At 42.6% G+C, this 516,568-nt stretch overlaps 5 protein-coding genes across 6 annotated transcripts; 3 read left to right on the top strand and 2 right to left on the bottom strand.

The window, feature by feature from the left end:
- The first annotated feature begins 39,723 nt into the window (after window positions 1-39,723).
- On the top strand, window positions 39,724-63,717 carry LOC311195371 (NEDD4-binding protein 2-like 2). The gene is made up of 6 exons (XM_084268760.1): window positions 39,724-39,740; window positions 43,997-45,429; window positions 52,440-52,564; window positions 58,576-58,664; window positions 59,021-59,097; window positions 63,366-63,717. The coding sequence occupies exons 2-6, from the start codon at window positions 43,997-43,999 to the stop codon at window positions 63,562-63,564; spliced, it is 1,923 nt and encodes a 640-aa protein (XP_084124886.1). The 5' UTR covers window positions 39,724-39,740; the 3' UTR covers window positions 63,565-63,717.
- Window positions 63,718-91,736: 28,019 nt separating this feature from the next.
- Window positions 91,737-106,480, top strand: N4BP2L1 (NEDD4 binding protein 2 like 1). The gene is made up of 5 exons (XM_084277177.1): window positions 91,737-91,921; window positions 101,364-101,488; window positions 102,864-102,952; window positions 104,132-104,208; window positions 106,197-106,480. Exons 1-5 carry the CDS (start codon window positions 91,800-91,802, stop codon window positions 106,423-106,425), a joined length of 642 nt encoding a protein of 213 aa, XP_084133303.1. The 5' UTR covers window positions 91,737-91,799; the 3' UTR covers window positions 106,426-106,480.
- Window positions 106,481-107,896: 1,416 nt separating this feature from the next.
- Window positions 107,897-149,051, bottom strand: BRCA2 (BRCA2 DNA repair associated). The gene is made up of 26 exons (XM_084272580.1): window positions 148,964-149,051; window positions 148,120-148,371; window positions 145,375-145,480; window positions 144,511-144,563; window positions 144,357-144,397; window positions 144,146-144,257; window positions 142,094-142,149; window positions 141,056-141,170; window positions 138,497-139,666; window positions 132,898-137,631; window positions 131,625-131,717; window positions 130,129-130,198; window positions 129,333-129,751; window positions 128,431-128,621; window positions 127,626-127,813; window positions 123,399-123,569; window positions 122,112-122,463; window positions 121,301-121,456; window positions 117,580-117,724; window positions 116,899-117,020; window positions 115,124-115,325; window positions 114,719-114,885; window positions 113,963-114,098; window positions 112,227-112,483; window positions 110,925-111,077; window positions 107,897-109,733 (listed from the first exon to the last, which is right to left on the bottom strand). Exons 1-26 carry the CDS (start codon window positions 149,028-149,030, stop codon window positions 109,101-109,103), a joined length of 10,161 nt encoding a protein of 3,386 aa, XP_084128706.1. The 5' UTR covers window positions 149,031-149,051; the 3' UTR covers window positions 107,897-109,100.
- A 4,539-nt stretch (window positions 149,052-153,590) lies between these two features.
- ZAR1L (zygote arrest 1 like) lies at window positions 153,591-155,347 on the top strand (the record flags this gene model as incomplete). Its single annotated transcript, XM_084279637.1, has 4 exons — window positions 153,591-154,196; window positions 154,486-154,578; window positions 154,730-154,804; window positions 155,204-155,347. 4 exons carry the CDS (start codon window positions 153,591-153,593, stop codon window positions 155,345-155,347), a joined length of 918 nt encoding a protein of 305 aa, XP_084135763.1.
- A 2,902-nt stretch (window positions 155,348-158,249) lies between these two features.
- FRY (FRY microtubule binding protein) lies at window positions 158,250-337,619 on the bottom strand. Of its 2 annotated transcripts, XM_084279472.1 has the most exons (62): window positions 337,488-337,619; window positions 304,679-304,878; window positions 289,782-289,835; window positions 278,241-278,380; window positions 276,266-276,356; window positions 275,812-275,891; window positions 275,613-275,693; window positions 274,621-274,789; window positions 271,681-271,773; window positions 271,488-271,586; window positions 268,866-268,967; window positions 264,280-264,383; window positions 263,688-263,796; window positions 262,648-262,734; window positions 260,008-260,179; window positions 258,379-258,511; window positions 254,222-254,329; window positions 249,520-249,775; window positions 248,267-248,449; window positions 247,390-247,476; window positions 245,586-245,845; window positions 245,084-245,273; window positions 244,175-244,299; window positions 243,939-243,996; window positions 240,572-240,663; window positions 240,214-240,386; window positions 237,599-237,759; window positions 236,650-236,760; window positions 233,982-234,136; window positions 232,305-232,404; window positions 231,811-231,982; window positions 229,075-229,331; window positions 227,668-227,814; window positions 223,463-223,631; window positions 222,614-222,710; window positions 219,604-219,680; window positions 216,148-216,298; window positions 215,030-215,133; window positions 211,668-211,853; window positions 209,452-209,650; window positions 208,682-208,803; window positions 207,626-207,813; window positions 206,633-206,727; window positions 205,063-205,664; window positions 203,288-203,385; window positions 203,025-203,195; window positions 197,403-197,543; window positions 196,159-196,338; window positions 195,499-195,660; window positions 194,616-194,690; window positions 193,411-193,581; window positions 186,154-186,354; window positions 185,447-185,608; window positions 181,398-181,561; window positions 180,057-180,246; window positions 173,318-173,467; window positions 172,407-172,505; window positions 171,858-171,941; window positions 165,284-165,301; window positions 162,399-162,509; window positions 159,715-159,908; window positions 158,250-158,796 (listed from the first exon to the last, which is right to left on the bottom strand). In XM_084279472.1, the coding sequence occupies exons 1-62, from the start codon at window positions 337,555-337,557 to the stop codon at window positions 158,538-158,540; spliced, it is 9,039 nt and encodes a 3,012-aa protein (XP_084135598.1). In that variant the 5' UTR covers window positions 337,558-337,619; the 3' UTR covers window positions 158,250-158,537. The 2 variants fall into 2 exon arrangements, with proteins under 2 accessions (XP_084135598.1, XP_084135597.1); XM_084279471.1 differs by lacking the exon at window positions 165,284-165,301.
- Window positions 337,620-516,568: the final 178,949 nt, after the last annotated feature.

The raw sequence follows: 516,568 nt of genomic DNA, 5'->3' as shown, positions 1-516,568 counted from the left end.
AGTCTAGAACTCCTCAAAAATGCACAGATGATGCAACCAAGTTCACTCCTCTTGCTGTTTGATGTAGAACTTCCATTCTTGCTTTCAGATAATATGAGCTAAATTCATTTTAAGGGCCCAACACAGGAGAAGGGAGTCTTGCTCCCTTCCAGCTGAAAATATAGAAATGCATCAGATGCTTTGCTGGACCAACTAAACTCACCAACTCAGGGAAGGGGAGGCCTAATTGGTTTGAAACACACATGACAAGCATCAAAGCTACCTGAAAAGAACAAACAGGAATGAAGGGAACTGAGGATAAAATTCCCCCTCCAGAGGTGGATAGCTGTCAGACTAGATCAACTGCAACAGAAACCTGATTGGAATACAGTGAAGTAGTCCCATTTGGAGCACATTATGAAATAATTCCATGACTGAAACTCTGGCCAAGTTCCACAGTCCAGCTGATATATCCAACTGACATGCAACCAGGTTTTTAAGCTCAAGTAGCATCCAAGGTCTGGGTTTGAAACTGAACACCTGTATTGTGTTTACGTGGCAAGGTTTTGGTAGTGGAGGATGCTGCAGGGATGGACTCGGTGGGGAGAGCCCAAGTGCTGCCCCCATAGCAGAGCCAGCTCCAGCCATCTCCAAAGCTGAGCCCATCAGTGACACTGGCAGTGTCTTTGTGATAACATATTTAAAAAGTGGTAAAAAAAGCTGCACATCAACTAGGAGAGGAAAAAATTAAGAAAAGCAAGAGCAAAAAACCCTGCCATGCCATCCTCTGTTGGATGCGGGCAGGGGAGGGTCAAAGAGTTGGAATGAAGTTGATCCTGGAAAGAAGTTGAGCTGGAGAGAAGATATCTATAGTTTTGTCTTTGTTTCTCACCATCCCATTCTATTTTTAATTGGCAATAAATTGAATTAATGTTTCTTAAGTCAAGTCTGGTTTATCCATGATGGTTACAAGTAAGTGATTTCCCTGCATTTCTCTTGACCCATGAGGTTTTTCATCTTATTTTCTCCATTCTGTTGAGCAGAGGGAGAGAGCAGGTGTGTGGGCGCTTAGCAGCCAGTCAAGGCTACATAATTGGATACATAATAACTTATTCCTCTCACAAGGATAGAAAACACTAAATAGGAATTCATTTTCTTTAGAGTTAATACACCTAATCTTTTAGGACCTATTTTTTTTAAAGGTTTGGTGAAATAGCCTATTACTTAGACTATAAAGAACAAAGAAAACCCCAAAACCGAACAATTTCATAAACTTACTATGTAATAAAAATTATAGAATCATAGGGGTTGATATCACCTGGAGAGCTCATGGGGTCCAACCCCCCTGCCAAAGCAGCTCCCCAGCTCATATTGCACAGACAGGCGTCCAGACGGGGCTGGAATCTCTCCAGAGATGGAGACTCCACCACCTCCCTGGGCAGCCTGTCCCAGGGCTCTGGCACCCTCACTGGGGAAAAGTTCTTGCCCATGTTGCTGGGGAACTTCCTGTGCTCCAACTTGCAGCCATTGCCCCTTGTCCTGTCTCCACAGACACTGAAAAGGGGCTGCCCATTCCCCCTGCATCCCATACTTCAGATATTTATAAACATTCATAAGGTTTATGAATGTTTAGTCTTCTTTTCTCCAGGCTGAACAGTCCCAGCTCACTCAGCCTTTCCTCATAGGGGAGATGCTCCAGGCCCTTCATCATCTTTGTAGCCTCCTCTGGACTCTCTCCAGGAGATCCCTGGCTTTTTTATCCCAGGGAGCCCAGAACTGGATGCAATACTCCAGGTGGGGCCTGACCAGGGCAGAGTAGAGGGGGAGGATCCCCTCCTGTGACCTGCTGGCCACACTCCTCCTGATGCCCCCCAGGATCCCATTGTCTCTCTCAGCCCCCAGGGCACACTGCTGGCTCATGGCCAACCTGTCATCAACCATGTTTAAAAAATGTTTATCATTTCTGAAAGTTGTTTAGGATTAATGGTAAGCTTTACTGGGGGGAGGAGGAGGGGAGTAATCTAAAAGAAAGAATAAAAGCCAAAACCTATCATTCAAAAAATGATAAGTTTCAGTGGGAAACAAACCCCCTGCACAGCAGCTTGTTACTTTCCCCTGACAGAAGTTTCTGCTCTTCTGGACTAACACTACAGACACACACACCCAGCCCTGTCACAATAATCTGTCTCGAACACTTAGTAGGACCTAGGATTTTTTTGGGGGGTTGTTTTTAACCCAATTCTAAGCAAATAAGAAAGTCTCTGCGATTTCCCATAACTTACACCAGCTGTTTCAGTTGACTTCTGTCAGGGAAAAAGACAGACAGCGAAGAACAGCAGCCTCAAGACCAGCTGCACCTAGAACTTGTTCGAGCACAAAAATCCAGAAGCCAGTGAGGTGATACCCAATGACTGAAATTCAAAAAGCTTTTTACATTTGTTTTTAAGGATGCACTGTCTGCTTTTGGAATATACTGGAAGATGACAAGTAATTTGAAAGAGGGCAACCCTTTGAAAGTTTCCTTGAGATCAAACAAGACAGCTGACAGGTTGGGTTTTTTCTAAATTCTTAAAATGGAAACTTTAGGAATTCTCCACAATGTTTTCAGAAATCCAGTATTATTCCACACACATGATCAGAAGACAAAGACAAAGGAAAATGCTCACATGGATACTGAGCAGACACTGAGATGCTCTGCACCAGCCAGAACGTAAGCTTATTAGCTCATCAGTAAGATATGCACTGTTTCTGCTGTTATACAATAAAAGAAAGGAAGGACATAAATATAACAAATATTTTACAAACAAATGCTAATCCTAATAGATCAGAATAGAAATCATGATTCAATCAGGCTTTAGTTATGTGAAGCAGTGCTATAATCCAAGCCAAGTCTTTGAAAACCACAAAGAAAATAAACATAAGTTAATATAGCACTTAAAATATTAATTCAACTCTTTCTACAGAAGGAGTACATAGCATAAAATAGGATTTAAGTTGTCTAAGCACTGCTTCTTTCAACCAATAATCACCAGAAGCCCTGTTGCTCAAATAAATAAAACACAAATCAGTAGTCCTGAACATAATTAGCAGGACCCAAGAGCTACTCAACTCCAGCTAAGTCTACAGGCAATGATAATTTCATATTAAAAGATTCAGTACTTGGTTACTATACAGTACATGTTTTTATGAGTAGTTTAACTATATATATTCTACTTGGTCAATATTATAAAAACAGATTACACACACAAATAAAACATGGATTGATATCTTGCATATTAAGCACCTACAGGATATATAATAGGTCAGAAAATATCATTACAGGCTGCTAAGTCAATGATCTAAAAGGAGGACCTAAACCACACTCCACTTAATTGTATTTTGCTTGGATGGCAGCTCACATTGCCTTCGGTGATTTAATTAACTGTACTAATCATTAAACAAACTATGCCTTAACATACATGAAGCCTTGTGTCAGCAGTACTTTTTCAGAGACCCATACATGTGTTCAAATCTTAATCCTTAGGATATTTTCAGAAATCTTTTCCAAGAAACAAAGAAAGATTTAACAAATCAATTCCTAGATTCCTTGCAAATCAACCTCCTACCTTACTGTTGCCTCCTCTTTAAAAACTAAAATCCAAACACGAGGACATAGATGACCAGCTTTACAAACTTCACCATTCCTGTTTTTCAAAACTTTCACTGTCCTACACATAGTTATTTATGGAGTTACATCCTGAGAACATGTTATTTTAAATTACATTGCTTTGGGTTTGTGTAGCAAGGTTTTGGTAGGAGGGCTACAGAGGTGAGCTCTGTGAGACATAGCTAGAAGCTTCCCCTAGGTGCTACAGAGCCAACACAAGCTGGCTCAAGGATGGACCCACAGCTGGCCAAGGCCAATCCCACCAGCAACACTGGCAGTGCTGCTGGGATAACAGAGTTCAACTTAACACCAAAACCCCAACCAAACTTAGGAGCAGTTTTTGCAGCCAGAGAGGAGTGAGAAGATGTGAGAAACTTTCCAGACACCCAGGTCAGTGAAGGAGGGAGAGGAAGTGCTCTCCCTGAGGAGGAAGGAGTGGCAGAGACATGGGATGAACTGACCCCAACCCCCATTCCCAGTTTCCCTGTGCTTCTGAAGGTGGGGTGGGGCAGGAGGTAGAGGTCAATAATTCAGGAGTTAAATTGGAAGAGGAGTAAAGAGGGAGGAGTGGAGGAGAGGTGTTTTAAAGATCTGGTTTTATTTCTAATTAATCAAATCTGATTTGATTGGTAATAAATTCATTTTCCCCAAGTTGGGTCTGTTGCCCTGAATGGGAATTGCTGAATTGTCTCTCCCTGTCCTTACCTCGACCCAAGAGCCTTTCATTGTATGTTCTCTCCCAGCTGAGGAGGAGCACAGATAGAGCAGTTTTGGTGGGCACCTGGCCTCCAGCCTGGGTCAACCCACTCTGGGTCAACCCACCCCATACATATAGAAAACTTCAGATCTTCCAGGAATTTGACCAATACAAATACTTATACTTTTAAAATCTATCTTTGGAAGACATTTGACAATGAGCCACCGGGAATAAGCCTTTCTCCAGAGCTATTAGAAGCCTAAGAGAAATTAATAAATTGCTGGCATAGAAGAAAGTTGTAGAGATTTAATTCTATGTGTTCACACAGTCCATACCACTCCAACAAGAAGAAAGTGTAGCCAAGAAAAATAATTTGCAAATATTCATCAATCAGTTCTCCACAATCAACCAGTAGGACCAGGGGCCTCTCCTTGCCAGAGACCATTCCATCAGGAATATAAAGGCTCTCAAGAAGACTTGAGAACATTTCCCCTAAATTTCAGGGAATACTGAAAGGAAATCAAATCTTTTTCATATTGATAATTCCAAAACACTACTTCTCCATCAACATGCTATTCATAATTTTTTTTTTAATTTTTGTACCCTTGTATGAGTAGATATAACCCAAGACAAATACTTTGAGAGCACCAACTTTGCTGTAACAATAGAGGGTGTTTGAAGAAATGGATCAAGCTGTAGTTTCCAACAAAGCTACAAAGTATTCTGAAGAGATTACTCAGCAACTCAGAGAAGTGGAAGAGGCAGGAATCTTTCTACTCCAGCAGAATTATTAATAAAACAAATAATTGAATTAAGTCACTTAGAGAACATCCTGGTAAACTCCAGCTGTGTATAGCTGCAGGCTGAATATGAGCCAGCAGTGTGCCCAGGCAGCCAAGAAGGCCAATGGCATCTTGGCTTGTATCAAAAACAGTGTGGCCAGTAGGTCTGGGGAGGTAATTGTGCCCCTGTACTGGGCATGGGTGAGGCCACACCTCGAGTGCTGTGTCCAGTTCTGGGCTCCTCACCATCAGAAGGACATTGAGGTCCTGGAGCGAGTGCAGAGAAGGGCAACCAGGCTGGGGAAGGGGCTGGAGGGCAAATCCTCTGAGGAGCAGCTGAGGGAGCTGGGGCTGTTTAGCCTGGAGAAGAGGAGGCTGAGGGGAGACCTTCTCCCCACCTACAACTACCTGAAGGGAGGTCGTAGAGAGGTGGGCGATGGTCTCTTCAGCCAGGGGACAGGAGATGGGACAAGGGGCAATGGCATGAAGCTGTGCCAGGGCAGGGACAGATTGGACATTAGAAACAGATGTTTTCCTGACAGAGTTGTCAGGGCCTGGAACAGGCTGCCCAGGGAGGGGGTTGAGTCACCTTCCCTGGATGTGTTCAAAAAAGGGTAGCTGAGGTACTTAGGGATCTGGTTTAGCTTAGGATGGGAATGGTTGGACTTGATGATCTTCAAAGGACTCTTCCAACCTTGTGATTCTGTATTCAGCTGATGGACAACAACTGATCAAGGTGAGAAGTGACTTCAGTATTAGAGACTTTCATTATGTCAGTGCCACTAAATTGAGCCTATTTCCATAATAAATCTACTGATAAGGGAATTCTCCCTCAGCTATAAAACGTCACTCCAAGCTGAAACTTGCTACTTACTACTCTGCTGCTGAATAAAATAAAAAACTTTAGTGTTGGATCAAGTGTGCTCATGTAAACTGAAGTCATTTTTCATAGTGATTCAGATAGAATGTCTGGTTTAATATTTTCCATTCTCTTTTAGTAATATTATAGTGTTATGCTATTTACTTAACCATCAATAAATCAAGATACTAGTGTTATTCATAGTATCAGGAAAATGTTAGCTTCCTATCTTGGTAAAGGCAGCACTATACATAGTAAGGACTGATACAAGAATTTACAGAAACCACTAAATAAAGGGCTTCTAGAATGACCAAAAAACCCCAACCAAATCACACAGCAAGGCAGATGTACCACACTCAACCCAGCAAATGATAAACAAAGCACTGGGTTTCACTACAGAAGTCTCTCTAATGGCAAACCTTTGGCAGTCAATATGTCAGTGATAAGGCCTGTTTAAATTAGGAAACATTATTTTTAAATCTCCCATCAGAAAATACAGCAAAATGCAGTGAGTTTCTTTATAACATTAACTAAATGTTTAAGTGGAAAATGAAAAGATGTGCAGGTAATAACTGTGCAAGAAGAAGTATTTTCATAATGTACAGAAGGTTTGGAGGATTCAGGAAAAGAACTAACACATAAGAATAAAGAATAAAACATTAAGAGACAAGCCACAATGCTGGTCACACACACACACACTAAAAAGCCCACAAACAGCATACACAGAATGTAGTATTCCCCTTGCAACCAGTTAGGAAGCAACCCCCATTCCTGCTAAGAGGGGTTTTTTTTCACTTTATTAGAGAAAGCCTCCCAAGATAAACTCAGTTGACATTGTTCAGTACCAACTCAGCACACAGCCCTCTCCAGCTGCAGACACTGCAGCTTCCACGAAACACGTAACCCAACTCATAAATTTCAGTATTGGTCAGATGTGTTTAAAAGCAAAAGTGACACAAATATAATTGCTCTTTTTTTTGCCATTTATGAAACAGCATTTTCACTGAAATAAACATTTTTTTAAAAAAAAAGCAACTACATAACCAAATTCACCACTAAACCAATCAACAACCTAAAATAAAAAATGCCCTATTATTGTGGGATCTCAGCTTTCACACTTCTACACAACACTAAGTAAACTGACTCCAGGCTTTATAATTACCATTTCTTATTTCTGTGCATAGCTGCAGAAGAAGTGACAAGGAGATCAAAATTTGGAAGACTAATGCAAAAGAGTCCAACAGAAAAAGGAAAAAAAAAAAAAATCACTGAACAAAGAAATACTGGTTAAGATTTTTAAAAAGTGTAATTATTTGTTTCATAAAGTGGGAAGGAGTGTAAGATGACAGTATGATGTTAGTAAACTAGACATCTGAAATATCTGTGGGTTAGCCAAATACTAGGGAAAATATTCCACCTCACTGCTTGTTAGGTGGTCATATGATGCAAGCATACTACATAAACACTTTTTAAAAGGCAAGTGTGTAACAAGCAGACTACGACCAGTCCTCAGACTGTTTCACACTGAATATAAAGTATGCGAAACAACAAAACAATAATATTGCAAAGGAAGTGCAGTAAGTCATTCATATTGGCTTGAACTTAAATTTGGACAAGAACAGGGCAGGTTTAAGCAAATACACTTACTAAACACTCCCAGTCCTGTAGTACATAATTTAACTTATTTTGCTTCACAAAAATACAATTTCTTAAACAAATGGGAAAATGCATAAAAAGAGCTGCAGACGGGCAAGATGTCATTATACCCACAAAATTAGGGTTGGAGGTACAGCTTGGAACCTTGAATCATAGAGTCATAGGGGTTGGAAGGAACCTGGAGAGCTCATGGGGTCCAACCCCCCTGCCAAAGCAGCTCCCCAGCTCATATTGCACAGACAGGCGTCCAGACGGGGCTGGAATCTCTCCAGAGATGGAGACTCCACCACCTCCCTGGGCAGCCTGTCCCAGGGCTCTGGCACCCTCACTGGGGAAAACTTCTTCCCCATGTTGCTGTGGAACTTCCTGTGCTCCAACTTGCAGCCATTGCCCCTTGTTCTGTCTCCACAGACCACTGAAAAGGGGCTGCCCATTCCCCCTGCATCCCATACTTCAGATATTTATAAACATTCATAAGGTCCCCCCTTAGTCTTCTTTTCTCCAGGCTGAACAGTCCCAGCTCACTCAGCCTTTCCTCACAGGGGAGATGCTCCAGGCCCTTCATCATCTTTGTAGCCTCCTCTGGACTCTCTCCAGGAGATCCCTGTGTTTTTTATCCCAGGGAGCCCAGAACTGGACACAATACTCCAGGTGGGGCCTGACCAGGGCAGAGTAGAGGGGGAGGATCACCTCCTTCGACCTGCTGGCCACACTCCTCCTGATGCCCCCCAGGATCCCATTGGCTCTCTTGTGTGGAGGATTCTGTGCAAGCAGGGAGGAGAAGCAAGGGGAGGGCAGATGCAGAGAATAAAAATAAGTTTCATTAAGTCTGAGAAAAAGTCATTAAGTTTTTGACAACAACCTTTTCACCTTAACCTACAAAGGATGAAACCTTCTCATATACTAGAGGTCACTATCAGATACTGTGAAGTCTTACTACATTACAGAGGCTGATGACACTTCTTGTTAAGTTTTCTACTTCTAGTCTCCATTAAAGACAAAAAGGTATCAGTCCCTTCAGCTCTGAGAAAGTTGAAGTATGTGCTATGTAAAAGATCTTGAATGGAGTGTTAATGCCTCAATCATGTCTGAGAATAAATCCAAGATGAAGTAAATGAAACTCAGTGTATGACAAATGTCACAGAGCTGTCTAAAGATGCTCATTTCCCTGTTCTCTAGATTACAAATATGAATTTAGGAAAACAGTAGACTTTAGCATAAGAGTATTAATGCATATTCTCTGCACCCATGAAAGCTTGCTCAAGGCTTCTCTAAAGCAACAACATACAAGTTGTCTACAGGTTCTTGATTTAAATAAAGGTTACAAAAATTGTCTTTACTGATTGCATCCATACCTTGAGATCCTATGCTTCAAGATGATTTGAACCGAGTTTAGGAAAGAATGCAATTAAAAGAATACCTGGAATCTACAATAAGGGCATGGTCTAAGCAAGACTAAAATGGAAGAACATATAATGACCTAATTCACAAAATCAGACTTCTCTCATTCTTCTTCCTAATGCTATGGCTGGAATAAAAAAGGTGCTCACATAGAAGACTCAAATGAGTCAGTTCTGAACAAGAAAGTGTTTTGTGTGAAGGCACACAGCTTTGAAATACTGACAAGATCAGAGCATAAAGCACAGTAATAAAATTATTGCAAACAATGCTCAGGGAGAATTAAGCAAGATTATCTTAAAAGTCTTTTCCAATGTAAATGATTCTACAACTCTGAGGCTGTAAAGTTCACAAAAGCTCAGTCCATCATTGGTGAGTGAAAACTCATTTCAACCCTTACCTTGACATATTCACCTGGCTTCTGCTAGGGATGCCTTTGAGAGACCCTGCCTTTCTAGTGCTGGTAAGAAACCTGGCATACCACTGTTCACAATGCATTTCTTCAAGGGACACACAATCCCGTTTATGCATCCAGAAAAACAGGAAGACTCCGTTCAACTCAGTGAACGGTCAGTATCGGTTGAGACCAAAAGCATAAGCGTTCCTGGGAGGTGGTCCTTAGAGACAGAAATGTTGAGAAAAGTTGGCTACTCTTCAAGGATGCCTTTCTGAGAGCTCAAGAGCTCTCTGTCCCTCTGAATAAGAAAGTGGGCAGGAGGGGCAGGAAACCAGTATGACTAGACAAGGACCTGCTGGTCAACCTGAGGGAAAAATAAAGGCAAGTACAATCTCTGGAAACAGGGGTGTGTAGCCTGGAAAGAATACAGGGATGCTGTTGGGAATTGCAGAGATGGGATCAGGAAAGCCAAGGTGCAGAGGGAACTGAACTTGGCAAGGGATGTTAAAAACAACAAGAAGGGATTTTACAGGTCCATTGGCCAGAAGAGACAGGCCAAAGAGAGCCTACCTCCTTTGGGAAATGAGAATGGAGAATTGGCTGCAACGGATGTGGAGAAGGCTGAGGTACTGAATGAGTTCTTTGCCTCAGTCTTCTCTGGCAACCAGGATTCTCATAATTCTCAAGTCCCAGAACCTTGCATCCCTAGAACTCAAGGTGGGAAATGGGGGAGTAAATCCCCCTCCACCGTAAGGGCAGGGCAAGTCCAAGACCGCCTCATGAGACTGAATGTCTACAAGTCTATGGGGCCGGATGACATGCATCCCAGGGTCCTGAAGGAGCTGCTGATGTGGTTGCCGAGCCGCTCTCCATCATGTCTGAAAAGTCATGGCTGTCAGGAGAGGTCCCTGGGGATTGGAAAAAGGTCACATCACTCCCATTTATAAGAAAGGGATCAAGGAAGACCCAGGGAATTACAGGCTGATGAGCCTCACCTCTGTACTTGGGAAGATCATAGAACAGATCCTCCTGGACAACATGTTGGAGCACATGAGGGAAGAGCATGTGATCCAGGACAGCCAGCACAGCTTCACCAAGGGAAGGTCGTGCCTCACCAATCTGGTGACCCTCTATGGAGTGACAGCATCGGTAGATAAAGGGAAGGCGACCGATGTCATCTACTTGGACTTGTGCAAGGCCTTTGACACAGTCCCTCATCACATCCTTATCTCTAAACTGGAGAGAAGTGGATTTGATGGGTGGACCATCCAGTGGATAAGAAACTGGTTAACAGACCGTAGCCAAAGGGTGGTGGTCAATGGGTCTATGTCCAGGTGGAGGCCGGTGACCAGCAGTGTCCCCCAGGGGTCTGTCTTGGGACCGGTGCTCTTTAACATCTTTATCAATGACATGGATGATGGAATTGAGTGCACCCTCAGCAAGTTTGCGGATGACACTGAGCTGAGTGGTGTGGTCGACACCCCAGAAGGAAAGGAAGCCATCCAGAGGGATCCTGACAGGCTGGAAAGATGGGCCCGGGGGAACCCAATGAGGTTCAACACTGCCAAGTGTCAGGTGTTGCACTCGGGCTGGAAGAATCCCAGACACAGATACAGACTGGGAGAAGAGCTCCTGGAGAGCAGCCCTGCTGAGAAGAACCTGGGGATTCTGGTGGATGAGAAACTCCACATGAGCCAGCAGTGGCTCTTGCAGCTCGCAAGGCCAATGGGATCCTGGGCTCCATCAGCAGAGGGGTGGCAGCAGGGACAGGGAGGGGATTGTCCCTCTCTACTCTGCCCTCGGGAGGCCCCATCTGGAGTCCTGTGTCCAGGTCTGGGGCCCCAATACAAGAAGGATGTGGAACTGTTGGAGAGGGTTCAGAGGAGCCACAAGGATGATTAGAGGGCTGGAGCAGCTCCCCTATGAAGAGAGGTTGAGGGAGCTGGGCTGGTTCAGCCTGGAAAAGAGAAGGCTGTGGGGGGACCTCATTGCAGCCTTCCAGTCCCTGAAGGGAACATACAAACAGGAGGGGAATCAACTTTTTCAAAGGGTAGACACTGGCAGGACAAGGGGGAATGGATTAAAACTAAAGGAGGGAAGGTTTAGATTAGATCTTAGGGGGAAGTTTTTTACAGAAAGAGTGGTGAGGGGCTGGAACAGGCTGCCCAGAGAGGTGGTGGATTCCCCGTCCCTGGAGGTGTTCAAGGCCAGGTTGGATGGGGCCCTGGGCAACCTTGTGTAGCTCCAGGCCTGGAGGTTGGTGTCCCTGCCTGTGGCAGGGGGTTTGGAGCTCTATGATCCTTGGGGTCCCTTCCAACCCATGCCATTCTATCATTCTATGATCTTGCAGCACTTTAAACCAGAAAACCAACAGCACATGTATGAGCTGCAGGGTAATTATTCTTCCATTCCACCACATGATAGTATCACATAAGCCAACATTATCCACACAGGTGGTTTTCAGGAAAGTAAGAAACGTTCACAACATACTGTCTGCACATTTTAGCTACACAGTACTGAGCAGCAGCAGTGAAATTTGTCCATATGAGCCTCCTCATTAACCATTACTACAACTGAAAATACTGGTCTTCATAAACTTGGAATTAAAATAACCCTCTTCTGTCAAGAAAGCCACATGCACACAGTTGATGACCAAAATGACCCTCTATGTCACACTTAGTCAAGACACAGGTTATTCTCCAGCCTGGACACACATGACAAAACAAGTTTCACAAGCAACACCACATTAAGTATGCAACCCCACAGGACATGATTTGGCCAACACTGAAACATTGAATGTTTACATTAAATTGACACAAGCAGTGCAGAAATAAAGTCTCTGTTTTGAAAGGCCCAAATTGAAAGCAGAAATGATTTGGAAACATACACAATTCCAACATGGAGGTCACAGGCAATGTCCCTGCCATAGGAATAAAACTGAGCTTTAAGCTGTTGGTGGGGGTGTAATGAAAGTTTTCATTCTAAGTGAATTCAAACAACCACTTAGTAAAAGTTCTAAGTAGTAATCAGAGCCCTCAAGACAGGAGAGTTAGTCTACAGAGACCAGGAAATATAGAAATAAAGACAGAACTGGAGCCAAACTGAGATGGCCATTGGGGGGGTGGAATAAAAATAAAATTGCACTTCAATAGCTAAATCCAAGGAAAGAAGTATTACCACATTGTAATGACCACATATCAAGAAGACATTGAAATACCCTGAAAGGTCAGCTGAATAACCGTTTTCAAAGTAGTAACAGGTAAAACTTCATTCCTGTGCCAATTGGAAACAAGTGTATTCAATCAGAAGTTACTGTGTCTACCCTTAAAAACTTCACATTTTCAAATCAAAGCAACTGCACAGGCACTACCTGAGAATTCATAAACCAATGTGATATGAAAAACTTTTTAAAGCTTTTTAAAAATTAAGGTCATTTAATTTTAAAAATTGAAATGAAGTTGTAGTATATGAAAAGGCAGCAGTCGCTGATAATGCAAAACAAAAAAGTATTCCTGCCACTGCAGCTGTACTGTTAGATACCAACAATATTTGAAGATTTTAGAAAAAATCTGTGTGGTGGAGTAGGGATTTTAAGTACAGGGATAAATGTAACTTATAAGGTTATCATATCACCCTGGGACCATTTATGTTTGATCAGTCTGTGATAAAAATTTGCACCTTCCTGGTACCAAAAGTTATTTCTTATTAAACTGGAAATCACTGATAGATGGACACAGAAACACCAGATTTTCTTGAGTGAGGGACAATATTTGACAAACAGAAATATGGGTAACTATAAAGACTGTGTTTGAACCCTGAAACAAGAATGTATGCTACAATTCTGAATGAAAATCAACTGTTGGGGGGAAAAAAAGAGAGGGGGGCTGAAGGCAGGTCCTATGCCTAGTTCCAGGCATTGAAAGTCACTACGCAACACTAGTTCTAGACAAGGTACTTCAAAACCAAATAAAAATCCAATAAAAAAACCTCCACAAAACCAAAACCTCAACATCTAATTCAGATTTTTAAGGTATTGGCAAGGACTTGCCTGGAATACTGTGTATGACTACCAACAGCTATCAGTGAGATAGAGTTTAAAAAGTCTACTACACCAGGAGAGCACATCTACAGAGGCAACGAGAGACCATCAGACAGTTAAGTGGAAGAGAGGCAGAGATCACTATAAAAAGCAGAAACACTGGAAGATTCCATCCAAAATACCCCAAACCACCCCAAAACAAAAGCCTAAGGATAAATAGCTCAGACAGTGAAGAATACTTATTATTAGAGGAAGACTTCTAGCTTTAAACTGAAGTTTTAGAACAACTTTCTGGTTGATAATTGAAGCAAAATATCCAAGTAGAGTACAGCAGAACTTGATCAGGATACAAATAAATTAGTACCTTGGTTTTGTAAGCTACATGAACAACTGTTTGAAAAAACTGACCTTTCATTCTGCAAAATATTTCCCTTTCTCCAAAAACACTGATAGAAAGTTCTTACATTGGTACTCTAAAACAAGCAACAAACTCACAACCAGCCTAGGTACCGTAATTTCACAATACCACTTGTCCAGAGTCATAATTTTGACATAATTTTGGCCTGGAAGCTACCTTAAGATCTATTAAGACATGAATTATTTCTTTCTTTCCTCCAACAGTCAGAAAGAAACAGGGAGAAGGAAGCAGGAATTATTTATTGTTTTTCTTTACATTAATTCTATTTTCAAAACAAGCATAAAAAATAAAAAAAACACAGTTGCAGAAACCTCAGCTATTCTTGCATTACTTTTTTAGAAGGCTAACAGCTGTAGCATTTATATACAAGGAGAGAAAGTAAACATTCAGGAGTGGCAGGAAAACCATGAGGAAAATAAGGTGAACATGACAGAAAGCAGAAGATAACAAACAATAAGGTAGACATCAAGTTTAATCACTGTATTGCCCCTTGGAAGGAGACACCACTTGGTAATATTCTGGTACAACATTTATATGGCAAAGAAAAAAGCCTTATTGAATGTTACCATCAGTGTTTTCATTCTTAAAAAACAAAAAACCCACATACAAACAAACAAGCAGAAACCAGCAGACTTTAAGATAACTAGCATTCTACCACAGAAGCAAAATGTTCTGTAACATCTCACAAATGGACAACCAATATAACAATGTTTTACTAACAAGAACTAGTACACATCAACAAGGCTCTTTCGATCACAGTTCTGTATATAGTGTTAAAAAATACAAAATTAAGTGCCTTACACCCTGTTGCAAATGATTTGATACAGAATTACTAAAGATGACAAAAAATGCTAGTGGGACAGACTGAATTGTAAGAGCTAAAGGAAAGCATGGGTTTTGCATTGCAAGGTCAGATGTAACTCTGCATCCACTCCTGTTGATATGAATTATAAACAAACATTGATATTAGGGCTGCACGCAGGAATTTAGTATCCTAAATCACATTCAGCTGGACATTTTACAGGCAGGAGTTGTCTACCCAAATGTCTTATATGAATTAACTTCCTCCTCCAGCTAACCAGAACATTTTTATTTGCTTTTTGCATAACTTCCTAAAGTGACAGAAAAACATAGACTGAAAAAATAATTGTGTCCCTGAAGACAGAGGAAGAACACATAATTGTGATTACAAAGCACAAATTAGATAAAGACTTCAGCCAGGTGAACTAAGTGTATTAGTGATAGGTTTAAGACCACAGGACTAGAAAAATCTTCAAGGGACAGTCTAGTCATCTGCTGTCATACATGAACCTACCACTATGAGCAGCTGAAGCAGAAAACTTCTGATCTTTCAACCTGCAAAGTGTAACTTACCTTTGACTTCTGTATCTCTATGATTATCATGTAAGGTCTCTTTGCCAATAGTCTATTCACTCCTGTAACTTATTGTAATACAGTTATTCATCCCTTATAATTATTCAGCCCTGAGGGGGTGTGTTTTCACCAAATGGTTGAGGTTGAAAGGGTTGTCTGGAGGTCACCTGGTCCAACCGCCTTCTTTAAGAAGGATTGCCTAAAGCCAGCTGCCAAGGACTGCATCCAGGTGGCTTCTGAGCATCTCCAAAGACAGGAACTCCACAACCTCCCCGGGCAACCTGTGCCAATGCCCAGACACCCTCACAGTGAAAAGTTTCCTGATGTTCAGAGGGAACCTCCCGTGCTTTAGTTTGTGCCCATTGCCTCTGGTCCTGCCACTGAACACCACTGAAGAGAACCTGGCTCTATCTTTGCACTTCCCTTCTAGAAATTTTAATCATTGATACATGCCAATCCTGGCTGAAATAAGAACAGGTGCATATGTATTACTACAGCTACACCAACTTTCTTGACTGTGTGTGTGTGTGTGTGTGTGTGTGTGTGTGTTCAAAAATCCATGGCTGGATTTCCCTTCCAAAATTAATGCTTAGTATTTATTTATTCTTCACTTACAGCTCAATCACTCATTTTAGGGACACAAGGAAAGTTCAGACTGGACATTAGGAAAAGGTTCTTCAGAATGGGGGTGACTGGTTCAGGATCCCCAGGGAAGTGGTTATGGCATCAAGCCAGTCAGAGCTTAACTCTTAGTCCTATGATTTAGTTTCAGGTAGTCCTGCAGAAAGCAGGGAGTTGGACTCAATGATTCTTATGGGTTCCTTCCAACTTGAAATATTCTATGATTCTATGACATATCTGCATCAGAACAATAGCCAAGCTCTTTGCATGCATCAGTGTGCGGATGATGCTTTCATCCAGGCTCAGATATGTAGTATGACCACACACCTCATTTTACTAGACCACATCACTTCCTTACAATAACTTGATACCAGCCCACCCCCAAGGGCAAAAAACTGCCCAGGAGAAAAACCTACACATCATCAGCATTAAAATAAAAAAATTAAATAAGATATCAATGTAGAAATCCAACACACCTCTCCTATTGGTCTCTGTCCCATACACAGGGACAGTTAGGAATACAAGTAACACCTATAGGAGGTAACAGTAAAAAAACCCCAAACCATAACACCACAATAGAAACTAATCTTTATTCGTTGTTAAAGGATGAGTTTCACAACTGAAAGGAGCAAGCTTTGGAGTATTAATAGACATAGCTGCTTGCACTATGACTGTAATAATACGATCAAGATATGACAGGTCAGATTTTCCACCTATTGCTTAAGGTGTAAGAACTGTTCATATGCACATTATAGGCTGCTGTCTCAATTCCCCTGAAGAAGGTTAACATAGCCAAACCTCAAGATTAACAAACATCTCAGTAAATCCTCTTGACAACCGACTCCATCACTAATCTACCTGCCTGCTCACAGCCAGATGTTGCTGTTTCTTTAGCAGAATATGTTGAACTTGTCCGCACCTCAGACAGATTCTCAGCTAAAGAGCAGTCTGTTTTAATCAAGTATTTAAGACAAAAAGCTCAGTTTAGCATAGAAACAGCTGAGGTGTGGACACACTTCTAACAACTCCACTGAGGGGACCAACAATCTGTACGAGGCACATGGAGTAAAAAGTCTGGGGTTATGGGAAAGGGATGCAACCAAAAAACAGAGTTAATAGGAGGGAGGGAACGCAATCACATACCCCCACCCAAGAATGCCCACACAAATTCCATACATCAGAGTTTATGAACCTCAAAGCTGGAAGTCTGAGTGTTAAACAAGGTGAGGAAGTAGGATTTACCTGGACAGCAAAGGATAGGAATCAAGCCTGAAGAAGTATGGGGCCAAACTAGACACTAGAGAGATCAGAGCCAAAAGACCATCTACAGGGGGGAATATACATCCAGCAGAACCCAGTCCTTGCTGGAGCCTACAGTACAACATGCAGTCATCCCATGCTACCCTGCTCTTCCACCAATAGTGTTTGCAAGAATCCACTGAAAAGCTTTTGTACCTCATCCCACTTAATGCTAGTTAAGAGAAAAACTTATTGCTACTAATAGAATTCCATTAATTTAATTAGTAGTAGCTACACGTAGCTAAAGGTTACAACCTAATGACTCACAGAAGCACATCCACACAGTGAATTCATTTACTAAGTTTGCTTTAAAAAGATCATAGAAGTATGAAAATAGTTACAAAATCAGATATTAAGACTTAGGAAGCATCAGATTTGGGATTTCTTATACAGCATTAAAGAGAACACACAAAAAGGAGCTGATTTACCTGATCCTTCACTATCTTCTCTCACCCACAGGACTTGTTTCTCATTCAAAGTGAAGAAGCAACTCTACTTTTCTCCTTGTTGTTGAATGTGTCCCTTATTACACCCTATTTAAACCATGCTCTGAAGAGACTTAATTTCCTACAGGACTCACCACTAATATCCTAGTGTGTCATAACAGTTAACTTGTTTTCACAACACTTTCACAAAGTTACAAAAATGGGTATTCTTCCCATTTTATGGATGCATAACCTGAGTTACAGGCTACAATTTAAGAACTACCCTACACTTTTGCTTGCACAGTTAAGAGAGATTTAGGGCACAACTTCTACAACACACTGGACTATACAGCACTACATCTAAAACTAAAGCATCTGTTGAGCCATGCAGAAGAAGTCAGGATCTAGAGCCTGTCTCCCAGGAAATCAACACACTACTAATAAGCACTTGTGGAAAGTTTGGTTTAAACACACTTGTCTGGAATCACAGGAAACTGACAGAAATAAAGAATTCCAATATTCCAAAGTAACATTCTATCATTCGAATCACTAGTTACATTTTCCCTTCCCACAGTCCCCTGTCACTTCATTTCACATTTTCCAGTTTTTGGAAAAAATGCAGTTCTAATTCCCAAATACACGAAGTTGAAAAAATAATACCTATAAATCATAACTGATGAATACCATTACATCTACTTATGAGGACAGAAATCACCTAAAACTGTTTCCTATTTTCAAAAAGAAATTGCAATTTGAATATTGTTTTAAGGCATTTTTGTATGCAATATAGAAGATTTAAGGGGGCAACAATCCATTAGGAAGTAAAGTTACACTAATTGTACTCATCTATAACACTCTAGGAACATCCTGATGGAAAGCTTACTACAGGCAACATCTATAACTTGGAGAAGACTTTCAAAATGTTTTGAGTTCTCTGATACACTAATCATTAAAAGACAGAACAGAATATTTCTTTCTTAAAATTGTACATGCTTGAAAATCTCTACTCTTAATTCCCTTAGTTACAGAAACGCTTCTGAGAACTACAGACTGCATAATCCAAGCCAGGCAAATGGAACAGAAATGCATCTCCTATTTGTTATCTGTGTGAAAAACTCCCTCACAAATCTTCTGAAGAGTTTGTCATTGGGCTTATCCATTCTTTCTCTCATCCACAAAAAAAACCCAGGAAAACAAAACAAGCCTTATTCTGACTAGTTCATATTCACAGAGGAAGAAAACCCAATCTAAACTTCATGATATACCATGAATTAGGTGTCCACCATTGTCTTCCTTAGACCTTTGAAAAGCTCTGGTGGCAGAGTGTCCATAGACATCACCCCACACAACAGCTTTCCTAAACCGATTGCGTAAAACGTTGTAGTCTCACCTACACTTCACTCCTATGTACAGGAATGAATTACACACAATGCTTCATACTGAACTGTCAAACAAACCAATTACCAGAGACAGCATCTCACCTAACAGTAAATCACCTAGCACCTCTGTACGTTTTCCCCATGAAAACTCTTTCAAATTTTAAGTAGGTAGATGCAGGAACAAAAGAAAAACCCCAAAACCTAAAGACAATTAAAAAGTTTCCATAAAGTATCTTCTGCTCACTTTCCAGAAGCGACAAGTCATCTCAATTCTATTTTGTTAAGAACAGAAACCTAACAAAACATAGTGCCAAAGATTTCCCAGAAATCTGATTGTCTTCACTGAAAGTCTATGTCTAAGTATCAGTACAGTACCAACAGAAGTCGAACACCAGACTCAAGGTGGCTCAAAGATTACATGCAGAAAGTTATGATGTAGACTTTTTTAAGACTTCTTCACAGCAATATGTTTGCACTCAATGCAGATAATTTTAAGAAAAAACCAAAACTTAAGTAGTTGTTAGTTTAGGGCAGGGGGTTACAGAGGTGGAATGTCCCCCTCTTTTCTAAGGCTCTCAGATTCTTAACACTTGATGTTGCAGTGAACTACAATGTAGATTCACTGGGGATGCCTCAGAGAGAACCAGAGGTTGCTTTGAAATCTGTGGACAACTGGTTGGGCATACTTACCCAAAAGGTGGAAGAAAACCTCACTCAACTGTTACTTTCTAAGTGGATAGTAATTCATGCTTTAGCTGAATCTAGTCCTCTTTTAAAAGAGATACACAATGTAGCTTAGGTGACTATACAAGGGAAGCCAGACTTTTGACTGCTAACTTTGTGTCTCTTTGTCCATCAAAAAGGAAGCAAGCAAAAGCATCTCATTTCAGCAGCAGAAGCATCCACAAGGATTTCTAATTAAGTCAGAGAAAAAGTACACACAGTTAGTATTGTCTGGGATCGATCTTTAAAGAACAGGGTCTAAATTAGAAAAACCCCAGATGGGGTCCTGATCCCCGGTTACAGTACTGCCATACAAATGGTGACAGACACAAGATGATTAGTACAAACATGCCCATCTGTTCCCAGACACTTATGGCACTTCTTTTTTTATTATTATTTCTTGAAGCATATTAATATCAAAGTTGTCATAAGTTGAAATAACAGAGCTGAAGATCAGGCAGTATGATGCAGGAGGCTTCCCCAGTGCTTGGAATGGGATGTGAAAAAGTAAACTGCACAAAGTAACAGAGGTCTTGAGCCTCAGACTCTACTTCAAGGACTTCCTCACACTAGAGGAGGTTGAGAAGCAGTGCATGCAGAGACTGATAGCAATAACCTTTACAAAGTGTGGAGGTGTTAGCAGTTTGAGTCTTAAAAACTGAGTTTAAATATTAGTTGTACTTCACAGAACTGTTTCAAGTTAGACGTGTTACATTAATAGCGTTTTTTATTGTAGAATCCAAAGTGTTCCAAGGAGTTTTTGAAATAAACCACTAACCCACTAGAATAACAAGGTTTACTTTCATTCATACACTGCACTTTTTATATCTTTTACTTAAATGTCAGAACTAAGCAGAAAAAAATACCAAATTATCTAGACTATATTCAACTGAAGATGTCACCAATGGAAAAGCAACAGGCATGTAGTTTACCTGCACGAACAATCTTAACTTTTATACTCAGCCTCTGAGGACAAAGGGAGATTTTTATTTTTACTTAAAGTATGTATTTTGCAATTCTTGAAAACAGCACATGATTCCTTCTAGAATCAAGGCTGTTCAAATAGTCCAGAGGATCTACAAATCTGGTAAATCAACACAACACTTCACCACCACTAAGAATTGTCACACTAACACATCCTTTTTAAAGAAAAGCTTCCTCAGTTTTCCCTTACCAGTTAGTTTCAAAACTGACTGACAGCCTCCAATATTCTCTTGGTCTTTCCAAAGATTATTTCAGGTTGCAGTATTGACATTTTCTGCTAAAAGCAAAACCACCATTACTTTAGAAACCTGTTCAAAGGAATATGAAACGCTGTCTTACCACTTGTCAGTACCACATACCAGAACTAATTTTTGGTTCAAATAAAAGAACTTTTCTGACTGGGGGGGGACAGGGGAATCATGTCAAGAAACAGGATTTGTGGTAAGTAATATTAAGGGATAGGGATATTAGAATGAAACTAGTGGAGAAAAGTAATGAGTAGTAGTATCCTATTCCCCCCCTCTTCCTATTTGCACGTTTCTACTGTTCAGCTTCATTATTTTCTTATTCATCACTCCCATGAAATTCTCCTTGTGCAACAAGTAGCCTTTATGACCTCTTCCAAAATCAGGCTTAAAGTAAAAAACTTCAAATTAAAATTCCTTACTAAATACACATACCCATACAACCTCTTACCCTTCTGTATGAATACAGACTGTGTGACTGGAGAAAGAGACAGAGAGGAAAAAAGCATAACCTGAGAGCCTGGTAGAGAGCAACTTATCCCAAAAGAAAATGCATCTCTTGATCTACAGAGGGTAACAGAGCCTCCTGTTCTAGAGCCAAAAATGGATAATGCCTGAGGTCATGCCCATATTTCATTACTATGCTTTTCCAAGCCCTAGCAATGACTGTTGGTTTTTATATTTTTAATTACAGTTTAATAATGCCTTGCTGACTCGTTCAATTGAAGTCCACAAGTAAGCTTGCTCGATGCAGTCTAAACCAAACACTTACATGGCACACCAAAGATTAGCATACAGGCATTATACACGATTTTCCATTTCATTTATATTTATGCAGCTGCTTCATCAGTAACTAAACTACAGTTTAACCAGCTTGCATAGCAGCTAGCAAAAGGAACGCAAGAAACACACAGGCAAAATACCACTGCGTAAGAACTGTATTAACAAACAAACAAGCCAGCCCACCCCACCATACAGCCCCCACCTCACTGCAACAACACACAACCTTGCTTCAAACACAGACACACGATGCCAAGCAAGTGCTAAGGCACTGAGCTACTTTCTCCAGTCGTGCATGCGTTCAAATGCCGGTGAGGAACACGATACAGCCCCGTTAGAACTATCGTACCTGATTGTCACTCTGGGCTTTCTTTCAGGGCAGCGTGAGCACAGCATCCATTCAGCTGTTCCACCTCTTTCTGAAGTATTACTTCACACAAGCACATGTAATATTTCGAGCATACAGACGTTACACACCAAGACACGCTAAGCAAAATCTCCATCAACTGAACAATTCCACCAGTTTGGAAGGGCAAACCCTGAAGGAATGCACATCACCTCCTCTCCTTCCCCAAGTGTGACTCGACACCCAATTTCCAACTGTGAAGCCACGCGAATTTGCAACGCTCCTTTTACTGCGACCTCAGCAAAGGGAAATCAGTTACAGCCCAAGCACCTACCCTAGGCAGCAAGCACAAAACAAAGACCAACACGAGAATACTTCAGCAGTTGTGTTTAAATGGGAAAACACAACGCCTAACAAAATAGCCACAGCTCTCCGTAAGCAGCCGTGCAGGAGGCAAACATAAAAGTCAGAATAAGGCTAGAAGGACAAAATCCAGCTCTGTGGGAGCTGGTCTGCTGCGGTTTAATTTCCCAGGGTTGTTCACCGTCATTAATTGTCGATTTGTTTTGAAGAGCAGATAGTGATTTATTCGCAACGGGATGAAGTTACAGACCTAAGATTCCTGACCAGAGGCTCTCAACGTAAACAATGCATAACCTATAAATTAACCATCCTCCATCTGGCAATTCAGATGTAAAATTCATAGTTTTTCACCTACCAGGCGGCGGCAACCACCACCCCCCCCCACCCCCTTCGCTTTCTAGCAGAGCCTGATGCAAAGGGGGAGGGAAAAAAGAGAGAAAAGGGGGGGGAAATGAGAAAAAAAGAAAAAGCCAGGATGAAAGAAACGGGCTGGCACAAGTAGGGACCCACCAACCCGAGGTCCGGGGCGGCCACTACCTCCTCCCGGCTTGAGGATCCCTGTTAAGCGCCGAGCGGAGAGACCGAGGCGGGCGGGAAGGGGGGGGGAGGGAAGGGGGAGGGGGGGGTGTCCCCTCGCCAAGCCCGGGCAGCCGCGCGAGGCGGCGGGAGCCCCGGCGCAGCCCGAGCGGGGACTAGGCCGGCTGTAAGGGGCAGGGGAGGGGACACCCGGAGGGAGCGGCGATCGCTCCCCACAACGGGCGGGCAGCCCCGCCGCTACCCTCCCCCGCCGCGAGGAGCCACCGCCGTTGAGCGCGCGACACCGCCCGCCGGGCCACCTGGGGGGAGGGTGGTGGGGTGTGTGTGTGTGGGGGGGGTGTTGGGTGACCCCCCCACACACACAGGCACCCCAGCCGAGCAAGGGGCAGCGCGCACCCCCGCCAAGGTCACCCCCTCGTGGGGCCCCGCCGCACCCGGGCCGGAGAGGGGGGTGGGGGGGTGGGGGGGGGGCGGCAAATTTAATTTGTGACGCCGGCCACGGGAAAGGGGGGAGGGGAGCAGCCCCGCGAAGGGGCAAGGGGGATGGGAAGAGGGGGCTCCGCTACGGGCCAAGGGGAGGTCTTCCCCCCCCCCACCCCCTCGCCGCTCCCTCTCCTCGAGCGCTGGCCGCGGAGCCCGGTCCAAGCGGGCGCCCCCCCCCCCCCCCCCCCCCCCCCCCCCCCCCCGCCACAGAGAAAGGAAAATGGAGCGGGGACGGGGTGGGGGTAACCGCGGCCGAGGTGCCGAGCTCCTTACCCCACCGCAGCCGCCTCTTCGCGCTGGTCCCAGGCGGGTCCGCTCCGCGCTGCCGCTGCTCCGGGCTCGGAGAGGAGCTGCCGCCGTAGCCGCAGCCAATCGCCTCTAACCCCCTCCCCTTCCGCAGCTCGCCCCGGTCCCCCCTGTCGGCTTCAAAATGGCGCCAACTTGTCTCCGGCTGCTCCAATGGAACCGCCGAGGGAAGCGAGCGGGGCCAGAGCGGGGCAGCAGCGCCCCCTGCCGGTCAGCGCGCCTGGCACAGCGCGGGCACCGACCGGAGCCGCCGGTCACAGGGCCCGCGGCCAGCGCTCCCCTCAACAGCGGGCCCGCCGCGCCCCGGCTCCCCCGCGCCGCCCGGCGAGCCCTGCCCTCCCCGCCGCGGCGGGCGGGAGCCGCAGACCACCGCTGCCAGGCGATGAAGGGGCCGGGGGAGAGGTGTGCGTGTGGGTTAAAAGTCACGACCCCTCCCCACGCGTGCCCGAGCCCCGGGGCCCAAGAAAGCCCCCACGTTCCAGCCGGAGAATCCCGCCGCTAAAGCCCCTGGAAGACCATCGGGTAGCTGCGGAGCACCGTACGGATCCTCGCCAAAGGGGAGGAACTAGGTTTGGAAACAGGACGGCGGGATTTCCAGGCTGGCGGAGCACTTGACTTCAGCAGCCCGGGCCGAGTAATTTGCGGCTCTTACAGCATCAGAGACCGCGCCCGGGGGATCAAGCAAACGGCCGGCGCCCGGGGGGCACCGGGCAGGCGGTTGACAGTCGACCTAATGTCGATTATCTGCTGATGTGCGCGGTGTAAATTAGCGAAATAAGTGTTTTTCCCCCGAGCAACAGGAATTATTAAAGGATTATTGTAAAACAATGAGGGATAAAGTTAGTTAACTGCGGAGACAGAGCAGGAAAAGAGGCAGAAATCGCTCATCAAACCCATTGGTTTTGCTGCCGCGGGTGCAAGAGTTTCACGGGCACTGTTACAGGACAGCACAGACAGAAAACTGGTGTCATTTCTTCTCGCTGCTGCATTTTAGGAATGACACATCAGGAAAGCGTGGAAGTGCTTAGAGTATTATTTTAAAAAAAACCCCCAAAAACCATAAATCATACTCAGAAAATCTGCTGAAATACACTCGAGGTTTTGTTTAGTGTGAGAAAGACACCTGAACAGGTGATAGCCAAGACATTGTAAGTGGTATCTGAATTCTCTACGTCCCCTCCCATTCTTTTAATTTGCTAACACATTGTAACCAGCTTGCCTTACTCCACGTTTTAAACCAAGTTAAGTAGCCTTGTCTTCTAATGAGGGCTACATCAGCCCTTCCAGAATAAACTGCCAGAACTATTACATTTAAAAAAACCCACTTTTGAGGCCCCCAAATTCCCCTTTTGTTTACATTTTCGGGTGAATTAGGTTCCCCCCCTCTTCCTGCCAACTGAGGGCAGAAAAGAGAGGAGTATCTTGCCTGACAATGTGATATTGCTTATTATTGGGAAAGATCCTGCACTTCCAGGCAAGGATATATTTTTTTCATGCAAGTCGAACCATTTCACTTCAATCCCCACCTCTGTTTCCCTCTACCCGGGTTTACCCAGACAGAAAATCTTAGGTTGGGGGGCACATATTTTTCCTACTACACTCGCATCGGTGTGTATGTGGATACTTTAAAAAACCAGCAGGAAACTTAAAACATTCATACAGCTATCGAAACTACAAAGCCAGGTGCGCAGCTGTGAAAATAACGACTGTGCTGTCATACTTGGTATGCAAATGTTTTGCTCCGTTTTATCGATGGAGCGGGTCAGGCTTCCAGCTCCTGTCGGGATGCCTGGAGCGGCAGAGCAAGATGCTGCGCGCGTAACGGAGGCCTCTCCCCAGCTCCCTTCCTTTCGTGCCTGCAGTGAGACCCGTTAACATTTCAGAATTTGACGTTTTGGAGAGAATTCTTTACTCCTGCCTTTCCCCACCCCCTCTCGGTTTCGCGGTCCCCGAGGCGCGGAACCCCGCAGCGCGGTGCTCGCTCACAGGCGCCGCGTTACGTGACGGGCGCTCGGCCGCCGGCGCCTCGCTGAAGTAGCGTTCGCGGCCCTCATGGGGGAGCCCGTCCGACACCGCTCGTCCCGCCGGCCGGGAACCGCTCGCTCGCCTTCTCCCCGCCGGCCCCGGCCGTTACTCTGCGGCCGGTTCACGCCAGGGGAGGCGGAAAGCGGCCTGCGGCGCTCCGGCCCTCGCCTCAGCGGCGGTTGGGGGCGGCCGTTGGGCGGCCGCGCTGTGAGGAGGCGCCGCCAGGCTGAGGCAGCCTCGGCGGCGCGGGCGGCAGGAGGCAGCATGGAGCCGCCGTGCCTCAGCGCCGGCGAAATCTCTCGGCTAACCGGCAAGCCGCCTAAAGTCCTCCTCACACATGCGTTTGTTGGCCGGAGTTTCCTCAGAAGACAATTTGGAAAGTGGTAAGGGTCGATATTCTTCCTACAGGAGGGAGTAACAAGTGCCCGCTCCCTTCGATAGTATAAAAAGGACAGGGATCTCCTGGAGAGAGTCCAGAGGAGGCTACAAAGATGATGAAGGGCCTGGAGCATCTCCCCTGTGAGGAAAGGCTGAGTGAGCTGGGACTGTTCAGCCTGGAGAAGAGAAGACTAAGGGGGGACCTAATTAAAATCTATAATTATCTGAAGCAGGGGATGCAGGGGGAATCAGCCAGCCCCTTTTCAGTGTCTGTGGAGACAGGAGAAGGGGCAATGGCTGCAAGTTGGATCACAGGAAGTTCCACACCAACATGGGGAAGAACTTTTCCCCAGGGAGGGTGCCAGAGCCCTGGGACAGGCTGCCCAGGGAGGTGGTGGAGTCTCCATCTCTGGAGAGATTCCAGCCCCGTCTGGACGCCTGTCTGTGCAATATGAGCTGGGGAGCTGCTTTGGCAGGGGGGTTGGACCCGATGAGCTCTCCAGGTCCCTTCCAACCCCTACAATTCTATGATTCTATGATTCCTACAGGAGGGAGTAAGAAGTACCCACTCCATTCGATGCAGCGCTGAGAGAAATGAGCTCTTCCCTGCTGTCTCTGCAAGCTCTGGCCTTGCTCCCCAGGGTGGACAAAGTCTCTCCCACAAGAAATGTCACGTCCCACAGGGCACTGATAAGTATAAACAGGCGCGTTTTTACTAGATTGGCCACTTCTGAAAGTGCAGGCTAAAGTCAGGATAAATGTGTGTTACTCACAGAAGCTGTAGGGTTAAAAACATTTGCACAAAGCAATGTTTTTCTTGCAGTGTGACACCTAACAAAAGCCAGTGCCACAGAACTTTAAGGACCAGACCTTTCACACAGAATATGCGTGTTGAAGACGCTGTTCACATCTCAGTGTGCAAGCGAGGATGTTCTTCCCAGTCAAAGCACATCCTACACAGCAGTATTCTCACAGTATTCTGGGAAAACGTGTGGAATTAGCGGACTAACAGTGACAAGGGTAGCTCTGTACCTTAGAAACACACAGAATCTTCTCAACAATTAAGATATGCTTATGAGTCGGGCCACTAGTCCACCCAGCCCAGTGTTTGGTAACCAGCACCACCATTAGCAACACGGTTTTTCCAGAGAGACCTCTACTTTGCATTTCCAGTTTGCTGTTCCATGCAATTTCCCCAAATGCAAAGAACTTAAATGCAAAAATTAGCGGTCGTAATAGTCTTCTGTATAAAACAAGAATAATAGCAAAGGAGATGTTATTTAGGGAGACCTGCTTACTCCCAGCATCTATAGTTACTGAAATAGGGTTGCTAAAAGTCTGGTTTGTATGTGTACAATGGGTACACTTATCTATTCCCTTTAGAATCCATTTATGAACCTGTTTTCCACTAATTTTTCTAATCCCTTTATGAACCTGCTGACACTGTACTTTCCAGCCCATTTAGTCAGAATATAAAAGCCTGCTACCCATTGCGTTAAGAACCCTATTTCTGCATTCGCCTGAAACAGGGCCTTCTTGAGCTGTAAAATTTGATCATATGACAGTCAACCTTGTCTTCTCACAATCAGAATCCAAACCATTTTTTTGGCCCTACAAATTGTTGTTGTGTCCCTGCAGACCAGAACTGTAAGCTGTATACAGAGTAGAACATCAAGTTTTTCAACAGGGCAGCAAACTACCTTGTCTTGCCCTCAGTACTCCTCCTGATGATGCCTTATGTCTCTGTTGTTTGATGAGGTTTTTTGGTTGCTGTTGCAGTTTGAGCCAAAAATTTGAGAGAGCTGACAACAGTGACTTAACAACTTTGTGAATTTAACCTTGCAGGACAGACAGGTAATCCTATGCTTACTTTATACTTATCTACTTCAAAGCCTACCTGCCATCTTTTTACCCATTCAGTTTTGTGAGAGCTTCTGGAGTTCTTTCCACTGGTGCAGCATTTGATTACCCAAAAGAGTATAACATCATCCAAGTATCATTCAGTGTGCGCTCCCTTTTCCAGGTCACTGATGAAGACCAAAGGTTGTTCCATAAAACAGGAACAGTAAACCCAAACATTTCTGGAGGAGAGCGTTGTGGACTTCTAGCCTACCTGGAAAGTAACCGTTAGAATGCACTGTCTGCTTCCATCCTTCGAACAGATTTCCAACTCAGAAGAGGACATTTACTCCAATTCCATGTTAACTGTTCAGCCTGGAGAAGAGAAGGCTCTGGGCAGACCTAATTATGGCCTACCAATACTTAAAGGGGTCATAGAGGAAGGTGGGAGAGTGACTGTTTATCAAGGAGTGTCGTGATAGGACAAGGGGTAATGGCATCAAGCTGAAAGAGGCTAGGTTTAGATTAGCCATTAGGAACACATTCTTTACTACTAGGGTGGGGAGGCACTTGAAAAGGTTGCCCAGAGAGGTTATGGAAACCCCATCCCAGGCAGTGTTCAAAGCCAGGTTAGATGGGACTTTGAGCAACTTGGGCTAGTGGAGAGTGTCCCTGCCCATGGCAGGGGGTTAGACTCAATGATCTCTTGAGGTTCCTTCCAACCCCTAAAATTCTGTGATTCTGTGATTCCTCAGCTTTTAGTGAGGAACCTGCATAAGTACTTTTAGTAAAATACGAGCATGTTCCCTGGTTTGTCTCTGTTCACATACTACCTGCTGGAATTCCATGACTGTGTCAGCATCTCCCTTCACAGAATCTATGCTGGCGCTTTCCCAAGACATTATGTTTATCTGTGTGTACAGTGATCTTACTCTTTTATGGTATTGACCTTTCAGCATGAATAGTAGTAAGAACTGTCAAAGTAACATCACCATCAAAAGAGTCACTAAACATTTATACTGTGTCTCCTTCCTTATTAGAGTAACCCTCAGGCATCTGCACATACGAATCCCTCAATTTTTTTTTATTCATGTACTTGAACCGAAGCCATAAATGAAGCCATATCAACTTTAAGGATATTTCAAACCAGAATAAACAAACATCCTAACTGTACCAGTCATATCTTTACTTGGAACTCTAAGGTACACCTCACTGAACAGACAGGGACCTCAGGAAGAAAGCTGACAGGTAAGAGGTGACATAGACTTTCAAACCACCCCAGCATCCCACTGTGGGAGGAAGGAAGGCTGTAAGGAAGCTGGGTACCAGAATGACTCAATGATACAGACCTCAGCAACCCCTACTGATTCACTACAGTGAAATATTAAAATTGCCTAACAAAATCATAGAATCATAGAATCACAGGGGTTGGAAGGGACCTGGAGAGATCATGGGGTCCAACCCCCTGCCAAAGCAGCTCCCCAGCTCATATTGCACAGACGGGGCTGGAATCTCTCCAGAGATGGAGACTCCACCACCTCCCTGGGCAGCCTGTCCCAGGGCTCTGGCACCCTCATTGGGGAAAAGTTCTTCCCCATGTTGGTGTGGAACTTCCTGTGCTCCAACTTGCAGCCATTGCCCCTTGTCCTGTCTCCACAGACCACTGAAAAGGGGCTGCCCATTCCCCCTGCATCCCATACTTCAGATATTTATAAACATTCATAAGGTCCCCCCTTAGTCTTCTTTTCTCCAGGCTGAACAGCCCCAGCTCACTCAGCCTTTCCTCACAGGGGAGATGCTCCAGGCCCTTCATCATCTTTATAGCCTCCTCTGGACTCTCTCCAGGAGATCCCTGTCTTTTTTATCCCAGGGAGCCCAGAACTGGACACAATACTGCAGGTGGGGCCTGACCAGGGCAGAGTAGAGGGGGAGGATCCCCTCCTTCGACCTTATAGTCCCAGGCAGAACAAGGGAAGGAATAGATTGGAGGGAGCAAAATCTTTTTTTTCTTCACCCCCCTCAGGAGAAGCAGATATTTTAGCTTAACCACTCTGTCCTGGATAGGAAGTTCAATCAGCTCACAGGACAGTGAACTATCACAATGGAGAAGAGAGGGACTAAGCAGAGACCAAGAACACCTGCTTTTCATAGTAGTAAGTTGTGAATGGTTTTACTGACTTCCCTACATACAGGTTAACATGACTAACCATTAAACAAATGCCTCTATACCATCATCACCATACTCTGATGAAGGGTGAGCACAAAAACCCAAAGAATTTGAACGGAAGGCAATGGATGGGGGCTTTATTTGAATGCAAACTACAAGTTACACTTCTAACAACACACAGGTTACCAAAGAGAATTCAAAACCATTTAACTGAATCCCAGAATAGCTTGTGTTTCCTTTTATAAATTACTTTGGCAAAATCCAGGCAGAACAGAAAGTAAAAATTGAAAAAAAGTTTAAGAAATAGAAATAGTTTTTGTTCCTTCCCCCCCCCCCCCTCCCTGGTCTACCTAAATTCCTTCTTAATCTAGTAAATTTGTGCAATGGATACTTTTGTTTCTAGCATATGTATAACCTCCCTTCCCTGCTGTTTGTTTCTGTTACAACTCTGGAACAATTGCATCAAAGGTATTTTACTAGAAAAACAGTTCAAATGAAATACATGTCATTCATATATTGAGCCCTCCACGCTGGAAGGGGGTTTGCCATGTAGGAGGAAGAGTTAGTACCAATCCATCTTCAGCTTGTAGGCGTAGTGATATGTCTCAGAGAAAGAAAACTTAGTTCATTTATTAGTGTTGGCTCTTCAACTATATGGCTGATATGAGCATAAGTTACTTTGCAACTAATTATAGTATCTCATGTCCCTTAAGTAATGTGCAAGGAAGCCACATGGAAACAGTGACTTAAGATGACTGGAATTTTTAGACTCTTATTGTGTCTCTGAGTGCTGTTCCCAACACTGTCTCCTTGTAAACAAAAATAGAACAGTTGAATATGACAGTGATGCTCAGAAGCTACTAGCTATAACATGTGTGCATTATTAATTCTAAAGTTTAATAAGCCCAACTTTAATATTTGTGTTATCAGGTCTGACTCTACCAAAAAATACATATCTGCCCCTGTCTTGTGATTGTTTTCCAATAAGAAGACAAGACTCATTAAGTACTATATGATATTTCACCCTAATACTAGAGATATGTTAATTTTTGGGGTGAGGACTGCAGGAAGCCTTTCACTTCACCTGCTCCTCTGCTCTCTTTATTTAATAGATAACAGCTACAATGGGGTGCTAGTAAGATTAAATATCCTTATTAAACCTAAGTTTTCCTATGAAAACAAAAACTATTACTGCCTCCCAAGCCATGCCATCTCAGGTCAACTGCAGGTGTATCTTTATCTCTGACCTCTCTTCTTCAGATGGGATCCTACAGAGGTTGGTCCCTCTGGAGACATGTATGGGAAGCGAGCAAGAAAATGTTTCCTTACAGCAGCCACAGGAGTGAAAACCATCATTGAGATTGTTAATGTTCTGAAACACAATCTGTCTCTCTACTGCAGTCAGGAAGTGATTATGCTTTATGCCACTACCAAACAGTGCCCAGTGCACCTTTTATGCCTTAGCTAAAAAAAATATAAAAATTCTGACCATCTTGCTGATGGGAATAGGTTAGAAAGCATTAATACACCAACCTTTAAGACTTCTAATAATGTGGTAAGGTTTTTGGGGTTTTTTTTTTTTTTTGCATTCTAGTGGGGCTTAACTGCTGTTTTGCTGCTAAACGTCAAGACATCTTCCTGACCACCCTAGTTATTAGCACAGTGTATGCCTACAACCTAACACTACTATAACCTATAGCAACCAGCATCTAAGGAAACCATAGTAGTCAGGAAAAAATATTGTTCTTCTTTTGGTGCCCTGCTGACAGGTGTGACAGGAGAGAATTAATATTCTAGGAGTTAGCAGCAGCAGTCTTTCTTTCCTTGGTGATTAGCTCAGTTTGTTAGTGAATTAAAATAGTTACTCCTCCAAGTTACCTTTAATTTATTTAAATGCTTTCCATGCTTAATTCAATGTAGGATAGGAGGTGGAAAATACATAACCTAAATATTCTTCATCAATGCTGTTAGTATGACAAAATGGGGAAAACATTTAAGAAAATTTGAGTCCATGTTATATGTGAAAGGTGAACATCTCAGCTGTTAAACTTCAAGAATTCTAATACAAGTAATTTCAGGTAGCAATGGCATAGCTAAAAGGAATAAATCCCCTACAGAACAGTGGGGATGTTAACATTGCCATAACTAAGCATGTTGCACTAAACTTCTGTAGTATTTCACCAGTTCCTTTCCTCTCACCTAAACAGTGATTAGTGTATTAAGCAATAAATACTTAACCATATTCTGCTGTGTAAAATACTGGGTATTTTTCTGTTACTCTATCTGATGCTCTTTTCTTCTATTTACTTTTCCCTTTTACCATTCAACTGTTTGCCTTCTATTTAAAGCTACTGATTTTATCATGCCATAAAATTTAAACCTCAGTATCCTCCATTTTTATGTAAAATTGAGCTGCTGTTTAGATATTCTTGCAGACTAAGCAGTGCCTGGACCTTCACCTTGAGTATCTCTTCCCAGAAAGTCCCCATGCTCTACTTTGAAACACATTAATTGTTCAGAATTGTGTATTCTTGGCCTGCTTTCCCCTAATATTTCACAACCTATCAGCTCAGCTTTGCTGAAGGCCAGCAGTTGTATTTTCTAAAGCACTCTCCCTTAAGACAAAAGTTAATTCTTTCTGTTCTTCTAGTTCTTATTTTGCTATAGTGCTGGAGAAGTAACTTAGAGAACAGGTGCTTTACTGTTAAAATAATAATACTCTACATATCATGCAGATTTCAGGAAAATAAAAATCAAGGATTTCAAGAACCCCAGATGAGTGATTTTATAAACTACTGTGGTGTTCCCTGTTCTTTCCTACCCACTGTTTTTATCTTCAAAGGGGTTCATCCATTACTGGAAGGGAATCAATATTTAAATTAAAACCTACTTATAATCAGAAGTACTAGTCTCTCCATGGCTTAAACATTGCTTACATTGCATGTATCAAAAAATACTCTTACGTCCTATAACCAGCTGGACAATAAGGATAATTTTGGTAAAAAAATAGCACTTTATCAAAACTACTATATAAAATTCTTCAGTTAATTTTCAAGTTTAAATTTGAAAACAAAAGTTAAACCCCACTTTATTTGTGGAAATTAATCAGCCAAAACCTGTTACCAAATGTCATGATTGACATTTTGATCTGACATTTACATACCATTATACCTCTTTGCTATACAAATACTGCATAAAACCATTTGGCAAACAATATTCCTAGCAAACCAGTTCTCTTAATAATCAACATATATTTTTCTGTAGATATAGTTTGATTAAAATTTAAAGAATTATGCAAGTGTATTTCCTGTATTTCCAAAATCACCTTGAAGCCTCACTTTTTCAAACAAAATTTGCTGAAGTACAGAGTGGCAAGGCAAACTAAGACCCAACATGATTATCCCTTAGAAAGAGGCATGATTAAATATAAGCATCTAACTAGTCCTCTTGAACTCAAATGTATGCCTTATTAAAGTCTTATTAGAAGAACGGTGTTATGAGAGGAAGAAAGAGTGCTCTGCTACATCAGATCTGATAAAAAGATCAAGGCACAAGATGTAAAAGATTAGGCTATCATTCCAGATGAACTCTTAATTGCAAAAGCCAATCTCAAGCGTTACCCGCAGGTTATTTATCTTGATTTTTTTCTTCCTTACTATTACACATGGAGTCTCATTATTCTCCTATCCTAAATTTACCCAATCTTTTCTATTAAACAGCAGAATGCAGGCATTGATTAATTTTTTAGTTATAGTATTTTCCATGCCAGCTGCCTTCTTCATGCCGAGTTGTTTGGGGAAGTTTTATCTAAAATGTTTCTAGAAGCAAATTTGAGGGAAATCTTTCCTTACAGAATGGTATCATGTTTTTTATTAAAAATATCCAGTGCTTCACCTTTTATGAACTAGGAACTGGCAATCTGAGAAATCTGAAGGATATTCTTCCCACTGCCATTAAGGCTTACCCAGTGTACCTCTGTCTCTGTGAAGAGTGTATGCATTCTCTATAGTTTTCCTTCAGCAAATGGGTGCCACCAAATACCAGCATTTGCAGTAGGAAGTGGTAACAAGACTATGGAATGTAAAGGAATGATGAAAAGAAGCAGGATCATACTGGAAACGATGAATTAAGGTGAGGAAAAGACTGGCAGTCACAATCCGTATAAGACTGGTTTGGGTTGGAAGGGACCTCAAAAACCATCTAGTTCCACCACTGCTGCCGTGGGCAGGGACACACTCCTCTAGTCCTGGGAGAAAGGAGGCAGGACAGCAGCTAGACATCCCCAGCTATGAGAAGAGAATAGCAGAAGCATCTTTTCTGAAAGTAGTTTAGTTTTAGTGTGGTTTACTCTTAATTTGAATTAGTGCCTTAAGGCATGCTTTCCTACAGAACCTGAAATTGGGCCCCATGGGACAGAGTTAGGAGTTAGTGCAACTACTTACCTTAGTACAAGTACCAGTGATCTCTACTGTGGATCTAAAGCACCAACTATACTGGTAAACCATGTAGAAATCAGGGTGAATCTCCAAAGTGAACAGTTGGTTTCATCCCTTTTTAATTAAGGAAATCAAATGCAAAACCTACTCTGAGAAAATGCTTCATTGCAAGTTCAAACATTCAAGTTACATAATGTCAAAACTAATTCTTTTTCATAGAATGTTATCACATCCCTTGTGTGTACAAATTCTGATGCTATCTATAATGTTCAAATCAACTGAAATTTTACAAGACATTTGGAAAACTGAATCAAAATCTGATTATATGAAGTAGAAAATTTTCCTTTCACTCTTCTCTTAGATCAGTTAAAGCCAATATTTCATCAACTAATATGAAGGTGATGGCATAAATGTCAACACAAGAATGGGTAACTTTTCCTGATTTCTTTCTCATGCAATGACAGGACTACAGCATTTTATTTATATTTCTATGAGAAGGTTTCATGAAAGTCATAGATGAGTTTTGTATGTTAGAGGAAGTGCGATTTGGCTTCCAATCATTTGGTAACAATATTTAGTAACAGGTTTTAGGTTACTGATTTCCATAAATAAAGTTACATGGTAGAGTTCTAATCAAATTTCCAAACATATGAAAAAATTAAGTTATAAAATATAGACTGCTCTGGAAAAAAAAAAAGAAAAGAAAAACCATGATCTGTTAATATTTTGTAAACATTTTCACCATTGTGGTGTTGAGAGCCTTGGACATTTCTTTGCCATGCCCCACCAGCTTCTCCTGATGATGCTTCTGATAGAATTTTTAGTATCCAGTGCGGCCTAAGGATTCTGGGGGGGCTGATTGTAGCTTTGTCTCAAATAAGCACATTGTCTCAAATGGGATCTGTAGCAGCTGTAGTAGTATCATCAGGGAAAGTATATTTTATTACCCTCAATGAGATTGAAAAAAATGACATTAGGGTATTGTCAGTAGTAACATGTGGCTTATTTAATTAGGCACACAAGTACTGGGAGAATTCCCAAAATGAAATCCATCCGAGACAATTACTAGATACACAGCATGAAGCACTTGAGAGCTTTGATCTCCAGGTACTACCTTCAAAAGGCCCACGTGCAGCACGCTCTTGTTTTGGTTAACTGGGATGTTTCATGATTTAGCTTGTGTAGGGAAGCAAATACTTATTATTTCAGGTGGAAAATAGTTTTTTTCCTCAGGATTAAATAGTAGTATTACTAGTAGAAAAGAATTCTCTAAGAAGTCAGGAATCTTGGTTGAAAACCATTTTTAATATTAAGCACTAGCCTTATTATCTTTAGATTATCTCATGAAAAAAGGTAGAAGAATAAAGCAGTGTAGCCCTTCTTTTTGCAAAAAATACTTGTGTTATAAATCTTCCACCAACCTGTAATAACATTCTCCTTCATGTATCTTCTGTTTCTATATTTTTCTTAGTAGCAAATGTGAATTTTTTATGACATTTTGTTGTGGTTTTGTCTGGCAGGGTTCTGGCTGCAGGGGTGGCTTTTGCATGAAGCAGCCAGAAGCTCTCTGCAGGCCCAACAGAGCAAACACCAGCCAGCTCAAGGCCAGGGCTGACCAAGGGCGAGCCCATCAGCGATGGTCACAGCACCTCTGGGAATCACATTTAGGAGAAAAAAACCCTCAAGCAGCCACTTTTTGCCACCAGAGAAGGGAGTGAGAAGATGTAAGAAACTGTGCTAAGGCCAGGGGATGGTGGGTGGGAGGGGGAGGTGCCCCTGGTGCCAGAGAATTCCCCTGCAGCCTATGGGGAAGGCCATACTGCAGCAGATTGTCCGTGTGCAGCCCACGGAAGATGATGTGAGCAGAGACACCACCTGCACTCTGTGGAGGACCCCGTGCTGGAACAGGTGGAGACATACAGAAGACGCTGTGACATGCATTGGAGCAAGCTCCTGCAGGACCTGCAGCCCATGGAGAGAGGCCCATGCCGGAGCAGGTTTGCTGGGGGAACTTGTGACTGGAGCAGTCTGTGCCTGAGGGGCTGCATCCCTGGGGCAGTCTGTGTTGAGTCTGTTTTGCCTATGACATTAATTGCAGAATGATCTATTCCCTGTCCTTATCTAGACTCCTAAGCCTCTCAATACATATTGTCCCTCTCCATGTGATTGTCCCTCTCTACTCTGCCCTCGTGAGGCCCCATCTGGAGTCCTGTGTCCAGATCTGGGGCCCTCAATACAAGAAAGATGTGGAACTGTTGGAGAGGGTTCAGAGGAGCCACAAGGATGATTAGAGGGCTGGAGCACCTGCCCTACAAAGAGAGGCTGAGGGAACTGGGCTTGTTCAGCCTGGAGAAGAGAAGGCTGTGGGGGACCTCATTGCAGCCTTCCAGTGCCTGAAGGGAGCTTATAGGCAGGAGGGGATTCGACTTTTTAAAAGAGCAGATAATGGCAGGACAAGGGGGAATGGACAAAAGCTAAAGGAAGGAAGGTTTAGATTAGATCTTAGGGGGAAGTTTTTTACAGAGAGAGTGGTGAGGGGCTGGAACAGGCTGCCCAGAGAGGGGGTGGATTCCCCGTCCCTGGGGGTGTTCAAGGCCAGGTTGGATGGGGCCCTGGGCAGCCTTGTGTAGCTCCAGGCCTGGAGGTTGGTGTCCCTGCCTGTGGCAGGGGGGTTGGAGCTCTCTGATCCTTGGGGTCCCTTCCAACCCAGACCATTCTATGATTCTATGATTCTATGATTACTCCCCTGTTCAGCTGAAAACAGGAGTGATAGAGCAACTTTGGTGGGTATCTGGCCTCCAGCCAGGGTCAAACCACCACACATTTCCTGTTTTCCTTCTGGACAAGGAGCTCTTACATCAGAAACAACCGGTTCCTTCTGATTGTTTCTTTACTTCAAATTAGCTTTAAAATTTTTGAATTCCAAAATATGGTACAAAATGCAGGCCCTAAAGCCACAGTAAAGCCATGTCTAAACATAAAGACCATATGCCTAAACGTAAGAGCACACCTAAACATAGGACTACGCCTCTATTCCAGAATTCATTGTTGTTTTTCCATTGCGGAATGGAGTGACAAGGTTATGCCAGCCTTACTCCTCAGAGGAAGCTGCACACACATTTCCCAGTTCTGGTTGTGAAGCAGGCAATGTCTACATAACTTGTGCAGCACCATTAAATGCAAATCAACCTCGGGAAGTACTCTCCGCCTCTACTCTGCCCTGGTGAGATGGCACTTGGAGTATTGTGTCCAGTTCTGGGCCTCTTAGTTGAAGAAGAACAGGATGCTCCTTGAAAGAGTCCAGTACAGGGCCACCAAGATGATTAAGGGAGTGGAACACCTTTCTTATGAGGAAAGGCTGAGGGAGCTGGGGCTCTTTAGATTGGAGGAGACTGAGGGGTGACATTATTAATGTGTGTAAATATGTAAAGGGTGAAAATCAGGAGGATGGAGCCAGGCTCTTCTCAGTGATGGCAGCGATAGGACAATGGGCAACGGGTGCAAGCTGGAGCATAGAAAGTTCCATGTGAATATAAGGAGGAACTTTTTGACTGTGAGGGTGACAGAGCCCTGGGACAGGCTGCCCAGAGAGGCTGTGGAGTCTCCATCTCTGGAGACATTCAAAACCCGCCTGGATGCGTTCCTGTGTGGTTTAGTCTGGGTGATCCTGCTCTGGCAGGGGGGTTGGACTGGATGATCTTTCGAGGTCCCTTCCAACTCCTAATGTTCTGTGATTCTGTGATGCTGAGTGTGGCATTCTTACGATACACATTTCAGTAGCTTTAAAATTAGAATAGCAGAAATCTTACCAAAGCATGGTAAATGGGAACAATCAGGAGATTCACTTCAAAAGCTCACTTCTGATCTAAATCAATGCTACCAAAGGCACATCCATGCCATTGAACAGAACAGGACAATCATCTGGCACAGAAAAGGAGACCATGTTCTGGTTGCAGGGGTAACTGGAAGGAATGCCTGGCATGGATTTTAATGATCACTGTTTTCTTTTTACTTTGAATAGCAAATGAGCTCATTTTAGAGACTTTATGACCTATATATAGTTTAAAATATTCATAATTCATTCAGGACATGTGAGAGTATTGTGGACATTTCAGATACCCACATCACTTACAGGAGCTGTAGTGCACACTAAAGAAAACAGGAATTACTGTTACAAGGCTGTTGCTTAGGAAAATTGTGGTTTACTTTGCACAATACTACAAGGTATGAAAACCAGCATATAGCCATGTCATGGAAGAAATATACTCTATGCTGCAGGCAGACGTTGGAAGTTGACATAAGAAGTCAGTATTTTATCTGTTACACATGGATCAGAACGAGTTAATCTAGCAAGGGAATACACGTAACCAATTGTGATGTTTTCCATTGGGGTTACAGGAAAAGACAAACAAAAAAATCGCTTTATTTAAATTAACATTGTCAGCCTAATGCCTCCACAGGCGATGCTGTGAAGTTTATTAGAAGCAGGCAAAAAAAGAAAAGAAAAAAAAAAACCACAAACAAACCAAACAGAACCATCAGTTTTAGGAAGGTACCGCAGAGACCAGGCTACAGCGGAGGAAAGGCAAACAAAGCTGCTGGCTGGAGGTGCTGCCCTGGCCTTTCAGCCGCTGACGTGGTTTCTTCCACCAAGAATAAAACACCGGGTGCCCGCCGATGTTACCGCAGCTGGGAACGACGGAGGCGGACACTGAGAACCCCCGGCACAGCTGAAGGCAGCCTAAACCCCACTCCCTCCTGTTGACTTACATCACACCCCTCCGGGAAAAGGGTTCCGGGGTGCGTAGAGAGAAGAAAACCCACGCTCGGTGCCGGCGGGGCAGCCGACCCCCGCCCCTCGCAGCCCGACCTGCTCTGCCCGCCACAGGCACACAGGCAGTCGCGGCCTCACCCTACCCTTTCCTTCCCGCGCCCAAGGGCCGCGCGCTAAGTGACAGCTCCGCCCTGAAGGGAGGGGGGTGCTGGGAGCTGTAGTCGGAGGCCCGGCCGGAGGAACTACAAGTCCCATTAACAGCCGCGGGCGGCAGGAGGTGGCGCCATTTTGAGAGTTGGGGCTTGTGAGCGCTCCCCTTCCCCGCCCGCCGGGAGTGCGCTGCTCGCCGCGGTGGCGGAAGACCGGCGGGCGCCTCTGCCTTGAGGTTGGTCTCTTCACCCGCATGTGGTTGTGGCTACTGCTCAGCGGTGCTGGGCCGGGAAGGTTCTTCTCCCCGCTGCCGTGGCCGTGTCCTCGGGCCATTGCGGCCGGGCAGGGAGGCGGGGGCGGCGCACAGCAGCCGTCTGCTGAGGTTGTGGGACAGCAGCGCCGGGCTGAGGGAAGCGTTCGTGGGGCGGGGACGGGGGTGCCTCACACTGGGGCGTGGGGAGGGAGGGAAAAGCTGGCAACACCTACCCGCAGCTGGGGCTGGCGGCTCCCGGCAGCCGCGCCTCCGCCTCAGGCGCTCCGCTCCGCGGCGGCCTTGTCGCCGCCATCCCAGCGCGGCAGCAGCGGCCGCTTCCCCCGGCTGTGAGGTGAGGCCTGCGGCTGGTCTGTGTGCTCTGTCACCGCTGCACCCAGAAAGGGGTGCTCAGGCAAACAAACCGGGCGTTTCCCGCCATCTAACTCCTGCTATATGTGCCGCCTTTGTCCATTTGGAAGTTAATCGTGCAGGTGGAGTTTAAGGCTGAGTTACTTGGCTGAGGCTGCTGGATGTTTGTCGGGTTAGCTGGAGTGGTAGCTCAGTGTTGCAAGTACCAGCCCAGTGAATCACAGGCCTCAACTCGGGTGCAGTGCTTATGACCAGCCCTTTACAGAAATGCAACGGAACTTGCTTATACTGTTATGAGCTCAGCAAGACTGTGACTTAGATTCCACTTTTTGAGTACATACTTGCTCTGTCCTTCTCAAGGACCCAGGTGGTGGGTGATTAAGGACCTGGAGCATCTCCCCTGTGAGGAAAGGCTGAGTGAGCTGGGACTGTTCAGCCTGGAAAAAAGAAGACTAAGGGGGGGACCTAATTAAAGTTTATAATTATCTGAAGTACGGGATGCAGGGGAATGGGCAGCCCCTTTTCAGTGGTCTGTGGAGACAGGACAAGGGGCAATGGCTGCAAGTTGGAGCACAGGAAGTTCCACACCAACATGGGGAAGAACTTTTCCCCAGTGAGGGTGCCAGAGCCCTGGGACAGGCTGCCCAGGGAGGTGGTGGAGTCTCCATCTCTGGAGAGATTCCAGCCCCGTCTGGACGCCTGTCTGTGCAATATGAGCTGGGGAGCTGCTTTGGCAGGGGGGTTGGATCTGATGATCTCTTGAGGTCCCTTCCAACCCCTACAATTCTATGACTTATGTTTTTCACATACAACTTCATATACAGCATCCCAGAGGATAGTCAAAGAAAGTCTGTTTAAGACGAGCAAGAAAGGATTTTCCTTTCTTTTTGGGATAGTCACAGAACAGCATCCTCTGTCCTTAAAGATACAGCTGCAAGTGTTCCTTGTTCTGTTTTCATTCCACATCAGAATGTGGGCTTTGCTTCAACACTGTCCCAGAAGTTGTATGAGGACACAGAAACTAATTAAGCAACTTTGTTGTTCCTACCCTTGTTTTCAGTGAAGATAGCATAACATTTTTCAATAGATGGGGAATAGAGCAGCCAATTAATATGATATCATTCTCATCTTCTATTTTGCAAAAAAGAGTAACTGAGAAGCTGGGGCTATGCATGAAGTGTGGATATTATGAGAGGAGGAGAGCCCATAGTACCCATAATGTTGTTCTACCAATTCTGAGGAAGAGGGATAGTTGCAGGTTACTCCTTCTTCTGACATCAGTGCTGTCTTCTAGGTTGTAAAGTCTGGTACAAACAGTGAAGTCTCCTTGGTTTAGACATTTGGAGACAGGAGGGCAGAATTCGCTTCCTTTGGGTAGCAGGTGAGGAAATGTCCAGAGAAACACTTTTCCATGTCAGTTTTGCAAGTGAACTTGAGATGATAAAGTTTACTTACAAATCTTCCTTAAATACTACCCACAGGTCCTTTTCAGATAAAGAAGAAACTTTTCTTGTCCAGAATGAGGACCATGTGACCTTTTGTTAATATTTACTCCTAGAAATGTGGAATGTTCACAAAAAGCAGTAGAATGAACCATCTACTAGGAAAAATTCTTTCTTTTTTTTCTTCTTTGATGCTTTGGTTTTGAGGGAGGATTTGTTGAATAAACTATTTGGCACTTGATTTCTAATTAAATGACTATTGCTTTTTATTGCATTCTACCTAAACTTCAGGAATACCAAGGAAAATCCAAGTAATTCTAACTAGTGTATGGATAATGGCATGACTGCACGACACGGTGGTCAATGCCATCTTACTTTGTTTTTAATTGCTCTCATGTCTGCTTTTTTTTCTGGAACTATTGGCTTGTTCTTAGGTTGCAGTCTGTTTGGGACTGTCCTGGTTCTGGTCAGGATGGAGTTAATTTCATTTATAACAGCGGATGGAATGCTGTGTTTGAGAGTAAAAATGGGAGTAGTGCTGATAACACCCTGATGTTGTTAGTTGCTGTCAGACAGTCAAGGACTTTCTCAGCTCTTCATGAGAAAGGAGGGGCAAAGCCAGGACAGGTGACCCAACTGGCCAAAGAGAGTATTCCATGCCAATTACGTCCTGCCCAGGATATCAGGGGCTGACGGGAGGAAGGCCGAGGGCGGCTCCGGGACGCGCGGTTCTTGGGGGACGGTCGGGTTCTGGGACGGCTCTGGGTGGCACGGCCTGAGCTGTGGGTTTGGTGAGAAACTGCATTGTGTATCCACAGCTTCATATATTTTTGCTTTGAAGTCCTGTTAGCATTGTTACATTGTATCTTTCTGTTATCTTAGTAAACTATCCTTATCCCAACCCAGGGGCCTCTTAATTTCTTGGTTTTGGGGTCTTTAATCTGCTCTTTTCCTTTAAGGAGCAGGCAGCTGCATGGATCTTGGCCCTCAGCCGGGGTGAAACCACGACAGGGACAGGGATTGCTTTTTTGTGTGTTTATAGAAGATGTGCAACCAAGTGGCCTTGGTCCCTAATAAAGGTCTTTAGTTGTTCCAAAGCCAGAAACATAGTAACAGACTGCAGATTTAATTTTATGTCTTAATTAGTACCAAATTTAAACGCCATACAGCATCTATTTGATGATAAATTTATAGAATCATGGAATTAATTAGTTGAGTTCAGTTCATGTCACAGAAAGTAAGCCTTGTGATTGAAGTATTTGCATTTTCATCGGTCATAGTAGTTGTGATGTCAAGCTTCAGTTTCTGCATTGGAAACTGTCACATGTTTATACAGTAAAAGATATTTATAACACTTAGCAGATTAATATGGGTTAGTAGAGAGTAGAGGTTGTTGATGTAGTTAATCTTTCAAAGGATTTATGAAGATTTGTAAGTTATTTAAGATATATCATAAAATGTGACTGTTAGACTGGTGCAGCACTAATGTATCTCTTTGCTAAAGATGTGCAATAATGTTGTAATTTTGTTTAAAACAAGGCTTCCAGTAGGTGATGGCTGCTTTTCTCCTAGTTGAGTTCATTTTGTGAATGGAAAACCTCATGATGCATACCAGAGAATCATAGGGGTTGGAAGGGACCTGGAGAGCTCATGGGGTCCAACCCCCCTGCCAAAGCAGCTCCCCAGCTCATATTGCACAGACAGGCGTCCAGACGGGGCTGGAATCTCTCCAGAGATGGAGACTCCACCACCTCCCTGGGCAGCCTGTCCCAGGGCTCTGGCACCCTCACTGGGGAAAAGTTCTTCCCCATGTTGCTGTGGAACTTCCTGTGCTCCAACTTGCAGCCATTGCCCCTTGTCCTGTCTCCACAGACCACTGAAAAGGGGCTGCCCATTCCCCCTGTATCTCCTGCTTCAGATATTTATAAACATTCATAAGGTCCCCCCTTAGTCTTCTCTTCTCCAGGCTGAACAGTCCCAACTTACTCAGCCTTTCCTCACAGGGGAGATGCTCCAGGCCCTTCATCATCTTTGTAGCCTCCTCTGGACTCTCTCCAGGAGATCCCTGTCCTTTTTATCCCAGGGAGCCCAGAACTGGACACAATACTGCAGGTGGGGCCTGACCAGGGCAGAGTAGAGGGGGAGGATCACCTCCTTGGACCTGCTGGCCACATTCCTCCCGATGCCCCCCAGGATCCCATTGGCTCTCTCAGCCCCCAGGGCACACTGCTGGCTCATGGCCAACCTGTCATCAACCAGGACCCCCAGGTCCTTCTCCACAAAGCTCTTCTCCAGCAGCTCATCCCCCAATCATATCCCCCGTATCATATAGGTCTGGATAACTCCTGCTTCCTTATGCTTTAAAAACATGCATGCTGATAATGTTTTGCTTAGGTCTGGTTTTTTGTTGGTTTTTTTTCCCCTAAGATGCTTCATGCAGAAAGTAGAGTGAGGCTCCTGGAGTGTCAGGATGGAATTACAACTGAACCATGTTGTAAGAAACTGAAGTCGACGGAAGGGGTTTACAGTGAACTCTCTGATGATGATAACCAAGGTACTCCAGAGGAAGTGTATGCTGTATCATCAGATGATTTGATACTGGCACATGCCTCTGATAAACAAGGGCAACTTAAAATGGAGAAGCAAGAGAAAATACCTACTGGAACATCTAATGAAGACCTCCATGAAAATAATCTAGTGCTTAGTCAGCCAGCTGATTCAGAAACTCTGCAGAATGTAAATCCTCTGTTTACATCAATAAGTGACACTAAAGTTGAGGAAAACAAAGGCCCTTTTATTACAACTAATGAAGGTGAAGATGATAATAGAAACAGTAGTACATTATTCTCCCTAAACAGAAATGCATCAGATGAAGAGTTTTTTACAAGCAAAGAATTTATCGGACCGATTTACAAGCCTGCTGAAAGCACCAGCCAGGACAGATCTGGCAGCTGCAATGAATGTAGAAGCAGCGATGGAGATCGGAATGAGCCGCATGAGAACCAAGCGGAAAGAAAGAAGGGAAATGAGATGCAGACTGTTGCTTCTGCTGTACCAGAAATAGATGATGAACTGGACCAGTTCTATAAAGAAATTCACCAGCTGGAAAATGAAAATTTAGATACTAATTTTCAGGAGAAAGACAGTGAAACTTCTCAGGAACAATTGTCTCCACATAACTGCAGTCAGACCTCACAAGAGGATTATCCACGCGTGTTGCTGAGCAGCCCACAGCCCTTTTATGAAAATGGACAGTGTTTCTTTGGGGAGCAGAACAGTCGGAAAACAAGCAACGAGCAGCAATTTGCCTTGGAGATGAGCAGCTGGAAAACTGAAAATACTTTTAATGGACAAGTAGATTCTAAATATTGGAACTACACAGTGCCTGAATTCACACCTGCTTGGCAGTCAGCAGAGTCTTTCACAGTACCTCAGGGACCCTTTCCTCCTACACTCAGCCATCAGTCGCATTTTCAGATACTTAATTCCCCACCACAAAACCCAAATGCTCTCCCTTCTCAGAACAGTGAACTTTTATACAAAAGTTATCATGGTTACCATGGAAATACTGATGCCAACAGTCATGGTCCATTGCTTGATCGAAGTACCAGCTATGCTGGTGATACTGATATCCATACTACTCAGGTCTTCAGAAATGGAAATAATGACCAGAATGGACTCCAAAATAATGGTTTCTGTGAAACCAGAGAAGAGTGTTGGAAGGATCCAAAAGCTGACAATACAGAAAGAAGATACAGCTTTTCTTCCTTGCAGCTACCTGAAGAAAGATTCAGTTGTTCACAGAAATTCCTCCTAATTTTAAGAGGCCTCCCAGGTTCAGGGAAATCAACACTTTCTCGGTAAGTAAAGACTTAAAGCTTGGGAAGCTTATTACAAAAACAATCTGTAAGCTCTTTTTCAATCAACACTGAAATCATAATCTCATTTACTTTTTTTTTATACTGTGGTCAGTCAACTTCTGTATTTGTGAAGAGCACACAAAGAAAGTATTATTTTCCCTTAAAAAGGTACTTGTTGAAGACTGACAGGTTAAAAAAAAGAAGTACCACCTCCAACTTGGATTTTTCACTTTTTTTCTTTTGGCCTAGTTTGAAAAGCACCTAAATTGACAGTAGAGCACACACACACAATCTCTCTGTTGCAGAATCACAGAACAGCAGGGGTTGGAAGGGAGCTCTGGAGATCATCTAGTCCAACACCCCTGCCAGATCAGGACCACATAGAGCAGGCTGCACAGGACAGTGCCCAGGCAGGTTTTGAATGTCTCCAGAGATGGAGACTCCACAACCTCTCTGGGCATCCTGTTCCCAGTGCTCTGTCACCCTCACAGTAAATAAGGTCCTCCTCATGGTTAGGTGGAACTTCCTATATTCAGGTTTAATTCAGGTTTATGCCTGTTGCCTTTTGTCCTGTCAGATGAAAATAGGTTTCTCTTGCATCCCCAAAAACCCTCAGGCATCTGAAATGGGATGTCTTCTGTGTTTGTCTTCTGTTGTATGCTGAGAATCTATGAAATAGATGCAGTGATCATGTTCTTCCTTGGTATCATGTATAAAAAATAGGCAACCCTCTATGTTTAGGAGACTGTGCTATTAGAAATTTCTAGCTTAGAGATATATATATATAATTTTGATTATGACATTTTCTGATTACTGAGTGCTCTGTTTTGTGAAGCTGCATTTCTAAAGCTGCATGAGCCTAAATGGGTATTATTACAATAACTTCTTTCATCCATGAAAGCAACATAGGGAATAAAAGATATGGAAAAATGCTGCCTCATTGAGTGCAGGAATTGGATAACACTTAATGTGAAGATATCTAATGTTTTCCATGTTTTGTATGCCAAATTGTTTCAGAATCTTGCTCCAAATATTTATCTTATCTGAAAGATTCTAAATATCTTCAGGTTTTATAAACACATATTCTTGCTAGTGAGATCAGTTATTAATTTCATTCAACACATGGAAAAATGGCCACAATGAGTGAGATCCAAGTCAAGAATAGTCACCAAACTTGAACTGTGTGGGACTTGTTTCTCAGTGTATTCAACTACATGCAGTTTCACATGTTCAAAGCTTGGTTGCAGTTGTTAATTCCCATAAAATCATGTTTTGGGTACCTTGTGATGGGGAAACCCCAAATTAGTGTCTGCCTGTGAGGAAAATATATGTATTATTAATTCAGTCTTATTCTTAATAAAGCTGACTGTTTATGTGTGTAACATCATAGGCTTCTGCAGTGTAGACTAGGACAGTAAATAGAGTCTTTTGGTCATATTATTACCCACAGGTAACTTTGCAGACTTGTCATCTTTAGCACCTGCAGGCATATCTCTACAACTTGTAGCAGTAAAATGATTATGTAGGAAAAGCAGAAAATTACATCATCTTTGTGGATTAGCACTAGAAGAGAATGTGATGTGTCTTGCAGATGGGTTTCCCAAGTACGAAATGACAGCAGAGCAGTAGTGAGACCCAGGAATCTTGCATTCCTACCTGCATTTTGTGCAAAGGGAGGGTTTCCTCCTGGCCCCAGACCTGACCCATATATGTTCTGAATCTTGCACTGAGTCTGTGTTTTCTTTTGACTCTTCCATCCCAACTGCTTGGAATCACAAACAGGTTTTTTGGAAGATGCTTCTGGAGGTCAGCTAGTCCATTGTTAGGCTTGGAGCAGGTCTGTCACCATCACTGCATCAGATCACCTGTGTCCTTGTCTAGCCTGGTCTGTGTTCTGTGTTATACCACGTGCTGTTACACCATGTTTTTACCTGGTAGAACCTGGCTCATCATCTTTGCAGCATCCCTTCGGGTAAGGGGATGGTCTTAATCACTTGTAATAGGCTGACATCAGATGGCAGAGAACAGACTTGGACTTTTGTGATATTTTGCTACTGAACTTGGGCAGCAATTGCAATTTGCCATTTGTCCATCCATACCTGAACATGAATTTGAATAAAAAGGAGCTTAGTAAGGTTGAAAGAACAAATACTGGTGTCATTTAAGAAATACATTTTTAATTAAATTCATTGTCAGGGGTATATACAGGCAGTTGTCTTTATCTGGAGCTGTTCTTCCTGAGAGCTCAGTCTGTCTGAATGGAAGTATGTGTAGTTGAATGTAGAAACATTTGTGTGCTGTTATTTCTGGTTATGTATTTCTTTAAACAGTGTTACAAGCAACTCTTTCAAAGTAGCACTTATATAGCTTAATAATACTAAAGATTTAAAAAAATTATTTATTGTCTGTTTTTTCCTCATGTGCTATTAGTTATTTAAATAGGTGAATTATTAGGTTCTGAGAGATCTTAATTATAAACTCATCTAACCAGGGTGCAGGTTGCAGGACCTTTTTAATTTTGAAGAAAAATTAAGGCAGGGTTTGTTTCTCTGCGTGTGCACATGCACTGGAAAAAATGTGTATTGATTTGCTGACTAGTTAAAATGACCATTTTGGTTCCAAAATGAGTTTTGTATGTTGTTGAGCTCATATCTTCTATTAGATCGGATAGATAGCAGCTCACTTAAATTTTCCACACATGCTATAGTTTTAATTTCACTGTCCTGTTATGTTCAAAGTGGGTGTTCAAGTGTAGGAAAGATTTAGGGTGAAAAAGCTGGATTTACAGCAATTGGATTATACTGCTGCTCGTTTCAGGCATGTGCACATATTCATAATGAGTGATCTGTAATGTGACTCTTACTAGAAATGTATTTATCTTACTGTTAATCTCTCAAAAGTGGAATATCACCTCGTTGTGGGCTTAGAAAGTAATGATACTTTCTTTGCATAGATGTGCTTTTTGTTGTTTCAGTTTTCTAGTTAATGAGTCTGGAATGAAATATGTTATGAGTATGTGAATTATTCAACATGACTTTGACAAATGTGTTTGGTTTAAATTTTACAAGTTTAAATACTGTGAATTCTGAAAGAGGTAATTGTCAGGTGTTTAAAATCTTATGGTTTATGATTTAATTTCACAATTTAGAAACAGGCTGTGATCATTGCTGTAATAATTGAAGCTTCAGTTCAGAAACTCATTACTGTATGATAGGTTGTGTGTGGTGTATAGGATAAGGGTTCTGTTACTGTGACCTGTTTGGTAGTCACTTTGCCTTCCCAAATTCTGTAGTTCTAGCATTACTGCTGCAAGCATAGTTTACTATATTAAATCCATGATATCAGTTATATAGGTACATTAAAAAATTGTGTTATATTCTGAACTTAAAGGGAAAACAGAGTTTATTTCAAGAATAAACTTTGAGTTTGCAGCATTTCAGAACCCTTGTTGCATTTCTTTATTGCCACAACTAATCATCTTTGGAAGATACAAAGATGATTAGTTGTGAAGAGTTTGAGTAGAGTCAGTTTCTAGAAATAAAAGTAAAAATGAATGTCCCCTTAGTGTTGATTCATCAGTCCATATATATTCCTACAGAAATCTGATGGTCAGGCTCCTAAGGAGGTGTAGGGGTGTGTCTGTTCATCTAGTAGAAGGATCCCAGGTTTTATTTGCTATCTCTTTTACTAAAGCAGATGGTCCTTACTCTTTCAGCACACCAAAAAAAAGTGGGTGTGGAAGATGGATGTAGTTTGTCTAGCATATTATTTGGCAAATGTAGCATAGTGTAAATAAGAAAATTGGACCATATGTGCAATTATGGCCAAGTAACTTTATGAGTATGAGAGGAAAAAATATGAAAATACCCTGTTGTGTGTGGTGTGTGATTAACTGATGCTGTTTTATCTACTTAGAGTGATGTAATACACGTCCTGTTTAAAAGACATAGGCGAACAGGAATAATGGAACAGTATCCTGCTTTGCTTTCTGAAGCAGCATTGCTTTTTATCCTGGGGGAACCACAATACTCTGGAAAAGGGAGAAAGATGAAGGAAAAAACAGCTTGTGTACAGCTTTATGTTAATTGACAGTAACATTATTAATTGTTTCTTCTGGTCTTTGGTAATCTGAATTTTATTGTTACAGATGTTATAGATGTTGGTTTTTATACATATATATGCATATATATACACACACACACCTGACAACATAACAGTGGGACAGTAAATGTGCAGGACTGTAAGTTAACAGGCTGTACAGTGATATCCCAGTCTTTGCCTCAGCAGTAGTGCATCCCACATACTGCTAGTGCAGTTTGGGTTTGTAGCCTTTGAGTACATTTCCTGTTTCTGAGCTGGAATAGCTGCCCAAATTTCCATAGGACAGTGATATCAGAGTGTTGCAGAGGGCTGTAAATGCTTGGTGACACTAACTTGCTGTTTTGTATTTTGAAATTGAAATATTCTATGGAAAACAAAAATAGTTGAGGAGGCTTTGTAATTGCAGGTATTCTGTAGATCAGACTTTAAGCAGAACTCTGCTGTTGTCTCAGTTCACAGGATTTTCCTCTAAACCTCGATTTCCAAGGACTTTCTGAAAATAAAGTTTACATTTGGCAGAACGAGGATTGTTCATTTGGATTGATTAATGTGGATTTGATTTGACAGACATTCTGATGTTATTGATCCACCAGTGGTTACATAGACCCTGTAACTTTATGACAGTTTCTGACTCTCAGGTATTTATTGACATGCCAGGCAACAGTTACAAGGAATTTTAAGTTCAAAAGCTAAATCTGTGATGCTTCTAGAAGGTTTGACTATGGTATTTCATGGTGATGCAAATAAAGAATTCCAGAAAAGCTTAATGGATTTTTGTAGTATTTCTACATCATCCATTATTATACCTTCTCTAAGTAATAAATGTATTATCAGTAATGCAACATACAAGAGTATAAAGTACAAAGAGTAAAAATGAACATGTTAACAGCATTGCAACTTTGTATCTCTGAGTTCCTCTTTTTGTCCTCTGTTGGTTTCCCCACAGGATTTTTTATTATTTGCTAAGTTACTTAAATTCCTTCTGTAATCTTTAAGGTTAGCTGTGCAAGAAGCACAATTTAATGCAGCTTAGTCTAACCTACAAATGAAATAAACTTCTGGCCAATGGAATACCTATGTTCCTTGGAAATGGGGAGCCTAGAAGACTGGAAATTTGCATTGGGATATTTCTCTCCTTTTTTATCTTTATGGATTCTAATTGGAATCTCTGCATATTATCCATTTATTGATGATTTTTTTTGGCTTTAAGTTATCCATATGCATTAAAATCCATAGTATTTTTGAGAGAATATTCTGTCAGATTTTGTTGGCATTGGCCTGTATGTGCAGGAGTCCCCATGGAACAGAACTGCCTTAGCAAACCAAGCTAAATCATTCTACACAAGTGGTTTAAGTGATTTGAGAAGTTACTGGTTTGCTCCTAATTCGAAGTAATACATGCAGAGATTGTAAACCATGTGGATTTCTTATCACCCTGTTAGCATTAACGTATGAATGATAAGGAAAACCAATATAATTCCCTGATAGAGATATGAAAAAATCCTGTCTTAAATTTTGTGTCATCTTCTAGACTGAAGCCACAGTTCTACAAGATAGGATAATCCATCTAGCAGCTAACTGCTGCTCAACCAGAGGAGGTCTCCATTGATGGTTAATCACTTTTAATGTATTGCCTTTTGTGGCCTTTTCTTAAATAGGCCCAAATGCTGAAGTTTCAGAAAAGTAATCTGGGGTGAGGGGCAAGAATAAAAAATTGCTTTCTTCTGAGCATGAATTCCAGTGGCTTACAGGTCCAGTGAGTACCCAGCTGGTAAGAAAATAGAGACAAGTAAGACAGTGTTGCCAGGTTGGGGGAGAAGACATGGAACTGGCATAGAAAGGTATAGGGTCTTGAAGGAAGATGCACACTGCTCTGCAATCCTGACTTTCATTAGTAGGACCATCTTGAAAGTTTATTATGGTCCTGTGTTTTCTTTCCTGAAAATAAGAAAATGCTGTAAACATGAGTGGTTTTCTTTTCCTGTTCCTGTTTGACCCACTTTGTATGTGCAGGCAGCAGGGTCAAAGGTGTCGTGGTTTCACCCCGGCTGAGGGCCAAGATCCACGCAGCTGCCTGCTCCTTAAAGGAAAAGAGCAGGTTAAAGGGAAGAGGAAAGGGGGGTGAGAAGTAAGGGAAGGGAAAAAGGAAGAGAAAGGGGCAAATAACCCCAAAATCAAGAAATTAAGAGGCCCGTGGGTTGGGATAAGGATAGTTTACTAAGATAACAGAAAGATACAATGTAACAATACTAACAGGACTTCAAAGCAAAATATATGAAGCTGTGGATACACAATGCAGTTTCTCACCAAACCATACAACTCAGGCCGTGCCACCCAGAGCCGTCCCAGAACCCGACCGTCCCCCAAGAACCGCGCGTCCCGGAGCCGCCCTCGGCCTTCCTCCTGTCAGCCCGTGATATCCTGGGCAGGACGTAACTGGCGTGGAATACTCTCTTTGGCCAGTTGGGCCACCTGTCCTGGCTTCGCCCCTCCTTTCTCATGAAGAGCTGAGAAAGTCCTTGACTGTCTGACAGCAACTAGAAACATCAGGGTGTTATCAGCACTACTCCCATTTTACTCTCAAACACAGCATTCATCCGCTGTTACAAATGAATTTAACTCCATCCTGACCAAAACCAGGACAAAAGGTCAGAAGAAAGCATGTAGAAAGTTGAAGACGCTGAAAAAGGATAGTAGAAAGGGGAAAAATACTTCTTTAATTTGGATTAGAATTCTTGGCAGAACGTGTGAATATACTTTTATAAACCTGTTTGAAGTTTGCAAGAAGTTCAGAAGTAGGGCACAGGTCAGTTTATTTTAGCTGTAGTCTTTTTCTGTGAATTTTTACTTTTTTTCTCTATCTCAGACATAAAAGTTAAACCATTTTTGCATTTCCCTTTGTTTAACAGTGTTCTGCTTGGTCAGAGTCGCGATGGCATCATATTCAGCACCGATGATTATTTTCGTCAGCAAGATGGATATACATATAGTGCTGCTCAGCTTGGTGATGCCCATGACTGGAATCAGAAGAGAGGTTTGAATGCATAAAATGAATCCTATTAAATTATGCCTATATTTAATAGAAGGATAGTGTTGTGTGTGTGTCTGTTACTAGCCTACAAAAAGGAGTGTGTGTGTACATCTATGTATTTTAGCACAAGGTATACAGAAGTATATATTTAAAATATAACATACTTCTAAAGTAATGCATATATGCACACATGAAATTTTGAGCTTATAGAAGGTTGAGAGTTTAACAAATAAATCTCCTCTTTGTGCTATGACCTGCTAATTTGTTACATTTGATACTAGTATCATGATGGCAGAATTGAACCTTTTTCATTCTGGCAACAATGGAGTTATCCTATTTTTTTGCAGTATCTTTTCTAATCTGAGATACTCCCAACGTTTACAGAAGAGTGTTTTTTCTGAGGAAGATTTTAGTTCAGTTCTGTAGACTAGCAGCTTTAGGAAGTCACAGAATCACAAGGTTGCAAAAGACCTTTGAAGATCATCAAGTCCAACCATTCCCATCCTAAGCTAAACCAGATCCCTAAGTACCTCAGCTACCCTTTTTTTGAACACATCCAGGGAAGGTGACTCAACCCCCTCCCTGGGCAGCCTGTTCCAGGCCCTGACAACTCTTGCAGGAAAACATTTGTTTCTAATGTCCAATCTGTCCCTGCCCTGGCACAGCTTCATGCCATTGCCCCTTGTCCCATCTCCTGTCCCCTGGCTGAAGAGACCATCGCCCACCTCTCTACAACCTCCCTTCAGGTAGTTGTAGGTGGGGAGAAGGTCTCCCCTCAGCCTCCTCTTCTCCAGGCCAAACAGCCCCAGCTCCCTCAGCCATCATAGTTCTTAATAGCAGTGTGCAAAGGTTGGGTTTAACTGATAAGGAAGGAGATAGCTGGGGTAAGAAGGGTGGCAGACAGATTCTTGTTCTTTGTTGCAGTTTTCTTAGAATCTCCTTTATCTGTTTGGTCTGCTCCAAGGAATGGACAAACTGAGCAACTTCACTGCCTGTGCATACACATGAATCTCTGTGCTGCAGTGTCTCAAGCAGAAGCTTCCTATCTGGCTGGAGGACTCCTTGTTTGTATCAAAAGATACAGAGTGCCAAGGAAACAAAAAAATGTTCTCCCTTTCCTCCCCTCTTCACCATAGTGCAAAATTTGTGATACATCAGGGACCGTGTCTGTATGGACTGTGAAAAACCTTATTTTTTTTTAAATTGATTAAAACATTAGTTACAAAGAGTAGTTTTGGAGTGCAGCAATAATAAATACTTTAAATGAAGCTCCCAGTAGGAGTCTAAGGAGCAGAAGAGTTGATAAGGTGGCAGTTTAAGGATGAGAGGGCTCAACATTTCGCAATTATAAGACCGCCAAACAGTTTGCACTTGATAACAGCTTCTGGCTGTCTCTGACCAGACCTTCAGGTCTCTAGTTCTGCATCACTCAGTCACACAGTTGTTTCCATAACCAGATCAGTATGTAATTTAGCTATTCAGTGATTCTGGTATCAAGAATAAGAACAGCTGTGCCACATTGTATAGAACACCTCCACTGCAAAACGTTTTCCAGAATAGCTTTGGGTTGAAGTTACTCAGTTCTCCCTGCTTTCACTAGATAGAACTCTTTCTCTTCAGAAATACTTCAGAAGGTCTTGATTTCATTTGTGTCTGGATCCTTGAGATAGATGAAATGAGATCTTCAGGGGAATGGTAATCCTGATAGTTGGGATTATTGTCTGGTCTAGGTTAGTTTCATATGGATTATATCAGCTGTGTGCATTTATATATTTGCTAATATTCACGTGAGAACATACTTAGCTAGAGCTCTATAATCTTTATGCCAGAATTTTGGATGAGGCAAAAATTTACATTCACAAATGAGAAAATCCTCCCCTCCATTTTTGGGGAGGGAGTGAATCTGTAATATAAGAAGCACGAGAAGAAAATAGTTAAAAGTGAGACCCATTAGGGAAAAGAAAAAACTCTTTTATTTTAGATGAACAGAATTACAAACTCTCAAATGTTTGAGACAGTGAACTACATACTCTTGTTACTCAAAAACCTTCATATTTAATGTAAAGGTCATAAGGTCAAGTGTACAAATATTAGGAAATACTGGAATTAATTTGTTGCTGTCTTTAATTGTGAGGTCAATGTCATTCTTAAAGGGGTTTAGGCCTTTAAGTTCACTTTGTGGCTTTGCTGAGTGTCTCTGATTCATCCTGCCAATTCTACTGGAATTTTTGTCTGCCTGTGTGTTTCTAATGTTGTTGACTTGACACCTCAAGTTGTTGCTTATCTGCTTTTTAAACTCTGGTTTTGTTGGATTAGTTTTGATGGTCACTAATTAATTTTATTAGAAACTGTATTTACTACTAAATAATCCTTTATGTAGTGTATTACATCAGCACACCTGACACTTAGATCCATAGTTAAAACAAAATGGTAGAATATGCAAGTGGGTTGTATCTATAATATAGTCTCTCTTCAAAAGCTTTTGTAAAGTAATGATGGTCCCATTATCTTCATTACAAAAGAACATTCTATTGCTCCCTTTATGAATTCTTTCTGAAATTTATATTTCAGGATTTTTCCCTTGTTTCTGTCAGTATACCAGTCATCTTTTCTAGATTCAGGTTTCAGAAAGATCGTTTTTGCCAAGATAATGAAGCCAGGGCCATAGATACATTGGTGAGATAGATATATATGTATATATTTAGTATATTTTTTGCCTCCTTTCTGACAGCGAAGTTACTTCCCAACTTGTTTGTGTCATTTCTTGCCATTGTATGGATTGATTTCCATGAAGATACATCCCTAGTTCTCTACAACCTTGGGGGTTTTCTTCCTTCAGTTCAGTGTACATATTGAGCAGTATTTACTAAATGGGCAGGTGTTCAACAGTTGTATTTTTTTTAATCCTCACGTTCATTGTGGATCTCAGTTTTCACTGAATGCATACTGTTTTAGCTTTAATGGAACATTATTTGTTCTGGCAACTTTTCAGTGTGAGTGTGTTATAAGCTTCAAATACTTCAGTTCTCTCATCTGGTTCATCATCTTAACTTCCTTGTGAGCACTAGTGCTACTATATTCTGAGTTTTTCATTGGCAAGCTGAGACACAGTTGCTAAAATCATTTTCCTATTTTGGATCCCAAACTTAACAATTCAGTTATTTTCTTCAAAATATGTAGTGATGATTAAACTTGATGTATTTAGAATAATTTTTCACTGTCTTCATATTCAGATGAGTTCATGCCAGCTCTGTAACTGATATCTCTAACTCTTGAAATTGAGCAATGAGAAGATAAAGATAATGCAAAGTAGTGGCTACTTGGAAAGAGGTGGGATGATGTTCAAGAACGCTGACCAAAAAATGATCCTTCTCCCTTTGCAGGCATCCTGATTTATTATTTACTTCAGAATTACTTCAACACCATGCCCTCCCCCTGCCCCCACAAAAAAAGCCCAAACAAAACCCAAACACCAAAAACCACACAATGAAAAAAACCCCAAAGGAATGTTTGGGTCATGCTTGTGATCTGATACACACCCTCAATTCAATCACAGAACAAGCCCCTCACATGTACTGAAAGAGGGAGGAATATAAGGCAGGAAATAGTGCACAAATGCACATTTAAGGACAGTATGGTGATACATACACCCTATAGTTGCTACACACACAACCATAGTTCAGGTATTTCCTAAAGTTCAGAGTTTTGCTTTGCAACAATAATTTATGCCTTCTTATTTTTTTTTTTTTGCTTTTACACTATTTCTGTCTTTTAAAAGAAGAATTATTTTTCCCTGCAAGAACTTTGAAATGTGAAATTCTTGATGTCTCTTGTGGCTCACATTGCTAGTGCTACTTAGAACTAACTAAATTTCTTTTTCTTGGCTTCAATGTGTAGCAGCAAAACAATTTATTATTGTTGAAATGGAATTAATCTTCACTGTGCTTTTGTAAAATAGATAAGGAATTATTACTGATTAACTGAGGTACAAAGCTGAGGAATAGATGTTACAAAGCCTTTGCTTTCAATTGTAAGATGCTTTAGAGTAGTTGTGGGAAGACTTGAGGAATCTTCTTCATGGATCTGATAATCTTAACTTGGAAACGTGCTTCTCTGTCTGGCTTAGTTTCATGCTACAAAAAGAACCTCAATTACTGATTCAAGTGCAAAGTAATTCTCTTCTAAAGATTTAAAAGCTGTGTTAAAAGTTGTGTCTGCAGAGTGGCAGAGCTCATATTTTCAAAATAGAAAAGGAAAGGGAGTTCAAACCATGAAAATTAAGGGAGCCGATTTACTTGTCCCAAAAGTGTCATACTCAGGTACTCTGTAGGAGTTCCTTCTGAGCTTTTGGTGAGAAGCTGAACTACTGATAAGAATAGAATATAAGAATAGAACCACAGCCCCAGTTTTTATGATATGGAAGTGGGTAGCAAGCTGATAAGGGTATAGAACTTGAGGTTTTTAACTTCTTTGAGTAAATCTCCTGTGTATCATTATGTAGAAGCTAAATGTCATAATCATGCTTTTGAGATGCACTCAAAAAAAGTGGTTGTGTGATTTTTGGGGTTTTCTGAGGACAAACTCTAGTAATGTGAGTTAGGAGTCCTCTGAAAATGATTTCTGGCCTAACTGTGTGAGAGATTTAGAATGATCTCAAGATCAAACTCAGGTGTAGGCGTAAGAGAGATGCTTAATTGATTTATCAAGACTAAAGCAGTCTTGGATTTATGAAGAGATACTGTCTTAGGCATCGAGGTAACATTAAAAAGTTTCCTGTGCCGTGGAGCTGATGAATCTCAGGTAGCCAACAAATTTGTCTGTTTTGTCCTCTGAACTGCTCCAACCAAGTTCTGCACTGTAATGTCAAGGATGCTTCTGCTAGGTGTGAGGCAGTACACTCTTGCAGGTCCAAAGTTAAAAGCACGCTACTGTTTTAAGTGTCCTGCCAAATTAACTGCACCATGGCTGTGCTCTCTCAGTCTTTCAGTCAATTAAGATGTTCGTTTGGATGTGCCTTCTCACCAGTTGCTGTTTTGTAGAACTCAGAAGCAGCTTATTGTTCCTGAAGCTTCTGCCCTCTTTTGGCTTTGGTTGAGTTCAAACTTCATTGAAGCAGAGAGAGCATGGTTTAATTTGTTTTCATAACGGATCTCAGAAATATTTCCTGTATGTAATGTCTTTTTGGGAAAATCACAGATTTCATAGCGTTTGGTTGGAGAACTACTGCAGTACCTAACCACAGGTCTCTGTTATGAATGCACCGTGCACTTTCCAGCAGTGCTGGTAAGGCTGGAACCAAGGTGTGGGTTGTTCAGCCTGGAGAAGACAAGGCTGCAGGGGGCCCTTGTTGCAGCCTTCCAGTACCTGAAGGGAACATACAAACAGGAGGGGATTCAACTTTTTAAAAGAGCAGATAATGGCAGGACAAGGGGACTAAAGCTAAAGGAGGGAAGGTTTAGATTAGATCTTAGGGGGGAGTTTTTTACAGAAAGAGTGGTGAGGTGCTGGAACAGGCTGCCCAGAGAGGGGGTGGATGCCCCGTCCCTGGAGGTGTTCAAGGCCAGGTTGGATGGGGCCCTGGGCAACCTTGTGTAGATCTAGGCCTTAAGGCTGGTGTCCCTGCCTGTGTCAGGAGGGTTGGAGCTCTATGATCCTTGGGGTCCCTTCCAACCCTGACCATTCTATGATTCTATGTGTGGTTTCATGCTGGAATTTACTAAGCAGGCCACAAACTTCCAGCAGTTCTGTTGTGTTGCTTTGACTTTTGTGTTTCCCATTTACCCCTTTTGCATCAGTTCACCACTACCTGCTTTTTGTGCTTTCACTTAATTTTTCTTACTTTCTGGCTTCTACTTCTTTCCATTCCTGCCTCTTTCAGTGCTTTTATGCCTTTTCTTTGAATAGTGTGTTTCAGTCAGAATAGATCAGTGCAAGTAGCATCTGGAACAGTTTATTTACATGTACCATTTTCTTTGAGTTACATCTTTATTAACTTGCACTATTTTTCATTGCAGCAAAGCAAGCAATGGAGCAGGGAAAATCTCCAGTTATAATAGACAACACTAATACCCAAGCCTGGGAAATGAAGCCATATGTGGAAGTGGTAGGTTTTGGTGTGTGGTTGTATTATCTGTTATGACTTTGCAAATTTACCTTCACACGTGATGAGCTGGTCTGTTTTGTCCAGAAACATTTTTCCTTACTCAGGTTTCTAGAGAGGCTACTTAGTGATATGATCAGTAATTGGTCTGGCAGTAGTTCAGACCAGTTTAAGGACTGACTTCACCTAAGCTGCTCAGGCTGGAATAAAAGCTAAGACAAGTTGGGGGTTAGTTAAATACAGCATGTTGACACCACAGGGTTAACTACATCTGTTTGTTATACTGGTCTATAAACTTTTTGTTACATTTTATGTAATACTGATGCACATATCACATGTTTTTTCTTTGCTTGTTGCAGGCTCTAGAAAAGGGGTACAGAGTGGAGTTCCATGAGCCAGATACTTGGTGGAAGTTTGATCCTGAAGAATTAGAAAAGTAAGGTTTATATGACAGAAATCATTGTACTTTATAGAGATAAATATACACACATAGATATATGTACAGTATGTTTATATTCAGTATCTGATTTTTTAAAAAATACTTAATTACTAGTGTAACATGTATTTTAATTAAATAGGCATTTTGAGATATACCTTGAAATGGAAGTGTTACGGATAAACAGACAAATAAGTAGATGTCCTTTCTTGTTGGCCCAAAAAGTTGATATTAAAATTGTGTTGAATGGGAATATAAGAAAGATTGGCCTCAGTAAGAAATGTGGCTATTACAATGAATAATTATTCTGAGAAATTTGTAGCTACAGAATCCTGAGGGCAAGAAATAGGTAGGAGGCAAAAAGAAATTGCACGTTTTTCAAGTAGTGCATCACTGTGCATACTTTGTGTTGACTACTTTTATACATGTCTCAGTATCAAAAAACAGCAGTCTATTTCTGATCAGTAAAGGTTAAAAAGAAAGCTCATATTTTAGATTAATCTTTTGCAAGATTTTGGGAAATTGGCCTCAGTCTTCAGAGGATCTGACTTAGAGTACTGTTGAATGTAATCATTGGACATCTGGGTTGTGAGAGTGCCTGGGAAGCTGCTGCTTTTTCCTGGTTAATGTGTTTCTTGTCTCAGATATATCTGCTTTAGGAATCTGAGGTATCAAACCAGATTCCTAGGATATTTCATTTTTTGAAATTTGATATTCTCATGGTTGATCAGAGAGAGTTCTCTTGCTGATTGTCATTTTATATGCTTCCAACTGACTTGGTTTGTAATTGTTTCAGCTTTGTAAAGTAGCCCCAACAATGCACAAAGTGTATGTGTATAATACTTACATTACTGACTTGGACTTTATTATGTTTATAAATCTTGCAAAGTTGCCACTGACATTTATTAGAGGTGGAGGCCTCTCTCTGTAGGATGAATTATTGTAAGTGTTTCTAGTTTGGGGTACAGCACAGCCAAGTTGGGAAGCTGTCTTAGTAACCAGACGTTTCTCAGATGATCAGCGTGAGATTCCAGTTACATGAGACAGACTCACTTCCCAGGAGAATTCAGTGTTTGCACATGGCTGTAACAGGTATGAAGTTTTGTTACCATTGAATCTTACTGACTGGTTATCAGTTGTAGGAGTTAAATACCCTTCCCAAAACCAAAGGACAGTAAGCACTTGAACTGTGAAGTGCTGTACCGATTATTAGGAGCATCTTAGATCTGTTGTAACACCTTCAATTGCTTTAAATAATGGAATGGAGAGCCATTGTCTGGAAATACTGGTTTTGAGAGTTTGGGAAAGGTAGTGATGTGAGGTTTCATTTTGGTTTTTAATTGCTTGGGGAGAAGGCTCAATTTTTAAGGGATGTTTTTTTCCATATTTATGTGTTTAGGAAACACAGTGATACAGAGATGTTGTAGTGTCAAGATTTCCCCTTATGAACGTTGAGTTCAACAATTTGTGCAGTAGCTGGGCAAATACTGGGCAAATAATAACTTTGGGTAATCTTATTAGTTGTCTGGAGTCATACCTTCTGATTCCCTCCTAAACAGGATCATTGAAGACTCTGATTCTGGTAGTTGGAATAAAAATTACGCTCCTACTTTATTAGCAAAGGACTTTTGAATTTTTGGATGCATGCTCCTCATTTATTTGTTTTAGTGGTGCTGTCTAGGTTGTGGGTAACTTTCATCAAGTGATAAAGAATACCAATATTCTAGAAATAAGGTGAATTTCTAGATACTTTTTTATAGGGTTGTTTCTACCACTGCTTTGTGTGTTTGAGAAATCTGTGAAAAGGGTCTTTAGGTCAACTCTGGGTGAGTTCTTGTTGTCAAGAATGTGACAGATGTTTTAGTGTGAAATAGGTGTCAGTGTCTTTTTCTCCTGGTGTGCCTGTGAGGTACAGATTCTCTTTAGACTCACGACTGGTTTTGCTTTTAATTGAGTTTTGTGCACGTAACTTTTGTGAAACCACCTTGACTCCACAGACATAAGCCTTGTGATAGTGTTAAGACTTGCATAGCATTTAGACATTTACATAAAATACATTGAAAGCTGCATGTGAGAGAAAATAGTGGCAGGATCATCATTTTTTCAAATTATTTTCTTTCTAAAAAAGTATAAATTTGGGTTAGGCTTTTGTATCCTGTGTATAATTTGTATTTTGGGATGGAGGTTGCTTTAATTTAAAAAAAAAAAAAGGTTACCTGCTGTGTACCTTTGCATGGAAGTGAAATGCAAATATGTTTAATACAATCCTCCTTCCTTCCTGGTGAACATAAACTTGCAATTTGGTATTGACTTCAGCAAACTTGTGATGATTCTTTAAAGTATATTGGTACATAAGAGGCTTTGAAAGCAGAAGCATTTAATAGTGACAAAACTTTGCTTTTATCAAGAGATTCTGGTTTCTTCCAAGCAAAACTAGGTTCCAAAGCATAAATATCTGTTAGGAGCATTTGCTGGTACATCTGTATTAGTTAAGGATAGATGGCTTTATGCTCTTCCAGCATAGTCAAGCTACCAAAGGATGAGTGAAGATGTGCTGGAAGAGGAGATCCCAGTATTCAATATACAGCAGATTTGTTTCCTTTATAAAATCACTTTCTATGCTTGATGTGATTTTATTTTTTATTATCCTGCCTTGTTGATTAAGCACAAGTGCTTGTTCATTTATAAAGTGGTTATGTACAAGTTCATTCAGGTGTGAAGGAGTGTGCACTTTATGCCCAGAGCATTTGAGCTGTAATCTTTTTCTCAGGGTACTAGAAAATACTGAGTAACTTGTGCATCCATAGTTTGACATAAAAAGACTTACACTTCCTCTTTTGTTTTTTCCCCTGTTGTGAGAATCAAATAACTTTATTGAGCCCCCATGTTTCTAGGAGATTGTTCATATTCATGAACCAAATCAAAACTGTTAAAAAGGGTTAACTGGTAAGTTCAAGATGTTGCTGCTCCTTGACTTCTTTAGCACAATGTGGATAGTATTTAAGCAATGAGCCTCTTGTGATTATCATTCTAGAGTGCCTGTGAGAGAAATGCTCTACTTAAGTCTTCCCAGAAAGCAAGCTGATAAAATACACCTTAAGGACCATTGTAATTCTAAATACTTCTGAGATCACCAATTCCTCTTCCACTCCAAATGTGGAACTAGTGTGTTACCTGCAGTGTCCTTTGAAACCTCATCAACTTGATAGGTACTTCCTTCTTGTACTAAAACACACAAAATCCGTGGGGAAAGGAGCATGGAGGAAATTAATCTTTTAAAGTATTTCTGTGTAGAATATCCTCTTTCCAGCATACCTGCTTGGTTCCCAGTATTGATTTCTCCTCTGTAGAACTAAGCCAGTTGCTAAGGAGGCCCATGCATGAAGATGCAGGCATATATGTTCTCTATTGGTATGACTTGGAAATGATTCACCTTGGACAGGGTTCCTGTGTGACAGTAACCTATCAAAACAGTTTGTGACATTTTATACCTGTTCTTTTAGATTCAGTTTTGTTACAGTGCTGGCAGTCCTGTGACATTCAATTTGCACGTGAGCCTTGTGGTTTTCCTTTTGGAAGAGACAAAATTTTTCTAACATGGATTTTAAGATCCTATTCTATAGATACTAAGGGGATAGATACATTCTAATGCAATGTCTCAGGTTCTTAATAGGCCAAGTTCTCACTGAAATGAGCTGACCACTAAACATTGCAACTGAACTCTTTTCGGTTTCTCTTCCCTTGTATGTATTTTGGTACCTTTCTAAATTTACAGCAAGTATCAGTAAGAGCTTGTAAATAAAGGTAGGAGTGTGCTGTTCTGGTTAAAAACTAAAATTGTTCCTTCTTTTATGTAGAGATTTATAAAGGAGAAAATATTCTTTCATTCCAGTCTTGAAACAATGTGGTTTCATTTTTATCATGAACAGTATTTATCCCTGTACTCATTAGCTAATATACCCTGAAAATATGATGAATAAATAGAAAGCAAAGTCTTTCTAGGATTATTTAGGTAGTCCTGCTGAATAACAACACATTTCTGTAAGAGGAAGAATGACTGTATTGTTTTCTGTTATTTAATATATGCAGTGGTGAATTGTTAAAATAAACCTTAGTGCAAGTTGAATACTGGGAATGAGAATACAGTGTAACAAGAGTGAAATTTCCAATACAAAAAGCAAACAGAACTGTCAATTTAATTTTTTCTTCTCAAAGACTGTCAAGCTAAACCCATGCCAGACCATTTATTTAAATTTTTATTTTTGTAGGAGGAATAAACATGGGGTCACTCGTGAGAAGATTGCGCAGATGTTGGAGCGATACGAATATCAAATATCCATACCTGTTGTCATGAATTCAGTGGCACCTCCCCACAAAAACACCCAAAGGCCGCCTCTGCAGCGAAGACATAGGTGGGGAGGCAATACAGACTCGTGGAATTCTTGCAGTATTTCCAGTAGCCGATAACACAGTTGCAGTCAGTTAATAAAACTCTATTCCTTGCCCTTCTAAAACACATCCTCACCTCCAGTAAAGTAGTGGATCTTCTGTGGTTTAAATAGGCCTCTTTCAAGACCGTTTTCTTCTGGAGGTTGTTCCTTTAACGGACTTGTATGTAAATAAAACTGTATATTGAATGTTTTTTAAAAGCTATATTTATTACAGTTGTAATAACTTTTAGTAAAAAATTTAATATACTATGACATATAGCAGAGTCTTCCTTCATTAAGACGATGATGTCATATATCAAGTAACTGTTGAACAGTCTTTTTAAAGAGGTCATACTAGATGTCTTTTAAAAGAGAATTAAAGCCCCAGAAGAAGAGGGTATTTATTAAGTAACCAGTTGGAATGCTTACTGTTCAGTTTCCTCATCTTTTAGGGTTTTTTTTGTTTGTTTGTTTAAACAATTCTGTCCTGGATTGTCCTTTTCTTCTATTTGGCATATATTGCCAGTTGGCTAAATATTGACATGTATTTTCTGGTTGTTGTGGTTTTGTTGGGGTTTCTTTTTGTGTCTCAGAAGTTCACCTGGCAGGTGAAGCAACATTCTGCCAATATGGTATTCATCAGCTTTAAACTGTAACAGTTGTTTTGTTTGTCCTCAGTGGTATTATATACACTAAGATGGGGGCTATACAACACCAACTTTTTTGTGCTGACTAAAAGACCCCTAAATTATTTTCACTAAACAAAAATTTCACAGCTATGTCTTTCTAAGACTCTTTCTTTTGTGTGTGATAAAAATTAATTATTAAAGCATTATGCTCTCAAGTCACAGTCTGCAGCTGGGCTGCATCAACTCAATATAATTAGTGGATATAAGTCTGTTAAACCATATTGCATTACTAATTTTGGGACAATGTAATCTGTTTTTCACATAACAAAGAATGAGCCAGCATGGGGATTGACTAGTTTGCTGCCCTTTTTGCCTCTAAAAAGCCCTATGGATTTGTAAGTTTTCACTTTGCTTGCTTTCTAACAGCTTGCTGGATTAATAAAGCATATTTATCTTCAGTGTTGTTTTAGTAGTTCAACAGTTTTACTATTTTCAAGCTTTTAGGATTTTATACAGATTAGCATTGCTAATTGTCTAGATGTCTTCAGGTCTAACTATGTTTGGTTTCCTTATACTCTGAATGAGCAAGTCTTGAATAGGAAGTTTGGTCAAGAGCGTGAGAATGTAGCTAAAAGAATTTTCATGGTTTTCTATTAGTAATTTGGTGTAATAGCCATCAGAATTCTGAAAATTCCAAAGCCAGCATTTTATATCTTTTATTTTCTATTTTTTTTTACTTAAAGACAGTTTTTGAACAGGCCCTAGAAATTACTTCATTTTTAAAGTCTGAATACCATGAAAGTTGAAATCATGGTTCTAGAATGAAATATCCTTCTGTAGTTTTCTACTTCTGTTGTGCAAATCTAAATTTGTACAGTTTAATGTATATCCACAATAACGTTTTCCAAAGAGATTCTATCCATTATAAAAGTTGAAGTGTGCAGTTTCATGTTTTAGTAATTGTTTTAATTTTATAAAAAATAATTTAAAATGTTTCAGTAGTGCACAGATTGTTAATATATTGAGTGATGTGTGTGTATATAAAAAGTAACTCTCCAACTATACTAATTGTCTTCCTTCATTGTCTGTTATTCATACCAATTATATTACTGTTAGTTTTCATAGTTCTTCCCAAAAGAATCATGAAAGTAATTGTAAGTGGCCAGTAATACTTGAATTATCCCAAAGTTTCTATATTTAAACATGAATGAGTATTTCAAGTGGAGGAAGATAAAATGTTTTTAGAAAGAATCCTTTACCCTTTATTACTTTAGGCCATAATCATAAAATCATAGAATATCCCAAGTTGGAAGGGACCCATAAGGATCATCAAGTCCAACTCCTGGCTCCACACAGGGCCAGCCAAGTCATGAAGTGATGAAGCTTATTGAGCCTTTATGTAATATTCACACAGTGTACTGCAGTAGGATGAAAACCAGTTGATTTTTGAAATGTTATATCTTTTGGTACCTTCTGTCTTCACTTTTTCAAGGAAATTATTTTTTAACAGTATTTAATTGCTATTTAAGCTCTCTAACTGAAATTTCTATTTAAATAGATGTGAATTTATATGACTTCTAAAAGGTGCAGCATTTTTAGGTGTTACCTTTCTAAAAAAATTACTGGTGGGTGGTGAGTCTTGATGTGCAAAGCATGTTGATTGCTAATAGGCTTGCAGTTTGCAAAGGACACATAACAAGAAAGGAATGCTTTGCAGCTTGGCACTGCATCAAACACTTGTTGTAAACTGTTTAATCTGTAAAGCTGTTTTCCAAGGTAAGTGCAATGACATGGTAGGTGGAAATGCAGTGGAGTTGGTGTCTGTATAACCTTTTGATTCATGGTATATTCTTACTTCATGAGAAAAGGGCAGTTAGTCATACGTGTATCTCAGAAGTAGCTCTTACAATAACTTCATGTACAAATAATAAAAAGATTATGTGAAATACATGTTGCAGGTATTGAATTTCTCCTCCCCCAGAAATGAAGAAAACTGCTTATTTTGTTAAAAAGCATGTACCCAAAATGTAAGAATAGTGACTGTTCAGTTAGGCTGGGGATCTAAGAGTTTTTACTATCTGGCTTAGTTTTTATGCAGTACACTTGTTGTTGATGATAATAATGTACCTAGCATGAGGTTCCTTCTTGGTTTGGATTTCTAGTAAGCTGCTGATTTTGCTAAGCAGTGTCAGAAAAGTTTTTAAAATGTAATTAATACATAGAACCTTTTAGTTACAAATGCAAATTCAAAATATCTGCTGCACGCTTCAAACAAGGGAGATGTTTGGTAAGTAAATGTAAACAGGATAGTTAGGACAGCTGCAGTTTTATCATCCTGCTGTTCTAAGTATGATATTTAAATGAGTATTCATTTGCAGAACATACATAATTTGGTTCATATAGCTGACCAGTTGGTATCAGCTCTATAGGACTGCATGTTCCTATAGAAAAAATTAGTTCTAGTTACTGCTTCGTTTAACTGCTGGTTCTTGTTTGATTAATTAATGAATTATCAACAGTTTTCATCACTGGTGTTGGGGTGATTTAGTATTCTTTTATTTAGAGAAGGGAAAAAAAAACCCCTTTAACTCACAGAACTCAAATCCTAGAAGACCTGTATGCTGGTTTTGGCTGGGATAGAGTGAATTCTCTACCCAGCAGCTGGTGGGGCTGGGGTTGGGGTCTGTGAGGGCAGCAGTGCTGATAGCACAGGGGTGGTTTAGCTGTGGCTGAGCGGTGCTTGCACAGAGCCAAGGCTTTTGCTGCTTCTCACCCCACTATCGAGTGGGGGGTGCACAGGGAATTGGGAGGGGACATGGCTGGGACAGCTGACCCCAACTGACTGAAGGGATGTCCCGTGCCATATGACATGATGCTCAGCATATAAAGCCGGAGGAAGGGGGATGTTTGGAGTGATGGCGTTTGTCTTCCCAAGTTACCGTTACACACAGTGGATCCCTGCTGTCCTGGAGATGGCTGAGCACCTGCCTGCCTGCCCGTAGGGAACAGTGAATGGATTCCTTGTCTGGCCTTGCTTGCATGAGCAGCTTTTGCTTTACTGATTTAACTGTCTTAACCCACAAGTGACCTCACTTTCACACTTCTGGTCCTCTCCCCCATCCCTCTGCAGAGTGCTGAGCTGCCAGCTGGGGTTGAACCATAACAAACAAATGTAACACCTTTCTTTTAATGTGATGTTAGATCAACTCCTGTGAGGAATTGTCTTCTCTTTTTGCAGCCATGTCATCTTTAATTTTAATCTAGTTCACCATGCTGCTTTTCTTGGTTTTTAAAAAGCTTTTTGTCTTTAAGAAGAAAGACAAGATCTTCTCTTTGGTCATGTATATCTTGAAATCTGCCAAGACTGTGGGTTTTTTCTGTGTTTCTCCTAAATAGATAACCAAAACCCAGGCTTTGTCTAGCTGAGATGGGACTTGTAGCCTTTATATTTGATTGTTTTGTGTCAGTCTTCCCTGATACAGACTGTGCTGGTGTTTTCTTTGAGCTGACTAGTAGGATTCAATGAATTAGAAAAAAAAACAACCAATTTTTGTATTTTCCCATTTCTGTGTTATCCCTGTAGCTTTAACTGCTGCTTCCTCCTTGTAGACAAATTTTCCAGAAGACATAGTTTCCCTCTGTGCTGGTACATCACAGAGATGAGGTGACTTTGGTATATGTTGAGAATTGAGGGGTTTCCATACAAAAGAAGAGACATGTATTACAATTCTCAGTAAAGAGCAATAAGGAGACATAGGTTGGTAATGCAGTTCATAAAATTGAAATTAATCACTCATTTTAAGAGTGATCAGATGTTTGATGTAGATCAGAGGTGGAAATATTTCATGTCAGTGTTTCTACAGTGGCACTTTCTCATTCAATGTTCCATGTTCTCATGTCTTTGAAATAAAAGCAAGAGCAAAAGCAACCTCTTTAGTAATAATTTCCTAGGTGACAATCTAGTTCTACATCAAGTAAATCCAGGTGGTTGGATTTTTTTTTTCTTTTTATAGGCTAATTGGTTGAAATTAGCTGTAAATCAGCTTATTTCAAGTTCACAGAAAAATATGTGGAAAATATAGCTGGTCATTTAAGTATTTAGCAGATAAAGTAGTAATGGTTTGGTAAGGTCAGATCATCTCAAGTTCATCTAATTTCTGTAGGAATGGAGAAGCAGCAAGTTGGGGGGGTTAGCTTGAGACAGACTGTCAGTGTCATTCTAGATCAAGGACAATAAAAACCTTGAAGTATTGTGTCTGGAATGGGTCTTTGCAGATGACTTTTAGCTGATAGTGCTACTGCCTGATGTCTCAGGTAGGCAGGCATTCCATACTGATACCTGGCGCTGTGGTAACGGTACTGTGTTGTGCCAAGTAAGAATACATGGTATCCATGAAGTAATTTCGGGGGGGTGGAGTGTTTGTGGGGTGTTTTTTCAGTTGTACCTGCAGTCTTTTTAGTAACATTAAGTATTTTGGGGGCTGTTAATTGAATTCAGCTTTTTCTTTTGTGGCCCTTCAAACTGGTATCGGATTAACTGCTTTATAATTGTGTGGATCATCTTGCCCTTTTAAAATGTTTGCCTGATCCTCAGTATTCTGGGATTTTATGGAAACAGAGACTAATAGTTTATGAGCAAAACTTCTGAAGCATGTGCTTGCATGTTCTGTAACTCCACTGATTTTTAAAAAGCAGGAATTCTTTAGTGGATGTTGTTTAATCTCCTTTTAAATTGCTGGTTTGGTTGACTCAATCATTTGCTTATTCCTAATTGGTTTATTGTATAATTTACAAGTCAGCCTTAATCACAGGCCTGTGATGCTGTTTGGCTGTTATTTTCATTCTGGATACTTCTGATACTTTCTCTTACCAGCCATAGGCTTTGGTGACCTATACTGTAGGCTAGAATAGACCTATAAGAAGTTACTGAACAGTTTATCTCCCATCTTGCTCTTAACCATGAAGAGTTCCTGAAGGCTCATGAATGTGACTTAGGAGTGAACTCACTGTATTACTTTTTGCCTCATCTAGCATTTTTCCTGATAGTTTTCTTACACTGCTTGCAAGAGGAATGCACTGATTTACAGGGCTCTGGACACCAGAAGTACAGATGGATCGTTTGCCTGGAGCAAGACACATGTTTGAGCTCCATTTGCAGCTCTGTGCTGTTCTGTGGTACGAGTGGTAAACAGTCAAGTGTACCTGGTAGAACTTCAACCCTATGGTCACTTTATGAAAACTGCAGGTAGGGCACTGTGCTTACAGCTGCACAGCAAAACTGCATTATATATGGGAGTAGAAATGCAGCTCTGTGTATGTAGAAGGTGCAGTTAGAGCATCGTGTCCCATTCTGGCTTGTTCCAGCTGTCCTAACTGAGTTCTTGTTTCTAATCATGAATATTTACATTATTATCTTAATGTTGCCCTTTTTGGGCTGAGGTTTCATTTTGAGTAAGGATAGCTAACCATGGTTTAACTTCCTACTGCTCTGTAGGGAATTTTGCTGTAGAAGGATGAAGTTAGTTTGTCTTCTGCCTGGTGAGTTTGTGGTGCCTTTGTTGAGAACATCAAGCTTTGAGCTCGCTGGCACAGGCAAGATGTGACGTGGTGGAGTGAGCTGGACAGAGCAGTCAGAGCCTGGAGCACATTGTGTATAAGAAGAAACAGTGGCTGAGGTGGCTTAATGCTGTCTTCACCTACCCAGTGGAAGAGTAGCAAGGTGGAGCCAGGCTCCTCTTAGATGAGGAACAATTAGTAGAGGTTGTAACGTTGGAAACTCCAATTAGATACTAGGTTGTGTAATCTCCATTCTTGGAGCACTCAAAACTTGTCTGGGCAAGGCAGTGAATGATGAGATCTCAGCTGGTATTGTTTTGAGCAGAGGTGGGACCATGTTATCTCCAGAGGCCCTTTCTGACGTAACTTTTTCTAATGGTGATAGTGAGAGCAGTGTCTGGATTATTGAGAGTTAGCTCCTGTCTATCAGAGAAGACTTAATTGCTGCCTGGTTTCAGGGTGTCAGTCACAGTCTTGCACAGGAGCACATGATTCTCTTCTTACTCTCAGGGGATGCTGAGCTTCTGGCTTTAGCAGCAAAACTGCCTGTACCATTTATTCTGGTTGTTTTGCCTCACAGCTGTATTGGCAGAGCTGCTTGCAAGTTCCTGACAACACCTTCAGCTGATGCCCTTTTTTTTTTTTCTCCATCAGACAGTGTCCCTGACCACATGTCTCTTGTTAATTATGTTTTTCTAGGCTTAGTACATACTGGAGTTAGGTTAGTGTTTATCTAAAGTAGGTTTTATTTTCTGTCCAGAACCAGACTTCTATTGATACCTAGTACGTTGCAGAATTGCAAGACAGTTTTCTGCATCTGTTCATCCCCAGGACTCTAGGAATGATACAGGGGGGATAGCTTGTCATGGGTGTTGTGCACCTGAAGTCCTTGTGGTGAAAAATATTTAGAAGGGAAATAAGTTAATACCAGAGAGTGGTGTGCAGAAAAAATAAGTCGGATGCCTGGGCCAGAGAGTACTGAGATTTGTTGCAAAAGGTGTAAGACCTTCCAGAGAATGCAGGTTGTAAGTCAATGCTGTGTCGCCCTCAGTGTTCTATATAGCATAGAACCTGCAATACCTGGAGCAGATGTTCTGCAGTTAACAAGCATTGGAATTGTAACATTGCTGTAACCCTGGCTGGAGGCTGGCTACTTAATATTTACTGATATTTTTCTCTCTTTACTGTTCTTCTCTTGTTACTTCCCCACCCCTCTTCTCTCATTCTCGGACTGCATCTCTCTATTCAGTCTGCTGTGTCTCAGTCCTGTGTGTTGTTACTACAGTTGTCTTCACAACTCTGGATCCCTCTCCCCCTTCTCTTTCCTGACCTATAAACTTGTGTGAAGAGCTACACCTTACTGTTAACTTTTTTTTTTTAATACCTCAGGTCAAACTGATGGTGATTTAAAAACTGAGTGTACATACTCCCCTTCCCCCAGGCTGTCCTTTTGACTTCTATTCTTGTTCTGCAGGAAGTGATTTTTTTCTGTCATATGATACGTTTTTCCTCGTTCCTTTTTTATTTAGCCTTGTTCAGTTTGCAGCATCATCTTGCCTTTTCAGAGCTCATACTTTTGGTTTTGGAATTGTGGTCAGTGCTTTGGTCGGTGTTTAATTCACGTCTTTGCTACAATACTGTTGATTGAAGCTATTTTAAGTACAGCTAAAATCTGTCATCATTCATTGAAACTTCCCAACAGAAAATAGCTTACTACATTCTTCTGAATGTTCCATTCTGCTCCCATTGTGCCTTTGTTGCTTCCTTACACTCCCACCCATGTTTTTCTGCAACTTGATTTTGCTCAAGTCTTACTTCAAGTTTCGTTCTGCATTTGTTTTGTGGAACGTGCCTCGTTAGGAAAGGCCCACACTTCACCCTGTAACTCTCATGTAGACTTTTAAAACCTTCCTGCTGTACTTGCTTATCTCCATCTTCTGTTTTGATGGCTGTCATCTATGTCTTCAAGTTCTATGACAATAAATCACAATATGCAGCTCTCTATTTCTTTAAAGAGTAGACTCTCTACTCACCTAAATATGCAATGAAGTTACTTCTTGGGAATTAGGAACTGGAAAGTCTTGTTTGTGGATCTCATTTTGGGACATGATTTATTTCACAACCTCATGAGAGCCTCAGGAAATCAGTACTTTCCTGGGTAGAGCTTCTCAAGTGGAATTGCCTAAGCACGTTCCTGGAAAGCAGCAGATTGTAAGGGAACCAAAAAATGGATGGTGAGGTGGCTCACAGAATTTGATTTGATATCTTCTGTTTCCTAAAATCAAGGATCTGCTCAGATCCAAGAATGACTTGTATTTGAACCAGTTACACTGCATAAAGTATATAGAGTCTGTTGTATCTGTAACAGCAAAACTGTCCTTCATTTGGAAGGAAAAAGATTGAGATTATCAAGGTAATTGTTACAGCTTTGTGGATTTGGGGGGGGGGGTTGGTTGGGTTTTTTTTTCCCCAGTTGCTGCTAATTGACTGGTAGGCAAATGGGCTTTGTGTTTGCAGTGGGTGATGTATGGTTGGTCAGTCGCAGTCTTCACCACCGTGCTTCATGGTTGTCAATCTGGAACAGCAGCTTTCTAAACTGTGGTGTGTAAAGCGTGGCCTGGTGGTGTTGAAAGTGCCTGGGATTTAGTGAGAACTGATTGCTTTGTATCCACATATCCAGTTGTGCTATAGAGGTTTGTCCAAAAGATAATGAGAAGCTGAGACTGATCCTTGTCTGGGAAGGTGGGAGTTTTCTATCCCACTGCAGGTTTTTAAAAGTATTCCTTAAAATCTTGTGTAGAAATGTCTTTATATCAATAGAAAATTAAGGAGCAGTGCTGCACAGCAGGTTACTCCAAACTTTATAGTCTAATTTGGACTAGTAAATAGTTACTACTTCTCAGAGCAGCATATTTCTTGTCTAGCCTGGGTTAATTTCAGTCGGGTTGTCTTCAGGCTTGAGCTGGTATCATCCAAGTAACAGAGCTGATGTCGTCAAACTTGACAAGGTGATTCATCCTCTACCCCCAGTGCATAAGATTGGCATCTGGCAGAGAGAATTGAAATGAAAATTGGTTCTATCAGTCTTCATGGGTTTGTTCTCTGTATTCTCAGTGCATCCCTCAAGATGGATTCCCATCACTTGTCGCTCTTTGTTTTTAGTTTTTCTCAATCTGCTTTTTAATATAGAGGGAAAATTAACAGTGCAGAGAAATAGAGTTATGCAAAAAAAGGTGTCTGGTCTCTGTTAGCATTCATCAGTACCCCTACTGCTGATAGTTTTGGGTCTTTTCTGGTTAGAATTCTTAATTCTCAGGTGAGATACTCATGGCACCTGAATGAGGTTGAGAGTGGTGTTTCAGTTGATTTGTTCAGGAAGGAGATGTATATTCAGTGTGTATGTACATATATATCCATCAGTACATTCAGAGTTTATTTCCTTAGTGTTGATCCACATACTGTATGACTGAAATAGAAGTTTGTCTCTTTCAGTCAGAAGACATTTCTGACATTCATGAACCAGGCAGGACAAAGATCAGTAAGATCACCCCACCTGAAATTTCTTGTGCAGTGAATAAAACTGCCATCTGAAACTGAATTGCACCTCAGGAGCCCCGGGGCTTATCATTTGTTTGGGTTTTTTATTTGGCTGCTTGGTTTTCTACTTGGAAAAGTGAAGTGTTTGCACTTTGCCATGTGTTTGGTTAAACACAGGTACTGAAGGCACGCTTTGATCAAGCCAATTGTGTGCTGTTCTCTGTGTGCTCTCTGGATCGACGTCGCTTGTGTCAGGCCTGGAACAGGGCAGCAGTCTGGTTGATGGTAGAATGCTTGGAGCTGTAGATACATCGATCCTGTAGAACCCACAAAGGTTCGTGGAGCTCTTGGAGCACTGTGATAGAATGGTGTGTTTGAAGTTGAGTGTTGAAGTCTCACAGCCACTGGCAATGCTGTTGAGAAACAAAAGAATAATAACTTAGTTACTTGAGACCAAATCAAGTTAGTAGGATCACTACTGATTTGGGGCAGGGAGCATCAATTTGCAATGCTGTAATGTGTAAGCATCTCTTATGAGTGATTTATAGTGAATTTCCTTCAGATGGGCTATGAGGTGACCTGGCATCTTGCTGCTCCAAGCACTCACCTGGCTGCAACCAGCCACTTCATTTGTCTTGGCCAAACACTCCTTTACTTCTTGCTTTGTTAAGTTTAATCAGCTCGACAACAAAGCGAGTACTTGGGTTCTTTTGATGCTGGCTCAGGCAGGTAAATCCACTCACAAGAAGGAATCAGGAAAAGACAGGTAGTGGGAGTGGCAAGGGCAATGTCAGGGGAAAAAAATAGGTGAGAGGGTGACTAAGACTGTTTCTTCTGCAATGATAAAGTGCTAGGTTGGATGCTCAGCTGTCAAATGCAACATCACCTTTGAGGAAGACCACTAATACAAGTTATTTTGTATGTGGTTTTTTTTAATTCCCACTTGCTTGATTGCCTAATACCAATATTCCATTTGGTTTTGAGGAACTGGATCTTTATCACTTACTTCAGTATTAAAGACAAGATACATGACCAAAAGGCTGGTACCATGACTTCTTTCATTCCTCCAAAAATGACATTTTCAGTTTCTGCTTGCTGGACTGAAGTTAGGTCACAAGGAACTCAGCCATGCAGCTGGACTTACCAGGTGGAGAAGGTGAAGAGTATCCCAGTAAATGCCATGTGTAAACTGTTCTACTGTAATTTTTAATGTTGAAAATCCAGTTCAGAGACTTGGGAGATAAGTGATCATGTGCATTTCTGGAAGAGCATGTGCCTCATTGCTACGTGTCACATAGAATTGCTTTTAAAATGTATCTGTTCCTCGATATCATTACAGGCATTTTTGGGTAACAAGCAGCTGTCAGCTTAGATGTGTGCTAGAGCTGAAGCTTGTACACCTGCAAGTAACTGACTCTGTGGCTAACTTCTTTAGATGATTTACTTAGCATATTCTGCCCTGTCAGTGAGGGAAGTGTATTTGTTTCTCCAGTCAAAAGCATCACCTAAGCTCTGACTCTCAGTCAAGCTGGACAGTGCTGTTTGGAGCAGCACATCACACTCTTGAAGTCACGTGTGACAGAGTTACAGCAAAAAGCTTTTAATGCTGGCAATGTAGGCTGAGAAGCTTCAAGGTGGTGACAGAGAAAAGGCAACAAAAACACTATTACATTTTTTTCAGGGCTGTTTATTACTAGCCAGGGTATTTCAATGTATAATACATAGCTAAATTTAAATACCAACTGAAAGGGCACCTTTTTCATTTTCCCTTTTGCATGTGTTGTGTGTGTTTAAAACAGCTCACTAGCAAATTCCCCTGTAAGGAAGAGAAGTCTATCTCCTTGCTGGTTCTGGAATTTTTGTCAGTGTTTGTGTGCCATATGGTTTTACAGTAAGGAAGATGCCCCAAAAGGTACGTAGGTGGATGAAAAGAATGAGGAACTAAGAGAAAACTAAAGAAAACCAGCAGATAATTTGCTTCATTAAATGCAAAATCCTCAACATGATACAGTGCATAACTCAAGCAGGACACTATCTGTGTGCTATTGTGGTGCATTAGAGTGTTTCCTTGGAGTAGTATTTTCCCAAAACCAGTTGCAAAACAGATGTTGCCTGGAAAAGTGAAGAGTAATGCATTTTGTTATTCTGCATTTAGTATTTCATCACTTTGCTTTTTGCTTTAGAATCATAGAATGGTCTGGGTTGGAAGGGACCCCAAGATCACAGAGCTCCAGCCCCCCTGCCACAGGCAGGGACACCAACCTCCAGGCCTGGAGCTACACAAGGCTGCCCAGGGCCCCATCCAACCTGGCCTTGAACACCTCCAGGGACGAGGCATCCACCACCTCTCTGGGCAGCCTGTTCCAGCCCCTCACCACTCTCTCTGTAAAAAACTTCCCCCTAAGATCTAATCTAAACCTTCCTTCCTTTAGTTTTAATCCATTCCCCCTTGTCCTGCCAGTGTCTCCCCTTTGAAAAAGTCGATTCCCCTCCTGTTTGTATGTTCCCTTCAGGGACTGGAAGGCTGCAATGAGTCACTTCTTTAGGAAACCCAAACTTTTAGAAAACTAATTTTGTTGAACTGCTCCAAAACCTCCATCTTACCATAGTCAGAAACAACATAGTTTTGAATTTGCCATGAATTGCTGCAGGTCACATATCCCAGGTTTGCTGAATCATCGACCTGGACCGATGTTGGCATTCCTTATAATTGGACATGCAACCATTTCAATGCAATAAATTTGTTTCTCTGGGTCATCTTTGAAGTTCTCCCAATTATTTGGTGGATGTATTTCTGTTCCCCTCTCTTTCTAAAGGGGAGTCCTGGCCAGTGGGGTTTTCCTTCCCAGTTCAGAATTGGTGAGGAGAGGAAGTAAGTGTACTGACTTCTGAGGCTTTTCCCCCCTTATTTCTGCCAAGTTCTACACTACCTTTTGGTGTGGCATCCTAGCCTAAGAAAGCTTGGCCTGAAAGCACTGAGAGATGTCAGGAGTTAGGCACCAGAAATGTGCTTGAACCAGAGATGTTCACTTCCAACAGCAGCACAAATTCCCACCTGGGAGAAGTGATGGGTAAGCACGAGTATAGCTACAACATCCCACGGTTGGAGAAGGTTGTCCTTCCTTCCCTGTGCTGGTGCTGACACTGGCAATTTGTTTGGCATTCCCACAGAGTTGTTACAGCAGCACAAGGGCCTTTATCTACAAAACTAAAATCTTCCTGGGTTTTGTGCACAGGTCTGATATTTGATTCCCCAGCCCAGTAAAAAATGGGATGTTATTTTCTGTTTGACTGGTTAAGGGGCTTTATGCTTCTGAAAACTTCCCAGAGCTTCCTTTCTCTGAAGTCATTTCCAAGTCATGAATTTTCATCGCTGAAGAAATTGGGCAACCTGGTCTAGGGAGAGTGTCCCTGCCCATGGCAGAGGGGTTGGAACTAGGTGATCTTTGAGGTCCCTTCCAACCCAAAGCATTCTGTTATTCTAAGAAAGTTAATACCAGGTTTTCAGCCATAACTTGTGATTAGTATAGGACTTCTGAAGTCTGGGTTATATGTAAGAAAGGAATCTCTCAACTACCATTGCAGATGCTTCACTTATATATAAAGTCATTTCAGTAGACAAATAAGGTCTAATCAATCCTAAAACTTTGACATCCCCTGTCTCTCTTTTGGGTAGAAAGGAGATGTGTTGCTGAGCAGGGACTGTACTGTCAGAAGGTAACTGGGGTGAAATTTGCTTTGTCTAACTTTAAGCATCTGTAGTATAGACACCTGCATTTAAACCATGGGGCACATACGGAAAATACACAGAGTTGGAAAAGGGGAAGTCAGTTTTCATTACTCAGAGGCTGCTGCTGTGCTTTGTGCTCAGAGAATTAGGAGGGTTTGCTTTGTAGAGTTCAGATTAGGAGGACTTTTTGTATCAAAACCAGTGTGGCCAGTAGGTCTAGGGAAGTGATTGTGCCCCTGTACTGGGCACTGGTGAGGCCACACCTCGAGTGCTGTGTCCAGTTCTGGGCTCCTCACCATCAGAAGGACATTGAGGTCCTGGAGCAAGTGCAGAGAAGGGCAACCAGGCTGGGGAAGGGGCTGGAGGGCAAATCCTCTGAGGAGCAGCTGAGGGAGCTGGGGCTGTTTAGCCTGGAGAAGAAGAGGCTGAGGGGAGACCTTCTCCCCACCTACAACTACCTGAAGGGAGGTTGTAGAGAGGTGGGTGATGGTCTCTTCAGCCAGGGGACAGGAGATGGGACAAGGGGCAATGGCATGAAGCTGTGCCAGGGCAGGGACAGACTGGACATTAGAAACAAATGTTTTCCTGCAAGAGTTGTCAGGGCTGGAACAGGCTGCCCAGGGAGGGGGTTGAGTCACCTTCCCTGGATGTGTTCAAAAAAAGGGTAGCTGAGGTACTTAGGGGTCTGGTTTAGCTTAGGATGGGAATGGTTGGACTTGATGATCTTCAAAGGTCTTTTCCAGCCTTGTGATGCTGTAGTCACTTTGGTCAGTATGTTTTGAACTTGAGTGCAGTTTACTGGAGTGTGGTCCATTTAACCTTAATGGGTGAGATTTTCTTACTGTGTGCCCCACATTCCCCACAGCAGTAACTCTTCAGCATCTACTATTCAAACATCATTTAGAAAGGCATCCAGAAGCACATTGCTCAGTCTTGCAGTGATTTGTGATACTTTTTGTAAAGTGAGGCTAAAGATGCAGCAACTCTATTTAAATTAGATTTAAACATTGGAGATTGTTCTGAATTGTAAGCTGTGCATTTGTTTAATCAGCAGAAGGTTTTATGTTATGTTTTCTCTATTTAAAGAAGCAGATGGTCTGTGTTTGATCATCACATTAACAAACTCTTCAAATTAAACACGAATACAGTATTTTTTTTTTACGTTTAACTGTTTTTTATTGTCTTGTAGGGAGACAACTTTGAAGAAGAGCCCTGGGCCTCTCTTGACAAAAGCCAAGCTGAGGAAAAAGCGAAAGAGAAACAGAAAAATGACAGGCAATCACACAGAAATGATGGAGGAAATGTTGGGTGGGACAGCTCATCAGCCAACTCTGGATGACCAGGACACATCGGAAGGTGAAGCGGGTGATTTGGAAGAGGAAAACAGCAAATCCTTGTGGGCATTCAGTGAAGGACCAGAGGGTGTGGTAACAGTTTGTGAAGGGCAACCTCATGGTGCTGCTGAAAACCCAAAAGAAGCTGCAGCAGTTTCAAGAGCAAAGCTTCCCTTTACAGTGTCTGAGGTCTCAGCGGTGGCGAACAGCGCACGAAATGAAGTGCCTCTAGGAAGTGACAGTTCACTCCTGATAGACACAAAGCCTTTTCCTACTGAAAGCCTAACCAAAAATGTGTTTGATGAGGAAACAATGCAAAGGCACAAAGAAAATCTTTGCAGAAGCAGTTTCCTAAGAGTAAGCAAGGATAAGAATCCCATCTGGGAAACAGAAGGCATCGCTGAAGACTGTGGTCTGCCACTGTTAAGCACAGAAAACAAAGTAGGATCCTGTCAAATTATATGGGAACCTGATGTGGAAGCTAAGCTGTCAAGTTTAAATGGTGAAGAAAAAGAGATCTCTCAGCGTTGCAGTTCAAGTGTGTGTGATAATGTGCCTGATGATAACACAGAGGCCAAAGATGCCTTAAAAGCAGAAGAGAACAGCTCGAATGCCTGGGCTTTTTTTTCAGTGAATTTACCTACTGGAGGATCACAGCTGGGCTTTGATGCACAAGGATTTCTGTCTTCTTGGTCTGAGGATAAATGTGTAGGTGAACAAAGACTCCCAAAAATGAGGAAACCAAAACAGGCTTGTACAAACAGCTCAACAGAGCTGAACTGCTGTTGGACAAATGAAGGGTTGGTGAAGGAAAACCATCAGGTAACAGCAACCGAGCAGGCTGATAATGTGATAAGCACTGGTCTGCCAGCATCTCCAGCTGGTGAAGTGCACTTTGATTCCCTTGTGGAAGCCAGGGTCATCTTCAGAAAGTGTTCCAATGAAGTAAATGCTCCAAGAAATGATGCTGCACCAATGGCATCGAAGAGGAAAAGATATAGAAGAATTGTCAACTTGGCACCAAAGTTTAATGTACCAAGACAGATTGCTGGATGTGCAGAGTGGGGGAAGGAAGCCCTGATAAAAGCTGATGTTCCTCAAAAAAGTGTTTTGGAAGTGGGGCAAAAGAGCTTTCTAAGCAAGGACCACGGAGAGGACCGTGAACAGGGCTGTGCATTGCAGGAATATTCAGCACCTTACCGTGGCACTGGGGCAGCCCTTTCCTTACCCAACTCAGATGCAGATGCTCTGTTACATGATATTTCTTACATTCATTCAGGACAATCCCCTCCTGTGCCAAAACACTCCTGTGGGGTTTGTGTAGTTTCCAGGACAAAGGTGGAGGAAGCTGGAACCCCTAAGGAACACCAAGTAGTTGCTAAAAAAGAGGATGAGAGAGAACAAGTTTCTTCAGAGGTCGCAAGTAGCCAACCAGATCTTTTGTCTTCAGTTAAAGCTGTTTCTGAATACCCAGAAGATTCTAGTATGCTGGGAAGCTGCAGTGAAAACGTGCACCAAGCAGATGGCCCTGAGCCAGCAGAGGCCTCACCACTTGAAGAGAATCAAGATGTGATGATGAAGTGTAGTTTTCTGGGACTTCCCTTAACATTAGGATTTGCTTTTCAACTTGTGCAGCTCTTCGGCTCCCCAGGTCTTCCACTAGGTAATGCTCTTCTTACTCCTACTACATAAAAGTAAAATAAACCCCAACCCAAACCCCCAAATCACCACAGCCTCCCCCCAAACCACAAACCCCAAAACACTCCACCAAACTAATAAAAAACCAAACCAAACAAAAACCCAACTCAACCTATAATTTGTTGTTGTTGCTGCAGATACTATTTAATCAAATACCCCAACCTATGATTAAATACTCCTCTTTTTTTTGTTACAGATACCAATTAATTAAATATTAATCCCAGTCAAAGGAATCACTGCTGCTTTCAGTGATTATTTTAATTTTTTAACCTTAAATCTCCTTCAGTCTGTTTGGTTTGGTCTCATATTTGCAGTCTGTTTAGTAATACAAACTTCTTCACTTTAAATCCAAGCTGTGAAGCTCTCATTGATGTTCTAATACTGAGGAAGACTTTATTGATTATGAAACTAAGTGAAAACATGATACAAAATGTGTGTTTTTATAAGAAGGTCATATGTTTGGGTTTATGTTTTACCTAGTTTACCTACCTGGCATTCCCCTTTTCTTTCTTTAGTCAAATTTTTGTACATTGAATGTGGCCTAGATAGTGTTGAAAATCTCCTCCAAAGTCTGATTGAGTTTGAAATTGAACATTTAGCTCACAAGATGCATTTTGTGTTAGTGAATACCTCCTCTTTAGTAGTGCATGATTAAGAAGCATGGCAGTGTTGTGTGCCTGCCTTCCAGAGCTCCACTTGTCACATTCTAATCAGTTGAAGTCGGCAGTTAGGTCTGATGATCAGTCCTCACAGGGGGTTCTGTGTGTGGCAACCTGGATTTCGAAATTTCCTGCAGGCTGATGCAACCCTATGGAGCTGTAGCCAGCAACAACAACAGGCATTTGTTTGGAATCACCCTGGGACACGGTGCTATGTACACACCTGCTGAAAGAGCCGTGTTCCCCACGCAGAAAGTTCTGCGGCTTCTTTGGTCCAGATCTAGTCAGTGGGGAAGTCAGTGTCCAGTTCTGGGCTCCCTGGGATAAAAAAAAACAGGGATCTCCTGGAGAGAGTCCAGAGGAGGCTACAGAGATGATGAAGGGCCTGGAGCATCTCCCCTCTGAGGAAAGGCTGAGTGAGCTGGGACTGTTCAGCCTGGAGAAAAGAAGACTAAGGGGGGACCTTATGAATGTTTATAAATATCTGAAGTATGGGATGCAGGGGGAATGGGCAGCCCCTTTTCAGTGCTCTGTGGAGACAGGACAAGGGGCAATGGCTGCAAGTTGGAGCACAGGAAGTTCCACAGCAACATGGGGAAGAACTTTTCCCCAGTGAGGGTGCCAGAGCCCTGGGACAGGCTGCCCAGGGAGGTGGTGGCGTCTCCATCTCTGGAGAGATTCCAGCCCCGTCTGGATGCCTGTCTGTGCAATATGAGCTGGGGAGCTGCTTTGGCAGGGGGGTTGGACCCCATGATCTCTCCAGGTCCCTTCCAACCCCTACGATTCTATGATTCTATGAAACAATAACTCTGACCAGGCCAGCAAATATGACTGAAAAACATGGGCTGTATTTTTAGCACATTGACTTTACACCTGTTTGTTTCAGTAGAATTTAAACATTCATATGAAAATTTTAAGATGACAACTGAGGAGCAGCTTGTGCCTGTTTATTTGCCCAGGCTGACCTCAGGATTCTTTGTTTTTATTGTAAAAGTCGATGGCAATGCTACCTGCCAGGACAGCGATGCAAACCCCACTGGCAGCGTTACTGGGCTTGGTCCCCAGAGGACCCACAGTGCTCCTTTATCTTAATCTGGCACTGTGCACCAAAGAACATGCCATATGGAGCTGATACAGGGCAGAGTACGGCTGATGTCCTCAAATATTACATGTAAAATGGTTTTCTCCTCCAAACTCGGTGAGTCTTCATATCTGTGATCTTAAATTTCATCATTTTAGAGGGAGTTTACTGTGACTTGAAAACAGGGATCTTCCAGGAAAAAAAAATAAAGAGAGGCTCTCAGTAGCACTCAGTAGGTTAGTGAACTAAATGTTCTCTGAGTCAGTAACAGACAAAATTCTCCAGTGTTGAGTTTCCTTTGGAAATAACCTTTAAGAAATACAAACCCACCTCGATACCTCTCGGAAGCCCTGCCAGCTTGCAGTTGCAGTATGCTGGGGTTTTTTCCATCAAAATCCCAGAGACATTCAAGGTCAGGCTTAGTGAAGCTCTGAGCAACTTGATCTAGTTAAAGGTGTCCCTGCTTACTGCCAGGGGGGGTGGACTGATGACCCTTAAAGGTCCCTTCCAACCTAACGCATTCAGTGAGAATTGTGCCTGCTGTCTGCAGAAGGCTCCATGTTCTCCTTTGACTATAATTTTCCTACAATTTAAAAAAAAAAAAAAAGAACATCTTGTGCCTTTTTTTTGTGGCCTATTATATAGGCTGAGAGAGTTTGGCTTGGAGAAGAGAAGGCTTCGGGGGCACCTTATAGCGGCCATCCAGTGCCTGAAAGGTGCCTGTAGAAAGCTGGGGAAGGCATGGAGCAGTAGGGCAAGGAGTAATGGTTTTAAGCTCAAAAAGGGGAGAATTAGTTTGGATATTGGGAAAAAGCTCTTCAATATGAGGGTGATGGGTCACTGGAACAGGTTGCCCAGAGAGGTGGTGGAGGCCCCATCCCTGGAGATATTCAGGGGTAGCATTGCAGGGGCTCTGAGCGACCTGACCTGATGTAGTGAAGATGCCCCTGGTTACTGCAGGGGGGTTGGAGTAGATGACCTGATGGAGACCTGTCAGGCAGAGAAGGACCTGGGGGTGTTGGGTGACTGCAGGCTGAATATGAGCCAGCAGTGTGGCCGGGCAGCCAAGAAGGCCAATGGCATCTTGGCTTGTATCAAAACCAGTGTGGCCAGTAGGTCTAGGGAGGTAATTGTGCCCCTGTACTGGGCATTGGTGAGGCCACACCTTGAGTGCTGTGTCCAGTTCTGGGCTCCTCACCATCAGAAGGACATTGAGGTCCTGGAGCGAGTGCAGAGAAGGGCAACGAGGCTGGGGAAGGGGCTGGAGGGCAAATCCTCTGAGGACCAGCTGAGGGAGCTGGGGGTGTTTAGCCTGGAGAAGAGGAGGCTGAGGGGAGACCTTCTCACCACCTACAACTACCTGAAGGGAGGTTGTAGAGAGGTGGGCGATGGTCTCTTCAGCCAGGGGACAGGAGATGGGACAAGGGGCAATGGCATGAAGCTGTGCCAGGGCAGGGACAGATTGGACATTAGAAACAAATGTTTTCCTGACAGAGTTGTCAGGGCCTGGAACAGGCTGCCCAGGGAGGGGGTTGAGTCACCTTCCCTGGATGTGTTCAAAAAAGGGTAGATGATGGTTTTCCTATAAAGGATCTCTTTTCAGCTCCTTAAACAGTGTTTGAGTTAAAACGCTTTAGAAAGCAATTTCTTTCATGACACTGCACAATTAGACACTGCAAAATGTAGAGGCTGTTACTTAAGTTGCATTTTGTTAAATTCTATGATCTGAAAGGCTTCTTGTTCTCACCTCATTTCAGGGCAGTAGTGGGGGGGGAAGAAAAAGTATGATAGGAAAGCCTTAAAAAAACCACCCCAAACACACACCCCACACACACCCCCAACATTAATTTCCTCCCTGCTCCTTTCCCTCCTATACACTGGCCTTTAGATTCTAGAAAAACCTACATTCTGACTTTGCTGCTGGCTCATTTAAGTATATGGTTTTTATTACTTTTTTTTTTAAATCTATATATAGACTGTGCAAAAAAAAATTGTAATTCAGTGGTATATTTTGGCTATGGAGAGATCTGAACACTCAACTGCAAAAAATATTTTCTTCTGCAGAATCCTTGTTGCCAGATGATTATATAGTTCCTCTTGACTGGAAAGTTTCAAAGATGATCTATTTACTGTGGAAGACCTCTGTTGAGGTACGAATTTTAGGGGATTTCAGGTGGCTTTCCAATATTCCAGGTGTAAAGAAGAATTCTTCAGTTCATAAGCAAGATGATGTTCTTTGTTAGTAAATTTGCAATGAGAAGATGGATGTGTTTTATGTACTCTCCTAAATATTCCAAGAACCAGCTGGAGGTCATGGTAGGATTCTGCTTTTGAAAGATCAACTACAGAAATGTATGCAAGTAGTTGAAGGAGGGGGAAACCCCCCACACACCTTTTCCTTAATACTCATGTGCTGACCTGGCCTGTGCTCATTAAGTACAACCTCCCATCACCCACTTCTTTTCCTTCCTACGGTTTTCTCCCATCATCTGAGCAAATCTTCCACTACCTGTAGCTTCTTCATGGCTACTTCTACAAAGAGCTGTAGTTGGGTGACTGATGGCAAATTTATTCTCCTTGTCTAGTTAGAAAATGTTATCTTACAAATGACTTTTTTTTTTTCCCCACTGTGGCTTTGTGAAGGTTTATTTAAGGAGCACTGTAGTGTCTGATAGTGGAAATGAGGAAAACCCTGTAAATATCATGAAATAGTAATTATAAAATAGAGTGTGTATGGACCTTGTTCTTTCCCAAAGTAACAAAATCTCTTGTCACATATTTTCTTCTTTTCTCTGGATTGTTATTATCTGTTTTAGGAAAAACAGCAAGCAAAAGGATTGCAGGATGGAAATGCCTTGGCTGGTAAGTGTATTCTGTGATACAAAACCCATATCAAATGCTTCTGTTCACAAGAGAAAACGGTTTATGCTGAAGTGTGCCAAAGGCTTTCAGCACGAATGAGTGATAACACTCTTCTCTGTGTAAAAGCACTGGGATGTGATAAATGATTTTGTGCCTCTGTTGACTGTGTACATGGTATGGCAGAGCTGTGGTTGCTGTGAATCATCACTTTATGTCTCCCAATCCAAGTGCTGAAATGCCTTGCCTTTTAAAGTTTCCTGTATGGAATGAATCCAATAGCTACCTCGAGTTTACCCATTCCAGATCAGAAGGCCATTTAGCATAGAGAAGGCTTTCTTTAAACTTTTATTTCTCTGGAAGATTGAGCACCTTCAACTTTATTAAACTTAATGATCACCAAAAATTTTCAGTGTAATAATAGATTTCACACTTGAGCAGCAAGAGATACTGGGGTCCAGGGGAGCTCTAGAGTTCTGCATGCATTAATTCCTGCAGTGTGGAGGTTGTGGTCTGAGGTTGCTGGTGGTCTTTTTCCATGATTTCTGTATTAATTTTGTATAATTTCACAAGTTACATAATACAAGATGAAAAACACACGACGGTAGCTTGAAGGTTGGGAGCTGATGGGATCTGGTGTCTGCAGTAGGAGGGCAGTTTCTCCTTTTTTAAAAGAGAAAAGGGTGCTCTAGAAGGGCTAAGAGGAAGCATGAGTAGGAAAATACTTACACACACACATACCTGTACATATATATACACATACACATGTACTCTCACTCCTTCACTTTCAAGAGAGAAACCTGAGAAAGAGTTTGTTTTGTAGGCTGTTTAGGAGGCAAAATCAGGAGTATTGTGATGTGATGAAACAAAAGCTTGTTCTAGAAACACTCTGTTCTGAGCTAATGCGACAGACAATGTAAGATAATTAGTTCCTTTCAGGTGGTAAAGGTGGGAGATAAGGTGGGAGACTTTATCACTACCTCCAACTACCTGAAGGGAGGTTGTAGAGAGGTGGGCGATGGTCTCTTCAGCCAGGGGACAGGAGATGGGACAAGGGGCAATGGCATGAAGCTGTGCCAGGGCAGGGACAGATTGGACATTAGAAACAAATGTTTTCCTGACAGAGTTGTCAGGGCCTGGAACAGGCTGCCCAGGGAGGGGGTTGAGTCACCTTCCCTGGATGTGTTCAAACAAAGGGTAGCTGAGGTACTTAGGGATCTGGTTTAGCTTAGGATGGGAATGGTTGGACTTGATGATCTTCAAAGGTCTCTTCCAACCTTGTGATTCTGTGGTTTAGGCTGCCATTTGTAATTTGTTTATTTTTTAGATGGTCCTATTAGTCTTGAAGATCTAAATACAAATGGCCAAGAGAACCAAGACTCTGCTGACACACTTACAGAAATGGAGCTGTTTCAGGGGGTGACAGAGGAGAACGTCATGACCTGTGCAAGCACTGGCTGTGTGGATGCTGTGCTTCACCAGTTGTGATTGACCATCCTAAATTCTGCTTGAAGGAGAAGGTAAACAGCCTCACATGTGAGTGTGTTTCACCCTTGTATGCTATTTGACCAAACACCTAAAGAACATTGTTTGTTATCATTTTTAGGGTGTGTTTACTACCACCCAACTTACTTGATGATTTTATTTTGCTCAGGTTAGATGTGAGGGTTGTTGGGGTTTCTTAATCCTGAGTTAGGAAAAGAGAAGGGCAGCATTTTGTTACTACAGCCATATTATTTAAAAAGAAAAGAAAATCCTAAACCTGCCTGGTGAAGTGAAAGCAGTAGTAGCCTAGGATGCCTAAAGAGTTGGGTTTTATTCCCTGTTTAATTACTGTGGTGGTCTGTAGGTGAGTCATGACATCTCATTGCTGTTTTCCTCCTCTCTTCAGGATGGAGAGGAATTGCTGGGCCAAGGGTCTAATTATGAAGAGCACTGCCTGAACAATAAACCAGAATTTCACTAAGTTATGAAAACGTGGCAATTCTGCTTTTCCATAGAGAATAGAGGTTGGGGGGGAGGGGGGCTCCAAATGCTGAAGTGTTAATTTTTTCATGGATGTTTTCATTTGGTATGCCAGAGCTGGTTGCTTGGTGTTAGAAAGTGTACTGTCATGCTCATGCTTGTCCTGGGAGGTTTTGAACCCTGTGGTAACGTGGCAAAGTTTGTTTATGTGAGATATTTTAGGTAGATTGTGATAAGGAGGACAGACTTCTCAGGCCAACTGGAAAACAGTAGCTTAACTTCCAGATCGTTTTCCATCACTTGTTCTTTCCAAAGTGGAAAATGTCGTTTTAAAATAAGGAAACTGAGGTACATAGAGATAACTTGCACCATGGGGAAACTGAGCCAGGAAAACAAAATAAAATCTAGATTCTGAGGCATAAATTGTCCCCATACAGACTTCACAGGACTGGAATCTCATCTACATGGGGTCTGGCCGGGGGTCTGTGTCACTCACCCAGTGTCCTGTGCCTGAGGTGGGCACAAGTTAGAGGAGTTGGCAAAGTCAGCACGTGTGCTGTGTGGGGACAGTTAGAAAAGCAGCAGCTGACATTTTATGTTTAATTTTCACAGTGAAGCTTCATGGCAGGAGGGAAGTCGTTGGATCATTTGGGTTGGAATTGAAACCTCCTGAATAGAGGTTGATTTGATTATCATAGAATCATAGGGGTTGGAAGGGACCTGGAGAGATCATGGGGTCCAACCCCCCTGCCAAAGCAGCTCCCCAGCTCATATTGCACAGACAGGCGTCCAGACGGGGCTGGAATCTCTCCAGAGATGGAGACTCCACCACCTCCCTGGGCAGCCTGTCCCAGGGCTCTGGCACCCTCACTGGGGAAAAGTTCTTCCCCATGTTGCTGTGGAATTTCCTGTGCTCCAACTTGCAGCCATTGCCCCTTGTCCTGTCTCCACAGACACTGAAAAGGGGCTGCCCATTCCCCCTGCATCCCAGACTTCAGATATTTATAAACATTCATAAGGTCCCCCCTTAGTCTTCTTTTCTCCAGGCTGAACAGCCCCAGCTCACTCAGCCTTTCCTCACAGGGGAGATGAATTATATGATTACATGCATTTTTAGATCATCGATGATCTCTCAAGGTCCCTTCCAACCCCTAAGATTCTATGATTCTGTGATCCTCCTTGCTGAAGCTTTGGTGGTCAGCAAAGCCTCTGACATGGGAATGCTGGTTAGGGTTTCCCTGGCTAGGGCTGTGCACTGGGAGGAGGAGGGAGGCTGGGTGGGGATTTTCTGGGGTTTTGGTTGTGGGGATTTGTTGGATTGTGGGGTTGGTTGGCTTTTTTCAGCTCAACAGCTGAAATGAGCCACAGAAAGTCCTGGTGGCTGTTGGAGGGGCAGGATGAGACACCAGAGGTTGGATGGGTTTGGGCTGCCCTGGAGCTGTGGTTTGCTGCCTCCAGGTGAGCTGGTGTGATGGCTTGCTGCTGCAGATAGCAGAACGTGCCCTTCCTCCCAGTCCCACCCCAGCTATCAGCTCCAGCACTCACTGGCTGACATAAAGGCTATAATTAAACTCATTAATGCCACAGGAAAGGAATGGATAGTTTTTTGCAGGGCTGGTGAATCAGCTTGTCCACCTCAGTGCTGAAGCTGTGGGCAGGGGGCAGGTGGGGCTGTCCTGTTGCAGATGCAAGGGAGAGGATGTGCAGGGCTTCCTCTTTGGATGGCAGTCAGCTCTGATACCAGGGGACCACATATTCTGCAACCACACCTTCAGATAAAGGGCTGCTTTTAAGCTTATATAAATGTTAGGATGTTAGTTTTATTTTTTAAGTATGTAAAAAAAAGCATCTCAGTCGACTTGTGCTGTGAGGCATGGGATACCAGGCAATGCAGACCCCTGCCCAGACTCCATGTAGACTTTCCAGTGGTCCTGTGAGATCTGGATGTGTAAGTGCTGTAAAAGCCACGTGAGGTTTTTCCTGGTCAGTGGTGCCACTGATTTTGAGAGATTAGGTCAGCTTTCCTCACCACCAAATGATTCTTTTCTGGTTGCTGCTCAAAGGAGACTTGCCAGGAACAATGTCCTGGGGTGACTGAAACTGCTCAATTGAACAACTAGATTTCCTCAAGTGGAGAGGAGTGGGGAAAGGAAGAAAACTGAGGCATCCCTACTGAAAGCTTTTTAAACCATGAAAAACAAACGGGCAGCTAATATCCCTGTAGATTTGAGAGGAAACGAAGCATTACTGGCCAAGAAGAACTTCGTTAGCCAGATGATTGCACAGCCTTATTGATGTTGTGGAAGGGCTTGTTTATCCAAATGGGAGAGTGAACAGTGGTGGTGTTCCTCTCTGAAAACACAGAGTCAGTCTCAGGTTCTTGGGAGAGCTCCTTACTGCAGCACTGGCAGCACACTGGTATTTGTTCTGGAGGTTGAGCAAGAGATCTCAAATAGTGCTGGGAACAGTGAAAGCAGCATCATTTCAGTGCCCAGAAGTTCTCAGACCAGGGCTCCTGAATGCCAGATGCCTTACAGATGTAAACCAACCCAACCCAACATCAGTTTCTGCATTTATCTGTATTTATATGTTCCTCTTTATTATGCAAAATAGAAGCTGGAGTGCTTGGTTTTGAAGTGTGGTGGTGCAGTAACTCCCTGCAGGGATACTTCCTCTGCCATAACCCAGCAGGGTTGTGGTTTTGATGAGACAAATCTCTTGACCATGTGCTCCCTCTCCTCCTTTCCTTGGCTGTGCTGTTCCTGTCTCTTCCCTCTGCTGGGTGTGGTTACTCCCACAGCCAGAGAGAGAGGCAGTTCAGCTCTGTCATCCTCTGCATAAAAGCATCCAGAAAGTTTTCAGGCTGGAAAATCAAGGTAAAACAAACTGTCCCAGAGCTGTGCACCAGGCAGGACACGAGCATTGAGCTGGGACAGGCAGGACTGTCTTCTGGCTAGCATGAAAAATATACCAGAATCATGACCAGTTCAACAAAGGCAAGTGGAGAGTCTGGCACCTGGGAAGGAATAACTGCTGGAATCAGTACAGGCTGGGGGATGAGCTGCTGGACAAGAGCTCTGTGGAGAAGCACCTGGGGGTCCTGGGTGATGACAGGTTGGCCATGAGCCAGCAGTGTGCCCTGGGGGCTGAGAGAGACAATGGGATCCTGGGGGGCATCAGGAGGAGTGTGGCCAGCAGGTCACAGGAGGGCATCCTCCCCCTCTACTCTGCCCTGGTCAGGCCCCACCTGGAGTGTTGTGTCCAGTTCTGGGCTCCCTGGGATAAAAAAGACAGGGATCTCCTGGAGAGAGTCCAGAGGAGGCTACAAAGATGATGAAGGGCCTGGAGCATCTCCCCTGTGAGGAAAGGCTGAGTGAGCTGGGACTGTCCAGCCTGGAGAAAAGAAGACTAAGGGGGGACCTTATGAATGTTTATAAATATCTGAAGGATGGGATGCAGGGGGAATGGGCAGCCCCTTTTCAGTGCTCTGTGGAGACAGGACAAGGGGCAATGGCTGCAAGTTGGAGCACAGGAAGTTCCACACCAACATGGGGAAGAAGTTTTCCCCAGTGAGGGTGCCAGAGCCCTGGGACAGGCTGCCCAGGGAGGTGGTGGAGTCTCCATCTCTGGAGAGATTCCAGCCCCATCTGGACGCCTGTCTGTGCAATATGAGCTGGGGAGCTGCTCTGGCAGGGGGGTTGGACCCGATGAGCTCTCCAGGTCCCTTCCAACCCCTGTGATTCTATGATTCTATGATGTAGCTGTGCTGCAGGGGGATTGCCTGAGTGCTTGTGATGTGCAGAGGGAAGAAACAACTCCATCGTGTCACTCTTCTTGCTTTCCAGCCTCGAGATTCCTAGGTCCTCACTGTCTCTAGTTTTGCCACTGAAGTTTTCTTCTCTTCTTCTTCCATTCTCCTTGCATTTTTTTTCTTGTGTTTTCCTTTACTTTCCACTATCTGCTTCCTCTCCATTCTCTTTAACTTTTCCAAGAAACAACCAGAAACTGAGTATGGGAATGAAAGAGATCTTAAATATCAGGCAGGGGAGCTCTTCTCAGCCTGAGGGGGAGATGCTGAGTATGGGAAAGAGAGAGATCTTAAATATCAGACAGGGGAAGTCTTCTCAGCCTGAGGGGCAGATTTGCAGCCGTTACAGTCTTGCTGTGGTCTGTGCTGTTGTGGTGTTTCAGCAGCATCCCCTTTTTCTGTTTCAGAAACCTCTGGCTTGGGTTCCGTCAGGGAAGGACTCCAGCTGGCCGCTGAGGATTGTAAACGTGATGAATCACCTGGAAGAAAGTACCCACTGTGGATTTCTGGTGTGGATTTTTTGCCCGTCGTCTTCACACAGCGCCCACCCCATCCCCCCCCAACCCCCCCACCTCCTCCCCCGGTGCCAACCTCCCCCTGTAATAAAAACCCAGAGTGAGAGGCCGTTGTCGTGTGTGGCAGAAGGTAAAAGGACGGAGTCAAGCTGGTGCAGGGAGCGTGATGCGCGGTGCCAGCCGTGCTGGGCAGTCATTTCACACGCCTCCTGGCATCCCTCTCTGCCCTTTCGTTCTGGGGCGGGGAGGGAGGGGGGGGAGTGGCTCCCCTGGCTCCATCGCTGCCAAAATAAGAAGGAAAAAAAACCCCAAAAAAGCCAACAAACCCCCCAAAAAACAGTCTGTACCTGCAGCAGATCGTTCCCCTGCTCTGACCTCACGCGAGGAGCCCCTGTCTGTGGGGACCCGGCGGGGCTGAGCGTGTTGAGCGCTGCGCTGCCCTCTCCTCCCGCCGAGCAGCTGGACACTGATCGCGGCCTCAGAGAGTTACGGGTGATGGTTCGGGCGGTGGAAACCCGGTGCTGTGACCGAGGGGGTTGCCGTGGAGCCGCCGCTGTCCCCCCCCCTCGCTGCGCGTTTCTCCTTCTTTCGTTTCCGCGGGGTAGGAGGCTCGGGAAGGCCGAACCCCCCCCCCCCCCGCCCCCCCCGCTCCGCCGAGGGACGGGAGGTCCCCTCCGCTGCCCCGCCCGTGCGCGCTGGGGGCGGGGGGGGAGACGGGGGACGAACTCCCGCCCCTCCCGGTCCCACCGCCTCCCCGGGGCCGGGCTCCGGAGCGGCCGTCCCGGGCCCTCACGTCCCGGGCCCGGCTGCTCCTGCCCGCTCTCTCTGCCTCCGTTCCTCTCGGCAGGGGCGGCCCCGGCCGGCGCCGCGCTCGACCCGGCCCCGGGGCCGCCGAGGGGAGATGGAGGAGCGGCTGCTCCGCGCCCTAGAGGGGCTCAGCCTGCAGTCCCCGCGGAGCCGCTTCGACGGGAAGCTGGTGCTGCTGCGGGGGCTGCCGGGCTCCGGGAAGAGCACCCTGGCCAGGTAAGGCGGCGGCTCCGGAGCCCTTTGCCTTCCGCGGGCGACAGCGGGTCTCTCCTCCCGCGGCTCCGGCCCCTCCGGCGGCTCCGGCCCGTCGCCGCCCTCGGCCCGCCGTGGGGTTGCCGTGCCGGGAGCCGGAGCGGTTCGGCGGGGCTCAGCCGGCGCCGTGCGGGGAGCGGAGCCGGGCAGGTGCTGCGGGGAAGCCCGCGGGGAGCGCTGGCTGCGGAGCCGCAGCAAAAGGCCGGGGGGCCCCGCCTGGGAGCCGGTTTCCTGGCTCAGGAGGGAAGGGGGGAGCCTCGCAGCCCCTTGGAAAGCTCGCTGCCTTCTCCAAGCTTTGCTGCTCCAGCTACCTGTGGCTGCTCTATGCTTGTGCTGCCTCCGGGACTGTGCGTAGCTGCTCTGAGCAAACAGAAGGGATGTGTCCAGCCAGGTGAATGGCTCTCCCAAGCCCAGGCAGCCGTCGTTTCTTCGGACTGGTGCGGTGTGTTGGGTTAATCACAGGCACGGCAGAGCCCTTCCTCTGCCTGGCAGTGAAAACCGACAGCAGCTCTGACTTCTGTTTATGTGATGTCCCCCACGTAAGGCTTGGAGCCACAAGGATATATAAAGAGGGCAGATGAGACCCTTCCCCTCTTCGACAGCCCCTGAGACGGAGTGAAAAATAGGTGGGAAAACCCCAGGGGGGAGTGCTGGGCACTGCAGTCACACAAGGCAGCAGAGCCGTAGTGCGGTGTCACGAGATGTCACAGTCTCACAGCTCCCCATCAGAAGAGGAACATCTGCTGTCTTCTCACCCAGGTCCCCGTGCTTGGGTGAGGAAACCATGCTGGGATCCCAGCTACCATGGAGGGTGGCAGCCCGAAGCCCGTACAACTCGCCGGGCTAACAAACCATTTCCTCCTTTCCACACTGTCCTTCCTGTCACACAGCGCCTTCTGCCCCACAGGACTTCTGCAAGACCCAAGTTCTTTAATCAACAGCCAAATGCTCTGTTTTCACTGACACCCAAAGACCTGTCTGGCCCTCAGGGGGTTGTGCAAGTGCCCCTTGTGTTTCAGAGGGGTTTCGGTCGCCTCGTAGGCCAGGAAGGTGATGATCTCAGGCCGCCTTCTCAGCCAGTGCAAATAACTGACTCACCTGGGGAGGGGGTTTTAGGTCAAAACACAAGATTAATTATTAACAACAGTTACAAAATCAGGTGTAAGCATTGTTATAGGTCCCCGTGGGATGAATGTTTGAGGAGCTTACCCTGTTTCTAGCCCTTGTTAATGGTAACGCTGCGTTCAGCCCTTCAGCAGTGCCCAGGCCAAAGGGCAGCGCTGCAGGCTGGGGTTAGCACCTCTCCATTAGCTCTGCTGGGATAAGGACAGAACCTGTCATTAATGTCCCCCCCATTGTGTACCTTTTGGTGCTAAGCAAAGTGGGAGTCGCAGACAATCAGTGCAGCAAAGCTCAGTGTGAGATCCTACCAGGGGAGGAAAGCAATACCCGTTTGCAGAATCCTTGGTCAGCTGAGTTAACCCACTCAAATCCGCTCTGCTGGATTTTATTCACTCACCCGATCAGAGCCAGGCACCAAGATGCATGTGCACCAGTGCTCTGCCCAAAAGCAGAGGAGACAAATACCAACAGTTATTCCACCACTACCATTTTGCCTCTGAATTTTCTTACTTGCTGTTCCATGAACCTTAGGCAGGGTTTTTTTCCCTGTTATTATTTTTTTGTTATTTTAATTTATTATTATTATTTATTATTATTATTTTATTTTCCCCTGTTATTTTATTTTATTAGTCTTTTCAGCTGCAGCCTCTCTTCTGCCAGATGAGGGGAAGGAAGTAGGTGTGTATGGGCTGCTGGGACCCTCTGGCCATCCTCCCTGGTCTCAGAGCCCTGGTCTTCCACCTTCAAGTGATCCAGCACCGTGCTTTAGGTGACACTAACCACCTCCCTCTGTACCATCTCTTCACTGTACATCACCCCCAGCAGAAGCGCATAGGAGAGGGGCTGCTGGAAGTTGCAGCTCAGTTTGTCTCCATCAGGTGTGTGGAACACCCTCCTCCTGAATGCAGTCCCCCTGACTTTACAGCACAGGTTTCATGGTCAGCCTGGGCAACAGCAAAACCCAAAGGGTTACCTGAAGGGCAGTGGGAGATGCAGCCTCCAAAAACGCCTCCAAAGAATCATCTGAGCCCAGTACAAGTTCATACCTTCTTCCCCAACAGGCTCCGTTGCACAGTAGCTGGATTTCCAGCTCTTCACAGCGTAGCACAGTGATGCACATAGGGTGTAAGCCCTCTCTCCATCCAGCAGTTTTGCTCCAGCACACGGCTGGGCAAGATCAAACCTGCAACATCTCATCACTGTTGATTTACTTGAAGTGAGATTGTTCTTGTGGTCCCTTATGAAGCACGGAGGGGGCAATCTCCCAGAATGAGAAGAAAGAGGTGCACTGAGGCCTTGCTGCTTGGCATAATCCATCCCTTCTCCAGTTGTCTCTGCTGCTTTTACCCAGTTCCTCCCAGCACCTCCAGCCCTGGGCCACCCTGCTGCTGTTACCAGCACAGAATCCCAGCTCTGACATGCTTCATGGAGTTCCACGTGTTGTAAACCTTGGATAAAACCACTCTGGGTGCTTCTCCCAGGTGTCTCTATCAGTTACACTGCTGTAACTTCCCTGTGGGTGAGACACAAGGGCACGTGTGAGCTCTGCCAGCAGCCCAGCCATGGCCTGGCAGGCTCCCACTGCGGCAGAGTCCACGGCACGGCAAGTTGTTAGAACCCAGTGGGGCAACAGGTAGCGCTCCAGGCATCATCCTGGCTCTGATCTTCTGCTGAAACAAACCCCTTCTAAATGCCATGAGAAGGTAGGAGGTGTGACCAGTGGAAGCAGCTGGATGTGACCTCAGGACACACGTGCTCTGATCTCCGTTACCTTGGAAGCAGCTTGGGGATTTGCTGTACCTGGGATCTCCCTGATGCACCGTTCTGCTACACTGAAAACATGCTGAAAACCTTCCTCCCAAGCCACTCACTGGGCTCAAATCAGAAATTAATCTGTTTTCCAGTTTTCTGATGGAAAAACATGGGCAGTCTATGAAATGCAGTTAGGGCTGGGGTGTTTTTTTAATCTCCAGCCATATTACAGTGATGGTGGTGGAGGGATTGGAGCTCTGTGATCCTTGGGGTCCCTTTCAACCCATGCCATTCTGTGATTCTCCCAAGTACTCTTGTGCACCCAGCTCATTGAAACCCTGAAGAATTGTTGCCTACACACGCAGTGAAAGTCTGGAATGATTGTGTGACAGCACTGAAGATGCTGGCTGGAAAAAAAAGGGGCCTTAAAACCTGTCTAAAGCACAGGAACAGATCTTCAGGTGAATCACACAGGAGTCTCTAAAACCACCTGTCTGTCTGTTGAGGCAATTGGTCCATTGCTGCCATGGTCAGACAGGACCCCAGCTGTATTTTCAGCAGAAAGAGTCTCCTATTTTAATCCCAGGAGCCATCTGAAATCTGGCCAGGGTGAGACAGCAGATGAGTGTGTGCCAACACCAGCCCAGATGCCACGTTGTTGCAGTAGCATCCTTGCAACCTCAGCTGCTGGTGGGGTAGGTGTGGGCAGACAGACAGGCAGCCTCTGCACAGAATCATGTTTCCAGGGGCTTTAGCAGTTCCCAGGCCCTGCTGATACCTGCATGAAGTTTGCTGCTGCTGTGTGAGAGTGGAAGAGCAGAATCTGAGGTGTTACAGTACCTGGCCTGGAAATCTGTTGTGTCTTGAGGAGGAGGGGAGGAAAAGGGTTCAGGGAGATTTATTGTGAGCAGAGGAAACATCTTCCATTTCTCTTCTAACTTCCTTAGTCTTTCTATTTTCTCAATTGGCTGCAAACTTTTCTTCAGCAAGAAAAGACATGGAGCTGTTAGAGGGTGTCCAGAGGAGCAGCCACACAAATGATCAGAGGGCTGGAGCACCTCTCCTGTGAAGACAGGCTGAGAGAGTTGGGCTTGTTCAGCTTGGAGAAGGCTCTGGGGAGGCCTTATGGTGGCCTTCCAGTACCTGAAAGGTGCCTGTAAGAAAGCTGGGGAAGAACTGTTCATGAGGGCATGTAGCAACAGGACAAGGAGTAATGGTTTTAAACTTGAAAAGGGGAGATTTAGGTTGGATATTAGGAAAAAGCTCTTCAATATGAGGGTGGTGGGTCACTGGAACAGGTTGCCCAGAGAGGTGGTGGAGGCCCCATCCCTGGAGATACTCAAGGTCAGGCTTGCTGGGGCTCTGAGACACCTGTTGTAGTGAAGATGTCCCTGCTCACTGCAGGGGGGGTGGACTAGATGACCTCTAAAGTTCCCTTCCAACCTAACATGTTCTATGATTTGATGATGTAGAGCTTTTGCTATCTACTGTGTTGTCTTTTTCTATCTGCTGGAAGACAGAGAGCTGTAGCACTGCAATTCAGTGTCCCAAGTAGGCAAATGAATACTGAACCTTTGGCAGATCCTGCTTATCACAATGCAGGGCTTCAAGTTTGGTGGGGTGCTTAGAAGAGGCAAACGTAGCTTATACCTACCCACTGTAAGGGACAGAAGAAACAGGATTCTTGCCAGCTTCCTGGGAAATAGGGAATTACAGAAAATGGTCATAAAGTTTAGTGTCAGCTTGCTTGGTGTGGAAGGTTAAACCCAGCAAAATAAGCAGAAGATAAACAGTCTTTTTTCCCCCCCCACAGTGTTTACTCATGTTGCTGTTAGTAGGAGTTTCTTTGGCATGAGTAAAGCAAATGTGACTGACAGTAATTCATAGTTCTAGCACATTTTGTGCCATATTTTTTCTCCTTTGAAGCACAAGTTTTATTTCCTTTAATTACTGGTGATATGAGGATAGCAGACTGAGTTGACAGATAATGTCAGATTCACAGAACATCATTAGGAGTTGGAGGGGACCTCAAAAGATCACCTGGTCCAACCCCCCTGCCAGAGCAGGATCACCCAGACTAGATCACACAGGAACACATCCAGGCAAGTTTGAATGTCCTCAGAGAAGGAGACTCCACAACCTCTCTGGGCAGCCTGTCCCAGGGCTCTGTCACCCTCACAGTGAAAAAGCTTCTCCTTGTATTCACATGGATCTTCCTCTGCTCCAGCTTGCACCCGTTGCCCCTCTCCAGCCTGTCTGAGTCTTGCTGAGTGGCAGCCCAGCCTCTGGTGTGTCAGCCACCCCTCCCAGTTTGGTGTCCTCAGCAAACTTGCTGACTGGACACTCTATTCCCTCATCCAGGTCACCAGTGAATATATTGACCAGTACAGGTCCCAGTACCGACCCCTGAGGGACTCCTCTAGCTACAGGCCTCCAGCCAGACTCTGTCCCACTGACCAAAACTCACCAGCTCCCAATCCACCTCACCACTCGACCTTCCAGACCACACTTCCCCGGTTTAGCCACAAGGATGCTGTGGGAGATGGTGTCACATGCTTCACTGAGGTCAAAGTGGACCACATCACATACTATTCAGGTTGCTTAAGGGGTATGATGAAAGCTCTCATGTGTGTTGAAGCTCAGTACGGTCTGTCCCACAGCAGTACAGGGTGCTGTATCTCTGCACTGGTTGAGAACAGTTTTAAAGGAACTCTGAGCAAGAAAGAAAGTAAATAAATCTGAGATCTTGGATTAACTTGCTGGAGTTGATGTGCCTGTTCATAGCTATATTTAGCCCAGCCATTTTTTTTAGAGAAGAGGTTGTGATGCAGATGGGTGGAGTGGTGGGAAAGGTGAGGGTCTGGGTTACAGCTGAATGTATCAGTTTATTTCTGGGGGGCATCAGGAGGAGTGTGGCCAGCAGGTCACAGGAGGGGATCCTCCCCCTCTACTCTGCCCTGGTCAGGCCCCACCTGCAGTTTTGTGTCCAGTTCTGGGCTCCCTGGGATAAAAAAGCCAGGGATCTCCTGGAGAGAGTCCAGAGGAGGCTACAAAGATGAGGAAGGGCCTGGAGCATCTCCCCTGTGAGGAAAGGCTGAGTGAGCTGGGGCTGTTCAGCCTGGAGAGAAGAAGACTAAGGGGGGACCTTATGAATGTTTATAAATATCTGAAGTCTGGGATGCAGGGGGAATGGGCAGCCCCTTTTCAGTGCTCTGTGGAGACAGGACAAGGGGCAATGGCTGCAAGTTGGAGCACAGGAAGTTCCACAGCAACATGGGGAAGAACTTTTCCCCAGTGAGGGTGCCAGAGCCCTGGGACAGGCTGCCCAGGGAGGTGGTGGAGTCTCCATCTCTGGAGAGATTCCAGCCCCGTCTGGACGCCTGTCTGTGCAATATGAGCTGGGGAGCTGCTTTGGCAGGGGGGTTGGACCCCATGAGCTCTCCAGGTCCCTTCCAACCCCTACAATTCTATGATTCTATGATCAGCATAGAGTACCCAGATAAGCACTGGGTGCTCCAGATAAGCACTGGGTGCTCCCATGCTTTTCATGATAAGAATTCCTTGCTTGGAACCAAAACTAAAGCCAAAATAATTGGACTGTTTGCTGACATGTTTGCAACATGACTTTTGTTGGGTCTGTTTGCCCAGCAGTAATTATGTGCAGAAAGCATGTCTTTGGAGCTAGGAGATAATGACTTGTATGTGCTAAATGACACAGGACAGTGGCTACAGCCCAGCCTTGGCCAGTCTGCCAGCAGGGAGTTTCTGCTCTCTGGGGGAGCTGCTGCCACAACACTGTATTGCTTAGTCACTGGATGGTAGAAGTTGACACACACAAGTCTATGGGGCCAGATGGGATCCACCCAAGGGTGCTGAGGAAGCTGGCAGGAGTGCTCACCAAGCCACTTTCCATTATCTATCAGCAGCCCTGGCTAAGCAGGGAGGTCCTAGTTGGCTGGGGGTAGCAAATTGATGCCCATCTACAAGAAGGGCTGGAAGGACGATCCAGTCTGCCTGACCTCAGTGCCAGGGAAGGTTATAAAGCTGATGATGGTCTTGAGTGCCATCACATAGCACATACAGGGCAACCAGGTGCTCAGGCCCAGTCAGTGTGGGTTCATGAAAGGCAGGTAACTGCTTGGCTAAGCTGATCTTCTATGACAAGGTGACCTGCTCAGTTAATGAGGGAAAGGCTGTGGATGTCTCTCTTGTCTCTCAATTGGAGAGACATTGGCTTGATGGCTGGATCACCAGGTGGATAAGGAATTGGCTGGATGGTCACACTCAGAGACTTGCAGTCAATGGTTTGAGGTCCAAGTGGAGACCAGTGACAAGTGGCTTTCCTCAAGGGTTGGAATTGGGAGTGGTGCTGTTGAACATCTTGTCAGTGACAGGGACAGTGGGGTAGAGGGCACCCTCAGCAACTTTGCTGACAACTCCAAGCTGTGTGGAGGGACGGGAAGTCATCCAGAAGGACCTTGACAGGCTTGAGGGGTGGGCCTGTGCAAACCTCATGGAGTTCAGCAGTGCCAGGTGGAAGGTCCTGCACAAGGACAGCTACAGATTGGGTGGAAGGAAGAGTACTCAGCACTGGTGAGGCTGCATCCTGAGTCCTGTGTTCAGTTTTGGGCCTCTCACTACAAGAGAGACATTGAGGTGCTGGAGCATGTCCAGAGAAGGACTGGTGGAGGGCCTGGAGCACAGGTCTTACGAGGAACAGCTGAGGGAAATGGAGTTGTGTGGTCTGGAGAAGAGGAGGCTGAGGGGAGACCTTTATCACTCTCTACAACTACCTGAAAGGAGGTTGTAGCCAGGTGGGGGGGGGTTGGTGTCTTTTCCCAAGTAACAAGTGATAGGACAAGAGGAGATGGCCTCAAGTTGTGCCAGAGGAGGTTAGGGTTGGGTACTGGGGAAAATGTCTTCACCAAAGTGGTTGTCAATCACTGGAACAGGCTGCCCAGGGAAGTGGTTGAGTCACCATCCCTGGAGCTGTTTAAAAGCTGGGTAGTGGTTGGACTTGGCAGTGTTAATGGGTGGACTTGATGATCTTTTCCAACCTAGATGTCAGTAGGAGTCTGTGAGTGTTGGTGGCAGCAGAGGCGGAGGGAAGCCAGGACCTGCCCTTTCTGCAGGTAAATGCAACATGGAACCCCAGGGAAGGATTGCTGCTGGCAGGCACGTTAGGTGGAGGGGATAAGTAAATGCTTGCAGCAGAGCTAGAGATGACAAACTTAAGCCTTTTCTCTCTGTGTGCCTGGTTTTTCACTGATAAGCAGAGGCACCTTGTCCCTTGCTGTTGCTCCCTTAGCTGAGGCACTGAGAAACACTCGGGTTGCACTTTGTGGCGACGGGAGAGACGCGTCTTATCAAGGAAACCAAAGTGGGTCCCAGGGACCTGTGACCATGTGTGGGGTGAGATAGCAGGCCAGCAGTAGCCAGGTCTGAAAGCCACAAGGTTGCTCAGTGTCCTTACTTTCTTTTCCAGAGGCATTTTGGTCCTTAAGGAGACAGAGAGTAGCAAGACAAGGCTGTGGGCGCTCCCTGGCCTCTTGCAGAGCCCCCCTCCTCCTCCAGCACTCCCTTGATTGGAAATAAACAGACAACTCTGTCTGAACCCAGAAGTCTGGGTCAGAGCACACAAATAGGAACCCAGTTTGGCATGAAGACACTTTCAGGCTTTGTAAGGACTGGCAGAGGAACGCCAGTTCATATTTAAGCCACTGCACAAGGGGCCTTTTCACCTCCTAGAGACGATCACTGCCTGTGAGACAGGCAGTCACCTTACAGCAGGACACACATCCACCTTCCATGGGCATCCCAGGTCTGAATGTGAACAGAAAGGGGTTTGCTACTGGCCACAGGGGGCCAGATGTATGGCTCTGATGGATTTGGGGCTGCTGATCTAGGCAGTTCCACTTTGTTCATAAAACAAAAATAAAAGCTGAATATAAATAGCAGTGACTCAGGGCTGCAGGAGGAGGGTTGAGACAAGTGAAAAGTGGAACAAATACCAGGAAATAGTGCTTAATCACTCAGGGACTTGTTTGCAAATTAAGAAGGGTGCTATAGTTTGCTCTGCATCAAAAAGGAGGGGAAAAAAAGAGTGACACACTGCTAGCAACATAGACTGGGCTTTCCTAAATGACAAATCACTCCTCCCAGGTCCTCAAAAATCTCTTCATAGCAAAACTCCCAGGATAATCTGTCTTTTGAGACTAACATCCCTGGGATTAGTAGGTTTGGCAGGTTGGGTTTGGGGTTTTTGGGGTTTTTTGTGTATGTACAGTCATCCCTTCTCAGGTAACGTGGCAATGAAACTGAATCTATCAAATAATTAAAGGCTTGTGCTGGCAGCCCTCTGCAAGTACTGAATTAAAGCAATGGAGGCTGTGCCTTTACGCTCTGTTCCATCCCTCCCATGTGCCCAGCTACTGACTGTGTTACTTCTGGAGCCTCTTGGTTTCGTGCTCTGTGTGGAAGGTATCACTCAGCACACACTAATCCTTGCCTCATCCTTGTTTTTGGTCCCCAGGCAGCTGAAACGTGACCATCCTGGTGCTGTAGTTCTCAGCACCGATGACTTCTTCATTGAAAACGGGGTGTACCTGTTTGAGCCTGACTTCCTAGAGGATGCACACAAGTGGAACCAAAAGCGAGGTGACTGAGATCCATCCTGAGGGTTTGCAGGATCGTTTTCCTTTTCAGTGTGTCTTCAAACTTAGCCCCCCCCAAGATATAAAATACAAAACCTCAGAGCATTGTCATATACTGAAGTTCATGGGGTACCAGTTAAAAATACATATTTACCAATTCCAGCTCTAGTTCCTTTGGTTTTTTATTTATACATTTCTTCATTTTAATTTCTTCTTTTCTTTTATACATTTCTTCTTTTCATTTATACATTTCTTCATTTTAATTTCTTCTTTTCCTTTATACATTTTTTCTCTCTTTATTTATATATTTCTTCATTTATACATGAGGAATGTTGGTGATCGATGGATGTTGCTTTAGAAAATACACCAGTGACACTGCTGCAGTTTGGTGACAGCAAGTGGCATGCAAATCCCTGCCCAGCTGTACACACTGCATCCCTCCCAGAGCAACTTCTTAGGTGTTTTAGGCTTAGAAGCAGGTGAAGGGGGTGCCATGGGGCAGGGGGTGCTAGCCAGAGTCAGGAGGAAAGCTTGCAAACCAAACTGTCAGCTTGTGAGTGAAACAACCTCTGCTTCAGAGAGACAAAACATGATGTGTGTCCTTGGCTGTGCTCTGAACTCACTTCCAGCAATGGGAAATGTACTCTGAGGGCCTGTAACAGGGCCCTTTTGCAAATAACAGCAGTTTTTAGCTGTGGCAAATAGAATCATAGAATCATAGAATCACAGGGGTTGGAAGGGACCTCAAGAGATCATCGGATCCAACCCCCCTGCCAAAGCAGCTCCCCAGCTCATATTGCACAGACAGGCGTCCAGACGGGGCTGGAATCTCTCCAGAGATGGAGACTCCACCACCTCCCTGGGCAGCCTGTCCCAGGGCTCTGGCACCTTTACTGGGGAAAAGTTCTTCCCCATGTTGGGGTGGAACTTCCTGTGCTCCAACTTGCAGCCATTGCCCCTTGTCCTGTCTCCACAGACACTGAAAAGGGGCTGCCCATTCCCCCTGCATCCCATACTTCAGATAATTATAAACTTTAATTAGGTGCCCCCTTAGTCTTCTCTTCTCAAGGCTGAAGAGTCCCAGCTTACTCAGCCTATCCTCATAGGGGAGAAATAGTGAGTGCTGTGATCCTGCTAAGCATGTCCTGTGAGAGCTTCAGATCTGGCTGCTGAGCCCAGGCACCAGCTGCAGCCCCTCCGGCCGCAGAGCAGCTGCTGGGCACTGCCCGCTGCTTGGGAGTGGGGTGGTAGCCACAGGCTCGAGTCTGGTGGGGATCCAAGCACCAGTGGGCAAAGAATGGGTGCTTTGGGGCTAGTAAGAACCTGGCCCAGTCTGTTCTTTAATGCAGTTCCTCATTCCTTCCCGTGTCACGTTGCAGCGCGCAAGGCGATGAAGAACGGGAGAAGCCCGGTGATCATCGATAACACCAACATCCACGCTTGGGAGATGAAGCCGTACGTGGTGATGGTAGGAAAGCTCTGATGCATTGCTTTCATAAGCTCAGCTATGACATTTCAGAGTCTGACTGAAACAGCTCTTAACGTGCCTAAATAGAATTACTTCCACCTGCCCTTCGTTCTCTAATTCTCTCATCTTGTTAAAGATTGCTGATGTGATGAGGCAGGGGAAGAGGTGCTGGTGTAGTTGTTGTAACTAGCCCTCTGTATAACTCACTGAAAGCAAAATTACTTCAAGGGACTGACAGCCTTTGAATGCCTTGGCAGTTTGTGGTGATGGGGATGTCTCATCCCCTCCCTCAGCAGCAACACGAGCCGACCAGTTCCCAAACCATTTATTGATAAATTTATCAAGAATTGACTTCTAACTTCATTGTATGGTGTGAAAAATACACCATAAAGAATCATTGATGACACCCTGGTGTCTCTAGTCAGGAGCTTGGGCAGAGATGGTAAGATTTGTAGTACAGTTTCATAACATCACCTGTCTGCTAACATTATGCTCATGCTTCTGTTCTTGAGTCTTACCAGTCAAGAATTTTGGGGTTAAATATTGCCTGTATGGGAGCAGAAAAGAGGCAGGAATTACCAGTGGTGCTGTAAAGCCTGGATATGCTGTGCCAGCAGCAGCTGAGAATGTGTTTGGGTGACTAGGAAGCAAGTGAGAGAGCACAGCCAGAGGGGGACCAGATGTGAGGTCAGGCTTCCCTGGCTCCTTTCCCCCAAAATCGAACATAAAAGAGATAAGTAATGATATTATTTCTGCACAAATACAAATGTTGCTTTACCTTAAAAAAAAAAAACCCTGAGGCCTGAAGATTCAGTGCCTGGAAACAGCATGTTGACCTCCCACTCTCAGAAACTCCAGCTTGGCACGGCCAAGCTTTCCCTCTTGAACCACCTCTGACTTCCAGGGAGTTCAAATGCCAGGATGCTGCTGCTGTGGGGAGTGGGGACTGGGGCCAATGCTGAGGGAAGTGTTGCTGGGAGACCCAAATCCTTTGGTGTAGACAGAAATGAACTAGCTGGGGTTCAGAACAGCACCTTGGTGGGGGTCATGGTCATCCTCCTCTTTCTGGCTCCTTGTGGATGTGGTGTGTGTCTCAGCCAGATAAAATCCCCAGGGGTCTGGCAGACTGGCTATTACTGAGCTTGGCAGCCATGTGGCTACATCTTCTGTGTCCTTCAGGCACGTGAGAACAGATATGAAGTCGTATTCCGGGAACCAGACACCCCCTGGAAGTTCAACGTTCAAGAACTGGCAAGGTATCTTTCCCTTTTGATACAGCAGGCAGCTTCACATCTTACTGGTGTAAATCTGGGGCCAGACTCTTCTCAGTGGTGCCCAGTGACAGGACAAGGGGCAATGGGGCACAAACTGGAACCCAGGAAGGTCCAACTGAATGAGGAAAAACTTCACTGTGAGGGTGACAGAGCCCTGGGACAGGCTGCCCAGAGAGGCTGTGGAGTCTCCTTCCCTGGAGATATTCAAAACCTGCCTGGACATGATCCTGTGCACCGTGCTTGAGGTGACTCTGCTTTAGCAGGGGTTGGACTAGATGATCTCCAGAGGTCCCTTCCAACCCCACCATTCTGTGATGCAGGATTTACACACCACGGGGCGTTAGAAATACGGATGCAGAAACATTCACAGATTCTAGATGATGACTTGTGCCTAAGAGAGCAAAATGGGAAGCCCAAAGATTCAAGAGTTTAAAAACTCAGAGACAAGCCAAAATCCCTGGTGGTCATTGCAAAAACAATTCCTACTGTATTGAGAGACTGCAGCCAGCTCTGGTCTATCCAGAAAGTTCTTGTTTGAGCATCCTGTTCCACTCCCTCTCATTTACAAACCTGCCCTGAAGCACATCAGGTATGGTTTTTCACACTTGGGCTCAAAGCAGCAATAGGTTTATCTACAACCCTTGCCTGCATTTCTCCTGACACATAAAAGCTCAACCTGGGCTGGCAAACTGTTAGCACAAAAACCCACCTAAAATAACACCCAGGTCTTCTACATAGCTCTTTCTTACTTGACCCATGTTTCAAAGTGTTTCTCTAACTTCTTATGTCCTGGCTGCCCACAAACACACTTGTGTTACATTTTACAGCAGTCACCAAAATATTTTTAAGAAGTAGGTGGAAGCAAAGACCAACTTGACAAGAAAGTGCTGGAAATAGATAAGCAGAGAGGGACCCAGTCCTGGGTCCAGTCTTGTTCAGCATCTTTATCAATACCCTCAATGAAGGGTCTGAATGCTCCCTCAGTAAGTTTGCAGATGACACTAAACTAGGAGGAAGTGTTGATCTGCCTGAGGGTAGGGAGGCTCTTCAGAGGGATCTGAACAGACTGGACTGATGGGCTGAGACCAACGGGATGAAGTTTAACATGGCCAAGTGCAGAGTGCTGCACATGGGACAGAACAACCCCCTGCAGCGCTACAGGCTGGGGGAGACTGGCTGGAGAGCTGTCAGGCAGAGAAGGACCTGGGGGTGTTGGGTGACTGCAGGCTGAATAGGAGCCAGCAGTGTGCCCAGGCGGCCAAGAAGGCCAATGGCATCTTGGCTTGTGTCAAAACCAGTGTGGCCAGTAGGTCTAGGGAGGTAATTGTGCCCCTGTACTGGGCATTGGTGAGGCCACACCTCGAGTGCTGGGTCCAGTTCTGGGCTCCTCACCATCAGAAGGACATTGAGGTCCTGGAGCGAGTGCAGAGAAGGGCAACCAGGCTGGGGAAGGGGCTGGAGGGCAAATCCTCTGAGGAGCGGCTGAGGGAGCTGGGGCTGTTTAGCCTGGAGAAGAGGAGGCTGAGGAGAGACCTTCTCACCACCTACAACTACCTGAAGGGAGGTTGTAGAGAGGTGGGTGATGGTCTCCTCAGCCAGGGGACAGGAGATGGGACAAGGGGCAATGTCATGAAGCTGTGCCAGGGCAGGGACAGATTGGACATTAGAAACAAATGTTTTCCTGACAGAGTTGTCAGGGCCTGGAACAGGCTGCCCAGGGAGGGGGTTGAGTCACCTTCCCTGGATGTGTTCAAGAAAAGGGTAGCTGAGGTACTTAGGGATCTGGTTTAGCTCGGGATGGGAATGGTTGGACTTGATGACCTTCAGAGGTCTCTTCCAACCTTGTGACTCTGAGATTCTGCGACAGGAGCCGCTATGCTGAGCTCAGCAGGAGCCTTAGTGAGCTTATCAGAGCCTCTAACACAGGAGCAGCTAACGATTGGTGTTTTCTGTTAACCTTGACTCTGCAGGAGGAACACTCATCACGTCCCCCGACAGAAGATTCAGCGGATGAAGGAGCAGTACGAGCACAACGTCACCTTCCACAGCGTCCTTCACGCAGAGAAGCCGAGCAGAGAGGAGAGGAGCGCCAGCGGACCAAACGCAGCTCCCAGCTCACGGGCCCATTCCAGCCTCCCCACAGCCCCCGCAGGCAGGCGGCCTCACGGGGCACGTTCAAACAACATGCCCTTTGCCTGAAGGGTGAATTCCTCAGGGGATTTTAATTATCAGGGTATAAAAGTCTCTAGTTTTATATTTGCCTTCCAAAGAGGTTTTTATTAATCTATTTTTCTACTCCCATTTCTGAATTGTATTTCTTACAAGCCTTCAGCTGTCACTGGATCCTGACCTAGGAGCACTGTTCTCTAAGGGCAGGGTACTCTAGCTCATCCCTTCCTCCAGAAAAACCCATCCAAGCTTAAGGTGAAATTTGCAGGCTGTGCCACGTGCTTTTGGGGTTGTTTTTTTCCTGCATCACTTATAGATGACAAAAAAATACTCCTCAATCCTTTCTTACAGGGCAGATGGACAGTTTCTTCTTCATGCAATGTCGTTTCTCACCATTTCAATGCTTTATATCTGATTGTATAACCTTGTATATCCTTCCCACTCCACCTTGCCTAGAGCATTACTGCAAGCTGTGAGGGGCAAAGCAGGCTGTGGAAGAGATGACTAACAGATTGTAGCGAGGTTTAATGCTGTTCCCTGGGTGCACCTCTGCTGCTTGCACTCACAGTGGTCTTACCTCAGCTCTGTCACAGCCAAACAGCTTCTCCAGACTGGAGGTGAAACCCTGGAACACACCAGACTGAGCCCTTTATCTTGCCAAGACAGAGGAACTCAACTGATCCGGAGATGAGTCTGTATTCAGAGGCTCCTAAAAGGAAACATTAGCGTTAGGTTGGTGCTAAACTTCCAAGTAGGAATGTAAAATGTTCTGTAAGGGGAGATGGTTGATCACAGGTTGGCCATGAGCCAGCAGTGTGCCCTGGGGGCTGAGAGAGACAATGGGATCCTGGGGGGCATCAGGAGGAGTGTGGCCAGCAGGTCACAGGAGGGGATCCTCCCCCTCTACTCTGCCCTGGTCAGGCCCCACCTGGAGTGTTGTGTCCAGTTCTGGGCTCCCTGGGATAAAAAAGACAGGGATCTCCTGGAGAGAGTCCAGAGGAGGCTACAAAGATGATGAAGGGCCTGGAGCATCTCCCCTGTGAGGAAAGGCTGAGTGAGCTGGGACTGTTCAGCCTGGAGAAAAGAAGACTAAGGGGGGACCTTATTCATGTTTCTAAGTATGGGATGCAGGGGGAATGGGCAGCCCCTTTTCAGTGGTCTGTGGAGACAGGACAAGGGGCAATGGCTGCAAGTTGGAGCACAGGAAGTTCCACAGCAACATGGGGAAGAACTTTTCCCCAGTGAGGGTGCCAGAGCCCTGGGACAGGCTGCCCAGGGAGGTGGTGGAGTCTCCATCTCTGGAGAGATTCCAGCCCCGTCTGGATGCCTGTCTGTGCAATATGAGCTGGGGAGCTGCTTTGGCAGGGGGGTTGGACCCCATGATCTCTCCAGGTCCCTTCCACCCCCAATGATTCTATGATCATGCAGTTTTGACTACTGCTCTGTTCTATCTCTACATTTTTAAGTGAAGATTTGCTAACGAACACTGTAGGGTGGATGATTTGCAGTGCTTACAGAACGGGGCAGTAGTGAGGTAATCTGCAGTAGGAAAGGAAAGCTGCTCATGCTGGACGTTAAGGAACACTGGGCAGCTGCTGTTCTTCTAGCAGGTGGAGGTAGAAGAGCTATAAAGAAATAGGCTGTGCCCAAGCAAAAGCCAAGCTGTCTTCAGCACACAGTAGATGTATGAGATTAATTGAATTTTGTGTCCAAGCTGCATTATCATCACTGGAAGAGGGGACAAGGGGCCTGGGGAACGTGGCTCTGCAGTATCACACAGGGTTTCAGGACGCTCAGCCAGCTTGTCAGCCCAATACAGTTAACAAGTCCTGCTACAGTGTGCAGCTTGGGCTCAGGAACCACTCCCAGTACAGCATTTGAGCCACCTACAATGGCACAGGACCCCTGAAAATTCACTGGTGGGTTCAGTTCTGAACCACCCTCCCCACTTTGAGCTGCGTTTGGCGGGGAGCAGGGGGCAGCCTGACAACAAAGAAACTAAACCCTGGAGGTGGCAGCAGGTCCAGCAGAACTGTTTCTCTCTCCAGTGGAGAAACTTCTCCCAATTCTGCAAAGATTCACCTGTTGAAATGAATGAGAACAAAGGAGTGGGTTCAAGTACTAATGCTCAGCAGAAAGAGCTTCTGAAGAAAGATTAGATTATCTTCTGTAATGCTGTGGCCTCAAGTGCTTCAGTAAGGAGCAGCTCAGGAACACTGACCATGGATCTATCACTGGTACCTTTGTTCATCCTTTTGCTATGAATCAAATACTCACAGCTGTTCTGGAGAACTCTCTTGGTGCTGTATGGGAAGTACAAGAGCCCTGGCACAGTTACAGAGCAATATTTCAGATTTAAAGTGTAACAGGAAACACAACTGTCTGCCCTGTGCTACTTCTGACAGCCAAACAAGTAATACTACAGAAGGTGACAACCATGATTGCTTTAGACAGAAACCAAGATCCTGCTGTAATCCACAAACACCTGAGAATCAAAGCCATGGTGCAGGAAACGTCCCCAGAGCTTCAGCACACCGGTGCTGCTGTACGATAGGTGTTTGTGTGTGATGACTCCAGCTGATTTTGCAGGTGAAATGTCATTTCACAAGTCTGGATTTGTAACACAGCTTTATTAAATACAACCAGGATTTAATGTACAAAGAGTAAAAATGATTTGGAATATACACAGTGCTGTACATGTGCGTTCAGAAGCCTGTTCGGGGTTTCTGTCTTTGTAGCATTCTGGGGGCTACAAAGTTCCCAGGTTCCTTTGTGTCTTTCTGAAGAGCCTCAGCTACTTCAGGTCTCCTTTTTGATGAGTTGTTTGCTTTCCCAGTAGGCCTGGAACCATATTTGGGTAAAAGATCATCAGATAAATGAGTAGCTGTTGAACTGTTTCCATTTACATAACCAATCTTATTTTCTTCTGGCAAATTACCCACGAGTGCTTGTGTATTTATCATTGCCAGTTCCTCATCAGCAACAAGGTCCCTCTCAGGAAGATGGACAGTTTCCCTCAGTTTTCTGCAGGGGGTGACAGGAGCAAGGTTCTGATTTGTCTCTTTTGGTGACTTGTCATGCTGCAAACCCAAACTTCGTGGAGGCTGAAAGGCTCTTTTTAAGGATGGAGAAATGGTTGGCCGGATTGGTGTCAGTGGTGGAGGGGCAGGTATGCAACTGAGGAAGTCCATGGCCCTTCTCTTTTTGCTGTTCTTGGGGTGCTCTTCAGTAACTGTAGCAGCTGAAGGCATTTTCACTGCCCCTCGTGCAGCAAGTCTCACATTCGGTGTGCTAGTTGACAAAGGGCTTGGAGTCTTCATTTCAACTTTAGAAGAGATCTGGTTAAAAAGAGAGAAGTTTTATGTTGGATAGTGTTTCATGAGCTTCCTCACAATTACTTCCACAAAACATGGGGGGGAAACACCTGATAAAAAATGCTATGTTATCATTCCCATCCAATTTAACTTCAGTTTGGTATCTTCTGATGGTGACTATTGTCCTTTGAAGTATCAATGACTGATAAATCACTGTTTTCCTGTACATAGGACAGCACAATAACATTCTGTTTCTGAGAGCTGAGCTAAATCCATGGGAATTTTTTTCTGTCAGATGGTAAGGAAGCAAAGCACCCCTAAAAAGGACCTGAGTCTTCTACTGCACTGGGTATGTCCTCAAAGGGTTGTTAAATAGGGGAAAATGGAAAAAAAAAAACCTTGAAGGGGGAAAAAAAGGGATATAGAACAAAGAAATGAAAGATAACAATGCATCTAAGATGTTACACAGCAAATCATTCAAACCTTCTCACCACCTACAGCTACCTGAAGGGAGGTTGTAGAGAGGTGGGCGATGGTCTCTTCAGCCAGGGGACAGGAGATGGGACAAGGGGAAATGGCATGAAGCTGTGCCAGGGCAGGGACAGATTGGACATTAGAAACAAATGTTTTCCTGACAGAGTTGTCAGGGCCTGGAACAGGCTGCCCAGGGAGGGGGTTGAGTCACCTTCCCTGGATGTGTTCAAAGAAAGAGTAGCTGAGGTACTTAGGGATCTGGTTTAGCTTAGGATGGGAATGGTTGGACTTGATGATCTTCAAAGGTCTCTTCTGACCTTGTGATTCTGTGATTCTGTGAACTGCAGAAAAACTCATAGATCAAGATTCTTTCCTTCCAGTGACATTCATGTCAGATACTCTCCACAGTGGGAGCAAAGAAACAATAGATTGTCCATTTAAAGATGAAAGAGGATTCATTTTACTCATACAAAATTCAGACCATTTAAGGTATGCTGTGAAAGCACAGGCTGCAAGAGGACGTCTTCACATACCACTTGAGGGAAGAACACTCTCACAGCTCCTCCTGGGATACAAACCCACATGCAGAGAAAGTCTCTCATCAGCTTGTGTTGCCCTGCAGACAGACAACCTATGGGCTGAGAAGCAGGACCATCCACCACCACTACAGTATAAAACATGCTTACACCCTTACTGTGTATACTGCCAGCACAAACACAATGCTAATTACCAGAAGCTTACCAAACTTCTGTCCTCTGCATGAAGACCTGGGCTGAAGGAAGGAGAGGGCCATTCCAAGCCACATCTTTTAGTTAAACTCTGGGGAAGGGAGATACTTCCCTGTAGCAAACGCATCAGTTTACTTTCTGCATCAGAGCAGAAGGAGGCCACGTTCTGTAAGGGAGAACAAATAACAACACAGAAGAGTTGCTTGGCAAATTAACTACTGTATGCTCACAAAGTATTTCAGACTTTGTTTTCTCATTATAATCCCACTAGAAGTTTATTTTATATCAAACCACCAGCTTAGAAGACTGCTGCACTGTCTGTGGAGGGACTCATAGAATATCATACCTTCCTTCTATTCTTAACAGCAAAAAAATAGATCATTTTGTATTCATACTTATTTTTCAGTAAGTCAGAATGCATGACCAGACATGTTTTAGCACAGCTAGAAAACTGAAATAACAGATAAACCAGCACACTGAATAAGTTCAACTGAGCAAGACAGTAAATCATAGAATCATAGAATGGCATGGGCTGGAAGGGACCCCAAGGATCAGAGAGCTCCAACCCCCCTGCCACAGGCAGGAACACCAACCTCCAGGCCTGGAGCTACACAAGGTTGCCCAGGGCCCCAGCCAACCTGGCCTTGAACACCTCCAGGGACGGGGCATCCACCACCTCTCTGGGCAGCCTGTTCCAGCCCCTCACCACTCTCTCTGTAAAGAACTTCCCCCTAAGATCTAATCTAAACCTTCCTTCCTTTAGTTTTAATCCATCCCCCTTGTCCTGCCAGTGTCTACCCTTTGAAAAAGCTGATTCCCCTCCTGTTTTATGTTCCCTTCAGGGACTGGAAGGCTGCAGTGAGGTCCCCCCACAGCCTTCTCTTCTCCAGGCTGAACAAGCCCAGCTCCCCCAGCCTCTCTTTGTAGGGGAGCTGCTCCAGCCCTCTGATCATCTTTGTGGCCCTAAATTTTGATTTTTAAAAGGCTAGAGCCAAACTGTCCATGACAGATTCCCTGCTGACAGGTAAAATATTTTTTGCAAGGCAGAGAAGATTCTGTGGCTCATCCTACAGGCAGCATTGGTTGAACTGAATTGAAAAATAATAATAATTAATAATTAAAAAAATAGGGATAGGGAGGATCTGCAGGAAAAAAATGCATTAATACCCTACTTCCTCTCCCAGAAAATCCTCTCAAATTGACATTATGTGCACTACTTGTTTTAAAGATTTATTAGTACTAACAGACTTTTTGGCAAAGAACATAACAAAGCAGTAACTAAAACTGATCACTGAATAAAAATCTGCAGTTTTACCTCTATCATACTTCTCAGTTCATTAACCTTCTCTTGAAGATAGTTTTCCTTTGGGCTGGCTGAGAACACTGAAAGATCTCCAGCCAACAGCACAGGAATCTGTGATCTGGATTCAGATTGCCACTGAAGGTTGCTGACAGAAATGAATGAAGAGCAAACAACTATATCTTCAATGGCAAAGTGTCTCAGATCTGTCCTGATCTTCACTGCCACCAAATTATAGCTTTCATCAGATAAGTACACTGTGGTAGTGAAACCTAAAAGCAAGAAAAAAAGTCTGAATTAAAATTTTAACTTTTAAGTAAAGGGTGATCACAACTATTTGTATCTGTTAAAAAAATAAAATCATTCTCATCTTGGAAGAGAATTCATAGATATAACTTAGTGGCCTCTGTGCATGGTGACAGATATTTAATGCCTCATTCATATTCTGCACTATCTCCCTTCTGATTACAGAAAGTAACTCAAAGTCTGTGTTCCAGTGCTTAAAAAAACCCCACACTCCATAATATGTTTTTTTATGGTACTTTTCATTTCTACTAGGCAGATTATCTACACATGAGCTCCAGGGCCTGGGTTCTACTCATACCATGACACTGTTCACTGCAGGAGGAGCTCACATACATGTTTCTGCACGTGCTGAACACATGACAACTCACATCCACCTTTAGAATCATAGAATGGTCTGGGCTGGAAGGGACTCCAAGGATCACAGAGCTCCAACCCCCCTGCCACAGGCAGAGACACCAACCTCCAGGCCTGGAGCTACACAAGGCTGCCCAGGGCCCCATCCAACCTGGCCTTGAACACCTCCAGGGACGGGGCACTCACCACCTCTCTGGGCAGCCTGTTCCAGCCCCTCACCACTCTCTCTGGAAAAAACTTCCCCCTAAGATCTAATCTAAACCTTCCCTCCTTTAGTTTTAATCCATCCCCCTTGTCCTGCCAGTGTCTACCCTTCAAAAAAGTTGATTCCCCTCCTGTTTGTATGTTCCCTTCAGGGACTGGAAGGCTGCAATGAGGTCCCCCCACAGCCTTCTCTTCTCCAGGCTGAACAAGCCCAGCTCCCCCAGCCTCTCTTCATAGGGGAGCTGCTCCAGCCCTCTGATCATCTTTGTGGCTCCTCTGAACCCTCTCCAACAGTTCCCCATCTTTCTTGTACTGGGGGCCCCAGCTCTGGACACAGGACTCCAGATGGGGCCTCCCCAGGGCAGAGCAGAGAGGGACAATCCCCTCCCTGTCCCTGCTGCCACCCCTCTGCTGATGGAGCCCAGGATCCCATTGGCCTTGTGAGCTGCAAGAGTCACTGCTGGCTCATGTGAAGTTTCTCATCCACCACAATCCCCATGTCCTTCTCAGCAGGACTGCTCTCCAGGAGCTCTTCTCCCAGTCTGTATCTGTGTCTGGGATTCTTCCAGCCCAAGTGCAACACCTGACACTTGGCAGTGTTGAACCTCATTAGGTTCACCCAGGCCCACCTTTCCTGCCTGTCAAGATCAAAGGGAAGGAACTGAAGAAAAACTGCTCTTCTGCTCACATCCTCCTTTACTAAACCATCCCCGAGCAAATAAACATATAATGACTATCTGTCAGCACATCACAGCCCAATGATGGGCTGTATTAATGGGCTTCACAGGCCTAAGATGCAGGTATGACACCAAGATCATTTTGACTTCTGAAATAAAAAGTTTAGTGCTTATTCAGTTGAAAGACATGAATGTAGGTCCACAACATACCTGTTCTGGTGACAGAAACTACAACTCCAACTAAATCAACCTCAGCACATGGTGGCTTAAAAAAAGGATCAAATAAACTGGTGAATTTTAGAGCTTTTCTTGGAGAGAAAATCTGTGCCAGCATCTCCTGTGATACCTGAGGAAACACAAACCTTTAAAGTCTTTACTTATAAAGAGTGGTAGAATCATAGGGGTTGGAAGGGACCTGGAGAGATCATGGGGTCCAACCCCCCTGCCAAAGCAGCTCCCCAGCTCATATTGCACAGACAGGCGTCCAGACGGGGCTGGAATCTCTCCAGAGATGGAGACTCCACCACCTCCCTGGGCAGCCTGTCCCAGGGCTCTGGCACCCTCACTGGGGAAAAGTTCTTCCCCATGTTGCTGTGGAACTTCCTGTGCTCCAACTTGCAGCCATTGCCCCTTGTCCTGTCTCCACAGACCACTGAAAAGGGGCTGCCCATTCCCCATGCATCCCATACTTCAGATATTTATAAACATTCATAAGGTCCCCCCTTAGTCTTCTTTTCTCCAGGCTGAACAGTCCCAGCTCACTCAGCCTTTCCCCACAGGGGAGATGCTCCAGGCCCTTCCTCATCTTTGTAGCCTCCTCTGGACTCTCTCCAGGAGATCCCTGTTTTTTTTATCCCAGGGAGCCCAGAACTGGACACAATACTGCAGGTGGGGCCTGACCAGGGCAGAGTAGAGGGGACTGTGGTACATTTTAATGATACATCTTTACGTAGGTAAAACACTTACTGGCAGTTGTAGGTACTGAGTTTTCTTTGTGGCTGTTAATTGTATGTTTGCTGAGTCTGATCTTCCTCTGGACTGTGATGTTGACAGCTGGTAGATTCTGTACCGACTGCCTTCCTTGAGCAGCGAACAAACATCTAGCAGTGGACGCCAGATACTCAGCAGCACTCCTGACAACAGCAAATTAAGATGTATTAGTTGTGCAATACTGGTTTGAAGGCTTTTAAACAACATAAATCCACACCACTACTCCCTTCCCACTCCAAAGCCCTAAACTGATAACCAAGTAAAACTGGAAATACTAATGTGCAAGCTAGGACACTGTTTGGAAACTCTTCAAATCCACCTGCTGCCTTGGCCAGTTACAACATTTAGACAGAGGTTCTTTATAATTTTCCAGTTACTAACCTTTATGATTTTCTTGCTTTCTGTAGTCTACCACACATAATTTCCATACAGTAGAGACATCTCTTTTGGAACATCCATTTTCTTCCAGTTCTGCTGACTCTAAAGCCTTCTTGAATTCTTCTTGCATCTGAGTTTGCTTTTTCTCATTCATCAACTCCCTGTGCGCATTCAAAGCTTTTAATTGTTCCTCACTGAGATACCCCTATACCCAAGAGAAAATGTGCCCAGTATCATTTTATTAATCAAAGAAACCCCATCAGGATTTTTGGACAGCCTCTTAAGTGTTCATCTGTTACAAGCAATTTATTATCCATCTGATATACACTTGAGGTATGGTAACACAATGGGCGTCGGCAGTCCCGACTGGTACTCAGCTGGTACTCTGGTGTGTAAGTATTACATAGACACTGCTTTGATATGATGATTAGTGTGAAGCTTAAGAATGCAAAACTGAGGTGAATATTTCACATAACAGGCACACTTGCCTGTTTTGTAAGAAAGAAATACTAGAAAAAACTTCTGTAAGAAGGAAAGAAGAGCTGCCCCTCTCATCAGGCTGCCATCTCTGAGCTGACACAGTGGGTGACACTAGAAGGCATCAGTAGTGGTGCCTTTCTGACCAAGCCTTCAAGAACCAGATCCCTTTACATGTAGCACCACACATGCACCTAACATTTTCTCCAATACAAATCACAGACTCTGTGGCTGTATGACAGTCAGGGACCCTGAATCATAGAATCACAGGGTCAAGAGGTTGGAAAAGACCTTTGAAAATCATCAAGTCCAACCATTCCCATCCTAAGATAAACCAGATCCCTAAGTACCTCATCTACCCTTTTCTGAACACATCCAGGGAAGGTGACTCAACCCCCTCCCTGGGCAGCCTGTTCCAGGCCCTGACAACTCTTGCAGGAAAACATTTGTTTCTGATGTCCAATCTGTCCCTGCCCTGGCACAGCTTCATGCCATTTCCTCTTGTCCCATCTCCTGTCACCTGGCTGAAGAGACCATCGCCCACCTCTCTACAACCTCCCTCCCTTCAGGTAGTTGTAGGTGGTGAGAAGGTCTCTCCTCAGCCTCCTCTTCTCCAGGCTAAACACCCCCAGCTCCCTCAGCTGCTCCTCAGAGGATTTGCCCTCCAGCCCCTTCCCCAGCCTGGTTGCCCTTCTCTGCACTCGCTCCAGGACCTCAATGTCCTTCTGATGGTGAGGAGCCCAGAACTGGACACAGCACTCGAGGTGTGGCCTCACCAGTGCCCAGTACTGACTTGCAAAAGGCAAGGCATGCAGTTCATTTATAACAATTGGCAGAGACTTATCCCCTGCATCTTAGTAATAAAGCCATAAACACTTAAAAATTGAACTGGAAGTGTAGAGAGCAAAGACAATGTGATCATCGAAACAGTTTAGTGAACAGCATTCAAGAGTGTGTGAAACTCAGGACTTACAAGATGCATTTAGTTGTCCTGTATGCAAGAGAAAACATAAAAACAAGTAACACTAACTTTTAATTCTGCTATATCCTGTATTTTTATATCAGGATAACTTACTCTGTTTTACAATCTCAAGCTATTATTCATCTCTTTCAAGAAGCTTTCATGAAAGCATCTTCACGAATTTTAATCTTAAGTTTATTTAGCAATGGGCATACTGTAGAAAGACCTCATTAGGTTCCAAAAGTAAATATTAATTTCACAGTTGATTTTAGCAGGAGCTACTAAATTTGGAATTACTCCACAAGCGTTTCCAAGGTAGCCCAGTAGGATCTACAGTTACCTCCATATAGGCAGGATCAGATGCATTCTGAATTGCTTCATAAAGTTCTGCACCATCTTGCAAGTTATGGATTTGCTGTCTGGTGATTATGTGTGATCTTGGTGCTCTGCTGCTAGTTCTTTCTGTCAGGAAAAATATAAATAAACCAAAAACATGATGTTGGAGTACAGCAATACACCTTACAAGTGAAGGACAAACAATTATGTAAGAAGCATGGTAGTACTTGGGTCTTAGCAGAATAAAAGTATAAACCACTTTTATATCAGGACTAATATATATATTACAGAATCACAAGGTTGAAAAAGACCTTTGAAGATCATCAAGTCCAACCATTCCCATCCTAAGCTAAACCAGATCCCTAAGTACCTCAGCTACTCTTTCTTTGAACACATCCAGGTAAGGTGACTCATCCACATCCCTGGGTAGCCTGGCTAACAGCATGTTCAGGAAGAGTTTCCAAGCAAATAAGTATGTAACTCTTTTGTCCTGAAAGGTCTTGAGGCATAGGAAGTAAAAACCCTAAAACAATGCAGCACAAAAACTACAAAGAAAACAACTCAACACCCTATCTCTGCTTCTCTACCACCAGATAAGATTTTGCCAGTTTCTTTAAACCCTTCTGTAAATGCCAAGAAAGATTTTGTGTTCCTACTATGTGTTCTGAAACAGTGAAAGCTTTACCTTCATGCTTTTCATATTCTGCTTGGATTTTTGCAAACAGAGCTTCCAGTTTCTTTTGTTGATCCCCTGCATGCTTTGCAGCTGCCCTTTCTTCAGCTCTGCTGTTGCGAAACACATACGAACCAGCTGATGTCTTTTCCACCCACTGAAATGAAAAGATTCAAACAAAAAACACAAGACTTCTTTTAATTTTAACCTCATCTGGCTTCCTTCTAATACTCACTGATATGCAAAAACGCTTTAGAAATGAACAGATTGTAAGTTCTTTCAGTGTAAGAGATAAAAGGCAAAGCCCCACAGTGTTGGTTAGCAAATCTTCACTTAAAAACATACAGATAGAACAGAGCAGTAATCAAAACTGCATGATCATAGAATCATTGGGGTTGGAAGGGACCTGGAGAGATCATGGGGTCCAACCCCCCTGCCAAAGCAGCTCCCCAGCTCATATTGCACAGACAGGCGTCCAGACGGGGCTGGAATCTCTCCAGAGATGGAGACTCCACCACCTCCCTGGGCAGCCTGTCCCAGGGCTCTGGCACCCTCCCTGGGGAAAAGTTCTTCCCCATGTTGCTGTGGAACTTCCTGTGCTCCAACTTGCAGCCATTGCCCCTTGTCCTGTCTCCACAGAGCACTGAAAAGGGGCTGCCCATTCCCCCTGCATCCCCTGCTTCAGATATTTATAAACATTCATAAGGTCCCCCCTTAGTCTTTTCTCCAGGCTGAACAGTCCCAGCTCACTCAGCTTTTCCTCAGAGGGGTGATGCTCCAGGCCCTTCATCATCTTTGTAGCCTCCTCTGGACTCTCTCCAGGAGATCCCTGTCTTTTTTATCCCAGGGAGCCCAGAACTGGACACAATACTGAGGTGGGGCCTGACCAGGGCAGAGTAGAGCGGGAGGATCACCTCCTTTGACCTGCTGATGTAACAGCTGCAGAAGCCACAACTTAAAGCAATAGGTATGAGTGATGTGATTTAGAAGATATCTGGATCCCACTGGTAGCTACATTAAGACACAAGCCCTCAAACTCAAAGCTTAAAAATACACCAGAAATGCATTTGACCCAATTTATCTTTTCACATCACCTGCACTGTGTGTTTTAACAGGCCAGATTAGATGCTGTAAAAGAACTATGATGTTGTTCTGCAGATGCTCTTCAACTTTTCCTGCCTGAAATGACTCTGTAGAGCTGCAGCCTCAGCCACTACCCTGCCTGATGTGTCTGGTTTGAAGAGACGGGTAAAGCCAAAGAGGTCACTGCTGCTGAAAGTGGCCCCTTCCCTTCTTCCTTGGTGCACAGCTCCATCTTCTCCCTTGCACTGGCTCCAGCATGAATCTGACCTCATCAGATCACATCAGTTTAATTCAATAGACAATGGTTTATTGTAGGAGGGATAGGAGGGAGGTTTTTGTTTTGTTTGGGTTTTTTGTTGTTTTGGTTTGGGATTTCTTTTAAATTATTTAGTTACTCCTGATTTAGTGAATTAAATTAGCTAAGCAACAGGTTCAGATGAGCTCCAGGTTTACAACAGAAAAGCAGCAATAGTATAGCAAGAGCAGGACAAGGAAGGGTTGAAGGACTGATCCTTACACAGCACTGAATTGCTGAATTAGCCTCTGCCTGCCTCATTAGCTGCATGTCACGTATTTCCCTCCAGTATTAACAGTCTGAGGCCTTTAATTAGGATTACTGCTATTCCTACACTCTTTGACCCTTGAGGTATAAAGGATACAGATAGCTCAAGTCTTCCCATCATTTTAGTAGGTTTGAGCAAGAGTCTCAGTGTTTTAAGAACAACCACCACCCCAGTCACATTAGCTCCATCAGTCTCTTGGTATAGAGACTGCTGCTATACAAAGCAGCACTTCCCACCTGCCCCCAGCCTGGAAGCCATTCACTGAGATGCAGTTACAGATTACAGCCCCCTTTGCAGGGCCTGAATAAAGGTTAGTTCTATCAAGCAGTTGTCACAATAACTGCAGCAATTTCCTCCACTAAAGCAATGATCTAAATACCAAAGTAACGATCCCAAGCAAAGAGTGCTGCTATTACCTCTGCAGAATTCATTCCACACTGACAAAGAGATACAAGGCTTTAGAAAGGAAGCAATTAAAGGAAACCCCTACATGTAGGTGCCAAGTGTAACATGCAATGCAAAAAGTTATGGTAAACTGAAAGCTGCATCCTGGTTAAACTGTAACATTAAGAGGAATAATCACTAACAAAAATATCACAGAATCACAAGGTTGGAAAAGACCTTTGAAGATCATCAAGTCCAACCATTCCTATCCTAAACCATATCCCCAAGTACCTCATCAACCCTTTTTTTGAACACATCCAGGGAAGGTGACTCAACCCCCTCCCTGGGCAGCCTGTTCCAGGCCCTGACAACTCTGTCAGGAAAACATTTGTTTCTAATGTCCAATCTGTCCCTGCCCTGGCACAGCTTCATGCCATTGCCCCTTGTCCCATCTCCTGTCACCTGGCTGAAGAGACCATCGCCCACCTCTCTACAACCTCCCTCCCTTCAGGTAGTTGTAGGTGGTGAGAAGGTCTCTCCTCAGCCTCCTCTTCTCCAGGCTCAACACCCCCAGCTCCCTCAGAGGATTTGCCCTCCAGCCCCTTCCCCAGCCTGGTTGCCCTTCTCTGCACTCGCTCCAGGACCTCAATGTCCTTCTGATGGTGAGGAGCCCAGAACTGGACACAGCACTCGAGGTGTGGCCTCACCAATGCCCAGTACAGGGGCACAATTACCTCCCCAGACCTACTGGCCACACTGGTTTTGATACAAGCCAAGATGCCATTGGCCTTCTTGGCCGCCTGGACACACTGCTGGCTCCTATTCAGCCTGCAGTCACCCAACACCCCCAGGTCCTTCTCTGCCTGACAGCTCTCCAGCCAGTCTCCCCCAGCCTGTAGCGCTGCAGGGGGTTGTTCTGTCCCATGTGCAGCACTCTACACTTGGCCATGTTAAACTTCATCCCGTTGGTCTCAGCCCATCAGTCCAGTCTGTTCAGATCCCTCTGAAGAGCCTCCCTACCCTCAGGCAGATCAACACTTCCTCCTAGTTTAGTGTCATCTGCAAACTTACTGAGGGAGCAGTCAATCCCTTCATCCAGGTCATTGGTAAATTGTTTCTGTAGTTGGTACTGTCATAAAAGCTAGTGGCTACAGTGAAATCTGACTGTATTTAAAACATCTGGATATCAAGTGGTATTTAGAAGATCTTCATTCTGTTTTACATAATAATCACATTGTATTTTCAGCAATATTTTTAAATACTAGAACTTACCCAGTACTGTTGGTTACATGTAAGAAAACATAATCTTACCAATGACTGTAAATATTCACTTCTTTGCAGGGTTATGTATGTTAATCAGAAAAAAATGGGTTTCACTTCTACTTGGAGCTGAAACTGTCTGTGCTGTACAGTTTAGATTACAGAACTGAAATGAAATTATTTCTGGCTTTTTGAAGCTGAAAGCAAATCCAACCAGAGGGTACTGAGCACAAACTCAAATTCTTCTCACAGCAGGATACTCCAAGTCCTGAAATATTAAATACACACCGACTGCAAGAACCATTCCCATTCATTTTACACATAAAGGTACCTGTACTTAATTTTTTTAGCTTTGTTATGTCTGATTTGAGGAATGATAAAGCAATTAATATAATTCAGATCTCATAGAACCCCTTAACATTCAGAAAATACTCATAGCATACCTGCATAGGGTAAGTTCTTTGGACAAGCACATCAATGCACCCCACTGCACCACCCTCACTGTAAAGCGATGCCAAAGGTAAAGGAAAAGGCCTGGGGTCCCGATGAAATCCTAGCTTGGCGTCCCACCTTGCACACCGAGTGCTGTTGGCTGAAATCTGAAGGGGTTAAAAACACTGCATGAAATATTGTCACTGGTAGGTCAAAAAGATAGCCAACCTTTTTTTTTTGAAATAGGAAATAGTCTTTCACACTGACCTCACTAAGAATATCTCATTTTTGCACCTGAACACACATTTTAAAGGGTTTTTTTTTCCACACAGAAGAAGGTACTTTAAACAGGGACCAAAAATCTGGTGAATTAAAATTCTCTAAGAAATGAGCATCTATGAGAAGCCATTGCTTTATACCAGAAGAGGAAGATTTTTTTTGCTGAGACTTCACCTAGCACTTGAATCATCCTCGAATAAATCAAGAGCCTGCTTCCCAAATCCACCCTCTCACAACCTGCTTCCCCACTGCTCCCCCAACATTCTTCCTCCAGCTTCCATATTGTTTGTGATGGGGAAGCACTTTTTGTATCTCGGTGCTTAATCAAATAAGGAGTTGGAGCTGTCAAAACACATAACAAAAATGTGTATTATAAAACTTCTCCTCCAATTGTATTGAATAGTGTCAGCTACTTTGTGCCATGTTTTACAAATCTGGTTATTAACCTTTGACAAAACCTTCTGTTTACAAAGTATGGCTCAACTAAATAGCATCACAACTCTCAGTCCCATCCAATCAAGCTGAATGAATACTTTGCTTTACCTTTAACATAAGAGAATCTGGGGCTTCCAGTGGAGTACATCCATTTTGAGAGCCAACAAGTTCTGCTCCATGTACTATGATCTTCTGACCAACAGTCAGCCGCCTTCTACGTAAGAAAGCTTTGAGAGGTGGATCCAGAAGAGCTCTAATTCCATACCAGCCATCAGTAACTTCAATTATTGCTGCTGCATTTTTACTTTCCACATTCTTACTGCTGTTGCTAGGAGATACACTGGCATTCAGCGATATGACTTTGGAAACACACAGCACCAGCGTTTTACCTGCTGCATCATCTCGTTCTGTTATTTTTTTGATTGCTGATCGTTTACTTTTATCAACTTCCAAGTCATACCTACAAAAAAAAAAAGAATTCATGATGCTTTGTTAATACAAACAAAATCTATCCCATTTTTAAAATCAATTGTGGCAAACTATTGCTTAATACATCTACATGATTAAGTACCACCATAGCAAAACAAGTGTTATCTAAGTTTCTGCAACTAACATGCACAATATTCTTACAGAATCACAAGGTTGGAAAAGACCTTGGAAGATCATCAAGTCCAACCATTCCCATCCTAAGCTAAACCAGATCCCCAAGTACCTCATCTACCCTTTCCTTGAACACATCCAGGGAAAGTGACTCAACCCCCTCCCTGGGCAGCCTGTTCCAGGCCCTGACAACTCTTTCAGGAAAACATTTGTTTCTAATGTCCAATCTGTCCCTGCCCTGGCACAGCTTCATGCCATTGCCCCTTGTCCCATCTCCTGTCACCTGGCTGAAGAGACCATCGCCCACCTCTCTACAACCTCCCTTCACGTAGTTGGAGGTGGGGAGAAGGTCTCCCCTCAGCCTCCTCTTCTCCAGGCTAAACAGCCCCAGCTCCCTCAGCCGCTCCTCAGAGGGTTTGCCCTCCAGCCCCTTCCCCAGCCTGGTTGCCCTTCTCTGCACTCGCTCCAGGACCTCAATGTCCTTCTGATGGTGAGAAGCCCAGAACTGGACACAGTACTTGAGGTGTGGCCTCACCAATGCCCAGTACAGGGGCACAATTACCTCCCTAGACCTACTGGCCACACTGTTTTTGATACAAGCCAAGATGCCATTGGCCTTCTTGGCCACCTGGGCACACTGCTGGCTCATATTCAGCGTGATATGCATGAGTAACAACATAAGCAATCTGATAAACAGTAAATACAAGCTAGAGGTGATTATTTTCTAATATTATGAACAAGAAAGCACACAGTATTGCAAAAATTACAGCTCCAAACAGATTGCCACACACGTACCTGTATTTCAACTGCAACAGCACTCTTTCTGGTGTCAAGCATCTGTTGGCAAATTCACGTGGAAAAGACACTTCCATGGCTGCCAATTTCCATATGATCCATCTATAATGATTGTAAACCCAGGCCTCTGTTATCAGCTTGGGATCCACACCAGGAGTGTCACAGAGGGCTCTGCAGATAAATTGTCAATAAATTAACCTGAAATCCACTGAAATTTTTTACTTGCCTATTTTGCCCTTGCACTGCATTCAGTATGTGTACACAGGCAACATTAACAAAGGAATATTTATTACAATGCAAATAGGGAGGTTGCATTCCATAACCTGATCTGGTTATTGTCTGAATACTCTAGTTCTGCCCTCATGTGCTTTGGCAGCGTGCATGGGCGTACGTGCATGTGTTCTTGCAACGGAGACTTCTGACCCCAGCAGTAGGGGCATGCTGTGTCTGCTTCACCATTATGCACCTATCACAGAGGTGTGTTCTTTTCCCTTTCAGCCCTGGGATTCCCCCTGCTTGCTTGATGAGTTTGTTACAATCCATCCCCTGCTACTTCACAGTTCCCAGAGTTGTGGTTCGGATGTTTTGGTGTTGTTGGGTTTTTTTAAGGATACATCTGGACAACACATTATGAACTTTCAATTACTACTGAAGACCTTTCTTCTCTCCATTGAGCGACCACTCAAATGGACTTTTCATTCTGTGTTAGGTCCAAAGTTTGCCACCATGACCTCCATGAGGTGGGTTGAAGACACCTATTTTTTCCCATCTCTCTCAGTCATGAAAAAGGCCACTTCATTAAAGAAGAAAGAGCAAGAATTAGACCAGAGACTCAAATAGCTGAGCCATTAGAATCATAAGGATCATCGAGTCCAATTCCTGGCTCCACACAGGGCCAGCCAAGTCAGAGCATGGGACTGAGGGCATCATCCAGATGCTTCTTGAACTCAGTCAAGCTCAGTGCTGTGACCACTTCCCTGGGGAGATGATTAGAATGGACGGATTAGAGACAGATTAGAACCCAAGTCCTATCAAAAAGTCAATGTCAGACTTACCAGAAAGACTCAAGAAGATTTTAAGGAACTACATTGCAGTTGGGTGAGGAAAAGAAGCAATTAAAAAGCCAAAAAGTCATATACAGGAAGGTAAGAAGCAGGCATGTCCGTCAAATTAATTACTACTACATTAGGAGACAGCAACACAGTCGCAAACTTTAGGACATACATCTTTTATGAAGGATAGCGCAATTCAGGAGTTAGACAGAATTCAGTTTAAGCTTAAGACCCTAAATACAGGGGACTAAATGAAGTTGAAGGAGAACTAGTTAATATACTTGGGGGGATAAAAAGACCGATTCAGTTGACCAGCCAGTTGCCATTTATTCTTAACATATAAAAATCCCAGAAAAGATACACAAACTGAAGGCAACCTCTTGTGGAATAACCTCTACAAATTGCTCAAGAGTACATCTGGTTAATAGGGATTAGATTGACACTGCCACCCAGAGTACATGCTGACAGCAAAACCACTGTGGCTATTCTGGGATGTTTAGCAGTACACTGGTGGTTTCTCTCTTCCGTTTCTGAAAAATGAAAGTGTAAAGAGCCATATATCTGGTGATATTTGGCACATTTAGGCACAAGATGTTTTCTGCAAACAGTTTAATACCTGTCTCATTCACAGGAAGGTTGTGTGAAATCCATCAAGATTGCCTCCAGTGTGCCTAAGCAGTAGATTACAAATACACAGATCCAGAGTTGGATGCACAGCTCCCAGAGATCTACTGCTTCTTGCCAAAAACAACCTCAGCCACCATGTCACCTATAAACCTGTGTGGCAGCATTGCTACTCTGCCTAGAAATAGCAATTTCACCTTCACAAAGGAATGACCAGCGTGTTTTCTAAAGCACAGGCAACTCCTGAATGCTGACATCCAGACAAGAGGCCCTGCAGCATAATGACACATGGATGAACACCCTTGAGAGCCTCTTATGCATCTCCCATATATCCAGGCCTGGAGGTTGGTGGCCCTGCCTGTTGAAGGGTTGTTGGAGCTCTATGATCCTTGGGGTCCCTTCCAACCCATGCCATTCTATGATTCATTCTATGATTCTACCACAAATGCTTTGTGAGGTGTATCCCCAAAACATCCATAATCGTGTCACCAGTGAAGAGAAAGGCAGAATCAGGGATGTCATCACTAATAGCAAAATACTTGCACAATGGGGAGGAAAAAACAAGTTAGGTCAAGTCCTGCATACTCTGTCTCTGAGTGGCTATGTAAATGCACATGCCTACACGCCCTACAGCTGTCCATGTCACAGTTAAGGCATGCAGTGCCACAGGGTGCAAAAAAAACGGTGGGAGGATTAGCTCTGCCTTACAGTATTTAGACAAAACCACCATCAATTTTAAGGACTGCTCTGAGACAAACTTGGTTTACTGGCAGAGAGCCTCCAGATCTTTCAGAGCAGCGTGAAAAAACACTTAGAAACCATTTCTAAACAAGTGAAAGCCAAGAGGATGATTGTGAACAGCCAACATGGACTTACACAGAACAAGTCATGCCTAACCAACACAAATCAAGCAGGGACACAATCACTTCCCCAGACCTACCAGCCACACTGTTTTTGATACAAGCCAAGATGCCATTGGCCTTCTTGGCAGCCTGGGCACACTGCTGGCTCATATTCAGCCTGCAGTCACCCAACACCCCCAGGTCCTTCTCTGCCTGACAGCTCTCCAGCCAGTCTCCCCCAGCCTGTAGCGCTGCAGGGGGTTGTTCTGTCCCATGTGCAGCACTCTACACTTGGCCTGGTTAAACTTCATCCCGTTGGTCTCAGCCCATCGGTCCAGTCTGTTCAGATCCCTCTGAAGAGCCTCCCTACCCTCAGGCAGATCAACACTTCCTCCTAGTTTAGTGTCATCTGCAAACTTACTGAGGGGGCTTCAATCCCTTCATCCAGGTCACTGATAAAGATGTTGAACAAGACTGGACCCAGGACTGAGCCCTGGGGGTGCCACTCCTGACCGGCCTCCAGCTGGATTTGGTTCCATTCTCCACCACCCTTTGGGCCCCTCCATCTAGCCAGTTTTTAACCCAGCTGAGTGTCCACCTGTCTAGGCCAGTGAAGTCAGGAAGGCAGCAACCTTTCCCCTCTCTTCAGGGGACCACATCTGAAGTTTCTTTCCAGCTTTGGATTCACAAGGACAAAGATACTGGTATAGTGGTACAAATCCCACAGAAGGCCACCAAAGTGACCTCCTTGTGCTCTCAGCAGCTAACTGCATGACACACAAGCTAAGAGAGCTGGGGTTGTTTGAATTTAAGAAAAAAAGGCAAAGGGACCTCATTGCTGGCTACAACTACATGACTGGAGGATTCAGAGAAGACAGGGACAGAGTTAGAACATGGAAAAATCTCATCAGAGATAAGGGTTCCTGTTTCAGTTTTTTTAAAACCATGGGAATGGTCAACTGGCACAGGCTACCAGTACACTGGTAGTTCCTTGTTCTGTCACATGTGCTTTTGATGACGTCATAACGTACAAACTTGCTTTAGGTAAAACAAACTGTAATTTTCATGAAGGTGCTCATGTTAAAGGACCTGCAAAAGGAGGAACAGAAGGGCCAGGAAGAGTGCAGGAGCAAAGGTTCTTTCTGAACTTTGGTATTTGCTTCCTATATATGAAAGCTTGAATGAATCAGAGAGTTTTACTACTGAAGTCCTGGCTTCCATCAACTTAAATAATATTGAAAAAGACATATTTTCATCCCTGTTCTTAGCACCTGGAAAGTCTTAAGCACCCCCTCAATCAACAGTCATTCCCCTGAAGACACTCGGAGCCCAACTGAAATAAATCCTTTTCCACTTGAAAAAAAATTATTTAACACCTGCTAATGCTAATTAAACACAACAAGAAAGTGCTGAATTCACAGAAAATAGTAATAGTTTCCTAGAATATTGACACTGTTAAAGAATGCCCAGAAATTTTCTAAATTGACTTTGTGTGCTTTCATTAATGGTCAGTGAAGATCGCCAGCATTAGCCTACACAGTAAATTCATCATTCCACAACATCTTCATTTACACTACCAGAGGTGTACTAAAAAGGCACAGCAAAAAGTAGTCAGAAGCTTTAAAAGATCACTGTGTCTAATTTATTCTATGGGATAAGAGAACCACTAATAAACAGCATATTTGTTTCGAGTTCATAAGTAACAGTACCTGTAAAACTCTTTTTTTCCAGCTTTTCCCTCATCTGTAGGTATTAACCATCCTCCATCAGCAAGCTGCATCCCATTTCCAGCTAATAAATAGTCCTTACTGAAAAAGTCCTTGATGAGAAACTGGAAAGATTCTGCATTTGTGCTGTTAACTTGCATGCAGTGTTTTGAAACACCAAATGTGTAAAGCTGCAAAAGATGAGATGAAAAAGACAAGACAATGACAATACAGTAGGAATTCAGCTGAGAGTTTCTATAACTAATGTTATAAATTCAGACTGTTCCTTGAGGTTGAGACAGCTTTTGTCTGACCATGCCATTTCATATATAATCCAAGGAGAATGGAAGAATTCCCAGCAATTATTTTAACAGAACATCAGCATCACTATGTGCTTTAAGCTGTTTTTTTTTTTAATTCAATAGGTTTTTGTGCCTTCACTGTACCAAGAACAAGAGGATACAGACTTGCCTAAGCTTAAATTCTTAAATTTTAACTGTGCATTATCTTAAAACAGTTCTTCCTATGGGTTGAAAGTTAACAGCAACTGGTGGGTTTTTTCCTTGTTTGATGCTTTTCTTGTTTGATTATAACACTCCAGAGACATTTATGACGCTTATTATTTGGAACAGTCTTAAAACTGTGTAAATGCAAAGCTATTAAAAACTGTAGCAAGTGGTACAACAGTTACTATAAATACTTATCTCAAAACTGAGGAATGTATCTATTCAAAGCCACTGAGGTTCTGTTTGCTTGTCTTAAGGAACAGATCTGAGAAAAGATACACAGTAAAGAGACATCAAGATACCTCTTCAGTAGAATAAAAGTGAGGAGATTTCTCTTCTACTGCAGTTTTCAGAGAGATTCTGTTTCTTGCAGATGTTTTAATCACATAAAGACTGCCTGGCTGTGACCTAATATTTTGCCTGTATTTCTTTTTAATTCTCATTTCCTGCAGATCTCTGGCACAGCGGAGATTCGTCATCATCTTGGTCATTGCTGCAAAGATAAAATAACCCATCAAAACCTTTTTACAGTATATGTCAACTGAAGGTATACAATCACTCTATAAAAGCAGATTCAGAGAGGCATATTTTATAAACCCCTCTGCAGCTCTTTAGAAACTGCCACACACTCGATTTTCAAAGTGTAAAAAAAGCATTTTAAAAAGTGGTGTTACTGAAGGCATTTCAATAATATTTATATGAAGTGAATATGAATATACAAGCCCCTGATTAAACTTAAACCCACATATTTTTTCTCAGACTGAACACTATCTGAAAACTCCAAGTGAACAGAAATTAGTTGATTTCCATTAGTTCATAATACTGAGATTTTGACCTATAAATACAGATCTAATTCTGCAAATGCTCATGCACCTGTTCAAATACAGGCAATGAGTCCTTCTGAGAAAGTCCAGATTATTCAATTGTAATAGTTTCAGAAATTAGAGACACTGGAACATGCAAGAGAGCTGAGAAGGCATAAGCACACATGCTAAATAAAATCAGACACTCTGCCTCTTTGCAAGTTAGCCATGGAAGTTGGCTGATTGTGTACATCAACACTTAATTGCAAAAAAACCCCAACCCATCCCAACAACTCCAAATAAAAAAAGCTTCCTTTTCAGTCTGACAGAATATGCAAACTCTTTAAAGGTTTGATTCTGGCAGTTGGTATTCACAATAGGTGATGAAGTTCTGAAAATACCTAAATTGCCATTTTCAAGGTCAGTGTCTGCTGTATGCTGGATGCAAGGCTGGTGATCCTGAGCTTCAGCAACGTTTTGTTCAGGTGTCATCTGATTCAATTCTGCTTCTTCAGCCACACTTTTGCTGATGGGCGAGTCACACCTCTTGCTGCTGCCTTGTTCAGCTGTAGGAAACGTCAGCTTGGTTTTGAAGGGTGGAATAAAAGTTTTTGCAGGTTTGCCAGATTTGTAGGAACTCCTTGTTTCTTCACTGGCTGCTGCTGAGGCTTTACATGGAGTAGAAACCCCTGAAGTACCATTTGAAGACTGCCTTAGGGCACAGTGCTGGAAAACGGCAGGTTTAGATTTGAACCCTTTAAAGTCTTGATCTGGTAGAATAAGGGTGGGATTCCTGACTTCTTGTCTGTCTTTAGCAGCCCTACAGAGATTAAAATATGTAAATATACAGGTTTCAGCTTCCTGACAAAAACCTTTGTCAGGATTTTGATATTCTTGATTTAATTGATTTATTCTTCATTAACACAACTTTCAACACTATGTCAATAAAAAGACTTAATATCAGTCTCTGACATTTTAAAAACTGAATGCTTAATCTCTGTTGATAAAAGGGAAACACAAGTGTAAAATTTGTTTAGCATCTCACTGGTCTACTGCAGCAACATGTGTTGCATGGTAATTCCATGTTTCTTTTGAAGTAACAAATTACTATCATGTATTTTTGAAAGGTCACAAGAGCTTGGTAGGTTTTAAGAAATTTCATGATAAGAACTCCAAGATAAATTATAAATTTCTCACCCAAAAGGTTGACAAGTTATAGGTTTTAAAGGCACATGGTACATAAATTTTCTTCTGTCCTTGAAAATGCCTGTAAGATAGTTAGAAAAAGTAGTTTGCATTGGTTCATTACATGGATAAGTATTTACAGCACATTTTTTTTCTATATTAATGTTACATAGACAAGTTTCCAGAGTGGATCTAAAAAGCTTTGTTCTTTCCCCATCTTCAAATAAAATCTTTGTATAAAGCAGCTTCACACTAGTGAAGATCTGGAGGATAAGTGGGTAAGTGACCACAATGCTGAAGTCTCAGAAGTTCTTATTTGTGAGCCTGCAAGGTGCTCCTGAAAGGAAAATGTTTATCATGTTTAATTCCAGGTAGGCTCACCAGTCAATTTAGAACTCTTTTAGCAACATTTTTTTTTTCTTTAAGTTACAACAGAAAAAGGCACCTTTGCTCATACTCCTCTTCCTATCACCAAAGGACATGCTTATCTTTGCATTATCAACATAACTACATCAGGTCTGCCTGGAATTTAAACTCATCTGTGCTATTACACCCTCGCGCTGCAAAGAGGAAGTTCCATATGAGAAGTCACATATCCAAGATGCCACATGTTCTAGAAGCCAGAGGCACAACTGTACAGATCAGAACTATTTTCAGTTATTCCACCAAAGAGCAATACTGTCCAGATCCTGCTGCAGGGAAGGATAGCATTTCCATATGAAGGGTACAAAGTTATTATTTGTAAGTTGGCAGCAACTTACAAATCCCATTTTAATCTTTCTTTAAATTATGCTTTACAGGTTTAGAACAGCATTTGGGAACCAATATACTGGTTAAATCAATGTATCTGATGAATCCTGCTACTGAATTCTAGGTGGAAATCATGCTGTGCTTAGAAAGAACAAATTCCTTAAAGAACACAGCCTATCCTATAACCAAGAGCTGTAGCCAAAATCTATTACCCTAATCAGTAATGAGTTTCACCTGAAGCATCAGCCCAAACCTTAAAACCTGGATTTCACATTCATAATCCCCCATATTACTGGCTCAAAATATTAAAAGCATCTGTAATGTGGACACCTATCAGGAAGTATATTCTTCATAAAATAATACGTGATGAAATTACCAGTACTTGGTCATCTTCTTGTAGATACAGTTTTTAATTGAGGAACTACAAGTTAATAAAATCTCTTCATCCTAGTGACACTAGAATTTGTGAGATGTAGGATTGTGAGAAACTCCATAAAATCCTACCAAGGTGGAAATTACAGGTTTGGCAAAAGTAGCACTTTGTAATATATTTAGATTCTACACAATGAGGCATGCCATGAATTGTGTGATTTCAAGTTATCAGAGACATCACCATAGCAGATTCCCTGAATTTTCATGACTATTGATAAAAGCAGTTAAACAATCTTATTATATGTTAGTTTATTGGCAACTGAAGAATTCTGAAGGTAACAGCTGACATCAGATTGCTGCTTAGGACACAAGAAGACTAAAATTACCATCAGGGGTGCTTTTCGAAGGTTTCAAAGATCGGGGGGGATTCTTTGTTCTGTTAAATTCAAGCAGTAGCTGTCTTTTAATTGGAGGTTCTCCTAGAATAAAAACACAGGTTTTTGAAACTCATGTTCCCTTTAAGTTCAGTTTCTCACCAATATTGTACAGCTTTGTTCTAATTTCTACATAAAACGTTCCAGAAGTCAGAGCCAGCAGAATTATCAAGGATCACACGCCTGTATTAAAAGGCCTATTCAAGCACAGAGCTGTTTCACCACAATTTGCAAACTGAATATTGTGTTACTCAGGGTGATTTCAAGGCTCCACAGAATGCAGCCTGTTGCAGAACCTTTTGTGGCCAGTAGGTCTGTTCCACCCAAAGAAAAACTTGTGAGCCTTAAGATGCCAAACATACTGGAGACAATCTGCCTCACAAAGTGCACTGCAGTGAACTTTGGCAGCACAGCTCACCTGCATCTTCTCCTGTACTTTCAGCAGTCAAACAGTCCCTACAGAACGTTTTAAAAGTGTGCAACACATCTTTTACAGAAGCTGCAACTAAGGATGTGGTTCAACTGTGCCACAGTGGTTTCAAGCTGGGCTGTAAAGTCTTATCTGCCTTTTCACGCCTACCCAAACCTTCCCACACCAGCTCTCCCAACCCCTGTGCCAGAACTTGTGCAGTTAGGCAGCCACTGCTGCATCCTTCCCTTCCATAGTGTGCAGCTGGCACGGGTCCCTGAACAGCTCTAGCTGACTGTGCTTTGAGCACCAACACTTCAGCTCTGATACAGGTTTAGATGGTAAGACACTGAGCTTTTAAGCCAACAACTATCTTTCATATCAGACTAGTAATGCAAGGGAAACCTTGGCCTCACCTACAAGGCAGAAGATGGTGAAAATGAAAACAGTACTACCAGCTTTTTAATGGAAAAACCCACTAGATTTGCACATAGGGAAAAAAAAAAGGAGGTCTGCTTAGAAGAGCAAAGGAGCAATAGAGTTCTCCATAACTTTATAAAACAGCAAACCCTGCACACCTTCAAAATTGCTAATCTGAAATTTAACTCATACGGTGCATTTAAGGCTGGAAAGAGTGGAGGGATTACTGCCTGCAGCAAGTTTTGGCATCGGCACTTATTGACACTTTGGTCACTGACACACTGAGGAAGAACTTCAACTTCTACAGGACCTAAAAACCAACATGACATGAAAAACTCAAAATCACCAAACAACTGTGCAGAAATAAGGAGCTGAATGTATGAGACAAAGACCTACCCAGTGAGATGTGTTCTTCAAAGCGCCTCTTCCCAAAGGTCTTATTTTGAAAGTTGTTATCCAGTCTGGCACTGAAGGACTGTGCAGCATTAATTTGTACTCCAGAACCTGAAAGATCATCTTCCATAAAAGCCCTTGCACTTTCTACAGCCTCCACTTCCAAGTAGTTTTTAGGAGTTTGGAGAAGATGGGATTTAGCAGTAGTGTGGCATGAAACTGCTTCAGGCTCTGTTTTCATCCCCAGATTCAGCTGCCCTTTTCCCAAATGCCTGGTTTCCTCTTGCTGCAAGCTATTTTTGAACTGCTTGTTTTTGTCACTGTGTGGTACATACTCAGGCATTTTAATGTGGGAAGTGCTTGGGAAAGACTTTATTTCCTCAGGGTAGGTGCTTTTTAAGTCTTCATTGCAGCTTTTCTCGGTTCTGGATTCTGAGATCACTTTTCCAGTTAGAGAATTCACAGGTCGCCCACCCTCTTTAATTGTACTAAGGGGACCTGCATTGCAAACCCCACTGCCTAAAAAAAAGTCATCAGATTCTTGTAAAATTGCCTTTGCTTTTTCATAGGCATTTCTAGAGACTGTTACCTGCTTTCCACTTGCAGTGCTGAACCCAAAAGCTGGATTTGAAATCAATTCAGTGCTGGCATTTTCTTCCCCTTTTGGTAAGATCCTTTTCCTAGGAGGTGCATCAGTGTGTGTTTCAGAGGTCTCAACATCTTCCTCAACTAAAAGTGCTCCTTGCCCAAAAGATGAATGATTACCTTCCATTTCAGAAAAGAGCTGTCTTGCTTTCCTAAGTGACTCTTCTGAGAGTTGCACAGGCTTACCGCTTGCTGTACTAAAAAATCCAAGCTTGCTTAGAGAAGAATCTGACTGCTTTATCTGTTTATCAGGAACAGGCAAGCACCCTGAAACCTTAATATTCTGTTCAAAGCACTGCCTCTGAGAATGTGAAACAGACTTTGCATCTGTAAAAATGTTTGTATCTTGGTGACCTTTTTCACTTGGGTTTACTTCATTAAAGTGGGATGTGGCTGAATTAATCTCTTCACATCTTGTGGCATTTAAAAATTTAGTAGAATTAGGACAATCAGCCTGAAGGATGGCAGATGGGTTTCCAGCAAATTCTGCTTGGTTAGTCTCGATTTTGTACTTTCCAGATTCACTGTAGTCTTCTTGAAACATTTGTCTGACTCTTGCTAATGCACTTTCTGAAACAGAAACTGCTTTACCTTTTGCTGTACTAAACACAGTCTGCTTCATCTCACCCTTCTGAGTTTCAACATTAAGTAATGTCTCTCTTAAACCAGTTAAATTAGCTTCATCTTCAGGAGGTCTCACTAGAGACTGGGTTTGGCAAGCATTAACTATGGTGTCTGTGAAACAGTTTGCATCAACACAAGAATCATTCAAAGATTCAACATCAAAATCATTATTGTCACAGTTCAAACAAGAAGAGATACTCTTTGAAGTTAAGAGGAGGGACTGCTTGGATTTACTATTATTATCCCCAACAGATAAAGCATTTGTTGTGTCTCTAGGCATGGAATCATTTTGAGGGTCTTTCGATACCTTCATTAAGTGCAGAGTTGCAGCTGAGTGCACAGGAAAATCATGCATACTTTCTGAATCATCCCTCCTTTTTGCTGAGTATTCCATCTCTCCCTCTGCAAACAGTTTTCCATCTTCAGACAAATGAGTTCTACTTGGAGAATCACTCTCCTGTCCCAGAAAGGGTTCCAGTTCTGACTTTCCAGGTCTAACATCAGCTTTTTTATACGCACATAAAGTTACCAAACTTCTTTCACACTCTTCACCTAGATTAACAAATGTATCTGCTTTACCAGGACTGCTCTCTACTGTCTGCTTATATTGATCTCTAGGTTCTTCAGTACCAAGCTTTTTATTAAAATTCAGTTTTTCTGGATCCCACTGTGTAATGTTTTCAGTATATAAATCACGGTCTTTGAGGGAGTTTTTTCCACATGTCTTTTTCTTTAAGAGGTTCTCAAAATTACCATGATGTTCCTCTCCTGCATCAATATTTTCTGAAAAAAACTGTTTAGCTTTAGCCAAAAATCCATCAGCAATTGCTATTTTCTTGCCACTAGCTGTATGAAAACCAGTCAGAAAACTCCCTTTGACTTCATTTTTCTCAATATCCACCTCTTGCTCAAAACACAATGGATGACGATGGCAAGAAGGTACTTTTACTCTGCTTTCATTCACTAACTGGTTCTTAACATGGGTGGTGGTGTTTTCTTCCACATTTTTATGACTTGACTTTTGTTTAGCAGAGTTCTCCAAAACACATACATCCCTTTCTCCACATCGTGCATCGAGCAAGTGCAACGAATGATCCAAAGCTGCTTCAGAAGCAAATAGATCCCCACCCACTGGAGTTCCAGAAGTCCGTGACAAGCATTCGTTTTTCTTTCCATCTTCTCCTTTCCAATTAGGAGACAGGCATTCCATTTCATCTGCTATGACTGAAGTATGTTCCTCTGCAATCACAGCAGCATCTTCTACACATGTTCTATCCAGTGAGTCTTCTTGCAAACCACCTTCACCCTGGCAATCTCCTTGATTCAAAACCTGACTGGAAGTTTTATGATTCTGGTAATATTTTTTAACAGATGATGGGCTGTTGATGATGTTGCCAGTACTACCCAAATTAACCTTCTCGTTATTGATTGCTCTCTTTGTCTCATTTTCTGTATCCTCCTTGAACTGTGCATTAATAATTTCCTCATTTTTTTTCTCTGCATGGTGGGAAATGGAACCTGTGTGGGAAGCAGCACCTGTGATTTTGAAATCTGAAACACCAACCGTTTTCCCTTTGTGTTCCTTTGTCTGACATCTGACAAAATTACAGTGAGAAGACATTTGCCCATTAGAACTCTTACATGTAGCACTGTTTTCAGAAGGGTTAAAAAAATTGCTGGCATCATCCAAGTCCTTGAAGAGCTCAGCAGATCTGTTCAAAGCCTCCTTAGAAATACTGATTTTTTTTCCTCCAGCTGAAGTAAAGCCTACAAAGTCAGGAAAGCTGCCCTGTTCAGCTACTGCAAAGCTCCCATCAGATATTCTACTTCCATTTCTGTTGAAGTTGGTGAAAGTAACTTTTTTGTCACTTTTATGGAAAACCATGGCATTCTCTTTTTTATATTCCACCACTTTAGAGTCTTCATTTATGTCTCCCTGCTTAGTACAATAACTGTCAGTTTTTACTTGATTTTCACATTTTAAAGTGCTACAGAAACCAGCATCTTTCCTGCTTTCTGAAACATTTTCCACATTTGTTGTTCCACGTGTTTCTACAACTCCAAACTGTGGAAAGACACGACTTTGCATCACGTTGCTTTGTTTTCTAAACTGTGTAAACTCAAACTGACTACCTGTTTCTTCCAGGATACTGGAAAGTTCAGCAACTTCAGCTTCTTGGCTTGCTGTCAAAGTTTGATTTGTTTCTTGCAAGGACGACTGACTTCTAGTAAAGCTGTTACACAAGCCAACTTTAGGTGAAATAAACTCAGTATGCCTGGGCTCAAGAAAGCCTGCCTGTGAATCTACAGAACAGGATACATTACTGCCCAACTTGTTTTCTGAATCTGAGAAAAACATATTGTCCTTTTTAAATTGCTTTGAGGAGTTGCTGACTCCTTCCATGGAAGAGGCTTCAAAGGATTCATTTTCAATATCTTTGAACAGCATTCTGCCTTTGGCTATACTGAGTTCAGATAATTTAATCTGCTTATTGGAAGCAGTCTGAAAGCCACCAAAGTCCAGATTCAAACTGCATGCACTGAGATTTCCTGATGATTTCCCTCTACAATTTAGTTTCTCCTTTGGCTTTGTGCTGGAATACATAGGTGCTACTCGTTTATCTTCTTCAGAAATTATTTCACTTAAAGAGTTATCATTTATACAATCTAATAACTCTTCAGAAATCTCCACAGCAACATTACTGCAAGCAGTTGCTTGAGGGCTTCCATTGTTTTCAACTGACTTTGTCTCTTGCTTGATGGCTACAGCTTCTGAGGAGGCAGCTGCAGCTGTTTTGTCCCTTTGTTCTAATCCAACACTACCATTTTCTGAGGAGTTTATTCCCAAAGGTGCAAGTACTTGTTTACAATCACCTACCGACCACTGGTCTGTAGTACAACTCTTAGAAGTTGGTATTTTATTGCAACAATCATTACTGACTCCATGTATGGCAAAGTTGATGTGATCATTGAAACTGCTGTCTGTCACGGACGCAGTGTCACGGTGCACATCAATCAAGCATTCATTAGCCCTAGGAGAAGGCCATGCAAGTTGTTCTTCAAGGCTCAGCTGTACAGTAGCTCCACAGTTCACATTAGCACTCATATACTTGTCTTCCTCACCCTTCTCTAGGCAACGGCCTTTAGGCAGCAATCTAGAACGCTTTCTTGCCATTAGGGAGGCTGAAGTTAGAACTTTACGTTTTATATTTGAAATGATTTCAGTATCTAAAGAATCTGGTGCCTCTTCTTTCTGTGCATTAGATGCTTGTGAGCATTTTAACGACGGAGCAGATTGAGCTTCTCTTGCACTTTCCCCCAAGGCTTTCAGGTCTTGCTGCTTCAGCCTGTCATTGCAGGAATTATCAGCTGAGTTGCCCATTATATCACTTTTTGAAGCACAAGAGCTGAAATTATTTTCCTTGATATTCGAATGCAAACGTTTTTTCTCATCAAGAAGCAAGGAGTCTACAAGAAGACATTGCAGAAAAAAAACCCATGTTAATAAAGTATTCTCATTTATTCAAACAAGTGCAAATTCAGACTTTAATACAACTTTGACCCATAAGATCATTTCTACACACGCATACCAGTTGTACCATAGGTAGCACTTTTGTTTTCAAGTGTGAACACCTTTACAAGATTGGAGATCTGTTTAATCCAAGTATGTTCTAATAAGTAGAAACAAGCCTGTAGTGAATATGCTATCAGTTAAAAATAACTTTTAGTTGTAATGGAGTTTGAAGAGACAGGCTTCCATTCTTTGTGTCTCAACATAAGGATTTGTTTCAAACTTTAGAGAGAAGCAATTCAATTCCTAATTCTAAGCAATTCTGCTGGCAAGAAGAGCAGCTTTTAAAAGCAGGAGTATGTGCTTGTTTCCATTATATACATAATTTTTTGAAATATTTTGTGCTTCTGGAAGAAACAGATGTACAGTCCTAAGCCCCCTAATTTTAGAAAAATAACAATACAATTTTACCGTTCTTTATAATCTCTCAGAAGTTATCAACTCAGGGTGGCCCCTGATATCTAAACAGCACTGTGAAAGGTAATTAAGCTTGTCAATTAGTATAATGGCTCAAGGTGCAAATTTCTATTCCAGAAATTTATGGGACTAAACCAGTAAGTTAGCACCAGAGTATTTGAAAACAATGCTATTCTGTCATCATTAATATAACAGACCAATTCTGCATCTTGATTCCCAGATCATCAAAAGCTACTTCATCACAAACACAAGATTTTACACCATTTTATTGGAAACATTTCCATGACAGGTTCTAATAAACAAATACAGAATCCTCCAGAAATGATGAAAAGCTTAATAACATACCTTGCTCATCAACACTGGCCACGTGACAACCTTTACGTTCACACGAATTGGGTTCCAAATGTGGCAATGCAGGATGAGTAGGAGCTTCAGAGGTTTCTTCTCTCTGTGCTTTTTCTTCTTCTTGATACAGTAAAGTATTATTTATGGTATAAATAAATCTTTTTGATCTCTTTCTCAAGCTGGATAACATATTTAGGCCTTTAAAGCCCGAGTCTGCAAGATTATTTTCACTATTTATTAAATGTAGGTCATTACAACTATCTGGAGACGTTGCACTACACTCAAGTGGGTGAGACACAACATCAGTTAGAACAGATTTAGAAGCTGCTTTTAAATGCCTGGAAAAGCTGCCATTGTAGACTACTGAATACTCTGTGACATTTGTACTTTCAATTAAAAAAGAATTACAGTTTAAGTCGCTAATTTTGGAAACCTTCTCAGTTGCACATCCTTTTACTAAGTTGGGATCTGGAACACTCACACACAGAGATTTTCCTGGAGTGATTTCTGATGTTGGGTTGCTTTCAGAATTCTTCACTTCATAGCACTTCTCTGACAAATTGACACTCTGCAGCTTCTCTGCTTTTATCAAGCCTGAAGTATTCAGTAAAGACGTTTCCATAACATCATCTTTGGCCATTGGTAGTGACTTCTCTTCTAAATTCTTCTCTCTACACAAGTTAGAGGGTGGAGAGCTAGACATAGACATTTCCAAGTGAGTTACATCAAGATCAGATAAGTTCAGTTGAGACCACTGGCTTGATGAAGACTGCATGTCTTCTTTCACAGGCTGGTCATTCTCAGGTAACTTGTGTGTTCTATAATCTTCCACATCTCCTGTGATCTGAAGTGACTCCAATTTCTTTTCGTGTCTCATTGAGCAGACATCTTTACCATCCCTTCTATCTTCATCTGTGGTTTGAAGTAGAGTATCTTCAGTCCAGCTAGTTGTCTTCAATTCCTGTGAAATGCCAGTGGGTCTTCTCCTCACAGGCTGCTCAGAAGGAACATCCCCTTGTCTTTGTGCTTTGTCTGTGTTTCTTTCACACTTCTCCACTGCATCCAGAGCATGTGGCATCAGCAGAACAGTTCTGTTTGACTTAGCAGGCACGCTGAACGTATCCTCAAAGCTATTCATCTCACCAAATAAACCATCTAACATCTCGAATTCTAAATAGTTTAGAGAAGATGAGGAGAGGAAAAGTAAAGAAAATAAGTTTTAGTTAATATCTTAGGCATAGCATTGTGTTTTCATAGGTACATACAGCTTTCAATTGTATGACAATTACCTTTTTTCCTCAAGAGTTGAGTTTAGGAAGATAAATGCTCATAAAGTAGGTTATTCTCCAACAGCAGCTGTTAGAGGAAACAGGAGGCAAAAGACCTATATGCCTTGGCCTGTTGAGGACCACAGTGGTTCAGCAGGTTTCCAAGATGAAACCTACCTGTCTCAAAATAATTTTCTTTTCTTACAGGCAGGAAAATGAGTACTAAGTTTTACAAGATAAACGTCCAGATTTTTTCCTCCAGAGTTTGTACCAGATGTAGGCACCAAACACCTTAATAAGCTGCCTATTTTGTCTACAACTGGCAGCTAAGGAAACTGTTAATTAAGGATTTATTAAACTATTCTTTTGCTTTTATATAGATTAGTATAATGTCTAGAAAGACTTAGAAAAGCTTGTCCTTTTCTTAATTGATTAGGAAGCTTTTAAGAAGTTCCACATGACAGATACAAATATAAGAAAAATGATTTTTTTGTGTATAGAAATAATATGCAGTGGAGGGGAAAAATTACATAAACTGCTCTGTAAACAGCCTTAAAAGCTTAGACACATCAAATTAAAGAAATTGCCTTCTCCAATGTATGAAACTAGACCCAACTATCAAAACATTTTCCATCCAGAAAGACAGGTAGGTTTTATTCTTTCAGTTTTTACCTGTTCTGCCAAATGATACCTTTAGGGCAGTCAAACTCAGACAAGGTGACATACAATCCTAAAGATACATCATCCTGTCTAGCTTGTGTCAATCTCTACAGCACCTTTTCACACCCACACATGCTGAACAAATTTCTGTTAGTAGTCTTTCCTTCTGCCATCATTTCTCAACAGAAATCAAAAAGCTCACACTAAAGTGTACGTTTTTACCTGTTTGCTAACAAGATCTAAGACCACAGAATAAAACCATCTTTTCCCCTTGTCTGAGTATTTTCTGCATTCATTAAAAAAGCACAAAGAACCCACAACATCTCTCTTTTTCCCTGAAGGATTTATCATGTCTTGAACTACAAATAGGTGAAGTAAATGCAGAAAAGATACCCCAAGATGAACCAACAAGCTTCATGATAAACTTCTGTCCAATAGCTAGAAGTAGGAGTCTTGCTCCCCCTTGAGCCTGTACCATTTTTCTCTCAGCCTCATGCCTTTGCTTACACCAGCACTAATCTGGTTGCCATCCAGTGCCATGGCAGCTTGATTGAATTCACTGACTCCACAGAAGCAGATTTCCTTTTTTATGCCAGATTTGTTTTGTGAAGTTGAATCAATTCAGGCATACCAAAATCTTTGATATCATCTTCAGCATTTAGCTTCACTGTCTCTGGTATGGACATCATACTTGTACAACTTGTCCCAGGAGATTTATTGTGGTTGGAAGGAGAGTTGTGCAAAATCTGCAAACCAAAAGATATAAGTTGTTATATCACACACTACTAAGTGTCACTTTAACAGTAAAGCATGCAACTCTAAACCTTTGCTGCAGTATCTGCACAGTTCTGCATCTCTTAAAATGAAAGGTAACACTTTCACAGGTACATTGGAAAGCAGGTAGTTCCCATTTTCTGTGCAAATCAGGTTCAATTCTGCAGTTGATTTAAGGGCAGTGAATTGGTTCAGCAGTTTGCTTTAAGCCTCTCAAAAAGGAACCAAGGAAATATGAGGAAGGAGAAAAACATTTTGCTTATTTTAACTTGTAACAGTTTTTTAACTGTGAAGCTTCAGGCAGTTAAGAATCAAACATAAATTTGTAATTGAATCCTATTAGCACCATCCTCAGCTTGCAGCCTGCATAATCATTCAGCTTTCTTATGCACAGATGAAAATTACAGTTTTGCAGGAACACTCCCTCTCCTAACCATATCAACAGAGTGAAATTAATACTTGGTATATTGGTCAAGCATGAGAAGTTACTATACAATACAGGCTGAACAATAACTCCCAAAACTTTGACAGAAGAGGAAGAAAAACACACACACAAACCCTCAGATAAGTAGCATAGTGCAATTTGCAATTATTATTTCTCTTTGAATGATTCTCTCTGCTGCTGAACCCAAGTGATTTTGCTTTATTAAAATAACACAGCAGAGTTAAAAAACCACATCTTTTTCATAAAACATTCCCCTTCCTCAAAGGGAGTTATTTGTGAAGATAGTTTACAATTTTACAGGTTTAGTTTTGTGAGCAGTAACTTTTAAAAATACCCAGTTAGGAAGGCCTAGAATTAAAGTGACAGAATTTTTTATTCTTGGCTCAAGGAACATATTATGCATGTAACTCAATATCTTAACTGAATATAAAGAACAGCATAGCTACTTACTAATTCAGTTCTTTCATCCTGTTGCTTTGCTCCAGATACAGAGTCACTGTCTCTGGCTTTAGAACAAAGATAGACAAGTCAATTCATTTGTTCCTAAGCAATTCACTGTGTTCAAGCATGGTTGTTTTGAGGAGGGTTTTCTTAGGATTATTTTAAATGCAGGTGAAATCTGTAAACAACAAACTAAAATATCCTACAGGCAAGGCTAAGGGACAGTGTACAAAAGCAGTTTCATAACAGCATAAAGCACCCTAAATGATAGGTTGCAGTTGCTGCTGTGTGGGAGACTGGTTACCACCCTGAGCCCACCACCTCTGCCAGTCCCCTTTCCAGCAGTTATTCACAGCACTGCTCACTAATTGTTTCTGCCAAAGGACAGGGGTGTGATCTTCAAGCCTCTGCCAGAGATTTGTTTTTTGCCATTTCCTCCCACAAGAACAGGAATATCTTTTCCCCTACATTACAAAAGGAAATACCTAAAGAGCAGTATATTCAAACAAAACATTTAATAGACATCTAAGTTCCATATTGTAGCCAAATTACTCTTTCCTTACACATGGCAGAGTGGACATCATTACTATACAATACTAGGCTCATCCAGGAAGGGGGAGAATGAGGACAGTTCAAACCACAACCAGAACATCCTTAAGCTATGGGTGTTTTCCCTAGCCTTCCTTTTCAGCTCACATTATTCTGAACCAATGAACACCCAAACCAGCACCACTCAATAGCCTTCTGAATAGCATCACCCCCCCTGCCAACAGAGGAATCAGGAGTATCTCAAATTGAAGGGACCCATAAGAATCAGAGAGTCCAACTCCCTCCTCCTCACAGCACTACCTAAAACTAAACTGTACAATTAAAAGCATCATCCAGATGCTTCTTGAACTCTGGCAGGCTTGGTGCCATGACCAACTGTTGTATGAGGAGATTCCCAATTCTCACAGGCATTCTTAACACACTTTATATACTTGCATGTTCTATATGCTTAGTACAGTGATAGTTTAACCACATTAAGAGCAACAACATCAGGAGATGAGCAGACATCCAGGTTTTCCCATTTTCTCAAGAGTTTTGATGAATAAATCATAAATTCAAATTTCCTTTTGCTTATTCTAAAGAAATCCTACTTAAAACACCACCTTAAGTCAAGGCTTGATGTTTAGCATCACTGTTAGTGCCACTAAAACAATCATCACCCACTCATTCTCACCCTGTCATACTGGCACTGGTGTTTGTGCAGCTGCAGGGTAAATGAAGTCCAAGAATTGCCCTGTTGAAATAACTCAGAAAATATGGTCTTCAATTGGGTAAGTATCTCAGTGTGTCTCACAGCATCAATACAATGATAGGCACAGTGACAGGATTTAAAGATGCTGAAGCCAGCACTGCTACTGGAAAGGGTTTTTTTTAACAGGCTACTTCCTTAGTCTTCATAAATATACATGATTTAACCTAATTGCATCTAGTTTTGTGATAGTGCAAATATAAGCAATAATAATCTAACCCTCTTTCTATGCCTTGCTATGTTATTTCATAGAATCATGGAACGGTTTGGGTTGGAGGAGACCTTAAAAGATGCCCAAAGCCCCATCCAACCTGGGCTTGAACACTGCCAGGGAGAGAGTAGTCACAGATTCTCTGGGCAACCTGTGCCAGGGCCTCACCACCCTCACTGTAAAGAATTTACCCTCAAAGTAAATAATTTCTAACATTTAATCTAAATCTACCCTCTTTCCATTTAAAGCCATTACGCCTCGTCCCATCACTACACTCCCTGATCAACAGCCCCTCTCCATCTTACCTGCAGGCCCCCTTTAGGTACTGGAAAGCTAATTTCTAGATTTATATTCCCTAATCCCTAATCCAAAAGAAGAACATATTTGAAAAGCAATGACACAATTCCATTTTTTCCTTGTAGTGCTGCGTTATTCGAGGTCACCCAACAAAGCATCACTGTGAGAGTTTTGTCCCTTTTAAAGCAAAACCAATCAGTTCTCACCAAGTGAAATTAGTTTTTAACCTTTACCAACTGTTCATTTTCAGAAATACCTATTATCACCGTTGCACCAAGCGTAGGAGGGGTAGCTAAAGAACTTGACCAGGACATATCTGGATCCACTTCTACTCCCAGACTTTCAGAAATACGTATAGGAGTTCTGACCTAGGAATATATTTAACAATTAATATTTCTATGAAGAATTCTAGATGTACTACAAAGGAAACAAGAAACAAAATGCAAAATAGAAAACAAAGTATTTACCTCCAAAAATTTTGGTGTGCAAAACAAGCTTCCATTTGGCCCTAGAAAACATTATGTATTGGGGACATTAAGTAATACCTAAGGTAAAAGGATTTTTATCTATAGATGTCAGATATTTTTTAAAAACAAAGAAACAAGAAAGAACTCCACAAACCAGGGATATTACTTCTCTGAGGTGTTCTGTAAGCATTCCTTAAAATAGTTGGGCTGCAAAACAAAACCAAACAAAAAAGTATTAAATTTTGCTTCTTAGTTTCTGAAAATAAGTGGATATTTCAGACATGACACACATTGCCATCTCCTTTATTATCTTTCTTTGCAAACATGGCTATTTCCCTGACTAAAAAAAAAGGCTGATTTCTCCTAACCATCAGTTAGGATTTTAATCCTCACTATAAGTTTAATTCACACAGTAAAATGCTGCTTCTGTGAGATGCTAATTTTCAAGGATGATCTGACTGGCAAATAGCCTACTAGAATTCAGTATAACCATGTTTTTCCTAATATGCTATACAAAACTATGGAAACTGGCTGAATTAATTGTGGTTAATTAATTAATTAGTGTAAATGTTCTTTTAATCAACGTGACTACTACAAGCATATTTCTCTGAAAGATATGCATTTAAATGTAGAAATCAAGGCTATTAGTAAAAAAAAAAAGCCTCAGGAATTTTACTGTTACAAATTACTACTTGAAAGGCACATGGTACATCACTACTACTCTTTCTTGCACTAGTACTGAGAATTTGGGAAGCTGAAACAATGTCAACAAATACAATATGCCAGCTGTGAAGAAGTTTAAAAAATAGGAAGAACACTTAAAAGCAAGGAAGTGTTAAAAATTAGTTAGCATGCTATTTTCAATTCACTTAGCAACTTACAAGTGTCACAAATATAAAAGACATACAGGGTTATTGACTGCTTTGAAGAAGTTTAAGAATCAAACATGGTGGTTTTAATATTTCTTTTTTCTTAGAATGCAGTTTATATTATCTTTGTCTAGATATCTTTAGCATACCTAGGAGCAAGGCAGTTGTGGCAGGTACCAGGAGGAGAAGCAAGCATTTCATTTTCTGGATCTGGCTTTCTTATTGCAATACGTGGGCTTATCAGATTCTCTCTGCCTACAACACAGAAGATAATGGCACAACCTTTCAGAGCTACAAGTAACACTTTTGATTTTAAAGTTTAAAATAGGCTTTAAAAAAAAAAAAAAGCAACACCTGATTTTCAGTGAGAAGAACCCAACAAAACACTACCTTTTAATCTATTTTTGGAACATGTTCAAATTCTATATCCAAACTGTGCTAAACATATCAAACACACAGCCAAAATCTTTCATTATATTGCATTATTAATTTGATGTATATGTGTTTCAGCATGTAGGTCTAGGGGAGTAATTGTGCCCCTGGACTGGGCATTGGTGAGGCCACACCTCGAGTGCTGGGTCCAGTTCTGGGCTCCTCACCATCAGAAGGACATTGAGGTCCTGGAGCGAGTGCAGAGAAGGGCAACCAGGCTGGGGAAGGGGCAAATCCTCTGAGGAGCGGCTGAGGGAGCTGGGGCTGTTTAGCCTGGAGAAGAGGAGGCTGAGGGGAGACCTTCTCCCCACCTACAACTACCTGAAGGGAGGTTGTAGAGAGGTGGGTGATGGTCTCTTCAGCCAGGGGACAGGAGATGGGACAAGGGGCAATGGCATGAAGCTGTGCCAGGGCAGGGACAGATTGGACATTAGAAACAAATGTTTTCCTGACAGAGTTGTCAGGGCCTGGAACAGGCTGCCCAGGGAGGGGGTTGAGTCACCTTCCTGGATGTGTTCAAAAAAAGGGTTGATGAGGTACTTAGGGGTCTGGTTTAGCACAGAGCTAAAGAGCAGGCAGCTGCGTGGATCTCAGCTCTCAGCTGGGGTAAAACCACGACACATAGGATGGGAATGGTTGGATTTGATGATCTTCAAAGATCTTTTCCAACCTTGTGACTCTCTGATTCTGTTTCCTTGATATTATTCAACTCACCTATTCCACTTCAGTTTTAGTACATTGTACTGTACCTTTCTTGTCACTGCAGAAGTTATTCTTAGGAGATAAATCAATACATGAAAACATACAGTTGTACCAGCTCTCCCTTGAGATAACACCAGATACAGGCTTCTTGATTTGAAGCAGCAGCATCAAGCAAACATTTCTGGAACACTCAAGTGGATGCACTGTCACTGGCAGCAGTAGCTATTTACGTGCTGTGCATCTCCAGGAAAAAGAGAGAATGTTCCAGTGGAACCCTCTGAACCGTGAGCCCCCTTACATGGAGGAGCAACTACCCAAAAGAATTCCTACTTGGAAATTTCCAAACCACTATCCATATCAGAAATGACACTTAGGTTTCTGCACTTCTCTCTGCCTCCAAGTTCCTGAGTCCACATGCACAGCAGCGCTGCATCCCAGTACCACATCAAGGTTAAATCCATCATGCTCTTGTTTTTACCAGAAATAAAATTAGGTATATGAACCAGTTGGCTCTAAACAAGAAAACCAAGAAAAAAAAAGATCTTGGCCCAGCCACAGGTGACTAGAAATTTCAATAACAGTCTCTTCCCTTCCTCAGGAAGTATATACAAATGTCCACGTGCACAAGCAGAAAGCAAAAGTAACTGTTCTGAAACAAAAGAGTCATAAGGTTCCTTTGTTTGCAATGAATGAAATGCTACCCAGAAGTCACTAGGGACTTAACACTTTGTGTGTCCAAATGGCTAAATTTAGAAGAAACGTGTTCTCAGCTGAGAGTAAGTTGAGCAGAAGTTCAGCAGTGAGCTTAAGAAAAACAAACAGTGTAGCAATATTCTACAGCAGCGATGTTATAAAGTATATTTAAACAGCACATTCTACAGCTTTAAAGACTTTGCTTTGGGATCTAACAATGATTCTGGTAATAAAGGCAGTCTCCTGCTTCTCTGTCATCTATTTAGAAAAGCTTATCTTATTGTTAGGAAGGCACAGACCCAGCAGATGGACAAGCCAGACATTGCAGGATCAGGGTTAGATGTTCTCTCAGGGAAGATTCTTCTCTCTGTGCAAGGAGGATAGATACTACAGCTTGCAGGTACATCAGAAAGGAGCAGAGTGGCATGTACTTCCATGACATACTTGGGATTTGGAAACAATGTAATGAGAAGTACATCCTAAAAGCTGTAGAATTTTTTTGTTTTCAAATGTAAAAGCCTAACTTCTTTCCATTAGGTACAATTTTACTACCTCAAAGAGTCTAGGGCTTCTAAAGCTTTCTAAGAAAGGCCAAGGAGTGCCCTACAGATTGCCTTGTACTTGGGCATGATAAGCATCGTTATCTCTCAAAAAGATTTTCAGAGATTTTTCACAAAACAAAAGTGAAACTGCTAAAAAGAAGTAAACTGCTCTGATTCTCAGTCAATGGGTTACATTAGTAAGTTCACTGTCTCCTCATATTAATATATTTAATATACTTAAGAGCATTAAGACCACAACAATATAATTTCTACAGGGAACTTTACATTACCAGTTCATTGTAAAGCTGAATTCATTATTAAAATTAATTCTGCATTTTTGTAGGTGGCTTTCAGAAGCCAAATAAGATAAGTTTTTGAGTCAATTCCTGTCACAGCAGCAGTATCTATTACACAAGCAATTATCAGCTGCACCAACAAAAGGTAAAAAAAAAGTCTTTTGCTTCCAAAGGGCAGGAGCAGCTTTTAAAATCCCACATTAAAAAAAAAAATTAAAAGATTACTCACTGGATCCTATTTTGTTCTGATCCTGTTCTTTTCCAGGAGAAGCATAAGGTGGTGATATCAAATTCTGTTCTTTAAAAATCAGTGGAGTTGATGCCAGCTGACTGTATGTAGAGAGTTTTGCCTTTGGAGTTTTAAAAGACGCTTGATCGAGCCAGCCAAAGGGACCATCAAGTTCTCCTAACAGTTTAGACTCATATGGGGGTGCTTCTGCACTGAGTTCTTCAAACCAGTTGAGACTGATAGGCCCTAAGTCTGTGAAGAAAAACATGCAGAAAACCACATGAAAATAAAACCAGAAGTAAACAAGTATCCTTTATGCAGGATGTGAGGATACATTAGGTATTTCAATGGTTGCAGACAACTGAAATGCAATTCCACTGCCATGCTTCTGTTTGTTCATAGATAGCTTTGAACTTTGATACCCCATAAAAGAATGCCTGCCCAAATTCTCAAATCAAAGAGCAGATAAATACCCAGCTTGTTTAAATAAAAACCAGAAGTATACTTTTATTCCTTATTTTACTAATTTAAACAGGTTCCTGTTTAATATATGTTTTACAGACTATGGCAGGTGCATTTAGACTAAACCTGGTCTGCATGTGTTTATATAAAGAGGCCACAGCTGAAACTAGCAGAAAAAAAGTAGCTGAGCACACATTGTCAAAAAACCCCCACACTTATGTTTAAATAAACAGATTAAAAAGTAGATATTAGAAAACACAGATTTGGGGAAAGAAGAGCCACTAACAAGTTGCATAATGCTTTTCTATGGGCAGATGTGTGTAAAACATCAGTGGCCATTATGTAACCCCAATAAAAGCTGTGTACTGTAGAGAAGCTGTACCTGATTCACTGCAGTGTGCCTTAAATAACTCAAAGAAAGTTGGTCTTTCCACAGGTTTGTAATCCATTGTCTTATCCGTAACATTACTGGAACAGCTGTTGGAAAAACTGAGGGAAGAATAAGATAACACTGTCATGCAGTGGTACTCCAATGCCATGGGCCTGCTTTCCCACAGGTCTTGGTAGGTGTGCCATAACCCAAACTCTTTGGCTCAAGGACCTTGATGTGCGTTCAAACACTGTGATGATGAACATGGTATGAAAACACCAGACAAGAAGAGCGTGGTTAATTATCACAGAATCACAAGGTTGGAAGAGACTTTTGAAGATCATCAAGTCCAACCATTCCCATCCTAAGCTAAACCAGGTCCCTAAGTACCTCATCTACCCTTTTTTTGAACACATCCAGGGAAGGTGACTCAACCCCCTCCCTGGGCAGCCTGTTCCAGCCCTGACAACTCTGTCAGGAAAACATTTGTTTCTAATGTCCAATCTGTCCCTGCCCTGGCACAGCTTCATGCCATTGCCCCTTGTATAGGACAATTATACCAGCTAATGAAAACACTCAAAGACAAGAGAAAACAAAGATGGAATGGGAAGGGAATTTTTTGAGGTGTTTTAATGCGAATGAAATACAAAATAAATCCATGCTAATTACTTCATGCCAGGATACAATATGTGCTATTACACATCCTCTTTCAACTTATGTGCCAAGAATTTGGGCTAAAGCTGCTTTCAAGCAGAGAGGACGTTGCAGCTCCTGCTTATTTTAACAGGTTTATTGCTGTCACTGTAACATCAGTTTCACACGCGATGGCTGCTCTGTACAGGCTGCCGCACCACCGTGAGGGGAAAGGCGGGTGTTTAAAGGGCAAAGGCTGCCTCAGAAAGCCACGACATGAGAAACCCCCTCAGCAGCACATTGTAAGAGACGAAGCGACCTGAAGCGACTTATCCCCGCAGCTTCCCGTTAGGGAACGCGCCTGTTGGGCTACTGCCCAGCGGCCTGCCGAGCCGCACCGGCTCACCCGAAGGGCCTCAGAGGACGAGCCCCGAGCCCCAACCCCAAGCAGGCCGCAAACCGAACCCCCCGCGCACGCTGCGAGAAAACGAGCGCCACAGACACAGCACCCCCACGGCGGGGTTAAATTGGCAGCGGGGCCTCCCCACGGGAAGGGGCAGCCACCGGGCTGAGCAGGGCAGAGCGACCCGCGGGGCGTTTACCTCCCTCCGGCCCCTCGGGCGGCGCGGCGGCCGCAGCATCGCCTCACGCGCGGGGCGAGGCGGCGCGGCCTCCCCGCGGGGACGGCAGCACACGCGGGGGAGGAAGGGGCGAGGTGGGGTGGGGCGGCTCCGCCGAGCCCCACGCTCCCCCAGCCACCCTGCCCCCACGTTCAAAGCTTGGCGCCAACACGCCCCCACGCACCTGCGCACTCGGAGCATCCGCCGTTCCCGCCTTCCCCGGCCTGCACGTCACGGGAAAGAGGCGGGGTAACGGCCGCCGCTCCCTCCCCTCAGAGGCGGCGGGGCGGCCCCAGGTTAAGGCAGCAGTGCGAGGAGGGAGGCGAGATGGGGGCGAAACAGCCGCAGGTGGAGGAAGCGGCATCTCTTGTTAACGCTTTCCCGCCGTGGCTGGTTTCTCACCCTGCAAGAGGAGTGTCGTGAGCCACTGCCGGCCAGCAGCTTTTATTCGTGCATCCCTATAGGCAAAGGATCATGGAACGCGTTAGGTTGGAAGGGACCTTTAGAGGTCATCTAGTCCAACCCCCTGCAGTGAGCAGGGACATCCTCACTCCATCAGGTCACTCAGAGCCCCAGCAAGCCTCACCCTGAATGTCTCCAGGGATGGGGCCTCCACTGCCTCTCTGGGCAACCTGTTCCAGTGACCCATCACCCTCATATTGAAGGGCTTTTTCCTAATATCCAACCTAAATCTCCCCTTTCCAAGTTTAAAACCATTACCCCTTGTCCTGTTGCTACATGCTCTTATGAACTGTTCTTCCCCAGTTTTCTTACAGGCACCTTTCAGATACTGGAAGGCTGCTCTAAGGTGCCCCTGGAGCCTTCTCTTCTCCAGGCTGAACAAGCCCAACTCTCAGCCTGTCTTATCATAGAATCATAGAATGGTCTGGGTTGGAAGGGACCCCAAGGGTCATAGAGCTCCAACCCCCCTGCCACAGGCAGGGACACCAACCTCCAGGCCTGGATCTACACAAGGCTGCCCAGGGCCCCATCCAACCTGGCCTTGAACACCTCCAGGGATGGGGAATCCACCACCTCTCTGGTCTTCATAGGAGAGGTGCTCCAGCCCTTTGATCATTTGTGTGGCTGCTCCTCTGGACACACTCCCAACAGGCCCATATCCTCCTTGTGTTGAGGGCTCCAAAGCTGGACACAGTACTCCAGGTGAATGAGAAACGAGATATGAAGAATCATATCCAAGGTCAACGTATTCCAACTTACAGTTTAACAGCAGTTAACTCCAATGTCCTAGAAAAAGGCTGAGCAGCAGTACTGTGATGGAGAGACATTACCTGTGGCAGCCTCAAACTCACCTTTTTACCTCAGCGTTTTTGTAGCCCTTGACAGGTGTAATTATCATGGTAGTTGATGTCACAGTCCATGATTATTATTCTCCACATGCATACCCATTCCTATTTTGACTTTTTACAAGTTCTTGGTCTCAGCAATGAATCCATAAAATCGTTTCAAGCTGGGTGGAAAATTCTTCCTCTTACCGGTTTTGAGTCAGCCCTCTGTCATTTTAGCCAGATGTTCATCTACTCTTACGTTGGTATAAAGGGGTTTCTTCCCACCTCTGCATACCAGTCCTTACTTTACACAGATTTATCACATCACCCACATCAGTCACATTCTTCAGTGTCTTTTCACGCAGTAACTGAACTCCTTGAAGGGATCTTTCTCAAGCACACTGTGAACGTTCACAGATATCACCCCTACCAGCTCTCTAGCCCTTATCAGTCATTGCATTTTATAATGCAAACACTTTTGTAAAGGTGGTGAGGCAAATAAATTATTTGGCTTCGAGGATCTGAGGATTCTGCAGTCTCTGGAGACTCACACACACAGTTCAGAGGATTTAATTACGCGATTTTAACGATACTATCGAATTGAACTAATGTGATGTCGTTGTGGAAGGACTGTTAGTGCGATACATAAGCGCTCGTTTTGCTAACAAATATTACCTTATACAAGCACAAAGCCCCTTTGGCTGCTATAACCGTTGTCCCTCCGGACTGTTGTGCAAACCGAAGCACATTCAGAACCTTTTCCTAAACCAATACAGTCGACGACAGGGAAAAGCCGCATGTAGACAACCCCCACGTGATGGAGCCATGGGGATGCCCAGACCTTTCAGTGATGGAGCCGTGGGGATGCCCAGACCTTTCAGTGCCGATAAAGACTTCTTTTCAGAGACGTTATCACCGGCATTCTTTGCTGACTAGTCTGTGGGGTACCCATTTTACCTGGGCTTTGTTTGTTAGCTTCCCAGCCCCCTTCCGTGTCTAAAGACACAAGCAGCGGGAGCTGTGAGCAGGCGGGCTTCCCCCTGGCTGTCCCAGCTACGGCCGAGTTCTCTCTCGTCATCTTTACAGGACCTGGCGGCTACGCGCTACACTTTGACAGCCGATGACTTCCCGGCTTACACAGCTCTGCGAGGATCCTCACCGCTTTACAGCCTCGCAAACCACTGGGGCTGCTGTCTTCAGCCCTGGAGTCGTTACTGCAGCTCCTATCCCCGCGGCTGCGGGCCCTACCCCGACACCACAGGTGAAGGGGTCCGGGAATACAGAGGCTCGGCCTGTGTGCGCCTTGCCCAGTTAGTCCTGTCCAGACCTTGGCCTTCTACAAAGATCTCGATGAGCTAAGGAACGCGATGGCTGCAACAGGGGCTCCGTGGTCGGCGTGTCCACGCTTTCCACGCGTGTGCCTGGGAACACATCGCCTCCCGTTGCAGCTCGGAAAAGGCACTGGGCGCAGGGATGGGCGCAGGGATGGGCGCAGGGATGGGTGCGGGGATGAGCGCAGGGATGGGTGCGAGGATGGGTGCGGGGATGGGTGCGGGGATGAGCGCAGGGATGGATGCGAGGATGGGTGCGGGGATGAGCGCAGGGATGGGTGCGAGGATGGGTGCGGGGATGGGTGCGGGGATGAGCGCAGGGATGGATGCGAGGATGGGTGCGGGGATGGGTGCGGGGATGAGCGCAGGGATGGGTGCGAGGATGGGTGCGGGGATGGGTGCGGGGATGAGCGCAGGGATGGGTGCGGGGATGAACGCAGGGATGGGCGCAGGGATGGGTGCGGGGATGAGCGCAGGGATGGGCGCGGGGATGGGCGCAGGGATGGGTGCGGGGATGAACGCAGGGATGGGCGCAGGGATGGGCGCGGGGATGAGCACAGGGATGGGTGCGGGGATGAACGCAGGGATGGGTGGGAGGATGGGTGCGGGGATGAGCGCAGGCCGGCGGCGACCAATCCTCCCTCCCCCCAGCCAGCCCCACCCGGCTGGGGCCAATTTCCCCATCAATTAGCAACGATTAGCAGCAGCTATGCAGGTCAGATAAAGGCAGGACGAGGAGGCGGCTAGAGCGGAGCTGTCTACGATCATGGAGAGCTTTGTTTTTTCCCCTTTCAGCACGTACCCGAGCTTCAGGGGCAGCCTCGCGCCGAACCGCAGCGGGGACCCAGCGGGGAAGCAGCCCAGCTGGAAGCAGGGCAAGGCCAGCGCCATCAGCCCCTTCCTCGGGAGCCCGCTCGCCCCCGTGTCCTCTGACTACCTGGACAGCTACCGGCGGGCCCAGCTCCAGACCCTGCTGTCACAGGTGAGCCCCGGGCTGGCAGTGCGGCTCCGCTGGGCCAACACCAAGGAGGTGGGCGTGCAGGTGAGCCTGCAGGCCGACGCCGCTGTGCAGTGCTCGCTGGGGCCGCGCACCCTGCCCTTTGGCCGCCCCCTCACCCCCACGGTCCTCCGCACCCAAGGGCACTTTGCCCTCTACTCACCTGTACCGGACCGCCGCGTCTTCACGCTGCCCGAGGCCGCTGGACCCCAGGAGAAGGACAAGGCGTGTGAAACGACTCCTGAGGAGCCGAAGGTGGAGGATGGCAGCAGTAAGCAGCAGGAGGGACAGGCAGAGACTGCCCTGCCGAGTGAGGGGGAAGCAGAGACACCAGTGGAGAAGGCTGCAGACCCCAGGCAGCGAGCTGCCTTCCAGGTGCGCGGCGCTGGGGCACCGGGGCCTGAGGAGAGGCTGGGGCTTGGTGCAGCCTGTTCTCGGCGGGGCTGGGGGGTGGCGAACCCATAACGCCGGCTGGAGCTGCAGGTTCTTGAGCAGCAAAAGCCGCAGCGATCCCCACCCTGGCTTCTCAGGTCTCGCCCCGGGTTGGTAGCTCCTGCTTCCTTGCAGCAGTAGAGCCTGTGAGAACAGGTGGTGTAATGGAGGAGCTGGGCTGGGTGTTATTGTCGTGCTGGGGGCTGCTAAGTGAACTCCTCTTTCTCTGCAGTTTTTGGAGCAGAAGTATGGCTATTTCCACTGTAAAGACTGCAAGACCAGATGGGAGAGCGCTTATGTGTGGTGCATTTCTGGAAGCAACAAGGTAGTTAAGTCATTTCTTGCTCCTGACGCTTGTAGGAGTAGCACCAAATACCTGTGGAGTCAGATGTTTTGGCACAAGTTTAGGTGCCTGTTCTGAACACCTTGAGTAAATATCTACAGTATCTGAGAACTTTTTTTGTCTCTTTATTCAGGTGTACTTCAAACAGCTCTGTCGCAAATGCCAAAAGGGCTACAATCCCTATAGAGTGGAAGCAATCCAGTGCCAGGTAAACTGAAGATTTCTCTGTCCTGGTAGAACTGCCAGAGTCTGTGGTATTCTCTTAGTAGCTACTGAATTAGATAAGGTCTCTTCCAGAAGAAGTAATTGCTTTCACCAAAGTACTAGGATATTTTACTTGGGAAAGGTGTAATGGGATAGGACTCCCTCCTCCTGCTGATGCCTGATGGCTTGCACAGGTGTTTTTCCATTCATACAGTGTTTTGCCTTGCTATACACAGGGTAGGGTTCTGGGTTTTTAAGTGAGAAGGCTCTTACAGCTTAATTTCATAGGACTTTTACCACACAAGTATCAGCCCAAGTATGTTGCTATGATTAAGGGAAGCTAAATGTCAATCTAACATGAAGTGAGCACTCTTGATCTGCTGCTAATAATGTCTTCTTTAAGACCTGTTCAAGGACTCGTTGTTCCTGCCCTCAGAAGAAAAGACACATTGATCTCAAGAGACCTCATCGCCAAGAGCTCTGTGGCCGCTGCAAAGGCAAGAGGCTGTCCTGTGATAACACTTACAGCTTCAAATACATTGTTTGATCTGTGTGCCCTCTTCTCTTCTGTGCTCTGTACTTTGTCAGTCTCTTGTAATGTTTTGACTTTAGGCTTTTGACCTGGCATTGGCTAATGGATGAAGATTTTTGTATTATTTATTTAACTTCAGTGTATATACGTTGTGAATAAAGTTCTACACAAGTCTGTACTAGTTTGTTACCCCTTAGTTGTATCTTCCTGTCATAAGAGGAAGGCCTGTCTGGAAGGAAGCAGAACCAGCTTGATTTTTCTGAAGAAAACAGGTTTTAGTCAGTTTTGAGGAAATGCTGAGATTAAAACTGCACTAGTAAGTTCTTTCCTTCACTCACTCAAAATGTGTGGAAGATACAAATAAATGTTCTGGAGCATAAATTCTGGGGTATATGCATATAACTGTCTCTTCCCCCTGCTTCTGTTAAGGGTATATAAAAGACATCAAAAGCTAGTTTGGCAAGGGAAACTATGTGAGAGTGGGACAAGTGTAAGCTGGGCATCCAACTGACCACCATGGAGGGGACTCTTTTGTGCTAGAGTACCTGTCCATGGCAGAATAACAGATTGTTTGGCTACTGTATCCTAAATGAAGTTATAACAGCTCCTTAGGCTCCTGAGTCAAAGGCTTCTGCCCTTAGCACCTTTCTGGTCCCATTCTGTCTCTCCTGAGTCAGTGGCTTAAATTAAACTGAGGATGCTTTAGTTAAGATGAAACATAGTCGGGGACTCTTAAATGAAGGACATGTGCTGCAGCTTATGTTGTCCTTGGACTCCAGTGAAGCTTTATTGGGAGTGTACTGATTCCTACTTCCTTAAAGCTTAGAAAGGTGCTAAGAAAGCTAGATGGTTGCATCATGGTAGTGTTGTATCAGTGAAGAGTGACAGAATACACTGGGGGGAAGGAACTTCTTAAGGGCTTCAGGGTCAGCTGAAGATCCATTGAAACAACTGGCTCAATGCATTGCATTCTGCCTGCAGGGCAGGGACAAGTGCCATACAGCAGCTGCTCTGTTCTGCTTGACATCTGTACTGGGGACCTGGAAGAAGCATCAGTGTAAGTCAAGTCTGCAGGTGGCACCAAGCCAGGGAGACCTGCTAACAACAGCTGAGGGCAGTGCTGCTCTTTGGAGAGATCTCAGCTGACTGGAGGGACTGGCCAAGGGGAGCCTTGAGGTGTTCAGCAGGGACGAGAGGAGATTCCTCCCAGTGATGGGAGAACTCTGCAGTAGCACCAGGGGGGCCTGGCTGGGGTGGGGGGCAGCTCATAGCAAAGTGCCCCTGGGGTTTGGTTGGCAGTGAGCTGGGTGTGGGGTCAGCAGCAGGCCCTGGCAGCAAAGGGTGGCAACAGCATCCTGGGCTGTAGGAACAGCAGAGCCAGCAGAGCAGGAGAAGTGATTGTTCCCCTTACTCAGCACTTGCTAGACCACATCTAGCCTGCTGTACCCAGTTTGGGGCTCGCTGTAGGAAAGGTGGTGCCCTCTACTGAACTCCTTACAGTTGATCAACAGGCTGGTCACAGGGCTGGAGCGCTTGCTCTGTGAAGAGATGTTGAAGGAACTGGGCTTATGCAGCCTGAGCTTTACTGGATTCTCAGAGCTGAGGCCGATACTAGAGGATGGACAGCTTTTAGCTCTGGTTAAAGAAAAAAACCCCAAAGCTGGAGTGAACAGAACCATTACTGATGCTTTTAACAGAAACAATCAATCCTTCACCTTCATTTTTGGATTGGGGTTTTTGTTTCAGTCGTGAAACTGCTTTAGTCAACATGCTCTTCCTGGCTGAGTTGTAACTACAGAGTGACCGAATAATCCTCACTTTCTCACTGGTTTCTGTCAGTGTCATGAGCAGTTCCACCACAAACAAAGAAAAAGGTGTCTCTTGCTGGTCATGGGTGTCATCCAGAGCAGCACAGTCAGACAAGAACACAATCGTCACAAGCAGCACATACTCTGTGGTGATTATATATGTCTTTTATATTTTAGTTAAATGGATGTACTGATCCAAATATCAGCCAAAGTTACCTCACAAAAACGGTAAGTGTATTTACAGAGTGAATAAGTTACATAGCTGTTAGAATAAAAGTGTCTCAGATGTGCAACAGATTTACATGCATACATTTAACACTGGACAGCAGTTAAATGTAAGAAAAAACCCCATACAGGTATGACTTTTATATACATTACAAATAAAATAAGACATCTCTTTAAAGAAACTTAACATGAGAACTTGCATTTCACGTTAATGTTTTTACTTTTTATAGGCAAAATTTATATTAAATAAAAATACGCATGCATGAGAGTTCAAAAGGTTTGACTCTGTGATGGGACTTTCTCCTACAAAATGGCAAGTTAAGTTAGATCAACCATCCTTTAATAGTATAAATATATTCATAAAAGCAACCCTCTAGTAAAAAGCAGCCAAGGTCCTTTAAAAAAAACAAAACAAACCCAAAAACAAAGAAAAAGAAAATCTACCAAGACCATTGATGATGCTTGGGGGGGGGGCCTAAGAACAGACCTCTGCAATATGACCCAGTACCTTCAGAGACAGTAGCCTAGTAACATTAGGAAATGTACTTTGTAGCAGCTCGTTGTTTCAAGATACAGTAATCGTCTTCAAATTACAGTGTACACTAAACCATAGTCCATTTACACTTCGTTTCACACACACAAGGCTCTCAGCTTTTGACCAACAAGTCTGCGAGATTCTGTGGCCAGCTTCATTCTGCCCATCTTTCACTCAACCAAGTAAGAGGAAAAAAAAAAAGAGGGGGAAAAAAAAATGTACAAGCTTTTTTTTTCTTTTTCTTTTTAACAAAAAAATATTATTTTGTGAAGGAAACATTGCACTTTTGCCAACCTAAAATTAAATTTGCTAGAAAGGAAGTACTGTTCAGTGTAGTAGGCTTTGGTATGCGATGGAAGTCATTTCTTCAGTAGTGAGTTGCAGTTGCTCAGTGAAATGCTATCTGATTTTTTGTGCAACAGAGAACAAAGGATGTTGTCCCAGCTGCTCTACGCTACCTTTGTCCTTACAGTATTGCTACACATTTGAAGTTCAGCCCGTATCTCTTTAGAAGAAATCCTAAACGTAACAAGAGCCAGTACAGTTTGACCAAACCTTTGTAAGGCTGAGAAGACATCGAGCCACCTCACTCCAACAGGGCAGCACTCCCGGCTTGAGAGAGGACACACCAGTCCTGTCAGAGACTTGTGCCAGAAACGCTGGAGTCTGGAAGAAAAGTGTTGATGACCCGGTAACTCTGAGCTCTGCGAATCATGTCGCGGATCTCTATGTTCAGCTCCATTAGTTTGGTGCAGATTTCGGTCAGGCTCTGGTTGGAGCCCACCAGTGCGTAGGTGCCCGTCTGACCCAAGGTTTGGTGTCGGAAGTAAATGTTCAGTAGTGTCTGGACTTCATCGTCAGAGCTACTTCCAAAGATATCATTGGGCCACAAAATCCTGCAGTCAAACGGGAACAGAATGCAGACATCAGTTTGGGTTTATGAGCACGGATGGAAACCAGGTGTAGAGATCCATAAGAGGAGAACTGACTGGCACATGCTTATAAGCCAAAGGTTACTCGCTGTTTTCAGCTACTCATCTGTTACTCAGACTCTGGTATCAGGCAGAGAAATCACATAAAAGTACAATTTCTATTATCTAAAAAAAAAAGAAGCTTTAGAAAACTTATTCAAGCAAATGAAAGCGGAACTGGGCTGAATGTTAGCTGGTGCCAGTGAGGTGCACCTCCAAGGTGCCAGGTCTTTATATAAAAAAATTCTCAAGAGCCTCACAGAAGCACTTCTGCTATCATTACTTGTGGCACATCCCTGCAAAGGGTGGTAACATCGATGCCCCCATGTATCTTGCTGAATCACAGCATCACAAGGTTGGAAGAGACCACTGAAGATCATCAAGTCCAACCATTCCCATCCTAAGCTAAACCAGATCCCTAAGTACCTCATCTGCCCTTTTTTGAACACATCCAGGGAAGGTGACTCAACCCCCTCCCTGGGCAGCCTGTTCCAGGCCCTGACAGCTCTGTCAGGAAAACATTTGTTTCTAATGTCCAATCTGTCCTGCCCTGGCACAGCTTCATGCCATTTCCCCTTGTCCTGTCTCCTGTCACCTGGCTGAAGAGACCATCACCCACCTCTCTACAACCTCCCTTCAGGTAGTTGTAGGTAGTGAGAAGGTCTCCCCTCAGCCTCCTCTTCTCCAGGCTAAACATCCCCAGCTCATATGATTTGCCCTCCAGAAAGCACATTAACAATGCTGACTCAGCACCTTCCATTTAGCATAAAGTTAGGAAGACAAGAAACACATCCTATTCCAGTAACATGGAAGCCTTAGTACGAGCCATGTAGCAAAACTTGCCTGCATTCTCTTATTTGTCTGACAGCTTTAACCAGTTCATTGTTCTTCAGACACTCCAGCATGGACTGAATAGCTGCTTCTGTGGAGTTGAACGTGGGCTCCGATTCCGTCGTCAGAGGCTCAGCTGCGATGGCAGCAGTAGCGTCCTTCAGATTCTTCTTCAACTCGCTCAGCTCTCTTGACATGTTTAACAGCTGTGCCAAGGAGAAAGGTGAGAGATGGGCGTTTTCAGCCTCCACAGGCACCCCAGGCAGTAGGCATGTCAAGTCTGTACTTACTACTACATTGGATGTACTTATGAGGGAAAAGACATGGTTTTAACACAAGGATGTTTCTTGTGCAGTACAGGCAAAACACACCAACTATGTATTCTTAAGCTTTGTGCATCCTTCAACCCTATGCTGTATTTTTGCCTTGCTAAGATGCAAGAGCACATCTAAACAATCTCTTATTTTTCACCCCTAGCTACTTTTTTTCATCTCATAGTGGAAAAGGTTCAGAAGACATACACTGCTCCTAGCAGTGATATGGTGATTTATTTACAAACCACATGTGGGAGCTGATAAGATTAATGGATGGACTGGAATTGTGTAACCCTTTGCCAGGCCAAAAAATTAATATGGCAGAAAGCTCATAAATAATTAATCAGTGAACACTGGATTTCTAAAGGCCTACCTTCTCATGCTCAGACATGCTAAGAATTACCACTGTCACATGAACTAACTATGGAACTTCCTTTAAAGAACAGCCTATATACCCAGCAAAAGAGGTGAATTTCATTGTGAAATTCCATTATCGTTCTCCAGGTCCACAGGCTGCATTATTTCCAACAATCTAACAGATGCACAGGTACAGAAATCAATCCTCTTATAAAGAACACAAAGCATTTCTAACGTTTAGACTAAGATGAATCATAGAATCACAGAATCACAGGGGTTGGAAGGGACCTGGAGAGATCATGGGGTCCAACCCCCCTGCCAAAGCAGCTCCCCAGCTCATATTGCACAGACAGGCATCCAGACGGGGCTGGAATCTCTCCAGAGATGGAGACTCCACCACCTCCCTGGGCAGCCTGTCCCAGGGCTCTGGCACCCTCACTGGGGAAAAGTTCTTCCCCATGTTGCTGTGGAACTTCCTGTGCTCCAACTTGCAGCCATTGCCCCTTGTCTTGTCTCCACAGACCACTGAAAAGGGGCTGCCCATTCCCCCTGCATCCCATACTTCAGATATTTATAAACATTCATAAGGTCCCCCCTTAGTCTTCTTTTCTCCAGGCTGAACAGTCCCAGCTCACTCAGCTTTTCCTCAGAGGGGTGATGCTCCAGGCCCTTCATCATCTTTGTAGCCTCCTCTGGACTCTCTCCAGGGGATCCCTGTCTTTTTTATCCCAGGGAGCCCAGAACTGGACAACATGAGATGGCTGCTGTCCTGTCTTCTCTTTAAAAGTGAACAGCACAGTCCTTTTCAAAGTGAGCCAGCCTTCAGAACCATTCCTTAAGGCATGGGAAGTTTTCAAACTCTTTGTACTGCTACAGAACCATTTCCATTTACAGGGAACCTGTAAACTACTAGAATCTGTCATAAAATGCATTTTATAGGTTGAAAGTTTGTTTTACAGCTACAAACGAAGTCCAGTAACTTCTTCCCCTGAACAGTTTAAAATACAAACACCAGGAGAAAAATATATGGAATGGCAAGGTGTTTTGCTATATTTCCTTAAATGATGATCATTCCACTTCAAGTGATCACCTCAAAGGTATTTCAGAGTATTACATATTTTATACAACTACCTGACCAACAACATTGCTCTTGTGAAGTGTTTTTTATGTAAGATACAGCTTTGTGTTTGGAAACATGAAACTGCTTTTGATTCGCTTACCCTGAGAACCAGACAAGGCAGCACACTTGCTGTCAAGCTACAAAGTAGTTCTACACTACACACCTCTGCTTGCTCAGGTGTGAGAGGAGGCAAAACCATTTAACAGTTCACAAAAAACTGCTGCAGACATTTCTGGCATCATACACCTCCAATGGAGACAGTTTATATGGCTGGATATTCTATGTATAATTCCAGTAAAATCTTTAATTTGGCATAGAATCATAGAATGGAATCATAGAATGGTCTGTGTTGGAAGGGACCCCAAGGATCATAGAGCTCCAATCCCCCTGCCACAGGGCATCCACATTAAGATTAATTTACCAAATTATTTTGTTTCTGTCATGCTAACAAGTGCTTCAGGTCTAAGTGTCTCCACAAAGTTCAGGTAAAATCAGTGGTGATGTAGGAAAAGGGTATTTTCTGCATGTGTGAAGAAGGCTCATTTTCCCTAAAAAATTAAAGCCTCCATTAATATAAAAACAAATCACTTGCAGGTGCTCACACAGCGTGAGCCCCCCCTACAGGCAAAGTTCAAATTCCACACATCCTTCTGCTTTGTTACCACCGACTGAAATGACTTCCCAAGACTGAATGTGTAAAACATCCCAGTCTCTGAAAGTACAGTCAGTGACAGAACCCCATCATCTCGACTGTATTATGATGCAGATGCTGGTGTATCGAAGGGTTTTGTCTGCAGATTTATATTCAGGGTGACACAGTATAATCTCTGGTGCAAGTTCAGGGAAAGAAAAGTAAGAAGATGAAAGTAAGAGGGTTTGTTTCAGAGTAAGACTTTGTTACATACCTCTGGCATGGAACTGACTTCGTGCACTTGTCCAATAAGTTTACAGTAGGACTGAAAAAGCAACAGCAGCTGAAAATGCAGTTTATATAATCTCTGACACAGTTCCAGTTGCTAGGAAAGATGTGTAGGAGAAGAAATAATTAATAGAGATCAGCAATTTGGGGTAATTTTCAATAAGAAATGAAACACATTGAGATACTCCAGTTCTTCATAAACATTATTTTACTGAAGTATGAGCACACAGTATCTCAGAAAAAAAGCAGTGTTCTTTCTTCTGCAGGGAAGCCACATAGGCCACTGACAATCAGAATTATAAGGGCCAGATCTCACGTAGCACACGCCAGCATCAATCTCAAAGCAGTTTCTATAGGTTAGCTCCACTGGTGCCAGTTTGCAGTTGGAAAGCAGACATAGAATATGGGGGAAAGGACTTTGCTGCATAGAACATAGAACTCTTTAAAGCTTCAGAGACCAAAGACCTCTTCTGAGAGGGTGGCAATCCAAGAGAGAAGCAATGAAGTAGTTGTCCAAGAGGGTCAAAGCTCCTGCCTGTTTCTCTGAGGGGAGAGGGACAGGCAGTAAATCCAGCCAACTGTGCAATTCGAACCTCAGCTCATGGATTTCCCACCGTCTTAAAGAAACCTCTACCAATGGATGGACAGAGTTTCATGTGTAAGAGGACATCTGGCTTCTAAATTTATTGCTACTGGATTAAGCAGATACTGTTCTATGAACATTGTTCACACGCAGGACCACACAAAAGGTGTCAGACACACTCCAGTAACATGCGATGGGCATATCTGCCAGCCAAGACAAGTTAATATGCTCATGGTCCTGGTATCTGTGTGTCTAGCCAGGGGAGGGGGAATCTTGTAGTTCCACAGCTGGATCACGGTGGGGAAGGGAGGAATATTTCATGGAAGAAGTAAAATGTTCTGCCAGTGCCAGTGAGGAGGCCTCCCATGCCTTTGGCAGGAAAGCCTTGCAGACATCACACTGTATGTGGTATGTCCTCTCACAGACTCAGAGAGCAGGGTGGGCTCAGTGATTTTCCATTTCCTTGGAGGAACTAGTGCAGGGTTCCATGCCAAACATGTCAGAAAAGAAGATGCTATTAATGACTCTCCTTCCTTAAAGCACTTCGTGCCTGCTTAGCTACCAGCACATACTTCAGCTACTTGCTGAAGCGGGGTCTGTGCAAATGCCAGCACAAATACTAATGAAAAGTACTTGAAAAACTTTGTAAGCATTAATTTGACTGATGTGTTTGTTTACATGTGGTTCAACATGTAAGTGCCAGGGTTTTTATTAATAAGTCAAATCAGAACCATGTCTTTAGCGTTCCAGTTCCCAAGATTTCTGGAACAAGGCTGAGGGGCTGAGGTCAAAAGAAAGGTTCTTTGGCAGGTTTCAGCTTTGTTCACCAGGGAAGGGTGGACATGTCTCTGAACAGTCACCCAACGGCACTGCCATAACCAGGCTCCTTCTGGAGGGGGTTTATGGAGGAGAGTGCCAAGCCAGGCCATGCAAGCCTCAGCATTGGTCTGCCACAGCACCAGATCAGCACTGCAAATACACCTGGTTGGAGCCCAGTGCTGTTGTGGATAAACTGTTCCTGGTGTCTGAGTCAGTGAGTTTAATGTGAGTGGGGTCAGAATGCACCCTCCTCAATGGAAGGGAGGAATCCCACCTGACCTGATTGGGCAGCAGAGACCCACAGGAGACCCACAGGAGCTGAGGGTGAGGCCCAACAGATCCTTTTTTTGGGGAAAAAAAGGAGGAACGGTGTGTGACCTGCTAGGACAGAACTGACCTGTGGGCAGGGACAAAACCTATCAGTGTCCAAGAGAATGAGAGGTAGGGCATGAGGGATGCTGCCTGTTAAACACACCTGCCCAGAGGCCATTCTCTGTAACTGAGGTGATGGAGCCTTGCATCTGCATGGAAACCCTTTCTCCTCCCAAAATGATGAGTGACTGTTTAGATACAACCTCCTGGAAATGGCTCTGGCTTCTGTCTTCTCTCAAACCATGCCCAGGCATGTCAGGGCTGGCTGGCACCCCAGCCAGGGAAGGTGCCAAGGATCACCCCTAACACCAGCCTGGAACACACACTCACTCCCTGCTCCTCTTTCTTTACTTCTCTAGCAGGGACATAGCCTGAGGTTCTCCAGAAGGGATCAAATTCACTCTTGAATGGCAACACTAAGATGAAGCAGTTAAACACACATACACTTGAAGTTGTCAGGGAGTTAAAAATTAATTGAAAACCAGGACACAGCATAACATAATTAAAGGAGAACAATAATTCAGTCTCACCCTTCTGGCTGCTAACCTGAATGAAGACAAACTAAGGTCAAATTGAAGACTCAAGTTTGACTCACTCAGTATGTAGTTAGTGCATCAAGCAACTCAATTTTTGTTCTTCATGACAAACAGTATAAGAAACCAGCCTTGGTGAAACTATTCATCAGTGTATAAACAAAACCAATTTGAAATGTAACTGTCAACTATAAATTGCATTCTTTCATTAGGGCAAATTGAAAATGATGACTTTTAAAATAACAACAGCAACAACAACAACAAATCTTCCACTCCAGCACATTATAGCCATTCAAAGGCTTATGTTTTCAAAAAATAAATAAACAAATAAAAAGTGACTGACCATTTAAAACGGCATATGAAGGTGTCAGAATTTTGGCACAGCATTTTTAAGTTTCACAAAACACACCTTAGTAAATTATTTTAGTCACTGCATGTAGAGCCACGTATTCTACAGGAGAATTATAACGAAAAAGGAAAACATGCTTAGGAGTAAAACAGTAAAATTGGGGTGTATTAGTCCATCCACTGATGGACAAAGAATATGAAAGAACTTGAACTTACTGCAAGAGATTCCATTTGCTACACAGCAAGCATGGCACAGGAGAAAAGGAAAGGAAAGAAAGTATAGTGTCAGTGTAATGCATGCAATAGGAAGCACAGCCCATCTTTAATGGCATAACTTGTCAGCAGTATTAGCAATGCTTGCCTCAACCTGGTAACTGGTTGGAAATAATCACATATAACATGCACAGCATTCTTAACAAAATCAAGCTTTAATTCTAAAGGTAAATTCCAGTCTAAATATCCTCAGTTAGATCTTTGGATTTATTAGTTTTGATTTATCCCACTCAGTAGCTCAGGAACTTACAGTGAAATTGTGTTAGAAAACACTTGAAATAATACTTTTGTTTAATTTGCTTGCTCTGTTATTACAAAGAGCTCATATTGCAAAATACCCCAAAATTAGGGAGGGTTTTTAAGTGATGAACAGAACTGAACTTTGTTATTTATAAATACTTTGCTATTTATAAATACTTTTACTTTTGGCAATAATGGATCTAATGAAATTTCCGGGATAAGCTTTGTGACTGCTGGCTTAATTGCCTGGCACATTACAAGGGAAACATTTTGCATAGAACTTCTACGTTATGACTGTCATAGGGAAAAAAAAAGGATGGAAAATGTCAGTTTGGTTTCACTACATGGCACGGCCACAAGTTGAGACAGCTCTGTATTCCTTCCTCTCACCAGTAATAATTCACTGATGCGTAATTCCAGAGCTATTAAAATGCAGTGTAAGCCCTGTTGCAACAGTAATAAAAATTCTAATGGCCCTACATTAGCATTTCAGTGATTAGGGGACTATCATCCTAACAAAAAAAGTGTGTGCTGCATTTCTTTGCCAAGAATACATCGTGTGTGTCTAAAGCAGCCTTTGTTATTTTATATATATATATATTACATTCTCATGACATTTTAGATTAACAGAGTCATCATGTAAATCATAGAACCATAGGGGTTGGAAGGGACCTGGAGAGCTCATCGGGTCCAACCCCCCTGCCAAAGCAGCTCCCCAGCTCATATTGCACAGACAGGCGTCCAGACGGGGCTGGAATCTCTCCAGAGATGGAGACTCCACCACCTCCCTGGGCAGCCTGTCCCAGGGCTCTGGCACCCTCACTGGGGAAAAGTTCTTCCCCATGTTGGTGGGGAACTTCCTGTGCTCCAACGTGCAGCCATTGCCCCTTGTCCTGTCTCCACAGAGCACTGAAAAGGGGCTGCCCATTCCCCCTGCATTCCATGCTTCAGATAATTATAGACTTTAATTAGATCCCCCCTTAGTCTTTTTTTCTCCAGGCTGAACAGTCCCAGCTCACTCAGCCTTTCCTCACAGGGGAGATGCTCCAGGCCCTTCATCATCTTTGTAGCCTCCTCTGGACTCTCTCCAGGAGATCCCTGTCCTTTTTAGCCCAGGGAGCCCAGAACTGGACACAATACTCCAGGTGGGGCCTGACCAGGGCAGAGTAGAGGAGGAGGATCCCCTCCTGTGACCTGCTGGCCACACTCCTCCTGATGCCCCCCAGGGTGCCACTGGCAAATGCTGTAACCAACAGAGACAATGACATGTGCCCAGTTACAGCCTGATGTCAGTGCATATGCACACACTGTGTTAATAAACATTTGGAATTGTTATTAAAATGATCTACCTTACCCTCAATACAAAGGCAGCAAACACAGAAACGTGAGGTAACACTAACTTTGTGCAGCCTAACAAAGTATTTCAACCTGGCTTCTCTCCATGGGTCTCACTAATTAAAAAATGTATGAAAAGTACTGTCCCAAATCCTGCACTACTCTTCTGTAACACCATGGCAAACCAAGCTTGAAGCTCTTGTGATGGGTAATTTTATGCATTTCTCATTGCCTCAGTATTTTTTGTTCTTCTATTTAGTACTCTTGCAAAAAAAATCCTTTATATCTTGGCTTCCATGCAGTTCATGTAAATTAAGCTTTGTGAAGCTAAATTCAAGATAAGAAGAGGACAAGAGCAGACAGATCACGGTGTGCTAGCAAATTCACAGGTGTGCTGGCTTGTGCTTTTCAAAGCTTTTTTGTCTCTGACTTAAGCTCCTCTGATGTTTAGCACACCACAAAGTTTCATTTGGACTTACAAAAATATTGGAATCCACAGATAATTTCTAATTTGCCATGGAATTTACTTTGAAAGGAGAGGGAGAAGCAGCAAATAAGTGAATTCCATGGTCTTTTTTTCCCCAGAAAATACTGTCTTCTCTGTACTGCTTCCAAAACCAGGGCAAGCTAAAAAAAACCCAAAGGAGTGGGGAAGAGGTTTCACATTACATGAAATACCCTTCTTCTTCACCAAAAGAAAATATACCAGATACTAAATCTCCCTAAACTACTGCAGCTCAACTCCACATTGCTGTACAATTCCATGATTCTAATTTCTCTTCCTCTCCTCCAGCATAAAATGAAATATTCCTTGGAAGTTGAAAAGACACTGATTGTCAACGAAAGGACATTTCTTTTGGTCCCCAGCAGCAAGGGCTCAGGTGGAATGATCCTTCACTCTTCCTCTCAATGTCTAGTTTAATTCCCATAGTAAGGGAAATGTTTTGATTTGGTTAGACACTACTCCAATTAGTAGGTTTGGCAGCTGAGTTTAGAGTATTTGGATCTCTTGCACAGTCCTTTATGCAGCTAGTAAGTGCTACACCAGGGAAAGACACATGCCCTAGCAGGAACATCTTGATTTAGCTGTTTATTGAGACAATTACTGTTCTGTACTATTAGCAGAGCAGGAAGACAGCAAAGGAATAGTCTTTAGATCACAGGGCCTTCTTGCTTTTCTCAAGGAATCATTTTAACACACTGAAAAGAGATGAGAGTTACATAATTATTTCTTAAGATGTAAACATTTTGATGGCAACAGAGTCTTTAGTCATATATTGGCACAGGAGAATCCCACTGTAACAAACCAACTGCTGTGTGCAAGGGTTTTTCATTGCAAGTGCATTTTATTATGGTTTTATGTTTGACTTGACATTCCAGCAGACAAAAGCTTTTCCCACAGTCTAGGAAAGTGGGTGTGTATATCTATATATACACATATACACAATTTTGTGTGTGTGTATATATCAGAGAGGAAAAAAGAGAGGCAGCATATGCTGTGCATTCTGAAATACCCACTAGATTTGAAGGGTGGTAGGAACTGTTCTGTCTGGAGAAACCTAAACCAGAGCTGTTCCTCATTTAGACAAGCTGCTTATCCCAGGCTAATTTGATCTCGCTGTCAATCCACAGATTTACCAAACAGCATTCAGGTAACTGATTATTGATTATTAAGAATTTCTAACTTAACAGTAAGAGTCACTGGGCCTTGAGCTTTCCTGTAACTCAAGTCAACTCCAGATGACTATGGTCGCAAGAGGTACACCTCCAGTCTTACTGGTGGCATCAGGTAACTGAAACTTCAGCCACAGGAAAACCCATAGAAACAGGAACATTCTGAATTTCTGGGGCAAATTTTCATGGGGTGCAGCATATTTTAAACATCCATTACCAGTTTAAGTTGGCAAAACCCACATCCATTAGCCCATGGCAAGTTTTGGGATGAGCAAGGTTTAAGAAACGTGTATAACTGACTTTGGACTTGCAGAGTAGACTGAATGTCTCATTAGGATATTAATGCTTATTTCAATTAGCAGTACTAATGGACAAGAAAAATAGGATCTTCCATGTTGTCCAGAACCTCCCTCTCAAATAAAACCAGTCTTTGGCTAGAATAAAAATCCCCATTCAGTAAAGTTGAAGAATGTTCTGAGAGCTGTGCTCATCCAAGACTTACACCTGGACAGACAGCACAACGGTACATGCAGTTACCTTCTGTCTATAAATTGACTCCCATGTCCTTAGGACTCTGTTGCCCAATGCAGCATCAAAGCTTACAAATCACAGACACATCCAAATCCTGTCATCTGTTGCAAGAAGGGGGGTAAAGACATTCTGGGACGTGAAGCTTTTACCCAGTTTCAGAGAAGTTGCTACCTCTAGTAGCTGACCTAGGCTGCTTCTATTTCAAGCTTATTTAATTAATAATTTTGCCTTTGCCCATTTTCAGCAACAATGGCCAACAAATCATGTGCAATTATTTTGCAATAAGGTCTGATGAGGGAAATGGGTGCCAAGTTAGTTACCAGCATCAACAGGCATTTGTGATGCAACCACTTGTGCTGAGTTTGATCTCATGTCTGTCTTGTCCGTAGAGGGGACTATTTTCACTTCAAGCTTATTTCCAGGTGGGGAGTTGTTGGAATCCAGGATTCCTGCCTTTCTGTAGAGGAAGCTGTTGCTTTTTCTTCCTTGCAAAAATTTCTGAACTTTTCCAGAAGTAACCTGGGTTTGTGCTCAGCCAGGCACATTTTTATGCCAGAAGTTTTCAGCAGGATTTCAGGCCACTGTCTGACCCTCAACAGGTAAGAGTTTAGGCAGGGTCCCTTGTGACTACCACTGTAAGAGATTTTTTCTCCCTACAGTTATCAGATTCCTCAGCTTGAAAAGCTGAGGGAGGAAAGGAAAGGTAAGAAAATAAATACCTGTCACTCTAGGAGCAATTTTTCCTTATCCCTTTCTAATCATATTTCCTCAGATTCCCTGGACTCTTCCTCCCATTACACTTCCATTGAATAATGTTCCTTTGGGAAGAGCTGCTTCAACTGACAGGTGAATGAGAAGGGGAAGACCAAAGACCTGTTGATCAACAACCTACATCCTGTCAAGTTCCAAGGAATAATGCATTTTGGGATGGAGGAACAATGCTGGGGATTCCTGCAGTAGTGAGAAATCCTTCTTTTGAGACTGCTTGATAAACAGTTAGAACACTAACCTCAGCTTCACAAAACACATTTAATTCTGAAATAGAGAATATCTATTAAAAAAAACCCCAAAAACAAAACCCCAAAAAAACCCCAACACACAAGCTGAACATGACATCTGTTAACTTTTATTAACAACTATATGAGCTCACATCTTATTTCTTATCCTCAGCTTTCTCTCTCTCTACTTTTTCAAAACAAGAACTAACACAGAGTATCAGCAAGATGTGTGATCCCCCATCCCCTTCTGTGGGTTTGCAAAAGAGGGATGAAGAGGGCAAGTTAAGTGGGATACAGCAAGGTACCTAACACTACAGCCTGAAGTCACGCTTCAGTGTTGTGCATCGATGGGAAGAGAAGGCAGATGCGCATCCCATAGTTACACTTTGCTATGTATATGCTGTCTCCCTCTCCTGATGGACTTGCAGGACAGGTAGTAGCATGTGTTCCAGGTCCCTCTGGCTTAGGTTTGGGAATAGCTCACATGTAACTTCCCCATACATGGTTACAATTGCAAGAGAGACAGTATCTTAAACGCATTGGAAGGTGCCTTTAACTTTTGCTGGTGCCAGTGCCAAGTGGTGGAAGACTGAAGAGGTTTTTCCACCTCCTGTGTTTGCAGCCAGAGGATTTATTAGCAAATCAGATTTGCTAATAAGGTAATAATAAGGAAGCCAAAATGCAGGGGTGGCAAGGATTTGGGATTCTTGGGAAATGGCATAAAAAAAGAAAAATCAAGGGAGCTCAGAGGCAGAAGGACAAATACAAAGATGTAGGAAAGAGATATTAAGATAAAAAGAGAAAAAAATTAAAGTGAATTGGGGGAGAAGAAAGACAAACTGAAACCAACACAAGAATAAAACAAAGTATTTGGAAAAAATAATGGTTACAACAGGAAACTGTTCTGAAAATGTCACCATTACTTTTGTAAGTTAAAATACATGGAAAGAGGAGATGTCACTTTTTTCTACATGCTGTTGCTGCTTTCTGATGTTGCCTGATTTTCTCTACCCCTCCCTTTTTCCCATACCTCCAATCTTTCTCCTCCAAAAGGAAAAACAAACCAAAACAAAAACCCCCACAAAATACCCACCAAGACACCAGATATACTTAGTATATGAAATAACAGGAATGCCTGCTGAAGGTGCTGATTTCTGAAAAGATTAATTACTTAACTGGAATAAACACACTAAATATACATATATACATATGTATATATGCACAGGAGTGTAAAGCTGTTGTTCACAAGTGATAATGAGGTATTTCACCTTAGCTATTAATCCTTATCTACAGCATGAACTATTTCACTGGCTGTTCTACAGCCATTATTTCATAACTGCTTATCTAAGTGGATGTCAACCAGGCAAGTATTGCTGCTGGGCAGACAGAGTCCACAACAGAGTGATTTTCAGCAGGAGTGACTTCCAGAGACACTGCACTGTGGCAAACTGCTGCTGCAACATCTTTTTTAAAGGGAGAGCACACACAACACAGGCAGGGTTAGCTCTGCTTCCTCCTCTAGACTAGGAAGGCAGAAGTGTTGTCTCTGAATCCTTCCCGCATCCTGTGGCCAGGACTGAGGCAAAAACGATACCTATGAGCCTGAAGTCTGAAATCTGGATTAGGCCCAAGCCCAGCAGAGAGACAAGGGGAAGTACAGCAGGCTCTTGTGGGTCTGCAAACAAGATATATCACACACATCACTTCACAGGAGAGAGATAATACTGTTCATCCATTACCTTCTCTTCAGAGTCCCCTGGCTGGCAGGTGATAACTCCATCTCGTGAGCCTCCAGCAAATGTTGCTTTGCAGTTTGCAAGCCACTATTACAGAGAGAAATTAAAAGAAGGCATCAAAAAGGCCTATAGTCTGACTGAAGAAGGGAAAGCAGTATTTTAGTTTCACAGCACAGCATGTAAACAAACAAAATGTTGCAACTACACTTTATATTCACATGGACTGACAACTTGCTTTGACTGCAATTTCAAAAGTGTAGTCTTGATTTCTATTAGTATTTGAACTGCATAAACCAAGAAAATGAATTAATTACTGAATGGGAGAGAGACATGGAATACTAAAGATGTCAATGTTTCTAAAATTAAGGGATACATAGCTTTTTTTTTTCAGTTCTGGTTCATATGTTCAGGAAGGAACATTTAACATGAGTCCAGTATCTGAAATAAGCCTTTCTACTGAATATTAAACAGATCTGAGTGCATCTGCAGTCTCCTGGCACAGCATAACTATAAGCACATTCAAACCAAAGAACATAACATCAGCCAGCATACCGAGAGTGTTGCTTCTTTCCTGTTGTTGTATGTGTCCAGGTACTCCTGCAGTTCTAACACACTGAACTTCAGCTTTTCAAGAAGGCCACAAGAGAGCAGCTGGAGAAATGAAATCAAAAGAGCTGGTAAATGTCACTATCAAAGAATAAAAACATTATCAGAATAGAAAGTCTGGTAAAGATCTTGCAGAAGAATACTTAGATACTGAAAAATATGTCTGTGTAAAAATATACATAAATAGAACACCATGCTGGAAATTCAATGGCAAAAGTTGCATCTATGCCAATGTGAAATTGAAACTGTGTTCTGTGTTTAGCAGATTTGCAGAGGACTTTCCTAAAATGAAGTACTGCACAAAGCTTAACTAGTTAATCCCCACAGCTCTCTGATGACCTAAATCACAGCTCTTCATGGTCACAGCAGCAAGCCTGAGATTGCTCTCTGTAAGCTCCTACCTCCATATTTCTGTGTGAGGTCACACTGTCCTGATGCCAGAAAGAAAACAATGGGAATGGCCATCTCATTCATTCTCTAATATATATATTTACCCATCCACTTCACATCACTGTTGATTCATATGAAATCACTGCACGTATCACCATCTTTCATGCTGAACTATGGAAAAAACAGCTTCCCCTTTTCCATTTCTGGAGCCAACTGGGTCTGGTAGGTACCTGTTTTATCCTGGTTTTTGGCACACAGGCTCAATGCATTGTAACTATTCTACAATTCGATATTGCCCATCTGCCAGTACTTACCCAATAAAATAATGTGGAAAATGAATGGCAATATGGTTAAGAACAAGAGATAAAAATTAGAGATAGGAGGTGTTCACGAGTTGCTCAGAAGTGAAACAGCCAGTAAACCTGCACTGCAATGCAGCACATGTCTTTTGAAAGGAATATACTCACTGTTTCTGCATCTACAAAAAGGGTGGGGCATTCTGAACACGATGTTAACATCTGAGAAGACCTCACGAACTTGGAGCCTATTCCTCTCAGGTTGTCTCCCAAGTAACTCGCTGCATCGCAGGTTAGGAAGCAGAATCTTTTCTGAATATTCTGTAAAGCAAAACACAGTCAAGCACAGGCTTTAAGTATAAGCTTCTTTCCTTTGCAAACCAACAGCACGCTCCTTTTCTCTCTTTTCTTCACACAATAAGGTGCAAAAGAGACCATCTCCCTGTGGAGAACTGAAGGTCTCCTCAAGGACACTGAGTAACAGTTACTATGCTGGACACCATGTATGGCTGGGCAGCTGTGAAACTAATTAAAGAATTTATAATAATCCACTACTGAAATCCATTATTTCTTGTAAAAACTATTTGATCTTTCTAAATCTTTTTAACCCACATATAGCTTTTTTTTCCCCTTAGCTGTACAGAGTTAACAGAGTCGATCAGCACACTACTTTTTCTGCCCATTCCAGGCATTGTTTTGTTAGTAGTCCAGTCAAATGGCTAATCAGATAATATAAGAGATCCTAATGCCAAACAACAACATGGAAAAATCAGAAAAAATTCCTTTTGTTTCCCCTGTGGGAAAAAACCTTCCTAGTAAAACTTCTGCTGCTTGGGAGGACTCCAGAAACACTGGAGCATTGCATCCGGGAATTATTCTTCCCAGGAGATTTTCTTGATGTTTTGAGTTCTAAACCAGTCTAGTCTTCCAGAAACATTTTAGTGCTGACAATTTGTTTCAGTGACTAACATATAAAGTGGATAATAATAATAAAAAGTAATGTTAGTCTTGCAGGAACTGAAATAATGGTATTGATAAATACACAGCAGGTTTCGCTACCAAAATATCCCACTAAGGCCAACTGCTCAGCAGGCAGGAGTAACATGAAAATATTTTTAGAAAATAAAAATATGCAAGAGTTTTATATGATTAATTCCATGTTAACATAGGCATTTGTCTGAGGAATGTAGGTTCAGACCTACATTACCATAAATATGCCCCACTCCAGAGGAGTGCTTCGCAAATGCAGATCTGGATGACAGACATTTGAATTGCCTGTTACTACTCTTATGCTATAGCACTGAAGTGTCTAAGATCAGGTGAGTTGAATTGATAAGTTTGTTGATATTAGAAGCTATTGGATTGAGTGATTTTGTTTTAAAAGCTACATAAGCCCCCACACTGTAAGTAGAGTACACACCATCAATAACTTATTAAACAGTGAAAGAGAAACTTCCTCTACAGACCAAGTTGATAACTGCTTATTTGTGGATCTCTCTCTAAAGCATTTGAACTGATTGTCTGAATGCAGGTAAGACCAGCTAGACTGATACATGTCTTACTATGTATCTTACTTCAACACAGAAACAAAGTGCTATATGTGTCACCCAGCACATGGTTCAGATTCTCTGCTGCACTGAGTCTATAGCAGAGGTGTTACTGCCAAACCAGGTAAATGATTATTTTTATCAGCAACTAGGAGAACCATCTGCACCACAGGGCTTGGAGATTTACTACTATGATGTCTTCTGAAAAGAAAGATTCAGTCCAAGTTTCAAGTGAAACTGCTGCTGACGACTCTTCTGGCAAAATAAAAAGATCTTGATTTGATCCTAAACAACAGAAAAGAGCTCGATGCAAATGTTAAGGTGGAAGGAAATTTAGGAAGAGAGGTATTGGTTGAAAGGGACCACTGAAGAACATCTGATCCAATGTTCATCTTGAAGTGGGACTATTACCATCACTACATCAGGGCAGCCATGGTTTTGTCTGGCTGAGTCATGAAAGGTCTGAGTTCAGTTTCCTCAAGCCCCCTAGGTAACCTGTTTAGGTGTTACAGTGCCCTCCTGGGGAAGAGTAATGGAGTTTATGAAGCTGAAGCAGTGAAGGAGACAGATTATAGGTATCATACAACAGCCATCAGTGCATTCAGGATTTGCAGGAATGGGCTTCTTCATGGGGAAGGGACATCATGAGAGGTCTAGCCATTCCTTCAGGAAAAAAGAGGGCAGAAACACATTCTGTACCACCAAAAGAAAGAAAATACATTAAGACATACAGCTGGCTAAATCACAAACATTTCACTCAGTCAAATACTCATGCAAAAAAGAAGAGCAGAAAGAGAAACTGTTTTAAATTACTAAACTGGGCATGAAAAATGGCATGGACATGTAAACACAATAATCAGAATGGCAGATGCCAAATAAACTAGTACAAGAAAGAGAGAATGTCAAGAAGTAAACAAGGAATAATTAAGAGGAAGGCCAAGAAATCACAATGAAGAGAAATAGCTATTAACATACACTACTGAAAAGACTGAGGTGTTTAATGCCTTCTTGTTGCTCCCAGAAATGGTGTCTGTGTACAAGTAACAATGAGACATCTATGAAAACTGAGGTGAGAGCAGATCTTTTGAGGAAGGGCTTGGATATTTTTACATCTTGGCAGGTTAGGGACATTCATGCAATGATAGTTATAATGCTGCCTAAAGAGGTCTAGGAGCCACAAGAAATAGCTTTGAGAACTCACAGAATGCAGGGTGTTGTAAAAAACTTGAGGAAAGTACTTATGTGAATAACAAACCCCAACAAACCCAGAGGAAAAGAATTAAACACGAAGTTCAGGAAATGAGGCAACATAGAGGAATAATAATCAGTATAGATTCGGTCAGAACAAATCACATCACTCTCTAATTTTCATGAAAAGTTAAAATTTTCTATTAGGAGTAGAAGCAATTGGTATGTTATATATTAATTCCTTTACTATCTTAGAAGAAAGGCAGAGAAACCTGGTCTAGAGGCAACTAGGTGTGCCAGACCCTATTCAGAAGTTAATTGTCAGCAGCTGACTGTCCAATTGGAAAGACAAATTGAGTAGGATTCCATGGGGGACTGTCTCAAGCACTAACCAAGTCATTAATGAAAACAGTGGATAATGGAATATGCAACATGCTCATTAAATGCATGTCTGATTGAGCTACAGGGGCTGCAAACTCCTTGGAAGCCAGGATTAGAATTCAGATTGGTCCTGACAAACCAGAGAAGTGGTGCAAGGAAAAGAAAGGACAAGGTTGTACACCTGGGATGAAACAATCCACAGAACAAACTCAGGGCAGAGGGTAACCAAGAAGGGAAAATTTTGTAGAACAAAATCTGCATACTAGATTGGGTCACAAGTAGAAAATAATTAACTGTATTCTGCTGTACAGCAGTTAGCAGAGTGAATTTTTTAAAGAGGAAAACCTTCTACAAAGCAGGTAACCCTTTTATAGTTGGTGCTGGTAAGAACTTAGGCTGAAATACAGAACTTTTGATTTTCAAGTGACACACAGACTGACTGAGGAGAACCCACAGCAACAGAAGTTTAGAAAACGTTACTTACAGGGAAGGTTGAAAGAACTGAGGTTAAAAAGATGAAGTTTGGGGTAGGTGAAGTCATGGTAATGGTCTTCAAACATAAACAGTAATTGCAAAGAAGAGAAAAAGTACCACTGTGCCACAGAAAGAAACCATGGCCATAAAATACAGAAAGAGAAGGTTTCAAGTGATAAGGAGAGATAAGCATTGGACTAAATTGCCTAAGAATGTTGTGCATTTCCACCTTAGCCTAAAGGTTAAGAACAGCTGAAATTAAAGTTACAGTTGATCCTGTCCCAAGCAAGGTAAGGAACATGAACTCTTCAGGTCCCTTCCAGTACACATCCACTCATGTATTTTAAAAGTTCTAGTTTATTTTATGAAAATAACTTCCCCAAAGCATTTCAGTTGTGGCTTCATCAAAAGCTGACCAGTCTACTATTCAGATGCAAGAAAATGTATTCTTCCTTTACTGCTTTCCTTTTCAAACATTCATAAAAGCAACAATCACTCTACAGCTAAGAAGAAAGCAGTTCTGAACAGTGTTTTAAAGTATTAAAAGGTGAAACAGCAAGAGAAACTGTACTCTGGTTTCTATGTATAGTACTCCACTAAACATTTATTTTGCAATTGCATGGACTATCAATTGTATAAGAATTTATCATCTGTTTAGCCTGGAGAAGAGGAGGCTGAGGGGAGACCTTCTCCCCACCTACAACTACCTGAAAGGAGGTTGTAGAGAGGTGGGCGATGGTCTCTTCAGCCAGGGGACAGGAGATGGGACAAGGGGCAATGGCATGAAGCTGTGCCAGGGCAGGGACAGGTTGGACATTAGAAACAAATGTTTTCCTGGAAGAGTTGTCAGGGCCTGGAACAGGCTGCCCAGGGAGGGGGTTGAGTCACCTTCCCTGGATGTGTCCAAAAAAAGGGTAGCTGAGGTACTTAGGGATCTGGTTTAGCTTAGGATGGGAATGGTTGGACTTGATGATCTTCAAAGGACTCTTCCAACCTTGTGATTCTGTGATCTCAGCTATGTCCTTCTGGGTGCAGATTACAGTGGCTGACATTTTCAAGCAAGGTCTGAATGCAGCATGTTCTTTATAAAATGGGACTACTGCAAGTAACAATGCCCACCACCAGTGTATTATCAATGGGTTCATGCCTGCATAAAGTCACTGTGCTTTGTGTCAATGTAAATAGTAACAACACATTCTCAGAGTGTTTCCTTCTTAACCTCAGGTTTTCCTCTTCTGGGAAGAGGACTTTTTGTAACAAAAGGGCTGGATTATGGAAACTACTTGGAAGCTCTCAATTGACTTGTCTTGGAACAGGCTGGTCTGCTGAGGTCATTTGATTTGATGGAATAGAAAGAGATAATATAAAGATAATCCAGAGATCTCTCAGATATGACTTGTTTACAGGAAAAGTACTTCAGCAATTTCAGGAATTTTAAACAAGTTTATGGTTTCACAGGACAACATCCAAGAGGCCGTTAACTTGATGCAGACTGAAATGTAGGTGCCCTGGAAAATGCACTGCTTTCACTTCACTGAGTATTTAGCTGAGTGCTCCAGACAAGGATTTGGTTTCAGAGTTAACTATTTTGGCAGTGCTCTGCACTGCAAGCCCAGCACATACTGGGCTTGTTTCCAAAGCTTCCTGTTCCTGAGGGTCAAAAGGCTTTTAAGTTAGCGGATGTGTAGCAAAGTTTGATGGTGCAAACAACAATGCAATTCCAGACAAGCTGAGAGCTTAGGAAAAAAATCTGGGAAGATAATACTCATAATGTTTTAACCCTGAAGAGGGGACCAGAGCTATTTTATCAACTAAAACTATGGCTGTGACTCCAGTTAGAAAATTCTGGTTTGTTGACACTATTAATGCTTTTATTTTATTTTTTTTAAATTACTGTTATTCAGGTTTTGCTTTTAGTGGATTTTTTTTGAGAGCTGTATTGTACCTTTCTCCCCCAGTGCCAACTACAGAAAATGAGTAGGCTCTCTTTTGAATATAGGGCAAGCACACAGCAAATGCAGCGTGTGCATGCCAGGATTTGGAGTTGAACAGGTGGCTTTACAGGTAAAGTTTAGGTTTTGCATTACCCAATATTACTTATTGAGTTTTCAGAAGTGTGACACCTCTTCAAAGGGAACAGAAAAAGGACAAATAACACTCAGAACATTTGCACAGTGCTATTAATCTCTAGGAATGAGGTCAGGGCAGAAAAGGTGGAACACACATTATGAAGAAACATGGGACTAATTTCCAAAGTTGAACAGTCCTGAACTCAAGCCAGCACTGGGTTTTCTTCCTTCCAAATGGCTATTCAAAAGTGTTTAAAAGAATGCCTAGAAGGCACCCATATTTACAGTGGTGTGATGTTTAAAGGAGGGTGCAGCATGCAGCTAGAGACAACGTACAATTAACTCCAAGGGAGCACTGACAAAGAGGATGCAGAAAAGATTCACATTAGATGATGTATCTTTCTTATAACGATGGTCCTAAAGACATGAGAAGATCTTGAGATGGTATAATTACAGCAGGTACCCATTCTAAATAAAAAGTTGTGTACTCTCAGAGTACTTAAACTCTGCAGGAAGTTACCTGGCTACTACGTACCCTGCTGCAGCACACTAAACATCCTGCAGCTGCCTCATATAAAGCAGGTGAAACAATTAAAAAAGGCTTTAAATCTAATTACAGGTAAAGCCAACATAATTCCTTAGAGATGCTTGCAGATTTGACTCCTTTTTTCCTCTAATCATTTTGCAAGATGCTTGTCTTTGTGAGCATGCAGTTTCAGAAAGGAGTCTTCAGGCTGAATCTCTGGGATTTATGTGAGATGATGGTAGCTGAATATTTCTGGGCACGGGCAGATTTCAACAACTGAGATGAAAGAAGAGATTAACAATAGCTTGAGATGAAAAGGCTGTTTCCTGTCTCTTGCAGCTATTGTTTCAGGTTGTTTGTAAAGTAGCTCCAGGCCTGGAGGTTGGTGGCCCTGCCTGTGGCAGGGGGGCTGGAGCTCTATGATCCTTGGGGTCCCCTCCAACCCATGCCATTCTATGATAATGAAGAATAAAGTCTTGAAAGTGTATCCACATTTTATAATGTTATCTCCAAACCTGTGAGTATGAAACACATACTATTTTCATTACAAAACTGATCCTAGAAGGCAGTTCTGCATGAAAATCTAGTAAGGCAGTACTCCAGTGTGCAGAAATGTGCTGGTTATACACAGAGTAGTTCATTACTGGTACTACTATCAAGAACCATCCTAACAGCCACACACAATCTAACCACTTTGATTTTGTGCCTTAAAGTTATTGTCTCACCTTAAACAGGGAAGAGAACACATGAAATGTATACACTGCACAGGAACCATCGGAGTCGCACATGAGCTGGTTGATATGACTACGCCAGGCTTCTTCTGCATCATCACATGCTGCTGGCTGAAATGCAGCAAGGATGGCAGAAAAAAAGGGTGAGGGAGGAGGGGAGGCATTTCGATCAACATCTCCAAAGCTGCAGAAGAAAAGAAACAAAAAAACCCCCACCTGTGATGAAAGGAGAATACCAAGAAGGTGGCAGATAAAATATGTTATAAGGAGACATATAATCACAGGACTGACTACAGCACCTTTCTAAAAATACTGGTGAAATTTCAAATTACTTTTGAAGGCTGGCAAGATGTTGGCTACAATGAGGAAAAGCCTCCAAGTCAAAATCCCTATCTTCAGGCCACTGTCATCTATCTTCCCCCCATCCCAGGATACATGAATTGTTTTATGGTACCATCGTTTGGAGGAAGAAGGCTGAAACTTTATAGGAGGATAGAGCCCATGAAGAAAAACTCCCCTTCTAGGAAAACTTGGTTATAATCATGTATAGCAAAAGTAATGGAAAGGATCTTAGTGTGTACAAACATGACACATGCTGACCTCTTTTGTTTCCCACAGTGTAATCGAGTGGAGAAGGTGCATCCCTTCTCCATGCTGTTCTTAGGGCAGAACATTACTTTGGCACTCTGTGGTCAGTGAAACAGGCTGACTACCCTTTTTAATCTTGTGTATTATCCTTTGGGATGGAGAAATAGTTCCCATGGCTTGCAAGAACAGGAACTGTAATTCTGAACCATGTGGCACGCAGACAGTGAGAGGGCTTCTTTATATATATCCTTGTTCCATTCCCTTTCCTTTCCATAAATACAGGCTAATTGCAGTGTAACTCTGGGGTCCAGACTTTAACCTACCAGGGTCCAGCCACGTTCACCAGCAGCCTCAAGAGTAAGCAGATAGGATTTTTGACAATACTGTGACTTTCTTAAGTCCCATAAAAAATCAGAAGCATGAATACATGACTGTTTAACAGCTAATAAGCAGTATTTCCATTACTGCAAAATTTTTAAAATATTTTTTTTCCATTTTAGTTAAAAGTATTACATGTATAATGACTAACTGCATGAATACATGTTTTTTTTAAAAAGCAAAATATTGGGGGGGGGGGGGAGTTGAGTTGTGTGATAATTGTGCAGAAAATTATGGCATTGTCTTCTCACTGCTCTAAATTCATTAGAACTTTATCACTCCTGTGACCAAAACAGACATTCCATTAACTACCACTTTGCTACCACTTTGTTGGACAGTGTAGAAGATCTTCCATGAATATACAAGTACCTAGCAAGAGCAAATTGTTCTAGCCTGTCCACCTTTTCTTCAGTCTCTGTCATATCCAGGCTAAGGCTATCACTGCATTCAAATGCTCCAGGGAGTTCATTTGTAGAGCCTGAAAGGTCATCCTCGTGGACTGCCGCATCGTGTTCTTCATGTACCGCCTCAGCCTGGGGGAGTGAATGAGAATGTCTTAGAAAACAGCAAATTAGTACATTAATTCCACTAAAGAATAGTAAACAAATAGTGAAGAAATCCACCTGACAACATGTTAAATTACACAGCTACAAAGCCACAGGTTATAAGTGACATGAACCACGCTTCTGCAAGAATTCTGTATTTATTTGCCTAACTTGCTGCCTTGGATCACTATTATTTTTAAGGCATTTCTTCAGCTTCATTTGTCTAACAAAAACTTCAGATTTAAATGCATTTGGTGACATAGCAGGGTAGGTTTTTTTCAGGAAAAACAACAGGGTTGTTGTTACTGTCAGGCTGTCTTTGTCATCTCTTTATAGTATCCAAGAGTGTATTGAAGCCTCTCAAAATATATGGAAAACAATCACTGTCTGGAGGACCATAAGCATGTTTAGAACTGAGAATTATTCTTAGCATGCCATTTCCATAACAACTTCAAGAAGAATCCAAAGCCTTTTACAGGCCAATAAATGGCCTATGCTTCTATCATTTTCTTCCTCTTTTATCCATTAGCACCTAAAGCTCCTGATTTCTTTTCAAAACTTCCCATTTTCCCTTGCATTTTTAGTCTGGATTAATTTTGTTTCGGTTTTAATCTAAATTTAGATTTATTTTCATTTAATTTTTAATGCCTTTATACTGCATCATCCATAGCATCTCAGCAAAGCAGTTCCTGTGGGGGTGGCTGCAGTGTGGAGCTCTATCTCCTTCTCCTTTCTGTTCGGGGCATTTCATAAGGTGTGTGCCTGTGCACAGATATGTATGTACGTATGTATGTTTGTATCAATACCAGTGTGACCAGTAGGTCTGGGGAGGTAATTGTGCCCCTGTACTGGGCATTGGTGAGGCCACACCTTGAGTACTGTGTCCAGTTCTGGGCTCCTCACTATAAGAAGGACATTGAGGTCCTGGAGCGAGTGCAGAGAAGGGCAACCAGGCTGGGGAAGGGGCTGGAGGGCAAATCCTCTGAGGAGCGGCTGAGGGAGCTGGGGCTGTTTAGCCTGGAGAAGAGGAGGCTGAGGGGAGACCTTCTCCCCACCTACAACTACCTGAAGGGAGGTTGTAGAGAGGTGGGCGATGGTCTCTTCAGCCAGGGGACAGGAGACAGGACAAGGGGAAAAGGCATGAAGCTGTGCCAGGGCAGGGACAGATTGGACATTAGAAACAAATGTTTTCCTGCAAGAGTTGTCAGGGCCTGGAACAGGCTGCCCAGGGAGGGGGTTGAGTCACCTTCCCTGGATGTGTTCAAAAAAAGGGTAGATGAGGTACTTAGGGGTCTGGTTTAGCTTAGGATGGGAATGGTTGGACTTGATGATCTTCAAAGTTCTCTTCTGACCTTGTGATTCTGTGATTCTGTGATTCTGTATGTGCAGTACAGGTATGTGTTGGAGTTGGGAGGGAGGGAAATCCCTGGAAGCAGAACTAAAATAGAAAAGCATCTCTCTACAGGTTACCCAACCTGCTTGGATCCTACAGATAAATTCCAGGGATTTGCATTTCTAAAAACGAAACAAGACTTGTATCAGAAAGGACAGGACCAGAAATTAAGATAACAGTTTTTTGTTTCTTTTGCTTTTTACATGAAAAGAAAGGATAGGAATATTTCTGAGTCCAGGGTGGAGGAAATGAATCAGAGCACAAACAACCCTGAAAAGAGAAACGAAAGCTATAAGGCTGCATTACCAGAATAGGAGCCAGAGCAGTTGGCAAGAAGCATAAATTGTGCTTCTTCAAGAAGCACTTAGCATTAGGCCCTTTCAAATACAAAGTATTTGCTTGATTCCCTGCAATGATGGTGTTTGTATGAGGAAAACACATTTTGATGGAATAGGGCCAGGGAGGAAGAAAGAGGAAGCAAACATCTCCCCACCCCCTGAGATCCAATAGGATGCCCATCGAGCAAAAGAAGAAAACCTGGAATATTCATGCAGGATTTGTATCTGCTTCCAGGAATCAGTAAATTTAGATAACTTAAAAACTACATAAATTAGCAACATCTGAATCTTTGTGTCCTGTATATCATTATCCACCATTGCCTTCTAAGCCCTTATAAATACTATCTTAATTGGAGGGATCACTATCTTAAATAGAAATTAAGTTTGACTAAGTTTGTGCTGTTAACAAGAGTATCTGGATTTTGGCACTGAAACGTGAGGAGAGAGAGTCCTACTTCATCAGTCTGCTGCTCTCATTCACTGCATCTGTTTGACTGAGTCACATTCCCTGGAGGTATTTAAAAGACACGTCATTGTGCTTTGGGACATGGTTCAGTAGCTGGACTTGATCTTAAAGATCTTTTCCAACCACAATGATTGCTTGACTCTAAGATTGAATGCTTCTGTGATGCTATACTCTTCTGTTTATAAGTGGAGGTGATATTTTTGGCTGTCCTTATGATGCAACAATCAAACACTATCGTTCAGCACTAAAGAAGTAGCAACATTTTTCCTCTGCATTGCTGATATACCAGCAGCTCTCTGAAAATAAGAACTCAGAGGAAAAGAGAAACAGGAAAGAGCTCAGATTTTGTGTTATCAATTAAGTAAAAATAAGTGCCAAGTTCAAGTTTTCTGACTGAAAACTGGATTACTTCTTCCTTAAAAGAAATATAAACACAGGTATTTTAACAGTGTTTATACAGAGTCCAATGTACTTTGAATGAATATACATAAATGGACATACTAGAAGAAAATACTAAGGTGTAAAGCTTATCAATTTAAACATCTTTATAACACTGGCTGATCTCTGTTAACTGGGGTTATGCTTTTCACCAGTATCAAACTGGTGTCAGGAGTAGCTGAATTTGCCTGCCAACCCCACAACCTCTGTGATTTTTCACATTTCTCACTTACTTGCTTTTTTCCAAAGCTTTTCATTTTTTGCTGAACACCAGTGCAGGGGTACTGGGACATTAAAGACATTTTCCCAGTAAGGATTCTACAACCCCAGGCGTGTGTGAAACTCATGAACTGTGATTTGCAGTTCTTAATGCAGACACCAACAGCTACAGCAGCTGGATGCATGAGATTAGCCACAGTCACCACCTGCAAACTTATCTCTCCTGACTGCAGCTTCCTGAACTGAAATTCTGCCAACGTCTGCTGCTCATGGTTGTTAAGTGGTAACTTGTCTGCTGACAGTTGTTTTGACAAAAGATGAGTTTACCTTTTCCAACCATTAATTTGAGAGGTTCCTCTCCTTTCCTATCTTTCCCCACATTTCCCTCCTCCTGTCCTTTCCTCATCCTGGGGAGGTATTTGACACAAATGATTTGTTTAATATTCAGCACAATTCCATCCTCCTTTTCTATGACCTCTTCACTTGAGATTTCCATTACTTCTGTTACATGCAGAGCTAATTGTACTGTATCAAATTTTTCTGTGGCTGTTGTACCCTTGCAAATCCTGCCTCCCCACCCCCAAGGATGGGTTAATATTTCAGTCATGAATTTAAAATCTCTGAGTGTCTGCCAAAAGGCAAGAACTGAGTTCAGTGCACACAACTGTACAATAGGTTCCCACATACAAAAAAAAAATCCCAAGAGAATACACACATACACCCACCCCATGAGCTGGCACATTGTTTCTTTAAATCAGCATGAAGAACAAAAGAATATTCCCTTAGGGTTGTAACTTGTAGTCTGTGCACAAATTTGTCTTCCAATGAGCATCTTGGTGCATATGAAGTGCAATATGCTTAAGAAACAATAAATAAACTCTTCTCATGAAGAAAGTATCAGTAGAAGGGAAAGGGTATGATTGTGCAGAAGCACAGGAATGTATTTCTTGGGAAACAACTTGTAAAAGTGTTATGTTAAAATACAGTCCAGTCAGAAAATAAACTAAAAATGTATTCACCTTGGATGCTTCAGACACCTGGAGATTGTTCATCTCGGGCAAAGACACATCAAAGCTGGATGCTCCTATATTAAAATGATGAGGGTCTGCTGAGGTTGTCTCACATGATGTAGAAAGTGAGTCAATATGATTTGCATCCTCAGATGGGGAAAGAGTTATAATCTGTTTAAAAGACAACAAAAGCAGAGAAGAATTGAGTGTACAGCTACCCCAGCACACACTGGTTGTACGAACATGCAAAGCAGACACTGTCTTAAAGGGCAGTGACTTACTGTGGCTCTCTTAGTTTGCACTCACAGGCATGTTATAACCCTTTCAGTGTTTCTATCATAAAAGTTCTATGCAAACATCCCAGAAGTGGACAACGAAAACCTGACACAGTTTACCAAACTGTAGCCTGGTCCCATTTAACTATGAGAAACATCAGAAAGATTTACTGCTGGTCATTTCTGCAAAATTATCACATAGTCCTTTGTGGGAAAAAAAGGACAAATAATCATATTTGACACTTCCTGTGTTTCAAACTCTGCATTAAAATTCCTGTTTACATTTGCAAATTAGGGAAAATCAAGCAGATTGCAAATAAGGGAAAATTTCAGCCCAAAATTTCAGCTGATTAGATTGCTCCTGGGCAGAAGCACACTAAAAGTTCTGCTTATTTATAAACACAACCCTTTCTATTCTTAAATTGCAACTTTGCAGCTTACTAGGTCTGAGTTCTCCAAGATTTGGCTGGTGGTCAGGTCCTCCTCCTCCGATGACTCATCCGAGTCCTCATGGTTCATTTTGTTCAGGCTGGGCGTGCTCCCTGAGAGCTGGCTCTCTTCCAGCAGCTGCATGTCACACTTGTCCAGGCTATCCAGGGACCTTCTGCGCACTCCCCAGTTGAAGTTGTCCATGCTCTCACCCTGAAATCAGATACAGGGTCAGCTTCCTCGATTGGAAACCCAGCACATACAACCACTTCATCATTAGATCCAAGTTAGCTCAAGAAGTATTTTTACGTAAAAGTATAACGCAATCTTGATATAAACATTACTTTGTTAAGCAATAATGTAACAGGAGCATTTAAAATTTTCCAGTGTTTCACCTGGAGATAAGAGCAGAAGCATGGAAATGACAATTATATGAAGATTCATTCTTTCCAGCATTAGATGTTTTTCATGCATTTGTCAATCTAAGAATTTCTTTTTGTGAGTCCCCCACACCTCAGTCCCAGCAGAGCAATGGCAGGCAAAAAAAAAAAGTTGGAAGCAATTTTAAAAGGATTTTTCCATGATGTTTAAAAATATTAGGAGCACAGTTCATGGCAGTGGTTTGATCGTAAAACATATGTTAAAGATTTTAGATTCTCTTCATTATATACACAACCATAAGGATGAGTTAAGGTAGATTTGAATGAACCCTTCATTTAGCACCCAGACATAATAGCTAAAGCAGAACACTTTGAAAACTTATATTCTAGGCCCACAGAGCTTTCTTTCCTAACTTGAATTTATTTGAAAGTATACTGTGGGAATAACCTGATTAGTACTGACTGCAGTTGCACTTTTTAAGTGCACAAATGGACTAAACATTTTACATGGGCTTTCAGGTCCAATCCCACTCAGAGCTGCATAAAGCTGAGTACATTAAGCAAATCACCTGTTAGGCTGGTGGACTGATCACTTGATATCTTCTGTGTCTAAAAAGACAATTAGCTTTCCACTGGTTTTCCATTTGTTTACTTTATGTATTTTCCAGTGGACTGTATCCTGTTTCACTAATTGTGCTACTTCTTCTGCTCCTGTCTTCATGTCTAGCCAGGTTCCTCTCTGCATGTCCACACCTGGACTCCATGTCATGGACACACAGAGGCCAAGGAGGCCTAACCCAGCAAGGAAGGCTTTACCCAGAAGTAACCAGGTCCAGTTTTAGGTACTTTCTCTAGGTGAAAGTGCTCAAACTTATATGATCATGGGAAGGAAATTTACAGAGAAAAGAAACTTCTGTCTGAAGTTCAGGGCTGGCTGTTTAAAACAAGACTGCAAGATGAAACACCCTTAAAGAGGCAAAAGCACCTGCTGAAAATTCAAGATGATAGTGATATTTTAAATATGAAAGCAATGAATTTGACTAAAATACAGTTCTGCCTAAAAAAGGCATAAACGTTATGTTTATGAGGAGGAGAAGGGCTGAGGAGAAGGGGTCTGGAGTGGGAGACTGCGTTGAGGGACCCTGCCTGAAAGCGGCAAGTCCAGGCATAGGCCTGCGAGGCCAAAAAGGAGAGAGCAAGCAAGCCAGGCACCCACCGGCAGCTAAAGGCCCAGCCCGGACTGCACGGCGTGGTGAGGCAGAGCTGAGGGTGACAGGAATAATCCCTCTGGATTCAAGAGGGACCCCTGAGAGCGCCAGCTACACGGAGTGTGGTGAACAGGACAGGCAAACAGGCCGTGGCATGGCAGTTTGCGTGGCAGTTCACACAGGCAGGGCAAGCAGGCAAGGAGAGACCTCCCTTGTAGCTCAGAGGGGAAATTGAGTGGACCGGCTTCCACTCACGGAGTACACAGGGCGAGCCAAGGGTGTTCCTGCCTGCTGTGTGCCCAGTTAAAACACGGCCTCTACCAGGCAGAGGGTTCTCCCTACAAAAGTGTGGCAACCCTGCAGGAAGGCCTGCCTAGGGAGGTCGTGGTTCAGGTCTCTGGCTGTAGGGAATGCCTGAGTCTGCTGCTGCCAGGGAAAAGAAGCAAATACTTCACCTGTGTGAAATGCGAGCAGGTGGATGATCTGCTCAGCATGATGGCTGACCTAAAAGAAGTGGTGTAAAGACTGAGGGCTATCAGGGACTGCAAGTGGGAGATTGACTGGTGGAGTAGAGGATGGATGAGCTGCTGGAGAAGAGCTCTGTGGAGAAAGACCCGGGGTCTTGGTAGGTGACAGGTTGGCCATAAGCCAGCAGTGTGCCCTGGGGGCTGAGAGAGACAATGGGATCCTGGGGGGCACCAGGAGGAGTGTGGCCAGCAGGTCACAGGAGGTGATCCTCCCCCTCTACTCTGCCCTGGTCAGGCCCCACCTGCAGTATTGTGTCCAGTTCTGGGCTCCCTGGGATAAAAAGGACAGGGATCTCCTGGAGAGAGTCCAGAGGAGGCTACAAAGATGATGAAGGGCCTGGAGCATCTCCCCTCTGAGGAAAGGCTGAGTGAGCTGGGACTGAGCTGGAGAAAAGAAGACTAAGGGGAGACCTAGCTAATGTTTATAAATATCTGAAGTATGGGATGCAGGGGGAATGGGCAGCCCCTTCTCCTTGGTCTGTGGAGACAGGACAAGGGGCAATGGCTGCAAGTTGGAGCACAGGAAGTTCCACAGCAACCTGGGGAAGAACTTTTCCCCAGTGAGGGTGCCAGAGCCCTGGGACAGGCTGCCCAGGGAGGTGGTGGAGTCTCCATCTCTGGAGATGTTCCAGCCCCATCTGGACGCCTGTCTGTGCAATATGAGCTGGGGAGCTGCTTTGGCAGGGGGAATCTTTCTACCCCTATGACTCTATGATTCTATAAACATAAACATTATAAAATGTTTGTAGAAGGAGTATATCCTGGGTTCGTGCAGATTAAAATTATGGGCAATCATGGGGAAAGAAGCCTCAGTTCAGTAAGATTCCTTAAGCAGATATGTCATTTTAAACACCTGAGTAATCCCCATTCTGGACTATTCAGAGGTTTACTGAATGGGGCCCAATTGCACAAAGTACAATTAGTTCAACTGCAATCTTGTCTCCTTTGCAATCAACAAACTTGCACAAATGGATCCTATTTTCCATCATTGTCCTTTAATGCAATGGACTTTGGAATATGATTGGGAGGAGGGAAAGTTCAGTTTCATGACACTAAGCTCACTAATTGTGAATAAATATGAGGGGAAAAATTAGGAAAAATACAATCTGGGGATGCAAGAACTGTAGTCCACAAGGAGCTAAGGAATGCACTATTCAACAGCACATGAATGTAAATTGTTATAAAGACCAGCACATTACTGGAAAGACCATGTGTTTTCATCCTGTAGATCATGTGTAGAGAACAGAACATACCTAAGATTTAAGAAATTAGGTCTTTTTAAGTAATGACTGCAGTTCCCAACTACTTATTTTAATGGCAATCCATCCTCCCCCATGAAGGCTGGAGGACACGTGCAGCAATGAGACATCCTCCACAAACACATCAGTTACTGAACTAACAAGCAACAGAATAACATATGTAAGCAAGCAAGCAAAGATGATCATCATCACATGCTGATCCTCTCCATGCCTAGTACAGCTACCACTAAACTCTGCAGCCCATGCCTATGGGAATATTTCTTGTTGCAGTTTTATTCTGTAATGTCTTAAAGAAGAAAGCCATCAAGATGAAGAGGGGACTCTGCTAGGGCATGCAGTTAGGAGGGGGGGGGGATAGTGAATTACAAGTGAGGGAGGAGTGTAAGAGATGAAAACCACAGTATAACCCAAATACCCACAGCATTTGGATCAGTGTAAGCTTGCTACAGGAGCACCTGGACTCATTCAGAATTTAAACAAGAGGTCAACACATGTGTAGAAAGATGGAGTTGTTTTTACAGTCTGTTAAACAATCTTTCTTTCACAGTTAACAAGGAGGTAAGATGTATTTGATAGGCTGTTCATTTTTATCTACAGCAGAGGCAAAGCTATCTCCTATCTGAAAAGCCACCAGTAACAAACATCAGTTCAAAAGAAAAGCCACATATTGTTCATCTGTCTGGCCAGTGGTGGGCAGGTGCCACACAGGACTTCCCACAGTCACCACCCTCAGGTAAAGGAGCAGAGTGGCCTTGCAGACACTTTAAACTTTGCCACAACACAGGGGAAAGGAAAGATACAGAAGGCAGTAAAAGGTTAGTAACCCTCTGTTGGGGAGAGCAGCACAGCTATGGAGAAGCTGGTAAGAATCATGCAAAACTTCCTGCCTACAGGTCTTTACCTGACTGTACTGAGAAAGTCTGCAAAGGTAATGGAGTCACACAAGTACTGTAGAGCTCAGCAGAAGTGTGGTGGAGCAGCACAGCAAGGCACCATCTCCATGTGTCTGTATCTTTGAGACAAAGCTTTTTTGGGGGTTGTGTTTGCACAACAGCTGATGTACAAACCAGCAGAAACAAGCCAAATACTCTTGTTGCTGATTTTTGTCTCGTTTGCACAACTCATTACAATCCTTTCTCAGTTCAGTTCTCTCTGTGCATTGATAAGCTGCAATTTTAGGTTCCCAACTGGCAACCACTGATGTGCCTTTTCAGTTTTCTTCACAGGGTAAATGAGTCCAGCAAAGCTGGCAAGAGTATACAGCTGGCTAAATGAAACTGTATGAATGTATTTATTTATTTAATTAAATTCAGGCTGGTAGGCAATGATGTGAACTTTCTGAAGACACCTCAGGTATCAGCTGTAGCAAGATGCTAACAGGAGCCAATAAACCATAACTGAGAAGCTGCAAATGATACATTACTTGCCCATGGAAACAAATAGCCCCAATGTTATAAATGTTATAAATAAAGATGTTCTTCATTTCTACAGATTATTTCTGCAGAAAAGTAATAAAAAGGCAAAATGGCTCCATTTGAGAAATGCTGATAGTGGAATCAAGACATTCTGGAATTTGTGAAGACTGTTGATCACGTCAAAACCAAACTTAAAAGGAAGCAGAATTTTGAAAAAAATCTTCAAAAAAATTTTAATACAAGACAAAAATACCCTAAAGCACCTGTCAGAAGTGCAAGCACACACACACACACCCACCCAGCCACGCACACGCTGGAGAGGGGGAGGGCAACAAGGAAACTATAATGTTATTCTATAATACGAGTTTGCAAGAAGGCATAACATATACTGGCACATCTGAGTTCAAGTAGCATTCTTACCTGAAGTTCCTGGGTAGCAGATATAACAGACAGAAAAACAAATAGAAAGAATCTCTGTAAAATTGCTGCATTAAAGACATCACAAACATTTGCCTACAGTTATAACTAATATTAATCACAGAAACTTCAACTCTTCAGCCTAACTTTTAAGTTTGAAAATAACCATTATTTGATTGCACATCTTTATGAAATTTCAAACAAGTACATCTTGTGGTCCAAGCATCACCAGCCTGTTTAAATCATAAGGGTTTTTTGGAACAACTATTTGTGCTGTTGCTAGTTTAAGTTTTCTAACGCTGCATTATTCATGCTTATGAATGTATCAATTTCAGATCTGATGTGCCCAAGTCATTAAAGCTACACCAGGTTTGCATTTGAGTGTTTATTTAAAACAGCATTAAGTAAGGCTGGACTAAACCTTGGAATGCAGTGTTTCAGGTCCATGGCAACTTAAAAACTGTATTAAGTAAAAGACTATGTTTTTCATTTTACTTCACAGAAACTAGAGAAGCTTAGTATCTGTTCCAGAACTGACTTGAGATAATTAAGTACAATGATTAATTTAGGCTTCAGTCTTGAAGTAAGCTACACATATAAAACAAACCTTTCCAAGGTCATAGTCCATGAAGGTATGCTCATTTTTAAAGGAACTGTTATTCACATTTAGACACAACCTGTATATGGTTTTAACTGCTGAAGAGAAAGAAGAAATTCCTGAATTTCACTGGACTAAAAATTATCATGTGGTACTTAGTCAAAATTGCAGCCCCAGGTCCTTGTAAAGCCTTGAAAGCATTTAAGACACAGAAGTACTTGCAGCCAGTACACTTTTTGAGAAACAACCCAGCATCGCTGTTTAATTATTTATCATGGTTTGGAACATTAAAGCCCCTTCTTAATATTTGGCTAATGTGTTTTTAACCACTGATGCCAACTGCTTGTGTTTTTGGATTTTTTAGCAAAGTCATGGGCAGCTGTGAGCCAAACCAACTTTATTTTGATACAGAGATTCCTGACTTGGAAAATAAGGACTCAGTGACATCTCTTTATCTCTTTCCATTCCTTCATCCTTTCTCTTCATTGGAAAAAAAAAGGAATGAACCCTGAGGGGTCTGCTTACCCTAAAATTATTTTACTAATGTAATTCAACTAGGGAGAAAACTGATTATTACTTTTTGTACACATGTTGTTCTCAGGGCTAAGAGCAGTATCTGAGAGAATTCATGTTAAAACAAGATTATGACAAGACAATTTATTAAACTGTTACATTTTCTGAACACCTGAACCTTCAGTGCTTCAAAGCTAATGATTTCTGAACTTCTAAATAGCAACAAAATTGTTAGACTTGTTTGGCAATTGCAATTGATAATCATTTTTGGCCTTTCCCACTCAAAGAGAAAAAAATAGTCCAGGTTTGATATAAGCAAAGTTAAAGGGTGTAGCCCCCCAAAATTCAGCAATTCGTCATCCTTTTTCCTTCAGCAGTTTCAGCTCAAGCGAGCTGACAGGCTTCACCTGTCAAGACTTGATCTGAGCCCTCAGGGTTCTGTTTAGCTCCTGCACGAAATGATGAAATCTCAGACACCTAAGCAGAGTGGAAGGTACATCCATCTATGTGTTAGTGATTTCATCAGCAGTTGCAGGAGTAACAACCGCCCCAAGGCCTGAATTCCTGTTTTGGAGAGTTACTCTTGGACCAACAGATTTAGAACAATGTCATGTTATGGGGTTTTAATCAGCAAATATATTTTTGTCTTTAAAAACTGTATTAAAATAAATACAGTAAATCCTCTGAAAATGTACTAGAACAGAGGCTTTATCTTCCAGTAACAGTTTTGCAGTGTTTCCTAAAGTAGATTCGGAAAGGAAGGGTGTGGTAGCCTCTTACTGCTTTGCTACTGAAATAAACACTAAGTGAACGTTTAGAAATAAGCTGATCTCAAAACTAAGTTTATAGTTACAAAGTTAAGGTTTTATGTTACAAGAAGAGTACAGGGTTTAGTAGAAAGAAGAACAAGCTGTCTTAATAGAAAAGTTGTTTCAGAGAAAATATACTGTACCTCCCCATCTTCCAGCTCAACATCTAGGAAATCAAAGTCCCTAAAGACTCTGAATTGCTGTTCACTGTTTGAATCATCCATGTTCTCCTGCTCCCTCGTTCCGTCTTCTGAAGACACCAGGCTTGTCTGGTGCTCAATGAGATCCAAATCACCACAGGAGGAAAAAATCACCTACAATTGAAAGGATTTCTCTTGTAACAAACCGTTCCCTCCGGTTGTTTCTTCCGAAAAGCTGTAATTGGGTATTCGGAAGACTGTATTTCCAGTACACACCTAATTCCTTCACTGAGTATTTTTAGAACACTCTTTATTATTTATGTTGGACAGGTGCCTTCAGATTAAACTTGTACAAAGAAACAACTTCATACTGCAGGAACACGTCCAAGAATATTACAGCTACCTCCTAATGGCTGCAGATTGATGCTGCCTGGATGGCTGTGTGTGTTTATAGGAACAAAACTGAGAGAGAACTTAGGAAAGAAAATACTGGCAAGGGGATGGGATAGTAAACTCATCAAAGAATCTCCAGTTAAAAATGATGTTCAGAAACATGTCAAGATCAGAAGACACAGCGAGCTGTAATTTTTCCTTTCCTACTAGAAATAATGATGTCTGCAATTCAGTTGCAAAAATGCAACAGTCCCTCTCTTGCAGAAATGAGGGACCTGTTCAGCAGAAGTGACAGACAACACACACAAAAACATTCAGAAATTTTCCTTTCTCTGGAGAAAATAATTAATAACTATTTTAAGAGCTTCTGACCTTGGGTGATCTATTGCCCATTTCCTGACACCAGATAATATTACTTTAAAGATTGACATTAGAACTACTATCTAATGGAAAAATCAGACACATGCCCCTCCCAGTTTTATTTCCATAATTTAATTTTTTACTTTTTAACCGCTCTAGATTGGTAATACCAGAGGATATGACTGTCTACCCACTAAGATGACATAAATAAACCCTAAAGCCTTGCAGGTCTCTCACAGCAAAACCATATGTAACTCTATGTAAATCACCTTGAAGGGAGAGGTACGTTCACTCTGCACGCTGACAAATGTAGCATGGGCCAGTATAAATGATAATGACAGCAGTGTGATATGAATCTATGCAAATCAGGATAGCAGCTCTGGGAAACTAACTTCTTCACTTTTAAAGTATAGGACACGATGAAAGAAAGAAGCAGTCAATATCAAGCTACTTACTGAAGGGTTTTTACTCAGCCCAACTTCCTGACCACATAGGGAAAGGACATGCACCAGCTTTTCCTTTGTCCTTTTCTAGAAAACAAGATGTTTCTCAAGTGAGCATATTTTAACCACTCCTTCTCCTGGTGACTAGACACTTGCATTAAGAATTTTTAATCAGGAGGAAACAACTGAAGAATTAGTCATTAAGTGCTCAAAGGTTTGCTTTCAGAGCAACTATGCATACAAGGAAGCATAAAGTAACTTTTAATGACTTTGGTGTTTAGTATTTTTAATTAGCTTATTAATTCTATTTAGCATATAAGAAATCATTGGATCATGTGCATCACTTCAAAATGACAGTTCAGAAGCTTAAAATGAAGCTCATGTATATTTATTATTTTGCAGAATTTGGCTTGAGCCACTGCTATATAATCTGCTGTATTAAAACAAAAGCAAAAAATAAATTCATTCTGCATGGCTACATTGTAATTGGCAGATGGCCAAGATCAATAAGGTAATCAAACATCCTTTTTTGGAAAATTGTTTCAAGCAAGTCTTTTTACCCCATTTCCCAAGAAAACAACACTTAGAAAGTTGCACGTGCTATCTGCTCTCCTTAGCTAAATCTGACCTAGACTTAGAGGTGTTAAAGTGATGCATTTCCTGCAGGCTGAAAGAAAAACCCTGGCAGGACAGAAGACAGACATAACTGTTGATTTCTGAGTCCAAGAAAGATATTCATCACAGAGTCAGATGCTCTGCTGCCACTGCCCCAGCCAGCCAGGACCACTGCATAGAGCATGGAGGGCATAAGCATTTAAGAACCTGAGTGTGTGTTAATTCAGCTGCTCCAAGGGCAACTTGCTAATGAATAGTGGGATACTTAAAAGGAGTTTACCTGAGAGTATTGGGGTCTCTTCCAACTCACAGGAACAAGGACATTGGAGTTAGATCCTGATGAGGTTGAAGAAGTGCTTCTGGTAACAGCCATTGCCCTGGGTTTACCATCTCGTCCAGAAGAACTTTGTAGCTCATCATACCGTCTCCCAATAATTGGAGTCTTAAATAGAGAGTAATTAATAGCACAAGGTGTCTATTTATATTCACATTTCCTTTTAACCTTGATGTCTCACTATTCTCTATATGAAATAGCCTACAATGCTTGTTCACAGCTATTAATAGAGTTGCCCGTTAAAGTCAATAGGACCATTGAGTTGTCTGAAGTTAAAAGGTGTACAAGCTTTGCAGGATAAAGACTCCTGTAGAGTTCAGTCAGAAGTCAGGCAGTACTCCGCTGAAGGACTCCTGTGTTTAGCAGTTACAGAGAACATTAGCACCCAAGTATAAATTGCTTATATTTTACAGTTGACACAATTGCAACACAGCTTTTCAACAGATAATTTTAAATACAACTAGTAATTGCTTCATAAAAAACCAAATCTAGTTTGGTAATTTTCCTTTCCTGTTTTTTTCAGCTTTCTTAAGGAGCTGCAGCACATGTTTTAGGGTCACCAAATGACAGACCTAAGCTGTTTAGTAGCAAAATTACAAATGGTACCTCTGAAATATCAAAATGAAACTCTAAAGTCTTCCCTGGCAGCTCCTTGGAGGCACTGTTCCACACTCGATGTATTTCCATCTTTGAAAGATCGCTGTGTTGGTAGGATGGTAAAACTAAACTGGCAGAACGAGAAACTACCAACTTCAGGATGTTCAAGGCTTCTCTCCAGTGAATGCTCTAGAAAGAGGTATACTTAATCAGCAAACAGAAAGATTCACACACATTCAATAATATTTACAGTCCACATTCATATTTTGTGCCATATAATAAAACTGTGGGATTGGAGTATCACTATTCTCTCTCCCTCTTGGCCAGTGACAAGGTACATACTTGCAGAATGATTTCCACAGCAGAGAACAGGACGTGCCTAAGGTGTCATTGTTAGGGAACTGGCCTGCACCACAGGAGACATGAGCACAAGGCCAACTTGGTAAAGGATTTAAAATTTCCTACCTGAATGCCTTAGTCAGTATGAATAAATCCAAGGGTCACTGCAGAATCCCTATTTAAATCAGACTCCACACAGGCTCTTTACACCTGTGACTTTGTAGTAGAAATGTGTTATTTTCCATTTGCCAAGAATTAGTTGCAGAAGTCTGGAGGCAAGTGCTTATGCCACATCTCCCTCATGCTAATAATTAATGAGTGGTCAGTTGGGCTCTGCCTGGTATTAAGCTTGCTCCCTGTGTAGTGTAGCTACAGGCTAAACCTTCCCACACTGTGAATGCACAGTTGGGCATCTTATCTGGGGACGTGCAGACTGTGAAGCATCAGGATGTTTATAAACTAAATACCAAATTGGACAGTCACAGTCATAGAATCATAGAATCACAGAATGCTCTGGGTTGGAAGGGACCAGCTCCAACCCTCTGCCATGGGCAGGGACACCCTCCACTAGCCCAGGTTGCCCAAAGCCTCATCCAACCTTGCCTGGAACACTTCCAGGGATGGGGCTTCCACAACCTCTCTGGGCAACCTGTGCCAGTGCCTCATCACCCTCACAGTGAATCTCTTCCTAATGTCCAATCCAAACCTACTGTCTTCCATCTTGAAGCTATTACCCCTCATCCTATCACTGTACTCCGTGGGGAATAGTCCCTCTCCAACATTCCTGTAGGACCCCTTTAAGTATTGGTAGCCCTCCCTGCTAATCTAGTTTTAAATTCTTACAAAGAAAATCAATTTATGATAGCAAATACTGCTAAATTCCTATATTAATAGAAAAAAGATATGGTACTTACCTGTACATATTTTTCAATGGTTTTTAGCACTTCCATATTAAACTGTTTCACAGGAATAGCTGACAGGTCCATATAACTAAGAAGACTGTAGATCATCTGTAAGAGGGACTGTTGCATACTGGGAAGGCCTTTTTCTAGAAGCTGTTAAAAGAAAGAAGTGAAAAATAACTAAATTTTGACCCACTTCTTGCCATGGATAAAGCTACTAGCTTCATGAATACCATTTGTACTGCTAATCTCTCTTCACTGATTTTGCAATGCTGTTTTACAATCATTTTAAAGTGAGGATGATACAAGTGTGAAATAAAAGAGATGTTAGCTTGTTTTGATAATGAAATCTATATTTTATATATGCTTGCCCTAACTTATCCAGAAAACACATTCAGCAGTTGAGCAAACTGGCAGGTAAAATTTACCCTGTAATTGGGGAAGTACATCCAATAAAAACAGGGGAGTATCTTTTTATTTCTACCTTTGCTGAAAGCCAATAAGGAAAAAGAAAACACCCTGAAGAAACAAAGCTATGACTATTCAGACACCAATATGTATTTATCCAAATGTATTTCACTGCCAGCACTCACTGGCTGTAACTGCCAAGGAAACTTTTTCTCTTAAGAAGGAGATGGAGTCCCTGGGCCCTCTTACTGTTGGGGCTCATACAAAAAAAAGTCTTTATCTACATCCTGAATTTTGGAAGACCTGGGTATAGATCCCAGAATGTGACAATGAACCTTGGAAATGTAACTGTACTGATATACCTACGTGACAGTAATTCAGGAGGTGTACAGACAGACATGCTGTTTGCATGAGTGTGTGAAATATCCCAGCTGAAAATTTTCTGGAAGGTAGCACATTCTTTCATTGGTGACAGGTACTGTCCCACCCAAGAAATTTCACAGGCAACCAAATGTTATTGCTAGAGGTTACCAGAAGCATAAAAGTAGACCCTATCCTTCTGTTCAGGCAAACAAAAGAAGTTCTCACACTGGTTACAAGAGATATCAGGATCCAGAAAACAATTACTTGAAAAAAGGTGTACCCCAACAGAGAAAAATTTCAACTGTTATCCAAGTGGAGTCCAGTAATTGGATGCCCTTGCTGGCCTGAATGACAAAATTATTTTTGTTGAATGAGAATGTTTCATGCCAGCCAAACTAGAATGATCAGCTATCACACAGAATCACAAGGTTGGAAGAGACCTTTGAAGATCATCGAGTCCAACCATTCCCATCCTAAGCTAAACCAGATCCCTAAGTACCTCATCTGCCCTTTTCTTGAACACATCCAGGGAAGGTGACTCAACCCCCTCCCTGGGCAGCCTGTTCCAGGCCCTGACAACTCTTTCAGTAAAAAATTGTTTTCTAATGTCCAATCTGTCCCTGCCCTGGCACAGCTTCATGCCATATCACACAGAATCATAGAATCGTTTTGGTTGAGAAGACCTTTAACATCATCACATCCAACCATTAACGTAGCCCTGCCAAGTCCACCACTAAAACACGTCCCTGAGCAGCACAACTACATGACTTTGAAATATCTCCAGGGAGGGTGACTCAACCCCTTTGCTGGGCAGCCTGTTCCAGTGCTTTCACTGAAGAATTTTTTTCTAATAACCAATCTAAATCTGGAACATCTTGAGGTCATTTCCTCTTGCCTTATTGCTTGTTACTTGGGAGAAGAGACTAAACCCCACCTGGCTACAACCTCCTTTCAGGTATTTGTAGGGCATGATAAGGTCTTCCCTCAGCCTCCTTTCCATAAACAACCCCAGTTCCTTTAGCCTCACACTCTTGTTTTCTAGACCCTTCATCCCACTAAGTATATTCTGATTTCTTTCACCAGTAAAAATGGCCAGTAATCAGTGATTCATAAAACAAAATAGGCAAATTCCATTAAGAGCACAATAGATGGAACTCACTATGCTTTTACCTGTTCCTCCACAGAAAGAGAGCAAGAATTTGAAACTGAAATGTACTATATAGTAACATGCTTCAGAACATGGAGACTTTTACTGAGAGATAAAATGTGCTTTAGCAATTCTTCAAAATGGGGTTATTGAGCTTTTCTTGCTTTCCACTAGGATCTTGCAATGGAAGGTTTGATTCCTTCCTCGTAAATAGTTTATATGATCCAGCACATCAGCTGGTATACTGGTTCTGCGTAGGGATAAAGGATTAGAATAAACTATTTGGATGAGAGAAGGGTTTTTTTGTTCTCTGACAAATTTATTGGGAAATAATGGGAATTATGTCTGCATTGCTGGTTAGCAGTAGAAGAACTTTACCTCTGAAAGCTTCTTATTTCCATTCCAGTTTATATAAATTTGGTGTCAACATAATCCTTTGACTTAAACAACTTAAAAGACTCTTGGTCCTGAAGCTTAAACAACTCTTGCCCTTTAAACTCTAAATATTTGTGGACTGTGCCAGTTCTCACTTGTTCAGATGAGTATGTGTGGTGGTTGACAGTCCAAGTGTGTACTTAAATACATAATGAGTATGCAACAAGAAAGAGTATTTCAGTTTAAAAAGAACAGCAACTTTAAAATGCATATAGTTCAGTAAGAATTCTTTTGCTGACAGAAGTAACAAAAATAGCAGCAAGATGGAGTTGTAGTAACACATCATTTAGATCAGCGAGTTCCAGGACAAAGAGTTTCCACTGTATTTGCAAAAAGAAAATGTAAATGTTCTCAGACTTTTTTTTCTCTTGACTCTGGTCCATAAGAAGTTTTGAAGAACTGTGGATTCCTCTCTTGTTAAGTGTGTGGTAACTATCTGGGTCTTATCTGGGTTTAGGGATTCCACACTCTGTTAGCAACATTTGTCCCTTTCCTGAAGCAGCAACTAACCTAGAACTAGGTGGAAAGCAGAGCCTGCCCCTCAGAGGGCTGCCCTGGCTGGCTGCTGAGGTTTGATGTGGCTGCTGGGGTGCTGTAGCAGGAAACAGTTCCCTTTTCCCCTCCAAATACGGCACCAGGTGAGAAGAGATACTCATGTCTTAGACTGGGTTAGTCAGTCAAACTGTGTCCACTGAGGAAAACAAGGCAGCATTTCACAAGTCATGTCTGATAGACAAACCATTAGTGGGATAATGTCTGATCTAGGATGTGCTTCCCCTTGCAACACACGTTTTAATCTCTAGTTGTTCCTTGGATTTGAACAGGTTATGAAAGCTCATGGTTCCATCACAAGCAATCCTCTAACAGGGAGGAGGGGGAAACATCTACCTTGAGCACATTATCGTGCACTACATGTACCTTCTTCTGTATTGGCTATTTAAGTCCAAGAATGAGCCTGGACTTAATGAATCACCAGTTTAATGTAGGACCCATGTCATCCCAGAAATGCTCCCAGAGTGATTATGGCACAAGATTGATTAAAAAAAAGTAACATGCAAAAATCCAGGAGGCTTTCAGTAGTGTGTTTGTATGCTGACTTTGGTAGTGCAGGCTCCAAGTTCTACTGCACTATTACATAGTGATTCTTCCTCATCTGCAGACTGAGATTCTCAAGTATTTTTCTAGAAGAAAGAAGTTTTCATGGATGGAACTGTAACACGTATAACTGAGTAAGGAGCACAGCTTGGCACTGTAAGGTTTGGATAAGAACACAGTTCAAATGTCTTATTTCATGCCAGATTCATAGTCCTAGCTGACAAGCAATTACCTGCCATTAAATAGGTTAAATGCAATTTTTTGTCTGAATGGCAATAATTGAAGCTTTTATCTTCTTCTGAGAGCATCTGTTCAAATAGTACTAATAACTTGTGGCAGAAAGTCCCTTTCTGAATGTATACCTGTGTTTGGAGCAGTCACTGTTGCAACACAGACTTCCTTTCTTGTTCTTAAGCACTGCAGGACTCTGTTTCCCTTAGGAGAAAGCAGCAGGGACTGAGCCAGCTAAGGCCTCCCAATGTCTATAACATTCAACTGCAGACTGCCCAGTGGGGCTCTTAACCCATTTGGCTTTACATAGTCACAGTATATCCTGCAGTCAGTTTACAGGAGACAGGAGCACATTGTCTATCTTGGTCTGGGGATTAGCTAAGAAGAAAAGGGGAAACATATTCTGAATGCTGGAAAAATCTTTTTCATGGCCACAGCAGGCCAAACAAGATGATTTCTTGTTTCTTGCTCCTCTGCCAGACCTGCTGCTACCCAATGCCCATACAAATACTCCCTAGACATGACTCAACAGAACTGCAGTCAAGGTAAATACAGAGAGAGGAAGTTGTGCTTACTGATCTGTCATCTTGCAGTGATGGTGCTATGTGAGGAATGTGCCTTGATTATGGTCAAAAACTTGCCTGGCTTGCTGTGAATGCAGTGGTGTGGTGCCAATATACAGCAAGGGGAAAAATGCAAAGAAAGAGTCTCCATACACATGTCTAAGCCTGTTTGGAGGGGAGTGAGATCATGTGCAGTGGCCTTTATGGAGGTGCTGCAACACCAGTAACTGTACATAGAGCACTGACAGGAGAATGGAGGGGCAAACGCTTTCCTAAGGCTGGGAAAGCAAAGAAGAAAGAGTTTAAATCTCAATTTTTACAGGATTTGTTTTTCAGGAGTACAAGTTTTTGCTATGAAGGAGACACTAGACTCTGGAGGATTATGAGTCATGATTAAAGAGCTAGCAGATCTTCAGAGCCTTTGAGTTTGAAAACAGACTGAAAAACTTCAAGGTCCTGTTTTAGTCTGCTACAGGAGAGTCAAGGCTTTCACCATCAGCTAAAATCTGACTGGATTGTTAACTTAGAGCTTCCCTGTGCAAGGTGAAGAATTGCAGCTTGAGGCAGCAAGGCCAAGTTTGCTCTGAGTGTGGGAGCACAGCCTGGCCTCTGAGGCTCTTGAAAAACTGTGGATAGCCAGTATCAGAGATGCCTGTGGAGTTTTTGTAGACCCTTTGGCAGAGGGGAAAATGAATCTGCTCCAAAACCCAAACCCTTCTCCCTTGAGAAGAGGGGAGACCAAAGGCATCTTACTACAGCACAGAAGTGAAGAAATAAATCTGAGAGCTCTACAGCAAAATGGTGTCCTGAAACTGTACTGACAGGGGATGCAGAAGATCAAGTGGTCTAGCTAAAGAGAAGAGCTGAGCCTTGGATCCCAAATATCAACTCTGAATCAACTCTGTACTCCATGCATGAGATATGTCAGGAGTAAGCAATGAGAACAGGGGAAAACTTGGGCAGCAAGTTCATCCCTTTCAGTGTCAGAGGAAAGCAGACAAATTTCTATCAAGAATCAGATTCTTATACAGCAGATGGCATCTTATTTATGTTGCTAAACCCCTTCTGGAATTAGTCCTACTCTTAGTTTCCTCAGTGGTATCTAAGTAAAACTTGTCCAGTTTTTCTCTCTCTTTCACAGCTGAAAAGCTGGTGAGTGAAGCTGCTTCAAGATGTATCAATCAGCCCTTCAGCCCTTCGTTGGCTTTTGTTTCAGTGTTCAGTGTCGATTTCTCACAGTAACAGCCTCTCATTCTCCTAATCTCTGCTTTTTACTCCTAATTATAAATAACAGCTACAGAAGAAACCCCAGTAATCTACAGGTGGACTTCAGCTCTTTGGGCTGTTAGGCAGCAGGAGAGTTAAAGCAGGAAAAGCTTTTAGAAGACTTACCTCAGCCAAATAGGTAACCATACTCAACGTAATGTCAGCAAATGCTTCATGAAGGTAGCGGCAAACCACGTTCACCCAGGTAGCACAGTCCCTCGTATAGCTGTGTGTTTTATACAGGGTCATGACATGTGCAAGGTTTGATAGCTTGGGGTTCTTCTCCTCCAAGCAAACCTAAGTAAATATAAATGTCAAGACACATTAAGAACAAGGCGAGTGCAGTGACAGGGTTTGAGGATGTAGAGATCAGTAAGTAACTTCGATACCTGAGCAATCCTTTCGGCGATATCTTTACAAAACTGGTTTGGGCTGTCAAAATGCTGAATTAAATGGGGCAGGAGACACAAAACATTCAGTGGAAATCCTAGGAGAGGAAAAGGCAGAAGAAAATATGTATTTTGGGCAGCAAGAGCCACAGTGTTTCACGGGAAGTCATGGTTTCAGGATCACATTAGTCATGAGCTGACACAGCCTGTCAAGCTGTTCACGCCTTTGGCCACGCTATGTTTGTCTTAAAGGGGCTTTAATTTGAAAATCCAACATATCATTTAGGCAACAGTACTGTTCTAAAGTGATATTTTGCAAACATTACCACACACAGACAGGTGTTTGCAGGATAAGATATCTCAGAAAAGTATGCATTTTATTCTTATTAAAGAATATGTTTATCTTTTCTACTTGAGTGGTATTGGCAGTCTCAGCTGGTGGCATTTTCATTACTGCTGCTACAACACCAAAAGAAATGCAGTGAGTATTGATAAATGAACAACAGTTTTGGTCAGGCTGCCAGGCACAGCTTCCATTGTTTGGAACTGTTCAAATTATTAATAATAATGAAACAAAATTCTGACGGGTCAGATGAGACTACTCAAATGGGTGCTTCTGAAGCCAGGAGATGGCTCCAGTGCCAAGGGCCAGCTGCTGGCCTTAGTGTAAGGGCTCTGTCTGGAGCTGGGATTCAACTCTTCTGCTTGAAGTCATAGCTCAAGGCAGTTAATGATCTGTAGGCACTGACTGTAGTGGAGAGATGTTACAAAAGCTGCTCCTGTTCATGTGGGAGCTCAGAGCTCACAAGTCCAACAATTTGTATTTGGACACAATTTGCTTTTTGAAAAGAATCTGACTGATGAAAATACCTTTCTAACCACCCATTCCCTCTTGTTATGCACAATTAAACAAGCTGCCTGAGTCAGAAGTGTAATTTCCCTTGGCTTCCTTTATACCCAGGGTAAAAACACCCCAGGAGATACCTCCAGGTGGTACTGTCACAGCCCATGTGTGAACTGCCCAACCAAAGTCAGGAACACAGGCAGCAGGCAGGTGCTTAGAGATGGGCAGGCTGCTCATGGCATTCACCCCTTTACTCTGTGTCTGTCAGGACTTAGTTGTGAAGCCTGCACAACTGTCTTAGTATCTGTTTCTGACTGAGACAGGAGTAAATATTCAGAATAATACAGAAACTCTCTTCAAGAAATAAAATTAAGAAGTGGTCACAAGCTCAACTAAATAAATGGGAATTTAAAAATGTTATCTTATTTCCTTATAACCCAGGCCTTTCTCCTCATTCATTAATGTGCTATTGTAGTTTATCTAAAAAGTCTACAAGAGTTTTCAATATTGATATTTCTAAGAAAAAAATCCCATGAAGCACATTTAAAATCGAATCATTTGCAATGTTCTGAAAATAATTCAATAGAAAATCTGGTCAAAATAGGTTATAGAAAATTTGACAGTATCTCCTTACATATGTTTCTTTTGTCAGCACTCAGAAACTTTTATGCTGCTAAGCACTAGGAAGAAAATGTTAAACAATACATGACCACTCTCCTCCAATAGATTCACTTTTCAGAAACATGGTGCTATGAAGTTTCCAGAAAGCCTGCCCAACTCGAAATTACATTATTAGAAGAGAATTCTATATTAAAAGAGAAAGAATAGATGCAGTTTTGGGTTTGTGCAGATAGCACAGATGAGCTCTGCCACCAAATGTCAAACATCAAAGCAACAGAAACCCAAAGAAAGGAAAGCACACTAGTTTTACCTATAGCTTGAGAGGAATCCACCATGGATATTCTAGACACTGGTGTCAGCAAGCTGAAGAGCTGTAGTGTGAGATCAGTGGTAGTGAGGGAGGTGAATCCTTTCAGGAGTAGCTGCTGAAGCCCGGAGAAGTCTGCCCACTTCAGCTGTCCTTGCAACTTCTCTAACTTCTCCCGGTTTTCAGCTTTATCTAGTGGCAAATGAGCTAGAAGTTTATTCAGCAACCGCAACGCCATTAGATACTCAAACTCGAAATCTGATTCCATCAAAGCCACAGCAACCCAAAAGATGGTGGCCAGTAGGTTGGTTGGATTGTTAATATGGGATGGGTCTGTGAGACTGTCCTTTAGAGAAGATGAACTTCTGGTTTTCGAGGACAGGCCTTGTTGGGTGCACGCCTGAATTCTGTCCAGTGTGGCACTGCGTGGTGGGTCTGAGGACTTGTCCACGTCTCCAAACTTTTTGGGTACAGAGAAGCTCCTCTGGTGCCTGCTTCGCTCAGCAGTGGCTGTGTTACTGCTTGCAGGGTTCACATTCAGCTGCCCCGTGCTCTTCCGGTTCGCAGTCAGTTTGGTGCTCGATGTTAAGTCTGGAGAAGACGAACTGAACCCACAACATACAACATACAAGGCAGTGTGTGAATGCACAGCTTGAAACCTGGCTACACTGCATGCAAGTTAAGTGTTAAATAAATATTTCAACAGGAAAGGCAGGGACACCAACCTCCAGGCCTGGAGCTACACAAGGTTGCCCAGGGCCCCATCCAACCTGGCCTTGAACACTTCCAGGGATGGGGCATCCACTACCTCTCTGGGAAGCCTGTTCCAGCACCTCACCACTCTTAGTCTAGTTCTCTGAAGGCTACAAACAAGCTGAGTCTTACCAAAATTATTGTATGCTGTCAGACTGCAGAACTGCATGCTTAATATAGAATCATAGAATCATAGAATAGCATGGGTTGAAAGGGACCCCAAGGATCATACAGCTCCAATCCCCCCTGCCACAGGTAGGGCCACCAATCTCCAGCCTGGATCTACACAAGGTTGCCCAGGGCCCCATCCAACCTGGCCTTGAACACCTCCAGGGATGGGGCATCCACCACCTCTCTGGGCAGCCTGTTCCAGCCCCTCACCACTCTCTCTGGAAAAAACTTCCCCCTAAGATCTAATCTAAACCTTCCTTTAGTTTTAATCCATTCCCCCTTGTCCTGCCAGTGTCTACCCCTTGAAAAAGTCGATTCCCCTCTTGTTTGTATGTTCCCTTCAGGTACTAGAAGGCTGCAATGAGGTCCTCCCACAGCCTTCTCTTCTCCAGGCTGAACAAGCCCAGCTCCCCCAGCCTCTCTTCATAGGGGAGCTGCTCCAGCCCTCTAATCATCCTTGTGGCTCCTCTGAACCCTCTCCAACAGTTCCACATCCTTCTTGTATTGGGGCCCCAGCTCTGGACACAGGACTCCAGATGGGGCCTCCCGAGGGCAGAGTAGAGAGGGACAATCCCCTCCCTGTTCCTGCTGGCCAGGGACAGTGTCATGAGACACCGAAAAAAGCAGTACAGTTAGGACAGGCTCTTACCGTGATAACACCGTCAAAAGATCACTGTTCTTCAAACAGTCTGACAGATTATCCACAGCAGCTTCCAAGGTAAGTAGCGCCTCCATTACGTACCCCTGTCAGTACAGCAGGTTAACTCTTTCAACAGAGACATTCAAAACAGCCAACATTTGAAAACTTTTCAGCTCATAAAATTCCTCCTGAAGAAAGAACAACATCCTTGTGCCTGCCCTGAGCATTCAAATGTCACTGCAGATTTGGTTTATTTTCTGCTGCTGAATGATGTAGGAAGGGCTGCAAGAAGGGCACATATCTCACCAGGGGATTGGTAATGGCACACAGGACCTCTGACTTGCAGGTCACTGACTTAAATTCCATGCAAACTGTTGTGACAGAATATTACTGTCATCGTGTGGCAGTTTCATTACCTAAGTAAAATATGGAGGTAATGTCAGCCTATTTTTTTCTTAAGAGCTAGTAGATCTCTTTATTAAGTCTCAAACCTCACAATAAATTGCAGAATTTCAGAAGAGAACAGTCTGTTTAGCTAAAGCAAGTGAACATCATAGTTCACTAAGAGGGAAAGGGATCAAAATAGGTTGAGTGTAAGTTCTGTATTGTTATGGGTGGGTTCCTTTATTCCACAAGACATTAATTTTGAGAAACAAGGAGGTGTCTGCCCCATGTTGTCAGATTACATCAGCAGAGAGGACGATGGATTCCTTAAGCTCTCACTCATGATGTGAAGAGGGAAAAAATGCTCACCACAAAAATGTAATTTTGAGTGACATTTACTCATTTCTAGTTGGTATCTTTAGAACTACTAAGATTGCAACAGTCTGATGAAGGCTTTGATAAGGTACACATGGATTTGGTAAACTCAAAGGTAACCTTTTCTAAGGCCACATTCTACTTTACATCACTTGACTCCAGAACACCTTGATAAAATTGTCGTATTAAATTCAATACATCTTAAATCAACAGTACTAAGAAGCATTGTGGCTCCACACATACCTGAATCTCATCTCCATGTTCTCCAATAACTTCCACCAGCCTTGACAGGAGGTCAGACAACGCATGTGCAGAGAGGGGCTGCTTTAGGGCCCTGAATATTTGGAAAGAGCGACCTGCATAATGTCTTGAAGAGCTTGAAAGAGCTGTTTGTAAAGCAACTTCACTCAAATGCTGCTCCAAATGAAAACCTAAATGAAAGAGGAGCAGGTAATTTATTTTTCTTTAATGACAGACTTTACCTCGTGTCACAGACAGGCTGAACCAGCTCTGTGGGGAGGATACACACTGTAGTGTATGCTGCAAAAGATGCAGAAAAGACTGGGTTTTGGGAGAGTTTCCCACTGATTACATTTATTTCACACAGAATGTAAGAAAATTAACTGCAGAACCCAACATCTGAGTCTGCAAATGCTTATCAACAAAACCCTGAAATCATCTGATTTAAATTTTTGTTTTGCAATTCATGGGCAAACTTCCAAGCCACCCACTACTCCTGCTGACAGCAACACAGCAACTTCTGAAGACCCCCAAACTTAAAGCTGAACTAGGAGTCTTTCTATTAGCTTCAGTAGGCTTTGGATAAGACCTTAAATATAAATATTGATGCTGGCTTCTGCTTCAGTCTTGGAAGATATTTAATTAGTGACTGTGCTGGTTTTCAAAATACAATCAGTGCATTTCCTAAGCTCTAAACCCAAAATGAATTAAAATTAAACTCTAATTGCCAGAAGAAATTTAACAAAGTACATTTGCTGTGATGTATTTTAACAACAGGACATAGAAGAGCTACTTGAACTTTTGCTTCTACTACCACATGTAGGAGAATCAAAAGGCTTTCTACCAACAGCTTTGAAGAAATGCTCAGTTTAACATTCAGCCACAGTCTAATCTAACTGGATTTTTTAAAAGCAATTCTTTCTTATGACATACATCCTTGCTAAGACATAAAATGTAGTGTGCTTCTGCATAAGCAGATCTACTGAATCACAGGATAAACATTCAGTGTGACCTTGAGGGAACATGCTTTTAGTTATGAAAGTAAAAAGAAAGCACTACCTGACTTGGAATCCTTAAATACAGATACAACATGACGTAGAAAATTAGTAAGCTGTTCGGCACTCTTGGTGTTCTGATTTTTGGGTGTAATATCTTCATGGCACCAAAGTGGACCAAATGCCCTTAAAGAAATACATAACAAAGTGCAAAACTTGAGCAGTCTGAAATAAATGAATCAGATAACATACAGAAACTACAAAGGCAATCAGGTATTTCCAGGGCTGTAGCCTGGAAAACATGCAACTGAACTGAATTTCCTGAGTAAAAGACAAGCAAATAAATATTCCTAGGCTGCATGTTACAAAACCTCTTGTTTAAAATCTGTCATACCATTTAGAGAGCAGCATAAAACAAGAAAAGAAGTCCTGTGTGTTTTAATTACATATTGTGCCTACGTTCTGCTGGCTGTAGTCGGCAGATAGTATTAGTTTCACCATGGCTTTTCACTATGCCCTGTACACTTCCTATCTAATCTTATAGTAAAAATTGGTCTTTTTCCATTAGTTCATTGTTGAACATAATACTATTAGTCAATTAAACATTTTATTCCTGTCAGGCAAGATTTTTTTCCTCGTTTTTTTCTGACATGGTAGTGCTTTCAAGTACCCACCTAGTTCTACAAGTATCAATGAAAGAGGAGTGGGAGTCTGTAATTGCTATAAAAGCTCAGCCCTTTTCCTTTGAGTCTTTAATTTGCTACAGGTAATGGTAGAGAAGACATGAAAGAAGGAGTTTCAAACACGAACACAACCTCTGCTTATCTCCATTACCTGGTTGTCAGAAACTCAATCAATTTGTTTGCTTTCTCATCTGTTTCAGCAGCAGTGTCCATGTCCTCCACCTCTTGTGTAATCTGTGGGAGATTTCCACTGCTGCCTCCCAGACTGATACTGGAGGAGGTGGAGCTGGAGCTCAGGCCGGAGTCTGGCACCGGAGATGACTGGTATTCCCGCAGAAAGTCCAAGCCACCTGCCAGAGGAAAGGGAAGAGATCAAGATGGAATGTGCTGTTGGGCCAGAATTACCACCAAGCAGCTCTTCTCTGAGTCAGCAGCAGAAACCTTCACTGGGAAACACAGGGAAAACCTGCAGAACACAACAAACCTCAAACTCTGATGAGAGTGGAAACAGTTCTCTGTTTCTGAACGTGGAGAATCCAGTATCAAATTAAAAATACCAAAGGCAGTTTCTTTTTTTACTGCACCAGGGCTACAGGACTTGAAAAACAACTGTTTCCCAGCACTTTAAGAGCAGAACTCTATCCTTCTGCAAAGTGAATTCTGAAGCTGGCTAAATTCAGGTTGCTTCTCTGGACTAAACTGCTGAGGGAAAAAAACAACCTCTGCAGGGGCGGAATTTTTAGGACAATGATGTTGTCCTAATTTTCAGAATGTACTGGAACCTGAGACACAAATATTTAAGGCTTCTGTTCAACATCTTCAGTAACTGTAAACACAGGACTACGCATAATAAATATTTTCAGCATTAAGGTTAAACATCTGAGTAAGAGTTCTGCTTGATCTAAAGCTTCACACACAACTTCAGAGCTGAAACTAGAAACTAAAAACTAAGACCTACTTTCTTAAGGTTAGACTGCTAGTCATCTTAGGCTGTATCAACACCAGGAAAACTGGCCTTCTGAGAAGACTGGGAACAGGAGGGGCCTCTCCACTTCCAAAATCCATTGCAGGTCAGAGGACTCTTAATTTAGTTGCCTGACATTATGTGGAACAAACCTGAGCTGGAGTATTTTCAATGAGGGTTCTTTGCTATGGCCTCTCACCCACACTCTCACTCTTTATATCAGGTGATTAAAAAAGAATCCAAATAGAAAGTTTTTGATAACTTCTTGGACCTGCAAGACCCAGACACAGGGTACCAATTAAGTTTTTCAAAGATACTAATCAAAAGTTTTTCATTTTGGCTGATAAACAGTCATTTTAACAGAATAATTTTATTCTATATTTACTATTTCATGGAATTGCATTAGAAAAGAGATCTATGAAACTCAAGTAGGGAAATTAATGTGTGAAGTAATTTTGCACGGACTTTATTCAGAATGAAACCTAAGAGGCCAAATTAATTCATTGGTCTGAAATACATATACCTTCTCATTACTTTAAAGGATTTGTATGTCATAAAAAATAATAATTGGTTATCAGGCAATATTCTTTAAAAGGCCAAAATATTTATTACTTTTAGTTAGACTCCTAAGGAACCACAGAAAAAACCCTTATTTGGTTCTCTCTTCATTCCTCAATGTGTAGTGAAGTTGTTTACCCTCTCCCAGACAAAGAATCCCACCTCCATAACTCTGCACCGGTTCTGTGATCCCCTGAAACCTCAATAGTATGCTTGCTTTTAAGTAATATTACATGGGAACAGTAAACCTAGATAGACACTTACTACAACCTGTTCCCAACCAACACCTTAGAAACAGGTAACTCACTCAAAGTTAACAGAACACCAGTTTCAGCAGGGGTCTGAAGACTGCATGTCAATGCAGAAACAGATTTCAGGACAGAAATGAATGTATCTGTGACATAAAGGAGGGTGTATAACATGTGAAAATTAACCTAATAATGGAAAATCTGAGCTGCATATTCTTGCTGCTCTTCCTGTGTTGGAATTATTTATTCATTTCTTTTGAAGGCTGAGGAGTGATTGCCCTCATTTAAAGCAGTCCTGGATCCCTGAGGGGGAAGTTAGGAAGTTATTAGCCATATTAATGTTTAAAATTCTAGATTATATATTTTGCCTTACATCAGATAGCTTTCTCAATATCATGAAAAGTTACCTAATAATAATTTGAGCCCATCTCCAGGGTAGTTCATGTGGAATTAGTATTAATGTCAACTGCTCATAGTTGCCACTTTACCACTTTAATTTATCACAACCCTTATACTTTAGGAAAGTAACCTTGACATCCTACTTTAAAAAAACATCACAGTCTAATGCAATGTTCTTTTCTACTTTTGCTTTATTACCTGTATAAAGATATTCAGGTAAGTATGCTGGTTGTACTGTCAGAGTCTTGGTCTCGTTCATCTCCCTGGTCTGAAGAAGCACCGATGCAATGGCCTGATAGTTGCTGTTGCAAGATAATGCAATCAAAAGGTGAAGCAGTAACTTCTTACTGTGCTCAAAGACCTCAGGGCGGTAATGGTCAAGACCTAAAAGAAAAGGTTACAGGATTAACTGAGTATGAAGTAATAAAAACAAGTTCACATTCCAGAAATAGCAAAAATTCCAAGGTAGCTCAAATCACCAGGGCAAACAAACAAGAGGTGGTATTTCTGGACACAGTTACTGGTGGGTTTACTTCAGATGGATGGGGATATTTAGTTTCCAGACCGAGGTCCCATTCAGGAGGCACAGAACAATGCGTGGCAATACAACTTCACGCATTCTGCTTCACTGCAGTGTTGATTTGACAGGGTTGTAAAACCCCTGAAGATGAGAAATTCTTGGGGGTGAATGTAATTACTCAGCTTAGCTCAGTATCTGGCTTTCTTGTACAGGCAACAGTTTTACAAGAAACACAAAGAGTAAGAGGTAGATAGTGATTTCTTAACAAAGGAGGTGACAGACAAAATCTCTTGAAAAAGAACTTCAGCTACCAGTGAGGAACTATGAGGAGCGGCTGAGGGAGCTGGGGCTGTTTAGCCTGGAGAAGAGGAGGCTGAGGGGAGACCTTCTCCCCACCTACAACTACCTGAAGGGAGGTTGTAGAGAGGTGAGCAATGGTCTCTACAGCCAGGTGACAGTTTCCTTTGTGGGCACATGCACCTGCCTGCTTGCATTCCAACGGGACAGAAATACTTAATTTTCAATCACATTCATACCTTTGGCTAACTTATGAAGCATAAATTCTTGACACCATTACAACAGACCTCTACTACAAAACATAGAAGAATTTTCCCCAGGAGGCATAACAGCTCTAGAGAAACTGAACTTGAAGCCTGGAGAATGTGATCTCATTTTATTTACCACTAAACCAGTTACTTTTAGGTACCAGTTCTATTTAATTGCACACTTTAGAATGGAGAGTTCTTAGCTAAGGAACTGTCTCAAATGGTACTCATAAATTAATATTTTTTAAGAAATAATGTAATGTTGAAACATCATTGAATGAACAAATAAGTAAAGATTTTTTTATAATATATTAACAATGTCATAACTCTGATCCTGCATATGTTTCTTTGCATAGCTCCCTGATGGCTCCTTAAAGCTGTCTGAAGTCGTCGTTGCTCCTGTCTTAAGTAACTCCTCCTGTGAGAACTGTAAGCACCAGTTTTCTCACACTGGTTACAAATAATACAGAAGACATTGATGGTTATTTATTTGATTCAGACACTTAGCCACTTGTCTTCCTTTCTTACACTTAGAAAGCTCACAGCTGTATAAAAAACAAGTTAAAAATTGTTGTGGGCAGCCCCAAAATAGATTTAACTTTTAAGTGAAGTATGTATGTGAAATGTTGTATTGAAACTGGCCCTGGAAGCACCATCCTGCATGGTCCTGGCTGTTACTCTTGTATTTCAATAGAAGTTTGTTGAAATCAATGCATTAAAACACAAAAATAAAGTATCTGATGAGTGTGCATTTTCCAAAAAACCCTATTTCATAAAAAAACCCACCTTAAAATAGGGCAGTTGGAAGCAGAAAAGGAGAATGAGGTTTCTTCTTCAACTACATCCTGAAGTATATAGTATATATAGGGTTGATAAGGTATTGATAAGTATATATAGGGTTGATGAGGTTGAAGTATATAAAGGGTAGCTGAGGTACTTAGGGATCTGGTTTAGCATAGGATGGGAATGGGAATGGTTGGACTTGATGATCTTCAAAGGTCTTTTCCAACCTTGTGATTATGTATATCATGTATATTCTATCACTGTGCTGTAACCTCCCAATTCAATCCTTTCTGCCTGCTCAGCACAGACTCTTCCCAAATTGCCAGTGAACAGTCTTACTGGTAACTATGGTGACTGAATGAGAAGTGAACTGTGTTCTCCAGTTACAATAAATTTATTTCACAAGTCTCTGGCCGTGCTTATTTGTGAAAACTAATATTTACCAACCATAATAGTTAGGGAATGGCTTTATAATGCTAAATACTCCTGTGTACTAAAAAATTAGGCCACTCAGTTTTCATAATGTTAACTCACAGAGTAAGGAAGGATTCACCCTCCAGTTGAATTGTGTTCTGGTCAAGAACAGAGACAGCAGTGGGGAAAAAGCAGTGCCTCTATGCTCAGGTATACAAAGGAATGCACAGTTGATAAAGTATTCAATTAGCAGTGAAATTAATGAAGCTTCCTTTCCAATGATCTGCGTCCTACTTTATCTCTGCAATAATCTTGGCTCTCTCACATAGTGTTTTTGCAAAATCAAGAGACAGCACATGTGTGTGTAGCCTGTGACATGTGTCCATGACAAAGCAGACTGTAGAATCACAGACTCATAGGGGTTGGAAGGGACCTGGAGAGATCATGGGGTCCAACCCCCCTGCCAAAGCAGCTCCCCAGCTCATATTGCACAGACAGGCGTCCAGACGGGGCTGGAATCTCTCCAGAGATGGAGACTCCACCACCTCCCTGGGCAGCCTGTCCCAGGGCTCTGGCACCCTCACTGGGGAAAAGTTCTTCCCCATGTTGCTGTGGAACTTCCTGTGCTCCAACTTGCAGCCATTGCCCCTTGTCCTGTCTCCACAGACCACTGAAAAGGGGCTGGCTGATTCCCCCTGCATCCCATGCTTAAGATATTTATAAAGATTAATAAGGTTCCCCCTTAGTCTTCTTTTCTCCAGGCTGAACAATCCCAGCTCACTCAGCCTTTCCTCACAGGGGAGATGCTCCAGGCCCTTCATCATCTTTGTAGCCTCCTCTGGACTCTCTCCAGGAGATCCCTGTCTTTTTAATCCCAGAGAGCCCAGAACTGGACACAATACTCCAGGTGGGGCCTGACCAGGGCAGAGTAGAGGGGGAGGATCCCCTCCTGTGACCTGCTGGCCACACTCCTCCTGATGCCCCCCAGGATGCCATTGTCTCTCTCAGCCCCCAGGGCACACTGCTGGCTCATGGCCACATGTACACAGGCTGAGTTTTGCCTGCAGTTTTTTCAGACATATTTCAAATTTCTAGCCAAATTCCTCCCAAATTTGGGTGAAATTGGCCAAAATAATAAAGAGCTTCAAAGTTTAGGGACTAATTCATAGACTTTACTTGTCTCAGGCTTTTTTAGGAAATCATAATTAAAAACATAGAAGAAACACAACTCTACAGCTCCAGCTAAACTAAAAGGACAGGACTGGATTTATACTTTATTTCTTGTTGTGTTGTCTTACCTAAAAACAGCGCATGTAGCAATAAAGGAAGGTGAAGAGCCCAATCTTCTCTCACACTGTGATCCACTACCATCTCAGTCATGAAGATGACAGCAATATTGCACCTGGAAATTAAATCACAGTGTCAGTTTGGAACATCTCAGAGATGGGAAAAGTGTAACATGATGCCTATTTTGGGAAGAAATAATCTCAGCATTTTCAATTCTGCAGCATTTCTTCTCAATATGATCAATGCCAAAGAAGCTTGGTTACAGTATTAAGCAGGTAAGTACCCATTACTGACAGGAACATTATTACTGTCAATACAAACTGTGTAAAAGAGGGATTTTAGAATATGTCTAGCCTTGTTAGAATAAAAGTTGGGGAAAGTGCTATATAACAGCCACAGAGGTTTGAGAAAGAGAAATTTTCTTTTTGTTTCAGTTCCTTTTTCAGTCTGATTCTTACCAGAAAGTGATGTGCTACATTGTAAACAGCCTTTCTCATAGAAATGTGGTAGAATTCCAAGTCTGGTGACTTTAGCACTGGAAATCAGCAGAAATTGAAGGTATGATGTTCAGACGGTCTGAGCAGTGGGACAGTTGGACTGGGGTTGGTCAACCAGTAAGAGGAAGCATCTCACTGTTTGAAATGTCAGAAGGACATTGAGGTCCTGGAGCGAGTGCAGAGAAGGGCAACCAGGCTGGGGAAGGGGCTGGAGGGCAAATCCTCTGAGGAGCAGCAGAGGGAGCTGGGGCTGTTTAGCCTGGAGAAGAGGAGGCTGAGGGGAGACCTTCTCCTCACCTACAACTACCTGAAGGGAGGTTGTAGAGAGGTGGGCGATGGTCTCTTCAGCCAGGTGACAGGAGATGGGACAAGGGGCAATGGCATGAAGCTGTGCCAGGGCAGGGACAGATTGGACATTAGAAACAAATGTTTTCCTGGAAGAGTTGTCAGGGCCTGGAACAGGCTGCCCAGGGAGGGGGTTGAGTCACCTTCCCTGGGTGTGTTTAAAAAAAGGGTAGATGAGGTACTTAGGGATCTGGTTTAGCTCAGGATGGGGATGGTTGGACTTGATGATCTTCAAAGGTCTCTTTCAACCTTGTGATTCTGTGGTTCTGTAATGAGAAGCTGCTCACCTATGAAGGGGTCCCCTGGGTGTGATGGTTTCTGGGAGGTAGTCCACAAGCGGTGCCCAGCACCCTCCATTGTAAGGCATGGGCAGGGGATGTGGTTGTTTGGTTTCAACAATATTCAATAACCAGCTTGTATATGGAGAAACAGGATCATCTGCAGAGTGAGTAAAAAACAAGTCTGATTAGGCATTTTGGAGAAACAATAAAATAAGAGTTTACACTGGCATATCAGCCTCAGCCTTTTGGAATAATGGGAGAAGATGACATGAGGTTTGCCAATTCCTGTGCTCAGTAACAAGAGATGCATTTTTAATCCTTCTTTCATGCTGCTGGAAATTAAACAGATTCCAGGCAGACACCACTGAATGGTATGGGCTGCAGCTGAATCCCTGCTGTCACTTAGTAGCTTTGGATCCAGATCACAAAGCACCAAGCAACAGACCTTCTCTTCAGAAATCAGAGGAGTTGGAACCCATCTGCTGCAAGGAGCTGCACACTGGTGACACATTCTTGCAGCTCCTCACCAGTGCCCTGTTGAGTGATGCTACACAGTTAAATGTCCTGAATTAGGAAGGAGGATAGGGAATGCAAAAAAAAATCATCTTCAGGGTAATTTTCTTTCAACAGAGATGAATTATCTCCTGAATTTCTCAAAGATGTATTTATCTTTGCTTCAGTATCACAGCTGCTCCCTGTCAATAAGCAATAGGGCTTTTTTTCTTCCACCTGTTTATCTGCAATGATACGGGCCAAATAATTTATTTCCACTGCTTTCTGCCTTCTCTCAGCTGCACAGCTTTGTCCATCTCTCCTGCATTTGGTTTCCTCTCATTCTTCTCCATTTCCCTTTGGCCACTTTTTATTTCCCAGGTCTGGTTAGGCTGTGACACACAGGCTTTCCTTTCCAGCCCTGTTCTTGACATCCATCCAAACATTGCCCTTTGTAAATTTTTAATGCTTGTTGGCAAACTGGTTTGATGCCTAGAAAAGTATCAGAGTTAGCTTTTGCTAATGCACATCAGTCCTTGGTTTTGACAAAATGTCTTCAAGTTTCCAGATCTCCAATGCAGTAGCTGCTCTTCCAATTATTACTAAATGCCAACTTTATCATTCCCATTCTTCAGAGTTTTTCTTCCAAGAAGCACTTTGGATCTTTATGATTTAAGACCTCTGTTTATTTCTCTTAGCCTCTGGAGGATGATTTATTAGCTACAGATAAGTAAGAATAAACTGACCTAATAATGTAGTGAAGTATAGCATTTTCACAAATTTATCTTTCCAGGAATGAACCAGATAATGTTTGCCAGATGCTTCTCACACAAAAAGCACTGCACAGTCACTATTACTACCAATTTAAGTGTTTCACATAAAACTGCTTCATGAAGTCCACACTACAACCTAGCTCCTCACTCATGTTTTCACATTCTGTGCAGGCTGAGTGAAAAAAAAAGCAGCACTTTGCACCTTAACATACAATTTTTGCCTGAACTAAAGAGTTCTTGTGTTGCAGAGCTGTGCTCACTATTTATATGCTCAGCAGTACATGTATGCTGAAGTTGACTGGGGAGAAGAGAGAAGCCATACCACCAACTCCTCCACAGGTTTGGCTGCCTGTCAGAGGGAGTAAGTTGCACTTTCATAATGGAGGTTGCATTATTTACCTTGTAGAATGACAAATGGCATAAAAATTAATCTTTTTATAGCTCTATATACATGTGAGTAGCTAAGTAAAATGTGTTTTATTTTCTATGCAGGTATTCATATGTTTGCAGAAGGAACCCCTGTGAGGAGCAAACCTTGCATAAATATTCAGAGTACTACAAAGCTATCAGGTACAGGCAGGAAAAAACCGTTTGGGCATCAGCTTGAGGAAACATTCCAGAAGAGCAAAGAAAATGTCAGTATTTTTTAACCTTTTATCACTCTAAACTCCTGGCAAAACCAACTACTTGTGAAGAATGTTCTGATGGAGAGGCTGAGGGAGCTGGGCCTCTTTAGCTTTGAGATGGGGAGCCTGAGGGGTGACCTTATCAATGTTTATAGATATGTAAAGGGTGAGAGTCAGGAGGATGGAGCCAGGCTCTTCTCTGTGATGGCCAGAGATAGGACAAGGGGCAATGGGTGCAAGCTGGAGCACAGGAAGTTCCATGTGAATATAAGGAGGAACTTTTTGACTGTGAGGGTGCCAGAGCCCTGGGACAGGCTGCCCAGAGAGGCTGTGGAGTCTCCTTCTCTGGAGACATTCAAACCCGCCTGGATGCGTTCCTGTGTGGTTTAGTCTGGGTGATCCTGCTCTGGCAGGGGGGGTGGACTGGATGATCTTTTGAGGTCCCTTCCAACTCCTAATGTTCTGTGATTCTGTGATAATATAAACTTTATTCTTTTTTGAAAGATTGTTCACACAGATCAGATCAGTGCTGATCAGATTATCAGCTGAAAAATTTTTAGTAGCTGCAGCACTAATAAGAAAAACTAAGATGTGCAATAAAACCCAATGAATTTAATATGTGGCAAACATTTTTGGCATGTGAACACTGCAATTTGTACATACACAATGTTTTGTAAATATTGTGCTTCATAATTATGAAAAATAGTTGTTGACATACAGTAAGTTTTCCCACATGTTGTATTTGACAGTGTTTCCATATTTTGCAGAAAAGTACTGCCAAAAAATTACTTGGATTAAAGAATATAAGAAAGCTTTACATTTTCTGCTAAAATAGTGTCTCAAAATGGTGTCTGTAGAAAAAGGACAAGATATTATGGTTTCTACATTATTTGACCTGGCTTTATTAAGCCAGAGATAAGTCAGTAAGACAGTCTTGCTTTCTTTACATCTTATTAGAGCCTAACCAAAATCTGTAGTGTGAGTTCCCTACAACCCACTCCAGAAACAAAGTAAAACTATCCAACCCCTAAAATTTACACTGTCATTCAACAGTTGACAGAAATACCTTTGATTTCTTTGGAATCTTTATAGTCTGTTTAGCAGATATAGATAAAGAACAACAAGTGTGCTCAGGAGCCCTGAGCACTCTCCCCTCTAACACAGGTTTGCCCAGGGCAGCAAAAACCTGGTTGCAGAGAGCAGAGAAAAGATAAAGAGGAGGTGATAAAGCCTTATTTTTGGAATCTTCTGAATCTCTTCTTCATGCTCATATAATAGCACGTGATTTGGAGGGAAAAACAGATGAAGGGCACAATTCAGAGCACTTGCTGAAATGCTCCTGGAAGTCTTTTGCCTTGCCATGTATGAAAGATTCAAGGTGTTCCTGTCATGAGGATTCTCTACTGTGGCCTTCTGTGAAGCTCTCTGGCCTTTAAATTGGTTAAACAACAGAAATTAATTAAATGAGGTATGAAGGACACTCCCTGACTGTTTAGACAGAAATTAAACAGAGAGCCTCCACCAGTCATAAGAATACCAGAAATTACATCACATTGGGTAACAGAACTTACTCTTGTCATCATCATAAGATCCTCCAGAGCTATTACTGTACCGTGATTCCAGTCGGGTATGAGCTCTGATTACATTGCTGAACCTTCAAATACAAGAAGAATCTTCATTAAAAACACAGGCTGACATAAAACATCTAGACTGTATATTTACTCAGAAGATAAGGCATTTCCTTAAGCATGCATTTTGATACAGGAGTGGACAGTGATGTGAACGAAGGGCTGTTTCTTTCCACCAAAAAGGAAATTCTTTCCACCAAAAAGGACTCCTGCAGCCAGTTTCTGAGGGAAAATTCTCATGTAAATGTGTGATTTTCTTGAAGGAAGAAATGGTGGTAAGGCTGAATGGAGAGACAGACTGTCCACAGCTAGGATTTTGTCACAGCCTATGTTCATGGGTAAAATTCTAGCCACCTGCTAAAGCAGTAACTGACTGACTGACTAGTCCAAATTCAAGCCCACACAGGTCTCAAGCAGTGGAAGCTGTAGCAGTAGGAAAATCCAGCAACTGCCAGAGCAGATCTAGCAGAGGAGTTAAGGGATTAAAAAGCCAGAACGAACTGTTCACAGCTGCCCTCAGATCTGCCCCAGATCCACAATAAGCTGACTTTTGCTGGCTATCTCCTTTGGCTTCCTCCACCTCCTTGTGGTGTCCATGTAATCAGGCCTGAACTGGAGTGAGAGGAGCCACACACGAGGTTCACACAGCAGTGATGATGTGAAAATATCACTGTTCCAGCCAAGCTAGGGAACTAATCACAAATAACCATGTTAAAACAATGATATCAAACAAAGCAAGATCAAAGGTTCGCTATGCAACATTCAATTCAATTTCTTACTACTGTGCACATGTATTATCACAGAGTATTTAATTATATTGTTATATTAGGCTGGTTCCAAAGCACATCTGTCTCATAACAGCACAATAAATTCATTGTGAAGGTCACAAAAAGGCATCATAGAATGGCATGGGTTGGAAGGGACCCCAAGGATCATAGAGCTCCAACCCCCCTGGCACATCATGAGCCATCTTCATTCTGCTGCTTGCTGCCTTTCCAGTATCTGATTATAGAATCATATAATCATAGAATGGTCTGGGTTGGAAGGGACCCCAAGGATCATAGAGCTCCAACCCCCTGCCACAGGCAGGGACACCAACCTCCTGGCCTGGAGCTACACAAGGCTGCCCAGGGCCCCATCCAACCTGGCCTTGAACACCTCCAGGGACGGGGAATCCGCTACCTCTCTGGGCAGCCTGTTCCAGCACCTCGCCACTCTTTCTGTAAAAAACTTCCCCCTAAGATCTAATCTAAACCTTCCCTCCTTTAGCTTTAGTCCATTCCCCCTTGTCCTGCCATTATCTGCTCTTTTAAAAAGTCAAATCCCCTCCTGCCTATTTTAATAAATTCCCTTAATAAATGTGTACAAACTGACAAAAAAAAAAACCTACCCCACTGTCATATTTATTTGGCATTAACAAAGTTAAAAGTATAATAAAGTTAAGGATAAAAATATGTAGAAATATGCAGAGATTAATTCTATCCTGTATGAAACAAATGGAAACTGCAGGTCATAGACATTATTCAAGAGCAGGGCATTTTACATCACATTGCATCAATGTAGAAACATAGGTATCTTCTCCTTAGCTTTGTATTAAAAAAAATCCCACCTTTCTGGAGTCACATTTAAACTTTATATAAAACAAGAAACCCTGAAAATGATTGGATTGCAAGTATAGTAATGTTAGCTCACAGAAGCTTACATAGTATGTATATATAATAATGTTTGCTCATAAACATTTATATAATGAAGAAAAAGCAAAAAATCCAGAAGAAACAAGGTTTTATCTTCCCTTTAAGTACATTTCTGCTGTAGGTGCTGAAAACTATAATTCTGAGTCAAATGGTCTTCACTATCAGTTTGAAACCTCACTTAATGCTAACATGAATGCCATGTTTTTACTTGCATTTAAATTAGCAGACAGATACAACTAACCTGACAAAACTCTACTCATGCCTGTAACATGTAGAAGGGAAGCAAGTCAAGAGGTTCTGAAGTACAGAAAACTTTGCTCACATAATTCATCATTGCCTCTGTACCTCTAAGCCCTGAACCTATGGACCCAGTTGTCCTACTGTGATTCTAGTACTGCAACTCTTGTCTAAAAAGCAGATTCATTTCCTGGGGTATTATAATAAAGACAGTTCAGTTAGGGAATCCTGGACTTCTGTGTGTGCAGATATCTTACTTAAATGATCTTAGTATTCCAGGACAGTTGTTTTACAGGTGTTTAAACAGTTTCCTTTGATGCTTTTCTTAGCAACCACCTAGCAACTACCTCCAATCATTCTGAATTAAGGAGGCATTGTAATATAGAGCCATTATAGATATCAATACTATCAGGAACAACAGACTAACATAATAGTAATACACTTACTAATTAATGCTATCAGGAGTCATTCAAGGTTCTCTTACAAAAACAAAGAGGGTTTAGGTGAAAGAAGAAATAGGCATCTGTCTGTGCTCAAAGACAATGATAGCCCTTAAAGCTCAGCATTTATTCATCATTTCTCAGCCTCTACCATAAGTAAAAGACTATATTGAATATATAATTACCAAAATAGTTTACAAAGCTTTCCTTTGTAAACATATTATCCAGACAGAAGAGATGTCCTTGCAATCATGGATACAAACCTGCATACTGAATTTTAGTTACTGCCCATGAAATCAGAAGGTGTGATTAAGCATGATCTTTCATAAAGATTTTAGTAGTCAGTAGTTGGTCCACATTCTCAATAATGTATTAATAAACAACAATCAGGAACTAGAACAATTGGAATACAATTTCTTTTTAAAACTTTCACACATGCTCATTTTTAAAATTGTTTTACTGGGGTAATGTCCCTTAGGATCAGTCTGAGCATCAGAGTTCCTCACAGAACAATACAGAACAACATCTCACCCTTAGCCTAGGAAGATACACACATATTTTGAGGGAAAAAAAACCAAGCACACCAACCTTTCATCAGTCTCTTTGGTCATTCTGTTCTCTTCTGCATCAGGAAAACTATCTTGGCCAGCTACAACCGTGTTACTGCTAGAGGTGGTTCCTGTGTATGAGATGCCAGTAAGAACACCTGTTACACACAGAGATGGTATTTGTGAAGCAATAAATGCCCACAAGATATTATGATAATTTTTTTTTCATCCTGAAATATTTGTGCATCTGAATGAACACTGTTACCTCTCCAAACCAAGACCTGCTTGCATGGCTGAATGATGTGAAGTTTACATGCTTTGAGGAGTAGATTAACATGATGATGCTCTTCCACACCTTAAACAAAGCTCATTCTCAGGTGACAGCATCTATTGTTTTTCAAGAATTTGGCACATCATTGACAAGGTTAAATTTGGAGTTGGGCATCTCTTAAGTATCTTTGACTACTGCTGCTTAGAAATAGCATTAGGCCTTTGAAAACAGAATTGCCACAGGGTTGAGGCTCTCAGTTTTCAGGAAACTCTGCTGCTTTAGTGTATCTCCTGTGAACATCTGATCATCATCTGATAGGACTTCTGAGAAACTAGTGGTAGAAGAACTGCCTCATATGAGTTATCAACAGCACCAAACATTGGTAATATGGTATTAAAATAGTTGAGAGCATTGAGCAGATGTTTCCAAAGCATATAAAACATTAGGAATCAAAAAGAACTGTAGTTTAGATGTACAATCAGGCCCTGAAACTCTCACTTTATATATACATGCAGACCTGAATGGGTGCAAAAGAAAGAGATTTGCTTTTTCAAAGAGATGAAGCCTCCAAAGAGCAGGAGAACATAACTGAAAAGTATATTTAGGTCATACCAGAAGCTGCAGCTGAGGCTTTGTTACTGGCAGCAAAACGGTAAAAGGGAGGATTATCACAGTGTTGGACTATTGGGTTCACTGGGTCAGTTTGCTGCAGCTCAAAAAGAAGCTCTTCCATGGTCTGGATGGTGTTGTTGCGACACAGATATATGGCAACCTTTTTTATCTAGAGAAGAAAATAACAGTTACTAAACTCTGTCCAAAGTGAATATCCAAAGAAATCCATACATGTTGCACTGCAGTACTGAAAACATCCAGAAGGCAAATGTTACTCCTGGACAGACACCACAACCACACAACTGCATCCATCCTGTTCATACAGAAATAAAACTGCTCACTCTGATATCAAGAGTGAATCTGTGATCTAATTACCACAAAGTTTTTGCTTACCATCCAAAATATGCTGCTTAAGTATATAACTACGTAACATGTAAATATACAAACCCCACTTAATTTTGTACCTATGAGTTCAGGATATCAGCATTAACTCTGAATAACACCCAGGGATTTGCAGTTTGAGTATGTGATTTCCACTGAAGATGAATCTTACTCCCTTGAATGGAGAAAACCTCTTACCTAGAAAGCTATACCCACCCAAAACTTGATGCCTCTATTTCCAGAAGTGGTTCACAGAATCATAGGGGTTGGAAGGGACCTGGAGAGATCATGGGGTCCAACCCCCCTGCCAAAGCAGCTCCCCAGCTCATATTGCACAGACAGGCATCCAGACGGGGCTGGAATCTCTCCAGAGAGATCATCATCTTTGTAGCCTCCTCTGAACTCTCTCCAGGAGATCATTGTCTTTTTTTATCCCAGGGAGCCCAGAACTGGACACAATACTGCAGGTGGGGCCTGACCAGGGCAGAGTAGATGGGGAGGATCGCCTCCTTCGACCCTGTCATCAACTAGGACCCCCGGGTCCTTCTCTACAGAGCTCTTCTCCAGCAGCTCATCCCCCAGCCTGTACTGATTCAAGCGGTTATTCCTTCCCTGGTGCCAGACTCTACACTTGCTTTTGTTGAACGTTATTAGTTTTCTCCCTGCCCAGCTCTCCAGCCTGTCCAGGTTGATGTGAAAGAGGTTGCTGTAGCCACAAAGAACAAGCCAGGCTCTGAGTACCTAATTCTATCTATAACACAAGTAGCAGCACATGGACTTGAAAAATCTGATAGTGTAATTCCCAGAAATTTCTACAAATCTTTCAGTAAGACCTCAAACTTTATTATATGCACCACAGCAATGAGGACTCTTGAGATACTGAGATCAAATTAGACTGAATTCTTGAAGAAAAAAAACCCCAATGGGTATCAAAAGCAGAGACTCTGGCTCTAAACCACTTGATTCATAAACTGCTGGAGCTGGGAGACTTTAGGGGAAGCATCCCTCTGTTATTGCCTTCTTGTTCTTAAAGATGTCCCTAAACAGATGCTTATAGCAGAGCTAATACACTGAACTGCCTGGTGGCCTCACCAAGTATTGCTGTTCTTATATTCTTAAATACTTCTATTCAGATAACTTCCTGATTGCTTCTCTCTCCCTCTTTTTTTCATCTCCTTTTCTTTTGCTGGAAGTAGAGAACACACACATGTTCAAAGTCTCTTCTACTCCACTAAAAATTTCCCAGGGACTTTCCAGATACAAATCCACCTCCTTTCAAAGGCTCAATTCTAGTTGGGCTCATAGAGCTTCTTTCACCCCAGAAGGGGTCACGTTCCCTACACTAAGTCTTTGCTGAAGAGGTTTCTGAACTGTAAATACTCTAAGAAATCTTCCAGCACATGTGTGAAAGGAAGGGCAGCTCAGCAGTTTGCACTGGGAAAAAAAATGCTTAAAGGAAACCTAAGAGACAAAGCAATGAATTTAACTGATTGGAAAAAAAGTAAAATCAAAAATGTCAGCCAGTCATGGTTTTGGCTTGGACACACATTGGCAGAACAGATGGCTGAAGGCAGGAAGCAGCTGGTGACTGCCTTGGGGCACAGAGGGCTCCAAAAGGAGATGGGTAAACTGGACATCTTGCAATTGGGTGGTCTTTAAGCCCAGTTGAGCTGGGACAATGCTGATAAACTGTTCGAATTATCTGTATTGATAACATGTAAGTATTATCTACATGATAATGGAAGACATGCTTATGGTATCAGCAGTCTTGTGTAGCTAGCAGTTAGGTATGATTTCTTATCTCTAAACCCCAGGGCATTATCAAAACACTGAGCAGATGTGTGTGATGATCCCATGTATATTCCCACAAAGCTACCAGTTAAGGGCTGACTCATAAGCACAGTCAGGCTTCCTACAGAAGCTGAAAACCTTTTTTTTCAGAAGAAAATCCAAGAATCAGGCATTTAACTCTGTATCACAAAACACAGACTAACAGGGTGTCAGAAAACACAGGAACCCTGTCAGCTGCCACCACCAATGGGAAGGAAAGCAGGAAAGTCCCCCGGGCAAAACAGGAGATGCTGAGCAGCTGGAGCTGGAGATGCCAAAGCAGATTGTTTTCTTTGTGGAGTAAGGGGACTATATTGTCCTGGAGGAGAGGACAGGACTCTCAGAGCCAAGGCTTCAAGACAAGCAGGTTTGGAAAGAATGTGAAGAGAGAGGTGCTATGGGTAGGAAGGGGGTTTGAGGTAGGTTGCTCAGAGCTGTGGGACAGAAACGGTTTTGGAAAAAGGATATATTGAAATCTCTGGATTTTCAAGTATCTGGATGGGGGATGAGGCATGTGAGGGGCTCTGGGGCAAGAGGCAACAGGGTTATCAGGAATTTCCAATCAGGCTACAGGCTTAGAAGTCAGACAAATACTGAGCACAGGACTAGTCCTTTGTCTTAGAAAACTGTTCCTATTCCTTTTATAAGCTGCCAGAACTACAGCAGCCCTCATTTTGTCTCTTATCTCTGTGATTTCCACTTGTTCTCTGCCAACATAGCTCCACCTGATGGAGGCTACCTGATGTCAAGTGTGTCATCGATTGTAGGAACAGTCAGGTTGCTTCTCAAACCTCCTGCGCAAAGCACGGTCAATACCGAATGGAGAGATCCTCTGTCACAATTGATGGAAAGCTCTTCAGTACCCTCAAGATAATTGAGAACAACCCCTTTGTCTTCTTCTTATATAAACTTTGAGCTTGTTCTTACAGCAACTCCACTCTCAAATCTCTCCTCTTTTGAGTAGCCAGGCAAAAGTGACTTTGCATAGATATGCATTGACTGGAGGATACAGAACAGTAAGCCCTACAAATAAAAGGAAACCAATAGGATGTCCAAAGTACAGTAACACCACCTTAAAAATTTTTAGTCTTCTGTATTTCCTCTATTCTTTCAGCAAACCAGTATTTCAGCAGTTGTAAACTAAGTAAGTTTATGAGGGTTTTTTTTTTAATAAGTTTAATCACATAGTGATATCCTGCACATTGCAGGAACAGTTATATCATTCATGAGAGCCATGCAAAGGCAAAAGTTGATATAATAAGGACCTTGTAAAGGTCACCTACCTTGTGTCTCTTGAGGTGCCTTAATCTGCTAGAGAAGAGAATGCAGCATTTTCTTAAAGCTACATGCTTTTCTGAAGGAACACCTCAATCTTTACAACAAGCTAATAAGATCATAGCATGTTATGTCCCATTCATGATTTAACACCCATTGTTTAAAGTACTTTCAAAATGTAACTAACAGCTTTGTGAACTAATTGATTACTGAATATTAATTACAAGCATTTAATTTTTTTACTTCTCTTATTTTTTTCATGGAAGTTATTTAACCTCTGAACAGTCACTCTGCTTTTAAATAAAAGGATATATAAAGGATATATAAAGGAGATATAAAAGATATATTAAGGATATATAAATTGCATATTGTTAAGTAATTTTGATATAAAAAAGTCTCTTTTTTTTTTAATTCATTCTGGCATCTTATGGCCAGTCCCTGTTACTGGCCCCTTATACAGACAAGCAAAACTGCTCTGTGCTTGACCCACCTCTTGCTTGACATGAAGTGTGCTCCATTGGTGGGGTCAGATTCCCACCACTCAGTTCCTTTCTTGAATTTCAGTCTCATTTATTCCCACAATTTGATTTTGTACAGTGTGCTGGAGAATATGTTGGTACTTCTTATTTTTGAAACAGAAATTCATTTTCTGCAGGCAACAGCTGTTTTTCTTCACTAAACCCAATGCAACCAATGGTAAATAAAGTACAAACACTTACATAAGGTAAAAGGATGGTATCACTGCTAACGCCACACAGGCTAATGAGAAACTGCAGTGTTATCCTAAGGTTGTTACTCCATTTTTCATTGTTGGCCAAAGCATTCCAGACATTTTCCATCTCTGGTCCGGGAATTTCATCTCCATACTGCAAAGGACCATAGACATACATCTCTTGAAATATGCAGACCTCCTAAACTAAAGCATTCTCTTTTAGAGCATTTTCTCATGTAAAACCAACAGTAAAATGCTGTAAAAAGTGACAAAACCAGTATTTTTCTGCTAGGAAAGGAGTGGCAACCTCCAGGTCATGCTATGCTACTGAAAATTAGTTAGTACCTATTAGATACATCTACACTGCCACTGGCATCTCTATCTTCTGTCATCCACACTGGCACTTGGAGGTGCCAGTCCCTTTCTCACACGTACAGCCTCAAAGCTGGATGAATACACTTTCAAGAAAACATATTTATTCACTGTGAAAAAAAAACCCTCTGTGTGGTTTTGTAAGGAATTTGCTCCAAGGACTGCTGCTGGGAGGCAGTAAAGGTGAGATTGCATCACATCTGTTTTCAACTCACAATATTCCTCTTAAAACATCCTAGAGACTCTGTACCACCAGACAATTCACGAGCCAGTGCTGTGCCCTGGATACAGAACACAGCTGGAGCACAGCTCCCACATCACTTCAGACATCTTCATATCACAAAATGCACACCAAATAATAATTATGTTTTACTTCCAGGGTCTCAATACCAGGCAAGATCCATAATCAACTGCTGTGTAGCATGGATACAGACATTCTGCTTGAGAGACTAACCCTGAGCAGGATAGGAACTGTAAACCACTCTGTCCTATCAGGGGCCTGGGCTGTAGAATACCTTAACTTGTCCAAAAGAATGCTTTAATTAGCACCTTAGAAATTCATACACAATTTTTCTTTTTCTATCTGATCTATACACAATTTTTCTATTCTCTCAAAGAATATTTAAGTGTTTCCTAGAAAATACAGACCTTTGGTAGGAAAAATTCCAGGTGCTCATTCTCAACACAAAATAAACTTTCATCTGCTGCTTTAGACATTAACCTGGGAGGTGATACAGGAGGGGACTGAACTTAATTCCTCTATAACTAATCTTTAATGCTCTCACTATTAAGGTTTTGTTCTGGTTTTGGGATTTTTTTTAAGGGTAAAACACTTTTCTTGGTTTATGTTAGCATTGTCCTTGAAACAAAAAGTGAAGGAACTTAATCAAAAAGAAGGTTGTGTCTGATTAGTAGAGAGTTTTCCAAAGTAAATGACCTGGTATCAGAGGAAAGAAATCAAAGTACCTTTTGCTTAAGAAACATAAGTTTGAATATTTCAGAAATAGTTTTAAAGGCTTTTTTGTTTGTTTTGCTTTTTTACCTTGGCTGTCATATACATGAGATTATTGAGAACCAGTGAGGTAGCCTCAGGAGAGCCCCAACCATTGCCTTTTAGTCCACTTGTGACTGTAATTTCCCCATCCTTGTCCTTCAGTTCATCTTCTGGAGTGGTGGGACTTGAACCAGGGAGGAGCAGTCTGTTGTCTACAAGTTCAATGTTATGAAGCCATGGTAGGAGATAGGTAAGCATGATCTGTCTTCCATTTGGATGTGTTGTTGGAAATCTCTGGCTTACTTCTAAAATAGTAGAAAGTGACAAGGACAACATGTTTGTTTATGAAGAAAACCTTAAATACACTGTTTAAATCAGATTTTTGACATCTTTTAACTACCTGATGGTTTTTACCTTGCAAACCAAAAGCACATAAAAGCATGTACTTGAGCTTCCTGAAGAGAAAAATTAATTTAATGGTCAATAATAGCAGGGAATTGGTCAGGTCTTCTGTCCAAAATAACTAACATAGTCTAGGCTTAGAAAACAGAAAATCACCCCTTGTTACTGTGCCATATTATGTATTAAGTGAAATGGCTGTCAAAAAAGAAGGAAAAGGATAGTTCACTTACTAGCTGTTATTGCAGAATTTCAAGAGCTTTTGGAGAATTTCAATAAACACACAGAAGTGTTCTGCAGAATTACAAGTGCCCCATCAGCCTCCACATTTCTAAGCTATAGTTTAAATCTTAAGGCACTTATCATACTGAGTTTACAAAACCACCTTCATATATTATAGGTTTTATTTCCTGTAGGGAGGCCTATAAAATCCAGTCAGCTGTCAGTCCAGGAATGCTGTATGCAGCACTTCATATTGTTTACAAAAAAGGAACTAGCACCATAGGGGAAAAGGGATTTGGAAAATCTGGGATAAGAAATAGTGACAGGGGTCCTGCCAAGGAGAAACACATTAGCTCTCCACACCAGAATTCTCCCATAAAATCAGTCCAGTTTACATTGTCTTTCTTTCCCCACTGCCTGATTTGTACAAATCTTCAATATATACCATGTTCTCTCCCCCTGTGTTTCTAGATGTACAGAGAGGGGCTCTGATTTGGATTGTGTATCTGAGTTCAAATGACATAGCTGTGACAGTGACATGAATAGATGGTAACAGTAATAATGAGCAACGTTGGCTTTTTTAAAGATAAATGAGCCATTTCCCCACACCAGTTGTTTATAACTCATGGTATCTTGGGCACTAAGAAATGGGTGATACATTTTTCCTTTATCCTTTCACCAGCCCCTACAGACTGAGTTAAAACAACAGAATGGGTTTTTAAGAGCCAGTAAGAATTCCCATGATTACAGACATTACATTTTGTTATTTAAAAACTAGAGAAACACTTTAGATAGATTGAAACAGGCAGACAGGTCTCAAAATAGAATTGTTCCCAGGAATGGCCTCAGAGGGTGCATATTCTGAATGGTATTCCTGCAGGTCTGATTCTTTAACATTCTTCTCAGTAACCCTGACAAAATGTATTTCTGATAAAATAGATACTAGTGACTTGCAGATGTGGCAAGTAACAGAAAATAGAGATCACCCATTGAGAGAGATTTGAATCACTGGTAAAACTGGACACAAGCAATCAAAATACTACCTGACAGCTGGCTGGAGAGCTCTCAGGCAAAGGACCTGGGGGTGTTGGGTGACTGCAGGCTGAATATGAGCCAGCAGTGTGCCCAGGCGGCCAAGAAGGCCAACGGCATCTTGGCTTGTGTCAAAAATAGGGTGGCCAGTAGGTCTAGGGAGGTAATTGTGTCCCTGACCTGGGCATTGGTGAGGCCACACCTCCAGTACTGTGTCCAGTTCTGGGCTCCTCACCTTCAGAAGGACATTGAGGTCCTGGAGCGAGTGCAGAGAAGGGCAGCCAGGCTGGGGAAGGGGCTGGAGGGCAAATCCTCTGAGGAGCGGCTGAGGGAGCTGGGGCTGTTTAGCCTGGAGAAGAGGAGGCTGAGGGGAGACCTTCTCCCCACCTACAACTACCTGAAGGGAGGTTGTAGAGAGGTGGGCGATGGTCTCTTCAGCCAGGGGACAGGAGATGGGACAAGGGGAAATGGCATGAAGCTGTGCCAGGGCAGGGACAGATTGGACATTAGAAACAAATGTTTTCCTGACAGAGTTGTCAGGGCCTGGAACAGGCTGCCCAGGGAGGGGGTTGAGTCACCTTCCCTGGATGTGTTCAAGGAAAGAGTAGCTGAGGTACTTAGGGACCTGGTTTAGCTTAGGATGGGAATGGTTGGACTTGATGATCTTCAAACGTCTTTTCCAGCCTTGCGATTCTGTGATTCTGTGAATCTTCCCAAAGTTAACGTCACGTTTGTTTATATAAAATGAAGAATTCTATCCTCCCCAGTATCATCTGTATAAAGATATGCATGGGAAGAATCCCTGTGCTTAACACCAGAACCCATTATAGTACAGTTTGCCAATGTCGCTTTAACTTATCCAGAGCCCCTGTAATTTCAAAGTTACCCTACGATGACTTAAGTGGCACAGAATCCCAATCCCATGTTTTTAAATAGCTGTTCTGTCCTTTGTCTAAGTACCTCGAGGAAATATATGTATTGAATTCCTAAATCTGATTTGACCTGAACCAGCATAAAACCAGGTCAAGCTAAATTTATAAAAGAATGGCTCTTTTCAGGTGGAAATGTCTTAGCACTCTACAGCTTGTACAAAAATGTAAAGTCAATAGTAAGCCAAATAAATATAGATACCTGAAAAAAGTGGAAGGGTAAGTTCAGGATACATCCTTGCTAGTTCATATGAAAGAAGGGCAAGTGAGACACTGTAAAGAGGTGGCAGTGGACCATGTGTACCATACAAGATACTGCCGGGTCTTTGCTCAGCTACCTTTTTTGAATAAACAAAAAGCTTTGATTCAAGGATCTATGAAAGAGAAAAAAAAACATAATGAGGCAATAAAAATTCATTAATTCAGGAAATGTCAGCATTTCAAGTTTCATGTCAGAGAATGATCTATACGCTTTGGAGTACACTCTCCAAATTTGAAAGACACCGTAACTAATATTTTTCCATTAATTTTTGTGCAAATATTCCCTGAAGTATTCACAGCTAAGAGAAAATGTGTTTATTTTTAAAACAAAACTAAAAAGCAAACAGACTGTACTTTAAAAGTTCAGAAAAAAACCCCCAAAGATACGAGGACACATGCATTTGGTTGCTTTTTAAAAAAGTAGCTGATACGTGCCTGCATAAGCTGCATGGAAATTTCATAAATCTCTCTGTTGGTGTCAGATGCCTTGAACAGCACCAAGTTTAAAAGCGTCACTATATCAAAAGGATAGTTCCTAGAAGAATAAACAGTACATTTTTGTGAATGTTGGTGAGGAATGCAGATTATATTCACTTTGATTTACTCCGTAATATGGTCTAAAAAGAATGTCAACCTTCTTTTCTCTGTTCTAACACCAGAATATGGGAAAGGGAGCTTTTATGAATACATGCTGCTTGATCAAAGGGCCATCTGGTGAATGGGAAGAAAGAAGGGATTATTTATAATTACCTTAGACTCATGCTCAGGAATGCACTGAGTTACCCACAGTGATAAATGCAATATCTGTGTCTATAACTGTCAATTCATTTTAATTCATAACATAATAGAACAGGACAACACCCATGAGAGAAGATGGGTAGCATGAAAATTTCCAGGGATAAAATACTTCTTCTTAAGCCAAGTGGCAATTAAATCAGTCCCTTTGCAGAAAAGGTGCCACCTCTGACACGAATATTCCCAGATGTTAGACAATCTATCAAAACTGTTTTCAAAGAGTAAACATGAGGAATTGCTTCAAAAAGTTCATGACCTATAAAGTCAACCTTAATTGTAAGTGTAAATATATGAAGAAGTTCATAAGAATTCTGCTAGAAAAGCAATTGCCTTGTCACAACATTTGGCTTCAACAAGTTTCCATATTTTCATGATGCAGCTGATTCAATTCTGATGTAAACCACCAATTTCTCCTACTAGATGTAAGCTACTGTGCTGGGAGGCTGCAGAATGCCTAATTGGATATTTTAATGCTAAAAATATGGCAAATACATGTATGGCATGGGACATCCTTGGTAATTCCAAATACTAGATGCAAGGCATCCTCTATAGCTCTTTGCGCTTCCACTAATCTTAAAAATTAAATAAATAATAAAAAAGAATTGAAGGGAAGTAGCTTCTTGTTGAAAAGACAGACATCAAAGATGAGATACATCACTGCTTATTTTACAGGTAGTTCAAGCAGTGGTCTCTCTCTATACATATTTTGCAAAACTATTTTTTATCAAACCTGCATTATCTTTTAGACTACCATTAAATTTCTTTGTATCTCCTCCTTTGTCTTCAAAAGATAAAAAGAACATGAAAAATGTTCTGAGGACTTGTCAGAAAAGCAGTATTTGTGCTTGTGTCTCCACGTAGCTTGAGCTGGCTCAGCATTAGGACCAATGATGACACCAGTCCACAGAAAAGGAACATGTAACCAAGTCAAATGAAAGCCAAATAGAAAAAGAACAGAAACATTATTTTCAAGCTAGGAACACTTAAATCATTTTTTTCTTTTCTATTGTGAGTGAAAAACCATTCCAAATCTTTTGAAATTACAAATATGACCGAGGTTCAAGTTGAAGTGCTGTGGTTATTTTGTGTCTTCCTGACTAAAATAGCATAGCAATGCCCCAGATTTCAAATATTATACATAGTAAGATCATCTTCTACTGAGTGCACTACTTTGTTTTCTGAATTGTAAAAACAAAGTGATACAGTCCCCAAGAGCTGTTTGAGAGGATACAACATGACTGTGACTAACATACAACCCAAGCTGTACATGCATTTTTCTTTACAATTGAAAGTGTAGATTAATAGATTAATTAATACCTGCTTCCACACACAGTTGCAATGGCTTTGAAACATCCAGAGGCAAGCTGGTATGATCCAGTATAGCATCGATCTATAGCCCAGTTGAAGAGATTGATCTGATCAGGATTCAGTTCTAGCAACAGGACTACAACTTCACAGCCAAGCTGATGAACCTGAACAAATAAACACATGTTAAAACGTGACTGGTGAGACCAAGCACGTTCATTCTGTATAATTCTTAGAGTGACATAGGCACTCACTCAAGGTGAAAACCTTGAGTAAGTAAAAATAAAATGGAAAAGGAATAATAAATTTATTTTAGGGATAGCAGAGTTGAAACATGCCTCAGTTTTCAGTACTCCTCACTTGCAAGAGAATTATATGTATGAAGACTACATAAAGTCTGACTACATAAAGAAGATCATCAAGGTCTCTTCCAACTTTGTGATTGTGATTCTGTGAAAGGAAATACATTTTCAAAGCAGGCTTCCAAAATTAAGCATGGAAAAAAGCAGAGTATTTTGAAAATCTAAGACAGTTGTTATTTGACAACTGCCATTTGAATTGGTTAACTGATTTGTTAAATGTTTATTTCCTCCTTCATGTGAGCTTCATAAAATGACACACTTTGATGTTCATCCTTCTTTGGACTAACACAGAAGCTTTTGCAAGCCTGGGAGTACGAAAACTTGTGTGTTTAATCCAACTATGCCAAGCAACCCGAAAACTCTCCCTACAGGCTTTGTATCATCAATCCTGGTACCACCACTGCTACAAACATGTCACAGCTAAGGCTGGGGCTGTGCCTCTGTGATAACTTCAGTAGAGGATAGTGCCAAAACAACGAACACTAATGCCTATTAATATTCTGTCACCAAGCGTAGGCAACTAATTGTAAAGACTGAAAACGATATTTAATGTTAATGAGCCAGGTAGGACCTGCTTATGTAAATCTGAACTAATTGTGTAGGCAGTGCAGTTTAGTTACAGTCCTTCATGACAATGTTTAATCATGAATTACAGTCATTAGCTGTATTTCCTCTAACATACCCAACTTTTGCATTTCAGGGGGAAAAGTTAAAAAATCTTAACTTTTGTTGCTGGTTAGTGAATGAGTGCTACATACTACCAAACAATTAGATGTGGTGATACAATATTTGATAGTGAAAAGACATGAGGAAAAGTGTATCTTTCCCTTTCTCTTGTTCTGTGTGTGGGACAGAACCCGTAAGCATTTCAATTACACATAACACATGGATCTTTACAGCTCCATTGGGACCAACATTCCCAAATCCTATGTAATTCTACAAAGATTTTCTCTGCAGCTTTCCCTTCTTTCTTCTAATTTGCCCAACCTTTTTTCCCTAATCAATTACCATTTCTACAGCACGTATCCCCTAGCTGCTCCATAAGCCTTTAAGCTTTGATGTCTGCATTTTTTTAGCAATCACAATTATCTGTGCTGGTATGTTAGTCCTAGGGAGAACAGAGAGATACCCCAAAGGGAAAGATCATTGTTCTACCTCTCCACTTGATGTAAATCACCAACCTACTCCTCCTTAATCAAAGAGATAGCCCAATCAGCTATAAATACAGAAATATAACTAGCTAATTACTAAGTCAACAGAGAAATCCATCTTCATGGAAATGAAGAGAAAATTACAAGAACATTCTATTACGTGTTGATAAAAAAAAAACCCTCTTTTTTTCCTCTCCTGAATCATTCATCCTCTTGCCTTCTTTGAAATACCTATCTACTCACTTTCACTCAGATTTGTTTCACCAGCAACTATCTTACCAAGCAGGAAAGGATTTCTGGGCTCCTCATCTTAAGAAGGACATTGAGGTCCTGGAGCGAGTGCAGAGAAGGGCAACCAGGCTGGGGAAGGGGCTGGAGGGCAAATCCTCTGAGGAGTGGCTGAGGGAGCTGGGGCTGTTTAGCCTGGAGAAGAGGAGGCTGAGGGGAGACCTTCTCCCCACCTACAACTACCTGAAGGGAGGTTGTAGAGAGGTGGGCGATGGTCTCTTCAGCCAGGGGACAGGAGATGGGACAAGGGGCAATGGCATGAAGCTGTGCCAGGGCAGGGACAGAGTGGACATTAGAAACAAATGTTTTCCTGACAGAGTTGTCAGGGCCTGGAACAGGCTGCCCAGGGAGGGGGTTGAGTCACCTTCCCTGGATGTGTTCAGAAAAAGGGCAGATGAGGTACTTAGGGATCTGGTTTAGCTTAGGATGGGAATGGTTGGACTTTATGATCTTCAAAGGTCTCTTCCAACCTTGGATTCTGTGATTCTGTAATTTTGCATATTCTACAGAAACCTGAAGCAGGTGGGTGGAAGGACTCCAGATAGAAATACAAATATTTTTGAGCTCGTGACATTTTTGACCTTTCTTTATTAGCAGATTAAAAGCACAGATTTCTGTTGAGAGCAACACTGAGCCATAAGGCAATTTTTAAAGATCTTATTATTTACCTATATTATATTTTTGTGAATAATAAATCTTCCACTGTTTAAATGCTTTTAAATTAATCACACTTTTGTGTTAGAACCATGCATCAAGCTATTGTTTCCTAGGCAAAATATAACATATACAGTCATCGTTCTTATAATCACAAACTCCTTATTCACCCAGTACAGAGATTATAAAGTTATTCATCAGTGATGTGTTTTGCTGAGTACTTACACGTAAATCCTGACAAGCCAGAATGTTATCAAGCCATTTGTATAGATATCCATCAGGGGAAAGGCCAACGTTATCAAATACAGGTCCACAACAGAGCACAGCTGACATGGCCTGAAACCACAAGAATCTTCAGTTACACATGGAAGTGATACAAATGAACCTTTCAGAATTATTTCAGCCCAGGCTAACAGGTCTGTTGCTTGTTTTTATTTTTGAGTGAAGTATGGTGAAAATGGGAACAGCCAATTTTGCTAGAGACTCAGTAACCAGGTTGGTATACATGTTAGTGGATTTCAAGATACTGTTGAGTTTAAATATTTCAGCAGGAATATTACAGCCCCTTTTGCCCATTCTTCATGATATATTTTGTCATTTTACCCAATCTTTAGAAATCAAAACTAAAAAAAAATACATACCAACAGGATTTTTAATAGTATTTTTTCAGCAAAAATCAAAATTATTGTATACCAAGTGATGCAGCTTATTTAAGTGTATGAGCTATTATTTTCCCAGCTTACTTATGTGGGTGAGTTGCAACTGGGTTTGCTGCAGAAGTATTTTATTATTATGAACATGTGTCCAGGCAAGTGTGGGCAACGGGCTTGAGATGTGCTTGTGATTCTGACTTGGTACTATATTTAATTTCAGAGCCTAATATCCTCTCACTGAGTCTGATAACCTGTTCATGAACAGCTCTGTAAAATTTTAAAATGCATTTTGCTTTTGACAAGAATTAGTCTTGAGAAGCCCACTAAAAAAGCCCACAGCTTCAGTGGCTCACACTGCTATATTCCCTGATACCACTGTGAGTGTACATACGAGTCTGCAACTTTGCATCAAGGATGCCAATTCCAATTATCTGTGAAGCAGAATGAAATAAACCCCACAATTACTTGTAATTTTGACTGGGAAATTTACATTGCTGATTCTGACAGTAAAACTTTAATACCTTTAGTGCACAATATTGGTATCTTGTAATCTGATGATTTCTATCACTGTATCGGTCCAGCGGTGTGAACATAATACTGAAAGGTCCTGCCCACTGGCTGAATAAGATGAACAGGTGATGCCTCAAGCTCTGCTGAGGGAAGAGAAATCTCCTGTGGTGAACTAAGTGAACAGAAACAGAAAGAGTTGTGATTTGTTAATGTTAAATACATATTCATGTGGCAGAGAGAAAAACATGAATTTCAAATTTCTACAAACAGGGGGTTTTTCTTAAATGCTCAGTATACACTTAGTCCAAAGTATCAAAGCTCCTTTTAAAAATCTGATGTAGAGAATAAGATGACTCTTTTCTCTAAGAACCTTCAGTTCAAAATTAATGTGCATTTATGCAAACATGTACCTGAATAAATACAACACATACATGTACTGACTTTAGAGATGCCTGAAAGTAATTCCAGAATATTTTTACTGCTTCTTTCATTCCTCTAATGGTAAATATTTGCTTTTTTTCCCCAATTCTTTAAATGCCAACCCAAACATACCTGTATCTTATTCTAATATAGTCAAAAGTAGGGACAAAAAGAAGAGAAACTTGGTCCCTGCTTGTTTATGACAAAGTTGTGATATGTTTTCTGAACTGCTAAGTTACAAATGCAAATGAAAAATATCTATGAATTCTTAACAACGTGGAGAAAAAAAAATATAAATCATTTAAAGAACAGTTTTAATTCCCAAAAGCAAAACATGATGGCAGAGGCAGTACCACATTGATTAAAGAAACTGGGAAAACTGATAACAGCCAATTATTTTTCATTTATAAACTGTGCAGGAAGCCAACAAAGTCTAACTAGACAATACTAATGCAAATCAATATGAACAGTGGCTAACAATGTTAAACATTGACAAAACAAATGGTGGTATGCTAGGAGTTACAAGTTTGGGCTTTGTTAGTTATAGGTGTATTTTAAAGCTGTCTTGTTAGCAGCAAATGCACCTCTTTATAGAATTACTGAATTACTGAAGTGTAGCACGTATTCTGGCATTCTCTCAAAGCATACAGTATGGTTATTTGGTTGTGGAAAATTCATACAACACACAGTCCTCTGCCAAGTGCCTTGCAGAACGTGAGAATAAATGCAAAGAGGATGGTCTTTGCAAAGATTCCGAGCAAAGTAACGACTAAAGAAATCCTGTGTTGTTATTGAGCAACATTTGGAGAAGGAATACACAAAAGAAAAGCAGTGTTTTGTCTGGTAACAGCAAATCATAGAATCATAGAATCATAGAATTGTAGAATCAAAGAACTTGACCAACACAGTTCAAAGGGAATATTTTTTCTGTCTTAAATGTGAACAGCAAGGATGCCATTTTTTCTTTAGAATCATAGAATCACAGGGTTTGGAAGGGACCTCAAGAGATCCTCGGGTCCAACCCCCCTGCCAAAGCAGCTCCCCAGCTCATATTGCACAGACAGGCGTCCAGACGGGGCTGGAATCTCTCCAGAGATGGAGACTCCACCACCTCCCTGGGCAGCCTGTCCCAGGGCTCTGGCACCCTCACTGGGGAAAAGTTCTTCCCCATGTTGGGGTGGAACTTCCTGTGCTCCAACTTGCAGCCATTGCCCCTTGTCCTGTCTCCACAGACACTGAAAAGGGGCTGCCCATTCCCCCTGCATCCCATACTTCAGATATTTATAAACATTCATAAGGTCCCCCCTTAGTCTTCTTTTCTCCAGGCTGAACAGTCCCAGCTCACTCAGCCTTTCCTCACAGGGGAGATGCTCCACGCCCTTCATCATCTTTGTAGCCTCCTCTGGACTCTCTCCAGGAGATCCCTGGCTTTTTTTTTATCCCAGGGAGCCCAGAGCTTGTTCAATGGAAAGCAGCTAGATGACTGACAGAATTTGCATGTGTGAACATACATGAAAACATCTTTTCATTATTTATTCCCTTACTGTACTCTTTTAAATTTCTTCTTATTTGTTGCTATCCATGCTATTAAATCCTGTCATAAATAACCTGGAGATAGCAGAGTTTCATAGACTGAGCAATGTCCACCAGTCATTGCATGGACTTTAAAGAGGACTATATTTTCCAGTAAGGGAATTATGTTACATTTCTGAAGTGATCTCACAGTATATAAAAATCATGAAATCAGCTGGAGAAACCCAACTACACAACTGCAGTCAGGTAACACAGGACACAATCTCAACACCTCAGGCAGGTTTTTCACTGCATTTAATATTGTACATTTTCTGCACCTACATATATTTCTCAAGGCCTGTTTGAGTTTATGAAGAATCTGGTAATAAACTCAAGGGGAAGTAAATAAGGCTTTGTGTCAAAGAAATCCGGAGCTCCTAGGGGTCACAGACAATTTCTTTGCTGGGTTTTTAAAGCTGATTCTTATATATGAATACTGAAAGTTTCAACAAGCCTTCCTGAATTTTTTTGTGACTGTTAAAGAGACTTTTTTTGTCCACATTTCCCTTTAAATGCATTATATGACAATTCCCATGCAGTGAAAAAAGCACAGAAAACAAGAAAAAAAAATAATTACTGTTTCAATACATACATTAAATGCAATTTCATATGTTCAGATAATTGAGCACCATACCTGGAACACACTGAATCAAGTTGGCAATCATGGCACTGAAATGTGCTCTCATATCCTTAAGGATTTCAACTTCTTTATCATTTTCAGCTTCCAGAAGCATGCGGGTCAGATCCACGTACTCTAAGAACAAGGCTCCAAGGGCTAATGTATCTCTTTCTAAGGCTCCATTTGTACTAGCATAAAGGAAATTTGTGCATTAATACAGGGAAACAGTGCAGCTATGCTACAGCTTTCTGAAGATACACATATAAATCTCTCCCTATCTGAGAGATTGCACAATTCTTGAAAGAACAAACAGCATTGTAAACACTGAAAGTTATTGCACTTACATATCAATATTTATGAGTGCTCATCCTACCTGTCACTTATAACACCAGCATCAGCAAGTAGTTCAAAAATTCGCAGTAACTGTAGTCTCAGCAGATCCCGGCGTTCTCGACGTTTCTTGTTCTTGGGATTTGAAAAAGACAGCCATGTTTTATATGCATAGGTGCCTACATTAAAAACTACTAACTTCAGAAATGTCAGCACAGCTGTGAGGTTTAAGAGTTCCAGTTCAAGTATTTTGTTCACGAAGGAACTTGAGGGCTTTTGGGTATTTCAGTGCAACGCTGTGCTTATACATTAGCACAGAACTAAATATGATCAAATGATTGTCTTTTTTAACTGTTCTTGAACAAATTAGTCCTCATTGAAAATGTGGAAAGAAAATAATGAAACTTTGGATAAAAATATATATATTAATATTTACTGTTCCTGTGCCAAAGAATATGCTAACTTCAGGTAGCAGGGATATTAATCTTAACACCACCTAGTTTGGGTGCAGAAGCATTGTAAAGTGCAATACAGATAACCAGATAACAGGAAAAGTATTTTAGTGATCAGCCATTCCTGAACATGCTAATGCTGCAGCTACACCATCAGCCATATTCAGCTTAGCTCCCTGCAGACACCGTTACAGAACACTCCAGGGTGTGTTGACTCCAGTGGTTGCACACAGTTAACATACTCCTGCTGTAGAACAGGACTGCACTGTTGATAACTGGTTCACTGTATGTTATTATCTCCTAGAAAGCTGTCCTTTCTGTCTTTTCTCTTGCCTTGAAAGATGTGAATGCAACAAGGCCTGTTCTTTGCTGAAGGGCTAAATTGACTTGTTTCTTCATATCTGGCATTTCCACTAAGCAAAAATGTGAGAAGGTCAAAAAGTTGCTATAGCACTCAAAGGAATTTGCTGCTAGAGATCAGAGAAAGCTCAAATTTTCTTCTTTAGACTGTAACAATGACAATACAGAGTCAGATCAAAGGCTTAGCTCACCTAACACTGGCCAGCAGCAGATGCTTGGGGAAAGGATGCAGTATTTTCCCTGGTATTCTGACCCAGAACTGGCAGTCTGCAGCATCCTAGCCAAAGGTTTTATTTAAATCATTATGCTGTTTGATTTGTCCTATTTAGAGCTCTGTTATTTTCCCTGTACTCCTTGAAGGTTCCAAGAAGAGCACGTAGAGAAAAAAGCAGTTTTATTGTAAGGCAGTATTTAACAGGCTCAGCTGCCTCCTGCAACAGTGTCAGAGGCCATCTGGCAAGCTCTGTGCCAGTGCCCACATGGTGGATCTTGTGTAATGTCCATTTTGGTTTACCCCTGCAGTTCTTGGCCATGCAGGCAATCCTCTTTCTAGTCATAGCATATGTCAGTTCAAGGACATTCTTTCTGGTGTGTTGGATACCTGCCTGCTGACCTGGAGGCCTGCCATGTTCTCTATAGCGATACGGCCTATACAGTCACCCCGGAGTTTACTGGTGGTGTGGCCTGCAGGAAGGTGGCCCAATTCTTCATATCAGGAGCAATACAGGAATTAACGTTGCAGTGTCCTCTTCTCATATTCCTCTACTGAAATTTCCATGTGCTAAATTTGCTGTTACAGCACACTGTGAACTTCACTGCATTCTCATGAGTCCTTTCCTGAGGGTAGACTGAATAGGTACGTCTCCAGAAAAGACCTTTCAAGTTTAAGTTGTCTTCAACAGTGCACAGGCAAAAAGGCAGAGGCAAGTGGCTGCACTAACGTGTATTAATCCACTTCTGCCCAGTATCAAAACAAGTGACCTTCAAATCAAAGATTTCATAGGGATTGAAGGCAGAGAAGTGAACTGAGGTGTGAAGCAACACAGACGTGGTAGCAGACATTTGCCAGGCAAAAATCATTAAGATTTGTCCACATAAATCTTAACGTGGATGAAATGCCTGCCAAGTGAATTAATTTTTGTTTATTTCTATATTGGGCATAGCTGAGAGCTTCTGTCCACCTATTCATCATTTAATTTCTTCCTGACCAACATTCCCTGTGTGGCTTCTGCACTAAAGACTATGAGTTGACAGATGGGGGACAGCACAGGAGGTCACTACGAGGATACTTTACTGAAACTGCTGTGGAAGACAGAGCAGTGAACATCCAAGTCTGGGCAGAGGACAGTATGAGTGCAGCAACACTGCTTTCTGCACATGGCCGTGCAGACTTCTGAGCAGAGCTGCATGGACACCATAGTGGCTGTGTCTACACTGGCAAACAGAGACAGGGCCTGTTCGTGGCCCCAAAGCCAAGTGGGACATGCTGCCTCACATTCACATTGCTACAGCCCCAAGAAGGCTGGATATGTCCATGTTGTGAAACAATTCTCTGGCCTGAAGCATTATCACTGTGTATTTTCTTGTCACAAACTGCTTGCTCTCACCTGAGAGGTGCTCTGCAGCCACAGCAGTGGCTTTGTAACCTGGCCTTTAGGCTGCTGTGCTGCACACAGGGGTAGGGGGGTGACAGGAAGCACAGCAGAGGAAAAGCAGCTGGGGTAGTTTGGGGAAGGACAAGTCTGTTTGGGGGAGGACAAGTCTGATTGTTTGGGGGAGGACAAGTCTGATTGTTTGGTGCCTTCTGGGGCTTGTCCTGGAGTGTGAACTACCTCTAACGCCATCTCAGATTTCTGCTTGGAGCCAGCTGGAACCACACAAAATACAGTCAGGGAGGGAAAACTGAGTTCAACAGCACCTGGGGTCCAGTACTGAAGCTCTCCCCATGGCTTTCCTGTGTAGCCACATAGTCACATGCTGTGACTAAACTGCTTAGTTTAAAAAAACATAAAACCAGACATTTTTAGGAACAGTTCAGACAGCATGTGCCAGGAATGACACAAAACTACTTCATCCTCGCTGGGACAGATCAGATTTATTGGGATCTTCTATTGTAAGAAAGGACAGTACTATGATGAAGGTGAAAACAATGATAAATTTGCCACTTAACCTGCTGTATTTAGAATAAACAGACAATTGAAATTGAAACACATGGCCTTGCCAACCCTGCAAACAAAAAGCACTGCTGAACACTGCCAAAAAATGTGCTTAGAGCCCAGCTGTGTTACAAGGTAGTTTTTCCAGATATGGAAAGTAGATGTCCAATATACCCAAGTTCCCTATGAGGTTTCATAGCTGACTGGAAATTTTTCCTCAGAACAGACTTCTATATTGCACATTTTCTATCAGGGATAGAATTTAATGGAATATTTTAAGTAATATTCTTGTACACAATTAATACAATTCTTCTTGCTTCTAAAAGCTTAAATTGTTACTTAGTAAAAAATAATTAATTTGTCTCTCAAGGAGACAAAATTACCACTTTTAAATTAATTTTGGAGTTTAAACAAACTAGGACATTTAATTTCTTCAACTAACCTCTGGTCTTCTTTCCAGGGCTTCTTTCATTAGTGGGTGAAGTTCTTCTACTAATTCCCTAAATTGAAAAAAATAAATTTGTAATCAAAATCCAGTCTCCTCTGAAAAGCATCAATATTTTAACAAATAAACACTAATGTCTGAAGTGCAACAAAAGATTGAGTATATTTTAATTACAACAATAGTAATGCATTTGAATTAGATGCAAATAATTGAGAATATAAGTGGGGAAGTACCTGAAAACAAGGGAATTTGTTCTTCCAAATCCTAATACAAGTGATTCTGTTATTTCTATGCTTTCAAGTCTCATCAAAGGCACTAGCTGCTTTAGTAAGACTCCAACAGATGGAGTTCCAATAGCCTAAAATATATTAAGATAGCATTGACATTTAATTGTCATGATTATCAATATTAAGTAAATACAATTTTTTAACAAAAAACCCCAAATCACTGTCCAAGAATCAATATGTACTTTAAAAAACATGCTGAAATTATTTTACTATAATGGATTTTAATACACCAGACTAAATACATGTTGGCTACATCACAATCACCTTGATAAAGGCCTAACAAATGAATACACCTTGGAAATTTCCTGCTTTCATTCTGATTATATTATACTTAATTTTTTGTTTCATTAAAATATACCAGTAATTTAATTTGTGGAGCCACTGCTCCTCTCAGGTTCCTACTTCTTGACACTGTATTTCATATAATGTTCCTTCATATCTGATAGTAGACAATGTCTATTCAGAAACCAGCCTTGTTGCTTAACCAGTGCTACAAGTGTACAAATTGGGAGTGCTCTACAAGGAAAGAAAGGGTGTGGCAAACTAAAGTTAGCCACAACACCTAACACAGAATCATAGAATATGTCCAGAACTTCTATAATGTGAATATTCATCACCCACAAGGTGAAAAAACACCAAAAAAAGAAGAATTATTTTGAAAATGGCATGGCTTTTGCCAAATATTTATTGACATATCACGTCAATTCAGATGAGACAGATGTTTTAGTTGTTAATTCTGTGCCTTAAACAGTTTGCATATATAAAAATATTCCCCTAACTGAAATATTTTCTTCAGGGTATGATTTTACATGGACTCTCCTAAATGAATAATATGCTGGGAAGAGGATGCATCACCTTATTGTCATAGTTCACTGTTCCATCAGGAGTGGTAGCCATTATCTCTGGTGTTGAAGCACGTAAGTGTCCTGGGCTCATAATACTGGGTTTTGCTACTCCAAAACAGAGAATGAGATAGTTTCTCCACAAAGTAACATAGTTGTCACCACTGCCTGCTGTACTTGTTTTCTTTGCATTAACAGGAATACTAGAATTCAAAAAGAAATGAAAGTTATTAAAATATTTTCCTAGTCTTAATTACACACTATCTTAAAGAAAGAGGGAATAAAACATGCTGTGTAACCACCAGTTGCTGTTCAACAGGACATGATACAATGGGAAAAATCAATGAAACTCTAGTTTTATACCTTACAAGTTGCAATTATGAAACTCAAAACTGAATGTTTGGGTAGCACCCTGAAGGATTTACAGACTGACACTAAAACATGAGATGAAAAAAAATCTTGAATTAAAATCATACAACCCATAAAATGAAAGTTAAATGCAGGTTGTCACTTACTTTGGGTCCACAAGAGGCATTATCAACTGTAGCCTTGTGAAAGCGTATGGCCAAGCGTAGCTGAGAGCTGTAGGACAGTGTTTTGGCAAATTTTCTTGTCTAAGAAAACTGAAGAGACAGAGAACCCATGGGTCTTTAACAGACTGTGCAAATATCCAGACATGGGAAGGACTTTTCACATCATAATGGCTATTTACTAGAACAGCATTCCACTCCACCAGCCACTGCAAATCCACGCTGTGTGTTAATGGGATTGTTGTCTATGTAGAGAAAAGATAAAAATATCACAGTGACAGTCATTTATTTGTTCTCCCTCAGTGCTTGTCTTTAGTTTCGTGCTCCAAGGCCCACTTCTGTTGGATTTTTTAGACCAGCACTTTTATACCACTTGTCCCAATTGCCCTTTCACTCAGGAGGAGCTTTTTTCCAATGCTGGGAAGACTTACCTTGTTTTTCCCCTCTGGTTTTTCCTTAAAGCTCCTATCTACTGTGATGGGCATGATAACTTGCCCTTAAAATCTATGCTAACAATTGATCATGCTGATCAATATGATCTCGTGGTTACTTTCTACTCTCCTTGCTGCCTGCACTCATCCACTGCCTCTTGTATGAGACAGCAATCTGCAATAGATACAGACTGTCCTTATGTTCATTGTCTGAACAGCCAGACAGAACCTCAGCCCATGATTAAGACTCCTACAAGCTATGACAGTATGATAAATACCAATGCTATTAATAAATGTTCCTCAGAATTCATCAGGGCATTTGATTATGCATGTAGGGAATTAAGAGGCTGAAGCAGGCACTTAAGAAGTTTTAATCCACTTTAAAACCTGCTGCCTTCAGTAGCAAGTAGGGTCCTCATATCAACAAACCATTTCTGTACTGTAATTTAGATTTTGACTTAAGAAGAGAACATTGTGGAATGAAAACTTAAAACACATGTAGTCTGGCATCCTTATTATTCACTTATCAGACCTCAAATAGGATGTAACAGTTGCCTGCATCCTGTGTCTGCTACTAGAAAAGTAATCTCTACCACTCTTTGCTGTACTTACCAGAAACCAGGTACACCAGCAACACATTTGTTTTGCTGTATTATTAATGCACAGAATTAAAGTACAAAATCCAAAACTTTGCTTACAGAAACTGCAACACCCAAACCCAGGTCCTGTTATTTCAGCTGATTTTTTTTTAATTCCTGGGTTAAAGAATTGGAATGTCTCTTGCTTGCTCAGTTTCCAACCCCTCAATTTTCTTGTTTTCAGGTGCCCAACTACACCACCAGTTCAATGTCCCCTTCCTCTGGTGGCACATCAGACACATCAGGCCCATGAAAGAGTAAAAGTGGGGATTCACCCCAGCTGCACATTACTCTAGAGATTAGGGCAAGGTTTGTAGGGAGATAAAGCTTAATTCCTTCTGGAACAGATGGTAACAGTGATTTCTAAGTGCCCACACATGAGTTGGTGCTGGAAACACCACCTTCTCAATAGGGTTTTTTTTGGATGCAGGTCACACATCCAGAAGCAAGATCTAGGTAGCTTTGATTATAAAGGTAGTTGTTGGCTGTTTGGATTTTTTTTCCCCTATAGGTACTATCTTCTATATCCACAGTGTGCTTTTTTCATGGAACAGATTGTCTGGGACACTGTGGAGCCATGGAGATCTTGGGTAGATGGTTGGAGCCTTGAAGCTGTGTGATTCCTTTGATTTCTAGCAGCTTTGTATTTTAGTCATGTCTGATACTACTTATGTCCATGGGCTATGTAAACACTGGCAGTAACAGTAAAGTAGTACTTACTGAATCTGAAACAGCCACATGAATAAAACTTTCAAGAATAGAAGAACTCAACTGATCCATGACATCAATCATAGGCCTGTCATCATCCTGTATAACACAGAGAACACGAGTTAACAGCTCTCCTGACCAAATTATTTCCCTTCTTATTTTTCTGGTACATGAAACAGAACCACCTAAGAATTGTGACATAAATCTCAAATGGCAAGAAATATTAATTGGTAACTCTGGGTGCATGTTGTCTTTTTCATATTAAAGCTCAGAGGCAAGTCTAGGTTGTAGAAAACCCCAAATGACTTTGGGTAGCTGGTATCAAAAGACTGACAAATTAGCTTACTGTTGATTAAAGCATTCCTTTGCTGTGAACACACATATTTGTGTTCTTAGGCATTTCAGTGGCTCGCTGACCTGTGACTGCCAACACACAACATGACTCTCCATATTTCTATATCAATAAAAAACAACTCAGAGGTATTTACTATAGAATGAAAATGTATGTGAATAATCTTAAATGTGTATTATGCTGTGGGTTTTTTTTTGCAAAATGCTGTGCTACAGGAATGAATTTAATTTCCAATATAAATTTATAATCCTGACAATACAAAAAGGATCCAAAAGTTTTCCCAGTGTCTTTTGCAGCCACATCATGCCAAGATAAAATATTAAGCTGCTGTACATGTTTTCCTTCAAATTCCTGCATAGGGCATATGTTATTAATGTTACATTGTTGGGTACACAGAAAGGTCTCCAGTGTTAAGGCAAACAGAAATGGTAAGATGCTACACTGCAGCAATTACCTTGAAAGCAACTGTAATAGCAGTTTTTGAGCTTTATCTTTGGAACAATTTTAATTCAGAGTTCTAGAAAAGGGAAATCATACCTCTGCTTGGCCAAGGGCCAGAAATAAAGCACGGATCTCTCGGAGGATTAGAACAGCCAGCTTACGTGTGGCAACCTGGAAACTACACAGCAGAACAAGTGCAAATCCTTCGACTGCATGTAGGACATTGGAATAGGGGCTTCTTTCAGATTGTATCCTGTGGCTGGATCCATTTGGTATCAACTGCAGAACAGTGTAAGGGGGATAAAATTGAGTGATAGTGGCTGGAAACCAGGTCTCCAAGAAAAAAAGTCTATTTAACAAAGACATGTAAAGAAACAAAATCCAGAGCCCATGTAAATACTGAAGTAGAAGACTGGCAGCATTTCCTCAACCAACCAAGTTTTGTTGCTTTAAGTTACCTTGTTCCACAAAACCAATATATAAGCAGAGTCCTTTGGCCAAACCCCTCCCTCCAGTTTCCAATTCAACTACCCACTGAAAAAATAAATGGGTAAGTCAGATTGTGAAGACTTCACACTTTTTCTACTTCAGACCCCAAGTCCTTGGGTCCTTAGCCTAGTAGGTGGCCTCCAGAACCTCAGCCCATCTGTAATTTGTAACAATATTTACTGAAAAATATGTGAGGCTTTCCCTTTTCTGCATTTCTTGTAATACTATTATGGCTTATTGGTGGTCCTCTGCAATATAAAGCAGACATCATGCTTGCCCCAAGGCACAAATTTCCACTGTGATTGGGTTAGGAAATAAGAAGCCTGAAAATCATCTCTCATAGTGAAATTATCTGTGGGACAGTGCAGATGGGAGGCGCCCAAGCAAAGCTGTTCAGTTCCCAGGAATGTTTGTAATGCATGGAGACAGCAGGCTGTAGAAACAATTGGGTTCTTTGATGGTTTTGAATCAACCAAATGAAACGGCTACGGGAAAGGAAGCTCCACGTCACTCTGCTCAGTGTTCCCACTAGCATTATCAATCAGTTTCAGTCCTGGGAAAATGTCCTTCTGCCACATCTACATAGACATATTTCACTTTATGTGCTTTTCTTGATGTGCCTATTTCAAGTTTGACATGCATTCTCTTATGTTGCTCAACCAGGCTAACATCTGCTGTGTTACACAAGGACATAGCTGTCCTCAAAAGACAGCTGAACTAATTACCTTAAAAAAATCTTACATAGTGAATTCTTCTCAGGTGAGTAAATAAAAAATACACAAACCACAGCAATACCAAGCAGCATAATTTCTGCTTTCACTTAATATAAATGTTAGGACACAGATCTCTTGATTTCATACCTCTGCAGATCTGGTTTTTGCCTGTTCAGAAGCTTTCCCTGGAGTGTGTATTACAAGCTTCCATTGTGTAAGCAACTGTAGCAGCAACTTCAGTGAAGTATCAAGAAGGGTATGATGCATATCATTCACTTCACGTAGCAGAAAATTAGTAAAACCAAAGAGGACATCCTCCCTCCAGTCAACAAAGTCCACAAGTAGACCCTGAAGAGAATTCTGTGCAATGTGGCGAAGTTCATCATCCATATGGATAGACAGCCTGCAAGTAAAAGTAAGTGTCAGGTAATGACAATCTAAGGAGTGTTTATTGTGGGAAGGAGCATATGTTTCTTGCTAAAATAATGGGACAGAAAATTCCCAACGACAATCTAATTTTCAATGATGCTATCAGGGTTTTGTTATTACTGACCACAATTAACATCCTTAACGTGTTTTTATATGCTAATGCTTGCAACACCTAAAATATTCATGGATCCAAAAGAAGGTTTTATTCCACACCTGAAAGACAGTTATCTTCAAAGTACACACAAAGTACTGTGTCCAGTTCTGGGCTCCTCACCATCAGAAGGACATTGAGGTCTTGGAGCGAGTGCAGAGAAGGGCAACCAGGCTGGGGAAGGGGCTGGAGGGCAAATCCTCTGAGGAGCGGCTGAGGGAGCTGGGGATGTTGAGCCTGGAGAAGAGGAGGCTGAGGGGAGACCTTCTCCCCACCTACAACTACCTGAAGGGAGGTTGTAGAGAGGTGGGCGATGGTCTCTTCAGCCAGGGGACAGGAGATGGGACAAGGGGCAATGGCATGAAGCTGTGCCAGGGCAGGTTCAGGTTAGATGTTAGGAAAAGAGTTTTTCCTGAAAGAGTTGTCAGGGCCTGGAACAGGCTGCCCAGGGAGGGGGTTGAGTCACCTTCCCTGGATGTGTTCAAAAAAAGGGTAGATGAGGTACTTAGGGATCTGGTTTAGCTTAGGATGGGAATGGTTGGACTTGATTATCCTCAAAGGTCCTTTCTAACCTTGTGATTCTGTGATAACTCTGAATCTGGCAACTTTGCAATCTCCCCAAACCAACTAGACTTTCAATTTACTCACTTATAAATTAACTTCAATTTAGTTAGGATAATAAAAGGCTTGCAGGATACTACAGAATTTCAAAATGTATGTATTGATTTGATTACTTATGATATAAACACACCTCACCTGCCTAACAGTTAAAACAAATCTGTAGCCAAATAGTGAATCACAACTATTGAAAGCAAACCTTCGAAAGAAGTAAAAAGAAGCACTTGAATTAAAAAACTGCCTCAAGTTTTAAACAATTTAGGATTGGGAAATGGGGAAAACAGACTCATGACTTTCCATGCTTTTGAAAATACACTGGACACCCTGAAGTCCTTTTGAAAGACTTGTAGATCCCATTTTAAAATTGTATTTCCTTTTGCTTTTGCATCATGTTGTGTTTCTTTTCAACATAAAGATTCTTTATCCTTTGTTTTGACACAAAAATTATCAAAGCACTTCTGTATTGGTGGCTTGGCAGAATAAGTAAGTTCAGAGCAGTGTGTTCTTCAGTTTGTGGTTCGTTGCCTTTATGTTGCATTTTGTTTTAATTACCCATGAGACTGCAATTTTCTGTAGTATGTTAGAACTCATTTTCAAAGTATTTTATCTACATTTAATCTGCATAGCTGAAATTGAGGACCCATTTTAAAGAAATGGACAGAAAGCTAGGAGAAAAAACCCCAAACAGCCAAACAGAGTGCAACAAAATTGCATGCAGTTGGAAGTGTATGATGAGATTTGGATCATAACTAATTTGATTCATTATAGCTGCTTAATTGGGAGGCAGGGGACATTTCATTTAAGTCAAAGGAAAGCAACTGCCATGAAACTTCAGCCCTGGTGAATATGACTCCAAAAATAACTGTTATGCTTTAATAACCACATGACTTTCTATATAAATTTGGAAACAGTATTTTGTTGTGCTAAAAAAAAGGACCATTTTTGTCTCCTCTTTGGAATGCCAAAACCAGAAAAACAAGTGAAGCCCCTGGGACTATGATTAAGTCATCCATGAAACGACTTCCACAATGACACAAAGCAATAACAGAAGAAGAGGATACAAAAGACACATGTCCCCAAGCCCAAGTTACCGCGCAACGGCGTTAGCAAATGAGACTGAATCCAACCCAAGAGTAAGAATGCATCTATGTATTTCCACTCTATGACAGGCAGCTTGAGGAAGCAAGTAAATGTTAGTTTGTTTGTTTGCACTTGGGTCAGTTAAATTTAAGACCTACTTGGGAATTTTTAATGAATGGTTTCAGTGGGCAGTGAAAGGGCAAAAGGTACTTGACATCTGCTTGATGGTTTATAATTTGGATACAGCTGTCCTGGAAGAAAGTCTAGCTGCTGAGTTACAGACTCCTCCTGGAAAAAGCTAAAGGACACATCTGTTGTCAGGATGAAAAATTCAAAATCAAACTGTGAATAAAAGAACCCATTAACCCAAAGACGTTGTTTTGTTTTTAGTGAAAAGACAGTATTTAACAGCTTTCCAGCCCCACACAAATCCCTGGCTGAAGAAGCTTCTCAAGTTCTTTTCAAAAACAGAGGTGCTGAAATGTCAACTCTTCAAAGATTTTTTACCATTGCATTGATTTTAGTTCATGAACCAGAAAAGACACGTGATGCAGTGTTCCGTGGAACTGCTGGGACTACATTTTCATAACTGGGAGAAGTGGTATATCTGGACCCATATGTCCATTTCTCACAGTCTGAACCAGATAACCCAGCAGACCTACTGCTTGCATTGTCACAGAACAACAATGACCCAAGAAGTGCTTACAAACTGCTTGTGGCTAAAGAATCACAACTGAACTTTTCTGCTTGAAGTTTAATGATAGAATATAGATCAGTGGTTACATTGACAGTTGGGAGACTTAAGGAGGGAAGCACCAATTTATGAACTTTTCTTTGCCCTGAGAAGCTGTGGGTGTCCCATCCCTGGCACTGTTCAAGGCCAGGTTGGGCAACCTGGTCTAGTGGAGGTGTCCCTGCCCATGGCAGGGGGGCTGGGACTGGATGGTCTTTGAGGTCCCTTCCAAGCCAAACCAGTCTGTGATCCTATGAAATCCACATTAGTGTCCAAACTCTCTTAATGGTAGTGATGGGTCTGACCTTGACAACCATCTGTGATTGAAGAGCTGTGACCAGAATGGATATGTGCTCTCTCCCACCTCAGTTAAGGCCATTACTTCGGATAGAAAGCTAGTTAAAATATGGGATTAAAGGAAAACATGTCCTTTTCATTTCCCTTAAGCAGAACTGATGTTACTGTTTAATATGGTATCTGTATAATTTGATAATCTAATGATCTAAAATAAACAACCCACTACTGATTTATAGCCAAGGATGTAAACAAGGAAATTAACCTGGCCACGTACCACAGCAGATCTACCACTGGCTGCAATTTTGGCTTGTTTGGCTGTCTGCACTCTTTACTGCCAGCAGAATTAATTGTTTCACTGTTTAAGCACATCACTGGGAGCTGGGTGTTCATAGAGCAGAAAAATCTGCTTTTCATGTGACCCTCTGCCTCCCACACCTGTCGCTCCTCAAAGAGACTTCAAAAGCAAGAACAGAGTTGCAGAGATTGCTTTGCCACAGTTACCTGAGAGCAATATGCTGCAAAGGCCTAGTGGATTCATTTACCACCATATTCCACTTGGATAAATAACACTACATCTTTGATGTAGATGCTAAAAGCTGGGATGCAACAGACATTTCTGCACTGACTGGTACCTGCTTTCCTAATTATTTGCAGTAAGTCACTGATTTGACATCTTGAAACCTAAACTGCTTTAGCAGTCATGTGTTGTAAACTACCTTTTTCAGTGAAGTCGACCTAGATAAACTCAATAGACACCCAAACAGGGGGAATATGAAACTTAAACATCCTTTATTTTCTGTTTTATAGGAAAAATTTTATTTAATTAAAACAATGATGATAATTTTTAAAGTATTTGAAAATATAGCACATCTAACACATTCTGTTTTATCAAACAGACATGTGAGAATCATAAATCAAAACTGAACAAGTATCTCTAATCTTTTCCCATTACACAGAAAAGAAGTTAACTCCTGTTAATTAGAGTGCTGTGATGGTTAAAGAAAGGCAATAAATGGTGAATATCATGCAAAATAATGAATATAATATACCCTGTATATTGATGGAAAAGAGTTCTGGATGACCTATTCTCTTATAAAATTAGGAGTCTATAATATAAACACAATGTCTGTAAAAAGATGTTAGAGGATTTCATGTCTTATCCATTATTATCAGGGTTTTTTTCATAAGCACAGGGTTTTGTCTAATAAACAGGCATTGACAATGGCAGGACAAGGGGGAATGGATTAAAACTAAAGGAAGGAAGGTTTAGATTAGATTTTAGGGGGAAGTTTTTTACAGAGAGAGTGGTGAGGGGCTGGAACAGGCTGCCCAGAGAGGGGGTGGATGCTCCGTCCCTGGAGGTGTTCAAGGCCAGGTTGGATGGGGCCCTGGGCAGCCTTGTGTAGCTCCAGGCCTGGAGGTTGGTGTCCCTGCCTGTGGCAGGGGGGTTGGAGCTCTGTGATCCTTGGGGTCCCTTCCAACCCATGCCATTCTATGATTCTGTGGTACTTGAGCAGTCATTTAATGCTTGAAGAGCTTACCTTGCCAGCAAGTCAATCAACTCGAGTTTTGACATCCCATCAGGAAGTAGGCGAGGAATGGCAGCGACACATGTCCTGAACAGATCGATTTTTGGTTTTCTTTCACCACTGAAAAATTAAAATAGAATTTTCACTAAGTTGAATAAAAAACTGTGTTAAACGATCCACCTACAGGTTTTGTTTTTTTCAGAAAAGGGATGGACATAATGCCAGAGGCCTAGTAAGGACATCAGGACAGAAAGCTAGACCTTACAAGTGAAATAAGAAGGAAACATGAATAAATGTTTCCATGGAATAAATGGGTTTGCTTTGGACACTTTTCATGCATCATGTCTATAGAGTGCTTGAAAAATCAGATATTACTGACTTATTTTTTTTCTCTCTGAGAACAACTGGCTGATATATCAAGATGGAGTTATAAAGTATGAGAGTTCCTCCATCAAAATTGGCTTCTGCATGATGCAAGATTTGGATGAAGCAATGAGGAAAGAGCTGGAGTGCTCCCCACCACAGTGCAGCTGTGTAACACCAACTGTGTAAAGCAAACAGCAAGATTGTAAGAAGCCCAGATAACAAGGCTGAAGCTTTGTACAGGTGCTCTCACCAGGGCACAGATCTGTGGAAATCACACATGAAGCATCATTTAGAGGTAGGTATGGCCACAGAGTTTCTGCTGATCCTTGCCTGATAGCAGCACTTTAGCAGCTGTTACCAGCTAAAACATGTTTTATTAGCCCCAGCCAAGGCTGTTCTAATCTGGAATAGCTCAACTGCTCCTTAACAGCCTGGGAAAGTGATTGAATCTAAAGTTCACCATGACCCAAAATCTAGGTTGGGAGTCCTTAAGTTTTCTAAAAGTAGCAAAAATTTCATCTGTTGATTGTTTTCACAACAGATGCAGTCTCTATCTGACTTGTTCCAAATTTTTCTGGTAAGAATGCAGACCAAAGGAGTCCTTCACACAGACCCCAAAATGTTAGGATTTATTTACTCATTTTTAACACAGTGATCAATTATTTTACAATGGAGTATACAGGAAATAACCAAAGCATAACAGCACTTCAAACAGTACAGTCTTTCCCACAATATTACTAATTATTAGCCTGTAATATGCTTTAGAGGAATCAAAAGATCAAGGTCACTATTCAAGGACCCAATTACAAACATGCAGAGAAAGACTGTTCCTGCTTTAATATGCTTCTGATTGAACTAGAAAACAATGGGGGGGGGGGAAGAGGGACACCAAGAAGCATTGTAAGCTACTTCACACCACACTTAAAATCAGTGACAGAACAGAAAACAAAGCTATCACCCTTGTCCAATGCCCCAGTTACTGCATTACTCTGCCTCTCTACCCAACAGAGGACATTGCATTTGGATACTTTACCTCTGTGTTCAGTCACAGAGAAAGTGTTAATGTAATACCATCTCAGAAGTCTAAAATAAGGTTTATAGATTAACAATGAGCATTCATGGAAATAATAGGTACAGAAAAGGCATAAACTGACACTAGGCTTACTTAATTCAAAGAGGTTTTTTAGTGAACAGCAGTCTTTCTCTTAACACCCTAAATACTTCCCAGCATGGATATGTATTACATTAATAAAATGATATGATTTAATCTACTGATTTACAATTGTACAATGAGTGGAAACTATTTTCACAATGAATTACCCCTATCTCATTGTACCTGTATCCTAACAGAAAGAACTTGAAAGAAGGTGTCAGCAATTGGCTTGAAAAAGAGTAAAATGCCACATCTCATTTGAGAACTTGGTTATAAACTTTGAGCCACTATTGCTAATGCAAATTTCATGAGTAACTACTGCAAAACATTGTATTTTTACAGTTGTAATCACTAAAGTGCTACCAGTAATTTTATCTGCAGGCAAACCAATGAGTCTTCCTTGCTGACCTGAAGCTGAAAGTGAACTTTGCTGTTTCCTTATTATAAAGGAAAGGGTAGACAGTTTGTGTATTTAAAATGGAGGTAAGTGAAATGAAAGTCTGAGAGGAAACTGTTATGAAGACAAATGAGTAATTATTTATAATTGGAAAATCTGTAGGTGCTCATTGGTTTATCAGCTGCTTGGAAGACTAGCAGGAGAAGATCCAAATCTGAGGCTCAAGTTTCCAACTTATCTGAGCTACCAGACACAGCATGAAAAGTGTCTGGCAAGGGGGGGCTCTAAGGGCTCTGCAGTCATCTCTGGCTGACTCATGATCCAACAGGATGAGCTCTGTGAACACAATGACATCTGTCCTCACCTGGAAGCTTCTGTTTCCATACAAGCAGTATCAGATTATGGTTAGGTACTGTCAGGAAAAATCTCTGAAGTACTTGCAAGGACAGGTTTGTACATTAGAAAAATGGATGTCCTATTCTGACAGGCTGTTGGAAAGGAATTACAACCAGCATTGAAATTCATATCCCAATGGAGGATGCAAAGGGCACTCCTTAGTCAGGATTTCAGTAAGACTCTTCAGAGTGGCATTTACTGCTTCAATAATAAATTCTGTATCTACGTATTAAAGCCCATAAAACTCAAAATAAATCAGTAACCCTTGTGAAGTATGAAGCTCTGTGTCTGGACTGATAAGCACTTACATAAAATCATATTTGCTTTTCCAGTTATCATCAAAAATGCATTTTTTAAAGGAGCATTTTAAATGCTGATAGTAGCAGGTAATGATGATGTTTTTCATGAGTTACACTGACTGATAATTAAGCATCTCAGATATTATTTTCCTTGGAAGAACAAGTAAAAATGTGTTCTAATGTCTTTTCCTTTCATGTGTATCTATTAAGTTACAGCTCACCTGGCTGTAAAGTACAACAAAATATACAGTAACCTACATGTCTAGATCTTCTACCTTTAAAATCTTTATGCCTTTGACAAAAGTTACTACCAAACCATAAGACTTTCTGAAATTTAAAATTCTTTTAAGCCTATTTGTTCACTGCCTCTAAAACTAAACAGCACTTCAGTGGTACAAAGAAACCATAGAAAGGACATTTACAGCTTAGGTTAAGTACACTTCTTATCTAAATGCTCCAGGTTTTACTATGCAGTTATCTTTTAGGAATAAAATATAAGTTTCAAAACTTTTCTACCCTCTCCCAAAAGCCTGGATACCCAAAATGTGGATACCCAAAATGTTTATGAAAACTGGCTGTGACTACTAAGCAGTATACTGGGTAGTACTACAAAAAGTATTAAATATTACCAGATAGTAATATTGATATAAATAAAGTAAGACAGTGCTAAAGTCAGAAAGATCTTAAAGCCTCATCTAAACAGACACAGCAACAAGCCTGGGCAGAGAAATGACATTAGGATTGTATCAGCTGTAAAAGGCAGTTGAATTTGGCCAGTCATTGCAGTTTACTTATTACTCATGGTAATGAATTCTTTCTTAGGGGTTGTTTCTCTTCCAGCATAACTACCCTGTCTACCCCTGTAACAGGAAAGATAAGCAAGGTCTCTACAGTTGGGATCTCTAGCATGGGTGCTCTGCATGTATCAGCAAATGATGATGTCTCTGGGTCTCTCAAGTCTACTAGATGCTCCCCTCACTACAAGTCTCTACAGGAAACTTCCCTCATTAATCATTTTGGGTGACAGTGCAAAATACTGCTGTTCAACACTGCTGGTTTGTTTCTGTTCCAGTGGGGAACAGCTTAAATCCAAGACTGTTACCACAAAATGACTTGGGTTTTTAATTAAGATTCGATTTTGATTACAGGCATGAATAATAAGGGCATTTTGGAGAGATTATTATTGTTATTAATAAGGATTTACAGAATTTGTTGCATTGATTTTGAAAATCAGGGATGTAAGTATACCCTGAAACAGTACTCTGAGCATATGCTGAAAGGTTTTCCACGTCAGGCTTTCAACTTCTACCCATCTAAACATTCACAGGATTCACAAGTGGGTTTTTAGCTACTTCCAAAGTGTAAATTCAATTCCAAACACTGCAACACTCAAAGAGGTACAGTCAAGTCCTCATAAACAGTTTTTCAAAGTGTATACTAAGCTAACTGTTCCTGTTTCTTGCTGTTTCTCTGATGACTCGTGGTAGACAGAAACAGAGGGAAAGTTCTGAAAGTGCATCTCAGTGTATTATGGGATTTACTGGTCTTGAGCACTCACGTAATCATGTCTTCAGGTTCTTTGTTCAGCATCTGTATGTTGGTCAGCATCATGCACCGCCCCACTTCTTTGTCAAGGTGTCTGAGGATGTTGTCCACGGCTTTTCTTACTTGAGAATAATATAATGACATACCTGCAACAGTAGGCATTTTGTATAATTTGAAATATTTAGAGATAGGTGTATTTTGATAAAGAAAGCTCCTTAACTCATGCTGTGCTGCATGAATTAAGAAAAAATGTTTTCCTTGTGAAACAGCTTATTTCACAGGTAATGATACCCTGAATCTAAGATGGAATTGCCTCTCCAAAAAGAATGCTATTGTTTGTAATAACCTAAGGGATATAAATACACTTTTTTTTTCCCCCAAAGAAAAAAAATTTAAAAATACCTAAAGTATGTCCCTACACTGTCAAATGAAGCTGCAGTTTGCTGTGTTATATAATGTATTTTGTGACTTTTCATGACAGAAGTAAAAGCTTTTATCGAGTAGCAAGGTTTAAAAACTACAGGCAAAGAGAAAACATGACTCTGAATGAGGTATCCAAAACCTTATTTGGTGTGAAAATTAATGTCATGATATTTTATGGGTAAAACAGTATTAGACATACAGCTTCACAGCAGCTTATAGCCATCAGACACTTTAAAACTTTTTCCATGTTCCTCAAAGGCTAAAATTATAATTTTCTTAATGAAATTTTTGATAGTAAAACTGAGCAATATAGTTTACTTTTCTCTAGTCAATTCTTTTCCTATTTGATAAAGACAATGCAAGATTAGAATTCCAAAATTACACACATTTTCGGATCTGATATGCTGAAAAGTTCAATGACAGAGTAGAAGGTGAAAGAAAATAATGGAATTACCTATCTTACTCTTGCATGTTATACATGGAAACTACAACACTGTATCATAACATAGGGAATAAATTGCTAATAAAATATAATAGTGCAAACATTTATTATCAAATGCTTAAGGAATAACCAAAACAAATTGGAGATGCCATTGTTGGACAGTTCAACAGCAGGGGGTCTTACATTGCTTGTTTTCTTGATGTTACTACTATAATCTAGCAATAATGCAACACAGGTCTCTGGCACCAATGAAGAAATACATGGACTTAATTTGATTCACTTAACTTTCAGGACTTAAATAATGTGAGAGGCCAAATTTCCTTTCTTGCCAGGAAAATCAGGCACCTTCAGGGCATGATAGAGAAGGTCTTTTATTTCAGCATGGGATTCTCTCTTTATGCTGACTATGAAGGAAGCCCAAGGTAATGGCATTTTGACCTTAGGCACTTCAGTAACATTTTGAAAGTCTTACAGGGTGTGAGATACTGCAATTAAAATGAGGTTATAAAAGGATTTTTTGCTGTTTTTCAAAGCTGGTACAATTTCTGAGCACAGGGTTGCCACCACCTGTGTAGCATGACTGAGGACTTTCCCTGAAAATAATTAAAAACCAGTATCTGTAAAACTAAACCATATTTTTCATTAGAATGAACAATAAAGTAAATGCTTACAATAATCAACTGAATACTTAGCAGTAGGAAATTATTCTGCTCACATACTTAAGACTTTTTCACATTCATTGTCACCCAAGTTCCTATATTCTCCATTCTTACTGACCTATCATTTTAGCTTCCTCCTCTGTCAGAGTTTTGCTCAAATAGGTTTTCTTCACTCTGAGGGTGTTTCCAGAGGGAAGGACAGCTCCAGTCACTGGCATTGGAGGTTCGCCGTCTTTTTGCTGCAAGCTATCAGCAATTACCAAGAAAGCTCTCAGACCAATATTCATTCTCTGTAAAGATCAATAGATAAATTAATATCAGAATGAAATAATCACATTTTTTCTCATATTTTCCAATCACGTTGAAATGTTGAGTATCTTCTTGCCAGTGTTTGTTGTTCCAGGGCCTGGAACAGGCTGCCCAGGGAGGGGGTTGAGTCACCTTCCCTGGATGTGTTCAAAAAAAGAGTAGATGAGGTACTTAGGGGTCTGGTTTAGCTTAGGATGGGAATGGTTGGACTTGATGATCTTCAAAGATCTTTTCCAACCTTGTGATTCTGTGATTCAGTTAAAACTGATGTCCTATATTGTCATTATGACCGAAGATTAGTAAGTGTTTCAAACACATACTGTGTGAAAGGTCTGAAATGGTGCTCAGCACCAAAATGGCAATGTGAAAACATTGGGAAGATGAGGCCAAATGACCTGAATGTCTTCAGGGCATTCACCAGAGGAAAGCTTGCAAGCTTTGCATTGCAGAAGTTAAAAGGCCAGAATGATTGTAATTTCCCAGGAACACATTACAAAACCTCACAGGCAGTCCTATTTACAGCCCCCCAGAGGTACAGAGGTGCTGGAACAGACTGCCCAGAGAGGTGGTGGATGCCCCATCCCTGGAGGTGTTCAAGGCCAGGTTGGATGGGGCCCTGGGCAGCCTTGTGTAGCTCCAGGCCTGGAGGTTGGTGTCCCAGCCTGTGTCAGGGGGCTTGGAGCTCTATGATCCTTGGGGTCCCTTCCAACCCATGCCATTCTATCATTCTATGATTCTATATTTACCTAGATTATGGGTATTGAACACTAAAGTCTATGTACATCAAAAAGTAGCCTTATTATTTCATTGGGTTTGGACTGAAACTGTTGTTGAGAAACAGTGACATTTCAGGTGTTGATTCATCAAGAAGCAGTGGATTATGTCCATTCATTACAGCCTCAGCTTCCTGCAGTGCTGACACACAACATCCTGTGCAGGACATTCATACAGGTGACTGACCCAGCCCCTGATGGAGACAGCCTGCTGAAGAATTCTGTCACATTTTTCTTTATTCTGCTAAAAAAGATTAAAGGTGTGCTCAAAGTAAAGCTTGCCTTTAATTTCTGCTGCTTTTGACAGTAAAAATTTAGTCAGCTTTCCCAAATTATTTTTGATATCAAGTATAATTTTTGTAAGGTAACTCATTCTATTTTAACATCTTAGTGAATAGATAAGCTGGTTAATAATGCAAGATTAATAAGCATGTTTTATGGGATGATCACAAATGTTTTTTCTTTTTCATGTGTTTATCCTTGATTTTCAAATGGAAATGCTTTCAAAATAAGAAGTGAATACACTATGTTTAAGAGAATTGTTCATTATTTTACCAGATTTTTTTTTATAAGTTTTTAAAATTTCTGATTGTTTTCTCTAGAGGAAGCTGACTAGGAAGCTGAGTCATGACACCAGCAGTAGTGGAGCTTAAACCATCAGAGTGCTATTAGAGTTTTTTTCTTGTCAACTTCAATTTCTGCAACACATACTCTTTTTCAGTAAAACTATTTTGAAAACCATGAAAATTGTTACAGAAAATTTATTTTTATATTAAAATAGTTAATATATTGCATATAACAACAGAAGGGTGACAAGGACCCAATCATAGAATCATAGGGGTTGGAAGGGACCTGGAGAGATCATGGGGTCCAACCCCCCTGCCAAAGCAGCTCCCCAGCTCATATTGCACAGACAGGCGTCCAGACGGGGCTGGAATCTCTCCAGAGATGGAGACTCCACCACCTCCCTGGGCAGCCTGTCCCAGGGCTCTGGCACCCTCACTGGGGAAAAGTTCTTCCCCATGTTGGGGTGGAACTCCCTGTGCTCCAACTTGCAGCCATTGCCCCTTGTCCTGTCTCCACAGAGCACTGAAAAGGGGCTGGCTGATTCCCCCTGCATCCCATACTTCAGATATTTATAAACATTCGTAAGGTCCCCCCTTAGTCTTCTTTTCTCCAGGCTGAACAGTCCCAGCTCACTCAGCCTTTCCTCACAGGGGAGATGCTCCAGGCCCTTCATCATCTTTGTAGCCTCCTCTGGACTCTCTCCAGGAGATCCCTGTCTTTTTTACCCCAGGGAGCCCAGAACTGGACACAATACTCCAGGTGGGGCATGACCAAGGCAGAGTAGAGGGGGAGGATCCCCTCCTGTGACCTGCTGGCCACACTCCTCCTGATGCCCCCCAGTGCACAGTGATCAGTAATTTTATATCTTTTTGTTTTATGCATTTGCACTACTTCCCATTTGCTAATCTTCACTAAGGAAACACGAGACAGACAGAAACAATGTGACCTTTCACAGATCAAGTCCCCAGATGTATTTTATCAATAAAGCAAGTTTAAGATTTGGCCTCAAAACTGTACAAAGGTCAAAGCATGCCTAGAATGTAACCAGAAATTAAATGCAGCACAATATCGTTTATCCTAACGCCAAAAAATGAAGATGTGCATCATACCTCAGGGTTGAGACTGAAAGCTTTCGCTGGTTTCCCAACACAAAGGAAGTCAAAGATAATTTCTTTCATTGCAAAATCTAAACGTTCCTACAATAGGAAAAACATTGCAGGTCACTCAGGTGCTCGCTTCTGCTGCTTTCTTTCTTTAAGGCAACAAATCTTGGAAAACCACTTTAACCAAGACTTACTTAAATGTATGGAAAACCAAGATTTTTCAGAAGCATGCAGAACTATCAGATCTGAGCGTTAAACACCGCTGTGTGTTGACAAAATTTATAGCATTTAAATAGAAAATTATCCTTTTCGGGAATAAAGCTTTTAATTATTTCATTTAAGCTGCGGTAATTATGCTGCTAACATAGTATTTTACATAAAAGGAGCTTGTTCACAGATGGCACAGTTCAGGGAAGATTTTAAGCATCTGTTTAATTCATTTCCATTCAGAAACTTTAAGTATGTGCTTAAGTGCTTTGCTCAATGGAAATGCTTTCTGAATTTGAGTAATAAAAGAGATGAAAATTCCAGCACTGAAGGTTAGTTTATTTTAGCAATACCCATTTAAACTGATGAAAATTAAATGTGTCATCTGCATGCTGAACTGAATTTTCCTCTGACTTACTGCTTTAAAAGCAGCACAACTCATTGTCCTAGATAGTAAGACTGACTCAGTGTCAGGACAAAATGTGGCTTATTATTTTGAACTTTTTTGGCAGTGAAAAATACATTTCCTGTCAGTTTCTGACTTGCTGGCAATTCCAAAAACTGACAAAAAATACATTTGTGTTCAAGTGAAACCATCTATATCCATAATCGCTGGAAAGAAATGACCAAAAACTTATTCAGAAGAAGTCTGCCCCAGCTTAATCTGTAATTTTATCATTGCCTAGATGAAAGATACTGACAATGGGGTTAAAAAAAAACCCAACCCAAAAAAAAACCCCAAAAAACACTAAATCATGACAAAAGAAGTTTCCTTATTTGTTAATTTGTTATTGGGAAAACAAGTTATTCATAAAGACATAGGCATGGTTCCCCCATACCTGTGCAATAAACTGTATTATCTTCACAAAGATGTTTAGAGGCATATCTCTTGGCACAACACCACGGGACCCTTTTGGGAAAAGTGTTGTGACAATAGTAATGAGTCGACTGTAAAAGAAGGAAAACAAGCATTAGACATTTTTGGACCTTGCAGACTGTCACTTACCATGAAACCTAAGTGGGAAATCCTACTCCATTTAGAAAAACTAGATTGTCTTTCCTTTGAAATGAAAATATAATGGGGTATCCTGTTCTGATAATTTGCTAAAAACTCAATGTGTTTATTTCATTCCTGCATTGTCAGTAACAATAAACCAATACATGACATGCAACTGCAAAAATATTTTTAATTTTAACCATGGAAAGAGATTCTTCCAAAAACAGAAACATTTTAGATAGATAGTAATTTTAATAGGTGGAAGAATAACTAATGGTGCTAAAAAAGGGAGTATTTTGTTGGGTTTGGTTGAGTTTTTTATTTCACAACAGGAATAGGTTCCATTCAAAGGAATTCAAGAGAGCTATAAAACCTCTTTACTGGATACATCCACTCTACAAGGTCTGATTGGGATTACAAATACAGAATCTTACCTTTGGGTAGCTGTGTTGCTTTCACATTTAATTCTGATCATGTAAACCCACAGTAGTCTGTACAGAGATTCCAGTGCAACTCGAGCCATTTTTGGGTCCTTATTCTAGAGAAACAAGTAACATAAAAATAAACTTCAGGCACAAATTATAAAGGAAGTTCTGCACTTAATGGATGCCAAGGTTCAGAGTATTCTTAATGTCACTACATAAAGATACAGCCTCACAGCTGCTCAGTTCCCCATTCCTGTAGTGGCGGGATGCTTATGTATCTGACCTAGCTCTCCTGGTATTAAGTTGTCAAAAGGCCCAAATATCAAGCTAATCAAATTAAATACATACAATTTCAGATCTCTATTTGAAAACCACTCCAATTTGACTCTGAAAAGAAAATTTCATCTTCAGTTGATTCTGTCAGTTCAAAAGCTGTTGCCCTGTAGTGGAGACCTGCTTGTGTAGCTCCAGCTGGAGGTTGATGTCCCTGCCTGTGGCAGGGGGGTTGGAGCTCTGTGATCCTTGGGGTCCCTTCCAACCCAGACCATTCTATGATTCTATGATTCTAACACAGCAGATGAAGAGATGTACTGCATGTATTCAACAGTGAAAAGTCAAAAATATGTGGATGCTTAAACTGGCCTAACATGGCACCTGGGACCAGCTGGACTGAATTGGATTATCTGTCTGGATTGCTGTATATTTTTTGGAAACTTTTGCACCAGTACAAGACCATCTTTGGGTCTCTTTGATCATATGCAGTTTTCTGCTTCTGTGGCAGTTTTAACTGCTTTTTGAGCAGGGTGCAACTATATGCAGTTCAATCAGGTGGTCTGTTGGCTTAAACTTTGAAGGAGTCCACTACACTTTGAACTGAGATAAGATTTGCCTGGGCCACAGTGCAAATCTCCACAGCGAAGAGCTGAAATTTTGTCTGCAGGCAAATAGTGAGTCACAGATCAAAGACATCGGTTCGATCAAAGAAACTACAACCAATCAATACTTCTTCAGTGTGTATTGGTCTAGGACCTGCAAAATGGAAGGAAGACAACCTGGCCATGATATGGGACTTGTCTCCAACTTTCAATGTGGCATCTGTCATAAGCTTGGGAATAGGACACTGCCCTTGGATTGCAATTTCCATTTAACTCCTTGACAACATATTAAATTGAAAGTCCTTTTTGTTTACTATAGCAGCATAGATGGTTGTAGCATACAATTAGGATAAGTACTAAAAGTAATGCCAAAGTTTACCTGGCTTATTCATCTTTGTAGAGTTTTAAAATCATAACATTTGTTACAATTTTATAACCTGTTTACATTCAACCCATTTTTCATCAGGTGTCATCACATCAGTCCTTGTACACTTCAGTTCTAAGACTTTGACTCAAGAGGTGATGGAGTACTTTAATCAAAGTTTATTTTTACCCCAAAGCTTTCAAGAAAACAGAAGACACTGTGGCTGAGTTAAGTTAACAAGAGGAAGTCATCCCTATATGAAGAAGTCGAGATACTCCTCAGCTATGAGGACAGTTGAGAAGGGATGGAGGAGGAAAGGGCTGAGGCTGATTATCACTGGAGCTTTCCAAAAACAGCAGACCAGTTTTCAATCATAAACAACATGCTGCAGAAGCAGGATTGAGGGGAAGATGTGAAAAAGCCTAACAAACATCCAAGGAAGTCATGGGCATGTGTGTGGATGGGCAAGATCCATGTAACTACACGGTGGTTGGGTGCCTAGTATTTTGGAAAGTGCACAGTGTCTCTCCTTTTGGGAAACGCAGAAAAGTCCACCAGCAATTGAGCTTCTTCAGCATCTCAAGGATTTTTGTCAACAAAAAAAACCCAGCCAGTAATGCTATGAGGACAAGGAGTATTTGGCTTAATATATCTGACATCATCCTCACTTTACCAACAGGAGGTATTGGCACTGGAGGTGGTTCCTTTACCACTGCTGTCAGTGCACAACTCACTGTTGGTGTCAAAGAATTTGTCAAAGTCAGTGTGGGCCCTCTGAACAGAGGAACAGTTGGCAATGGAGCTCTGCCAGGATCTGTTCTGCTTCTTGATTAGTAAGTGCTGCTGACTTTGATCTCTTGTTCCTCTTCTAGAAATTTCTTTTTCAATGCCTTCTCTTCTTCTGTGATTGGTGGAGGAGCAACCAGACTGCCAGGAGTGAGGCCCATTGTCTTTTTTTCCCAATAATATGATATTATGTCTGGCCCATTTGGGCTGAAGTGATACTGTGTTGGTACCCATGAGTTCATTCCTGAGATAAGCATTGCTTGACCCATTCCTTGTAAAGTAAGTTCTGTGCCCTTGGCTTAAATTTTACCTGCTCTTTCTCCCTGTTCCATGTGCTTTTGCTCCCACTGAAATATTTTGCCTCTAAAAAACTTTCTCTAAAAGTGCTTTGACTCTTGCCTATAGAGAATTCCTTCCATTCACAGGGTTTTTTTTATAACTAAAGTTTAGTTAACAATAAATGTTTCATTTCAAAACCAGGATGCTTACTAACTTTTACACTGCTTTCAACAGGATAATACAACATTCCCTTTGATCAGAATTTGTTGAGGGTCAAATATTTCTATGTCCTGGCAGGATTGTCCTTTATTAATTCCAGAGAACAGTTTGTTTCCATAAGATCAGAGACTTGACAGTTTATACTAAAATCAGAAATATGATTAGAATATAAAACAGCTTTTGCAGCAAATGCTTGACCTTCACAGTTTTGGGAAAGAGATTGTGCTCTATGGGGTGTGGACACTGTCCAGAAACCTGATCCACACAAGGTCATGGAGTCCCATATACTATCCTGGTGTGCATAATTCTCCTAACAGAAGGATTTCTTCTCCTTGTTCATCTAGCTCTTCTTCCAGCTGCCATTTGGGCTTTGAGGTGCCACTCTGACTGGTGAAGTGATTGATCAAATCGCTGGAGCATCTATTCCTTTGTACTGAGAAGGAGTGGTCAAGCACATTCTGAATTTAGCCATGTATTCAGCTACCTTAACTTCTCCCCAAATTAAAGATTGAATGTGCCACCACATTAATCTAAGAGCCCTGTGAATCTAAGTATACATCAATGAATTACAAGTCGTTCAATTCCAGTTTGAGTTCCAATTGGTGAGGTAGGAGCAACTTTACTTATACTTTCTCTAATGGTTTCAAATAATTTCTCAGGATCTCCCTAATTTTCAGAAACATCTGCATTTCCAGCTGGCTCCTCAAGAGATTTTACAGCTGTAGCTGCCTTTTCTAAAGCTTGCATAACCTCATAAAACCTCATAAAATTAGTTGCAATAGCAACATGTTTATTTTCTGAATCTCGTTGCAACTCAGGTTCTCATACAACTTCAGAAAAGTAAGAAAGACATATGTAAACATAAGGAAAATCATTTTCACTGTGGGGGTGACAGAGCACTGGAACAGGCTGCCTAGAGAGGATGTGGAGTCTCCATCTCTAGAGATATTCAAAACCTGCCTAGATATGTTCCTGTGTGACCTACTCTAGGTAATCCTGCTCTGGCAGGGGGGTTGGACTAGGTGATCTTTTGAGGTTCCTTCCAACCCCAACACTCTGTGACTCAGACAGACTATGAACATTTTTAAGAGCTATTCTAGCAGTAGAATCCATATGAAGAGAGTACAAATACAAATTGTTTCATTAAGAAAAAGTACAGCAAGAAAGCAACAGGGAGAAAGGTGCCAATATATACCTCATCAATAAGCTTGGGAATTCAAGTTTTGGAGAAGAGAGATTCCCTCCACAGGTTGTCTCTGAGCTGAGAAAGTGGTTGCATGTTCTACCTGCGCCATCTGAAGAAGCCTCCTAACCACTGGTTCATCAAGCAGCAGTTCAGAGGCTAACCACTGAACTAACCACTTCACTGGGCATCTTATATTGACCTTTTCAGGTAGGCACAGACCATCCTTTCTGAAGGATACAACTTTAAGTGTGGAATGGGGTATGAGTTCTTGTATGAGTGAAAGAAACACAGAGGAGTAGTAATGATAACTCCCCTGTGTGTATAGAACAGTGTGTGCAGGCCTGGAACCACAGCAGATCACAATGGACAGTTAAGTCTTAACCTTCAAAGATCTAACAAATGGTAAAGGAATAAGAATGGATACATGGAGGAAGCAGCTTAAAAAAAGTGAGGGTTTTTTTTCAATGCAACTTAACAGAGTGAAACAGGCAATGAAATCAGTGTCCTGCAAGTAGTTCCATTCTGATGATGTAATAACAGGTGCTTTGTTTGAGAATGCTGTTGTAAAAAAGAGCATGTTAATATTGGGTCAGTTTTGCATGGCACTTGACCTAATAACTTTCATCAACACTCCTGCCTGATCACAGCTGTTCAACTCTGGCTTGGTTTGAGTTAGAGGAACAGTAGACCTTCAAACCAGGCACAAGAATACTTTGTTGTTACTGGAAAAATCTGCCCAGCTAAAGAATCTGTACTGTTTGGAGTCAAATTATGGATGGAATCAGATAGTAGCAACAATCCATCACATCTGCCCAAATCAGACTTGCAACAGATTGATAGTGCATACTGAAGTGTTAATACAATAGGAAAACCAGAAGATACTGACCTTGAGATTGGATAGACAGTTGTTGAGGAAAATATGCCATCTGTTTAAGAAGAACTGCTTCTGACTGACACAGAGCAGGCATGTTACCAAAGGGTACAAAGCCTAGACAGGAAATGGATGTCAATACAGTATTATTTGCATGTTTACACAACATAAAATTCACTTCATAAAGCTACCATGAACTTAAAGCTTTGACTCCTCCATTTTGTGCAATGCATGTTAGCCAACATAAACACACTGTTAAGTAGCACAATTTACAAGGGACCTTTCTCTAAAGCTGTCACAGGTATGTTTTATGGATGAACTAAACCCAACCAAATGCCAGCAGTGTAATAAATTCAAAGGTGGGCCACAATTTTACAGACTCAGAGGGTTCAGTTATGCCACTTAACTGAGAAATGATAGCATGGAAATAACTAAACTTCATTAGAATAACAAGAGGACCCACAGAGACTGTCGAGAGTTGGGAATGCTGAGATGCCTATTACTCCTCTAAATCTGCAGTCACAATATTTACTGAGAGACATGTCAAACACCCTATGGAACTGTGTTAAAATACAGGCAATGCCTGGATATGCCAGTAGTCACATCTTGTGAAGTGAAAAACAAAAGGAAGCAAGGCAGAACATAGAAGTTTAAATACTTGGTCTCTTTGTCCACACTTAGTTTGATACTCATCTTGTAAATGTTACACTAAAAAACATAAGCTAAAACGTACCTAGTGATTTTGAGCCTGACTTTGCTATTTCAGCAAGTCCTTTCTGTTTCAGTTGTTATATTAATAAATGCAAACAGGAATTTATAAAGTTATTAGTCAAAAATATGGTAACTTTATCTTAAAGACAAATGATTCTCAAATTTAACCCTAAAATTGTGACTTCAGTAACAGCTCAATGTATAAATACACCACAAATCCCCATTTCTGTTCCTGTGGTATCTAAAATGAATTGTCTACAGTTAGGTGAGACCAGGTTTCTTGGGAAAATGCCAAATGTACATTTATTTTTATTTTTATGATCTTCATGTCCAAATACACATGGGAGTGGATACCCAAAGTTCTCTCATGGAAGTCTTTGTTACCATATTAACATGATGGCTATAATAGTTGAGTACTTGACAGGATCGCTTTAGTAACATCCCAGGAGTGTTACAACCCATCCTAAGGAAGAGCCCTAGGAGGGAAAATACAAACCATCTCCTGGAGTTTCCCACTTCTCTCTGCTCACTATAAGAGAATCTCAACAGCTAATTCGCTGGAGGTAAATTTACATAGAAAATGAGGCAAGATGAATGCACCCATCCTGCCTGGCCAGTGAGTGCACCGACTCACGAAACATTGAGCTTGGAAAGGAAGGTCCTCTTCAGACTCTGAAGAGAGAGCTTTCTTCCTGGAAGCCTGGAAATATGCACCACAGCTATTTCTGCCAACTGTTTGCCTTTCCCCTCCTCCACCTCCTCGCAATGTTTGTATTTCTAATCACACCCTCACAAGAATCTATTCTGTTTTGTCACTTTTAACTCTGTAGCCTCCAGTGTGGTATGTGAAGACAAGCAATCAAAGGCAAAGCCCCAGCTGTACAATCCTTTCTCAAGCACGGAGTATTGACTTTGGCAAGGACAGCCTCCAGTTTGGGGGAGTTCTATTTAGTGTAAAAACTGTACAGCAAAGCTCCTACCCTGCTGCAATTTCAACACCGTTTTATGAACTCAGCAGAGTGGGACAGAGTCACACAAACACAAGCAGAGTGAAATCAGAAATCCAAGTCCCAAGACTCCCATTAATTCAAATCAGATCAGGACTGCATCCCCAGAGATGCTCTAACTGTCCCTTGGGACTGGTGTAACGGTGGCAGGAGCTCAGGCACTCTTCTTCTGCAGCCCTCCCAGCAGATGCACTAATGCCAGTGACCAGCATTTGCCGAGAGCACTGGGAAGAGGGAAGCCTATTTGACTTTCCTGTAGAATGAGGGAGGAGAAACGACAACTTTCTTTAGTTGAAAGGTCCTAGACTTCAGGATGGATTAGCTCACGCTGCACTGCTGACGTGCGCCGAGCCAGTTGGAGAGACAGACTGCTCAAGGCGGCCAGCATCAAACTGACTCAGATCCTCATTTAATTCAGATCAACTCATGCTTCCAAAAATACACTGCAGTGCCACTGTTCATCTCACAAGGAAAAAAAAAAAAAGAGACAGGGAGATGCACAGTAGCCAAGTTAGAGATTTAAAAGGGCATGTGTTATGGATTTTTTCATTCCTGCAGTGTATTATTTAAGCCCCGTGAAAGAGTTGTTCCCACATGCCTCATTTGTTCTCACTTGACAAGAAGTGAACTCTATCTCCTCTCCTCCTAATGCTTACACATAAGAAGTATGAGAAAACCTGATCATTTAATAATCACAGAACCAGAAGCTGAAAACATCTGTTTGATACGGACTGATTTAGAGCATAGTCTGAATAAACTAAACACGCCTGTTTTCTGCAGACACAATACCCTGCCCTGCACATAGAAATGCATTTGTTAGAAAGCCAAACACAGGGAAAAGTTTTGCATTTTCCCAAGAGACTTGCACAGAGATATTTCTGACAAAGAATTTTAGCCTCTGCTCCTTAGGGTTACTAACCAACGAGTGCTTCTTTCGTGAGGAAAGTTCAAGTGTTGTATCATACAGGCTTTCAACAAAGTTCCTCAGACAGGGGACATTCACTTCATTTTTAACAGCCTGAAAGAAAATTTCATGTTAATAAAACACTGTTTCAAGAACTGCTTGATCTGATTTAAAGAAATTATGCAAACAACCTGAAAAATAAACTCACAGCAGCTACGGGGACAAGAATTTCAACAAACAGTCCTGCCAGTGCATGCTTGATATCTTTGTCTTTAACTTCAAGGAAATAATGTGCACATTCCTAAAACAAAACAAAACAAGATACATAAATGGCATATCAGCTGGAATAAAGACCCCTAAATGTTTGCTGAATGCACATGAAGTGTCAGTGATTGTTTTTATCTTGCAAATCCAACAGAAAACATTTGTCTAGTATCTCTGCAATTTGCAGCAAGCACAAAGCAGGGCAGAAGTCAAGATAAAGGATCTGTTACTCTAACCACAAACTCTCCACTGATTCCAGCTGTGCCCAGTGCTGTTTTGGGGATGGAAAGGGAGTTGAGCTCAGAGGCTGACCTCATGCCTACCCTGTGTATATCTTCTGGAGTAGTAATGCACACAGACTGCTTTGCACAATGCTTTGAGAGGCCAAAAAAATAATGTATTTCTCTGGTAAGATACTCAAGGCAAAGAACAATCTTCTTTTAAAAACCTTGGGATAAATTTCATTACTAGGATCCCTTGCAGATGGAGGGTCAGTATAGAACTGTGCTATGTGAGGGGAGAGACCACCACAATTCCCAGCCTGCAATTGGGGACTGAGAAAGTAAAAATGTACTTTTGTCTTTCTGTACAGCTTCTTGGAGGATGCCAATCATGTTGCTCCAGTTCCTCCTTATCTCTGGATCTAAATAGCCACTGACTTTACAAGGAATGTCCCCCCACTGACCTTTTATTTCCACACATGCGTGCAGAGCAGTTTACACTTTAAACCAGGCATAATAACTTTTCCTGGTTGCAAGCAGTATTCTGCACCACATGGCTTCAGTGACTCCAGCCATTTCTGCTACACAGCTGAGGCCCCATCTGGAGTCCTGTGTCCAGGTCTGGGGCCCGCAGTACTAGAAAGATGTAGAACTAATGGAGAGGGCTCAGAGGAGCCACAAAGATGATCAGAGGGCTGGAGCAGCTCCCCTACGAAGAGAGGCTGGGGGAGCTGGGCTTGTTCTGCCTGGAGAGGAGAAGGCTGCGGGGGGACCTCATTGCAGCCTTCCAGTACCTGAAGGGAACACACAAACAGGAGGGGAATCAACTTTTTCAAAGGGTAGACACTGGCAGGACAAGTGGGATGGATTAAAACTAAAGGAAGGAAGGTTTAGATTAGATCTTTAGGGGGAAGTTTTTTCCAGAGAGAGTGGTGAGGGGCTGGAACAGGCTTCCTAGAGAGGTGGTGTATGCCCCATCCCTGGAGGTGTTCAAGGCCAGGTTGGATGGGGCCCTGGGCAGCCTTGTGTAGCTCCAGGCCTGGAGGTTGGTGTCCCTGCCTGTGGCAGGGGGGTTGAAGCTCTATGATCCTTGGGGTCCCTTCCAACCCAGAGCATTCTATGATTCTATGATGCTATGAAAGCTGCTTTTGCACTCTGTGGTGGAAGACAGGCTCTTCTGGAGCTTGCTCCTGAGATTAGCTCACCCTTTGAAAGTGGAGAGCACACCAGAGTGGAGCTGGTGTGACAGAGCTTGTAGCTGAAGCCCTGCATATAGAGACTCAGACTAACAGAATCAAACTATTTCACCAACTGAGAAAAACTGAGGTTTTCTACATACATGGTGCATCTTATATAGTATAGATATATTGTTGTATATTATTGTAGTACATATAGGAATGAATTTCATGCTGAGATTCAGGGAAGGTAGACTTCATTTGTATCCAAATTTGGATTTCTACTATATGGGAGTTGTACTACAATTTCAATAGCAGTGAGCACTGAATCCCAGCAGCACTGAGCCATAAAGCTCTGCCACAAAGTCAGACACTCATATTAGTCATGTGCCTAAACACTCACTACTTTGATGTCTTGCCAGCTCTGGGTAACTTACATTAAGTCAACACATATAAAGATGTGTTCACATAATGACGTGTGAGGTAAGAAGAAAAATGAGCTGTTTCCATGTTGTTTCAAATATGTTGTTAAATATGGTTTAAAACACATTGGAAAACTGAAATAAAATGTGTGATGTGTGTCTTGTTCAGGACTTAGAGAAATGGCTCTGTGTGTCTGTATGCCTGTGTATTTTTATTCCATTCAGTCAAATCCTTACTTGTGGCCATCTAACATTGATTTTTTACTCCAATGACACCATCAATATCCTGATCTTTACATGGAGGTTTATATAAAACACATATTTTACTGGATGAGTGGCAGCAAATCATGTAGCCATGAGAGTGATTCCCAAGAAAAAAGTGGGAAATAAAAAGTTTAAGCTAAATAAATGGGAACATTACCCACTGTACACTACCAGCAAGAACGTGGACTTTTAAAATGTTTAAGCATAAAATATTTTCTTTCCTTTTACAAAATGATGTAACCTATTAATTAAAAGCATTCATGATAGTCAAACCATGCTCTGTACAAGTGGCTCAACTGGGTGGGTATAGAATGTACCCTACAGGAAGGGGGGGTGAAGGTGTGGTGGAAGGGGAGAACACATCCAAGGGAAATTCCATCCAGCTTTTGCCTCAATTCTTTGTCTCCTCCTCTGTGTTTTTCTCCATCAGAATTTCCTTTCCTCTCTACCCCTGAGTCAGTGGTGAAAGATTCACTTTGGAGGCAGTGAGCAGCTAGGGAGGGATAAAGGGCAAAGAACAGCCAGGGGATGGCAAGGTGGAAGGCCTAGGGTCTACAGAACTAAACCTCTTTTTGTTGGAGGGTGAGATGAGGGGACTAGGGGTGTATGGCTGATGTGAAGCTCTTATGGAATGATACACTCCAGAGACTGGAGACTGGAGCGCTGAGGTTCAGCACCAGTAGAAAACAGCTGCACATGTATTTACTGGCGAACAACACAGGGAAAATATCCTGGATTAGTACAGGAAAGATGAAGGGCAGCCCATTCTAAGATGTCTGTGAACCAGAGGAACATATTTTACCTGCATAAACTGAAGAGAAGCTTCAAAGTCTTCCACAGGATACATCTTAATGCGAAAGAATTTCATTCCCATGATAAGACTGATAATGCTTTGAACTACGTACGGGCTTTGTTCTTTGTGCCGCAGCTCTTTCAGCTCTGCCATAAATTTCTTCTTTACAGCAGGAAATCTATGAATTCACATGGGTTAGGTAGAAAAATACAGATTAGTATTTGGAGTGCATTGTAAGGTATGTAAATGGGGAAAACACCTGAAAACAATTTAATTTTGGTTGTAAAATAACATTTCAATCAGTATGGGAATAGATTTTTTTTTGTTTAGTTTTCTTCCCCTTCTGATAAACTCAGAAAAGTAAATGAAACATACAGCCTGATCTTAGTCCTTCTAGATAACCATGTGACAACATCTAATTACCTTCTTACCATGCCTCTCATTTTCATAATGGCTAATAATATCATTAGAATAACACCCCACATTTTTCAAAAATCCAAGATGAAAGATAGTTTTCTTGTAAGTAAATGCAATATTTTTAAAAGAAAATGCTTAAATGTCAACCATGAAAATACTCAGACAGGCTGTTGTTCCCCTCAGGATTTTTCTAACAGCCATTAGAGTTAAGCATTAACAATGACAGTGTGGAATGGAGGGGTCTATAACTATTTTTGATCTCCCTCATTAATCTATTGGAAGTGTTTTGTGAGACACACTGCTCATAAAAATAACATATAGGAAGATCATCCAACAGGACCTCCTGTCCTTTTTGAGACAAAATGAAAAGAATGTAATTTTCAAGGGCAGGTGTGGCACTAACAACCTTTTATTATTGCCCTGCTTTGGCAGGGGGGGTTGGATCCGATGATCTCTCCGGGTCCCTTCCAACCCCTATGATTCTGTGATTCTGTGATTCCTACATTATCATTTAAGAAAGCAAAAAAATCAAACTATTCACACGCTAAGCAAGCAGGTTTATGGGGAAAGATGACTTTGCTTACTTGGCTTGAGCTAGAACACCTATGACTTCTGCATACAAATCCGCAACAATGTGCATATTTCCAGTGTTAGGACCAAGGTACCTAGCAAGAGACAAGAAGGAATTCCTGGCTGAGAAAGCATACTGCTTAAACCACTACTGTTAAAAAAAATTAAGCTTTTTTTTTTTTCATAGAATTTTTGTATTTAAAAGGGCCTTACCCTTCTTTGTATTTAAAGTGCTTGAAAGCCAAGTTAATAACATCATGTACCAAACTGTCTATTACAGGATGAAGTGGAATCTGAAAGCAGAAAATAAAGCATAACGAGTACACATGTATTACACTTCAAGCTGCATGCCTTAGTGCTAGTATGACTCATGGGTATCCCTGATACAGAAATATGCTATCAGCTGAAATAGCATCTAGATAACAAAGCAGCTGAAATGAGCCAGCCACCTCAAGTTTATTCAGTATTGAAGAGAAACACTTCTGCTTCAAACACTTGGCAAGGTGAAGTCTGTGTGAGCACAGAATACTCTGTACCCCAGCATGCAGGATGTAACTCACGCTTCTGTTACTCTTCAAGATGGAAATAGAAAGAAGAATCTTAAAACTCAGTTGTATTGGTAATTCCCATCATTTATTAGTTAATGGATAATTTAAGAACTCCATACCTGTTTCAAAACTTCTATTAAAACTAAAGAAAAAATAAAATCAATAGCCAGATCTCTTCTTTCCATTAAATAGTCTCTCTGCTGTTCATCACTGCAAAATCAAACCAGGAAACACAGTATTTAGAAGTGTCATAATTCATATTATATTGCCTTTTTCATTTACACAAATACAGGTATCAGGGGATGGTGTTCTAATTTTTAAACTGCAGTCCAGCTTGTCAGAAAGTAATGCACTCATATACTCTTAAAATTTGACCAAAGCTAACTTGGTACTTTCACTTTCTTTAGAATTTGTAAACACCACCCTCCATTTCATCCTTCTTTACTTTCCAAAACTTTTTCAAGAAAAATCCCAAAAGAAAAGCAAACAAAGAAAAAAGTTGGGTTCTATATTCTAACAGATGTATTTATTTTTCCTTTTCCTCGCTGATGGTACCATTTAGACACTTTGGAGGCAAATATCATCAATTATTTTGTACCATTAAATTCACCTTTAGATTTGTGGTGGATTTTGAAAAATGCCTTAAAGGTACCGGAGGGGGATTCATAACCAAACTACATCCTCTTTTTTAACCTTGGTGTCACTTGTCAAACATTCAAACACGTTCCTTGTGCAGAACAACGCAGAGGAGTCGCCTGAGGTGAGGAGCTTGCAATACGAGTATAAAAAATACCCACTTGGATGACCTGATCACAGTTAGTGTACTGAAAAGGTAATTTTGTAAAATTAAACATCAAAGGGACAGTTCTGCAGTCCATTTGAAGCAGTTACCACTGATTTCAGTGAGATTTTTCTCTGCCTAAATTCAGCACAGCTTTTATAGCATTACCTACCCGTGGTATGGGGATTTGAAGTAGATGAGCTTAAATTCCCTTCCAACCCAATTCTACTTAAGTGCTGACAATAAAACCTGCATTTTAAGAGTTCAGATCAATCAGTAATAAAACAAATTATTTGCATTTTGGTTTTCTTGGTTTCAAATTAACTGGAGAAAGGACTGGTTGTATGTTCTTTCTATAACACCATAAATGGACTGAGTGGCCTTGGTTCACTGCTAAGCTGAACTTCAACTAGATTTTGGGTGGATTTAAGACACCTATTTATGAGCAGGTGGTACTGTAAAAAGTTGAGAGAAAGAGGCATTTCAAGGCAAGGATTCATCTCATCCAAAAGCAGACAATTAGTCTATGAATCATGCTTTCATATTGCCTCCTTCAACTGACATAAAGAGTCTGGAAAATTCTGATTCGGGTTCATGTTTATCTTGACACCTAAAAGAGTCTCCTACCTTTTCATTCCAGCAACTATTGCCTTGAGTCACTACTGGATTACAATGTAATCCTAAAGTAAAGAATTGCCTATGCATTTCCAAACACCAGGTGTACCAGTGTTGATTTTCCTGCTGCTTCATTGAGATGTGTAGATTTAGTAACAAAGTATTCAGGAAAAATGTAAGGTTGAAGAATATATCTGTACCAAACTGTCAGACCTCAATATAAAGCAAGACCAATCCGTTTCCTTATCACTGAGGAACTACTGATATAATGAGATCAATACATATTTGTTTGCTTGTTTGTTTTAAGAGCTAATCCAATGTTGCTAAATCTGCTTGACTGATGCACAATTCTGTGCCCTGAGGATAGGTGTAGGTGAAATTTCTATGACTAAGCAGAAGGTTGTATGAAAAAAATCCTTCCAAGTGTCACAAAATTATTGCCTCCTCACATGAGTAATGAAGACAGACACAGTTCAGACAAACCAGTATTTAAATGGCACTACAGCACCCAAAACAGCAATAAGAAAGTATCAGGAATATAAATTTAAAGGCATAGTTACTACATTCAGCTAAAAGGTGCAAAAAGAGTTCCAGGAGCAAGCAGAAATTGATGACAACAACTGTGAAGCAACTGTAATCTCAGAAAAGCTGATGGGTGAAATGTAATATTAAGTATTCATGCATATTCAAAACCATACCTTTTGGATTTGGTGCTTGTTCTTGGTCTGTACTCATGAGATTCATCTTCTATGCCATTCTGTCTTTTATACCAGTCGAACAACGTGCGCAGGATAGAGGGTAGACAGTATTCTGAAAGGGAGCTCATTGAGCTTATTACCTATGGGGAAAGTACAGCAAGTCAACAAATGTTCAGGTTTCTCCTCCTCCATAAAAAAAAGAAAAAAAATAGCAATTCAATATTTAGATATGCTCTTTCTTTGTCTAATTTTTTGAGATCCATGGTACAAGCAGTTGCTTAACATTCTCCATTTTGTATTGAAACATAAGCAGAAATACAATAATGGACTGTATGTCAACAGTGTCTTTCCATTGATGATAGTAAAATGCATTAAAATCACAGCTTACACACTAGAACACGATCTAGTCCTTCAAGGCACTTGTTTTTATTTGTGACACAGCATTGATTTGAGTTTGATCACAGTATAAGGAAAGAAAAAGTGTTGAATCAGAGGTAGCATCGTAGAATGTGTTGGGCTGGAATGGATCTTTAAAGGTCATCTAGTCCAACCCCCCTTCAGTAAGCAGGGACACCTTTAACTAGAATTATAGAATCATAGGGGTTGGAAGGGACCTGGAGAGATCATGGGGTCCAACCCCCCTGCCAAAGCAGCTCCCCAGCTCATATTGCACAGACAGGCGTCCAGACAGGGCTGGAATCTCTCCAGAGATGGAGACTCCACCACCTCCCTGGGCAGCCTGTCCCAGGGCTCTGGCACCCTCACTGGGGAAAAGTTCTTTCCCATGTTGCTGTGGAACTTCCTGTGCTCCAACTTGCAGCCATTGCCCCTTGTCCTGTCCCCACAGAGCACTGAAAAGGGGCTGCCCATTCCCCCTGTATCCCATACTTCAGGTATTGATAAACATTCATAAGGTCCCCCCTTAGTCTTCTTTTCTCAAGACTGACCAGTCCCAGCTCACTCAGCCTTTCCTCACAGGGGAGATGCTCCAGGCCCTTCATTATCTTTGTAGCCTCCTCTGGACTCTCTCCAGGAGATCCCAGTCTTTTTTATCCCAGGGACCCCAGAACTGGACACAACACTCTAGGTGGGGCCTGACCAGGGCAGAGTAGAGGGGGAGGATCCCCTCCTGTGACCTGCTGGCCACACTCCTCCTGATGCCCCCCAGGATCCCATTGTCTCTCTCAGCCCCCAGGGCACACTGCTGGCTCATGGCCAACCTGTTGTCAACCAGGACCCCCAGATCCTTCTCCACAGAGCTCTTCTCCAGCAGCTCATCCCCCAGCCTGTACGGATAGACCAGGTTGCTAGTACTGCAACAGGAGCATTGTTAGGTACTGCTAGGTACGGTCTTCATGGTTGTGTCTGACTGCTGGATGCCCTTCCTTAAACTCAGAATATATTGAGAAAATACACAAGTTTTGCAATAATTTTCACCAAATGAACATGCAGATGGATTCACCTTACTATTAGATTCACAAACCTGATAACTTAGACTTTCATATGTACATAGATGAAAATAGTTGCAGTTTCCTGTGTCTTTGTATGCACAAATAAATAAAACACAGTTTTAAATAAATCCTTAAAAGTCCCAGATTAAACAGCTGTAGTGGCATACTGGAAAAGAAGATTACTGTTCACTCACTCCATATAAATTGTGTCACCAATTACAGAAATGTTACCAAATATGTTACTACTGAACTATGACTTGAACTTCCTATTACAGGAAACCACAAAGCTGCAAAACATGCAAAGATCAAAAGCTAGGCTGAAAAAACACCTCCATTATTATACAAGAGAATTATACATGTATTGCAAGTGAATGTTCACAACTACAGTGTTTGGGCACATTCTAAGAAAATAACTAATTAAACCAGTGATAAATTGCTGATCCAGAAGATCTGAGACCACCTCAAGATCGTGAAGGGTTTGATCCTGCAAAGTGCTGAGTAGCAGGAGCGAAGTGCTGAAGGATGTACTTCATGGCAAACACACTGATTAATGTCATTAACCCTGCCAGCTTTATCCACCTGCTTAAATTTAAACCAGCATGTTTCAGTGTTTGTGGAATTAAACATCAGTAGAGTTTAATCTTGTGTCAAACCAAGTTTGTGTGAACTTCTTGACTAAGACAAAACTGGGAGAATGAGCAACTTACAATTCCCAAATGTTGCTAAAGCCTTAAATGAGAAATTCTGTGGATGACAGGTTAGATAATGGTGGCCTTTTGCAGTGTTTTAGCCTCAGAATTTAACTGATTCACAGTGATGTTGTGGTCTAAGTCAGTGAGACACTTCGTTTATTACTGCTCAAGTAATAAAGTAAAATTAAACATGGAGCATTAGAAAGCTGTAACAACTGCCCCTGTAAAAATAAGCTTCTTAAAAAGTACTCATTTAGGAAAGCTTTCAATCTAGTGTTTCCAATATATTTTATTACCTGAAATATGAAACAAGTTGCTGTGGAAGGTGGCATGAAGGCACTGCTTGCAGCAGTGACACAGAGCTTTCACAAACAACTACTACAGCAGCCCATGCTCAATTATAATCAAAGCCTTCAAGCCCAACACTTCAGATAAATACTTGGAAAACATGAATCACCTAGTGTGGTGCAAACTATTCACTACCAACTCAGGACACTTAGACATTTCAGTTGCTTCTCTATTGTCTTCCAAAAGGTTTTCTGAAGCTGGCACATCACCAGTTGCTAATTATGAGGTGCAATGAAAAAGGGTTTTCTGGGGAGGACTAGAATAGAATCACAGTATCATAAGATAGTTTGAACTGGAAGGAACCTTTACAGGTCATCTATTCCAATGCTCCATGCAATGAGCAGGGACATCTTCAAACAGATCAGGTTGCTCAGAGCCCTATCCAGCCTGACCTTGAATGTTTCCAGGGATGGGGCATCTACCACCCCCCTGGGAAACCTGTTCTAGTCTTTCACCTTCCTCATTGCAAAAAACTTCGGTGTATCTAGTCTGAATCCAACCTCTTTTAGTTTAAAACCATTGCCCTTGGTCTTATTGCTACAGGCATGACTAAAAATTCTATCCCCAAACAGACCTAAATATTTTTAATATCTTTATTAATGATATTGACAGTGGGACTGAGTGCACCCTCAGAAAATTTGCTGACGACACCAAGATAAGTGGCAAAGTTAGTGTGCTGGAGGGACAGGATGCCATCCAGAGGGACCAGGACAGGCTGGAGAAGTGGACCCAGGTGAACCTCATGGGATTCAACACAGCCAAAGGCAGGGTCCTGCACCAGGGTCATGACAATCCCCATTATCCATAGAGGTTAGGAGATGATGTGCTGGAAAGAAGCCCTGAGGAAAAGGACTTGGGAGTACTCATGGATGGGAAGTGGGACATGAGCCACCAATGTGCATGTGCAGCCCAGAAGGCCAAGCACATCCTGGGCTGCATCAAAAGAAGTGTGGCCAGCAGATCAAGAGAGGGGATTCTGCCCCTCTGCTGTGCTCTGGTGAGACCTCACCTGGAGTACTGTGTCCAGCTTTGGAGCTCTCAACACAAGGAGGACATGGAGCTGTTGGAGGGTGTCCAGAGGAGGCCACAAAAATGACCAAAGGGCTGGAGCACCTCTCCTTTGAAGACAGGCTGAGAGAGTTGGGCTTGTTCAGCCTGTTCAGAGAAGGCTCGGGGGGACCTTGTAGTGGCCTTCTAATACCTGAAAGGTGCCTGTAAGAAAGCTGGGGAAGAACTGTTCATGAGGGCATGTTGGACAAGGAGTAATGGTTTTAAACTCAAAAAGGTTTAAGTTTAGGATTTAGGTTGGATATTAGGGAAAAGCTCTTCAATATGAGGGTGGTGGATCACTGGAACAGGTTGCCCAGAGACATAGTAGAGGCCACATCTCTGGAGATATTCAAGGTCAGGCTTGATGGTGCTCTGAGCAACGTGATCTAGTGAAGATGTCCCTGCTTACTGCAGGGGGGTTGGACTAGATGATTTCTAAAGGTCCATTCCAACCTAAGACATTCTGTGATTCTTCAATCTTCACAGAGATCCCAATATTAAACTGTAAGTGAAGAGCTGTTTCAAGCAGGGCTTCCTGCACATTCACCAACATATACATTAATGTGATCCTTTAAATCCCAGTTACACAATTTCACTAACCACAAAAAATCAAAGTGATTCTTGTTAAATCTCCTCAAGCCGTGCTTTCTCTGCTCAGTTTACAGAGTGTGTCTTTAGTAGGGATAAAAGGTCAATATAGCTTTTTCATTTTTTAAAAAAACCTTTCTCTCATTGCACTTTTAAGACAGGAAGGAAGGGTGGACTGGGCAAAGACCTGGCTCTGAGGGAACAGGAAGGGAGGGAAGTCTAGCCAGCGTGTTGGTTACTCAACCCTTTCATTTACTGGAAGTAAGTCCAGGAGTGAGATGAATTCCAGCTCTGTGCTGCTCCTGAAAGGGAGTGCACAGATGTACAAATATGTCCTTGTTGGGCAAATGATCATGTTCTTCCATCATAAATGAACTCCCTACTGTATAGCTTAAGGATAAGAAAGCTGCACAAGTAGGGAGCTGTTCAAATCTTGTGTTCACAGAGCATTAAATATACTTTAGGTAAATGTTTAATATTTATTTTTGACTAATATGTAAGAGTAAATGTAATGAGATTCTGCCCAGATAGTTCACTGCAGTTTATACACTTTCATAAAAATATTGCTATATTGTCAAAACACAAATATAAGAAGTATTTCCACTAACAGGTAGATGCTGATTACTTTTTTATTTCACATATGAATTTCCATGTGCTTTAACAGCAACTACCTTCAAAACTGCATTCAGTTTCCAAGAGTATTATTCACTTCTTGGCTCTGCCTGTTTTTCTCATACCAAGTATTTCAGTGTGTATGTGAAATGTACATTTTGTTGCCATTTTAATAATGCAAAATTGCAGCATTTCCTTTTTTCATAGTGATGGTTTGTTTTTTTCTAAATCTATGATTTGTACAGTGTCTGCATATTCTGTCTTCAAATTGCTGCTGTGTAAATTCCAGATAATGGGCAGCAGGAGTGAGATTTTACACTTTCTATCAATGCTTCTGAAAGCAGAGTGTGATGAAGGTATTTAGCTGTATTTAGGATACCCATAGCCATGCAATAGTGTCTTCTTTCCATTCAGTGTTTTTTCCACTCCATGCACATCTATAACAAAGTCCCATAACCACAATAATACACGTTAAGGAAAATAACAGCTGGAACGAAATTCTTACTCTTTGAAATCAACAGAAGAACTCTCATAGACCACAGGAAGACCAGGATATCATATCACAGAATCACAAGGTTGGAAGAGACCTTTGAAGATCATCAAGTCCAACCATTCCCATCCTAAGCTAAACCAGATCCCTAAGTACCTCATCTACCCTTTGTCTGAACACACCCAGGGAAGGTGACTCAACCCCCTCCCTGGGCAGCCTGTTCCAGGCCCTGACAACTCTGTCAGGAAAACATTTGTTTCTAAAGTCCAATCTGTCCCTTCCCTGGCACAGCTTCATGCCATTGCCCCTTGTCCCATCTCCTGTCCCCTGGCTGAAGAGACCATCGCCCACCTCTCTACAACCTCCCTTCAGGTAGTTGTAGGTGGGGAGAAGGTCTCCCCTCAGCCTCCTCTTCTCCCAGCTAAACAGCCCCAGCTCCCTCAGATGCTCCTCAGAGGATTTGCCCTCCAGCCCCTTCCCCAGCCTGGTTGCCCTTCTCTGCACTCGCTCCAGGACCTCAATGTCCTTCTGATGGTGAGGAGCCCAGAACTGGACACAGCACTCGAGGTGTGGCCTCACCAATGCCCAGTCCAGGGGCACAATTTCCTCCCTAGTATATGAAATTAAGGAGATAAATACATGCCTCTATGGCTGGTGCCAATATAATAATTTCAGTTTTTCTGACAATGGGGTGCCCTACATGGCACCAGGCTTACAGGCAGCACATGAGAACCACCTTTCTCATAAAGAGGTTCTTTTCCCAGGAGCTTGAAGGGCTCATAGACAGGGCTTTAAACTAGATGTGAAGGGAAAAGGGGAATATATTTCATATCTTCACCAATGATATTGACAATGAGGTTGAGTGCACCCTCAGCAAGCCTGCAGATGATACCAAGCTGAGTGGTGGAGTCGACACACCAGGAGGACAGGATGTCATCCAGAGGGACCTGGACAAGCTGGAGAAGTGGGCCCCTGTGAACCTCATAAGGTTCAACAAGAACACATGTAAGGTTCTCCACCTGTGTCGGGGCAATTCTCATCATCAATACAGGCTGGGAGATGATGTGCTAGAGAGCAGACCTGCAGAGGACTTAGGGGTGCTGGTGGGTGAGAAGCTTGACACAAGGTGCACTCACAGCCCATAAGGCCAACTGTATCCTGGGCTGCATCAAAAGGAGCATGGCCAGCAGGTTGAGGGAGGTGGTTCTGCCCCTCTACTCCACTCTTGTGACACCCCACCTGGAATACTGTGTCCAAGTCTAGAATCCCTAACATAAGAAGGACATGGAACCGCTGGAATGGATCCAGAGAAAGACCATGAAGATGATCAGAGGGCTGGAGAACCTCTCTTATGAAGACAGGCAAAGAGAGTTGGGTTTGTTCAGCCTGGAGAAGAGAAGGCTCTGGGGAGATCTTAGAGTGGCCTTCCAGTACCTGAGGAGGCCTACAGGAAAGCTGGGAAGGGACTTTTTAGAAGGTTATGGAGTGATAGGATGAAGGGAAATGGTTTTAAATTGGAAGGGGGTAGATTTAGATTGGATATTAGGAAAAAATTCTTCACTATGAGGGCGGTGAGGCACTGGCACAGGCTGCCCAGGGAAGTGGTGGATGCCCCATTCCTGGAGTTGTTCAAGGCCGGGTTGGATGGGGCCTTGAGTAGCCTGGTCTAGTGAGAGGGGTCCCTGCCCATGGCAGGGGGGTTGGAATTTGATGTTCTTTAAGGTCCCTTCCAGCCCAAACCATTCTGTGATTCGATGATTCTAAAAAGTCAACAATTCCTATTCCAAATATTCTAGACTGGGGCAGGGGGAAGGTGGAGAGATGAACTGCCCTAAACTGTAAGCAAAGCAGCTACTTGCTCTAATTCTGCTGGACTCTGAGACAAAGCATCATAGTTTTTTTCTGTTAATGACAGATTTCTAGACCAGACAACTCTAACTGAAAAATTCTAACTAAACATTAGGAGGAAGTAGTGCAGTTGTGTTCACGTAGATCTCCTTTCATTCACACTTTTGTTTTAAGCATTTTTTTTGGAAGTGCTATGAAGTTAAATCTCCCTGGGAACAGTTAAAACTGAGGGTTATTAAGTGGAACTCACTAGTTTTCATTTATGTCCTTGGTTTTGTGAGTAAAAACCAGGATTTTCTTATACCATAATTTTGTAGATGGGTAATTTTACCTGGCTTGCTTATACAGTAGCAATGTTTATAGCTATTTTACTGCCAGGGTATGAGTTTGCATGAAAACCCATTTATTTCTAGCGTGCAGCAACTTCTGAGCATGTTACCTTTAATTTTGGCTTCAGATATACTCCTTTACACACTGCTTGAACCCAAACCTCTGATCAGGAACCAAGGGTTGTTCTATGACACCACCACCATTTCTTATACTTCCTCCACCGTGTGCCCTTCTGCTGGTGAAGGAGGACAACGTGTAAAATGCAGGGAAAGGGAAAACACAGAAGGAGCCAAGTGCAGTGCTACTGCAATGATGAGGACACAATTATTCACCTACTCCACCTGAAAAATATATATTGGATGGGATTACTTATCAGCATGTCATTTTGGGACAGACTGCCCAGAGAGGTGGCTGAGTCACCATCCCTGGAGGTCTTTAAAAGAAGAGTAAATGTTGTATTTGGTGTTGGACCTAGTAGGGCTGGATAGATGGTTGGACTCGGTGATCTTGAAGGTCTTTTCCAACCATAACCATTCTGTCATTCTATGATTAACACATTTAGGCCGTTATGAAAAAGGGAGAGTTAATCATTAGTATGTTGCTTAGTGACTTATTTAGTTATATTTGTATTTTCCTCATTTTTATTCTTTAGTTATATTTTCCTTTTTTTTTTTTTTAGCTTGACCTTGGTTTTGCTCCCATCTCTGAAAAGTATATAAAACATGACATGTTTTTCCTTTCTGATCTGTGTTCTCTAATCTAGTGGACTTCTAAGAAGACAGCAGTATAATTAAAATGAGCACAAATTTTTGTGCAGTTTACACTAAAACTCCTGCAACACGCACCTCATGTAGACAGTTTCATATGAAAATTAAGCCTTGCTGTGAAGTTTTCACTTCCATGGCCAAACCATTACATTCATTTTGTATTTTCATATGGAAAAACATCTGCAGGTTGGTCCATGATTGCATGGTGCCCTTATTCTGCCTCCAGTGTTGTCAGATCACAGAACATTTATATACCGTGGAAAGAACAGAAGATACTTTAGTAGGGGCTGAGAAAAGACTAATAAAAATGTGCCCGTGGGTGAGGATAAGCCTCCTGGATAGCTATGTGTTTTTTTCACCCTAGCTTTTGATCTTTTCATGTACTGCAACCTTATGCTTTCCTGTAATAGGAAGTTTAAGTCATAGTTCAGTAGTACTGTGTTAATAACAGTTCTGTAATTGGGGACTCAGAGCATGCTAATGCTGGAGCAGTAATGCTCTTTGCCAACAGGCAGCTAGAGTTGTCTAATCAAGAACTTTCACAACAAGATTTTAAATACATCATAAAGACATTTAAAACCCTGTGAAGAAACTACATTATTTCCTGTATATTTTTTCTTTATATACATGCACACCTAAAAAGGAAAATACAGTCAGTGTAAGAATCCAGTTGGTTAGGCTAATGGTCAGACAGTCTGAAAGTCAGGATGAGCACGATTACTTCATACATTGCTCAAGATACTACTATGAGTTTGAGGAAGGTGATGCAATTCACGGCCAGATGAAGCCCACACAACAATCCTGTCTGCCTAACAGGAGGCACTGACACTACATCCATGCAGAGAGAACCAGGTCTGCCTGTGCACAGTCAAGTCCCCAGGAGCTGGATCCATCACCACCATCACAACCAGCATTCCTGAAACGCTGGTTAAGAATGGACAGGACATGTTGATTCTCAGAGAGCCAGAGATAAAGCTGTTAGGAGAAGTAAGCAATGTTCTCATAATGGTTTTAAATGGTTTGAGGGGTTCTATGTTAAAATTGATGCTGTTTTAACTTTTTATGTTCCAGGAATAAACTCCAAAGCTTTCCACACCTTACCTAGAAGGAAGAAGCAAGGGATTATCAACCTGGTGTACCTTCATTCCATAGACCGTTTAAATATTTGACTTTAAAAATAAAAATGAGATGCACTTGCCCTCTTTCTTGGATTTTAGTATCATCTGGAATCAGGATCTTCACAATTTTCCAGGTAGACCATAACTTCATTTTAAATATCAGCTAAATTATCCATACTTTTGTGAGAACTTCACACTACTGACATGTTATCATTTGTGAACATTACTGACATGTACTGACCTAGTCTGCCAAGTGAAACATGCCAAGTAAAGAAAGACTATCCTCCTATCTCTACTCTACCTGAGTTCTATCAAATCTCTGCTGCAACTTAGCCAAACTAAAATTATTTTGGTAAGGATGAACCATGTTGTTCAAAACAGGCTCATCAGCCAGGTTCAGGTCCCATCTCCCAATCACAGGTGTACATCAATCCCAGGAGGACTAGAACACCTTAAAATGATTGTGCTGTTCAAGCAGAAAACAATGTGAAATCTGAAAAGGGAAACCCTGACAACAGCTCAGGCTGTGGCACAGTCCGAATATTTCAATCTGAATGGCTCGTTTGGAAAATTCCAAGGAGCTGAAACCAAGGTTTTCTGAGAGGACACCGAAGGCAACTGCAGCTCTTTACCTTTCTATCAACTCTATTTGCCTTTGTTTTCATCTGCATCTGTTTTCCCCCCTCAGTATTCAGAGTAAATTGCTACAGTACGAAATACGCGGTTGTTTCACTCTAGGAAGCATTCACTATTCTCAACTAATTGACTTAATTGTTCAATTTTCTGTCTACTTACCAATAACTAGAAGAAGCATAAGTCTTGTAATGCTTCCTTGTAAGGGGCTACAATTTCTTTAACCATGAATATTTAATCAAATCATGGCCACCCATTATGTGTTTGTTTAATACACTGCAGGAACAGTGTTATGAGGTTTGCATATGGGTGGCTGAATTTGTTTTCCTTTCCTATTTGTGTGTGACACTCTTCCCAAAGGAAGGAAAACAAGATATATAAAATTCAGGTCAAAATACCACAAAAAATTTCATTAGGCAGGTAGGGAATATTCATAAAACAGCCTCCTTTAGCCTACAGCAGCTGGTTTCCCTGTGGGGTCTCTCTGTGGTCAGCAAGGCAGACAGGGAGCTCCCCAGTGCAACGCAGAAATCCTACTGTTCACCTTCTGCTCTGAACAGTCCTCCAAGCAGGCTACTTCTTCCCAAAAGGCAGCTACAGAATAACCTAGAGAGCAAGATTTTATGAAGCTAAAATGATGAAGTGAGTGTTTGTGAGTGTCAGTGGCCTTCTCACAAGGCATCTTTGCTTCTGGTATAATGTATCACAATGCATGTGTTAAATTCATGTGAAGTTTGGAAGTCCTACAGAACCTACCTATCTCCTCTCCCAAAGTTAAGTTAATTCACAGGGACATGAGCATGTGCAAGTGCAGCCCAGAAGGCCAAACACGTCCTGGGCTGCATCAAAAGAAGTGTGGCCAGCAGATCAAGAGAGGGGATTCTGCACCTCTGCTCTGGTCAGACTTCACCTGGACTACTGTGTCCAGCTTTGGAGCCCTCAACACATTGGCTCTCTCAGCCCCCAGGGCACACTGCTGGCTCATGGCCAACCTGTCATCACCCAGGACCCCCAGGTCCTTCTCCACAGAGCTCTTCTCCAGCAGCTCATCCCCCAGCCTGTACTGATACATGTGGTTGTTCCTTCCCAGGTGCCAGACTCTCCACTTGCTTTTGTTGAACCTCATCTGGTCTCTCCCTGCCCAGCTCTCCAGCCTGTCCAGGTGTCTCTGGATGGCAGCGCAGTGTCCTGCGTGTCAGCCACTCCTCCCAGCTTTGTACCATCGGGTACTTGCTGAGGGTGGATGCTGTTCCCTCATCAAGGTCGTCAATGAAGATATTAAACAGGACTGGACCCAACACCGAGCCCTGGGGAACAGCGCTGGTCACAGGTCTCCAGTCAGATTCTGCTCCACTGATCACCATGAACCACCATCAGGAAAACAGACAGGAAATAATGCATGTGTGTATTTCTCTGTAAGCATGAAAACAGTGTAAAAATCCTCCTAATTCCAAAGCAAGAGTGGTTATGCAAAGCACTAGTCATTCTACTGACGTACATTGAGAGATACTGCTTTTGCAGTACTCAGCCATAACACAAGGACACTAGACTGCCTCCCAGGTATTTTGTCTTACAGCCTGGGGAATGGAAATAATGGGATTTCAAGAGTCTTACTTGATCAAACTGAGGGTCTTCTCCTCGTTGCAGAGATTTGGTCAGTGGCTTCTCCTAAAAGAAAACACATTCAATACATATTACTTAAGATCAATACTTCGATATATTTTATCAACCCTACTATTATTTTTCTCTTAGATTTTTACTCAGGTAATTTGCCTCCAAATCACTTTCATGCTGGAGATAGTTTGTTTCATATGCAAAGGAGACCTCTGCATACCTAATACTGACAGAGTGCCTTTAGAGTCTCTCTCTAAGAAAGAACAGGATTAACCATTTAGTGCACCAGAGTTCCTTCGTGCTCACACCCATGATATCTTTTTTTTCAAAATCCTGAAAAGCACCTGGTATTTCCTCCAATACCAAGGAGCTTCATTGAGCTAGAGGAGTACCTTGTTATAATGCTACGAGGCAATATAAACATGTCCATATAGTGCATCATGTGGTGCCATTCAAAGAGAAAACTGTTTTAGAATAATTAAATACCCTAGAGTTCATTTTTAAGGAAGGTAATTGTGGAAAAATATCTGTATTACTCAAAAACCAAAGCAAAGCAAACCAAACAAAGCAATTTTGGAATGGAAGGACAGCTGTCCATCTCAGAAATGTGAGATGTGTGAAGAACCATTCACCTTTATGGCTTTTTGCCAAGCTGCCTCATCTACTGAGGCACGTAGAAGTACAGAGTCTGGGATTCTAGATGTACCCAACAGCATCCAAAACATGAATCTCCTAAACCACAGTAAAAATAACAGTTCAAAATTTGAAGGAGGATGAAAAACATGTCACTGTCACGATTCTGTGCTGATTCTGTTGCTGGTGTCTGAGATGTGCCAGCACCTGACTCATCTATAAATCACACGTCTTTCTTCTCCTACAGCTGCAAGACTGGGGCTCTCCCACCAGCTCAGCATGAGATTTTCTGTTCAGCTTTCAGCAAACTACTACACTCCTCAGCATCTGTTAGTGCAGCAGGCACAACACCAGCACTGCCAGGCATGGGAGATGCAAAACAAAGAAACCTGTGAAGCTGCTGAGATAATGGAATGGAAAGACTTGAGGTGGTCCAAAGTCCTCTATTATTTAATGGTTTCCTCTGGAGAAAATGTTGCCCAGTATAAGCCTCTGACTGAATTTGAAATGAATTATGCTGATCCACTTGCAATGCCAGCTGGCTGCAGGAGGACCACACTATCCCCTCAATACCTACCAAAAAGAATAAACATCATTTGAATATTTTCCATTGAGTTGCTGATCTATCCAGGACAGTAACCAATATTTTTCATTGTTATTTTCAATGTCTACAGTGACTTCTCCAGGTTAAATTAAGAGCACGACTATTAATTAGAAACTTACAACCAGTTATTGGTAATGAACAGTCACAGTAAAATCCTGTAGCCCAGAAACAGACACATCACACCCCCACACTCCCCAGTCCTCCTCGATCAGTACCTTGGTGCTACCCTACCTAGATGTCACTCAGGGGAGGACAACACTTTTCTGACTATCTGACAACACGTAGTATTTCAAAAGTAGTGTCCAACTCATTTAAAAGGAACCCGGGTCTCGGACTGCAATTCTCAAATTGTCCTTACAACCTGTTACATATCTCTGGAAGCACAAACACCTCACAAATACTTCAGTTTCTGAGTGAAGATCTCTCCATTTTGAGAACACAATACAACTCCTATCTGTCTTCTTAACAACAGCTTCCCAAACCATGGTACATGAAAAGAAACTGTCCAACGGACTTGGTCACAGCAGAAGGCAGACCTGGGCTAGAGACCAGCCAAGGACACCTACCAAAAGCCAGACAGGTCAGGCCCCACCTGGAGTACTGTGTCCAGTTCTGGGCTCCCTGGGATAAAAAGGACAGGGATCTCCTGGAGAGAGTCCAAAGAAGGGCTACAAAGATGATGAAGGGCCTGGAGCATCTCCCCTCTGAGGAAAGGCTGAATAAGCTGGGGCTGTTCAGCCTGGAGAAGAGAAGACTAAGGGGGGATCTAATTAATGTCTATAAGTATCTGAAGTATGGGATGCAGGGGGGAATTAGCCAGCCCCTTTTCAGTGGTCTGTGGAGACAGGACAAGGGGCAATGGCTGCATGTTGGAGCACAGGAAGTTCCACACCAACATGGGGAAGAACTTTTCCCCAGTGAGGGTGCCAGAGCCCTGGGACAGGCTGCCCAGGGAGGTGGTGGAGTCTCCATCTCTGGAGAGATTCCAGCCCCGTCTGGATGCCTGTCTGTGCAATATGAGCTGGGGAGCTGCTTTGGCAGGGGGGTTGGACCCCATGATCTCTCAAGGTCCCTTCTAACCCCTATGATTCTGTGATTCTGTAATTCTTCTGCCTTAATTTCTCAATGTCCTTAGTCCATGGCTTTGACTGAAGCTTTTTCCCTTCCTTCATCCCATCCCACACCTATTGCTGTTCTTGACGCTTCCCTTCTCCCCATGCCCTTGCCAGGCAGCAACTGCTGCCCTTCCTCTTCTTCATCCTCCTGTTCACCTTGCTGCTGTTGCTGCTTCTTCCTCTGCCCTCTCCAAGTATGATGCTGTCACTCATGCTACCTGCAACAACTACAACGACACTCAGCCTGGCTGGACCCAAGCTGACCCCATGAAGTCAAGTGTCTCTGCACATACTCCCCCTGTTTTGGGAGTCAGAGCAACTCACTGCAATCCTGATGTGAATGGCAATAACTACAGATAATTACACTTGCAGTGTGGAGATCTGAGAAAACTCACAAGTAGAAGTTACTACTGTTTATGTTATTACCAGTGATGAGTAGTGAATGCATAATGAACTGAATAAAGATGAAGAGCCAGGCACAGATGTTTTTTTGGTGCCAGAGTACTCCTAAAGTATAAAGTGATATAGATGATTAGTTGCATGATGGGTGTAGCAAGTGATGCTGTCAAGAAGACACTGCTGAGTAAATTCAGACAGCTCAACTACACCCAGGTGCTTCAGCTGTCCCTTGAAAACAGCATTTTTTCTTTAAGCAATATATAATTTCTTCTCATCTACTGTAAACAACTAGCCTATTCTATACCACTGACTTCCAATATCCTTACAAATCTTGCCATTTCATTTTACACAGTATTTTCAACATTGTAGCTATGACAGCTACTATAAACAATATATGTATACTCAATGGTAGACATTTTCATTATATACCAAAGGTTCAGTACTGGCAAAGCCAAGGTTAAAAAGTATAATGCACTGAAATCATCTCTGAGTAATAGATTCCATAGTAGTCTATTTACCCTGCAGATACATTTATTTAACAGGATTTTTAAAAACCTAAAAAAAAAAGTTTCCCAGCTTCAAGGCATGATTTTTATTTATTTTATTGCCCACCCAATTCAGAGATGCCAAAGAGGCCCTTTTATAGTATGAGTTGACTCTGCTTGAGTCTCTGTAGCTATAATGCATTCTACAGAAATGTCTTCCAAATCTTGGATGAATAGGTAGACTGAATTTGGAGCCAAAGCCTACAACCACAAAATATGAATAAAGAAAGTTTGGATTAATCTGAGAGGGCCCATAGCATTCTGTGCTATAAAAAAACATCAGAAAATTTCAGAAGAATGGGCTCTCAATAATAACATTTCCATTTTAAATCACTAAGCTAAACATCCTTATTTCTTGTTTGAAGTGCTGCCTTCAATTGTATGCTCTGTATTTGTTCTCACTGGGAACTCCCATAATATGAATACATGTTAGAGATAAGTAATGATCAGCAAGAATAGTTTTGCATTTACTATTTGAAACTATCATTTTTCAGGAAAAATATAAAAACTTTTTTGCATCACCAATGCTTATAAAACAGAATGCCCATCTAAAAAATAATCTCCTTCCTCTGCCTCACTGATATTTTGAAAAGATTAATATGATAACATATAATATGTTGAATATGCAATGGAAAAACACATTTTATCACATTTGCAAACATCACCTAAATATAGTATTTATAATTTATCTAAAAAAGAATGTTATCAGTCAAACCCTCTATTCACATAGACACACTAAAACATTTCTCCAACAACTGTCAGCTACCTTTAATGGTTAATATATGAATGCCTTTTCAGGGCTGCTACACAAATATAATTGAGTAAATTTACACAGGAATAGCTTTGCTCGACCACCTGTCACAGAACTGAGTGTTCAGGGTAACATGAAAACAAAAGGATGTTGTAGTGCCTATTAAGCTTGATAACATCACTGTGTTAGAATGATATGCAATGCCCTTTAGAAGTTATTTCTAACCTCAGCAACCACTAGGCATGTTATTCCTACTGAATTATGACTGGGTACTGTATTACTGACTGAGATAAACCCCCTGTTTTTCTAAGAGCATGGAGGATACAAGGGTATTTTGATAGAAAATATTAACTTTTGCACTGCATGCTAAAGAGCAGCCACACACACTCTACTATAGAGTAGTCTGTTGGGATGGAAGAGTTAGCGAAAGGGAACAGAAGAATGGACCTTTTCACATAAAATGGAGTAGACATAGACTGCATTCAACTACTACAGCTAAAATATATATGAAACACATGTAAGCACATCTTAAGAACCAAAATATCCCCAAGTGTAATTCTTTCCCACTTATGATGAACCATCGTGAAAGCCCCAAAAGAAACTGAACATCTTTGTATTATGTTTTCAGCAGTAAAGGAAGGCATGTTTTTTAAGAGAAGGTCTGCTCCAAAACCAGCTGGATCAAACATGCTACGTTTTTAACTCTGCCACTGGCTATTCTGGACAAAGATGGGAAAAGGTATCACTGCTGATCTTGCGCTCATGTGGTCTGTAAAGCATCATCTGTATCACCCAGGAGAAAATGCCATGATGCCAATTTGTTTCTGAAGGCTGGGCATGTGGGTTTTAGTCCACAGAGGGATGAAATAAAGGAGATAGGGCACCTACACTTCAGGTGCAACCAACCTACCAGCCAGGTGTCTCTGAAAGCGACAGTTTGTCTGGTCCCTGCCTCCATTCCAAACTCCTCAGGAAATAATTTTAAGCTTTTATTTACCTTTCCACTATTTGGGATTTACCACCACCACCCTAGGAAGCCTAGTTAATTTATACCTAAGCAATTAAGAAAGCCAAGGTTTTTGACTCAAAAGCACAATCTGTTCCCTTTGATAGTCTCCCAAATGTCTCCCACCTGGAATTTCTATGAAACATGCAATTAGTGTCCTGGTTTTACAACCATTCTTTGCAATTCAGTGGGTCCTCATGCCTAACATAGACTGCCAGTTCACTTGATGACAACAGAATCTTTATCTTCTGGTTCTGCTTAGCATGAATCAGTGACCGTGGTACACAGATAGTAAAATAAACAGAAAAGAGGATTTCCTTTATTAACCTTTGAAATTCTGAACATATACCAAAAGGAAATTCTAAATGCAAACATAAAAAATATATGAAATATAGCTTCAAGAATACACCTCAACTCTGCAGAAGAAAAAACACATAGGCCTCAAAAATATTAAAGAAAATGCTGATGAATATCATGTAAGTTTCGAAAATTAAGTTAAAAATCACTGCTAATTGTACATGGTATTTCATAAGGAGGAAGAAAAGCACATTGAAAGTGGCTGTGAAACAAACGTAAAATTACTCCACATCTCCTGTAAATGTTTGCTTTGACAAACTCAGATCAAAAACCTACTTGTCATTCCAGTTACTGCATAAAAATAATGAAAAGTGCACTTTTAGAAGGGAGGCTCAGGAGTGCTCCACCTAGTCTTTCTTTATGCTCTTTCCATTGTAACAGCTCTTTTGTTTCGTTCACATGAAAAAGGATGAGCCCAGTACCACATGCTGAATAAAAAACTATGTGACAAAACATCTGTTTGGTTTCAAATACAGGCTTTTCCTCACTCACTCTGACTCTTGCCCCTCTCGCATCCATGTCATGTACTGCTCTGGCCTGGTGATAGCTATGGAGGGGAATCAACTTGTTAAAAGGGCAGACACTGGCAGGACAAGGGGGAATGGATTAAAACTAAAGGAAGGAAGGTTTAGATTAGATATTAGGGGGAAGTTTTTTACAAAGAGAGTGGTGAGGGGCTGGAACAGGCTGCCCAGAGAGGTGGTGGATGCCCCGTCCCTGGAGGTGTTCAAGGCCAGGTTGGATGGTGCCCTGGGCAGCCTTGTGTAGCTCCAGGCCTGGAGGTTGGTGTCCCTACCTGTGTCAGGGGGGTTGGAGCTCTCTGATCCTTGGGGTCCCTTCCAACCCAGACCATTCTATGATTCTATGTCATCACATCAGGTATTAAAGGCTAATTTTTGCTTGACTATCGCATTCTCTGCAAAAGGCACCTTTTAACTATGCTGTCTACCAACAAAAATAAGATGTGAACACTCAGAAATTTTGGTCACAAGAATGTTTAATCTGAAGTTACTGATGTATCAGAAAAAATGATGAAACAAGCCAAAGAAATAGCAAATTGAGAGACACTTGCTGTTGTTTCTGATACAGAATGGCCTCTGATCCCATGGCGTTGCTGATGTCAGGGCCCAGCAGGGCTGGCAGCAGCAGCTGGGCCTGGCCATGAGGACAGCAGGACAGGGCCTGACAGCCAGGGTCTGTCCTCCACTGCTCAGTGAAGGCAGGGGCAGCCCCAGCCTTCAGGCATCTCTGGGATGGGCCAAGGCCAGGCAGGGCTGTGGGGAGCTGGAGACCAGCCCTGCTGCACTGTGACAGGGACCAACAGCTCTGGGAGCTGTAATGGGGCCCTGGGCTGTGGGCACAGGTAAGCAAGGCCCAGAGAAGGTCATTAAGGATTGTCAGAGTCCTCAGAGCCCAGATTGCTAGTTACCAATTCAAAGTAATGTGACCTAATTTAATCAAAGCTATAGGAAACCCTTATCAGTTGATTCAAATACATTTATAGTTGTAATTGCAGGGCTGCTTCAGGCACAGCTGAGAGGTCTAAAGAGGAACCATGTTTCTCTTAACCCTCAAACAGCCCATGGAAATAAAAAGGCAGCTGCTGACCCTGGGTATAGTCTGCTATCTCACAGCCACTGCTGCTTTAAGGTCAAGTAGCTACTTAATGAAGGTAGATATGTGTTTATTTTCATAGAATAGAACAACAGAGAGGAAAGGTATATTTTTGAAGTGAACTCAAGAAATTCTTAAGACTGAAAGTATTTAATTTTCTTTAAAACCCCTTTATTTTAGGCTTTCTTAGCTATGTATTTATCTCAAAGGTTGTAGCTGTATCGTAAAAGGTGTGTCCCCAGGTGACTTAATCTGAAGCTTTTTCCTCACTGTTACTGGTATCAATCTGACAGACTTCCAAGAAGGATGCCAGGGTGGCCTTGCAAACAGCCTTCACTGTTCTCTTTCTACAAGTATGATGGCCACAAAAGTCATAGCCTTCACCCATGCTACACACCCAGCTAAGGAAATAAGACCTTATTGAGCAGATTTCTAAATTGGGAAGGTAACTACAGGAAATATTTATGTTTTTCTCATTTTTTCATGCTAGCAGATATGCAAGATCAAGTATGGCATAAATGAAGCTGTCTGATGTATAACTGTACTGTGCCAGACTCAGCCCAGAAAACAGCACATAAATTTAAACTTCAAAACACAGCAATCCTGATTTAGTGCCTCACTGACTTCAAACATGATCCTGAAAGCCTGCAAAGGATGAAGCTCTTGCAAAAATATGGAAAGATACCTCTTCAATTGCTAAGTTACCTGGCACGAACACTACCAAAGCAAATTCTCAATTTTCCTTCAGTCCTTTCATGATGACAGACCAGTAGTAAGGCTGGCCTGAGATGACTGTATTATGAGTTTAATTTTTTGTATAGTAGTAATAACCAATATCTTTGACACAAAAATGTGATTATGAGTATGGGGTAGGTTCTGTGCTATATTTGCAAGTGTTGGTCAACATATGATATACTACAACAGTCTTAGAGACCTCAGATTGAATTTGCCTTTCAGTATTAAATATTCTTAGCAATTTCAACCATCATATGCACTGTTGACTAACCTCCTACTACACCCATGCAGTAGTGAGGCCCAGAGGCATTGAGCATCCTGGAGAGTTTTGCTGTCAGAAAGAGATATGAAGCCTCAAACAGTATTCTGCCCACACAGCCAGCTGTGGAAACCCTGAGATCACTGAGAAAGCTCCTGCTGACACTGCCCATCTCTGAAATATATCAGTGTTTTTATAGATCTGTTTCTAAATGCAAATGCCTATGCCAATGGTTATGCAAGAATATGTCTTTTTTCTTCCTGGTTCCAAAAATGGAATGAACTTCTGTCCTCTGTCTTGTATGGAAACTGGAATCTGACCCAGGGTGCATCCTGTTTCCATCCTTCTGTGCCTGCCAGGATTACCTCTGAAATCTTTCTATCTGTCTCTTCCTCAAACTCTTTCTCCAACAATGTTTTTCATACTCTTATTTCTCAACTCTGTTATTACAATTCTATGATATGTCCCTCTCATCTACAGAGAAGATACTTTACCTGTTTATCACAGACTGAATCACATAAACCTTTCTAAGTCCTTCAAGAAGATAATGGTCCTGAGGTTGAAGATTAGCCACCCTAGAAAGACAAGTACTCTACACTGTTCAGAACTTGGTTCTGCAACAGGTGTTAGTCTGCAATAACTAGAGGAGGATATTATTATTCCCATGGTGAAGGGAATAACAGTGAGTGGAAGGAGAAGTGAAGGTTCTTTTTGCTTTCAGAGTTGCCTTTGCTGTATTTGATGGCTTCCATCTTCAGTACAGAAGCTTGATTTTTCCTACATTTTTCTGCCTTCACATCCTTTCAGTACAGAAGAAGAGCTTGCTTTTTTTATGGATGGTACCTCCCAGGCTTAGCTGTCTCTGCTAGGAGAAAGAACAAGCTTATCTGGTCCAGCTTCACCTTGGGCAGAGCCAGGGTCTGTGAAGGGTTTGGTAAGGCTGGTCTGTACTCAGGAGAGCTGGTAAAGTTCCAACAAAAGGTGCTTAGTGAAGGAGAGGAACCTGAACATACACAAGTCTGTGGGACCTGATGAGATGCATCCCAGAGTCCTGAAGGAGTGCATTAGATACAGAATGATGATATTATGAACTACAAACTCGTTAGGGTTGGGATAAATGGCCCACATGTTTTACAGGGTTTTGAATTTTTACAGAACTCCACAAACACTAGTGGAATGAAACAGTTATATAAATGATTAGTGACATAATCCTTGAGTGATACGATGTGACACCAAAGCGATAGGGACAGATGACAAAGGGCATCTGGCATGTTTGGAGCCTCCACAGAAGAAAGCTGTAGGAAGGATAATTTTGTATGGAGAAAACAATCAGCATTTTCAATATATACTCACATCAGGTTATTAAAATAAAATAATCTTCCTTTCAATTTATCACACACATACTGAGTGGATAGTTAGCACAGAGAAAGGCAGTTTGTCTTTCCTCTTTTCCATTAATTTCTGTCTTCCTGATAGGAACTTCTGTCTGTGTGCTGTGAAGAAACAGGGCTCCAAAGGCCCTGTGTATGCCAAAGTACTCAGGAGGACCTCAAGTGCAAAACTGTGTAAGGCCAATGTGTCTCATACATGAGAACAGAGGAGTCATTCCTCACGTGATACAGCTGGACTTTCAGTCCAGTAAACCAGCAAAGTCTACATTACAGCTGTGTGATAAAGCTGCTTCATATTATTACAGCCTAAATAAACCTTATTAGTTAATTCCTAGTTTAATCCCAGCTGGTAACTGAGCACCAGGAAGCCACTCGCTCACCTCTCCCCCCACAGTGGGATGGGGAGGAAAATGGAAAAAAAACTTGTGGGTTGAGAAAATGACAGTGTAATAGGCTAATGAAGGAAGATAATATTATTATAATTATGCTAGGCTATGCTATAACTAAGGCACAAATGCAATTGCTCACAACCTGCAAGAAAAAACCCCTAATGCCCAGTCTGTTTCTGAGCAGCAATCCCACCTCCCAGCCAGCTATGGCAAGGAATATCCCTTTGGCCAGTCTGGGTCAGCTCTCCTGGCTCAGCTCTCCCAGCTTCTTGTGCAGTTGGCAGAGCATGAAAAGCTGAAAAGTCCTTGACTTAGTGTAAATACTACACCTACCTAGCAACAACTAAACACATCAGTGTGTTATCAAGATTATTCTCATACTAAATCCAAAACACAGCACTTTACCAGCTACTAGGAAGAAAATTAACTCTGTCCCAGCAGAAACCAGGACAGTTAATCACAGCGCAGCCCTCAAAACCCCAAACCTCTTCTCCTTCTTTATCTCCAAAGTTTGCACTCAGCATATTTCTTCTGCGAAGCCTAAAGAAAGTGAAGCCTAGAGTAAAGCCAATTGGTAGCAGCACCACTCTACACATTGGTTGTCCACTAAAACAAACTTGAATTATTCTTGCCCTTCCCAGCCACCTGCTTGGCTGTTACTGCCAGCTCTGTTTTAATACAGGGCTATGTTGCAACGCCTTTGAGCTTCTGGAGTCCTGTGTCCAGACCTGGGGCCCCCAATACAAGAAGGATGTGGAACTGTTGGAGAGGGTTCAGAGGAGCCACAAGGATGATTAGAGGGCTGGAGCACCTGCCCTACAAAGAGAGGCTGAGGGAACTGGGCTTGTTCAGCCTGGAGAAGAGAAGGCTGTGGGGGGACCTCATTGCAGCCTTCCAGTACCTGAAGGGAACATACAAACAGGAGGGGAATCAACTTGTTCAAAGGGTAGACACTGGCAGGACAAGGGGGAATGGATTAAAACTAAAGGAAGGAAGGTTTAGATTAGATCTTAGGGGGAAGTTTTTTAGAGAGAGAGTGGTGAGGGGCTGGAACAGGCTGCCCAGAGAGGTGGTGGACGCCCCATCCCTGGAGGTGTTCAAGGCCAGGTTGGATGGGGCCCTGGGCAGCCTTGTGTAGCTCCAGGCTGGAGGTTGGTGTCCCTGGCTGTGGCAGGGGGGTTGGAGCTCTGTGATCCTTGGGGTCCCTTCCAACCCATGCCATTCTATGATTCTATGATTCTTCTAATGAAATGGAATAAACACACTAGTATCAATCACATCCCTGCTTTTAGGGTTTTTTTTCCATATCTACCTAAGAGAAAGCTACAGGCTGAATACATGGATACGCTGAGAGTCTTAATCCTGTAATGAGTAAATTCGGTCCTTGAGTGCAGTATTTAGAGAGATCCTGAGTTTAGACAAGCTCAGTAAAAGAAGATGCTTGCGGGAGAAAAGCGTAATGAAAGTTTACCAACAGCTAAATTAACCATTAACCACTGTCAATGCCTGTAGCTCGCTCTGTTTTATCAATGTCTACAGCTGTGTGTAAGTAGGGCTGAGAGCTGTATTTAAAGATTAGCCTGATCAGTATGCACAGGATGAATTATTACCCTAAGTGATAATCAACAGCCCTAAAAAGGGAACTATTTTTCTGGGTTTTTTCCCTTACAGTGTTAAGATATGTAAACACTTCTTTATCATTTGAACTGGCAAAAATATTTTCCTGGATTCCTCATTCTGGATTCATTTTAAGGTCACTGCTGTTTGTAAAAAATCAGCAGTAACAAAATATCAACTTGTGTTTGCAAATGAAGCAATGCAAAGAAGGTTTACAGTATAAACTGATAAAAATGTAAATATGGATGCAATGAGCTGTGAAAAAAGGTCTGCAGGAAAATTCTTCATACTCATTATAAAGGTGAACAATTATTTACATAAAAGGAGGAGGAAATTATTAAAGGTTATCAAGAAGAAATTACTTACATTTCATTTATGTGAATTTAATTTTATAAACTGGAAAATCCCTTTTAATTGATTCTGCTGCCAAGTACCTTTAATTTGGATTAATATAACTTGACAATATGGTACAGTAGTTTAATCATTAAAAATTAGCCACATAATTATGAACTTAATGTAATTATTGAAATTATTGAAATATGTGTTATATTTCAGACCCTAAAAAGGTGAAAAAAAAATGACCTGAAAATCCACATAAAATATTCCTCAGACAAAGCAAAATAAAAAAACCAACCAAAAATCACTTCTGGAAACAAAAGGTTTCCATTCTAACTCGTTAAAGACTTAGCAGTGGAGAGCTGACATTAGATTCATGCCTAGAAAACATTAACTGGGGAGTGTGGTTTTTAATGATGATCGCTGCCAGATCCAGTAACCAGAATGTGAAATCGTACTTGGTTGACAGCCAAGGCAGCAGGAGGAGTAGGTGACATTGCCCTCTGCTTTCTCTGCTGCTGGAATCTTGCTATCCCAGCCGAGATTTCTTGGGGCTGCAGGAGGGGGGTGGGTGCTGTGCCCTTCAACTGCTCCCCTAGCAAACAGCAAAATACTTGTTGTGCCTTGCTAGCACCTGCAGCTCATGGCAGGACACAAACCTGTTTCTCCCCATAGATGTCAGAACACTGTACTTTACAGTTGGGGTCTGTGTACATCACCAAAAAAAAGAAAAAAGAAGAATTGGGAATATCAAAGAGGCACATGGAACCCAATGAAACTGCAAGGAAAATTCATTAAAAAACCCAGTAATGATAATCAGAAAGGATAACCAGGCCAAATGTGTGTACAGGAAGAAATATCTAGGCAAAGAATATATCAGTAAGTCTTTAATCCTGTAGTAACTTCAGATCTTGAATCTGAGCTAGACTTGTGATAAGAGAGAGGAAAAGGCAATTATGTTATAAACAGATCATTTTAGCTTCTCTAAAAGATATCTTAAGTTTTCATCTCTCATTATAAAATTAAACTGTCATACCTTGTAATGACTTGAGAATTCAAACTAGAAGCATCTCAGTGTTAGAGCACTTTGCAAGTTTGATTTCCTTTGAAGTGCATTTGAATTTAATTAGAACAGAATCTTCAAAGAGCTTACCATCTGACTACCTATTGTGAAAAAAGGCCAAAGGGTGGCTCTGCACCTCCAATTTACAATCTTTGCCTCACAAAGCCCTGGGACTCCCTGGTCCCAATTCTAGTCAGTAGAGTAGAAATGTGGGAACAAAGCTGCTAAACATCCAACAGCCACTCCACAAAAAGGGTGAATTTAACCCCCTAGCCATTATTCCAGAATAATTTTTGCCGTTTTTCCCTTGTCACTTCTTTCATTACAACCTAATTATTTCAAGATCATTTTGACTGAATGTCTACAAAAACCTGCTTACCCATTTGTCACAGTCACCCTCAAGTAGCAGCATGCCATGGCTTGTAAGTCCTATTAGTATTAATAAGACAGGAGTATGCCACTGAATTATTGTTAGTGTCTCACAGTTAGACCCCTGAAAGAAATACATTCTGAAAATGCTGACAAGAAGGTGCCACTACAGTCTCCTGTCATATTTTCATATTCTACATGGAATTTACCGAATGAAATTTCACTGAACAACCACTAAGATAGGACAAGATCAATATCCATAGTTTCACAAAGAGACAAAACCAATATATCAACACAAAGCAACCCAAAATCATTTTAACACAAGGTGAAATGGGAATAAAGCAGTCACTGGTTCATATCCATGACTAAAAGATTACATGATAATGCAGAGTAACAGAGATGCCACAGAGAAATTATGTTCTCAGTCCTTGCCTTTTTATTGTTTCCCTGATCTTGTAAAGCCATTTTACAACACAATTTTGAGGGTGTTCACTCTGTGTCACATGAAGACTGGATGGTAACTTCTCAGAATGCTTCTGGTATTTTTTTTAAAAGGGTCTATCAGTTTATTTTATTTTTGGGGATTTTGGGGGGGGGGGGGGGGGGGAGGGGAAACACATGAAAGAAAATGTATCTTTGTCAATATACTCCTTCCTGTCAGCTTTCTTTGTGCTATCTCCAAATTATGTAAGATATTTTTGTCATCTTCCATCTACCTAATGTTTCAGAGGAAAGTCCTGAAAAACTTTTCAAGCAGCAAATGCTTTTGGATCTAAATAAAGGCAGAAAGCTAAAGAGACATCATCAGAACCAAGACAAGCTTAAATTCACTGTTCAGAACATCCAGATCTGAAATTAGAGAACTGAACTAAGTACTTGGACACTGTGCTTTATAACAAAAATGCTGTAAGATTTTATAAGAAATCCCTTACAGCTTAGAAACACAAGTTGCTGGTTATTTTTATTGTTATTTTTAATTTTTACCTTGTTAAACAATAGGTTATAGAACTAGTCTTCCCTCTATCAAAATAAAAAGGGTGTACAGAAAATGTAGTCTCAGATTAAAGTAGCAGACTCACAGAAAGAAGTTCAGTTGCATAAGACAATTTGGAACAGACATACTTGTATGTTAAATTTGGCTAAAATATAAAAAATGACTGCTCTCTCACTGGCTGTGCAAGACCTTGTAATGTAGCTCATTTTTCAAATGCTTTTTCATATCTGGAAAAGAGGTGCTGGAGCACTTTCTTAGGCTAGGAAGTCTACCACTGTCAGAACTAAAATAGGAACCAGGCAGCACTATTCATTTCCATGCTTTGGCTGAAAACTGGTAACGTTCAGAAATACATTTTTTTAATCCTATTTCAGCATTTTCTGATTTATTTTGCCCCAAGTGTCCGCTCTCCCAGCTGTGAAATCTGTGCTGGCTGAGTCCTCTTTTGCCTCTCAATAACATTAACACGTGTCCATACTGCAAACAGAAATAAAATACCCATTCCTTTTCATGTCACCCCTTGGGCATATCTTGCATGCCTCTGTCCTCTCCCACAACCTCCTAACTGCCACAGTAGCATATCTTACAGTTTAGGAAACACTATCAAACTCCAACGCAGATTACAAGCAAAATACTCTGCATGGCACGGCAAGCAGGGCTTGTTTAAAAATAACCTCAGAGCAAAGCACACAGATCCTGAAAGAGTTTCTTTTTACTCACAAGAGGTTCTGCCATGATGATGCGAATCTTGCGTTCAGCCTGAGTGGTGAAGTTGACAAACAAGCTCTTCAGGACGTATTCGCCTGGTTTGCTGTCTGGGTCAACGTTGATAGGCAACATGGCTGGGGGTCCTTTTTCTCTCTGTGTGCCAGAAACAGGTGGGACGGGTGGCTTGATGTATCCGTTACCAACTGGAGAAGCTGAAATGTAGGAAAGACACATTTATTCTGGGTAATTCCAGAGTTCTTAACTTTTCCAGAGCATCCCAGCGGCCCGCTACACTGCCAAAGCAAAACCAGAGGCTAGCTGATAATTGAAGAAATGCACAATACACAAACTCAACTACCCTGGTATAGTTAGGGGTAAATTTACATAATCCAGACTGGAGGAAGGAATCAAAGATGAAATCTTATGTGTTAAAATTCAGTAGCATTTACTATGCACTGTAAAAATTCAGTAGTATTTACTATGCAGTGTAACACTCAATCCTCTGTTTTTACATTGCAATAAAACCACTAATACCTAACATCCTCATTTCTTATCCTTTATCTTGCAGGTCAGATCTGTAACTCAGGAGCCAAATACCAAATTTATTCTCCATTGCTGTTCAAACTGACCTACACTTGCAAAAGTCAGGAGTCTGATCTTTTGACTAAGGGACATTGTGAAGGGCCTGATTTCTCCCCTCATTTATACTGAGGTCAATCAAGAATGACACTGTTAAAAACAATGACATTTCACCAATGTAAATCCTATATGAAAAGTCAGACATTACATTTTCTCCATGGCCATTTTCTCTCATTTGGCACTTGTGTGATCACATCTGGAATACCATGACCAGTTTTAGGCTCCCCCATACAAGAATGACATTGCTAATTTGGAGCAAGGCCAAGGCAGGACCATGAAGATGGTCAGGGACTTAGATGATTGTTACAGCTTGGGAGGGCTGGACTGGTTCAACCTTTAGAAAAGAAGGCTAAGGGGAGATCTTACTGCATTCTCGAGCTACCTGATGCAGTACAGCAAATATGGAGCCAGACTATTCTTCCACTATCTGGAATTCTGCTGTGAGGGGGTGATCATAGAATCACAGAATCACTAAGGTTGGAAAAGACCTCCCAGATCTTCTAGTCCAACCATCCCCCTCACTAAACCACATCCCTAGGTGCTTCATCCAACCTTTCCTTAAACACCCCGAGGGACAGTGACTCCACCACCTCCCTGGGCAACACATACCGATGCCCAATCCCTCTTTCTGTGAAGAAATGTCTCCTAATTTCTAACCTGAACCCCCCCTGGTGCAACTTGCAGCCATTCCCTCTCTTGTCCTATTGCTACTTATCTGCGAGAAGAGGATGACTCCCAGCTCACCACAACCTCCTTTCAGGGAGCTGTAGAGAATGATCAAAAATGGTACAGGTTGTCCACAGAAATAGTAGAAATTCCACTCTGGGAGACAGTCCAAACTTTACTGGGTAGGGCCCTGAGAAACCTCTCTAGTTGGTGAGCAGAGGTTGGACTAATCATCCTCCAGAGACCCCTTCCCATGTTTCTATGAATTCCACATAACCAATACCAAGTATTATGCACCAGGCTTAGATCAACTTAGTGTTTTGCTGTGAAATTAAAAAAAATAAATAAAACTGCAGTCCTATGAAACAAACCCTCATTAATTCAAATATTACCATTCTATGCATAACATTTCCAAAACAAAATCCTCAAGCTTAGCTCTTTTTTGGCAACAAAAGTCCTCTCTGCTCTTCAGGCAAGTTCTGATAGCACCCTGTGTGAGCTTTGCCAGAGCCTTTCAAAGTCACAAATGAAGAAACAGTGGGAAGACCAGTCATTAGCCACTCCGAATGCAATGTAAGTGTCGTAACACCCCTGAGCTGCTGGTGATTGGGACAGAGGTGCTTTAATGCAATACAAACTGTGGAAAATATTCTGAACTAATACCATTATAGCAATTCCCCACAGCACTGAATTCCAGAGCGTTACACTGCATGTTGCATCCCAGCTGCAAAGTAAGAAAGAAGAATGAACTACAATGCTGGATGCCACATATCCACTGCCTTTAGCCTTTTCCTAAAGCAGAACAGAACTTAATAAATTCAGATAAAATAAGACATAGAACGTATGTGCAGAATAACTGAACTGCCAGAAAGGGGGTTCCATGCTCTAAGCTGGATTCTTCTTTTCTCCTTTTGGCTTTTAGAATTAAGTCCTTGGTTCTTCCTGTACCTTTCAAACCTCCTTCTTGGTAACAAAAGTTGACTTAACTGCTTGCCTGGAGCATCTCCCCTATGAGGAAAGGCTGAGTGAGCTGGGACTGTTCAGCCTGGAGAAAAGAAGACTAAGGGGGGACCTTATGAATGTTTATAAATATCTGAAGCAGGGGATGCAGGGGGAATGGGCAGCCCCTTTTCATTGCTCTGTGGAGACAGGACAAGGGGCAATGGCTGCAAGTTGTAGCACAGGAAGTTCCACACCAACCTGGGGAAGAACTTTTCCCCAGTGAGGGTGCCAGAGCCCTGGGACAGGCTGCCCAGGGAGATGGTGGAGTCTCCATCTCTGGAGAGATTCCAGCCCCGTCTGGACGCCTGTCTGTGCAATATGAGCTGGGGAGCTGCTTTGGCAGGGGGGTTGGACCCCATGAGCTCTCCAGGTCCTTTACAACCCCTATGATTCTGTGATTCTATGATACTCCTGAAAGTAACCATCAGCTATTAACTACAGGAGATTCTTTTGAGAGTAAATGAGACTTTTAGGTCTTTCCTGAATACTTTAATCCTTCATTGCTGTAAAAAAAAGGGGGAAAATGTCCCAGACTACATTATAATTTGAATATATTCACAATGTAGCAGAATCAGACCTCAAATGCATGCATTGAAAAATAAAAAAGATATATGCTGTAGAAAAAGAGACCATATTTTCTTTCAGAAAAATCAGCGTAGAAGTCCACTACTTTACTATAATGCAAGATAGAAAAGCTTTTGTTCATGTAACACATGAACACACACATCCAACCTTTAGTCCTGCCTGGTAAGGTATGCCACCACTCTTTAGCACAGCAGCATCACTTCTTTCACTCCAATAGATGTTTCCTGCTGGATTTGTTTCCTGCAAAGTTTCACTTGATTTTTGAGAGCAAAAGCATTTTCAGAGGCTTTTGTTGGCATCACGACTCTTAGCATAAAACTGAGTGTATTGAACAGTTCTGCATTTATATTATATAAATCTCTCTCTAAAAATACCCTGTTGTTCTTAATAATAATCTACTTCAAAGTAATGACAAAAGAGCCACCAGAGAAGAGGGGAGATGCTGCTGCTCTCCTGTCATCACCTAAAAGGCAGTGAGATGCAGAAGATCACATGCAAATTTATTGGGACAATAGGGATATACAGGGTAATGGAAATTTCTATGCAAAATCAGGAGTCAGTTTACTGTCAGAATATTTTTACAATCATTAATGTAGTTGCCAAATATGAGTTTTTGACTGGCTCACCTCTATCTGTGAAAGCAGTTTCATCACCAAGTTCTGAGGAAAAACGTGGGGGTATTTTTTTGTGAGCAATTAAACCAATTTTCTTAAGGATTCATGTCCTTTGCATAGTAAAAGCCTTGTCCTCCCTGCTGCCATCATCTGAAGCTCCCCAGTCGTTCCCAATCTCCCAGCCAAGCTCTGTGCCAGGGCAGGCAGGCTGCCCATCAGCCAGCCTCTCCCGAGCTGAACAGAGCCCGTCTGGGCCGCCCACTGCTCTCTGGCCAGTGCACCCACCCAGGGTCCCTGTTGAAGGAATCTGTGGGAATCTAATCAAACATAAACTTGCCTTCTGTTCCTCTTGGCAATTTCTGTTCAAAATTTGCTATGAAGCGACATGCAGGAGGGATGGAAGGCAGGAAGGAAGGAAAGCAGCGTGTAAGATCATGCACGCTTCACATCCTTACATAATTAAGTTTAAGTGATACTAGTCACACTACTTGGGAGCTTCCACCCTTATCTTTAATCATCCTGGCATTTAGCCAGGATTTTGAGACTGGGATTTAAAACTACTCAGTCATTGTTTGCAGGAAGCCTTTTAAAAACAAATGCTTTTAGGTTTGGGACACAGGCTGATCTTATTGTTTTCCAGGCATGTGACTGAAAAATCAATTCTTTGCACACTGTAATAGAGAAATCCAACTATATGTGATTTTTCAGTTCAAAATCTCTTTCCTAGCTGTTCCCTGAAATACAGGACTGTACAGCCTTCCCCCCCAAAGGAAAGAAAAAGGATATCCTGGGAGTTAACATCTATCATTGCTATAGCAATTACAGCAGTTAGAGAAATAACTGACATATGACATTGATTTTGTTCAAATTTTTAAAAGACAATTTTGTGGCAGCTAACTCTGTTTAAGCATCTTCAGTGTGAAAGTTAAGACTGATAACAGTGTGAGGGTTCTGAGTTGATCATGAGCTGGTCATGAACTGTTACACACAGGTTTGGCTTTCTAATGCACCTTTTCAGTTCCATTATCTCAAGCATTTGCCTATGCTTCATATTTGCACCACAAAAATCTCACCCAGTGCCTAGACTGTCACTGACCTCTCCACTGATGAGGTATGAACTTTAACAGAATGTAGTTGTTTTTCCTAGACTGAGTGCCCTACGAAGCTCATTAAAAAGTTTCCTCTGAGACATAAAACTAGAAATCAGACTGAAAAGTTAAGAAATTGCTGCAATGAAGTCATCCATTTCATTGACAGATTATGTTTTTTTTATCTGGTTTCAAAATAATAATGTTCTAGAAAAATACCAGAGAGGAAGACTGAAACACTTAAGTTTGAAGTCCCAAGGCATTGTAGGCCACCACACAAGTACTGCAGGGAACTAAACCCTTCACCTAGACACAAGTAGCTCATTCCTAAGGAGAATGAATGGCAGTGCCCATGCAGGAGACCATGGAAATCCTGATGCTCGAGATCCCTGCAGTAAGGAATCTGTGGGTCAGTTTTTAGGAAGCTGTACACATATTTAAAGCTCCTCTCCCAGGAAAAGCTGTAAAAATGATTAACTATGCTTGATCAGCTATAAGATGCCTGTACCATTTTTGGGTTAAAATTCTGAGGGCTACTTCTCTCAAACAACCCATTTTCTTGTTTCCAAGAACATGCTCCCTATTTTTCTGCTGTATTTGCATTAAGATGCATTTCAAATTAGACTATTTTCCTACAGAATATTTTAATTTAGTGCAGGCTATAAGATTTTTTCTCAATGTTTTGTATTTTTAGAAAATGAAAAGCAAGGATTAAATATGGAAGTAGCAATGCAATAACATTTATGGATGTCACCACTACCATACACTATTGCCAGGAAAAGGATTACTGAATGAAAATCAATGTGGTTTGGGGTTTTCTTTTTCCCCTTTTATTGATAATTTCCCTGATCAGAGAAACAGCTGTAAAAATCATGGTAGTTTTGACACATACACACGCTCACCAAGCCGATAATAGGGACAAGTACAAAATTAAATTATCACAAGAGAGTCTCTGCTATATTTACACCACAGGTATTTTTCTTAAAGAGCAGAGATGAAGCAAAACAACAGAACCCCAATACACAAGCCAAGGTCTGTGCTACACTGGATACAACTCCAGCCACACACAGTTACTGAACTTGCAGTCTCTTTAAGCAGAAGAAACAGAGGTGGTGTTTTCTTTAGTTAACCCTGTGCAACACACACCTCAGTGACAACAAACAAACCAACACCACAAACCAAAACCCGGATTTGGAGTATTTTCATACCTACCCAGCCCCTTTATGAAGCCGATCACACTGGATTTCCTCCAACATGCTACTGTAATATCCATGAGCCCGTGAATGCCCGAAAGGTTCCACTCCTTCCCTTAGAAAAGTCAGAATCCTTTTCTAACTAAGCTTAGAAAGAAAATCTCTTGTTTCATAAGCCTGTCTCATACTTTGCTAGAAATTTTTCCGCATTGAGGAAGAAATTTCTTTTGTATTTTGGGGTTTTTGTTTTAATAGACAAGAGCTGAAGACCTACAATGTGTGAGCTGGAACAGGCCTGCAGATCAGATCAGCCTCTTAATAACCAAAGGAGTAATTTTTAGCTTCAGCATATGATGATGACCACTCAGGAGTGGCTGCATGTCTATATTTATCCACAAGTACATACTCTGCTGACAGATTAGTGAAACTACTTTAGGCACTCCAAGAACATGAGACAGGATAATGGTGTTTGACATAAACAAACCATGCATATCAAACACACGTATTATCATACAATCCAAGCCCAAAGCTCTTAGTATAGAAATGCAAAGCGCAGAGACAGCACAGGATGGGGTTTGGTTTGTAACTAAGGTCTTTTGGCCAAAAGTGAATAGAGTTTAAATTCCTTGAGATAAAACCAATGCCATATCTTTTCTTTTTCCATGCCAAGAGTCAGTGAAAAACTACATATCTTTAAGGATGATTATACATCTCTGAAGTAACAATGAAGAAAATTTGCCTTGTTTTAAAACTGCAATTTTGCTATTAAAAAACCCCCACATTATTAAATAAAGTATAAAGAAGTTAATTGACATGGTACATGTACCAAAGTTACCCAAATTTGGCTTTTTCATCCTTTGAAGGAGAACATTCCCAATTAGTTTGAGCTTGAGAGACATAAAGAATAAAATTCCAGGGAAACTTTTGCTGAAAGAAACAAACTCAAAGTCTAGAAGATTCATTTTTATCTTGGAAAATGGAGCTGTGAGATTCTCAAAACAAATGTTATTCCAGCATATTAGCATGATGTGGTAGTAGCACTATTTTAATACAAACTTTATTTGCATAATCCACTTGCATGTTTCAACCAAAAATAACCATAAAGCCATAAAGTTAACCAATAAAGCATAGTATTAATGCCTTGCAATATAGACAATAGGAAATACATTTAAAGCATAGGACTTTATGATGAGCAATTGATGCTACCAGTGTGTGATCTTTTTGTGTTTCTAATCCTCTCTTAGGAGGATTTGCTTTAAAAAATGGAAGACCAAGAGAATTCACATCTGAGTCCCACATCCGGATTATTTGGAAAGTGAAGTGTAAATTTTGGTGGTACCACTGTTGGGAATCAATTTCATGCAGAATGAATATTGGCCCACATGTTCTGTTTACTGCTTATTTCCCATTTTTTTACTAAAATAGTGGACAAACCAGGGAGATAAAGCGACCCCTCTGCACGTGCTTACCTAAATACAATTTAAACAAAGTATTAAAATAAATGTAAAGAAACTAGATTGTGTATCCTACAGCAATTCTAAGGTCTATATAAAAGCTGCTGTGTGAATCTGCCATAAGCAGTAGCACTGCAGGCATAGCTTTCCTCCTCTAGAGCTGGAAACCATTTACACTTCTGCTGGTAGAGATGCTGACATGCATTCTCCTAGCCATGGACAGATCTGTAATTACCATTTGCATACGTGAGTCCCAGGCAGAGAGTATCTATCTACTGTGGTGCTTTCACATTACAGTAGCTGCAAAGCTTCCTCTATTTTAACAAAAAATGTAAAATAAGCAGTAAACAAAAGATGTAGGCGAATATATTGGATGAGATTGATTCCCTGTGATGGCTCATTTGCAGGTGACAGAATTCTTTGCAATCTCCAAGTTGTCTCCAAAATGACAAATAATAGAAATGTCAGTCAACCTGTATTTTAAAACTCCAGACTGTGAACACTCTCTAAAACTGTTGTTCAAGCAGCTACTGGGAGAATACACCAGGTCACTCTGCACAGCTCTCCTGACACAAGAACATGACATGAAGCTGTCCCAACTCATCCCCTTTCAAAAGGCTATTTCATCTAAATACAAGAGTCTTCATGAAGAGTTACTTTGATTGAGCAATTAGATAGATGGTCTGCAATGTAACAAAGAGAAAACCAAACAAGTCCATGCAAAACCTAAGTCAGGGCGATGCCAGAAGAAATACTATCCAGTCTAGAAGATAAAATAGAAGAGGCCATGAGGTCAGCAAGGAAAAGTATAAAAGAAATTCAAGATTCTGGAGCAGAACGTCTCATTCTGAAAACAAGCCTGAAGGGAGTAACACATTTGGGAGGATTTCCAAAAAAGTGGTGAGAAATGACCTGAGGTCTCCCAAATGGAAATTCTCAAACTACTTGATTACGCTGAAACTGTAAGGGAGAGAAGGTTAATGTATAAACTTCAGCCTCTGCTGTTTCTTTACTCAGGAGAGTAATTTATGTGAAATGGCATGGGGGAAGAGAAAGGAAGAAGATCTCTTCAGTGATAAAGGTAGTTTAAATTATTTCTGTCCCAAGACTTACTGAAAAAATCATAGAATCATAGAATTGTAGGGGTTGGAAAGGACCTCAAGAGATCATTGGGTCGAACCCCCCTGCCAAAGCAGCTCCCTAGGACATAGCACTCAGATAGGCGTCCAGACAGGTCTTGAATCTCTCCAGAGATGGAGACTCCACCACCTCCCTGGGCAGCCTGTCCCAGGGCTCTGGCACCCTCACTGGGGAAAAGTTCTTCCGCATGTTGGTGCGGAACTTCCTGTGCTCCAACTTGCAGCCATTGCCAGGTTGAGTTATATCTGTTCCAATCTCTGCAGAATAATTGTTAAACTACAGAAGACAGTCACAACCCCTGCAGATTTGGATGAGCAACCCTTCTCCAAATCTTTTATTCCCTTTACCACAGCAAGAGAGGGCAAATTCTAGATGGAACACAATGAACAGCAAAGCCAGAAAACAGGAGACTAATTAGTGCAGCCACTAAGAAGCGGCAGAGTAGCCAATAAAGTGTAAGCTTTGGCCAACCCAACTACTCTAGCCAAGAAAAAGGAGGCTTGAAATTCATGTGTGACTGTGCATGTGCACACACATGCCGTTCATCAATTTATGTTGCCTGGAAAGGAGAAGGCTGAGGGGGGACCTCATTGCAGCCTTCCAGTACCTGAAGGGAACATACAAACAGGAGGGGAATCAACTTGTTCAAAGGGTAGACACTGGCAGGACAAGGGGGAATGGACTAAAGCTAAAGGAAGGAAAGTTTAGATTAGATTTTAGGGGGAAGATTTTACAGAGAGAGTGGTGAGGGGCTGGAACAGGGTGCCCAGAGAGGGGGTGGATGCCCCGTCCCTGGGGGTGTTCAAGGCCAGGTTGGATGGGGCCCTGGGCAACCTTGTGTAGCTCCAGGCCTGGAGGTTGGTGTCCCTGCCTGTGTCAGGGGGGTTGGAGCTCTGTGATCCTTGGGGTCCCTTCCAACCCAGACCATTCTATGATTCTGTGATTATGTCTTCAGGTATGTCATAAAACATTAGGCCCACAAAACAGCCTGTATGATAACCTTGGTGGGTCTGAACACATCAGGATATAAGGCCTACTCCTTATAGTAAGCCCATTCTGCACTGCCCTGAATCCAGAACTGGGCCTCAGAACAAGTCCCACATGTAGTCATTTCTTAGCAACTAGATCCAGCCTCTGCAGGATAGAAACAAAAAACAGCACCCATGAAAACAAATATATTGCTACTCAGTAAGCCTGATTGATGCTAAAATAGCACTTTTGGGGATGCTCTTCTCTGCATGTCTACAAAGAGCTCAATTGCTCGTTCCACTCAGAGACCTTTAGGAAGCAGCCATCTTCTGAAATGAATCCTATTGGGAAATAACCAGTTCAACACAGATAACTTTGCTCAAGCTCAGAGAAACATTAGCACAGTCCTTACACATGTGTACAGGTTTTATTTGAAGTGGATGTACGTGAAGTGCTTCAAAGCTAGAAGCTAAGGATCTTGTTCAGTCTGGTACCTTGGAAACTGTTGGTGTGGCTTTTCTAGCCACTAGCAACCTTCTGGCCCTCATCCCAGTGGATGGCAGGTAGGGGTTAAGCTTTGTAACACTTAGATGTGCACTTCTATTCTATGCAAGAGAGGGGTAACTGATATGAGACCCAGCAACAGAAAGCAGTGAGTGCAACCCGTTTCCCCTCTTGCGAAAGGCCACCCGTCTGTACGCAGGGGATTAGAGAATGTCAACTGCCAAAAGAAACAAACAAACAGGAAATCCTGTCATATATGTCCATCCACTCTTGAACGTCCTTTTCACTGACTTGGCAATGCTCCTAGTAACTATGACCCTGTAAGATGTAGCCTTTCCCTCTCCCTTTCTCCTAAATTGCAGGTCAGGGGTTGAGCAGCTGAGCAACGTTCTCTGGGTTCTTACCTCAGGTCCCTGCAAGACATCTGTGTGAGGCAGGATAGCCATTCCCCTTCCTACCCATTCTCTTTGTTCACCATCTATTTTTCTGCTTATTTTCCCCTAGATCATTATTGTCTTGTTTACATATAGCACTGTGCTGAAGATATGTGTGAACCCAGGCACGTAACACCAAGATTTTTAACTGGACTGGTCCTAGAATTTGCTTTATTTCAGATTTAATTCTGAAGAAGCTAGCTGACATGGGAAATCCTGTGGACAATCCCAAAGCAATTTCCAGTTGCCATATCAATGTTCCACTTGGGGATGACTTCTCAGTAAGGAACGTACCTGTGTTGCTTCTGATGGGAACCAAATCAAACACAAAGACTTCTCATTTACTGTGTTTTAAAGGGTAATGACACACTGTCTCTTTGAAGGCTGACTTGAGATTGACAATATACTTTCAAAATCTTGGTATCTTTCCTAGACAACTTCAAAAGTTTTGTTATCTTTGCCACTTATTCCAAAAGTAAAGACTCCAAATAAGGGTGGAACGATAGATTCAGATCATATTTTTCAAATGAATAGATGAAGTGATTTTAAAAAAAAAGATTTAAACAAAGAAAATGGTTAATTTCTGAAACACCACCACAATTTCTTTGGGATCAATGAGAGCTTCAAAAGCATTTTATTTCAAATGAAGATGTCAATACTCTTTTATACTTTTTCCTGCACTAGGGGGAAAAAGCTAACATCCATTCCAGTTTTGTTGGATCAGAAAATAGCTTCCTGTAAGACCTCTAGATGGACGTTTTGATGGGTTTGCTTTCCTTTTCAGAGACAGGGAGCTGAAGATGTTCCCATCATTTTGTGGTTGATGGGTGTTAGCGGGAGAATTATTTTTAGGGAACCTGGGAAAGTGCCAAGAAAGCACAAAGCTAAAAGAGTCCAAAAGAGAAGGAACACTTATTTCCAAAAGAGGGACCAGCAAACAAGGGAGGATGTGACCTCCATCTTCCTTCCCTATACATTTTTCTCTTGGAGAGAGCATGTTTTTCCTTTTCTCCTTAAATGTTTTACAATAAAACTGTCAATTTGGATATGATGGAATTGTGTCTGACTCCTATTCCACTTTCAATAGCTACCTCAGATGTTCAAAAGGGAGCCTTCCCTGAATTTTTGTTGCCTCTTTGTCCACACTTGCTCTTCCAAACCACTGATAAAAGTTGCTTCATTCTGTTAAAAACTCACATGTTTCACTGGAATGAAAACAGCGTATCAATGTTGCTCAGAAGGGCAACCAGGCTGGGGAAGGGGCTGGAGGGCAAATCCTCTAAGGAGCGGCTGAGGGAGCTGGGGCTGTTTAGCCTGGAGAAGAGGAGGCTGAGAGGAGACCTTCTCCCCACCTACAACTACCTTGAAGGGAGGTTGTAGAGAGGTGGGTGATGGTCTCTTTAGCCAGGTGACAAGAGATAGGATCCTGGAACAAGCTGCCCAGGGAGGGGGTTGAGTCACCTTCCCTGGATGTGTTCAGAGAAAGGGTTGATGAGGTACTTAGGGATCTGGTTTAGCTTAGGATGGGAATGGTTGGACTTGATCTTCAAAGGTCTTTTCCAACCTTGTGATTCTGTGATTCTGTGACTGCGGCTTCCCTGCAATGTACACATGTGAATGGAAACCTGAGTGTGTTGGAATGCCCTTGTGCAAACATAAGCAGTGTGCTACTACTGATGCACAAAAAGGACCAGGCTGTAGCTCATTTACCTCTGAAACTGCATGGTCTGAACTGTCCAAAGGCTAAGAGCTGATTTCCTAAGGAGTTTTGCTTATTTCATGCCATAATAAATATGATGTCATGTGTAGTTATGCTTCAAAGTCTAGTACTACACTGAAGAAAAACCTTTAAGACTGCAGTTGCTTCCTTGACCTGTATTCTGATCCACAGGCTGTACTCCATGCTGTCTTTGAAGGAAAGGTTCAAAGTTAGCCACCTACAAGCCAGACACTGAGTTTAATCTAGCCACCTAGGCTCCGAGTAGAGTAAATGGAGAGAGACTGACATTTCTAGGTGATTCATCATATCCTTCTTGGATTCTTAGCTTAAGACAGAATAAATTGCTTTCCAGAGGTGCCTATCACTTGTCAGTGATTACTGAAGGAGAACTGACAACAAGGACACGCATCCAAGGTTATAAGAGATGACTCCCACTCTGAAGTCTGTTTACTCCTCAAGCGCATCTTGTGGAGACTGAACTGCGCCGTGGTGCACTTCAGCTGCTGCTGGCTGGGATTCGTCCCCTGGCTGGTGTGGGTGGCAAGTGGCACAACACCAGGAGGAAACCAAGACACAAGCTGGCACTGTGAACTGGCAGGCTAAAGCTTCACAGGCCAAGACAACTTCCACAAGATTTTGTGCAGGTTTCTGTGATGGGATCACAGGAGAGCTTGTGAATAAGGAGAGGAAGTCAGACACCCATTCACGTTTCCCTCTGCGGTGGGGAATACCAAGTAACATCTGTACAAAGAAAAATGAGGGGAAAGATATTGCAGCCAAAATCTGGATTGATAATTATCATTATCAATCCCCTACTCTACATCTGATTGAATCATTACTGTCATTACTTAATACTGGCTGCAGCAGCACACTCACAACATTGTCTATCTTCTTTATGAAGTTAAACGCTACTTGGCCTCTTTCCTTTCAGACAAACCAACACAGGATGTGTCATCTTTTATTAGCCCCACACCATTATGATGCTGTAGCATGTCACAACCCTTTATTAACCACTCTTATTAGCAACTCTTTCTTGTAAAGTGGAGTTCACGTGTTTCTTAGCCACAAACCTAAACACCAGTGTAAATGTTTGCCGCTTGAATGGACTCAGACTCTGGGACACAAATATTTCTCATGGTGACTTTGAAATATAAAACCAGCAGGGACAAGATAAGGATTTCAGGCCCCACCTGGAGTATTGTGTCCAGTTCTGGGCTCCCTGGGATAAAAAGGACAGGGATCCCCTGGAGAGAGTCCAGAGGAGGGCTACGAAGATGATGAAGGGCCTGGAGCATCTCCCCTATGAGGAGAGGCTGAATAAGCTGGGGCTGTTCAGTCTTGAGAAGAGAAGACTAAGGGGGGATCTAATTAATGTCTTTAAGTATCTTAAGCATGGAATGCAGGGGGAATGGGCAGCCCCTTTTCAGTGTCTGTGGAGACAGGACAAGGGGCAATGGCTGCAAGTTGGAGCACAGGAAGTTCCACAACAACATGGGGAAGAACTTTTCCCCAGTGAGGGTGCCAGAGCCCTGGGACAGGCTGCCCAGGGAGGTGGTGGAGTCTCCATCTCTGGAGAGATTCCAGCCCCGTCTGGACGCCTGTCTGTGCAATATGAGCTGGGGAGCTGCTTTGGCAGGGGGGTTGGACCCCATGAGCTCTCCAGGTCCCTTCCAACCCCTACAATTCTGTAATTCTGTGATTTATATCATCCACATGAGCACAGTGAAGGCTTCTGAAAGCTTGGCTTGAGTATAGCTGCCTACTGAAAAACTTTCACTTGAACAGATGACAGGAGCATGAGGAATTCTGCTGCTGTCCAAGGGACCCTCTGCATGACAAGATAACTGAAAATACCAAACACAACATGGACAGGACATCACTCTCATGCTGGTCAGTGGCCCATGACAGAAAACTCTTTCCATATATTAAAATGTCTAAATGTTTTAGAATAAGTGACTGCAGAAATACATTGTTAAATTTGGAAAAGAACAGGTACCTACAGAGGCAACTCTGCACCAGCTGGTTATGAAAAGAAAGAATCCCAAGTTTAACATTGGATTTTCCAAATAAACAGCTTAAACACAGAGAAAGCAGAGTAATTCCTCAGAAAAGCTGAAGAGCCTAATTACATTTGAAAATAATAAAAAGATTCCTTTTATGGGGGTATTCAAAGGGAAGTTTGGTGTTTCTGAGGGATGTGGTGAAACTAATGCTCTATCAGCTTTTCTTACGAGTGTCAGCAAGGACAATCCAGGCAAGTGCAACACAGCTCATCTGATATTCATCCACAAATGGTGGTATTTGATTAATAAAGAACCAAAGTATTACAATACATCACTATAAGCACAGGTTTATGGAAAGCAGAACTTAAGACACGTGTGTATATATATATATACACATATATATGTATATATTAAAAGCTTATGAGCTTATAAATCTGGTTAACAAGGTTAAAAGTGCAGTCCTGTATTTCTGTTTGGCAACTGAATTGGTATTTTATCAACCTTTAAAATGAGAACAGGGAAAAAAAATGAAATTTTCACAACACAGGTAGGTTAAAAGTGAGGTAATACACTCCTCAGCATGGATTAGCAGAGAATTATACCCCAATGAGTGCACTTCCAGTGGAGGTCCAGAGGCCAGCTTTAGGTCCTGTTCCATTTATCATGTTAAGGACACAAAAGAAAAACATTCTGATAAAGTTTACAGGCAAAGCACAAATTAAGAGTGACAGAAAAAATAGCTAAAAGGTCCTAGTTTGAATAGCATTTTGAAAACTAAATGCCAGCAAAGCACATGTGAGGTATTAATTCTAACCTATGGAGAACTGCATAGCCAGAGACAAAGAGCACACGCTGCCCAGACAGAACAGAACAAGGCTTTCTATTCCTGGGGAGCACTGATTATGAAGAAAGGCCTGAGACCAGGATGACTAATGTGTGGAAAACAGGCTGCTATTCTTGTGACCTGAAGAGCTATGGAGAGCCTTTTCAAGCAGGATAAACAAAAGCAAAAGCAGGGAAGCTCTACTGCTTCACTGTCAGTGTCCCTGCAGCCACTGGTGGATGCTGAGTCCTGGTACTGTGTCTGCTACTTGAGGAAGATGCTGATGAACTAGAGGACAGTTGGGAAATGCAGCTATAACTAATGACTGGGAAACTTGCCTTAAAGCTTAGTTTAGTTTGACCATGAGACTGTTACACAGTCACTTAATCATATCCTCTCTGATTGCACCTACATTGGCACCTATCTGCAAAACATATTTACATGGAGCCACCCAACCCAAAACACCTTCTCAGACAACACAAGCACTTCAAGGTGTGATTCATGACCTCCTAATAAACAGTCCACAACAGCTCACCTCAGCTGTACCCTGAGCATGTGCACTTCTCCAAGCTGGCTGCCAAGAAAGCCAGGCCTGGAATCAGATGCAATATAAATGATATAAATGGAGAGCTGTCAGGCAGAGAAGGACCTGGGGGTGTTGGGTGACTGCAGGCTGAATATGAGCCAGCAGTGTGCCCAGGCGGCCAAGAAGGCCAATGGCATCTTGGCTTGTATCAAAACCAGTGTGGCCAGTAGGTCTGGGGAGGTAATTGTGCCCCTGTACTGGGCATTGGTGAGGCCACACCTCGAGTGCTGTGTCCAGTTCTGGGCTCCTCAGCATCAGAAGGACATTGAGGTCCTGGAGCGAGTGCAGAGAAGGGCAACCAGGCTGGGGAAGGGGCTGGAGGGCAAATCCTCTGAGGAGCGGCTGAGGGAACTGGACATGTTTAGCCTGGAGAAGAGGAGGCTGAGGGGAGACCTTCTCCCCACCTACAACTACCTGAAGGGAGGTTGTAGAGAGGTGGGCGATGGTCTCTCCAGCCAGGTGACAGGAGATGGGACAAGGGGCAATGGCATGAAGCTGTGCCAGGGCAGGGACAGATTGGACATTAGAAACAAATGTTTTCCTGCAAGAGTTGTCAGGGCCTGGAACAGGCTGCCCAGGGAGGGGGTTGAGTCACCTTCCCTGGATGTGTTCAAAAAGAGGGTAGCTGAGGTACTTAGGGATCTGGTTTAGCTTAGGATGGGAATGGTTGGACTTGATGATCTTCAAAGGTCTCTTCCAACCTTGTGATTCTGTGATTCTGTCACCTGGGAAGCCTGAAAGTTAAGTGAGATGACTTCCATGCCTGCTAAGCATGAATATGAGGAAGAGAAATTTTCTAACATACAGGTCATCACCCAGTAACATTCAATGTCTGGAATTTTAAACTAGACCAATGCATTAAAGAAGTTAAACACAAAGGGAAGGAAATTAACTGCCAGAATGCTATTAAGGCTGGTGCCTATTCTTCCACTAATGGAAATTTTAAATTAAGATTTCTTTTTTTTTTTTAAATATGAGCTTTAGCTCAAACAGAAATTTATTCAGAGCAGCCATAAAGCCTGCTCTATGAGGAGAACAGATTGGATGACACAATGGCTTTTCTGGTTGTATAATTTATGACACGCTGAATACATTAGTAGAAAACATATTGCTGAGAACAATCTTTCATTGGCAGAAGGATGATACAGATGTTCTGAGAAGGACTCTTCTATCTCTAATCTTGCTATCAAGAAGCAGAAGTCTAAATGCCTATCAGTACTTGATTTCTCGTGGTACATCCAGGTACAAATGCAGCTTGTGTGATCACAGTATCTTAAAGATATACGTAAAAATTCCTTGGTGTGATGGTTTGCTTGTCAAACACACTTTGCCAAAGCAGAAGTGGATTTTAAGGTCTGTTTTCTAGAATATGCCTTGGGGGAACATGAAAGTGGAGGCAATATATTAAGATTATTCAATTTTCAGGGAATATATGAAAGAAAAATTACATTACCAGAATAAGTTATAAATAAGCCTTGTAACACATGGCAACCAGACAAAGACGTGGTTTGCCTTAAGACAACGCTCACATGGAAGAGTGAAGCTCTCTGAAGGAACAGTTACACTTTCAGGGAAGCCACTTCCCACTGAATGGATATCACAGAATCACAGAACGTTAGGAGTTGGAAGGGACCTTGAAAGACCACCTGGTCCAACCCCCCTGCCAGGGCAGGATCACTTAGACTACATCACACAGGAACACATCCAGGTGGGTTTTAAATGTCTCCAGAGGAGGAGACTCCACAGCCTCACTGGGCAGCCTGTCCCAGTGCTGTTCACAGCAGCACAGAAAAACCATGGCTGAAATGTTACTACTGAACACATGGCCATGTGCACATGAAGGTGGACTGCCCTGAGAATGTGGAAAAGGGTAAAACTGCATCTTTGTGCGTGTTACAGATCACCAACAAAGCCCTGGTCACCTGCTGGGGAACAAAGCAGTGTAAAGACTCAAGACCTGTTCCTTGTATGTTAGTGGTATGAATTAAATTCAGTTTCCCACTTGTGTGTCTAAGCATGGTTGTGGTAATGCTGTATGCATTACAGAATTGTGTACTTCACCCACTGAACACTATTTTCTTCATTCTTCTCTTGTGGCACCTAAAATGTTCACTAAATCCAGTAAATTGCCCTGCTTCTGTCCCAAAGGGAACTTTGTAACACCAGGTTGGGGCTCCAATACTCAAATAGGCCAGAACTGCTTGTTCAAGGACTGTAGAAAGAAATTGAAACCAGGAACAATACTGACCTAATAAATGCATAATTGGGTTTGCCAGTAGGTATGGAATCAGAAAGAGAATTCAAAGAAAAGAGGGAAAGCAATGTTTGACAATGCTGCTCCGTAAACTGCGGTCCTACCATAAACTGTATGAGTTACAAACATCAGCTGTTGTTAGGGGACATCACATCAAACACAATGACAAGCTATATTAGCATAATGGGTTATTATTCCCAGATCCGTGTGATCAGAACTCCATGGCAACCCCATGATAATGAACGGCTTTGTCAGTAAGAAAGCATGTACAGAACTATATGAAGCACAAACCTCAAGTACCTGAAATCACAGAATCACAAGGTTGGAAGAGACCTTTGAAGATCATCAAGTCCAACCATTCCCATCCTAAGCTAAACCAGATCCCTAAGTACCTCAGCTACCCTTTTTCTGAACACATCCAGGGAAGGTGACTCAACCCCCTCCCTGGGCAGCCTGTTCCAGGCCCTGACAACTCTGTCAGGAAAACATTTGTTTCTAATGTCCAACCTGTCCCTGCCCTGGCACAGCTTCATGCCATTGCCCCTTGTCCCATCTCCTGTCCCCTGGCTGAAGAGACCATCACCCTGTGCTTAAACCTGGCCTGTGGAATAGAAATCAAAAAATTGACCCAAATGACCAGGTTCCCAACAAGTCAGGCAGCAGCTCAGAATGACCAGTCTGGACCCAACACCACCTGAGATACATCCCCACATGAACTTCACATTGTTAGGCCACTGTAGACAGACAAACAGAGCAGAGAAGCAGCTCAATTCCTTTTCAATTTAGCTGTAACTGCTCTAAGTTGCATAAACATCTTAGTGGCTAAGGAACCCACTTGAATATGGTGGCTTTGGGTTAGATGCCTAATTAAACCTCTGGGTTTTGAACTCCCATCTCCCACCTTCTTGGCAAGCACTCTCATTTTCTGACTGCTGGACAGAAGAGTAAGGATTACCCACGTCCTGCTTGTTTGAGGTTTGTGAAATTCGAAGGAAGAATTCAGTGTGCTCTGAATTAGAGCTGAAGTGTAACAGCAAGCAGGGCTCCAGCTCAGTAACTGCCACAGCTCATCACTGAGTGACAATGATGAAAAATTACATGATAAATTATAATCAAAAATAACATTAAGCTATGAAGGTATTTGGGTAAGGGAATGCCTACAATGGCAAATCACATCTTGTCCTTGTCACTGTATATTAGATACATTTCACGAATGCCTCCAAATCAGATCATTCAGATACTTCTGTTTTCTGCCTGAATTTGAGCCATGCTAAATCATTTCCATCACATTCGTCTTCAGCTTAGGCTTCTTTTTGAATCTCAGTTTATTGTCCCACAAAGCAGATCAACAGTGAAGGGAAGAATCAGCCTCCAAAGCAACAATTGCTCCAGATGCCCCTCTCTTCCTAGTAGACATATCTCTGGTTTGGCACAGTGTAACCTTGGGATATTAAATATCATTAAATAATAGCTGCACAATGAACATATAGAAACTTTACAGTGCTATAAAATGGACATTGTGATTTTACATACCCAGTCCAGACTGATCAGGACCAAGTTACTAATCCAAAATAAATCAGGCATTCGCATGAGATTAAAAGATGCCAAGGTGATAATGAATTAAATTAACACCCATTTCCACCAGTTTATTTTCTTCTCCCTCATTCTAACCAACAGTAAAAGCTTCATTTATTTAACAGTAAGATGCTGGAAAAAAACAGTCTAAAACTTTATGTGGAATACACTAATAAATGAATTTTAAAACACAGCATGTGGGCTTTTAAAAAGCACACAAGAAATCAGTCTAACTAGTTGCACTGATGAACAGTTCAGTATTCCCTTGTCTTCAGTGAAGAAGAGTTAGGACAATGCTCAGTTTTGAAATCACTGTGCAATGTATCTTACTTAAATTATCAGTGCAGATATTTATCAGAATTTCATGATCCTGTGCTGGGTTTTTGCACATTTTATGGAAAACCATAGCTACCACTGGAATCCAGAATGGGTATGAAGTGTATGATTTGCCCTCCAGCCCCTTCCCCAGCCTGGTTGCCCTTCTCTGGACATGCTCAAGGACCTCAATGTCCTTCTTATGGTGAGGAGCCCATTGAGGTCCTGGAGCAAGTGCAGAGAAGTGCAACCAGGATGATGAAGGGGCTGGAGGGCAAATCCTCTGAGGAATGGCTGAGGGAACTGGACATGTTTAGCCTGGAGAAGAGGAGGCTGAGGGGAGACCTTCTCCCCACCTACAACTACCTGAAGGGAGGTTGTAGAGAGGTGGGCGATGGTCTCTTCAGCCAGGGGACAGGAGATGGGACAAGGGGCAATGGCATGAAGCTGTGCCAGGGCAGGGACAGGTTGGACATTAGAAACAAATGTTTTCCTGACAGAGTTGTCAGGGCCTGGAACAGGCTGCCCAGGGAGGGGGTTGAGTCACCTTCCCTGGATGTGTTCAGAGAAAGGGTGGCTGAGGTACTTAGGGCTCTGGTTTAGCTTAGGATGGGAATGGTTGGACTTGATCTTCAAAGGTCTTTTCCAACCTTGTGATTCTGGGATTCTGTGACTGCTGCATTATTGGACTCCAGCTCTCTGAAGGGAAGATGCTAAATGAGACAATACAGTGGACCTATGATTAATCTGATGGCAAATGAACCAACTGACCCAGTTCCTGAACAGCACACAGAAGTTGCTCACTGCTTGCCTCACATGGGAACATTTATCACTTTGTACCACCTAACCCAAGCACTGAAGAAAAGCAAGGCATACCCTTTGCTGGAAGGATTTGATATACAGCAAGTATGAAGGATGGAAATGCACTGAATTCTGCATTTGGGAGGGGATTTCTCTGTCTCTCACCTCCCCCATCTACCCAGCTGCTCTCTTCTTACTCCTGCTCTACAGTCTGGTGTCTCCTCACAACTGTGTTTTCCCCACTTCAGGCTCCCCATTTCAGTCCTGGATACCCATGCACTGTTCCCCTTGCCTAACCAAACCTTGCTCATCTTTCAGCCCACTCACCCCTGTTCCACCCCTCCTCCCATCCTTACCTCTTCATCCACCCCTTTCCAGTCTCCCCTTGGACCTCCCTCCTACAAGCCACTCTTCATTTCTACTCCGACAGTCTTCTAGGAAGCATCAGTTCCAGTGAAGTGGTCACAGCACTGAGCTTGACTGAGTTCAAGAAGCATCTGGACAATGCCCTCAGTCCCATGCTCTGACTTGTCTGGCCTTGTGTGGAGCCAGGAGTTGGACTCGATGATCCTTATGGGTCCCTTCCAACTCAGGAGATTCTGTGCTTCTATGAACCCCCCTATTTCTGATTACACACAATGACTTCCCTGTCTCTTCTCCTTACATTCCCACTGGCTTTCCTTCTTGGGCTTTTAATCCAAATTTGCCTTTGCCTCCACCCACACTTTGTGCAGTCACTGTAAGGGCCAGTTGGCTGCAAGATGTCTATCCCCCACCCATCCCCAAGATCCTCTTCAAGAGAATTTTGATCATGAACAAACAACAGTGTTTTTGCAGTTTCTCATTCTTAGGGAGGGCAGAACCACTTCTGCAGAAAACTCCACAATTCACCTTCAGGGACATTAAGCTTACAAGTGCTTTAGCCTGAACTGTGGGCTCAGGAATAATTATTGGTAACAGAAAAGATGGGTTAAATGTAAAACAGCAATAGACATACATAACCTTTAACAAATATTATCTTTTTTTTTGGTATCTTTTTATTAAATTGGAATCTGTCTATATTAACAATTTAGTTTTGAAAGTGAATTGAAATAACAACTCCAATCATTCCAGCAATTTCACTTGCCACAGAAGTCTGCAGCTCCCTCTAAGAGCCACTGTGACCTGCCCTGGCCCTGCTTGAATATGTGACAGGTAACTGAGTAAAAACAATCAACATTTTAAATTCACTTTCCCTTCGAAAATACTTCTATTTTCTCTTTTATAACTTATATATTAAACACTCACTACAGACAAGCTGAGACTTTACTTAATTTACCACAAACCTCAATGACTTTTGTATTTCAAAAGCCATACTTCCCAGCTTTTGATTCCCAGAGAGTTCTTGCTCCTGATCAAGCACATGTCCCAGAAAAGAATACATACATTGCTCTGCCCCATTCTCCTGAACAAGAATCAAAATAACCACCTGCCTTTGGTTCAGATGGCACACAGATAAACGGTGTGGTGAGGTTATTCATTTCAAACATCTGCCTTCAAGGTAAAAGGATTATAGCTCAGTAATGTTCTCCTCGGTTAAGGCATCAGTAGCAACAAACATGCACCCCGTGGAATTTAAAGTAATCCAAGGACATTTCCATTTTAAAATTACTACTTACCACCAATTAAAAGTCTCATTTACAAATAATAACTAGTTGAGTCATCATTCACAATGTGTCATTTGGCTACGAAGAACGTGAAGGAAGATTCTTCCAGTAAAGGAATAGAAGACAGGGGGTTATTTCGAGCTCTAACACAGGCTTCATGTGCAATCTTGTGTTTCTCCATTAATTTCCCTGTTCCATTTTGCCCAGTAAGAGCAATAAAGGAATAATAATACTTCCACCTTTCATATTCATGTAATAATGCTGAAAGAATTCAAGTCTGTAAGGCTTCCAGTTGGGAAGCAGCGTGTGAACAGCACATGTATACCCCTACTGCAGGCAGGGTTCTTGTGGTGCTCCCCCTGCATCAGAACTCTGATCTATGTTGATTTGCACCTTGTGAATGGATTTTAAAATAAGCAACACCATGAGCTTTGTGTGCAGGCCTCTCCAAGGGGGGATTGAGGCTTGCCTCAGAGCTGGGCCATTCACAAAGGCTGTCACAGCAAAGAGTTTTTCATGTCTAAGATGATGGGAATTACAGAATCACAAGGTTGGAAGAGACCTCTGAAGATCATCAAGTCCAACCATTCCCATCCTAAGCTAAACCAGATCCCTAAGTACCTCAGCTACCCTTTTCTTGAACACATCCAGGGAAGGTGACTCAACCCCCTCCCTGGGCAGCCTGTTCCAGGGTCCTATCTCCTGTTACTCGGGTGAAGAGTCCATTGCCCACCTCTCTACAACCTCCCTTCAGGTAGTTGTAGGTGGGGAGAAGGTCTCCCCTCAGCCTCCTCTTCTCCAGGCTAAACAGCCCCAGCTCCCTCAGCTGCTCCTCAGAGGATTTGCCCTCCAGCCCCTTCACCAGCTGGGAAGATGCTGCCTTTTTTCATCAGGTGGGCTTCCCTCTCCACTACCTAACTTTACAAATCCTGGTGACACGTGGGTATCTGTAAGAACTCTGCCCTTCTCTGAAATGCTCTGAATTCGGTCAGTATTTTCAAAAAGGGCAGGCAGACTGGGTAAGTTTTGCTTCCTTTGGAAAGTAGACTAAAAATAACTCTGGTTACAAGGAAATAAGCTGCAAAACCTGATGTCAGGTTTTGACTGACTTTTAATGTGGGATATCTCTGTAATACACACAGAATAAACCTGATTCTGAAAATATACAGGGCATTACTGTGTGCATATGCAGAAACATACTCTACAAACTTCTTAAGGAAGATCTCTGGCTGGAACTCTATATGGGTAACTCTCTGACTACAAAGGGAAATTGATCCAGGCATTTAAAGACATTCATAAATAACGATCAGAAAGGCAGTAAGAAAGTTAATTGTGCATATTTTGTTCAACAGAAGTTGTTCAAGGGACTCAGTATCAAAACAAACAAATTGATAAATGGACAGCCTTCAAAATTTCATTTACTCCACATGCCAGTTGAGACTCTTCAAAGTAACAGAGACAGAGAAGAGCTAGAGAAGTAGAGATTAGGGAAAAATGTTAGTATAATGATCACATAATTATAGGAAAATCCCTGCAAAACAGTATCTTTGGCAGACTTCTGTGCTGAGCCAGGTACTACTGGCTACTTAAGAACATAATGAATCCTTCAAAGTCAAACCTTTCAAAATAAAACTACCCATAACTTCACAATTGGAAACGAAACAAGAACAGTAATGATCAAGATCTGTTACATTCTTTTCATGAGTCCTTGTTTGATGCCAATCCATCTAACAGCTTCACATTTTGACTGCACACAAATGATTTCTCAACACCTCACTGAAAAAGAACCCACATCAGCCTCTGCACTTGTGTTAGTGCTACACTGGATGCCAGCAAACTTCTGAGAGCACAGAAAGGATTCAGGATGAAGACTGCATCTGTCCCAGAAAGGTCTTGGGTTTTTGTGTGTGAAACTTTGCTGTTAAGGCTCCAACCACCTAATTAAGCTCTTTATCAGCAACACATTCCCCTGGAGACATGTGGTATGTGTCACTACAGTGATCCCATAGTATTTACAAAACACCACTCAGATTTCTCTTCAAATCTGTGGCCTGAAAAGCACCCCAGGATCTCCCTTCTGGAATGTGACAGAGCTGAATCTCTCCAGCAGCTCCAGAATACCAGATGCATCAGTGACCCTGGTATTTGTGCACAACCATCCAGGCTCCTGGTGGTCTCTCTGTATTGGTGGTGTCTGTGTTTCATGCAGAGGAGGGAGTGAGCAGCACTGGACATCCCAGTGAAATCACTGCTACTCGACTGAGAGCAGAGTAGGAGGAAGCCAGTGTTTCTCAGATGCTTTTTCCTTCAGCCACTTGCTTTAGCAAGCTGTGCTGTGGACAAGGAACAGAAACCCTGGGCTATTCTCTGCTCTGAATGTGACTGTAATTTGGAACACATAAAGGATAATAAATATATATGGAATTAACCTGTTTCTCGGTGGTTCCTGAGAGGAGGAGAATCTGTGCTCCAGAGCTCCAAACTTGCACAAGTCCTACCTTTCCCCCTTACCAGAAGCTCCACATGAAGGGCTGCTCCAGCCCCTGGCTGACAGAGGCTGGAGGGACCTTGCTGGTGAAGACTGAGGCAAAGGCAGCGCTCAGTACCTCAGGTGGGGGACTCTTCCTCTGCTTTGACAGATCCTGAGGTGTCTTTTGTTCCCTTTGCCTTTTCCCCCCAGTTCACTGCTACCTAATGCAACTATGTGGGTCATAATCTCCCTGTCATTCCTAGTTTAAAGCTCTTCCCAGGTTGATGAGCTGGTTGGCAGATGTCTTGCCCCACTTGGTCATGCTGTTGAATACCTTTTCATTTACATTCTTAAGAAATATAAACAGTACATAGAACTTACAAAATGTGCTGAAAGAGCTGCTCTGAAGTTCAAAACTGTTCAGTATGCCTTTTAGCTGAAGCAACAGACAAAGAATTGGATGATTCAGAAGAAAGTATGTTAAAGGAGAAGGGATTTCCTTTCTATGGACAATTGATCCAAATCTATTTTAGGTAACTGCAGTGAATGAAGAATCACCAACTCACAAGTAATTCAGCTACCTACCTCTGTGAAATTATCCTGCAGCCCAAATTTATGACAGAAGCATCACTGCTGATGCTCTGAAGCAAAGAGACAAGTGCAAAAGCCAGACTGGCCTGGAGAAAGCAGCTCTGATATTCAAAAGCAAGTCCAGGTACAGGAGTCACTATTAAGACAGTAAATAAGATTTACTGTACAGCTCCACCAGTCTAATAGCAGGAATCAGCCAAATCTGACACCTCCTCCTCTTAGCCATGTATCCCACTCACCCTCCTTACACTGGCTGACCCAAGCACCTACACTATTTTAGAAAGTGTACCCATCAGGATACTAACTGTACGGGGAGCTAGGGTAGGAGAGAAGGGGTGGGAGCATGGGGTCAGGGACATAAGGCTGGGGTGGGACCACCCGTCCTGGGCACAGCTACTGCAATGCCACACGTGCCCATCCTGGGTTCAGCACCCACAGGAACCCAGTGTCTGAACACTTGCCCAGCACTTAGAAACTCAGCAATGGATACAGAGAAAAAAGCTGGAGAAGCCCGTGGAACTGGAATTCTGGAAGTACAGAAACTGATTCCTACTGTCTAAGAAGTCAACATACAAATGAGAGTTTGAACTATTAGTAAGTACACCAAAAGTGACTGAAATACATACAAAAAGAATGCAAGTAGCATTTTTGGACACTTTTGTGTGCTTTATACATGGTGGGTAACCTGTGTATTATCATTTCCCTTATGCTTATACATATTCTTTATATATATATATGTAAAATATATAAATATATATAAAAACTTACTGCTTCTTCAGTGGTATTTTATATGCACAGAGGAAAACACAAGAACTATTAGTTCTTTCCCTGATCTTTCTTAATAGTGGCTAGCTACATGGGTAGCTAAACTGCTGGTAATTTGACAAGGCAATAAGTACTGCAACATCAGATATCACAAATTAATTACTCAAAATCAATACTGATACTACAGTTTTGGGTTTACCACAAGAAAAATTATTAGAACCTTTAAGGAACCTGTACCAATAACCCCCTATGCCTCCTTTCTTCCTATTTTCCAGGCTATTTTATATTCTGAGATAAAGACAGAAGTTTTGCCACAAAAAATTATGCATGAAGACTACCATCACAACTATTTGTAGATGTTTAAGACTATATTTCAAACTTCTTAATGGCAAGCAAACTCATTCTATAAAAACCCTAAATTCTACAATAGAGGTTTCTGGATTTGGTCATGCCTTCTTCCTTCCTGGTATGGTAGAAACAATCCTGGAAGGTCCTACAGAGAGTAGCAAACACCAAAATAAACAGAAATACTCTTTTAAGAGCTCTCAGGTTTCTAAAGTCATAAAACTTCCAATTTCCCTTCTAAGAAGGCCCATGTCATAACACAAATTATAACACAGGTACCATCCTGAACAGCCCAAATACTCCAGTGTAATATCTTTCCCTCCAGCTCTGTGTAGAAGAGGATCAGATCTGCAGACAAACATAAAGGTTGTCTGGGAGATAAGAGTCACCACTCTTAAGCAAATCACTTTGCTGCTGCCAGTCACAGACTCTTCAAAGCTGAAGAATATACTAAGCACCCTAATTTCAAGCTCAATGCCTAGAACAATCAATTCCCTTTCTGTAGCAGGACAGCTTGAATTAACATCATCCTTTCTCCAAGGCAGAGTCACATGCCAAGGCCTGAGCAGATGCTAACCTTCCTCCTCAGGGCTCCCTAAAGGCAAGGCTGTGGAAAGTGGCCAGATTTCTGCAGGTGTATTAGGGTGAGACCTTAGTGGCAAGCAAGAGGATGAAGTCCAAGCATGGTCCCAGCCCAGGCTGCAGTTTGTCCATCAGTCCCAGCCTGCTCTCTGACTTACCACAGCCCCCTCCCCAGCTGCAGGTCACCCACTCCCTGAGGGGTGGGTGATGAGAGAGAGCTGACCCCTTCCCTGCAGGGAGAGTCACGTGCAGCACATCACTTCTTGAATCAACTCACTTGGGATCTGCTAGAGTAGGAATGAGAGAGCAGGACAGATGGCAGGGAAGGGTGGATTCTTCTTCTTATCCAGTGAATGTGTTTAAGTGGGCACTGAGAAACATGAAGGAGCCCCTGTCCTTCCCTGCTGTCTTCCTACAATCACTGACAGCACAGTGTGCTTAGCACATTCAGCTTAAAACACGTCTCTGTTTGCCTGCAGATAAGTGACCCCCCAAAAAACGGTTGTTTATCATCTTCCTGCCCAATAAAACCTTGTTAGCACATCAAAACTGTGCACCACAGAACTTACACATAATGCAGACTTTTACCAAGAAACTGCCCACAGCCTTCCCTTCCTCTTGCTCATGGACACTACCTCATGTATATTCTCTGTTACAAGGTTGATTTTTATTGATATTTTATTCATTTAATGAAGGACTACATCATAGAATCATAGAATGGCATGGGTTGGAAGGGACCCCAAGGGTCACAGAGCTCCAACCCCCCTTCCACAGGCAGGGACACCAACCTCCAGCCTGGAGCTACACAAGGCTGCCCAGGGCCCCATCCAACCTGGCCTTGAACACCCCCAGGGACGGGGCATCCACCACCTCTCTGGGCAGCCTGTTCCAGCCCCTCACCACTATCTCTGTAAAAACTTCCCCCTAAGATCTCATCTAAACCTTCCTTCCTTTAGTTTTAATCCATTCCCCCTTGTCCTGCCAGTGTCTACCCTTTGAAAAAGTTGATTCCCCTCCTGTTTGTATGTTCCCTTCAGGGACTGGAAGGCTGCAATGAGGTCCCCCCACAGCCTTCTCTTCTCCAGGCTGAACAAGCCCAGCTCCCCCAGCCTCTCTTTGTAGGGGAGCTGCTCCAGCCCTCTCATCATCTTTGTGGCTCCTCTGAACCCTCTCCAACAGTTCCACATCTTTCTTGTATTAGGGGCCCAGCTCTGGACACAGGACTCCAGATGGGGCCTCCCGAGGGCAGAGCAGAGAGGGACAATCCCCTCCCTGTCCCTGCTGCCACCCCTCTGCTGATGGAGCCCAGGATCCCATTGGCCTTGCGAGCTGCAAGAGCCACTGCTGGCTCATGTCAAGCTTCTCATCCACCACAATCCCCAAGTCCTTCTCAGCAGGGCTGCTCTCAAGAAGCCAACAACCCCTCAGGCTTCCTTCACACTGGCCATGGAGAAGATTCTCTTATGCCTGATACTCTTCTGACCACATAACTCCTTTGGATGCTGGCACTGCATTCCGCTCCGTACGTGACATGCAAGCTGTGGTGGAACCAGAGGTCCTCCCTGGGACTATTCTGGGATGCTGTGGTGTTTTAGCCACGTGAGCAGTAACTGATGTGGATGCCTCTGTGCCCCCAGGATTAAGCTGTCTCTGATGCTACCACCACTAGAAAACAGCGAGTGGCTTACACCAGCGAGTACTACAGGGACTGGGCGGGCAGGAGCACAGGGCATGTCGTAGGAGGACTGAGGAATGGGCTTTGTACAGCACAAAGGTGAAGAGGATGATACAAGGATGTGGATGGTAGCTACTGTGGAAGAATACAGGGAATTATGAGCCATGAGAAAGAGACCTGAAGTGCTACTACTGGAAAAGGCCTTATTCTGAGCCTGAACTGAACACACATACACACACACACAGAAATCTTGCCACTCAAAGGTACATAATCCAACGCTGCAATCCTGAAAATAAGGCCTTGAAATAACTCCATTCTGTGAGAAGTGGGAAATGAAATGAAAACGTCCCCTACGCAAAATGTGCCCTCTCATCTCTTCACACAAGAAGACACCTTAAAATCTATCCTCAGCAACTGGGAGACAATGAAACAAGCTTTCCACCAGACCACACAAGAGGTGACCTGTGAGATCCTGAGTGAGCCATCTACACCTGTGCATGTTGGGTTCTCATACAGAAACCATTCCTCCAATAAGCTCGATTGCCAATCTGATGTAGAAACCACAAAACCCAGAATTTGTTAGAGAATTTCCTGCACTTTCTATGATGATACTCCAGCTTCTTGGAGCCTGATTTTAAAATTTCTATTCAGATTTTTTTGCAACGATGAATTTGAAAAATGCATTTGGAATTCAGAATAAATCCAGCCATCATCCCACTCATTCAAACAGTATCAACTCTAAGAATATTCTTCTTTCCCAAACAGATAATCCCAATTTAGATCCCATCTCCAACATACTAAGGTCTATTTTCCATAACTGCATGACATGCACAGTATCTCACTGACATGTGCAGTGAAAAAGTCTTGCTTGGAGAGCTACACAAAGGAGCAATTTTAGATCTCTCAGTTTGGTGGGATGATTTGCTGAGTCCAGGTGAACCTAATGAGGTTCAACACTGCCAAGTGTCCGGTGTTGCACTTGGGCTGGAAGAATCCCAGACACAGATACAGACTGGGAGAAGAGCTCCTGGAGAGCAGCCCTGCTGAGAAGGACCTGGGGATTCTGGTGGATGAGAAACTTCACATGAGCCAGCAGTGGCTCTTGCAGCTCGCAAGGCCAATGGGATCCTGGGCTCCATCAGCAGAGGGGTGGCAGCAGGGACAGGGAGGGGATTGTCCCTCTCTGCTCTGCCCTCAGGAGGCCCCAGCTGGAGTCCTGTGTCCAGATCTGGGGTCCCAATACAAGAAAGATGTGGAACTATTGGAGAGGGTTCAGAGGAGCCACAAAGATGATTAGAGGGCTGGAGCAGCTCCCCTACGAAGAGAGGCTGGGGGAGCTGGGCTTGTTCAGCCTGGAGAAGAGAAGGCTGTGGGGGGACCTCATTGCAGCCTTCCAGTACCTGAAGGGAACACACAAACAGGAGGGGAATCAACTTTTTCAAAGGGTAGACACTGGCAGGACAAGGGGGAATGGACTAAAACTAAAGGAAGGAAGGTTTAGATGAGATCTTAGGGGGAAGTTTTTTCCAGAGAGAGTGGTGAGGGGCTGGAACAGGCTGCCCAGAGAGGTGGTGGATTCCCCGTGCCTGGAGGTGTTCAAGGCCAGGTTGGATGGGTCCCTGGGCAGCCTTGTGTAGCTCCAGGCCTGGAGGTTGGTGTCCCTGCCTGTGGAAGGGGGATGGAGCTCTATGATCCTTGGGGTCCCTTCCAACCCATGCCAGTCTATGATTCCAAGGCCAGACTGTGACTCGGCTTTTTTATCCCCCAGAAACAGGAGTGTGTCCTCACTGAGAACACACCGCCGACTGCACCATTCTGATTACAACAGTGAACAGGTACCTAAAATGAACTGACTCCAGTTCCCATAAATCAGCTGCCTCTTTAGCTGGCTGATGAACATGAAAATCCAAGCAGCATGCCAGAGGAACACCTCTGCAAGTGCCGTGTGACACTGAACTGAAAGCCTGCCCGGCACGTCAAGAATGTGAGTGTGTTAAAAGACCTTAGATAGCAAAATGAGAGAAAATTGTCACCCCAGGTAGAATAGCTGGGCAAGTTTCCTGGGATGGTATGGGCAGGGGGTGGGGTTGGCAAGCGATTAGAAAACGTTCATGCTCTGTGTAAGCCAAAAAACAAACCAATGGGCTTGGTGCAACTCTAAAGCCCTGGAAGGATAAATGTTACTTACAGCTACTGTTTCACAGTGCCAATTTACAGAAACATCCATGGGCAGCCCCTCTACACTAATACCATTTCAGCAAAATACACACTGCAGGACCCAAACTTGTTTGTCTTTTCAAACTGTACGTTACACCTCTTTCTACTAGGTAAAAGCCACGACGTAATTTATAGCTCCCTTCTGCTCTTGGGTATGCAGACACAGCACCTACTCTCTGAAAAACACGTCCCTGTGCATGCATGTGCAGGCTTCCCAGCAGTTTCTCAAGCAAGGAAAGTGTTTTCCTCTGCTCCACCCATCACATAGCAGAGCTGAAGAAAGCCCTAGGTCTTTTGAACTCCCTACTGTCTTCTTATCAAATTGTTTGTTTTTCAGCTAGAAGGGTAGATAGGGATTGATGAACACAGCCTTCCAGACTGGGGAAAGAAAAATAACAAGTGAACATGGATTAATTCGCTGTGTTCCCTCTTACTGTTTATTCAAATGCAGTTGAAGGCGTGTTCGTCAGCCAAAAGAACATTAGAAATACCAATTCTTCATCTACTGTTTCCATTTCTTTAAACCAGAATTTCACTGAGGACTTCTCATTTCAGGCTAGAAATGTCTTTGCTGATTTAAAATACTTTCAATATAGAAATATAGAAGAAAAATATAGTCAAAAGATACATTTAATTCATAATACAGCAACTGCTGTACTCATAAGTGGTAGTTTTACTTAAAGTTACAGTAGCCTATTACAGAGATAACGCCAGAACTGATTTGATTTCTGCACCATGAAGTGACTTGTTTTTCTTCTGTCATAAACTGTGACTAGCCCATTGTAAAATATGTGGTGTCACAACACCCACTGAAATCCTCAGTATTTGATTAACATTAGTCCAAAAAAGAAACTAAATTATAAAATTCTCTTCCAGTCCTTGTGAGATCCACTATTTGAATGAATGTGCACTAAATATTTTAGGAGGAGGGCAGATAAGTGATGCTGTTTAGGTAATAGTATTATTCCCCTGTGGCTTCACACTTGTGGTAGAAAAACAGATTCAAACAAGCAGCACAGTGTTACTGAGGTTACAAATGACCTGGAAAAATACAGTTTCTATGGATATCATTTAATGAAGAGGAGCCTTGCCTGTCGCACATCTAGCACAGTGTTATTTTTATTTCTTTGCAGGCATTCAGATATCTGCCTTGCATCACCCAGATTTTGCAATTTTTTTTTTACCACAGAATTTTAAAATACTAGTCTTTTATAAAGAAGTTAATAAATTAAAGACAGTGGGATGATCAGAACCTTACTGCATATGTAGCCAAGTTGGATTTTTCCAGAGACATTACGCTCTATCTTTTAAAAACAGTTAATTATGGAGACCTAGCACTGTTAATAGAAGCTTCTATAGAAAAGGAATATGCTGCTCCTGTAAATTTCTGCCAGAGTTCTCCCACGGCTTTACCTAATCTGAATGCATTTGCAAGCACTAAATTTTATTAAGAAATCAATTATTACATAATACTGCTAAAATCCAAAGAGTGATTGATTGAAACAGCACTGGAAATCAGGAACAGCGATACTGAGAGACCAAGGAAGACTAAAATGCCATTTGTTTACATTCTGCAAAACCCAGCCTGGATTAGATAAACAGATGGATTCTTTCTGGATGGAAATATTGCATAAGATTCTCAAATGAAGCAGAGAGGGTGGGAAGTGCAGCTATAAGCAAAACTGATGTTTTGCTTTTCATCACATTAAACAAATGCCTTTCAGACCTGAAGTATAATCATTGTATTTTTGTCCTCGGTGCACCATTAATAAACCCCCAACTTCTGAGCAACGCCACACCCTTGTGATTAAAAAGCATTTTCCAAAATATTTAGAAAAAGCCTGAAGAAACCAAACAAACATGCAGGCAGGAAATGCTGTTTGGAATGCACTCCCTGCAATGCACTGAGAGAGAGAGCGAGCCAGAAAGCAGCCTAACTTCAGGATTCAATCAAGCAAAATCTAGTATAATCTCATTACAGCCTTTGCAGTTAATGAAACCTACTTAAAACCCCCTGACATTCTGATTTTTAGAGCTGACAAAAGCAAAAATGAGTCGGCTTATATAACACAGACATCCAGCAACACAAGGTTTTCTCCTTAAGGTTATCCGAGCCATTCACCAAGCAACGCGTAATACGAAAAGATTACTCTTCTGTTACTCACTATTGCTCCAGGATTTCAGTAAATATTTGATACTGATTTCAAAGAAGCCTGAATCCTGCTGGCTAGCCATGTCTGCTGCATACAAAGAGGCTTCTATGATTCTGAGCAGTTGAAGTGTCAGGTACTATGTATGTAGATGTGACTGTCACCAGTTAGTGATGTAAACGAGGGGTCAGAGGAGGAAATGAAGTCTCCACGGATCCACTTCTTCCGTTCATGGTAGGTAAGCTCATTCGTTTTAAAAAAGAAGAAGGAGGAAAAAAAAAGGCTTTCAACAAGAATAACAAAAACACACCATGAGATCTCTGTCCTTTGCTCTTCCTCCGGGGCTGGCGCTTAATTCTATCCGCGGAGCGTTTTTATTCCCTCACCCCCTCAGTATGTGTTTTCATTTATTCCGGTCCAGAACAGGGCAAATTCCTCCCGGTCGGTTAAGGCATGTGCAGTGCCACAGCACTTGTTCCATAAGCACAGTCGGAGTATCCTCCCGAAAGGGTGTCTTTGAGCTGTGGTTTTAACAACGCGCAGCCCGCCTGCCTGAAGCTTTCCTTCCCATCAGCAGCTGACAGCCAGAGCGTGTATGCACCTCCTCTTGCCAACCCAGCCTCAACTCCAAGCCTCAGCCAAACCTCCTCTTCTGCAGCAGAGGGAATTTCACACTGTTTAGCTCTGAGGGGGGGGAAAAAGCCCGGGAAAATGCCACTCTCTCAGGGGTATCCTCTGCTGCGCGCTCTGGTCAGCTGCTCGCCTTCCGCCTGTTTCCCAAGGAGAAGAGGCTGAACTGTGCACAACTGCATCATGCTGCGGTAAAGCTGAGCTGCACCCGTAAGATCTGAGTGCAGTGACGTTGGGATTTATGGAAAAAAAAAGGAAAGAAAAGGAAAGAAAAAGCTCTCAGCCCAGTTGCACAAGAGAAGCGCTTCTGGAGCGGGAAAACCGTGGCTTTCTGTCAGGCTGGCTGCTCCTCTGCTTCGCTTTCACTGCTGCAGAAAAACATGTTGGCGTTTTGTTCTTCTGGACTCCCCCTCTAACCAACCCACCTTCCCCCCCCACACACCCCTCCCCGCCCAAAGATGAGAGACAGCAAAGGTTTCTTGCTGAATTCTTTCTGAATTCGTAAAGGTAAATAAAGCAGAGCGCTCACTGCTTGGTGTTCACCTCCAGAAGAGCCACAGAAAAGTCTCAGCTTGATGGCATTTTAGCCTTGAATATATATATATATATATTTAAAATGAACCGAATTCACAGAAGAAAATGATGCAGAAGCAATTCACTGCTGCTTAATCTCTATTTCCTACAAAATGCTTAATTGCTAGCTACGTTTCCATAGTCCTAAGGTTTTTATTTCAGATAATCACAGTGCATTGCTATGCATATTTTAATGGTAATGAAGAAAAAAAAAATCAAGAAGAATCAGTTTCCAAAATATTTTTTTTTTCATGTATCCTTGGTGTCATCCTTCCAGATGTTATTCCCTGGGAAAAACAGTGCTTCTTTTCTCACTTAGTGGAATAGATTTCCTGCAGCATCTCATAATTATAGTGTCTGAGCCAAAACAGAGCTTGTCTGCTGCTGATTCTTCTAAAAACTTTATCAGCAAATTATATTTGCACATTATTTTTAGGTTCAGTATGCAGAATATTTGATGTTTGCACTGGAAACTGAGCAACACAAGGGTCATTGAGACCAAACTCCTGTGGTTCTCACTAAAAATATGCTAAATGTCTTCTGTAAACATACCTCATCTAGAGATAAGGGGTTTGTGTCCTCACTAATGGAAGGTTGTTGTGGAAACTCAATTTTGTAAACCTTCTCTCAGTTCCTAAATGAAGTTTACTCAAAACCAGTTTACGCTCTTTTTGTAAACATGGACCACTAAAAATGTTCAGTTTGATCTCTACCAGCTATCAAAGAGATCTGATCAGCTCTTCCTTCCTATACTGTTAAATGTCATCTTATTACTGCCACTCTGGGCCCCCAATCTATCTTCTGAGACACCCTCCCCCCCATCCCTTCCCACTCCTCATTGTACTGTCCTGTTTCAACCAGCACACTCCAACTTTTTTACAATTAAAGTTGAATTTTAATACCAAATATGACATATCCCAAGACCAACAACTAATGACTTCATCCTCCTAAATACTGCATTAATTATTACGTTCAAGGTAATAAGTAATAATTCCCCCCTCTGGTGCTACATCAAAAGCTTTTCTGAACATGACCAATTTTAAAATTTTATCACAATTCTCTTGTTAAAAATAAAAATATAAAGTTAATTTGCAAATACTTGTATTTTGTAAGCCTGTACTGCATTTTATCCCTTTTTCAATTAAATCCACACCCTTAATATAATCTCCCACCAAAATTTGTTTCACAGCCCTGAGTGTGGCAGAGGTCAAGCAGCCTCTCTGTTGATATACATAGTTTTCCTCCCCTAAATTTTATGGTTTTTATTTACACAGCAGAATCTCTCTTTTGATACATTCAACAAAAAATTTATTACCTGAGCTGCAACTTCATTATGCCTGGGAAGTTATCTGGCTTTTGTAAAGTGAATTTGAAGATCCTTGAGGGTTTTTTTTTCACCTCATAATTAATTATTTTTGTTTTGTTTGTATTATTCCTACCTCTGTTCCTCTACAAGGCTCCACCTTTATGGCAAAATAAAGGCAAACCATTCACTTGGTCTGATCTTATTCTTACTGTATCTCTGGATACTGAACCCTTTAAAATTGACACCCTGTAGCCTCCAGGCCACAACTGTCTTCACTAACAGTGCAATGGAGTCTCTTCCAATAATCTGCAGTCCTTTTTTGTAAGAATGGTAGACCATTTAATGGAACAACTGGGAGATTAGTTTATAACCAACAAAAGAAGTGTTTCTTTCCTCAGGAAGTTGTGAGCTTCAGGAACTTGTTGTTATTGGAGGTCATGGAGGTGGAGAGCTTCAAAATGCTGATGATAAACAGAAGTTTAGGTCTGTAAAGGATGCTAAAAGGACCAGGCAGGAAAGCAGTCCCCTCTAGCATCCTTAATACAGCAGTGCATGTGCTGGGTGTATGACAGGAATGGGCTGCAGAAAGTGGCTGTGCTCATGTGGACTTTTCTCAACCAGTGTCTTCTACTGCTGTTGTTGGGAGAAGAATACCAGGTGAGATGGGTGACTGGTGGGACCCTGTGGGATGCTCCTGAAGGTTGGTTTCTGTGCTTTCAATAGAAGAAATGTCAAACATGCCCCATATCTGTTTTCTTCACTGTCACTAACCAGCTCCTTTTATTTCTCACAGTTTGTCTTTACAAAACTCCATGTACACGATCCAATAATCTTCCTGTCCTCGGTCTTCATCAGATCTAACCAGCACAATCTGTTCTTGGCTTTGTGATTCTCTGGTGAAGAAACAAATGGGCCATCACATCCAAGAGTATCTGGATCTGACTGCTGTAAGCAGAGTTTGTGGCTGAGATGTTAAAGTTTCCCCCAAAGCCTGCTTGCACTCCTCATGGACCAACATTAAAAGCCTACGGGTACATTCAGCTTCTGACTAGGAGTGGCAGATCCTCAGCATCTGATTTGGGTTTGGAGCATTTGATTTGGAGCCAAAGTACTTCCATTTCATGGAGAGCCGTCTGGTTTTGAACATGGCATCACAACATTAATAAACAATGCAAAATCTCACTGCTTTTAGTATTCTCACTCACCTTTTAGTATTCTAATTTAGAAGAGTATTCTATTTAGTGGGTAATCTCACTACCTTTCAGTATTCTTTCTGAAGAACACATTTTACCTATTGTGTACTTCCACTGTTCTACTGAAGTGTTGAACAACTTACTGGAGGTCTTAAGAAAAAGCATATTAAAGAGCAAAGCCACCACTCTTAGATGATAGGTTTTTGGGCTCATATGAAAGAATCCACATTATGTTTCCTTATCTCACAATTGCACTAAGGAGAGGCACGGAGTAAGAAACTGCTTTCAGTCCACAGAGCAGTCTAATGAGCTACAAGAGGAAGAACCACCCTGCTACTTTAACACAGGTACTCGCAGCACAGCATCCGATGCAACACAGTGTTGGTAAAATTTACAACAGGGTTGATACTCCTCTGTCACTAGTTCTGCTTTAGAAAGTACCACTCAGAAAATGAATTCCTCCAAATTTAACTTTTGCTCTAACAGCTTCTTTAAAATAAGAAGTATAAGCAATTAAAAAAATCTTGCTAATTTCTATAATTAATCATAAAATATTAAAAAAAAAACCTTTTTAATGCTGAACTTCATTTAAATATGTGACAGTCTAAGTTTGCTAAAATAAAGCAAACCATGGTTTTGCTCACATTTTAGAAACACCCCTAAAACTGGTGTAACACACTGAAACAGCAGCACTCTAATCCAGTGCTCTGAATTTATTCTAGGGAGGCTGACAAGAGTCAGAAGCTCTGAAGCCACACAGCTTCCACCTTAAAACTTGTCAACTTTATGATACTCTTAGTTACCTATTCTGGGTTGTGAAAGACAGACAGGATAACCATATAAACTCTGCCAGCGTAAGCAAGCATCCCAATGATGGATGGGACTCCTTTTATGCTATAGCTCCATGGAAGTTTATGATAAATTAATGGCAATGTAACAATTTTTTTTCCCCATAAGGAATCACAGAACCATAATGTAAGGTCTACCATCATAGGTCTACCATGAGAAGCACCTGAACATTACTGTGGTAATAGAAGCAATGTTTGGATTAGAAACATTTGTATGTATCTCAAACTCTACATTCCTTACACACAGCTCACCTTCTGTTCTCATCTGCTTTCTGAGGTTGGATGTAGCCTCAGGTACCTGGCTTATACATTTTTTTGGCTGAACAAAGTCTGGAGTTTCCACAGCTCAACTTTGGAAAAACCAGGTTGGGAGAAGCTGTTCATCAGCTTGGTCAGAAGTGGTTTTTGTGAGCAGAATGCTGCAGGAGTAGCTGTTTTAATTGCAAAACATGTAAAAAATAGGTTTCCAAAACTTTCACTCAGTAAAAGAGGAACAAAAATACATTCCACTGTAGGTATTCACAGTATCTATCTTGAGGCATCCAGCTTAGATGCCTACGATGGGAGGTGCCTTCAGCATGACTCAAGAGTTCCCAAGAGTTCCAGTACAGAGCACAGTTATTTTCTGAAGCAGCCTATTTCTTTTCACTGTCTGCACATTACTTAGCATAACTACTGTTGTCAATCAGGTATGTTATTTAGATTGTTAATATTTAGTACCATAGGGACCCATTTTGTTTACATTTTCAGTAACTACTATTTATAACAGTCACAGAGGCAGTTTAGTCCTCTGGACTCTCAGCAATGCCTGCAGGAAGCCCTAAAAAAGTACATGGAGATATGAATATAGCACAGACCTCACACTATCATCCAGGGTTCATTTTAGCTTTCTGTGAAAGAACCTGCTTGGGTTTTGCAAATTGAACTCTTCAGGATGCCAGCAGTGTGCCCAGGTGGCCAAGAAGGCCAATGGCATCTTGGCTTGTATCAAAACCAGTGTGGCCAGTAGGTCTAGGGAGGTAATTGTGCCCCTGTACTGGGCACTGGTGAGGCCACACCTCGAGTGCTGTGTCCAGTTCTGGGCTCCTCACCATCAGAAGGACATTGAGGTCCTGGAGCGAGTGCAGAGAAGGGCAACCAGGCTGGGGAAGGGGCTGGAGGGCAAATCCTCTGAGGAGCAGTTGAGGGAGCTGGGGCTGTTCAGCCTGGAGAAGAGGAGGCTGAGGGGAGACCTTCTCCCCACCTACAACTACCTGAAGGGAGGTTGTAGAGAGGTGGGCGATGGTCTCTTCAGCCAGGGGACAGGAGATGGGACAAGGGGCAATGGCATGAAGCTGTGCCAGGGCAGGGACAGATTGGACATTAGAAACAAATGTTTTCCTGACAGAGTTGTCAGGGCCTGGAACAGGCTGCCCAGGGAGGGGGTTGAGTCACCTTCCCTGGATGTGTTCAGAGAAAGGGTAGATGAGGTACTTAGGGATCTGGTTTAGCTTAGGATGGGAATGGTTGGACTTGATGATCTTCAAAGGTCTTTTCCAAAGGTCTTCTAACTTGTGTAGCAGGTGACTATATTTTTAATTTCTAAGGGTTTGAATCCCCATCAATAAACCAGTGACTGCATTTATGAGTGCACAAATACTTGCTAACAGCACAAAGTCTCTCCTTGGTCTGCAATGAGATGCCTGTATAACCCAGTTTCTCCTACACAATCATCTCATAAGACAGGAGTGCTTCATCCCTTATCTAGTAAAAAAACTTAAGCAAACTGTAACTTTTTATTTGCCCAGCTTGTGCTTATTGTGTCACCTCTACTTTTGCTAGGTGTCAACCATCCTGCTCCTGCCCAGCTCCCCACAGCTTTCAGGTAGCAATGTGGACACAGATCCCAAAGCCAAAATTAACTTTGTTGACCTGCTGGAAGTTTTAACCTGTTTTTTGATTTTCTGTGGCTTCACCAAGTCACATAGCTTTCTCTCCTTAATCTGGGTCAAATGCTTTTTGCCAGATATAGTGCTGCTCTATGTGGAATTACACCTGTGTTTCTGTTTCCCACAGAATCAGCTTGGACTTCCACTGGTCCAAGTTTGTATGAAAGATTGGCTGCCTGGTATTTTTCCCCCAAAGGAATAAGTACAATACAAGAAGGATGTGGAACTGTTGGAGAGGGTTCAGAGGAGCCACAAGGATGATTAGAGGGCTGGAGCACCTGCCCTACGAAGAGAGGCTGGGGGTACTGGGCTTGTTCAGCCTGGAGAAGAGAAGGCTGTGGGGGGACCTCATTGCAGCCTTCCAGTACCTGAAGGGAACATACAAACAGGAGGGGATTCGACTTTTTAAAAGAGCAGATAATGGCAGGACAAGGGGGAATGGACTAAAGCTAAAAGAGGGAAGGTTTAGATTAGATCTTAGGGGGAAGTTTTTTACAGAGAGAGTGGTGAGGGGCTGGAACAGGCTGCCCAGAGAGGTGGTGGATGCCCCGTCCCTGGAGGTGTTCAAGGCCAGGTTGGATGGGGCCCTGGGCAGCCTTGTGTAGCTCCAGGCCTGGAGGTTGGTGTCCCTGCCTGTGGCAGGGGGGTTGGAGCTCTGTGATCCTTGGGGTCCCTTCCAACCCAGACCATTCTATGATTCTATGATTCTGTAAGTAAGGGCTGCTTATCAGGGTCTCTGTGAGTTTGATGTGATCTAGTCCTTTTGGGCATAATAAAGCAACCCAACAAAGAATGACTCCCAGATTGATTTCAGTCCAGTACAGAACACACCTAACACATGAAAACAAGATGGATCTGTGTTATTATCATATCCTAGGATATATTAATCATTTCATATTCCCTTATTTTACAAAACAATGTGGAACCTCTTGATGATCTACTCTTGAAAGTCTGCGCCAGCTTTCAGATGGATACTGGTCGTAGTTGAATGGCATTCAGGTGCCTAAATATAGGTGTCTAGAGTGACTATAGATACCCTAAAGTATGTGAGCTATTCAGAGACTGGTAGATATGACATAAGATCCACAGTTTACTGAAGCAGATAGAGGCTTTCACCTAGACACCTATGTTTAGGTATCTGATCTACTCCTTTCAGTTCTGGGAATCATAGAATCATAGAATTGTAGGGGTTGGAAGGGATCTCAAGAGATCATTGGGTCCAACCCCCCTGCCAAAGCAGCTCCCCAGCTCATATTGCACAGACAGGCGTCCAGACGGGGCTGGAATCTCTCCAGAGATGGAGACTCCACCACCTCCCTGGGCAGCCTGTCCCAGGGCTCTGGCACCCTCACTGGGGAAAAGTTCTTCCCCATGTTGCTGTGGAACTTCCTGTGCTCCAACTTGCAGCCATTGCCCCTTGTCCTGTCTCCACAGACACTGAAAAGGCGCTGCCCATTCCCCCTGCATCCCATACTTCAGATATTTATAAACATGAATAAGGTCCCCCCTTAGTCTTCTCTTCTCAAGGCTGAACAGTCCCAGCTCACTCAGTCTTTCCTCAGAGGGGAGATGCTCCAGGCCCCTAATCATCTTCGTGGCCCTTCTCTGGACTCTCTCCAGGAGATCCCTGTCCTTTTTATCCCAGGGAGCCCAGAACTGGACACAACACTCCAGGTGGGGCCTGACCAGGGCAGAGTAGAGGGGGAGGATTACCTCCTGTGACCTGCTGGCCACACTCCTCCTGATGCCCCCCAGGATCCCATTGTCTCTCTCAGCCCCCAGGGCACACTGCTGGCTCGTGGCCAACCTGTCATCACCCAGGACCCCCAGGTCCTTCTCCACTGAGCTCTTCAAGAAAGACAAAAAGGAAACAAAAAGAAATTATGTGTCTCTATTATTTGTGATGCCACAAGTCCATGTGAAAGCCAGCAATTAAAAAAGGGAATGTTTTTAAATTTAGGCAGAAAAAACCCCACCATATTTCCATGTAGTGAGTTTCTCTTCTTCAACTTTCATTTCTTGAGTTTAAGCCCTTCTTTCCTTACATTAAAATATTTATAGGGTTGGGGTTTTTTTGCTTTTCTTACTGCAGCTTGCATAACTCAACTCAATTAAAGCCAGACGTTAACAAAACAGCCTGTACACGTGCTTTAGTACTGCTCTCTGCCAAAATGAAAATTGAAATTGTTATCTAAATCAACTGAACTCTATGTACCTGTAATGCCCCTTGATTTAACAAGGTATAATAAACATCTTGCTGGCGTTCAAATTAAAAGTACAGACTGACAGAAAGCATTGCAGAATGTGAGATTGCATTAAGCAAACCCAATTTGCTGTGATAAGCGCTAAATAAAGCAACAGAAGTCCTCAGCTAATTTCTGCACCATTTTGTTTTGCCTGGTGTTTGTAACTGGCCGATAAGAGATTGCCACCTACTGATGAAAAGCAAGGCAAGCAGCAGCAGTGCAACAGTAAATAATGCATAGGGAATAGGTGTTTACATTGTAAACTGTCAGAGGGAAGTAAACTTCAGAGGGAAGCTCAGAAATGAAGCACATGGCTGGATTTCTGGAGAGAAGGTACCCAGCAATTTGGGTAAAATTATAGAAAATATTTCAATAGAAGCCTATTAAATAGAATAAAATTTGAATATTTTAATAGCTACCTGAGAAATTCATGTGTCCCCCAGCTCCCATTCACAGCTTGTTCAGTGAATTCATAAGAGTAATTAAATAGGTTGTAAGGGGTTAGTGACTTATCTGTAAATAACAAATAATATCTACCTACTATGCATTTTGCAGATGATTAACTAGTTAATGTTGGAATTGTGCCTTCAAGGACCAAGGTACCATTATCCTTCCCTTGATTTTGCTTTGGAGCTGTCAAGCTCACACATCCTCTTATGACTCTGTTGCTCAGCTCTGAGCTTCTCCCTGGCTCAATGTTCTCTGGAAGCACCAGCCAGCCAGGAACAAGTTTCCTTTGCCCAGACATACCATACACGTGCTAAAAATACACCATCCACTGTGCCAATCTGAAACCTGCGCCGCTACCGCTGCGGCACAGATTCTGGCAACACTGAGGTAAGAAATACAGCTACACAAGTCAAAATGCAGCCTGTGTCCTCCAAGAACAGCCTGCAGGCATCAGCAAGCAGAACATCATTACTTGAGTAGTATATTCTTCCTGCTCTTCACCTCAGTATCCAGGCACCATCCCTAAACAAGCTGTTTGCCATTATCCAATACAGTTATCTCCTCCTCAGTTTGCTTACAAACCCAAAATTTCAGAGACAAGATTACATAGCAACCCAGGCAGTCCAGTGTGGCATGCCAGAACTTCCTTGTAGCAGGAAATTTCCAAACAGACATTGATGATGCCTCTAATTTTGGGTACTTGTTTCAGAGGCAAGATTTAGTAACTGAACCCATCCAGCCCAAGTACAATTTGCATTAGGCAATTATGCCTAAGAGATTGGTAGGAGGTTACACAGACCCTAGGAGAGAAGGAATATGGGGGTTGGGGTTGTCTCTCTTTTCTTCAAGTTAAGAAATTACATTTCCTGGGCACCCTTGTGTAGCTCCAGGCTGGAGGTTGGTGTCCCTGCCTGTGGCAGGGGGGTTGGAGCTCTGTGATCCTTGGGGTCCCTCCCAACCCATGCCATTCTATTATGCTGTGATTACTCAATGCACAGACTGAATGCACAAATGTTCAAACACTTTAGGCCACAATTAGGTTGCAATCGGGGCCTTTTCTAATTCCCTCCTGTGCTGCAGTTGTATCTCTTCTACCCTCCTCACAGCAAGCTCTGCAGGAGGGCAGAGAAGTGGCAGCCAGGAAGGGGAAGGGTTGGAGCATGCCCATCACTGGATATTCACTGCATCAGAATGGTTTGGGTTGGAAGGGACCTCTGGAGATTACCTAGTCCACCCCCCACCCCTGCTATGAGCAGGGGACGGGCAGCCTGGTGGGAAGACTTGGGAAAGGGAAAGTTCCCAACCTCTTCAGAGGGGTGCAGGAGATGTGAGGGGGAGCAGAGGGAGGCAGACAAGGAGGGGGTTGTATCCACTTGGAGTGGTGAGCCGATGCCAAAACGAAGATATCCCTGACCCAAACACAAACCACACAACATGCTTTACTTCTCCTGATTTTGTCTCCCTTGTAGAATGACATGTTCAAAATACTCATTTTCCACAAGATAACATGCTGCACAGGTATGATGTGTTCATTAATTATCTAATTAGAAGGAGGAATTTTCAGCACAGTAGCTCAAATTTGCTCTCAAATACCAGTCCAGCCCCTAGCCAGTTCTTATCTCAATGTGTCTACTTGTTGCAGTGTGATCTTTAATGTTTCTTGAAATCTCAAATACATTTACATTTCATTCTCTCTATTCTGCCACAGCAGCTCTTTTTAAAAGCTTTCCCTGACGTTTAGTAAGATGCTGTTGTGATAAGCTACTCGCTTACATGTTCTTTTTTTAAACTTTCCTTTCCATTCTCTAGTTTTGTCTTTAATTATTAACACTTCTTCCTTTCTGGCTGACCTATTTGGATACTCACACATCAACGTTTTCATTATCCTATAGAAATGTATCCTTCTACTATGCATCCCTTTGCTGCATTAGCAACATCAACCTTAGAAAACAAGTGGATTTTTTTACTTCTCATAAGATAAGAATAAACACATTGGACTGGTTTCAACCAATCCATCTACTACAGATCAAGATGAGATGGACATGGGATCAGACTGTACTACATTTGCTGTCCTCTTACACCTTCCTATCGGGTATCACGCTCTGCTTGCTATCAGGGAGAGGATGCCAGACCAGGGAGGAGCTGGGTGTGAGCTGGCACATGGGTGCCCTTGTAATGCAAACACCTGCACAGCTCTCTCAGAGGGGTCTTATGCATTCAGTGGTCAGTCTGACTGACACCAGCAAATGTTATGTGGAATTACCCAGCTGCACTGGAAAGTGAGTGCCATCAGGATCAGCTGACCTCGGATAACAATAGTATTTACCACTTTTTCAAAAGAAGAAGGAATATCAAATTGTAGGTATCACTGCATCAACCTTCCCCACTTCCCTGACACATCCTGACACATTTTAATATCTTCACTGACAACCTTGATGAGGGAACAGCATCCACCCTCAGCAAGTACCCGATGGTACAAAGCTGGGAGGAGTGGCTGACACGCAGGACACTGCGCTGCCATCCAGAGAGACCTGGACAGGCTGGAGAGCTGGGCAGGGAGAAACCAGATGAGGGTCAACAAAAGCAAGTGGAGAGTCTGGCACCTGGGGAGGAATAACTGCTGGAATCAGGACAGGCTGGGGGATGAGCTGCTGGAGAAGAGCTCTGTGGAGAAGGACCTGGGGGTCCTGGGTGATGACAGGTTGGCCATGAGCCAGCAGTGTGCCCTGGGGGCTGAGAGAGACAATGGGATCCTGGGGGGCATCAGGAGGAGTGTGGCCAGCAGGTCACAGGAGGTGATCCTCCCCCTCTACTCTGCCCTGGTCAGGCCCCACCTGCAGTATTGTGTCCAGTTCTGGGCTCCCTGGGATAAAAAGGACAGGGATCTCCTGGAGAGAGTCCAGAGGAGGCTACAAAGATGAGGAAGGGCCTGGAGCATCTCCCCTGTGAGGAAAGGCTGAGTGAGCTGGGACTGTTCAGCCTGGAGAAGAGAAGACTAAGGGGGGACCTTATGAATGTTTATAAATATCTGAAGTATGGGATGCAGGGGGAATGGGCAGCCCCTTTTCAGTGCTCTGTGGAGACAGGACAAGGGGCAATGGCTGCAAGTTGGAGCACAGGAAGTTCCACACTAACATGGGGAAGAACTTTTCCCCAGTGAGGGTGCCAGGGCCCTGGGACAGGCTGCCCAGGGAGGTGGTGGAGTCTCCATCTCTGGAGAGATTCCAGCCCCGTCTGGACGCCTGTCTGTGCAATATGAGCTGGGGAGCTGCTTTGGCAGGGGGGTTGGACCCCATGATCTCTCCAGGTCCCTTCCAACCCCTATGATTCTGTGATTCTATACCATCTCAAGACTGCACATCCTTCAGAGGAAGGACTTGCTGTGAGTGAAGTGCCAGAGAGAGCTGGACCCTTGGCTTATTACAGGACAAGGAACTTTTCTCATTTTACTCAGAAGTGCTAACAGAAAGATCCTGAGTCAGGTTCTTGTATCTCAGACAAACACAATCTCCAGTAAGACCAGAGACCTGCAGACTCAGCTGGATAGTATCTACAAGTTTAAACCTTCTTTTTTTGTTTCAAGGTGGGAAGAAGTAACGCTTCAAAAATCAGGATTACCCTAAGAAGTCTTGCCAGGTGGTAGACCAAAGGAAATATTTATCTTTCCCTGACTGCAGTTTATAAACAGGGCATGCACACAAACACACACTCCTTAGCTCACTTGATACCTTTAATAGCTAGGCTGTCAATCACCATGTCCTTCATCCTTTTGAAAATACTTCTGTATATCCAAAGCAAACATAAACAGCTATCAGCAAAAATCCTCATGACTCAAACCTCTGGCTGTTTTACAGCGACTTTATATAAATGACTGCACTGAGGTAGTGTCAGGAAAACCCAGGCCATGAGACTTCACAGGGACATTTCTGTTTCTGGTGGTTGTTTTTCCCTCATGTTCCTCATTATGAGGAACAATGGTATCCTGGGCTCCATCAGGAGAGGAGTGGCCAGCAGGGACAGGGAGGTGATTGTCCCTCTCTGCTCTGCCCTCGGGAGGCCCCAGCTGGAGTCCTGTGTCCAGGGCTGGGGCCCCAATACAAGAAAGATGTGGAACTGTTGGAGAGGGTTCAGAGGAGTCACAAGGATGATCAGAGGGCTGGAGCACCTGCCCTACAAAGAGAGGCTGGGGGAGCTGGGCTTGTTCAGCCTGGAGAAGAGAAGGCTGTGGGGGGACCTCATTGCAGCCTCCCAGTACCTGAAGGGAGTTTATAGGCAGGAGGGGATTCGACTTTTTAAAAGAGCAGATAATGGCAGGACAAGGGGGAATGGACTAAAGCTAAAGGAGGGAAGGTTTAGATTAGAAATTAGGGGGAAGTTTTTTACAGAGAGAGTGGTGAGGGGCTGGAACAGGCTGCCCAGAGAGGTGGTGGCTGCCCCGTCCCTGGAGGTGTTCAAGGCCAGGTTGGATGGGGCCCTGGGCAGCCTTGTATAGCTCCAGGCCTGGAGGTTGGTGTCCCTGCCTGTGTGAGGGGGGTTGGAGCTCTGTGATCCTTGGGGTCCCTTCCAACCCAGACCATTCTATGATTCTATGAGCACAGGATCCTTCCCTCGCAGCTCCTGTTACTACTCAAAATTATTCTCTCCACTCTTCAAGGAACTGATGCCAGTAAACGATTTCAATCCTCATCAGCTGTTGAAGGGAAAGCATCTTGTTTTATGTAGTTTTGAAATCCTTTCCCATATAAGCCGCCTGGGCAAGTGCAGATAAGACACAGTATATGGGGTTTACCGTGTAATACCCTTACTTGCACAACCATGTTCTTAGATGCTGCCTAGACAGGAGGTAACGTTTTGGTATTATAAAATAACCACCTCACTGGTTTTACACAAGGCCATTCCCTGCCTGTGGCAGGGGGTTGGAGCTCTATGATCCTTGGGCTCCCTTCCAACCCATGCCATTCTATGATTCTATGATTTGTTCATATTTGCAAAATATTTTCTGTGTATCCTTTAAAGTATGGGGAAGAAAACTTTTTGAAAATTTAAACATCATATATAAGGAACCTGTTGTTCCACCATTTGAAATCACCATGTCCCTCATCCTTGATTAGCCTGTCACAGGCAGGATTGAAATTTCAGAGAGTTTTTCTTGTTGTTCCCTCCCCTCACCCCAGTACTTTCCAACTGATGAGCACTTGTGCAAGGGGCTCTCCCTTGCTGTGGTGAAAGTTTTGTAACAGCAACTTGCTGTCTGAACACAGGCAAAGGATTGAAAGAGCTCCAGCATCCTCCAGCCTGCTGCTTCTTTATAGAAGCACCAGTGCCCTTGCAGAGGCCAAGTTAAATACATGTGCAGCCTTTGCAATTGGGTCCTGTCCCTTCCTGCTAACCTAAAAACCATCTTGGTTTTCTGAGAGCTACGAGGTCAAACACAGCTCCCTCCTTGTGTTGGAAAAAAAGCAAATGACCTTTTTGCTGTTAGGGATGGTAATGGTCCTCAAGGTTTCTCTCAAGCTACATTTGAGTGGAAACTGCAATTTAGTGGAAAAAAAAGTACAACGTGGTACTTACAATCTGCTTTTTATTAGCTAAACCCACTATTTTGGGCTTGGTACCCAGGGAAGAAAGTGCAAAAAGATAAGTCACATTTAAGATGGAATGATTTCCTAGTAAAAACAGTAGTAATTACAGTTACTTTAACTACACTTAAAATGATTGATGATTTTCAGTCACCACAGGCCAGATTTTAAAAGGTATTTAGCTCCTGAAATAGCTAATGGTTGCTTTATAGATTATTAAGTGCCTAACCTAGTTAACTATCAAGCTCCCAGTTTGTCCACTGCATCATTAAATGCTCTGAAAATCTAATATCTTTTTTTAAAACAGTAAGTTGTTAAAGTGAGTAGATCTCACCCTCTCCCATGTTTTTTCTTTCAGCAGATCAGAAGAGGAAAAAAGGTTCTTTCTTTGTCACCTCTGGATTGCCTTCACAGCCATGAAATGCAATGTAAAATAAAGGACTTATAACTGGAAACAATCCATGGGCACAGAATACTTTTATTCAAGTATTTGAATAGAATGCTTAAATCTGGAGAAAACCCAGTTAACTTTTATAACAACATCATTCAAAAGAGAATGGTGACCATAAAAAGAATAACAGATGGGATTCACCAGCTTTGAAATCTTGCAGTGGAGCTGCAAGCAACACCAGGCTGTGGTTCTGGATGTGGAACCTGAGCTTCTCCTTGGTCAGGTACTGGTGCTCTGTGACACCATATACTCCCGACTCATGCAAGGCACTAAGGCACGAACCTTGCCTGAACTCTTCCACAGATCAAGGGAGGTCATCGCTACCTGCTGACTAATTCAGTGAAAAAAACCCACACAGCATCAGCACAGACAGAATCCTTCATAAAATAGAAACTTCAAGGAATCTAAGGGTAATTCTTCCAATAGTATGAGGAGTGTAACACAGGGTGTGTTTTCACGTTTGACTTAAGCCTGTCTGTGCAATATGAGCTGGGGAGCTGCTTTGGCAGGGGGGTTGGACCCCATGATCTCTCCAGGTCCCTTCCAACCCCTGTGATTCTATGATAATCTAAGATGGTGCTACTGTTGGAAAAGCACTGAAGTTCTGCCATTCTGTCCCTTCCTCTCCCCCTCCCCCCAATTTATATGAGGTCTCCTTGCAGTGGGACTATTTAGGAGTAGAATGTTGAGTGGAGAGTGTGTGGTTTTGGGAATATGGTTGGGGCTACAGTGTTACCTTCAGCTGATGAATGAGGTTATGAGTGTCCCCACTGAGGCACATGACCCCTATGGTCAACACAAGGGAGGCCACATGGGCGTTTTGGTGGAGAAAAGGAGCAAGGGAAAATGTTTCTAAATTGAATAAAAAAAAAGTTAAAAAAAAATGAAGATATATTTTAATAGGTATTACGTGGTTAAATAGCTTCCCCAACTACTCACGTGCATTTACAAACACCTCTAACAGGCACTGCATTTTATATTAAGAACATTCTTCCAAGCCATTTCTTTGGCTAAGCTGTTAGTAAACTTTGATATAGGAATGTTCTAGGGCTAATTGCAAGAAGAACAGCCAGACCATGAGCTGGAAGATTTTAAAAGCCAGAATGGACAGTGATAATCAGTCTGATCTCCTGCATAGCTCAGGATAGAGAGTATCTTTGTTTCTGGTCCATGTAGAGCAATTCAGAGTAACCAGAGAAAACAGAAAACCTTCTGGCAGAGCTATTACAGGTAATGCTAGATCCAGGTTAAACTACCTGCAAATGCTAAAAAACTGGTATGGATGGAGTCAGTGCTAATCAATGAGGCACAAACATAACATTTTACATATACTTACATATGAAACACTATTAATTCTCAGTAATATACAATCAGATCATAATCTAAAGTATCCATCTATGTGGACAACAGGCTGTATGCTATTATTAAAAAGCAACTACTACAACTACTGTTTGTTTCTGTAAGGCTTCATCAGCAGATTACAATGTGGAGCTGCTATAGAATCCTGTGTTGCCTACTCCAAATAGGACACATGGAAAACCAGATTGAAAATGGCATAAAGAGAAAAAACAAATTTTAGTCACAAAAAGCACAGAGAATCTTCAACCAAAATCCATTCATTACAGCTCTAAGGTACAGGAATATGAATGCAAATTTACTGGGGTTTGGTGCAGCTTTCTTTCCTGGGATAAACACTAGTGGCAGAACAAACATCTACCAGCAATCCTGGCAGACTGGGGAAGTTCCACTTGACTGGAGGTTGGCAGATGTTACCCCCATATATAAGAAGGGCCAGAAGGAGGATCTGGGGAACTACAGGCCTGTCAGCCTGACCTCAGTCCCGGGGAAGATCATGGAGAGGGTCATCTTGGGAGCTCTCATGCAGTACAAGTGTGATAGCCAGGGGATCAGGCCCAGTCAACATGGGTTTACAAAAGGTAGATCCTGTCAAACTAACCTGATCACCTTCTATGACAAGTTGACCCGCTTAATGGACAAGGGGAAGGCTGTGGATGTGTCTACCTGGACTTCAGTAAAGCCTTTGACATGGTTTCTCACAGCATTCTTATTGAGAAACTGGCTGCCACTGTCCTGGACAGGTGGACCCTCAATTGGGTTAAAAACTGGCTGGATGGCCGGGCCCAAAGGGTGGTGGTGAATGGAACCAAATCCAGCTGGAGGCCGGTCACGAGTGGCGTCCCCCAGGGCTCAGTCCTGGGTCCAGTCCTGTCATCTTCATCAATGACCTGGATGAAGGGATTGAAGCTCCCTCAGTAAGTTTGCAGATGACACCAAACTGGGAGGAACTGTTGATCTGCCTGAGGGTAGGGAGGCTCTTCAGAGGGGTCTGAACAGACTGGACCGATGGGCTGAGACCAACGGGATGAAGTTTAACAAGGCCAAGTGTAGAGTGCTGCACATGGGACAGAACAACCCCCTGCAGCGCTACAGGCTGGGGGAGACTGGCTGGAGAGCTGTCAGGCAGAGAAGGACCTGGGGGTGTTGGGTGACTGCAGGCTGAATATGAGCCAGCAGTGTGCCCAGGCAGCCAAGAAGGCCAATGGCATCTTGGCTTGTATCAAAAATAGTGTGGCCAGTAGGTGTAGGGAGGTAATTGTGCCCCTGGACTGGGCATTGGTGAGGCCACACCTTGAGTACTGTGTCCAGTTCTGGGCTCCTCACCATCAGAAGGACATTGAGGTCCTGGAGCGAGTGCAGAGAAGGGCAACCAGGCTGGGGAAGGGGCTGGAGGGCAAATCCTCTGAGAAGTGGCTGAGGGAGCTGGGGCTGTTTAGCCTGGAGGAGGCTGAGGGGAGACCTTCTCCCCACCTACAACTACCTGAAGGGAGGGTGTAGAGAGGTGGGCGATGGTCTCTTCAGCCAGGGGACAGGAGATGGGACAAGGGGCAATGGCATGAAGCTGTGCCAGGGCAGGGACAGATTGGACATTAGAAACAAATGTTTTCCTGCCAGAGTTGTCAGGGCTGGAACAGGCTGCCCAGGGAGGGGGTTGAGTCACCTTCCCTGGAAGTGTTCAGAGAAAGGGTAGATGAGGTACTTAGGGATCTGGTTTAGCTTAGGATGGGAATGGTTGGACTTGATGATCTTCAAAGGTCTCTTCCAACCTTGTGATTCTGTGACCCACACAGACTTGACCTGCCAGCAGCAGAACCTGGTTAATGAACTGTAGAAAAGAGGAGGATCAGCTCCAAAGAAAAAAAGGAGCATACTTAGCTACAAGATCCTCTGTAATCAGTTCTTCAGTGTAGTTTTGCCCACTAACATCTGCATGGCAATCTGTACCTGAAGTCAGTTTGGGCTACTGAATAAAAGGGATTGTGATCTCCCAAATAGTTATAAAATATGGAAACATGAATGAAGTATCTCAGATATGTTTTGCTTCTTGCTATATATGCACATACATATGATTCCCTTTTAATGTGTTTCTCTGGGGATATGGAAAAGAACTTCCATACAGCAACTTTCTTTCAAATTCATCTTGAAAACTGAACAATTCAAAGTTCTTTACAAAGAAGCCTGCTTCTAATGCATGAAATTAAGAGAATGCACATTCAGCACCTGATTGATGCAAAGAAATAGTTCTGAGCATGCTAAAGAATATTAATTTGAAGGTAGCTCAATGAATATAAATATTATTCATAGTGTCAATGTACATGACTAATTTTATTCCCTTTTCACAATGGTCTGTTTGCATCAAGATCATCCACAAAAATTCTGAAAGGAATCTTTTTTTGGCCTTCACAACCCTTTATTGCTTAATAAACAAAATCCCCAAGTCTTTATTATTTTAAAACCTGGGGTTTCAGACGTAATCATGTCATAATTTTGTGAGCTTGGTTTATGAATCACCCACGTAGGGGCAAGCAACCTTGTCTGCAGAGAAGAAACATTTGATGATAGCAATCTATGAAAGAATGGGAGCAATTCACCCCTTCACCATCTTCCTGTACTCCTGAACATGGTCCCTTGCTTGGCTAGAAGGGAGAAGCTAAATGCAGACTACAGATGCAGGACTTATTTGACTTAATGCAGATGTTCACAATTCAACTCCATTTCAGCTACTCAGCTTGGATGTCTTTTAGTCAATATAAAGAAATAAGAGCTGATTCATCCCTGTTTACTGCTGACATCTAATACAGATCACATGGATTGAACTCTAACAATGCCTGTTTCTCTCCAAAGACTGTAAAAGGAGCTTGAAGGGACAAGCTTTGGTACAGACATCTATTCAGCAAATGTCTGAGTCTGGGAAGATGACACTCTGGTTGTCCAGATCAGAAAACGCTCCTAGTTAAAACCCCAAAAGACAGTGACGCTGACTTTCTGCACAGGCTGTTCCTCTTTTGGGACTAGCAAGTCTTTTAAGATGCAAAGCCACTAGGAAAGCACAAAGCTTCTTACTATCTTCAGTCTGGAGTACAATCTATTTATTTCTGTTTATAAATATAGACTATTTCCCTAAAAACTGTTTTAGGTACTAAATTTAACCAACTAGACCTAAAATCAGGATCAAAGTGAAAATCTGAAACCACCAAATAAAAAGGATGAGAAATCCTTGAAGGAACTGCACCTTCTCCTTCCAGACCTTTACCATGAGAGTGGAGCAATGCTACTGCACATGCAAGTTCCTTCTGCTATTATTCCTGCAAGAATCAGGAGTGGAGGGGGAGGAAAGGAGATGAGAAAAGAAAACTAACCACAACGCATGCAACAATGGGTGGTGCCTATAGGCAACATACAATGGAGTTTAATGCAGGTCTAATATAGGATTGCTTGACAGTTTTACCATATATCTTTCACAGAAAGCAAAAAAACCCCCATGCAGATTATGTTTCCTGGTAATATGTAGTGGGGAAGATTGCCAGTAAGAATAACCAGGAAATGCTTAAACCATTCCACTTTTCAATATTATTGTAATAAGAGAGTTAATACAATTTTCAGTAATACAGAATGGATTATGAACTGAAGTACTTGTAGAAGTAGCAGGGAAAACAGTAAATAGAAGTGTGGCAAAATCATATCAACTTGACTTATCCTTTTGTTGAGCTTCAGAAGATTCCTGATAAATAGTACTGGCCCCAGTATCTACCCCTGGGCTTCGTGCTGCTAATCACAACCCGACCAGCCTGGCAGCTCAGTTTCCAACACATCTCACCATCTGTGTATGAGAATGTTGCAGGAGTTACTGTCAAAAGCCTTTCTAAAGCTGAGATAAACAGCATCCTTTGTTCTCCCATTATCCACCAAGCCAGTTACCTTGTTATAGAAGGCTATCAAGTCAGAAATGCATCATCTCCCATTCACACAAACATGCTGACTGCTCCCAGTCACCTACTTCTGTTACGTTTGGAAGTTGGTTATAGGAGTATCTGAGTGAGTGTGATCAGCTTCCTGGATCCTCCTTCTTGCCTTTCTTGAAGAAGGGAGTCACATTTGCTCTCTCCCAGTCCTCAGCAACCTCCCTCAGTTGCCATGAGCTTCCCAAGACTATCAGGACTGGTCTGACAGTGATGTCAGTCAGTTTCCTTAGCACTTGTGTTGCATCTGATCTGGTCCAGTATGTTTAAAATGTTCCCTAACCTGTTATCCCTGCACCAAGGGTATTCTGCCTCCCTTTGGGCCTTCAAAGTGGTCTCTGGGATTCCTGAAGCCTTCCTGAAGGTAAAGACTGAGGCACAGAAGGCATTTACTACTTCAGCCTTTTCCATGTCCATCACCATCACTCTTTTTGTCACTGAGTAAACTTCACACAGTCACTGAGACTGTTTCAGGATAGGCTTTACAAGTTTGAGGAATCAAAACAGAGGAGTAGATTATGCAGAAGTATTCTTAACCCAGAAAGCAGATAAAGGACCAACTGTAATGTCTCTGAATTAAGAATCCCATAACATTTAGTATTGCAAATCTAAACTTGCATTACATTACTACTAGTTTCTACAGAGGCAATTGCTCATTTTCTAGTTCCAGAATGGATCTGGAGTTGGACTTGTACACACGTGCCTTGTTTATCCTCAATCCACTCAGCAGAAAATGAAATACATTTCAGGCCCTGAAAGTCCATGTTGTGAGCTTCATTCAGTTTCTGCTTTTCTTGTCATCCTTTTTTCAGCCTGGCACCTTTGTGTGACAGTAAAACCTCTGCTGCAGATTAGACATTCTACCCTGGAGTTGAGCCTTGGCAGCTAGTGGAAATCTAATGCTTGAATGATTCTCCACACAGCAATCGATAACTGTCCACGATAAATCTAAACAAGACCTCTCAAAAGCACTATAAGGTGACTCATTGAACAAACTGCTATTGGAGTTTTAATGACCTTTACAGTCATTAAACTTATGTCTTGCTGGACAGACTGGTGATTCAGCTATGTTAGACCACGAATGCCATCCCTATATTAATATTTGGGGCTGTTCTCTGGCCACCAAGCCAGATGGCACAAAACAGCCTTCAAGCATACATTGAACATTACCTAACTGCTGGTGGCAACATCCAGCTCCCTCAATTCCTCAGCTCTTGCCAATTTCTGACCTGTGCCCGCGGAAGAAGTGGAGCAGCTTTGGGAGAAAGGAATTTCTCTGACTTAGAACTGGGAGGAACAAGACAAGGTTGTCAATAAGACAGCAAGGTTTGAAAGAGATTGACTAGTTTAATGATTAAAAAAAAGGTGGAAATACAGGATAACTGTGGTTATAATATGACACTTGTTGACTGTCACTTTATTTACCAACACGCAGACTTAACATCACGATCAGAAATTATTTTCTCAACCCTCTATTATTTGCATCACAAATTACCCCTGAAAAGGTTTATTAGGAAGAACAGATAACAACAAGGTGAACACAGGGGTGCACAGGAACATGTTCTGCCACAAAAGCACAGTGACATTACAGCCACAGTGCAAATGCAGAAACAAGGGCAAGTATAAAAACCCCCTGCAGCGCTACAGGCTGGGGGAGACTGGCTGGAGAGCTGTCAGGAAGAGAAGGACCTGGGGGTGTTGGGTGACTGCAGGATGAATATGAGCCAGCAGTGTGCCCAGGCGGCCAAGAAGGCCAATGGCATCTTGGCTTGTGTCAAAACCAGTGTGGCCAGTAGGTCTGGGGAGGTAATTGTGCCCCTGTGCTGGGCATTGGGGAGGCCACACCTCGAGTACAGTGTCCAGTTCTGGGCTCCTCAGCATCAGAAGGACATTGAGGTCCTGGAGCGAGTGCAGAGAAGGGCAACCAGGCTGGGGAAGGGGCTGGAGGGCAAATCCTCTGAGGAGCGGCTGAGGGAGCTGGGGCTGTTTAGCCTGGAGAAGAGGAGGCTGAGGGGAGACCTTCTCCCCACCTACAACTACCTGAAGGGAGGGTGTAGAGAGGTGGGTGATGGTCTCTTCAGCCAGGTGACAGGAGATAGAACAAGGGGAAATGGCATGAAGCTGTGCCAGGGCAGGGACAGATTGGACATGAGAAACAAATGTTTTCCTGCAAGAGTTGTCAGGGCTGGAACAGGCTGCCCAGGGAGGGGGTTGAGTCACCTTCCCTGGATGTGCTCAAAAAAAGGGTAGCTGAGGTACTTAGGGATCTGGTTTAGCTTAGGATGGGAATGGTTGGACTTGATGATCTTCAAAGGTCTCTTCCAACCTTGTGTTTCTGTGATAACTCTGGAGATGCAGAGCAGAAACCCCATAGAAAGTCACAGCAATACTGTGTCAGACAAATCAACAAAAACCCCACTACACAGCCAGGTCCACGGAAGAGAAGCTGCAAGATCATCTTACACACAATATGCATTGCTTAGCTACAGATTTTTTTCCAGGAAACAGCAATGTCTTCCAGTAACAGATGGGAAAGATTTCTTATTTTAAGACATTTTAAATTTAAGTGCAACTTCAGTATAGGATTAAAAAGCATGAACAGACGTTTGTTGGGTCTTCAAAACTGTATCTGATTATAAAGCTGCATCCCAGCAGTGTGTAGCAGGCAGATGTTAGTGTATCCTCTGCAAGAAGAATTTCAATTTATCTCATCTTGTGAAGCACTGTGACATTTCAACTTCCCTGAGAACCTACAATAAACAATGTCCTGAGCAACTCATGTTTCTAATTTAAGATCCAATCCCTAAAATTCATAAAAATCCCATTCCAAATGAACAACTCAATTAGTAGAATATAAGGAAAATTAGTATGAGAGATACAGTTGATGAAATTCCTTCTTTATGCAAACATAAATATATGACCTCAGTATCTATTTGCTTACAGCTGGTTTATCAGAAGTGCCATAAGGATTTCATCTCACTATCAGGGCATCTTTCATCATGAGAAGCAGTAAAAAAGAAATTATCTCCAGCTAACTGTAGTTCTGTTCAAAGAGTTTCCATTAGGTAGTCTTTTTTAATTAAGATCCATTTTATTATCTACACCTGTCTTCAGGCAAAACAGTCTGTGAATCTAAAAAGATAAATAAAATACTGATTTTTAAAATTCTTAATAAAATTAAGTATTGTCAGAAACTCCTAATTTTTTTTGTTGCTGTTACTTAAATTCAGGTAGAGTAAAACAGCAAAGAAATTAAAGAAGAAAACATTAAGAATTTTAATTCTGGAGATACCAAGGTTATCTGGTGATTTAACTTGGATACAGTATGCTCCTATAAAGTGTGTAAGGCTAGGTAAAATATAAATAGCTGAAAGGAAAATAGTTATCTTCCAAATGCACTCTAGTCTACAGAAGTATCTACAAATAAACAGCACTATAGATGAAATATATTTTGAGTGGTTTATATGCAGTCCACAGATCCATCTGACTGTCAAGAGAACATTCTTCAGTGTCATTAGCTACATTAGTGTATGTGAGGATTGCACTTCAGAAGAACAAAATATACATCAGAAAGAAGGTTAAATCAAAGCCATTATGATAACTTTTAAGTCTAATTCCTTTAAAACACTTTACTTGGTTGATAAGCTTTTGATTACAGCAGATGCACTACTGCAAGACTTTCAAAGTAATGTCTTGTCTTTCATGTAATGAAATGATATGTATGTCTCAACTCTAAGACAAAAAATTAGTATAAACCACTTCTTTATGGGGCAAGGTGGGCATTTTTCATGGTGAGTCTGCCCTTTAAGGTGCATATTAGATCAGATAAAGAAAATAAAAAAGATTCTATTGTCTCATGACAGCCAAGGAAAGATTTACTTAAAAACACACACCCCCCCCCCCCCCAGATTTACTGCACATGAAATGTAGCTAAGGCTGCTACCATTTGATATAAAGAGTAACCAGCTTGTTCTTAAATCTTTTAAATGTTCTCAAAACCATTTTTGTACATTTCCTACTTTGCTACAACCAGTGCTGAATATGAAGTCAATGCTCCTTCTTTAAAATCAGAGAGATGTACAAAGAAAGAGCCCCTTAGGTTTCCCAGAAGACAAGCATTCAGCACAAGTTTAAGATTTCACACTCTACTTTAACCATTACGCTCTAGATAGGACATAGCAGAGAGCCAAAGGGTCCAACTGGCAAGCCATGTTACTAAACCAGATTCTTCTTCACATGCTACTTCCACAGCTGCACACACAGCTCATGTGTGCTGGTACCGGGAAGCAAGCGCCGTCGTTTCTCCGCAAGCTTTTCCAGCACAGAGAAGTCTCTAAACCTTTCGACATCATCAGATTTGAGGGATAGTACTGCCTGTACAGTGCAATTTGTTCACTTGAACACTCAAGCCTGTTTTAAATTGATGGTGGCCATCTAAACCCAGAAGACAACTGACTAGTTTTAAAAACAAACCAGCCAACCAGAAAGCAAAACTCCAAGTCACAACAGAAGGAGCCTTCCCTACCTTAACCTCACTTTGCTCCCTATTCTTCCCCTCATCTACACTGTTCAAGTCACTCTCCAGTGAATACACAGAGCTTCTTTTGTGTCCCAAACACAACTTAAAGGCGAGGCAGCATCTTCATCACCTGCCTACAAGAACATTAGAAAGTCAGTCTCCAGAGTCTATAAAACACCAGGGAACCCAGGAACGAAACCAGTTTGACAAGATGCATCTATTACATCAGACTTCAAAATGCAGAACCCAGAGCTTTCCTCTGAATCATCAACCCATCCTTTCTGAAGAAACTGACACTCAAAAATATGCATGAAATAAAATGCTGAAGAGTATATTAAGTAATATATGTAGAAATATGTGAGCATAAAACTACAGAAGACCAATAGAACAGCAAGACATCATCAATTTGATAATTTCTACTAATAAAGTGATGGTCACTCACTCCAATTGTGGGTAGACACACTCAACCAGTCACGTACTGATTTTATAGTATAGAGGCATATCTTAACATGAGGCTCAACAAAACACAGTAACATACAAAACTAATGCCAATTTACAACATAAACAGTAAATTAAAAAAAGGCAAGATCCCCCTGCCCCCACATTGTCAACCAGCAGAAGATGTTGCTAACTATATCAGGGGTAAACCAAGCCAACTTTTTCAAGAACTTTAGGACAAGGCAGTCTTGCCTTCCCTTCTGCTGTCAGTGGATGATACCTGTGAAATCCAGCACCAACACAAGGCATTCAACCAAATTCCAATGTGCTAGTTGATACTGGGTACCATAAGTGCACAGCAATTATCCTATGCAGATTACAAGCATACATTACTGCTATGCAGTCCAATTTATTCAGAGAGGAAGTTAGATATTCAAATCTTCAGTAAATTAAAATACTGAACATGGATCATTATAACTCATTTGAATCGAGACACATACTGTACTCATGATTTTAAGCATCCTCTTTAAAAGTAATTAGATTTTGGCAAGTCTTTCCTAATTAACATGGCCAGTGAAAAGGAAAAAAAATAAAGTCATGCATACTGGCTGTTTTAATCCCCACATCTCATGAAAAAATAAGTAATTTATTCATATCACTGTTGAAAAACTTCTAAATATTTTTTCCTTATGTATGAACCTTTTCTTTCTTTTACCATTTTCAGTATTTTAATTTACATGCAGATACGGTGTCAAATCAACTTACTTATTTTAGAAAGTGATTTTGCTAGACTGTATGCTGGTCTGAACTCCAGAAATGCTTTGAGAGAGTGTCTCAAGACTTCTAACTGCGACAAAATTTTCACTGAAAAAAAACAAAACAACAAAGCAGTGAATTTGTTACAGAATACTACTTATTCTGTTGTAAAATCACAGACCAGAAACCTACATTCTTACTTGGAGTAGCTACATAAAGTACTGTTAACTGTTTTTACAGAAGTAGAGATAATCCAGAGTTTATTTTGCCTGTGAAGTCAATGCCTGAGTCACAGGTATACAGCCAGGAAAGGGAGGTGTGTCTGGCCTTGGGAAAGGGAAAAAAATCCAAAGTATTTTTCTCAGCTTCTGTGCTTCAAAATTGACCCATCAGTCAAGAAGAGTAACACAGGCTATCTGCTTATGAAAATGAAGAAGGAAAAGGGAATGTATAAAGAGGAATCTCAAAAAAACAACAATACCAGCAGCCTTCTTCCAAAAAGAAATGAGTAAAACTCACCCTACGCTTCCCTAGGTTGAAATTAATAAATACACATGATTTTTCTTCAGACTGTTGTGCCTTTGAATAGGAGTCAGCACAGACATTTAATGACATTTAGCTAATACATTTTAATTTTATACCCCTTCAGTTAGTTCAGCTTACCTTTTCCTAAGTACCCCTGTAAAGACAGAGTCACAGAATCACAAGGTTGGAAGAGACCTTGGAAGATCATCAAGTCCAACCATTCCCATCCTAAGCTAAACCAGATCCCTAAGTACCTCAGCTACCCTTTTTTTGAACACATCCAGGGAAGGTGACTCAACCCCATCGCTGGGCAGCCTGTTCCAGGCCCTGACAACTCCTAAAGCCCCTTGGTTGCCCACTCTGTCTTTTTACAATTCTTTCTTTTCCCATTAAGAAGTCACAGGTTTATCTTCAGGTTATGGTAACACACTGTTCATTTCTGCATGGTCCTGCCAGGGTAAGGTTCAGTCATGTCTAAGACAGTATGCTAAGCTGAGGGCATGTCAGCAGGTCTGTATAAAATCAACTAATTAAGATGATGAACCTCTCTACGGACACTAAATGGCCCTGTAATGTTGCTTATGCTCACTTGTGACTTTGTTGTAATTTTCCAAAAGAAAAAGCATAACAATGAAATAGAAAAGAAGAAAATTTCGTTATTTGCAGTTGATGTTAAAGTCCTGAAGCATGCAACAGCTCTAAACATTGTAAATATTTTAAATTTAAAGAACAAGAATAAATGAAGTGCTTTAAGAGAGCCAATGGGATCCTGGGGGGCATCAGGAGGAGTGTGGCCAGCAGGTCACAGGAGGGGATCCTCCCCCTCTACTCTGCCCTGGTCAGGCCCCACCTGGAGTCTTGTGTCCAGTTATGGGCTCCCTGGGATAAAAAAGACAGGGATCTCCTGGAGAGAGTCCAGAGGAGGGCTATGAAGATGATGAAGGGCCTGGAGCATCTCCCCTGTGAGGAGAGGCTGAGTGAGCTGGGACTGTTCAGTCTTGAGAAGAGAAGACTAAGGGGGGACCTTATGAATGTTTATAAATATCTGAAGTATGGGATGCAGGGGGAATGGGCAGCCCCTTTTCAGTGCTCTGTGGAGACAGGACAAAGGGCAATGGCTGCAAGTTGGAGCACAGGAAGTTCCACAGCAACATGGGGAAGAACTTTTCCCCAGTGAGGGTGCCAGAGCCCTGGGACAGGCTGCCCAGGGAGGTGGTGGAGTCTCCATCTCTGGAGAGATTCCAGCCCCGTCTGGACGCCTGTCTGTGCAATATGAGCTGGGGAGCTGCTTTGGCAGGGGGGTTGGACCCCATGATCTCTCCAGGTCCCTTCCAACCCCTATGATTCTGTGATTCTGTGTGCTTTGCTGAAATAAGAAGCAAGTATCTTATTATCCCTTAAGCAATGCCATGGTTTCTCTGCAGTCAGTTTCTGTCCTCCCATTGCTATGTTGGAATGAACACTGGTAACTCAGTGATACCCCTGTTTGGACAGTCTTCCTTGGCACACATGAATGACTAACTTCTTGATGACAGGACAGACAGATGTGTCACTCAGGTTTCAGCTTTCATTTTTAAAGACCAGGTTTTCTAGCTATCACAATTTTAAAAAAATACTGTGAAACAAACCTATCCCATGCAAAATGCTTCCCTGAGTCTTCAGTAGTTTGAAACAGGAGACTCAATGTATGAACCAACCTATATCCTTACAGCTACATGCTTTGATGTGCCATTACTCACTGTTTTGTTAGTTAAGGTCTGAAAGATAAACTAAAAGGAAAGAAAACAAAATGTACATGACTTCAGACTACGTAGAACTAAGGTTCATGGTGATACAAAAGACTAAGCAGAGATATGGGGATCAGAAGAAGGTGGAAGAGTCAAAAAGATATAGATTTAAAATATATGTATTAATAGATGACAAGGCTGAAACAAGGAAGCATGAGTTACTACATTCTTCAGAAGGCTTCAGCAGTGATCCAAAAGACTGCAGAGCAAGAATATATATACACACTTATATATATAATATTTAATATCCTATCTATATATATCTATTTAATACTATATCTATCTATACCTATATTCATATATATATAATTATATATAAATATATATAGATGTAATATTTTTTATATATATATATAATATCAAGCATTCACAATCAGGTTGGATGGTGCTTTGAGCAACATGATCTAGTGGAGGCTGTCCCTGTCCATAGCAGGGAGACTGGACTATAGGGTCCTTAGAGGTCCCTTCCAACCTAAGCCATTCAGTGATTCTGTGAGACAACTCTGTTTCCATCCTAACCTACATTTACAGCACAAAAGACAATGGTCTGGAGGACTTGAAGCTTACTTTGTTAACCTGTTTTCAAAAGCCAATCAAGTAAAGCTTCATCCATGTATACTGCTGACCTACCAAATGAAAGGCTACACCCATTTTTCCATCATGCTCCATCAATTGCTTATAGCAAGCAATTTGCATTACCTTGGAGTTAAGTGCCCTTGAGTGTACAGTAACAGCTGCAGTGGGTTTCATAATCGTAATGGCAGAGTTCCAGACACACAAACTACGTTGAATTGCTCATATCTGACACAGCACAAACGACAGAGTATTATTGTCGGTGTGGTAATTTGGGAGGGTGGAAAGAGAACAGAGAGAAAGAATTGTATTTAACAAAAAATAAAAGAAATATCACAGAATAAAGGAGAAATCTAGGTGGGAACAAGAGTATGGGTGATGGAGACCAAGCACAAGGCTACTGAATCCGTTTTTTCTAATGTAAATGTAGATGTGCTGGGGAAAAAATAAAGTGAGAAGTGACAGGAGGAAAAAGCCCCGACATAAGTAATTAAGCAGCTGAAAAGGCAGCTAGAAGACAAAAAGTAGTGACTGAGAAAGAATAAGATACAGAGAGTCTACCCTGCTCAAAACAATGTGGTTTGACAGTCACCCACAGAGCACATCACCTCAGGAAGAGCCTGTTCAGGCACTGGGAAACACAGGAGCCTTGGGCATGTCTAAATCACCTGACTGAAGAGCTGATAAGGCTTTTTTGCATTTTTTTTAAGATGGGGAAGTACAATAGAAAGGAGGAAAAAAAGCTTGGATTTCCTAAGGTGCTGAAATACTTCAAATACCTCAACAAAGACACAATGGAGGCTCTAAATCCCACACAGTGTTGCCCTTTGTCATCTTTCAGCATTGTATTCCCTTTCCTTCAGCAGTATTTCAGCTCATCAGAAGGTACCCATGTACCTTTAGCTCTCATTCAAGACAAGAATATCAATATTTAAATAATAAATAACACTTTTTTTCTTATACTTCATAGCTCTTCAAAGATCTGCATAACTGTAGTATTTCCCCCATAAAATTTAGAAAATCCTCATTGTCTCCTGGAAATGGAGATAATCAAACTAAAAAACAACCCCAGTATATTTTTGTTTCTGTAAAGGATTTAATTTCCTCTGACTGCATCACAGAAACACATCTTCAGTTTCAGTATGGTTGAGCTGTTATTGATTTTTCCCTCCTCCAAAACCTTTTAAGTCCTCCTAGTAAAGCAACATATCCTTTCTCCTTGTGCTGATCTGTTGCCTATTTTTAGGCATATTTTCAAATAATTAAAAAAACAAAACCAAACAACAAAAATAATCCAGACTTGCTAGACTGAATTCCACTCTTACACCTTCCTCCTACTTCTTAACAACTAGAGAGTTAAACTGAACTATTAACTTCAGCTATTACAGGCTCCAGTGCAAGCCAGGAATTCAAAACATGCATTTGACTATTTAGTGATGTTAATTGCTGGCTACACAAAAAAAAGACTGGAGAAGTCTGCATATCCCCAAACCTCCAGAAAAGCGATGAGATGCACTATTAGAGCAGCAAGAGAGATACTTCGACTGTAGCTACTGACTGCAGTGCCTGTAAGTGGGGTTAAGCAAAATGCAGTTTAAAGCTTGAGAGAAACAACTGGTTTTCTTTAAATGCTATGGCTTAAAAATAACAAAGAACCCACAAGCAAGCAACATGAAATTAAAAATATAAAGTGGTTCCATCACTTTACTAGCTGGCATAATTTAATGTAATTGGTACTTGATTAAAGCTATCTGTGATGACTGCCTTATGTTTTAAAACAGAATAAATTCTGACTGGAATCAGCTACTGGATAATTTAATAGTACCAAGAAGGTTTAAAAGCTATGGCATTAACATACTATTAAGATAGCATTTCCTACCTGAAAATATAGAAGGTCTTTTCTTAGGCCTTCTGGGATGTATAGGCTCCAGGTTCCTAATATTTCTTTGAAACTTCCCCTTACAATCATTTTCCAGCAGGATGTCTGGTGGGAGGCTCCTCCGTCTCGTTGATTTATAACGAGCCTGATAGGAATTCAGTTTACTCTTAGTCCTAGAGCACAAGTTGCTGTCATCAACTGCCATTATTAGAGCACTAAGTGTGGAAGCCACCCCTGTGCAAAGCCAATCCGGGCATCCAGAAGGATCTGGACCAGTGGGGAGAGACAGAAGCAATCTCGGATGTTCTCATGCTCACCTGGCACTCCTTGGGGAAGTTAGGCAAGTTGATAGGCGTGTGCTGTAACAGGTGTAGAGTTACTGCATGGCCCCTCCTTGCATCAGTGCAACAGCACAGGGAGGAGACAGCCTGAAATCATTAGTTTGAAAGTTTGGAGGCAATTAGGAAGCTCAACAAACCTGAGCTCAGCAGCACAATCTGGGCAAAGAGGGAAATGCCACTTAATATGAGGCATGTCTAGGGTTAGGGTAGTTTATATTACACCAACAACATTGCTCAGATCAGTTCCTTAATAGTTCATCAACTGGCAAGCTAACAAGTGTTGCTAAAACTTAAAAAAAGAAAATAGAGTGAGACTGAGAGAAAAACCCCCACAACAAACCCCATAAAAAGCCAACCCAGTCCCCAGGCAAGGGACCCATCCAGGGAAAGGTACAATAGGATCAATATGTTTGGGGTTTTAATTGCTGTCCTTTGCTGATGCTGACTGATAAACCATTCAAAGCACAAAGTTTGTTATGGCCACAGCTATCAGTTTGGGGTTTCTTTCCTCAAGAAGCAATAGTGTTACTTCCTACTGGAGTCAGAAGCTAAGATCTACCAGTGTGATTAGTTCTCTATGTAACTGCTGATGAATAAAAGGCATTTAAACATGAATGTGCAGACAAAGATGGTCTGTACATTCTCCATTGAACTAAAAGCCAAAGTACTTTTCTTGTTTAGTTCCAGCAATGCTAATGAAATCTTTGGAGCCTCCCAGGGACACGACCTTCCTTTCTCAAATGTTCAGAAAGAAGAAAGGACAAATCCAAACATTTTCTATAAATCTGCTAATTTTCTCACTTGAATTCTATCCTAAATGAGACAAAATGAATTAGTAAAATAAAACCAACAAATCTTCTAGTTACATTTTGCTGTTAAAGAACTGTCAATATAGCAAAGTGAATAAGCAGAGTGGTAATTCAAAGTGTCAGTATGTCATGTTTCAACCACGGACACTTAGGGCACTCGGATTTTAACACCTGAAGACAGAACTTCATTTCTTCAAATCATCTAAAACACTTTAAACACGAATGTTGGTTACTTTCCTAAAGATAGGGAACACTAAATGATTGGTGTAATGATCAAAAGGTTGGCAGCTCCAAATACAGTTTTTGCATGAAATCCAGTACAGCCTTTATTATTGCTGATTAGAAACAAACTGTTCATCTACATGCTTTTGGAAAGGAAGAGGGGAAATGATGTATCATAGAATATATTACGTTAGAAATACAGAAAGATGCAAACAGTCTGCTATAATTTATCTTCTTCCTCTAGAAATTAAATTGCATTTGGTTGGAAGCTGAAATTATGAACATAGGGATCCAATCTTAAATACACTGGACCCAGAAATCACATCTTCCCTACAGAGGAAATTGATTTTTTAAACCAAAGGTATCTAAAGAAGGACTTGGGGATTGTGGTGGATGAGAAACTTCACATGAGCCAGCAGTGGCTCTTGCAGCTCGCAAGGCCAATGGGATCCTGGGCTCCATCAGCAGAGGGGTGGCAGCAGGGACAGGGAGGGGATTGTCCCTCTCTGCTCTGCCCTCGGGAGGCCCCATCTGGAGTCCTGTGTCCAGGTCTGGGGCCCCCAATGCAAGAAGGATGTGGAACTGTTGGAGAGGGTTCAGAGGAGCCACAAAGATGATCAGAGGGCTGGAGCACCTGCCCTACAAAGAGAGGCTGGGGGAGCTGGGCTTGTTCAGCCTGGAGAAGAGAAGGCTGTGGGGGGACCTCATTGCAGCCTTCCAGTACCTGAAGGGAACATACAAACAGGAGGGGAATCAACTTGTTCAAAGGGTAGACACTGGCAGGACAAGGGGGAATGGATTAAAACTAAAGGAAGGAAGGTTTAGATGAGATCTTAGGGGGAAGTTTTTTCCAGAGAGAGTGGTGAGGTGCTGGAGCAGGCTGCCCAGAGAGGTGGTGGATGCCCCGTCCCTGGAGGTGTTCAAGGCCAGGTTGGATGGGGCCCTGGGCAGCCTTGTGTAGCTCCAGGCCTGGAGGTTGGTGTCCCTGCCTGTGGCAGAGGGGGTGGAGCTCTATGATCCTTGGGGTCCCTTCCAACACATGCCATTCTATGATTCTATGATTCTAAAGCAAGTGAATACTAACTCTAGATAGCAAACAACAATTCTGATGTTGCTGAGGATAGTGAGCTCTGCTTATATGCAGAAATAAGGTTTTGAAAATCCCACCTGACTCCAAAATAGGTTAGGTGGCGGCAATTAGGTTACGACCAAAGGGAATTGTGTGTCTAAATTTCTCAGATCCTTTTTAAAAATTCCTCTAGGCAATGGTCTTCACCATGAGAGGCCAAAATACTTCTTGCATGTCCTTCAAATCTGTAGATCTCATCCTTTGTTATTCTCAGCTTATAAAAAAAAGGTCGGGCAAGCTTTCCTTGCTTCCCGCTCTCTTCTAACTCCTTTTGATTCTTCAGCTTTGACTGAACCAGCAGAAAAATATTCAGTCCATTCCTGACAGTCCAACTAAACCAAAATAACTGAATGAAAAGCTTTTCAAAACAACAGAAAGTGGTTAAATCTGAGCAAATATAAATATATTTGAACCATGTGCAAAGACCAAGAAATAACAAATGCCAAATGCTGGAATTAACTGAAATCTGACAGAAGCTTTAAATAAAATGTCACCATCTTCTGTAAGTGACCTAGCCACCAGGCTCCAGGATATTCTGGAAAGAGCTCTTAACTTTTCATGTTGAAACTACTCCAATATGTATAAATAATTAAATATTCATTAGAAGAGTGACTTGAAAGTGACTGTCCCATATTCTAGCTGAGTGATACAATTGCTGCTCTATACCATCTTACCTTCTCCAGCTCAATGAATATTCATGACAAGTGGAACATTTCCAACAGGAGAAATTGCCACTTGGATACTCAAAGGTGTGAGAGTGATCATGCTCTTTCAGATGGGGGGGGGGAGACCTGCCAAGGGCACAAGCCCCTGATCCAGCAGCCGCACACTGGAATCTAAGAACATTTTACCCCTGAGGGGCCTTGGAATGGAAATCCAGAAGAGGACTGGTGAGAACTCCAACCATCTCATTACTAAATTGCCTTTTGTAGGGTCTGCTCTAGAACACACACTGTTGAAAATTCATTCAAACCTAAAAATCAAGACAATGCTTGTTTTGAAAAGGGAAAAACCTAAGCAAGTACAGTGAATGAATATGCAGCAGTATGACAAAAGCTGAAGGTCCTGGTGGTGTCTGAAAGTTGTTGGTGCCTGAGGTGCCTAAGTGCCATTTTATCAGCCTAACTCATTTAGTGATTTAGTTTGTGTATCTCCTATTTCTCATTTTCTCACTATAAAAGTGAGCCCACTATAGAGTAAGTTACAGCACAATGCAAAGAACACAACCAGGAATGGGGGAGGAAGAGGGACTTGGAAGAGCTGATTGTTAATTACAAGAGGAGAGAAATAAAGCAGATGCACTGAGCATTTAAAAGAGATTTTAAGGTTCAGCACAGGAAGCGAAGAAAAGAGAACTCGTGGTAAAATTTGAGATCCTTCTGCACTGAGGCTGCAGTGACAATATCCCTCTCTGACCTCCTAATTTCTTTTTACAGATGGAAACTTTGTACCTTTATAGAGGTAAAAGCAGGAATGAATAAATAAATAAAGTACATATGATGTGTGGAAGGAAATAAACTGGCCAACTTGCATGCAGTTAATCACAAGGTACCTATTGTATTCCTCCAGGAATCTAGAAGGAAATCAAGACTCAAATGGTTGAAAAAAATAAGCAAAAATAAGCAAATCACTGAAGATTTGACAATAGAGACAAGAGAATGAAATATTTACTCTTTTTTTTTTGAACTAAGGATATGGCATAGTTTAAGGAATACACTTTGCCAAGCCTTTTATCTGAAAATGTGATTAAAATGATAATTAAGAATTGAGTAAAGCTCCAAGATTACAACACAACAGGACTAATCAACATGGTTGCTAAAAAAAAAAAGGCATCATTAATCTACTACAGGCATTTGAGCATAAAAGATAAAAGACAACTAATTATTTATCCCATCAAAGATTTACACAAGATCCTTCAGAAGAGATTGCTCCAATAAAGTAATCATTGTGTTATGCTCTGAACAGAACCATGGAAGTGCTCAAATGAAGAGAAACTAAGCACAGGAAGTATACTTGGGCTACATTTTCAGGCCAGCAAAGGTTTTAAGGCTTCAGGTTTCACTGGTAGGTTCTGTGTAGTTCAGTACATCCTTACAATTTTGAGAGGTCAGAATAATTTTAAAAGCCTGATTTAGATAGCTGAACTATAGATCATTGGGTTTTTGCATTATGGTTGAAAGCTAAACCAGGACATTGTACCCCTTTACCCTCTAGCAGACCACCCAACTATAACATCTGCAGTTTCTATTACTATTTCTTTTGATTCAAGTTTGGTAAATAAAAGCTAAAAGAAACTGATATTTGGTATCTGATTTATGTTTGGACAATACTCTACTGTTGAAATGCAAATTTGAAGCTACAAAATTAGCATGGTCCAGGTCATAGAAAAATTGGTTTTCATAGAATCACAGAATGCTTTGGGCTGGAAGGGACCTCAAAGATCATCTAGTTCCAACCCCCCTGCCATGGGCAGGGACACCCTCACTAGACCAGGTTGCCCAAAGCCCCACCTAACCTGGCCTTACATGCTTCCACAACCTCTCTGGGCAACCTGTGCCAGCGCCTCACTACCCTCAGAGTAAAGAATTTCTTCCTAATATCTAACCTAAACCTAGTCTCTTTCAGCTTAAAGCCATTGCCCCTGGTCCTGTCACTACACTCCCTGGTAAACAGTCCCTCTCCCCCTTTCTTGTAGGACCCCTTCAAGTGTGGGTAGGCCACAATTAGGTCACCCCAGAGCCTTCTCTTCCCCAGACTGAACAAGCCCAGCTCTCTCAGCCTGTCTTCATAGGAGAGAGGTGCTCTAGCCTTACCATCTTTGTAGCCCTGTTCTGGACTCACTCCAACAGCTCCATGTCTTTCCTGTACGGGGGACCCCAGAGCTGGACACAGTACTGCAGGTGGGGTCTCACCAGAGCAGAGTAGAGGAGCAGAATCACCTCCCCTGACCTGCTGGCCACACTGTTCTTGATGCAGCCCAGGGCACAGTTGGCCACCTGAGCTGCTAGCGCACGCTGCTGGCTCATGTTGAGCTTGTCATTGATTATCACCCCCGAGTCCTTCTCCTCAGGGCTGCTCTCAGTCCATTCTCCACCCAGCCTGTGCTTGGTTTTCTCACAGGAAGAATTATCATGACCTTTTAGTTTACTAATACAGCAGCAAATCTTATCATATTTCACGTGCAGTAAGCCACGTGCTACTGCCACTGCATCAGAGCTGTCATGCTCACCTTGTGCTTTTCAACAGCAGAAGTCTTCTGAAACATTCTTATCAAGGTGTCAGCCAGTGCAAGCTGGCTCAGAAAAAGATGTGTTATGGAAGAAAAAAACCCCCCAATGCTACAATGAGATCCTGTCTGGTTTGGCAAAGTAACTTCCATATCAGCATTCACTGATTCATGGACCTTCCTGCCATGCTACACATCCCAGAGGACCAGGGAGGGTGAGGCCTGAGATTTTCTAACTGTTTAAACCAGCACAACTCAGTCAATCAATCAAGTTTCCTCCTTTTTTGCCTGCTGCCCACAGAGCCTCCCTCCTTGCTGCACCATCAGTCATTTTGTGAGGCTGCACAGAAAACCATGGCACAAACTTAGGTTAACCTTTTGTTTCTTTGGATGTTCTTTACCATGCTAACACAAGGGACAAAATGATCCAGGAACATCCCAAAGCATCCAGGACAGGGATATATGAATTGCTTCTTTTAGTGATTGTGCCAGGTTACCCCTAGTTAAAGTATGTGTAAAACTAAGGTTACAAAGGCAATGTTCAGGCTACTTACTGGTGGATGTAATAGGTGTCAGAAGTCTTTAAATAAATCAACTTGAGCATTTTTGGGTACCTGCTTGCTTAGAGGAGACTGTTTAGGAGTACATTGTTTTCTTCCATAAGCACTTATTACATAGGTCACATCCCCAATACATGGTAGAACAGACACAGATCTGCAAACATAGCTGTGCTATGAAGTCTCTGACCTCTCCTGGTTTGCATTTCAAATAGGAAAGTTAAACAATGCAAGAAGAGAAAACAGGGAAGCAAAAAGTGAGGAAAATATACAGGTGTTCAGCACCTCCCAGCTGTTAAAAACCCTTGAATTTTCTGGAATAATTTCCTGGTCATCTTAATCCATAGGATGTGAACATCTGACACGTTCTATGCTTCAATTAACTACTTTCTTCTGGTCTAATGCTCTTGTAAGTAAAAAGCCTGGATTTGATACAGCCCTAGCATCCATAAAAGCCTCTCTTTATTCAAGCATAATTTTTCAGAAGTGGGTGTAAGAGGAACAGGTCAACAAATAACCAGTCATAGTCATACTCTCAAAGTCAGCACAGAGATTATTTTAGGTTCACATTAATTTCTACCATTGTTAGAAACACTTGACTCAGAATAGTGCAATTAAGACTTAGTTGCCAGGCTACACTTGACCTTAGAGCAAGCCAAATCAGAGTATTAGATGCTATCAAGCACTACACTTACAGTTTTAATTTGTGATAGATAATATTGAATTACAGTCATGAAAAGAGGAATAAGTTTTCAACTCAGAAAATTCCTTGCCTGCCTCAAACTCAAGCAGATAAAGCATGAAGAAGGGAATACATCTTTTCCAGAATTGCTTCCTATGCTGGTAATCTGTATATTGGCTGATTTTTATAGATGAATATTGACAGGAGATTTGGGAGTGTTTCAACTGCATTGCCTTTCAGCTGAAAGAAGATAAGCACCTTTAATTTGTAGTCATACTCGTGTTTGCTAACAACAAACAAAACATATGGTTGAAGCTGTAATCTGGTTCTGAGATAATATTAGTCCCTCACTGTTTGATCCACATTAAGAGGGGAAGCTGACTCATGTCACAGCATTTCACAAGCAGCACAATTCATATGCTAATGTACATTTGTAGTCGTTTCAGCTCACGTAGATGTTCCCATTACAGGATAGCTGTCGAAGCCTTATCTTCATGAGGACTTGCAAGCTGATCCTTCTCCCACAGAAAAGCAGGGTAAACCCTGGAAACAGGCATTTTCTGGGCAGATAGAGGGTAGAGGCACAGCACAAGGAACCCAGCTGGCTGATGGGGCTCCTGGCCCACAGCCTCCAAGCTGTCAGGACACATGGCTTTGCCTGAGTTGCAGCCCAGAGGCTGGGCATCTTCCAAAGATCAAAGGCCAAGAGGAGAACTTGCCAGAATCTGCATGATGGTAACACTTGCAATTACAAAATCATGCTTGCTATTATTCCACTGCAATCTGTCACATTAGGCCTGTGCTCTGGGTAGAGCACTAAGAGAAAGACCTAGAGGTCCCAGGCAGGAATTTTATTCAGCAGGGTGTACTAGGTGTTAGTCCTGAATAAAACGTGGCAGATGTCCCCATTTTCCCTACTGCATTCTCTGTAGAAAGGGAACACTGCAGGCAAGCGACAAAAAATGAAGGTTACAGATTTTCAGAGACAATTTTCTATTTAAAACCACTTCTGAGTGTTCAGTATTTTACATAAATTAGATTTTGTTAGCAGATATCTGGGTGAGAATAGCAAAGCATTTTAACTTCTGTAAAAAAAAAAGGAAGTGTCACAGAGGAAAAATATTCAAAAGATTTAGAACTTGAAAGGACTTTTGAGAGGATCATTTTAATGAAAGTTCCTGTCAATTACAAAGAGTTTATTCTACACGTGCTGTTTAAGTGAGGCCACTGTCCACAGTGATCACAGAGTTCTAAGAAATCTGGTCTTCCTCCTTTCCTTGTCATAGAAACTAAAGGATAATGAAAATTCTGCTTTTCATGGATGGGCAAAAATATATCATAGAATCATAGAATCATAGAATGGCATGGGTTGGAAGGGACCCCAAGGATCATAGAGCTCCAACCCCCCTGCCACAGGCAGGGACACCAACCTTCAGGCCTGGAGCTACACAAGGTTGCCCAGGGCTCCATCCAACCTGGCCTTGAACACCTCCAGGGATGGGGCATCCACCCCCTCTCTGGGCAGCCTGTTCCAGCCCCTCACCACTCTCTCTGTAACAAACTTCCCCTAATATCTAATCTAAACCTTCCTTCCTTTAGTTTTAATCCATCCCCCTTGTCCTGCCAGTGTCTACCCTTTGAAAAAGTTGATTCCCCTCCTGTTTGTATGTTCCCTTCAGGGACTGGAAGGCTGCAATGAGGTCCCCCCACAGCCTTCTCTTCTCCAGGCTGAACAAGCCCAGCTCTCCCAGCCTCTCTTCGTAGGGGAGCTGCTCCAGCCCTCTGATCATCTTTGTGGCTCCTCTGAACCCTCTCCAACAGTTCCACATCCTTCTTGTATTGGGGCCCCAGACCTGGACACAGGACTCCAGATGGGGCCTCCCGAGGGCAGAGCAGAGAGGGACAATCCCCTCCCTGTCCCTGCTGCCACCCCTCTGCTGATGGAGCCCAGGATCCCATTGGCCTTGCGAGCTGCAAGAGCCACTGCTGGCTCATGTGAAGTTTCTCATCCACCAGAATATATGAGGCCTCTTGGTAACATTTAGGCTTTTAAAAATTCAAATATATTGAAGCTGCACTGATTCAGTGCTGGATCAGATGCGACACAGATATGATTGATCTGCCCTGTAGCAGAAATAGTCCCTTGCCCAAGAGAAAATTCAGCTATGCAGTCCTCGAGTCCTTATGAAGATTTATTTTCTCATCTCTCCCCACCCTCCTCATCTTCTTACAATGTCAGACACTACTTAATGCACAGTCATTTGAAATCCATCATACCCTCCCTGAACATCCATGCCTTAGGTCTCAACAGGCTGTGTGTTTCAACCTGATGCAAAGACGTGATCTCAAACACTGGGGCAAGTCCCTGGTGAGTCTTTTATCATTACCCACACAAACAACAAGAAGCTAACGACCACCAGTCTTTCAATCCAGTATTTAACTCTTTAATAGGTGTTTCTTGTTCTGAGTCTAGATACTACTTCTACATCCACATAATGAAACACATTTCATTTAATCTCTTATTAATTAAGGGTGAGATTCAGACCATTTGACTTCTACTTCTAGTCAGATTTGAGTGAAATCTTCGTGCCCAGTTCTTAGGAATCAAGTCTACTTTCTCCAGCACCACTTAGGTTCTGAATCAAGGCTGTTGTGATCCTACATGCCATCCAGGCCAGCAGCTCTGACTTACTTGTGGGTTAGGAATTAAAAAAAAATTAAAATCTTTTGAGCCTCCCAAGAATATGGTCTTCCTTTCTCAAATGGAAGAAAACCATTGTGGGACTGGTTTCCAGAACAGCAGAAAGCACAACCATCCAGGCTCCTACTACTTTCTACCCTCGTGTTGGGGCAAGCTCTTCCACACTGATACCTGCTCATTTTCAGAAGTGTAGCAGTCCAAACAGCCAGATATAGCTTATATCTTAGTTTTTCATTTCAGACAAACATGTAAAATACCTGGAGTTTATCTGATGGATCTTGTATGGGTATTCAGGCCACATCTAAATTCAGGTGCACAAATCACACTGCTTTCAGAAGTAAATGTACTACTCATAACTACTATTAAAGAATGGGGGCATTGAAATTTTTATTGTTCAGTAGAAGCTCAGAATATGCTTGATTATATGCTGAGCCTGTAGTTTCCCAGTTTTCCATATTCTCCCCAAAACCCCTCTTCATTTTCATGCATGGCATGTTGCACTGAATAGGAAAGCCACATTTAGCTATGATCAGTCTAGAGTTTTAGTAACAGTATCATAAATATAGATGGATCCCTAACAGTGATAGAAACATAACCTACTTTTATTCAACAGATGCTCTAAATTAGTGCTCTTGGTTTCATCTAGCAATCATAAAAGTGTCTGTTAAAGCAACAGTACTGGCCAAAGGAGCACACAAACTGCAAGGTATGAGCCTACCCTTCAGTGTGTCCCAGAGACAAAGGCAGTCTTTACAGAAGCATCTGAACTGTTTGCATAAGATGACAAATGCATTCCATCTCCACTGGTCATCAAAACATCCTCTTTCCTGACTGTCACACTCACAGGGAGTCAGAACCAGCCTCCATATTCTTGGTGTTTCATGCACAGAAATAGGTCTGAAGTTCTTAATTTGTGCTGCTTTCAGCGCAACCCCTGTCATGGGAAGTGCAATGTACAGATTTATACACACTTGGACTTGATTTTATTCTCTCTCTAGCATTAGGGAAAATTTTTCTCTATATATCCTTGGCTGTATTTCACAGAATCACAGAATCACAGAATTGTAGGGGTTGGAAGGGACTTCGAGAGATCATCGTGTCCAACCCTCCTGCCAGAGCAGGCTCCCTAGCACATATTGCACATATAGCACATATTGCACATGTAGCACATATTTCAGCTTCCTCAGAGCTACTTACAAAACTGTCCTAAGTTGTGAGACCAATCAATAGCAAAAGGAAAGTTCCCACCTGAGGCCAAAGCTGGAGAAACACCAGGACACATCCACACCCGCTGCTTTGAATGCCCGATGGGGACACAGCCCCAAGGACATCAATTTCAGCTTCTGCTCCAGAAGCCAGTGGTACACAGGAACCAACATGACACTGCTACAGCATCATAAAGCACAGACGTGTAAATGATCTTTAAAACCTCCAGACACAGACACCAATACCTCATGTCTGATTTGTACATGTTTAATTGTACAATATTAAACATCTGCAGCTTTATTATAAATGTTTTTTCACACTTGTACTGCAATACAGTAGGAAACCTCTGTATAGAGACTCACTTTTCTGCATACAGACTCACATCAGAGTTCTGTCACCTCTCTTACCAACTGCACCTGAATTAGATGAAGCTGGTTATCTGTGCTTGGCCAGTGCTTCTGAATTTGAACCCCATCTTGCAAATCAACAGAGTCTCTCTCTTAGAGAGGTTTTCTCCTCCCTCTCCCACCCGCAAGATGCAAAGCATTGCCTGGGTAAAATAAGAGTGGTTGAGGGAAATTCTCTCTACACAAGTCCATAAATACAGATTTGGAAGCAGTCTGGAGTTTGTCATGGAAAGAAAGACAGTGTACACAGGGATGCAATGAGAAAAAGAAATAAAGATCACTCTTGCAACAACAGGAGAGTTACTTTTCTGAGTGTCAGCTGTGCAAATTTTAAACTAAGATTTAAACAACCTTATTCTGACTAGTAACACTTATAAAAACAACTGAGAAAAATGCACTGTTAGTGTTAAATAAGCTGTGCAATAACCTAGTTTGTCAGACACTCACTGTAGTATTTTAAGACACCTGTTTATCCACTGACTGTGAACATTCAACACATATATCAGCTCTCCAGAAAAGGAAACACCTTTCCACTCCTTACTGTCTTCTCCTGTTATCTCTGTACAGGGCTTCAGAACTGGGGAATTTATTTCACACAAAGTCAATTAAGAGCTTAGTTAGAAAAAAAAAGCTTGCCAAGGGAGATAAATCCTGCAACACACCCTGAACATAGTGAGACTCCCACTGAGGTCTTCCAGTAATTCATTCCACAGCCCAGGGAGGTACAGGAACACCATCATCCTCCTGCTTCTTGCAAGTTCTGCCTAGAACCCCCAAATCAAGATGAGTGGCTAAATATTGAGGGGCATTATGATTTTCAGCTTGACTGTAGACAATTTAGGGCTTTTAGGACTCAGGATGATAATCTTGGAATTAATCTAGATTCACAGATACGCCCACAAAGACTGTGCAGCCTTGTTGCAGTATCCTCACACAGCTTGGAAACACTGTGATTTCCTGACATTTCAGATTAGTTTCAGGAGGAATTTAAAGAACTAATGCCTGAGATAGCATACAGTGCCATGATAGGGCTTATCTCTGGGAAGTCAAGTTGTTACCAGTCTCTAGGGCAGGTAAAGATTAAAAATACATTCCTGAACACTTCCATAATTCATAGAATCATAGAATGGCATGGGTTGGAAGGGACCCCAAGGATCACAGAGCTCCAACCCCCCTGCCACAGGCAGGGACACCAACCTCCAGGCCTGGAGCTACACAAGGCTGCCCAGGGCCCCATCCAACCTGGCCTTGAACACCTCTGGGGCATCCACCACCTCTCTGGGCAGCCTGTTCCAGCCCCTCACCACTCTCTCTGGAAAAAACATCCCCCTAATATCCAATCTAAACCTTCCTTCCTTTAGTTTTAATCCATTCCCCCTTGTCCTGCCAGTGTCTACCCTTTGAAAAAGTTGATTCCCCTCCTGTTTGTATGTTCCCTTCAGGTACTGGAAAGGCTGTAGTGAGGTCTCCCCGCAGCCTTCTCTTCTCCTTTTCTTCTCCTTCTCTTCTCTTAATTATGCAAACATCCAAGAAAAAGTGTTAATACTACAGAAACAAAGTATTTTCAGCGTGGCATGTATCAGTAAGGGAAGTCCTTCAATCAATTTGCATTAGGAATCATTATCCTTACATTTTTTGTAGTTAAACACTAAAAATTCAGCTGATAAAGTGACTCTGCATCTGAGAACAGCTTTCAGTTATGGAAGTTAAAAAGTATGATAGCAAGGATGAGACCTCCTCATGGTGTTTTACACTGCTGGTCATACTGTTTCTATCTTTCTTAGGTGGAGAAAATTGTTTGGGGCTATGGTTCCATGTTTTGACTGAACAGCAGAGCATTAGGGACACAGCTCTTTTGGGCATATGGAAACTAATAGGAGTGCCCAAGGGACCTAAATAGCCTGAGATCTCCTTGGTTCCTACACAGATTGGGAGCATATGGAGAAAGGAGTGAAACTCAGATCACATTTCAGCAGAAAGGAGATTAATGGATTTGTTTCTCAAGTATAACAAGCAAGACACACCTGCTTGCAAGTGAAAGAATACAGCACAGGAACATAAAAACCAAGAGGTAACTTTTGCTCACCTGGACCAACTGTATCCAGAAGGCTGCAGAGTTTTACTTGCAGCTAAAGATAGGCTGTTGGAAAGTCCTGGAGAGGAGGAATTAAATCACAAAGCCTAATTTCTGTCTGGAAGACTCCTATATCTCTGTTACAGCCAACAGAAAGAGCCCTTTATTCAAGGCTGGGGATAATGTCTTGGAAAAACCTCTGCCTCTCCACTAACTATACTGAGTAGTAGAAAGATTTAAGTTAGCTTTTGGGAATGCCTGTTCCAAAATGATAGGAATATTCCTCCTCCTTTGATAGGAGATGCTACAACTCAATGTTAATATTCCCTTCCTGTGAGAAAATGTGCCTTTAGATACAGCTAGTTTAGCTTACGTTTCCAGACACCTTTATTTATAAAGCTGAGAAATTCCTTCCTTTGGGGTGGCTTTTTAAAAGGCAAGAATTTGTAGGTGATGATCAACACATGCTGCAGGTTTCTGTTCTATAATTGTGTATGACTGAACTCTTTGAGCCTTACAGGAGAAAAAGTGTTGCTTTTTTTCCCCTCCACACCTGGAAAAATTCCACAGGCCTCTTTTTTGATCTCCCTTCTCTACTTAGACATCACTGTTGAGTGGAAATATCAAGGCACTGGATATAATATTTTAGAACCACAATATTTTAGCAGCAAGCTGACAAACAAACTGAACAACTCCCTTAAACTACTCTTTCAGTTCCCTTCAAATTACTACCCTGAAGAGCTTTGCATGTGTACCTCTGTGCTCATCTTACCTTCCATGCAGCAGCATGAAAAACATGTTTTGCTGTATCATGAGCACTTAACTAGGCAATTCACATATGACCAGCATGCTGTACTACTGGTTCAACTTCATTATTTACTAATATCCCATCAATTTTGGACAACCTGGAAAGTAGTAGAGCTGCAGAGAATAATTAAGTGAAAATTTTACATCATGTAAATGCTTAAAAAATCTAGTAAAAAGCTTTGAAGCATTAGAATTCTTAACATACCTCTCACACAGCTAAAACTCACCTCAATTATCATCTGTAAATGAAGAACTGAGAGCCAGATTTTTCAGAAGTACTGTATGTAGTCTTTATTACACAATGCATATTTTAAAAAGAGAAGTGTCAAGTGAAATGCCTCAGAAAAATACACATAAAGCACATCCATAGGTTAGCTTAAGTAGATCATAACACTTCCCAGAGAAGTAAGAACCTGCCTGTAAGTCACTGAAAGGCTCAGACTTGCCATTCATGATATTCTGAGACCCCATTTACACTGTCCAGCCTTTCCCAGAAGAAATACATCAACGTAACTCACTACTCCAGCTGTGGTGTCTACAAAGAAAAGGGACTAGATTTCTCTCACCTCACTGCAGACATTGAAAGATTAAGGTGCCAAAGTCTAAACTCCATCTATAGTTAACAGAGAGAGAGAGAGAGAGAGAGAGAGAGAGGGAGGTACCTCTGCAAGGCAGAATTTATCTCCCCTAACTAAGGATACGGGAAATTCTTTCCCTCTTAACTGCACTTTTACTGAGGCTTACAGATGCTGAACCTTTATATGCTCATAGAGGTTAGATGGCAGGATGGCAGGAATGCCCCACCAAGGCCTTTGGCACTGTGGTCATTGTCAGTGAAGCATAATGAACTGAAAAGGATTTTCTTCCACCAGCTGGAAGAACTCGGCTGGGAAGAGCCCACATGTGAGCACTGTGTTGCCAGGGTTGATGAGTTTCTTCTGCCCCAAGCAGAGGGCAGGAGCAGGTCTTCATCTCTCATTATTTGTTTCCTCATAATTTGTTCATACAATTCCCAAGCTCTATGTATCATTATTTTAATTGGGAATGGCAAACTAATGGGCTGAACGTTCTTTGATGGTCAGAGTGCTGAATAAAGAGACACACAAAGTTAATGATTCAAAGAGGTTTTATCTTACAGTCTCTAAGACAATGCTGAAGAAACAGTAAAAATTAGAATAACAAGATCTTTACAGCAGCTTTACATGTTTCTACTAAAAATGTACATGTTTCTTCAAAATTGGGAACTGAAAGCTCTCTGTCTTATTGTGTAACTCTGTCTAACTGCACCACCAGACTTGAAACATCTTCCTGCCAAACCCTCTAAAGGCAGGTGTCTAGCAGATCTCTCTGCTGCTATTATTTTCAAAATTGTAGCAAAATTGGTAATACTGATTTAGTATTGCACAGCAACCCCCACATTAGCCAGTGTGTGTGTGTGTGTGTGTGTGTGCATATCTCTATGAAAGGATGTACAAAAATCCACAGTGAAAAATAAATTCACAGCTTTCTGCAACCTGAGCTGAAATTTTTCAGCTCCCTTTCTGGAAAAATAGAAAGTAGGTCAGCACATATCCCAAAATAGCACATCAGCACTGAGAGAAAAAGTAGTATATCTGTATCTTTGGACTTTTTAGCTCATTTCTCTATAGGGGGGGATGAAGAAGGAAAGCCCTTCCCTTATTCTACTACATGCAAGAACACGTACAAGAAAAAAAATGGTTATACTTTAAAAAGTCCCCAAATCAGCCACCTACAAGGGGAAAATGTTATTTGTTTTAATCGAAGCAAAATCACAGAATCACAGAATCCCAAGGTTGGAAGAGACCTTTGAAGATCATCAAGTCCAACCATTCCCATCCTAAGCTAAACCAGATCCCTAAGTACCTCAGCTACCCTTTTCCTGAACACATCCAGGGAAGGTGACTCAACCCCCTCCCTGGGCAGCCTGTTCCAGGCCCTGACAACTCTTTCAGGAAAACATTTTTTTTTTACTGAAAACAAACAGCATTGAGTGGAACCATTTAAGCTTTATCTAAATATATGCAAGGGAAAAGCCAGGAAGTTTAAAATGTATTTAAAGTGTTGTACTGGATATGTATCACATCCTGTCCTTGCACATCCCGTTCCTTGTATCGAAGACCAATTTGGTAAAACAGTTTCTTTGGAAATTACAGCATAATTTCTGTGATTTTGTTGTTCATCTTGTGATTTGGGTGTTTTTTTTTCCTTTTATTTGCTGTTTCAATAAGAATTGCTGTGTATTTTGTGGTATCATTCATGCTATGCAAACTCCTAAAGAAAAAACATTTTCTTTAATAGCAGATGCAGGTCTCCCACCTTTTAATTTTCTTCCCCCCTCACCCCTTTTTAAGGAAGTAAAAAGGTACAAGCAAAACCCAAACTACTGAAACACTCACACATCTTATAGCTATAAAGACTCTGAAGAACTCTTCTGGGATTAATATTGCCAAACATTTCACAAACTGTTACAGTAACTTTATATGAAAAGAAAAACAAACCCCACTCTTAGGCAATATTAAATTATGCTTAGCAGCCCTAAAATGTTATTACCTTATTCAAGTCAATATCAATACTGTTGGCTACAACACAATGAACAATGCTGATATGTTTCCCAGAACAGATTTCAAGCTAGAACATTTATACTTTTAATTAGGGAAAAATGATATTACCTCCCCCAAATTCCAAGTGTCAGTCTTCATTTGGATCTCTGCACTAAATTAATATGAATGTCTGAAAGGTACTGAACACTGAAAGGATGACCTTTTAAGTTCAGTGATTTTTATGCAACCAACAAAACACACCTATTTTTAGGTCTTCCTTTTCTGCTTTGTTTCCTTGCTTAGTTTTAAAACTACTGGTCTGTTCATGCTCCACCTCAATTCTCAGACACCTAGCTCTCATTTATTCCCCTGTATCAGTCCAACCTGTTTAAATACTTTATCCACCAGCTTGTGAAGTATTGTAATCCATGTCTATATGTACATATTTTGGGCAAATACAGAATTGGGTTCTTCTAATCAGGCAGGCTTGAGTCTCTCCAAAACAGGAGATCAAAATGCAGAACAACTTCCAGAACCTATAGCTGCTGAGATCTGCACTTCTATTTCACACTCAATAAACCAATGCTTGCTATCAGAACTTAAGTAAAAATTAAGACCATCAGAGGTAGTTCAGCCTTCACAATTCACTGAGTGAAGAAATGATGGATTTGTCAAACTTGGAAAAATGAAGCCAAAGCACTAAAATAAAATAAAATGGTTGAGTTTTTCTGTCCTGTGAGGCCTCCACCTTGCAAAATTAAAAAAACTAACATAGCAAACAAAGTGCACAGTTAAACATGTTTAATTGCATTCCTAGATTACTGCCAGATAGCTTGTCACATGCCTTGGTGGGTCTAAACAGACAGTTTTAATTTCTTACTTCCAAAAGCCAAAGGCACAGAACCAATGGACTTCAACTTTGAGCTGGACAAACATACTATTAAAATATTATCAGATCAAATAAATCAAGGAGCACAAATTTATAGTGCAGTGTTAAAATAAATAAGAGGAATTAAGGCAGTTATGTTTAGGAGTAGCAACAGATACGATCTCCCCTGGCATTCTCTTGCTGATGCCAGCAGCACCATTCTTCAAACCCTGAGAGAACCTATGGAAAGATAATAGGTTCCACATTCATCAAACCTTAGCACTCCTAATTTTTCTGGTACATCACCAGTGTAATTAAAAAAAAAAAACAACACTCTTTTAGTTAAATGGAACAAAATCATTCCCTTCACACCCTGGAATTTTTTCTGACCTGTAAGAGACAAGCTTTTGAAAAGAAGAGCACCTCCTGTCAGCTGCTCTCATCTCTCCCTTTCAGAAAATAAAAGCCTGTGAAGACATTTGCATATTCATGTAATTCCAACTTGAGTTCAAGGACATTTCCAAGACACCTGCTACTATGCTAAATCTGTATTCACTGGAGTGGGAAGCCTGCTGCCAGGAGATACTGGTTTTGCTTTTAACTGCTGAAAGGTTGTGCGTTGGCAAACTGCTTTGCCAAGGAGAAGCATTAGTATAATCACTTGTTTCAAGGCACAGGAAAAGAGGTAAACTAGAGGTAAACTAGTCCAGAAATGGGCAAACTGAGTGTTTTCTGAGTTTGCCTAACGGGAACATAGGACGTCCTAGAATTACAGCTGCGGGGTAGTCTAGGAAACGGTGCTCTCGCTTCCCAGCTCAGAGCCTGTAATTACATATAGTTGTACTTTTCCAGACCAAAGATATCACACATTCCCCCCACCCCCGGCTCACATGGTGCATTGATACGTGCTTAATCTTCTGTCTAGAGCATTAGTGACCCTGCTCTAGCTCCTGTGGCCACATAATGGGTTAGATGCCTCTCTTACACCTGTGGCCACATAATGGGTTACATGCCTCCCTTACACCCTTCAGTGACTGATACAGGACTTTCAGCATGTTACAATGATCCACCTGCTTGAAATCACTCGTGGAGATGTGTCCTAGAGACCTATCACAAGTCAAACTGAATTTAGACTGAGCCCTAGTGGGCCCTTTTCATGTCAACATACATGTCTGCAGTGCAGAACAGCTTGCCTCTAGGCTATGAAATTCACCATTTTCATAATGGTCATGCAGGTCTAGAACATATAACAAGTTTTCATGGATCTCTGCTCTACAGCATAAATACATCCTCTTCAGCATGGAGAAGAGGAGGCTGCGGGGGGACCTCACTGCAGCCTTCCAGTACCTGAAGGGAACATACAAACAAGAGGGGAATCGACTTTTTCAAAGGGTAGACACTGGCAGGACAAGGGGAATGGATTAAAACTAAAGGAAGGAAGGTTCAGATTAGATATTAGGGGGAAGTTTTTTTCCAGAGAGAGTGGTGAGGGGCTGGAACAGGCTGCCCAGAGAGGTGGTGGCTGCCCCGTCCCTGGAGGTGTTCAAGGCCAGGTTGGCTGGGGCCCTGGGCAGCCTTGTGTAGCTCCAGGCCTGGAGGTTGGTGTCCCTGGCTGTGGCAGGGGGCTTGGAGCTGTGTGATCCTTGGGGTCCCTTCCAACCCAGACCATTCTATGATTCTGTGATCCTTCTGCTTGTTTTTATCTGCACTGTCTTGGATAAAAAAACCACCAAACTACAACAAAATAAAATAGGCACTGAATAATAAATGGTATTGTAGTAAGAGTCCCAAGGTGCTGAAAACCATCATCTAAGAATCTAGAAAAGCTGAAACAAACAAACAAAAAATTCTATTTGTATTTAAGTAATTGACAAACAACATAAAAAACACTACTCAGACTGAAAAGTCTGCTGCCCTCCCTGTCAAGAGCCTTTCTAGCACTGCTCTTGAAAAGCAAAAGAAAATATTTCACTCTTCAGTGGAGTAGAACTGGGAACACTCTGCAAGCCAGTACTCCAGAAGAAATACTGGTAACAATATAACCATCTGCTGTGACTTACAGCTGATTACAGGGCAAAATTAATTGAGTCCGAGAAATCTTATTTTGATATGACAGAAGAACTAACTACAGCTTAAGAATGATAAGTTAAAAAACTATCTAAGCTTTTTCAGCAAGAAAAAAAGGGTTTATTTTGTTCAAAAGACACTGATGAATTTCTACTCATGTTGCTCTGGTTTTCCCCTGGTTCCTTGGGATGGACACACACAGTAGCAATTACAGCTATTTCAGATATTTATTTAGCACACATGCAAAATGCTTATTCATCTGTTTTCAAACACATTATCAGCACTTACAAAAATCAAACACATCCAACTGTTTTCTATAAGGAATTTCAGTCCCAGGAAGGCTTTAACTAAAGAGTTGCACTGTGTTGGATTAGTTACAACTCACAAATTTCTTCAGCTCCTTGACAACTTTTACAAACATTAAGAGTCCATAAATACTTGTAGTAAAGTATGTATACAGCATCACATCATATGTGATGGTCTTAATTTAGCTTTGTCATTCATATTGAAGTGAGGCCATAAAAACCAAAAACTTGTCATTGCCAAATACTTAAATTCATGCACACAATCCTTTTCAGTACATACAGATGAGCTTCCAAATCCCACTATGTATGTTTTATGTTTTTTCACCCATGCAAAATACATTTAATATTTAATAAAAGAAGGATAAGAGTTGCCACGTTTAATCAATAAAGAAATGCATTCATACATAAAATTCATTATTATTCTAACAGAAATTTCTCATGTAAATCTGGATTGACTAGATAATGAATGCAAAGTCCTACCTTTCCCTGAAGCAACAGTTGCCAGTAGTGATCTCTCTTAATGCTTTAATTTTGCAATGTAATTTTCACAAAGAGTTTTCTAGTTCAGGCAGAGATGGGTTAACTGCAAGCAGGCTGGATGCTATCTTGCTTGCTTCCTGGAGATCAGTGTTTTGCATGGTGAGCCATCACAACTACCTAGGGAAAAAAAAAACCAGTCATCTTAACCTTCAGTCACCTGGACAACATGATATATGACTGCTCCCGGATTAAACAAAAGATTAAACACAATCCAAATCCTAAAATATGACCTTAAAAAATGTATTTATCTACCAAACATTTCATAATAGATGCTGTTAAAGGAATGATTGCATACTGTCTTACCAGGAATTCATGTGCTCAGAGAGAGACATAAAACAAGTGGGAAAAATTTATATACAAATGTTGTGAAGTATTTAAAATCACAACTTATCTTTACAGTGATGTGATGAACTAGACTTTTTTTTTTGGGTAGATTTCTGGTGAGAAACGATGAGCAACGGCAGGAACTGAGTTATGCTGTAATTCCTTCAACAGAAATAAACAGTGGTGGCTCTGGAAAATAAAAATGCTGAGAGTAGGAATCTGCTTTTACTATCTGAGTATAACTGCAAGTCTCTATCAGAATATAAAGCATGATATTTCTCTTTGGTACAACCACAGGCATCTGGCAGCAAAACTTTCAATTCAGTCTTGTACCAGCTGCAGGGTCAGAAAGAAAAGTTATTCACCTGTAACCACCCTTTGAAACAGGCCATGTACATTTGCTTTTATGCTGTGTGGAAGCAGCACAAAAGCAAATGTAGTGTAGCACTGCAGTGTTTCCTCACTGAGACTTGGCTGGAATCTTCTCAGCTCACAAAAATCCCAACACAGAGATAGCTTTTCAGCTGCAAGACTATTCCTCCTGGGTATCAGGTTTATGTCCTGGATTCTCTCGTCATGGTAGCAAAGGAGTGTGAAGCTGTCTCTAGAGCTCCTCCTCTGAGTAACACACTCATGATGCCATGTTGCTGTCAGTGTGTCCCAGGTTTTAATGCTGTTTCAAAGGGTGGAAATGGAAAAGAAGCCAAGAGGATTGAGCTGATCCTGGTATGCACAAAGGCTCTAAAACTGAGACTGTGACCTGCACCATGTCTGTGTTCAAAGCCACTGACAACAGATCTGGGTACCACACTTAGGAGGGCTCTGTCCTGTGATGGATCTGCCCAGAGGCCCATAATGCTGGATTACCAAATCCAACGTTAATTTTATTATTATGAAGATGGTTTGAATGTTCTCTATGAGCTCAGGGAGTGATGCTGCTGCATAGATATGGAAGGTAAGACACCTTGTTTGCTAACTTGAATATGAGATGTGGTTGCTCAGGGCCTCATCCAACCAAAGCACTGAATACCTCATGTCACAACCCATCTGGACAACAACAGTGCTCTTGAGCAGCATATCTCAATCTGAATACTTCTGATCCACACAGCAAACAGGACAGTCCAACCCCAACGATGCTACTTCACCTGTTCAGTCCCATGAAATGTTTGACTGGGCACTTAATTAAATGATCTACTGAGCTGGTATTAGCAAATGATACTCTGTTTTCTGCTGTCTCATAAGGCAGTGTTTTACAACCCCATCTCCTCTCCTCACCCTTCCCTTAACAACAGAAACCACTCTCATCACTTCACTATGCATTATTGAAGGGCTCATATGTTTTCATTTCTCTCTCTTCAGTGCCTTTTTCCTTCTGGATGGCATTTTCACAGAATCACAGAATCACAAGGTTGGAAGAGACCTTTGAAGATCATCGAGTCCAACCATTCCCATCCTATGCTAAACCAGCTGTTTGCCATAAAAACACAATGCTAGCTGTACCCACGCTTTAAGAAGCATTACTGTAACTCTGGGTTATTCTCTTCTTGCATGTTCAAGTTCCGTGAACGTTAAGAGAACTATCAAACCGTGGCATCTGAGTCAAAAGTCACAGAGATAGACAGGGCAGTCACAGCTCAGATCTCCTTCGAGCTTCCTGCAACTCTGGGTATCTTTCTTCATGCTGTACTCCAGATGTGCTTTAAAGATAAGGCACCAATGTTTAGACACGTTTTGGTTTTCTAAAACAAGAAGTGACAGACAGTAGATCTGACAAGTTCCTGCAACTACTCTAGTTCCTCATCTCCCTGCTGAAAAGTCCTTTCACATCTGCAAGGCGCTGCGAGAGATGTACCGAATTTTTTTGGACAACAATGGGTTAGCAAGTTCTAAACTCATCAGAGAAAATCCCAGTAATCTGGAATACTTCAGGTTATCATCATCCTTACAACAGGCTGGATTTAGTCAGTCATGCATCACGTCCCTGTGGTAATGAGAGAAAGCAAGCGCATGGTTTTGCATACCCATGTGATAAACTGCACTTTCCAATCTCTGCTAGCCTGAAGTCATTACCCCTCACTTTGGATGGAGGAGGGTCAGGAGGAGAGGAAGGGAGTATTTTCCATAACAGACTCTCAGGCAACACTGTAAATACTGACTTTCAGGGACATGCTTTACTTCAAAGAACAGGGTCGAGCCGAATCTCGCAGTCTGCAGCCAAACCCTACAACCGTGTGAGCAGACACACGCCTTTTCAGTCCAGTATGTAAAGGGCACATTCTCCTCCACCTTGCTCCTCTGACCAAGGGTAAAAATGAGGAAACAGAGAGTACAGTATGGGCATAGTTAATTAAACTGCAAAGAGTTCACAATTATTTCGCATATGCTGCATAACTCTTTATTCATCCTCCTTGAGACATTTCTTGCTAAGGAATTACTTCTACACAGGTATTATTTACACCAACCAATGACTTTCACAGCTCAGGTGGTGTAGGTGACAAGTGCTTTGTTACATCTGTCTCAAAATATTTGCAATGCAACATGTATAAGTCACAGAGATCATTGGCACTTCCAATGGTTGGGGGTTGGACCCGATGATCTCTCCAGGTCCCTTCCAACCCCTACAATTCTGTGATTCTGTGATTCCACTGGGCCCCCACTTTTTCTTTTGGGAAAGCAGGATTTTCATTTGGTAGAGAAAACTAATAAATGCATGAAGTAGGTACACACTGTTCTTGTTTAACAGGCATTTCTGAAATAACCTTTGTAGCACAACAGAATATTGTCAAATATTAAAACTACAGCACAACAACGCAGTAACTTCTCAGCTGTGCAGCAGGGCATCTGAAAATAAGGAGGTTTGTCAAAATACACGTTGTGCAGAAAACTAGTGAAGAGCTGCATCACTCCAGCACCCTCTATTGGCTTTCCTGAGGCATCTTACTTTGTGAACTCATTTTAGTGTCGTTTCATCCTTAAGCTATGACAAAGATTCCTTGATACAAAAACACACATGAAAAGCAAAAAGAAAAACACCCAACAATCCAGCCCTTTTGATAGAAACTTGAAATATATATATATATATATATATATATCTCAGCAAGATCACTTAATATCGGAATGCTCAGTACTATGGGACCTGTTATGCATTAGTCCATCTCTGCACATGGTCAGAAGTCATCTGTCTAATTACACAGGCAAAATGTCCTTTACCAGGCCTGTGTCTGATATTAACAGACACCAATAATAAATGGCTTCTTGTGTGCAGCTCCCACAGAAAGAGCAACTACTTTTAAGGAACATCTTTCACTGTGGCCACTGAGAACTGACAGTGTGTGTGTGTGTGCATTACGTGGAGCATCATCCACAGAAGAAAGTGCTCCAACCGCAGCTTGTCAAGCACGCAGATAAATAAAGCCCAGATGCCAGATACAAGGTGATCTAAATATAAACTCCATGTACTGCATTCTGGCCAGATGGTGTAATTTCCAGAAGCAAAGGCCCTTACCCCAGCAAACCAGGCAGCTGCTTCACAAAGCCGGCTCACAGCTTTGCAGCAACAGATGCGAAGCTGCGGTGGGGAATAGAGAGGAAGAAGGAGGGGGAAGTGGTAGGGCTGAGATGGAGAAGCAGGCATGCTCTCATGGTGCTGGGGGAGGTAAGGGTGGTATGGGCTGCTTCTGAGAAAAGCCACCTGGGGGGGGTTACTGGGGCTGCCTTGTCCTTTCTGGCCCCTTGGCGGGTGGGAGCAGTGGAAAGCAGGCTGTGCCCAGCTCTGCAGCCAGTGCTGCTGCCTGGCCATGTTGCAGTCCTTGAACCAGCACTAAAGAAAAGCCACAGGCAAAGGAAAGGCAGGATCAAAACAAGTCTTACTGAGCTACCTGTCCACTTCCAACAGCCAACTGGTTGAGTAACTGCCTGCTTCATCAACCTACAGCTAAACCCTAAAGCCAACACTGACCAGAATCAAAAAGAACCAGAAAGAGCCTTTTCTTATCTGACCTTAAGTTTAAAAACACTTTAATCTCAGAAATGCCTACCAGCTACTGCAAACCTGCTTGTAATGTCTCTTAACTTTGCATCTTTAAGCTCTGTACAGTTCTCTATCTGCTTCGTTTCAGTTCCTCAGAATCTTGTCTGCCCACCTGAAATTCTTACCCATCATCTCACTACCCTTCCAGGCTCTGCTCTCATTTCTCTTCTGTCCTGCATGCAGCCTGAAATGATTATTGTCTGATATTTCTGTGTTTATTGACTTTAAGGCAGTGCTAGTAAAAGCTGATGCTGAGATAATAATCTCCAGAACATGCTTAAATACACACAAACTTTAGCCAAGCAAATCTGCAGTACTATGTGTTAGAAAGCATTAACTACCCTATTTCAAATATTTACACACATGCTTCTACTTTGGGTAATATATATTTTACCACTTAACAAGGATGGAGAAATCAGTTTGATTTCAAATGTCAAGATCTGAGTTATTAGAGTCAAATATTCATTGCACAGAACAAAACAGAAACGATCCCTCAAAATCCGTGGAGTTCATTTGAGGCCACTAGTTCAGAAGCCAAAGGTGGACCCGAACTGAAGCCACATCCCTAAACCTCATAACTGAATAAAGGCAATTGAGCATTTGCAGGCATGATGTTATCATCCATTTGCAGGATACTACTTTGCCTGTTATTTTCAGGCAGATATTCCCATTCTTGCTTTACACTAGCTTTCTTTCACTCTTCAGCTGCTTTGTTATTTTAAAACAAATTTCCCTCTTTGTTTTTGCCATGTTTAAAAGGCCTGGTTCCAAACAGTAAATGCTAGAAGTTATTTCCTTTTAAGATCTGGCTGTTCATTAGATGGCTGGTTAGGGCTGCAGTAGCCTGTTCTGTAACAGGTTACTTACGCAATGAAGTTCCTCTGCTTAGCAACCCTAAGGGTGGGGTTCAAAACAGCGACTGCACCAGTCACATTTAGCAACTGAAAGTGAGGGGAAAAAAGATGCAGAAACCCTGAGTGCCAGGGGAAACATCTTGGTGAGAAATGGAACTTGCTAAGAAGGTAACAAACAATATAGAAGAATGAATCAAAGGCAGCCAAAATATTTTCAGCTCCAAGTTGTAATTAATTCTGAGATCATAATATGATAATGATTATTAAGAGAAATAATTCATGCAGAGAACAGGTTAATCACTGCAGAGGATCTCGTAAACATTTTGCTCTTCTGGCATTAATCTTCCCTTCCCAATGAATACTGAAATGAGCTCAACTTACCAAAATTTCTTATGAAAAAACGTATCGGGAAAATAGCTGAATATTCTGAACACTCACAAAGAAAGGTTCAGTATTAGTATCTTTATGTTGAGATGTTACATTGAAAAAACATAATAATAAGGCAAAATTTAAAATTACTGATGACTGTTGGGAATAAAATCAACTTAGATCAGGCTGCTCAAGGCCCCATCCAACCTGGCCTTGAACACCTGCAGGGAGGGGGCATCCACCACCTCTCTGGGCAAACTGTTCGAGTGCTTCACCAAACTCATTTTTCCTAATAACCAATCTAAATCTACCCTTTTCCAATGTAAAACCATTCCCCTTCATCCTGTCACTATATGACCTTCTAAAAAGTCCCTCCCCAGCTTTCTTGTAGGCCTCTTCAGCTACTGGAAGGCCACTATAAAGAGCTCCTTCTGTAAGATCTCATTCTGCAAGATTGCCTTCTCTTCTCCAATCTGAACAACCCCAGCTCTCTCAGCCTGTCCATTTAATGATTTTCCTCTGCCTCAGTTTTCAAAGTCTTTCTGTACTTGCCCAGAAACTGATTAAGGATGACAATGAGAATGAGCTTAACTGGGGAAGTCATCTATTTATATTCATATAGAACTTGTATTTTTATTTTTTGAAGAATTAACTATGGAGGGGAGAAACTACCTCCCAGGCAAGAGGGATGTACCCAGCCAGTGCACAGAGTGTACAGCCGTACCAGGAACACCTGCACTTGCTTCAGACCAGCTACGTCCGAGCAGCACAGCTGGTGGGTTGGGTGCTGGAAGGAGCAGAGCTGTATCACTTGCTGCATCTACCCAACGAGCTGCACTGCTCATTTGCTTTCGCCTGGAGCAGTCTGCAGCTCTGAACTGGTGCACAGAGCTCAGAAAGGCAGCGTGAGCACTTCTGCACAACGATACAGCTCACACTTCACATGCATCTCTGGTCCTCATGCTTCATCCTCACGCTCTGCAAGGCAACCAGCATCAGTCTCTGTTTATGCTGCAGCTCTCATCCCAAGGTAAGGGTCTCTTACAAAGGAGCCTTTTCTGGTAACTCTGTTGCTTTGCTCAGTAAGTAAAACCACTAAATGAATTTAATAAATGAAGAGTCCAAGATGCATCTTTCATGCTCTGAAACAGATTGATACACGTATCAGTCCTGGAAGGCACTATTCTCTGGTGTGTTACTTTGCAGGCCCTGGAGCTCAACCTGACAGATCCTTTCTTACCAAACATCCACCAGGTCACCTGTTTCTTTTACATTTATCTACTTCATGACAAAAGGTTCATCTTGCCAATTGACTGTATGCCCACAGGACACAATTACTATGAGCAAAGGCAGTTTGCTAATAAACATTCCATGCTCCTTAATTCCCTAGTAGAATAGAAGATAAAGTGATATAAAATAAACATCTCAACTATTAAAACTCAGTAAGTAAAGGATAGGCTCAACCTCATTTGAGCTCAGCCTGCATTTGCTGGCAGGGTGGTGGTACCTGGACTATTGCCTCCAACATAGGATCATAGAATCACCTAGGTTGGAAGAGACCCTTTAGATCATTGAGTCCAAGCACAAAAGCTTACTGCCAGCCCTGCTGCTGCTGGCTCTCTGGACGGCTCCACATTGATGAAAACCTTGAAAATGACTGTTAATAAATGCCACCTCATTCTGGTTTTAAGCTCTCAAGTCTCTGGCTATTTTATAAGGGAATTCTGTAAAATAAAGCAGTTCTACATAAAATTCAACCTCGAAACTGGCTGTAAGTCTGGAATAATTTCTATTCGTCACGGGTTTCAGAAGTGAGAAGGACAGAATCAGATTGTACTTTAAAAGCCACAGATGTCTGAGTCAGAGGATTAAAAAAACCCCACCAAACAACAAGCAAACAAAAACACACCAACCCCCTCCTCTACCTCACAATAACTTGTGTTGGGAAGATTTAAGCACAGCCAAGAAAAGAGAGCTGGTGGGACAGAGCAGAATGTAGGATGAAGCGATCTCATTTTCCAGCATCAGCACTGATTTCCTCCTGTTAACTGATGACATAACCACTGTCTTGCTGCTCTGGGGGTCAAAGTAATAAGGGGAAAACACTCTACTGCTTAAAAACCAATGGACTTTACTACACATGAATAAAACAAGAAGGTAAATGGGAAGTGGTGATGACCAGCAGGACAGCACTGCATGCTCAGAAGAGCTCTGCAGCTTGCTGTCCTACTGCAAGCATCTTTTATGGTGCATCAGGTCTTGGCTTGGTGACTACAGCAAGAGTGGGGGGGGTCACTTGAATAAAATATGATAAGAATCCTCTTATAAAAAAACTTGGATTTTTAATTGGAGCCAAAACTCTAAGCTGTATTTTAGTAGTCTCCTGGCACGTGGCCGGACACAATAGTTTTCAGACAGCAAGTACTACCTCTGTTTTGCTAGTTTTAATTACATTTGATCTCTAAATTGGAATTTCACTAAACAGTTTTCCCTCTACTGACCTCCCTCCCCACTCTGCTTTGATGAATCACATATACAAGCAACTTCAGTGACCCAGACACTGCAATATTTGGTAAATAAATCCAGATGAAACTCTGATGCAATCTGCACAAAGAATCCCAGACAAGGTCCCAAAGTTTTCCAGCTTATCTTGAAGGCATGAATGGGAAGAACAATTTGAAAAACAGGTATTGAAAATGGTAGAACAGAAATCTGTTTTAGAAAGACCCTTTTCTTATCATGATCTGCATTTTTCCCCCTAAGTAGTTTAAAGAAAAAACCAAAACACCCACTGCAGTCAATACCTTCCCTTCATGCTACAAAATTAACCATCTCTTGAATTTAGCTTAGATTTGTCTAATTGACAAATTCTGTAAAGCAACATGACTTTTTTCTTTTTTTTTATTTCAAATAGTTATTATTTCCATTTTTAAAATGTAGAAATTGAACAGTAAAGCTTAGTAACAACCAAGCAAGGCCTCCACTGGACTTAAACCGACTTTTCTATCTGTTATGCCTTCAAAGACCAAACCAAAGGACTTACAAGTGAATAGTTAAGAAGACAGACTAACAGAAGCAGCATGTAATAACCTCTTTTTAGTTTGGAATACCAATCACTCTGCTGCCCACTTACTTATTAACATATTTAGGTGTTGAAGAGGGCTTTAAACTCAAGTTGCCAGGGGAGGGGAACGTCAAGCCATCCCACGCCTACCAGTTTGATGTCAGTGCCAGTAACAGATGCCCAGACCTGGAGAAGGTCTTGGGCAACCTTGTGTAGCTCCAGGCCTGAGGTTGGTGTCCCTGCCTGTGGCAGGGGGGTTGGAGGTCTGTGATCCTTGGGGTCCTTTCCAACTCATGCCATTCTATGATTCTATGATTCTATGATAAGGGTCACAGGTCAGCAGGAGAGCACCTGAAGTGCAGCACAAAGGAACTTCAACCACTCCACCTACTCAGTCAGCTTCATCAGGGCCCAACTGGAATGCCTCTATGCAAAGGCTCCTAGCACAGACAAGAGGAGTTGGAGACCTGTGCATGCCTGCAGGGTTGTGATCTGACCATGTAAGGAACCTGAAGGTGCATAAGTCTATAGGATCTGACAAGATGCATCCCCAGGTTCTGAGGGAACTGGTGGAATGAAGTTCCCAGGCCACTCTCCATCATATCTGAGGAGCCATGAAAGTCTGGTGACGTTCCCACTGACTGGATAAGTGGAAACCTAAGGCCCACTTTTACAAAGGGAAAAAAGGGAACTACGGGCCGGTCAGTCTCACCTCTGTGCCCAACAAGATCATGGAGCAGATCCTCCTTGAAACTATACTCAGGCATGGCTTCACTAATCATACCAAACAAATTTGGAGGCCTTCTATGATGGGGTTACAGCAGTGGTGGATAAGGGAAAACAAACTACACATGGGGTAAGGAAAAACCAACTGCACTGGCACAGTCCCAAGCACAAATATAGAATGGATTCTGAGCAGACCTGAGGAGATAGAACTTTGAGGTGTTGCTGGACAAGAAGGTCAACATGAGCCAGCAATCTGCACTTGCAGCCCAAAAATCCAACTCTCTCCAGCAGTTCAAGGGAGGTGATTCTGCCCCTCTATTCAACTCCTTACCTTAACTACTGCGTTCAGCTTGGGGGGTCCCAACATAACAAGGGTATGAAGCTGTTGGAATGAGTCCAGAGGGGGACACAAAGAGGATTTGATCTATTAAAGTCAAAGTTTTTGAAGATCAAGGAATCTGTCAAAGAATACAAAACCAAATGCCAAGTTCCCAAACTTGATAATAGAAGTGTCCTGAATAATATTTCAGCAGTTGCAGTTTCTAGCTGTCATCTGTTTGACAATCTCAAAAACAAAATCTGAATCAGAATGGTGAAGAATGACAAAACAATAGGGTAAGTTGAAAAAAAAAAAGACCTTCAGTTGCAGAATTGTTTAAAAGATGACTTCATTTAGGAAAACCAAACAATTCTGAAAGAATCTGTAAGGATGCCTTTATACTTGCAATCAGTATGGCTTTCTTCAGTCATACAATACACCACTGTTAATCATGCTACCAGTGAACTGCTTCAGAATTAAGCAGAGAACACTTTATTCAAAACTTACTCTAACAAAACAAGATGAACATCTATCTTGACTAAAGATCCTTTTCTCAAAAGTATTAATAGTGAGCAGAGCCTTTGATGTGTTCTTCTTCACTGTGCTCCAACAAAGGTCCAGGTCTGTTCATCTCTGACACTGGAGACTCTGACAAGTGTTCAGCACTATTAAAGAAACAGGTGGAAAAAACACATGGTATGTTTTCAAGTACTGAGAAAGAGCTTTGAGAGCATCTGTGCTTTGCAGTACCCAACACTGTCTGCTCCTCTCTGGGAAGCCACTTACAAAGAAATAATGTAAACAAATATTAGCAATTGCATGAACTTGAATGTTGCTTGTGCCCCTGTACTGGGCATTGGTGAGGCCACACCTCGAGTGCTGTGTCCAGTTCTGGGCTCCTCACCATCAGAAGGACATTGAGGTCCTGGAGCGAGTGCAGAGAAGGGCAACCAGGCTGGGGAAGGGGCTGGAGGGCAAATCCTCTGAGGAGCGGCTGAGGGAGCTGGGGGTGTTGAGCCTGGAGAAGAGGAGGCTGAGGGGAGACCTTCTCACCACCTGCAACTACCTGAAGGGAGGTTGTAGAGAGGTGGGCGATGGTCTCTTCAGCCAGGGGACAGGAGATGGGACAAGGGGCAATGGCATGAAGCTGTGCCAGGGCAGGGACAGATTGGACATTAGAAACAAATGTTTTCCTGCAAGAGTTGTCAGGGCCTGGAACAGGCTGCCCAGGGAGGGGGTTGAGTCACCTTCCCTGGATGTGTTCAAAAAAAGGGTAGCTGAGGTACTTAGGGATCTGGTTTAGCTTAGGATGGGAATGGTTGGACTTGATGATCTTCAAAGGTCTCTTCCAACCTTGTGATTCTGGGATTCTGTGAAATTCCGTTCTGAATTTTAGTGGTGGTAATGTGAAGCTACATTCTGCATAATACCTGGAGTTACTTCCTAGTTCTTACAAAAGTTTCTGTCTTGATATTGCTAAGGAAAGGAAAGTTTATTGACATTCTGGAGCCTGTGTATGGTTCATGGTGTAACGAGAGAGACATGGCTACATGCATGGTGGATACAGCAGAATATCAAGTCATCCAACAGCAAAATCTAATACTAGTTTACAGATTCACTGATTAAGGCTCGGAAGTGAATAATGTTGCCATGGTGAAGTCTATATGATAAAGCACAATGAGAATGAGCTAGTGAATAATTGATACATGCCTAAGATTAGAAACGATCATTTGCAGTGTGCTCTTTGATATTCACACATGCTTTTTACTTCAATAAACCTCAGAGAAACACATTAGCATAGACTGGGACAGGTTTTGCATCAACTTTTATGCAAAGTACTAGTGGCATCTGTGTGCAAGAACACAAGTAGAGTTACTGCAGTGCCAAGAATGAGGCATAAACCAAAAAGTTAAAGTGCAGAAGACTCTTAGCAGGGGATGTATAACTGCATTTCTTAAAAATATAACCAGAATAGATAGAAATGAATGTGTGTCATATGATTCAGTAAGGCAGAATGTAACTTTGTACCTGGTGTGCTTGCTTCCTTCTCATTTTAGTCATATGAAATAGCTCATAATTGAATTTTTAAAGCTTTAGTTCAGACATAACTGGATGTCCTAGGCCATACAGACTGGTAGAAGAGCTTCTTGACAGTAGCCCTGCTGAGAAGGACTTGGGGATTCTGGTAGATGAGAAACTTCACATGAGCCAGCAGTGGCTCTTGCAGCTCGCAAGGCCAATGGGATCCTGGGCTCCATCAGCAGAGGGGTGGCAGCAGGGACAGGGAGGGGATTGTCCCTCTCTGCTCTGCCCTCGGGAGGCCCCATCTGGAGTCCTGTGTCCAGAGCTGGGGCCCCAATACAAGAAAGATGTGGAACTGTTGGAGAGGGTTCAGAGGAGCCACAAAGATGATTAGAGGGCTGGAGCAGCTCCCCTACGAAGAGAGGCTGAGGGAACTGGGCTTGTTCAGCCTGGAGAAGAGAAGGCTGTGGGGGGACCTCACTGCAGCCTTCCAGTCCCTGAAGGGAACATACAAACAGGAGGGGAATCAGCTTTTTCAAAGGGTAGACACTGGCAGGACAAGGGGGAATGGATTAAAACTAAAGAAGGGAAGGTTTAGATTACATCTTAGGGGGAAGTTTTTTCCAGAGAGAGTGGTGAGGGGCTGGAACAGGCTGCCCAGAGAGGTGGTGGATGCCCTGTCCCTGGAGGTGTTCAAGGCCAGGTTGGATGGGGCCCTGGGCAACATTGTGTAGCTCCAGGCCTGGAGGTTGGTGTCCCTGCCTGTGGCAGGGGGGTTGGAGCTCTATGGTCCTTGGGGTCCCTTCCAACCCATGCCAGTCTATGATTCTATGATCCTGAATTAAGGAACAGTAGTTACAGGTGTCCCACTACAGCCTAAAGCCCTGCTTTTTCAGAACGGGTAAGAACCTGGCTGCTGTTGCAAAGGTATCTCTGAGTAAAGTGAAAGAAAACTGTCTTCTGGGATAAAAATTGTAGGTCTGCTGGAGCAAAGAACTGCATGCACCCTGCCTTTATAAACAGTTTTGCTTAATAAGTGTGGCATTAATTTTGTATAAATGTATGATGGCAATCAGTGAACATACACAAAAGGTCTAAACACAGCCCAGCTGCCCTGTAGCAAACTTGACTTGTCATAAATTCCATTTTAGCAATCCCACTAGCAAGAGCTATTTTTGAGTATTAATTAACCCCATGAAAATAAATAAAATTCATGCAGTTGGCTCACATAAAACAATCCTGAGGTTGGGAGTGTTGTTTTATCTCCTTGCAAATGGAAATAAATTATTTAGGGGAAAAAATTCCTGATATGAATTAGTTGCTATATAAATCTTGTTTGCTTAATTTAAAATATTTTTCACTCTTTTAATGCCTCAAGTTTGCAAACCATCTTATTGTAAGTGCCCCATGAAAGCAAACATCTCTTCATGTTCTGTAGGGTAAGTTAAGTTATAACCAGCTGATGAGCATATATTTAGAGTTTCAAAAAGAATCTGAACGAATCAAAAGTAATTCAGAAGTTAATGTGACGTAGTGATGGCAAATATCAAGGGATAGAATTGAGAGATGTCAGATATCAGCATCAGGTTCAATTTTAATAAATTTGCTGCCTAGAATAAGTAGGAAGGAGCATACAGCACGTAACAAAAAATTCAGATTGGTACTACATGACGAGGCACTTGATTTCCTTCATTAACTTCTAATATAGGCAAACTGCCCCTATGATAATGATTACAAATGAATCAAGGGATGCAAGCTGAGAGGAAAAGAAGAGGGATTGACTTTCTTATATATAATAGGGGCCGAGGATCATAGAGGTACTAGATAGGTATAAAGCTAGATTAGCATTTTTGTCAGCTTGTGCTATGCCTAAATATCCCTATTTCCCACAGACAGAAATATTTAAGATTGGGGTTTTGGACTTGATTTTTGCAGGTTTTTTGCTGTCTGGTCTGTCCCAGACCTGATGCAAGTGTAAAGCTTGCACTGGTGTTTTATAAATTGGTGGGTTTATGCAGACCAACCATGGTCTGTGTAGAAGAAACTGTATTCAAGACATGTATGTTTTTCATTCCTGTATTATATGCAGAGTGCCTTAACCCAGGACTCGTGCTGAACAGGAAGGAGGTTTTGTGTCATGTCTCAAGCAACGATCTGCGTCCATGTAATAGTAACACTTTGTGGTGCCCATTTCAAAAAGGTCTTGATGTAGCTACTTGGTTGAATGATTGCATTTCTTTCTGCATTCTTTAGTTGATGTCACGTTAGATATTAGAAAGCAGCCTTATTAATTGCAAAGAAGGGTATGAATTTCCAGTGCATTAAGGTCTCAGGCATACATTTCCTTGGGGAATGTGAATTTGGTAAGTGCATCCTTTGAGATAAAATTTGTGAAGTTGTTTAGGGTTTTTTTGGGGGGATGTGTCTATGTGAGCAGTTAAAACACAAGTGAAAATTATACAGATCAAAAGCTAATAACCATAATTAACCTCAAAATTGAACAGCACATATATTTTAGCATGGCCCCATCAGTAATGGAAGGCTCTTCAGTGAATGGCAGCTATTGTCTGGTCTTTGCCTTCCTGTGCATCCCTTTGAAATGGAAGTTAGAGTGTTGTCAGGATTTTCCTTCAAATATTGGACTCAGCAGCTCTTTGGGTGCTGCACCGAGCCGGAGTCATGGTGTTGGCAGCAGAGGTGAACTTTCTGTGACCAGTCCTATGCTATGTTGTGAAGCTCTGCTGAGTAGAGCTGACGTGGGATGGGTTTTGAGGTTTACTGGTCCATTAAAATCGTGTTATAAAATTATAAGCAGTGAAGGAAAGCTGTGTTAATGTGTAAATACTGCAGAGTTATTTTTCTTAACTAGCTTTTCAGAAAAGGGGGGATGTTTTCTTTTTAAATAGATTAGTGAAGGGTTAAGTCTGTATTTCAGCTACCTCATATTTGCTGGTTTTCTGTTACATTTCCATGGAATTTTGAAAATCTTTTTTCTCTGCCTTATAGGTTGTTGAGCATCAGTAAATTATTTCCTGATATGTTACTATCTATGTTTTGCATGCAGGAGAACACGAATCACACAGAATCACGTGTTGGAAGAGACTTTGAAGATCATCAAGTCCAACCATTCCCATCCTAAGCTAAACCAGATCCCTAAGTACCTCATCTATCCTTTTTCTGAACACATCCAGGGAAGGTGACTCAACCCCCTCCCTGGGCAGCCTGTTCCAGGCCCTGACAACTCTTGCAGGAAAACATTTGTTTCTAATGTCCAATCTGTCCCTGCCCTGGCACAGCTTCATGCCATTGCCCCTTGTCCCATCTCCTGTCCCCTGGCTGAAGAGACCATCGCCCACCTCTCTACAACCTCCCTTCAGGTAGTTGTAGGTGGGGAGAAGGTCTCCCCTCAGCCTCCTCTTCCTCCAGGCTAAACAGCCCCAGCTCCCTCAGCTGCTCCTCAGAGGATTTGCCCTCCAGCCCCTTCCCCAGCCTGGTTGCCCTTCTCTGCACTCGCTCCAGGACCTCAATGTCCTTCTGATGGTGAGGAGCCCAGAACTGGACCCAGCACTCGAGGTGTGGCCTCACCAGTGCCCAGTACAGGGGCACAATTACCTCCCCAGACCTACTGGCCACACTGTTTTTGATACAAGCCAAGATGCCATTGGCCTTCTTGGCCGCCTGGGCACACTGCTGGCTCATATTCAGCTTGCAGTCAGCCCTTCTCTGCCTGACAGCTCTCCAGCCAGTCTCCCAGACATTTCATGTCTGGATGCAACACCTGTCCTCTGGTCTTTACATAAATTGGGAAACGGTCCACCTTTCAAAAACTATAAATCTTGAAATCACTATTAAGCTTTAGAACTAAATCACTTGTTTTCAGCAAGTACCTTGATTTAAAAAGTGTCTTTCTATCTGTCAGTCTTTTTGGTACTATACAATTTACAGAAGATACAATTTCTATTTGGATGTTTTCTTTTCTCATCTTCATGTTGGCCAGAATTGTTATACATATAATTTTCTGTGTTCTCAAAATAAATGTATCTTTTTCTAGCAGCTTTTGGCCCAGCTATTTTTCCTTTGCAGAGAGTTTCTTCTTTCTGTCTATTTTCTCTTTGTTCTAATTTGCTTTTTCTTCGACCTTTTATCCCTGTGTTCCTCCAATACACTTGATCCTTCCTTTTGGAGTTCCACCACATATTATACTTTCTTTTCCCCTCCAGTTTGTGAGGATTGTTTATGTATCTCATTAATCCAAGAGATGTCAAGAGACCCTTCACCATTCCTTCCCTCAACTCAAAATGCAGATCAGCAAACATTTCTTGCTTGCCCCACTCTTACACTTGCTTTTTCACAAGTGTCCAGCTTACAATACTTCTGCTGGGGTCTCCAGGAAGCTCTGATTCCAGCTGTGCTTTTGAGCACATCATTACTTACCACCCTGGCAGCATTTTCTAAGGTTTCCTCAATATATAAAACTCTAACGATAGTATCACAAGCACAGAAACAGTGAGACACACAGAGATCTTGTGGCCTTTCCTTAATATTTTTCCCTCCTCATTCTTTGTTAAAATGACAAACTGTGTGATATTCCCCTTAAACATTAATTATCTTCATCACAGTTAAAAAGGGAAGGAAAAAAAAGGCTGAATTCACTTTACTGAGGGAACTATCATACAACAGAACCTCCAGAAAAAACATGTTACAGAGTCTTGCACTAGGACAGATACTACCTAGAGAGAAAATCTTTGTGTTTTATGCTTGGCTAAGACCCAGCAGCCCTTTATAGATCTACAAACCTTGGTGAGCATTCCCTTTGGTCTGGTATTATCATCAGTGGACTCCTACTGCTTCTCAAAAGTAGAAATTATCAGCCTTGTATTGAGCGGGTGTCAATCATCCTATGACAGAGCTGAGCAAGTCACAGTGGTTTCTTTGTGCTGCTCTTTTCGCCAAAATCTTCAATTGTGGAGTTGCACAGGGATCCACCTTCTTCCCAGCCAGCTCAATATACAGGAAGATAACAGGGTAAACTGTGAAGCAATTTGGATCAGAAGTTTATTAATATTTTCACAGCCTCACAGTTGTCAACAAATATGTCGAGGAACACAGGAGAAGAAAGCACAGCTGACTGAAGCTACCTCCTCCAAGCAAAGAGATGATGATACTCAAAGGTCAGAGTCAAGGCCCTCTGTGACACCTCTTCAGCCCTTCCTAGGGGGTCAGCAGGCTTTGCTCAAGGCTAGCTGTGCTGCCAGCGAGCTGTGAGAAGAGTTGTGTGGCAAAGCCCTATTGAAAGCCTTGGTGGGGGTTCCCCCTTTTGCTGGAATCTAAGCTGAAGCTGAGTCTTGCCCTTGGTCCCTACCTGAGCCATGCACCAGGTGTGCCTGTGCCTGCCCAGCTGATTTTGACCTTGGACTTGCTTTTTGCCCATAGGCCTGTCTGGCAAATGTTGGCTGTCCCTGGATACTGTCACAAGACTGTTCCACTCTTCCTGGTTGGGTCGTATGGGACTAGATTGCCACCTCCCTTGCAGAGCAACCTTATCCTGATGCTCCCTGTCAATCAAGCTCAAACAGCAGGTCACAGTAGGGGATCCTCCCCCTCTGCTCTGCCCTGGTCAGGCCCCACCTGGACTATTGTGTCCAGTTCTGGGCTCCCTGGGATAAAAAGGACAGGGATCTCCTGGAGAGAGGCCAGAGGAGGCTACAAAGATGATGAAGGGCCTGGAGCATCTCCCCTATGAGGAAAGGCTGAGTGAGCTGGGACTGTTCAGCCTGGAGAAAAGAAGACTAAGGGGGGACCTTATGAATGTTTATAAATATCTGAAGTCTGGGATGCAGGGGGAATGGGCAGCCCCTTTTCAGTGTCTGTGGAGACAGGACAAGGGGCAATGGCTGCAAGTTGGAGCACAGGAAGTTCCACAGCAACATGGGGAAGAACTTTTCCCCAGTGAGGGTGACAGAGCACATGCTGCCCCCTTCCCGTGAATACACTGGGCAACCCCTACGTTTGCATCGGCTCTCGACATTTGGTACCATTCATAAGATGGATACTACCCAGAGGAGAAAGTCTTCTTTCTCAATCTTCAGTCACTTTCCTAAATACAAGCTATGAACAACTCCATAAATAGGGCATGACTAAAATACATCTTGCATTAATTGACTTTTTATGGCATAAAATTAAGACAATAAGGTTTCAGAGCTTGAACTGGCAGTTGTTTAGACATCCGTTCTAACTTTGATCCAAAACGAGAACAGTATTAGCCTACCTACATAAATTATACTTCCTAATTAAATTATAATGGTAAAGTAATTATTTGAGAAAATAAACTGGATTTTTTTCACAAAAGCCTAACCACAGGAACTGATTATACTAACAAATTATTGCAGGAAGTACTGAAAACTATCTGCATCCTGAAATGAGGCCTTACTGTTCATCCCTGTCATAAAACTTAGATCAAATTAATTCAAAAAACATGGAAAATACTTCTTGGAGAAGCAAATGTTTATTTTAAATAATAGTAAATAAAATAACCTGCTACTTGAAAACTCTTCCTTGAACAAACTTGGGTATTTTGGGGTATTCTGACATTTTTATGTAAAAAATGTTGTGTTTGTTATCTTTTACTTAGACCACCAAACAAGTCTGAACAATTTCTTTGTTTAAGTGGTCAAACTCCTGTGATGAACAAGACTATGCTGGAAAGGATGATTTTCCCATCTAACATATCTTTCCATGTGACTCATGACAATGGATTCATAGGGCTGTCTCAATCATTTTTAGCATGATGAAGACTCACCATCACTTTTATTTTGTTCAAACTATTGACCAATATTCTACAGCTGATATTCATAAGTGTGAGGTCAAATAAAGCAAGCTACAGTGAATTTATTTTCAATCTTCACAAAAAAGAAGTATATATTAACAACCCACCCACCCTTCTGTCCTGCCACAATCTGCTCTGTACGCATTAACACACAAACAGTTTTCAGGTCTTTTTAAAGTGAAAACAAAAAAAGCCAGAATGTTGCTGGATACAGTACCAACTCGTTCTAACTGCTAAGATTAAATGGAAGTTAAAATAAAATAGTTCAAACAATTTAAAATAGCAACACCAGGTATTCATAGATATGATGACAATCCAAAATTTAAGATGTTTTTGATCTAAAAGCTTACTTGTCCTGATAGACTGGATCTGGCCCAATTTGCTATTAAAGCTTAATGCAGCTGTGAGGATACAGACAAATTTAAAAGAATTACAGTATAGCAGCCTGTATCTTAAAAGTTCATTAAATCATGCTCCTAGACTTATTAAAAGCATCTAATAGCATCAAATTTCTGACCTTAACACTTTGTCTCAAGACATTTCTGAGGGCTTATTTCAGATAATAGGATTTTGTAGCTCTAAGATACTGTAATAGTTTTACAGCCACTAATATGGCAGTAGGGGCTTGGTTCAGTTGCCCATACACAAGCATCTACTACTGCAACAAATCCTGGTCCCTAGGTGTCAGCTGAGGAGGATACAGGTATCACAAGGGTGAAACTACAGTTACCCTTTACATCGTCTGGCTTGGGGCAGAAAACCTACCTAAGACCTTTAAATCTGTTCCCTTCTCTCCAAATACTGAAGGATTTCAGACATGTTTCAGGAAACTCCCCTGTTTGTAAACATGCCAGCTGGTAAATAGAGAGGCAGAGTAAGAGAGAAAAAAAAAAAGAGAAAGAAAAATCTGAGCAGATTGGTTTTAGGTGATTTGGTTATCTTTTGTGTAAAAATGAAGAAGATTCCCTCAGAACTGCATTATACATTTTTACAGACTAGTTAGTCACCAGAATGCAGATTAGCAACTTTAGCTTCTGGCTTTAATTGACATCCCCACAAGTGAAAGAATAAAAATAAGTATTTACACAGACATGTCAGAGCATTTTCAGTTATGAAATGGAGATGTACAGTCACTTAGTAGTGCCTCAGATGGCTTGGACTCCTATCAAATACTCCTGTGAAGTATACTTAAGGATACTTCAAAAGGGCATATGTTGGAATTAATGAAATAAAGACTTTCTCTGCTAGTCTGTATACAGCTTCAAACACAACATCTGTGTCTGCCACTGGCAGGAAAAATATTAGTGTGGTATCATGACCAAAGTTGCAGTAGGAAGAAACTCTAGAAGGTGATGGTGGTGCCTCCTCAGAGACAGAGACCTTATGCACATCCCAAAATGAAGCTGGTATTTGTTCCAGCTAAGCTGCAGCTCCAGCACTGATACATGCTTTGTCCTACAGAGTGATATATGATGTCTGGAGTTATGTACCCCTCCCCAGCCCAAAATGGGCACATTCTGCACTCAATTCAGCCATTCCTTCCCATGGGCATGTGACAGAGGTTACTAAGACGTTCTGCTACATGAAGGCTTGTAACAAAACATTGAAACATGCTTCAAAAACAGCGACGTGGGTTCATCCCCCCTCTCTGTCAACAGCATCCTGCAGTGTGGAAGCTCATAGCAAGAACACTTTGTCCGCCCCCGCCCTCAAAAATTTAACTCTAAGCTTCATTAATCACAGACTTCCCACTGAAAGGAACACAGGAGCTATCAAAATAGCAGATAGAAGCGCTTCATCTAATCCAGCGTGCTGTCTGTTCATTAGCCTGTAGCAGATGGTTTGACAGAAGGTGCAAAAAATTCGTCAGTGGACAATTCTGGATTTGAAAAGTGTCTTTTTAGTTGTTGCATTGAGTCTGCTTAGAATCCTTTGAAGCACAAGGATTCATAGCAAGAAGGGTTTCAAAAGCACTGCAGTAATTTGTATATTGCATGCATATATTACATTTAAGCATCTAATTATTTGCTGTAGAAATATCAGCATCTTCTCCTTGCTCAGGTGTTTTTTTGTCAGTTTAGTGACACAAACACCATCTAAAAAGACCTTCTTGCCTACTTGAGGGGTTTTGACTTTATTACACTGTCTTTAGCCTTCCATCAGGGTAGGCAGAACAGGCAATTCCCTTTCCTCATAAAGGCTACTATTCTGCACATACATCCAAGTGGAAAAAGTTGAAAAGTGCCAATCTTCTCAATCCTGCTTTATATGGAAGGTTTTCCAAAGTCGATTTATCATTGTTGCCAGCCCCTGACTTCTATTTCTGCTCTCTTTCCGGACAGCAAATGGCTGTGTGTAAACAGAGATCTTCGTGTCTTTGCTGACAACTAATTTATATGGTTGGGCCAGGAAAAAAAAATCCTTACAGGGCTTTTTACCCTATTAAGCCATCAACACAAATACTTTGATGTTTCAATGCTTTATATGTATGTATTTTATTTTATTCCTTTTGTTGAAGAAGTAAATCGTAATATATGTCAACACTGAATTTCACACAGCACTAACTTCTGCAGAATCTTCTGGAATACCCAGTAAGCAAATAAACCTGCCATCTGCAAGCCTAGTGATGCTAACATTTCAGCCAGCACAGTACCACCAGACTCTATAAAAAGGTAGCAGTTTAACTATTGCCTTCTGCACTTTTTCAAACAGTTTTTAGGATGTCATAAAACACTAATCTAGAATTTTATGCTCCTGTAACTGCTGCTGTAATAATTCCATAGGCCCACAAACTGATCATGAAGAACTACCTGCCACAGCAACACTAGAGTATGGCTTATATAGCATATTAAGGACATAACTATTACCTCTCCCCTCCCAGGGGGGAAAAAACCCCAAGAACCTGTGCAATTTATCTTTGAAAACAACAGAAAAACAGCTCAGCCACTTCTTCCTTTCCTTCACCTTTTAATAGCAGCAGGAATGAGAAGCAGAGAGATGGTATCACAGATTGCTTCAGACATCATCTGAATTTCTCAGATGGATTCAGTGGCCTAAGTACCACCAGGCATTGATAAATCACAAATTGTTCTAGAGTCCTGGAGACAGCTCCTGGATCCCCAGGGGATGGGGAACATAACCAGACTGTTCAAAGAATGGCGACTCGTTTATGAATAGCAGGACCTGAGATACCATATACCTCAAAGTTAGGTATTAGCATGTGAATTGCTAGACCATAATTATTAAGGGAGGAAAAAAAAAGGCTCCACAGCAATGCTTATAAGGCAGAAGAAAGTAAGCAGTGATAGGGAAAAGACAGTATAGAAATTACTTTAAATACAATGAAAAAAGGCAGATACAGCAAGCTTCCCTTTCTACAGTGTGTTTCCCTCCACTAATAACTTTGATCATTGGAACTAAGGGAATCTTAGGGGTTTTTTTCCTATTTTTATAATTAACATCACATTTTAATAAAAGAAGCAACTGAAAAACTCTTTAAATATGTTTATAAATATAAATTGTAAATTTGCTCAAAAAAAATAATCAGTGGAAAGCTGGCAAAGGGCAATCATGTTATAATATTAAATACCTGTATTTAGAAAGAACTCTACACTTTTCAATCTGTCACAGATAAGAACGTGATCTTGACTGTTCCTCTTGCTCCCATATTTGTGTAAACTGCATTAGCATTTGCAGCTGAAATGCAAAGCAGACTTCAAATGGAACGGTCTTGTTTCCCCATCCTGTTTTTATGGGAGACTGGAGAAAAACAAAATAAGAAAAGAATCCCCTAAGCTACAGCTTTTGGTCTCTGAAAGTGTATTTTATTAGAATACAAAAATTAGAACCTTCTGCAAAATAAGTGCAGACAAGAAGAATCCAAGCAGGTTTGTTGCCATTTGACACTATTTTAAAAGTTCAGAACAAACCCTAATCCCTAACTATGTCCATGAGGGATCTATTCTTTCATCTGGACCAACCCACCAATCATCTGCTTCCTAGGGAGAAAAACATCCACATGGACTCCTCCAGGGACTAATAGATCATTTAGAAGAACTTCTTTCAAGTAGCATCACTAATAAATGGGTACTTGCATAAGCTTGTACAGGTTCAGCTCCCTAAAAACCACCCTGTTATTTCCCCATTACTTCTAAGCCATATCCACACTGAAGAAGGAACTGAAGGCCAAGAAGCAAGCCTGAGCACCAAACCCCATCTGTCCATACTCCTTCACCACTCAGCTTGCCCTTGAATCTGCATTCACTCTATGACAGAGCTGCTCCAGACTGAGATCAGGTCCTGATTTGTGGATGTGGTGGTACAGACCTAGCCATGGAGGACTGCCTTCCACCCAAGGCAGACCCAAAATTCTCTGTCTTCCAATCTTTACCTGAACTGCACCGTCTGTCACTCTCTCCCCTTCATCTTCTTTGTTACACCTCAGAAGATGCTCTAGTTGGATCATAACCTTCCTTGAGGGTAACTGCCTTCTCTCTTCCTTTCAGAAATGTTCAATCTGACCCTAAACACAACAGTCAGGGCTAAATATATAGGCAGCTATTCTCTCTTCCATTTCCAATGGCAGCATTTGCAATCCAGAGCACAAGATACTGTATGTACACAAAAAAGGGAAACAAATTTTTACTTTCCAAGTGGACATTAGTAAACATTTTATCAAGAGCCTTATAAACCAATTCTTCTTAAGGGCACCAGCTTGTGTTCTCATGAGACTATTTAAATGGCCATAGTCCATTTATTTGCCATGCTTGGACTGGGGAAGAAACGTCACTGCAGCGTGACTTTCCTAAGCCTGTGTAGTAACAGAAAGTCCTCATTACACCTTCCAGTGCTGTCTTTAAACAGGGGAAATTAGCCCTACAAAATTCTTACATTGATCTCACAGACTTAGAGTGTTTGCTACTTTTACTTCTCAATGAACAAACTTTGAGAAGAGAGAAGCATCAGTCCCATGTGGTTTACAAAGTGTCCTGGTTCTGGCCAGGCCAGAGTTAACCTCCCCAGGCAGTCAGCACAGGTGAGCTGAGTTAACCCTGGGCCACCTGACATCCCACACATCACCTGACATCACTCCTCCATGAAAGAGGCAGTCTGGGTGTGGCTGGGATCTTGGGTTGGTCCTTGAGTCCTGCAGTACTCTGAGTTATCATCAGGTCAATAAGGTACTCTGTGTTATCACCAGGTATAAGCGAAATTTGCCATGGCCTGTTGCTGTTGCCCTTTCATGGTGCTTTTGTCAGTAAACTGTCCTTATTCCAACCCAGGGACCCTCTGTCTGTTTCTCCTGAGGGAGTGAGCGAGCTGCGTGCGGTGCTCAGCCACTGCTTGGGGCTGAACCACCACACAAAGCAAAGCAGTTACAGCTAACAAATGTCAGTCAGCTTGACATGCAATAAGAATAAGGCAGATTCCTTTGAAGAATGAATTCAAATTAGCAGGTACAGAGTTATATGCTGTACTTCAGCTGTGACAATGCTGATTTTCAAAAGGCTTTATTTACCTGCCCTCATTTTTCTTCTCGCTTAATTTCTCTCCCTTCATCTTTTATTATGCTCTTCATTCTTCCTTTTCAATCCAAATCTCACCCTCTCCAAGGCCTTCACATCAATTTATCAATTTTCCTTTACATGGGAAATTATGTTTATTTTTGCAGTCTCTGCTTTTCCTTTTATCTCTGGGATTTCACTTCTCATGTCCTGTTTATACACTAGGACTAAACTGTTGAAAACATACAGCATGTCAGTATCAACAGGAGACTTATGAGTGCTGTAAGATTTAATTACGATTAATTAACAGAATTAACAGAAAACACTTTTCTATTATTTTTTCTATACTTACAAGACATATGACTTTGATTTTATTTTTTTATGGGATGATTTCCTATTTGCATGGTATGGATTAATTTCAGGATGACTTCTGTAATACGACTTCCAGACAATATTGCTAAATGACACTGCAAGAACTGAAATAATGTTTCAGAGAAACCATCCTTACTTAAACTGAGCCAAACATTGTGTTGGAGTATGTGATTCCAAAACTATTTTCAATAAGAGGAGCAGGAGCTTTATATTTGCAGTATATATTAAAGCTGTTCTTTCTGACAGATGCCCCAATCCCACATACGACTGCACTCCTTGCATGAACTCTTGCAAAGATATGCAGGATATTAAGCTGTAAGATGCACACTTAGCAAAATGTCTTGCCTGAATAAATTGTAGCTATTACTGCTTTCAAAATACCCATGAAAATTTAGAATTTGTGAAAAAAAAAAGTGGGTCTGGTATTTTATTAAAAACAAACCAGTATTTTTAGGAGTCTGCAGTTGATGCTAGACATTCCAAGAAATGCTATCTGGTTCCAGCACATGTTTTATACTTCTCATACACAACAGTTTTCTTTTTTTTTTTCAAATATATCTCCTTAAGGAAAGCATCAGAATCTCAAGTGCTGCAGAATAATTAAAATACAGATTTCAGGTCTGCTTTGCTAAAGCTAAGAAGCTTATGTGATCATGAGGTCTGCGAACATCTCTCTTCCCCCTCCCAATAGTTTTCAACTGCTTGGCAGTTATTACTGATTTTTGACAGGATAGTGACATCAAAGGTAGTTAAATTACTACATGCGTTATAGAAACAGATGGCCAAGTGAAGAACAAGCTCCAATAAATGCCCTGAATGAGAAAAAGGCTGAGAAATGGATTTACATCACATTAAACATTAGCAGAACACACATGGAGAGAAAGTTTGCCACCTTCAACACAGTAAACCCATTGATTGTAATCATCAGATGAACCATAAGATAAAAATTAATAGGAAAATAAGCTTTATTAGCTCCAGACCTCATGGGAGGGCAGGCTTGCTGTTAATGATGATCACAGTTAATCAGGAGGCAGAAGAAATAGGCAAATATAATATGAAAGATGTGATTACGTTACCTTATTTTTCAGTCTTCTAACAAAGATTCTCTAATGAAACTTCTAATAGCCAAAAAACCCTCCCTCATACTTGCTACAAGTATCCTAAATGAGAAAGGCATGCGACCTTTTATGTACCTAAAATGTAGAATTCTAAGGTATTGAAAATGTTAAATTAGTAATAACTGCATTGAAAGTGCATCTGCAGACTAAACATGATCCATGACACAATTTCAGAACAAATTCTGATTAAGTTAATGCACAGATCTTTCCTTCTAACTCATTTCAAAACTCATCACACCAGTGAAAAAAAAAAACCCAGATTGATTAATTCTGTGAAGTCTGTTAAAATTACTTGTTAAACAGCAACGTATGGAATTACCCAGAGAAGTCAAGTGGTTTGCATTGGAAAGTGACCTCAGAGATCATTCAGTCCCAACCTCCCTGCCATGGGCAGGGACACCCCACACCAGACCAGGTTGCCCAAAGGGAAGAATTTCTTTCCACTATCTAATTTGCTCTACTTCACCTTAAAGCCATTACCCCTTGTCCTGTCACTCCCTGCCCTTGCAAACAGTCCCTCTCCTGCTTTCCTGTAGGTCCTTCAGGATCTGGAAGGCTGCAATAAGATCTCCCTGGAGCCTTCCTCTGCCCAGGTTGAACAAGCCAAATTCTCGCAGCTTTTCTTCATACAAGAGGTCCTTTGTGGCCCTCCTCTGGACTTACTCCAACAGTTCCACAGCCTGCTTATGATGGGCACCCCAAAACTGGACACAGTACTCCAGGTGCAGGTGTCATGAGAGCAGAGCAGAGGGGCAGAATCACCTCCTTCGACCTGCTAGCCACAGTTCTTTTGATGCACCCCAGGGCACGGTTGCTGTTTTGGGGTGCAAATGCACATTGCTGGCTCATGTGTAGCTTCTCATCCACCAGCACCCCAAAGTCCTCCTCCCCAGGGCTGCTCTTAATTCATTCTCTGTGCAGCCTGTAGTTGTGTTTGTTGGGTTGCAACAACCCATGTGCAGCACCTTGCACTCAGCTTTGTTGAACTCCATGCAGCGCTCATGGGTCCATCTCTCTGGCCTGTCATGCTCCCTCTGGATGGTATCTCCCCCCTCCAGTGGGTTGGACACACCACACAGCTTGGTGTGGCAAACATGATAAGGGTGCACTCAATCCCACTGTCCACACTGCCAACAAAGATGTTAAACAATCTACATTGCTATAGTACAATTAATAATAATTAAGAACAATTGTTGTGTTACTTTCTGTCTGTCATTTCACCCTCAGTGACAACACTAACTGCAGCAGCACTTGTGGTTATTTCATCACATGCACAGAGGTTAAAGTCAGGCTTTTGCCCAGCAGCAGTAAGGATGCCACTCTCAACAAGTAAGCCTGGTCTACCTTAAGAGAAAATCATCTTGCTTTCTGGAAGCATGAATATTTATTTCCATTATACCAAGTACAAAAGTAAGTAGCTTTTCCAAAGAACAAGAGCATCTAGTCAAATTATATTTGCTTTTGCATAGAAATACAGATCTGAAAGAAAATATTAATAAAAAGGATGTAGTAGCTGATTTAATTCCTAAACAAACCCTCAAAAACTCCACTGTGTTTTTTCTGTACAAATTGCCAGGTACACACATGATGATCATGGTGAAAGTCCCACAGTGAATGAATACAGGTGCTCTGCTCCCAAATCAAGCTTCACAAGTTCAGACAAAGATTCTTTTTCAGAGATCTATTGTCCAAAGAGCCTGTCTTTCATAGAATCATAGAATGGCATGGGTTGGAAGGGACCCCAAGGATCATAGAGCTCCAACCCCCCTGACACAGGCAGGGACACCAACCTCCAGCCTGGAGCTACACAAGGTTGCCCAGGGCCCCATCCAACCTGGCCTTGAACACTTCCAGGGACGGGGCACCCACCACCTCTCTGGGCAGCCTGTTCCAGCCCCTCACCACTCTCTCTGGAAAAAACTTCCCCCTAAGATCTAATCTAAACCTTCCCTCCTTTAGTTTTAATCCATTCCCCCTTGTCCTGCCAGTGTCTACCCTTTGAAAAAGCTGATTCCCCTCCTGTTTGTATGTTCCCTTCAGGGACTGGAAGGCTGCAATGAGGTCCCCCCACAGCCTTCTCTTCTCCAGGCTGAACAAGCCCAGCTCCCTCAGACTCTCTTCGTAGGGGAGCTGCTCCAGCCCTCTGATCATCTTTGTGGCTCCTCTGAACCCTCTCCAACAGTTCCACATCCTTCTTGTATTGGGGCCCCAGCTCTGGACACAGGACTCCAGATGGGGCCTCCCGAGGGCAGAGCAGAGAGGGACAATCCCCTCCCATGTCCCTGCTGCCACCCCTCTGCTGATGGAGCCCAGGATCCCATTGGCCTTGCGAGCTGCAAGAGCCACTGCTGGCTCATGTCAAGCTTCTCATCCACCAGAATCCCCAAGTCCTTCTCAGCAGGGCTGGTCTCCAGGAGCTCTTCTCCCAGTCTGTATCTGTGTCTGGGATTCTTCCGGCCCAAGTGCAACACCTGACACTTGGCAGTGTTGAACCTCATTAGGTTCACCCGGGCCCACCTTTGAAAACCAATTACTATCTAAGTGAGAATACACCCAGCATTCAGTACAGGAGACAGCAATATCCTATAGCACTGCTGAATGCTGTCGCTCCCTTACATGTGCAGCAGCATACAGGAAAGTTCCAGTTTCACTCTGGAGAGGTGTTCTGGTGTGGATTCCATGCCAAGTCTGTACGTCCTGTTGTGGCCTGTCTGGAGGCCTTGCAATTTCTGCTCCAAGCCAAACCACATACTGGGATGCAAAAGAATAAAATAAATCCACATCCCAGCAATCTCTCATTCACAATGATGACTGACACTTGTATTTAAACACCTTGCAAAGTACTCTAATTGTATGTGCTCTCATGTAACTGAAATAAGCCAAAATGCTCTACCATGAAGCATGGGCTAATAGTTATATGTTAGTAACACTATTTGTATTATCACATGCTTTGTTCTGACTTATTTAAAAGTATGATGAGGGATTTATGAGAATTTTGGGGGTTTTCTGAATGTAAAAATTTTCAAGGATTGAGTCTTAAATATGAGAGTGAACACACAGTTCATTTTTACCTCTATGCTTTTAGACATTTGCCTAAACCATGGAAGGAGATTTCTTTGTTGACATGGATAATATAAAAACCAGTCACTCAAAGCCATGATTGTTACCGAGGCTATATTGGGAAAGAAAGCTTCAATTACCAGGTTTTAAATTTAGTTCTCACCTCCTGTGACTGTAGTCACTAAAAATTCTTCCATCATTTCTCCAGCCTGACACTGCCCTCTATAGCAGTCTCCTACTATAGATGCTTGCAGCAGTGGTGCTGCTGGCACTGAACAGAGTGGTCGTCTTGCAGACACAAAGTGTTCTGTGGAAACTGGGTTTTGATTACATTAGTACAAATATTAGTCACCAGTCACTTCAACTGGTGGAACTGCCATTGGATTAGCACAGCAGCCTACCTATTTCTAGCCTAGGAGAGGTAACCATCGAGCAGGGGCCATGGCACTCCTTTCAGGGCGAGTTTGGTACATATTTGTAAGCCATGGGTTTCTTTCTAGGAAAAAAAAAAAGTAAAGCTGTGCCCCTCACATAGAAGAAGTTGAAGGAACACTAATTTGGAACAGCAGTCTGAAATTTCAATCAAAGTTCAAACATGTAAGTCCTGAATTGTAGCATGGAGCCTGTCAGGAACTTGTGGAAGGTACTGCACAATTTCACCAGCAAACTGTAAACCTTTCAAAAACCTCCACAGGGCTGCATGTAAAGACTATAAAGTTAAGAAAAGTAAGCAAAAATTCCTAAGCAATACCATCATGAAATCTATGCTTAGCTTCACAGGTATTTTCTGAATCATACTGACTGGCACCATTCTACTATGTGTTATTTTGACATGTTCATAAATACATATTCACACAGCACACAACTGTGTGAGGGTGACAGAGCCCTGGGACAGGCTGCCCAGGGAGGTGGTGGAGTCTCCATCTCTGGAGAGATTCCAGCCCCGTCTGGACGCCTGTCTGTGCAATATGAGCTGGGGAGCTGCTTTGGCAGGGGGGTTGGACCCCATGATCTCTCCAGGTCCCTTCCAAGCCCTATGATTCTGTGATTCTATGATCAACACAGCCATTGACATCAGGAATCTAACAGTATTCAGAAATGGACTCCACATGTGAGAGTATCCCACACCCCATACCGATACTGGAATGGAGCAATATTCCAAAAAGGACTGTACTGTCACAACGCTTTTCTTCCCCCAGGTTTTAAGTCAAGCCCTTAGCTCAGGAGGCTCAAGTAAGTACGTATCAGGCTAGATGGTCATTTCAAACTTCTCTGTTGTTTGCTGGTGCTGTTCACCTACAAAGAGCAGATAATGGCAGGACAAGGGGGAATGGACTAAAGCTAAAGGAGGGAAGGTTTAGATTAGATCTTAGGGGGAAGTTTTTTCCAGAGAGAGTGGTGAGGGGCTGGAACAGGCTGCCCAGAGAGGTGGTGGATTCCCCGTCCCTGGAGGTGTTCAAGGCCAGGTTGGATGGGGTCCTGGGTAGCCTTGTGTAGCTCCAGGCTGGAGGTTGGTGTCCCTGCCTGTGTCAGGGGGGTTGGAGCTCTGTGGTGCTTGGGGTCCCTTCCAACCCAGACCATTCTATGATTCTATGATTTTATGAAAATGCTTGAACACTCACTAGGACAGCCATCAGATCATAAACTTCACAAGTTTCCCAAGTCCAAACTAGAAGACCTAAGCAGCAAGCAGGGGTATGGTCTCTATTTCAGTTCCACAGGAGAAGCTAAGAGATACACACCCCGGGCAATCCTACAAACCATTGCTGATCATGGTTTTGACTGACAAGCAGCTTCTGTTCTAGACACTGATCCAACAGAAGACAGAAAAGGAATCTGAACCTAGGCACACTTCACAGCCAGATGAGTACTGTCACCACTGCCACCCAAAGTGTAAGGACGTGGGCAGAAGCACCTCTTTTTCCCGAATGGCACATTAGTCCTTATTTAATGTAGTGGAAAACATGCAGTGAATTTGGCCTGAGCCTGCAAACAGCCTGGCATCAAGCAAGCAAACAAAACCCCTGCATAAACTAGCTGCCCCCCAAATCAGCCACAGACCCAACAGGGATACATAGATGAGCAACAGGTATGTCCAAAATGATGATAATTATGCATACTAACACCTGAAGAGGCTATTAAACATTATTTGGGTTTTAAACCGATTCCAACCTACAAAGCATCAGATTCACCTTGAACGTGGGATGCAAATTATCTCACATTTGTTCCTACAATTCCCTCTGAAGCATCTGGTATTAGTCATTGTCACAGACCCCAGGTTGAATTAACACCACCCTTCCAACATTCAGTTCTCCAGGCCGTAAAACTCAAAGTGTATGAGCTGCATTATGAAATTCTGCCCTATAACAGTAATGTTAAAGCTAGTGACAGCCTTTCTGTACACACTGTGATAAGCAAGCCATTCATGAGTCTAACAAGTGCATTCCTGGTTTTATGTTCTTGCCCAAATTCAGACTGAAATTCGTTACATGGATCACTGCTCTCCTGGTCTGCTTGCATCTCTCTTTCCAAGGTATTTTTGATCTCAACAGTCCAATATAAAATCTTTCAAGAACTATGCAAATCATTCTCAAATACAGTAAAATCAGATAAAGCCTTTACACTCTTGCAAAAAGTTTTATTTTATAGGAATGTAAGGTGTCATTACCATAATGACATGTTAACAGGAGATTAATATAGACTGGGAAAAACATAAACAAAGTAGTCCTCTTTTGAAACAGAAAATGCCATCTTAGCAGCCCTAAAATATTAGCAGTGGTAAAATTTAAAATCTCAAATATATAACCTAGAGTTCAGTGAGCCTGCAGAAGACTTTTATACATGACAAGAATATCTGAGACTCACAAAAGCTTTACAGGACTAAATAAAATAATAAAAACCAACAGTGAGAAAAAACAACGTACACTTGATTTCTTCCTGACTGGAAGCTCACTACAATTAATACAAGCCAATGAGCCACAACTGTCAGGTGTTTCCATCATTATAAAATAGCAGATGTTATCTGGAAAATTAAGTTAAATTATTTATCAAATGATTCCAAATATCATCAAATTCAGAGTGCAGCCAGCCATTCAAACAGCTTCTAATAAATTATTTGATATGGCTCTAATGGGAACCATGAGTTATTAAGGAGCATTTGCTGTTAAGCAGCATCATACTAATGTTTTGAAATTCTACCCAGATAGGTCCAGAAGTGACATATGATGAATCACATGACAAATATATTCTCCTGCTTTTAAAGTATTATCAGCAACATCCAAGGACTTATACAAATTAAGAAACGAGTATTTTTGGCACTCGTGTGTCACGACAGAGAACATGCAGATTTTTATTCTGCCCTGCCTAAAAACATGTCTTTTTTCCTGCTGAATGAAAAAAGGTGCCCACATCATTTCCCCACATCAAAAGCATCGTAAGTATCAGCCAAGGCTTCTCCAGAGCTTTAAACTATGCCTATATAGTACAAAGGCAACTTCCCAGTAATAACAGGTTGTAGTGAATTGTTCAAGGCACATCCCTTCCAAAGGAAAATCTATGACAAGATTAAAGCCAAAAAGCTTCTATTAAAATGAGTAGACGCTGCCATTCCAAGAGACTATGTGATGCTGTTAGTGGTGACAGGACCCTAGAAAAATCTGGGAGCAAACTGTCTCAGATTCAGGTTAAAGAACACAGGGCCAAGGGGCAAACAGAGATGGAGAAATTATTGAAGGCATTTATCTGATTTAAAAAAACCCAACAAATAGTGTTCATAAGGTGTTTGTGTAATTTAAATTAATATGCTAATCTGCTACTGAGCACATTCAAATAATTAGGAAATGTTAAGCAAGCATTTGGGAATAATAAATTTCCAATTTTTGAGAATAAAATCTATCATTATACTTAGAACAATGTCATGAAACAATTAGCCCTTTGGTCCAAAACACTGGTGTAGTTTCTACTAGCTTTTAGAACTACAGATGCACATGAGTACAGTCACCCAGGGATGGATGTGAGGTGTGCAGTGGCAGGGCAAGAGGAAACAAACAAATTCTAACAGGGGAAATTGCCATTAGATTTTTTTAAAAATATATTCACCACACAGGTGGTCAGACACTGACACTACCATGACTACAGGGACTGTGGAACCTCCATCCTTGGAGATGCTCAGAACTCACCTGGACAAGGTCTGAGCAACCTTATCAAACAGGATCTGCTTTCATAGAATCACAGAATCACAGGGGTTAGAAGGGACCTGGAGAGATCATCGGGTCCAACCCCCCTGCCAAAGCAGCTCCCCAGCTCATATGGCACAGGTCGGCATCTAGACGGATCTTGAATATCTCCAGAGATGGCCAAGGCTGGAGTAGATAACATGCAGAGGTCCTTTCCAATCTACAATACTCTGTGGTTCAAGGCTTTTTTCTTAAAATTCCTTTCCCTATTGGACATCATAGAATCATAGAATCATAGAATGGTCTGGGTTGGAAGGGACCCCAAGGATCATAGAGCTCCAACCCCCCTGACACAGGCAGGGACACCAACCTCCAGGCCTGGAGCTACACAAGGCTGCCCAGGGCCTCATCCAACCTGGCCTTGAACACCTCCAGGGACGGGGCATCCACCACCTCTCTGGGCAGCCTGTTCCAGCCCCTCACCACTCTCTCTGTAAAAAACTTCCCCCTAATATCTAATCTAAACCTTCCCTCCTTTAGCTTTACTCCATTCCCCCTTGTCCTGCCATTATCTGCTCTTTTAAAAAGCTGAATCCCCTCCTGCTTATAAGCTCCCTTCAGGGACTGGAAGGCTGCAATGAGGTCCCCCCGCAGCCTTCTCTTCTCCAGGCTGAACAAGCCCAGTTCCCTCAGCATCTCTTTGTAGGGCAGGTGCTCCAGCCCTCTAAAGGGGATAAAGGAGATATACTTCTCCTTTTTCATCTACACAAGTCTGCCATATGTTTGTAGTCATTTTAAAATAAAAAATAAATCAGAATTCTCCTTTGTGAGCAACCACGTTCTCAGTCATAGAAATAATACGACACAATTAGCACAATAAGACCTGTTTATGGTAGTTTGAACATGAGAATCAGATGGGATACAGGAGCTTAAACAAAAGATTTACAACCCAACAGGGCACTGAGCCTCGCAGCCCCTTACCACTCCTTCCACCCGCATCACCCACATGTTGCAGGCGCTCCACAGCCCAGCGACAGGGCGGAAAACAAACGAAGGAAAGCCAAAAAGAGAAAAAAGCAAAACGCTGGGGACACCCTGTATAAAGTATCGCATGATGCAGATGTGCAGGCACATCAGACCTTTGCTGAAGACACACTGTGGAGGACAAAGCCAGGGGTAGCTTTGTTCACCTGCTTAAGCCCATGACCTCAATGAAGCCAGAGCACGAGCATCCTGTGTGTACCTGTGGGCATTAGCTGCCTATACCTATAAAAAATGGCATTAAAAACCACCCCCAAACACCACGAGGCCTCCAGAACCACTTTCTTTCCCACTCTGTTCTATTTTTAAGATGCGTTGAGATGGGAGGCACATCTAAAAATAAGTTTGCTGGCGCTCAGCGGGCCGCTGTCTCTCCACACACCCGTCACTGACAGGACAGCCGGCCCCGGTCCCTCTCCTCCCTCTCCAGGGAGGAGAGGGGCCGGGGCGGCAGGTGGGGGGCCGGCTTTGTCTCCGCTCGGGCGTTGAGCGAAGGCGGCGGCAGGGCAGGCGGCCGCCGGTTGGCGATGGGGCTCCGTGGAAGAGGCGAAGGGGCGCGGGCAGGGCGGCTGAAGGGAAAGGGGGAACCCCCCCATCTCACTGGCATCCCCGAAACTTTCTTCCAGGCCGCGAAGGGAACAGACGCCGCCGTAAACCCCCCCACCCGCCCCCCCCCGCCTCCCCGGAGCGGAGCCCGGCAGTGTCCGGTGTCTCCGCCTCTCCTGGTTAACCGGGGCGCGGCCGAGCGCCGCCTTCCCGTTCCCGCCGCCTGCCACCCGCCGGGGGAAGCGCCGCGCCTCAGCCGCCCTCTCCGCTCCCCTCCCCGCGCCCGCCGCGCGCCCGCCCGCTCACTCACCCGCGCCCGGCGAGCGCAGCCACCGGCACCTCCTTCCCTCGCTCCCTCCCTCCTGTCAAGTTGAGCCCGGCCTCCCTCCTCCCGACCCCTCCTTCACATGCGGGAGCCACCGCCGCCACAACCGCCCGGGTCCTCCCTCAGCGCCGCCCCACTCTCACCTGGGTCCTACCGCCGCCGTCGCCGCCGCCACGGCGGAGCGATGGCGGGGGTGGGGGGGGGAAAGAGGCGGAGGCGGCTCCGGGCAGTCCCAGTCGGTGCTGAAATCGCACCTCCCCGCTCGGAGGTCCCTTGGTGGGGCGGGCCGGGCGGCTCCTCCCCACCGGGACGCTCCGAGAGGCGAGCGGGGCGGTGGGCTGTGCCGTGCCGGGTGTGAGAGAGGGGAATGGCGGGCGCGACTGCGTTCTGCCCCTCAGGGAAACGCGGAGCGAACTGGGCGTCGCGTCTGGAGAGCCGTGCGGCCCCGGGAGAGCCCGCCCGCGCCTCGCCGCGCTCTGAGGAGGGGGTAGACAGAGGCCTCTGTGCTGTGGGGTGAGGGAGCCGGACAGGCCCCGGCTGTGGGGCTGCGGATCCCGGCTTGTCACTGCCGGGAGCGGCCGCAGGGTGGGCGAGCCGGGAGAGTAGGTTTCCCTCTGCGATGGCGAGCGCTTGGAAACGGGCTCGGCGCCGTGTTACACGATCGTGTAACAGCCAGTGTCCTGGGTCAGATAACCCCGCTCGGGAGGAGGGATGCTCGGTGTGCGAAAACCGGAGTGTACCAAAGGGTGTAAAATCCGTGTTTCACAGAATCACAGAATTGTAGGGGTTGGAAGGGACCTGGAGAGATCATGGGGTCCAACCCCCCTGCCAAAGCAGCTCCCCAGCTCATATTGCACAGACAGGCGTCCAGACGGGGCTGGAATCTCTCCAGAGATGGAGACTCCACCACCTCCCTGGGCAGCCTGTCCCAGGGCTCTGGCACCCTCACTGGGGAAAAGTTCTTCCCCGTGTTGCTGTGGAACTTCCTGTGCTCCAACTTGCAGCCATTGCCCCTTGTCCTGTCTCCACAGACACTGAAAAGGGGCTGCCCATTCCCCCTGCATCCCGTACTTCAGATATTTATAGACTTTAATTAGGTCCCCCCTTAGTCTTCTCTTCTCCAGGCTGAACAGTCCCAGCTCACTCAGCCTTTCCTCACAGGGGAGATGCTCCAGGCCCTTCATCATCTTTGTAGCCTCCTCTGGACTCTCTCCAGGAGATCCCTGTCCTTTTTATCCCAGGGAGCCCAGAACTGGACACAATACTCCAGGTGGGGCCTAACCAGGGCAGAGTAGAGGGGGAGGATCCCCTCCTGTGACCTGCTGGCCACACTCCTCCTGATGCCCCCAGGATCCCATTGTCTCTCTCAGCCCCCAGGGCACACTGCTGGCTCATGGCCAACCTGTCATCACCCAGGACCCCCAGGTCCTTCTCCACAGAGCTCTTCTCCAGCAGCTCATGCCCCAGCCTGTACTGATTCCAGCAGTTATTCCTTCCCAGGTGCCAGACTCTCCACTTGCTTTTGTTGACCCTCATCTGGTCTCTCCCTGCCCAGCTCTCCAGCCTGTCCAGGTCTCTCTGGATGGCAGCGCAGTGTCCTGCGTGTCAGCCACTCCTCCCAGCTTTGTACCATCGGGTACTTGCTGAGGGTGGATGCTGTTCCCTCATCAAGGTTGTCAATGAAGGGAAGCCTGCAGCGCCAGTAGTACCTGACAGCAAGGGGCGTCTTAATCTGAAATCCTGCTCGGGGTGCGCGTATAAAACAAGCCAGAAAGGGTCAAGTGAAGGAGAAGCTGCAGTGCTCTGCCCTGCGTTCAGGAAGGAGCGGGAAGGGGGGGTTCTTGCTGCATTGTGGCAGCTCTCCGTGAGCAGGGGAAGTGGTCTGAAACCGGCTCCAAGCCTGCGGTGACCAGTAACTTGCAAGGTGACCGGTACATATGAAAAGACTCGACCAGGAAGGACTGAAACCCAGTCGTGTTGGTTTAGATCATTTCTGAAAGCAGTGAGGAATACTGCTGGCAGTACAAGCAAGTTGCGAACAAGTTGTTCTTGCAAGGGTGAACGTGTTGGCTTGGGAAATAAGTTTGTAGATATTTTCGTATTTTACAGCTGACAAACATCTCAGCTTCAGGAAAATCAGCTTGTAAAAACATCTTGGTGCCTTTTTCCTATGAGAAAGACATTGTTCCTTAAAGAGCATAGCTGGTGAGACCTGATGTCCTGGGGATGTCCTTTTTCACAGAATCACAAGGTTGGAAGAGACCTTTGAAGATCATCAAGTCCAACCATTCCCGTCCTAAGCTAAACCAGAGCCCTAAGTACCTCAGCTACCCTTTCTCTGAACACTTCCAGGGAAGGTGACTCAACCCCCTCCCTGGGCAGCCTGTTCCAGGCCCTGACAACTCTTGCAGGAAAACATTTGCTTCTAATGTCCAATCTGTCCCTGCCCTGGTACAGCTTCATGCCATTGCCCCTTGTCCCATCTCCTGTCCCCTGGCTGAAGAGACCATCGCCCACCTCTCTACAACCTCCCTTCAGGTAGTTGTAGGTGGGGAGAAGGTCTCCCCTCAGCCTCCTCTTCTCCAAGCTAAACAGCCCCATCTCCCTCAGCTGCTCATCAGAGGATTTGCCCTCCAGCCCCTTCCCCAGCCTGGTTGCCCTTCTCTGCACTCGCTCCAGGACCTCAATGTCCTTCTGACGGTGAGGAGCCCAGAACTGGACACAGCACTCGAGGTGTGGCCTCACCAATGCCCAGTACAGAGGCACAATTGCCTCCCTAGACCTACTGGCCACACTGATTTTGATCCAATTTTTTGCTTGTATCCTTCCACTGACTCTTCTGCATCTCTCCCTCCTGCCAAAGTCCCCTGTAGTTTTTTTCCTCCCGTGCGTATCCTGGCCTGACATCCATGTGCAGAGCCAGTGGTCAAGACATGTGTCATTAATCTTCCCAAATTAATAAGAGGCTCAAGTAAGACTGTGAAATTAGTGGTGACATTAATTAGTGGAGAGACTAATTGGGGTGTCTCTTCTACTTCTCTCTGAATTCTTGTGAAACCTCAAAGAATACAGGGTCTTTGGGACTTGTATTCCAGTTCTCCACTTGACCCACCTAACTGGCAAAGGCTTCAAGATTTGTTAGGGGGATGTGCTGAGAGACGAAAGGATGGAATAACAAAAATAATCACATAAGCCCATCACACTTTAGTGTGACCATATATGACTCATGTTAGCTTGTCATCCATTATAAACCATATGCTATATTACAGTTAGACACCTCTGTGGCAACTAAATTATTACGTGATGTAAAACACACACATACATATTCATATAATTCATAGCAATTAGTTTTGAAATTAAAACTCTTGAATCTCTGTAATTATGAGGGAGAATTCTTTATCCAGCAAGGATGTATCTAGCAGGGTGTCAAAGGCTGATGAAAAAGTAGGTATTGTAAGTCGGTACATGGACCACACGCCATCTGTGCTGTGTGTTACTGCCAGGCAGCACAGAGCCATTGGGGGAGAGTGGGGTAACAGACCTCCCTCCTCCTGCCTTTTAGTGTCGCTCAGCATCCTGCAACGTGACCTCTTGCATGTTTTGAGATGATGCCAGAGTGTTCTGAGCAAGGAGGTGAGATACAGTGTTTTCTTCACCATTGGCTAATTCAGTGCCTCAGCCTTCCCTAAAATCCCATCTTTGACATTCTGTAGCAAAACCGCATGTTAAATACTTAATGCCTGAGAACCAGCATTCCCCTTGGAGTGGGTTTGTGTTTTCTGTTCCCTTTTCCCAGTTAACCAGCTTTATGGTGTCCCTCTGCATCCCTCTGCTCTGCAAGGAAAGTCAATCACTTGTATTGGTCTGGTGCCATCTCATCTCCCCAGACCTGTATCCTGGGGATTATTTTATAAGAAAAATCAGCATCTTCATTTGAGACTTTGACCCTTATAATAATTAATTAACGAAGGTAAGATATAATGAACATAAATGGAACAGTATTCTGAGGAGGTACAGGAAAAGTGGTGTCATTACCTTTAGCACCTATGATGTCTTTGCAACCTGTGCCATCTTGTAGGTTGAGACTAAGCTCATGGAAAATATCTTGGAATTTTGTAGGGGTGTAATGTTGCGTGAGAACCCCAGTTAAATCTCTGTACATGCAACTTTCAAAAGCCACTGGGATCCAAGAATTTAAAGGTTATATACACAATATTAATCTCCAAGAGTGAGTAGTATGGGCAAGAGGTTAAATCTTGGCTGATTCCCTAGAGAACACTAACCAGTGCAGCTGAGCCAGCACAGGACTGACTGTGATTGTGCATGCTGGGAGAAAATTGCTACCCTTTGGGGAAGAAAGAGGAGCAGAGGGGAAATTGTGACTTAGAAAGAATTGAGTGAGCCCTTTTCTCCTCAGGACAGCTAGAACTGTAATAAAATTTAACTTGTTTTTGTCTTAAAGTTTCTGGTTAGACTAAATCTGTTTTCCTCATGTTTGTAGACATTGGTTTTGAGAAGCGGTGGCTTCCTGTAGAAGGGAGGTCTATCCCACCTGTCCTTCAGGTGTGGAAGGAGAGGCCTATGCCAACATAATGCTTCATTTATCTATTACACTCTGAAATACTTGACTTTACTTAAAAGAGAGTGGAACCTGTTCTACCCTGTGTCCCTTTATTTGACTGATACTAGAAGTAGACACAAACAGGGGGCTGACTACCAAGTTGATACGTGTTAGTGACTGGAAAAGGGCCATCATTAACTGGGTGTCACTTAAGTGTGAGTGTAGTAGCCCATCCTGTCTCCCCCTCTCCCACCAAGAGATTTGCATACCAAGGATGTTTGAAAACAGTTTGGAAGGATGTAGCTGGATGTTCATGAGTTCAGCTCCTTTTTTGTGTTAGAATGATTTCAGCTGGGGTTAGGATGAACTTATTTCAGGTACTGCTGTATTGTTATTTTTATTGTTCACTTAATTAGGAAATCTCATTCCTCAGTTGCAGATGGGCATCATCCAGGATTGGGCTTTTTTCTTTTTTTTTTTTTTTTTTTGCCATTGTGGCCTTAAAAGAAGATCAGCTTTTTTTTTATGAACACAAAAATTATGATTAAAGAGCAGGAGGTGATTATTGTAGCATGTCAGCTGTCAGGTATTCTATTCAGTGACTTGTTAAACTGCAGATCAAAACTTTGCCAGAACAAGCTGCTAGAAGGCAAGAGGAATCTAAGCTAAAGGAGGAAAAGTGAAGTAACAGGAATATGATGTTGTAGGAGTGTGTAGTGATGAAGGGTTTTCCTGAAAGAGAGTGAAAGTAAAGGAAGGTGTGTTGAAAAGCAGTTGTCTAGATGAGGAAACAGCACTGAAACTGAGGGGAACAGAAGACTGGTTTGGAAAGATAGTGGAATGATAAGGAAGGATGAAGAGAGGCAGGTGGACTGGGTAAAAAGAGTGTGCAGGCAGAGAAAAGAAATAAAAATGTATCAGAGGAGAAAGTCTTGTGGGGAGAGACTGCAAAAAAGTATTGTGTGGCTGAACGTGGGCACCAGGACAAAAGGGTGTGAAGTGGAAAGTGGAAGAACACTGTAGAGGAGACAAGCTGATGTGGAGGAAATATTGAACTGGAATCTGTGCCAGAAAGATCACTACATGGAAGAGGAAGGGCACGGAGCATCTGAACTCTTGGCCTTATTTTCTGTTATTTCTCTAATGATAGTGGCAGCTCTTCATAATGGTAAGTAATGATACTTGAGTCCCTTGCAAGCAAATTAGAATACCTGTGTTCTTATAAGGATGCTGAAGGTTGAATTTCCAGCCTGAAATGATTACTCCCAAGGTGTGCATGCTGGCTGAAGGGCTGGGAGCTGGGCTGTCACTTAATAACGTGGTCCACATGCTTTTAAAGATCATGCAGTTTGTCTGTAAGCTCTCTGAAAAGCTCAGTGTATTTTAGAGGAGGAAGTTGGGGGATTTTATAATTTTATCTCCATATCTTTTGGCTTAAAAAATGACTATTTTTGTGACTTAACAGATATTTGGAAGCCACACATAACAGAAATTTTATAGCACAACTTTTAATGAGAAGGAATTCTGTAGACTGAGAGTGATGTGCTTTGGCATTTTGGCTTCCTTTGGTTTCTTCGTTTCTGTTTCCAAGGAAACAAAGAAACAGGCTTGAAACGAATGTCTGGAAAAATCATTCAGAGTTGCAACTGATAATTTATCTGTTTGATGAAATTAATAACAAATACTTTTCCTAGTTTGGGCATTTTGGTACATATAAGAGCAGAACATTGTTAACAGTGTGTTTTGGAAGGTAGAGCAAGTCTGACAGCAGCTAACGTGGCTTGAAGTCCCCAACTTTTCTGCTTCTTCCCACTACTTCAGTTAATGGTCTGCTAACAATGAAGGACAAGAAAATGTCAAATTATGTGACAGAATGACAAGGAGGAGGCACTAAGCATCTTCCTGCTTGACTCTTCCCTGCCTTTTCAAAGTATACAGAGTACAGGCTTCCTGTGCATTTATTTACACTTCGGTAACACTCAAAGGTCAACTCTTACTGCTCAGTTGTGACAAGTTCTGTGAAATATGTGATTTTGCAAACTCCTTTTCCTATGTTAACAAATGCTGCACTAGCAGAAATAAAAGAGGAAGTTTTTTATTACTGAGAGATGACACTTCCTTTTGTCTCCTGACATTGAGAACTATTTTTAAGTGAAGTGCAAATATCTAAAGTTATGTCATTTTTATATATTAGGCAGAGTTTGCCTATTTCTTTTAGTTTACAACAATCCAAGAAAATTGTGTTTCCATGCACTGAAGGCCAGGATCATAGAAATAACATTCTTAGTCCCAGTTATTTCCAGTTACTGGAAAAGATCTTTCTTAACCTTTAAAAACCTGCATTTTGTTTGCAGACTCTTTAGTCCAGAAGTGTCTTATTCAAAAAATGAGATTTCAGGCAGGACTTTGACAACTACTTACTCATCAGATTTATGAACTGACCTCTGCCAGTTTCTGTTAGTTGGGCTGTAGACAGATTGAAGGGTGGAGCTGACCTCTGCATCTGTCAGAGATGTGTGTGTTGGGGGGTATGTTTCATGACTTCAAAATGTCACCTGCAAAACTTGCCACATGGATATTTCTCTTTTGGGGAGTAATGGAGGGAATATGTTTTGATAACAGCCAGGGAGACACTGTCTTGAGTCTTGTTCATTATCCTTCAGATGCCTTCCACAAACTCTGCTTTCAGAGTTCAGAGGAGGGCCATGAAGATGATTAGAGGGCTGGAGCAGCTCCCCTACGAAGAGAGGCTGGGGGAGCTGGGCTGGTTCAGCCTGGAGAAGAGAAGGCTGCGGGGGGACCTCATTGCAGCCTTCCAGTACCTGAAGGGAACATACAAACAGGAGGGGAATCAGCTTTTTCAAAGGGTAGGCACTGGCAGGACAAGGGGGAATGGATTAAAACTAAAGGAAGGAAGGTTTAGATTAGATCTTAGGGGGAAGTTTTTTCCAGAGAGAGTGGTGAGGGGCTGGAACAGGCTGCCCAGAGAGGTGGTGGATGCCCCGTCCCTGGAGGTGTGCAAGGCCAGGTTGGATGGGGCCCTGGGCAACCTTGTGTAGCTCCAGGCCTGGAGGTTGGTGTCCCTGCCTGTGTCAGGGGGGTTGGAGCTCTGTGACCCTTGGGGTCCCTTCCAACCCATGCTATTCTATGATTCTATGAAAGACAGGCTCTTTGGACAATAGATCTCTGAAAAAGAATCTTTGTCTGAACTTGTGAAGCCTTATTTGGGAGCAGAGCACCTGTATTCATTCACTGTGGGACTTTCACTGTGATCATCATGTGTGTACCTGGCAATTTGGTTGCCAAAGTCTAAATAAATAAAACTGCAGTTGTTTGTCCCCTCCACAGGACCCAAGCATGCAGTGCAGCTCTCCATGGGTTCTCACCTTCTTTTGTTGTCTTTGCCCATGCAAAAGGGTGCAAAAAGGTAATGTGTTACAACACTTTGCACAAGCAACATCTCTAATGGCATGATTTGATTCAGAGCTATTGTGAATAGGGTCATAGCTGATTGGGAAATAGGCCTTAATGAAGTAATTATAGTTGTTTAACAGGAACTACAACACTAGACGAAGCATTGAAATTATATTCCCCATGTTGGAACATGAAGCACAAGCAAGAAGATGTTACTTGCTAAACATGTACTACACCAGCTTCTGTGTGCTGCTTCCCTGACCTGCACTGGTGAATGACATTGCTGTGCCTTGGACCTGACATAGGGGAGCCTAACTTCAGTCTCCTTCCTTGGATTTCTGTGTAGCAGCATGAATGAGACAATGACACACAAATACAAATACAGAATCACAGAATCATGGAGTACAGTGTGGTTTTAGTTGTTTAGGTTTTGGAGACAACAGAGACCCTAATTTTAGGACTAATACTTCTCTTACTCACCTTAGAGACTCTGTCAAGAGTGGTAAGAAGCCAAGTGTGTGGGCTCTTTGAAACTCATAGAAACAGCTGCTATCTCTGGCTGTTATTACATCTCATATCAAATGTTCTGCTGTCTCTGTAGTGCAAGGGATGGCCAGATATTACTGTGTAATGAGCCAAATAGCAAATAAGAGACCTTTCTGTCTTACATTTCATAGCATATACTGCTTGGTTTTCAAATGTGTTACATGTATGGAAACCAAGTTTCTCCAAAGTGGGAGATGAGGACTTTTTAAAATGAATTAGTGATCTGAGTAGAAAATACAGGACCGAGGTGGCATCGTAAGGCAGGGGCTACTTGAGGAAGAATGTCCAAGAATGTAACTCTGTGTGCTGCTCATGCAAAACTAGTTCCCTTTGCTTCCTGAAACATCATCACATTTCTAGAAACTCTGGAAAGAAAATAGATATAATTAGATCCTGTTTTCATGTCTTTGCTTATAATCCAGGTGACTTAAGCAACTGTCCCTTTGCTTACATTTTTTCTGTTTATTATGAATGATGAAACTGTTTTGCCAATATACTAAATAGTGAAGCAATAAGCAGGAGAGGCTTTTTGCCTCAGGGCAAAACATCCCAATAAATCAGTTGGACAAAGAGATGAAAGTTGGAAAAGTAGCATAGAGTAGGCAGGATTCAGCCCTTGACCAGGAATTATTGAAATGTATTGGCTGTGTATATCACAGGCATGTGTGTGTACATGTGCACAGGCACAGCCCTGTGGATTTACAGCCCTTTTCTCTAACCGTGCTGGTGGTGAGCTGTAACGTGGAGCACCACATCTGTGCTTGTTGCCCCTGTACTGGGCATTGGTGAGGCCACACCTCGAGTGCTGTGTCCAGTTCTGGGCTCCTCACCATCAGAAGGACATTGAGGTCCTGGAGCGAGTGCAGAGAAGGGCAACCAGGCTGGGGAAGGGGCTGGAGGGCAAATCCTCTGAGGAGCGGCTGAGGGAGCTGGGGCTGTTTAGCCTGGAGAAGAGGAGGCTGAGGGGAGACCTTCTCCCCACCTACAACTGCCTGAAGGGAGGTTGTAGAGAGGTGGGCGATGGTCCCTTCAGCCAGGGAACAGGAGATGGGACAAGGGGCAATGGCATGAAGCTGTGCCAGGGCAGGGACAGATTGGACATTAGAAACAAATGTTTTCCTGCAAGAGTTGTCAGGGCCTGGAACAGGCTGCCCAGGGAGGGGGGTTGAGTCACCTTCCCTGGATGTGTTCAGAAAAAGGGTAGATGAGGTACTTAGGGATCTGGTTTAGCTTAGGATGGGAATGGTTGGACTTGATGATCTTCAAAGGTCTCTTCCAACCTTGTGATTCTGGGATTCTGCTGTTGCACGCGAATCCTCTGGGCTATAGGGACAGTGAAAGCCTAAACCAGCCTGCTTCAGCAGCTCATTTTTGTGGATGGAAAATTAATTCTATAGCCCCCTCTTTCCTACTGCCTCCTGTTCCTCTACATCCCCCTGGTACAAAGGGATCACCTCCTTACACAATACTTTCCAGTATAAACCAGCAGCACATATCACCTTTGCTAAGTGTGTGCTCGTGATTGTAAACACAAGGCTGATGCATTTACCAATCGACAGTTTTAACCTTTATGAACAGGTAAACATAGACAGGACTTCACAGGCATCCTGGACCTCTGAACTTAGAAGTTGTCACAGATTCCTGTGTCTTCTTCCTGCAGACCCAAATGTGCAGCAGAAGTTTCTAGGCTGCCTTTCTGATGTAATTTAATTCTATACCTGAAATCACCATATGATGCACGGGGCTGTAATAATCTCATGCTCTCTGTTGCTTATGCTCATTTCACATAAATGCTTAATGTGTCACCATCCTAAACTGAAACTGGTTATTATCAGAGGCTCTGCTTTCTTAAGCAATATGGTATTTGTCATAGGAGTTATAGTTTTTAGGGCTATTGGCTGAAAATTCAAACCTAAAAGCTCATGTGTTTAGATAGATTAAAAGTGACGAGTTTTTTTAAACAAGGAACTTCCTCTAAACATGCTTTGTTTATGGGATAAAATGAATATTTAACAATAGTTATCTTTTTCATTCCAGAGCCTCCTTAAAGAATAATTTTAAGTTGTCCTTAATTGCACAGTAGACACTCTGGGTGGGATTCAGCTGCCTCAGCACAGACGTCTGGTGCCCTTCAAGAAGCCCTGGGGCAGCTAAAACATCTGGGTGGGGACCTCTCCTGGAGACCTTACCTAGGCTGCTCAAGTGGCACTAGACACCTGTGTTTAGACAGATGCACCTCCCCTGTTCTGACAAGGGCTTGCTTGGCAGAATTCCCCTGGTACTCATTTCCAGGCTTTCAAAGTCCTAATGCTGGCTTTGGGTTTCATTTTAGTGGGAGTTCACTCAGCAGCACATAGAGGCTCCATCACTGTCCTCCACCTTTTAAAGTCCAATGTCTGCCTGCTTGATAAAAGGAGTGGAAGGGCCTGAATCTTTAACTCTAGGAATTTTGTTTCAGATAGATGGTTTTGCTGGCCAGGGCTAAGCCCTTAAGTAGCAAGTATTGAACTCCAGGTTAAGATTTAATTTGTATGACCGAAAATTCAGAGTAACTTGATCAATCCTGGAAGCAGCATTTCAGATACTCAGCAGTATGAGTGAGTGCAGAATTAACTCATAAATATACAGTACTTATGGCTCAATAAACTTCTTCCATAAATGTATAATTTAATCCCCAGTTTATGTCCTGTGTTTTAATGATAAGGACAAATGCTTCTACTGTCAGAAATAATTATATTATTACAATTGGCTTTGTGTTGCAGGATTCTTTCAAGGTCTGGCTATTTTATAACTCCTTGTATCCAAGTCCATATTTATCCCTGCATCAGTATAATTTTCCATTTCTAGTAGAAATTTGGAACCAGTTTTAGGGTGTCCTGCAGTGGAGCCATCAAGGGTGTTTTCAAGTACATCTGGTGTCTGTCTCAGGATGATAAAGCAGAATTCACTGAAGACTTGACACTTGGTTTTGAGTTCCAGGTGAACTGATCTAATAATTTTCTGCTGCCAAAAGGAAGATGACACTCTCCTTGTCCCTGATTTTTCTTCTCTTCAAGCTCCTGGTTGCACATTTCCGTTGCTTGACCTTATGCCAGCTTTTGTACTGAACCCTGCACAAGTTCATTCATAATCAAATGATAATTCATCATCAAATGGTATAAAACTAGTCCATCCAAAAAAGAATTAGTAGTTTTCCAGTGGGTTAACGATTTTAACTGCCTCCCAAAAAGGTCCAACAAATGGCAGAGCTAATAAAATAAGGAAAAAAAAGGTAAAAAGGTAAAAAATAAAAAGTTTTAAAAAATGTGGGGACATACAGCTGGGCATTGAAGAGGGGCAGATAAAGAAGGGTGGGGATGTAATGAGAGCAAGTCTTGCTGCTTGTAGAACCACAGGTAGAATTCACCACTGGATGAGCACTTGGGGGTAAATTATCACTGTTACCCTTAGCTCTGTAGATCTCATAGCCAGAATTCATGCTGGGCCATGGACTTAGTGAGCAGTATAGAATCACAGAATCATCAGGGTTGGAAAAGACCTTCAAGATCATCAAGTCCAACCATCACTCCTACACCACCAGAACCTCTAAACCATCTCCTGAAGCCCCACGCCCACCCTTTTTCTGAACAGCCCAAGGGACAGCATCCCCTAAAGGAGCCACTCGAGGTCTATATTTAGTCAGATTTGACATGGTCACTAATGGATTGACAAAGTTATGAGATATCCATCCCTGTGCTGGCCTGAGAATTTACCACACTGCTCCCTGTCTAAGTTTGTTTGCATTTACTGGCTGCTTTGCTTCCATACAGGTTGCCAGGTGCCAGCCTTATTGCATAATGCAACTTTCTACTCCGTTTGGTTCAGCTGTTTGCTACCAAAAAGCCAAGGCTAGCACTTAGACCAACTCAGGGGATATTTCAGAGCTGAGATTGAAGATTCCAATGTAGGCTTTCTGGGTACAAAATACTTATTAAAACTGAAGGCTGCTCACAAACATGTCATGGAGCAAAATATTTCTGGGCACTGAAAACCCGTGAAATCCGTATGATGCTTTGGGCGGATCAGTAATTAAGAGATACACTGCTCTCTGTTATTCATAATCTTCCTAATTGCAGGAGAAACTTAAGCAAATATGTTTCATATGTGGTTTGAGGGTCTTGATATATAAAAATCTGGCATTTTATATATCCTGAGAGGAGAGTGTTGGTCTAAAAGCTCCAAAGGTAAATATGCTCGATTTAGCGCTCTCAGGAAAATCGAGGGTGAGTCAATTCTAAAGGGATTTCAGTCAGTGGTGCCAGAAAGTCTAGATAGCTCAAAGCAGAACCCTAGATAGTTACATTTACCAGTGTCAGGTTGTTTTTATATCCCAGAATACTATGACTAAAAGTCCTTTTCTGCTAGATTATAAACTGTTTACTGGGGACACTATTTATAGTTCCAGTACTTGTGGAAATGCTAATAATGACAGATATTTCTCCCCCATTTTATATCTTATTTATTCCTCCTTTCTGAACCCATGAGCAATATTCCTTTGAGATACCAGGAAGCCAGCTAACAATGTGTCCTGACCCAGTTCCCAGTCCACTTTTCTGAAGGACTTGGTCTGCCCACACACAACGACTGAGGATGTGGCTCTGGAAACAAGGGGTTTTTTTAAATTGTCTTGATTAATTGTTTGATAAATTAGGAGGAAATTAACTGCTTTGCTCATGGTGGCTTCACAAATATTTCCAGGATTTCTCAAAAGCCAAATGTTATCTAAGAAAAAACAAAAGCTTCCATACAAAAAGCTGTTTTGAATGGAAGCCAATATGCTTTCTGAAACTGGTCTTAAATCTTTCCTTAAGCTTTATTTTAAAGCTTCTGAGCTGAACTCTGCATTCAGTGATTTGTGCTTTAATGGAAGCCCAGGAGTATATGTATACCTGCCTTTTGGAGGGTTCTGTTACCAGTCTCTTCATTAGAAAATGCAATAACAAAAGTGATGAACAATGCCTACTGTGCTACATGTCTGCTTTCAAACAGATATTGTCAATAAAACCTCATGCTCTATAAAACCTTTGTGCTTACTGTGTTACCAATACTCTTCAAATGTTAATGCTGAGAGGAACCTTATTTATATGAGGCCGCTTATTTACTGTTTGCATTTCACTGGGTTCACAGGATCTTGTATGACTTCTCAGTGTTAATTTTGATATAGCAGAGGAATACTTGAATTGGAAAAACAAAGCTTTTTCTGTTAAAAATGTGGTTAGCAATGGCTTTCACATCTATAGGTGAAGAGTGACATGTAGGAGAAAAATGGTTATTAGTATTTTCCTATTAAATACCTCTTGTGCTTAGAGCTACTGTTAGCATTCATTTAAGGGGAAGAGAGGCCTGTTGTGGCCCTCTGTTTTGGGTTTACGTGGCAAGGTTTTGGGAGTGGGGGTGGGGGCTTCTGCAAGAAGCTGCCAGAAGCTTCCCCCACGTCCACAGAGCCAATGCCAGCTGGGTCCAAGATGGCCAAGGCCAAGCCAGTCAGCAGCAGTGGTAGTGCCTCTGTGATAAGGAGGAGGAAAAAAGCTCAGCAGCAGATTTTTGCTACCAGGGAAAGGAGTGAGATGTAAGAAACTGTGCAGACACCAAGGTCAGTAAGAAGGAGTGGGGGGAAGTGCTCCAGGTGCCAGAGCAGAGATTCCCCTGCACCCTGTGGAGAAGACCATGGTGAACCAGGCTGTCCCCCTGCAGCCCATGGAGGATGATGGTGGAGCAGATTCCATCTGCAGCCCATGGGGACCCCACACTGAAGCAGGTAGAGGCATCTGAAGTAGGCTGTGACCCCATGTGAAGCCCACGCTGGAGCAAGCTCCTGGCAGGACCTGCAGCCTGTGGACACCAGGCTGAATATGAGCCAGCAGTGTGCCCAGGCAACCAAGAAGGCCAATGGCATCCTGGCTTGTATCAAAAACAGTGTGGCCTGGAACAGGCTGCCCAGGGAGGGGGTTGAGTCACCTTCCCTGGATGTGTTCAAGAAAAGGGTAGATGAGGTACTTAGGGATCTGGTTTAGCTTAGGATGGGAATGGTTGGACTTGATGATCTTCAAAGGTCTCTTCCAACCTTGGGATTCTTGTGAGAGAGGAGCCCATGCTGGAGTAGGTTTGCTGAGGGGACTTTTGACCTTGTGGGGGACACATGCTGGAGCAGTCTGGTGCTGAAGGACTGCACCCTATGGAAGCCACATTGGGGCAGTCCTCCAGGGATCACCCCACATCCAAAAGTGAAGCTTACAAACTCCTCCCTTTGAATAAGTACTTTGTAATAGAAAGAAGCATCAGAAAACATTTGCATGGGCTGGAAAAGAGCACTTTGCCCCAACATAATTCCCTCAGGAGCTGTTAGGATGAAATGTATTGGATTCTGAATGGTTACGTATGGGTGGTTTATGAGATTGTTGTAGTGATGCTTTTAGCCATCACAGCAGATACTGGTAAGTGCAGCGTTCAGTAACTCCCTTGCATTTAAATTTTGCGTTGGTCCCTCTATAAATGCTGTTTCAAAAAATCATTGCCAGCCTATGGTTTGGTTTCATCTTGTCTCTTGATGCTGTTCCTAATCTAAATGTCTCCAGTGCTTTAGTGCTGCTCGTGTTGCAAAGCCAAACAGTGAGCAGTCCCTGAATAGCTGGCATTTTTCTGACCAGCAGAGTCCTGTGGTGAGAGGTCAGATGTAGCAAAGCTACCCAGAGCTCTGGAGATCCTTGGGGATGTCATGCTGTGGTCACAGCTCAACTACCCTTTGAACAGGTACCGGGTGAGCTCTTCTTGCTGTGCAGCCTCACGGGCTGTGTCTGCAGTATTGTTACCCTGCTTGTGCCACTTCCCTAATGAATCAATTCCCTGCCTCTCCCCTTTGCCTAGTAGCCCTCTGATAACCCTCAGCTGTGTTTCCCATAAGGACTGGGAAACACCTGACCCCAAAATTGTGGCTGGTGTCAGTTTTGGTGGCACGAGTCCTCAGTTATTCTGTGCGTCTGGTGCTGCAGAGCGACAGATGGTGCTTTGCCCAGTGCCTGCAGCTGTTTGAAGCACCCAGCTCTCCTCTCTCCCTTTTCTCAGCTTCATGGGTTTGTCACACGGGGCCCACCGAGATCGACGGGGATGCTCAGAGTCTGCAGCAAAAGCAGCTCCTTCCCCTGGAGCTCTAGGGTGGCATCTCAGGGCATGATGGGGGAAGTGTGAGTTAGGGCCAAGGTCAGCAGAGGTTTGTTACGGTCGCCACAAACCCTGGTGTCACATCTTCAGTGCCAGGGGGCCTCTCTAGTAGTTTACAGTAGATTTGCTCAGGGCAGTCAATGTGGAGATGCTTGAAACAGCCTTTGAGGTGTGTTCTCTGGGAGTGTGTGAGACATTACTTGTTAAGTGGAAATAAAATCCAGGGACTGCTGTTATATTTAATAGGACAAGAATATCTCTAGTGAAAGTCAGCTCCTTTGTTGAGATACCTTTTCTCTTGCAGTGAAAGTCTCCCACATGTTAGAGAAGTGATTAAAGAGCTAAAGAGCTGCCATGAACATCTTGTTAATTCCTTTGTGTTGTGCTGCTCGGTGAACCTTTACAAACGAGATTATTTACTCTCCAATTCCTCCATTGTCATCCTCTTGCCCCTTTCTATGCGTGGTAGCAAAAGCAAAGCAAAAGTAACTAAAATGTCATCTTCTGAAAAGCTGCGTTTCACTCAGCTACACAGTGTCATTACCAGTGCACACAAACCAGCTGAAAAGTAAAGCAGGAATAAAATGCAGATGGAGAAAAGGCAGCAAACAACAGGGAACATGAAAAAAAACCCCTAGACTTTGAAAGAGGAGACTGTATTGCTTCTTCATATTAAACTCTTTGAGCTTTCTGACACTGCCCAGCACAACATCGTTGTCTCTAAATTGGAGAGACATGGATTTGTCAGATGGACCACTCTGTGGATAAGGAACTGTCTGGATAGTTGCACTCAGGTAGTTGTGATCAATGGCTCAATGTCCACATGGAGGTCTGTGATGAGTGGTGTTCTGTTCCTCAGGCGTCATTACTGGGACTGGCGCTGTTCAGCATCTTTGTAGGTGATCTGGATAGTGGGATCGAGTGCACCCTCAAGTTTGTCGACGACACCAAGCTGTGTGGGGAGGTCAACACACTGGAGGGAAGGGATGCCATCCTTGACAGGCCAGAGAGATGGGCCCATGTGAACTGCATGAAGTTCAACGAGGCCAAGTGCAAGGTCCTGCCTGTCAATCGGTGCAATCCCAAGCACAACTACAGGCTGGGCAGAGAATGGATTGAGAGCAGCCCTGAGGAGAAGGACTTGGGGGTGCTGATCAGTGACAAGCTCAACATGAGCCAGCAGCGTGCACTAGCAGCTCAGAAGGCCAACTGTGCCCTGGGCTGCATCAAGAACAGTGTGGCCAGCAGGTCAGATGTGATTCTGAGCCTCTACTCTGCTCTGGTGAGACCCCACCTGCAGTACTGTGTCCAGCTCTGGGGTCCCCAGTACAGGAAAGACATGGAGCTGTTGGAGTGAGTCCAGAACAGGGCCACAAAGATGATAAGGGGGCTGGAGCACCTCTCTCCTATGAAGACAGGCTGAGAGAGCTGGGCTTGTTCAGTCTGGGGAAGAGAAGGCTCTGGGGTGACCTAATTGTGGCCTACCCACACTTGAAGGGGTCCTACAAGAAAGGGGGAGAGGGACTGTTTACCAGGGAGTGTAGTGACAGGACCAGGGGCAATGGCTTTAAGCTGAAAGAGACTAGGTTTAGGTTAGATATTAGGAGGAAATTCTTTGCTATAAGGGTAGTGAGGCACTGGCACAGGTTGCCCAGAGAGGTTGTGGAAGCATGTAAGGCCAGGTTAGGTGGGGCTTTGGGCAACCTGGTCTAGTGAGGGTATCCCTGCCCATGGCAGGGGGGTAGGAACTAGATGATCTTTGAGGTCCCTTCCAGCCCAAAGCATTCTGTGACTCTGAGTTTTCTTTTTCTGTCTTGTCTTGCAATAAAGCGATGAAGTGGTGTCATTTACAAGCATCAGTTGTGCTCTGCTTCAGGATGTGCAGGGCTGGTTGCAATCCCTTAAACTCTGGTTTTAGGTGCAGGCAAAATTCCCAGAATATTTGTGGGGTTTGCTAGCCTTTGCAAGGAAGGAGAGATGGCATGCAGGAGATACTTGTCCTACTTGCATCTTTGCTTTTATTAATGAGACTCAAATTATCAACAGAAGCATTAGAGTAAAAATTAATTTTCAACTCATGTGCACATCCAGCATTGCAACATTTTACCTTACCTGCAGTGGGTATGCCAGTGGTTTGTTTTCCTTACATTTTAGGCTGTGGAACAGATAACACTGAACTACTACTCATACCAATGAACACATCATCTTGTTTGACCTTTCAGACACTATTGATATTATTGATTTCTAAACAGTAGAATAATAGAAGGCAGCCCAAGCTACAAATGTGGTTTGGTGCAGCCTTTTTTTTTTTTCCAGAATAAAGAGCCTCTCTTTTGATACATAATTTATTTAAGGCATCTGTGTGCTTGAATACAGAGACGTTCTTCAACACTGAGTCCACCATCCCATCATCTGCCATCCTGAAGTACTTTTTATAGATTTATGCAGACAGGGAGGTGACTAACTTTACTTTCTGCTCCATTATTCATGTGTTGTCCTGAGGGGACCTTTGTTGATATTACAGTGTGCCTCCTGAATAACCTTTCTTCAGTGTAGGAAAACTAAGTGTTTTTCTCCTGGACAAACAGTGAATAAGGCACCATCCTAAGGGCACTAGTAAAACACTAAACACTGAAAATCCTGAATGAAATGGGCTTCTGCAAGACTTTTAAAATCCTTGGTTTAAAATACATCATCCTGTGGACACAGTTTAATATCCCTGCACCCAGTCCCATTTGATCCATTGTATATTTTCTTTCAAGTAGGGAGATAATATAAAAGATTACCATTTAAAAGATCTAACTCTGAGTTAGAGTATCTCTTGTTAGGATTTCCAAGGCTGAAGCGTTTGTGGATCAGTCATTCACTGATAAAAGGCACAGGGGAATGTTCTCTGCTGCCATCAGGCTCATAACGACCTTTAAAAACCTCCCTGCACTGCAGACAATTGAACTGCACTTGGGATATTCACTGTTTGCCTTCAATTCCTGCTCCTGTGTCTCATACTGTCTGTGAGGGACAAGAAATTCTTTTATCCATCACTGAGTTCTGTCAAAAAATTATGCTGTAAAGCAAACTGTTAGGTTTTTCCTGTTCTGCAGATCCTAGTAACAACAGAGTACAAATGTTTAACAGAATACAAAGGAAACTCTCCTTTTAGTTCTTCATGGTGGGCGATTATGTGAGCAAGATTTGTTCAGGCACAGCTGTTTGTTCCGATCTTATTCTTTTTTATTATTATTAAAAATTAGGCAAATTGCCATGGAAATGTTGGTACAGAATTAACAGTCAAAAGAGGGGAAAAAAATACCAGAAATCTTCTTAAACAACACCCCTGCCCCCTCTTCGATGCTAAGAAACTGTGTAACATATAAGGGGATATGAAAGGCCAATGGCATCTTAGCTTGTATCAAAACCAGTGTGGCCAGTAGGTCTAGGGAGGTAATTGTACCCCTGTACTGGGCATTGGTGAGGCCACACCTCGAGTGCTGTGTCCAGTTCTGGGCTCCTCACCATCAGAAGGACATTGAGGTCCTGGAGTGAGTCCAGAGAAGGGCAACCAGGCTGGGGAAGGGGCTGGAGGGCAAATCCTCTGAGGAGCAGCTAAGGGAGCTGGGGCTGTTTAGCCTGGAGAAGAGGAGGCTGAGGGGTGACCTTCTCCCCACCTACAACTACCTGAAGGGAGGTTGTAGAGAGGTGGGTGATGGTCTCTTCAGCCAGGTGACAGGAGATGGGACAAGGGGCAATGGCATGAAGCTGTGCCAGGGCAGGGACAGATTGGACATTAGAAACAAATGTTTTCCTGACAGAGTTGTCAGGGCCTGGAACAGGCTGCCCAGGGAGGGGGTTGAGTCACCTTCCCTGGATGTGTTCAAGGAAAGGGCAGATGAGGTACTTAGGGATCTGGTTTAGCTTAGGATGGGGATGGTTGGACTTGATGATCTTCAAAGGTCTCTTCCAACCTTGTGATTCTGTGATTCTGTGATATTCTGAAGGACTGGAAGAAAAAAAATGTCATTCAGGAATCTCAAGAAAGAAGATCCATGGAGCCACAGGTCAGTCAGATTCTCCTGGGAAGGTGGTGGAGCAAATAGCCTGGAAGCCATTTCCAAGCATATATGAAGGAGAAGTAGATGGCAGGGAGCACTCAGCATGTTTATATGGGAAGGAAGTCATACTTGGCCAACGTAATCGCTTTTAAGTCTTAAGAATTAGACTTCTGAGACATTCTAGTCAGAAAAAGCCTTCTTCCTTCATATTCACAGCCAGTTTGGTTACTGCAAGTGGAAACATGGAAGACACAAATTTGAGTTAACTTGTGCATTCGAATAAATGACATACTTTAAATAATAATCTGGTGGACCAGTTTACCAGTGGGTGTGGAAAAGTATCCTTCTGTCCCTTTAAATCAGATTTGAGTGGAAAGTGAAGTTACAACAAAATGAAATTCTACTTCATCCCAAAATTGAAGAGAAACAACCACTTTGAGTGAAGATTTCATTGAGGAGAGGATAATGCAACAAGTAGTATCTACACTGTCCCAGGGGAATGCTCACAGAGGTGTATTCCAGACCAGTTTCCCTTCTCATTCCCAGTACATAAGCAGTGCATGCACATGGGTTGCTGCAGAGGTACAGCAGCTGGTAAGTCAGAAGGGAGTGCAAGGAAGGAAATCTCCTCTTCAGGGCTTTCTGGGGCAGCCACATGAAATCTGGAGGGTGGGTGGCTGGCAGAACCTCTGTTTGCAGGGGCAACATGCATTTTAGGTGGCAGAGAAGCATCACTGGGTTGCTGCCCTCTGACTTCTGCCCCAGCATGCAACTAGCCCTTCTGTGGTACCAACATGGGGCTGCTTTGCTGATTGCTTGGTTTCCTCATTCATCATAGTAGCCAGGATGTATCCAAAGTGCTGCTCTGTCTGAGGGAAGTATTTCCTATAGCACCTACAGCATCCAGAGCCTCCTTCACCTCCACAGCTAGGAGCAGAGAAAACATCAATACGACACAGCAAGCTGCTGTAGCTCTTCTGTCCCTGGTCTCCTGCTCAGGAGACAACAGGCACTTGCTAAGCCCAGGAGGGTCCAGGGACTTCTCACTCCATGCAGGCCAGTGTCTATCAAATTGAAGTACCCAGTGGGTTGGTCAGTATTAGAAGTAGGTCAGCTGGGTCACTAATTCAGCAGATCTTCTTATAGCTAGATGGAAATGTATATATTCTTCAGGCACCCATGCTGGAGCGTGTGCTGTGTGAATACTTGGGTTGAAACCTCACAGTTGGGCTCACTGCCACAGCACAACGACCTTATTATTGGACTTGACTTCTTGCCATCCTGGTGGTTCAAATACATCCTGCATATTTCACAGGCTGGGTGGGCCCAAAGCACATACCCAGCCTCATCATCTCAGCTGAGAAATGTTAACTCTTTTGGTTCCTCTTTATTTTCAGTGATGTGCCTGTACACTTGGTGTTTTCCCTCCCTTTCTGGATCTTCCTCATTGCCCTAGACTCCTTTTGTTTGATAACACCTCAGAATGGTTTAGGAATTCAAGCTTTCTTTAGTAAAAGGAAAAAAAAAAACCCAATTCTGCTTTACTCTTTTTCTAAGAGCTTGATTCTTCTGTTTGTAAGAGGTAGGCAGCTCACACGCAATAAAATAAACATGTAACCGAGGTGGCTATGAAAACATAACTAATAACAGGGAATTGTTCTTCCTCACAAGTGCCTCAGTCCCATAAATGCTCCCCAAGCATGTGCTTATCCGTGCCTCCCAGATGTCTATGCTACATAAAATCTGATGCAATGAAAACTGAATTGACTGCTTTCAGGGGTCGTTCTGAGAGCTTCATTATTTAATTTTATTTCAGTCTGGGCTCTGTTGCTTACACAGGAAGTTTCACTTGACTTTTAGTGCTTTAAAAATATTGTAATAACTCTGCTACGGTCTTGCACCTCTGAGTAGTGACTTTATGTGCACAAAAAGACATTCACCACTCTGCAGAGCTCACGTATTGCTTAAATCTTACAAGATTAATATCAATTTACATGTTGCATAGAATGTTCTGGACTGCTCCCACCAAGGACTTCCAGCCCTGAGAGAAACACCTCTCCACAAGGATGTTTTTCCTGAAAGAGTTGTCAGGGCCTGGAACAGGCTGCCCAGGGAGGGGGTTGAGTCACCTTCCCTGGATGTGTTCAAAAAAAGGGTAGCTGAGGTACTTAGGGATCTGGTTTAGCTTAGGATGGGAATGGTTGGACTTGATGATCTTCAAAGGTCTTTTCCAACCTTGTGATTCTGTGATCCTGAAACTGGTAATACAGAGCAAAGGAGACAAAAGTCCTCTCCGTTAATTGGCATATGTTATAGGAAGACTATAGCTCTCCAGTACAGGTACACTGACTCTCTGGGGTAGGGGGATGTATAATAGGAAAGTATTGCTGTCTGTAGCCCCCATGCACAGTCCACCTGTGTTTCAGTCTGCAATAAAGATCTGCCCTAATGGATGCAACAGTTGTGATTTTATCTTCCAGGAAGATGAATACAGAGATGGTAGTGGCCAAAAAGAGTCTACATAGGAATGCTAAAGAGAGTAATGTGCTGAGAAACAACCACTTGTAGATTGGTAAATAAAAGTTAGTACTTTTAACTGAGGAGTTATTTTTTTAAAAAATCCAAGGGTAAATCACAGAATCACAAGGTTGGAAAAGACCTTTGAAGATCATCAAGTCCAACCATAAATGAAGAGCCATGGGTGAGGAGATCATCTATCCACATGACTGAAGTGGCCAAAGTGTCATTTTTTTCAAATTTCCCTCCTTTGATGACTGTCCAATGACTGTTTCAACTTCTCCTTAAAGAAAGTAGCTGAGAGAGAGTGGAGAACAGGGTTCAAGGCACTGGGTATTAGCAAAAGAAATATCACTATCAAGGAAATGATGGTGTCTAGGAAAAAGAGGTAACATACTTCATATGCTGTGTTATAGGAATCCTAAAGATGGAAACCTAAATGCTAATGTCTTTTATTTTACTTTATGTTACCTTAAATATATATGTATTTTTTGCAGAATGCTACCATGTTGTTTACAGTATTGTTTTTACAAGAAAGGCATTTGAATTCAGCATTGCTCACTGTGGTTTTCATTGAGTTCACAATGGGTTTTCATGAGAAGCAAAAAATGTCTTTCACCACAGAATGTCATTCTCTCTATCTGCTGAAATTTAAGAAAAGCACTAAACATGAGTGAAGTCCATCTCTCTCTTTAGGACAGCATTTAATATAAATCCAAATCCCATGCCTATTTTTCACGTTACAGTGTTCATTAGTAGGTTTCAAAATGCCTACAAAAGCTATCATCAGCATTATTTTACAGAAAGGAACCTGGAGCACAGAGAGGTGAAGAGACTTGCTCAGAGGACCATCAGCTAGGCTGCACAGAGCCCCACCAACATGAATCCCATGCCAGTCACACATGTACATCTTCTGAACACCCTGATGATGGCTGTGGTTTTGTTTTTTAACAACCTCCATGTAACCACTATTCTCCTGGTTACAGGAATGGAATTCGATGCTCCCCCTGAGGCTAAATAGGTTTTATGATAAAAATCACTGACATTTCCATGCATTCCTTTAATTCTTTCATTACTTACCCAGTTTTCTACAAACATGAAGCATCCCTTTTCAAGCATTAGAATGGAGAGCTCCACAGGCAGGCAGGGCAGAGCGTGTGACGCCCCATGGGAGCAGTGGGAATCCCGTAGCTTCCTCAGCACCCCTGGAAATTACTGCCTGCACTTATAAATGGGGTGCCTGGGTTGCTCAAAGATCCTCCTCTTGTTTAGTTTTCCCAGTGATCAAACTAATGGACCATGGGATTTTGAGAACATCTTCACTGGATAGCCTGTTCTGGTCCTACCCTACATACATGAATTGAAGGTTGTGTGTATTTACTTCAAAACTCAGTTTCTGAATGTAGAAAAAGACAAATACTTTGAGCAATACTTGTTCTCTGGCAATCACAGAATCATAGAATGGTATGGGTTGGAAGGGACCCCAAGCATCATAGAGCTCCAACCCCCCTGACACAGGCAGGGACACCAACCTCCAGGCCTGGAGCTACACAGGGCTGCCCAGGGCCCCATCCAACCTGGCCTTGAACACCTCCAGGGACGGGGCATCCACCACCTCTCTGGGCAGCCTGTTCCAGCCCCTCACCGCTCTCTCTGGAAAAAACTTCCCCCTAAGATCTAATCTAAACCTTCCCTCCTTTAGTTTTAATCCATTCCCCCTTGTCCTGCCAGTGTCTACCCTTTGAACAAGTTGATTCCCCTCCTGTTTGTATGTTCCCTTCAGGGACTGGAAGGCTGCAATGAGGTCCCCCCACAGCCTTCTCTTCTCCAGGCTGAACAAGCCCAGCTCCCCCAGCCTCTCTTCGGAGGGGAGCTGCTCCAGCCCTCTGATCATCTTTGTGGCTCCTCTGAACCCTCTCCAACAGTTCCACATCTTTCTTGTGTTGGGGGCCCCAGGCCTGGACACAGGACTCCAGATGGGGCCTCCCGAGGGCAGAGCAGAGAGGGACAATCCCCTCCCTGTCCCTGCTGCCACCCCTCTGCTGATGGAGCCCAGGATCCCATTGGCCTTGTGAGCTGCAAGAGCACACTGCTGGCTCATGTTCCTCTGGTGGAATTGGTTTGGTTTGAATTGAATCTCTAACAAAAGAAATTGCAAAGGGAGCACTACCCAGAATTTCCACCTGGAATAAGAGGCTTTGAATGGCAGAGACAGGAAGCCAGCAGATGGCATCAGTGAATACTATTAAAAAAATGAAATTGCAACATTTGCAAATGTAGCTCTTTCTTTCTGATGAATGAGGGGCAGGTCTCTGAACAGAACAAAACATGCTGACCCACAAACAAAAACCCAAACACCATGATGGTGGAGACTAGCAGGTTCACACCTGTGGGGAAACAATACTTGAGACAGATGGCTTTGAAATGGTCTTTCCTCTCTTCCCCTTCTCCCGACCACTTCCCTGTTTCATTCTTTTGAATTATTTTCTTATAATTCTCTCTGTAGTGCACTGATAATGACTTTATGTTAGAAACAGCTCCTGGGTGTTGTGAAGTGTCACGCAGCCTGCTCACATACCACGTGTTCCCATCTGTTACACAGCGAGCTGTGAGTAAGTTGTAAGAAGTTACTATAGAAACCAGAGTTATCCCACAGTATGGGTGGGCTTGTGATTCCACAGAGATCAGATCTCCTGACTAGAAATGCTGCAGTAAATCTGAAACAGAAACCACCCTCAGGACTGTCAGGTAGTGTGGAAAGAACGATGTGCTCCCCAGGAAGGTGGCAGACCGATCTGAAGCATGAGACTGGCTTCCTCAACTCCACATGAACATCCATCCCACTATCACTGGTGGGAGAACACGTGCAGACCAAGCTGGGCAAGTTGGATTTTAATTGCACTGTGCTGTGTTGCAGAGGAAGGATTTCAACAGTTCATCAGATGGCAACTCTGTGGACTGGAGGACTCTTGATACACAGCTCAGAGCCATTGAAGGAGCTCTTTATGTCAAGATCCCAGCACCTGAAAACAGGCTCTTCCTCAGGAATGTGGATTGAAACAAAATAAAGAATTGAAAAGGTGAATTGTATTGATGGGAAATCACTACCTGAATCTGGTTTAACACGTGTATTGCCTTTTTTACTTTCTACTTGCTGTAGTTTTGCATGGCTGGGTTCTGGTGGAGGAGGGGGGCTGTGGGGGTGGCTTCTGCAAGAAGCAGCCAGAAGCTCTCTGCAGGCCCAACAGAGCAAACACCAGGCAGCTCAAGTCCAGAGTCGTTGCTGACCAAGGCCGAGCCCATCAGTGATGGTCACAGCGCCTCTGGGAATCACATTTAGAAGGAAAAAATGCAAGCAGCTGCTTTTTGCCCCCAGAGAAGGGAGTGAGAAGATGTAACGAGATGTGCAGACACCAAGGCCAGGGAAGGGGGGGGAGGAGGTGCCCCAAGTGTGGGAGAGAGACACTCCCCTGAAACCCATGGAGAAACCCATGGTGGAGTGGGTGTTCCCCCACAGCCCATGGAATAGGATGGGGAGCAGGGATCCCACAATACAAGCTTTTGAAAGTCAGAGTGAACACTGCACTGTTGAAGAAGATGCTTATAGTCATGGTATTGAAAAAGCAAATATAAAGATTTGGGACTGATACTAAACTGAAAGACCAACATCAAAAGGAAAAAATAAGCCTAAGGATATTTCATCAAGAATGACATTTTACATATTTAGAGAGACAAGAGGCATTTGAGTATATATGCTGGCTGGCATTAAGTGTGAACGTGTGACATGCCTAAAGCCCTCTGCCTCAGCTCAGAGACTGTAGTTCAGAGGAACCTGGTGTTACTGGTGTGTGGCTGACACACACTGAGAAGGGAACAGGTGTGCTTTATGACAGCAAAGTAAAATAGCTGTACAGCAGAAATTCTCTCAAGGCCATGTAGCAACAGGACAAGGGGTAATGGTTTTAAATTCAAAAAGGGGAGACTTAGGTTGGATATTAGGAAAAAGTTCTTCAATACGAGAGTGGTGAATTGCTGGAACAGGTTGCCCAGAGAGGCAGTGGAGGCCCCATCCCTGGAGACATTCAGGGTCAGGCTTGCTGGGGCTCTGAGTGACCTGATCTGGTGAAGATGTCCCTGCTTACTGCAGGGGGGTTGGACTAGATGGCCTCTAAGGGTCCCTTCCAACCTTACACATTCTGTGATTCTATGATTCTGTGAAGATATATGGCTTTTGCTCATGTCCAAAATATAACCACTTTGCTGTTGCTTAACTCAGTTCCCAATTTCAGTGCATGTGAGTGAGGTATTCTATACTTCTGCCTGCTAAGATAAAGGCTACAGCGACTCCCAAGCAAACAAACAGTTTTATTTATCTCACTTCAGCCACAAAAAAGAAGTGTGAAGGGCAGAAAAAGAAGTGATGTGATATGATCTAGAATTGAGGGAACTAAATGAGGTCCCTGTTTCTTTACTCTCTTTAAAATGGTGAAACATTTAGCCTATTTTGCAGAAATTGGGATCTGGATAGAAAAACAACAGCCTGGCATGGTTTTGAAGATTTTATATGGGCCTCTCATCCCCTTAATTATGTCCTCTTTTATTTTGCATACATACATGTGATAGATGTTTCTCATATCTTGAAACGTTATTCACTTTCTATTTGGAATCTCAATCATGTCCAGGTCTCTGTGAACTAATGTACAAGTTAGGATATAAATTATATGAAATAGAGCTTTATGTAGTTACCAAATTGTGAACTGCACAAACAAGCTTTTTCTTAAATCACAGGAAAAATCCAGACTGTATTCAGGAGGAATGACCCTATAACTGTTCCCCACATTGAGCTTTCTACTGTCAATTTGTGTCATGGGGGTGTGTGTTTAGCCTGAACTCCCTTTGTAGTTATGCCATTCAACAATTGATGCATGTCCATTAAGGGAACAAGTGAGTTGCACACGTTTTTGTCTCTTTCCCTGAGTGCTGAAGCTCAATTGCTCACAGCAGTGTGATTTAAACTCTTATTATTATAAACCCTGGCCAGAGGGCCGTCCGACTAACAAAGGAGTCACAGAACTGAAAGCACTAATAAGCCCAGAACAGGCAGAGATAAAAGGCAGCTTCTGCTATAACAATCAGAAGAAGACAGGAAGAAATAAGACAAGAAAGCAAAATGTATAATTCTCTCAGCTTTTCCTCAGGGAAGTGAGAATTCACCTCCTTTGTTCAAAGTGAGTTTGACCTGCAAGCTTTTGATGAGAAATCCAAAGTACTGGGAGGTAGCTGTGGGCCAGCTGAGAAAAGACAAGGACACTGAAGACCTTTTGGGTTTGAATTGCTGGAAGTAGCTGCTGTATACAATATGGACAGACCTCCCTTTGGAAAACAGACAAATGTAGAGATTGATGGGAGGCAAATTTCTGGAGTTTGCAGAAGCCATAGGTACTAGCTGCCCAGCAGCAGAAGCTGCAGCAGTGAAGGATTCAGCAATGGTCTGCACAACTAGAAGCACAACTGACTGAAGAGCATGTGTTTCATAGAGTCGAAGAATGGTCTGGGTTGGAAGGCACCTCATCTAGTCCCAACCCCCTGCCATGGGCAGGGACACCCTTCACTAGCCCAGGTTGTCCAAAGCCCCATCCAACCTGGTCTTGTATACTGCCAGGGAGGGGGTAACCATAGCTTCCCTGGGCATCCTGTGCCAGGGCCTCACTGCTCTCACAGGGAAGAATTTCTTCCTCACATCTAATCTAAACCTACCCTCTGTCAACTTAAACCCATTCCCCCCTTGTCCTATCACTACAGTCCCTGATAAACAGTTCCTCTCCCACTTCCCTGTAGGCCACCTTTCAGTTTGCATGGGAGGACCTGAGTCTTCCTCCACTAGCCAACCAAAGCACTGAATCATAGCATCATAGAATCATAGGGATTGGAAGGGACCTTGAGAGATCATCGGCTCCAACCCCCCTGCCAAAGCAGGTCCCCAGCTCATATTGCACAGACTGAGATAACTCTTTTTATTTTTCACTTGTGTAGATTCAGGCATCTGGCTTGGGTTTTGTGTCACTGACATCAGAACTCCTCACTGGAGCTAAGTTTCCTTTAGAATCAGCAGAAGGAAACATCTCTGCTCAGCTAACACTGCTTGGCCAAATGACTTTGTCCTGCAAGGTTTCTTTTTGTCTGCTGACTGTAGGGGGAACCTCACAGAAAAGAAATCTTTAGAAAAATAGACTAAAATCCATCAGACATTTTAACATTAGAAAATATTAGTTTGAATAACCAGACCACAGATAACATTCTGTTATCTCTGCATTGGTAAAATTAAGAGAGCCAATACACAGGCATAGGCAGCTATCCATGCTGCCTCATTGTGTTGTCCCTTGTGAGCTAGTTAGGCCAGATGGTTATATTTAGTAGCATAAATGGAGCCTAGAGACCAAAACCACCTACTAGGACCAGTCATGATGTGTGTAATGAGACAGAGGGATGATTAGTGTACAGGTACATTCCTCCCTCCCACCCCAAGAGTGACAGATGAGCAGAGAAATGAAGGAAAAGGGTATCACCAAGGGCAGATGTGTGCTTGCAGCAGATGTAGACTGCCTTACATGAGGTAAGAGAGAGGCAGAGCACTGAAAAATGTGTGTATGGAGTGCCATGAGGCAACCAGCTTTGCCCACATCCTGTGCCAAGGAGCAAGCATGGGCTGTAGAGGTATGACTGGGGACACCTGAGAAGAAAGGTTTTGTCTCCCATCCTCCTGTAATTCAAAGAAGAATAAGACACCTATCTGAACAGATTCTGAGGAAATGCCAATTAACAGTTAAAATGAACCCTGAAAACAAACTAATGGGGAAATACTGCCCTTCCCCTGTCTGCAACACAGCATGATTCAGGGGGACTGGTTGGCTGGGCAGGGCATACGCCTCATACAGCATGGACATGTGATACTAAATAGGGGTACAAGGAAAAGGTTTGTACAATGTTACATGCATGCAATCCAAACCAGTGCTGGCACCAAGAGCCTTAAAAGCACTCAACTTGATAAAAAACTAGCAGTGATAGAGCCATGAAAGAACACTTTGTGTACTGGGTATATTCAGGAAGCATTTCCTGCAGCATCTGAAAGCAGAGCTTCATTCTGCAGCCTCCCAATAGACCGTCAGCCTACAAATTCAGTATGAGCAGTGCATGTGCTGATGGATTAACAAATCCAGCAAGGCCAGAAACAGTGGCAGAACTTCATTATTTTGCAGATTTGGCTATAATGAAAAAAAGAAAAGAAGACACAGGAATGGGGTATTTGATTAGCTGTGATCCAAACAGGAGGAGAAACTCCTGGTGTAATCCTGGCCAACTGTAGCCACCGGACAGAGGCAAAAACACTAACAGAAACCTGTGATACTGATCCAGTCCATTGCAGCAGGCACTCAGTGAGGGCACTGGCATAACTGGACTGCAGTGTATCCCTCTACTGCTAGGCAATAGCATTTCAAGGGGCTGGACTATTTCTGTGCACAGGTGATATTCTGGAGAATTGTTCCTGAAATGTTAGAAGAGCAAGAGGAACTGAAATCTGGTCAGTGATGAATCCTAGAACCATAGAATGGTCTGGGTTGGAAGGGACCCCAAGCACCACAGAGCTCCAACCCCCTGCCACAGGCAGGGACACCAACCTCCAGGCCTGGAGCTACACAAGGTTGCCCAGGGCCCCATCCAACCTGGCCTTGAACACCTCCAGGGAAGGGGCATCCACCACCTCTCTGGGCAGCCTGTTCCAGCCCCTCACCACTCTCTCTGTAAAAAACTTCCCCCTAATATCCAATCTAAACCTTCCTTCCTTTAGTTTTAATCCATTCCCCTTGTCCTGCCATTGTCTACCCTTTAAAAAGTTGAATCCCCTCCTGTCTGTGTGTTCCCTAGTAATATGAAAAAGCGAATGTTGCTGTATACATGCGATGCAGCTCACATAACCTGAAACTAGTTTGCAGCAGTGGCAGGGCAGAATACAGATGATATATTTTGATCATGTTTCAGAAAAGGGAAACTTGACAATTAAACCAAAAAGAAACATAACAGAATTACCAAGTCAGGCGATCTGCTTAGATAAAAGGCCCTCGTGTTGTCATATCCCATTGAAACAACTGTGACAGCAGGAGAAAAATAACTTACATCCAGAAGAAGCTGCATCTAAGGATTCCAAGCATGCTTTAGAAAACACATCTTAATCTGGTAAAATCACAGAATCACAAGGTTGGAAGAGACCTTTGAAGATCATCAAGTCCAACCATTCCCATCCTAAGCTAAACCAGATCCCTAAGTACCTCATCTACCCTTTCCTTGAACACATCCAGGGAAGGTGACTCAACCCCCTCCCTGGGCAGCCTGTTCCAGGCCCTGACAACTCTGTCAGGAGAACATTTGTTTCTAATGTCCAATCTGTCCCTGCCCTGGCACAGCTTCATGCCATTGCCCCTTGTCCCATCTCCTGTCCCCTGGCTGAAGAGACCATCGACCACCTCTCTACAACCTCCCTTCAGGTAGTTGTAGGAAAATGGGAAAGGAAATCCTGAATTTGAAAGCCCTGATAGAAGAGATGAGTGGTGGCTCCTACATTTGTGATGGGTACCAGAAACAGAACCTCTGCAGGGAACCTCTGCTGGTTGTGACAATGTGTGTGTAACATGTAGCCAGGCCTTACAGCCTGCACAGGCAGCGTTACTGCTATGGCTGCATCAGTAAGGCCAAGAGAATGCTCATGTGCATTACAGGAAAAGATTAAACACCAGGTTGTAAACTCCAGAGCTGTGGTCCAAGGGCAGATATGCCTGTGATACCTAATCCAGGATTTGTGTCTTCACAAAGAACCTAGTAGGTGTTCCTACTTATCCCAGCCCTCTGAAGAGATGACGTGAAGTTATCCCTCTTGTCACTGTGGTTGGAGAACTTTATGCATTGTCTGTTTCGCTCCTAGGAGAACACAGGGGAGGCTTTTTAACAAGAATTTCAGATTTTATCTCAGGATTTGATTTGGCTCTTGTCTGGGCCCAAGGCAAGTGGCATTTTTTTCCCCACAAGATTTTTAAACTCTACACACTATTTTGGGGTTACATGCTGTACAGCCCATGAAATAAAGTGCCTGCCGCCCTGTCAGCAAGGCTTCTGGAAAAATGAGTGATTACTGAGATCACTTTGTTCTGTTAATTCCAGCCCAGTTAGATTTCAGGGGGGGTGACATTATGTCTGTCTTACATTCTTTGTTCCTGTACTGCATGTTCTGGGTTGGAAACGCAGATCAGACAGTCATTTTGACAGGCAGGCAGGTGCTACTGTTCTGTCAGCAGTACCATATCTGTGGTATAATATGCTCTCAGATTGGAATAGCCACACTTTGCCTCGCTGGTCAAGGTTTATGTAGCAGCAGAGAGTGTCTCCATCTATATTTCAAAGCAACGCTCTGTCTTACAATTCCTGTCTTGTGCCTGTGGTGGCTTATGGACTAGAATATTGATGTTTGCTGCACTTAATTCTGTGCATAACAATGAAACAAAGGGCTGAGATGCACTTCAAAGAGAATCTAAAAGGAAGTTGCTGCAGGATTGACTTCATTATCCATCAAAAACCATTTGATTTGATGGAGTTTATTGTTTGAGGTGCCCATGTAGAGCTGGCTACATGGCATAGGGACACAAGACCTACCTGTGGCCTTCTGGATTAGCAGGTGATGGGCAGATGGGATAGACACCCAAGGGCATCTCTAACAGAATCAGACTCCTCTCTGTGGGTGAGTTAACGAACAGGGGTGAACACAGTCACTGAGATTTGGAGAATGGCTCATCACAACCTGGAATGGCTTTTGGTTTGCTGCATGGCTCTCCAGACCAATGCTGCCTCCGGTATTATTTGGCATATCCTGGCGTATCTGAGACACCCATGTGGGCAGGCAGACATGACAGAGGACCCATGAGAGACCAAAGGCCTGCTGGGGTGGAGATGCTGTTGGCTTGTTGAATAGCAGTAGGTATCTGACCTGTGGGCAACTAAACTAATCTCCTAAATTCTCCTCCTACTGCTACAACGTAGGACACATTGCTCACCTTAGTTCCCCTGGGACACAACATATAGGTATCTACAGAAAGGAATTGAATTGTACCCTGTTGTTGACTTACAGTACTCACTGTGTGGCACAGGAGAAAAATATCAAATGGTGAATTGCAGGAAAGCTGTTCAGATTAATCATTCAGATTAATGCAGGATGTTTTCCTTTTGCTTAACAGGAAAAAACCCATGAATTTAAAAATAACATTTGTTTGGATGGCTCTTTAAGAAAAAGCCATATGGCACAGAATGGCAATTGAGGAAAAAAATTAGAAAGAGATTATAGTCTTGCTTTTCAAATCTGAATCAGATGAAATGATGAGATGTACTTTCAGATGAGGGTGAATCTTTGCAAGTTAAAGAAGAAATTAAAAAGAACAACCCAACTTCCCAAATTGAGCTTCATTAAATTTACTTAATTAAAAAAAATGTGGATGAGCCCTGTGGACTGAGTATTTTATGAGCAACCCCAAAGGAAAGTTTAGAGAAGCTCTAAAATGCTTGGTACCATATATTTATGTCCTTATATGCCCAGGTGCCCTGGCCATTCTTGGTGTGTAATTTGTTCTTAATTTATGTGTTTTTATTGCTCCTGGGCTTATAACTTGTGAATAGCAGTAAATCTGAGCAAACCACAGGGCTGTCATTTGTGTATTTTGGCCTGCTACTTTAAGGTGTTCAAGCATTCCTGTAGGAATAAAAATTTGAAGTGCATCCAGCATCTGATAGAATGGCAATTAATACTTCAAACACCTTTTGTAATTGATGAATATTTCTCCTGGAAAGAAAAGATATGATTTATTGTATTATGTAAGTAAAAATCTTTCAGCTTTTACTTAACAATGACTAAAGCTGCTGAAGGCTTTCAAAGTGATCCTCAGGGAGGTCAGAAAATGGATCAAAAGATTGCTAAAAGGAGGATAATCTGTTCCTTATTTTATTTCAGGAAAAAGACAAGCTGAATTATTACATTTTTAAATTAATTTGGGAATTCTCATTCATGGCTTCCAGGTTTTGTAGATACTTTATGTCTATAAAAATATGTAATTTTGTAATCTTGTTGCTGTACAGGACCCTTGGAGAAAGACAACAAGAGCAGGTGGGATCATCCTTAATATTTCATTCATCTCTTCCCAACTTGAAGAACTCTAGGACTCAGATTTTCTCCATTTTATAGGTGAGGAGGCATGCTATCTTACTTAAAATTTTAATAGCAGCAAAATTATCTTTTATCATTACTTCAGTTCTTCCATTACTTTCTTGCTCTGATTTTATCCTTAAGTCACTTTGAAGCCAGTCGGTACAGGCACTGATGTTTGGTGATTGCTAAGCATGGATCATTTTAGCTCTGATTCACCCTAACTAATTCAGCTGAGGTAGCTAATTTGGAAACCTGGTTGCCTGAGGGTCTCTCTATAATTTATGAACTTAATCATTGCTGAGAGGTGAGATGAATCAAAGCCTAATTACATAGATGTGAAGATTTCATTTTTAATATAGGTGGAAAATGGGAAAAAAAAAACAAAACCAAACCAAACCAAAGAAAAAGATATTAAACATTCCCACAATAAATTCAACACTTAAGAATTAGAGAATGAGTTTTCACCATGCCAGCAAATCAGCATCTTTAACAAATAGCATCAGTTGCTACTCTCCTTCCACAGCCAGTAGCATCCTGTTTCAATCACTCATGTCACTCCAGTCACTGACAGCTCCCTTTCTTCAAGCTTTTCCATCTCTTTTCCACTTCTACACTTTCTGCATCTGTGTTATGAGTCAGCCTAAACATGCCTTGCCAGATAATGAGGCAACCAAAACCCAGATGCAGTGTGACTACTTTATATGTAGATGAGCCTAATGCACACACACACACACACACATCCCCAGGGGAAGCAGCAGTATCAAATCTTAAAGTGCGTGCCTCAGTTCCCCAGACAGCTCCTGGGCAAGACTGGTTCATCTCCAAAACATAGAGATGCCACCCTAGCTATCTTTTGTAGACTCCACAGGGAATGTGGATACCCTCAGTGTGTGAGCCAAAGCACCTGAAAAATGCAGTATTGGCTCCAGAGGACCCAGAGGAAGCTGGGAACTCATAGTCCCAGAAGGAAGGCAGCCCAGCAGCCACCAGAGCAGAGGGAGATGTTGAATTTTCAGCCCATGCAGCTATGTCTGTTTAAAAACCTGAAAGCCTTGGAATAAGTTCCCCTTCACTCCCTGTGATGCTGCTCTAAGCACTACATGGAGCTCCCTTTTGCTGGGTATCTTCTGTCCTTCTGCCTTTGTGCGTGGCCTCCTGCCTCACCTGGGGCAGGAAAGCTGCAGTACACCCACATGTTACAGGCATGGAATAGCTCACACTCTGTAATTTAAAAATAGACCTTAGAAAGCTCACAATTCCCCCAAATCTTTTAATGGGAAAAAGGCAGCAAGTGAATTTGAGTTCCATAAAGAAACCTGTAAAATAATATATATATATATATTAGAATAAGTACTAATGATTCAATTTAATATAGAGTGCTGAATTCATGGTTCAGTTTGACTAGGTGGCTTTATATTCTTCTAGCTGTGTTAGAAGTTACACAGGGCCCTGGTTCATTTTTCTAAGAAGAAACAATGTGTGATGTTGTAGTCGGTTGCAAAGAATCCTACACAAGACTAAGGAGTTGGTTAAGAAAAATTTCCTTTTTAGTTAGTTTTAATTAAACCCAAGACATTTACAAAGTTAAAGAGCGAGATGGGATTTCATTTTATTGAAGGCTCTTTTTTTGCTATCCAGACAGAAATTTTACATGTGCAAATGTGGGTTCTTTGTTTTTAATTTTGGTCTCAGTGCAATTGCTACAGTCCCACTTCAGGGAATTCCTGTTCCTCTTTGGTAAGACACCAAGGAGTATTTTATATTTCTTAATCTGTAGAATTATTTCTTCATGAACATGATCCTCCTTCAGATTCTTTTTTTTTCCTTTCTTCTCTATTATATGAGATATAGCTGAATATTAAAATGTTGGAAATGGGGAGTTATTACTGTATATCAATGGATTGAATTTTAGCAGCAACAGATTTATTTTTTCTCAGGTTCCCTGAAGGGGAAGAACCCAGTCTGGAGGTGGAATGGATTCAACAAGAAAAAAATAAAAGTACTGGCAGGTTGAGATACAGGCACACTGTATTGTTCCTCCTTCATGATCAAATCACAAGTCCCAGGATTTAGTGGAGTTTAAAAAACACCCTGGTGCTCATGATCTGCTCACAAGGCCGAAATCATAGAATCATAGAATGGCATGGGTTGGAAGGGACCCCAAGGATCACAGAGCTCCAACCCCCCGGACACAGGCAGGGACACCAACCTCCAGGCCTGGAGCTACACAAGGCTGCCCAGGGCCCCATCCAACCTGGCCTTGAACACCTCCAGGGACGGGGCATCCACCACCTCTCTGGGCAGCCTGTTCCAGCACCTCACCACTCTCTCTGGAAAAAACTTCCCCCTAAGATCTAATCTAAACCTTCCTTCCTTTAGTTTTAGTCCATTCCCCCTTGTCCTGCCAGTGTCTACCCTTTGAAAAAGTTGATTCCCCTCCTGTTTGTATGTTCCCTTCAGGGACTGGAAGGCTGCAATGAGGTCCCCCCACAGCCTTCTCTTCTCCAGGCCGAACCAGCCCAGCTCCCCATAGTACAGTTTGTTTCTCATTCGCTTTGTTGAAGCCAGTGCTGGTGACAGTTGCTATGATGTGCCATGTGACCACGTATACAATAATTCAATTAATTGTAAAGAATGACTTCTTGACAGCAGCCCAGCTGTCCCAGTGAGGCTTCATACATTGAGACAAGTCCCGTGTTGAGGACTGAGTCAGGCACATTCAAAAGGGGTTTGTTCCTTTATTTCCATACTTATTTATTTACAATACAGTGAGCGCATCGCGTTCCAGGAAGGTGGTATGAGTTAAGGCCTTAATATGATTGCTGTCAAAATCCCTGAGTAAGGAAAGTGGGTTTATTCCTGTCTTGTGTAATAGTTTTCCAGGAGGGAGATTAAGCTCTGGGCTAGTCCATTTTTTTTGTAACCTTCCTTTATTTATGTCTTATAAAATTACCCCAGATGTATTACCTACCTTTGAATATGAATGTGAATATCAAAGAAAGAAAAGTATACTTTTATTAAAAAATTATACTGCTTTTTTTTTTTGCTTGTCATTTTATTGCTATATCCCAGCTCACCAGCCATTTCAGTAATAAAAGGTTCATACATTGGCAACTCCTTACATGTAATCTGCATACCTGAATAAACAGAGACCACTAGATGGAGGATTTACATTTAATTGCAATGTATAGCTATATATTCTAAATTATACTTGAGATACACACACGTATTCACAATAACCAATTTCATTTTCTTTGGGAAACTGAAGTGAAAGAATTTTGCTAAACTCATGAGAGTCATGAGAACCAGAAGCAGCTCTAGAGATTTGTGTTGGCAGAGGACTCTGGTAGTTTTTAGACAGTCATTTGAAATGCTGTGAGGTTCAACTCTGGCAAGTTTGTACTGTTTTTTCTTGAATGTCACACTTTTAAAAGTGGCTTGGACTGAGAATAAACTAACAATTAATTTTTATCCTCACAGAAAAAGATAAACTCATTTATCAAATTAAACTTTTGCATCATTTACTTACATCCAGTTAATGAGGCATTTGAGTGCAGATCTTCTTGGGAAGAGTCTCAAGTGAATTCTTTATCATAGATCTTCATAAATTAAAACCTGGTTAGAAAACAAGATGTTTTATCATAGTTCATAACACAATATGTAAGTGTAAGAAAGATGCAAATGTAAACTTTTGAGAGATGAATACAAAATTAGATTTAGTTACATTGCTTTAAAATTTAATTTAGATTTTATTGAAACTAGAAAAGAAAAAAATAATTTTGAAGTTACCAATAATAAACCCTGGCACTAATAGTTATTTCTGATACTAGCTTAATAATCTATTTTATATCTAGGCAATGGATTCATTGCATGAGTGAGAAATATGCTAAACTGAAGAGACAAAATAATATTTATTAAATAATTTGCATTGTCAGTACTGTTACTGTAGGATTTGCACACATGTTATAGAATCACAGAATCATAGAATGGCATGGGTTGGAAGGGACCCCAAGGATCATAGAGCTCCAACCCCCCTCACACAGGCAGGGACACCAACCTCCAGGCCTGGAGCTACACAAGGTTGCCCAGGGCCCCATCCAACCTGGCCTTGAACACTTCCAGGGACAGGGCATCCACCACCTCTCTGGGCAGCCTGTTCCAGCCCCTCACCACTCTCTCTGGAAAAAACTTCCCCCTAAGATCTAATCTAAACCTTCCTTCCTTTAGTTTTAATCCATTCCCCCTTGTCCTGCCAGTGTCTACCCTTTGAAAAAGTTGATTCCCCTCCTGTTTGTATGTTCCCTTCAGGCACTGGAAGGCTGCAGTGAGGTCCCCCCACAGCCTTCTCTTCTCCAGGCTGAACAAGCCCAGCTCCCCCAGCCTCTCTTCGTAGGGGAGCTGCTCCAGCCCTCTGATCATCTTTGTGGCTCCTCTGAACCCTTTCCAACAGTTCCCCATCTTTCTTGTTTTGGGGTCCCCAGACCTGGACACAGGACTCCAGATTCCCGAGGGTAGAGTAGAGAGGGACAATCCCCTCCCTGTCCCTGCTGGCCACCCCTCTTCTGATGGAGCCCAGGATACCATTGGCCTTATAACATTCCCCAAACTCTTTCCCACAGGAGCTGATAAGGGTGGGAAGGTATTTCAGCTCCTGCGCCCCTCTGTTGCTTCAGCGTCCACTCTGTGGACTCTGGCACAAAGGCTACTGGTGTCAACTTTGATACCAGCAGCTGCCTGCCATGGGCTTGGCTGAGACAGCCCAGCCAAAGGGACATTAAAGATACAACATTTTTCATATTCTTTGGCCCGAGCCAAGGGACTAGTAGCAAAAAAATTTCTGCTATTTATTTCCCTGCATATTATTTAAAGCAGTTGCTGTGTTTTCTGAGGAACTGCAATTACACTTTTAGGGGCTGGTTTATTTGGAAAGGCTGATGGAAAATGCTTATAGGACTTGAAGGCTTCTTCTCACCATCTCTAAACTCTGCCTTATATGGAATTGTCTGTTACAGTCGTCACGGTGCCATCCACATGGGAAATCATTCAGCTACCTAAGTATGGTTTCAGTTTTCTAGAAGGAGATGCAAGGTGTCTGCTGGGTGTATCCAAGGATTTCCAGTTTAGATTGTGAGTCTCCTGTAGGAGACATCGAGAATGCTTTAGTATTAACAGAAACATAGTAAAAGCAGGCATGGAACGGAAGACACCTCTGAGAAACCCAAATTGAAATTTGGATCCAGACCTGGAAAACATGGGGAGCTGACAAGCACGATTCCTTTATGAAGAAGATGTTTAAAAGTCTTCAAGAAAGAAAAGAACTTGGAGAAAAACCAAAAAAGTTAAAAAGTTGCATTGGTGAGGCCACACCTCGAGTGCTGGGTCCAGTTCTGGGCTCCTCACCATCAGAAGGACATTGAGGTCCTGGAGCGAGTGCAGAGAAGGGCAACAAGGCTGGGGAAGGGGCTGGAGGGCAAATCCTCTGAGGAGCGGCTGAGGGAGCTGGGGCTGTTTAGCCTGGAGAAGAGGAGGCTGAGGGGAGACCTTCTCCCCACCTACAACTACCTGAAGGGAGGTTGTAGAGAGGTGGGCGATGGTCTCTTCAGCCAGGGGACAGGAGATGGGACAAGGGGCAATGGCATGAAGCTGTGCCAGGGCAGGGACAGATTGGACATTGGAAACAAATGTTTTCCTGACAGAGTTGTCAGGGCCTGGAACAGGCTGCCCAGGGAGGGGGTTGAGTCACCTTCCCTGGATGTGTCCAAAAAAAGGGTAGCTGAGGTACTTAGGGATCTGGTTTAGCTTAGGATGGGAATGGTTGGACTTGAGGATCTTCAAAAGTCTTTTCCAACCTTGTGATTCTGTGATTCTGTGATAGAAAAGCTACTTGGATACTGAGCAGTATCAATAAGAAAACATGCAAGAGTAGCATTTTCTGAAAAAAACAAAGACTTTAGCCCAGAAAATAAGTGCTCTGAAATTTTCACTATTGGTTTATAATCTAGAATTCGGGAAAGAAATAATAGTTTACTACTACATCAGCAATCCTTTTAAGGAAGCAATGAAAAAATGGCTGAAATGAGCAAACCATAAGGGCTTTTCCTCCGCAAATCCAAAACACCTAGACCTAATTATTATTTCTAGAAACTGAACCAAAACCTGTGTGATAAGGAGCTGCAGGCTGCGATGGGCATTCCAGATTTCTGTGCAGAATGTCATATGCAGACACAGCTTTGCTGCCTTGTTCCTTTCTTCTCAGATCAAGGCTATAGATGCAGACACTGCCAGTGATGAATGGTAATTTTACAGACAGGGAGAAGAAAGTGGCTACTTGGAGCCGTTGCACTGTGAGTAGATCTCTGAGTTTCAAGCTAGTCATGCATTTATATATCATATATAACACAGAAAACAAAATAACCCTATCTAAAAATTGATAGACTACCTCTAAAGGAAAACCTTTCAGACAGTTGACAGACAGTTGATGAGAACATCCAGAAAGATAAAGAACTGTGACAATCAATATTTGATTTTAAAATGCTGAGTGAAAATATTGGAATGCTTCTATTTCATAAAAGGCTGTCTCTCACCTCAAAGGCAGCAGCATTGGCCTTTATCTTTTGTAATGTGTTATAGTTGGAATGATGCTGGGTTAAATCACATTAAAATAAGCTTTTATGAATACTTTTACACTGCACTGTTTTGCTATGATGCAGTGGACAACCTTTGCCTAGTTGTTATACATACACTATGGCAGACATAGTAAAAATGCTTTGCTTTTGTAGGTGGTAATCTATCATAGCATCATAGAATCACAGACTGGTTTGGGTTGGAAGGGACCTCAGAGATCATCCAGTTCCAGCCCCCTGTCATGGGCAGGGACACCCTCCACTAGCTCAGGTTGCCCAAAGCCCCATCCTGCCTGGCCTTGAACACTGCCAGGGAGGGGGCAGCCACAGCTTCTCTGGGCAGCCTGTGCCAGGGCCTCACCACCCTCACAGGGAAGAATTTCTTCCTGATATGTAATCTAAATCTCCCCTTTCAGTTTAAAAGCCATTACCCCTTGTCCTATCACTCCCTGGCCTTGCAAACAGCCCCTCTCCAGCTTTCCTTTAGGCACTTCAGGTACTGGAAGGAATTTATAAAATTCCTTGTTGTTATTCAAAACATGATAACAAACTAGGATGATTAGCCTGATATTCAAAGGCACCTTTGAACTTGTCTCAGCTGTTGGAAGTGGCAGGTTTACCTGGGTACCTCACAATGCTGTGTGTACTGACATTTGAAAAATTTGGCCAATATGGTTTGTGAACATAACTAATGAAGCAGTGTCAGGCACACATAGTAAATGAACTTTATAATGGGTTGGTAATGATACAAAAAGAAGTTCCACAATTTGTCTTTGCCTCACTATGCAATTAGAATCACAGTGGGAGCTCAAATTCAGGAAATGCTCACGTCTTCCTAGAACTTCTGGAATAGGTGTAAGAGGGGTTGGATGAATCATAGAACCACAGAATCACAGGGCTTGGAAGGGACCTGGAGAGCTCATCGGGTCCAACCCCCCTGCCAAAGCAGCTCCCCAGCTCATATTGCACAGACAGGCGTCCAGACGGGGCTGGAATCTCTCCAGAGATGGAGACTCCACCACCTCCCTGGGCAGCCTGTCCCAGGGCTCTGGCACCCTCACTGGGGAAAAGTTCTTCCCCATGTTGCTGTGGAACTTCCTGTGCTCCAACTTGCAGCCTTTGCCCCTTGTCCTGTCTCCACAGAGCACTGAAAAGGGGCTGCCCATTCCCCCTGCATCCCAGACTTCAGGTATTTATAAACATTCATAAGGTCCCCCCTTAGTCTTCTCTTCTCAAGACTGAACAGTCCCAGCTCACTCAGCCTTTCCTCACAGGGGAGATGCTCCAGGCCCCTCATCATCTTTGTAGCCTCCTCTGGACTCTCTCCAAGAGATCCCTGTCTTTTTTATCCCAGGGAGCCCAGAACTGGACACAACACTCCAGGTGGGGCCTGACCAGGGCAGAGTAGAGGGGGAGGATCCCCTCCTGTGACCTGCTGGCCACACTCCTCCTGATGCCCCCCAGGATCCCATTGGCTCTCTCAGCCCCCAGGGCACACTGCTGGCTCATGGCCAACCTGTCATCACCCAGGACCCCCAGGTCCTTCTCCACAGAGCTCTTCTCCAGCAGCTCATCCCCCAGCCTGTACTGATTCCAGCAGTTATTCCTCCCCAGGTGCCAGACTCTCCACTTGCTTTTGTTGACCCTCCTCTGGTTTCTCCCTGCCCAGCTCTCCAGCCAGTCCAGGTCTCTCTGGATGGCAGCGCAGTGTCCTGCGTGTCAGCCACTCCTCCCAGCTTTGTACCATCGGGTACTTGCTGAGGGTGGATGCTGTTCCCTCATCAAGGTCGTCAATGAAGATATTAAACAGGACTGGACCCAACACTGAGCCCTGGGGAACACCACTAGTCACAGGTCTAACTTGGAAGGACTGAAGTTTAGATGCCACTTCATGTATCACTAAAGGCTGGTTGCTCTGTGATACCTGAGAAGAAATCAGTCAGTTAAAAGGGAAAAACAGGGCAATAACACAGTCACAGTGTCTGAAGTTCCCATAGTCCAAAGAGGGCTTTCCTTGATGCTGTCTGAATGCAAATGTGTTGTAGTAATCCAGTACAGGTAAGGTAAGAAAGCTGGGAAAATCATGATTCATTAACCTAGAATTGCAGATGTTTTATAATCCCACATTTATATCCTCCTGCCATTTTAAGCACATTACTACATTGGTGCCTGGTGTAACAGCACTGAAGTGAGCTTCAGTATTTTCCACCAGAACAGAACTTTCTCATGTCTGTGAGGCCATTCTGTGTGTCTGTCTCCAGGGTGTGTCACGTCCCATTTCTTGTTTAGGCTTTTGGAATAGTACATCATTTGGTATAGAATCATAGAATCATAGAATGGTCTGGGTTGGAAGGGATCCACAGGCAGGGACACCAACCTCCAGCCTGGATCTACACAAGGCTGCCCAGGGCCCCATCCAACCTGGCCTTGAACACCTCCTGGGACGGGGAATCCACCACCTCTCTGGGCAACCTGTTCCAGCACCTCACCACTCTCTCTGGAAAAAACTTCCCCCTAAGATCTAATCTAAACCTTCCCTCCTTTAGCTTTAGTCCATTCCCCCTTGTCCTGCCATTATCTGCTCTTTTAAAAAGTCGAATCCCCTCTTGCCTATAAGCTCCCTTCAGGTACTGGAAGGCTGCAATGAGGTCCCCCTGCAGCCTTCTCTTCTCAAGAAGATACAAAATACAAAGCACTGGAGGCTGGGGAGAAAAGCTAACACTCTCACAAGCTACAGGTATATGATTCTGAGTTTTATTAAGTGGGAATCATCACCAGCCATCCTTCCTGGCACACTTATGCACTTTGCACCTGCTGATATGACTCAGCTGAGGATTAGTGGCACGTACATTTTATTTATATAAAAATGGTTCTAGCACTCTGCCCACTCTTCAAATGATACACTCCATTCACATGACTGTTGTCCTTGCAGGCTGCCAACTGCTTTTGGATGAAAGGCAGTTTGAGCTGTCATCAGGAACTGTCAAATAAAAGGCATATACCATCCAGTCAGAAGCAAGAGCTAAACTCAAATACAGTGCACTTAGGGGCTTTATGAGGATTAACCTGGTCTGTGTGAGTGACCTAAAAGTAACTGGTTGCAACTGTCAAAAATCAGGCCTTACATCTGGGTGCAGAGGACACAGGGTTAGGGCCCAGGAAGGACTTTGGGCATTATGTTACATTGGGTGCAGTACATTCAATGATTACCCTGCCTGTGAAACTTTGGGCTACCTCAGTTTCTTTGGCATCAGTCCTTATTGTTTACATCCCAATCTGAAACTTGAGTTTCTTGTGGTTCACTAGGACAAGAATAGTCCTACCTTCGGTCTGTTTGGAAAGTAAATATACTTAACTGCTTGAACAAGCTAGCTGAAGGCCAGCAAATTCCATTGCCCAGTTTTAGGACTGGCCTCTTTTAAATATTTCCCTTTGGTGATCCAGAGAGATCTCTGAGACTTCCTAATGAGTATTCAGCTGTATATTCAGTAACCTTCAGGACTGAAGCTGGCAAAATGAAATAGGAAGCTCTCAGTCATCATTAAGAACCAATGATCCTGAAATTCCTGCTTTGGTAAGCTCAGTGTTTGGTGGGTGCTCATTACCCCAGCGCTGGCTGCACAACCAGTGATCTCACCCCAGCAGTGAGTAGCCTGGGGCTGGCAGGTTCAAGCAGTAGGAATGACAAACCCAAATAGCATTCAACTCACCTAGTTGTGAACACCTGCAGAGCAAAATGCACATCTCAGCTAACACCCCAAGCTCTCCAGAAGTAAACTCGTTTTGTGTGCAGTTCATATGACCTGTATTAGATGACTGGTTTACACACAGATTTTGTCAGATGAATTCCACTATGAAGTGGACCTTTCAGCAAAGTACTCATGGCATTCAGTACATACTAGGAAATAATCCAGCACATATCTACCAGTACATATCTATAGTCTATATGTATAGACCTTTTCTGCAGTCTCTGAATGCAGAGGGCCCACACTTGGTAGCATAACATTATGCAAAGTATGTTTAGCCACCTCTTTGTAAAACAGACCTATGCTAGAGAGCAAAGGGAACTCTACTTACAGGAGAATTACATTTCTTGAAACAATTGAACAGACTTAAAATTAACAGCAGCAGTTATGTTTCATTGCAACTGCAACCTTCTGGGTATTGGCAGAGACCTGGGAAAAGGAATTCTTGAGTGAATGTCATACCTATGACCCACCAAATTCCTCTGATCAGATGGAGTGTCATTCTGAGCCCTCTCTTTAGAAAGGGATTGGACATCTAGATGCAACACCCCCAAATTACCTTAGTAAATTAATTTGTCAGGAAGGCTATAAAACACTGAAGCTGCACTTGCTATGACTGCATGTTATTTACATGTAATAAAAGAAAATCTAAGTGAAACATTAATCAAGTTTAATATCCTACTGGACATAATCTACAACAAGGGCAACTGAAACAAAATGTGTACTTGATGTAGGTATAAATTTATATATACATACAAATGAGAACAGCAGAGAAACTGCTGATGGAACAGTTTCCACTGAGAATGCAGATTTATTTAAGTCACTACACCAAGAAATAGAATGCAACAATTTTTGTGCAGACCAGAGGGAACACAGGTTCTAAACTTGTTTCTTGCTTGCCAATACACTGCTATTGCTTTCTGGGATTAGAGGGAGGGGCTTCTTAGGTACCCCAATTTAGTAGTCCATCAGAAGAGCTGTCCCAGTACTGTAATACTTTGAGCTTTTGGGCTTGTGGGTCTTCATCAGTAGGCAAGAAGAAATATCCCTTCCAACCCAAACCTTATCAGCTTTTGGAGCAATTGGTGTTGGTACACAAGAGTGCAGTTTGGAGGTAGTAACAGCACTGATATGTAGGTAAACAGTCAATAGGAAAGGTGGAATGTAGAAGGTCATAAAGACAGATGACCACATCCAAATATGGCAGCTGAGGAGTGATGGTAATGAAAAAGGGAAGTGTATTGGAGGGTGATTTGAAATACCTAGAAAGAAATAAAAGGAAGTGAAATGCAAAAACTTCACCAGGAGGCGAGTGGGGAGGGAGGAGTCAAAGCAGGAGATGACAGTGGAACTGACATGTTATCTTCTGACCCAGCATGCTTCAGAGTTGCAGAAAAAGTCAAATGTAGAGGGAATCACTCTCCAAAATAGGATCATTTATTAGCCAAAAAAGGAGATTGATTCGTCTGCCTCCTTCGTTGTTCTTTTAGATTGAGAGTGGGAGTGGAGATCAATAAGACAGAGAGGAATTGTGGGATGATCACTGCCAAGTACATATGTGCTTGTGCACATATCCCAACATGTGTATCTATCTAAGACTCTTACAGCACTTAAAATCATCATAGATTAAGAATTCTTCACTTATACTGGTAGAAAGCTGTACTGAGCATAAGTACTCTTACTTACATGCAGGAATTGTGCACCCACATTGAAGGATTCCCCTTGCAGATATGCAGCAATTACCCATCATACACAGATAAGGATAATATAATAGGGACTCTACAGGAGTCTCACCACTGGAGTCTGTCTGGGACTTGCCTTTAGCCACCCTGTCAGTTTTCTTTGCTGACCATCATGGTGTAATTTCCCTCATTCACTGAAGAAAAGAAAATACTCAATTACATTGAAACCCCCAGATTTGTCAGGCTTGTGGATCATCTGCCAGCTATTTCTGTCTCAGGCTGTATTAGCTGGAGGAGCACAACCCACAACCATATTTTGTTTCTGTATACTTAGAGGTGTTGCAGTGCTCACCACAGTTCTCTTCATCTGCACCATCCTCACAGCCATTTATGCCATCCCAGCAAAATGCCTGCAGGACGCACGTCGTATGGTTTCCACATGGGAAATAGCCCTGCTGGCAGATGGCACTGACAATGCCTTCCATCAGCCAAATGGGAAGACATTTCCTCTATAGCAGAGTATGTTTCAAATTAGAAAGGCCTGATAAAACTACAGCCCCTGCATATGACAGAATGTTTCCATTTTTCACTTTAAAGTGCATTGGAGGCCATTTCTGTTCTGCCTCTTGCATTACAGTGTCAGCTACAAATGGCTTACTCCCACTGGAATTTAGAAAAGACAGCTTCAAGTCTCTGTCTGCTTTTCTTCTCTCTTTCCCATCATCTGCAGAACACATTGCTGGCTAGAAAGAAACTTATCAATGCACTCTGCTGGTAGACTGATATGTCGATGGTGTGAGCATTAAGGAGCAGACCCCTGAGGCATGGCCAGGGATGGAATGGGAAGTGGTACCTGGGTACTCCTGGCCAGGGGAAAATAAAGTCTCATGTCAAGAGGGAATATGAAAAACCACTTCCCATGCTGAGGGCAGCTGGGCAACAGGGAAGTATTTACTGGCAGTTCAGAGAGGTACAACTGCCAAGAACATTTATTCCACAACATTTGTAGTAAAATCCTCGAGCATTTGGCACGTCAGTATTGGTATGAATCTGCAAAGTTGGTCTCTGATTTATGGCCTTTCTTTTGTTTTCCTTTTCTTCAATAACAACATTAGATTTATAGTCTTGTAAATCACCCATTTAGACTATATTTAAAGCAAGAGAACAGGTTTTATTTCCTATATCCTACATCACAAATGACTGGTTTTCTCAGGAACATTTACAGAAAATCTGCTCTATTTCATTACAGGTATGGAGCACAGATCCATGTGCAAAAACACACTTTCACAAAGTTTACAAGATCTTTTATGGCCTAGAAAAGCTGCAAAAAAAAAGAGGCAGACAGTACACAGCAGGGGGAAAAAAAACCTTCTTTGTATCATATAAAGTTTTTGCTTATTAGCAAGGTCTTTGAAAAGTAAGTTCAAATTTGACTAAGCAAATCTGATTATAATCTTAGCTGAACTGGTAGAAATGTCTATGGACCGATCTTGCATAGGCAGACATGGGGATTTTGCCCACATGAGACTTCTATAGGACTGTATACAGGATCAAAATGAAACATGGGATAAAATTACAGGGAGGAATGACAGAAACAAAGTAATCCAATTCCTCTGAGGCCAACAGACAATTTGGGGACTGTTTACTATCAGTAAGGATGGAGAGAAAATGAAAGTTCAGCTAAATGATAACTCTTTAGAAACATAAGGATGTTTTCATCTTATCTAACACTGTCCTGATAATACTTATTTTTGTCTGATGCAAAGAACTGAGATGGAAACAATGACAGGAGGTGAAATATATGGTTGATTCCAAACTCTGACTTGTGATGCAAAAAATCTTGTCAAGCTATCTTGGAAATCTTGTCAAGATATGCTTTGCCTTTTAAGTGAGGTACCTCTAACATTCTCTTGCTACAAAATTCAGAGGAGGGATGAAGAGGTTTAGACTAGCTTTTCTGAAGGCTTGTGTTGGGATCTCTATGTGGATAAAAAGAGGTAGTTTGGACTGCTTAAACTGTAGATCTTTGTATGTCAGTCTTTCTAATGATATTACTAGTAGACTCTGGGAGTTCACTGTTTTCATCAAAGTCCTTGTGGTAGTGCCAGTATTTCTAGTTCTAACTAATTTGGGGTTTTTTTAATATATCCAATATTGCAGAAAGGTTGGACTGGAAAAAGCTTTCTTTCTGTCTTTATTTGGGGACAGAAAGAGCATTTTTTCAAAGTTCATGCATATGTTTGGTATGGCCTGACAGACCCTTTTAAAGAACTGGGTGTCTCTGTGTCCTCTCAAGAGAAGCAAAGCAACAACACATTGCATGTGGGGTAGCAGAGCTGAAGTCTCAACTGACTCTCAGCGTTTAGTTACTTGACCTTGCAGACAAGAAACTAGCTGTTATCTAAATGAAAAGGGCTTGATCTTTTAGTTTTCTCTTTGAATCTGAAACTCATTTTAACTTGTCTTCATTTTCTCTTTCATCACTGTGCATTTACTGATCTGATGGCTGCAGTTGTTCCCAACACACTTTCCAGTAAAACTCACACATAAACTACGGTGTCATCTACTGAGTATCTGTGGTGGTTTGACCCTGGCTGGAGGCCAGATGCCCACCAAAGTCACTCTATCACCTCCCTCCTCAGCTGGATAGGGAAGAAAATACATATTGAGAGCCTCTGGAGTCGAGACAAGAACTGGGAGAGATCATTCCACAGTCAGTGTAATGGGCAAAACAGACTCAACACAGAATAAAGGAAAGGAAACTCTCTAACTCATTACACTGCCCTGCACACACAGTGAGACCAGAGTCAGGTAATGAGAAGTGTGACCAGATCTTAAAGCACCTCCCCACACCCCTCCCTTCTTAGCAGACTTCAGTTTAGTCAGGATTATGCTCCCTTCTTCCTTGCCACACACACCTCCCCCCAAACCCCCTGCAGTCCCAAGCATGGCACAGGGAGAGGCAGGGAATGTGGGTTTCTATCAGTTCCTCATGAGCTGTTTTCCTTCATACCCGGGGTGGGGGGGGGATGGCATTCCTCACCCCCTTCCCCTGCTCCAGTGAGGTCCCACCCACAGGAGACAGTCCTCCATGAATTCTCTAACACGAGTCCTTTCCCGTGGGGTTTCATCTCTTCCCCAGCTGCCCCAGTGTGGGTCACTGCTATAGGAGGCAGTCATAAATCACAATGTCTCTCAGTCTCTCAGGCCCAGACTGCTCCAGCCTGGTCCTCCATGGAACCATAAGCCTCCGCCCCAGCAAACCTGCTCTGACAGATCTCTCTCTCTCTCCTCTCTGTGTCTCTGTCTCTCCATGGGCTGCAAGTGCTGGCAGGGGCTTGCTCCAACGCAGGTCACAGCGTCTCCTGTATGTCTCCACCTGCCCAATGTGGGGCCTTCTCCACAGGCTGTAGGTGGGGTCTTGGCCTTTTCCATGGGCTGTGGGAGGACACCGGCTCCACCATGGGTTTCTCCATGGGCTGAAGGGGCATCTTTCTCTCTGGCACCTGGGGCACCTTCCCCTCCTCCCTCTTCCCTGGCCTTGGTGTCTGCACAGTTTCTTACATCTTCTCACTCCCTTCTCTGGTGGCAAAAAGCAGCTACTTGTGTTTTTTTCTCCTATATGTGACTCCCAGATGTGCTGTGACCATCGCTGATGGGCTCGGCCTTGGTCAGCAACAACTCCGGCCTTGAGCCGGCTGGTGTTTGCTCTGTTGGGCCTGCAGAGAGCTTCTGGCTGCTTCTTGCAGAAGCCACCCCCACAGCCCCCCTCCTCCACCAGAACTCAGCCACACAAAACTACAACAGCATCCACATCCATTCTCATCAATGGCTGCAGTATTATGTGGAGTAGTTCCATAAGACTCATGATTTACTACCACATGGAGAGCACTTGGGCTGATGAATAGACAGAGATAAAAGTGGAAGCTTCTCTTTCAAAGCAAAAATGCCATAAAAGCAGTTCTCTATTCAGCATCTGATAAAATTCAATCTTCACATAGAAATGGGATGGAGTTGCTCTTTCTCTACTTACTGGCAAATTTCCCTGGGAAGTTTCTGAGTGGCAAAAATCTAACAAACCATGTCCCCTATTACCCAGGACCAGCTAGGTTCATGTAACATGTCACTGTTATTCAATGTGCTTTATGAAACAAGTCTAGAAGTTGATTGTAGAACTACAAGCAGGGAATATTGGCTCTTTGGGTGACTGTTTAGGCAGAAAAGGAGACCCATTCTCTACAAATGTCCAAGCTGTGCAAAAGCTCCCCTCTGCACTAAGACAGATCTAGAGATTTCAGCAGCAGTTAAAATTGGCTTAGTGAAAGCCCCTTGTTGAAGCAATACTGCTTGGAGCTGTTGTAACATGCATAATTAAGGCACATTGCAGGTAATAACAGAATGTATTTTTTTGATCCTGTTACTACTGCTCCCAGGTCACTTTGGGAGCAGACAGACCAGTGTACTTATCTTCAAAGTTACTAAAATACTATTGACTGAGATCTCAAAGGGAGCACGGCTCTTAAGTTCACATACAGCTTAAGAAGGAAGAGGTATAAAGAAAGAAAACAGCCAAGTCAAATGAATCATAAGCACTGAGAATTAGTAAAAATTTTTTGAAAATTAAAAGAGAAATTTTTACCTTTCTGGATCCTATTTCAGTGAAAATACACACTAAAACAGAGTGCAGAGATCTAAGTTTTCACAACCACTCTTTCCCTACTGACATACTTTTCTATCTGGGAAAAGAAAGACTTGGGCTTATATCAAATTTTCCCTGGAAAATAGACAACTTTCTAGGTTCAAACTACAGGTTGAAGAGATATTTGATGAACTGCAAGAACTGTTACCATAAAATTTTGAAAATCCTGTGGATTTCCCACATGAAACATTCATGTAACAGCCTGAACAGTGAGCAGGATTAAAGCAACACTAGAAATGAGATACCTTCTGTTTGTGAAATTTATGAAATCTACAAAAAAAGGCACTAGTCATCAGGTTTTCACATTAATCTAAAATGTGCTTTCTTCAGGGTCCCTGTATTTATTATGGTAAATGATTCTTCATCCATGGCACTCCACAGGAAAACAACATCCCTAAACTCTCCTCTTGAAATGAACAGGTCCTTTACCAGGTTGTTCTTTTCCCTGATTGAAAAGTGAGTCACACTATAATTTATGCTCAGTAGCTGTGTTATGCTTAAATATGATTGATTGTCACATTTATAATGTCTGGGGGTTTTATTGTCAGAATTGAGCAACTCAAGTGATCACTAGCCTGCACCAGTCCTGTTATTAAGGTTTGGATTGTAAATCCCTTCCTGACACTGAGAAGCAGTTACTCACTGAAGAGGTCCTAAAGCTCCTGTGAACAGCAGTTCATCATAAAAAGTCTTAAAAGTCTCGATTTAAATACTTTATCCTTAAATTTGTCACACATAGAATCAGTGATATAAAAAGTCAGAAAACACTGATAATCACAGAATCACAAGGTTGGAAAAGACCTTTGAGATCATGAAGTCCAACTGTTCCTGTCCTATGCTAAACTATGTCCCTAAGCACCTCTTCTACCCATTTTTTAAATACATCCAGGGATGGTGACTCAACCATCTGCCTGGGCAGCCTGTTCCAATGCCTGGTAACCCTTTCAGTGAAGATTTTTTTCCTAATATCTAAACTGAACCTGCCCTGGCAGAGCTCAAGTCCATTCCTCCTTGTCCTATCACCTGTCACTTGGACAACGACACCAACACTCACCTCTCTACAAACTTCTTTCAGGTAATTGTAGATGGTGATAAGGTCTCCCCTCAGCCTCCTCTTTTCTCCAGGCTAAACAACTCCACTTCCCTCAGCTGCTCATCATAAGGTTTGATTTCCAGCCCCTTCACCAGCCTGGTTGCCCTTGTCTGGACAGGAAGGGCCTCAGGACCTCAATGTCTGTCTTGTAGTGAGTGGCCTAAAACTGAACAGTGTACTCCAGGAGCAGCCTCACCAATGCCCAGTACAGGGGCACAATCACTTCCCTAGACTTACTGGCCACACTGTTTTTGATACAAGCCAGGATGCCATTGGCCGTCTTGGCCACCTGGGAACACATATTCAGCCTGCAGTCACCCAACACCCCCAGGTCCTTCTTCAGCAGGCAGCTTTCCAGCCACTCTTCCCCAAGCCTGTAGCGCTGCATGGAGTCATGTCCCATGTACAGGATACCTATTCTCTCAGCTACATCAAAAGATCCTCCTGGACCTATCAATCCAGCCTGATGAAACACCACCAAAGTGTTGACATTTCAGCCACTAATGTTTCAAACACCTTTTGGCTAACTAGCACCAATTTACAGAGTCACAGCTCTCATTTGAATAACCTTCTTTCATGCCAAGCCTGTTTCTCCAACACGCCCAGGGTGCTGTGTAATTACTTTCCACACGTCCTGGCATGTGAGGAGGATTGTTGGAGGTTTCCTTCTGGCTGGAAGATTTCTGTATCAGTGGTCTGTTGGAGTGAGCTTTTTTTGAGGACTAACTGGTGAAAAGAGGCGCTACTTACAGCTGTCGTTAGAGGGCAGTAAAATACCATTTTTAATGCAGTGTGGCTTCATTCCCACTAAATACTAAGGACACTTTTTGAAGGTTAACCAGCCATCCAGCTATCAACAGTATTTACCATCAAATGACTTTTTCCACTCTTTTGGAGTGGGATCTTATTCTGTGAAAACTTGTGCAGCCTAAACAGCCTGTAATCAATCAGTAGCCAGTTTACACTTCAGATGTTTACCCTGGAAACATGCTGCAGACAGGGGTTTCCCAGATATAACTGTGTCCCATGACATTCCCAAAGCTGCTACACTGAACCTGTACATTTGTAGACACATTTAAGAGGAGAAGGCAAGATGGGAGCTCATCATGCATTCTCTTCCTATAATGCAGTTGTGTGAGGGCTGTGAGGACCTGTCCACACAGGATACATGTCTCCTTCCCCACAATTTTTGCTGTGGTTTTCCAAGGCTTTGGAGCTGGAACCTGGTTAGGATGAAGGCTGCACTGCCTTGGAGTGCCCAGTGATCTTGGGTTCAATCCTTCTCTGGAGTAGTGTGAACCAGTCGGCTTTGGCTAAAGGGAATAAAAAGTTGGCTGTTAAACAAAGGAAATCTATGGCAAAATTGGCTCTTCAAGCCTTGTTGTCTGCTGTTGATGGGGAGCAGACAGAAAGAGCAATTTGAAAGATGGTAAGTTGAATATTTATATTTGTTCATCATTCAAAATCAATAAAGGTACTTTGCATGATGTGTGAATAGGAAACTTTGTGAATAGGTGCTCTGCTTTTTTATTAACCACATTGTCTTAAAGGAAAATGTTGGAAACATCATAAAGTTTATGTTAAAATAGAAACTAAAAGAGCAAGATTTCCTTCAGTGATAACAAAACATAGTGATTTAAAAATTCCTATTTTAAAATACAGTATTTAGTAACATTCAGTTAAAGTCCTGCACATTCTACTCCTCTGTAACTGTGTGTCTGCAGAAGGAATGGGATAATCTCTAATACTCATTTTCTGTCTGGTAATTTTCAAGGTTTCTCCACAGTAATATTTTTTTCTCTTTCAGTTTCTTATTTTGATTACACCACAACCTGCCTTTTATACATTATTAGAAAAAAAACCCCTGCCATTTCGTTAAGGAACTTTACACAAGCAGAGAAATTACCATTTGTGAGCTAATTACAATGAAAACAATTTATTCACTTTTCTGGAATGCTTCAGGAATTACTGAGTCAACTATTCATTATTAAAAAAGCAATTGTGCAGGAACTGAAAAGTCTTAATTTGGGAAATCTGTATAAATGACATGCTGTAGCTTCTACTTGTATATTTTTATATGCAGTATTTCTATGGGAAGGAACTTTTCTCATAGAAGCAGTCTTTTAGGTGATAATTTCTGGGATTCAAAGTGCTCTATCATGTGTGTAATTCTAATTTTAATGCATTGATACTGCAAGGATTTTCTTGGCCAAATTACAACAATAGAGAAATATGTATGAATACTCAGTTGCTGAATTAAATACTTCTTTTTTTTTCACAAATATGTAGAAAATGTGTTATGATACTGGTGTAAAGCTTGCCTTTTGCAACAATAATTCATTATGTCAAGCAGTTTTTCAAAAAGCATCAGTTTATCCTTCAGTCTTACATTTAATGAATTTCATTTCATGAAAATTCAGAGTAACCTGGTTGGACCATTCTGTCATTTTATGGAATCAAATTTCCTCATTTGCCATAAACATTTTTTTTCCCCTAAAAAGATGTTTTACACAATCATGTAAATGAAAATTCGTTACCAATTCCTTATTTTAGATGAAATCCCTTGTTCATTCCTTAATACAAATGAAAATTGCTTACTGTGTCCCAAAAGGCAGTCAGGCTTATAAGGGATTAAGAAAGAAGTGATCTTACCTTGGATTTCTAACAGAGGAACAAAATGGAGCCAAAATAATGTTGCTAACAGTCTGAAGTCAGTGAGATTAAGGGAAGGGCAACGGGGTGTTTATGGTTATCAAGCAGTACTTACACTCTTAGTAGCTGCTCTGATAAAGCAATCTCCAGTACAGAGCATATTCACAGCCTGCTGCTTCCCAGTGCTAAAGAAGTAGTTTCTTGTCACCCATCAGGTTGCTAGCAATTATTGAAACTGCAGTAATAGTTTTGCCTGGCTTCTGCATTACTACTGCTATTGTCTGAGAAAGAGTGTAAGGGATTTTGATTGTACAAGACTCCTGATGGATTTCTGACAGGGTAATTTGGGGTTATAGAGGTATTTCTTTTCTAATAATAGTAAGTTACTGTTGTAAGGGAAATAAACAACTCTAAACAGTTTGCTGTTATTATATTGCAACTGGGATTGCAAAGAAATGATGCCAGTTTGGTTTTGTAGTTACAGTGCCACCTAAGCACAAGAATCCAAATGTAATTGAACGCTGCGTTGAGTTGATCCGCCGAGCTGAGCTGCTCGATTGTCTCCAAGAGTGATTTCTGAAATACCAGTTTCTTAAAAAAAGATCATCACCCTTTTGCCCTAATTATTACTCTGGAAAGTTAATAAATTTCTGTCTCATGTTATAACAGCCTTATAAGTGTCTGTTACTTAATAAAAGGTGGTGGGGGGGGGAGGTTCTGAAAAGAGGATGCCACAGACATGTAGATCTTCTGCTGTACCACTACCTGCATTTGAAATTAAGCAGCACAGACACATGGTTCTAACATTAATACATCATTGTGTGTAAGTTTTCAGTGCATTTAACTAATAGGTGTGACTAATGGCATTGTGTTCTTCCATGGTGTATTTTAGTTTAAATGGGAAAACAAATATGAAAAGACTACAATGCATCTGTATAAAATCTCACCAGAATTTATTGATAACTTGTGTTTAGAGTGCTTCAGAATACATGGACTAACAGAAGCAATGAAAAAGTCTCCAGAAATAGAGACTACAAAATGCAGTGTATATAGGTTGTGTGTTCCATAACACAAACAAGGGTCTGTCATGAATTATCCAGTGTTAAAAGCCCAAACTGCTCTTCACATCTATGCAAGGTAATGAATAATTAAAATCAAGAATACACATACCAGAAAGTATCTGACCTCAGTAATCAATAACATCTGGGGTATATTTACCATCCCAGCTGCTGGTGCTCTTTATATTGAATATGGGAGGGAAATGGGGGTGGGAGAGGGATGTGGCACATTTACACCTATCTTTCTTAGTGCTGTAGAGCACTGTAGGTTTCCTGCATTTTCTGAAACAGCAGATGCAAAAGTGCCAACATTGCAATGTGGAAGGTGACTGAAGTCAATGCTGCTGTAAAGGTCTGAGGGCTCTGGGCCACCACAGTAGATTTACATGTATGTGTTGCTTGGCACTATTTGTCTCTGTTTCTGTTTCCTATGTGCTATCCATCCAGGCATTTGAAGAGTTTCTAGCCCAAGAGAAGGGATGGATGGCACTTAGATTCAGCACATGAAATGACAAATACAACTGAGGACAGCAGGCATGCAGGACGACCTGGGGATCCTGTGAAAAAGAGAGATAACATTAGTAAACGCCCTTCTTGTTTCTTGGCATCCCATTCCTAGCATGTACTCACAAGCTGTCTGCTCAGAGGACTCAGATGCAATCAGCTCCAGCTAGAGAAGCTGCAGAGGAGCAGAGCTGCCCTGGTTCTCACTCTCCTTCGGGAATGCACAGCAGATCACAGAGAGAGGACTTCTTGAGGCCTTGACAGCAGTGATGGAGATAGCACTTTGCCCATGATACAAGTGACATTGATGGAATCACAAGAAGGCTTTTACAACTCTACCTGTCATCACATCAATGATGAAGTGGGCAACTACCTATTACCAGAAGGTCATGGGTGATTTTGCTGTCCTGACACAGACGCCTGTCTTACAGCTCAGTGTGGAACATCCCGAGTGTAACTGATATGACCCATACTTGCTTGCATTTGTAAACACTGCATAGTACTAGGTAGGTAATACTTTTTGGCTAGAATGCTGGTCTCCCCACAGGTGAAATAAGTAGTCTGTGTACAGCAGACTTCTGTAGAGAGCCCAGAGCTTTCAGTTGTTGTTTTGTGTGACCAGATTCTCTTGACTACCAACATTTCTCTTGATTCTATGTTATTTTCCTTTTCCCTTCTTCAAAGCCACAGAGAAGTCAGAGAACAAGGAAAAAAAGTTACTGAGAACTGAAGAGACCTCTACCTTTGCATCCTAAGAGCTGGTGTTCAGAGAGGGACATGAAATAGCAACATAGGACATGGATGTCTCAAGGAACACAGGGACATGACTTTTGAGGTCAATAGCTCTTAAACTAAATGCTGGGTATGAGGGAAAGCTGTGGGCTGAAATCAGAAAAAGTTGATGTGCAGAGGAAGCCTTTCCCCACTTGATGTGCCATCTAGATTGGTGGCCCAGCAGCTAGGTCCTCAGTCCTGCCTACTGCTAGCACAGAGGAGAGAGTAAGATAGTTGAAGTGATGTACAGTGCCCTGAATTGCAGCAGGCAAATGCAGAAAATGAGCCAGTTGGAGGTGAAGAACAAGAATCCAGAAAGAAAACCAAAAGAGCATCCATCACTTCCAGGGTCAACAAAGACCATAGTTTTCCCAGTGTTCCCAGTCACAGAGCGAGCGTGGCAGAACTGAGCTCATCTGCAAGACAGAACAAGCCAAAGCAAGGTGCAGGGAGGAGCCTGATACAAAGGCAGTGTGCTGCTCAGGCAGGAGCTGATTGAGGAGTGCCAGGCAATGGACTGTTTTCAGGTGATGAACTGTGATGTGCCCCTCAAGGTAAAAGCATGAGAGAGTGCTTGGGAGGGTAAGGGGAAATGTTGAAGAAGACCCACGGTCTTGGAAGATAGGGTGACCACTGTGAATGTTAGACACTTCATATTGAATCTCTGAAATAATTTGAGGAAATAAATCCCTAATAAGAGATTTTCAAGAAAAATTAAAATGCAAACTTATGACTTTAAGCCAATTTCCTAACATTTCAGCATCCATCTAGTGATGTTTGAATGTTCCTGCACTGGGGCCACTGCTGTTTCTCATCAGGCTGTGAGGAACAGCTCTATGTTTCTAATGATATTCTGTTTGTTGGCTAATTAAAAATGGCTTCAGGAAAGTGTCTGAACAGTCACAGGGAGAAATTGATTCTATTCCTGTTTCAATATTTTAAAAATAGAAAACAGATGTTTCTTTCATTCTCTATTTCCCAGCTGTAGGGAATCCTGAACAAGAAAAGCATCCCTGATGCAAATTGCCCTGTGGAGCATATAACCATGGCAGGAATGGCAGTGTGGACAGCATGTTGTCTCGTGCAGGGTTTCTAGGTTGCCAGAGTCAGAGCTCATCTTGGTCGCTTCAATCTCTCTTTTTTCAGTGTGTTTTCTCACATGACACTGTTTGTCATGCTCTTCTGATGTGACTAGAATCCTTTACAGATATGAAAGAGAAAGCATCCAAAATGTTCACTTGCAATTATTTTTTTCCTCAAATTTGTATCAGGGACACATTAGTTGAATGGTTAGGACAGGAGTTTTTACTTGACATTTTTCTTCTGGCTTATCTCAACAACTTTCCCTCCACCCCCAACGCTGTCATTATGCTTGCAGACTTGCAGGCAATGCCTCACGGATATTTTCCCAGGGAACTGTAAACTTTGAGAAGCAAATATGTTTTACATGGAGTTAAAATCACACCTGGCAACATTCACACAACAGAGTTTTCTGAGTTAATGAGTTCACAATCAGGTCAGCACTCCTTGCAAAGGACTCATGCCAGAGTACTGTCATCAGGCAGTTTTCCTGCTCAGGTAGTACAAGACTGGCCCAAGGCATGCTGTGACATTATGTAGTCTGCATTGTTGTGGTTTACCATCTTAGTGACTCTTTCCATGTGCTGGGAGAGTGACTCTTTGTTTTTCATGCTTCATTATTAGCCTGAGCAATGTCCCCTTAAAAAACTATGTTTGTATGTTCCATTTGGTTGTAGTTGTATTTATCTAGTGTAAGTTGTTGGACACCCAAAATGAAGAGCTGTTCTGGGTAAATGGGAACATGGAATAAAACAGTGATGAAAATGACACATAGATGAATGATTTCTGAGGAAGAAAATCATAGAATCACAGAGGTTGGAAGGGACCTGGAGAGCTCATGGGGTCCAACCCCCCTGCCAAAGCAGCTCCCCAGCTCATATTGCACAGACAGGCGTCCAGACGGGGCTGGAATCTCTCCAGAGATGGAGACTCCACCACCTCCCTGGGCAGCCTGTCCCAGGGCTCTGGCACCCTCACTGGGGAAAAGTTCTTCCCCATGTTGGTGTGGAACTTCCTGTGCTCCAACTTGCAGCCATTGCCCCTTGTCCTGTCTCCACAGACACTGAAAAGGGGCTGCCCATTTCCCCCTGTAGTTGTAGGTGGTGAGAAGGTCTCCCCCCAGCCTCCTCTTCTACCAGGCAAGGCATCTCCTCTGGATGGGCTACTGGTCACCAAGCAGGAGGTCTGGCAGCAGCCTCCTCTGTGGGTCACAGGGCACTCAGATGGAGATGACAGCTTGTCGCTGTTGATGAAACACAAATCCAAAGCAAGATCCTTTTGAACTTCAAGTTAATTAATCAAACTAAATTTGATCACTGGCTTGTTAAAAATATGAATTATTTGGCATTAATGCACCTATATGCCTGAAAATGTATAAAATGCCATCCCTGTCAAGAGCAAGAGATGGGTCCACATGGTCTTTGTGATACTCCTGACCTGAATTTTCAATATCCAATATAGATCTTTGCAGTAATGTTTGTGACAGCCATATGCATAAAAATTCATCAGAATCACAGAAAAAAATGGAGCTTGAGGAATTAGAGCTGTCACCCAGCCTGAAAGGAGGAATAAAAGCAGCGCTCGTGCTTTCTGTGATGAATGATTCACGCGGCTGTTGTCAGCCCTTTCTTCCCCCCCACCAGTAAACATTTCAAAGCTGCTGCCTCACAGAAGTGCAGTGGGCTACAGACCCTGCCCACAAAGGCAGTAGAAAATGGCAGCAGTCAGTAGTGTGTGGCTGAAGATCCATCCTGCTGACTGAGAGACCCTCCCAGCCAACATCACCCAGGCTGGCGACGCTGCCTGATGCAGCTAACAGAGGGGGGTCAACTTATTTGACTGCTGCAAAGGCAAGTAAAAGCGGTATCCACAGCCAAGGATCATAGCCAGGAACAGGGTCAGCTGGGCATGGGGACTTCCCCCTAATGAGACATGTGTGGACAAACCCACAGAGCTGTTAGTGCAGCAAATACATGGAGGAATCAGTCAATACTCAGAAGCGTTCCTGCATCTTGCTGAAAGAAGGCATTTGTCATGTCGTATTTTTAGTGTGATAAAGCACCAGCTGCATGCAGGGAAAGGTCTTGCTGGGAAAGGCAACTGCATGGAGGTGGTGTTCTTGTAGGACTCCTCGGGTTCCTGGAACACAGTGTGTCAGCATTTTCTTGTTTTGCCATTCTGGTGCTTTTATGATTCTGTGGGTTGTGTGTCAGCTGATTTATAAATATGTTCCTCTCTCTCTGCTATTTCGTTTTTGAGAGTTGTCTGCACAGATTATTGCTTTGGACCATCTCTTGATTCTGAGGTGCTTCTTAGGGATAATCAACTACCTATCCATTTACTCATCCATTAAAATAACCAGTATTTCACCTCTGTTTCAGGCTGTGTTAAAAACTAAACATTCTCATAGTCTTTAATGGGACTTGCTAATCCATGCAGCGTTGCAAACTCCCTGTTCTGTGTGCCCAGGCAGCCAAGAAGGCCAATGGCATCCTGGCTTGTATCAAAACCAGTGTGGCCAGTAGGTCTAGGGAGGTAATTGTGCCCCTGTACTGGGCATTGGTGAGGCCACACCTTGAGTACTGGGTCCAGTTCTGGGCTCCTCACCATAAGAAGGACATTGAGGTCCTGGAGTGAGTGCAGAGAAGGGCAACCAGGCTGGGGAAGGGGCTGGAGGGCAAATCCTCTGAGGAGCGGCTGAGGGAGCTGGGGCTGTTTAGTCTGGAGGTTTGGAGGCTGAGGGGAGACCTTCTCCCCACCTACAGCTACCTGAAGGGAGGTTGTAGAGAGGTGGGCGATGGTCTCTTCAGCCAGGGGACAGGAGATGGGACAAGGGGCAATGGCATGAAGCTGTGCCAGGGCAGGGACAGATTGGACATTAGAAACAAATGTTTTCCTGAAAGAGTTGTCAGGGCCTGGAACAGGCTGCCCAGGGAGGGGGTTGAGTCACCTTCCCTGGATGTGTTCAAGAAAAGGGTAGATGAGGTACTTAGGGATCTGGTTTAGCTTAGGATGGGAATGGTTGGACTTGATGATCTTCAAAGGTCTTTTCCAACCTTGTGATTCTGTGATTCTGCTTTATGGCTTCACAGGAGACAACAATCTCTCTGGTGTCACTTTTGCTTCACTGTGAGATGGGCTAGACCAGGATGACATTGGCCTCAGAGTTTCTGAGGATTTCCTTATCTCACACTCAGCCAGGACAGAGCTTGCAGCACCGAACCTGCTGGGAAGCTCAGTAGCTTTAGGGTGGTGAGTACTAACAGGCTGTAAGGACAAGGATGTCTGCAAAGCACTGTGGTGTGAGAAAAATCCTGAAAGAATTAATAAAATGTCATTAAAATAGATTAGTGAATGTGCTGTCATTTCAGTGCTGATTTTCTCTGCAATTTCCCATATTTTTTTCATCATATAAACTTCTGTTAGCCTGCTCTCCAGCAGTTTCTTTACCTTTCTGGTCCCAGTAGAGGCTGTATATTCTTTATTAAAAAGCAAGACCAAAACAAACTTGTCTTCAGCTGTCTTTGAACTCCTGTTTATGTCTTTTTTTCTAGCAGCATAGGATGCTCTCTGACTCACCTAGACTGTGAATTGATATGCCTTCAGCTATTAGCTTGTGTAGATCCAGGCTGGATGTTGGTGTCCCTGCCTGCAGCAGGGGGGTTGGAGCTCTATGATCCTTGGGGTCCCTTCCAACCCAAGCCATTCTGTGATTCTATGATTAGCTCATCATATATCTACTGGACCAAACTAACTTATCCATCTCCATGCCCACATTTTTTACCCCTGTGCTAGTTCACTTTACCTAGATTTTGGAAGTCTTTGGATTATTCTTAAGACAGTGGCACAGATGATTTGAATACTGTTCTCAACGATTTCTGTTGAGTGCATCCAGAAACTCCACAGAGAACTGGGATCTCCAAGAAGCTGAGGTCTCATTTGCATAAAGACAGGGGTCTGTTAAAGAGTGACCTCTGATGTGCTTTTCTGTTGGTTATTTTCAAGGAAAAGGGATTCTAGAATGGACAATCCTGCAGGTAGATGGTTTATTGTCCTATTAGTTTCATAGGGTTTTTTTTTTCCAAGTTTGCTGTGGGGAAATGTATAGTTTTTTTAAGAGGAATGAAATTTGCTTCCATATGGCATTGTGTTCTGCAAAATGGTTGTCTTGAAGGTGGCACATCTGCCCAACTGGTGCAATGCTGTGTGTTCATTTAGGAGATTTTTTCCAAGCAGTGATTCTGGCAGGTTGGACAATTGAAAGGGAGGTCTGTTAATTCTTTTTTTGGCATTCTCATGTCATTATATGTATCCTGTTCTTTCAAAGCCCCTCATCTAAACATTGTACATTGTCCTCATCTAAATTTACTGAGGTTAGATGCCAGCTTTGTTATCCCTCAGCCAAAAGTCGAATTCTGATAAAAAGCCTGGGTTCAGCCCATGCATTTGGTTGTTTGCAGAATGATCATGCAGCAAAGCTCAGAGACAAATTGTTCCTGGCTGGGGATGCTCAATACCTGTATCAATACCTGTATCACAAAAGCATCACGTATGAAATGTGGCTGCACAAATACCTGTAACCAATCTGCTGGGGGGGTGGGGGATAAATCACGGCCTCAGTTTTTACTGATGTGTGTTTCTGGTGTGTTCTTGATGTTGGAGATGTTGTAGAGCAGTGTTTGTGTTTCATGGTCGTGCTCACAGAGCCTGGAGCTCTTGGTCAGGTCATGGTGTGTCTGTGGTTAGCTATAGGGAGCCCCCACTTCTGTCCCTGCTTTTCCCTGCCCCTCTGGCTGTCTCTGCTGTCAGGCCTACACCAGTGTTTGCAGCAAACCAAGCTGAGGCATGGTCCCAGCTGAAAAATAACCTGGCAAAAAAAGGATTGGGCAAGTTCACTGTTGTAAATGTCCACAAAACTCACAGATGGCTTGGCCAGTGCAGTGGGAGGGCACTGTAAGGGTGAGCTGGCCCTCACCCACTGGCCCTGACAGCAAGGAGGAGCAGCTGCCTGCCTCACCTGGAACCAAAATAAATGGATCATGGTGTGGTAAGGCTGTGATATACCAATCAAAGTATTCTGCTGTGTCTGGCCTTGCAGTGTGTGAAAGACCTGGGCTGAGGCTGCAGGGCATAGAAGCTTGGCTTGGCTTGTGAAGAGACTTTAGGCAGGAAGCAAAACTGTTGATTAATTAGGTGTATTCACAGGTCCACAATAGATGTTTTATTCTTCAATTAATTGCTGTGATACCAGGCTGCTCAGTGAAGCTGAGGTTTCTCCATAAGGCCAAGCTGAACTGATGACAAGCAGCCAAGAGATCATAGAATCATTTAGATTGGAAAAGGTCTTTAAGATCATCAGATCCAACAGTTAACCTACCACTGCCAAGTCCATCACTAAACCATGTCCCTAAGCACCACATCTGTGCATCTTTTAAACACCTGCAGGGATAGCGACTCAGCCACTTCACTGTTCCAATGACTGACAACACTTTTGGTGATTTTTTTTGTTTTAAATACCCAATCTAAACCTTTCCTGATGCAATTTGAGGCCATTTCCTGTTATCTCATCACTTGTTGCTTGAGAGAAGAGACCGACCCCCACCTGGGCACAACCTCCTTTCAGGTAGCTGTGGAGTGTGATGTAAGGGGTCCCCTCTGTCTCTTTTTCACCAGGTTAATCCACCCCAGTTCCCTCAGCTGTTCCTCATAAGACTTGTGTTCCAGACCCTTCACTAGTTTCATTGCCCTTCTCTGGACATGCTCCAGCACCTCAAGGGCTGTCTTGTAGTGAGGGGCCCACCAGGGCACACTGCAGCTCATATTCTCCAGCTGTCAACAAACATCCCCAGGTCCTGTTCTGCCAGGCAGCTTTCCAGTTTTCCAGCCACTCTTTCCCAAGCCTGTGGTGTTGCATGAGGATGTTATAACCCAAGTGCTGAGCTTTTGTTGAACCTCAGTGGCAGGGCAGTTTACCTCCACCCATCAATCCAACCTGTCCAGACCCCTCTGTAGAGCCTTCCTACCCTCAAGAAAATTAATACTCCTGCCCAACTTGCTGTTGCCTGCAAACTGAGGGTACTCAGATGCATCCCATCTGGCCCCATGGACTTGTGTCTATCTAAGTGGTGTAGCAGGACACTAACCATTTCCCCATAGATTATGGGTGCTTCCTTTTTCTCCCCATCCCTGTCTTCTAGATCTAGGAAATGGGTATCCCAAGAGCAACTAGTTTTACTATCAAAGACTGAGGCAAAGGTAACATTAAGTACCTCAGCTTTTTCATCATCCTTTGTCACTGTGTTTCCCCCTGCATCTAATAAAGGATGGAGATTCTCCTTAGCTCTCCTTTTTTGGCTAATGTATTTATAGAAACATTTTTCATTTTCTTTACAGCAGTAGACAGATTAAGTTCTAGATGGGCTTTGGGACCTCCTAATTTTCTCCCTGCATAACCTCATGACATCCCTGTAGTCCTCCTAAGTTACCTTCCCACTCTTCCAAAGGTCACAACTCTCCCTTTTTTCCTGAGTTCCTGAGCTCTGTCAGCCACGCTGGTCTTCCCCGTTGGCTCATCTTTCAGCACATGGGGATGTCCTGCTCCTGCACCTTTAAGATTTCTTTCTTGAATAATGTCCAGCTTTCCTGGACCTCTTTGCTTTTCATGTCTGCCTCCCAAGGGACTCTGCCAACCAGGCTCCTAAACAGGCCAAAATTTACCCTCTGGAATTCTGAGGTAGACGTTCTGCTGATCCCTTCCTTACTTCCCTGAGAATCAAAGACATCATCCCAGCAGGTCAAGGGAGGTGATCCTCCCCCTCTACTCTGCCCTGGTCAGGCCCCACCTGCAGTATTGTGTCCAGTTCTGGGCTCCTTGGTATAAAAAGGACAGGGATCTCCTGGAGAGAGGAGATCATCATACAAAGATGCTGAAGGGCCTGGAGCATCTCCCCTATGAGGAAAGGCTGAGTGAGCTGGGACTGTTCAGCCTGGAGAAAAGAAGACTAAGGGGGGACCTTATGAATGTTTATAAATATCTGAAATATGGGATGCAGGGGGAATGGGCAGCCCCTTTTCAGTGTCTGTGGAGACAGGACAAGGGGCAATGGCTGCAAGTTGGAGCACAGGAAGTTCCACAGCAACATGGGGAAGAACTTTTCCCCAGTGAGGGTGCCAGAGCCCTGGGACAGGCTGCCCAGGGAGGTGGTGGAGTCTCCATCCCTGGAGAGATTCCAGCCCCGTCTGGACGCCTGTCTGTGCAATATGAGCTGGGGAGCTGCTTTGGCAGGGGGGTTGGACCTGATGATCTCTCCAGGTCCCTTCCAAACCCTACAATTCTATGATTCTGTGATTCTATGATTTCATGATCTCTGTGGTGGGTCCAGAGCCTTGAAAAGTCAGTGGGGAGGTACAGGTTCTACTGACCCCCATCTGGGAGTTCCTAACTACGTGATGACACCTAATATTGAAGACTGGGTTATTATTTTTTAAACACTACATGGTTTATAAGTGAGTAAAGCTGCAGCCTGCTCTCAATCCCATACCCATCACTTGTAGTCAGAGATAATTAGGTAGAGTCTTGTAAAAGTGTTTTTTATAAAAATCACTGCTAAAATGCCTCCCTTGATCAAAAAGGATGCTGTGGCTGGGAACCAGCCAGGCTTGCTGTGCCTCTTCCAGTGCATTGCCTAGCACACAAAGCTCAGGTCTGTTGTGCTGAGCCAGAGGGGCCCTGTGACCAGCTTTTGGCATCTGCCATAGATGGTGCTGCAGCTCCAGTTTGGGGATTTGCTTGTGTACCTGCTCTGCTACCAAGCTGGCCAGAGAGTGAGCAGTTCAGAACAGTTACTTGCCAGGCAACACAGAAGAGGACAGCTAGATGATGATGTAAAGACATTCAAGACGTGCTGATGTTATGAGATGTTTATCTGAAAACTGGTCTGCGACCCTAAAGAGAGAAAAACACTGTCCCTGGTAAATACCTGCTGCTAAGCAAAAAGGTTTATGCCATGCTCAGTGCCTTACAGGGTGCAAATGGCATGCAAGAGGCCAGATGAAACCCAGAGAGTCAGAGAACAGGGTGAAGCCAGTGCTTCTGCACTTACAGCAAATTAAAAGAGACTTGGAACTACAGGGCTAAGGCAAAGTACAGTGAATTCAAACCCAATTGTAAGGAAAATAGTGTTCACTGACAAGGAAAAAGGAACTTTTATCCTCTGGTTGAATGGCTTCAGCAAAAGCTGGGTGGGGTTTTTTTTAATGATTTCTGTGTTCGGGTGAAAACCAGGTGATCTGAATCACACAAGTTCCTCTCCAAATGTTGTATAAGGTATTTGGTTTACAGCCAGGAAGGCATGTAATTAAAATTTAAAATAGAGATATTATTAAAAAAAAAGAAATCTGCATGCATTACTGCTGACATTTGTTGAAATAAGAAGGGACATGAAAAATTATATATAGATTTTATGAGTTAGAGCAGGAAGCGAAATACAATTGAAATTACACTTGGGGGAATGTATTTATGGAATATGGTAATAAGTGAAAACATTTGTGACATTAACTCAAGGAGAAGAAATATTGGGAGAATTATTGAAGGATTTAACACAATAGAACCATATGCTTAGGTTTAAAATGTAATGATCAACAAATGTAACACGTTTAAATGTTTTAAAAATATATTCATCTGAAAACAGCCAAAGCTGCTGAGAAACTGTGTGTAGCTCACAAAGCCCCTGGGCTCTACAAAATGGAAATAAATCACTGACAAAGAATATTTTACACTGTCTCTATGGTAATAACATAGTTATTATATTTTTAACATGTACAAAGAAACTCTTGGGAAATTACGTTTAATTTGGAAGCAGAACCTAGTGGGCAGGATTTGTTTTTTTAATCAGAGGTTACATGTGTCTTTAGGAGTTTAAGATCCTTGCTGTGACTTGACTAGAGCAGCTTAAACTGGGGTGAGTTAGGGTTTTTTTCCTGGATTTTCATAAAAAGAGTGAGCAAACAAATACACTCTTAAAGAACACATATTAAAGACATAACACTGCACAGATCACACTGATTTTACAATTAAAATGTAATCATTAGGCTAAATTGATTACCACATTAGCACAACTGATAATCCACACAAACTCTGTGGTTGACTCTAGGAGGGATTCCTTTATCTTGCTTTTAGATTTCAACTTCTTCCACCGACATGTGTACCCAGAATTCCAGCTGACATGTTGTATTTACACACCTGCTGAAGGGGGTTGCTATGTGCTGTATCTACAAACTTTACAAAATATAAGTGTCAGTAATGGCCCTAAGGAGTTTTTTCTGTTTCTTTTCAAGGAAGCACAGATTTATGAGGCCTTAAATGACAATGCTTTAACTCTTAGGGACAGAGATTATATAGAACAGCACTTAACATGTAAGTCCTGTCCTTCCAGAGGGAGATGCAAACACCTATAATTTATGTTTTATATGAGTTTTATGGAAATTTGGGCACCCTCTGATGACAGTTCTCAGCTCCTAATAATACATTGGGCTCACTAATTCAAACCTAATGTGATTAGCATGCAGCTTGCAAAAAGATAGGCAGAGATTTCTACCCCCTCTAGTCTGTGAGCACCTCATTTCAGATGTACTGAAGCATCTCCATTTACCAAACTTGTTATATCCTGCAGAGACAGTCTTGTAAACTATCCTGCACTGAACTGCAGAAGGCTTTCCCTTTCAGAACTCATCTGGAGGAGGAAGGGGGGCAGTGGTATCACTGTTTCTGATGGCCAATTTGGCTTGTGGGAAGGAGGAGATCTCTACTCTGTTTGCTCCTCAGCTTACAGAGGTTGACATCTGTTGCTCTCTCAAGCACATTGAATCACAAAACTATTGATCTTAGGGGGAAATCAGTTTCCAGCCATGTCTTCACTAGCAAAACAAGCAACCCTCAGCCATCTCCTCTAAAGCTGAGACCAAGCAATACAGAACAGCCCACACATGTGCCAGTCACTTCATGGAGAAAGCAGATTCGTTGCATGTTACATTTGTATTATTTTTATTTTCCATTTCCTCAGTAGCAACCACCTCACAGTGGATGTAATTATAGTTATTTGTTCCAACATTGCATTGAAAATAAATTAATTCACAGACAAGATCCTTTAGGTCTCCAGAAGGCCTCAGAGTCAAGTCTGTCGAGTCGGGCAGTTACCCAGGATGTCCTGTGCAGGGCCTTTTGTTTGACTTTTAGAAACATACCTAATAAAACTCAGCTCTGTACCTTTTATATGTAAATTGTCCTCTTGTTCTTCTTCATTTTTCCTTACAGCATGGGAAAGAAGTCCAGAAGGTAATTTGTAGCTGTTCTGCTTTGATAGAAATACGATGTGAATGTTCCAGTGAAAGGTTATCAGTGGGAGGTTGTTTAGGTGGATTGCAGGAAAAGCTGCAGCAATTTCCTAGCTCCCAGCAAGCCTTTGGCTGTGTGCAAAGTTGTTGTTCTACATGAGACTCAGAAAAGCAGGAATCCAAAATCACTATATCTAAAATCCTCTGTTTGTCATTCCTCCCAGGAAAACACTTGCCCTCTTCATGTATCATGTTGTTTTCCTCAGTGCACAAGCCTCTGACAAACATTTGCATAGCAAGCAAATCATTAGACATGTCTTTTCTGATTTGATGACAGCTGAAAATAGTGTCAATAATTCACATTTCAGTGTTTGCTTTTTCCTCTCACTTCCTTTAGAAAAGTGTTCTATTTGCCACAGTAGCCAGCCAAGGTGTAAGGGCAGTTTATAATTTGTCTAACTCAACATTAATAGACATGTAAATGTCTTTGGGTGTGTCATTTTGCCAGCCTAAATCCCCTTTGTCTCTTCATGTGTGCTCATATAAAACAGATCTTGCATTGTCTGCTTTCATTAAAATCTCAGCAGTCTCACGATTTCCTTCTCCTCCATTCTGAACTACTGCAGTAATTTGATTAACTACTAAAATTTTGGTGGCACTTTGGAGTGCTGTCCTTGTTGGCTTGAGAATGCAACACAGCACTCATTAAAGTCAGCAAGGCTGCTCGTTTTCATTTGATATCCAAAGTCAGCCACTCTCTATAAAGAAATCCTTCGTTGCACATCCCAGCGTGTATTAAATTGGTATGAAGATGATCTCATAAGCTTCACTCTAACAACCCCAATAGGCAAAGGAAGGCTGCCAAAGTGACACAGCACTAACAGGTTTTCATTCAGAAGTTACTCAACCTGATCACAGAATCACAGAATCACAAGGTTGGAAGAGACCTTTGAAGATCATCAAGTCCAACCATTCCCATCCTAAGCTAAACCAGATCCCTAAGTACCTCATCTACCCTTTTTCTGAACACATCCAGGGAAGGTGACTCAACCCCCTCCCTGGGCAGCCTGGGATACCCAGGACAATGACATTTATGGGTGCTTTTTCATGGCACAGGAGGGCAACACATGCATGCAACCCTCTTCAACACAGACTCTGCAGTTAGTACATTTTGTAGTGAAAAGGGTGGTAAAAATGGTAACTGAAGAGGAGAAAGATTACCTGTGGAAAACAATGCTTGGAACAAAAGGGAACCCCTGAAGCATGTTTGTTTATGAGAGCAAAATCTGGAGGCGAATAAGGTCTCTGCTCCTCTAGTCAAGTTCTCTATTTTACTTCTAGCTCCACTTTTGCTCCTTGGATGTAAATCTTCTTTCTGCTGGCAGATAAAAAAGCACACTTTGTTTTTTAGGATTTTTTTTTTTTTTTTAAAAAAAGTAATCACCAGACCTTCATTTTTTTCATGTTCAGACAGTTATTTGTCTTGGCCTGTGGTGGTACAGCTGTCAGCTGTACTTCTGGGCTCCTGCAATTTTGTTTGATGAAGAGGTTCAGAGCCACTACACTTGAGAGCTAGCTGGCCTGTAGGAAAGAAGATGCAGGTTTATAACACACTGAAACCCATACATAACTGCTGAAAACATACCAAGCTTTTAGAATGAGAATATATTACCTTCTACAAGATGTTCAGGACCAAAACCAGTTTCCATGGAGGACTGGGAACCATACAGCAGTAACAGGGAACCAGGTACCTTAAAACTTCTGCTGCAATTAGTAGATGCTTGCCATTTTCCTGCAATCATAGAATCACAGAATCATAGAATGGTCTGGGTTGGAAGGGACCCCAAGGATCATAGAGCTCCAACCCCCCTGCCACAGGCAGGGACACCAACCTCCAGGCCTGGAGCTACACAAGGTTGCCCAGGGCCCCATCCAACCTGGCCTTGAACACCTCCAGGGACGGGGCATCCACCACCTCTCTGGGCAGCCTGTTCCAGCCCCTCACCACTCTCTCTGGAAAAAACTTCCCCCTAAGATCTAATCTAAACCTTCCCTTCTTTAGCTTTAGTCCATTCCCCCTTGTCCTGCCATTATCTGCTCTTTTAAAAAGTCGAATCCCCTCCTGCCTATAAGCTCCCTTCAGGTACTGGAAGGCTGCAATGAGGTCCCCCCACAGCCTTCTCTTCTCCAGGCTGAACAAGTCCAGTTCCCTCAGCCTCTCTTTGTAGGGCAGGTGGAGAGGGTTCAGAGGAGGGCCACAATCAATACTTGTTTCCTGACACCTTATGTGTCAGAACTTATTATGCCCTGCACACTGCCTACGTTGAGCTGAGGCTTGTGTGGGAGCAGACCTGTTGTGTGGGAGAATAAGTCTATTGTGATAAGCCCTCTCCTAAATGCTCTCCAGTGCTCCTGGAGGCACCATGCTTAGCTCAAACCTCCACCCTGAGTTCTTCTGCCAGCCTCTGGCCAGCTCTGTCAGTGACTCAGACTGATTCCCTCTCTGTATTGCCAAGGCCACTGGAATATTCTCTTACTTGATTATGTCAATTGAACTAGAAAAAACCCAAAATATATGTTTGGAGGATTTTTTTAAATTATTATATAGACATTGATGACTTTGTAGCCAAACTCAAGAGACTGGGAAACATCAATACAGTTTTAATTAATACCTTTTATTTAATCCTTCTCCCCTAACACACAGTAAAGATTAGTGGAAAAAGAAAGAAGATTTTGAAACTTGTTAGAAGAAGTGATGAAATACATATTAGAGGAATCTGACTGGCTTAGAATAAACAGGAGATGCTGAAACACAATAAACAAGTTAATATTTCAGACTGTGACATTATCAGAGCCTGTATGACTGTGTAAGGTCAGGATGTTTTCATAACTTTCCCATAAAAATATATTCTAAACTGTTATCCTTTATTCTCTTTTTCCTCAGTTTGCTCATATAGTGAGGATGACTCTCAGCTCAGCTCATTACAGTTCACCTTCAAATCCCAAAGCTGCATTGTTCAATGAGTATTCTCATAAAAGAGAGAGAGAGGGGGGAAAAATACTCTGTGATTTATCAGGGACATCAAAATATGGCACAGTCTGTAGATACAGTGTCAGGGTAGACATTTTGTCAAGCTGTCCACAATGTCTGTAGCATGATCTACATTCAAGAACCCTGATAAAAAAATTGACCCAGGTCCCTGCATAAAGTCATCTTACATCCAGGATGGTGGTGTGTTGGAGGAATATGACATGCTCATAAAAAATGCCACAATAAAGTTGCTTTCTAAATTGGTCCTAAGTTGAAATGCAGAAGAGAAGATTGCCACAGAGCTAGCTAAGTCAGTTGTCGTTCTGCACATCACTCACTGAGCTCTGTGAACGCATCCCCATCCGGTGCAACGCGAATGTGAATCTTAACACATAATTTATTGCAATGAAGGGCTTCACTGGCAATTGAGAAAGTGAACTATAATGCTAGGCTTTAAATTAGCTGGCAATTGAGAAAAGATAACCTCTAGGAACTGCTTTCTAGGGAAAAAACAAAATAACCCACAAATGCAAGAGAAAAAAATTGCCCCTGCCAGCCAGCACAGTGTTTTGTGTCTAAAGCACTGGCTGGATCACAGAATCACACAATCACCATTCCCATCCTAAGCTAAACCAGATCCCTAAGTACCTCAGCTACCCTTTTTTTGAACACGTCCAGGGAAGGTGACTCAACCCCCTCCCTGGGCAGCCTGTTCCAGGCCCTGACAACTCTGTCAGGAAAACATTTGTTTCTACTGTCCAATCTGTCCCTGCCCTGGCACAGCTTCATGCCATTGCCCCTTGTCCCATCTCCTGTCCCCTGGCTGAAGAGACCATCGCCCATCTCTCTACACCCTCCCTTCAGGTAGTTGTAGGTGGGGAGAAGGTCTCCCCTCAGCCTCCTCTTCTCCCAGCTAAACAGCCCCAGCTCCCTCAGCTGCTCCTCAGAGGATTTGCCCTCCAGCCCCTTCCCCAGCCTGGTTGCCCTTCTCTGCACTCGCTCCAGGACCTCAATGTCCTTCTGATGGTGAGGAGCCCAGAACTGGACCCAGCACTCGAGGTGTGGCCTCACCAATGCCCGGTACAGGGGCACAATTACCTCCCTAGACCTACTGGCCACACTGGTTTTGATACAAGCCAAGATGCCATTGGCCTTCTTGGCCGCCTGAGCACACTGCTGGCTCATATTCAGCCTGCAGTCACCCAACACCCCCAGGTCCTTCTCTTCCTGACAGCTCTCCAGCCAGTCTCCCCCAGCCTGTAGCACTGCAGGGGGTTGTTCTGTCCCATGTGCAGCACTCCACACTTGGCCTTGTTAAACTTCATCCTGTTGGTCTCAGCCCATGGGTCCAGTCTGTTCAGATCCCTCTGAAGAGCCTCCCCACCCTCAGGCAGATCAACTCTTCCTCCCAGTTTAGTGTCATCTGCAAACTTACTGAGGGAGCATTCAATCCCTTCATCCAGGTCATTGATAAAGATGTTGAATAAGACTGGACCCATTGAACAAGACTGGACCCAGTGGTACAGCTCTGTGAGCTGCAGCACTTCTGGTGTGACTCCTTCCCCCACCAAAGAGGGGAGAAGCATCAGCAGTCGCTGTGGGACAGTAATGTGTACTTGTAGCCTTTAGGATCGACCAGGATGTGATTTTAATAATGCCAGATGTATCACAAAAATGTTCTTGCTTTGGAAATTAAGGTCAGAGATGTTAAAAATACTAATAAAAACATCCTTATTTAAACTGAGAGGTTGGAATTATGTTTGGTGAATATAATAGCGAATTATTAGAAACAGATTCACCTTTAAAACAGGCAAAAGCAGGCTGCTGAGAATGTAAAGTAGGTCAGCTCTTCTTCAGATTCTGTACTGCTGTGAAAAGGACGCCAAAGGGAATGTGATTTAGCACTAGATCTGGCAGATCATAGCAAAAATTAATTTTAATTACCATTGCTTTATCAAATCATAAAAATCACAGAAATCTGGAGTGAAAGGGACCTAAACTGAACCTTTTGTATGCTCCAATAATCAAGGAAGATTACACCTCTTCTTCTGAGAGATACTTGGCAGTGCGAAAAACATCCAAGCCTAGGGTTTTTACTATCTTTTTTTTTTTCTTTTAAGCCTGTTAAAACCTTTTAGCACTTTTTTTTTCACTGTTAGTTTTTTCTCATATCTGCCTGATAACTCCCTTTCTGAAAACTAAGCTTGTTATTTTTTGGTAGACATGGACAACAGCCACAATACTCTTTACTGCAACCCAAACGAAAATCTCCTTTACTCTTTTCTTTTCTAGGCTACATAAACCCTGTTCTTTAGATTGTTTTTGATGTAGACCTTAATTTGGACTAATCTACTTGCTGTGTTTTGCATTTTCTTCAAATGTCCCATATTTGCCCCAAGTGTGGTGATCTGAACCAACCAGTGCTTTCCAACTGACCTGTTTGCAGGGCTTGACTTCAGACCACTTCTCCAATCAATTCAGACAATTCAGACATGGGTACACTATTCTTTCCACCTAGTGGAATATTGATATATGAACATTATCGATGATGATACTAATTACAGTGTTTTATGTGGTGTTTAAGGAGATCCACTCACCACCAGATGTTAACCTCTGTAACATCCCAGCAATGAAATGAATTGTGTTTACTACAGAAATCTGGAAAAGGGTACAGCACCACCTTGACTTGCTGAATACCTGGTCCAGCATTTATAGAATCATAGAATCATAGAATCATAGGATCATAGAATCATAGAATCAAAATTGCCCCTGCCAGCCAGCACAGTGTTTTGTGTCTAAAGCACTGGCTGGATCACAGAATCACACAATCACCATTCCCATCCTAAGCTAAACCAGATCCCTAAGTACCAGATCCCTAAATACCAGATCCCTAAGTACCTCATCAACCCTTTTTTTGAACACATCCAGGGAAGGTGACTCAATCCCCTCCCTGGGCAGCCTGTTCCAGGCCCTCACAACTCTTTACAGTGGCTTTGGTGGGCACCTGGCCTCCAGCCAGGGTCAAACCACCACACTCTTCCTTAGACTTCAGGATATGTCTACTTCTATTATTTCTGCAGATTATTCAGATATCTCTAGTGATAGATGACCAATGTCATGAGCTATTTTATATGTCTAGCATAGATGTCTGGAAACCTTTAAGTACAGTGCCCTTATAGGATATCTTTTTATTTTTCTGTGCACAGAATTGCATGAGAAAGCAGAGTAGTGATTTGTTCTTTTGGACTGAGGAAAACAAATTAAGTGAGAAATGCCTCTATGCAAGAAAGCAGATTCACTTTCCTTGCCATCTAAGCTGAGCAGTGCCAACAAAGGGAATGAAACGAATGGTTTCTGTGTTGCCAACAACCTCTCCAGCTGACTCAGTTTCTGTGCCTGCCTGTTACATCTCTGACAGTTTTCCCCACAGTTGATGAAATACCTGTATAAAAGCCAAAGTGGTACATCTGCAGTTGTTGTACCTTTCAATATCAGTATGTTCTGGTGGCAGTGCCCACGAGGCTGGAGGGAGACAGAGATAGTGATACTTCATTGCCACCTTACCTATTCTCAGTTTCCCCCTCCACATCCAGCTCTGGGAGGTGATTTCAGCTGAGGGCCAGATAGATGAAGGGCTAGAACTTCTCTCCCTCTCCTCTTTCCAATGCAGGCAGTACAGGATCCTGTAGAAAAGAGACAGAACTTGGGAAAACTATGTGGCCTTGAGAATTTGATTGATTTCAGAGGTTGACTGAACTGAACAGGGCAGGATTCCTCTAGCACAGGTCTTGCAGTTTGGGTCAAGCTAGGAATGTGAGACACAAATGTGAGAGGATAAATTACTGCATTGGTGGTATTCACAGCTGGCTCCTTTGAAGATTAAGTTCTCTGTCCTATGAGCTTGTTTTTCTAAAGATGATGAAGAAGCTGATAATTAAGGTTTCTCAAACATTTTCCTTCTGATGGGGTGCTATTAGGTACCTTCGACTTCTCCAGTATTAATTGTTCAGGCTGAAGTTTAGCATGTTTCTAATGCTTCTCCATTGAACAAATAACTAGCCCAGGAGGGTGGAGGGATGAATTCTAGGAAAGGAGGAGAAATAATGCTTTTGGGGTTTTTTCTCTCTTTCTTGGGCAAATGTTCTGTAGAACTCTCTTTAAACACACTGTAGAAGTTTCTTCACATCCACATTCATTTTCCATATGAGTTTAGAATGCTTTCACAAAGAGCATAAAAACGGTATTTTGATATTGCTGTAATAAAAGCACTTAAAATGAGATATATGTGTAGTATTAACATACAGCATTGGTAATAGTTAGGTCAGTATCCCAGGCCAGGACCTTATCTTTTTATACAGCTCCTTGGTATCATTCTCAAGACAATTTACTGTTAGAAATGATCTTTAGCTTATCATTTTAGTATTCTAATTCTTCCCATCTAAAGAAATAAATAAAATTTCTTTGCATCCAACCATGAGAAAATAAAACACACCACAAAAGCCCTGTAGTGAGGGAGCTTCATCATTATAGCTTGTTTTAAAACCTGCCTTTCTGACATCACTCATTCATTTCAGAATTTACTGGAGCTGGGAATCTTTTGGTAAACAGAGCAGAAACAGGTGATTTTTTTCAGTCACTGATATAGAAATGTGGGAGCTTTAGGCATGGATGGGAATATGGTTCCTACCCAGGGGAACAATATAATTTTTTCTGTCCTAAGAGAGTATTTAATCTTTATTTTTTTAGGAAATTTCTTTAGTGTGTTTTATGAAATGCTTTGAGATCTCAGAGAAAAATTGCTATGTAAGAACTCAAACCTAAAAGATGCTGGAAATACTCTGGCCTTGATCCAGTAAAGCACTTAAACAGGTATTTGCTTTAAAGTGCATCAGGAATACCCTGGGGAATAAACATGCTTAAAACTAAGTACATACTTCCGTGCTTTGTTGAATCAAAACCAAAGCACTCAAATCCTCACAGGATTGAGCCCTCATGCTTTTTGTTTTTATAGAGTATTTGTTTACTGAGTTTCATGAATCTGAGCAGATCATTCAGCTCAAACACAGTGCTACAGAACGTTTTCAAGCCGGTACCGCTGAACCCTGCACTGTTTGACATCAGTCGTAAGCTTTATTTCAGTGGGAATAAGACCAAATCTTCACAGTTTGATGGCTTGATGTGCAAATCCAGATCATCTGTCAGACAGATAATACATGTACTGAATGGTAAACGATCATCCTCTGTGTCCTAAAGTTGTACACAAACAGTAACATTGGTTGGCTGAGAGAGTTGGGCTTGTTCAGCTTGGAGAAGAGAAGGCTCCAGGGGCACCTTAGAGCAGCCTTCCAGTGCCTGAAAAGTGCATGTAAGAAAGCTGGGGAGGAGCTGTTCCCGAGGGCATGTAGCAGCAGGATGTGGGTTAATGGTTTTAAACTCAAAAAGGAGAGATTTAGGTTGGATATTAGGAAAAAGTTCTTCAGTATGAGGGTGGTGGGTCACTGGAACAGGTTGCCCAGAGAGGCAGTGGAGGACCCATCTCTGGAGACATTCAAGGTCAGGCTTGCTGGGGCTCTGAGTGACCTGATCTAGTGAAGATGTCCCTGCTCACTGCAGGGGGGTTGGGCTAGATGGCCTCTAAAAGTCCCTTCCAACCTCACACATTCTGTGATTCTATTCTTGCTTATCAAAAGAACCTGGAAATGTTCTGCACATTTTACAAAGCAAGACAGAAGGAAACACTTTTCCCCAAGGCATTTATCATCTGCATGTAGGGAAATCCAGGAGGGGAGCATCACATGTAAACCAGGGCTGTGAGAAGGGAAAGGCAAAAGGAGCTAGGGATATACCCACACCTGAGGAGCAGAGCTGGAGCCCTGCAGATACACTTACAGCAAACAGCTCGTGGAGTCTGCTTAACTACAGAAGGAACAAGATAGCAACCTGCCTACTTTGGAAAACAAAAAAAAGAATTAAGCCTTCATTTCCCACTTCTTCTCAAATATAAATCATAAAAAGCAATAGTTACCAAAGGCAATTAAGAAAAATGAGGAAGGCAGACTTAAGGGACACAACAGAATCAGGCTGTGGATTTCTTGCTCATCTTTGAAAAGCTAAAGTAAGAACAAAACAAGAAAGTGCCCAGTGGTGGGCTTTCCTACTGGGCTTTGGCAAGATTTTGATAATAAGACTGCATTTACCCCATGCAGAATGCCAGAGCTGTGGGTGCTGTCTTGGGAAATCACATCAGTGCTGCTGTAAGGAAGTTCAAGGCTACATTTTTAGCACAAGGTTAAAGATTGCAACCACCCAGAGAGAAAGAACCTCAGTGAACTTCTTGGTCATATCAATACCAGTATTTTTCCAATAGCAATATTGTATATTGTTCATATACTCCTAATCTACTCTTTGCAAATGTTTTTGGGGTTTGGTTTGTTTGTTTTGGTTTGTTTTGGTCTTTTTTACTCCTTTTCCCTTGTAGGCTCCATGTGCAGAAAGCTAATGGTCTTCTCTCCTGGTAGTGTTGCTTCTGCCTTACAAAAAATCTGCAGAACTAATGGCAAGATCAGAAATCACAAAACTCAACTAGGGAGATGCTGAATCAAAAGAGTAGAAAAAAGTTAAGAAGGTGCAGGAGATGTATATTTAAATCAAGAAATAAGCAGCAAAAAGGTAAGTGTACATCAAGAAAAACCCTGTTTGATCAAAGTCTGTTAAAGGAGCAGTCTTCAAGTATGCAGAAAAAGAAGTCTCACAGGAACCATGCTTTTCCTAAAAGTGTTTAGCTCAAGTTGGAGCACAGGAAGTTCCACACCAACATGGGGAAGAACTTTTCCCCAGTGAGGGTGCCAGAGCCCTGGGACAGGCTGCCCAGGGAGGTGGTGGAGTCTCCATCTCTGGAGAGATTCCAGCCCCGTCTGGACGCCTGTTTGTGCAATATGAGCTGGGGAGCTGCTTTGGCAGGGGGGTTGGACCCGATGATCTCTCCAGGTCCCTTCCAACCCCTGTGATTCTGTGATTCTATGATTCTATGATTCAAACAAATACATTACTACTGGTAAGCTTCTACTGTTCCTTTTCATTTCCTGCTTATCACTGCAAGAATGTTGGAAAATGTCAGACCTGAGCATTATTTTAAAAAATGCTTAGAACATTTACATGTTTTAAAAAAAACTCTTTCTAGTCAAGTTAAGCATTTTTTCTTTCTGAGTTATGGTTCTGTTATAGTCTGGATGCTACCAATACTCCATCTTTCCATTCATGCACGCTACCATGGTTTCCTTCAGTACATAGTGCACATTTCTTTTACCTCATCCTGCCTTCTCTGTTGAACCTATTAATGATAGTGATTGCCTACAGAAAATCACACCCACTCCAGGTCAGGTTAAAATGGAACTTTGCACCCATAGATGTCCATTTAATGTTCCCAAATTGCAGTCTATGTTCTTTCATGTATTTTACTGGTGGTTGTTCTTTCTGTATTGGAGAATCTCTCTGGCATTAGGAAGCTTGTGGCAGGTCCAACCCCCCTGCCAAAGCAGCTCCCCAGCTCATATTGCACAGACAGGCGTCCAGACGGGGCTGGAATCTCTCCAGAGATGGAGACTCCACCATCTCCCTGGGCAGCCTGTCCCAGGGCTCTGGCACCCTCACTGGGGAAAAGTTTTTCCCCATGTTGGTGTGGAACTCCCTGTGCCCCAACTTGCAGCCATTGCCCCTTGTCCTGTCTCCACAGACCACTGAAAAGTAGCTGGCTGATTCCCCCTGCATCCTATACTTAAGATATTTATAAACATTGATAAGGTCCCCCCTTAGTCTTCTTTTCTCCAGGCTGAACAGTCCCAGCTCACTCAGCCTTTCCTCAAAGGGGAGATGCTCCAGGCCCTTGATCATCTTTGTAGCCTCCTCTGGACTCTCTCCAGGAGATCCCTGTCTTTTTTATCCCAGGGAGCCCAGAACTGGAAACATATTCCATCTAGATTCCTTTCAGGAAATATGCAAACATATCATCAGAGAAAGAGCAAATTAAACAAAACTGTATATTGATATTTTGTGATCCTCCTGAACTTCCATCGTCAAATAGTCTCTCCTCTGAACTTACAGCCATTTCTCCCTGAAGTCTCTGTATGATGTGTGACTGCTGCAGCAGGATTATTTACAGTCTGTGGGGATGACCTTTTCACATCTCTGCTCTTTTCTCTGGCCTCTAACTCATAGTCAGTTAAATGGGATGGTTTAAGGTTTCTCCACATCTCATCGTTCTTGTGCAACATCATTGCTGCCATCTAACCAAGACATGGGGAGAGCACTGAGAGGTGCACCTAGGACTGTGGAGATGCCAGATGTACTCTGATAGATTTTGCTAAATTAATCAGCTCTGCACTCATGAGTCCTAGTTGTTGTATCCATTCTTCATACACATAAACCTGCCTGTAAAGGAAAAAAATGTATGTTTGACATAGATCTTATAGATCTTCAGTTTGTCATAATTTTGAACATCCAGAAAAGTCAGGCTGTAAGAGATACGTAGCAAGATCTTTCATCAACAGAGCTACTCTGGAAGTCCAACTACACTCAACATAGTACAGTCCTCAAAATAACTGGAGGTAAATCATGAGCAGATACTTTTTCAAAAAATCTTGTAATAGCTTCACAAAGCTCACAGCTCTACAGCAACGTTATGGCTATGCACAAGTTAGATAATAATAATTTCCAGCATTCAAAGTGATAACAATTTAGCATTCTACTGAAACATGAAGAGGAACCTGTTTCTCATATGGACACCTGTCAAAATCCTGTTTTGCTTCATTGGTACAGTGATGGTTGCAGCCAATGTTGGTAACAACCTTCTATCTCAATTGGAGTAAGCTCTAAAATTCTGAAGATGGAATGATTTTATTATAAAATGCATGATGTAGTGATATAATTTCTTGTATTTCTTAAATTTCCTAAATTTATTCATCTGCTAGCTTCTAATTTCAAAGCTATTCACAATACTTCATTGTTTACTGCTTTATGTATTCAACATATTTTAGCTCTTGCTTTACTATAAATTCATACAGTACCCACCCCGCAGACAAATCACCTTTGAAGTTCAAAGAAATCTATTAGCACTTAAAAGGGCTTTGGATCTATTAGACTTGAAATTTAAGTCTGTGTGAAAAGTCCGATGAAGATAGCTCTGCCAGGAGATAGAAAAGGGGGGGGAAGTGGAAAATTTAAAATTAGTATCATGTAAATCCTTAGAAGCATGTTTTTTATACATATAAAGAGCTGTATTTTTTTCTTCTTAGTTATTTTCAGTTTCTTTCTACAGTTGAGTGATTTTCTTTAAATGACTATGAGAAAACTGGGGAGAAACTTCCTCTCCTGAATATGCATGAGACAAATGACTGCATTCTGTTTGTGCTTTGTCTGTTTTCCATGGCCTCGCCATGAGAATGTGCTGCATTCCATATCAATTAGATTTTCTGCACATTTTCCATGATAATGAGTGATCAATATTCTGTTTTTTCCAACAGTATGTGAATGAGAAAACGTCCGAAGCATGGGAAGGATAGAATCATGGAATCACCTGAGTTGAGGCTGGGGAAGGGGCTGGAGGGCAAATCCTCTGAGGAGCAGCTGAGGGAGCTGGGGCTGTTTAGCCTGGAGAAGAGGAGGCTGAGGCGAGACCTTCTCCCCACCTACAACTACCTGAAGGGAGGTTGTAGAGAGGTGGGCGATGGTCTCTTCAGCCAGGGGACAGGAGATGGGACAAGGGGCAATGGCATGAAGCTGTGCCAGGGCAGGGACAGATTGGACATTAGAAACAAATGTTTTCCTGCAAGAGTTGTCAGGGCTGGAACAGGCTGCCCAGGGAGGGGGTTGAGTCACCTTCCCTGGATGTGTTCAAAAAAAGTGTAGCTGAGGTACTTAGGGATCTGGTTTAGCTTAGGATGGGAATGGTTGGACTTGATGATCTTCAAAGGTCTTTTCCAACCTTGTGATTCTGTGAAAAGGAGAAATAGATGAGAAAATAGAGGGGAAAAGGAGATAAAATTCATTGGTCACATGTAAACAATATCAGTGGTCTGGATGCCCCTCTAGCTTCACAGCCTGTCAGTCCTTGCATTGATTTATTCCTCTTTTTCCCCATGAACATGCTCTCTGTCCTGTGTCTCTGCCTGTACGTGTACATGTGTGTGACCCATTAGCACACTGCAACCTGAAGTAGTGGGAGAGCAGGGTAAGAGGCCCGAGTGCTAATCACTAAGGAGGGACCATAGGTCTGAGGGGCCCCTCCATGTCAAGGAGGTGATGAGGCAGTGAAAGGCTGAAGCTGGATGAACCCAAGGTCAAAGGAAATCTATTGGGGAGACACTTGGGAGGGATGTGTATCATGGGCATACCTGCTCTGAATCACTACTGGCCATACCTGGCCATGCAGAGCCATAGCAGGTAGAGCCACCCGGCAGTGACAGAAGAAAGCCCCTGGATCCTCAGGTTCACTGGATCTTGCAACCTCTAAGAAAATGTACAAGCCAGAATCTATGTATATTTATGAATGTTTAATATGCATTACGAATGTTCATCAATTTTATATTAAAGCAACAAACATAAATTCAGAAAGCCTCTGTAATCAAAGGCAGCGTTGGAGGACAACTTGTTTCCTTTGATGTGTTGGTCTAAGGCTGTTCATATGCTAAAACTGTATTTAGGCATATCATACTGAGATTAGTTTTTAAATAGTAATTATACACTCACAGAGTCGCCCGTAACACCTTGATGTCTGCCAATTTATAAATTCAGCTTGGAGTCTGCAAAAAAAGCAATATAAAATTTTCATTATCGCTTCATGTAGATTTCAACACTCCAAGAAAGCTGGAAGTTGACTAAATGGCTGCAAAATTATCTATTCTGTTTGTAACTCATTGTCAGAATCGGGCGCTTTACATTCCCCAGGACCACTGGAAACATCCTCCTGCCATGTTCAAAGTCTCCTGGGAAGTCTTTGTAAAGCTGAAGCCTGTTCTGCTGACTGATGTGCCAGCTAGAGAGAAGAATTCATCTTTGTTCTGGATTTTTTGAAATAAAACTGAGTGAACTCAGGCTGAGGAGACACACACACTACACACAAAACCAGGGCACTGAGTTTATGAAACGGTTGCTGTTCTCTCTCCCCACAATATACTGTTATTATCTCTATTTGCCCAGGACATTTTTGCCATTTGGAGGTTAAAATTGCTTTCAGTTTTCTGACAGATGTAAATACCTTCCCTTTATTGTTTTGGCTCTAAGGCTTTCAACATCTGAAGTTGTTTTTAAAAAAAGTGCATTGGAAGATAACCATTAGACCTTGTCATGTGCAGCTTTCACCAACATGAAGTGACCAGCCATTTGCACTGCAACTCTCTTGTTTGTAATTATGTCACCTTATCACTCCAGATTGTGATTGCCTTAATTTTCTTTGCAAATAAATATTTCTATTTTTGAGATTTAGAAGGGAAAACTAAAGACCTGCATAGACCTCCATTTGATTGCCATTACTCTGAACCATCCTTTAGGCAATATGCCTTTCTTTAGAAATGTGTCCCCAAGTGCAGTGTGTTTTGGGATCCTGGCAGCAGCCCCAGAAACATGCTGGTTTGTTGTGAATTTTATGTGCATTTCCCCTTGTCCTATCTCCTGTCCCCTGGCTGAAGAGACCATCACCCACCTCTCTACAACCTCCCTTCAGGTTGCCCTTCTCTGCACTCGCTCCAGGACCTCAATGTCCTTCTGATGGTGAGGAGCCCAGAACTGGACACAGCACTCGAGTTGTGGCCTCACCAATGCCCAGTACAGGGGCACAATCACCTCCCTAGACCTACTGGCCACACTGGTTTTGACACAAGCCAGGATGCCATTGGCCTTCTTGGCCACCTGGGCACACTGCTGGCTCATATTCAGCCTGCAGTCACCCAACACCCCCAGGTCCTTCTCTGCCTGACAGCTCTCCAGCCAGTCTCCCCCAGCCTGTAGCGCTGCAGGGGGTTGTTCTGTCCCATGTGCAGCACTCTACACTTGGCCTTGTTAAACTTCATCCCATCGGTCTCAGCTCATTGGTCCAGTCTGTTCAGATCCCTCTGAAGAGCCTTCCACTTTGGACCTTCCTTTTCCCCACTGCTGGTGTTTACCTAGTCATAATTTTCCCAATTCTCACTATTTCCTTCAAACATCCTATAACAAGTTCAACATTCTCACCAAATTTTCCTGTCCCTGCATCCAATGCCAAGTCCTATTCCCCTCTAGCCAATAACCTTCTTTATTCCACATGACTCTCTGGGTCAGAGATTTTTGCCTTGACTCCTATTGGCAGTTTCCTACTGGGGACATTGGGTGAATCGTTCCCCTTGGATAACCCCAGGGAGCAGCTGAGGTGATGGGCTCCATCTCTGCAGGGGAGGTTGCCACGGTCCCCACTTGTCAGTCATCCTCTGATCATTGCAGTGACTTTGGCATTACAGTGCTGAGCCTTTAATCAGATAATCTAACAAATGTAAATAAGAAATAATTTTGGCTCCTTCTAAGCCTGTTTGACAAACTCAAGGCCCCGCTACAAGATACATAACACAGTAGGTAATGGACTGGGAATGTGTCAAGAGTGTCCTAGGAAAGGTCAGTTCCTTGGATGCAATGCCTCTCCTAGGTGTAAATCTCCTGTGGGCTCCAGGAAGCGGATTAGGTCTCAGGGTGCAAAGGAAGGACAAAGTTTCATCTCAAGCTGCCATCCAGACCTGTGGGGTCACTGCACATTTCTGAGTATGACAAGCTTCCTTCTGCAAAAGCCGACAGTTGCTCCTGTCTTCCCAATTACTATTTCCAGTTTACTTTTATGATGGATTTGGAAGGACTTTTTGATTAAATTTGCATTACATTACATTTCCACATCCAGCATTTCAATCCAGCTTGCAGATGAATCATGCAGAACATGAGAAGTGGTAAATCTGCCACTTTTCTTTGCTTCCCAATGCACACACTTTCCCCAAGCTGCTATAATCTGACATCATTACGATGCTGATTTGTAGCACAAAAGGAGGAGGAAAGGAAAACAACCATGGAAACATCAAGCTCCATTAAAGGAAGCCTTGGTATTTGTTGAATGAATGAGTATGAAACAGAAAGACTGTTTCAGATTTATTTTCATGCATTAAGAATGCATGTAGGATGTGCCTTTTTTCACTAATCCTGTACAAAGTTTCTGTGATGTAGAATCCTTTGGGACACCTAATAGGTAATAACAGCTTTGAAAAACTGCAGAACAAATACCCAATCTGTCCCAGGTGCTGTGTATATGCTGGCAAATCAGGACTGTTAAGCCTTGTGTTCTGCTCAGCACCAGTGAATCCACCCTCTTGTGCATTCTCCTTTCCATGCCTGAGGTCTAGTGATGAAATGCCTGGAGGTCTGCAGACCTTCAAATAGTCATGAAGCATATGTAAATCATTAAATGGCCAGGGAATTCCTCCAAACCCCCAGAGCTCTGCAGTGAGAAAGCCCTCCTCCTGAGGACCTCTGCAGCATGTCTCACAATGGGACAGTGATCAAAGCCACAGCCCAGCCTTAGGGAGGGAGGGCAGGGGTTTGCTCTGACATCTCCAGAACTGGTGACTGGAGAAGGCGTCTTTGGGAGCTCTCTGTCCTTTCCTCATCTAAATTATTGCTGTCTTTCTGCCAGTAGCACAGCTACAGCCAGTAACACCTTTGCAACCAGACTCCTTAACACCAGCATGGAGGTTCGCAGCAAGTTTCTCTCAGAAGCATTTCCAGGGACGTCATGGATGCCTGGCAGGAGCACCAGGTCACCAACAGGGACAATGCAGAAAGTAATCTACAAGAAAAGCCCAAGGGGGAGCTTTCTTCTCAACACAAGAAATGCTTTGCAGCATGAGCAATCAATCACTGGAACAACCACCCCGGGGATGTGGGAGAGTCTCAATTCGTGGAGGTTTTCAAGATGAGGTTGGACAGAGTGCTAGATAATCTCATCTAGGCTCCCTTTCCCATGAGAGTTTAGACCAGATGAGCTTTCATGGTCCCTTCCAACGTGTTGTTTGAGAAATCTCAATTATATTTTCCCAACTGGCTTGCTGGAGACTGTTAGTGTCTTTGATGTTGCTCTTTCCATTACATCTCCTTTCAAGTTTCAGAAATATTTAATGCATGAATACCACAGAATCTATGCTTTTATGAAATAAATATGCTTTTCCTGAGTTCACTGTCATTTTCTGTAGGTATACTTACATCAAAATTCAATGGCAAAAATCATTTTGAGTCACTTGACTTGAACATCAGTTCAAATTATCCACTGAAAGCACCTGGTTTAAATTGTAAGAGTTTGCCCAGGACATTCGCTCCAAATCATTCCATTCACCTAATAAAGCAACAGAAAAAACCTGTATTATTTGCCATATTGTGCACAGACCTATCTTCACATGGAACCAGTCCTCTCACACCTTGTGAAAGTGCTGGGACAGAAAAACCTGTACTCTTGTCCAGCCAGAGAAGGGGAATGCCTCCACCACTGATGTCCCATCCATGACCATTGCTGGCAGCAAGTTGCACACCTCCTCACAGCATACTCTGGATTTGCAGGCCAAGAACTACTTATGACATATTTGTCAGGAAGCCTTGAAAGTAACTTGGAAGAGAAGAAGGTCATGAGGAGTAGTCAACATGGATTCACCAAGGGAAGATCATGCTCAACCAATCACATAGACTTCTATGAATTCATCACCAGGTGGGTAGATGGAGGGAGAGCAGTGGATGTCACAGAATCACAGAATCACAAGGTTGGAAAAGACCTTTGAAGATCATCAAGCCCAACCATTCCCATCCTAAGCTAAACCAGATCCCTGAGTACCTCATCAACCCTTTCTTTGAACACATCCAGGGAAGGTGACTCAACCCCCTCCCTGGGCAGCCTGGTCCAGGCCCTGACAACTCTTGCAGGAAAACATTTGTTTCTAATGTCCAATCTGTCCCTGCCCTGGCACAGCTTCATGCCATTGCCCCTTGTCCCATCTCCTGTCACCTGTCTGAAGAGACCATCACCCACCTCTCTACAACCTCCCTTCAGGTAGTTGTAGGTGGGGAGAAGGTCTCCCCTCAGCCTCCTCTTCTCCAGGCTAAACAGCCCCAGCTCCCTCAGCTGCTCCTCAGAGGATTTGCCCTCCAGCCCCTTCTCCAGCCTGGTTGCCCTTCTCTGCACTCACTCCAGGACCTCAATGTCCTTCTGATGGTGAGGAGCCCAGAAATGGACCCAGCACTCGAGGTGTGGCCTCACCAGTGCCCAGTACAGGGGCACAATTACCTCCCCAGACCTACTGGCCACACTGGTTTTGATACAAGCCAAGATGCCATTGGCCTTCTTGGCCACCTGGGCACACTGCTGGCTCATATTCAGCCTGCAGTCACCCAACACCCCCAGGTCCTTCTCTTCCTGACAGCTCTCCAGCCAGTCTCCCCCAGCCTGTAGCGCTGCAGGGGGTTGTTCTGTCCCATGTGTCCCATATACAAATAAATTAATACTAAATATTGTTATAGCATTTTGAAGCTTAACAGGGCAGTCAAAATATTATGTTCCAACATTTTTCCTTTTTTTACATTAAGTTGCTACATTTTTCTGAGGCATATTTTGCCATCAGAACTTTTTATGTGGACACACGTGTTGCACTGGCAGTGTGAGGGTAGACTGTACTTGAGAGAAACCATGAAATCACTGATTTCCATGTGCAGGTCCTCTTAACACATTTAATCTTCAATCAGATACTTTGAGGACACTTGCTGATAGCCTTCCCCTCATTTTCATACTTTCTCAAGGGTTACATTTTACATGGGACTTGTGATCACCCTTTGTTTCAGTGCTGTCAAGAGCAGATTGGGCCCTCAAGAGCAAGGCTCTCTCTGCATTTAAACAAGCTAGTGGGAGTATTTTGTACTACAACTTTGATGCCTGTTTTTGTGACATTGTATTGACTGTATCTCATGTTCAAAGCCTCATGGCCAATCCTCTCAAATGTTGGAAAAACCAGAAAAGTAGTTTCAACTCAGTAGAAGCAAAATATTGTTGAAGGTAGAACACATGCTATTAAACCCCTGATTATGTCATTGCATATTCTTATCTCCATTTCCCTCTTTGCAGACATGCACAGGGAGTGGAAATGGGTACATCTCAAGTCTGGCCGTGGTGGAGCAGGGTTGAGGACCCCAGTGCATGTCACATGATGAAGAAGTGCATGCCATGTGATGCAGAAGGGCATGGAACACCAAGAAGGGGTTGGAACTCTATAATCCTTGGGATCCTTTCCAACCCATTCTGTGATTCTATGGTTCTATGATTCTAATGGAAAGTAAGAAAGTGGGTTGGCTCATCATCTGAGCTACAACAAAAACCTAATAGTGTCGACTGACAGTTGCATCTATGGCCCAGTATTAAAAGATTGCATGAGCTGCCACTGAACATCTGCTGCCTAAAAAACCCCACCTTCTTCTGCCACTTCTTTGAGCAAATATCATCAAGGGAGAATAGAAAAGAAATGCAGATAATGAATTTCAGAAATCCCATTGATATGGAAGGTGAATAATGAGGGATTCTGAAAGCAGAGGCCAGACCCTAGCTGTTTGCAGTTCTGGCTCTTCATAATAAAGAATAAAAGGTGTTGGCAACTTGAGCACTGAGGTACCCAGAGGAATGGGCAGCCCTGGCAGCAATAACATTGTCAGGTCTGTAAAACTGGGGCAAATGAAGAAGCTTGGAAGCAAGAAATGTCTGAAGGAAAGTACAAGTAACACAAGGTTAAACACAAGCCCTGGGTAGCCTGGTCTGACCTTGCAGCTTACCCTGCTTGGAGCAGGAGGTTTGACCTGCTGAATTGCCTTCCAGCTTAATGTTCCTATGAGCCTATGACCCCAAGTGCTGGAAGTCAACTGGAATGGTCAGTGTTGGCCGATGATGTCTGCTCTATAACCTTGTACCTGAGACCTTCTACTTCTGAAGCCATGTCACAAATATCATATTCTAGACCTTTACCCTGGCATCTGTCTGTCTCTCCTAATGGCAGATTTTAAAAGGACACCTGCAGGATTTTACCCAGGTGCTCCAGGAGGAGAAATCACACTTCAACACATGGTATGATGAGGTTTATGAGAAAAACTTTGTGCCAGCAGTTCTACTGATGGCCTTGATGAGGGAACAGCATCCACCCCCAGCAAGTACCCGATGGTACAAAGCTGGGAGGAGTGGCTGACACGCAGGACACTGCGCTGCCATCCAGAGAGACCTGGGCAGGCTGGAGAGCTGGGCAGGGAGAAACCAGATGAGGGTCAACAAAAGCAAGTGGAGAGTCTGGCACCTGGGAAGGAATAACTGCTGGAATCAGTACAGGCTGGGGGATGAGCTGCTGGAGAAGAGCTCTGTGGAGGAGGACCTGGGGGTCCTGGGTGATGACAGGTTGGCCATGAGCCAGCAGTGTGCCCTGGGGGCTGAGAGAGACAATGGGATCCTGGGGGGCATCAGGAGGAGTGTGGCCAGCAGGTCACAGGAGGGGATCCTCCCCCTCTACTCTGCCCTGGTCAAGCCCCACCTGGAGTGTTGTGTCCAGTTCTGGGCTCCTTGGGATAGAAAAGACAGGGATCTCCTGGAGAGAGTCCAGAGGAGGCTACAAAGATGATGAAGGGCCTGGAGCATCTCCCCTGTGAGGAGAGGCTGAGCGAGCTGGGACTGTTCAGCCTGGAGAAAAGAAGACTAAGGGGGGACCTTATGAATGTTTATAAATATCTGAAGTATGGGATGCAGGGGGAATGGGCAGCCCCTTTTCAGTGCTCTGTGGAGACAGGACAAGGGGCAATGGCTGCAAGTTGGAGCACAGGAAGTTCCACAGTAACATGGGGAAGAACTTTTCCCCAGTGAGGGTGACAGAGCCCTGGGACAGGCTGCCCAGGGAGGTGGTGGAGTCTCCATCTCTGGAGAGATTCCAGCCCCGTCTGGACGCCTGTCTGTGCAATATGAGCTGGGGAGCTGCTTTGGCAGGGGGGTTGGACCTGATGATCTCTCCAGGTCCCTTACAACCCCTACGATTCTGTGATTCTGTGATAATAAGGGATCAGGCTAGGGGTCCTGTGCAAGCACTTGTTGGAAAGACCACAGTCCCTTAGGATGCACAGAACAGTTTTGCTCCTCTAGCACCAAGCAGAGCTGGCTGGGGTGCAATCTTCTCCCCACACCTTCAAGTTGAGCTCCACTTACAGGTTGTTACCCAGTTCACTGGGTTCGTGCCTCAGGGTTTTGGTAGTGGGGGGCTTAGAGGGATGGTTTCTGTGAAAGCTGCTAATACCAGACAGCTCTGAGTTGAATCCACCGCTGGCCAAGGTTGAAGCCATCAGTGACACTGGTAGCATCTCCATTTACATAATACAGTTATTAAGGGGAAAAAAAAAAAAACCCAGACTGAGAGCAATTGCAGTTGGAGAGAGGAGTGAGAATATGTGAGAGGAACAACAGACACCTGGATCAGTGAAGACGGAGGGGGGAGGAGATGCTCCAGGTGCTGGAGCAGAGATAGGGCAAAAGGAAATGGCCTCAAGTTGTGCTAGGCAAGGTTTGGATTGGATATTGGGAAAAATTTCTTCACCAAGAGGGTTGTCAAGCACTGGAACAGGCTGCCCAGGGAAGTGGTTGAGTTGCCATCCCTGCAGGTGTTTAAAAGCCTCCAGGCTTTTTTTTTTTTAAGCATCTGGTGCTTAGGGATGTGGTTTAATGGTTGACTTGGCAGTGCTGGGTAACAGTTGGACTTGATTATCTTAAAGTTCTTTGCCAACCTAAATGATTCTATGCCTAGTGATTACTTCCTTATTTTTGATCATGTGGATTAGTCTGCAATATCAAGATTGCATTAAAATGTTATAGACAGTGTGGAAAATTGTTTTTCAGAACTGGTATTTGAATCTAACTTAGCTAAATCACTATCAAGGTAAACTAAATATATATTTTGCCATTAACAATATTAAACATTTGTTTAAAACTGCTTTTAAAATGTCATTGAAATGTATGTTGGCAAAAAAGTAAAACCCTGTTTTGTAAAACAATAAAGTTTTAAAGGAAAATGGTTCTAGATAGACATTCCTTCTATCTTTTGTTCCAACTACAAAGCACATTTTTATTAGAAAAAAGAAGCATATGTGTATATACGTATATATATGTAAAATATATGTATACAAACATGCATAGCACACATTTGTATACACATGCATATGTATGTGAGCCAGCATAAGAAACAAAACACAACCCTCCTCTGGGAATGGGAGGAAAGCCAATGAGTGAAACCAAACTTCATGACAGAATCAAGTGACTACATTAAAAATACAAGCAAAATACTGCTTTTCACTAATACCTAAAGGATCACACCACAGATTGCCTGAAACCTCCTAAAATGAGTTTTGGTGCTTCAATCCCACACACAGACTCAGCAGTGATCAATCTTCTGTGATCCTAAAATCGATAGTTACTCCTACAAATAGCACGGAAGTTCCCCTGACAGCTGGAGCTAGGCCGCAGGCGTGCTCATTGCTCATGGAAAGCTGAGCAGAAGTTAGGAAGAGAAAAGCCATCAGGAGTGGTTTGTGCAGTCTGCATCTTGCTCTAGTAATTAATTCCTTATGGGAAGTTTTTTACAGAAAGAGTGGCTGGAACAGGCTGCCCAGAGAGGTGGTGGATGCCCCGTCCCTGGAGGTGTTCAAGGCCAGGTTGGATGGGGCCCTGGGCAGCCTTGTGTAGCTCCAGGCCTGGAGGTTGGTGTCCCTGCCTGTGGCAGGGGGGTTGGAGCTCTGTGATCCTTGGGGTCCCTTCCAACCCATGCCATTCTATCATTCTATGATTCTATGAAACAGATTGTACTATTATCCCTATTTTCCTACATGTCATGATAACACCAGTTAAACTAAGCGTTCCCAGGCCTGTGTTGGTCTCTGTATTATAATATATGGTCATAAATTGAAAACACAATATCAGTCCATGGCAACCACAAGAAGTGGGATTCTTGAACCCAGCTGAGCAGCTGAAAAGGTGACATTTTAATACTGACAGTAGAACCAGTTTGGAATTGAATGTGGAAATAAACACAGGGCTGCAAATGGGAAATGTAATTAGAACACACCCTCAATTAGGGATCAAAGTCACACATTGTCATAAACAATGTTTGCTTTCAGCATGTAGTTATGCTCTCCAACCATCTGTTCCTTGATGGGAATGGGAATGTTCTGCCATTAACAAGAAAGTGATTCAAGGGAGCAAATGGGCTGAAACAGGATCTGAGGAGAGGAGGAGGAGGGTTTCCACTTGGGTTATGGGTTACTAAAAAGAGCTAGCAGAGGATGTGTGCACATAATGCAAAGGGAAGGGCTGAGTGCAAGAGGTCATGAACTGAGCATATATCCTTTCCCACTTCCAGGGTATGGATGTGCAAGCCAGAAAATTGCCTCTGCAACCGAGATGACAATTTCCAGATTTGAAAAAGAAACAAGAGGAGGGGAAGGGGAGGAGCATCCCACTTTTGGGGGAATAACTGACACAATTTTATGCATCGAATTTTTCTGAGCTGATTTCCAAGTCAGCCACACATTGGACTGGGTTTAAGAATGTAAATAAGGTGATGCAGATGTACGGGGGGGTCTTCCTGCTTCAAGACATCCTACAGACAGGGCAAAGGATCAGCAGGAAAACCTTCATGCCATGATTTATGTTCTGGCATGAGGAGAGCTTGCAGACTGCAGCAAGATAAGCCAAAACTGCTCAGGAAATACATGATGCACCTCAGTGAGTGCATTATACAAATAAATAGATATTTGATGTTTTTGCAATAGAACTGTAGAAGCTTATAGAGTGGAACATTATAACAGCATAAAGGACATTGTTCAGTGTGTTTTTCTGTGCTGAAGCTAGTGAGCAGATTCAACAGCTGTCCTCATTTCCTCCTCATTGCTTTTTTCTCTGGTGGCAAACTCAATCTGCTCCATGGCACTGCAGTTGCCAGAGGCTCTATGGCCCATCATTTCCAGCCAGTGCATCCTTTGTGGTACCAGCAGGACTCCAGAGGAGCCTCCAGGCACTCAGGACACCCCATGGCTCCAACAGCTCTTTCCAGAGCCTGTGCAAAGGCAGGGACACACGAGACGAGCACGCTGGCTCATGTTTAGTGCAGCTGAGTAATGCAAACTACCAGTCTGCAAACAAATAATATCTGCAGCCACTGAAAAACTAACATGAGTCACAAGCTGCACCTCCAATTGCCTGGCTCACTTCCTGAATTACCTCCACCACTTCAAGAGATTTATTTTAAAGTTTTGCTATCAGACCCACCGCTTCTGAAGCCAGAGCTGGAATTATGGCCCTCCTCATCAAGCTCATTTTTAGTCCTTCCTTGGATTTCTCTTTCCACAGCCTGCTTCTGGCCATCCACCATACCTTTTCCATCACACTCCAAAACTAGCCCACTAAAAACAAAGTCAGTTTAAGCATTTGGTTACAGACCATGCCTAGAATGTTATCAAACCACTCTCCCCTCCCCCTTACTGGTGACCCTGGATCATTTATTTTCCTCTTTTAAAGCACACAAATTAAGAAAGTGCTTTCCATGCAAAGTAACTTTAAGAAAATGCAAGGTAATTGCAGGGTCTAATTTAGCTTGTCTTTTGGCTGTTTTTACTTTATCCTAATGCTCCCTGACCTCTGAGGTGGAGAAGATTGGAGTTAATTTGCAGTTACTTTGCTGTAGAGCAGCCTGGAGTGCTCACACAATCACTTTTGATGCTTTCAGCACTGGAGGAAATGGCCTCCGGGTGACAATAACCATTTGAACCACTTTTGGTAGAGCTATGTGAGCAGGAGTGTTAACACCACCTAGCATCTCACAGCATTTAATGACTTGGTAAATCAAAGACAAGTACCATCAGACTGGCACCCTGCAAAAAAAATAGATGGGGAGCAGTACTTTATCTGAATAAAGTGCCCACTATTAAAGGGTCTAAACACCTAAGCAAAGAAAATTAAAACCCAAGTTACTTTGTGATGTTGGCAAATACATAATATCTGCATTGCTGAAGTGGAAGG

Source organism: Gallinula chloropus, assembly GCF_964237585.1.
Source record: "Gallinula chloropus genome assembly, chromosome: 1".
In the NCBI taxonomy this organism is placed as follows: domain Eukaryota; kingdom Metazoa; phylum Chordata; class Aves; order Gruiformes; family Rallidae; genus Gallinula; species Gallinula chloropus.
Note: the sequence above shows the minus strand (reverse complement) of the source record. Positions and strands in the feature narration are given on the sequence as shown.

Bases quoted from the DNA above. Each gene is read 5' to 3' on its own strand.
- LOC311195371 (XM_084268760.1), top strand. From the start codon at position 43,997: ATGCTTCATGCAGAAAGTAGAGTGAGGCTCCTGGAGTGTCAGGATGGA. The intron at 52,565-58,575 runs GTTTGAATGCAT...TTTTCATTGCAG, and splicing joins TGACTGGAATCAGAAGAGAG to CAAAGCAAGCAATGGAGCAG. The intron at 59,098-63,365 runs GTAAGGTTTATA...TTATTTTTGTAG, and splicing joins GATCCTGAAGAATTAGAAAA to GAGGAATAAACATGGGGTCA.
- N4BP2L1 (XM_084277177.1), top strand. From the start codon at position 91,800: ATGGAGGAGCGGCTGCTCCGCGCCCTAGAGGGGCTCAGCCTGCAGTCC. The intron at 101,489-102,863 runs GTGACTGAGATC...GTCACGTTGCAG, and splicing joins CAAGTGGAACCAAAAGCGAG to CGCGCAAGGCGATGAAGAAC. The intron at 102,953-104,131 runs GTAGGAAAGCTC...TGTGTCCTTCAG, and splicing joins TGAAGCCGTACGTGGTGATG to GCACGTGAGAACAGATATGA.
- BRCA2 (XM_084272580.1), bottom strand. From the start codon at position 149,030: ATGGATTACAAACCTGTGGAAAGACCAACTTTCTTTGAGTTATTTAAG. The intron at 128,622-129,332 runs GTATTTTCAGAA...TTATCTTTGCAG, and splicing joins CCTTGAAAATGGCAATTTAG to CAATGACCAAGATGATGACG. The intron at 127,814-128,430 runs GTATCTTGATGT...CATCTTTTGCAG, and splicing joins ACTTTTATTCTACTGAAGAG to CTTTACACATTTGGTGTTTC.
- FRY (XM_084279472.1), bottom strand. From the start codon at position 337,557: ATGGCTAGCCAGCAGGATTCAGGCTTCTTTGAAATCAGTATCAAATAT. The intron at 275,694-275,811 runs GTAAGGCCCTTT...GTCTCTTGCTAG, and splicing joins CACTTTAAATACAAAGAAGG to GTACCTTGGTCCTAACACTG. The intron at 172,506-173,317 runs GTGAGTATATTC...TCATTTCTCCAG, and splicing joins TTTTTGTAGATGCAGAAACA to CTGCTCTCTTGTGGCCTTCT.